Source organism: Acipenser ruthenus, chromosome 3 (genome assembly GCF_902713425.1).
Source record: "Acipenser ruthenus chromosome 3, fAciRut3.2 maternal haplotype, whole genome shotgun sequence".
Taxonomy (NCBI): domain Eukaryota; kingdom Metazoa; phylum Chordata; class Actinopteri; order Acipenseriformes; family Acipenseridae; genus Acipenser; species Acipenser ruthenus.
This window is the reverse complement of record NC_081191.1, coordinates 42,369,728-42,942,353: the sequence shown is the minus strand read 5'-3', so window position 1 is coordinate 42,942,353 and position 572,626 is coordinate 42,369,728. Positions and strand designations below refer to the sequence as shown.

At 39.7% G+C, this 572,626-nt stretch overlaps 7 protein-coding genes and 1 long non-coding RNA gene across 19 annotated transcripts; 4 read left to right on the top strand and 4 right to left on the bottom strand.

Moving 5' to 3' along the window:
• Positions 1–41,397: 41,397 nt before the first annotated feature.
• On the bottom strand, positions 41,398–92,847 carry LOC117394332 (uncharacterized). 5 transcript variants are annotated; one of them, XM_033992477.3, is made up of 15 exons: positions 92,700–92,835; positions 88,157–88,205; positions 87,257–87,325; positions 83,107–83,125; positions 82,153–82,254; positions 80,743–80,805; positions 71,485–71,624; positions 70,336–70,452; positions 65,322–65,373; positions 45,231–45,501; positions 44,293–44,347; positions 43,574–43,639; positions 42,981–43,085; positions 42,335–42,410; positions 41,398–41,762 (listed from the first exon to the last, which is right to left on the bottom strand). In XM_033992477.3, the coding sequence occupies exons 2-15, from the start codon at positions 88,196–88,198 to the stop codon at positions 41,701–41,703; spliced, it is 1,239 nt and encodes a 412-aa protein (XP_033848368.3). In that variant the 5' UTR covers positions 88,199–88,205; positions 92,700–92,835; the 3' UTR covers positions 41,398–41,700. The 5 variants fall into 5 exon arrangements, with proteins under 5 accessions (XP_033848368.3, XP_033848367.3, XP_033848366.3 ...); XM_033992476.3 differs by lacking the exons at positions 41,398–41,762; positions 42,335–42,410; positions 42,981–43,085; ... (1 more) ...; positions 44,293–44,347; positions 45,231–45,501 and adding exons at positions 53,844–59,800; positions 59,903–59,971; positions 60,217–60,378; positions 60,463–60,534 and having other exon boundaries at positions 92,700–92,847; XM_033992475.3 differs by lacking the exons at positions 41,398–41,762; positions 42,335–42,410; positions 42,981–43,085; ... (1 more) ...; positions 44,293–44,347; positions 45,231–45,501 and adding exons at positions 53,844–59,800; positions 59,903–59,971; positions 60,217–60,381; positions 60,463–60,534 and having other exon boundaries at positions 92,700–92,846.
• A 6,240-nt stretch (positions 92,848–99,087) lies between these two features.
• On the top strand, positions 99,088–128,809 carry LOC117395026 (uncharacterized). 2 transcript variants are annotated; one of them, XM_059012953.1, is made up of 15 exons: positions 99,088–99,315; positions 103,599–103,637; positions 104,698–104,766; positions 106,893–106,917; positions 108,589–108,651; positions 110,619–110,758; positions 114,859–114,981; positions 115,391–115,448; positions 116,591–116,638; positions 117,042–117,489; positions 125,780–125,837; positions 126,078–126,143; positions 126,665–126,769; positions 127,046–127,121; positions 127,821–128,809. In XM_059012953.1, exons 2-15 carry the CDS (start codon positions 103,623–103,625, stop codon positions 127,886–127,888), a joined length of 1,362 nt encoding a protein of 453 aa, XP_058868936.1. In that variant the 5' UTR covers positions 99,088–99,315; positions 103,599–103,622; the 3' UTR covers positions 127,889–128,809. The 2 variants fall into 2 exon arrangements, with proteins under 2 accessions (XP_058868936.1, XP_058868935.1); XM_059012952.1 differs by having other exon boundaries at positions 99,089–99,315; positions 116,591–116,650.
• Positions 117,496–124,643, top strand: LOC131719660 (uncharacterized). The gene is made up of 2 exons (XR_009318564.1): positions 117,496–119,686; positions 119,798–124,643. It is a non-coding gene; the product is annotated as an uncharacterized LOC131719660 (long non-coding RNA).
• A 9,646-nt stretch (positions 128,810–138,455) lies between the features above and the next one.
• Positions 138,456–213,899, top strand: tex10 (testis expressed 10). Of its 3 annotated transcripts, none has more exons than XM_033993726.3 (15): positions 138,456–138,560; positions 140,573–140,768; positions 148,434–149,167; positions 153,383–153,623; positions 154,274–154,386; positions 158,489–158,727; positions 159,741–159,879; positions 160,531–160,700; positions 177,236–177,413; positions 188,454–188,542; positions 189,594–189,727; positions 203,730–203,810; positions 204,684–204,868; positions 209,584–209,794; positions 212,941–213,899. In XM_033993726.3, exons 2-15 carry the CDS (start codon positions 140,589–140,591, stop codon positions 213,052–213,054), a joined length of 2,808 nt encoding a protein of 935 aa, XP_033849617.3. In that variant the 5' UTR covers positions 138,456–138,560; positions 140,573–140,588; the 3' UTR covers positions 213,055–213,899. The 3 variants fall into 3 exon arrangements, with proteins under 3 accessions (XP_033849617.3, XP_033849616.3, XP_058868934.1); XM_033993725.3 differs by lacking the exon at positions 138,456–138,560 and adding an exon at positions 139,549–139,773; XM_059012951.1 differs by lacking the exon at positions 138,456–138,560 and adding an exon at positions 139,805–139,918.
• Positions 213,900–217,829: 3,930 nt separating this feature from the next.
• Positions 217,830–335,628, bottom strand: invs (inversin). 3 transcript variants are annotated; one of them, XM_033993188.3, is made up of 19 exons: positions 335,330–335,628; positions 334,917–334,955; positions 333,895–333,969; positions 302,130–302,265; positions 299,421–299,587; positions 270,861–271,034; positions 266,464–266,631; positions 264,793–264,973; positions 263,096–263,205; positions 253,020–253,191; positions 240,001–240,156; positions 239,221–239,450; positions 235,057–235,163; positions 234,398–234,607; positions 230,474–230,697; positions 229,656–230,298; positions 221,926–222,158; positions 218,664–218,771; positions 217,830–218,368 (listed from the first exon to the last, which is right to left on the bottom strand). In XM_033993188.3, the coding sequence occupies exons 3-19, from the start codon at positions 333,904–333,906 to the stop codon at positions 218,253–218,255; spliced, it is 3,147 nt and encodes a 1,048-aa protein (XP_033849079.3). In that variant the 5' UTR covers positions 333,907–333,969; positions 334,917–334,955; positions 335,330–335,628; the 3' UTR covers positions 217,830–218,252. The 3 variants fall into 3 exon arrangements, with proteins under 3 accessions (XP_033849079.3, XP_058868933.1, XP_033849080.3); XM_059012950.1 differs by having other exon boundaries at positions 230,495–230,697; XM_033993189.3 differs by having other exon boundaries at positions 335,404–335,628.
• Positions 335,629–335,655: 27 nt separating this feature from the next.
• erp44 (endoplasmic reticulum protein 44) lies at positions 335,656–400,926 on the top strand. 2 transcript variants are annotated; one of them, XM_033992442.3, is made up of 12 exons: positions 335,656–335,841; positions 380,784–380,856; positions 381,465–381,504; positions 381,970–382,085; positions 383,420–383,604; positions 386,266–386,381; positions 387,614–387,671; positions 389,319–389,435; positions 394,362–394,473; positions 395,757–395,898; positions 399,320–399,422; positions 400,195–400,926. In XM_033992442.3, the coding sequence occupies exons 1-12, from the start codon at positions 335,785–335,787 to the stop codon at positions 400,300–400,302; spliced, it is 1,227 nt and encodes a 408-aa protein (XP_033848333.1). In that variant the 5' UTR covers positions 335,656–335,784; the 3' UTR covers positions 400,303–400,926. The 2 variants fall into 2 exon arrangements, with proteins under 2 accessions (XP_033848333.1, XP_033848332.1); XM_033992441.3 differs by having other exon boundaries at positions 400,192–400,926.
• Positions 400,752–434,500, bottom strand: stx17 (syntaxin 17). The gene is made up of 8 exons (XM_033992443.3): positions 433,772–434,500; positions 431,824–432,017; positions 429,690–429,755; positions 414,222–414,444; positions 410,190–410,317; positions 408,795–408,845; positions 406,123–406,209; positions 400,752–403,064 (listed from the first exon to the last, which is right to left on the bottom strand). The coding sequence occupies exons 2-8, from the start codon at positions 431,944–431,946 to the stop codon at positions 402,813–402,815; spliced, it is 930 nt and encodes a 309-aa protein (XP_033848334.3). The 5' UTR covers positions 431,947–432,017; positions 433,772–434,500; the 3' UTR covers positions 400,752–402,812.
• Positions 434,501–454,837: 20,337 nt separating this feature from the next.
• Positions 454,838–484,688, bottom strand: LOC117435566 (nuclear receptor subfamily 4 group A member 3). 2 transcript variants are annotated; one of them, XM_034058859.3, is made up of 9 exons: positions 484,305–484,688; positions 480,409–480,576; positions 479,754–479,835; positions 476,512–477,383; positions 469,468–469,597; positions 465,856–466,019; positions 463,172–463,371; positions 459,866–460,044; positions 454,838–455,368 (listed from the first exon to the last, which is right to left on the bottom strand). In XM_034058859.3, the coding sequence occupies exons 3-9, from the start codon at positions 479,815–479,817 to the stop codon at positions 455,094–455,096; spliced, it is 1,884 nt and encodes a 627-aa protein (XP_033914750.3). In that variant the 5' UTR covers positions 479,818–479,835; positions 480,409–480,576; positions 484,305–484,688; the 3' UTR covers positions 454,838–455,093. The 2 variants fall into 2 exon arrangements, with proteins under 2 accessions (XP_033914750.3, XP_058868932.1); XM_059012949.1 differs by lacking the exon at positions 479,754–479,835 and having other exon boundaries at positions 454,839–455,368; positions 484,305–484,687.
• Positions 484,689–572,626: the final 87,938 nt, after the last annotated feature.

The window sequence follows — 572,626 nt, the reverse complement described above, 5'->3', positions numbered from 1 at the left end:
ACCCACAACCCTCCGGTCAAGAGTCCAGAGCCCTAACCACTACTCCACACTGTTGCCCTCTTCTCTGTTGGTGCTTGCCATCGATCTCCAATAGGTCACAAATCACAAGCCCCTAGATCCACACGCTGAGAAAAAAAAAAAACAAAGTCAAATAAAAATTAACAGGTTGGATTTTATTTACCACAGGCTAAAGTTTAGTAGACAAACTATACAAAAAGTCAAATGCTGCCTGAAACATTTGCACAATGTAAATGGTCAGTAGCTAAATTAATAGGCTAAGCGCTGCTTTTGGTTGCATTTCATAGTGGACCACCATCACAAAGCACTTTACAGAGGTAGGCTGTGAACTGCGCATTATATGCAGAGTCACTTACAATAGGACATTGATTTAACATCTCATCTGCAGGAAGGAGCACAAGGAGACTAAGTGACTTGCTGAGGGTCACACAGTGAGTCAGTGGCAGGGGTGGGATTTGAACCGGTAACCTGGTTACAAATCTTGGACTTTAACCACTGGAGCACACTGCCTCCTAATTCTATGTTGTGCTAAGTTAATACAAAAATGTGTACAGGTCAGTATTAATTAAATTTGCATACATATTAATCATTGGTATCTAGTTGTGGTCAGTAATTCAGTCTTAGCAGTGTGCGACGCCCAGTCAGGAAAAACTCATTTGTGACATCAAACCAAAACTGCAGAATCTGTCCAAACTCAGATGAGATGAGTCGGGATGGCTTGAGTCAGGCTGTGTGCGGCAGGCTTTAACCATCTCAACAGATATCTGTTTTAGGAGGGATTGCAGTTGGAATGCAATTAAATCTGCAAGAAATCTGGCGCAGACAGTCCACCAAATCTAAGTTTTTATATCACCTTTAATTACAAAACATGTATAACACTCTGTCTGGCTTTAAGATTCTTTACTGAATTAAAAGTTTTAGATTGAATTATACAGGATATGACGTAATGTTTAGTGCAAGATAAGTAACAGTAGCAATACTGTAGATAAAAACCTCCCATGCAGAAGGTGCCACATAAATAAATAAATAATGGTCGAATAGACATGGATATGATTTTTACAAAACACTGAAGTATGTTTCTTACCTGTAAGCTAATTGGCACTGCAAATTGGTATAGGATGTGCTAGGATTTCTACTGTAAACAAGGTGGCAGAGCTCAGTGCAGAGGAGGCTTTTATACAGCAGTAGAACAACCAATGCATGATCAGACCTGTGGCTGGGTCAGACACTTTAACTGCCAAGACAAGCATGTTCGAACCTTTGCAAAATACACCCTAGAACAGGTTTATGTGGGACTTGTTTTTCTTTGCGGTTAATGAAGAAAAGAATCTACAGATTGTATTTATCTGTCAGCTTTTGTACACTTACCAGTTCTACTTGATGATCTTGGTAAGGATTTCTATGTTAAAGTGCGTAATCTTTCCAACATGCTCGCTTTGTGCGAAAGAACCAGTGGCACTTAAGAGGTATTAAAAAATGGATTGGAGATTTTCTTTAAGATGATTGGTAAATTTGAGGTCCAAAATCACTGATAAAGGACCTCAAATGTTATCACTCAAGCTATTTTTAATCACTGTTCCAAATCAATCTGGCAGAAAATACAGTATTCGTTTATGTATTTTACTTTTTCTCTGCTTGATGAAAAAATATCTCTGTTCTTGTGCATACGCTCGGAACGTTCTCTGTCAATGTAGCCTGCTTCATGACTGCCCTATACGTTAAATCTATCGATTTAAATTTAGTATAGCAAAAGTAAAAACAAACAAAAAAAAATGAAAGCTATAGGAACTAGTGTAGAAATCAAACAACTGGATGCAGACTGATTACTTTCAGCAACTTTACTTCAGCATATTGTAACAGGTGGGGTAATTGGATCCAGCAGGGCTAATTTGTTTTAATTAAGCAGTAATTGTTTTCTATAAAACCTGTGCCGCACAGGCAGGGAGTTAGATGTTTGCTGTCTGGTCTGGTCTGGTCTGGTCTGGTCTGGTAAGCCAAGCCAAGCCAAGCCAAGCCGATCCCCTGGATTCATTCGGGACAGATGGGGTTTGTTTTCAAGTTTAACCTCCTTAATTTCTGGTGTTTGTTTTGAGCGCTTATTATAATGTATATGACGTGGTGGCACTATTGGCTTGGTCTGGACTGAGCTGGTGAGCAGAGCGGGCAGGTGTAAGATTCTTGGTTGATCTAGTCCTTTAGTTATAGATCCTTTGCCCCTTAGGTGCATTTTTTTAAGGGGTTCCAAACAAGTACTTTTATTTCTTTGTCCTCATGCTGTAGCTATCATAGCTTTATCAGTATGTCTGAATAAATAATCCTTTTCGAAATAGCAGTAATTGTGATCTGTTGTCCCTGGTTTTCATTTAATTGTAATGTGTGTAATTGTAGAGGTCCTATTCCTCTCAACCACTGTGCGGCATAGGCAAAGTTTATTGGTTTGCCATTTGCCCCTTATGGGCAAACACCCCACTTGACACAATATCATAACAGGAGGCTTTGAATAAACTTTCTGAACAAGTTACTGATCAAACAGCGTGACCAGCATTAAAACAAGGCTGCAAGATATTTTGAATAACTAAAACTTTTTTTTATTTTTCTTCATACTTTTGCGAATAATTTTGGGACCTAATGGTAACTTTAAATACTTAAACTTACACAAATGCACTGAAATCCAAATAAAGTTACCGGTACTTATTTTTTATATGTATTACATTTAAGAAGTAGTTCACAAACCACGTTCGCTTTTGTGTACGAGATACCTGAACTGAACAGCTCCATGTAAGTAGAAGAAATTGTTTTTGCTTTTTAGTACAGAGTTATTATTTAGACTATTGGAAATACCCACAAGTTGACAATGTCCACCACTGGGATACGAAAGTCTACTGACCACATATGGAATTCTGAGCGAATTTCATTACTCATGGAATACTGAGGGAATATTTGTATTCGTAGCAACAAAAACTAGTGCTACATAAAATCACAAACAAAAACTTGAAATGTTTTTATTTTTTTAAAGCAGCCATTTTCTAATAGAAATAGAACCCTCGTAGAGGGCTGTACGGCCTGGAAAGGCCCTTCCGGATGAGTCAGGTGAGGGCCCTTGTCATAGGTGTAATTTACACTGGGGACATGTCCCCCTCACTTTTTCAATGATGGGGAAATGTCCCCCTCTCATTCAGGAGTACTGAAGCTTTTATTTCACGAAAATGTATTGGTATAATCACTGGTCAGTATAGAAGTAATTGGGAAGAAAAATCAGATCTGAGATCACTGGAGCCGGTGTAGCATGAGAAACTGCACCCCATGAGAGAATGCATCCCTTTGCAGCGTAAAGGAATATCTGCTAGAAAGTGTCCTGAGGGCATTAGATGATTCTAGGGCATTTGCCAAGCACTTCCACCTTTCACTTCCAGAGCTCGGCAACCCATCCTGACCCTAACCCACCCCCGACACTAACCTTAAGCAATCCCAGCCCTAAAACCCAAACCTAACTGAATACCTAACCCTAAACCCAACTATTAAAAATCATCTGATGCCCTCAGGACACTTTCTAGTGGATATTCCTTTGTGCTGCCATCCCATTAGCGCCATTGGCTTTACCACACATGCACACGTTATGTAAAGGAGATTCACTTTTGCTAGCTATACATATGAAAAACTGCATCACGTGCAATTGTGCACCTCTACTTTATTATATTAATATTCACATTTAGTATTTCAATCACTTATGTTTTATTAATAAGTGGGTTGTTCCTCTTCCTGCTTTTTCACACTGTGTTAGTTGCAAACAATTCACGTGATTTCCATGGCAGGCAAAAAGTTCACGTTTGATTGTATTTTTATGACTTAACAAGGTTTTTTGGGGTTTTTTTTTTTAGTAATCCTCCGTTTGTTTAATTTTTTTTTTTTTACAACGGGCCTTGTAACGCAAACAGAATGTTTCTGACAAAACAAATTACAATATTTTTTTTAAACAGACAACTGTTAAAAGCAAAATCTATACACAAACATAGTAATACCAATGTACATGTATTTCATTAGCTATTCAGTATGCTTGGAATAAAGCATCACGTTTATTACTGTTGTCAGCGATTACATTTAAAAAAAAAAAAAAAGAAAGATTTAAAAAAAGCATCGCTCTCAGGCTCTATTTACTGTAATTTTATTCCACAGAAGCGGTGAGAATGGAGATAGGAGAGGCGATGGGGGAAAAAAGGGCTAATTGCAGCGTACCAAATTGAGTCCAACTGATAGGTGAATTGCAACATTCTATTTAACCGGGTTAATTGAGGTTTAAATTTGAAAACGATTCTTCAAAAAGACGGGTCAAAAAGGGTTTTTCAATTTCAACGAGCCAGCAGTGGTTTAATTTAATCCATGTTGCTGTCTATTGTAGTCTACCAGCAGTAGGTTTATCTGCGGTTTTTCCAAACTCGGAGTAACACTTTGTGAATATATTGCAAAGTCAGGTAAAATGTTATTAAAATATAAAATAATCATATATATATATATATGATCAAAAAATATATTTGCAGTTGAAAACATTGGATCATATCAATAACTATTGCAAACAACTATTGAATAGGTGCTGTAGCTCATGCTGTGCCTTAAACTATGTCATTGTAGATGCTTGTATTGTGCGCAAATCTTAACTTTCGTGAATAAGATTTACATTTATTTTCTGTTGAATTAGATATTTTAACATTTGTTTCCTGGAACGTGTGTAGCGGGTGCTAGCTGTTAGGTGAGTTTCATTACTGAGAGAATGTGGCAGGTGTAATTGATTAACTGCATTTAATTGGATAAATCGTTTCACCTCGTTACCATTAAAAGGGCCGTGTAAACTGAGACACGGGAGATGCAAGGCTGCGGGAATGTCGGCTGCACACGTTTGTTTGCGAGTATGCCGTGAATGGAGGTAGTGTAATCGTTTTGGTCTAAACTGTTTCGTGCAGTTAAAGCAGTGTACATGGCTGTTAGGGAGTCTGTGGCTGTGTGAAAAGTTTGGGCTGATGATAGGAATTAAGCTTTATAAGCGTTTTGAAATGAGTTATGTGCGTCTGTATTCCCGGAGCCTTGCACGCTGCCCGTTAGGAAGGAAAATGCACTTTCTTAGTGTAGGTTACTTTAATGGGGATTGATTGGTGTTATATTGTGTTAGAGTGAACGAGTAATTCAGTGTTTACTATATTACCCCATGTTAATATGTATTCTTATTGAATGAGAACACTGGTAGCAATGTTATTGGAGCGTGATTTGCTGTATTGTGGGTTATTTTTGTTTTGGTGGATTATTATTTTGTATGATTCATTTGGTTTGGAGTGTACCAGTTATTTGGTTGTAGTATTATGTTTAATTGTTTAGGGTACTAATTACTTGTTTTACCACCATTGTCCTGATTCTATGAGCCGCCTGTTTAACTGTATAATTCTCTGTATGAAATGCAACCTTTAACAGCTACATGGATGCTAATTGTAGTTGCACTGAATTCAATTTCCAATTATCCCACTGCTGGTAATTGTAGCCTACCTGTTTTGAAACCTGATTGTGGATTATTTCATTGTTAATTGTAATACTCTTGTGACTTGCCTGCTATTGTGAGTTATGTATTTAAATCCTGCACGTGATCTTTTAACAGAAGCCACGTTTCATAAATAAAGTGTTATAGTTTTATATCTTGTTTGTCGTTCCTTGTCTTTGCCCAGTAGAACGTTTTAATTGCCCTATATAACGAACCTGTGTTTTGAGTGATCTGGAAAATTCTGAAGGTGTAATGCCTTCGGTGGCGTAGTCTGGCTTCAGGGTTAATTGGTATCCATGGTTCCCTTTCAAGTCGAAAATAACCATCAAGGTATGGGGATATTGCCGTCAGGCAGTAGCGATTGGCTGAGCTTTTATAGCAAAGCTGCCGATAGGCCTCTGCGCGAGCTGCCACGTAAGCCCGCCTCCTTGGGAGCTTACTATACGCAGCGCGCAGAGACTCACTTCCTCTTTTGTCTTCAGCATTGGTAGCGGTAGGTATTAGAGCCCGTAGCTGATTGTACTCAATAAGCTTAAAGCTTGAGAAGCTGGTTTTTGCCCCTTCTCGGAGTTTATTTCAGTTACACTCTTCGGAGTCGTTATTATTATTTAAGGATTTTATATATTGTGTATATTTTTATATATTTTATATATTCCCTTCACGCTTTGCTTGCATCGCGTTGTCTCGTGGTCTCCCGTCTTTCCTTTATTAATTAATTTTGATTATTGTGTTGTGTTTTGGGTTGTATTAAAATATATATTTTTCTGTGTGTATTTTTATATATTTGTGACGCACGTTGCGTTGGCCTTGGCCGCGCGCGTGTCTGCAGCCCCGGTCTTGCCTTGGCTAGACCGCGTGTGTGTGGAGCCTGCTCTGCTGTCTCCCACGTACTGCCTGCGGTGAAAAAAAAAACAAAACAAAAAAACCGCGTGGTAGTTGTACTGTGCCCACATATACTGTGTCCCAGTCACATAATCACCACCAGCAGTACTGCTGCAGCAAAAAAAAAAAAAAAAATCCCATTCACTACACAGAGGAAGACGACCACTAAGCCTCAATCCCCAGCACCAGCAGGTAAGTAGTGCACAGCATCAGACACTGTACCAGCACATAGCGTCTCCGCTCTGCGGGTCAGCTGACGCTTAGGCGTCTGTGCTAGCGTTCTACGCTCGGTACTCACGCTCCGGCGTGCTGCGCTTAGGCGCTTGGTGTCGGCACTTTGCCACTTGGTGCAGCGCTTCGGCGCTTTGTGCAGCGCATCAGCGCTTGGTGCTAGCGCGTCTGCGCTTGGGGACTTCGGCGCATCGACGCTCGGTGCACGCACCTCGACGCTTCGGCGCTCGACGCTCGGTGCACGCACCTCGACGCTCGACGCTTCGGCGCTTGACGCTCGGCGCCTCGACGCTCGGTGCACGCACCTCGACGCTCGACGCTTCGGCGCTCGACGCTCGGTGCACGCACCTCGACGCTCGACGCTTCGACGCTCGCCGCGTCGGCACCTCGACGCTCGACGCTCGGTGCACGCACCTCGACGCTCGGTGCACGCACCTCGACGCTCGACGCTTCGGCGCTCGACGCTCGGCGCATCGACGCCTTGACGCTCGGTGCACGCACCTCGGCGCTTCGACGCGTCGACGCTCGGTGCACGCACCTCGACGCTCGACGCTCGACGCTCGGTGCACGCACCTCGACGCTCGGTGCACGCACCTCGACGCTCGACGCTCGACGCTCGGTGCACGCACCTCGACGCTCGGTGCACGCACCTCGACGCTCGGCGCTTCGACGCCTTGGCGCTCGGTGCACGCACCTCGACGCTCGGTGCACGCACTTCGGCGCTCGCTCGGTGCACGCACCTCGACGCTCGGCGCTTCGACGCCTTGACGCTCGGTGCACGCACCTCAACGCTCGACGCTTCGGCGCTCGACGCTTGGCACATCGACGCCTTTACGATCAGTGCACGTCCACGCTTCGGCAACCATGTCCGGGTTCCACCGTTGCGTCACCTGCCAGGCAAAATTGCCAGCGAGCGATCCCCATGAGGACTGTGTGGCGTGTCTGGGGCCAGAGCACGCCGCATCCGCGTTGGCGGATAGGGCTTTTTGCCATCTTTGTGCTGGTTTCCAGACACGCACCCTCCGCCAAAGGGCGAAGAAAGCAGTGGGTGGGCGCTCTCCTTCCACTGGATCGTCCCACACCATTTCTGCCCCGTCGTCATCTACGGCGACGCCGCCAGGGCGGCTGCAGCTCTCCAGGAGCCCGTCCTCCCAGCTAACGGCTGGTCAGAGGTCCCCCACCAGACGCGCTCGGGAGCGCAGCCCCTCCCCTCGTAGGGTACGCCCCCTGTCGGGAGTCTAGGTCGCACTCCAGATCGCCTCGACGGAGAGCACGCTCTCGTTCCCCTCGTCGGGACAGGCGATACAGAGACAAGTCGGGGGTGGCAGAGCTAACCTCCAAAATGTCTCAATTCATGGAGGTTATGATGGGGCAGCAGTCCATCCTCATGTCCCTAGCAAATGTGGTGCCTCCAGTCCCAGGACAACCGACTGGGCCCATTGCTAGTCAGCCAGTGGCCCCTCCACAACCTGCACCGGTCGTCGCTCCTCCAGTGCAGTCTCAAGGGGAGTGGGATATCGATGCGCTGTCTAGAGACGCATCTGACATCCTAGAGGGGGACAGTACAGAGGCTGAGGTAGCCTCCCAGCACTCTGAGGACGAGCTCCACGTGCTGGACACCAATGACCCTACGTGGTCTGTGGTGGACAGAGCAACCCGCCACTTGGGCGTCGAGTGGCCGATGGCGGAACCACCTCGGCGCTCCTTGTTTGAGTCGCCTTCAGCCCAGTCCAGTCAGTCCAGGATGCTTCCGGCATTCCCAGACTTTATTAAGGAGGTGCAGTCCACCTGGGGGGCTCCGGCCTCTGCCCCGGCGACTTCTCGCAAGGCCTCGGCCTTTAACATGCAAGGGGCAAGTGAGGCTGGGTTGGCGTCCTTCCCACCTGTGGACGCTGCGTTCGCCGCGTTGGTGAAGACGCCAACATTATCGGGGCTGACGAAAGATCCTGCATGCCCCAATAAGCAGTGCAGGACCACTGAGGTACACCTCAAGAAGGGGTACGCTGCGGCCACAGAGGCGGTCAAGCTCTCTAATGTGGCCAGCTTGCTGACGGTCTACCAAGCGGCACTAATCAAAGACCTGCCTGAGTGCCCTTCGGCGGCCCTCAGAAGCGAGTTGGGGACCGTCAGTCAACTGCTGGTGAAGCTGGCCCAGCTCAACGCGCGGGCTCAGGGCAGGAGCATCGCGTCTCTGGTGGTGGCCAGAAGGCAGCTCTGGCTCTCGCAGGCGAGAGTGCAGGAACCTGATAAGGCCCCGTTGCTGGATGCCCCAATTACACCGGGACACACATTTGGTCCAGCGATGGAGGAGATGCTGCAACGCTCCGCCAAGGCGCGGGAGGCGTCACAGCAAATGGCGAAAATGTGGCCAAAACCGTCGTTCCAGCCGAAGCGGCCTCAGGAACATCAGTGGCGCAGGGCACCACCGCAGCACCAGCCACGGCCAGGGGGTACTAAGACCTCTCCCTCAAGCACAGCAGCGCGCGGTCAACCTCCTTTTTCAAGGTGGCGCCCTAGAGGTGGTGCCAAGCCACGCCCTCGGGGCTCTGGCCAGGCCCCTCGCGAACGAGCCCAGCCCAAACAGCCCTGAGAACACCAGGCAGCTGTTAACCCTCCCCTACACTGTCTCCCAGCTCCAGTTCTGGCAACAATGCACCAACGACATCTGGGTGCACAAAACTATATCCACCGGGTACACCCTTCAGTTCCAGTTAAAACCTCCCCCCTTTCGGGGAGTGGTCGTAACTGCAGTGAAGGACTCGGTTCAGTCCTCAGCTCTGAATGTGGAAATACAAGCATTGCTCAGCAAGCGTGCCATTCAACAAGTAGACCCTGCTCTGATCGACCAGGGGTTCTATTCCAAATACTTCCTGGTGCCCAAGAAGGACGGCGGGCTCCGTCCTATTTTAGATCTGCGAGTACTGAACAAATACCTGCGGGTGTTATCGTTCAGGATGCTTACGCACAGGCACATCATCCAGTCAGTCCGACACGGCGACTGGTTCACCACCGTGGACCTGACAGATGCGTACTTTCACGTTCCCATCTGCCCGGGTCACAGGAAGTATCTGCGTTTCGCATTCCAGAGCAGGGTATACGAGTTTTGTGTCCTTCCATTCAGCCTGTCGCTAGCTCCTCGAACCTTTTCGAAATGTATGGATGCCATTCTAGCTCCCTTGCGGGCTCAAGGTGTCCGACTGCTGAATTATCTGGACGACTGGCTCGTCTGCGTGCAGTCGAAGGAGCAGGTGGCACAGCACACAGTGATGGTTACAGACCATCTTCGGCGGCTAGGTCTGAAGATCAATTCAGAAAAGAGCCGCCTAGTGCCGAGCCAACAGACCGAATTCTTGGGTCTACATCTGGACTCAGTGTCCATGGAAGCGACCTTGTCGACACAAAGAGTTGCCTCAATAGAGCGGTGTCTTTCCCTATTCAGGTTGAGACAAACAGTCAGCATGGAGCTGTGTCAGCGCATGCTGGGGTTGATGGCTGCCGCCTCACAAGCCCTTCCTTTGGGCTTACTACACCAGAGACCTCTGCAGGCCTGGTTCAATGCCTTCGCGTTGCATCCGCGGAGAGACAAACACCGCAGGCTAAGGGTATCCCAAGCCTGCTGGGAAGCGCTACGCTGGTGGAGAGTTCCGTCAAACCTCCGCCAAGGCGTACGTTTGGGTCCCATTTTCAGAAGGCAGGTCATCACGACCGACGCTTCCAACCACGGTTGGGGAGCAGTCTGGAACGGGACAGGGACCCGTGGAGTGTGGTCAGGACCCTGGAGGTCAGCCCACATCAACGCTCTGGAGCTCAGAGCGGTGGACCTCGCCCTCCGGCACTTCTTGCCAGTGCTTCTAGACAAGCACGTGTTAGTGCGGTCAGACAACACCACAGTAGTGGCGTATATCAATCGCCAGGGCGGATTGCGGTCCCCCAGTCTTCACCAGATGGTAACGCGGCTGTTGCTCTGGGCTCAACCGCGTTTAGCCTCTCTGCGTGCAGTTCATCTGCCGGGCAGAGTCAATTACGCAGCGGATCTCCTGTCCAGAGGAGGTCCTCTTGCGGGCGAATGGCGTCTCCACCCTCAAGTGGTGGAGCGCATCTGGGAATGGTTCGGCACAGCGCAGGTCGATCTCTTCGCTTCGCGAGAGACCACGCACTGTCCCCTATGGTTCTCGGTGAAGGACCTCGACAGCCCCCTGGGGGTGGATGCACTGGCTCACGAATGGCCGCCAGGGCTCCTGTATGCCTTTCCACCGATTCCGATGCTCCCCGCCTTCTTGGAGAAGGTCAGGGTAGAGCGAGCGACAGTGATTCTGATCGCTCCTCGGTGGCCTCGGAGAATATGGTTCCCGAGTCTAGTGCAATTACTGCACGGTCGCCCGAGGGAGCTCCCTCTGCGAGCGGACTTGTTGTCCCAAGCTCAAGGAGAGCTTTGGCATCCGAACTCCAAACTCATGCAGTTGTGGGCTTGGCCCCTGAGCGGGAGCGCCTGTCAGCCTTAGGGCTTTCGACTGCAGTTATATCGACCATCCAGAGTGCGAGAGCGCCCTCTACTAGGTCGCAGTATGCGTATAAGTGGCAGTTGTTTCGGAGTTGGTGTCTGGCTGAGAGCCATGACCCAGTCTCCTGTCCTATGGCAGTAATATTGCAGTTTCTGCAGAAACTGCTGGATGAAGGGAAATCTCCTTCTACACTTAAAGTGTATTTAGCCGCCATTTCGGCTTGTCATGTACGCATTGACGGTTTATCACCTGGTTGCAATTTTTTGGCATCTCAGTTTCTGAAAGGCGCAAGACGCTTGCGGCCTCCAAGAACGACCAGTTTACCGTCGTGGAGCCTTGATGTGGTGCTAGAAGCCCTTACCAAGGCACCGTTTGAGCCTCTCCACAGCGTGGATATGAAGCTCATATCTATTAAGACTGCATTTTTGCTGGCTGTGGTATCAGCAAAACGCGTGAGCGAGTTACATGCACTTTCAGTGCATCCTTCTTGTACTCGTTTTGCAGGAGACGGTTCTAAGGTCTCCATGCGCCCTAATCCGGCCTTTTTACCAAAGGTTATATCCCCGTTCCACATGAACCAGTCAGTCGAGTTGATGGCGTTCCATCCTCCTCCTTTTTCTTCCCCAGAGGAAGAGCGGTTACACATGCTCTGCCCCGTGAGGGCATTGAGGTGTTATATTGACCGTACAAGGACTGTGAGGCAGACAGAACAGTTGTTCATATGCCATGGTTCTAGATCTTTGGGTCAGCCGCTGTCTAAACAGCGCCTTTCCCACTGGATAGTGGATGCTATTAGATTAGCGTATGAATCTGCAGGCCTTCCACCACCAGGGCAGTTGAAGGCGCATTCTACCAGGGGTATGGCGACATCCTGGGCCCTCTTTCGAGGGGTGCCGGTGTCTGATATTTGCGCGGCAGCCAGTTGGGCTACGCCGCATACTTTCATGAGGTTTTACAGGTTAAATGTACTGGATTCCTCTGCTCCACTTTTTGGAGCATCTGTTTTGCACTCTATGACGCCTCAGGATGCGGACGTATAGTGGTTGATAGCATGGTGTTGACTGTTCCACCTTTAAGACAGGTGTCATTACGAGCATAGACGCTGAGGCGCAGCTCCGCATATGCCTAGATGTACTGCCTACGCAGTTGCGTTATGACGTAAGTCTGTCCTACTGCCGAGAATCCTCCCTCGCGACGGCTTGGGTACACTGTTCCCATACCTTGATGGTTATTTTCGACTTGAAAGGGAACGATAGGTTGCGGATGCAACCCCGGTTCCCTGAAAGAGAAAATAACCATCAAGCCGCGTGGTCGCTTCAGAAGCCTTCACGGCCTGAAGAGCAAAAGAGGAAGTGAGTCTCTGCGCGCTGCGTATAGTAAGCTCCCAAGGGGGCGGGCTTACGTGGCAGCTCGCGCAGAGGCCTATCGGCAGCTTTGCTATAAAAGCTCAGCCAATCGCTACTGCCTGACGGCAATATCCCCATACCTTGATGGTTATTTTCTCTTTCAGGGAACCGGGGTTGCATCCGCAACCTATCGTTTCCAATTGTTGCTCTCTAAAGACCCCCTCACCCCCACTTGCTACATGTGTATCAATTGTTCATTTACAGTATTTTTTCAATAAAATACGTTGAGTTTTAAATATGTAGAACACCTTCAAAAATGTAAAATGTTTTTACTTTAACAATTCCATCATGGATTTTATATATCTATCTATCTATCTCATTAATAATGCCTGTGAGGTCGTGCACCACCTTGCTTAATGTCAAATTAAGCTTTTGCTGAGCTACAACACTGTTTCATAAAACAGACTCCACCCTCGCTAAACTTGTCAAATAAAACGAGTAATGATTGCGATGATTAGTTATGTGTTTGCATTATAAGAGCACTACTTAAAATGCAGAGCAATTCATTTTATTCCGCTGCCTTTATTCTCCATGTTAAATTATTCGCTGTAGTAGAAAGAAGTATTAAGTTCATCGGCTCATTTTACTTTAACACAGAGTCGGCATACAACATATTTAATGGTAGGTACATCATCAGAAAAAATAGCGAAAAAATTATAAATGGCTATTAAATTGAAATACAGACATAGCCTACTACACACATCAATCGCTCTACGTAAGTAAATAGACAGCAAAGATGTTGAAAAGCACAGTGGCTATAGATATCAGAGGGATGAAATGCATTTTATTTTGCAGTAAAGCAACGTGTAAAAGAGCCTAAATAAATAATTAATACTATGATGTTTTACTGAGGTCCGTGCCTCGGGTGCTACACAGCTGGCTAAGGCCTTGAGTTAAACACTCCCTTTTAAATATTACTTTACACTGACTCACAATGTGCTTGTCCACATAAGATGCACTTTTTTATGCATAAGGAAAAGGCATTATCAATCATGGGGTTTCCATGCGGGTCAATTTACACGTGAAATGGCGATGCACGTGCACATTTGGGAGAATTATTTGGGTAAATCAGGTTTGTGGCTGAAAAAAACATCCAAAAAGATGGAGAGGGTAAATCTCATTTACTCGTGTAAATGGCGAAACACATGGGAAAATCCACGCCCAGTTTCACATGGAAACCCGCATTTCACGTGTAAATGTTAATTAGTGTGTTTATCCTTAACTATAAATATTGCAAGGGAGCAGGTCAGTTGTTACTGTGGATTCCAAGATGGCAGAAAGTAGTGGCTGATGGCTGATTTTATGGTTAGCAGTGGAGTATGTAACACAGCAGGGAGGGGGTTAAATTCCCCCTTCAGGAAAACATGTGCATAGGCACATTTTGGGTTTGTTTTGTTTAATTGTTTTGTTAATTGTTTTATTGTTAATTATCACCTGCACCTGGCTATGATTGAAAATTAGAGCCAGGTGCAGGGTTTATAAGGAGAGCAGTCGGGCCGCTCTGGGCGGCTGTTGAAGAGGGTAGAAGCCCGACTGTGCTGGTGTGTGGGTACAGCCGTAATTTAAAAGGGAAAAAGGTAGAGTGAATCCTTTTCTGTGTGTGCTGTTCTGTTTGTTTTTGTTACAAGTAAACAGCTTAGCTGTCCTGTTTTGTTTAGTTATTGCGCAAAGAGAGCTAGGTGTTTATTTTTGTTTATTTTTGTTTTTGTGTGTATTTTCATTAAAAATAGCGCAACCGCGCTTTCAAAAATCCATTTCTGTGTGTTGGGTCGGTGTTTTTAAAGGGGCAACGAACCGCAGTGAGGGCGATTTTTCACAAGTAGTTCACCTTAATGCTAATGTGGGTGGTCTTTTTTTTATTGTTTTTTGCTGTGTCTGGTCTGTCATGTTGTATATATCTTGTGGGTTTACAGTTCTGTATAAAACCACTTACCATGAACTGCATTATGCATTTGTTTATAGTATTGAAGAAGCTGTTTGAGAATACCCTTGCTGAAAAAACTACACTAAATTTAAAAATGAAGAGCAAGTGCGTTGCTTAACTGAATTCATTCCCGTCCTTTTTTTTTTTATCCCAGCTATGTCCAAAGATAATGTGTGTCTGCCCTCCACGTTAATAAATATAGTTGGTGAACTGAATGTCATAAGCCAGCTCGATCGCCCAAAACAGTGCTACAACATCCAAGTTGTTGATGCCCTCTCAGAACTAACCAAATAAAATTGCAAATTAATGTATTGATTGATATTTAACACAGCAGTAAATCCAACACAATTTAAAAGAAAGGAGAGAATCTCTGACAGCACGAGCCTCCTCAAATCGCTGCTGTCCAATTGAAACTGGCGGCTGAGGTAACCTTCACAGTTGCCAAGTCCGCTTATAATAAATTTTTAGAGTCGCAGGTTGTAATTTGCATTAACACCCATACTCTAACATGGTTGCGCTTGTTGTGAAAGGCAGTGCTGCTTTTTTTTTCTCGTGAAGCTGTAACCTTCCCCGTCTGTCTCGTAGGTAGCCACTGATTCCTGAACCCCTAATTTTGTTGTTGACAAGAGTTTGTGCAGACAAAAGGCAGTGGCAATTTTGGGAACGAATTAATGCACTTCAGTCTGCTTCATCAGTATCTGCCACCTCCCTTTCAAGTGCCCACTAACCGTATTTGCCCAAGCATGGTGTTGAATGTTTCCTTAGCAGCTGTCAGCCATCCAGACGGGTAAGGTTTCTAAGCCAGAGTAGTATACACAGCATCACCTGATCCACTATATGCTGTATTGCCTGAATGAAAGGGATTTTCAGCCATGGTATATCTGCAATACCTGTGTTGGTCAGATTCATTTTATACCTCAGAGTTAACTTTTAATTAATGAGTCGTCAGATAAATTAGTTGAAACCAGATTCAATACTAATGACAACCTGACGTTTGAAAAACAATTTGGTCAAGAGCAGTAAAACACATTATTAACCAAGCAGGCACTGGGTATTTTGCAGTTCTCTGCGCATGTAAACCACATTTTCACAAAATGTCACTAGTAATCTTCAAAAACAGCACGAGTACTTTACGCATAGTTAATTTACATATCAACCCCCACCTTTCCCATTCATTTGCATGACGTCGGGTGAAAAGCCTGGTTTACTAGAGTAAAATAAACTGAGCAAATGGAAACCCAAAAAAAAACATTTTACACAAGACATTTTTCTCGTATAAATGTCTCGCGTTAAAAAAAAAAAAAAAAACTCGCATGGAAACCCTATGAATGTCACACAAATATAATCGTTAAATATCAACAGCAGAAAGGTGCGCACTCACGGTACTGCTGTACCAGGTTCTATTTTCCTTTCCTTGTGTCGGATCAGGACATGCATAGCATCAAAATAAAGGAGATGAATTACTATTTAATACGTTAATTTTAAACATTATGTTTCCACCTTTCCGTTGGTAAAGGAAGGGGATGCAGTATATCATCACACTCTGTTGTTCAATTACGTGTTTGGTCACGTGACTGTACAGGCCCGCACTGTCTCATGGGGTGCTGTTTCTCATGCTACACCAGATCAGAAGATGGTATTTTACTACGAGGAACTGGATCAGGCTCCACTGATCCGTAATGTTGATCCGATCCTGGAGCTGCACACGCCGTATGGAAACTAACCAATGACAAGTGAAATTGTATACAGCCTGAAATCACAGTAGTGTTGGAAAAATGGCAAACGGATGGACAAAGATAAGGAGGATGCACTACGTTGCTGTGTCCAAAACACAGGAAAATGGTTTAAGTTTGTAATTCACCAGAGTTTGTGATATTCACTAATGTGATCACACTGAGGTTTCTGTCTACTTACAGTTTAACTTTTCATTTTAAATTGAAACATTAAACTTAAAACAGCAAAATTACCTTTGTGCAAATAAATATAGACATCAATAAAATCTGAATACAGTACCAATAACTTTTTACACAATTATACCAAATTAATCACAATGTTTACTGATTCTAAATTATTCTGCGTGTTTAAATACATTGCACAGACTCTCGCGTCTATTTATCAGTGTTCCAAAAACGCACTCTTGGTCATGTTTTACTAAACATTTTTAAACTAATAAATAAACAATTACCATAACGAACATTATCGTATTCATCATAGTAAAGTTGAGTTCTTATCTGTAAACAGGAACATGTTTAAATTTTGAAACTCATTGTCTGGAGCTTGGTGTTATTTACATTATAGTCGATATACTGCGGTTTGAGGTTCAAGCTCCATCTGCATATTTTAAGTGGATGGCACTCTTTTCTTATGCCAATGCAGTACCAGAATCATTTTAATATCAAAACTGTATTTATCTTAAGTATTTCAAGTGTGGGGAAACCTCAACGTTTCTAGACATATATTTCAAGGGCAATTCTCATCCCTCATTAAATCTGCATTATGCCACACTCGCTCTAGGGCTCACAGCGCTGAGCAGGGGCCGGTTGTGCTAAAGGGATCTGATCCTGGATCCAAGCTCTGATCTTTGTGGAGCTTCATGCTCTTCGAAGATTAAAGTCATGACTCAGAAGCGACTGAATAATATAGCTATTTGCCACACATCACTCATGACAACATTGTGCCAACAATTTATAGTTTTCAGTGATTGCTGCAGGAATGTCTTTGGATCTTTGAATTAGACATACAAGTGATGCAATGCTTTGTTATACTTGTTTATAACTAGGCTTGCTACTTTTCCATATGAATCAGTAAAGCTCGTTAAACGTCAAATTCCCCAAACATTCTTTCTAAAATAATATTAATTGTCGATTTGACAAAAAAATACCAATCATATAGTAGCAAGCCTATTTATAACATTTTTTATTATTTCAGATAGAATAATCTTCATGCATGCCCCAGCTACAGAAACTGTACAAAACACACCAGTGTAATGTGTATTCCTCCCAGCCAGGAATACACATGAGAATGTGGCTGGGGCCATAAATTGAATAAGTGATGATTAATTAGGTTCTAGTCACAGGGGTATATAAAGGGTGTTGAGTCTAGTGGTGGGTTGAATGTGAGTTGAAGTTAGTTTGATGTATGGTGTTAGTGTTGTGAGAGGAGTGCTGTGCTATGGTGGTGAATAAATGATTACACAGTGGATCAGTACGGTAGTGGAGGTGAATGCATGTTAGTTGGTGTTTAGGTGAGTGGAGCCACAGTGTTGCGAAAATTATAGAGCAAATGTGTAGTAGTTTTGTTGTTTGTCTCAAACCGTTTTTCTGGCCACTGTGCCTATTTGTTTGTTTTGTGTATTTGTTATTAAACATGTGCACTAGCATTTAAAACTACAGCTTCTGTCTGTGGGTCTGCTTCCTGACAATAACAAGCCTTACCAGTGATGCTATGCTTTCCACAACACTACGCATTTGTATGGCCATGAACCCACCATGAGAACAATAACCAAAAACCAGCTGCTTTTATATCAAAGACAATGGTGATTGTTTCCAACATTTTACTGCCATGCACAAGTAGTAAAGAATATAAAATAATTTAACCAAGTTTTGATGGCCAGTTACAGGCCAATTACAATAATACGAAAAAAAACATTCTACAGCAGAAAACCTGGGTTTTAAGCACAATTCGAATCCCTACAATTGAATTGTACCCATTAACAAATAAACTACAAATAGGTTGAAATATACACCGCCTTTCTTGACTTAAGGTGGTTGGTGCAAGATGCTATGGAACAGAGATGCTGTAACCATCTCCTAATTGTTTAGAGTGGTTACTGTACAGTGCAGACTGATCCCAACTCGCTGCTTATTCTAGTCAAGTGACAAAGGTGCTGTACATCTCTGCATCCAGTCCTGGGTTTCACAAATAACCCCAATTAATTATATTGTAACAATCAAGAGCAATCAGACCCCTGCTGGAACAATTTCTAATAGTAGTAAACTTATTCAGGTGAAACTCAATTAGGCTGTGATAAGTGCAGTCAGTTTGGTGCTGAACATTTCAATAATATACCAAAGAAGGGGAATTTTGAAAACCAGGCAGGAGTGACTTTTTAGTGAGGTAGCCTGGGGGGCACCCCCCTTCAGTGGGCTGTTTTCTCGAGTCTGTACAAGAGTAACCTCCAAGGAGTGTGGACGGGGACGGATGTGCTGACTTGTCGAACCATCTCTCGGCAGCCTGGACAGGCTCACTGCAAAAGAAAATTTATAAAAGAAAGAAATGGACATGGGTGTATTTGTGACCACATTTATAATGGTATGTAAACGTGAAGTAAAACAGATATTTGAGTAGTAGTTGTAAAGTGGAAGAATTATATTATGGTTTATGTATCGTTAATCTGAAATGGTTACTGAGATACAGTAGAGTTTATAACAAATTGTTGCTGTGAATGTGGGAAACGCTTTTATTGAAAATGATCATTGGGAGACTAGATATCAAGAGAGCACTATAATACAGCTTTGTACCAAATGTGAGGTCTGTTATCATTGATATTCAAAATGTGTAGTTTTGAAACAGCTAATTTGTATTCGACAACACCTCAATGGAATTGAGAGATTCATAGAATACAGCTTTGTACCAAATGCAACAACAGCATATCAATGCATGCTGTGTATCAAAGTCACATGATTAATATATAACAACCATATTGAATATGAGGTTCCATGCACCTGAACAGGGCCACTGGAATCTCTGGTTTAGTCCTGAACTGGATCAAGGGAAATTAATATACAGTACCAGTCAAAAGTTTGAGTACACCTCTATGCTTGCTTTTTTTTTTTTTTTTTTTTAATTTAGTCTTGCCAATTATTTTTATTATTTTCTCCCAATTTGGAATGGCCAATTATTTATTACGGTCGGCTCACCGCTACCACCCCTGCACTGACTCGGGAGGGCGAAGACGAACACACGCTGTCCTCCGAAGCGTGTGCCGTCAAGCCGACCGCTTTTTTTCACACTGCAGACTCACCCTGCAGCCACCCAAGAGCTACAGCGTCGGAGGACAACGCAGCTCTCGGGCAGCTACAGGCAAGCCCGCAGGCGCCCGGCCAGACTACAGGGTTCGCTAGTGCGCGGTGAGCCGAGGACATCCTGACTGACCTAACCCTCCCTCCCCCGGGCGACGCTCGGCCAATTGTGCGCCGCCCCTTGGGAGCTCCCGTCCTCGATCGGCAAATAGCCTGGATTCGAACTCACGACTTGCAGGCTATAGAGCGCATCCTGCACTCACGTGGAGCGCCTTTACTGGATGCGCCACTCAGGAGCCCCGATTATCTATGCTTTTAACTGTATAAACTTGTCTATAAACACTTAATATTTCATTATATGATACGTCTACTTATATAAGCTGATAATCATAAGTGAATTGCATTCAAAAATTTTATTTTTAAATGAAAATGTAAATCTTGTCAATTTCATTGAAATGGTCACCCAAAGCAAGGGGATTTCAGTCTGAAGCCCAAGTCAGTTAAAAGTCTGAAATGTGTATAACACAGTGTTAGAACACTGGCCTAACTATAAAAGTGTCTTTGTTAGATTTTCTCCGAGTTAACTAGCATATTACTTAATTAACCTTTTGTCACTAATTATTGTTGACAGGTGAGGGTCCATGATAACTATAAATATAGGTAGCATAGGCACAAGTTTGTCATTCCTGAATGTAAGGGAGCAGTAAATGGCAAAATACGCTCAGTTAAGCAAAGAAAAAAGATTACTTTAAGAAATGAAGGTCAATCTTTAAGACAAATCGCAAGAACTTTGCAAGTGTCTGTAACTGCTGTGACCAAGACCATCAAACGATTTGAAGAAACTGGCACTCATGAGGACCGAACAAGGTCAGGCAGGCCAAGGGTGACCTCAGAATCAGAGAACAAGTTCATTCGAGTCACAAGTCTGCGAAACCGGTGATTAACTGCCCCTGAAATACAAGCTCAGCTAAATGCTACTAGAAGTACAGATGTTTCAACATCAACTGTTCAGAGGAGATTGCGTGAAGCTGGCCTAACTGGAAGAATTGCTGCAAAGAAACATTGTTAAGAGTGCAGAATAAGAGGAAGAGACTTGCCTGGGCCAAAAAACACAGAAACTGGACGTTTGAGGAGTGGAAGTCGGTCTTATGGACCGATGAGTCAAAATTTGAAATATTTGGGTCCAACCGCTGAGAATTTGTAAGACGCAGAGAGGGTGAGCGCATGAGTTCTGCATGTGTGGTTCCCACTCTCAAGCATGGAGGAGGCAGTGTCGTGGTCTGGGGTTGCTTTGCTGGTGACAGAGTTGGTGATCTTTACCAAGTCCATGGCAAGCTCAACCAGCATGGCTATCATAGCATACTTCACAGGCATGCCATTCCATCAGGTTAGTTGGGCAGTCCTTCATTCTTCAGCAAGATAATGACCCGAAACACACCTCAAAGTTGTGCAAGAACTATCTGGCGAAGAAGGAAAGTGAAGGACAACTCAATCTAATGACCTGGCCTGCCCAGTCTCCAGACCTCAATCCCATAGAACTTGTATGGGACAAACTGGACAGAAGAGTCAAAGTAAAGCTACCCACAAGTGCCCTACATCTCTGGGAATTGCTGCAGAAGAGCTGGGAAGACATGTCGGGTGATTTCCTGCTGAAACTTGTTAACCGAATGACTCGTGTTTGTGAGGCTGTTATTAAGGCAAAGGGTGGCTATTTTGAGGAATCCAAGATTTAGAGACAATTTTCAATTTTCTTGAACATTGCTTTGATATGCCTTCTGTTTTGTTTTGTATATTGTAACGTGTTTTCATGTTCAAGTATTTACAGAAACGTATAAGACGTAAAACATTGTCAATTATGAAAAAAACCTAGTTTCCAGCAAGTGTACTCAAACTTTTGACTGGTACTGTATATATATACAGATGAACCCACTTCATATCATGATTGCCATGCAGGCATAATTCATGATATAAAGCCAGTCATGATATAAACCAGGTTTCATGTTTGCCTATGACAGCAAATTACAAGTGCGAGAAAAAAAGAAAGAAAACTAACAGTGAATTAAAGAGCCGTGTTTTAATACTGTACATTTAGTCGTTCTTTACATTTAAACAAATGCATATAGTTTAGGGCAAAACAAATACATTTTGTATCATTAACTGGAACAAAACAGTTTGTGTCATTATCTAAAGGCATGAATTGTCAACTGATGAGAGCTATCAATCTGGCATGCACCTGTTTTTTCTTGTGCATTTGTATAAGACTATGTTAAAGAAGAAAAATTTGGTGACGTTGATGTTTTGTAACTGAACTGTATCCCGTTAAGACCGCCCATGCAGCATTTGATAGGCTGCACAAAATGTCAGTTTATCAGCCGAGGTGATTATTGGTTGTTAGTTGTGTTGGAAATAATCATATCCTATGGTTACTTAAAAAAAGCCCGGCCACGCAGCATTTGACAAGCTGCACAAAATGAATAAGCGGGTTTGTGAGAGAGGTAATTTCTCAAAGAACCTATGGTGCATGGCGAGTGGTTTTTGAAAAATCATGATAATAAATGGGGTATGATATTAAGCGAGGTAATATAAAACTGTGTGTGTGTATATATATCATCATCATCAGCCTTTTTCAATCCACTGCTGGATGAAGGCCTCTCCAAGATTCTTCCACAAAAGCCTGTCTCCTGCATCCCTCATCCACGTTGCTCCAGCGTGTTTCCTAATTTCATCTTGCCATCTTCCTGGAGGTCTTCTACTTGGTCGCTTTATATCTCTTGGGATCCAGTCTAGTATCTCCTTGGTCCAGCAATGGTCTTTATTTTCTTGCTACATGTCCAGCCCACTGCCATTTCAGTTTTTTTTCTCTTATAATAACATTGCATACTTTTGTTTGCGCTCTTATCCATTCCTTCCTTTTCTTGTTTCTTCTTGTTACTCCCAGCATGCATCTTTCCATACTCCATTGAGTCGTTTGTAATTTTTGAGTCATTTATGTATTTATATTTGTTATGTTATGTAGGAACATAATAGGTTATGTAACATTAACGCATAGGCAAACTAGGCACCTGCCTAGGGCCCAAAGTCATTGGGGGGGGGGCCCAAATTCTTTTTTAAACAGATACAGAATTGCGCGCAAACTGGAAGAACTTCACTCACTGACATTTCAACTGAGGCAGTGTATCTCACTTGTGTTCACACAAAATCAAACTGGTTGGACAGGTGTCGTAACCGATACTGCCTCCCCGTACGATAGTGCCTCCCAGAGGCATTATAACATGGAATAAATCCATCCGACACTGCCTCCCCGTACGATAGTGCCTCCCAGAGGCATTATAACATGGAATAAATCCATCCGATACTGCCTCCCCATACGATAGTGCCTCCCAGAGGCATTATAACATGGAATAAACCCATCCGATAGTGCCTCCCCGTACGATAGTGCCTCCCAGAGGCATTATAACATGGAATAAATCCATCCGATACTGCCTCCCCGTACGATAGTGCCTCCCAGAGGCATTATAACATGGAATAAACCCATCCGATAGTGCCTCCCCGTACGATAGTGCCTCCAAGAGGCATTATAACATGGAATAAATCCATCCGATACTGCCTCCCCGTACGATAGTGCCTCCCAGAGGCATTATAACATGGAATAAACCCATCCGATAGTGCCTCCCCGTACGATAGTGCCTCCAAGAGGCATTATAACATGGAATAAACCCATCCGATACTGTCTCCCCGTATGATAGTGCCTCCAAGAGGCATTATAACATGGAATAAATCCATCCGATACTGCCTCCCCGTACGACAATGCAGCCATAAGTCGAAATGCACCGTAAACCTACCTTTATGAAGCTAAGTTAGATTTATACCTCGAAAATAGCTACTTTGTTTTAGTGTTACCTATCAAAACGCTTCAAAATCTGTTTTCATTTCAAAATGTAATCTGAATAGGCTTCAAACTGCTAGTTAGCACTGAATATTATATGCAATGAATTTAGCGCCCCACCCCTGATTGTTTAAGTGACTCACCTGCAAATGGTAATGGGACTGATTAGCACAGCTAATAAAATGAGGCTGCCATGGCTGACAAGGGGATTTTTTTTTTGCTGTGGGCTGATTGCTGCAGGCTGGTTGCTGCAGGAGAGCGAGAGTTTGGACTAAAAGCCCTTACACACCCGACGCGACGCGAAGAGCAACACGACAAAGCGACGTGAGAAAATCAGTAAAACCAAACCAAAAAATCAATAGCGCACTTCACACCAAAGGCGTCACGATAAGCGACATCGTCGCGACACGAATTCCAACGCGAGCGATGAAAAAGATCCTGGTCCTATTTTTGCAAATTCATCACGTGACAACTACACAACTGAGCAATCAGAGAACAGCTTCATGTCATGTGGTTTGAAATCAAGCCCTGTTTCACTTTGTGACAGGGTACCCACCCCTTGTGTGTATTTTATTATTTATGTAGGTATTCAGTTGTTGTTGTTATTATATAATATAGCTATATCTAAAATATACTTGTTTAGAATTGTTAGTGTTTGTTTTACTTTGGACAGAGTGCCCTTTGCTTGGACAGACTGCCTTTGCCACTCGTCAAGGTCTGTTGAGTTCAATGTGTTGCCTTTTGGACTTTGCAATGCTCTAGGAACGTTCCAACGGCTGATGGAACTTGTGCTGGCTGACTTACAGTGGACCACCTGGTTGGTCTACCTTGATGATATTATCATGTTTGGCAAGAACCTCTCCTGGTTGGGGGAAGTGTTGCCCAAACTAAAAGATGCCAATTCAAAAGTGAAACCAAGCAAATGTAATTTGTTTTCCTCCCAAGTGCAATTTCAAGAGAAGGGATTTTGACTGACCATGCGACAACTGAAGCAGTGAAGTCTTGGCCAGTGCCAACTACCGTTACAGAAGTACAGAGCTTTGAAGAGTTGGCATCCTATTATCGACGGTTTGTGGCAGACTTCGCTGCAATCGCACGACCCCTGCATAAGTTAACAGATAAGAATGTAAAGTTCAATTGGAACCGGGATTGCCAAACTGCGTTTTGAAGATCTGAAGCAACAACTGACCTAGGCTCCGATCCTGGCCTACCCTGACCTGTCCAAGGAATTCACCTTGGACACTGGTGCTAGTAACACAGGCATTGGAGCGGTGCTGTCTCAGAAAGAAGGGAACAAGGAACGGTGATTGCTTACACCACCCGTGCTCTGACTAGAGCAGAGACGGATTATGCCACCACGATGAAAGAACTACTGGCCGTAGTGATGTTTACCCAGTATTTTAAACATTTCTTACTGGGAAGACCATTCATCGTACGGACCGACCATGCATCTCTGAGATGGTTGCATAATTTCAACCATCCTGAAGTTCAGGTTGCTCGATGGCTGGAACAACTTGCCCCATTCCAGTACCAATTGGTCCACCGCCCAGGGAGACTGCATAATAATGCAGATGCCCTGTCAAGACGTCCGGTAGAGGCAGCACCATCTCCACTGCCAGAAGAGTTCCAGGTATGTGTACTACAAGAAGAGGGAGTAGAGGGAGAGCTGAAGCAGGCTCAACATGAAAATCCTATCCTGGATCGGCTGATCCAGTGGAAGAATAGAGACCCTTAAGATGTGCCTCCTGAGTTGCGACAGGATCCTGAGCTAAGATGGTTCTGGGGGATCTGGGGACAGCTGACATTACAAAATGGAATACTGATTCGGTGTCCTGGAAATTTGTACACTGAGGGCCAGGTCATTCTTCTCAGGTCATTAGTACCAAATGTTTTCAATCAACTTCATAATGGGATAACAGGTGGGAATTTGGGTAAAGCAAAATTGAAAGGTTAGAGCTTGGTTCTGTTGGCCTAGTTGGACCAAAGATATAGAGGAATGGTGTCGTCAATGTGAAACCTGTGCTAAGTTTAAAGCTGTAGGAACTACCCCTAGAGGGCCACTCTGTCCTGTTACTGCCTCGTGGCCATTTAATGGGTCCCCTCCCTGTGACACCTGCAGGCAATAACTATATTGTAGTCATTCCCCCTTCCTAATATGGAAGCAGCGACAGTTGCAAAGGTATTGGTGGAAGAATTCATCCTTCGTTTTGGAGTGCCTAGGACACTGCATACTGACCAAGGTAAAAACTTTGAATCTACTTTGTTTAAGGAAGTTTGAAGCCTTTTAGAAATCCATAAGTCTGGAATGACCCCTTATCATCCTCAGTCCGATGGACTTGTGGAAAGATTCGATCAGACCCTAGGAACTATGCTGTCAATGTTTGTAGGTGCTAATGAGAGGAATTGGGATGAGCTGCTTCCTTATGTTTGCCTATCGGAGCAGCATACAAGCTAGTACTAAATTCTACGGCATGGTGGGTCCAGCAGAGGAGGCCAGTAACATGTGCAGCAACTCATCCAGCCGTGGAGAGGACTACAGCAGTATCCAGTCCGGCGGACCCTGGAGGTATAGGACCTGCTATGGAGGGCAGCCGTGGAGAGGACTACAGCAGTATCCGGTCCGGTGGACCCTGGAGGTATAGGACCTGTTCCAGAGGACAGCCATGGGGGGCTTCCTGACGGCCCAGTTCCAGGGCGGCCCCAGCGGGAACGCCAGCCACTGAGATGGCATCAGGACTATGTCTACAATTCTCTTTTCGGACGCGGGACAAGTCCTATCCATGTGGGGAGGTAGTGTAATGTATTTAGCTCCCCACCCATGATTAAGTGACTCCCCTGCAAATGATAATGGGACTGATTAGTGACTAATACAATGAGGCTGCCGTGACTGACTAGAGGAGTTTTTTTTTTTGCTGTGGGCTGATTGCTGCAGACTGGTCACTGCAGTCTGGCTGCTGCAGGAGAGTGAGAGTTTGGACTAACCCTGTTTTGAGGCTGATTGTAGTCAAGCTTCAGAACTGTATGGATCGAGTGTGTACGAACTAGGATCGCAGTTATATTGAAGAAAAGTGTACAGGACTTTCTATGGATCTTATAAATTAAAGGACTGTTTATTGCTGCCGTTTTGGGCTGCTGGGAGCCGACTGGAAAGAGGCTGTTCAGAGCCTTCAATGTGTTAATACAAGAAGACTGGTAAAGTGCACTTTCTTTTGCTTCTGGCTGTCTCCTTCTTCTTAAATCGATCTGTGTGTGTTTGTATATTCTTTTAACCATTGTATTATTGTTAGTTCTTTTTAGAGGGTGGGTTGTATCCAGAATTAGGCTGTGATTTAATATCAGAGGAGGGATATTGTGGGTGTGTGTTTTTAGGTAGAGCTGTATGTACATGTTTTAGAAGGGTACTGTTTTCTTGCTTGTTTGTGTTCTAGAGGTTACATGGTGTGGTTTATTTTAGTTTCACGAGTGGCATGATTTTGATGTTGGTTCTACCGAGTTACTTTTTGTTATTTTGTTTGTTTATTGTCTAACACTTTATATTTTCTAAAAAAAACACGGAGGCTGTATTTCCTCGCCTAGGATCTCCTCCCCCTTTCTATTACTGCTATACTTATTCTAACATTGTTAGAACTGCCTAGTCTGTATTTTTAGGGGGATGTTTAATGTGTTTTGGTTTCTGAATGAAAAGAAATGTGTTAATTGTGAAATTCGTAAAAGAAAGGCGAAAAATAGGACAAAAACTCAGAAAACCAGAAGCCCTAATGTAAGGTGTGTGTGTGTAACTCGACACGGAGAGGGTCTCTCTGAGAATTTTTTTTGTTTTTGAAAGAAAAAATACTGTTGTGGAAGTTTTAGTTCCACTCCCTGTAATAAAGACTCAGTAGAACAGACAAAATTGAGTAAACAAGTTTAATGGTTTGCAAACCGAGAACACTCTCAACACACATGGTGTTAGAAAAACATTGTAGAGTTCTGACTACACAGAGCCAGTAAGCATAATATATACCTTGCAACCTACAGTTATTGCGAGCCAATCACAGAAGCTTAACTCAATATACGTCGGATAGCAACAGCTTGGAAGATTAAGATGAGACCAATCATATACAACAACAACAACTTTGTCTTATTTGCAAGCATCCTGTTTGTTGTACCTATTCTAACTAAATCGGTGACATTTCTGAGAAATGTCATGGATGCAGCTTGCAGTTTACAAAATAAAGAGAACTTCCTCTTTCTAGCTAGCAGTCAGTAACTTTCCATCCTTTATAAATGATTTTATTATTTATAAACTAAATACTTCATAAAACACAAACAACTTAAAATGATATATCTCAAGTTCTATAAGTCCTAGAGACCTAATACAGACATTAATCAAAAGCATAGAATGTAATTATTCCCTCACACCGGTACTAACATTTAAGCCTTAGCATGCCAAACCTAGACAATCATAGCAGTAGCAACAATGTAATTTTCCCAGCACAATACCCAGCACAGATCTAAAGATCAGTCTATTAATTTTCCCGAGAAACACAACACTGCCTCCCCTGATCTTCTGCTGTGCGCATGTTCAGTTAGCAAAAAGACGCCCTCATACGGGGAGGCACTATTGGATGTTCAGGTCGCAAAAAGACACCCATATACGGGGAGGCACTATTGGATGTTCAGGTCGCAAAACGACGCCCTCATATGGGGAGGCACTATTGGTTACGACACCGGAACTTACTGTCTTGCTCACTTTCACGCAGCGACACAAGTAAATTCCAGGTCAGTAAATTTGACTTTGCTTGAATACAGCAAACAATGTCTCTTTCATGTTCAGTTCAGAGCAGTGCGAGCAGCTCGCTTGGGAGAAATTTGTAACTAAGAGTGCTAAATTAATTAAAACCATTACACCTCAATTATCTTCATTGGGTATTTATAACCAATATATATAATGAATCAGTGGTTGGAAATTCTGGCCTGTGATTGGTTAAAACCTCATCATAGGAGGAAAAATAGATTGAACTATTGCTCTAACAGCCTTACACCACCGGGCAATAGTGAATGGTTCACATCACTGTCAGTCCCACCCCTTTTCAAAGGAACGCCCTCCACCTCCAGTCCAACAACAAGATAAAATGGCTGAATAAAATAACTGCTGAACGGCAATTCTGTGACTTAACAGAAAATTAATTATAAAACATACAACAAAAGAAAGAAAAAAATCTGTGGTATGAACTTCAAAAACATTTTCTGTTAGATAGATAGATAGATAGATAAATATTTAATTAACTGGAACATAAATTATTGGAAATGCTGGCAAGTGTAGCTTCCAATAGTATTTGCATTGTTTTTTTTGGTTTTTTTACACTAACTTTTTAATGATTTGTGCAGTCATACTTGGTGGTTCTTCGTGTAATTCTGTATTTATGAATGCAGGAGCTGCTCTTCAGTCCTGTCAGAGACATATGTAATGTATGAGAGCACTAGGCATGGGCAGGCCTTCATCTTGCTTGTTGATATTTGAACAAAAAAGATAGTCCAAAGTCCAAAGATATGTTTTTTTTGCAACTTTATTTTATCCATAAAAGGAGTTCTTACTTTCATAGCCAAGCTCAGACTGTCGCTCGAAGCGCAGGAACCCTTATTTATATCCGCAGGTGAACCAGTCACCAGAAGCCTAGCTCTGGCTACGTATGCTCACCGGCGTAGATTTAGCTAGGGACGGTAGGGACATGTCCCTACCAATGTCAAGGGACCGTTGAATTGTCCCTACCAATAATTTAGATAAATCTGAAACGTCTTTTATAATGTTATTTTATCCGCTCCACAAAGGGTTAACTCTCTCAAGATCCCATCGTTGCTCCTCCTTACTCCAAAAAAAAACAAAAAAAAAACGCTCATTTGATTGGCTTGGCACTAGGTTCTCAACCGGGCGGTGAACGTTTGAATAATAACGTACTAGTAATAATAACAGTGACGTGCCAAACGATACTCCCGATTTCGCCCTTTGAGTGCAGCGAGTTATTAAAGAGAGAAAAAGAGATAGCTTTAAAAAGAATGGCACCCTGGGATTTGTAGGTGTTTGGTGGGGTTTTGGGGTGTAATCAGCAGACAAGAAAACTACAAATTCCATAATGCATCACTGTAACACGGACTCAGTGCGCGGCTGACGTCAGGGACCAAGCAGAGTGTTCTGTTTTCATTGAGGCGCAAAAGTGAACAAGGACTCGGGAGTTAAAGGTGATTCTTCGGGTTTAAAATAAGGAACATTCTAGTCAATCTTAAACGGTGTATATTGTGCCACATTTTTCACATTTCTTTTAAAAAATAAGAACAAATGTAATCAGTTGAATTCGATATTTATTTTGTGTTTGTTGGTTAATGCGTTGTCACATTATTTCAATCCTCCTCCTTCCTCCCTTTGTAACTAACTTACTCCTTGCTTGATATTTTTGTATTGTGTGTGTAAAAAGCGAACACGAACATATATTTGATTGAATGGACAGTGTGACTATCCAGGCAGCTAAATAAACGCTCTATATTATGTAGGTAGTCCTAAAAAATATATATCAAAAAGTCAAATTAACCGGGGGGGGGGGGGGGATATAAAAATAAATTTCAGGGGGGCGTGAGTAAAAAAAGGTTGACACCCGCTGGCTTAGGCTGGACTCTGGAAAGACGCTCATCTGAAGCTGCCGCTTGCCGGTCAGTCTGATGTGAGTGTGAGCCACTGACTGAATGAAAGCCTAGTACCGCGGCTGAAGGTATTGTCAGCTCGTCAGCAACATAGTTTGAGAGAATAAACCGACCTACCTACCTAATGGGTAGGTAAGTAGGTTTATTACGTTAGCGACCCATTGCTAGCTGCTAACCCCACGTCCTTGGTGGCTAGCTAGCTTGTTTCACAGCTAATCATTATGTGTGTGTGTGTGTGAGTGAGAGAGAGAGAGAGAGAGAGAGAGAGAGAGAGAGAGAGAGTCAGTGTGCGTGAGCATGTTTTGATATCGTCATCCAACTAACGTTAGCTAATCACTTCAATTTGGCTTTAGGTGACTAAAGCATAATGGCAGCCAAAAAAATAAAGTTGGACATAAGGAAGTTTTTTGTCAAAGTGTAAGTAGGAAGATGTTGTTAAAGTAATAAACATAATTGATAATGATTCTCATAGCAAATGAAAAAATAATTTACTAATGAAGTTAGCAGAGTCATACTTTCTCTCTAAACAGCATGCATCAATTTATCATTTTATCAGGCGAGTGAAGCAGTGCAACCTGGTAAAAGCAGTTCAGAGGCAGGTGGAGCAACAGGGTCGCAGGTGAGGTCTGTAATGGCTTAGTGATTATAACAGTGAAAGTGTTAGACTCAGTTTTGAGATATATTATTGTTTGAGGCACATTGTGATATGATAGTAGGCTAATGCTGTATAGTAATACTCAGCAAATAAAGTTAGCATAGCCGTATGTTTTCTCTCTATATGGCATGCATCAATTTATTATTTTATCAGGTGAATGAAGCAATGCACCCAGGTACGAGCAGCAGCACAGACACAGGAGAGGTAGGCAGAGCACGTGAGCGTACATGTGCTCATGCTTGTAGTGGTAGGGGTAATGGTAGCTTACAGTAAGGCTGGGATAGGTTATAATTCAGGTTATTAGTAATTCTATAGCAGGGTTGTCAAACCAGCTTCCAGGAGGGCCACTTTATCATAGTGTTTTAAGTATATACCAGCCAACTTCATGTCAATCAGATTATCCTCGATTCATTCATTTCAAGCCACCAGAAGTGACCATTTAACAGCTGTCTCCTAAAAAATGTCTTCCCGGGGGGGCACGCCCGAACCCCCCTAGCGACCGCGACTCCACCCCCCAAAAAAATTGTGTCCCCACCAATGTTCAAACCAAACCTACGCCCTTGCGTATGCTTACAGCCATACAGAAAACAATATTTATTTTAAACTTGTGGTGTTCAATACACCACAGTAACCTTTTGGGACGTTTGTTGTATTGCTAAAATGGTATACCGTTATTTGCACATAGTGCACGGTTACAGAAATGATCAATGCAACTGAACTCTGGATACATACATTATATGACAACTGACCTGTACTGTAGATTTTATTTGAATGATACAAATAAAAACTTAAGAGTAAATAATGAAATCTTGGTATAGAAAACAGCATACTAGATATTACAATAAAGTTTCCTTACAGGCAACAGATCATTGGCATGGATTTTGCCTAAATGTATTTGTAATGTTATCAGACTCCCCCCACACATTACGTACAATGTACACTCCACCCTCACACATCTGTATGCATATACAATGTTCTTATAATACTGTAAGTGTTTGGTGGCTACTTCTAATCATGTTGAGTTTATTTATCGCAGAGGCGAGTAAAGAGTAAAAGAGAAAATGCATGATTAGGGGAATTCATCGAACAATTGCCTATAAACAAATTGTGTGTTGGGTTAGGGAGTTCTATCATAATTTTAAAAGCTTAATAAATATATAATGAAAACACAAATGGCACTTCAAACTTATTTATCTATAGCCTACAATCGTACATACTAAAATACATACAAAAGTAGATGTCAAATAAATAAATTCCAACCAAACCTGATGGCTTACAGTATTTTTCTTTCTTTTTAACCAAAAAAAAGATTGCAAAATTCACTTTAAAAGAATTGCATATAGTAAACTGTAGCAAAATATACCCCCGAATGAGGGTATGACTAGTGGGATTTAAGTTTTTTTTAATTTTATTTATTTTTTAATTTTATTTATTTTTTAATTTTATTTATTTTTTAATCCGTGCCTTCTGATTTTTACCCTGCGCCAGATCAGTAAATCAGCAAATTATATGATGTTCTCCCATCACCACAGAACCTAATCCTTTGGGTAGGAGAGAATCCCTCATGTCCTTTGTGTTCATCACCTGCAACATTAAGGCACATTTTGACAGGATGTAAGGTGGCTCGTAGCCAAGGACGGTTTACTTGGCGCCATGACCAGGTGCTGCGATGTTTGGCCTTAGCATTGGAAGACAAGCGTAACATGACCAATAAGTTGTCACCTGTTCCATCAAAACATTACACACAAAAGACAACATTCCTTTGCCCAGGAGAGCAACCACCAAGAAAAGGAGTTAAAACCAATCCTAGCCCAGGACAACTGGAGGCTGCTAGAGACTGGAAAATGCTGGCAGATGTTGGTCAACGGCTTATTTTTCCACCTGAGATTGCCACCATTAACCTTCGACCAGATATTGTCTTGTGGTCTGGATCAGCACGCCTTGTTCACCTGGTAGAGTTAACAGTGCCATGGGAGGATGCTGTAGATGAGGCGTATGAGAGGAAGAGACTGCGGTATGCTCAACTAGCCACTGAAGCGGAACAGCGAGGATGGAGAGTCCAGGTTTACCCAGTGGAGGTGGGTTGTCGAGGATTTGTGGTACACTCTACAACCTGGTTCCTCAGAGACGTCGGATTCAGTGGCCAAGAGTTGTGTCGCACAGTGAAGAACTTATCTGAAGCAGCAGAGAGGAGCAGCAACTGGCTGTGGTCGAGACGGAAAGATTCTGGTTGGGGGTCTCAAGCACTATAGAAAGAAAGAAACGCTGATGTACGGGTAAGTAAGCTGGGCTGAGTTAAGTGGGTAACGGAGGGGGGTGATGCTGGGACGCCAGAATCACCGTCAAGCCCTCTTGAGATGTCGTGGGCTAGTCGACGAAACACTGAGGTTGGAAGGTGCCCACTTGAAGACCCCAGAGATGTACCCTACTTCACTCAATCCAGACGGTTGTCATGCTGATGAACTGGGGAGACCGCACTGTGGTTGATCCCCGGAGCCAGCATCGCAGCCGTTGCGTGTGCTGATGCACTAGGGAGGCAAAATAAGCTGATCCCTGGAGCCAGCATTACACTTCAGCCAACAACACCAGACAGAAGGATATCTACATCATCATATGGAAGGAAGCGCAAATGGATGGAGACACATATGGATCACATTAGTTTACTGTAAAGCTACATCTTAGTTGGTGCTTATCTTGGCGAGAGCCGAGTTCAAATCAGCATGAAGTTTTAACATCTACTCTTGTGTAATGGAAATCATGTGAAGTGTTCTAACTAAATGTACATTCTAGATGACAAAATGCACAATTTTAAATGAAGTTTACAAATTATACACAAAATAGATATTCCCATTATTTTTTTTTCCATTTGGCTGCTGCTCGCTGGTGGGAGAGACGTCTCCCTGTACGCTAGTAGTTTCCGTAACAGAGAATTATGCATCCATTCATTTTTCTTGGTCTCGACAAAAAAGTGGTGTAGGTGACCAGTGACAATTAAGCTTTTAACGAGAAATGTGTTCATTAACACCCTCATCGACTCAATTTCAAAGCATTAATGGATTGATTTTATTAACACATTTTGTTTGAAAATTACTTGCTACTAAAGCCCCCCATTGTGTTTTATACTGTCAGTTCTACTTGTTGTGGTACTAATGAATGTAACAGTTTCTTCAAGACGATCACAGTGCACCTGTTTGAGGTTCAGTGGTGAGACCTAGGATTTATGATGGGTTCCATTCTGAGGGCAAGGTTGTAAATAATGATAGTTTTGATAAGTTTTGGATGACAAGATGTCCAGTTTAAAAAGAGATGTGCATCTGTGGGTTTGCTATACATATCTGTTTGAATTTTGTTACTGTGAATTGTAATCAGAACATCAAGAAATGGAATATGGGAGTGTGATGGGGTGCCTATCCCTTGTGTATTTATTTTATGTATGATTATGTTATTTGTATTTTATTATATTGTATTTATGTGCGAACGGACAAAAGCCGTCCAACATTATTATTTATTATTTTTATGTTTTTGTTAAATCTTTTTATTTATTAAATACGAGTGCAGCAGTGCCGTTTTGCCCCATACTACCTGTGCTATTGTTTCATTTCCCTGGTCTGACGTCACCCATGCACACCACGACTCCCCTCCTGCTGTCACCTCCCAAGGGTCCCCTCCTGACGTCACCTCCCGAGGACCCGCACCTGCCGTCGCCTACAGAGGGACTGCTCCTGCCCTGTCCCGCACCGCCTCGGATGCCTGTCCCGCACTGCCTGGGGCTGCCTCTTCAATCTTCAATGGTACTATTACATGAACATTTGATAGTGGAGTGAACAGTATTAATATAGCTAGTAAACAGTTTTAGACACCCTTTTGTCCAAATCAAAGATATCATCAATGTATCGCCACCAAACTAAGGGTTTATGTCTTGATTCAAGAAGAATGTGATTGTCTAGTTTTCGCATGAACAGTTTTGCATAGGATAGAGCCACGTGGGTACTCATTGCTGTCCCTTATATTTTGTTTCTCACAAAAAGTGAAATTGTTACAAGTGAGAACATATGTTGTAAGGACTTCAGTAGTTGGTTCCTGATTCTCCTTGGTATGGAGCAGTTAGCTGTTTTTGAATTTTCTCTTTCTCTCTCATTACTTTTTATGAAAATGCATTCCAGGATTGGGCTTTGAAACCATAGTTGTCCAAGTTTGGGCATTGAGAAAATTATAGTGGGACAGTAATGTCGGTGATATGCCCACATTGGGGAATACAAACTGTGACTCAGATAAAAAATCATCATTTGCAACAAGGACCTGAAACTTCTGACAGTTAAGAAATGCTGTATTAGAACAGTGTTCCTGTAGAAAAACTTATGAACTGTCTTGACCTAGTTTTATACATGCCCTTAACGTTTACAATAGGCCAGTTTACATGTGTGATTATTTCATGTGAATCGACAATACACGTGAAACTTGACAGGGAAAGCTCGGTATTTTACTGTGAAAGTCTTCATTTCTTGTGAGATTCCAGGAAAAACTTGTGAAATCAACGCCCACTTACACATTTAAATGTTAATTAGCTCATTCAAGTCCTTTCCTAAAGCTACTATACAAGTCACATGGGAATACATAAGTTACCATGGTCCAAAGATGGCAGTGGGGAAATTTAATGTTTTGTTTGCAGTATTTCCTTTATCAGATTGATGTTGCAGATAACCCCACTTTTTTCTCCGTCTTCCCAAGAAATCTGTTTGTAAAGTATCATACAGATTGTATTTACTAAGCTTCTGTTTAAAACTATTATTAGTGGGCATCGTGGGCTTGTGAATTGAGGTGGTTACAGCTACTGTACAGTACTTCAGAATACACTTGCAAATAGCTTTCCAAACAACTGTCAAAACGTCTTTATTGTAAAGTACTACTAAGTACTATGTTTAAATGTGTATAACTATACTCCAATGCAATTTCTCCTAATTACTTATGCCTGAGCAAATCCCGTGTCCATCCTCCACTTACATCCGTTATAGCGGTGAAGCGGCTCGGGTATAAATCTATCCATACGAGAAGAGGATATGATGAGGCAGCTTAATACAATGCACAACACGAACATTGTTTAACCCACTCTCAAAAGAAAATGTGGTGTGAATCAACAATACTACTCAATATTCCAATTCTTTTATTAAGCAGAAGCAGTCATACAAGTACAGCAAATCTTTAATAACCATTTACGTCACACACAATGACACATGGATTCTTTCTAATGAAACTTTCTCTGCTCATGTAAACACTATTTTGGGGATTTTCGCGGTTAACAGCACGAGACTAAGTGGGCTGTCAGCATGGCTAATTAAAATCTGCCCCCCCTCCCCCCTCTCCTTCATTTGCATAGCGTTCAAGGAAAAGTAGGCGTTCTAAAAGGAAATGAGAGGCCTTACATGTAAACACAGAAAGGCACCATGTCCACGTTTATTTCACGAGAAACTGATGTCACGAGAAAAGCAAACACTCATGTAACGTGGCCTAATGAGAACTTTGCTGTTTATTAGGATTGAATACTGTCTTGCCTTTCTTTATATACTTTATAATAATTATTTATCATTCGTATCTCTGTTTACATGCTTTCATTGTCATTTTAAGTTGCTATCATGAAATACATACAATATACTACAGTAAATGTATGCAAGACGTACTTGAGGGGGGAGTATACTAAAACTGTGGTATTTTCAGGTAACGTCCCAAATTCTGGCCCGCTTTGCTTTTCCGAATTCAGTCCAGTTTTTGGCATATTCTGCTCACCTGACGAATTTCTAAGTCATGCATGCCCTTAGTACATGAATCAAAGTTAATGGATTTTCCTCTTCCCAGAAAACATCATTTTTTATGAAAAAACAAATAAAATGTAAATGTTAAAAAAGGACATATTTCTTTCTTACAATGAAGAAAAATATGTTTAGAAAATGGAAAATTACTTTTATGGTAACAGCACCCTAGGAAACAGTCAGCATGGTTTTAGGAAAAGGGAGATTGTGTCTAATTAACCTGCTTGATTTTTTTGAGGATGCAACATCAACAATGGATAACTGCAAAGCATACAACATAGTTTATTTAGATTTCCAGAAAGCTTTTGACAAAGTCCTGCATAAATGATTAATTCTCAAACTGAACACAGTAGGGATTCAAGGAAATGCATGCACATGGATCAGGGAGTGGTTAACATGTAGAAAACAGAAAGTACTGATTAGAGGAGAAGCCTCAAAATGGAGCGAGGTAACCAGTGGAGTACCACAGGGATCAGCATTCGGTCCTCTGCTATTCCTAATCTACATTAATGACTTAGATTCTGGTATAGTAAGCAAACTTGTTAAATTTGCAGATGACACAAAAATAGCAAACACTGTTGCAGCAGCAAAGGTCATTCAAAATGATCTAGACAGCATTCAGAACTGGACAGACACATGGCAAATGACATTTAATAGAGAAAAGTGTAAGGTACTGCATGCAGGCAATACAAATGTGCATTATAAATATCAGATGGGAGATACTGAAATTGAAGAAGGAATCTATGAAAAAGACCTAGGAGTTTATGTTGACTCAGAAATGTCTTCATCTAGACAATGTGGGGAAGCTATAAAAAAAGGTCAACAAGATGCTTGGATATATAGTAAAGTGTTGAATTGAAATCAAGGGAAGTAATGTTAAACCTGTACAATGCATTAGTAAGACCTAATCTAGAATATTGTGCTCAGTTCTGGTCACCTCGCTACAAAAAAGGATATTGCTGCTCTAGAAAGAGTTTAAAGAACAGCGACCAGAATTATTCTGAGTTTAAAAGGCATGTCATATGCAGACAGGCTTAAAGGATTGAATCTATTCAGTCTTGAACAAAGAAGACTACGCGGCGATCTGATTCAAGCATTCAAAATTCTAAAAGGTATTGACAATGTCGACCCAAGGGACTTTTTTGACCTGAAAAAAGAAACAAGGACCAGGGGTCAAAAATGGAGATTAGATAAAGGGGCATTCAGAACAGAAAATAGGACGCACTTTTTTACACAGAGAATTGTGAGGGTCTGGAACCAACTACCCTGTAATGTTGTTGAAGCTGACACCCTGGGATCCTTCAAGAAGCTGCTTGATGAGATTCTGGGATCAATAAGCTACTAACAACAAAATGAGCAAGATGGGCCGAATGGCCTCCTCTCGTTTGTAAACTTTCTTATGTTCTTATGTGTCCCTTGAACCTCCTGAAAATAATTCTACAAGTCCGGCACTGGGAACCCTTGAGGAGGTCCGCCACCTAGCTTATCACCCCAGGCAGGTGTACTGCTCACAGGGAGAGGAGGTGATCGTGTGCCCAGAGCAACAGCTTGTGGGCTTCTCAATGTAGACTGGGGGACCTGAGGCTGCCCTGGTGGTTGACGTAACCACCACTGTTGCATTGTCTGCACGGACAAGCACATGCTTCCCTCAATCCCTCTGCAAGAATGCTACAAGGCCAGTTAAACTGCCTGCAGTTCCAAACCATTATGTGGAGTGCCATTCTACACAGTGCCATAGCTTAGGCTGGACGTGTTCATGGTAATGGCTTTCCCTTTTTGGCGACACTGTCCAACGCTATGCCGAGGTGCAGATGAGCAGGCTGTTTGCACCAAGAGAGTGCCCTTAGACAGTGAAGAACACTGTCAACGGGCAGCCGCAGTTCAATGCAGGCTGAAAAACCCTCCTATTGAACCAGGCTTGCACAGGGCACATGTGAAGTAGGGTCTGAGAAGGCGCTGGCCTAAAGTGCAAAAGTTCTGGAATGTCATTACCATGAGCACTATGTTGAGCTGAATAGCTCTAAACAGGCGGCTATTCAGCATAGCATAGCTTCCCTGCGCATCGAAAAGGCCAAATGGCAAAACTTGAACGCGTAGTGTGCCAGTTTTTATGGGGATATGGAAATAGGTGTCTTTGAGGTCCACCTTGGTGAACTAGTCACCTGGCCTGATTGAAGGCAACAGCTGTTGCATTATCAACATTTTGCACCTCCTTCGGCTCAGATACAGGTTGAACTGTCTGAGGTTAAGGATCGGTCTGAGGCCAGCATCCAGCTTAGGCACTAGGAAGTACCTGGAGTAGAACCCTTCCTCCAACTGGAGGGGGTAGAGCATGTGAATAGCCCATTTTTTGCAACAGAGCTGCTACCTCCTGAGACACCACAGCGGCATCCTGTGGGTCCATGACTGTTGCAGTCACGCTCCGAAAGGGAGGGGGGACCGATTTTACCAGTGAGCAGGAGGATGATGGAAAATGTAGTTCTGAGAGGTACAACTTTGGAATATCTATTCAGGTTAGACGGTATCAAACGATTAATACCCACGAGGTAATAGTTACATTTCGTACTTGATAGGGAATGTATAGACAGACTCCTACGTGAGCTATTTCCCCGGGCACGTCACCTACTGTGCCTTGGCACAGAGTCAAGTAGAGAGGTGCAGCCACCTGTTTAACAGAGGGTGATGGGGAAGCGCGCTGTCCTGGTGTAATGGACACGAGTGCTCTGTAGAGCTGCACGACACACGCTCCTCCAGCGTGCGCTTAGATAAAGTTGCACAAAACTAGCAGAAACTCTGGTTAGTTAGTGCCATGCTTATCCTCAACCGGCAGACTGGCCTTACATAAGTCACAGGGATAAAACCCAGGCATGATGCAGCAACACAGTGTACATTAATGTATAGCTGCTGCCTCAGTCTGCTCAAGCAGCAACGCAGTGTACAGTAATGCATAGCTGTGTTGCCTCAGTCTGTTCTCAAACAGTATGGTACTGGTATGGAACTGGGGTGGCAGGGTACATACCGAGTTATGAACCAGACCAGTAACCGATCGGTTCGGTGACTGAGCACCAAGTCGGTAAGATACGGTACCGGGATGACCACCTGTGTAAAGCGTCTGGCAAAACCACAGTCAGTACGAGTACGAGACTGACGGAAGCCTGCTTGTTAGAGCCCTATACAGCTTTTGTAATGGTGCTGCAAGCAGCCACCAAGACGGCAACGAGATACAGTCGGTGCCGCTTCATCGGGACGTCTCAGGAGAAGGAAAAAAATCCTTAATCAGCGGCTGACCCAATTAAACGAGAGGCAGTTCAGACGACCTTAGCCACACTTGCTTGTTTCTTAATGAAAAGAAAAATAATTAAATCGCATCACATAATTAAATGTTAAATACATAATTTAAAATACGAGTCAATGTTTTTTTTTTTATTTCTAAACAAAATGAATCGCTGGTTTATATTTCTACATGAAATGAAAAAGAATGAAATCACATCTTATCACAAGGCAAGGCACCAGCGATGTTGACACGTCAACTTTCACTGTTTGACTACAAACTTGTCCAGTGTTCCCTGCATCATTACACGATCCACGTTGCGTACGTGCCTAATCACGCAAGATGTGATCAAATTCAAATTCAAAAACAGCTTTATTAGCTGTACACATCATGGCACTTAATACAGTGCCGTATTACATGTAGTCAGTTTGCCATGAAATTATTCTTTTAAGAAGAAACTTTATCCTTACAAGCAGATTATTTTAGCAAGGTTATTATTATTATGATTATTATTTATTTCTTAGCAGATGACCTTGTCCAGGGCGACTTACAGTCGTAAACAAAAATGCATTTCAAGAATGATAGGAATGTCCCAGTGGTTTTGATCACTATATGCGGTTGATTCTTATATCAGTGATTGTTGTACATGGAGTGCACTGTATATAAGACTCATGATGAAGAAATGTACACACACAGTCAATTCACATTAATAAGAATTTCAAGGGACCAGTAAAAAAAAAATTGTATTATCAGCAATTTGTATTATCAGTAGTCCAAGGCAAATGCATACTCTCAGTTTTATTGAAGTTACAGTAACACAAATCAAATCACAATTATAGAACAATGAAAAGTATTATACATTTAAAAGTAATGGCATTTTATTGAAAATACAGTTGTAAGTGAATTTTTTAAAGTATACATTGCAAACGATCCGCACTTGAAACTTGCATGTCCCATTCCGATAAGGGGCATTTTAAAACCACTACTGTGTCCTCAACACATATACACACACAGTCAATTCTGGTTGATACGAATTTCAAGGGACCAGTAAAAAAAAAAGTCATGCTGAACGTCCTTCTTCTCTTCACACAACAAAGCAAAATGGCCGACAACAGAAAATTAATTACAAACCAAACAAAAGATGCTGCAAACACTAAAATCTTCATAAAAACTTTGCTTTCGGTGTTTTATGACTTCCTAAAATTCAAACAAATCCAACTCGACGATGTAAATAAATACGACGTTCACAAACTCAACACGCGGCAGTGGGAAAGTCAGATGGACACTTCTATGCCCAAAAAACGTTAACAACTATTAGCAATGGACTTCTAAAACATTGCTTTCTTGACAGATTCATAAAACAAAGATGGACTGCAGACCTCGGCTCAGTGGGAAACTAAAGGCCTCCCGGGAAGAACTAGTTACCTCCAGGGGACAATGCCCACAGCCTGAACTATAGTTCTTCCCACGGGGGCCATAGTTTCCCACTATACTCCTCCTCTCCAGTCCATATTTATTGGGATAAGGGCATCTATTAGAGAGTAGGTGCTAATTGGCCACTGTGAAATCAATGCAGCATCACTTGGGTTTTTATATATATAAAAACCCAAGTGGTGTTGCACTGATGTCACAGTGGCCAATTAGCACCTACTCTCCAATAGATACCCTTATCTCAATAACTGCCCAGGCATCGAGAAGCTTGAGAAAATAAGCGCCGGGGTGCTATTTTAAACAAATACAGTAAACGTTGTTTAAAAAGGTGTCAGACTTCATTCCCTGGTAGTCACTTCTTCGTTGCCTTTACTTGGAATAACTCAAATCCATGCAAATTCTTCGGAAAAGAGCTTTCACTGCAGTAGAACAGGGCGTTTCTGATTCTGTCCGTTCAGAACAGGGACTCGGTTTCAGCTCCTCCCTGATGTGTTCCTGGAAGCTGGTGAGAATTCATCAGGATATCTGGATGGACCTTTACAAAAGAAAAACAACAGGAAGAGAGGAAACGATGAAGTGAATGGATATGGCAATCCACCAGTACCAATGCAGAAACCAATGCATAAATGAGGTCTAAAATGTTTACTGTAATGGTATGAATCATACTTTTATTTTACAGATAATTCAAAATTAAAAGAATGTTCAAATATTCACTATATTACCATCACTTATAACAAACAGAAAAACAAACAGAGGTCTGCCATAAAGCAGGGTTACAAGTTACAGGGTAGTGGAATTAAGATTTAGATCATACACATTTATGCAAGTAACTACAGATGAGACACAAGTCCTTTAAGCATATTCAAGTCCTTTAACTTAAATTCAACATCTATTTCTTCTTTTTCATGAAAGGTTATAATTACCATGGCGTGCCATGTATTGTTGAGCATCAGGATGTATGTAAAATAACCCACTCTCCTTGGCATTTGTTGGTTATTCTACTACATTTACTCATGGCAAACACAGCACTAGGGTACTGTTTCTGATGCTATCCCAAGCTGTGAGAGAGGCTTCAACTCACAAAGCTAACAAGTTTTGTATAATTACCATGGTAGCCATCTCTCCCAGACAGTGTCATCGGAGGATATTCCTGAGGACCAGAGGGCTGTTCATTGCTTTTAGGCTAAAAAACAAAAATAATTTAAAACAGTGGTCCAGTGGTTAAAGTCCAGGGCTTGTAACCAGAAGGTCACTGGTTCAAATCCCACCTCTGCCACTGACTGACTCACTGTGTGACCCTGAGCAAGTCACTTAACCTCCTTGTGCTCGATCCTGCGGATGAGATGTTAAATCAATGTCCCATTGTAAGTGACTCTGCATATAATGGACAGTTCACAGCCTACCTCTATAAAGCGCTTTGTGATGGTGGTCCACTATGAAAAGGCGCTATATAAAAATAAATATATTATTATTATTATTATTATTATTATTATTATTATTATTATTATTATTATTATTAATAAATAATAATAATTACTGACCACACTACAAAATGACAAGGCAAGAACCACTCAACTAAATAGTTTGAATCTAGGTCTCAAGATATTTCAGGTTGATCTGTCACATTTACAGGGATGTGTCTCCTTAGTTAATCACAGACTGGTGTGAGCAGCTCTGAGATCAGACCCTGTGGTCTCCTATCCTATAGTAACTAGGCGGTCTTTAACACAGGTTCTACCTGCAATGAACTTACTGTTGCAAAACTTCTCAGCCGATACTCCATCAGTATGTCAGTCAGCTTCTGTGTGATCTTCAGAACCATCTGTGCATCGCCCTCAGTTTCTATACGGAAGTTTTCCTGAAAAATAAATTATATTATAGAAAAAAATAATTTAAAAAAATCCACAACATTTAAAAACATATACTGAACTGTTTGGTTTATAATTGTGCATTGAGTTTAATTATAAAAATAGTATTTATAAAAAGCAGCAGTGTATATCCAGAAGAATCTTGGCATGTTGTTAATGTAGAGATAAATTATGTACCAATCCACACGAGTGTCCCCACTGGCTCACCTGGTAAAATCACTGATAGGAGTATGTCAAAGACAATTCTGGTGCTTAACAAGGTCATTTTATACTGCCCTCATTACATAAACTCCACCATGCTCAGGCTTGCCTCAAATGTAAAATTATGCAGGTGACTGAACATATCAAATACTCATGACTGCAGAAACAGTAATAAATTATTAGGAACACATATCATGACAATAAATGGATGTAAATATATTGCCAATTCAGGAGGGTAAGCAAGTATTAGTTTCAAGCTACAGAGTAAAAAACATACCAGAATTTCAAAGACTGGAGAACATGTGGAGCTCCCTTCAGGAGTTCTCTTGTAGGCTTGGTTACCCTGGAAAAATATAACAAAGAATCACCGTAACAAAAACATTCAATTTGGAAAAATTTCAGAAAGACAAGAAAAGCTTTGAAAATGTTTCAACAGTCTTCATATTTAAATATTTTGTTTCATTTTTTTTTTTTTTTAATTTAGTAGTCTCCAATTATTTTATTATTATCTCCCAATTTTGGCATATCCAATTATTTTTAGGCTCAGCTCACCACTACCACCCCTGCGCTGACTCAGGAGTGGCAAAGACGAACACATGCTGTCCCCCGGGCGGCGCTAAGCCAATTGTGCGCCACCCCCTGGGAGCTCCCGTCCACGGTCAGCAGTGGAGTAGCCTGGACTTGAACCGGCGACGTCCAGGCTATAGGGTGCATCCTGCATTTACCGGATGAACTACTCAGGAGCCCCCCCTTAAATATCTTAACAAAACAAACAAACAAACACACAAACAATGTAAACAAACACATTCTTATTTGTAAATGTTAATAGGAAATGCAGGTACAATTTTTAGAATACAGATGTTTTACTTGAAGGCATTTTAAAGTATTCAGTTACCCAATTCTTATTCCGAGTTGCCAGAATATACATTTTAAAAAGAGGTCACAACAGTAGCTGACTTTCTGTAAGTGGTAGCAGTAGAAACTCCAGTGACTTACATCCATTGGAACCATTTGATCCATTTCTTGTCTTCTGATGAGTGTTTCAAATTCACTGTTGAAAAGAAGAAAGTCGTAAACTGAACCAAAACTCAGGGCAAAAGACGGTTTGATCATTTCTGATTACAATTATTTTTCATGAATGTAAGCTACCATGGCTACCATTTCATCTATCAATGGCTATTGTATTTCAAATCTTTTTTTTTCTTACAGCTGAAACAAAAGGGACTACACAGTAATCTTCTCATGTTTGAGTCTTCTGTTTGGCTAGAACCAGGTTAGACATAAAGCCCCCTAGATCCCCTAGGAGATTCCATGTAAGACATATAGTGTGTTTAGCTGACTGGGGATTGGAAGGGGGAGGAGTCTTTGTTTCTGACCCTTGTGAACCACACCATGTTCACAATAGCATGTGGGAGGCACACAGAGGAAGTAATGGGAAAGTTACTGCATCACACGATTAGAAAAACGATTCAGTATCATAAGCCAATCAGCTTCCAGCTATAGCGGGCATGAATACACAGTAGATGCCCGGTGGAACGTCACCGCATCACCTGTGCACTAAATTTAAAATCAATCTGCGCAAGTACCGTCAGCTCAACTGAAGCTCAGACAGCATCTTTCAACAAATCGATACAGTTCAGTAATATTGCTCCATTCTGATATCTGACACTGTCCAGATAAACTATAAGCAGCTCTGACAAGTAAAAAAGTGATTTGTTTAATAAAGTCATTGTTTTCTCCAATTATATGTATGATCCTTTATGAAAATATTTGGGACTATTTTCTTAACTTCTCAGCGGAAGCGTACTTGATGAATCATTACTAGTTCAAGGTAAATAAAGGTTTTAAAAGAAAATTGAGAAAAATAATTTTCTAATAGCAATAGTGCCCTCTCGATGATAGATGGGCACTATGGCTTAAATAACATCAATTACCTTCTTACTCCAGGGTCAAAGTCGCTCATTTCCGGTCTCATCCTCTCCCCTCTAACTCTAAGAGGGCTGCCTTCACGGAAACTTCCACTAGGAAATTCATTAGGGTATCTTCTTCCAGGGCAATCCGGGTACCTTCTCCTTGGAAAAGCATCCGGGTGCATCCCAGGAATATCATCTCGGGACATGCCAGCAGAAAAATCTCCACGGGGCATTCCAGGGGGAAAATCATTGGGGTGCAATCCACCTGGGCCACCATGAGGAAATCTCTCACCTTGAATAAATAGATAATGGAGTATGTGAAGTGGCATACATCGTTAACACTTTAACTGGAACAGAACAAATCCCAGCAGTCATGAACGCTCTCAAGGTCCATTTTCCCCACAATAGAAGACAGAGAATCATTCCTTGGAGACCAAGAAAACAGCAAACAAAACTGCTTTCAACACACTGTTAAATAACCTTAGGAAAACATACCTGCAACACGTAGGATAGACGAGAGACTTGCATGACATTGGAATTGGGAAACTCTGTGTTCATTTGCATTCCGTATTTAAAAAATAAAATAAAATAAAATAAATTAAGAAAAAAAAAAGGGTCTGAATATGAGCCAGGAACTGTGAGTGGTATCCTGGGAGTGTAGATCGCTCTTTAACCCTTTAAGGACTGTGACCGTGTAAACACGATCATACTGAGGTGTCTTTCTGGGCCAGTGATCGGGCCAACATGATAAAAAACACACTTCAATTTGTTGACTTTCTGGGCCACCATACTTTGCCGTACAGGTTGGAATTTTAAATTTTAAAAGGGCAAAGAAAATATCAACAGTGCACAGAAAGAAAACATCAGAGGAGCCTGTTTAGAAATATGAAATGGGAAAAAAAACTAAATCTGTATTTGACTTAATTATATTAGGAAATTTATTCTGCCTTTTATATATATGTTTTAACAACATTTATAAATATCAAGAAATGAGTGGATATAAGCAGAATCATGAATTAAATGTATATCAGCAACATTTTTTTTTAAATTATTACTGATAATAATTGAATGAAGAACTATTTCATTTTAAACATTTATTTTGAGAAAATCGAGTAGTGTCCATTATTGCTTATAAATACCCTGAGAATAAACGTGTGTTATGGCATTGCAATTGTACTGTGTTTGCTTATAATAGTTAGTGTTTTTTAGATAGCACTATTTATTCTGTTGTTCTTGTCGTTTGAAAAATACTGCTATATATTTACATTTACGTATGGCAGGTTATATATGTTAAAAAAATGTTAGGTTAATATCATAACCCTGGTTCCCTGAAATAGGAACGTAACCATTACCTCATGGGTATTAATCCTCTAATACCGTCTAACCTGAACAGAAATATCAAAGCTGCACGTAGTGCCAGTGAAGCAGTCGCGCCTGGCCCCGAGGGTATAAAAATACTGCTGACACCGACACTGTCATCATTTTTCCTTCAAGACTTGCTGCAATAATGAACGCAGCGACCTTGAAGGTTAATGGTTACATTTCTATTTCAGGGAACCAGGGTTATGATAATAACTAAGGCTACGATTTTGTCACAGAAATCGTGAATTTGAACAAAGTCTGTGAAATCTTGGAAATGGATGTAAAAACACATTTGGTTAGGCACTTCCTTTATCTCCTTTAAAAATGCAGTATGTCATGCACTGAAAACACAAACATGTGAGTATCTGTAAATTGTTTGGTTGTATATGCACACAGTATTTACGTGTAGCTATGTAGGTCAGCGAATGAGATTTGTATTTTGTAGCTGAGCGAGCATGTAAATGAACAGATCGTATGTTTCTGTAATTGTGATCTTCATACAGCGTTTTAATTTATTTTTTGAAACAAAAAAGTGGGCTTGCATCTTCAAAACATATTAATACTTACATTTTATTTATTTTTTTCATACAATGTAGTGTACCCAAGTAGTCTGTTGAAAATACTCACTTTCTCTAAAACTAAACATTGCTAAACAAAAAACTTTGTAAAATGCCATTTCTTTTTTCCCCCTGCAAACTGCAGATAAAACGAGAGTTGTATCTGTTCTGCAGTGTTTTTTTCTGATCTTTGTGATGCCCCGCTTCTTGGACAGAGCGCCTGCCTGTGTGATTTTACTTTTGAACTGTTTTTTTGTTTGTTTTTATTTTTAAAGGGGCAGTGCTCTGTAGGCTACCCAAAAACAACCAATTTAAAACACCTCATTCTTAATACTGAAGAAAAAATATATACCGGTTCATTTTGAACACAGTAATAAAAACAATTATTTGACATGCTGATTTTGTCCTATATATGTACATTCACGCTGGAAGCGTACAGAGAAATAGGAGCACGGTTTATTTCAGACACAGTCTGTTTCACTACGCGGCCGGTGTGAAAGCCTGCATCGTGTGAAAGGACCTTTAACTAAGTTTTGTACTCTAAAGTAACATTTAAACTTGTCAGCAGTGAAAAGCAATAGTGTTTATAGTGTAAAGCTACATTATTTGGTGGCCTTTCTGTAAATTCTTGTTTTTTTTCCTCACAACTCGCTTGCGAAATGTACTAAAAATCACAGTGCCAAAATCGTAGCCTTAATAATAACCTAATGTTCCCTGTCAAGTACGAAATGTAACCATTACCTCATGGGTACGAATACCAAAGCGGTCACAAGGCAATATTGCAGACCAACTAGAAGGCTAAACCAATGGCCACCTTGCGCGTTACCATGAGGAACCCCAGTATAAGTAGCTAGGGCTAAAAAATTGAGGGAGAACTCACCTCTATGTTTATGCTGTAAGGTTTGAGCTTGAGGCTGCCCTTAACACTCTTGTTCCAAAACCAGGGTTTTGTGGATCCACGACATTCAGCCAATAGAACCGCGTAAAAGTATGGGGAGTAGCCCACACTTCTCCATCGCAAATGTCCCTGACAGATGCGCCCGGGAACAAAGCCCACGATGTTGCCATGCCCCTGGTAGAATGGGCAGTGATCTTTTCTGGAGGGGGCAAGTTGGCTTGCTCATATGCAGTCTTAATTGTGTTTGTAATGCATCTTGATAGCCACTGTTTAATCAGAGCTTTCGCATGGGATTTAGTCCCATAACAGAAAAAAACTGCTCAGACTGCTTCCAACTCTGTCCACATAATACGCTAGTGCCCGCACCAGACAAAGCGTATGGAGCTGCCGCTCTCTATCAGACTGGAAAGGAGGCAGATGAAAAGCCTCAAGCTCCACCGTCTGGTTAATGTGGAATGCAGAGATGGTTTTTGGCAAAAAAGCAGGATTGGTGCGAAGTGTAACTTTCACCCTGGCTTCTGCAAAAATTAAGTAAGCTTTAGTAATTGAAAATGCTTGCATATCACCCACCCGCTTAGCAGATGCGATTACATGGGCTCAAATGGAGGCATCGTGAGTGCTTCCAGCACCACATCAAGCCTCCAGCGAGGGACAACGACTTTCATAGGCGGCCAAAGCCGCCTAGCTCCCTTTAAAAATTGCCCTGCCAGGAAATGTGCTCCTGGGGAGACTGAATCAATCTTAATATGACAAGCCGAAATGGCTGCCAAATAGACCTGTAATGTAGAGAGGGATTTCCCCTCATCAAATGGGTCTTGTAAAAATTGCAGTATAACTGCCATGGGACAGGGTGTGGGAATAGTATAAAGCTATACTAGATATCACCATGTTAGTTTTTAACCAATGAGAATGCAGCATTTGGTTTTGACAGATTCCCTTAGCCAATCAGAATCGACCGGAAGTCCCGCCTCCCAGTCCCGACCATATGTTTGTAGTCTTTAAGCAATTCCGGAGTCCCACCCTCCCTTCCTGTGATGTTTTGTAGTTTTAATGCAAATATGGAAATCCGCACCCCCATCCTGTCACGTGTATGTAGTTTTTAATGCATTTTTGGAAACCATGTTCCATGATTGTAGTTTATCACATTAAAATGGGGAATTAAACAAGAGTGAAATGGCTAAACAGGGGTATACAGTTTGTTATATTCTTTATTTCAGAAAAATAAGTGGGTTGGTAAAAATGTGGAAAAAAATAAAATAAAACAGACTTTTTAGAAAATATTTATTCACACCGCTTTTGCGGGTCTGTGATTGATACATCTTTAAATGAAACACGTGTAACGAAACACAGGACTCTCCTGAAATGCACTACAAAGTGCCTTGCGTTTAAAACATTTAAAAAACCAATACAAAAGAATACAAACATTGACTATGCGGCGATGTTAGACTTGTTACAATGTATTTGGTTAAAGAAAAAAACATTTTTTAAATAAAACACTACAAACCTTAAACGCGGCTGTGCTTGACGGTGTCTGGGGCAAAGAGAACTATTTAAGAAAAGATGCCCCTGCCTGGAACTAAGAGGTGTCGCTCAAAGATAAGAAACTAGGTGTGCCAGCACTGGTTAACAGCATCACTGTTCCTCTGCTAAGGGGGGTTGCTGGTCACCCCGTATAGGAGAAAGCGGTCCAGAACCAACGGGGTATGGGTGGGAGCCCCTTGAAAATGTTTACCAAGCTGGCCAATTAGCAATAACTGCAGGGGGGCAGTGGGCCTCTGTTTTGGATTATAAATATGCGCAAATTCTTAATGAAAAGTCTTGTACAAGAACGAACTACTCTTTTTTGCTGTTATTCTGTAAGTGCTGTTGGCTCTATATTTTGTTTTAAATAATGGCTCTTCAAATGCAAACGCTAAAGAAAACATTGAAGTCGTGGCCGAGATCGAAGAGGAGACCGTGTATCAGACACCCGTGAAGAGTTAACCGGCGACTGATGACGACCAGGCGGACACTGTACATAAGCCAGCCAGTGTGCATTTTGAGAGGAACTGAACGGTTGTGTCTACCATCGATTGGCAATGGCAAGTCGATTTAGTAGATATGAGGCAGTATTCAAACTTTAACGATGGTTTCAAGTACATTTTAACATGTATAGATGTATTGTCTAAGTATGCATGGGTCGTCCACAGCTATAACCACAGCTACCACCAAATTAAGTGGAGACCTGCTGATGTTAACAGTTTAAACTCTTTAAAGATTTGGAAAATTGTCTATGGGGATTTGTTTAAAAGAAAATCGGCAGACTTTGCATTTAAAAAGGGGGATCACGTGCGAGTGTCTAAATTAAAGGGAACATTTGAAAAAGGATACGAACAGACTTTTACAGATGACATTTTCATAATCAAAGAATGTGTGAAGGGGTTTAAACAAACCTATAAATTGAAAGATTATGCCGGAGATGATATTCGTTTTATGTCAAAGAATTACAGAAGGTGAAGAAAGCGGCAGGTGGCGCTTATCAATACAAAACATATTGGCTACCAGGGGGAGAGGCGCTAACAAACAATCATTAGTTAAGTGGCTCGGCTGGGTTGCTAAATTTAATAGCTGGGTCAAGGCTTCGGACGTGAAAGACATTGCTCAAAGTTTTTGAAAAATACTTAAAATGGATTACAACGGTTTTTACGTGACGCTGACAAGCAACTCCTCTTCAGAGTTATTTCCAGGCAACACAAGCTCCTGTTTTACAAATCATTTAGTGAAACCTATACAGCTGACCGGGAAATGGGAAGTAGCATTGGTAGAGATACACTACCCGCATGCGTTCAATACAATCAACAAAGATTTGACTTTTGATCTGTTTTCAGAAACTACAAGAGCCGTTAGGACTATGCCATAGAGAGGATATTATAAAACTATAAAGGACGTGTTAGATGAAATGAATGGATCTATCCTGTTAAGTCCAGGTTCACCCAAGGTAATGTTTAAATACAACCCCATCAGCAGAAGTGAGACTCGATGGCGATCTGACTATATTGTTTTTTACAAGGGGCGAACTAGCAAATGTGTTGGGGTTTGAAGCAGATATCGGTAGCAAAAAGTCACCCCATCCTGCTGATATTACTTCTGGTTTTAATACCATGTATGTATATACCGATATTATTGACCATCAGTTAGTTGCGGACGCATACACCCCTCTGTTACGGTGTGTTAATTTAAAAGGAGACGATGGCAAATTTATTACATCATTGTTTGACAAACCTCATTACGTCCCAGTGAGTGCGCATCATTTTGGAACTGTATCAGTTGAAATAAAGTCAGACCAGAACAAGCACGTGTCATTTGCATTTGGGAAAGTTATTGTCAAGTTGCATTTTCATTTGGTGAAAGCTACAAACTTTTAAAACGATGGTTGTAATTAAAACCTACGGAGACCCCGCTTTGTACAGAAATTATTACAAGAGCCAAGCGGGAAATGGTTTACCGGGGTTTCAGGGACTGCCTGTCATGTACGGGGCAGGTATTGGAGGTTTAAGGCACTGTTTAGGAAGGCCGTGCCTTGCGAGGGTTTGAAATTATAAAGCCGCATGTGAAATCAGCTGATAGGAACATTGCCAAAGATGTGATGGGTCAGGTTACCAGCGCTGTAGTGAATAGGGCTATAGCCAAACAAGAAGGTTCGGGGCTTATGTTTATCAGAAGGGGAATCAGAAGAAAGAGAAAGACGTCACAGCCGCTGCTTAGGGGGCCGCCTGCTCCTAGTAAAAGACGTTGAGTAAAGGCAGAAACAGTCATAAAAGCAAAAGAGGGTCCAAACGGACCACGTATAGACAGAGCGGGGGTGATATTTTTTAACAATGGCATTTGTTCACGGATGTTCAGATGAATGTGCAAAATCAGAACTGGATATCTTTCAGATGGCCCCTACTCAAACTAGCATCGAAAAAAGTATTTACGTTGAAGTTCCACCACTTACAGCTCTTTCAGAAAATGCCCCATTTGGAATTTTACATAGCCGGGAACGGTGAAGATTATTTAGATTTAAATAACACGCTGCTGTACCTGAACTTTAAAATAGTTAAAGACGACGGGACAGACATTGCGGCGGATGAACACGAGCCTTGTAAATTACCCCATAGCCTCTCTTTTTAGTCAAGTCGATAACACGGTGGGGGACCGTCTTGTCAGCTGTTCTTAATTACAGCGAAGATACTCTGAAAACACAATTTTCTACAGGTCTGTTTTACAAAGATACCCCAGGACATCACGAAATAACCACGCTGACCGGAGCCAACGAAGGTTTTTTTTTTAAAAAAAAAGGCCAGTTACACAGATTCAAGCAAAAAATTAGAGTTATTGGGACACCTGCATGCTGATTTGTTTTTTCAAGACAAACTAATACTGAATGGTGTCGATATAAAAATTAAACTCACTCGTAATAGAGATTCATTTTGCTTAACGCAAACACTTAAGCTGGTTATTCTCAATCTCTGAGTGACCCCCGGTGTGGACTCGGCCATGCGGAGGCTCTATTGACAGCTAATGCCAAATATTCGATTGATCGGGTTCAAATGAAAGTATTTAGTTTAGCCGCAGGCAGTCGTGTATGTAATCAGGAAAACCTGTTCTTGAGACAATTACCAAAAGTCGTGGTAGTGGGCTTTGTTGACAACGAAGCATTCAGCGGGAGTTGCATGCACAACCCCTTCAATTTTAAACATTACAACATACATTTTTTTGCTCTGCATGTTGACAGTGAGCAGCAACCGACAGCCTCTACAGCCTGATTTTCAAAATGGAAACTGCGTGCGTGAATACTTTCAACTTGTGGAAACAGCCGACAAGCGACTGAAAGACAAACCGCTGCTGGTGGATCGTGAAGAATTTGCAAAGGGGTATACATTATTTGCATGTCCCGACCAAGAATGCACGGGTTACTATTCCCTTATTAAAACAGGAAACCTCCGAGCCGAGATACGTTTTGAGGCACCATTACCCAACACCGTGAACATGATTATATATGCTATTTTTGATATGTTGGAAATTAATATGAGTCGCCAAGTCCTGTATGACTTTAGTTGAATCTTTTTAAAACAAAAACAAAGAAAAAAGAAAACGCGATTCGAACAACATGGACACGACACAGCTGGATAATATCTTATCAGCAGCAGCACCAACCAGAGAGACATTTTTAGGCATATTTCCCTGCAACATGGTACCCAAAACAGACGCAAAGACCTTTGTGTAAAGTGGTTAATACACCCCCCCATAACTTTCCTGGAGAGCACTGGCTAGCTATTTACTTGACAGATGACGGAAGTGCAGAATTTTTTGATTCCTATGGTTTCTCGCCTCAGTTTTTTCTTCCCAAAATCTATTATGACATTTTAAACACCAATGCAAAATGCATAGTCTATAACAGTGTTCAATTGCAAGATGTGTTGTCTGTTACATGCGGCCACCACTGTGTTTTTTATTTGTTGCAGAGATGTAAAGGAATGCCTTTTAAACATATTTTGGAACTTTATTCTGGAGATGTTACGTTAAATGAATGGTTAAGCAATTCGTGCAAAACATGTCTAGACAGAGACACACACCTCAAAGCTTATTTAACCCTAGTGAATACGGGCATGCTCAGGCGTGTATTGGTTTTTGTGAATTTAAAGTGCATCATTACTGTTAAACTTTATTTAAAATGTTAATAAAAAAAAAACACTTATTATATAGTGTTTACAGATGTTTACTAGTGCTATGAACACCTGTATGGATAATTATTATTAATGTACATGAGGTTAAAAAACACACTACACAAAGCTATAATAATTCGAAATAGTATTTATTACAATTTCAACATAAACCTAAATGCGCAGCAAGCATATATAATATGTAACACTTTGTTACATTCACAACAAACTCATTGCAATTACACATAAGACACAGAAAATAGAAAAAACAAAAACGTGCACATCCTTAAACAGATAGCCAATCAGGCCTTTTAAACAATTTGCGTTTTTTAAAAGTTTCAACCCTATCGAGTGTATCATATACCACTGACACAGCGCCCAACTCTGAACTTTTTAAGCCTGTCTGTTTTGATGGCTTTCTTGTAATAGGTGATATTACAGAGACTAACCCACTCATGCTAAGGTTGGTTTTAAGTTTTTCCAAAAGTTCTCTATTTGTAGCATTGCCAAGAACTGAGCTGGGTGCATTAATTTCAGCCATGGCTGCCATAAAGTCATTGTAACCTTTTGGTTTAGTGCTCTCGTGAACACTGCATGTTTGTATTAGGGACCTAACTAAATCAATCATGTGTGATCCGGTAATAGGCATGCCGTTGTACACAAATTCATCTTTATCATTCCAGGAGGCTGTAGAGCGGCTGTGAACCATTATTTTAAATAATATTTCAAAATTATTTCTGTATCGCGGCCATACACTATCTACAATTTCTAAATAAACAGCGTTTGAGGCCTCTGCGTTACCAGCTGGCACGCTGGCAATCTGGTTAGGTTCAGCGGCTGTGCCCTGCTCGGGCATGTGCAGTGTCAAAGATCCCTTCTCAGATTCCCCGTCGTACAAAAGTTAAGTAACGTTGCAGTATCTGTTCATAACGTATAGCCTTTTCATATTCGCTATGATGTTTATTTTGTAGAATGTCCCATTTCCTCGTCCAATTTGTGCGTTGCCGATTTACGAACGTCTGATCCATCGTTAGAACTCCCTCTAAGCATGTCTGTTTGCTTTTGAGGAATAGGATACATTTTCTCAGAGTGCTCCAACATTTTAACCTTTTGAAAATAGACTACTAAGCAGCGGTACAGCCACACTCAACGGGGAACCGATGAAACCTCCGGACTGCTTAATCAAAAGTCTTTTTCTTTTGGCCGACACTGTCTAGTTACTCAGCGCCTTTATAATCTTTCTTTTTTTCTTAAAACTTCCAAATTGTCTGTCAGTGGTATGTTACCTTTGAGTGTGTTCAGACAAATTTCAGTTATAGTTTCTATTAGGTCGTTAGAAGCTGTGCACAGAATGGCTTTCCTCTGCTGCGGTTTTGAGCTTATCAGTAATTTTAACAGGGTTAAATTCCGGGGAACATGTGAAGACATGGTTACTGTCGGATCACCTGCTTTCAAATGAATCAAGCCCTTTTAGAATGTTGTTTTTTAAAGACGTAAGCTACAGGCGTCAGGGGGGAAAAGACCGCTCCTCAACCGATAGTCATTGGGCGTATTGGCATTTAAAATCAACAAAAAAATAGCCGTAAGGCTTCTTGCAGGCGTCTTCATAGGCTTCTATGAAAAAATTTGCATTTCTAGGGTATATTTGACGAGCCAATATAATGCAACCTGTAATTTATCTCGAGGATTTTTGAACAGAACCATGTATTTTGTGTTTAAAGTTATTGTTCTGCTATTTTTTCCCTGATAAAAAACATTCTGTACAATGTACATAATACTGAGGTTTCGGTGATGAACGTACTTTGTGAAAGCCTTTTCAATGTCGTTGTTGTCACAGGCTGATTCCATCAAATCATCCACAACAATCAGGTTCACTTTATGGGGAGGTAGTAAATCGTCATCGTTAAATGTTTCTGGCAAACCCTCTATAAACTTAATAAAAGGGAATTTTAACAACAAGTCTTTGTAGAGAGGTTGCCAGCAGCTATAACACCACACAATATTATCAGGCTTGCAAGATAACATATATTCACCTCTTTCTAACAGCTGTTTTATAAAATAGCTTTTTCCACAATTAGACGGCCCTGCCAATATGCACGAAAAAGGATGTTTCAGTCTAATATCCATAGGGTAAAGATGTAAAGTTTTCTGTAAGCACCCTTTTATCATACACAACCTTGAACGTTCTTTTTAAAGACCTGGTTTCTAGACTCCACTTCTTTTTAACTCAAACTATCCCTTGCTGCTGCAAGAATTTCCTTCAAATTCCTCTCTGTTTCATCTGCGTTTTTAGCAAAGTCAAAAAACAAATCTTTCAAACATTCAAAATTAATTTTCTTGCAGTTTTCAGTATTCAAAGTGATACCTTTCACTTTTAAACATACGGATCCTCCTGAGAGTTTATAACCGTATGATTTTGGACCTGTCGCTGCAAACTCTGTAATAGACTGCTCTGCTGGCAGCTCACTGCTCAGTTCGCCAATTATTTTAGGATGTCCCTCTGGGTATCGCTTGGTTTTGTTAACAAAAAGGATACAAGCTGGTAAAATCGTAGTACTGAATTGTTTCACCAGGCTGTGGTTTGTAATACATAGAGATAGCATTTGTTCTACCACCAAACAGCGAATCTCTAGGGGACATAGGTTCGGGCAAACTTGTGGACTCTGAGAAAAGCCTGACGCTCCCGATCAACAGCTAACATAGCTTTCCATTTGTGCTCTCACAAAACTCGCACGTCAAACCCTTGGAACTTTAGAAAATTTGCTTTTATCATCGTCCTTTTGTAAAGCCAACCAAACGTTGTACTTGTCACAGAATTTAAATCATTTTTCCAATAACAATTTCCACATCCGTGGTAATAACAACCATTGTATTCAAAAGCCGTCTTTACACCGTTTATTACTGCATAGCCGTCTAGAAAATATTCAACGCGTGCTGTATATCGATATGCTCCGTGTGTTCCACATACAGTGCCTTGCATAAGTATTCACCCCTGTGTACACTTTCTCGTTTATCTGCCCGGGATTGCTCACACGTTGCTGCGCATTTTCAACACTTTGTTCCTAAATCTTACGCAGTCCTTTCTCCAAATTTTAACATCCTGTTTGCAATAGCTTTTCAACTCTTCCTGGAAATTGAACTAGTTACTATTGTTTGCGTCGTACCATTCCAAAAACTCGTTTTTTTCGTTAGGCATCATGAAATTTGCGCCGTAAAAATCAACAGACGGTATACTGCCTACATAATTTTGGTTTTCCACCTTGTTGAAATAATGTAGAAAGCAGCCTTTGGACCCCTTGAACCCCATTGCTTGAGGCATATTAGCGAGTTTCATAGGGAGAAAATTCAGAGAGTCTATGAACCGAATGTTTAAACTTGTAACCGTCATGCACATTATTTTACCACCCTGCGTCAATAAATTCATGTTCATTTTTTCTTTTATCAACTGCCAGATAACTAAATAATTGTCATAAGCCTTACCATTGTGTGAAATAAATGTTTAATCTCTAAAGGAAACGTCAATGAATTCACCGTAAAAATCACACTGCTGTTTGTTATTTATATGTAAAACACACACAGTTAGGAACGTGAGTACCGGTTTCTTGCATGAATTCAAAATCGAAAAATATAAATCGTGCAATATTTTGGGGCTATTGAGTCAATGTAACAGTGTTCCTCGGTAGTTTCAATTTCAACACCGCAACGTTTACACTCTCGTTCCGTGCATTTGTGGTCTACAGGCATTTTTCACAAAACATTTTTTTCACACATGAAATATCTCCAGCGGATGCTTTCAGCTCGTGTCTTTCTAGACAAGCAACCGATCTACAAAACATCTTGCAGACAGAACTCTGTATTTCAGCCTTAACTTCCAAACACGTTTTACACAACAGTGATCAGTTTTGTGACTATACGCCACGTGACAATATTCACAAAAATAGCTGGCCCCCACAAACGCTTTAATATGTTTAAAACGTCATAATAGTGATCTTCATGCAGCAGTACAAACACAATTTTCGAATGAGCGGATGGCCCCGTTACAAAATACTTCCATTCCCCCTTGTTGTAAAGCAGTTTAATGGTAAAACTCAGTTTGTTTTCAAACGCTTTGACATCCGATAAACTTATCTTTCTCTGTTCAGAAAAGCATAGGTCCCTATGCAATTGTTTAGCCCCCCTTTTTTTTTTTTTTTTTTAAATTTAGTCGTTGCCAATTAGTTTTTATTATTTTCTCCCCAATTTGAAATGCCCAATTATTTTATTATGCTCAGCTCACCGCTACCACCCCTGCGCTGACTCGGGAGGGGCGAAGATGAACACACGCTGTCCTCCGAAGCGTGTGCCGTCAGCCGCCCGCTTCTTTACACACTGCGAACTCACCGTGCAGCCGCCTCAGAGCTACAGTGTCGGAGGACAACGCAGCTCTGGGCAGCTTACAGGCAAGCCCGCAGGCGCCCGGCCAGACTACAGGGGTCGCTGGTGCGCAGTGAGCCGAGGACACCCTGGCTGACGCTCGGCCAATTGAGCGCCGCCCCCTGGAAGCTCCCGTCCACGGTCGGCTGTGGAGTAGCCTGGACTCGAACTCGCAACGTCCAGGCTATAGAGCGCATCCTGCACTCTAGCGAGTGCTTTTACTGGATGCGCCACTCGGGAGCCCGTTTAGCCCCCTCTAACAATTCAGTCACGACAAACACAATCTTGTACTAACCCAAAAACACTGCCTGCAAAACACAAATTGTTGCCTGTGTTGTTTAAATCGATCAACACAGCTCTTCTTTTCAATGATTTTGCTATACACTATGCTTTTAAGTGTTCTGTGAGCGCCACCGTCCATAGCCCTAATCACGGTAACAACCAGTCTTAGACTATCGTTTGTTAGAACCTGTGTGTTACTTTGCAACATAGCAGAAATGTGATCTAAAAACTCTGTGGCGTTTAGCTCGCCGGGGTGTCTTCTCACTGAATACATCGGATTGTTTAATGAACCAGAACTCAATCTTAGTTGCACAAAGTCATTAGGTCCTATAAGCGGGGCTAATTCATCCAAAATACTTTGTATCGCAGAATGCACGGCTTCTATACCCTGTGCATGACTCTATTCTGTCAAAATTTACAAAATGAAAATCCTCAGAATATTCAACAGCCCTGAATCTAAGCATTTCTCTATCATAACGTCTCAAACATTCCAAAAAAACAACAGGGCCTCATTCACAACACCATCAGCATCTGGTTGCTCTACATCCATTTGTTCCACATCAACTGGTTCCTCAATATTTATTTCATGTTCAACATTTCTAACCTCCTTGACTGCTTCCTCAATATTCATTTGAGGATCGGCAATTCTAAGAGCCTCAGTTGGTTCAGCTCTTTGTTTCGCAAAACGGGATCTTGCAGGGGCTCGTTTATTTTTTCTCAGTGTTAGTTTAGTGGCATGAATTTTCTTTTTTAAACGTGATCTTAACAAACAAGCAGTTTTCCAATTGTTGTGTCTTCGGGGGCTCATCCTTATGGGTCACGCGCACTTTTTGGCAGACAAAACAAACTTGTCCAAATATTTCATGCTTTCCACCCACTTGTTAAGCACATCCAAATAATCAGGTTTGACCGACTGTAAAATTCTGAAAGGTTGTAACAGATCAGTTTTGAGTTTTTCATCAAAATCGCTATGTTGCAGAAGAAGGGTCGTAAACTGAGCTGCTTGATCTACACTACCAAAGATTTTCAGGGCAACACCTGTCGCCAGCCACCAGTTACTCATAATCTGACACGCGCTGCTAAATATGTCCAGCTGCGAGACTACCGCAGCTGCATCTTTACCAAGTTTAAGATCTTTTCGAACCTTTCCCTGTGCATGTTTGGTTTCTTGCAAGCCTGGCAATACATTAGTGGGATTAAGCGTATTTGTCTCTAATATCTCGTCGTCTTCTTCTTCTTCAGAACCACCGCCAATTCTGAAAGTCTTGTGCCGTTTCTTGGCAAGAGCGGATATGTTGTCTTCTTCAGAATCGCTTCCCAATGCCGCACTCCGTTTCTTAGAAACCACCGATCCTTTCTGCGCCGTTTCCCTGACCACGATGCTGTTCGATGTTGCTGTTAAACAAACAACACAACTTTTATTTTATAGATTGTCTTTTCTCTTTTAATGACCATCGCACATTGCTTTACAAAGTCTTACATAATAGAAATACTTACAAGCTGTTCCTTTTTTCACAATACACGCTGTTTTCACAGGCCCCTGGATCTCTGGCTCCTTAGATGTAGCTATTAAACACACAATTCAAACAAATCAGTACAATGTCTATTACAGGGACATAACATCGCAAATCGCTTTACACAGCCTTACAAAGTAGATGTGCTCATAGTGATGTGCTGTCCAGATGTGCTATCCAGATCGGGTCTCTGATCCCTGCATACATTGGCTACTTTATAAATATACAATTGGTATTGCTGTGAAAAAACAAACTTCTTAGTCTTTACATTAGAGGGGGGTTTAAACTCTGTCGTACCTTTATGTTTTGACCGATTCTGTTTTGCATTTGCACCCAAAACGTCTGGCTGTATTGTTGCGCCACATTGTTTACCATGCAATATCTCTCCTTCTTTAGAGTCGCACCGTTTCTTAAGCACTTTTTTCCCAGTTTTCTGGATCGCTGGCTCCTTGGTTGTATCTGCTAAACATACAATTCAAACAATAAACACAATGTCTTTTACAGATATAACGGTACAACGGCTTACAAAATAAATGCACTTACACGAAGCTGCTTGTTCTTCGGGCGCTATGTTGATGAAATCTGAAAGCAAACCAGGGTCGCCATTGAACGCCGCTGTTAAAAAAAAAAAAAAAAAAAAAAAGGTGTGTTAATATTTAGCCCCAACCTATCTAAAACATTGCAAACTTATTTTGAAACTATGCTGTTTTACAAAAAAAAAAAAAAAAAACATACCTTGTTCAGAGGTCTCCACCAAAGCATACAAAAGCTTGTGGTCTTCAAAATGATCCATGTTGAACAGAGGCTGTGAGTCCATGACACAGGCGTTGAAACCCCCCCAATTAAAAAATGTCTTTTCACGCTTTTTATGCAGAAACAAGAAACTCATGTGTAAACGTATTTTTCTTATTTGTTTAGTCCAAAACACGCAGTAATTGCTAATTGGCCAGCTTGGTAAACATTTTCAAGGGGTGCTATTTCCTATACGGGGTGACCAGCAATCACCCTTAGCAGAGGAACAGCGATGCTGTTAACCAGTGCTGGCACACCTAGTTTCTTATCTTTGAGCAACGCCTCTTAGTTCCAGGCAGGGGCATCGTTTCTTAAATCGTTCTCTTTGCCCCAGACACCGTCAAGCACAGCCGTGTTTAAGGTTTGTAGCGTTTTATTTTAAAAAAGTTTTTTCCTTTAACCAAATACATTGTAACAAGTCTAACATCGCCGCATAGTCAATGTATTTTTTTGTATTGGTTTTTTAAATGTTTTAAACTCAAGGCACTTTGTAGTGCATTTCAGGAGAGTCCTGTGTTTCGTTACACGTGCTTCATTTAAAGATGTGTAAAATAAATAAGGCAGTAAAGGTTTTTTAAAAATGCTAGTTTAGCCGTGTATACAGGTTCTCCCATTTTATTTTGTTTTAATGTATTTATGTACTGTATGTGTTAGCACATTTTTAGTTTTATTTTTCAACAAACACCCGTCTCTGTACCATGTAGCATTTCTTCGCTTTTAAGTACACGCCTTGTAACCCTGTTTTTACCATATTACCGATGGTTCTATTTTTTCAACTCTATACATTTTTAGTTTTTCCTTTTTACTAATTTCCGTATTTCAAGCTCGTTTATTTTTTCACCACTTTAAACCTTTTTGTTTGCCCCCATTTTACCGCTCATTTTATTTTTCTGAAATAAAGCAACTGTACAACCCTGTTTCCAAACTCATTTTTATTTTGTTTTACCCGTTTTACCGTTCTATTTACTTTTCTGAAAAAGAAAACTGTATACCCGTTTAGCCATTTCACTCTTGTTTAATTCCCCCGTAGCTCGCCGTCTCGGGTGCGCACAGCCAGCAATTTCAAACCTGGCAAGACGGTATAACCAGACACACTCTGTAAATGACAGGCCACGAACTAGGAGACCAAGAGTCACAACACCTGCCCAAGATCAACAGATCATTTTGCAGGATCTTCGTGATGTCAACTGTTAAAACGGCACAATAAAAAGTCACTGCACCTGTTCTAAAACAGAGCTTGTCATTTTTTCAATCGCATCTATTGAATTTTATCCAAATATAAGTGATACGTTTCTTTTGATGCTCAAATATAAGTGATAAATTTATTTTGATGCTCAAATATAAGTGATGTTTCTTTTGATGCTGAGTGTATTTTTTGTATACAACTGTAAGTCGTCGTGGGTAAGGGCATCTGCTAAGAAATAAATAATACTAAATAACATTTTGAACCTCCGCTTAGGCACCAGGAAGTAAAACCTTTGTCCCTGAAGAGAAGGATGAACTGTGCAAACAGCCCACTTCTGTAGCAGGGCTGTCACCTCCTGAGACAACACCATCGTGTCTCATGCGTCCGGGATTAACACTGTAGTCACGCCCCAAAAGGGAGGGGGACCGTGTCTGAATTGTAGAGAATAGACGGTCTGTACAGTATTGAGCACCCAGGTGTCCATGATGCATTGACGCCAGACTCCAGGTGACTCCATGAAAAGGGGCTGTGGGCTTGTGGCAGCAAATTGCTAGGGCTGCTGCTTTGCTTGGGGCTTTGTCTGAAGCGCTTGCCTTTGCGCTTGGTGGCGGAACTTATTAAAAAGTTCCCCCTTTGTGCAGCCGGGGGGCGGTTGTGAAAACCTCCTCTGGCTTTAGCAGGAGCTGGCTGTGCTCGTCTCTGAGGCTGTTGGAGCCTTGGTCGCCAGTTTGGTGCTGGTCTACGTACTGGAGGAGGCCGCTTGGGAAGCAGGCGCACCAGTTCCTTTGTAGACTCTCGTGAGCGCTGCAGCATGTCATCTACTAGCTGAGCTACTGCGTGAGCGCGCACTGCTCCGCCTGCTCCTTCTGTGCCTGTAGAGCAACAGGGAGTAGCACACATAGAACGTCACCAAGACGACCCGCAGTCTATCACTGCCTTGGAGGACACAGCCGATCAAGAGTTGTTGAAGTCTCTCTCTCAGAGCCACAGACAGAAAACACTGTTGACCAGCACACGCAGCAATGTTGCTATGCAACCGACAACAGTACTCGCAATGCGTCAACAATGGCAAGTCACTGTGACCAGATCCGATGATACTAGATCAGGGGTGGTACCTTGGTTAATTTTAAGTACCTGCACAGTGCAGAGCAGTCAGACCCGAGTCCAGCAACAGCAAGTGAAACGGCAAAGGTAACCTTGTTCGTTGTACAAAAGTACCAGTGGGAACAGGAGCAGGTCTGGGACCTACAGTCAGCACAGAAGTGAAACTGAGGAAAGTCTACTGCTAGAGCCCTAACAGTCGTCAGATCTCAATGAGACATTGAGAAAACTGCAAGCAGACTGACCCAGCGCGTCTGAGTCCAGCAGCCGCGGAAAATATTTCTCACACAATATAGTAATCAAACAATTACTGTTATTTTAATATAGTTTTTGTAACAAAAAACAATGCGATCCCAGGGAAGAGCTGCCGGCTTCGCGCGGTGCACAAGGTCGCTGAGGGACTTAACGGAAAACCATGACAATGTGCAGCTTTGATATTTCTATTCAGGTTAGACTGTATTAGAGGATTAACACCCATGAGGTAATGGTTAAATTTCGTACTTGATTAGGGAACTGATGTCCGATTCTGGTGATGTCTGATTCAGAATTTTCTGACAGCAATTCATTTATAATATAGGTGTTCTCTATTATTTCTTATTAAAAAAAATCTTTAGTTCTAAACTGCGTTTTTTTTTTTTAGTAAATCGCCAATTATTTTAGTATTTTCTCACAATTTGGCATATCCAATTATTTTTAGGCTCAACTCACCGCTACCAACCCCGTGCTGCCTCAGGAGCCCGGCAACTACAGGTGTTGCTGGTGCGCGGTGATCCGAGGACACCCTGGCCGACCTAAGCCCCCTAGGAGCACACATCTCCCATAGAATAGCCTGGACTCAAACCGGCGACCTCCAGGCTATAGGGCGCATCCTGCACTCCACTCGGAGTGCCTTTACCAGGCGTTTGTTTTTTTAACAAAAGGATCTACATTCATAAAATCACTCAGGTGAAAGAATGTCTTGTATTTTGCCCATATTTAAAAAACAGTTCAACAAAACTTTCAGGGACTACTTTCAGGGTAACAGAATAAAATGTTTGCATACCTTTATCTCTAATGAAACCCCAAAATCTACTGAATAATAATTGAAAAATCAGTTTTTTTACTTGTTGGATTTGAAAATCAGTAAAAGTATTTAAGTATTCTCTAGTGCCCTGAACCAAAACATACCATTTTGAAGTTTCTACTACTAAAAATTGATAGAAAGGCAGTCAGCTAAAAATGTTTTCTTTTTAAAATCATAAAATCAGTTAGTATTGTAAGGTCCCTCAGGTCACAGAATAACCTTTTTATACATGCATCTCTTTGAAAACACCAAGCAGAATACATACTAATTAAAAAAAATAATAATACTGTTGAAAAAAAAGAGAGGTCTTTAGGTTTCTAAGTACTTTATAATGCTCCCCAGAGTGTTCTGAAAAAGGACACCAATTCCAAGACGCTACTGTAAAAAATAGATTTTTTGAGAATTTTTATAGGAAGAGTTCAATACAACCAAAAGACACCTAGTCCTGGAGGAGCATCCCACTAAAAACGCTTGATCCTTAAAGGGTTAATTTCAACAGCACCACCTATAGGAAACAAAAATGAACTGGTGCCTCCAGGAAAATAATGCAAAGCCTGTTTGGACCACATTTTATTTTTAGCAAGGTGACCAGTACAAATCCTTAAACCACCCCCCCACCATGGCAACATCCAAAAGGGAAGACTTAAAACATACATATATATATATATATATATATATATATATACACACAGACTGAAGCAATTCATTTGTGATGTTTTAAAAGAAGAACCTATACATTGTAACAAAAGTTGTGGAATCCATATACTGTATTATAAAAAAAAAAATAAAAAAAAAGGGGGCAGAAGTGAATTACTTTAGGTTATAATTGCATCTCGTGGGTTAACCCTTTTTTCTCTGATATGATCAACTTGGAGTCCCCATGAAGAAATGGAGGCGGGGGAGCAGTTTTTTAAACCAGGGTTTTATTTTATAATTATTTTTTAAACCAGGGTTTGGAGGAGGGGGTGTGGTTGTGAGGGGGTGTGGTTGTTTGACCAATACCCCTCTCACATTAATACAGCACCAGTAATCCACCGCCATTTCATCAACCAATATAACCACAGATTGGTGGTTTTAATGCAATCCAAGGCGAGTCACCAATGTGCTTTAAAATGGCTTTATAGTAGATTTTCAACTATTTCTGGGGGGGGGGGGGGGGGGAAACTGCCTTGGCAGAATTAGCCAGCAGTAATATTTCTCTTCTACATATAATTTCACATTTTACAGAAATATTTTGCAATATACCCCATAAAAACCTACCTGATTCAGTGTTTGAATTGTTATAAGGTGGACCTCGACTTGACATTATCACCTACAAAAAAAAAAAAAAAAAGTTCCGTTTTGAGTAGTATTTTGGTAATTTTCAGCACCAAATAACTTTGCAAAAAGACAACTCTTCTGTAATGAACTAGTAATTGCATAATGTCATATGAAAATAAGTCCTACACAAATAGTTCTGAGTTCATTCTTACCTGACGTGCACATCCTTTCGTTAGAGGTCTCAAATGTACAGTTTTAAAACACGTGCTATAGTGAAGACGTCCTTTTTATTATAAACAGGATATCTGACACTACAATTGGTTAAAGAATTCTGTTTTAAAGCCAAGCATCAGAATGTGTTACAATTTCTTGGTCTTTTCACCAGGTGGATGAAATTGGACCCTCCCCTTCCATGGCTTCGTTCTTGTCATTAACCAACCAGCTGCTTCCCTTAAGTGATTTGCTTTGTGACAGATTTCCTGAGAGTAAGGCATGGAAACACTGAACTTTTATTAACCCACGGTTGTACCAGATATTATGTTTTAAAATGAAAATACAGTACAAGTATGATTTAAAATGTGCATTTCAAAACTGCACCAATGTGACCTATATACCTAATGAAAGGGTAAAAAACAGGGAAGATTTATGAAATAATTGTTAGCTACAGTTACTTGGTTGTTAAAATAGTCAGTTATGTTCCAGTCTAGAGACTGTACAAAAACACACCAAGTTACAAATAGGATAAGCAGCATAGCTGTATAAACAAGACACGACTGGGACTAACTTAGCTCCGATATTTTTCACATACTGGTTATAAAAAGGGAAAACCTTGAATGTCTTTCATAGAAATAAATAAAAACAATAAAATCACTCATCATTTTAAATCTGGATAGAAATGCTTCATTTAGTTTAGAACTGTAAAGTCATTGTATTTTAAACTTGACAGTTTTATAACAGGTGTCTAATTTTATATTTACACAACTCTCACTGCAAAATCAGTTTATGATGTAGTTAGAATGTATTTTGGTGATGTCATGACCACGCATGGCAGCAGAAATTGATTTAGAAGAAAACATTTTCTAGGGCTGTGTTCAAAGGTTTGAAGGTTTGCTCTCTAGCCAGGAATTCAAAGGCAGTTCTAAACCTTCAAATGTTTGTGAGGTGGCATTCACGCACTGTATGTTTTTTTTTTCTTTTATCTGTTAATAGAAACAGTTTGTCAATGTGTGAACACTATAAAATCACACATTAAACGTCACACATGCAAAATTCAATCTTTTCATCTGTAGAATACATATTACATAAACAAAAGTTGTTGTATTAAAATCCACTACCAAATCGTTATATGTAGCAACTCTATATGGTGCCGCTGCCATGCATTGGAGCAGGGTATATTATGCCAAAGCATTGGGGGGGGGGGGCATGGTATCCAGAGGGAAAACTTTAATTTCTTCATTCGCAATCCCGACAGCAAAGTGTTGTACAACATAAGCTGTATTGAAAGAAATGTCTTGAAACCACTCTGCTGTTCGGGATTTTTTTGTTAAATATCCAGACGACCAAAAAAAAGTTGAATGCAAACCGTGCAAGCGACTGTTGATGTATCATGGAGGCACAACCAATCTCTGGGGTCACTTGACAAGCGTAAGTTCATATTATTATTTTTAGTTTTTATTAGTACTAGTATTACAGTAATAAAATGTGCCTGTGACTGATAACCTGCTTGGAACAGTGACTGTTAAATAAAGGTTTGTTTTGCCTGTCAGCTGCAGTTCTTTTAATTGGCTGCAATAAGGTGCTGCTGAATGCAAGCTTACTGTATATATCGCAAGCAGCATCAATTACGTGTAAATAAACATGTATTTTTATTTATATTATAAAAACTTGATTACTGTTATATATAATGTACTTTTAAACTACATGTGAAGGTTTTATTCCAAGTATATGGATTAGCTGTAAAATAATAGGATTTTCAATCAAATATAAACTAGCAGCTTTACCATTAAATTATGCAAATTAGTACCATTGAAGGCTCAAACCTTCATTCAGTAATGTGTTCCGAACCTTCGAAGGTCAAAATCAGAGTTCGTACACTTAGGCAAGGCCACCATAAACATAAAAAAATACATTAAAAAGTGTATAGCACTTAAATCAACATAAAATACAGTACTTGCCAATTAAAACATCCCATCCAAATCAATGCAATCCAAAAACAGTAAAAACGTAATATCTCAAAAATATTAAAAGTACATCGTGTCAACACTAAAACTGAACTTATATACATTTCTTCTGTTTGTCGTCTTCAGTGCATTTGTAGTCATTTTTTAGCTGTGCTGAACTGAGCTATTTCTTTGCTCTCCAATACTATTTATGATTTCTTTTTGTATTATTAATTTTAATATTTACTGTTTAGATCGCTACTTTTTCCCGCAATAGGCTACCAACTCCCCTCAACAACAAAGCAGTTGCATCCTGGCCGTTCATGAGAAAGCAATACCTTAAGAAACACCAAAAAGAAAAATGTTATTCTGCAGTACAAAATGTACATTCATTTGAGATGTTGTAGTATTTAACAATAAGCTCCCATACGTGTACTTTACACACAAGTTCAACTGGACATTGGCATTTTATCTGTTTAACACTTAAATATGACTGGTAGTACAGAGGAATTTTTATATTCAACCAGGTACCACGGTAAAAGAGGCTTGCGTTTTTAAACAGTTCACTGGCCATGGGAAAGAGGTGTTGGTTGTTGTTCCAGGGGTGCCTGGGGGGTCACGTCACTGGCTGTTTGCTTGCGGAGGCCGAAAGGGTCCCAGGTGAAGGTTGGTCCCAGGGAGCAGACGTCCCGGGGGGTAGGCTGACCCCTCTGGGTAGGCTAAGGCCAGGGCCAGCTGACCGCCTGTGTAGTGCAGGAAGTCCATGCCAAGAATGCAGGGGTCCTGGACAGCTGCTACCCAGACAAGGTGGCGTACTGTCCGGCCAGCCACCTGAATTGCCATCGTCCCCCTCCCCTTCAGAGGCAGGGATGAGCTGTCTGGCCTCGGTCTCGTCCTCACAGGACTGGGCAAGGCACACTTGGGGTCGGGGTCCCTCTGCTCCCTCGTCGGCTGTCACTTCCTCCCACTCTTGGGCCAAGCGGAGTGCGGCCTGCAGAGTCAGGGGTCGCTGTAGCCTCAGATGTTTCCTCAGCTCCCCGAGCACCAGTGCTTCCACAAATTGTAGGTGTGCCTGCTCTTCCTGTTCAGCAGGGGTATGCATAGGCTTGCCGTCTCTCCCTCTCAAGCTCCGAGGCCAACCTGGCCAGGCTTTCTCCATTCTGGCACAGGCGTCGCCTTAAATCGCAGCTTCAGATAAATTGCCGAACCATCTCAGGCAGTTGGGGGAGAGGTTCAGGAGGACAAGCAGCGCCTCGCCCCTCAGTTCAGCTGTCAGTCTGCTGGCCTTCTCGCTGTTGGTGCAGCCATGCAGCTATGCAGCTGTGCCAATATTGTAAGATGCATGGCAAAGGCCTCCCAGCTGCATGTCCCATCAAACCCCAGAATCTTCACATCACCAGGCCGTGCCGACATTCCAGTCCTCCTCACCTCCCCCTAGCTCTTCTACCCTCCCACGATATGCGCTGGGCCCATCTCTGGGCTTAACTAGCTGTCTACATGCTGCACAGCAGTCAAACTGCCCATACAAATCTTCAAAATGGGGCTCAACGGTTTGTTTTGGTGTTTTGGTGATATGGATGCCTCCATTATTGTTCACATTTGCAGGTCTTTTCCGCATCCTCGCGCTGACGTCACAGCTGCGGTTGCTCCCTCCTTCACGTCCTCACGTCACCCCGCCGTGCTGTGTATTGACGTCACCTTCTCTGGTCTCGCGAATCACTGCCTCTCCTCCCCCTTGTACAGTCACATCGCTTGGTTGCAGTTTCTAGCTCAGCAGCAAGTTGTTCCAGTGTCTGCCGCAGATGGTCTACATTTAGCGGCAGCGAAATGTCCCCCTCTGGCTTCACTCTCACAGCTGTGCGCTCCATAATCCCACTTCTGAACACCAGTGTAACGTTTTGTGTGAATGAAGACAGACGGAGACAGGGATTGCAGTTCTTGAATTCATGGTTTATTATTTACAGGAGTCACTGTCAGCCGTGACCCACGCCTCAAAAACAATAAACCTCACTGGTTAATGATGTTCCTCTTTTTTAAGTGTGCTACTGGATTTAACACTGTTTTTGGCTCCTCTCTCTCTCAAGACTAAACCCTTCTGCCGTTTTTACCGTTGCCAACCTGAGCTCTCCTCTGGAGTATTTGCCTGCACCATGTTGCTCAACAACAGTTTAAAGGCTTTCAAGGCCTTGAATACTACCAAGTGAAAATCAAGGCTTTTAAGGTTTTCCAAGTCCTGTACAAACCCTGTCAAAATGTACCCTTCATTACAGTCCTAATAAAAATTAAAACATGAAGACAAAGTACAATAATAAACTTGTTTGTTTTCAGTTACAAAGTTAAAAAAAAAAAAATCACGATAGACACGTACCTTAGGTGTTCTCAAAGTAGTAACAAGATTACTTTGATCTAACACAAGGCTGTAATAACATGTTATGTTGCATGAACTGACAGTTCAATACTGTCTTTAGACAGCTAGTTGTACTTGCATTTTCTATTTACAAAGTTTGTACAATGGGGCCTTGCTATTAATAAATCAGTATGTTTTAAAGAAACTGGCTTCCATTTAACAGTGTTGCCGCTCCAACAGCCATACTAGATTTTTTGTTCAAGAAGCCGGCCGATGTAAGGAAGTGTGGCATGCCTCTCATCTGAAAGGGGCCTCCGAGGGTTTGAGGAAAATACCTCTTTTGTTTCAATATAATAAAAGGGAGATTCATATAAAGTGAAATTATGAAAACACATATTTCATCGAAATTGGTGCATATGAGTAAATACAATACACAAGTACAAACCTTAAACTAGGTGTCCAAATAGTAAATGCTTTCATTCAGAATGTGGGGCTGAACTGTCCTTACCTTCATTACACCCCTTCCTTCCAACTGCTCAAGAAGCTTTGCCTTCATAACTATTTTCTTGTTCAGTTTTACATCTCCCAAATCATCCTCAGGGATCATATGTTCAGGTTTAGTTGCCTAAAATAAAAGATATAGCATGGTTTTAGAAAGTTAAATAACATTGTATGCATCACGAATAAGCAATTGTCTGTGATCACAAATGCTACAAAAAACCATCCACAAGCTTCCCTTCTTACCCTATAATAAAGTCCTCCCATGTACAAAATAGTGGATTGTATATCTAGGACTTCTGTTTTTATGCATTTCATTTTTCGGTGCTTATTTTTAGCTATTTGAGTTTCATGTAAATCTTTTTTTTTTTTCTCAGGGCTTTCACTTTTTATATACTGTATGAAATTATTGTTTTTGGTTACTTTCCAAAATGCTTGGGCCTTTTTTTCTGTCAAAGTAGTAACTCGACAGTACTACAGTACTTTGTATCTGGGGTTTTCATCAGTTAAAACCGAAAATCAGAAGTCATACATATATACAGTTGTAGTCAAAAATTTACATACGCCAATGGAAATGTATAATTTCTCAAAAAAAATATTTAGGAAAAATCTTTTGGCATGACTGGAAAATATGATATTCAATTAATATCTATAATACAATGACGCATTTCCGAGATTGTGCTTCAGTTAGTTTAATTTCAAATAATGTATTTATCTTTTTCTTTTACACAAAAACATATATTTATATATTTCTCCTTTGTGTAGGTTCATAATGGAATAAAAAAAATGAAGTTCACACAGACAGATTTCTAGGTTGACGCTGCACAGCGTATTGTTAATGCATTTTTCCCGCATCCATAATAAATGATTTTCATTTTGGTAAATGAAGTGGTATTTTTGGTTTCTAAGAAAGGTTATAAAAACAACATGTTGTAAATACGTCAGTCACTTTCAAAGAGGAAAGCAAGCAAGCAATTGACACATTTTCTTTGACAAATTCAGTTCTTACAATCCCACAGTTCTCTATTGAAATGGAAAATGTATCAATTAGAAGATCAGAGTGCATCAGGGTTGCTTTGCTTTCCCTTCCAATATGTCAGTCTACTCTTCCAGTAAATCTTTTTGCTTCATTCAAATACTTAAGGCAGGTTTTACTAACCAGATATCTGCTGCAATGTTTTACACCAGCGATGTGATCAATAAAGATGTTCACGCTTCCTTTGACTTTACACAGCTTGCATAAGTAATGTGGAGGGAACTCATTGTTGGGGTTGCGGAACTCAACCACATGCTGCAGACCTGCAGAGAGAGAGAGAGAGAGAGACTTAAAATTCAAACACAAAACGACAAACTTTTTAAAAACCTCAGAATTACACTTCAATTGATTAAAGCAGTCGTTACCTCCACCTTGATCACCCCACTATGTGACCAACAAAATCCTGTATTAACATCTGATGATTTATTTATTTTTGGTTTTAATTTTTAACTGTTTACTGATTTCCAGTTTTCAGAAAAAACAGAACAGAAAACAACAAAATCATCAATGCATCAAATAAAATAAGAGAGAGTCACGCTTTTCAATGACAGGAGATTGTAAAATTATGGGATTGGAGAGCATGAACATACAGAAGAAGAGGTTGCCACGCCTCGAATAACTTTTCCCTGGATCCCCTCAGAGGTTATTTCATTTTTTCCAATTTCAGTAAATATAAAAGATTCCTAACCCAATGTACGAGGGAGGGCAGGCAGCTTGCTTCCATGCCATCAAAATCAGGTGTCTTGACAACGAGGTGGCAAAGGCCAGGGTGTCAGATTGTAACTTTGATAAAAATATCACTGGGCACAACACCAAAGAGAGCTGTAAGTGGTGATGGATTGATGGTTACTTTCAGAACTTTAGTGTCTAAAAAACAGATGACCAGGACAGAGACAGCCTGGGACAGGTCCAGTACATAAGTATGAATGAGGCAGGTTCTTAGTTTGCACCGCTCACAAAAGTGGCGGTCTTATTTTGTGCAAAGTCACAAATTTGAAGGTAACAAAAGAAATGAGTTTGCGGTAGATCAAATGTTTGAGAGACTTGTTCAAATGCAGCAAAGGTACCTTCAATATACAGGTCTCTGAAACAACAAATACCACTTCGATATCAGAAGTTAAAGGCCTTATTTTCAAAAGAGGGTGGAAATATGTGATTGGCGTCTAGTGATGGCAACGAAGTTCTCTCCAAACTCACCCAACAAACAAAGCTTCTGGCTCCCTTTATATACAGTGGCCAAGACTGTAAAATTGGGCAACCTGCCAAGCGCAGTGGAGATGAAAATTGTTTGGGTCTCAGTATAGTTGGCCCCCCAAAATCCAAAGGTTTTTCTTGTTCCGAGTAGCCTAGGTACTCTTATTTTTACTATTTAACCTGCTATGATTACATTTTAGCAGTTTGCAGTTGTACACAACAAAAACAAAACAAATATGCATTTGATTATGAAACCTACAGAAACAAACGCACACTGTGCACAATGTCAGAAACACATTTTATTATATTGCATTTGAAATATAAGCAGTTAAGATATCAGAATATTAATGTTTTAGAAATGTCAAGATTTTTCAAAACATGTCTCACAAAATAAACAATACACAAAATGATTACCAAAGGTATTACTGGCTTTTCTACTTCAAGTTTGTAGTTGGCATTACTATATTACAAATACAAGTGACACAAAAATAGTTATCTACCTGCGTAAGAAGTAGACAAGCTGAGGAGAGATTCTTTCACTGCTTTTCAATAATAATTCCCGCTGAATTCTATACACTTGCTGTAGTTACTATATAAAATTAGAGATGGGTCAGTGCAGTTAAATACAAAAAATAAAAATTTAAAGATAAAATAGCATATTACATATTCGAGTTCACGAAAGAAGCCCCCAAAATCTACTAGTAGAGGCAAATGCTTTTTTTTTTTTTTTAAATGCTGATGGTTGACAAGTGTTACGTCAGTATTAAACCCTAAGTCAGATGTAAGACAGAAGTGTTTTTACTAGTACAAATGCAAAGTGTTATTTTTGTGTAACTGTTGTGACAATATAAATTACTACTTTATTCTTTGTATTCATTTTCTTAAATAAATGCAACAAAGTAAACAGTACCTGTTCATTTTTGTCAAATACAACAAGTAAACGTTATTTTGTTTAAAAAATGTAGAATTATAAAACAGTTTAAATATAGGCCCTATGTCTTGTTCTAGTAGTTTACAATAGCACACCTGCACTATCCATTATTATCGTTATCCAATCCGTATCGACCGATATGGGTAGATAACCATCGGCTATCGGTATCGGCCAAGAAAATCTTAATTGGTGCACCCCTAATTTTTACAGTAGGTTTTATTAGGGGATAAAACAATATGGGACTACTATTAAGTTTGCTTGTAATTCCAAGTGAGTTGGTTTGTATACAATGGTCGTGCTGACATCTTTTGAAAACAAGCCCTGACAGACCCATAAGCTTTGTACTTAACTATTATACTAAATATTTACAGAAAATACTTAACTGCTCATATAACCATGCTGCATGATTCATTCACGTTTTTATTTACAATGAAGGGTAAACATAATAGATGTTTTTGCTGACTAAATAAATATTAATAATAATAATAATAATAATAATAATAATAATAATAATTTATTAACAGACATCCTTATCCAGGGCGACTTACAAGTGTTACAAAATACCACAGTACAAAATATCACATTACAGAATTTCACATTGTAAAGTATCAAATTTCAGAATATCACATTACGATAAGAGTAGTTGTAAAGTACAATAAAATCAGTAGCAATAGATCAAATTCAAATAACAGCAAAAAAGAGAATACAGTAAATAATTACATGTAAGAGTGGGTTCGAATAAGAGCAGCTAACTTACAGTAAAATATTTGCTTATAGTAGTGCTTATACCAGTAAGAGCATGTAGTAAGTACGACGAATGGATGAGAATGATTTCAAGTAAGAGCAATTACAAAAAAAAAAAAAGTAAATACGGATACCTATAAGAGTAAAGTCAAGTACAAGATACAGAAAATAATTATAATTAAGAGGAGTAGTAGAATACGGCAAGGTATGGAGCAGTTCAGTGCAAGTATGGTACAATTGGGTGCCATATAGTCTAGTATAGTTGAGAGTTGTGAGGTTTACAGATGCTGTCTGAACAGGTGTGTCCTGAGGACGTGCCGGAAGGTGGTCAGGGACTGAGCAATCTTAATATCCGTGGGGAGGTCGTTCCACCACTGGGGATAGGCGAGTACAATTGTTTTGAATTAGATGCAAGCAGCGATAGGGAGCCAAAGAGTGGAGCAGCAGTGTAGAGTGGGAGAAATAAGGAAGGGAAAAGACAAGGCGAGCAGCAGAGTTTTGGATGAACTAGAGCGGACGGGTGGCAGAGGAAGGAAGGCCAGCCAAGACGGAGTTGCAGTAGTCAAGGCGGGACAGTACCAGGGCCTGAACAAGGAGCTGTGTGGAGTAGTCGGTGAGGAAGGGGCAAATTCTGCGTACGCAGAATTATAAGCATTTGGGCGACAGTATATGTTCCCTTCATTGTAAATAAAAATGTGATATGGTATCATTTAATTATTACACTATTAATAAATGCAGCATGGTTATAGCAGCAGTTTAAGTATTATGTAAATATTTAATCTAATAGCTTAAAAACACAATGCTTATGGGGCTATCAGGGCATGTTTTCAAAAGATGTCGGCATGGACATTGTATACAGACCAATGGAATACCTTGTGTGTGTGTGACAGAGAGAAGAGATACATGCATCTCTCCAGTCAAATGCGGTTTTCACAATCACATCTTCTTCTAGACAAAATTGTAGATATTAATACGACCATAGCCTTACGTTTTTCGCCTACTGATTTGCCCCATTGCCGCTGTAATTTATGCATCCAGGGCGGGACAAATTGTGCATCCCATCCTATGATTTCATCAGGCAGTGTGTGCATCCCATCCTATGATTTCATCAGGGAGTGTGTGCATCCCATCCTATGATTTCATCAGGCAGTGTGTGATGCTCGTAAAGATTTATTTTCCGATGCAACCTCGTCCATTGAGATGCGACAATCGCATTGGACAGCGTGTTCCAGGCTTTAGTGTTAGCAGAGCTCCATCACGAAACAAGCACATTGCAAATGTATTCTCATAGTTCTATGAAAAAATGATATTTTTTGACACTGTTCTCTGCTATAAATATGTGAAATATCTGTCTTGCTAGCCGTTGTTCCTACGGCCTTTTCACCGACAACAAACATCACAGAAAACAGCATAGATTCTTCTGGGAAATGTTCCTTATTTAAGATACATTCATAGTTACACATGCATGTTATTTTTACGTGCAATGGGCTATTCACACTATAGCATTTATTCGCTGCATTTTTTACACCCGACGTTTCGCTGCTATATTTTTGTATTTAGACTTGCGCATCAAATATCACAGGCAAGACGGGGGAATATCTGATTATAGCAGTGCAGAATATCTTGTTCTTTATGATAAGCAGCACAAGAAATATCTCGATAAAGAATACGAAAATATGAAGAAATCAGAAAGTAAGTATATTCTATATTCTGGTATATTCTAATAAATATCCTGTTTTGACTACAGGTTTTCGTTACTAACATTTTCCAAAATGAACTGCATACCCTTCTAATATTTACACACACAGTATTATAACATGCATTTTTGAGTAAGCCAATACATATATTTACAGAAAGCAAAACGCATTAACTAAAGTATTCATTGTTTGAGTTACTACGCTAAGTTTTGCATTAGCGTTAGAATGTCAGACAGTTAAATCAAATGCGACATTACTTCATTCCTTTATTCAAAGCGACTCACAGGTGTTACAGGGCAGTACAGGTTTACAATGTACTATAAATATTAATTGAAAAAAATGCTTATATTATTGTTTCACTAAAAAAATTTGATCGTAGCAAGTAAGCCCATTTATCCTAAAATAGATTGTTTTAAATAAATGCACAGGCATTAGAAGAAAAAATATATACTGGTTCTACTTCCAGCAGCCTCAATACGAAAACATATTCCTGGCATTTTTTAATTATTGGTGACTAAAACGTACAGTACTGATGCTAATTAAAAAATAATAAAACGCTTACCTAGTATCGGTGTAATGGATGTCCCTGCTTGTTACCACACAAATCACTGCTGATGGCAGGGAAATTCGAGAGAGCTAGTCGCAAGACATTTTTGGCGTTTTTAATCTTTGATGGTATTTCGTCTTGATCGCCCTTTGCTAGTAATGTACTAGTATTGAGCAAACAATCCACATTTTTTCACTGGATTGAAAGCTAAAAACTCTTACTACTCTCACACCAGACGCAACGGCATGTCAAACTAGACCGCATGACAATACTGCGGTTTCTGACTGGCCATACATTCTGTATTTTGAAATGAACCAATAGTACTTGTCTTTAATCGTGTCATTGAAACAAATAAATATCGACTTGCAGGCATGAACGTACACAGGAAATAAAATGAGTTCAAGACTAGGCTTTTAGTTTTTTAAAATGTCTTTTTTTGTATTCCAGACAGACTGCAGTAACAACCCAACTGTTTATATTACATTTAAACAACAGGGCTTAATTTAATATGTAAATTAGTCATGTGTGCGCTGAACGCTCTGTCACAGCACATCAGTCTGGTGTTAGCGATTAAACGTTGATTACATGACAAAAGTTTGCAATAGATTGGCAAGTGGTACTAAATAAAATGCGTTACCTGCCATTTCAGAATTTTTCTCGAGTACCCCCAGGGGTACGTGTACCCGTTTGAAAACTGCTAGAAGAAACAACATTACCAACAGATACAGTTCAATAGTAGTCATATTTAAATGCCGTTGTCCTGACTGGTAAATTCTTCCAGCTTCCCCTTTTATTTTGACAATTTCCATATAAAAAATGGCATTTTTATCTTGACATTTTTCATTCTTAGCCACCAAGTAAATATTTTGGACAGTTTTCAAAACAATTGTTGCTTTATTTTTACAACACACGTTGGTGTTGTTGATAATATGATAAACGCGTATATCTGCTTCAGCTTAAATGATGGCCCGTGTTACACAGAACACTACAAATAAAATGTCAAATATGCACTATGTATTTCGTTGGTTTTGTGGATTTGCTATGTTTTTAACTTATTTTAATACTGCACATAATTATATAGTTTAGAAAATGCTACTTACCAAAACCATGCTGCACGTGAACTGTATTACATAATAATTTCCTTTATTCCGATTCCAGTGGTGTTTTCTCAATGCAAGATGTACTGTAGGCATATATACAGTGCCGTATAAAACCACATACACTGTATATATATAATTTTATCATGCTCGTTATAGGCCTACTGGCAAAATGGTCAAGAGACAGTTGGTGCTTAACACATACGGAATAATTTTGGCCCTGAATTTTAGCATTTTTGGTCATAGAAGACACATTTCACATATTTTATAACGTTACCGTAGGCTTTTTTTTTTTTTTTAAGTTAATGATGCATTTTCGTTTCACAAATCTTCTGCACACAGTATTTTTAAGCACAACTATAACAGCCTATATTTCAACAGTCACTGCCGAAGCTGATTACTTATTCTTCCAGAAGTAATGGTCGGGTGTAACAGGGATACGAGGTTATATTTGCGCCAGGCCATGTTGTTAACAAGCCTGATGTTGTCATCCAGGCTTTATTGTGAAACTGCCTGTAACCAGGGAGGGTGTGAGCGCATTCTACTGGACGAGAATAAAAGCACTGGAGTTTAATTATGAAAACGCAAGTATAAACAAACAAGTAAAAAAGATTAGCCTGTCATCAGACATGTCATGGTAATACAAAATGCTTTAATATACTGTGCATTGGTATTGATTGCGTCTGGTCAGGGAAGAGGGACACACGAGCACGTTAAGAGAATTTAAGCGGGACATTGGCGCAATGACATGGCCTAGCGCGAACACTGCGGATGCTAAGGTTTGAGCAGAACTCTCTGTAGTCGTGAAAGCGCAGCAGAAGCTGTCAGATTGCAAAGAATAATGTGAGGCTGAAAGCTACAGCAGCACCTAGTACAGCCTCACAAAGCGGTCTGGGTTACCATGGTAACTGACACGCAACATGAAACTGAGGCGCTGAATGGCTGACTGCATTTACGTCGTCTACCACGGGATGAGAACGTTGCAGAGTCAATGAATCGATGAGGCTGAGGCGCTGATCTGATCAGCAGCAGCAGTGACTCTATGGTTTAACGATCCCTTCTTTTGAAGAACGAGACGTTGTGTGTGACTTTAACAAAGGGGATTTTTTATAGTACAAACAGAAACGATCGTCACTAATGACGATTCCACATTTTTTTTTTTGTCGTCACTTTCAAAAAACATTCGCAAATTACGAGTGACGAGCGACAGCGAAACCCCTGTATTGTTAATAATATACATTTGTACTTCTATATTTTATTTATTTTTTTAATTGAGTAAATCGTCAATTATTTTATTATTTTCTCCCAATTTAGCATATCCAATTATTTTTAGGCTCACCGCTACCACCCCCGCGCTGACTTGGGAGCGGTGAAGACAAACACATGCAATGATTTTTTTTTGGTCGTCTGGGCATTTAACAAAAAAATCCCAAACAGCAGAGAAAGACATTTCTTTCAATACAGCTTACGCTATACAACGCTTTGCTGACGAGATGGAGAATGAAGAAATTAAAGTTCTTCCTCTGGATAACACGAGCTGGAGGGGGGGGGGGGCGCGGTGCTCAGTATTTGAAATTAAAATTATTAGGTGTTGGCATAATGTCTTGTACACTAGGTATTCAGTACATACTTTACTGAAGCAATACAACTGCTATAGGTACTCCCCCCCCCCCCCCAGTGCTTTGGCATAATATACCCTGCTCCATACACGGCAGCGGTGCCATGTAGTTTCTACGTAGAACAATTTGTAGTGGATTGCAATACAACTTTTGTTTAAGTAATATGCATTAAACAAATCAAAACATCAAATTGTGCATGTGAGTGACATTTAATGTGTGACTTATAGTATTCACACATTGTCAAACAGTTTCTGTTAATAAAAACCTACAGTGCGTGAATGCCGCCTGACGAACCTTCGGAGGTTTAGAATTACCTTCGAATTCCTGGCTAGTGAACAAACCTTTGAACACAGCCCTACCATACGAGGGAACCTCTGGACGTGAACGTGCGGATGCTGGACCCTCCGGACATGCGGCTGGCTTTCGCCGTGCTGCTCATGCGGTTAACCTTCTGAGTCTGGAGCTGGTGGAAGCTCTTCCCCTTCTGGCACAGGAAATGGCAGTAGTGACTTCTCTCCCTCTGGCTCTCAGGAAGACAGAAGCTTCCCCCCCCCCAGCCCCCCATCCTTGGCACTGGAGACGGCAATGGCTCCTCCCCTCCTCCCCCTTTGGCACTGGTGCTGGCAGCGGCCCCTCCCCTTCTGGCTCTGGAAACGGCTCCTTTACCCACCTCCAGGAACGGCTGTTCCTCCCCTTCCGTTTTTGGGCAGGCAGCTCCTCCTCTTCATGTTGGAGGGGGCAGCATACCACCGTGTGCCCGAACTCCCTGCACACAAGGCATCAATCTTGGTCCTCCAGTCAGTCGAGGAGGGCGTCTAATCCGCAGCCCCACAGAGCTTGGGATGCAGAGGGTCCCATCTCCTTGGCAGGCAGCAGCTGTTGGGCCATCAGGTGAAGCCATTCGTCTGCAGACTACACCTCGTCCTTCGTAAGGGCACTCTTCCCTCAGGTGCTGAAACCTCACAAGTTCTGCACCACGGAGCCCCTTCAACTCCGAGTCCCTAGGGGGCACTATCCCACTCCGACACCCGTGTGAAAGGATAGCGTCAGAAATGAGTGAGCAAGCTGCAGTGAAAGCACTGCTGCATACGTTTATTTACAAAACGCAACCAAACGACAGGAATAAATAGACAATGTACAATGACCAAAATAGTTAAAACAAAAACAATATTTACCTTTAGGCTCGGCAGTGGCCTTCACTAAAGGTTCTCCTTCTCTCCAAACTCATCCAACAAAGCAAGCTTCTGGCTCCCTTTATATAGCATGTGGCTGGGGCTTGATTGACCAATTATTAAAATGTAGGCCCCAGCCACATTCCCCATGTGGATTATGGCATGGATGGAATTAACCCCATCCCTGCCAAACTTAAATAAAAAATACACACTATTTACACCTGTTGGGCTTCCTCCCTGCCACACCATGGCTTAGTTTGAATATCATTTCCACAGAGCAGTTGCAAAAGTTAGAGGCAATTCTGTAATTTTTTGCATGTCGTGCTGTTTTTTTGTTTTTTTTTTTATGTAGAAATCTTCAGGTTAACAGTGCCACTTACCAATAACAGGGGCGTGCGGATGACTAATTTGAAGACACTGCTCCAGGGTTTTTGAATTTTGCACTGAAAATACACATACAAAAACTCAGTGATGTCATCTACTTTCACACAGACAGCAGCTACCTCTAAGTATATACAGTACCATCAATGACAGGAGTCATAAGACCCAAAGATTATTGCCAAACCTGGTCTGACCCAGCATTATGCCACATTTCCATCTGCACCATGAAACTAGTCTGTAAAGCCAATTCCATCTGCAGTCTACAATACAACATCAGACATTACACAAAAAGATAATTGCCATTTTTTTATTTATTCACTAACTTCCAATATGTCCCTGATAGCATCAATATTTAACAGCCCTGCCACTCGCATTCCTTTACATGGGTGGGACGCTCATTTACGTGAATTCCATCATTAGCTGAAGAGATGGTGTTCTGCCAGCCTCGCAATCCTAAATAGGGCTGACAAAGAGTTCCAATTACCTTGATCGGCAGTTGAAGTAAATGAACGAGTTGGATTTCAAATCGCTTTCAAGTCCGTCTCAGTTGCAGATTGAAATGTGGCATTAATTTAACTTCAGGCTGGCTGACCTTTGTGTTGGGTGTTCCAACCAGGTTACCAATACCTCCTACCACATAAAAACACATTTCTCTAGTAGTAAGCCCTGTTCACACTTGTATCGGAACGATAACACTTTCTGCCCTAACTCACTTTTCAACTCCATCACAAGAGCAATAATGTTGCGATATACCTGTCCACATTTAAACTGGTTTATATGGATACACTTACAAAGATATTCTGTATTACACACTCCACCGATTGTCTATGGGGACCTCCGGCACGCTGCGCGCAAAGGATTGTGTGATAGAGTTCTGGAGAAGAGCTGCTTTGAGCTTATTTTAAATCAATGTTTAAAAATATAAAAAACAGGTGAAGTCTATTTTAGTATTGCCCAGGGTGTCTTGCCGAAAAACATAACCCATGGCAATGTTGACATACTGTAATCTATACGAAAAATCCACTTTTCTGACCGCAGTACCAGAGATGGCACACACTGATCTGTTCAGTCATATCGCAACTGTACCGGTGCAAAACATGCTCTTGTCTGGGTTTCGTATTGATAGTTATATCAGTACGATGCCAGTAACAACCCCAGTGTGAACAGACGTTGAGATACTGTTCTGCAACGATACCAGTATAAAAATGCAAGTGTGAACAGGGCATTAGTGAGCTTCCATTTCAAGACGACACATGACCAGACAATCAAGATATGCCACCAACACACATGGCTCATTAGGGCAAACAATCTGTTCAGTCGCCATGTGTCTTAGCACAGCAGTCAAAATACTATTGAAGCTGGCAGACAAATGATGGCTACAGCTTCACTAACAAGACTTATGTACTCACGAGGGGAGTTGGTGGTACGGTGGGGTAATCCACCAGCCTTCTGCCTCAGGAAGCCTAGGCTAGAATCTGGAGGATAGGTGTTTGCTGGATTCAACCTAGTCTCTTGTGAATACAAAACAAAAACACCGCAAAATGTGACAACTGTCAGTCTCTGGGAGAGACATGTGGTGTTCATGTAAGGACTGAGGTGCTCTTGCTTGCACAGCTGTGAAGGGAAGTCTACACAGCATCTGACCAACTACCCTGCACAATTTACAGAAAACGTAAAGTCTAAGACTTAACATGATTGTGGGTAACAAAATAATTCCATGCACTGTGTCTGGCCAGTAGGGTTCTCTGTTGTGCGATGATTAGAAGCAATCCCTACTGGTTTCTCATCCTCCAACCCGGGAGCGTCAGAGCCCCCTTTGGAGTCCCCAACAAAGTTCGGCCTCTTTGCACAGCCCAGGTGCGAACAGGCGCCTTCCAAGCTGTGTGACTCATCCTGCCTCCCAGCGGCAGCGCTTTAACTGGATGAGCCACTTGGGGACCCTCATCACCCCAAAGGGGGGGGGAGAATGACCTCGAAAGTAAAGCAATAGCAGACTTTTTGGGAAGCAAGGCAAGAAAACTGAGAAATGAAATACAAGACTGCACATCTGAGACCTATATAGTGAATGAAAGTGCAGGACAGGTAAGATTTAGGATATTATTTTGTTACAATCATTTTTATGGCAACATGAACTGAACCATCTATACATTCTGACAGTGTGCTTCACAGACATGGTTCAGTATGTGTGCCACACAGGAAAACATCCCTTTATCTCCAAACTAGAGTAGGACTGCTCTCCGTGCTTTGTACCACAACAGGAGTATTTGATTCAGCAATAACCTACTGTTCTTATAGGCTATAACCTGGACTCAATATTGTGTTATTAAGTATGTTATTTACTATTACACATTTTATGTACTTACCCTTCTCGGTTTTCAATCTCTGCAAATGGATGTTGTCCGGAAAAAAATAAGCAAAATAACTAAAATTAGTGCGAGTCACAAAAATCATATTCAGTATCACTTTGTGTGAAAGACTGCCTACCAGAGTACAACCTGCACTAGGAGCCCCAGTGATGGCACAACGACAAGCCATGTTAACACACAGGACAGATGCTGTTGCCACGCACCTTTTTTTTTTAAATTTAAATTTACAATGCCCAATTATTTTACCCCGATTTTCACCCAATTTAGTATGTCCAATTAAGATTCCTCACCGCAGCAATTCCCCTATCCCACGACCAAGCTATTTGCCTCTTTACACCCGAGAGCTTGATAGTAGAGGTCAGCTTGCTGCAGGCCCCTGCAGGGACAAAGGCCAGATCTACAAGTGTCCAGTTGAGCTCACCAGGCGCACCTGGCCAGTAGGATCCGCTGTAGCACGAAGCGAAGAAATGGTTCCTGTCTGTTTGCCTCTCTAACCCACGACAGCCAATGCAACGCTCCATGTAGAATCCCCAGCAAAGACTGGAAACTTCACACAGCCAGGACGCAAACTTGTGCTCTCTTGACTAAGATTCACAATGAGGCTGTGCCGAGCCAACCCGACCTAACGCCAGGGTACCTCATATACCACGAGTGGCAAAAAATGGCAAAAAATTCTGCCGCCAGTAGACGGGTTTCATTTATTGTTATTTATTTACTCTATTCGTTAGCAACCATAGATGTTGATAGTTTCTCATCGGGTCTGGACTAATCACATGACCCCCATACTCATCCACATACACAGGAGAAAAGGTTTGTGTCGTGTGAGAAGCTGTAAGGGGGGCATGATTAGGGTGGTATTTAATAATTTAGCACCAGTAGGCGCTCTCTTTGTTTTTTCGTGTGACATCACAATCAGGCAGTGAAGTTCAATCTCTCCCTTATCCAAGGATATGTGTAAACGAGCTGTATTGCAAAGTATGGTGGCCCAGTAAGTCAAAGAAACTAAGTGCGTTTTTTATAGTGTTTACACAATCACGGTCCTTAAAGGGTTAATGGCATCGTCAACGACAACAACAGTAGTTTATGAATGTATAACTAGGGGGCCAGATTGCTTGTTATTACAATTTTTAACAAATCATCATGCAGTCTAGTCTGTTTATTTGAATTTTTTTTTTTTTAATATGAAGTTTTTGGGGTTTTTTTGGTCAACTATTAGTAGGGAGATTTAAATTACCACATTTCTTTATTTTCCTCTCTATCTAACTACGGTAATTTGGGGGGGGGGGGGAGAAACTACTGGTACCCAACAAGAATTTACAAGCAACCAGTATACCTTTAAACTTGGCAGTATCAACTACAATACAGCCAATAAATAGACAGCAGAAAATGAACCTACCCCGGCTACTACACGGCTTGACTTTACTGTCTTTTGAACACATTACTTTAAAAAAACGCAACCAGGAAAAAATACGTTCTTGACCGGTTCTTTCGGTGGTAAAAAAAAAAATCCATTAAGCTTCTCTGTGCCATTTCTTTCTGTCAGCAAACAGTAACGTGAAGCAGGCAGTAAGAAAGCCTGAAATGGATTTTAGAAAAACACGCAACCGTACACAGGTCACGATAAACGGGTGATCCGTCCTCTCTGATCGAAGAAGCTCCCGGGTCCATGTTTTCTTCAGTTCTTCACAGCAGGAATTACAACGCTAAGCAAGAGCCCACCAACATCCTGAAGCTGTATTTTCCGCACGATTAAAACTTTATCTTTTTAAATGCGGTGGGGCTGTCCGCATGGCATCAGATGGACAGACGCATGTCCCCGGGACACAGACAACTGCAAACCTGAGAGTCCTGACAAACCATGCTTGTGTAAAGGACGCAGGTACCCGTGTCCCTGACAGCCTTGTATAAGCAAGCTTGCAAATCGAGACTATTGAGCTTGTTTAAACAATAATGATTTACTCGTACAACATGACAAAATAAACAATAGCATTCGGGTAATTAGTGAAAGCAACCTCCATAGTATAAAACATAAGAGATTCTCTTTAAAACCCTTTGCAATAAAACTTGCCTGTAAGTGGTCCTAGGCAACTTTTGATTAATATTATAAAATAAATCTGAGGTAGATTTTCATTAACAATTACTTTCTCCACTTTGGTCAAGCAAGACACCATCAACCCTAATTGTTTAGGGACAAGAAGGACATGGAAAAACACTGTAAATCTTATGCATTTGACATAGTTATATTACAACATTTAATATTCTGTTTTAATATATAATATCAAATGTCAAACGTTTTTAAATATCAAGAAACAAGTGGATATTAGCAGATACTATTTCATGAACTAAATTTATCAAGTACGTTTTTTTTCCCTTATTACTAATAATAATGGAATGAATAGCTTATTTTATTTATAAATATTTATTTTGAGAAAATAAATCGAGAGTAGTGTCCATTATTGCTTATAAAGACCCTGAGAATAAACGTGTATTATGGAATTGCAATCACTCAATGTCTTGTAATTTGCCCAAACATCAATATTTTTCAACAAACCTTTTAGGAAGTATTGTAAAGTCCCTCAGGTCATAGACTAACACGTGTTTATACATGTATCTCCAAGTAGAATACACAATAATAAAAAATACTTAACATATAAAAAACATATTGTGTTGAAAAAGAAAAGTGAAAAGTTTGTATGGTTTCTGAAGTAATGTTCTAAAAAAAAAGGACACCATTTCCAAGATGCTGCTGTAAAAAACAGAATTTTAGTGAATTTTTATAGGAAGAGTCAAATACTGCCCTGTAACACCTGCAAGTCGCCTTGGATAAAGGCGTCTGCCAAATAAACAGATAGGGGCGTAAAGTTGTCATTAAGCAATAGTGTCGACTCAGGCAGGGGCGAAATTACAGGCATTATTGCAGTGGGAGTATTTTTAACATTAGGTAGAGCGATCACGTTTACAATTAGGCATGCTTAAAATTAAAAGGAAGAGCACAGCACACAGTCACGCTAAAGAATCAAGAAGTGCAGGTAACATATTTATTGACTGGTGAAATACAATTCAAAGCTGCTGCAGTACGTCCACTGTTTTGTCATTTCAAATGTTTTCACAAAACAAACATTTAAACTGTAAAAGCTCAGAAACCGAACTCCATGCCTTCGTTATCTGAACCGAAGATAACCCTAACCCTAATCCTGAAATCATTCAATGCATAGAGCAACTAGTTCTAGGCATTTTTTTCTATTCACGTGAGCCGCGGTATTCCACCTCAGGCATTATTTGCGCATGGTTATTAAAAAACGGAAATTTAGACTTTCAGCTAAAAGTTAGGGTGGGGCGATAATTCAAACCGGGGTGTTGACTCGGCAGAATCCGGTAATATATTTTGACCAAGGCCATACATCCCAACAGTCCCTATATGGTACGGACAGTCCCAATTTCCTAACAAATGTCCCGCGTCCCAATGCATAGGAAGAAAGTCCCGATATTTACCCATAGAAAAAAATTAATTTATTCTGCACAGTAGTTAGTGAAAATCACACGCTGTGCTCTTTGTGCGGCTGACACATCTGATGATCACTAACTTATACAAAGGTAAGAATGCTTCACTATGTCTATTTTTACTGTCATGATGGTCGTGTGGTGTTGAGTTGGGGGATATGTCTATTATATGATAATGAGTGTTTTTTGCGTACAACCCCTCCCATGTGTATGATGCGTATGAGGCATAATGGAACATATGTCCCAGTTTTCTATACGGCTCACTGTTTAGGGCTGTTGCAGTCAAAAAGTCGGGGTATATTAAATTTCCAATTCAAAAGAACAGGTGTTTGACAGTAACAGTTGCAAATAGAGATATAGGTCTGAAAAGTCAATTTTTGTTCAACTTTCAACATTAAACATTATATAACTCCCTGCTCCAACAGATCTTCAGTTCAACTTGGAGGACCCTGAAATGCTCAAATATGATTCTTGTTGTTAACTGTGTTTTGGAAAAATTCAAGTTTGAAATGTTGCTCCTTTCATTTTTTGGAGTGGTGTAATAAAATTATCATTTCTGCAAGCAAATTAAGAATGAATAAATCTCCAGTAGTTGCAACGTTAGTTGCACGGTCAATGGCATTTTCATATTTTTATACACACTTACCAATTTGTGTTTACGACCCGCCTTATGATGCTTTAAATCACAATCGCTTGTACACGTCACCTTGCAAGTCTAAAACAAAAGGGATACCATTGAAATGTGTACAACATTAATACCATATTTTACCTGTTTTCTAATTGTTAAAAAGCACACTCACAGCAGAGAAAAAGAAAAAGGGTGCCATGCAGATCTTGTACAGTACGAAGCAACTGGTTACATAAGAAAGTTTAAAAACGAGAGGAGGCCATTCAGCCCATCTTGCTCGTTTGGTTGTTAGTAGCTTATTGATCCCAGAATCTCATCAAGCAGCTTCTTGAAGGATCCCAGGGTGTCGGCTTCAAAAACATTACTGGGGAGTTGATTCCAGACACTCACAATTCTCTGTGTAAAGGTTGGCTAATGGCAGTAAATAAGCCAGTGAAGGGTTTGGGACAATTCACCCAGGTGAAATGACCAAGTAAGTGCAACACTAACCAAAAGCATGGCTTGCAAACTAGATCTTTTTATCCAAATCTACTACCAGATATCACGATGTACAATAAAAATACAAGTTGGAGATTTGAGACTAATCTAACGGATGTAAGTACACAACCTGTACGAGTTATGGAATTAGTTTGTTAGCCACAATCACTTTAATTATGTACAGCAAAGCAATCAATGCTGAAAGTGAGTTTTTCCCAGCAGGCAAACAAAGTCCATGGCATGTATGCATTTAATCTACATTATCTAAAATGATGGTGTGATTTTAGAACACATTTTTATGTTGTGTCAGATAGTCCAATCTGAATACTGAATATTGCTGTTTACATGTCTCTTTCTATATATGTTTTTTTCTGTTGTTGCAATAAACTGATGCAGGCATGGATGCTCAAACAGACCATTTTAATACAGAATTAAACTCACGTCACAAAAATGTATCTGTGGGGGTTCACTGCCATTATCCATTTTGGATCTGAAAAATAACAGAAGAAAAGAAGCAACATAAGTCATGCATTACTTATGTAAAAAATACAAGTGGACTAAATTTGACCCTTTCGTTTTTGCATCTTTTTAATCTCAAAATCCACAGCATGTTTGTAAACAGAATCTTAATAAACATGCTGCTTAAAGAAAAGACGTTAATACAACTCACATTACCTTCTTATCTCAGCTTAATTAAAAATCAACCTGTTTTTAAATGGACCCACAAAATCTCTCCTTATCCCAGTGACAATAGGTAGTTAATTACATTTTTTATTTTATCTACTCACTCTGAATAAAGTAATAATAATACATGTTTAATTTTCCTTCAGTGTAGTTAATGGATCTCTTCCCTTCCAAGCAACAATAAGAGCCAACTTCCGTTTTCAATTCAGGGTGACCTTTGAAAATAAAAGTACTACAGGCAGGGCTTTAATTTCATGTGTGTGTGCTGGGGGGGATTTCCCCCCTGTGCTGCTGACAAAGGGGGGGGGGGGGATGGCAAAAAAAAGGCACTTTTGCATATAAAAAACTATATATATTTTACTGTATCATCATTCACACTGGTTTTGCTTTAAAATAAGCTGCTTTCAGGAGACCCAACAGCTGTTCATCACTGTGAGACAGAGCACTCTCCATTGCTTTTGCCATTGCCTGACATGAAGTTTTTGCAGCAGAAGAAAGGGTGCTTTTCTTTTTAACCAGCGCTCCATTTCTTTTTTTTTTTTTAACTCTTTACACTCAGCCCTATTTCTGCCTGTTTTTCATTGTTTTCATTTATGTATGTTTAACTACTGGATAGTTTGTACTGCATGTATGTAACTTACCAAATGTAAGTTACAACAGGATCAGGCATACTATAGCATACTATATGTGGTGTTTTTATATACCAGTATTTTCTTAATAACAATACAAAATGAATGGGGAAAGTTTTAAGAGTTAAAGTGAAAGTCACCACTTGCAAAACACCTAGATAACTAACTAACTACCTTTAGTAATTAACCAAGTTAAAAAAAAAATCAATATATTATTTTGCTAAATAGTAAAGAAAGGCAGTTTTCTAATACATGACTCAATACCAACTAGACCCCAGATCTGCCACCTCCGCCAGTCATGCATAAAGCCTAGGACACACGAGCTAGTGGGGAGCGGCAAAATGCTGCACACATCGCTCACCTTTTATTTCAATTAGAGTGAACACACTGATGAATAATGACGTTGCGGAAGTGTTGCAGCTGCAGAATTTTAGAACGGCAAAACATCTCTCGGTGAGCGATATTTTGCTGCTCAAACATTTTCCCGCAGCGGCAAATCTGGGTCTAGCCAATCAGGTCCATGGTGTGGGATACGTCATGTCTTGATGAACTCGAATATCCATCAACATGGAGGAGCTACTGATAGATGAAGTATACCAAACTATTTGATTATAAAAATAAGAATTTCAAGGATATTAATATGTCAGTACCACACCGTAGGCTATGTACTTGAATATAATTTACTTTATGGCCAAAAGTTTTACATCACTTAGTAGAATATTAGGATGCAGACCATTTAAAAATATATTTCACATTTATTTATATATAACATCATAAAAATCTAAGAAACTATAAAATGCTATCTCAAAAGTCTACCGGAAACTACAATAGCAGTACAGTATTTCATGTTAGATTTCAAAATGTCACATTTTTTCAATTTTTGGAAAACTACAAAGCGATATGTAATTTCAATATGTCAACGTAACATTTTTGCCTAATTCTATAGGGCGTGATACAAAACTTTTCGCCATAGCTGTAATGTCTCCCATATAACCTACTAAATAACAACACTGGTGTGTTTTTCAAAGTTGTTTTTCTGTCATCTATATGCAGGTGTATGAAATGCTTAGCAGTGCAAACCTTAACAGTGCAAAAACCACACCCCATTAAATACCCAAATACACATCTAATTACTCAATTAGTATAATCACACACTACCATTGATTACAATATTTCAATTGTGACATCTTTTCTCATATATTCGAAGTACCAATGGCACTTGCAGGCATCTGTATGAATGCAGGCATATTACAAATTAACAGAACTTACAGCAATGTTTTATGGGATTCCTAACAAATACAGATGCACAAATTATAAAATAATATATATATATATATATATATATATATATATATATATATATATATATATATATATATATATACACACACACACACACACACAGTGTTTGCTCCAGGACTTACAGACTGAGGGTCAATGTGGCCCCCTCTCAATTTTAGGGGGGCATTTTCTTCAGTGAGGGGGTCAGTATGTTTGATTCAGAACCAACCACCATTACAGAAAAGGCAAAGAAAAGTTCACTGTCCACACATCTCTACAGCTGACCTCATTACGAAAACATATTATTGGCATTTTTAAATTCTTGGTGATTAAAACGTACAGTACTGATGCTAATTTAAAAAAAAAAACAATAATAAAACGCTTACCTAGTATGTGATGGATGTCCCTGCTTGTTATCATACAACTCACTGATGATGGCAGGGAAATTGGAGAGAGCTTCAGTCGCAAGACATTTTTGGCGTTTTTAATCTCTAGCGGTATTTTGTCTTGATCGCCCTTTGCTAGTAATGTTCTAGTATTGAGCCAACAATCCATATTTTTTTCACTGGATTGAAAGCTAAAAACTATTAACTCTCACACCAGACGTAACGCATGGCAATACGTTCTGTATTTTGAAATGTAGTACTTAAGTTACAATAAACTTTAATCGGGTTGCATTGAAAAAAAATAAACATCGATTTGCAGGCACGAATGCACACAGGAAATAAAATGAATTAAAGAATAGGCTTTTAGTTTTTTAAAATAAGTATTTTTGTTTTTATCCAAGACAGACCAACTGTGTATATGACATTTAAACAACAGGGCTTATTTAAAACGTACATATTTAATATGTAAATTAGTCGTTTGTGCACTGAACGCTCTGTCACAGATCGTCAGTCTGGTGTTACATGATAAAAGTTTGCAATAGCTTGGCAAGTGGTACTAAATAAAATGCGTTGTCTGCCATTTTAGAATTTTTCTCGCGTACCCCCAGGGGTACGTGTACCCCAGTTTGAAAACCACTTTACTATACAGTTTAATAGTAGTAGTATTTAAATGCCATTGTCCTGACTAGTACCCTTTAATTTTGACAATTTACATATAAAAAATTGAATTTTTTTTTGTTTACATTTTTCATTCTTAGCCCCCAAGTAAATATTTTGGGCAGTTTTCAAAACAATTGTTGCTTTATTTTTACAACACACGTTGGTGTTGTTGATATGATAAACGCGTATATCTGCTTCACGTACTGTATTTATTTTTTTCAAGGTTAAACGACTGCCAGGGATACTATTTGCGCCGGGCCACGTTGTTAACATGCCCGATGTCGTCCAGGATTTACTTTGAAACTGCCCGAGTAACCAGGGAGGGTGTGCGCGCATTCTACTGGATTTGAGAATAAAAACGTGGGAGTTTAATTATGAAAACGTAAAAAAAGATTAGCCTGTCGTCAGACATGTCATGGTAATACAAAATGCATTAATTTACTGCGTATTGGTATTGCGTCTGGTCTGGGACAATTCTTTATTTTATTTCAGGGGGGCATTGGCGCAATGGCGCGGCCTAGCGCGAACACTGTATAGATAGATACTGCAGGTTTTGTGCCGTAGTGATTGTTTCCCAAAGTATAGTTGTTATCTACAGCAATGTAGAAGCAATCTACACAGACTGATGTTTAGCATTGTGATGGAGAATGCTATGCTATTGTAATTAATACCAGTAAATAGACTTTGAGGATCTGTTTCTCCATTATTGAGCTTTATTAATGTTTTGATATAGTCTGTTCATGTGTTTTGAGCAGAGTTCAGGGTTTGGATTATAGTTGTACAGTAACTGCAACAGTTAAGTCGCCTATAAAGCCAGGCATCAGCTAAAAATAATAATCATAATTTAGTATATATTCAGGCAACTTGTAAAGGAAATACAAACACTTTCTCCTATAAAAATATAACTGTATTAATGAATCAAGTTTCATTTTTTCTACAAATAACGTTTGTTTTTACAGGCAGTCAGCTACACCGCACTGCCATGATTAAGTATGCATTAGCACAACCTGACCCACACATAACTGCTTGAGAACGCTATGCAATTCAATCGCATATTTTCTTCACTTCTTGTCAAACGTGACAACATCAAAAACAATTTAAACATACTTGTATGCCATATTAATCTATCTGACTACATTTAAAGTATTACTATAGGATGCCCCTGATATAAACAGATGTACCCCCTTCCATATAGATATACTGTATGTTCACATCCCAGTAGGCCCCGTTCTTGTTTATAATTATTATTCCCGTTAGCGTATACAATTACATCACCCGAATGACTGAAACTGTTAAACTAACTACATTTTCCAGATATTGGGACCTTTCAGATAAATCTCTTACCTGAAACAGATAAAATGTTTGTTTTTGCAAGCAGTCTCCCTCACAGCCACAGCACCACTGCACTATGAGGTCTAACGTGTGAGCCCAACCTCCAGTGTACCTGCTGTTGCTCCCTAGTGGCTGGAGGCCGTCATACTACCTCATGTTATTACAGTTTCAGGTTACTTTCTTCCCCAGGACTACTCACTAATAACCACAGCATATACCTGTGCTCTATTGGGAGGTGTCTATTCTAAAGTCCCTACATAAAGCAGCGGCGCGACCAGAACATAAAATGCATAAACTTACTTGAAATCCAAAGACATTCAGCAAATTTATTTTCTTATGTATTTGACATGGACAACATACAATTTTTAACATTTATGACGTCATAAGATGTATTGCACCCAGATTTAGCTATGAGCTAATTTCAACTGACAGCATTGCCACTGTCAGCGTCGCCACTGGCAGCATTTCTGCTGACAGGATTGCCCCGGCTGGAGAAGCCAGCCTCACCAAGGTCAGCACTTCCGCTGACAACATGGCTGCCTGTAGGCCCCTTAAGGGAGGAGGTAGCCTTTGAGGCCGTGTATGCTGCACACAAGGGGGAAGATGTATGACAGGGTACCCCCGCTCCTGTGTGCATTTTATGTTTTATGTGGTGTGTTATTGTGTATATGTATGTATTGCTGCACAGGGTGTGGGTTTATTAGTATTTAAAATGTATGTATTTGGGCACAGTGGTGTAAAGTAGTTCACGTGCAGACTGTGCCCGGGCTCGATTGAATAATTAACAAGCAATTGAGTACTGGCACAGCTGCATAAAAGAGGCATCTCACTAAGGGTTGCGTGTTCAGAGGTGGAACGTAAGTGAAAGAGATCTATAAATTACACAAATAACAACTGCTACTCGTGCTGGCTTTACACCAGCACAATACTTGTTTGTTGTGTTCCCTTAGTGTATGTTTGTTTTGGCCATAATGCCTTTTGTTTTGTGAGAAGTGTTTTGTTTGATTATTTTATTTAATAAAGAAACTAGTGCATTTGCGTCTCGTCCCATAGTACTTGCCTGTGTTGATCTATTCATTTCCTGGTCTGACGTCACCCAAAAGCCATCCGGTTCACAGGGCGATAACACCAGGGGAACTACAGCGGCGTGTCCTTTTAGTGGAGCCTGTCAGATTCCATGTACTTCTTTTATCTATTTATGCTGTGAGCACACTCTTAAACTCAGGGGAGACATTTAAGGAGGACACAGAGATGTTTTGGACACCTGTAAGTGGATTGTTTGTGCGCTGACTTACAATATATCCAGACAACTTTTAAGTAATCAAGAAAATCACACAGACTCATTCAGGTTTGAAGTTTTAATGAATCAGAGCAGTATTAGTACTTTATTAAATGCTTACAAATGGATTGAGCAGTTACAGACCACATCTAATCCCAACTAAATAGGCGTGGAAGAATAAACACTTCAGTCTAAATTTAGATCCAAAGTTATTCAGTGCACTTTATTAACATTCCAGCAATTGCAGGGAGAGACAATCAGAAGGCAACCGAACATAAGTTCTTCTAGTTAACCCATGAGTTCTCTCCTCGCAGGCAGAAACAAAGAGTTTATATAGCTAAACAGGCATGATTCTACATAAGGCAGTAACCAATCAAGCTTATTAAAATGTGATTGGTACAACTTGTACCAATCACATTTTAATAAGCTTTTTTATAGTAACCTTGTATTTCTATCAACAGTGGCTAATACTTTGCATTGTGTAAGAAAAGTGAAGATGCAAGCAAAATGTTTATCTAGTTTCTTAGCAACTTGCAGTTACAGATAGTGACAGCTAGAACATTCTGAAGAAACAAAAGACCTATTGTACTCTCTTACTTACACACACAGACTTTCTGTCACGTACATAATTTCTTTCAAACTCAAGTCCACATAGGCAATCTGGACGATCCAGTGCCTTACAGATTCAACAGCATTAACACTTCAATGCAGTTATGTTTATCACATGTTTTGCCCTTAGGCCAGCCATGCAAAACTCTAAAGCACCCACCGCTAAATCCTAAAGCATCCAATATATCACTCTCTAAAGCTAAAATATAATTTCTATACTTTATAGCAATGCTTCAATATACAGTACACCCTCGCTATAACGGCCTTCATTATAACAAACCTTCGGCTATAACGAACCTGGACCCTGGACCCCAAATAAAAAATAATAAAAAAAAGATCATATAAACACACACTGTCAACATGAGCAGGCAGGTGAGCTGGTGAGCCAGTTGGTTGATCAGTAAGTAGGAGAGCTGATGAGCCGGGTTGGCTGATGAGTAGGCAGGTGACCTGATGAGCTGGGTTGGCTGATGAGTAGGCAACGAGCCTGTGAGCAGTGGCGGCTGTTGAGCAGGTAGGTGAGCTCGCTAGCCAGCCAGTCCAACAACTCGCCAGTACTACCGCCCAACTGCGTGCCGGTCCAACAGCCCCCTTCACTGTGGGCCAAAGCTATGGAGGATCTCCATCTGCGCAGCATGGAGGGGCTCGACGGTAAGCAGTGCCACACTGGGAAGGGTCCTGGGGGAGTATGAGGCCTGTTTTGCCCTGAAGTCCAAGGACTGCACACGGACTGGTTTGGTCCAGCACCACATCACCATGGGAGATGTGCCGCCTAGAAGCGAGCGTGCTTGCGGCTTCCGCTGGCCAAGAGGGAGGCCGCGGAGGGCATCATCCGGGTGATGGCCGCCAATGGGGTGATAGAGCCATCCGACAGCCATCCCTGGGCGACTCCCATAGTGCTCCCGCCAAAGGAGGACGACCCCGCTCTGGCAGGGCCTTGACTATGTGCACGACCTCCAAGACCGTCTGGACCAGGCCGACCAATTTGCTCGGGAGCGGCTAACAGGCAGAAGCGAGCCTACCTTGTGCGGAGCAGGGAGCGGGACTTCCAGCCAGGTGAGCAGCTCTGGGTGCACTGCCCCCAGCGTAAGAAGGGACTGCGCCCTAAACTGACCAGCCAGTGGAAGGGGCCCTGTGAGGTTCTTCACCAGCTCTCTGAGGTGGTGTATCCGGTCCAGCTTCGGACTCGGGGGTGGAAGATGGTTCTCCACCAGGACCAGCTTGCCCCCTATCAGCTGGGGATTGACCAAGGAGGAACCACCCCTAAACAAATGGACTCAGGTTCTACACAGGCATCACTGGCCAGGCAGGGGAGAACTGCTGAGGTGGCCCATCAGGGCTCTGTGCTAGCGCCAACCTCCCCACAGGGCCACTCTCGTCGGAGTAGGAGACCCCATCAGGCCCCACGGAGGCTACAGGGCAGTTTCCTGGGTTAGGGCAGTTTCCTGGGTTAGGGCAGTTAGCAGGACGTCTCACTACTAGGAAGGGGCAATGTAGCAATCCTGGTGGTGGGGGGGGGGGGGGGATCAGGATAGTGTAAATGGTGTGTGTGCAGGGGGGGTTGCATGGTGTGTGTGCATGCAGGGGGTTGCATGGTTGTGTGTGCGTGCAGGGGTTGCATGGTGTGTGTGTGTGGTGCAGTGGGTTGCATGGTTGTGTGTGTGTGCAGGAGTTGCATGGTGTGTGTGTGTGGTGCAGTGGGTTGCATGGTGTGTGTGTGCGGTGCAGTGGGTTGCATGGTGTGTGTGTGCGGTGCAGTGGGTTGCATGGTGTGTGTGTGCGGTGCAGTGGGTTGCATGGTGTGTGTGTGCGGTGCAGTGGGTTGCATGGTGTGTGTGTGTGCGGTGCAGTGGGTTGCATGGTTGTGTGTGTGTGCAGGAGTTGCATGGTGTGTGTGTGTGGTGCAGTGGGTTGCATGGTGTGTGTGTGCGGTGCAGTGGGTTGCATGGTGTGTGTGTGCGGTGCAGTGGGTTGCATGGTGTGTGTGTGCGGTGCAGTGGGTTGCATGGTGTGTGTGTGCGGTGCAGTGGGTTGCATGGTGTGTGTGTGTGCGGTGCAGTGGGTTGCATGGTGTGTGTGTGCGGTGCAGTGGGTTGCATGGTGTGTGTGTGTGGTGCAGTGGGTTGCATGGTGTGTGTGTGCGGTGCAGTGGGTTGCATGGTGTGTGTGTGCGTATAGGGGGTTGCGTGGAGTGTGTGTGTGTGTATACATGCAGGGGTTGCATGGTGTGTGTGCGTGCAGGGGTTGCTTTGTGTGGATGTGTGTGTAGGGGAATTAGGTTGCAGGAATGGCGCGAAAGACGTAGGGGTGGGGGTCTGAGAAAGGAGCGGAGGGAGCAAGGGTATATAAGGGGGTGCATGGAAAAGACCGGGAGATTGGGGGAGACAAGCGTGAGAGAGAAGGGTGTGTTTAGAGGAGATAGAGAGATATAGCGGAAAAGGGGTAGGGTAAAGAAAGATAAGTACGACTAATCAATTTATTTTCATTTTCGGCTCCCAGTTCCCTTCCCTTACTTTATGATTGTATTTTATTGATTATCTGTATGTAAAAATAAACGGCTTGAGCCTTCAACTCACCACAGCCTCAGTCTCATCTCTGTCCCAAGAACCCAAAAACAGTACAATATATATGACATATTTTTCATTTACCGCCAGTTTAATTTAAGTAGCATATGATATGATGCATATAGAAATGTATTTGGGGCCTATTCTGTTCTTGCTCATAATATATTACATTTGTGGTTTATTAAGAGAAAAATATGGTTGACGATCATTTTAAATCATCACTTATGTGTTGACAGCATTCTTGTTTCTTGTACTTCTCTAGTCACAGTCAGCTTCTTAAATCAACTCCAATCTCACCCATCATTTAATGTCAGCATTAAAGTATTTTTAATGTTATTTCTATATATATTTTACTCTATATTTTTTTGCCATTTATTTAAAAACAAAAATAAAATGTGTCCTGGTTAATACTAAAGTTAGGGGGGTTCAAGGCACTTCAGAATTCGCTAAATTAGAGGGAGGTACACAATTGTGTGTGTGTGTGTTTTTTTTTCCCCCCACTTCATTTAATGGCGTTTTACTTCAGATTATGCCATTGCTGATTTTTTATTTTTAATCAACACAGTTGTTTTTGTCAGACATTTTATTATATATGAAAACTGTTGAACCAGTCCTAAAACATTTCCAAAGGCGGTCCAGCAAAAAATGTTTTAGAGCCCCTGCGTTAGACTACTTAGTAGACTGTTTTAGTTGCGAGTAATATCATGTAGGCTAAGTTGTATAAAAAAAAAAACTAGTTTTTAACCAAGACAAAAGTCAACAGGTTGCTGATAAGTTGTGTATTAAAGAACACGTCAAATATTTTTTTTATGAAAACAGACCATAGCTGATTATACACATCACAAAGAAATCATGTCGGCCTGTCGAAAACGTTAGTAAATGATTGCAAAACGCAGCTGACAACTGCTGCGCGTGCACATCACTTGTATTTTACCTGACAGAAGCAAATAAAAGAATCAGCCGTGCCCATGGACCGATCTTTTACACATGAGAATTGCGCCACGCCATACAGAATTCTGAGGACATACTGACACGATACGACACCTGCCCAATTCCTCCACTGTGGAACACTTTAAGTAATATAAAAGCACTTATTTGTGGAAACAAATAAATATTGTCAATGAATAGAGTATAACATAAAACGCATTTCAAATACAAAAATATTCATCTAATTATAAATACGTATTTTTGGTGCTACAAATCACATACCGTAATAACTTATTTGCACCACCAACCGTACGGAGACAAATTAGCTGTTGTAATGCAACGAACCAATAGGGTAAAGCTGCAAGAGGTACGCTATGGGGTGCCATGTGTAAAAAGAAAGCGTTAATAGTCTTTTTTTCCAGATTAATTTAAATCCTGTATTTTTCCCCCAGATTTATAAATGTTGTGAAAATAAATATATATTTTTTTAAATGTGTACATTCAGATATAATTTATAATTCTTAAAATATTTAGCAACTTTTCAACATTTAAATGCTAAATCTATTTTAAAAATAAAAATATATTTTATTAAATATTTATTTTGAGAATCAAGATTTAGCTGTTCGCAAATAAATCTGTATTTAGTGAACTTAACTAGTTAACTAAATCTTAAATCTCCAAAAAGATTTAACATTTTGTTAAATATTTAACTACATCTTTCAGTTTTGTATTTTTAATATATAATTTTTTCTCAATAAAAACTTTTTTTCCCCTTAACAGTGTGGAGTATGATGTGAAGATAAGTGGGTAAAAATCATCATTTAAATGCATGAAACTCTGAGGCACTGACAACAAAATGTGAAAAAAGTTCAACGGGGTGTAGACTTTCTATAGGCTCTGTATATATGACCATCGCTGTTAAATTACAGAATGCACAATGTCAACTAGATAGGGCATATTCCGCTGGACATTTTCCCTGCAGATATACCCCCCACACTGCTGCCCTATACCCCATTGTGTCATTGTAGGGGTGTGCACACGCAGATGTAGCACATTGGATGTAACAGATATACTAGATGGGACTCGTATCTCTTGCAGCTTTACCCTTTTCCAATAAACCCGCCCTACTTCCGCACGTGCGCAGATTGTACATCCGGAATGCTGAACGGCGGTAGATGACGAATTAAAACGGGCCCGTGATAACTGAAAATAAGTAAACATTTACGCAACTAGCGGGAGACATTTAAAGGTGAGTGCTAATAACAGCAATTATAATGATAATAATAATAATCAAAGTAATAAAATAATGATCGCCTGTACTTATTTGTACGCGGGAGTGGAAAGCCGTACCAAGACAAAACTGCGTGGACAAGACACATACACACAAATAAAAAAAATAAAAATTGGGAAACGTCTTTAAACATAATCAACATAATTCCTCCTTTTCTGTAGTCTCCTAATTAAAAAAAAAACGGTCAAATATGACTTCTCATATTTTTTTAATTAATTATAATGTCAGTGGGAAACGCTGCACCAAAAGTGCCCGGATGGGACAAAGGGGGTCTAACCTGCACCGAATTATCACTCCTCACCTGCAGTCGACTTGAAAATGAATAGTTATTATAACGCATCCCATGTTTTTTGTTTGTTTTGTTTTTTTTAAATTGGCAAAAAATGTTTCCAGACTGACAAAAGTACCCAGACTTTTACTTCCAGAGCTATTTTCCAAAAAAATATTTGGAGGACAGTTTAAACTGTAAATAGCTTTTAAGTAAAAACATTAAATATAAAAAAAATGTCTTCTGTCTCCATAACGGAGCTGTGCTGATAGTATTACTGGACTGCCATTCTGTCTCCTTTATCATTAATTGTTACACGAGGATTGAGGAGACAGGAAAACTTACTTATCAGCCTAGATAGGGTGACCGCCTTTTCAAAATGCAAAAACGGGACACCTGGCATTTTTTATGAGGGGGGGGGGGGGGGGGGTTACAGTTGTATATTTGCGTATTTTATACTGTGTATTTAATAACAGCATTTTAAAATTAAATATCAATGCATTCACTTTAAATGCTTCTTAACAACGTTTTCACCTCCGTATGGAATTCTAAAATCTTTTCTACATAATGTGTAACATTATTTGCCCTTTTTCCTTACGGGGTACTCCTTCCTTTACCGAGGTATCACTATCCGTGTCACTTAAACATTTAGATTCAGCCATTTCGCATAAACAAAGAAAACACTGAAATTAAAATATTCGACGAATTGTATTTTGTCTGGTGTCACCAAAGCAGACCAGTGTCAGGATGTTGGGGTACATGTGATGTGAGTGTGAAAAGTCACATGATAATGGGATAATATAGTTTTATGTCTTGGATTGGCTATCCAATGTGTCAATCATTCTGGGGCTGCGTATGCTTAAGGCTTTGCAAAATGATGAAGAGGGGTATTGCTGCAGAACGGAGGCTCCCACAGCATAGCTCGCACAGGGTAGTGCTGCGTGCGCAACTCGTAATAGACGTCATCATTATATGCTACAGCCCGATCACATAAGGGTGATAAATCTAGGTACTAAAAATAACTTTTTCATAACAATAACCTAACCCAAAACCTAAGGTTCGTGGGGTATTGGCTGTAACTTTTTAAATACACACAATAACCTAACCCATGGATTGCTTACTTACATTTGTCAAAATGTAATGTAAATTGTTTTACATCCTCAAACTTGCAATGCATGGAACTGTTAATATTTACCTCATTCGACATTGTGTTATTATACAGAAATATAACTGGAACTTACTCATTTTTGGTTCCAAGACATCACAAGTAATGATTCTACCTTTTTTAAATGTCAATTTATTGTCCTAATATTTACCCGTCTTGAAAGGGATATTTTTATATTAAATATGCGGGTAACTTGGACACCGTGGTGCTGGTGACGGATCAGGATTTTTGCATATGGCCGACAGCTACGCTACTGACCTAGATTTAAGTGCTATGCACACCGGACCAAAGCAAACGACACGAATACAGCACGAGTACATACGAAAAAAAACACAACAGCTAGTCATGAAAAGAACATACTGTCTGCTTTTGCTTCTTTTGTGGAGATAAAATAAATAAACAAAGAACACTAAAAAAATGACATTTAACAGTGAATGTTTATATGTGATCTGGTTTAACATGTAAATTATTCAAAAATAATACATCTACACATTTCTTTGTAAATACTGATAATTAGTTTACTTTTTTATTAACTGAAAATCAATAAAAAAAAATCTTCAGTTAGTGTGTGAATGTGATGATGATTATTATTATTATTATTATTATTATTATTATTATTATTGGTCAACGTTATTAAAACAAAGTGTAATTTTACAGAAATACAAAACCAGTGTGTGGCACTCCCTATCACTTTGACTAAAATTAAGGTGCGATAAAGAGAGATACATACCGTCAATTTCAAATTGTTCTTTTATTTCTTGCCATATGGCGTCTTTTTATTGTCTTTAACCACTGACACTGGCATCATAAAGAACGTTATATTTTTCGACTTCAATAATTCAATTCTCATTGATGTCCATTTCTCTTATTTCTGTGGTAATTTCTGCGTGAACGAGACAGTGACAGTATGACAGCCGAGTAATGACGTGTTATGTACAGAAACGTAGAAGGCTCGCGCAGACAAACCGTCAGTTTGAGACAAGGCAATTCTATCTTTTTAGTAAGGGGGGGGGGGTTGCATAGCAGCTACAGTAATATAGAATGCTAATGTACACCTCTTCACGGTGACACTGTCTCCCAAAATGAAATAATACGCTTGGACAGTTGTATTGGATTTACCGCTGTATCATCTATAGAGGGTTTCGCAGCCTCACAAACAATAACAAAGTTATGCACACGCGTGAGAATCCATTGCACGACCGCGAGACTCCCAAAATTGTGAAAAACCGTGAGTTTCACGGGTAAAGACTTGACATGCATGTTGGGAGCTATAAACAGCAGAATTAAAATTGTAAAGTGGTACTTCAGCTGAACCACTTCAGACAGAAAGAGTACAGTTTAAATAAAGGTTGAAAACCACTGCCTTAATAAATAGAATATATCATTTTTTTCTAATGTAATTATTGACACCATATGTAACGCCCAAAACCTGAATTTTGATTATCTGTAAATCCAAAATACAAGAAAAAGAAAAAAAATGCAATCAGCATATTTTTAAAGTTTTATGTTTAATACATTTTCAATAAAATAAAACATTGAACATTTTTTGTAGCTCAAATAAGTTTGGCTTCGATGCCTGTGAATTTCTAGTTTTCAAAAAGCATCATAAGTGTTTTACAAATTAAACGCAAGTACAAAAAGTCCACAAGGGAAGTAATTTCTCAATGGAAATACATCACGATTGAGGCCGCTCCCCCAGATACCCCAGCACAGTCCACCTGTTTCTGGAGAAGTTGAAGCTGTTTGAAAGCATAAGTTGAGTCTTTAGTAACTTGGTTTGCCGTGGTATATTTGTCAGTGTTATAATTGATATCACAACGGTAAGTATCGTGTTTACCATAAGTGAGTTTTGTGTACAGTAATACTAGCGGTTAAACTACTATTTTAGTTAGACAACATTTGACTTGTTTTGTTGCTCAAATAAGTTTGTCTTCGATGCCTGTGAATTTCTAGTTGTTTTCCGAAAGCATAAGTGTTTTACACGATGATGTTGAGGTTAGTGCAATTTCAACGCGCAAAGATCAAAGTTTACTTCTGTGTCGCAGCATATTGATGATTTAAATATAAGTGCTCTTCTCCGTTGTTGTTTCTATGTCGTTAAACTTTGTGTAAATACTATGTGCTGTTAGATGTACGGTACTATAAAGTTCATCTTTCGCGTGGCCATCATTGTGGAATTGTTAAGCAATACCAGTGGTGTATCTATGAGGGTAAGCTAGAAATTCACAGGCATCAAAGCCTGAATTGTTTGAGCTACAAAAAAACAAGTCAAACTAAAATAATAGTTAACCGCTATTACTGTACACACTCATTTATGGTAAACATGATACCTTTGTGATACCAATTCAGAGGTCGCGTTAACGCAAAATTTTGCGTCCTAGACGCAATATAAATCCATTGGATGGAAAAAATATTTTGTCTTGCATTCACGGGATGCACAGAATGGGAAAGGGACGCAGACATGCATATTCGTGGTAATCTATTACACTGCAGCAGTGACCATAAAATACTTGTTTAAAAAAATAACAGCATTCCTGTAGGTGGCAGCAGCAAGTAACCTTGATAGGGCAAAACCAACATACTATAACTTACTGCCTCAGAAGATGAATAGCAAAGTAGTAGTAAGTTTAAAATAGCATATTTTTTAGCACTGTGCATTACTGATATGATTATAATAGCTGCTGGACAGGAAGTTAATTCATTGTGTGGTGGCTGGATAAATGCATGACAATCTACAGCAATAAAACATTTTATTTGTATATTTATTTCAAGGCTTGGTTATTGTGATTTTTGTCTGTTATTCTACAGATCTAGTCCACCCACTAAAACAAGATGTCTTATTGCAAGGTGAGTACAACTCTAATATAATATTGAAATGCTTTTTTGTTCTTGTATATTAGTGTGCGCCATACACATTTTCAAGTTGGACATGTCTTTACTCCAACTTGCAATTTGCTTTTTTGGGTGAAAATAAAATAACATTAACATAACAAAGCTATGTGTATTTATAATCGATTACCGGTAGAAAGGTGTTGTATAAACCCTTCAACTGGTAAATCTAATGTAAGACATGGAGATCGGGTGCTCTTACACAAAACTACATCTTTTCACTTTTTTTTTTTTTTTTTTTAAATAAATTTAGGCGTTGCCAATTATTTTCTCCCAATTTGGAATGGCCAATTATTTTATTAAGCTCAGCTCACCGCTACCATCCCTGCGCTGACTCGGGAGGGCGAAGACGAACACACACTGTCCTCCGAAGCGTGTGTCGTCAGCCGACCGCTTTTTTTCACACTGCAGACTCACCATGCAGCCACCCAAGAGCTACAGCGTCGGAGGACAACGCAGCTCTCGGGCAGCTTACAGGCAAGCCCGCAGGCGCCCGGCCAGATTACAGGGGTCGCTGGTGCGCGGTGAGCTGAGGACACCCTGGCCGACCTAACCCTCCCTCCTCCCGGGCGACGCTCGGTCAATTGAGCGCTGCCCCCTGGAGCTCCCGTCCTCGGCCGGCAAAGAAATATCCTGGACTCAAACTCGCGACGTCCAGACTATAGGGCGCATCCTGCACTCTAGGCAAGTGCTTTTACTGGATGCGCCACTCGGGAGCCCCTTTACTTTCATTTTTAACCCATTCAGAGCAAAAAATAAGCTGCTGGCTAATGAGAATAGGTTTGCACTGTACTATATGTTAAAACTTTGAGATACTTCTTTAAAATACACACTTGCAATCTAAATATGATTTTAAAAAGTGAAATATTTAATGCAAGCATACCATGGTGAAAGTACACTTGAAACTTCAGTTGATTGAATTGCTGTACAGTAAAGTAATTAAGGGAAAAACTACAAGATCCCTAGAAAAGAAAAATAGTGCACTTTTCAATGGCATCATTATTTTTATTTTTTTCAGATTTGCAAGTTGAAATGTAACAACAATACGCAATTAAAGTCCCATTTGAAGGGAGCTAAACACAGAGCGGTAAGTGTTAGGAATGCCAGAGCTTTTAGATTGCGTGAATGTTAACAGAAACAACTACTGAAGAACAATTAGTTATTACCTTGCTTATACAGATTATTTTTATTACATTTTTAACAAGAGTTGTTTAGAAACAAGTCAAAGCAGTATAGTCCTACTGTTTAAAAGGGAATGTACTAAGGATGCTTTTCATTTAAATGTATTGTATTATGTAAAGTAAAAATGCTTTTACATCGGATTAGAATAGTATTTCACTGCAACTTGCTACTTTTTCACCCAAGATTCTGCTGTGGGATAACATTTCTACGTCCTTGGTACCAAGTTATACAAATTGAGGCTGTTTTTAAATTGTATCTTGTCAAACATCTGCTCTTTTGAATTGTAAATGTAATATAGCTACACTCACTTTTTGGCTGCAGCAGCTCTGAACAGTGAGTGACAAGCCCAAGCCGAAAGGAATACTGGGGAATATTTTCCATTATACCTGAGAAGATATAGTTACTGCCCACGTTCTGTTAATAAAGTACTTGTTTCTAAACGAGTGCCAGTAAGCCAGTGTGAGTGAGAAAGATTTGCAGGAACATCAAACCACAATACTGCCATTACAATACATCTTTGGAAGAGGCATTATAAACAGAAGCATGACTACTCTAATTCTTATCAACATCAGCTGTGTATCATTTCAACATTTAACCCTTTGCGGTCCTATGTCGAACCAGGTCCGACATTACAATTTTCCGATGTCATCAAAAAGATGTAAAAAACAGGTCTCTAGTCGTTTTTTCTCCGGAAAAAGCAGAGAACCATTCAATGGCCGAGTGAGACTGATAGGAGCCGAGAGAAGCCGAAAAAAAAGGGGGGTGGATCTGAGCAATACACATTGCCCCGGCACCACAGAGATAACACGGGATATAAACAAACAAGACAGCTGCTTCTGCATCCAGCGCTCAAAGAATATCGCAGACATTTGCAGAGCTTTTTGAGATGTTAAAGTAATAAAATAATGACTTGGATCGTATTATTGAGGAGTTTGGTGATAACGATGATTTATCGGTATGCACGACTATGAAGAGGTATGTGAAAAATACAGCGAACAAGGGGTGGGGCGGGGCTAGAGATGCAGTACTGAGTGTCCTGTTGATATGCAGTGCCTTTTAAACCTGTTTTACTGTGGAAAAAAATACTTTTAAACAGCACGTCTAAAATAAACTGCTCGTGTGAAAATAAATTGGACCTGACGCGCTGAATAAATGGACCACAAAGGGTTAACATTATTCAGAGTCGTGGTTCTCCTATTATGTAGGTTTGATAACCTTACTAATATATCGCCCAATCCTGTTGAGTTTGTCTGTGGCCTGGCAAGTCGCTCCCAAAAAGACGACACGAGACGGCAGCAGCTAGTTGTCTTGCAAATAATGCCCTTTGTTGGGTCGCTCATGTGGAAATGGCTTTGCATGGGACACTAGCTGCCCTGGCCTGGCTTGAACCCGGCCAGTGAATTGACAGGTGAATTGAGTTCTAGAGTTCCCAGCCCAGCAGGACGTTGGTCTGGCTGGATAGCAATAAAACTACCACCAGCAGCCATGCTAGCTCAGAGCTTGATCTCATCAGCTATCAGAATCTGAGCAAGGTTGGGCAAGGACTTGGATGGGAGTCTTCTGGGTAAAATAAGGAGCTACAGTAAAGTGGTGTTGGTGGCTCCACTCTTCTCTCTGAGACAAAGCTTCCTAGTGCCCCAGCAATGTGCTAGGGGGACCCAGTGTTGAAGGAGTGCCTTAACCTGATATAGTAACTCATGAGAACCTGTTCTCTGTTGGGTCTACCAGAATAAACAAAGAATGCTTTGGATTGATAAGCTGGTGTTAACTGGTAAGATGATGGGGTCAATCCGTGTCTTTGAGAAGTCACAAAAGAAGTCGGTGGTCGACTTACAAAAAATGTTTCGTAGAAGGTGCATGGCAACAGAACTTGTCATGTTTGTTAGACAATGTTGTGCCATCACCAAGGCTTTATGTGCAAGCTGCACCATGAGTCTTTCAGGAATAGTGATACTATATACGGTTTCTGATTCGGTGACTCTCACTAATTTAGTTATTTTGCTTATTTTTCCGGAAAACATCCTTTTGCAGAGAGTGGAAGAGATTGCTAAGAATGGTAAGTACATCAAAACATTTGTAATAGTAAATATGCTTATTACAACATTTATCCCAGATCATGTCCTACAAGTGCTTGGGATTCCTAATACTCCCATTGCTCAACTTAGACATTCTCATTTTGTGCGGTTAGGGTTGTTGTCACTGTCAGACACTGCCACAGCAGACTAAGAAATTTCCATGATGGCTCTGCAAGCAAGCAAACGCACCTCTGTCCTGAACAAAACACCCCCATCTCTCTTTCAGCACTGGGCCTCTCCCATTCAAAGCCTGCCAAATGGGTCAAATTCTGTGCTAGTTGAAACTCCTTTCAGCCTAAGGCCCCATTCACACGGGAGCTATGGCAACTGACCCAAGATCGGATCATTTAAGAAAATGATCCAAGCTCAGGTCGAGGAGCATTCAGACTGGACAGCCTGGGGAAAAGAGCCGAGCTCGTTTGCCCTCCATTGCTGGCCCAAGGTCATTTACCATTTTTCACTGGACTTTCAAACGAGCTCAGCTCGCATCGAATGCCCAACTGATTATCTACAGTGTATCCTGGGATGTGTTACATAATGGCGAACAACAAACACACAGAAGTTTTGGGAGTTTTTATGATGTTTGTGACACTTGTTACATTTTTTGTTTCAACATTTTATTAACTTCAGGCATAGGTGGACAGTGAAAATCGTATGGCAGAGACGATGAGCTTTCCAATACAAGCGAAAGCGGATGCTCAGTCAATTTATTTACATGACAAGATGAAATGTCAAGGATTGCAATCGATCCGCCCCCAGACAGGTTAACGTTTACACAGTGGAAAAAAGAAACGATCAGCGCCAGGGTCGATTGCCCAAACGAGCTGAGACCACCTATTTTTCCAATCTTGGGTCTGATCGTTTTAAGCGAGCTGAGGTTGAGGAGCATTCACACGGGTCTCCAATCTATTCGAACCACTCCCGGGAGTAGATAGTTTGCTCCAAACGCTCCCGTGTGAACTGGGGATAATTCTAACCCAGTCCTCCTGAGGTGGAAGGCTTTAGAGGCTAGCAAATTAGCGCACTGCACCACCTAGCCCCCCTGTGATTACATAATGATGTAAATGAAGCCTGCAGCAGCCATAATTTAACTGGCAGCTTTCATTGTATTTTGACTGCTGTGCCAAGACACATGGCGACTGAGCAGACTTTGTGCCCTAATAATCCCTGTGTGTTAGCGGCATGTCTTGATTGTCTGGCCATGTGTCTTTTATTTTTTTATTTATTTATTTTTTTTAACCGCACTTTTCCCAGACCGAGTTTAAGACTCGGATGGGAAAACCTTTGACCTGCTCTTTTTTTGTTTTTATGACCATTCATACCAATGAGTGTCCATAAAGTCATCACTGTGCCATCTGGTACCACTGACGACATCGCCACAATAACTTGATAAACTTTCACAAAACTACCTAATTGAACCACGGTCCAGAACGCTATTGAAAGGCCATTGGATCATGATGTTTAAGTGGGTCAGATTTACTGTTGAAATTAATGGTAAGTACTGATTCGGCCTGCGAGTAATTTATTCCAGGTTTGGCGATTGGCTGAGTCATTGCTGGCACTGTGTAGCCCCACAATTTGCTGTAGGCCGTGTGATAGCAGGAAAGCTTATTTTTCTTGCATCTTTTCTGAGTTTCTCTGTTTATTTTCAGCTCAAAAATGGAGGTCTCTGGAGCAGTACCTTAAAAATACCAAACTTAATGAGCCTGTGATTGGTAAGTGGCACTATTAAGCTGAAGATTAAAGATAACAATTCAGAAGGGGGATGGGGGGATTCGGTTAACAAAAACATGCCGACCTTTAATCAAACTTTTCCAAAGGCATTGAGGCAGTCTTACAGTTTTTTCAGTTATCTAAGATCAGGGACAGAAAGAAGTAGGGCTGCAGTGAAGGGTAAGTTTTGACCTTCGAAGGTTCGAAACACATTACCGAAGAAAGGTTTGAACCTTCGATGGTACTTATTTGCATAATTCACTGATGACCATAGCTACTTGTTTATATTTGATTTAAAATCCTATTTAACAGTTTATCCATATACATGGAATAAAACACACATGTAGTTTAAAAATGTGTTATATAGACCAGTAATCATGTTTTTATAATTTAAATAAAAATACATGTTTATTTACACGTAATTGATGCTGCTTGCGATATATACAGTAAGCTTGTATTGCAGCAGCACCAACTGCAGCAGACTTGGGCAAAACAAAGATTTATTTAACAGCAGGGTTGGCTGATTTTAAATCAAGTCAATTTTAAATCACTTGATTTAAAAAAAAAAAAAAAAAAAAAATTTTACTACCTTTTATAGATTCTCAAGGAAAATACATGAAAAGTATGTTTTAAAAACCTTTTATTAACACAAACATTTACTTTATTAACACAAACTCTTACTGTCTATAAACTAAAACTCTTAGGGCTGTATTCTGATCACAGTGCAAGTGTGAACAGTGCTTGCCCCAGATTCTGTGGTGCAAAAATGGAGCGAAGACGTAAAAATAAAATACTGCACTGAAATGGTATTCTGAAGACATGTCTTGCCCTGTTAAGACTGCGTTAAGACATGCTGGAACCAGGTTTATTTAGTGGTGCAATCAGGAACTTTAACAATTGAACACACTATAAAAAACAAAGTAGTCCTCAGTAACAATTGCATGTGTTTGGACTGACGCAGAAAAGGAAATCAAAGAAGGAAAAGTAAAAGAAAAGAATGACTGAGTGAGGGGGATTTTTCTCTGGTGTACTCCATCGCTAAATTCTTGTAGTTCACTTATTGTAGTTCAGATTTAGAGGATACCACAATGATAAATAATTTGCTTTATGTATTTATTTAAGATTGAGACATTTGGTTTGGTATGTAACTATTCACAAACCACCATTTCCAACATCCTTAAATTTACAGTTTGGAGGTACTGTAGAGCTACAACTACGGTACTACAAAAAAATTCCATTTAAAAAGAGGAAAAAATTGATTAAAATAAAAAAATTGATTTTAGATCAAATCCGATTTATTATTTTTTTTTTTTTAAATCACCAACCCTATCAGTCACATTTTTCTACAACCGCTATAGGGTCAACCCCCCTGCCCCCCCCCCCCCCCCAATGCTTTGGCATACTGTACCCTGCTCCATACATGGCAGCAGCACCATATAGAGTTGCTACGTATAACAATTTGGTACTGGATTTTAATACAAGTTTTATTTATGTAACATGTTATTATACAAATCAAAAGATTGAGTTTTGCATGTGAGTGACATTTAATGTGTGATTTTATAGTATTCACACATTGTCAAACGGTTTAAAACTACCTTTTGAGTTCCAGGCTAGTGAATTAACCTTCGAACACAGCCCTAGAAATAAGACGCCTATTGCATAGTAGTTTCACCCATTCCAGGTTTTACCACAAGCTTGACAGCCAGGTAACAAGCTCAGGTGTGTCTTATTAAACTCAAAACTGCTACTGTCGTGAAACTTGCTAAGAACGTTCTTTATTGCAAGGTATTGAGTGTATCAAAAGAAACAATAGACCACATTTACATGGATTTAGATTATAGTGATGTACTTTGTGTTACTCCATTTAGAATTTACTTTGTGTAACTCATTTAGAATTTACAGTAGTGGCAGGTGATGAATGTCACTGACATGCTTGTTTTTAACTTTGTTTCTCTGTCTCGGTCTGCAGGTCTACAGTTTGTAGTTGAGTTCCGTAGCCCCAATGACGAGCTGCCTCCACATTACTTGTGCAAGCTGTGTGAAGTCCAAGCAAAGCAGCTAGGCTTTGTTACTCACATCACTGGCTGGAAACATCGTTACAATTACATGGTTGGTAAAAATGGTCTTTTAAAGTAAAATGAATACCGTAGTTTTCGGAATATAACATGCTTACGTTTGCTTATTAGCCACAACAAACATGAGACTGCATGCACGTGTCGTGTGCATAGGTCCGTGCCCACGTGCATGTTGCCAGAGCACAGCTGAGATGAAAGCAGGAAGAGAGTCAATAAAACATTAGTAATACTGAAATATATACAGGCTTCCTGAAAAGCGTGTGAGAGCTGCTGGTAGTGGATCACAGTATTTACTGTACTACTGTAACCAATGATAGAATAAACAAATGTGTGTTGTGTTTTTTTTTTTTGGCTATTAATAACTAGTGCCGGGACAAATATCTGAATATTCGAACGAAGGTTTCTTGACTCGAAGGGAAAAATCTGTCTGTGCCAGAAATTACAGTTCATAGAAGTTAGAAATGGGTATCACATCATGTTTTGCCTTGCACCGATTTACCACTGCCAGAAATTCCGCAACAGTTTCTGAAATGGCTAAAAAAAATAGGCGCATCACAGCTGCTCTTGACCCTCTGTTTAATACGTTTTAGACTTAGCAAGAAGTAAACAGACCAGAGTAGGATACGCACGCATAGTGATCTCTGCCTTAACCCTTAACTGCCTAAATAGATTGACCATATATTGGCATAAATATGACCACTTTGTTTTATCGCTTGTTGTTTGTCAACCTTAAATCAGAAATTAAAACCCAACATATCCACAGAAAGGCATTAAGTAGCTGTTTCAATGATGTAATGTCTTTGTTGGGCAATATGTTTATTTATATATATATATATATATATATATATATATATATATATATATATATATATATATATATATGTTTGTAAAAACTGCCAATTTGGACCCCTTTTTAAGTTAGATATAAAAATATGCTACAGTTGTGAAATTTTACAAGGATTTCTAATAAAAAAATCTTCTACCGTTGAGGAGCTACAAGATTTTGTCAGGGCTATTTTCAGCACTGTCAGCTATTTTATGGAAGTAGTCCAGACTAATCAAAATATCACAAAGTACATTTCCAAATCGTATGTAAAACCCTGGAAATGTATGAGTAAATACAAGTAAAAAATGCAGTTTTTATTAAATTCTATCATTTTGCATTATGAAGAGAAATCATATTTATATACAAGTTACAGAATTCAATATAACCACGAATAGCAAATCATTTTTTTTTTTAAAAGGAGAAACTATAACAACAAAAGTATATAGAAAAACTATAAATGGTGGCAAAGGAGTAAACCCAACTATACTGGAGTACTGCAGTAAACTTGGCCACCATTGTAAACAAATAAATGCATGCATTTAATTTGGCATATGAACATAACGTACTGTATTTCCTGACTTAATCATTTTGCATTATGAAGAGAATCATGTTTTATATACAAAAGTTATAAAATTCAGTATAACCACGAATAGCAAATAACAATAAGTGTATGGAAAAATGTACTACATGGTGATCATAAAGCAGTTTTTGTTAAAAAAAAAAAAAAAAATGGGGTGATAAACGTGGCCACCATTGTAAGCAAATAAATAAGTGCTGTATGTACCGTCAAGTGCAAGCATCCTCTCGATCTTGTAGAAAATTGGCATGTAGGGATACCATTTTTTTTTTTTGCTCCTAGTGCCTAGCCTTATTCAGTGACAAAGGTCAGAAAGACTGATTTTTATAGCACCACGGCTTATTGCCGTGAGACATCCCATAAGAGAGATGACGTCATCAGTGCTTGAGGCATTAAACTGCAGGTGCTGCTTCAGATTAGGGAAGCGAGTCAGAATCCGGGCATACAGATGCAGTACGTCGCTCAGAAATGCCTTATGCTTTTTAACACAGGTGTAATGATCGACCGTTTTTATAGGTATGCATTTTTTTATGTGAAGTAATGCTATATGTGGAATGTCATACACGAGAACCAAAATGGTGAGTTTCTTTTCATTGTACAAAGCCCCCTTTCAATTTGTATTATAGTATTTATATGGGTTAAATGTGACTGTTCACTTGCTTGTTCTGCTAAAAAAAAAAAATGAAGCAAACCTCAGTAATGCTGTTATTTTATGAGAATGTGTCTGGCTTCTTTGTTTATTACAAAGAAAAAAAAAATTGACTGTACTTTTTGTACTTTTTTGTATTTATTTATTTATTTATTTTTTTTAAATTTGAACTCCTATATGGCATCCTTTTGTAGATAATTCATTTGAGTAATGTAAGGCCTGAGCAACCTATTGTTACTTTTGGTATTTTTATTTTTTTTAAACTTTAATACAGTATTACCTATAATGGATTTTATTAAGTCTTGCAAATGAATGAATATCTAAATCTTGAATGAATACCTGAACAGGAAAATTCTATGTTCATTCCAGCACTAATAACATTTACAATTGATATCCTGTGCATCACAGTAGTAACACTAGAAAGATTTGGTTATAGATTTATTTTATGTAAAACAAGATGTTAAATTAAGGTGCATCAATTAAAATATATTTCATGGTATATAATGTGTATACAGTGCTAAGTTAGCTGTAAATAAAATGCACAATGTAACTAAATAAATGTTATGCGTTATAAAAATATTTACATTGCAATGATCAATAAAGGCCATTGCACACTGGATCTGATAACGCATCCGAATTTGACGTGTGTCTAAACTGAAAAAAACAATCATGTGCATTTCCTATTGCACTTTGCACACTGAGTCTGTAATTGTAGCATGACGGTGATGCGTCAATTTTGGAGTTCGATTTGATCCGATTTGACATGTGTTAAAAATGACATTGACCAATGAAAAACGACTGGGAAGACACGTGGGTTCTTGCAGTACCCTGAACAAAATGGAAAATATAATTGTGTGTGCCGCCAATCAAAAATTACTTTGAGAAATCCAACAAAGATTACAAAGACTTTGGGGGGGAAAAAAAAGAACACATAAGGAAAGACATTGCTGTGGACTTGGGCATGAATGATATGCATTATAAAACATGGATTTTGTGCAGTATAGGTTATTACAAGCATATACTTTTTATTTCAATTGTAGTCGAGGAAGTAAAGAAACAGTGGCGTAACCTGGAGACACATATCAGTGAAAGAAGCATGATGGGGCAAGAGCGGTCAGGGCTTAACAGTCAGAAAAGAGGGGCAGTACATGAAAGTGATGGAAAGTATTTTTGGTAATTCATTGCTACCTTCCCAACTTTTAGATATATTTATTACAGGAGCGAGTGTTTGAAATATTAAATATTGGTCATATGGTTCCTGATGCTATGACAACCGTGTTGTGTAATTTTTTTTTTTTTTTTATATATGTATTGCGTAACATTATTGTAGTCTAGTAGAAACGTAATAATTAGCAAACGTTTTCCATCAGTGTTTGCTGATAATTAAGTTTATGCTATATTTAACATTTTTTGTGTTATGTAAGAATGAACAGAATTGTATGTATTTATTAAAATACTGAACCTAGGTATGTTTACTACAAAGCCTCATCAACGCTCTGTGAAGTACAATATTAACGCATCTAGTGTGCAATGGTTTGACGGAAGAATTTTTCAGATGACTGATTCTAAATGACAGAATGGATCCAGTGTGCAAAGGCCTTAAGTCTTTAGCAGTGAATAATACTAACCATTTCTAGAATTAAAAAAAAAAAAAACACTTCCATTTAATTGCTGAGCCCACAGATGTTTACAGGCAGATCTAGTCTCCTAGGCCAGTTAGCTGTTTTTTGTGCAGTGGATTATTGGATACTATAAGACTAATAGTGGGTCATTTTGTTTTGGGGTGTTTTTAGTTACAAACTTGCTAAGACTCTCCCAAAATAAATCTGTATATAACTCTGACCTCGGACCCTAGTCGTCTCCAGTCTTCCGTATTGTTACGTTGACTTTTACACTGTACGCTATAATCATGAAGACAAGGTACTATACATCTTTATTACATTACAAATAAAATAGCAACATGTTTTGAACATGCATATGTTTGGATTTATTTTTGTTTAATGCAGTCTTAAAGTTTGCGAATGTTTGACGCTATATAGTGAGTTAATTATAACAATTGGTGTGACTGTTCTGTCTTTTTAGAAAAAGAAACATGCTGATATGGTACCGTTTGATGAAACACAAGTCAAGGATGCGCGAATGCACAAGACAATTCAAGAGAAGGCAGAGCTTGTTGAGCATTTGGAAGGAAGGGGTGAAATAGAGGTAAATACAGGTTCAGCTACTGGTCTGAATACTGCTTGAAGGCACTAGGCATTTAGGTCACCTAACTGTTAGGTGCAATCGTGTCACCTAACTGCAATCATGTGAGCTCCTAAAAGGTAATAGCCATGGCCATCTTGGATCAAGCAAAGGTGAATTGGTAAAACCATAAAACTCTTAGGTCTGTATTTTTTGTAGTATATGAAAAGATTTGAGACATTTGAATATGGTATTTTGATATCCAGGGGTGGGGAAATATGTCATGGACGGGGGACGACAACGACAGTATATTGTATATGGTTTTATATAGTTAATTACTGTTAATTCAAAAGGGACCACTATTGGGTTTACGTACACATTAAATTAATGAAAATAACTACTCAAACAGTTTTTGCTTTTCTTTTGTTTGTAGGTTGTTATAGAAGAGCTGAAAGAAGATCCAGCTTTAAAGAGACCAATCACTGAACCTGGTATGTTTGAGGTTTTTCAAGCTGAATATTTTAAACATGTAGTATACATGCAGCAGTGTGGAGTAGTGGTTAGGGCTTTGGACTCTTGACCGGAGGGTCGTGGGTTCAATCCCTGGTAGGGGACACTGCTGCTGTACCCTTGAGCAAGGTACTTTACCTAGATTGCTCCAGTAAAAACCCAACTGTATAAATGGGTAATTGTATGTGAAAATAATGTGATATCTTGTAAAAATTGTAAGTCGCCCTGGATAAGGGCGTCTGCTAAGAAATAAATAATAATAATAATAATAATAATAATAATAATAATAATAATAATAATAATACTAGAAAAATATTACTGACCTGGCCAAGGTTAGACACCCAAGCTAGTCCTTCCCGGGCAAATGTATTATTGTTGTTGAACAAAAAGTAATTGAACCTATGTTTAATAAACCATTTTCACCGATGTCATCAATGTGAAGTTGTCATTGAATTGGGCGGAGGTATGAATCTAAAAAAAAAAAAAAAATCAAGAATCGTTATGATTTGGGATGCGTGGAAGGAGTGTGTTTAATTTAGTGTTTTTGTCAGGTTTCATGACCATTGTGATATTATTATTATTATTATTATTATTATTATTATTATTATTATTATTATTATTTGTTTATTTAGCAGACGCCTTTATCCAAGGCGACTTACAGAGACTCGGGTGTGTGAACTATGCATCAGCTGCAGAGTCACTTACAATTACGTCTCACCCGAAAGACGGAGCACAAGGAGGTTAAGTGACTTGCTCAGGGTCACACAATGAGTCAGTGGCTGAGGTGGGATTTGAACCGGAGACCTCCTGGTTACAAGCCCTTTTCTTTAACCACTGGACCACACAGCCTCCCTGATAGGCCTGCCACTAAGTAATCGGGATGAGCTTTTATTGAACTAGAATTCAGATGTTAATAACTATGAAAGAATTTGAAAGGTGCTGTCAATGCCACACCCCAAATCAGAGAAAGAGTAAAGGGCTAGATCGAGTTTGTCTGTGTGGACCATAATTCTTGACACCCGTACACTGGAGGGGCTTATGTACCTGCATATTACTTATATACTTCTTTTTTTATGTGCTTTTAATTTTGAAAAGCCTGAACTTTTTTTTTTTTCACGTATAGAAGCAAGGGAACCAGGAGCAAAGATCCCAAGGGTGGATATGTCAAGAGGTCAGCTTAACGGTTTGTATATTGTACAGTAGCATCCCAAAAAAATGTTCCCAGAGTTCTCCTTCAGTAAGAGGCAATGTGCTGTACTTGGTTTAAATCAATCCATAATTTAAAACCCTCAATCTGAAGTCTAAGGTAAAACTAAGAAACAAAGTCAAGTACAGTATTGAGTATGGGTTGCACACTTCAATACACTGAAAACGGAACTAGCCGAAACATTTGTCTACTTGACTTTGTTTCTTATAGTTTTACCTTTGTTTAAATCAAGGTGTTCCCTCTAAACATGGACCTTGATAGCCATGAGTATTGGGTCTTGTTCTGGGACTGTAGTATTCAGTTTATGGTATTTGTCACTTTACATAAATCAGATTTGTATTGTAATCTAATGTCTGTTTGAATAAAGGTGGGAGATTTCCTAATGATGGCCCAGCGGGAATGCACCCACGTGATTTTCCAGGGGGGAGGCACCAGGCTGATTTTCCAGGGGGAAGGCACCAGGCTGATTTTCCAGGGGGAAGGCACCAGGATGATATTCCAGGGGGAAGGCTCAAAGAAGACTTTCGAGGTGGATTGCATCCAGATAATTTTCCAAGTCAGATGCATCCCAGAGATTTTCCCAGTGATTTTCACACTAAAATGACCCGTGATGATTTTCCGGTTGGTATGGCTCGTGAAGATATTCCCGCTAGGATGCACTCTGATGCTTTTCCAAGTGTGGTGTACCCAGATGACCGTGAAAGAAGATATCCTGATGAATTGCCTAGTGGAAGGTACCCTGAAGGCCCTCTTAGAGGGGAGAGGATGAGGCTGGAAATGAGCGACTTTGAAAGTAGATGCTCCGACATGAGAAGGTAAAAGGTGTTTGTTGATGGAATTGTGTGATAGAACAACCTGTTGCATGTTTCATTCACTATGTTTATTTGTTTATTTAGCAGATGCCTTTATCCAAGGCGACTTACAGAGACTAGGGTGTGTGAACTATGCATCAGCTGCAGAGTCACTTACAATTACGTCTCGCCTGAAAGACGGAGCACAAGGAGGTTAAGTGATTTGCTCAGGGTCACACAATGAGTTAGTGGTTGAGGTGGGATTTGAACCGGGGACCTCCTGGTTACAAGCCCTTTTCTTAAACCACTGGACCACACAGCCTCCTATTTAGTGTCACAAACTAATATCACCTACTGTGCAGAGTAATTTTAAATGCAGCTTCAGTCTATTAATGGATGAGTGTGTAGGAACAATTGATAAATTTATTTGAAATATTTAAGTTCAGAGAGATTAATGATTTACTATGCACACTCACACAAATAAAGTTCCATTAATAGCAGCAATTTATTCAACACAGAAATATTAAGTCAGAAATAATTAAGTGTGTTATGCATCAAAGAGAATTACTACCATCAAACTTTCAACATAACTTATTTCAATAAACCTGTCTACAAATAGCAAGTTTACTTTAAAAGCTCTTCATGTGCATACATGAGGTAATCTAACTTATTTACTTATCAAGGTTCATTAAGTTACTTTTCACAAAATATAACTCTTACTAATTATTCAATTGGCTTTCAATGTAACTATTTAATTAGATTTCATGTGAATAATGTAACGTCATTTATACTCAACAGTCCTAGGCAACACTGTTTTTAATAGCCACCTGGTTGTAGAACTTGATCCATTGAATTGTACCAAATTTCACCAAATGCATATTTTTTAATGTATTCATTTTAGTAATTTATCATCCTATACAGTAGTGCCAGAGTAAGGCGGATATTATAAAAAGAAAGGGGTTTGGCAATTGCCTCAAGTATTTTTTTTAAATTGGGGTGGGTTATATTCTTGGTCGATCTGGCGCTTCATTGGTGCACTCTGTGTTCATGCTGTAGTAGGCGTGGTATGGGATCCAGTCCATGTGGTTAGAAAGTCAGTCGCAAGTGTTTTTTCTGATGTTTGTTATATTTTTAATAAAATAGCATCTCTAAACAAAGGAACGAGGCAAAGCCACGTTTGGAAGTATTTTGAGGAACTGGACGAGTAAACCATGGTATGTAAATTATGCCAAACAAAATTGCCATACCACAAAAACACAAGTTCAGTGCTTCACCATTTGAAATGAAAACATTTCAGAAATTACTGTGGATGGAGCTACTGATGGCAGTAAAAAGCAAACATCCATATGTGGCAAAGTGGTAATTAGTAGCAGGTGTATAGCAGGTGCGGTGCGGATGTAGTAATCCCAAGAACAAACAGACAACAAAGTACGAGTGAAATGGTTGGTTTAATGATTGTTAATCCAATGGTCTGTTGACCAGCCAGCAAATAATAATGAGCTGGCAATACACAACAATGTGTATTGCACAGAAATGAAAAGGGTTGCAGTCCCCTAAACAATAAGCACAGTACTAAACACACACACAATTAGACACACTCACGATCACAGGTCCAAAGTGAGTGCTTTCAGTGCTTGTGGTGAAGTACAATATAATATGTGCTATAGTGGTGAAACAAGTGTTGATGATAATGTTAATCGTAACTGTAGTGCAGTGCTGATCCGGTTTTGTACTGGCCCTTGGATTCGTACTGGATTCGTGTTTAGCCATCTAGTGCTATATAACAAAAAAACAGACAGTTACTAAACAGACAAACAGACAAAACAAACAGAACACTCACAAACTATTTTCTTTTTACTTTGGGAAATCTCCCGGTCCTTCCAGTTCCTTGTATCTCTTAAACCCAAGCGAAGGAAAAGATTTACAATTCTCCTCCGCCTTTATGCGATCATGCATGACCCCTTGGTAAACGATAGCAGCTGACTCTATTGCCTGCAGCTGCTACCTCGTTTACCTTCCGGGTCAATACGTTCCTGCAACGGAGTCTCGCCTTTTTCCAGGCTGACCAACTTCCCAACCCAGGAAATGAACTGTCAGGCCAACCCATCCAAAGCCTTTCCCTTTCGCTACTTAACGCCCTCACAGGTTGGGAGGGAGATTTACAACCAGAACGCATGATATTTCTGTCCCACCATAATAAACGGAATGCTCAAGATCAGGGGTTCTCAGACTTGGTCCTGGGGACCCCCTGTGTCTGCTGGTTTTCATTCCAACCAAGCTCTAGTTAAGTAATTGAGAGCTTGGTTGGAATGAAGGCCAGCAGCCACAGGAGGTCCCCAGGACCGAGTTTGAGAAGCCCTGCTCTAGATGGCAACTGACATTTATTTCGCCCTTGCATCCCTGTGAAATATGTATAATATGATTTTAAAAGGATTTTTATTTTCAATATTAATTCAGAGAACGCATAAGTGCAAATTAAATTACAGTGCAACTCTGTTTGTCCGTGTGCTTGGGCAGACATAGGTCCACGGATGTGTGTAATCAGCAGATAAATGAGGTGTCATTGCATGTGACTAGCATACAGAAACTAGTAATGTAAACCAAATTAGTTTACTGGAGATAATATATTACAAAGACAGAAGAATATTTTAAAATGAGTTTACTTTGACAGTGTTACTCCTAGCAAAATCAAAATCCGATACACCTCCAAATCTGTTTCCCTAGCATCTTGTTACCAAAAAAAAAATAATAATAAATAAATACTACAAAGCTACAAGATCTTAAGACAGTTTGACAGGAATAAGCTATTCAGCTCATCGGAGCTCACAATTTTCCTATAAATTTATTTTTTGTTTTCTCCCCAATTTAGTAATGTCCAATTTTTTTTAGGCTCCGGTCACCGCTACCACCCCTGCGCTGACTCGGGAGGGGCGAAGACGAACACACACTGTCCTCTGAAGCGTGTGCCGTCAGCCGACCGCTTTTTTACACACTGCAAACTCACCATGAAGCCGCCCAGAGCTACGGCGTTGGAGGACAACGCAGTCCTGGGCAGCTTGCAGGCAAGCCCGCAGGCGCCCGGCCAGACCACAGGTGTCGCTGGTGCGTGGTGAGCCGAGGACACCCTGGCCGACCTAACCCTCCCCCTGGGAGCTCCCATCCTCGGTCAGCAAAGGAATAGCCTGGTCCTGAACTCGCGACGTCCGGACTATAGTGCCTCCTGCACTCCACGCGGAGCGCCTTTACTGAATGTGCCACTCGGGAGCCCCTTTTCCATGCATTAATATTAAGTCTGTGCCTCGATACGATACCATCCGCAGTATCATGGTATTCGATACTAACACAATACTTTGGATCTTATGTCAATTACATATTAAATGGTGCCAAATTCCTTTTTTTGCAAGTACAAAGTGCATAAGAGGCTAATACACAGTTAATAAAGCTACAGCATGGTGGAATGCTTGCTGTTTAATATATATATAATTTAAATAAGTGCTGGGACAAATATTTGAGTGAATATTTTTTGGCTTGTATTCGGATACAAAAATCAGATGACAAAAATACCTTGCACTTATTTATCACTTCACCAGAAGTTGCGCGACAGTTTCAAAAATGGCAAATGAAAGAGTGGTGTGTGGTATGTGAAATTTAATATATATAAAAAATACAGCAGCTCTTGAGCCTATATTTAAAAGTTTAAGACAGCAAAAACTAAACAAACCAGATTATGCACGTGCGCACATATAGTGATCTCTATGGAAGGCTATCTGGGTCCAAACACATTGTGCTGCTTTAGAGCGACTCTCATGGGACAGAAAAGGCAAGCACGTCATTCAGAAATGTCTCACTTAAACCGTGCCCAATTTGCTGGAAATTGTGTAGTGATTTTTATATAGATTTTTTTGTTATATATTTTTTGTTGCGACTTATGTGGAATGTAATAAACGAGAACCAAAACAGTGCTTTTTTTTCCCCCCTTCATTTTACATCGCCATTACCACATTTGTTTTATGTAAAGTGTTTAAAGTTAAATTTCAGTTTTCGTTTGCTTGTTCAGCTACAAAAAGGCACAAGTAAACATGTCTATGGCCACTGTTTCCTACGAAATATATATAACTTTTTGCCACATGGCTACAGAATCTCTACAGAGTGTTTTTTTGCATACGTCAAACAGAATTCAAGGTGGGCTTTCTTGAGTAATAGCTTCCTTCTTGCCACCCTACCATACAGGCCAGATTTGTGGTGTGCTTGGGATATTGTTGTCACATGCACACTTTGACCATTATTGGTCATAAAAGCCTGCAGCGCTTGCAAAGTTGCCATTGGCCTCTTTGGTAGCCTCTCTGATCAGTCTCCTTCTTGCTCGGTCATCCAATTTGGAGGGATGGCCTGATCTGGGCAGGGTCTTGGTGGTGCCATACACCTTCCACTTCTTAATAATCATCTTGACCGTGCTCCAAGGGATATTCAAGACCTTTTTGATATATATATATTTTTTTTATACCGATCCCCTGGTCTGAATTTCAACAACTTTGTCCTGGAGGTCTTTTGAAAGCGCCTTGGTGCTCATGGTTGAGTCTTTGCTTTGAAATGCACTACCCAGCAGAGGGAACCTACAGGAACTGCTGAATTTATCCTGAAATCATGTGAATCACTACAATTTAACACTGGTGGAGGCCACTTAACTTGGTGTGTGATTTTTGAAGGCGATTGGTTACATCTGAGCTAGTTTTAGGATTGTTATTACAAGGGGGGTGGACACTTATCCAACCAAGCTATTTCAGTTTTTATTTTTAATTAATTTTATACAAATTTCTAGAATATTTTTTTCACTTGGAAGTTGTGGGATAGGATGTGTACATAAATGAAAAAAAAAATATTTGAATGCATCTTAATTCCAGGCTATAAGGCAACTAAAGGTGAAAATTTTGAAAGGGATTGTAGACTTTCTATAGGCACTTTGTGTGTGTGTGTGTGTGTGTGTGTGTGTGTATATATATATATATATATATATATATATATATACACACACATGCATACTTTTTCACAGCACTGTATTTGCCCCCAATGATTTTCTGCATTTTTGCATATTTGACACTGAATGTTATCAGATCTTCAACCAAAACCTAATATTAGATAAAAAGGGACTGTGGCAGAGCAGGGCTCTGCCCTTAGAATTACTGGCAGGGATGGAGTTAAATTCTCCTCCCTGCCCAGGTTGATTGCTTCAGGTGGGAGCAATCCACCAATTAATTATTCAATTATTATTCAGCCACCTGGCACAAAAGGAGGCCTCAGCCTCCCAGTTGGGGGGAGAGTTCTAGAAGGAGAAGAGAGTGTTTTTGTGTGTGCTGTGTTTTGTTAGTTTTTGTTTTTGAAACCAGTAAAGGTAACGCCCAGCCTGGAAGCCTTATTTTGTAAGTTTTGTTTTTGTGTTGATTGTGTTTTTTGAAACCTTTTTGTTTGGCCCTTGTGCCTATTTATTTGATTACTTTTTGTTTAATAAAGATCGTTATTTTGCCCTTTTCACTGTCTCTGAGCCTCGAACCTCTGTCATCCTTGTCACAGGGACCCTGAGTGAACAAATAACACAAAATTTGATACATATTTCATTTATTTATTAAAGAAAGTTATGCAACACCCAATGCCCCTGTGTGAAAAAGTAATCGCCCCCTTAATAACTGGTTACGCCACCTTGAGCAGCAATAACTGCAACCAAACGCTTCCTGTAGTTATTGATTAGTCTCTCACAGCGCTGTGGAGGAATTTTGGCCCACTCCTCCATGCAGAACTGCTTCAACTCTGTGACATTTGTGGGTTTTTGAGCATGAACTGCTTGTTTCAGGTCCTGCCACAACATCTCAATGGGGTTTAGGTCTGGACTTCGACTAGGCCATTCCAAAACTTTACATTTCTTGTTCTTCAACCATTCTGATGTAGACTTGCTTGTGTGTTTTTCGGATCATTGTCTTGCTGCATGACCCAGCTGCGCTTCAGCTTCAGCTCACGGACGGACGGCCTGACATTCTCCTGTAGAATTCTCTGATACAGAGCAGAATTCATGGTTCCTTCAATGATGGCAAGGCATCCAGGTCCTGATGCAGCAAAGCATCCCCAAACCATGACACTACCACCACCATGTTTGACCGTTGGTATGAGGTTCTTACTGTGGAATGCAGTGTGTGGTTTTCGCCAGACATAACAAGGCCCATGTCGGCCAAAAAGTTCCACTTTTGACTTATCTGTCCATAGAACATTGTTCCAGAACTCTTGAGGATCATCCAGGTGCTTTTTGGCAAACTTGAGACGAGCATTCATGTTCTTCTTAGTGAGCAATGGTTTCCACCTTGCTACTCTGCCATGAATCCCATTTTTGCCCAGTGTCTTTCTGATGGTGGAGTCATGAACACTGACCTTAGCCGAGGCGAGAGAGGCCTGCAGATCCCTGGATGTTGTTCTAGGGTTCTTTGTGACTTCCTGTACGATTTTACGCCTTGCTGAGATTTTGGCAGGACGGCCACTCCTGGGAAGATTCACTGCTGTCCCAAACTTTCTCCATTTGGACAAGATGGCTCTGACTGTGGTTCGGTGGAGCCCCAGAGCTTTAGAAATGGCTTTGTAACCCTTTCCAGACTGATGGGCATCAACAACTCTTTTCTGGAGGTCTTCAGGAATTTCTTTTGTTTGTGGCATGATGTGCCTCTAGAACCTGTGTGCTGACAACTTCACTCTGATGGTAAGGGCCAAAGTTAGTCAGATTTATATTGGGCAGGGCTGGCCCAAATCGGGCCTGTTAACCAAAGTACTCAACCAGCTGACCCTAATTATCCCTTTAATTGGGTTGAGTTAACTGGGGGGGGGGCAATAACTTTTTCATACCTGAAGATTACATGTTTGATTACCTTGCACACCAAACAAATGAAAGAAGCACCAAACTTTGTCATTTTTTCCTCTCAGACTCCCTCTATACTACTACAACCCACAAAAAAATCTGACCAAATACAATGTGAAATGTGCAGAAAATCAGACGGTTCAAATACTTTTTCACGGCAGTGTGTGTGTGTATCTATCTCTATCTAGCTATCTATCTATCTATCTCCATCGCTCTATCTCTATCTATCTTTTTCCAGTGCATTCAAAGGTAATTGCCACCGACTATAAAATTCAAATCAAACTGGTAAGAAAGCGCAACACTTAGTGAAAAAGACACCATTGTCTTATTTCTTACATATTTGACAGCTTCAAATACTCCAGTTACAAGGAATCTCGTAATTCTTATATATAACAAAATAACACTGAAATACTTTCCTTGAAGCAGATTTAGATGTGCCCTAAAAATGTGAGCAAGGAATGAAAAAATGAAGCATTGTTGTGGAAGCTGATTCACACGGTACTGCAAGAAATGGCTTGATGAGGCTCTTGCTTGGATCAATAAACAACCAAATCAGCAAGATGGGCCAAATGGACCTCCTCCTCTTGTTTGTAACATTTCTTATGTTCTTAAAGTCACATACAACATAGTACCTCCATGAATCTATACTGTTCCAATCTTCTAGAAAGTAAAACAAGTAAACGCAGTACAAATGCTAAGCTCGACTAGCCTGATTGATTCATTCTGTGTTGCACTTTCCATAGAAAGTAATAATTCCGGTCATGAGATCCTTAGCTTTTGTAATATATGGCTTTTCCTAGATATAGTTTGTTCATGTGAAAGTCCTTATCTGTGTTTCCCAAAAGTAAGTAATAACTCTTGTCGTTGGCCGTTAACACAGTTGCTTTTACTGCTGCTTGGTATTCCTTGTCATTATATGACACTTCCTGAGGTACTTCCCTGTGTTTGCAGCACACATCCCTTTTACTATCAACACATGTGTTTCAGTATAGTCAATGTTGCCCTCAATGTGTTGTATGTATTTTATTCAATTAATTAACCTGGTTATAGGTAATATCTTCTACAAGTGTATTGGCACATGTATTTGGAGTTAAACTTTTGGCACCATTAATACCATTTTACATTGTTTAAAAGTAGATTGGTGATGCAGTGTTTTTGGACAGATTTTTTAACAAATATGTAATACATACGTTGCAATTAATACATTCACAAATCTGTAGGGTACATGTATTCTGCCCTGTGCATTTGCACAGATGTTCAAATGGTGTAAATAGCCTGTTGTAAATTAATCATGTTGGTAGTCGTCGTAGTTTTTGGCTGAAGACTTTTTACCTTCATGAACCCCCAACATCCAGCCTGTAAGCCTCTAGTTTTTTGAGTTTTGGTCCCTTCCATGAAATGACTGTTGTTTATTTTCAATAGTGAGTTTGAAATGCACCTCACCAGAAGACAAGGAATGGATCGCATGGCTCCAATGGAGGTAAATTACTGAAGTCGGATAGTGAGTGACTTTTCTTTTAAAAGCCTTATCTCCTACCTCAGAATAAGAATTGGAAACTCACAAGAAAAACTGTATCGGGGACAATTTTTTTTTTTTTTTTTTTTTTTAAAGAAGTACTTAATGTGAAGACATTGACAGACTTTTAATGGTTCCTTTTAGTTTTACTACATAGCGTTTTTGTTTTGTTCATATGGATGATTTATTTATTATGTTTCCCAGGATGAAGGCGTCTACACCAGAGGTTCTGAAAGTGGTTTGGCAAGTTCGGCAGTCTTTGAATGCCTGGTATGTCTGGTTCATCGCACGGGGTTGCATGTTTTTGAACATGTTGGAAAGTGTTTTAAAGTGTTGGACACATTGTGTGCCCTTTGTTTTAGGTGACAAAAGCATCAGACGTATAGCCTTAATTGAGTTTGATATTTAAATGTATCTTAAAACTAAATTAATTTAATCTACTAATGTCAGTAGGCTAATTGCCTATAAACCATTGTTCAATTAATTTAAAAATAACCAAGACTCCATGTTTTAATATAGTGATCTTTGTATAAGTCTCCTAAAAATGATTCTGTGAAAAATTGCGGAATAGCACTTTTACCCAATCTGAAACAGATTCAATTTGTGATTTGAGCGATCAATGGGGAAACTATTCCCATTCTCAAACTAAATGCCTATTTTCACCCTAAGCAACAAATGCTGCCATGCACCTGAACCCTCGAGGCCAGGCCTAATCTTTCTAGACTGCCTGGCCTTATCGAGTACCTGACCAGAAGACTGCAGTGTATATTTAAATTGTTCTTATTTTTCAGGAAAGCTTCCGGATAGAAAATGAGACTGATGCACAGGTTGTCCTGAAGATCACACAGAAACTGACTGACATACTAATGGAGTATCGGCTGAGAAATGTTGCAGCAGTGAGTTAATTGCAGATGGAACTTGTGTTGCAAACACCTTGTTTGAAAAGTAAACCAGAGAAAGTAGAGTGTGATCTCAGAGCTGGCTGTTATCTACTGAAGTCAGAGAAATCCCTATAATATGATAGAATGAGTTTGAAATAACCTGCGAGATCTTGAGATAGCCAATCAAACTGTTCAGTGGAGTGGTTCTAGCCTTGTCAGTGTTCAGGAATAGTGTATTATTTATTAATGTTTTTAAATTATTTTGTTTTGAAAATGTCATTTGTTATTTAGCCTAAAAATGAGCAGCCCCCTGATCCTCGGGAATATCGTCCGATGAGAATGTCTGGGGGAGATGGCTATCCAAGAGGTAATTATATTGCTTTGTGGAACTTGATCATCAGTGTTAATAGAATATATCGGCCACAGCTGGGGATTGTTTTAAACACAACATTGATCCCTGTCCAAATGCACTGCTAGCTGAGCAATCTTACAACGAGGATACTACATTACTCTAAATGAAGTGCTGTGTTTATGCCATGAATAAAGGTAGCTAACAGTGCACAGAGGGGGGCGAGTGAGTTAAATTAAATATGTCATGGTGCAGTAAACAAAACCTTCATGGTAATATGTGCAACAATCTGTTCTTATCCAATGAAACCCTCAGCTTCAGGAAAAGTGAGCAAGCCATTTGCTTGATGCATAGTTTTTGCTGTCCAGGGTGGATTGTATTTTGCAACAGGCTGGACTTGTGAGAGCTGTGCTGTTATCATCAGATCGGACCTGAAAACTACCAGAATAGGTTCAGCTTAACAGCAGAGGTTTGTCTTATACGCAGTATTAACTGCCACACCATGTGTTTTAGCCAGTGAACATGGACACAGCCTGTTACATCTGGTTACATCTTAATTACAGAGTCTACGATGAAAACGCAGCCATTTTACAAAATTCAGTGCAATCTGTTTTTTTTTGTTACTCTGCATTTATAATGGGATGGGGAGTGTACTGGTGGATTGCCATATCCATTCACTTCATTGTTTCCTCTTCCTGGTGGTTTTCTTTTGTAAAGGTCCATCCAGATATCCTGATGAATTCTCACCAGCTTCCAGGAACACGTCGGGGATGTCCCTGTTCTGATTGGACAGAATAAGAAAGCGGAACAGCCTCTACAATTCACGTGGATCTAAAGGAGTTATTGCAAGTAAAGGCAATGGCGAAATGAACACCAGAACATTGATTTGGCAGAAGTTTTTTTTCCTAATGATTTTTTTTTTACTAGGAATACATCTTTTAAACCAAAAGCCACCTTTATTTTATGCTAGCAATTCCTGTTTATTTTTCAAAACATCTGTACAGTAGTAGTATTTCACTCTTAATCAGTTGACCAACTAGGCTATTTCTTTTGTATGGTAAAAAATGATCTGCATCTGTGATCAAGGTAGTACTTGATATTCATTTAGTTGTTGTGGTTTTTTTTTTGAGACATTTATGGATTAAAATATCAGGTGCAACTGAAAAAAAATATATAGCCAAGGTGTTTTTTTATGTTTTAAGTTTGTTGAAGTACTTTTCCATTGTCTATATATACAGATACAGTGACAGATATAAAATGTTCAGTTTACAACCAATGTAGAATGGGGCCTCGCTACTCTTGTGAGAGGACTTGCTCTTTTAAAAAGATGTATTTGAAGAGTGGGCAATTGTCACTTCATAAATACCAATATATTCAGTAAGCAAGCTACTGTAAGTAAGGGGCAACAACTGTCACACCCCCAAGCACAACAAACAAACAAGGGAGTCTCAAACTTTTTGGGAACTACTTTACATGGTACATGAAATGCACGGTTTGTCAAGTTCAAGGAAGCTGAATATTTAATGCAGTGCTGTATATCGTCAGAAATGCGATTCAAATGTTAAGCTGCCTGTTCAAAATGGTTGTGAACTAGTTCTGCTTGTAGTTTTTATTACGTTCTATCATTGCTGTGTTTTTTTGCCAGCTGAATGTTTGATTAACTTTTTACTGCTCTTTTTCGAAACCAGTAAAGTTTTATTTCATGATGTCTCTGTTTTTTTTAAGCATGCACACAATCCTTATCCTTAAAGTACATATGAATTTAGTTAAAATGTTTCTTCTGTTTAAACCATTGTGGTCTGACATCAGCATGTGACATCTGTGGCACACCTAAGTTAAAGCACCCCTGAGTGATGTGCAGGGTGAGTCATCTGAGCATAATTCTAATACAGTTATGTTTGAGAGAGGCACAAGATTGAACAGGTAGCCCTCTTGGTGCCTGATGAACACTACACTCCCAATCATCTCCCAAAGCATATTTATGCTGGTTGCACTCTTCATTTTAACTATCCGGTCAAGCTCATCCTATAACATTTCAGTGGGGTTAAGGTTAGGTGACTGGAGAGGCCAGCGCATCAATTTAAATACCTGTTCTTTCTGATTTTTAAGTAATTGAGTTTGTCTGGCTGTGTGTTTTTAAGATCATTATCATGTTGGAATTGCATTGTCCTTTACAAAGGTACCTTCTATTTTTACTACAACCTCAAACCTTCACATTACCACATCCATGTTTTACTGTTGGTACTCCACAACATCCTCACAATCTCTCACCTGTTTTTCACGTACTGTTTCCTCTTGGAGCTGAAAACAGTGATTCATCTGCCCATACCACTTCTCCATTGCTAACCAATGCTATTAAACCATGTTTAAATTTTTTTTCCAAAAAGAGAGATGGGGAAATCCCCATAAGGCCCTGGTAAAAGCACAGGGCTCTTGTCACACAGCATGTTCTCCATCTAATTCAAGAGAACCCAGTTTAGGGCTTGAAACATTTACCTGTCCTGTGCCCAGTCTTTGGTTTTAAAACTCACCCTGTTTAGGTATATTATTGAAATGACCAGGTGCCAGTAGTTTGAACAAGGACCTGGTAAATCAGCTCTGAACTTAATTGTAGGTAGTTCTGATGCAAGTTTCAATCCCTGCCATTCTAGAGAAATTCACTTTTGCATTAGCTACATGTACAACACCAAGAAATACACATAACTACCGCCCCTCCCAATGATCTAATCTCATCTGTCCCAAATCTTACATGATCTGTCCCATATCTGATTTTACTTGTTCATTCAAAATTCAGTACATTCAGGGGCTCCCGAGTGGCGCATCCAGTAAAGGCGCTCCATAGCCTGCAAGTCGCGAGTTCGAATCTATCGGCTATTCCTTTGCCGATCGAGGACGGGAGCTCCCAAGGGGCGGCGCACAATTGGCCGAGCGTCGCCCGGGGGAGGGAGGGTTAGGTCGGTCAGGGTGTCCTCGGCTCACCGCGCACCAGCGACCCCTGTAGTGTGGCCGGGCGCCTGCGGGCTTGCCTGTAGCTGCCCAAGAGCTGCGTTGTCCTCCGACGCTGTAGCTCTTGGGTGCCTGCATGGTGAGTGCAGTGTGAAAAAAAGCGGTCGGCTTGACGGCACACACTTCGGAGGACAGCGTGTGTTCGTCTTCGCCCTCCCGAGTCAGCGCAGGGGTGGTAGCGGTGAGCCGACCGTAATAAATAATTGACCATTCCAAATTGGGAGAAAATAATAAAAATAATTGGCAACGACTAAATTTAAAAAAAAAAAAATTCAGTACATTCCATTTAGCTGCAAATTTGTTTACTGACTATTTTTTCACACTCTTATCCAATTAATATGCAAATGAACAAGAAGTAATTTCCAGGTATCTTAAATTAATTTGAGATATCTTTAAATAGACAGGAAGTCATTTCAAGATATTTAAAAAATTAATTTCAGCTATCTGAAAACTATTTAAAGATATCTGAAAATGCATTTAGCAGACCTGTCAACTCTCCCTTATTTGCCAGGACTCCCGTTTTTTGGGACATTTCTCCCAGACAACTCCCGGGACAGACTTTCTCCCGTATTTGCTCAGAACTCTACTGTAAACCATTTAGGTCAGCAAACCTTTAATTTCTGCACGTCAATTTCTTGCTAATGTTTCAGGTACTAAAATCATGGATACCGTGTCATGTACGGTCGATGGTTACAGCAATCCCCATCTGTATCTAGCAGGGGTTAGGACCCAGAGGAGCCCTGTGGCAGGCATGCATTCAGTACGCAAGGCAAGCTCACCTACTTCAGCATCTGGCTGTGCGTGTGATAAGACCTCCTCGTCCTGCAAAAATAAGTAACAAATATTGATGCAAATTTCAAGTTTCTTGGACCACAACATATTTTTACATAATCCCAAGCAACATTTAAATAGATCTCAAAAACATTGAGATACCTTCAAATATTTAAAGATATCTCTAAATCATTTTAAGATATCTAAAATACATTGAGATATCTCTAAATTATTTCCAGATATCTTTAAATGGATCTTTTAAAATCCAATTTCTAAAATATTTTCACATATCTTTAAATCATTTTAAGATATCTCTAAATGATTGAGATGTCTCTAAATCCCATCCTGTTCTTTTAGAGATATCTTAATAACTTCCTGTTCATTTAGAGATATCTCTAAAATGGACAGGAAGTCCATTCAAAACATATAGTATTTTCACAGATAGTAATTTAGAGATATCTTGAAATTACTTCCTGTTCATTTCAAGATATTTAAATTATTTAGAGATATCTCGAAATGAACAGGATGTTATTTAGAGATATCTCGAAATGACAGTTTGGTGTACCATGCTAGCAAAACCTTATTTAAAGATATCTATTTAATTATCTCAAAATGAAATTAAGATATATTTACAAATATCTCATTCATTTAAAGATATCTACAAATGATTGACAGATATCTCTAAATATTTCAAAATATCTATATATATATATATATATATATATATATATATATATATATATATACAGATGCACAAAAGAAACGCACCACTCAGGTTTAATGGATTTGATCAAGTATTAAGTATTTAAACATAGATATCAAACAATCAAAGAAAATATGAACAAAGTACAGATCAAAGAATTATAAGTTTTCAGTATGAAACGTGACACACTGTCAAAATGAAAACATTACAAAGCTAGTATTGGGTATGACCCCCATGAGCATTAACACAATCCTGGCAGCATTGATGCATAGACCTGATCAGCCTCTGGGTAGATGCTGTGGGATGTTCCGCCACGCTTCCTGTGCAGCTGCAGCCAGCTGGCGAAGGTTGGCTTGTCGTGGTTGTCTCGTGTGGATGACAGTGGCGATTTGGTCCCACAAATGTTCTATTGGACTCAGGTCAGGAGAAAAAGCTGGCCACGGCAAGACCTCAACATTGTTTTCTTGAAGTCGTGCAATTGTAATCCTAGCACTGTGTGGTCTTGCATTGAAAAGTCGACACTTCCGGATTGGCTTGCAGGAATGGAAAAACTGTTGCCTCAAGGACTTTGTCAATGTATCGCTGAGCAGTAAGGTTGCCCTCAATCTGCACCAAAGGTGTTCTTGTGTTAAAGGCGATTCCTCCCCACATCATCACACTTTCACCGCCCCACCGGTTGGTTTGAACAACGCAACAGTCAGCATAATGCTCACCATGACATCACCACACATGTTGTCTTCTGTCAGGTTTGTCTAGGGCAAAACTGCATTAATCTGTTTCTCTGGATTGTTGAAGCAGAACATCTCATTCTTTCATTCATTTGACACTGAATATTGAGTGACTTCAGCAGTTGAATTGCAAACTTGAATAAAAGCAATACAGAAAATCACAGAAAAAAAACCAATATGCCACATCTGTCAAGAGAGCAGCGCCTTTGTGCAATCGGCATGTTGAAGGCTGGACTAGGGCAGCATACTGTGGCACGCCGTCTTGGGTGCTCACAGCCAGCAATTTTAAACCTGGCAAGACGGTATAACCAGACACACTCTGTCAATGACAGGCCACAAGCTGGGAGACTTGTTAATTAGCACAATAAAAAAGTCACTGCACCTGCTCTAAAACAGAGTGAATTTTATCCAAATATAAGCGATAGGTTTCTTTTGATGCTCAAATATAAGTCATACGTTTCTTTTGATGCTCAAATATAAGTGATATGTTTCTTTTGATGCTCAGTATATATTTTTTTATGATGGACATTGAATTCAGAGGTTTTTTTTCTTGTTATAAAGTAGTTGCCATAGCTTGTCCTTTAATGACAAGGTCAGTGTGCATTACCAAACTCAGTCTTTAGGTTTGTTGGTTGATGAAAGTAACAACACCAACTGTGTATGCTTTGCTGTCGTGCAGAATCAACTACAATGGACCTGTTGACAAAGTATTGGCTGCTGCCAAATCAGCCACCTACAACTACAGTACAATAAGACCCACGGGCCAAGAGAGAATTTGATTGTGAAGCATCTCATGGTAGTTTTTCTGTTTGATATTTTTCCTTTTTAAAAGCAATTAGAAGGAGCACTGTATCACAGTCATCATTCTACCAAATAATAAAGTGGAATAGTTGTATGCCTTTGTCTTATGTAGGTATTCACTTGAATTAAGGCCACTAAGATTTAAATTTACAAAAGCTCCCTCATTTTGAAAACTCATTGTTGACAGGTATGTTTTGGACATCTCATTTAAATCTCCATTTAAATATATCAGGAAATAATTTCAGATACTAAATTTATTTTAGATATTTTAAAATGATTGAGATATTGTTAAATGTTAAGAGATCTATAAATTAATTTAAAGATATCTTCAAATATTTGTAGTATCGGGACATAATTTAGAGAGATCTTAAAATATTTAGATAGATCTATACATTTATTAGAGATCTCTAAATGATAATTTGGCTTGCCACACAGGAATGAGGCCCTGCATCCTCAACACCCTGCGATCTCTCATTTCTTTACATGATTACCCAGAGCCATGGCTGTAACTAGCTATGAGGACACCGAGGTTGTGTCCTCGGTTGTTTTTTTGCATCATCAATGCTGATGCTCATGTATAAATTCTGGTAAAGTACAACATACTACTTAATTTTCTCTGTTGGTTTGCTGTGTAACATAGATTTGGAGGTCGAATAGTAAATACCAAGCAGTCATATAAATACTGCCAGCTATAGCTTGAAACCTGAGTTTGACCTCGGTAGAATGTCAGCTCTGCTCACGACACTGCCCAGAACACAAACCAGTAACTCAGCAGTGATACGGCTGATCGTTCGTTTAAGAACAAGCAGTTCTATTACTTGAGCCATTCTGCCGTGTAACTGTATTCATGCAACACATGCAAATCTGGCATTAAAAGCTGGTCATGGGAAGGCTGAGGTGAGGTGAGGTATACCACACGATCATCATTAAAAATATATTTAAGTTAATAAAAGCAAACTTACTTGGAAGGGATCCAATTTTTTTTTTTACTATTTATTACTACAGTACACCCTCGCTATAACGCTGTTCATTATAACGAACCTGTTACTATTTATTACTACAGTACACCCTCGCTATAACGCTGTTCATTATAACGAACCTGGCCCGTGGACCCCAAATTAATAAAACCAAAAAAGATAATAAACAAACACTGTCAACATCCCAGTCTGTACGCACGGGATGCCACCTCCACAGTGAAGTCTGCTCTTGTCTTTTGCAACAAAGCTGGAAACTTATTGTTTTGAAAAAGAGTAGTAACAAGGCATATCTCTCACGAATATAGGTTGTAAAAAAGCACTCTGTTTTTTGGCTTGTTCAGCAACCATGCGGCAAAGCAAAATTGATTAAATACAATAAACAAAAGAAAACTTGAGGATATGATTAACTTTTCATGGCAAACCTTTCATGGTCGGGTTGATTTGGAATAAAAGCTCAGTTTGGGATTCCTGCATGTTGGATTGAGAGTTGGTGCACTTTGAAATGATTCATGTCAGATTGATTTTGAATAAAAGTTTAGCTTCAGTTCAGGATTTCTGCTTTTTGTACTGCCTAATTCTTTAACGAATTGGATAAAGCAAAGGCAGAATACTGCATACATGAGATGAACAGGTACATGTAATTTTACTTCACAATATCATCTCATTAATTTACTCCAACAGTTTATCGTTCATTTTGATTGTCTTTCGCTATAACGAACCCCTCTATATAACGAACAAAAGGCTTGGACCCCAACAGGTTCGTTATAGCGAGGGTGTACTGTATTTTTTTTAAATAAATATTTTTTATATATTTTTTGCAGTGCTCAGGGATTTCTGCAGACAATTGTGCTTGAAATCCATTTTCTCCCTACAGGATTGGGCTAAAGTGAAATCATTTTAGCTGCTTTGCCCAGAGCTTGTGCACATGCACTCTCCCAGCCTCCAGACTCCATAAAGAGGATCAGCATGTGAGACAAATTCTGCATTTGTGAAAAAATTTAACCAAACTTTTAAAACTGACAAATTCATAGAATGATTTAGTTAGCTCTGACTTGCTGACTTCAATCACAATCAAAACTTCCTTTTAAAGTTATGTTTTTACTGTAAACTAAAATTTAGATAAGCAAAAAAAAAAGTCAAACTTCCTAGCCACAGACACTAACCAGTGAATCTGAAAATATGCAGGCCACAGATCAGACAAACAAGTCTGAAAGTCATAACTTATCTGCTGTGCAAACAACTGTCGGTCATAAAATTCACAAGAGACCACAACAACATAAAATGCATTTCACAAAAGTGACTTTTTTCTATAGTTAATTAAGATGAAAGACGGAAGATCAATAAAATCACAACCAGATTTTGAAAAGCAATCCATTCGATTGGATATTGCTAATTTCAAACTTCTTATCAGCAGTGCGTTTGGTACATGAAATGATCCTCTCCTTGGATTTTGAAAAATATCCCTAAGAACCATCATTATCAGTTCTTCATTGGACACCACCAGATGACCCTCTCTTCAGATACTTAAATATCCAAAGAACTACCTGTAACAGGGGAACGAACTCAACTTGCTGACAGTGGTAACTAACCCTTTAACTTCTACCCGCTTTGAACTCTGCATCCTAAAAAAGCTGCTTTGGTAACCATTGATAATGGAGAACAAGTACAATCACTGAACAAGTACAATCCAGAGTTTCTACAAGAACCCTATCAGCAATTACTCCTACAGAGCCACCAGGACAATGCAACAGGGACATAAAACACTTGTCTTCAACATGACAAAACACAGGGAAAGGCATCACTTCATTATCATAATTGACAAGTTTATGGTGCATTCACAGCTCCAGACTGCGACTAAAATGTTTTTTTGGTAACTTTGGGGGGGGGGGGGGGGGGGGGGGGGGGTAGGCGCCATTGGCACCTTAAGAAATGCTGCCTGTCCCTTTAAAAACGTGTCAGTATTTATTGTAAAGAAAAAAAGAATTGTGCAAAAATACAAATTTAGCTTAAAATGAACAGTTGCATTCAAGTAATTTAGAATACACTTAAAGGACATTGTGTTTCACACGGGGAGTGGGTAAAAGCCAGAACAAACAAAACTACCTGGACCAGGCATTAAAAGGGGTCTGATCATCTTAAATCCTACACCAAATGATTACTTTTCTAGAGTTTCTATCCTGCAATTCTGGTGGAGGTGGAGATCAAACGTACTTCACCAGCAGGGCATCGCCCCATTTGTCCTCCTTTCCCACAGTCAACCAGAAATTGTCCCAATACTGAATTCATTCTGTGGACTAAATTCTAAAACCTTTTCTAATTCTTAGTCCGTTAATTTATCTCGAAATAAAATGTTCCAACATTACATATTCAAGTACACACAAAAAAAAAAACCTTGTACATTAGCTACTAGTAGAAGCAAACGCGTCTTTCTTTTATTTATTTAATGCTGACGCTTAACACGTGTTATGTCAGGCTTAAACCCGTTATTTGCATATTAAACGGAAGGACCCTAATTAATTATGCAGTGGTTGTAATAGCAACATTCTACAGTAATCTTATTCTGTTTGAAAATGTTGCCAATTGTATTGCCTTGTTTTTAGCTAATGTTAAGATCTCTGCATGAGTTCCTCTGTAATGACTGTACACAGCAGCTTCTGCAGCTTTTGCGAACCAGTCGTGAAACAGCTTCTGGGAGGCATGGCACTGGTGAACTTTGATTGTGTGAACTGAAATAAAATAATGTATACAGCAAGTGCTAAAAGAAGTAATCCAGACTTGAGTAACATTGAAATTAGAAAGGTAATTTAACATTATGATGAATATAAAGACATACTAAATGTTAAGCAGAACAATACAGTGACTAATAAGAAAAGGTAAGATACTTGGAGTTGGAAAGGAGTTATTTTTTTAACTCTGGACTGCAGTTCAATGTAAAACTGACTTTCTGTGAATGGATGGAGTAACGTCAACATTTACACTGACCATTAAAAGTACAACCAGGTATCCTTGTTTTCAATTATTTACAGGTTATTGAATAAACAAAGTAACTTGACTTAGATTCATCTGATGTCAGTACTTGATGGCTAGTTGTAATTAGTAATGTTAAACTTTTGTAATGTTGTAATGTATTTTCTATTATTTTGGTCAAATTACAATGTTTACGCTATTAAGATTATTTTATAAATATTATTTGTTAGAATTAAACAGATGTAGAATATTTAGGTTGTTATATGATTAGGTGTTATTTTATTCTGAATGCACTACAGCAAAAATTATTATTTGGTGGTTTGCGCGATATTATGCTACTGTTGCTTTAATTGGAAGAGATACGCGCTGTGACGTTGCTGCTCATTGAGGTCTGTATTTTAATTCAGTAAACAAAAGGAAAAACTTGTGCCTAAGGAAATAGGGTATTGAACGAAGAAATCTCGTCTTGGACATTGTTTGTGAACCCGGCTAAACTTTACTGGCTTACACTGTCATGCTGTCTGCTTGCACACACGCACTTGCCTTTTATTCTTGGGAGCGTAAGGGACCAGAGTTCGGGTAATCGAATACACAAAATTGTTGCACCCTGTGTGTATTCAGATAGGAAACTATTCGACATTCCCATGAAAATAATAAACATGTGACTGTAAAACCTGTCGTTATGTTTTTGTGAAAGACAGCCACAAAACTGGTACATCATCTCAGGTGTAGCTCCCTTTCAACTGGTGGCACGAAAGGAATAGACAGATACTTTATATTATAGTAAAGTAAGTAGAGATAGTTCATATGTTACAAAGTTAAAATATATCCAGACCACTAGAGAAAGCTACCACGCTGTATAGCCTACTGTGTAAACTCAATCTGTGGAGAATGGTAGAGATAATCTAATGTGAGAGAGTGAGAGTCGTTGACGCTGGCAGTAGGACAACCACTTGCGGGTTTGGGTCGGGTTGCAGGTCTTAAAGCGGGTCGGTTCGCGGGTAAGATGACGGTGTTGCAGCGGGTCCGGGTCGTAAAAATCGGACTCGCGCACAGGCTACTTTGTAATTTTTAACTGGCATATACCATGTGGTGAGGTGTCCCAGTTTAGCCTGGACAGTCCCGGTTTTCCATCAAAGGTCCCGGTGTCCCGACATTTTGCTCAGAATCTTTAAAAAGTCCCGGTTTTCAGCCACTTCATGTAGTGCGACACACTAAATACCTTTGTCAAAATAAGGTAACAACCGTAAACAAAATAACCTAAAAAAACAAGGTAGCAGGGTAATCAGTAACAATATTTTTATAAAGCGCCATGCGCTTTCATAGTATTATATATATATATTTTACATATGAATCTACACTTGTTTTACCGTAATTTCGTAGCTGTTCAGTTCTGGCGGGATTTAGCCCACACACTGTGCAGAGCAGCGAGAGTTTGCAAGCACCCGAATCCACTACAGTAAACCACATTAACAACGTCAATAAACAGAGCCGTCCTGACACAGTGAGTAAACAAAGAAAGAAAAATGCCAAAACGTAAATGTATGCTTAATGATTTAATGTATTATTATGATGATGATGATGATGAACTCAAAGTAAAAGTAGCAATACGTATATAACACAATGTGGCTACTTAAACTGATTAGCCACAAATTATACACGCAGGAGTGTACTGAAATGAGCTAGCTTCTTATATATATATATATATATATATATATATATATATATATATATATATATATATATATATATACAAACCTTATCAATTATTTAGCAATATGTCCCGGTTTTGAGGTTTGAGGTTACCCTAATCTACTTGGCAGTACCTCGGGAAGATTTTGGACAATGATCTGATCTTAATTATTAAAGTGGCATTTCAAATCATAAAATAAAAATAAAACAAGAACATTGGTTAGTTTAAAATTATATAATTTGCAGCTTGAATTACGAACCCATCAATTCATTTGTGTTTACTACAGTAAAGTCATATGTTGATCATGACACACTTCAGTTTTCTTTACATCAGCCAAACAGTGATCTTACATATACGTTTTATTTTGCGGACTGTACAATAACTGCGCGGGCCTGCGGGTTTTAAAGTCAATTTGCGTGTCACTTGGGTGGCCTACATTTCTTTGTGTTTTACTACCACAGTGATGATAAAGCTCCATTTTCTACGCGTTGCGCTTCATAGCCTCCGTTAAAAGACACTGGTGATTACGGGCACGTAGTAACTTGACTGTTCAAAATAAGACGCAACAGTTGTTCAAAGAAAAATGTATTTGGTAATCCATGGGTTAATATTGTCGCCGATTTGATGACGGTTCAACCCTCAAGCAAAAACAACTATGTATGACGTAATCGGCCGAGAAAAAGGACCAATTTTATCCTGCCCATCTCGTTTTTGGCGTTCACTGTAAATGCCAGAATATAATATAATTCTGCAAAGTAAGCATGCGACGCTGCCGTTTTTAATACATTTTAATTTAAACTGAGTGTGTCACGTTTATTTAACTGTGTTTTTAAATTGTATTCATATACAGTAATGTACGTGCAGTTCGTTACTCTAGCCCAGTACTAAAAATACAGGCGCCTGTACGAAGTGGCACTCGGCTTGGTTAGAGGTCTTTCTCGTTTCCACGCGTGTTCGCAGAAAAAGAAAAACAGAAAGAACAGGGACCTACCTGCCTGTCCTCTTGAAAAGGAGTATCACCTGTGTAAGTGGTTGTGGAATGCAGGATCGACAGAAATATAGTATATCACATGCGTGTGTGCGTGGACCTCGCTGCTTGGTATTGCTGCAGCAGCAGCAGCAGCTTACTTTTGCAGTTGTATTACCCCACGGTCGCGTTCTGAATATGTGCAAGTACAATGTATTATTATATCTAGTTTCTTGTCTAGTATCTGTAGGTCTTGTCTATTCTAGTGCGAGTACGACTGGTATTGTTCTAAAAACAACTGTACAGTAAGCTTACAGAAGTTGTTGCAGGCAAAATACATTGTGAGATTTAAGTTATAGAAATGCCACTTTGATGTATTATTTAGAATGGGAAATAATCGGTATGACCGGAAGTGAAAGTGTGAGCCATATGCATTGCCTTTAAAATATTTTCAACCTAATAGAATAACCATTTTTGGGTAAGAAAAGGCTTTGAAGATTATTGTAACCTTCTACAGTTGCAAGAGTGTTCCAGCTGTGTGACGAAGCAGCAAATGGTTCTCAAGTGGTATAATTAACTTTTGTAAACTGTTAACTGTTTTTACCTTCATATTTTGTATCCTACTTGCCAATAATTGTATGTGAAAGATTTACTATGCTTTTAAAAATAAGATATATTCTTAATTAAAAAAGAAATAACAAACAACTGGGAATGTTATGTCCGTGGGCTCCTAAGATGTTCATATCTAGTACAAATTTGGAACTGGAGCAAAAGCTAAGTAAATTGTTGAAAATTTAATTTGATGAATGTGTTTTAAAGAACTGTTTAACATTATAACACTGTTTTTTTTCTTCAGTACTGTGAATTTCAAAATGAGCAAAAAGAGAAAAAGGCAGGATGATTTTCAGAAGGTGAAACTCAAGGTTGGCAAGAAGAAGCCGAAGCCGGACAATGCTACGAACGTTAACTTCAAGACCAAGGGCATCCACCTTCCTGACCAGCTTAAGAGGGACGGGGCGCTGCCAACCAACCACAGACAGCTCAATGTGAAGGTGAGGCCGTTTTATCGGGAGCTGCAGAGCTCTGTGAGACGAGATCTAATCTCGGAGCGTTTTTTTTCTTCTTCATGACAGTCTGTATGGATTTGGAGTTTGTTTTGACGAGATTAGTATTTGTTTATTTAGGTGACGCCTTATTCAAGGTGTTTTACAAGTCTAGGGTGTGTGAACTATGCATCAGCTGCAGCGTCACTTACAACGCACAAGGTGTTTTAAGTGATTTGCTCAGGGTCACACAATGCTGAGCTCGGATTTGAACTGGGGACCTCCTGGCTACAAGCCCTTTTCTTTAACCACTGGACCACACAGCCTTCTATAAGCCACAGAATAAGCCACAGAATTGCCCTGCATTTCAAATATAATGATTGATGCAGTCCAGGTGGATCCTAGGCATACTGTTCTGTTGCCACTGCCTAGTTAAGCCACAATAATTATTATTATTTTTTTTTTTTTTAATAAATTTAGTCGTTGCCAATTATTTTTATTATTTTCTCCCCAATTTGGAAATGGCCAATTATTTTTAGGCTCAGCTCACCGCTACCACCCCTGCGCTGACTCAGGAGGGCGAAGACGGACACACGCTGTCCTCCGAAGCGTGTGCCGTCAGCCGACCGCTTTTTTTCACACTGCGGACTCACCATGCAGCCACCCAAGAGCTACAGCGTCGGAGGACAACGCAGCTCTTGGGCAGCTTACAGGCAAGCCCGCAGGCGCCCGGCCAGACTACAGGGGTCGCTGGTGCGCAGTGAGCCGAGGACTCCCTGGCCGACTTAGCCCTCCCTCCCCCTGGGCGGCGCTCGGCCAATTGATCGCCGCCCCCTGGAAGCTCCCGTCCTCGGTCGGCAAAGGAATAGCCTGGACTCGAACTCGAGACGTCTAGACTATAGAGCGCATCCTGCACTCAACGTGGGGCGCCTTTACTGGATGCTCCACTCGGGAGCCCCTAGCCGCAAGAATTTCTTTCTGTCGGATTGTGACTAGGTTAGACTCTGCAACATTTAACAAAAAAAAGATTACATGCCATGAGTAGTCAACATTTCTCTGAAATACCTAATATAGAGTAGTAGTATATAAAATCTAAAATAATGTTTTAATAATACATTTAAACCTTTGTGTACATCCAAATAAAAATAAAAAATTCTCCTGTCTCTATCTGTCTATATAGGGCTGCAACAAAGGGTACATTTTGACCTTCGAAGGTTCAGAACACATTACTGAAGGAAGGTTCGAACCTTCGATGGTACTAATGCATAATGGTACGATGCTACATTGCATAATTTACTGGTGACATCACCATAGCGATTTGTTTTATATTTGATTAAAAACCCTATTTTACAGGTAAGCCATATAAATGGAATAAAACATTCGTGTGTAGTTTAAAAATATGTTATGTAGAACAGTAATCATGTTTTTATAATTAAAATTAAAATACATGTTTATGTAATTGATGTTGTTTGTGATATACTGTATACAGTAAACTTGCATTGCAGCAGAACAAACTGCAGCGGACGTAGACAAAACAAAGCTTTATTTAGTAGTCACTGTTCCAAGCAGGTTCGGTCAGTCACATTTTACTACTACTAAAAATAGAAATAATAATAATAGGAACTTGTGCTTGTCAAGTGACCCCGGGGATTGGTTGTGCCTCCATGATACATCAACAGTCGCTTGCACGGTTTGCATTCAACTTTCTTTTTTGGTTGTCTGGGCATTTAACAAAAAAATCCCAAACAGCAGAGCAAGACATTTCTTTCAATACAGCTTACGCTATACAACGCTTTGCTGTCGAGATGGATAATGAAGAAATTAAAGGTTTGCTTATGGATAACACAAGCTGGAGGGGGGAGTGGCGGATGGTGTTCAGTTTTCTAAATTAAAATTATTAGTGTTAACATATATTTTGTATGTTTCAAACATATAGCACTTCTCTTACACTGTATTGTACACTAGATATTCAGTACTTATTTTACTGAAGCACTACAACCGCTATAGGTACCGCCCCAGTGCTTTGGATACTATACCCAGCTCCATACACGGCAGCGGCGCCATATATAGTTGCAACGTTTAACGATTTGGTAGGATTTTAATACCACAACTTTTAAGTAATATGAATTATACAAATGAAAAGATTTAATTTTGCATGTGACTGTCATTTTATGTGTGATTTATAGTATTCACACATTGTCAAACGATTTCTGTTAACAGAGAAAAACAAAAAAAACTAGAAAAAGGACGCAAATGCCGCCTGACGAACCTTCGAAGGTATAAAACTACCTTTGAATTCCTGGCTAGCGAATGAACCTTCGAGCACAGCCCTAAAACTAATAGAACACTAGTCTGGATGAAGCTGAAAGTGAACTTTAAATTTATCTCATTCTACCATTAGAGTGCCTTTTGCATCCCAAGACCATATTTTGGATAAAACAACTGATTTTACTCAAACTAATTGATGCATAATAAAGTAGTATGTAATTCCTATTCACATGCTTTGGAAAAAATACACTATAAAGCATTTAAAGTGAAAATCATGCTTATTTTTTTTTAATCAAAATGCCACATCTAGCAATGACCCTATTCATCTTTTTTACAAAGCCATTAAGAAAACTCTCCACTAAATCCTAATAAATGTATAACATTTTACCATTATAACAGATAACAAGTCCATTGTTTCTTAACTATACAGTTACACAATCAATACATTATTATTATTATTATTATTATTATTATTATTATTATTATTATTATTATTATTATTATTATTATTATTTATTTCTTAGCAGACGCCCTTATCCAGGGCGACTTACAGTCGTAAACAAAAATACATTTTAAGAATAACAGTACAAGTAATAATACAATTAAGAGCAAGATAAATACATACATACAATGACTTTATTTAGTACTCTCACTAAATCCACTGTCAACCCTGTTAGAAGGAGAACTCCACTTGCAAAATAATGGATTATCCCAGAAATCACATGATCTTCAACATGTGGCCTTATCAAGGAAAAAGATACATGAAAACACCTGCAAGCATGTATATATATTGTAAAGCTAATTTGTGTTGGGGTACATAGGGTACCTTATAAGTAGGGGTCTACTTAAATCGCGGTAAATTTACGTATTTTTCACGGGTATGTTGTGGAATAAAATTAGGATTTCATGGACATTTCGCAGACCTGTTTAAACATTAAATAAACCTAAGTAGACAGTATTTCAGAATACTATAAAGCCTAAAAATAGTGGTACTCCCTTCCTTACTAAAACAGAGTGCTGGCATTTGTTAAAGGCAAGCATGCAGCATCCCCCTGCAGTTGACTTGCCCATACATTGAGACTGCACGTTCTGCATCCGCTGGATTGGTTGGAAGTTAAGGCAAAGCTTTGCCAAGTTATACAGATGTGGAAATCGATTAGAAACTCGGTTACACAAGGGCATCTGGCATACTTTAATAAAGGCAATGTATGCAGCACATTTGTTGTCATATAATTTGTCCCATCCAATAATTTATTTTATTAGTACCGAGTAAAAACACAGAGAACGTGGCTATTCGGGTCTAAAATTCCAACTGCGTTTAAAAAGCAAGCAGCAGGTTGAAACGAGGTGGCTGTGCTGGATCGTTTTAGTACTGATTTAACTTGCAGACAGGAATACTTCTTGTCTGGGCTGACTTTCCAGTTTGGTTTCTGAAAGCTGTTTATTTTATTCTGTTCAGCAGCCTCTGTAGTAGCCTTTTGTTTAATGTGTGATTCTTAAGATAAATAGCGATCGATCGTATTTTCTCCAAAGACACATTAAGATATGCAAAACAATTACCTCAGTCTGCATGTACAGTTTCTTTGGGAAATATCTTGAAATGATCATCAGCCGAAATATACATTGCTTTTTTAAATCGTCCATTTCTGGTATTTTACCTCCAATGCTGAAAACTAGATTTTAGCAACCTAAATCAAAACAATGCAGCCCCAACTTTGTCCCGCCCCCTCCTGCACAGTACAGATCACATAAAAGCAGTAAAGACGCACTGATAGGCTGATTAAAACTTTGTCATTTGAATAGTAAACAAGAACGTTAACTGCTTTGAATAATTTCTTTTGTAAATGTTACTTGTGGACGTTTTTTGTTTGTTTGTTTTTTGCTTAAGTGCAATGCACACGGGACAGCGAAGGAATCAAAAAGGGCTACCTACAGAAGGAAGATACGTAGTTTGCATCGCTTGCATTGTGCAGTAGTACATTTAAACAAGTTTTGTTTTCTCTCCGTACTTGTTTGTATGCATTGGCCCCTAAGAGGTGAATTTCGCGGGGACCCCTCAATTTCACGATTTCCGCGAAATCGCGATTTAGGTAGACCCCTACTTATAAGTGTCAACCGTGTTACATGAAGTAAATCAGAAAACTTTACCAGCAGCACAACCTGTGCTCCCGTTCTCTTTACCTCATAGGACATAAAGGCCAAATTGTGTTATACATGTCATCCATGTTACTGGTCAACTCTGTTACATGTTCAGAGTAGCAGAGTTGACTGAAGGTAACATTGGCCTTTTTAAATAAACATATACCAGTTATTGCTAATTGTTTTATTACATATACAATTTGAATTGAATTTGAAAGTAACACCTCCAAGCATGCATTTATTGAATTTTAGCATAAATTATTAGACAAAGAGAAGGAGAAGTGATAGATTTTATTGGACTAACTAAACAATAATTCACCTATTAACAAATAAAAATTATTATAAGTTAATTTAAATGGCTATGTACACTATAAATAGGGGCTTCCTGTTTTCAGCATTTAAAAAAAAATACAAATTGGCAGGTACTTATTGGCACTTATTTTCAGGACCATGAAACAGATACAAATCAGTTAAAACAACCCTCCTACACATGTTCCACAATAGAAACAGGTACAAATAGGTTAAAACAACCCTTCTTCCCACATTCTACAATAGAAACAGGTACACATCAGTATACGTAAACAACTTAAGCAGTAATGTAATATTAACATTACAAACATCAATAAAACAAAAAGCGTTATATTCGCAGCTTGCGAGACTAGTAGAAGGCATTTACTCGCTTGACCTCAAGCCAGCCCAAATGAAGGAATCGTGGAAAACAAATGCTGCACTGCATAGTCAGCGTGTCAGATTTGTTGAAATTAACTTTGTCCATCCAAGTTAAAGTAACGTCCGACTTTAAAAACAACAAAACTTCCTTTTCACCAACACAGTTTTAAAATGAATAAAGTCTGCTTTGATTGTGGTAAATGCACAGGTACTTTCCAAGCTTGCAGCAGACATTGAGGCTCGTTCTGGACGTTTTTTAAAAATAAATGCTGATAACTTGAACATTAAATTTGGCAGATATTTATCCTGAAATCTTTTTTTTTTTTTTTACCGAAAACCAGAACCCCAAACTATTATATATATATATATATATATATATATATATATACATATACATATACATACAGTGCCTTGCAAAAGTATTCAGACCCCTGACCAATTCTCTCATATTACTGAATTAGAAATAGAACATTTAAATTTCTTCCTTTCTGATATTTTATTTTAAAACACTGAAACTCAAAATCAATTATTGTAAGGTGACATTGGTTTTATGTTGGGAAATGTTTTTAAGAAAAATAAAAAACTGAAATATCTTGCTTGCATAAGTATTCAACCCCTGTGCTGTGGAAGCTCCCAGTTTACACCGATGAAAGAAATTGCCCTAACGAGGACACAATTACCTTACCATTAGCCTCCACCTCTGAACCATTAAAGTTGCTGTCACATTTTCTGGATAAAAAACCCACTGTTGAAGGATCATTGGTCAGGCTGTGAATCTGAAGGAAAATGAAGACCAAAGAGCATTCTACAGAACTTAGAGATAAAGTAATACAAATGCATAGATTAGGGAAAGGGTACAAAATAAATAGTGTTTGGATATCCCAATGAGCACAGTTAGATCAATAATCAGGAAGTGGAAGCTGCGTCACACCACCCAGGCACTGCCAAGAAAAGGTCGTCCCTCAAAACTCAGCGCTCAAACAAGAAGGAGATTTGTGAGAGAAGCCACAGAGAGGCCAACAATCACTTTGAAGGAGCTACAGAGTTCAGTGGCTGGGAGTGGAGTAATGGTGCACCAGTCAACCATATCAAGAGCTCTGCATAACACTGGCCTGTATGGGAGGGTGGCAAGAAAGAAGCCGTTACTCAAAAAGTACCATCTGAAAGCACGTCTGGAGTTTGCCAGAAAGCATGAGAGTGACCCAGCTGCGATGTAGGAAAAGGTTTTGTGGTCAGATGAGACCAAGATAGAGCTTTTTGGCCAAAACTCAAAGCACTATGTGTGGCGCAAACCTAACACTGCCCATGCCTCAAGACACACCATCCCTACAGTGAAGTATGGTGGTGGCAGCATCATGCTGTGGGGATGCTTCTCATCAGCAGGGACTGGGCATCTTGTTAAAATTGAAGGAAGAATGGATGGAGCAAAATACAGGGAAATACTGCAAGAGAACCTGCTTCAGTCCGCTAAAAACTGAAGCTTGGGAGGAAATTCACCTTTCAGCAGGACAATGATCCCAAGCACAAGGCCAAAGCAACATTGGAGTGGCTCAAGAACAAAAAGGTGAATGTCCTACGTGGCCCAGTCAAAGTCCTGATCTCAATCCCATTGAGAATCTGTGGCACTATTTGAAAATTGCGGTCCACAAGCGTCGTCCAACCAACCTGAACAACCTGTAGCAAATCTGCCAAAATCACTCAGACACTGTGTGCAAAGCTGGTACATACTTACCCCAAAAGACTTAAAGCTGTTATAGCAGCGAAAGGTGGCTCTACCAAATATTAATGTGTGGGGGTTGAATACTTATGCAAGCAAGATATTTCAGTTTTTTATTTTTCTTAAAAATATTTCCCAACATAAAACCAATGTCACCTTACAATAATTGATTTTGAGTTTCAGCGTTTTAAAATAAAATATCAAACAGAACGAAATTTCAATGTACCATTTGTAATTCAGTAATATGAGAGAATAATAATACATATGATGATCGGTAACTGGCATTGAACAAGCGTTGAATTGACAACAGAACTGGCAGAAGACACAGGTGTCGTTGTCCATCAAATCAAGAGTATGAAGGTCACGCTTGAAATCTGAACTTAAAGGATGTGTTGCAGTAAGAATAGCTCTGTTAAGAAAGGGGGACAAGACTAAAAGGCTAAAATATGCACAAGAACACAGAAATTGGACTGTGGAACAATGGTCAATGGTCATCGATCATGTTGATGGATGGACGGACAACGACACCTGTGCCTTCTGCCAGTTCTGTTGTCAATTCAATGCTTGTTTTCTTTCTATTCCTTTAGTATATTATCTTCAAGTATTGCTCATCCTTGTTGGACAGCTTTTTAGGTCTTCCAGTCCTGGGTTTGTCAATTACAGATGATGTTTCTTTGTACTTGTTGATTATGCTTCGGATACCACACCTTGAAAATCAAGTGATGCGAGCTATTTCATTCAATGTTCTTCCTTCTTTATGCAAGTCAAGGTTGTTATAATAGTAGAAAACACTAGTGGAGGCTTTGAGTAATTTATTGATGCTCATAATGCATCAGAGTAGAAAAATGCAACATGTCTTATTGTTTTCCAATTTCTTTTAGGACCTCCTGACCCAGATGCATCACTACAGCCCGGGGGTGAAGCTTTCTGCTCTGACGGGGCTGAAGGACCTCCTGTCCCAGCATGCCTCGGTGCTGGACACCCACCTCTCCAGCATCCTGAGCGAGGTGGCGGCCGTCTTCACAGACAAAGACCCTCCGGTGCGGGCGGCTGCCATCCGCCTCCTGCAGTTCCTAGGGCCCCGCGTAGCCCCTGAGCACATCGCCCCCTTCTTCCCGCTGGTGAGTGCCCACCTATCCAGCGCCATGACCCACATCGTCGATGGCATACAGGAGGACGCACTTAAGGTACTGGATGTACTGCTGGAGCACTACCCTCAGCTGCTCACTGGCCGTAGCACCGTTCTGCTCAAGAACTTTGTGGAGCTAATCTCACACCAGAGGCTCTCCAAAGCCCTGAAGGGGGGGCGGGTGGGGAAGAGCCCCAGCTGGATGCTGTCGGTCAGCCCTGGCCGCAGGCTTACCTCTCAGCAGTGGAGACTCAGTGTGCTTCTCAGGCTGAGCAAGTACCTCCAGGCTTTGGCGGAGGAGCAGGGTGGAGCTGGGGAGGACGGGCGACAGGTCCCCTCGGATGAAAGGGAGAAGGGGAAGGCCGGCTCCGGGTTTGTCACTATGCTGGAGGTCACCTGGGACGAGCACAGCTTCGGGACGAAAGGAATCCAGGTGTACGAGAACTCCGGGGCTCAGCCCTCTGTTCGGTCCTGCTTCCGTCTCAGGTACGATCACAGAGGGGATACAATCCAGCTTGACAAAGAATTACTTCTTGGGATCTATATGGCCCCCCCCACTGTCCCCCAGCACTGCATCCAGGATGAACAGTGTATGTTAAGGTTCTTTTGGGATTCTTGGGAGAATCATGTAGTGGTGTGATTAATAAGAAGACAGTGATTGAGTAGCAGGTAATCACATTGGGATGTATTTTCCACTGTGCTGTAATAAGGCACAACGTATTACATTTAACCCTTTGCGGTCCATTTATTAATCGCGCGTCAGGCACGCCAGGTCTAATTAATTTTCACACACGCAGTTAATTTTATACGCGCTGTTTAAAAGTATTTTTTTTCACAGTCAAACGGGTTTAAATGGCCCTGCATATCAACAAAGCACACACTAGGCATCTCCAGCCCCTCCCCAGCCTTTTGTTTGCTATAGCGTTCAGCTGTGTAAGAAATAAATAATAATAATAATAATAGTCGTAAATACCGATCGATCATCTCCAGATCACTCGTTTTATCACCAAACTCCTCAATTTTTTTTTTTCCCGACTTGTCTCGGCTCCTGTCGCTACCACTCGGCAATTGAATGGTTTTCTCGGCTTTTTCCGGAGAAAAAACGACTAAACACCCGTTTATTGCGTTGCTATAATGATGTCGGACCCAGTCCGACAAAGGACCTGTGAGGAATAATTGCAATGTCGGACCCAGTCTGACAATGGACCGCAAAGGGTTAATAAGGTAAAAAAAAAAAAAAAAAGATTATTTTTTTAGATTTACTCTTAAATGACATTTCATATTGTATGTCACTTAAACTAGAATAGTTAGCATAAATGAATGGACATTTTTAACACAGCTTAATAAGCAGAAATTCCAGCCCATTGTGTCTTAGTCGTGTAATTTGGTGACTTCCCAATGACTCCTGTAATCAGGAAATCGCAGGCACACAGGACACAAATCTCTGAACAGTTCGGTATAGGAATTGAATGACCCCTTATCCTGTACCCAGTCCTTTTATGTAGAACCATCTTGTGATCAGGCCTATGTTTTCTTTTAACTGTTACATTAGCGTGACCCAAACCCAAACAGTAACATCACCTGAGTCTGGTTAACCCGGGTCCCAGTGACCCACCTCAGGATGTGAGTGGACGTGCTTTGACCCAGGCTGAGCGAGACAAAATGCTTGTTTTTTGAGACACACCATGAGCCAGATTGCAGCAGGGATGAAGAAATATTTGTTCTAATCAACATTTCAGAGATGACAAATCTCAGCTAATTGGCGGATTTCCGCTTTCACTCAGTCCCCTAGGGCAACTGATGTGATTAATGCAGATCCAGGGGAAATAAAAAAAAAAATTCTTTTTTATTTATTTATTTATTTATTTATTTATTTATTTATTTAACCTATTAACACATTTATGACAGTTGGTGTTTTTTTGTTTGTTTTTTCATTACGTACCCCATTGCATTGGTACTTACAGACGGCTGTCTTGGCAAGTTGCTATTTCATTGATCCACAAACATGTACAGTACTGTGAGTGAAACAGTTATGGTGCAGTTCTACAGTTCACATTGTCACAGTGCTGGTGAAAAATTAAGATACATATATATATTTCTTTTCTGTTTCACTTGTGGAGTGGGCAGGGTTGATGACGCACGTTGTTGACAGAACCTGTAAATCCCCACTTGCCTGGAATAATCCATAAATTAGGCATGTATAGCTCACCTCCAAACGTGAGCAACGTCTCTGCCTTTATTATAAATGCTTTTCTGTTAAAAATATACTGACGGTACGCTTGCGTCTTATACAACAATAACAAAGTCTGCATTTTTTTTATTGGTCCTGCGACGTACCAGTTATGTGAACCCCTGATTGTGAAAGAGGATACAAGGCGTTGGAAAGCCATATTCTCTGCAGAAAACATGTCGACATAATAAATACAGTAAATACGCAGTAACTACAGCTTTTTCTTTGTGACCTGATGTTGATGGAGACAAACATGGTGATCCAGCGAATTATAAAATACACCCCATGTTTAAACAAGCATCTTTTGAAAAACAAGAAGTTGCCATTCCAATAGAAGACAGTGAAAAATCAAGAGGTCATTTTAAACTTTTTTTATTAACGGAATGTTAAGATTTGTTTTAAGTTGTAGGCAGACTCTCTCTCTCTCTCTCTCTCTCTCTCTCTCTCTCTCTCTCTCTCTCTCTCTCTCTCTCTCTCTCTCTCTCTCTCTCTCTCTCTCTCTCTCTCTCTCTCTCTCTCTCTCTCTCTCTCTCTCTCTCTCTCTCTCTCTCTCTCTCTCTCTCTCTCTCTCTCTCTCTCTCTCTCTCTCTCTCTCTCTCTCTCTCTCTCTCTCTCTCTCTCTCTCTCTCTCTCTCTCTCTCTCTCTCTCTCTCTCTCTCTATATATATATATATATATATATATATATATATATATATATATATACAGTGCCTTGCAAAAGTATTCAGACCCCTGACCAATTCTCTCATATTACTGAATTACAAATGGTACATTGAAATTTCGTTCTGTTTGATATTTTATTTTAAAACACTGAAACTCAAAATCAATTATTGTAAGGTGACATTGGTTTTATGTTGGGAAATATTTTTAAGAAATAAAAACTGAAATATCTTGCTTGCATAAGTATTCAACCCCCACACATTAATATTTGGTAGAGCCACCTTTCGCTGCAATAACAGCTTTAAGTCTTTTAGAGTAATTAGGTACCAGCTTTGCACACAGTGTCGGAGTGATTTTGGCCCATTCTTCTTGGCAGATTTGCTCCAGGTTGTTCAGGTTGGTTGAATGACGCTTGTGGACCGCAATTTTCAAATAGTGCCACAGATTCTCAATGGGATTGAGATCAGGACTTTGACTGGGCCACTGTAGGACATTCACCTTTTTGTTCTTGAGCCACTCCAATGTTGCTTTGGCCTTGTGCTTGGGATCATTGTCCTGCTGAAAGGTGAATTTCCTCCCAAGCTTCAGTTTTTTAGCTGACTGAAGCAGGTTCTCTTGCAGTATTTCCCTGTATTTTGCTCCATCCATTCTTCCTTCAGTTTTAACAAGATGCCCAGTCCCTGCTGATGAGAAGCATCCCCACAGCATGATGCTGCCACCACCATACTTCACTGTAGGGATGGTGTGTCTTGAGGCATGGGCAGTGTTAGGTTTGCGCCACACATAGCGCTTTGAGTTTTGGCCAAAAAGCTCTATCTTGGTCTCATCTGACCACAAAACCTTTTCCCACATGCATTTTCTTGCATTTTCTTACATTTTCTTTCCCATGCTAACATAAAATGAAGCAGAAAATGTCAACTTTTTGCTTAAAATAAACATTTACAATATTAAATGCTTAGTATTGCAAATAGGCCCAAACGAGTGGATGATTAGCTCAAGTTCAAGAGCTCTTGCCTTGTGTGTGCCGCACTGAAAGTATTTTGTGTGACTTCTTTGGTAGGTTCAATGTTTAGGCTGCTGCTTATTATTATTATTATTATTTGTTATTCAAGCTCAAACAGGAAAGGAAGGTGCCACAAAAATAGAAATTAACAAGAACAATTGAAAGTGTACATAATTCTTTTTTGACATTTAACAATTAAAAGGGAGTGACTTTCTGATGTAAACAAGTTGCATTTGAGATCCAAACGAACAAGAACATTAAAAGAAAAGACACGCTGTACAGCATTTATTTAAGAAAAAATAGATTTCACTTGAAACTAAATATATATTTGACCAACTTTATTTGACTGAATACTTGCATCAAGTTTCACAGACCCTATTTTACCGTCCTGACTATACATATTGGTATACATTCTAATTTCAGGTGTAATTTGAATCTTAACTTCATTCAATTTGGGTTCCTGAGCAAAAAATCCAACACGGCCGTGGATCCCAGAATCCTGCCACGTTTCAGCTTTTGTTTTTTACTTCTCCTCACTTTCATCTCCTGAAATTTGGGCTGACGGTTCAATCCAGAGAAGCTTGGATGGAAGCGTCAGTAACAAGCTGCTTCCGGGGCATTGATACGCGCATTGACACCGGGTCCTGTCTGGTAGGTTCTGACCTAGGTAGATCATGCCAGTGTGAAAGGGGCTTTATAAAGCTTAAGAGGTCACTTTCTTCCTGAAAGGGGTGTTTGTCTTGAGCAGATTCACTGGACTACTGAATATACTGTGTTTATGAGCTCTGCCTTGTGTTATTTGCTGTAGGCCTGTGTCGGGGGTCAGTGCTGAAGAGGGGCTGTCCTCGGTGGAGAGTCTGAAGGGCTTTGTGCAGACTCTGGTCCCTCTGCTCCTGGAGTGCTGGGTGGAGGCCAGCCCTGCTGACCAGGCTGCCTCCAGCCCGGGGAACCTTGTGGAGAGTGAAGCCATGCTGCTCATGCACCAGGTGCTCTGGATCATCCAGCTGCTGCGCACACTGGTCCAGCTCCACGACCACTCTCGCAACATGGCAAGTTCACTCCTCCGCTTCCTTTATCTTTTTAGAAACTGGCTAAAATTCCTGTTTCTCGTTTCTGTGTTGCCGTCTGTCGTTTTGTTTAGTTTAGTTGTGTTTAATTTAATTTAAGTGCTAGACACTACTTGAATTTTTTTTTTAAAATGATCGTGCTCCTATTCGTTCATGTGACTTTATAAATGACTGTATCAAAAAAGATGTTGTGCAGAGGAAACCAATACATACATGGCAGAAATACCGTAGATACATACAACATACGTTGTACTGTACTGTGTTCTAATTATTGTAAAAGTGTACGAATTACACTTAGTTTTTTCATCTAATTCAAAATGAAAATGTTTGAATATTGCTTTTACGTTTTCAAATAATATTTAAACAAAGAAAACCCATGTTCATCCCAAACTATTTCATGTCATTATTTATTGTCCACTTCTTTTTTTCCTTATTTAATTTTTATGTCCTGTGTCCTGTTTAGATCAAGAGATCATGTTTTTTGCACATGCTGTGCCTATGTTCAAACATGCATATTACAAGGATATGCATTTTTTATTGTAGCTTTCTATTTCTGTTTAACTAAAGTATAGTAATAATAGTGTTGTTTTTTTCTCGTTGTAACATATTTATTTTTTTTCTCCCCTGTCTAGGATTCTTGGTTTCGAACCAACTACCTGAGTGACTTCAAGCACCATTTCATGAAGAACTTTCCATACTCTCAACTTGACATTCCCAAAAAAAAGAAGAAAGGTGACAGTAAAAGGTATGTGTTTTGAGTCTCTGTGTTTTTTGTTTAAACCCTTTTTACAGTATTTTTTGTTTTCTGTTTTGCCGCTTGAACTTGTATATAGGTCAGTCCTTGCTTGGAATGTATCCAGAGGCAACAGTCACTATGTTTGGAATAATATGCAATATAATTAGGGCTGCAAGGGTTTAAACGGTAAACGTGGATTAAAAATATTTTTGTTTAAAATTTGTATTATACGTTTAAACGCAACTTAACAGTAAAATATATTATCAAAGATATGTTTCCCTTTCTTTCACGTGATCACTCTAAATATGTCTTGCATAAATTAAGGACAGACCAGTTTCCTGCGTTGTTGTGTATCTCCAAAGATATTATATTCTCTTTGGTATCTCCTCACTCAGGCCAAAAAAACAGTCACCGTAAAAGTGTCGAATACAAGAGTTTCCAGCATGCAAAACTTCCCACTCTGGCTTCTGGTTCCGTCGCATTGCCTTTTTTCAGGTCTTACAGGGCTCTATGGAATCCGTGTTAACGAGAGCACGGACGGAATCACGGAATCAAAAGAATATTAACGCGGAATTAAGTGCTGTATGAAAAAAATGCATTTGGCAGTAGAGCATTAAGCTTGATATTTACATATTTGAAGGGAAAATGTGAAACTAATGGTCAGTGCAGGCAGTGGCGTAACTTTGGTTTCAAAAGTGGGGGAATGGGTGGCGGGGGGACGGTTTCTGTAGCTGGGTTATAAATGAGTCAGGGTATTCTGTAAGGGATAAACAACGAGAAGGGCTGAATCAGTGAAAATAATTAATTCACCGTTCGAGTGCGTTAAATAAATGCAATCATGGAAAATAAATAGAAACCTTTTTAAGGACTTAAACAATTAGACAACGTTGCAGACTATTTTTAACGTCTGTATTATAACACAAAAAGTACTCCTCACACAGACTGCTATTACAGCAGTCACTTTGAACAATATGATCCCAATGTTCACACAGAGAAGATTTGTGGTAGTGAAACCATGGGCATAGCAGTAATATAGAATTGATCAAGTTCAAAACTAAAAGTTATGAAACATGCCTATCTGCTTGCTTTGGAGCTCCTCACACTGCACTAAAAAATAAAAAAATAAATTAATTAATCCAATGAAGACAAACGCAAACCTTGCCTGCGGTGTGCATAAGTTCATTTAAATTAACCTAATTACATTTTTTTTAAATGGTAAAAACGTAAATCAGAAAAAATATAAAATGGGAATCAGAACAAAATAACACAAATTCCATAGGGCCCTAGTCTTAGTACTGTACATTATTTCAGTAAAGTGAATAGCCTGTGTGATTAAGGCACCTCACGGCTCCATTCACACCACAGTAAAACACTGTAACACATTGGAAAAGAAAAACATGTAGCTACTATTTATTTATAAAAAGAACAGCGAATAAGATGTCTGTTACAAAGTGCTTACACCTTTTTATTTGTCCATATTCAACAGGACATCTGCAATTACAGAACAGTTTTTAATTTTTCAAGCGAGCTGAACCGAGAAGCCATGAAAGAGAGGAACGCTGGGAAATGAAGTCTTTATTTTTTACGTGAATGCGCAAGCGCCGTTGTGAAGGGGAGGGACGCTGGGAACTCGTATTGTATCAGACAACGGCTTTGATTTTTAATGAAAAAAAATAAAGGTTTTTGGTTCTGGACATGTTTTGTTTCCTGCCAACAATATACAAGTAAATTAAACTCAAAATGTAGTCTTGTCACTGTGTTTTAAGTTTAATTTAAATAGAGTTGTTTTTTAATGTTTTTTCGATGTTGGATACACATACTTTTTATGGAGCTTCTGGAGAAATGGTACGTTGTAAAATCGACTATGAATGTTTTTTTTATGCTATTAAAATAGATTACATTTTAGTGCTAACTTACAGTCCTTCTTTATGCTTTTATGGTCTATATGGTATGTGCTTTGAATAACAAACCAAGATTAAAATATTACTTAAAATATTGAAAGTAAAATATAAAAATATGAAATAAGTGACATCAAATTTATGGCCGTTTAAACGGTTAAACGACCGGATTAACAATGGGTTTAAACGTGTAGTCAATTAAACGTAGATTTACAGCCCTAAATATAATTAGGCTTGCTACTATTCGATTTTTATTTTTTTGCCAAATCAACGATTTATATCGACGTTTATTTTTGAAAGAATTTACCGTTTTTTTCCATCTTTATTTTTCAATTCAAGCAGAGCATAGGTGAAATCGACCTTTATGCTTAAAAAAACCCAAAAAAACCCCACTTTTTTTTGCCATTCAGAAACGACTCATTTAGAGAAACCCCTTTATCATATTCGACATGCAACAAAACCATGGTTACCAACATTCTAATTGAAATAATGTTTGGTCACAGCGAAGCTATACCTTGTATAGATGTAGATCCTACACAAATTTTAAAAATGTCTCAAATAAACCTTAGAAAACGCAGCATATAAAATGTATTACACAGACTTTTATAAGCATACATTCAAATAAAAACAATATGCACAAAATAAAACATTAGATACTTGAACTAACTTGCACTTATTCCGAGCTCCGCCCCTCTCCTTAAGCACAGCTGGACTCACTGGAGGCAAGGCAAACTGGCCCGCTTTGTTCTGCCATGTTCTGCCGTCGATCAGGGTATTGTGCACAATACTCTGTGTTTTCCTCTTGCGCCCCATTTTCAAATCAAACTAGTAACTGTCACTGTGTATACCTATAATAGCAAACGCTTACCTACACCTTAACCCGCTCATTTCAAAGTAGGCGCTTTGAATGACAGGCTATAGCTGGCAAATGAAAGTGCACAGTTGGTCTGATGATTGACATTTAAATGAATGAGAGCATTCTAGCGCTGCTTCAGCCAACGAGATCTGTCAGGACAGGATGAAATGACTGACAGTGAATCTACACTAGCCTATTAAGGAACCACTGATTTGCAGAACGGAGACGGGACAGACCGCAAGTGTAAAAACTACACAGACGAGGTGAATTCTTTAAATTATTATTTTTGGTAAGAAAAAAAAATAGCGAGTGGTTTTACCGATGTTTATCCTACATAAATTTATTTCAGTCTAACTCATATTTTTGGGGAATTTACCTATTACAATCAAAGTAGCAAGCCTAAATATAATTCACATCATAAATGTAACATGCAAAGAAAACAAATGCCTGTCATTTCTGTTTGTTGTATGACATCTGAACGAAAAAAGTGTCCTAATTCGTTACTAACCCCGACATTTTTTTTTACCTGCATTTGCAACCATTTGCAGTCTGGAGCCCTGTAAATAATAATAATAATAATAATAATAATAATAATAATAATAATAATAATAATGTGCACAGTTCTTGGAAACAAGTTTTTCAAAAGTTCTGAATCTGACAAAAAAAAAAAAAAACAGTTCTCTAAATGCATATTCTTTTTAAAACATGTATATTCTTTATATTTAGAGTTTTTTCTTGAGGAACACTAAGTGATATACATGTTCTGATTCCCAAAAATCCTCTGGATTTTAAACCGGTCGGAGCAGGTTGAATTTCGCTGTCACCCCGATGAGATTATCAACATTAATAACACGCCTCCTCTCAGCTTCCGTTTCACTCAGCTGCCGACTGGCTTGACAAAAACACCCTGAACACAGTGACTGGTAGTTGAGGCTGCTATAGTGCATGCTAATAAATAATATTATCTCATTATCAGTGTAGACACAAATTAATGCATGCTCATGTTTATGTTAACAGGTCAAATTTTACTTAAATAAAAAAAATTAAGTGTATCAATACAGGGGTCTCTGCATCGATAATCGTATAGTCAAGAAATATATCACCGTTCACCGCGTGAATCAGTGAATCGGCACACCCCTATAATTCATGGTACAGTGCTTCTCTACCTTGCTTTGTAAAGTAATTAGGCAGGGTTTAGCTTTACTCCTGAAAGGTTCCAATTGAAATGCCGTCTGTGTTTATTTTTTTTGTCCATTTTCATCAAATTAAAATTGAAATAATTGATCAACAAGCTAGTGTACATATTGAGATAGGACTGAGTTTTTGTGATTTTGAGTTTTTATTATTTCTTTCCTAGGAATAAGCAGGCGGCTGCTCTTCTGGCCAGCGTAGATGCCCTTGCTCTCAATCTGGCACTGTCCCAGGTCATGGTGTCACTGACCAGCTCCACTGTGGTCCAGCAGGACTCTGATTGGCTGGAGGCCATCAGGAAGTTTGTGACCCACAGCCTATTGAGCGGCAGCAAGCTGAGCTCCAAGCAGCTGAGTGGATTGCTGGAAGTGGTCTGGAGGCTGACACTGACGCAGAGGAACAGAGGTGCGTCATTCGCAGCGGGCGTAGAGAGCTCAAAATGAAATGCTGGTTTTAATAGATATACGTTGACTAATGTTTCTGTTTGTTAACCGACTTCTAGACAAGACAGAAAGTTGATTCATGAGAGATTTTATGGTGAATAAGCCTCTATATTTGTGTGGCTATACCTGGTTGTTCTTTGCACCAAACACAAAACAAATCTGTCCAGGACAAATGGTAATGAGCATTTAAAGGTATTATATTATATTATTAATATTATATAACAAAGAACAGATTCTTTGTTACAGTTCTTCAAAATATTTATTATTTTCAATATTACTCATTCTTACTCATAGTAAATACAGTATAACCCTACAAAGGGACTAAACATAACCATACAAAAAGCACAGTTGATCAGGAGTTAACTAAGCAAAATAGGTATTAAAACAGTAGAATTGCACAGTGTATGCTCATTTATTTAATATTTAGCATTGTTTTCATGGACCTATTCCATATCAACAATCTACTGGAGTGTTCCTGTATCTAAGTGATTACCATTATGTCAAAAATTAAACCGACTCTAACACATTTCATTATAAATGTACAAGGTTGTGTGTAGGGGTGTAACGATAGACTTGTCATGATACATATCACCATATGTAGGTCACGCTGTAATATGAATCACGATACATGTGGTGCTCCTGATAGGCTATTTGTAAGGTGCATAATAAGAGCAAATTATAATTTTAATGACAATTATTTTTGTTAAGACAAACACTAAATGAGTTATGAGACTGTATGTATTCATATCAACTGTAAAACAATTTCAAGAGCCACATGGTGAACTACACTGAGGCGTGTTATGCTTTTGGTCTTGTGTGATGATACAAACGATACATGCATACATACCTCTGTTACGATACATTGTGTAAAGAAAGTATCACGATTCATCGATACACAATGAATCCTTACACCCATAGCTGTGTGCTGTGGCACCAGTGAGTGGTGAGTGTGACTGTGTCTCTCCTGTATTGCAGCGGTGACCGAGGAGCTGCTGAGAGCTGTTCATGTGCAGTACCAGCAGAGAAGCCTCACTCTGCCCGTGCGCATGCAGCTGCTGCGCTTCTTTAGCGGCCTCTACCTCAAAGAGAAGGAGGCCAACCCACAGATTGCCAGGTACACAACCACTGCACCCCTGCTAATGAACTAAAGGACACTGACTTTGTTTACATGTGGCTTTGTAAGCTTGTGTAGTTTACTGTCTGCATGCATTACTGCTCAAGCATTGTCTGGAACTTTACCACTCTCCATGTTTGTTTGTTTGTTTGTTTTTTACCAGCAACCAGTGAAAACTAAATTCTTATAATAATACAATTATAATAATAAACAAATAAATACAAATAATTGCAAGGATCGTTCAAAACATTTTTCTGACTGTAAGAAATACTTATTGTCAATGTGGAAAATGTCAAAGAAAAGCTTTTGCACCTAAGAAATGTATGCATTCTTTTTAAAAAGAAAGTATTTAGCTTAGGTAACATTTTAAAAGGAGCTAACGTAGTTAACCAGAACCAATACTTTCTGCAGTACAGAAACCAGAGAGCACAGTTGGAAATTAAGTAGAGAGACAGAGTGGTGAGGGTATGGAATAAGCTACCTAGTGATGTTGTTGAGGCAGAATCACTTGGATCCTCCAAGACCCGGCTTGACAAAGTTTTGCAATCAATCAGCTACTAAGTACCAGACGAGCATTGATGGGCCGGATGCTGTCCTCCGGCTTGTGAATTTTCATGTGTTTCTTATGTTTTTATGCTTGTTTTGAAACAGGAGCAAGGTGTTGTCTCGTTGGCTGTCCGGGCTGCCCCTCCAGCTCGCTCAGCTGGGCGCCAGGAACACCCAGCTCTCTGCCCAGCTCATTGAGACCATCCATGCAGCGGCCTCCCGATCCAACAGAGAGCTGCTGCAGAGCCTCCAGACACATGCCTGCCGGCTGTACGGTGAGACACGCATAATCAGAGCAGCCACTGACGTCACATGACTTCGAACACATCCTACCTGCTGTGTGCTGTGCTGCCATTGCAGTGTAAACATGTATCTGATACTGTACTAGATTAAAGAAAGAGCTTTACTCTCTTCCTTTCAGGTATTCACTGTTACTGCTGCAGTTCCTAAATCATTTCACCTTGGCATTGTCTTTGGGGTTTTAGCATGTCAAAGGCTGCAATGTCAGTCAATAGGGGAAGCATTTTTTTTTAATTGATAACACATGTTTGTTGTAACACGTGTCGCTTTTGAAACTGCACATGTGAGTCCTGCACATGTGAGTCCTGCACATGTGAGTCCTACATTCTGTCCTCTGGTGCTATTAAACAACTCTTTCATTCATAAGAGGACACACTGAAAACTGTCTCAAACTTGTTAATGTGCATGTGCCATGCCTCTAGATATTCTGACTGAACCACTCACTTTGTTGAAAGTATAATATTAATATCTGCAATATAATTATTATTATTATTATTGTTTATTTAGCAGACGGCTTTAGCCAAGTCGACTTACAGAGACTAGGGTGTGTGAACTATGCATCAGCTGCAGAGTCACTTACAATTACGTCTCACTCGAAAGACGGAGCGCAAGGAGGTTAAGTGACTTGCTCAGGGTCACACAATGAGTTAGTGGCTGAGGTGGGATTTGAACCGGAAAGCTCCTGGTTACCAGCCCTTTTCTTTAACCACTGGACCACACAGCCTCCTATGAATCACGATCATACAAAAGTCCTAGTTACCACCTTCTTATTGACGGGAATCTACGTACATTTAAAGAAAGGATAATGTCTATAAATAATTTAAAAAGTCTTGTTGAAAGCACAATGTTTCTGTGTCTAGCGCCCACGCTCTCTTTGATAAATATATTGGTTGATTTAAGACCTTAAAGTAGTTTCTGCAAGCTTCCACTAGATGGCGATCTTTGACCATCTTTGTTTTCGGTCCTTGTCCTTGTCTGCAGCTGGCTCTTTCAAAGCTCAGAGCCTGTCCCCTGGTGGGAGACTGGGCTGCAGCAGCGAGAGTGGGACTATTGAATTCCATTGTCAGTTCCTGATCAGGAGGAAGCCAGTTGTATCTTGTAAAGGAATTGGTTTTCACACCTAAACAGGGGTGAAGGTTTTCATTAAGGGTAATGTGACTTTCTGTTTTCTAACTGACCTAACGCTTTGAGATACTGACTTCATGCTCGGTACACAGGTGTACTCTTTTGATTTAAGTTTAAAAAAACAGGTATCGTAAAACAAAAATTGAGTGTTTTCACACCAGTTGTTTTATAAAACTGACAATACTACAGGGTCAAAGCTGCATGTCTCAGAAACCATTTGACGTAGTGACTTCATATTTGCAGGGTTACATAAACCCTCCATATTAAATGTGTTGCCTATTTGACATTGACCTCTCACCTAATATGGCTGCCATATGCGACTTTTTTTAAGTTTTCTGCAGCATAGAGACAGTACACTTTATTACTGTCACACGATTGGTTTCACAGACACCGATTAGCACTAATTTTGGACTTCTTTTACTAAAATAAAATTAGGTAGTCCAAGATTGGTGCTAATCTGGGTCTGTGAAACCAGCCCTTTATGTTTGGTACACAACTGTGTTGTTGTTTTTTTTTCTTTTTATTTATTTATTTATTTATTTATTTATTTATTTATTTTTAACTTATTAGTGTTATTCAGTAAAAAATAACCGTTTCACTGCTGGTTTGCTTTAAGCTCTGGCCATATCAATGATACAGACCACATGTTTTGACATAGGGTCTTTATAGTTGTTACACTGCTGCCTTAAGCCCGGGACAGACGGGTGGCTCGGCACCGCTGGGCATTTTCATGGTGCGGTACCGCTAGTCTGAACCCGGACACACAGGAGCGGCATACACTACGCGGTACAGTACCTGTCAGTACCACACCGTAGGCTATGTACTTGAATATAATTTACATATATGGCCAAAAGTTTTGCATCATCTAGAAGAATGCTTGTTTAAGTATATTGGGAGTAATTGATTGCATGGCATAGATTAAAAATTCACCCCTGATTTCATAAGTGAGATCAAACCAACCCTCAGCCTCAGATGTCCTCTGTTTACACAACTGCTGATGCTGTTTTCAACTGGATAACAGAAGTTGTGTGATATAAGAGTGAGCTTCAGATATTGCCTTTCATCCATACAAGACGCCTTTTGTGTGCTGCGGAATGACATCAGCATGTGCGTAAGCAGCTAATTTGTGTGAATCTCTGATGGTTACAGATTGGTCTGAAGAAAGAGGAAAGAGCTTTTGTGTTTTAACTTTGGCTAGCCTGTGCTCTTCTGGTGCTTTTTTTCTCTTTCATTATTTAAAGGAAGCGATACTGGGTTGTTCTTCATGCCAAGATAAAACTGTGTTGAAACAGCACGGCGCCCAATGGAAGAGTTCTGTTCGAGCTGAACGCCTGTCTGCTCTGCAGGCTGCAGACTGCATCTTAAAATATCCCAGAACTAATAAACCAGTTTACTCCTCCTAGAAGTGCAGGGTTATTAGCTGTGCCTTTGCTTAAAACCATACTTAATAGTAATAGCTTTTATGAGGACATACAACACACTGTGGCAGGTATACATGAAATACCATTGCACTTAACCCTGTAAAGACCGGTACATTTGCAAGGGTTTAGAATAGATCATTCTTAGAGTTGTCCCCAATCAGGATTAATACAGGTAAAGGGGGCAGGAGTCAGGGATAATAGTTGAAGTTTAAGAAAAAGTGAAAATAATAAGTCTTTTTACAAGGCCTTAAAGTGGGTGACATTTGGATACTAGTGAGGGAAATGGTTGTGTCTAAGTACACTCGATGTATCATTTTACTATAGCCATTATATGACATGGTATTGGTCTTTAGATTTTTTTTTTTAAGGAACTGATTTTTTTATATTTGGAATTCAATGGCGAGATTACATAAATATCAGAACCTGGGTATGTTTATTTGTTAATCTTATAGTTTTACATGCATATACTGTACATTTATATAGCGTTTTTTATACAAAAGTATCACAAAGCACTGTACAGTACATAGCAGAAAAAAACCACAATACATTTGTATAGCATGTCACACATACAACTGCCACAGTCAGGCCATTTAAATAACAGTATATTTATAATAATACAAAAGCAGCAATTTTAAAGTTACATTAAAACCCACTAAGATAAGAAAGCCATTTTATAAAAGTGCGTTTTTAGTCTTGACTTGAAAACTGTATCGGTTCCAGCTTCCCTGACAAACGAAGGCAGAGCATTCCATAATTTAGGAGCTCTACAAGAAAAAGCCCTACCTCCTGTGTTGCTTTTGTTGACCCTAGGGTTAACTAGCAGCCCCCCATCCTGTGATCTCAGAGAGCAGTTTGGAAGATACAGGGTCAGTAACTTCTGTAAGTAACTAGGTGCTAATCCATTCAGGGCCTTGTAGGTTAACAGCAAAATCCTAAAAACAATTCTATACTGCACAGGGAGCCAATGTAAAGAGCCCAAAACAGAGGTAATATGTTCACTTTTCCTGGTTTTAGTCAGAATCCTAGCGGCGGTATTCCGAACAAGCTGCAAGCGGGATACCACACGTTTTGGGACACCAGAAAAAAGTGCATTATAATAATCAATTCTAGATGAAACAAAGGCACGCATTTGTCTCTCGGCATCAGATACGGAAATAATTGGTCTAAGTTTGAATATATTTCTCAAATGGTAAAAAGATACTTTAATAACTTCCACAATATGAGTCTCAAATCAAGGATCAAAGATGAACCCAAAACTCTTAATTTGTAGTTTAAGTTTTGATGAGAGACTGCAAGGGTTGAGCTTATGGAATCCCACATTTCCTTTTAGTTGATTCTGTGATCCCACTAGCATTACCTCTGTTTTATCTGAATTCAACATTAGAACATTCTGTGACATGTTTTACGTCTTTTTGATGATGTCGGACAGAGTCCAACATCGGACCGGAAAGGGAAAATTGTAATGTTGGACATGGTCCGACATAGGACAGCAAAGTGTTAATACTGATGGAAAGCCCGAGTCAGAGCTTCTCAGCAGATCAGTCACAACTCTGACAGGGGTTGTCTTGGTGCTATGTGCAGCACGAAAACCAGACTGAAACTTTTTGAATATATTATTATTATTATTATTATTATTCATTTCTTAGCAGACGCCCTTATCCAGGGCGACTTACAATTGTTACAAGTTATCACATTATACATTATTTCACATTATACAGATATCACATTATTTTTACATACAATTACCCATTTATACAGTTGGGTTTTTACTGGAGCAATCTAGGTAAAGTACCTTGCTCAAGGGTACAACAGCAGTGTCCCCCACTGGGGATTGAACCCACAACCCTCCGGTCAAGAGTCCAGAGCCCTAACCACTACTCCACACTGCTGAATATACCATTAAGAGTTAGAAATTTTTGTAATTGAATTGCAACAACTCTTTCTAGAACCTTATCCAAGAATGGTAGGTTGGAGATTGGCCTATAGTTATTGAGGACTTTAGGGTCCAAATTGTGTTTCTTAAGCGTAGGCTTTACCACAGCTACCTAGTGCTGAGGGAACTATACTGGAGGAAAGTGAGCCATTTATAGTTTTTAAAATGTGGGTATTAATAGCACCAAGAACATCTTTTTAATAATTTTATAGGAATAGGATCACAAGAGCATGTAGTAGCTCTCATATGTCGAATTAGCTTTGTTAGTTCCTATAAGGTAATCAAAGAAAAAGCTTCCATAGTAGCCTTAATAGGTGTCTGTGGAATCTCATTTCTGATGTCTAGTATTTTATTTTTAAAGAAATGTAATAAGTCATTGCAGCTGTGAGAGGAGCCAATTTAGGTGACGTTATTTACGGGACGAGGGAATGCTGTTGTGGGAAGTATTAACCCTTTGAGTAGTACGAACGTACCAGTACGTTCGCTGCTCTCTGGTCCCCAGGGAGTATGAGCGTACCGGTACGTTCTGCAACTTTAAACTTTGAATTACTGAGCCTACAGAACTCCTGATCGCATAATATTGTAAAACTAGGTTTCTGTAAGACCTTGTATTGGTCTCTTGCGCCCTCTGCCAGATACTGACTGAATTACATATAATAAACCCAGTCACAAAAATGTCAACAGTGTTTGTAAACCGGCAAAAATCGCTCAGTGAGAAAGAAGTATTAGTAATAATACTGAATTCAGATTCCGATTTAAATTTCTAATACATACAATTCTTCCACTGAATTGGATGTCAGCGAGTGTGTGAGTGAAGACATAAGTGAAGAATATTTACCATCAACATCAAGTGACAACGAAGAGGTGGCGCCAAGCTCTGTGCGTTGCTCCATGCTTCAAGGTGTATCATTATTATTATTTGTTTATTAAGCAGACGCCTTTATCCAAGGCGACTTACAGAGACTAGGGTGTGTGAACTATGCATCAGCTGCAGAGTCACTTACAATTACGTCTCACCCGAAAGACGGAGCACAAGGAGGTTAAGTGACTTGCTCAGGGTCTCACAATGAGTCAGTGGCTGAGGTGGGATTTGAACCGGTGACCTCCTAGTTACAAGCCCTTTTCTTTAACCACTGGACCACACAGCCTGAACCATACGCTGAAGCATAAGACATGCTTTGCCCCCACAACCTGTTTACCCGGATATGATTTATTTGTCGCTCGCTCTCTCTCTCTCTCTCTCTCTCTCTCTCTCTCTCTCTCTCTCTCTCTCTCTCACTCTCTCGCTCTCTCCCTCTAGTTCAGCCTTAGCTGATATGTGTAATGGTTCGAATGCATTGAATCATTGGAATAACCATCGATGGTTGAAAAAAAAAAAAACGCATCAATCGGTTTATTTAATAGGATCGTTTTTTATTGGGACCGGCAAAATTTAAATCTACACTCTTATTCCTTGCCTTTCCTTTGGTTCCTTTAAATAATAATAATAAAATAAAACTCCCCGCCCACCATGCAGCACGTACGTTATCAGAGTAATAAGCATGACCTAGAGAAGAGACTATAGGTAGGCTGCCTTTCAGGATCAGATTTTGCTAGTTAAATTGTGAATTTAATTTAATTTGAAATCATGCCGTCAGACGTTTGGAAGTTTTTTTTACCAAATAACAAAATGGAAAGGTTTGTGGAGTTTTAATGAGCGTCTGAGGCAATACCACCAACCTGCGGGATCATTTAATAAGACAGCACCAGACAAAACACGACAGCGGGAACACAAGTAAAAAACAAAAGGAAGCAACACCTTCAGTGACAGCTTATTTTGGAACGAAAGTTTATCCAAAAAGCGTCGAAGAGCAAAATAAATAACAGGCCTGATAGTGGATGTTGTCACACAAGATATCAGACCTGTCAGTATAGTAGAGGGAGCTGCGTTTAAAGTACTGATTTCGAATCTTGCTCCGGGCTATGAAATGCACTGTCGAAAGACAATCTCCAAATTCATTACTTTGGATCACGAATGTGCAAAGGAAAGGCTTTGACAGGATTTAAGTCAGGAGTGTAATTCAATGTCCATCACTACCGATGTATGGACAAGCATGACACAAGAAGCGTGTTATTTTTTTTTTTTCAAGAAGCAATACACATAGCCCTGGCACCACAGAGATAACACAGACATAAACAAACAAGATAGCTTATTCTGCATCCAGCGATCAAAGAATATCACAGACATTTGCAGAGCTTTTTGAGATGTTATAGTAATAAAATGACTTGGATCGCATTATTGAGGAGTTTGGTGATAAAACGAGTGATCAGGAAATGATTTATCAATATGCATGACTATGAAGAGGTATGTGAAAAATACAGGGAACAAGGGGTGGAGCGGGGCTTGAGATGCAGTACTGAGTGTCCTGTTGACATGCAATGCCTTTTAAACCTGTTTTACTGTGAAAAAAAATACTTTTAAACCGCGCGTGTGAAAATAAATTGGACCTGATGTGCCTGAGACGCACTAAATAATTGGACCGCTAAGGGTTAAATATACAGAAAAAGCACCACTCATGTTAATACAAGATTGTGAAAGGGTGGTAGGCAATTCACTGACACACACGGGAGACAAAATTTATTTGCAACACCGCACTGGTGCCCAGTTTTATTATTTTCTTTTATTTGGCTTTATTTTCTCTTTAGCCTGCAGAGGGCGCTGTTGTCTGTGGCCTGAATACCACCAACGGTAGTCAGGTCCACAGTAATACCAATACAGGTACCGTCCAATGTTTCGTACTCACAGGTGCTGAAAAGAATAATGAAAACAAAAGGTGAAAGAAAAAGGGAAAATAAAACACAGTAATAAAACTCCAAAATAAAGTTGCTGCACTCGACAGCGTTACCCCGACCGTTGCTATCTGCACGGCCCGGGCCTCCGTCCTACTCTCACCCTTTTCCTCAACCTGCTGATACTGTAAGGGGTTCTGCCTAAGTTTTTCCCCGCTACTAAAAATTCCTTTTCTTTTTTTCTTTTTAATTAATTTGTTGTTGTGCTCGTTCTTCTCCGGCCGTGCTCAGTCCGGCAGCAGAGCTTCCGCCAGCTGGCTCGTTTCAACTTAGAGGGGCACGCTGAGAGAATAACAGAGCTTTATCTTGTAGGGTCAGCAATCCCCCAAGGCCTGCCTCTCAGCCACTCGGAGGGAAAGCCAACACACCCTCTTCCCCACCTCTCTGTGTCACTGCCATGACTGACAGGCGGATCTAGGAGGCTGCTGCCCCCTTCCTGCAGTACCACGCATGCGCCAGACAGTCAGCACAGATCTCCCCTGTTACAAGGATTTACAAACAAGGTGGAACACAGTTTCTTATATGTTTGAACGCCTTCTTGAATTAAAATGGCCAGTTATTGCTGATTTGCTAATTCCATTTACACAGAGTTTGAGAGATAAGCTAGTGCGTAATTTGTCTCAGCGATTTTGTTTACATCAGCTGAATGACCCAAGTAATGAGGTTATGCTGCTGCTTTTTGTGTCATTTCTTGACCCCACGATTTCGTCATCTGGATTTCCTATCCGAACAGGCCAAAGCCCGGGTGTCTGAAGCACTGTCTTCCAAACTAGTGAGGATGGTGGAGGACAACCTCGAAAATGACGGAAATCGTGCCTGTAGAAGTGAGTGCAGCACAGAGGACTAATGACGCTGATGTACGGGTAAGTAAGCTGGGCTGAGTTGAGTGGGGAACGGAGGGGGTTGATGCTGGGACTCCAGAATCACCGTTGAGCCCTCTTGAGGTGTCGTGGGCTAGTCGACGAAACACTGAGGATGGAAGGTGCCCACTTGAAGACCCCAGAGATGTACCCTACTTAGCTCAATCCAGACGGTTGTCATGCTGATGCGCTGGGGAGACCGCACTGTGGTTGATCCCCGGAGCCAGCATCGCAGCCGTTGTGTGTGCTGATGCGCTAGGGAGGCAAAATAAGCTGATCCCTGGAGCCAGCATTACACTTCAGCCATCAACACCTGACAGAAGGATATGTACATCATCATATGGAAGGAGGCGCAAATGGATGGAGACACAGATGGATCACATTAGTTTACTGTAAAGCTACGTCTTAGTTGGTGCTTATCTTGGCGAGAGCCGAGTTCAAATCAGCATGAAGTTTTAACATCTACTCTTGTGTAATGGAAATCATAAACCTGTTAAAAAGAAAACGAAGACCAAACAAGCAATGGAATTGTTACTTCGTGGACGGCAACAAACACACACTACATCCAAGGAAACCTTAATCCAACAAGAGATAATGATTTATGCTTCTGAAACTCCATTAAACCTCAGCGAAGATCCCCTGATTTGGTAGAAAAATAACCAGATCCGCTTTCCCAACCTAGCAGCCTTGGCAAAGAGCATGTTAAGTATCCCTGCAACATCAGTCCCGAGCGAGCGTGTGTTCAGCAAAGCAGGGATGCTTGTGAACAAACTGCTTTCTTCTTTGAAACCGGAGAATGGATGCCATAATATTTCTGAATAAAATCAGAAAATAAGCTCTGGAGAGAGCACAGACTTTGTTACGTTGGACTTGTAAATTAGTTATTCTTGTGTTCCCCGTTTTGGAGTTTTTTTTTCCTCTAATCCGGTTGCTGTCAAGACATCTTAAGGTAACACAGTAATGTTTTTAATGTTTTATTAACTTTTTGTTAATAGAACATTTTCGCCGACAGTGTGACTAGACATAAATAATTAGACATGTGTAGTTCAATTGGAGAAACGTTTACTTTTCGTAATTGACAGTAAAAAACCACTATCATCCCAGGCCTAATATATATACACTACCGGTCAAAAGTTTTAGAACACCTCAATTTTTCCAGTTTTTATTGAAATTTACGCAGTTTCATGTCTCAGTGTACTCTGAAATTAAAGCATAGAACAAATAAGCAATTGGAGATAAAAAAGAAATCATGGAATCGTTTTGTTTAACAAAATTTAATCTAAATTTTTGACTCATCAAAGTAGCCACCTTTTGCAGATATAACAGCCGAACACACTCGTGGCATTCTTTCTACAATGGAAATCAAATATTGTTCGGAAAGTTCTTCCCAACACTGTTGCAGAAGTTCCCACAAATGTGTTGCACTTGTAGGTTGCTTTGCTTTCACCCTTCTGTCCAGTTCATCCCAAACCAGCTCGATGGGGTTTAAGTCTGGAGACTGTGCTGGTCATTCCATGATTTGAAGCCTACCGTCTTGTTCTTTTCTTCTAAGGTAGTTCTGACATAGCCTGGAGGTATTGTTTTGGGTCATTATCTTGCTGTAGGATGAACCCCTGACCAACTAGGCGTATACCAGAGGGTATTGCATGGCGCTGCAAAATGCTGTGGTAGCAGTTTTGGTTCAGGGTGCCACTCACTCTGTGCAAGTCGCCGATTCTGGATCCAGCAAAAGAGCCCCAGACCATCATGCTTCCTCCTCCATGTTTGACAGTTGGTGTCACACACCGAGGAACCATCCTTTCGCCTACTCGACGGCGTACAAAAACCCTGCGTTATGAACCGAAGATTTCAGATTTTGATTTATCGGTCCATAAGACCTTCTTCCAGTCTTCAGTAGTCCACTGGCTGTGCTTCATGGCCCAGGCAAGCCTCTTTTTCTTATTTTGCCATCTTAGCAATGGCTTTCTTACTGCCACTCGACCTGTCAAACCTGCAGCTCAAAGTCTTCTCTTCACAGTTGAAACTGAGACTTGCTTACTTCGACCAGTGTTTAGCTGTGCTTGAAGCTGTTGTCCTGTGAGCCGCCTATCACGCAAACTGTTGACTCTCAGAAACTTGTCTTCTGATTCTGTTGTGGCTTTGGGTCTGCCAGACCTCTTCCTGTCAGAGTTTCCTCCAGTTTCCAAGTGCCTTTTGATGGTGTAGGAAACTGTACTCACTGACACCTTGGCTTTCTTTGCAATTTCTCTAAAGGAAAGACCTACACTTTTAAGGGTTATAATGGTCTGTCTGTCTTCCTTTGTTAATTGCCTTTTTCTCGCCATTATGAGAGCAATACTACTACTATACTACTTCCTGCACTAAAATACTGTCCAAATAATGCTTAAGAGGGTGTAGTAACACAGTCTGTTCCAACTGCTTTTATACAGACAGAGGGTTTGTAAGTAATCAACAAAAGTTGGGACACCTGTAGGAATTGTTAGCATCAACTTTCAAGGCTTAATTTACTTCCATTGCTGCAGAACAATGGAAGTTGTTAACCCATTACTTGTTCCCTGAAAAAGGCCTTTTTGTATAACTCTGAAATGTACACTATTTTTCAGTTTTTGGTAACCTAAACTTTTTTTTTTTAACCTCTGGCAGTTTACCGCTTACCTTTGTACCATTTCAGGTTATTCACTGGACTTGAACTGCTTAAATTTCAATAAAAACTGGAAAAATGGGGGTGTTCTAAAACTTTTGACCGGTAGTGTGTGTGTGTGTGTGTGTGTGTGTGTATATATATATATATATATATATATATATATATATATATATATATATTATATATAATTATACAGTGGTTTGCAGAAGTTTTCACCCTCCTGCAAAGTTTTCACATTTTGTTGGCACCTGAGCATATTCCACAATGCCTTCAAATTACTTTACATGGAGAATCTACACAAACTACTCCACATTGATAAAGTTAAAAAATGCATATAGAATATAAATAAGTAAGATTTCAAGATTAAAACAGATTAATCTCAGTTGCATAAGTATTCAACCCCTTTGCTATTGCAGCCCTAAATCAGCTCAGGTGCAAATTATTTGTTTGAAAGGTCACAAAATTAGTGAAATGGTTTCAGCCTGTGTGTACTCAAAGTGATTTAACTTGTAGATCATTTCCCTCAGAGCAATTAACAAGATAATTTCCCTCAGGTATATAAAGACTTTCAAGCTGCAGCTCACATAGTGATCCAACAAAGCAACCGTGAAGACCAAGGAGGTTTCGAAACAAGTCAGGGATAAAGTCCATCATTAAGAAGTGGAAGATGCATCATACCACCCAGACACTACCCAGATCAGGTCGCCTTCCCAAACTGAGCAGCCGGGCAAGCAGGAAACTGGTTCGGTATGTCACTCTGAAGCCAACAATGACCTTGAGAGATCTGCAAAGTTCTCTGTCTGAGATGGGAGTCAGTGTTCACACATCAACAATAAGCCGGTCCCTACACAAAGCTGGCCTGTATGGACGGGTGGCAAGAAAGAAGCCATTACTCAAAAAGCATGTAGGTGATACTGCAGACGTGGAAAAAGGTTTAGTGGTCAGACGAGACACAAATTGAACTTTTCGGTCTAAATTCCAAGCATTAGGTCTGGCGCAGGCCCAACACTGCACTTCACCCAGTCAACACCATCACAACTGTCAAGCATGGTGGTGGCAGCATCATGTTATGGGGATGCTTCTCTTCAGCAGGAGCTGGGAAGCTTGTCAGGATAGAGGGGAGAATGGATGGTGCTAAGTACAGGCGAATCCTTGAGGAAAACCTGTTTTGAGTTAGCCAAGACTGGGGAGGAAATTCACATTTCAGCAGGACAATGACCTGAAGCACAAAGCCACACTGGAGTGGTTGAAGAGAATTAATATTATTGAGTGGCCCAGTCAAAGTCCTGACTTGAATCCAATACAAAATTTATGGCGAGACTTGAAGATTGCAGTCCATCGAAAATCCCCAACAAACTTTTTTGACAAAAAAAATAACTAAATTAAATCAAATAAATTAATAAATGTATAAAAACAGTGACGCAATATGAAAAAATAATAGCATCGAGGTACGATAATGGTCTGTTTTAATTTAAAGGGTGAGCATTAATTGCATTACAGTATTACAGAAATGGTATGCAGTCTAATTATTGAAAAAGTGCTAAAATCCAAATCACTAATTTATCCTACTTACTGGTATAAAAGAGACAATAACTAGTTGGTCACACCAAACTGACTTTACTCCAAGTGCAGTATCACGTTAATTCAAAGAATCAATATTCAGTTTATAAGTAAATAAATAAATAATTTACTAATAGCAATAGTTTATACTTATCTGACTGGCAGCAGTAAAAAAAAAAAAAATAGACCAAAAAATAAACATTAAATTGAAGCAATCTTCTGTTTAAAAAAAACAAACAACATCACTCAAGTCTCAGAATAGCAAAAAAAAAGATCAACACAGCCTTCTGTAATCTGGCTCAACAAAAGACATTAAAGACATTTGGTCACGTGACTAGTCAGGTGACCAAAAGCATGCTGGACATTGGGAGGTGAATATCCAATGACAATGATGCCACGTGACACAGGTAGGAAGTAATAAAAAAAAAATAAAAAAAAAACTGAGTAGCCATTATTTGTAGTCAGCAGCTTCTAAATATTTGACCTGCACGTTTTTGACAAAGTTTAAACGATTAAGCAAAATTAAAAATGTTTGGCACTTTACTAACGTTTAAATGATTTACACCCCTACTTAAAATACATTATTTGTTTTTAATCATTCTGTATTTATTCTAGCACCAACAATTATTTTCACTCTGTCGGACTATGAAATTACATATTTTCTACAGTACAGCGACTTATGGCCACACCCTGTTCTCTCTCTCTCTCTGCTTATATATGTATTGCATTCCCACTAGGGGTTTTAATCAATTAAAAATGAATCGATTAATCATGCCAGTGGGTGTTGATCGATTAAAAAAAAAAAAAAAAAAAAATCATTGATCGATTAATCTAGTCTACCCACGTGCTGTAGCAAAAAGCAGTGTGTGAGAAAGATGGTGGAGGGTACCAACATTTTATAATCGCTCAGAACAGTGTTTTTCAGATGTTATTAGGGGGGTGCCAAGACTTGACTGGAAAATACATTTTTCTGACTTCCTGGCGATTGTAAAAGCTCCACGGTAAGTGGCAGACTCAGTGGGTCTCCAGGATGATTGACTGTATCAACCGGTCCAGTGGCCTTTGCCACTGACTGACTCACTGTGAAGTCACTTAACCTCCTTGTGCTCCATCCTGTGGATGAGATGTTAAATCAATGTCCTATTGTAAGTGACTCTGCATATAATACACAGTTCACAGCCTACCTCTGTAAAGTTTTTTGTGATGGTGGTCCATTATGAAAGGCGCTATATAAAAATAAAGATGTTTTTGCATTATGTTTAATCTGACCGACCAGCATCCACAGAGCTTGTGTCGTTCCAGACCTATTGTAGCTCAGCGCCTCTATTTGAAAGTATAGCAGCGGCGGGTTTTAATAACAGATATGTTTTGTTCACAAATAAAATAAAAATCTAGATTTAGATGCAGCTTCAGTTTATAAATTGGGGGGGGGGGGGGCAGGGTGGCTTAGCTTTTAGTTTAATTTACGTGATTTGCTGCATTCAGAATGTAGAAAATGAGAGTGCAACATTTTATTAAATAAATCTGTAATAAAATATTTAATAAAGTTATAATAAAAATAAGCGGGTCAAACATTACAATTAATATTGCATTAACATTATTTAACGGCTAGTCACAGGTATACTGTAATGACAATACTGTAATAATAATAGTAAAATCGATTTTATTAACAGGGTTTTGCTGTGAAACCATTAAATGGGCTTTTAAATCCTCCGTGTCCTTACTTTCTCAAGTGGAATGAAGAACAAGAAAACGAGAGCGCAACATTTAAGTGACTAGTTTTTTGTATTGGTGTTAATACAATTACCAATAGTAATAGTAATAAGGTGTATCCATGTTAAATTTATATATTATAATTTTATTTTACTGTGTATTAGAAGGGGGGTAGGGAGCAAAAAAAAGTCTCTCTAAAGGGGTGCGCAGGAAAAAAAAAAAAATTGGGAACCACTGGCTCAGAAGGAAGGAAAAAATAAAAACTTGAAAGATTTGCTTTGGGGCTTTCCTTTCACGGCAATACTATGAATTGATCTTATCTGAGTCGCACCATAGCAGTACATTTACTTTAGTTAAGTCTTAAAGTTTAAGTCTTAACTAAATTAAACCAAATTGAAATAAAATAAAATAGCGCTCAATTAAATAAATTACCTGTTAGTTTAAAGTTTATATAAAAAACGGCCAAACATATCCACAGTATTGTTTGTAGTACAGCTGCAAATTTACAGTAATGCATGGTACAGTGTTTTATGTATTACATTTATTAAAATATTCTTCTGCTAACTTCAGATTACATGCAAGTAAACATTTTCATTTACTGTCAAATTGTTAAATTAAAGTTGCCTGTAAAAAGTTAGGTGTCATTAATAAATGCTTGTAAAAAATAGCATTAATACCAAGTGTTACTTTTAGTTGTATTTCACTACAATTGCATATTATAGTAAACGGTGTGATTAATCGATTAATTTGGTCGTTCAACCCCTGTGTGGGAATTAAAACCCCTAATTCCCACATACAGATTCTGTTCAATCTCTTTCAGTTGAACGGAGTTGCAGAGTCGATGCAGAGTATGAGTAAGTCTTCTCTGGTTCCACTTGCGTCTGTATTCCTGGTCAGACAGACCCAGTCTCGCACAGTATATAGGAAATCTTGCTGTAAATTTGACTGATGCCGGCAGGCCAAATCCGTCCTTTAATTTATTGGTTCAACATTTGTTGCCCTTTCCTCTTTGTTCGTGGTGATCCAGTCGGTATTATTCTCCTTCCGTCTTTTTTTGTATTTGTGGGAGGGTGCGGGTATTCACTGACACGGGAGACAGAAATTGTAGTTGACAACACCACACAGGTGCTCGGTTTTATTATTTTCTTTTGTATTCTGGTGAGGTGCACTGATTTCTTTGAGCCCGTAGAGGGGGCTTGTGGTCCGTGGTCTGGCTACCAGCTATGGTATCCAGAACCAACGGGGAATACCACAGCAGGGTACTCAGATACAGTCCGGCACTCGCAGGTGCTCACAAATTATAAAAACGAAAAAGGCAAAAAGAAACAGGGAAAATAAAACACAGTAAGGAAAAACTACAAAATAAATGTGCTGCACTTCGCAGCGTGAATCTCCCCAGTCGCCGCTACCCGTACGACCCGGGACTCCGTCCTACACTCTGCTGTCTCCAACTCACTGCACAACAATACTGGGGCTGCCCAACGATCCCCCACTTTTCCCTCTCTTTCTTTAAAATTATTTTCTTTGATTTTTTTTCTCTCGGTAGTCAAAACGAGACCGCTTTGCTCGCTGTTCCAGTCTAAAGGGGCAGATCTGAGGAAACAACAGAGTGTTACTTTATAGGTTAACAATCCCATTAAAGTCCGCCTCCCAGCCACTCAGAGAGGGGAAAAGCACACACACCCTCTTCCCCACCTCTCTGTGTCACCGCCATGACTGGCAGGCAGACCCCACGGGACTGCCGCCCCCTTCCTGCAGCATCGTGCATGCGTCAGACGGCCAGTCCAGGTCTCTCCCTGTTACAGTATTATTTAAGTATCTCACCGTTTTAACCAAATTCTGGGGTGTTATGGTTGAATATCCTTGGGAGCTCTCCGCTCTTCTGACTTGGCTCATTAGATGTTGACAGCACGCTCCCTTTTCTCTGACTTCTTCGTTGCTTGATGTTGAAAGCAGCGTTGCAGTTAAATATGTTACGCCTGCTCTTTCCTTTCTCTGACTTACTTGCTAGATGTTGATAACACGCCTCCCTTTCTCTAACTGTCTGTACTAACTTATTCTAACACAGACAGCCTTTTGGTTTCCCTTTCCAAACTTAAAATATCTCTCATTGCTCACAATAGCTATATTGAATTAGCTGCAACACCTGGCAATTCTAGGGTGTCAAACTAGCTATGGTTACCGAGCTACTCGCTCCCTTTTACCTCCTTTTATAACAATTTTGCAGATTCATTACAATTAAAAATAAGTTTAAAACCCAAAGAATAAAAGTCTACACTCCTTAACTTTCTGGTTGTCATAGAGACTAGGCTAGCTGCCTCCAGACCTATATGCCGAATCCTATTAACCTGTTATGTTCCTACACTATACTGTATTGTGCAGTGGAGTGCTGTTATTACAATGCTGTCCTGCAATGTCTGTGCAGATCCAGAAGATGGCAGTGTTGTCCTACTCCCCCCAGAGTCTCAGCAGCGTCTGGTCCAGCTGGTGTACTTCCTGCCCTCCCTCCCCTCCGACCTGCTGTCCTGCCTGAGCCACTGCTGCTCCATGGGCCGCATCTCCAGCAGCCTGGCCGGCGCGCTCTTCAGGATCGTTCACATCAGGTGGGTAGATACAGGGTAACCTCGACTCTCATCAGGTTCTGCTGTACACTAGCACACTGCAACACCCACACATACAGGACCTGGACAGCAAAACCTGAACTTGAACTCAGACACAGGTCCTGGACAAATACTGAACAATCCTGATCTCACGTCTGTATCATTTCCATCAGTGCTTACCAGCACACTGCAACACACAAGACCTGCACAAATACAGGGAAACCCTAACTCGGATTGGAATTATTCACATTAGATACTGCAATACACACATATGACCTGCTCACTAGCATTGAGCCCTTGATAGTGCTGGGACAAACATGGGTTTTTCATGTTCGAATACTTTGAGTTTAAAATTCTAATATTCTTTAGCTGGAGAAATAATTTAGTAGTTATGTGCCTGTGGATGGAGGGTGTGGATGGCGCTGCTGGGCTGTGTGTTCTGACATCACCAGGTGGATCGCTCCCTCTGCATGGTACACATAGTTACTGAAACACAATGGCTGTCCTATTGGAGAAAGGAGAGAAACACTGCTATTTAATTCAGGTGGCACTGATGCATTGGTTTCCTTTGCTCATAAATTATCTGTTTTTGGTGCAGTCAATCAAACAGTTCTGTTATGTGACAAATATGATGGTCATTTTTGTCACAAAACATATTTTCAAGTAGTGTTTGTTCCAGTATACGAATATCTGTCCCAGTTCCATCACCTGAAATGACTTCCTATAATTATTCTTGGCCTTCTAGGGGCTTTCATTTAATCTAAGAATCCTCTTTCCAAGAACCCATTGTGCCACAGTGTGACTGCTTTCCTCTAACTAGCTTTAGGAAGGTAAACATTAAACATTTGATGTGCCACACAGCTATTGTAAAATGAATCCAAGCTGCTCAGTGACACGCTGTATAATAAACCAGGGTGTGTTATTGAGGTACATTCTTCTCTCCTCTCATGTACTGTAATTTAATGCTCAGTGTAGGGTCATTCAGTTGTGAGGAAACTATCAGAATCTAGGTCATGATTACCTACTTACAGTATTCATTGGTTGAGCTACTGATGGCTTTATTTAGAAACTTTATCTTGAATTTGATAATAAATAATAAAAAAATAAAAATTTCACATACTGGGAATGTTTGTTGCATCAACCTACTTTTAAAAAGTATTGACATCAGCGTCTGAGCTAGTGAAGGGTATATGTTGGGAACAGTTTGCCTGATTTTGATGAACCACTGCCTGGCCTTTGAGATTTAAGTAAGGGATAACACACAACGGGGTGTGGGTTATGTTACATTGACATACGGCTGTGGTTGGGTTGGAGGCACGAAGCAAAGCCGAGTGCCTTCATACTAACAAAGTATCACAAGCCCTGGAGTGTGTTATCCCACTTATAAAACGGACACAATAATACATAGAAAAACAAACCTTTTTTTAAAACCTTTTTTTTAAAAACGAACAATTTTATTGTGTATTCTTCCGCTTTGGAGAAAAAATAGTCCTTCAGACACGGTTAAACTGGAGGTTTCTCACAATAAATACAATAATAATACTATTTTATCCCAGCCGAGATCAAAATAATTAATTGTAGCCCTGTCCAGCTACTTGCCCTTTAATGCCTGAAGCTAGTTAAAACGAGAGTATACACAGCAGAGAACGTGCTAGACCCGGGAGAAGGGCGGAATTTAGTTGCAGGCTTTGCAATGCGCTAGGCCAAGATAGGAGATAACTAGCCAAAACAGTTAAAATAAAATTAAAACACGGCTAAAAACTTAGCCACTATAAATATATACTGCTTTTAGCCAAACATGATCGAGAAAAACAAGTAATAAGGCACAATAGAGCAGTAATAAAAAACTATACTCAGGCTCTATACTCTTTGTTCTTTGTTTTGGAAGACTATTGTATTCTTCTTTATCAAGAGTCCAGGAACTTCAATTGAATGTCATACTTTATTCATGAAAACAGACTTAGTTCAAGCTTTGTGGACAGTGCCTGTTGTCTCTATGAATTGAAGGAACGTCAGGGACTCCTGTTTTTTAAAATTGAACCTCAAACTTTGAAACACTAGTAACATGGAGTAATTAAAAGGTTAACTGCAGTTTGTATCACTACATGGAGAAGGGTTACAGTCTAAATAAAACTCGATTCTATTTCTGATACCTTTTCTTGATTTTTTGAAGAACTTTCAATTTTGAAAACTAACCAAACAATGCAAGTGATTTCTGGGTGATGGTCACAGAATAGCAATGCAACGAAGGCAGTAATTTAGCTGCCCAGAGTGGGGAGTGTGATGCCACGCGCACACACACACACAATGCACAGACTCAACAGGGCTTTGTCAGATGAAAAGAAACGAGCCATGTAATTGTGGTTCGACTGCAGAATATTTTTGGAATTCCTGTAACTTTACAGACAAACTTTTTTTGTTATTATACTGTGTGGCAAGGTTTCAAAGTTGGATAATTGACATTCGTGGCAGGATAGAAATAGTAGTTTCACAATTTACATACCCACTTCCTATTTCTTGGTCATTTTCTCTCTCTGTAGCAATGGCTGGCGTCTATACCAACAAACATGGTCAAAATGAGTCAAAACCCAACTGAATAATTTGTCTTGTTTTAAGTTAATGTTTCTGGTTTCTGGCATAAAACCAAGAACTGACAAAAAGAGAAACAAAACAAATACAGTCAAACCCTTAATATCACTTCAAAGGGACTCAGCAAAAATAAGCAGAATTGATTTTATACTGTGGAAGTAGAAGCAGTAAACACAAGTATTGATAAAACAGATGCCCCCTTTGCATTGATTACAGATCAGTTTCTATTCAGCATACAGTAAATACACAAAGTGCAGTGTTCTGTATGCTCTATTATGCTTTCGTTCTTTACATGTCTTAACATTTCAGTTGTGTACAGCCACTTGCATGCAATCCTTCTAATCTTATGCTTGTATTTTCCAAAGTGATATTAAGTGCGGTGGAAATCAGTTATATGACTTAAGTCCCGGACAGGTAGGGCCAACCAGCTTTTGTTCTAGAGCATGACTGCGTGACTTTTGTAACATCCTGCATATTCAAAACTATTGATCTGGCTCATTGTAGAATACATTGTTTGTGAGTTTCTCTAGAACAGATGAAAAATAGTTTTACTTTCAGCCTGTCATAGTTGTTTTTGCTGTCTGCAGTTTCCAGAAGCGCCAGTTACAGAGGAGATAGGAATCTAACGTTACAAACAAAACTGAATTGAACTATTTGACACAGCAAAACCCCTGTGATTGAGATTCATCCCTCTGAGAAATCAGTTAGGAGTACAGGGGCTCTGCACACGGTGGCTCCACATTTACATTGTGCTGCTTTCACCACAATCAATGGCAAAGGAATAGAAAACATTCTGCAAACAGGCTTATGTTTAATTTCGGGTGTTTGACTACTGAAGAACACCAGAGCTCAATGATCGTTGCTCCAGCATGTCTGGATGGGGCTTGACAGTCAATATCCGGTGCTGTTGAAAATTGTTAGTGGACCAATAAGGTGTGCACACTTCATGGACTGAACTTAAGCAATACCCCAGCATTGCACAAGGGGGCACTGTCATGGTCTTTTACCAGTTTTACTAACGCAACTTACTGTACTGTTGTAAAGTAACTCTTTGCCCCCATGCCTTGCATTTACACTGATCTTCAACCACTTGGAGCTTTATATAGAAACCAGAAGAGTAGTAAATGCATTCACACAGAAAACCGTGTATACCCAGGCATTAGCACATGCGCCTGTTTGCGTCACTATGCGGTACATTTCATTAATTTACATTCAATGACACATCACAGGACCACTTACATTTTAAACTGAACCTTATAAGAATACTGAATCCTGATGTATTGGTAGGTCAACCAGTCATCTAGGGCTCTATGTTCTTAACTCAGATTTATTGCAGTTTAATAATGTCGTATTACTTGCATTTTTGGAATATTGTAGTTGCGTTGAGAAGATAGAAAAAGGACCATGCCCTCAACCTTATTAGAAATACACACGTGTCTGTGGCCAAAAAACACTGAGGGCTGCTGTTGTATAGGGTCTGCAGTGCTGCATTGCTGCGTGTTGGGATCTCTCCACTACTTCTATTAAAGTTTACCACAGTAAATTTGCATGGCAGTTTTCCCCCATGCTTTTTCCATGATTGTACTGTGCATTTACTATAGCTTACCATGTTTAATATGATTTACCATCCTCTCTGGGCTTTACAATGCTTACCTGTGCTTTCACTATGCTTTATTACACTTTGCTCTGCTTTTACTATGGTAAAGTTTTATAAGGCCCCCCCCACCCTGCTGTGCATTGTGTAATAGGCAGATGTGGGTGGAGGGTGGCACAACCCTCTAGACCTGGCCCTGATGGACTGTATGTTCTGACATCACCAGGTGGATTATATATCCTAATCTCTCTGCTCCAAGTTACTGAAGTACAGTAGCTGCATGACCTTCCACTGGCACTGGATATGAATTAGTCATTTAGCAGATGCAGAACTATGTATCAACAGTCACTTGCAATAGGACCTTGGTTTTACATCTTATCCTAAGGACGGAGCACAAGGAGGTTAAGTGACTTGCTCAGGGTCACACACAGTGGTAGCAAGCCCTTTTCTTTAACCACTGGAACACAAAACCTACTGTACTAGTGACCTGTTTTTTCTTTGTAGAGAAATTTCACATTGCTTTAGAGAAACAACCCCCCCCTCCCCCAACAAACTAACAAAGTCGGCAGAGTGACCTTTAATTAAGAGACAGGGCATCCCGTGCTCACCACGACAGCTGATAAGGTCACAGCTGGCGAATGACATTCAGAGAGTGAATAAAGGGGTTCCCTTGTAACATGTATTCTGCTGCCCGTCAGCGCGGGCCCGTGACTGCAGGTGGACAGCTTCCGGCACTGTTTATAGCTCTCCTGTACACAGAAAAAGATAATTGTGCAGCGTGACGCAGGAAAGTGTCTCATTACAGAACGAGGCTCTGAGCTACGTGGAAAACCTGTGTGTCAACTCGCCCTTCAGCACAGTCACTGGACGCGCGCCAGACAGGTGGCCTTGCTGTTTTTATGGTACTTTGTTTCCCTTCTCGGTTACAATAACAAAACTGTCAGTGTTGCCTGGCCCTGTAGTCTGCCTAGACATGCAAGTGTGCTTTCTTATCAGATTGCGGGAGTGGGAGGCAGATGAGGTATAGGGAACATTCTGGAGGTAGAACCCACTCAGTACTGTAGCTACTGGACTGCTGTGTGCTGTGCGCGCTGTTTTCAACACGGACCTGGTGTTTTGAAGTCGCCACAAAATCAGCAACAAATTGGCAGAATAACCAGCAAACAAGTCAGATTATCTTTGCTTAATTGCCACATATTTTGAACTGGTCACGGGTGATAAATACTAAGTAGGTTTCTTATTGCTCTCCATGGTAACAGAATAGTGGTCCTTTAATGCAAACATGTAACTCATTTTCTCACTTAATTCTTTGTTTTATTCTGTGTATTTGCTACTTGATAACAACATGACTAACTGAAGAAACACAGCCCTTATGTTTTCAAAAATGATTTCTTCGTTAAGATTATTATTATTATTATTATTATTATTTTGTTAAGATGTGGCAATTAAGCAAAGATATCGGACTGGTTCACTTGTTATTACTGGCAGTTTGTTGCTGGTTTAGCGGTGACTTCAGACATGAGGTCTGTTCCAGGCTGGAGCGCACATTATTCCAGCAGGAGTAGTGCATGCACCTATTTGTGTGATTTATACAGTACATTTAATTTCATTCTTGTTCAATTACAAGACACAGGACCACTGCCATTCTCAATTTTTTGTCCAGTCACATCCCACAGACTAAGTGCTTTGTGGGCTGCTGCCAAAGCTAAGAGCCACAATTGACTCTAGATGACAGTGTTTCTCTTCCATTCGTCTCTCAACAAGGGCTGTGTTTTTGTATTGGAAACAAATATACGCAGGCAGTTATTGCTTGTGCCTGAATGGAAATGTTACCCTTACTGTGCCTAAGAAACTGTGTTTGACTCCAAAACAAACACTAAATGTAGGAATGCAGCATTATGGATTTGTGACTGCTTTTTTTGGAACAAAGTTAGGGATTCATTTGATCATTTAAAAGTGGAAGTTGGATAAATTAGAACATACTTTCGATCCGTTATCAACAAGGTAAAGGGAAAATACATCCCAATCCAGTCCTTGGTGCCTATGGGCTACATTGAAGTTCAAATGTTTTGTCTTCTTTCACACCACACAAAGCATCTCGTCTGTGAACAGTGCGATTTGGGGTGGGTAGAATACACAAACTCCAAAACTGTCGGCACGTCTATAGTAAAGGTGCAGCACTTCGATACATCACTCATGTTACAACATCCGCCACCATGTAAATATAGTTATTGTCATTTTTTAAAACTTTTTTTAAAATTATTCTTGATTGAACTAAAAGGCAATAAAAACATAAGCTTATAAACAACCACATTTAAAAAAAATAAAAATAAATAAGCACTCGGGATAAGTAATTGCACATAACCTCCTCGATAACTTCTGTACTGCTGTAGGAAGTGTATTTTTACCTCAAGAATAACTGAGCATGGAATAAACTGTCCTGACTTGCAGTACTAGACAGTTCAACCCACTATGTGATATTTTATGTTCCGTTACCTAACAACCGCTGCTAAACAGCCCATCCCAACAGAAACAACGGGTATCTGTTCTTTTTAGGAGGCTTCTGATAACCTTTTGCTCTGAGAAAATTGTGTAAGGCTTGTGTATTAGGCTAACTGTTGATTCACAATAAGTGGATTTAAAAGGCTTTATTGGGAGAGTGCACGGTATGAGGAGGTGTACAGAGAAAAAGGGATATTGGAGCTGTTTAGTCTTGCTTACAAGTCTCACACATCTCTCCCTCTCTCTCTCTCTCCCTCTCTCTCCCTCTCCCTGTATCCTCTACACATAAAGGTCAACCCCAAATCAATATATGGGAATCGTAACTGTCAAAATGCAAACGTGCATTAATTCAAACCTGTAATTTAAAAGTGTAGACCCATTTTTCAAACCGTGTAACCAATACGAATGGCTTGTTTTCTGTCTTACAATTGTTTTTAAAAAATCTACTATCGATTTCTGGTAGCTTTTGTTAATTTTTATAACTTCTCTGTTTTTAAAAGATTCAATGCTGGTCCATTTTTTGAGCAGGAGTGAATGCGTTGTCTCCAAGCACTTTCAAGAACTCAAAACTAAACAAAAGCGCCAACGATGTCAGAATGCATTTTCTCTTGAGTCTTATTGTCTGACTCCACCTTCACAGCAGTGTCGTCAGTGTATTCGCTGCTTCCCAATGCCTGTGTGGCCGAAAGTGCTTTGAGAAACAGAATTATATGAGGTAGCTAGAAAACAGTCCATAGAGATGCTGAGATCAAGCGAGGCAGTGCGCTGCATGAGATGAAGCATAAATGTAATAACCAATTACAATTGACAGATGGGGTTAGGTTGCATTGATTCCTCGGTTTTGATTGCACCAGTGTTCTGGAACCAGTAAGTAATGCTATTGCAATTGGAATTAGCACTCACCAGAGACCCTAAACAGATTTATCTGAGAGACTGCAGTACTAGGGAATGCCTGTCGAGGTGTCTGTGATGACTTACAGTACACAATATCCTGCATTTCAGACCCATAGTTGCAGAACATTGATAAAAGTTGACAGTAATGCTGAAATAAGTTGTAATGACTAGATCAATATTTTAAACATCTTTTTTTATTTTATTTTGCCATTTTACTTGTGTGCAGTTTGGAGCTCTTTTAATAAAATAAATAAATTAAATAAATCAAATTACATTGCCCAGGGAAACTTGTACATGAAGCGATTGTTAAATCTATGGGGTGGAGCGGGTATCTGTTTGTACTGTATTTAACATTGTATTCTGACTGAGCAATATTACAGTTGTAACAAAAAACCCTTCCATTGAACATTTAAAAAAAAAAAAAGTAAAAACAGAAAAAAATATTTGATTAACAAAGCAAAATGACATCTTGTATCGGGCATATTTTCAAAATGCAGTGTCATCCTTGCACTGCACTGAAGTCACTGTGGCTCTGCTTGTGATGTTCTTGTTCCGAGACCCTGCTGAACCCTTTCCCTGAACATCCTGGTGGGGTCGCCACCCCTACGCTGACAGCCCATGCAAGAGTGTCGAGTCGTTTATTAGTTTTTATGTTTTCAGTATTTTAGAAGCTATTGTCTGTCTTCAGAAGTGATGACTGAAAGAAGTTAGAAAGTATTTTGGAAAACCTCTCTCTGCTATTTCACTTGTCAATTCGGTTCCTTTTTTTAAACATTTTTATAGTGGTTGCTAGGCAATCTTTTCAAAGTTCAATGGTAATCAGTAGGCAAATTGTTGTAACCCTAATTTCTACCAGATTTCCAGCTACTACCTAATAAAAAGTGGAAAAATAATTACTACATTTATGATGAAAAGAAAATCAGTTGGTAACACAGGAAGCTCAGAAAATAGTTTGAATTTCAGGTCTAAATTGAATTAATTGCCAATACCATAGTTTTGAATGATAAAAATTCAAAATTCCAGATTACTCGATATCATTGTAGTGCTTGTAGTGTTTTACACTTTTGAATTTCTTTACAATCTAGGCAGTTTAAAGGCGTTTTGGTGGTAGACTCTGACTTGCGGTATGAGCTGAAGACAACTATAGCTCACAGACGTTGTTATTTATTTCTTAGCAGACGCCCTTACCCAGGGCGACTTACAGTTGTATACAAAAAGTACATATCACGAATTACAGTACAATTAAGAGCAAGATACAAAATACAGTGACTACAGTCCTGATAAGAGCAAATACAAAACACAGTACGATTTGATATCGGGGCAGTTCAAGAGCAGATAACAGTGTTGATAGTTACATCAGGAATAGATACGAGTGCAAGTGAAATATAAAATACTACAGATTGAGTGAAGTGCAGGATTAAATGCAGTAAAATAGGGAGCAAATGAGTGCCTTAAAGGCAGAGTGCTATATTGTCCAGAAGGGAAGAGTTCAGTTTTACAGGTGTTGTCTGAAGAGGGGTGTCTTGAGGAGGCGCCGGAAGATGGTCTGGGACTGAGCAGTCCTGACATCCATGGGAAGGTTGTTCCACCCTGGAGGAGGGAGGAGAGGTCAGAGTCTGAGATGGGAGAGAAGGAGGAGAAGGAGAGTGAGTTAGTAGGGGAGACACAGGGTGTTGGGGTTGGAACGGGAGGGGGTGGGGGGGAGGGAGAGGTGTTAAAGAATTTGCGGATATCAGAGATTTTAGAGAAGAAAGGCAAAGTGGTCAGAGGAGATAGAGGAGGGGGGAGGGTTGAGGAGGGAGGAGAAGGTAGAGAATAGTTTCTGGGGGTTGTTAGTGGAGGATTGGATAATAGATTGGAAATAGGAGCATTTAGCAGAGGAGAGAGTAAAGGAGAAGGAGGAGAGGAGGGAGCGGTAGAGGTCTAGGGCAGCAGGGAGTTTGGTTCTCTTCCATTTCTTTTCAGCAGAGCGCAGTTTGGTTCTTGCTGAGCGGAGCACAGAGGAGAGCTAGGGTTGGGGAAGGGAGGGGCAGGCAGGTTGGGATGTGAGGGGACAGAGGCAGTCGAGGGAGGATGTGAGAGAGGAGAAGAGGGTGGAGGTAGCCGAGTCTACAGAGAGTTGGGAGAAGTAGTTGATAGGAGGGAGGTGAGAGAGAGCGGTGGAGGCCAGGATAGAGAGTGGAGGCTACGGCAGGTGACAGTGGGGAGGTGGAGTAGGGAGAGAGGGGAGAGACAGAGAAAAAGAGATGAAAGAGAGAGAAATTGAAGGAGAGGAAGGAATCCGGCATAGTGGATGGAGTTGGAGAGATGGATATTGAAATCACCTAACAGGACAGTTGGGGTAGACAGAGAGGGGAGGGACGAGAGGAGATAGATGAGTTCATTGAGAAAGTGTTTTTCTCCAACAGCCTCTCCTCACAGGTCTCTCCTCGCTGGACTCCCACAGCTAGACTCCCTGCTCTTTTAGTAGAGAGGCTGTATGGCTGACTGGTGCACAAATAGGCTAGCTGTCTATTATACCAAACTGTGCTAAAGACAATACTTAAGCAATACAATAGTTTCAATGCACTTCAATGGGATCACACAACTACAACTGCTGTGTGGAAACCAATCAGATTGTAAATCAACCTCTATTCAATTTAACCACACTCATCTGGTACTAATCACAAACAGTAGATCACCTAATTAAAACAACAACGCCTTTATAATGTTACTTAAATACAGCTAATGTTATGAGTTGGAATGAGGCCTCTAGTAGCCACTGGGAGAGATTTGGAAAAGGTCCTCGCTCTACCTGTCCTCGCTTTGACATACAATTGTACTTACCAAAATAGCTACTTTCTTCCTTCTGACTGCAAACAGCAAAACACAATCCAAGCAGGTCGGTCGCTAGAACAACAAAATTGCAAAGGTCAGGTTCTATTCTGTGTTTTTCTTTCATCCAAATAAATATTTTTTTGGCACTTCAAACCCCTGCAGCAGTTGTAGCAGCTCTGGAAGCGGGGGTGTTTTGCGTATTACTTCTTGTTGGCGTCTTTCTTTTTACAGCTGCGACTCTTGTTGTTGCCTAGCAAGGGACGCTATTCACTTGCAGGTCTCGCATTGTGATACATAAACAGATGCACACGTTATGATAATACTTTCATAATAATAATAAATAAAAAATGTACTGAGCACTTTTTCTCTCTAAAAGGAAAGCATGAGTCTTCACACTGTGCAACAGGAACAAGAAAATTAGGTCCTTCTAAATAAGTAGATTTAGTGCTTATTGTCTGCTCTCAGCTGCAGGGATCAGTATTATCCCACCCAGACATTCTGTATTGGCTGTAAGTGGCGACCATTTGGGGTGCCAGTTGTCTTGTGAGACGGGATGCTTATTAAACTCTTTTACTGTATGTGGTGTAGCTTGGGAGGTGAGCATCTGCACTGCAGCAATCCTGAGTCCTGCACTTTGTACTCTACAGGTCTTCCTTCTCTGGCTGGACAGGCTGTGTTCAGGAGACTGCTGTGACGGATGTAGACTACTTCAGCTTCCTCTTCTCCTCGCTCACAGGTACGAAACTCCTCGCTGTGACTCAGCTCTCTGCCTGCTTTGATGGCTCCTTTCTTATCTGGCCACTTTGACCTTGAGTGGGGTGAAAATAAACTTACACGGCACCCTATATAGTACTATATTCATCTTCACTGCTGGTGTGTGCGGCAATTTTGGACACAGGGAAAGGACACTGGCTCTTCTGGGATGTTTCTGTGTTGTGTTATTTTATTAGTTAGTTAATTGTGTGTTTTAAATGTTTATAATTGCATTTGCTTTTTATATGTCTGCTGTGTCTTCTCATCTGCCATGTATTTTCTTTTTCTGTTTTTGTGTTTGTCCAGGGACTGCCAATGAAAATGAGCTCATAGCTAAATTTGGGTGCAATACATGTTTATGATATGTTAAAAATTGTACGCTGTCCCTAATCCAAAAATATATATATATATATATATATATATATATATATATATATATATATATATATATATATATATATATATTTTATATAACATGTAGCAAAAAAAGCATCCTTAAACAGTATAGCTTATGGTAATGTGTCATCGCTTCAGCCAGATACATCCTTAAGTTATTGTAGATGGCTTCCCATTCATTTCAGAGTCTATAGGGGTGTGCTGATACTCATACTTGTAAATGCCTTTTAAGAAGGTATTAAATAAATCTATTCATTAATGTGTCCCGATTACCAAGCAATGGCAGTTAACTTTAGCATTAAGTGTTTTAAAGCCGATTTGGAATAAATGTACCTATCATCCGAGGTTTTTACTGCTGTACTGAGGTCGTCTTGTTTACTCCTGAACGCAGTGAATATATTGTGCAGAGTTGTGTTATGAAAGTTTGAGGACCGCTGCTCTTCTGTACAAACTGCAGATAGACGATGCATCTGTCGATTTAATATAAATAATTTCAAGTTACTGGCTACAGATATAAATACCCCCTCTTCTCTATTTCTCTCCCACTTCCCTTGCTCCTTTCTTTCTTTCTTTATTTTTTCTCTCTCTCTCTCTCTCTCTCTCTCTCTCTCTCTCTCTCTCTCTCTCTCTCTCGTCAGGTTTCTCTGGGGATGAGCTGGCCCTGCTTCAGAGAGGCAATGAGGATGGTCACACCAGCCGGATGCAGCTCTCCCCTGTCCTGCTCTACCCAACCGATCTGGAGCAGTTTGGGCACAACTGGGATGTGGCGCAGGTAACACAGCAGCACTAATCCTGAGTGACAGGCTGACAGGCCCCACGCTGCCTCGCAGCCCTCGTTCTCTCCTCTCTCTCTCTCCCTCAGCAGCCCCTGCGCATCTGCAGTCTTGGAAAGAACACAACAACATGGTCCTTAAAGTTGTAGGTCCAGCCTATACAGAGAGAGAGAGAGAGAGAGAGAGCTCTTACTGCAGGTGTTGACCTGTACTTTATTTTGTGAGTGTTTTAGTGTCCTCAGGTCTTTTTAAACATCCTTAGGGAGATTTAAATCAACTGTAAAATGTCGTCTCCCCTCCCCCCCCCCCCCCCCCCTCCAAATACGTTCCTCAAGAAGGTCCTGTGGCGTAATGACGTTGTGGTCAAGGCTGGCCAGCGGCAGAAATAGCAAACTACCAGGAAAACTGCAGTTCAGTGGTTTGGCTCCCATTTAATTCATAACGAACAAACAAAAGGCTTAAACAAAAAGCATCCAAAAACAAAACGGCACCCAACCTCATGCAGTAACAGGACACACACCCTACTGCTGTCTCGTGCAGTAACAGGACAAACACCCTGCTGCTCTCTCGTGCAGTAACAGGACACACACCCTACTGCTCTCTCGTGCAGTAACAGGACACACACCCTACTGCGCTCTCGTGCAGTAACAGGACACACACCCTACTGCGCTCTCGTGCAGTAACGGGACACACACCCTACTGCGCTCTCGTGCAGTAACGGGACACACACCCTACTGCGCTCTCGTGCAGTAACGGGACACACACCCTACTGCGCTCTCGTGCAGTAACGGGACACACACCCTACTGCGCTCTCGTGCAGTAACGGGACACACACCCTACTGCGCTCTCGTGCAGTAACGGGACACACACCCTACTGCGCTCTCGTGCAGTAACGGGACACACACCCTACTGCGCTCTCGTGCAGTAACGGGACACACACCCTACTGCGCTCTCGTGCAGTAACGGGACACACACCCTACTGCGCTCTCGTGCAGTAACGGGACCCACACCCCACTGCGCTCTCGTGAAGTAACGGGACACACCCCCTACTGCGCTCTCGTGCAGTAACGGGACACACACCCTACTGCGCTCTCGTGCAGTAACAGGACACACACCCCACTGCTCTCTCGTGCAGTAATAGGACACACCCCCTACTGCGCTCTCGTGCAGTAACAGGACACACCCCCTACTGCGCTCTCTTGCAGTAACAGGACACACCCCCTACTGCGCTCTCGTGCAGTAACAGGACACACCCCCTACTGCGCTCTCGTGCAGTAACAGGACACACCCCCTACTGCGCTCTCGTGTAGTAACAGGACACACCCCCTACTGCGCTCTCGTGCAGTAACAGGACACACACCCCACTGCGCTCTCGTGCAGTAACAGGACACACACCCCACTGCGCTCTCGTGCAGTAACAGGACACACACCCCACTGCGCTCTCGTGCAGTAACAGGACACACACCCCACTGCGCTCTCGTGCAGTAACAGGACACACACCCCACTGCGCTCTCGTGCAGTAACAGGACACACACCCCACTGCGCTCTCGTGCAGTAACAGGACACACACTCTACTGCGCTCTCGTGCAGTAACAGGACACACACCCTACTGCGCTCTCGTGCAGTAACAGGACACACACCCCACTGCGCTCTCGTGCAGTAACAGGACACACACCCCACTGCGCTCTCGTGCAGTAACAGGACACACACCCCACTGCGCTCTCGTGCAGTAACAGGACACACACCCCACTGCGCTCTCGTGCAGTAACAGGACACACACCCTACTGCGCTCTCGTGCAGTAACAGGACACACACCCTACTGCGCTCTCGTGCAGTAACAGGACACACACCCTACTGCGCTCTCGTGCAGTAACAGGACACACACCCTACTGCGCTCTCGTGCAGTAACAGGACACACACCCCACTTGGAGTGATCTGTGAAACCTCTGAGAACCACGTAATCCCACCAGGATGCGCATCAAACCAAGTGAACCGAGATCACTTGAAATGGTTGTCTCAGTTCGCTTGGAAGTGGACCCGGTACGTTTGCCACTTTTGCTTTTTTTCAACTTTTTGCAGTGTGAAACCAAACATACTCCAGCTCACTTGCACAATTTGCTCCAATGTTTGGAGCATTTACAAGTGTCTGGCCACTGTCTCACATATGCAATGCAGGGCTTGTCAAAAACAAACACGGTACAATGACAAATACACACCAGACAAAAACACCATAATGTCACATGTACACAACAGCACATCACAAAAAAATACAATAGGGCTGATTTACAAAGTGCCCCAACCCAGGGCTATTCAATGAAATTATGCTAGTACCAGTGTTTGAGCTGTTACTGTTGCAGCATGCACATTCTTTAAGCATAATAGCAAAACTTAGGAAAATAGGAAAAATATTAAATGACAATTGAATAATTGTTTAGCACATGTATTCCATCTGCCTTCATTATAATTGTGCAGTGGGCTCGCGAGGAAAACATTGTGCCAAGACAAAGCAGTACAGACATTCCTGTTGCATTTGCATTGCTCCACCTGAGTTTAGTAAACCAGCTCCTATGTTGCATCTGTAGCTCACCACACTGTCACACCTACATCCACAACAAGCTATTATTATTATCATCAATATATGCCTTCGCTTTAAATGTCTTCTGAACACCAGATGTCGCTCACTCATTTTCAAGTGTTTTTCTGACAAATACGTAACGCTTTTTCGGCATGTACCAAAAGAACACGAACAACAGCACGACACGTAAAGTATTCTCCATGTTGGGCATGATAAAAAACTTTTTTTCCAGAGAGATCTTCCACTCCAGTGACCAGCAAGAGAGACGAGTGCATTTGGAAAAGTGCATTGTGAAACTAATTAGGGCTGCAACGAAGGGTACATTTTGACCTTCGAAAGTTCGGAACACATTACCGCAGGAAGGTTCTAACCTTTTAATGGTACTAATTTGCATAATTTACTGGATGTCGCCGTAGCTACTAGTTTATAATTGATTGAAAATCCTATTATTTTACAGGCAAGCCATATAAACATGTAGTTTAAAATAGTAGAGAACAGTAATCATGTTTTTGTAATTTAAATAAAAACACATGTTGTTTATGTACATGTAATTGATGCTGCTTGCGATATACTGTATACAGGAAGCTTGCAGTGCAGCAGCACCAACTGCAGCGGACGTAGACAAAACAATGCTTTATTTAAGTCACCGCTCCAAGTAGGTTATCGGTCAGTCTTGTTTTACTACTACTACTACTACTACTACTACTACTACTACTACTACTACTACTACTATGGTACTACTAATAAAAATGATAATAGTAATATAAACTTGTGCTTGTCAAGTGACCCCGGGGATTGGTTGTGCCTCCGTGATACTTCAACAGTCGCTTGCACAGTTTGCATTCAACTTTGTTTTGGTCGTCTGGGCATTTAACGAAACCAATGCTGTTTGGGATTTTTTTGAGACGTTTCTTTCAATACATTTTACGCTATGCAGCGCTTTGCTGTCGAGCTGGCAAATGAAGAAATTAAAGGTTTGTCTCAGGATAACACAAGCTGGAGGGGGGAGGGGCGGACGGTGCTCAGTTTTCAAATTTAAATTTATTAGTGTTAGCAAATATTTTGTCTGTTTCAAACGTATTCTACCCTAGCACTTCTCTTTACACTGTCTCGTACTCTAGGTATTCAATACATATTTTACTTGAACCACTACAACCGCTATAGGTACCCCACCCCCCCACCCAGTGCTTTGGCATAATATACCCTGCTCCAATGCACGGCAATACAAGGACGGTAAAACACAACTGACGTGTATCTGAGTGTTGTATATCTGAGTGCTGACTGTAGTATGTTACTGTATTTGTACCTGCGATTACTGCTTGGGTAGAATAAGCAGAGGAAACATGTTAATTGACCCCAGGCTTGGTGTGAAACGAACCAAAGCAAACCCGCAGAAATGTGTTAATTTGCAACCGAACCACTATTCAAATCACTTGCACGTGAACTAGGTGTGAAAGTGCCCTAATTTTGTTGTTGGTGTTGGATTCAGTTCCAGGTTCCTTACTGTCATCCAAATAGCCACAGTGGTGTATAGCTTAGCATCTCTGAACAGACTGGGATTGGAGGTAACCGGTCTGTGCTGTGTGGCTGTACTGGTCAAAAGGGTTTAATCGGGGGCACTTGGTAATGAGCAGTCCAGCGACTGGTTGCCAACTGGGAACAAGACTAGGTGCTCAGCCCTGTGCTTCAGAGGATCGCTCTGCCTTCATTGACAGGCCTGCTCAACCTCTGCTGTCTGACAGACGCTGTCACAGCATAAAAGGACACATTCTCCAAATAAGAATAGTGTGGGCTTCTCCAAAAGAGAAGAGTGTTTAAAATAAGGATGCTAACATATTTTAATCGTGTTACAAGCATTAAGGCTGGTTCATACTGCAGTCTTGTGACCACTGAGATGGTCACGCAACCAGATAGATTTGAGAAAAATTCAACTCTGGTGACCAGTCGTACAACTAGAGAGACTGGAAATCACCAAGCGACGGTCACATGATTTGAAGTATGAACCAAATATAGACATCACCTGTAGTGTTTGTACAGTGTGTGGTTATTTATTCAGAGTCTTTTCCATGTACACATATATATATATATATATATATATATATATATATATATATATATATATATATATATATATATACTGAGCATCAAAAGAAACTTATCACTTATATTTGGATAAAATTCACTAGATGCTGATTAACAATTGACATCATGAAGATTCTGCAAAATGATCTGTCGATCTTGGGCAGGTGTTGTGACTCTTGATCTCCTAGTTCGTGGCCTGTCACTGACAGAGTGTATCTGGTTATACCAGGGGTGGGCAGTTCTGGTCCTGGAGGGCCGGTGTCCCTCCTGGTTTTTGTGCAAACTGTACCCTAAATTACTTAATTGGACCAATTAAGTGCTTATTAGAAGCTTAATTGGTCAGTTGGAACAAACACCAGGAGGGACACCGCCCCTCCAGGACCGGAATTGCCCACAACTAGGTTATACTGTCTCGCTAGGTTTGAAATTGCTGGCTGTGAGCACCCAAGACGGCGAGCCACAGTACAGTATGCTGCCCTAGTCCAGCCTCCAACATGCTGATTGCACGAAGGCGCTGCTCTCTTGACAGACGTGGCATATTGTTTTTTTTCTGTGATTTTCTTTATTGTTTTTATTCAAGCTTGCAGTTCAACAGCTGAAATCACTGCATATCCAATGTTCAATCAACTGTCTCACCAATTAGGTGATTAAGTGCATATGCTTCAGTCATAGTCACTCAAGCGTGTCATGGTCAAGGATGAATGATCAAGTGATTAAAAAGAAACCAAAAAAAATGACCACTTATTTTTTCCGAAAATAAATGTGTTATAATAGTGATAAGTTTCTTTTGATGCTCGGTATATGTACAGCACATAAATAGAGAACTTTTCCCGTTACAGTTTGTGATACATAGTTTCGACTGGTACCTCAGTGTAAAAAAGTTCTGGAATAAGTGTATTGTGGTCTCATCCGAGTGTTTCAGTGAGTAGAGTATCATTTTTCATTGCAAGTGAATTCAGGCACTAATATGGACAGACTGGATATTAAACGTCCTCGGAGAGAAAGGAAGGGGGGGCTGGGGGGGGGGAACATTTGCTGTTACCTTCCATTAGTGTTTATTACTGAAGTATTTGCCTTGGAGGGGTGAGTAGGCTGTTAATTTGTTACAGCTTGTGGCAAGAAAGTGGAAAATCAGTTTTCATTGCTTTTTAACTGGGCACACAATCCGTGTCTGTAAAAAACTGTCACACTCACTTTTGTAATTGATTTGAGGGAGTTACACCCTACTTTGTGCGGCACGCATAAATACATTCAAATAATTTTCAATGTCTGAAGTGGACCAGGGTAAAGAGCAAGTATTTAAACAGCAACCATAAGTAAAGATAGAAGTTACAGAAGAGAAGGAATTATTTGAACAAGTAAAATAATAGTAAACTGTAAAAAAAAAAAAAAAAAAAAAAAAAAGATATTCACCGTTCGGTTATGGAGTGTACTGATGTGAAATGGGAATGAATGTGCATGCCGAGTGTGTGACTAAAGTTTATTGATTGAGGGCTGCTTACATACAGAGTGAGTTGTAATCAAGGAAGGAGAAGGGTTATTACCAGATAAAGTGCAGTGAAAATGTGTTCCTGTATTATGGTGTGTTGCCGATTTTAAATATTGCTTGTTAGTGGACACACATACCCTGTAGATAGCGACGACCTTTCAACCATGCATATCTGCAACTAGCATTTGTAATGTAGGACAGCTGACCAGGGCTGCCAACTACTTTTACAAAAACTCGACTACTTCTTCCTGAAAAAACCTTTAAAAAATAAAATAAAAAAGCATGGCCCCAGGTTTATCTCGGCTGTGCACCAAGTTCTGTGCAGCTGGATGTCTTTGAGATCGGTGCAGTCTGTGTCATTTACAGTGTGACGATCTCACACAAACAATCCACAGTGGAAATGGCGGTGTGATTTGCCACTAGAAACGCAAGTTTCAATTCTGCCCGTCTCTTTTTATCATTAACGTCCGACACGGGTGCTACTTGGAAGCAGTTTGTTGTTTTATTCAAGGCAGAATGTGGAGTAGCATTGCTAATGTGTTTCGTTGTTTTTTGCATGTCTTATTGAGACTCTGCAGTATTTACAGAAGCCTTTGGCTGTGTCTCCTGGATCAGCAATTAGCCACCCTAAAAAAAATAAAAAAAATAAGCTGTTTACTTTCATTGTTTAAAGATGAGCTGTCTTAAATTTACTTATTTTCAAATACAATGGAAACTGAAAAATATCAGCATGAATAATACAATTTTTTTTTATATATATAAATAAGTAAATGGTTACGTTTGTTTAAATACATTTTAACATTACTATAATAAATAACATATTGCTAGTTAGGTTTGCCTATGCAAAATATAGATAAACTGGCCAAAGCCAAATTAACACATATATTATAGACAGTGTTGTTGAAAGGGCTGAAATTATCAACTGGCCTTATCTTCTTATACTAACAGTTTAAATAAGGTTTAAACAAATCTCTTTTGAAATGTATGTATTTATTTATTTATTTGTTTTTTAATTATTATAATGATGATATAACTGACATGTATTAGTACAGGTAGTAGCAGATGAACAGCCAGCTGTTCTTGTTGGATCTAGTGAATGTGTGTGTTGGAGCTCCAACAATAGACACATTCTCACCCTTAAAAACTGCTTCTCCTTCCCAGGAATAAGATTTATTTTTGGAATATATATTGCCCACAACTTTGGCATCTTTCCTTTGCGGGATCTGAGGGGATTCTGTTCATCACTTAAAAATAACTTTGTCTATTTTCCCCCGGAAAAACCACAACAATCATATTGGTGGATACTTGACAGGGCAGCGGGTGGGGCCCGGGTTTGTGTGTGTGTGTGTGTGTGTGCTGCTCTTGCTCCGATTCTGATTGGATGTGTTATCTTAATCATATTGTGTCAATTATGGCAGAGATTTCTTGGTTTAAAAAAAAAAACAAAAAAAACCCTGGAGCGTTTTTCTAAAACCTAATTAAAAACAGCCCGATTTTGCGGAAAAAACGTCCAGTTGGCAGCACTGCAGCTGACATCCGACGGGCCAGAAGGAAGGCTCTTGAGGGCTGGATTTGGCCGGCGGGCTGCCAATTGAAGAACCCAGATCTAGACTGACCCATCCTCATTACCCCAGAAAAACATGAAATAATCACCAGGCAATACAGGAGACTCAGGCAAACCCAATTTGAGGTCTTTCATTAATAGGGTTTTGGATGTGAAATGTAGGTGATGAATGATGTTCATCTAGCTCTGTCTGCATCTTTCATGGCCTTTCACTGTAATAATTATTGGTTGAGACAGTTGGTTTAAATTTGTTTTACAATATGCAGCTCCTGGTGTTCGGAAGATGTTTGTGGTAGTGATATATTGTTTTACAGCAGAGGTTCTCAAACCTTTTTTTTTGTTGCTGGGACCCCTTTTGGAAATGTTTCAGGCTTTGCTCTACCTATCAGCCTCAGAAATATGTATTTGTGGCAAGCACAATATAGGAGACAGAATTGCTCTCCCTCAGCATAAGGAAACATTTATTTGTGTAAAATAAAATATAGGACCTACATCTCAAGCTGCATCCACACTGGACTCGAGTGACGCGAGCGAATAATTTAGAAGACACTGCAATCAAATGGGAGTATCCAGGCCAGCAGCGAGCGACGTTGCTTTGAGATTTTTGCTTCACTAAAATAGAACCTGTTTCTATTATTTTATTTTATTTTTTAAATATAATCACATGACTGGAATGAAACTGACCAATCAGAAGCAAGGTTAACACCCTTGACACACATCAAACACACGCCTCAACACACGTCACGCCTCAAAAGTTGAACGACTACAAAGACATCCAGAAGAAAGACAATGCCTGGGTGGTTTGCAGGTGGTGCATTTAGCAGCACAGAGACATTTTCTTTCCGATTTATGCAAGTTGCATAAAATAGGTTTATTAATAAGCAAAAATAAACCGGAGCATACATGCAGTTTACATATCCAGCATTTAAATGAAAAATGTGCACTTTTGCTGGCTTTTAAAAATGACACAAAGGTCCTGCATTCACACAACTTGAACATGTGACCTAATTAAGCGATGACTTTTTTTTTTCTTTTGTTTGTTTTTATGGTAAATAACGTTTTCTTCACTAAATTTTTCTGTGCCACAAATCCGTGACAAGAAGAAGGTCTTTACATAGGCACACATAGAAGTTTTGTGGAGATTCACCAAACAAACAAAAATATTATCAAGGTCCTACTATTCTATACATTGTAAAACAAAGCCATAGTTTTGAGCCATGCTTATAAAGCATTTTCTGTCAAGTTCACTGGACTGTTTTAAAAGGAAAAACTAAATACAAGTAAATAATACAAATTAAGTGGGTGTGTTACATGTTCCCATGTGTTGCTACAACTGTTTACGTGTATTGTTTTAATTTTTTAAACTTTAAATTGCATTCTCTGCCTCAAGATGGCTTCCCATGTACCCGCATGGATATCTCAGAACTAGATTTCCCATCATCCTCCTGCTCACAAATGCAACTGAGATGGATTCACCAGTGATTTTTAGTACACATTTCCGTGACAAAAACCCAGCCTTACTTAGCAGTTATTAAATAACTCTCCTCCATCTAAAAGATCGAGAGGAATTTACCACAGAATGGTCATTCATTAAAAGGAAGTAGAGCGTCTCAATCTCACGTCTGCTGTGAATGCTGACGGACACACTTCTCTGAAACATGGCGGGCGTCACGACTATCGCTCACATAGGTACGAAGAAACACCAGCAATAAGCAAAATCTGACACTCCCCATTACTGTATGTTTGTGCAAATGGGTTTTGAGGTTTAATTCGCTTTAAATAATGAATTAATTATTGGATACTACACAGCATTTTGTGTTTTGGTAGTTGAAGAGTATTAAAAATGTAAATAAAAAACTGTGTTAAATCTTTCTTGGTGTTGTTGTTTTTGAATATTTCAGTCCAGGTTGATAGCACTTACTCTTCTAACATATCCAGAATAAATAGAATAGAAAAAAAAAAAAAAAATCAATGTTGAAGTATTTTTATTGGGGTTGTTAATTTCTGAATGCCATGTGTTTAAAATTACCAAAATTATAGATTGAACAGCAAAAATTAGGGTATTGGCTTGCCAGTAGGATTGGTCTCTCCAGTCAGTTCTTTGGACCTCGTAGGATTTGCTTGCCTTCCAAAAAAGGCAGATAGACAGCCTGGCCAGGGATTGAACCTGCTGCCACCACCCAACTCAATTAAGGAGAGAACAAATTTCAACTTTGTTTTTAACAAAAAGGAAATCTTTAACATTCAGTCTGACAGCTTATACTGTATTAGGAAACAATGGATTTTTTAAATTACCATTTTCTTGTCAGATTTTATTGGAAATTGCCCATTTATTTAAATTAATAAATCCAGTTTGAGGCATGCAATTTGAAAACAAAATGGAATTTTAGAGTAAAAGGAGCGTGCAAAACAGTGTTAATGCAGCAAGTGTCATTATAGCATAAATAACCCCACTCAATGTTATAGTACCCAACATCCAGCTCTGTGTTGTTCTGCTGGGGTATATAGTTGATCAATCAACCTCCCAGTTTCCTTTTCTTTTTCTATTGCTATGCATTACTGCTCAGTGTGCCCAAACAGTAACTAGAAAGCCATCAAGGTGCACGATTGTATTAGAAAACGCCACAACATGAAGTTTGGCAGAAAAGTTCCCTGCTTTGTGTATAATAAAGTTACAGAAAAAAACGTTGACAGTGTTTAGATGGTACAGCCAGCAGCGGTGTTTGCTATAGGCTGTGGGGCAGTGCTGGGCAGATGCTGTGGACACAGCTAAACCCTGATGCTGTGCTGGGTCCTAAACTCAATTTCCAAGTGCTTCGCAAGGGACCCCTTGCACACCCCTGTGATTGCTCCGTGGTTAGGCAGTGCGGTCAGAATTCTCACTAACCCAGTTTGCTGTATGTGGTTGGTATTACACCCTTTTTAGTGGCCCCAGCGGTGTAAGTGCAGTCTGGCAGGAACTTGACTGCCTTGCCAGGGCATGGCTGCAGCCTGTAATACAGACAGTGAATGCAGTGCTCTTGGAGAGATTACCACTATCTGATGGCTGTATTACCCAGTTCCTCTGCATTGCTTACACTCAGGGTTAGTAGTACAGTACTACAGATAAGGGGTGGTAATATATGCCCAAACATCAGGTCTGCATACTGTAGGAATATGATTTATTTAGGAGTTTGCTACATTGTTATGATCGGTTCTCCTGAAGGCAGTTGCTTTACAGTTGCTTTTAGCGTGGATTGTATTAAGATACTGGGATGTGGATTAGCAAAAGTCTGGCTTTTATTACTCAAAGACACGACACCAGTTTGGGAACGACTGTATTTTTATTATATTTTTTTTTAATGATTTCTGCCATAAAATGTCATTTTAAACAAATCATGAGAATGCTTAAGAAATACCTTTATCAAAACCCAAGTAATGTGACCTAGCATAAAGACTACTGGATGAAGCATTTTACTACATTTTACTACATTACATCTCTTTTTATTACTGTGTTTTACATTACAAATATTTATCCACTTATTCCGTTTTGGTGTTTTGTGGTACTTTTGAAGATATTTTTAAATTCAAGCGTTGAGCTGGCAATAATAATTTAAATAAATTCAAATAGCATTACATTACCACTTTTTGTGTTCTTGTTTTGAACCTTTCCTTATGTTTTTTTTTTTTTCAGGTTGGTTGTTTCTGGAAAGCTGTCTATGTAGTACTTGTGTTTGTGTGCCTTGCCCTTCCTTTCCCTTCTGTTTTTCTTTTCTTTTTCTTTTTTTTTAATTTGAAGGGCTCTGGTTTCAGACTAATCCTCTTGTTGTCACGTAGTGTTCACAATGTGATAAATGCTAATGAAATGTAACATAATGATTCAGCAGTGACATTTTTGCATGGGAATTAAACACTAACAAATCTTAGCCCAGGGGTCACATATAAATTATAATAATACAAAAATCTGCTAATTCCTACAATACAATTAAGCTTCAGTTTTGACTTTTTCATTTTCGTGTCTAAGTCAATCAGGCGTCCAGAGTGGACAGTTATTACACACCAAATTGAATTTATATTAATTTAAGTAATGAGCCAATATTGTTTTACAGGTATGAAAATGCCATTGAGAGGTGCTTTGTTTTTTTCTATATTTTTATTATAATTTTTTTTTTTTCATATAAGTTGGTATTAATCTAGAAGATTTGAAGACCACTATTTGTTCTGTCTGGAGTCATATTGGTCCCTTGTCAAGAGAAGAGGCACGACACATACTGTTGGTTTGAGCTTGACAAATCTTGGATGCTTGTTTGTAAATGTAGGCCATTTGCCTTTACAGGTATGCTCCCTTAGGTTTTCAGATCCATGTAACGTATTTGTGAGCTGCTCCTGTCGTCTTACGCAGTTGCACTTTTAATGCCTTTTGTTCATTTTGAGAATCGCCTGAAGCTACATTATTATAGGAAAGGGTTAACACACACCAGCTGTGCTGTGCTACAGAGCTTTGAGGGCCTCTAAAACCAGGTACGACCTTTTGGAGCCAAGCGTTTTGGCAAGTGGCTTCCTTAGTATACTGAAAAGGGCACTATGCAAAACGTTAGTCTCCTTCACTTGGTTTCTTAAAAGTTTTACCTTTTTTTTATTTTGTCTGAGTGTATTGGAATTCTGAATGGACTCTGAAATCAGCTTAGCAACAGCCAGAGACCTACAGCTACCGTAGTTAAGAGTAGGGAAATTATCTATGAAGCAGCAGCTTTAAACAGCTATTATGGTGTGCTGTTCTACAAATTGAAACTTTTACCTTGTTCTGTGATAACCTTTTGGCATTTTACAACCAACTAACAAAATATAAAAAGAAATAGATTTTCAACACTACCGCACAGTATTTCGCACCTTTTGAATGTGTTTTGTATTCAGTATCACTTACAAATAATTGTTTAACAAAGTATCAATTAAATGAGTAATAACCAGGACTTAAAATGCAAATGCTTGCTTGTGCGTGCTTCACTGCAGTCTAAATATACTGTAGTTAACACCCTGTTTACTCAAGTTCTGAGGCTTTAGATTAGGAAGACATTAACTGAAGCACGTTTTTGAAGGGTTTTCAAAGCTAGTGCCCTAATTATAGCTTACTCTAACAACAACCTTTCCCCTAGAACCATGATGTTTTTGGGGGGGAATTTACAAATCTCAACTCTGGCCCATTGTAACACAAGGAAAGGGACTCATCCAGTTATTCAAATTTCAAATAATGAAGTAGCTAATCTGAAAACAATTCCAGTGCTCTGTGAGGACTGCATAACAGCACTTTCTCAACATTGCAAAACTATCTTTCTGTTACTAATTCTGTGGATATTCAGCTTATGGACAAGTGTTCAATGCACAGCATCAATCTATGAAAGCAGATCATACTAACCAGCTAACAGCACTTACATTTAGTACCAAAATATAATGCAAGAAGTGCCAGTAGACCTTTAGCACATTCTTCCTGTGAATCAATCATGCTGTAAAATGCAGTTTGCTAATAATCTGTTGTAATGGCTGATTGATTAACTTTTGCTAATTACAAGCCTTGGTTGAATTTAAACGGACATCTTGTGCCTGTAGAAGTGAATCACATATGAGCAGATCACTATTAAATCCAGCTATGATTCTTGGTGTCTGTTGATTTAACCTCCCGCTATTTCTCAGAACGCTGTAACCGCAATGCTGTAATTGTTCCTCTTTCAAACTGGTACTAACTTTGGTCCATTTTACTTCATGTTTACAAACCACTGTCATAACTGCTTTACCCTTTACAGTGTGCCTGTGGATGCTTTCTGCCTGTCTAGTTTGTTTCTAAAGTGATATGTAATCTGCTGAGCTTCATTCACCTGTTCTGAGGCCATCTGTTGTGGTGCTCTTTGAAACAGTCAGTGCCTCCAGCACATTTCAGGTTTTCAATCTAAACTAATTGAACATTTGTAATGTCTTTGTAGGAGGTTATTTTTGTGTTCTTATAGAAGTAATTGTTTTTGTATTGGTCTATATTCCCTTTATTGAATCCGGCATGTCTATAACCATTACCCACAGAAAAGAATAGTTTGGTCATTTTATTCTACACTGCGCCAAGGTAAGCGCATTTTACAGCACAGAGGAATTAGATTGCCTCATCCACCTATCTGTGATTATTTTGGGAGTACCCCCTTAAAAATAGGTCCTTGATACAATCCAGTGCTGTAAAATGATCAGATATACTGTAGATTAATTAAATCAGCCCTTAGTTCAACATATAGGCTGTACAATGTAAGTTTTCTTTTGTTTTATCACTTGCAGGAGGTATGCCATTGCTTGGAGACTGTCTCATCTAGACCTCAGTGCTTTGATATTCTCCAGAATGCCATCTGCAAAAATTTGGTAAGTCCAAGAACTGGTAGAAACTGTGCTGGTGGCTCTGCATTCAAAGCAGCTTCAGCACAGTTAGTGGGCAGGCTGCCTACACGTGCAGTAAGTAGTAAACTATTTGTGTGGTTTACCCCCATATAAAACTAATGCAAGTTTAATATTGTATACACCCATGAGTCACTTGTTGGGTGCCCTTGCTCAAGATCTGATATATTTAAAATGGTTCCCATGATTTTGCTTGTGGTAGCAATGAGCTGGGACAAATATTTGAATATCCAAACATATGCTGCTTGCAGTGTATTTGTGGCTTGTATTGATTCATATAACATCATTTATAACCATCTATCAACCAACTCAAATTCTACTGTAGAGAAGAGTGATTCTCTCCTGTCTTTAATGGGTAATTGGATAGGGTACCAGGTTTATTTTACTCCAGAGATTTTATTTATTTATTTATTTTTATTTTTACTGTTAAACAGTATAAATACAGCCAATTCAAAATGAAAGAATACTGGTATTAGAATATTTGTGTACATTTTTAAAGAATATTCGAACATGAAAAACCCAGCACTACCTAGTTCTGAATGCACTTTGTAGTGATGGTGGGGATCCTTTATTTTTAATTGTTTATCTTTCTTCCTCTTGCCTGGCCTGGGTGTGTGCTGCCTGTTGTGCGTTGCTTGTGGTGTTTTCTCTTTGTCTGCTTGTCTGTCTGCATGTCTGTCTATCTGCCTGTCTGCCTGCCTTTCCTCTCTCTCTCTCTCTCTCTCTCTCTCTCTCTCTCTCTCTCTCTCTGTCTGTCTGTCTGTGTGTGTCTCTCTCGCTCTTGCGCTCTCTCTCGCTCTCGCTCTCTGACTGACTCTCTCTCTCCCTCTTTCTTTGCAGGCTGGTCTGCGTGTGGTTCCTGACAGCACAGCGGCGGCGGTCCTCAGTGCAGTGTCCAGGCTGCTTGTCCTGGCCTACATCCCCAGTGAGGTGCTGCTGCGCTTCCTGGCCAGCTGCTGCTACAGCCTCCTGCACCACCTACTGACCCTGGAGAAGAGCGCAGCTGAGGACAGCGCACACAAGAGGTGACAGCGTTTATCCACCAGTGTTAAATAGTTAAATATGAATACATTTTAAATCCCTAGTGCCACAGTTCCCGCATGTAGCCACTGCCAAAACCGTAAATTAAAAACTGTGCCCCGAAATATTAACCATTTTAAAATCTCCAGTTTTGCATTCTCTTGGTGTAACCGGTTTCTGGAGTGGCATCACAAGTATTGCGTGGGGGCTGCAGTCTGTGATCTCTTGAATGGAGTCTGCACCCTGGAATACCACAGCGGTGATGTTATCTCATGAGAACCAATTTCAAGAAGGGGAAAGAAGCAAGCTTGTAATGTTTATTTCTCCTTGTGAATCTCTTGTGTTCCGTATGAAGAAGTCACATTGTTCTAATTAATGAAGAAGAACCCATTGTGGGCATGTGGCCGTGGGCTATTTGAGAGTTGACAGAGTAAGGGTGACGTTCAGGGCTGGAGAAGGTGATCCGGGGTGCACTCTATATATAAGAAACCACTAAAGACGCATGACTACTCGTACAGTACAATAAGCTCTTCAGGGACTTCTCACTTTTGTGAAAGCTAGGTTGTGTGTACTCTTAACACTATGTAACACAATTTTTGTTCCTGGGTAGTAAGTATTATTTCCTAATTGCTTATGCCTCAAAAGTATAGAAGATGGCTATTATTCCCGACAAACTTTGCTTTTGTGACCAGGACAGTGATATTTTGAAATTTACCTATTTCCAATGAGAAAACGGGCGAATTTGTGTCTTTTCGTTCACATAAAGTCAGAAAAAAACAACATATGAATCCAAATTAACATGTATTTATACTAAAGTAATACAAAAATGACTACAAAAGATTTAGAAGTGAGTAGTTTTTCGAGATTTACGATTATACTGTAAATCACTTTCACGAATCAGCCCCCAAATGTAGTCTCCCATCATGTTCTCGTTATACTGTCCTTGGTAGCGGCGTTCAAAGTCCAGTATATCCTGGTGGAAGCGCTCGCCTTGCTCCTCCGAGTACGCTCCCATATTCTCCTTGAATTTATCAAGATGAGCATCAAGGATATGGACTTTGAGGGACATCCTACAGCCCATTGTGCCGTAGTTCTTCACCAGAGTCTCAACCAGCTCCACATAGTTTTCGGCCTTGTGATTGCCCAGGAAGCCCCGAACCACTGCGACAAAACTGTTCCAAGCCGCTTTCTCCTTACTAGTGAGCTTCTTGGGGAATTCATTGCACTCCAGGATCTTCTTTATCTGTGGTCCGACGAAGACACCGGCTTTGACCTTTGCCTCAGACAGCTTAGGGAAGAAGTCTTGAAGGTACTTGAAGGCTGCCAACTCCCTATCTAGAGCTCTGACAAATTGTTTCATAAGGCCCAATTTGATGTGCAGTGGTGGCATCAGCACCTTCCGGGGGTCCACCAGTGGCTCCCACTTGACGTTGTTCCTCCCCACAGAGAACTCGGTCCGCTGTTGCCAGTCCCGCCTGTGGTAGTGCGTCTTGGTGTCTCTGCTGTCCCAAAGGCAAAGATAGCAGGGAAACTTGGTAAAACCGCCTTGGAGACCCATCAGGAATGCCACCATTTTGAAGTCTCCTATGACCTTGATGCTGTCTCAGAAAAATGCAGATATGTATCCACTTAGGCAGCTGGAACTAAACTGAACTGGTGGGCTTAAGGCCCCTGTATTTATACTACTATTTATATTACTGGAAAGTTCTAGAAGTTACTCCAAGTTTACTCAGCACTGAATCTATCTGGAATGTTCTGGAAAATAGGTAAATTTCAAAATATCACTGACCTGGTCACAAAAGCAAAGTTTGTGGGGAATAATAGCCATTTTCTATACTTTTGAGGCATAAGCAATTAGGAAATAACACTTACTACCCAGGAACCAAAAAAACAAAAAATTGTTACACAGTGAAATGTTCTTATCATTCAGTAATGATTCAAAAGGGGTTATCTGGGGCTCATCAGATAATGTTAAGGGTTCATTCCCACTCAAGCACACAGCTCTGCCCTGGACTGGATTATTCTGGTAAAGTGAGTATTATAACATTTACTGAACAGGGTCAGACAAAACTAGAGAAACCTCTGCCACAATACTGTCGGTAGGGCATAGGTGCCCTTGCTGATTGCTGGTGTTTTTTAATTGTTCTGGAGATACAAGCAACCATTCCTCACCGGGAAGCATGGAATTGGTTAAATACCAGTAGTATTTACTAAATAACAGTCTCTGGGGAAGATGGGGAAGCATGGAATTCAGCAGGAATTTCTGTAGAATTCATTGTAATGCTCAGCCATCACAATCACACAAGATGCTCTTCTGACCACTACTCTGTTTGGCTTGTGTTGTAGTTGTTTGCCGTGCAGGTATTACAGTTGTTTGCTCCTCGTTGAACATCTGTAGTGTTTGGGTCTTTGATATGGAAGTAACTGTTAACCAAGAGCCTGTCAAAGTCAGGTCTGCTGTCTTGCTTGCAACAGGGAGATGCAGTGTTTTATTTAATGCAGAATATTTGGTATTTGCATAGCACCTAAATCAGTTATGAGAGACAGTCCAATTATTCTATACAATAAGCATGCTGGATTATTGCATTACTGGAAGTATTGCACTGATGAGCGTGCCCTGTGGCCCTTGAGCCCTTCAGAGCTGTCCATTAAGGTTTGGTGGTGAGCCTGTGCATTGTCTCCTCATATGGGGGATATCCAGGCCACCTCCACGGATTTGATTTGATCCTCAGGGAGACGGGCTCGCCCACGCAGGAGAACGTGCGCTGTGCTAATCGCAGGCACGCTGCGCTCCCCTTGACAGCTCAAACATCACCTGCTACACACTTGCTGCCTTCCGCAGCTATGAACCCGGCGCTGGGTAGGAAGCTATTAAAAATACATGGCCCACACAGCTGGCAGAAACATCTGGTACACCTGAAAAGGAAGAGGACGTGATTCTCTCCAGATACTGAGCTGATGCCTCACTTGTTCAAGTGCAGGAGTGTACTGCAGTGATGCAGGATAGCAGATGCTTATATTGGGCTATTCATTGTAGTTTAAAGATAATTGAACTGGTCGGTATGTGATGAGAACATTTACTACAGGCATCAGGGCAGCCTAACACATTGAGGCACACAGTTTATTATTATTTATTTAGCAGATGCCTTTATTGAAGGCGACTTACAGAGACTAGGGTGTGTGAACTATGCATCAGCTGCAGAGTCACTTACAATTACGTCTCACCCGAAAGACGGAGCACAAGGAGGTTAAGTGACTTGCTTAGGGTCACACAATGAGTCAGTGGCTGAGGTGGGATTTGAACTAGGGACCTCCTGGTTACAAGCCCGTTTCAGAAATTGGCTTGTAACCAGAAGGTCCCCGGTTCAAATCCCACCTTAGCCACTGCCTCATTGTGTGACCCTGAGCAAGTCACTTAACCTCCTTGTGCTCCGTCTTTCGGGTGAGACATAATTGTAAGTGACTCTGCAGCTGATGCATAGTTCACACACCCTAGTCTCTGTAAGTCGCCTTGGATAAAGGCGTCTGCTAAATAAACAAATAATAATTTAACCACTGGACCACACAGCTTCCACAGTATCTTCAGTGACTGTTCTTTGTTGGATACAGGATACCCAACTCTTCCCTTCCCTCTGGGTTCACAGCGGTGAGTATTCACAGTGGGATAGTTCCCTGGCATTGCTTCAGGGTGTGTTGGTTTAGTTATGGAGAGTAAAAATAGTCTGTCGTCAAACAAGAAAAACAGTGTATCCCACTTGGCTGCAGATGATTTTGAATGGAAATCGGATTTGTTTGATATTTTTGAAAAATGTAGCATACACTTTTTTTGGTTTATTTTTTTTAACCATTAAGACTCTAGGTACTACATTTATTGGACTATTATTTTTTTTTCAAAGGAGAATATAAGATAAGAACATAAGAAAGTTTACAAACGAGAGGAGGCCATTCAGCCCATCTTGCTCGTTTGGTTGTTAGTAGCTTATTGATCCCTGAATCTCATCAAGCAGCTTCTTGAAGGATCCCAGGGTGTCAGCTTCAACAAATTTACTGGGGAGTTGGTTCCAAACCCTCACAATTCTTTGTGTAAAAAAGTGCCTCCTATTTTCTGTTCTGAATGCCCCTTTATCTAATCTCCATTTGTGACCCCTGGTCCTTGTTTTGTCTTCTTTGTTCAGGACTGAATAGATTCATTTATTTTAGCCTGTCTGCATACGTCAAGATGTTAATGTTACAAAATGAAAAACAAAACACATTGAAAGTACTTTGAGACCTTGGAGTAAACCCTTTGAAAATCTCCCTAGGTTTCAACTGTGCTACATCATTACTTTCATTAAGTTCATACAATTGTAGCCAATTTAACGGATACATTCTGGGTAAAGTGTACTGTCTGATTCACAGAATTTCATTAGTTAGTCAGTTTGACAGGGTAAAAGGGAAAGAAACTAGCAAACACACATTGTGCTGAATCCACTAGAGAGCCATGATGCTTTATACTGCCACCTAGTTAGATCTGAGGGTGATACATTTGACACATTTTGTTTATCAGTTGTGTTATGTGGTAGTGTTTATTGATGACACCACGTGTTTGACAAGCAACTGTGGGTATGCAAATATATGTATCTGTGTAATGTTTTTGTTTTCAAAACTCTTTGTTTAACTCTGGCTGTGTGTGTGTGTGTGTGTGTGCTCTAAACCCTGTGCGTCTCTCTCTTGTTTACAGGGAGGTGGTGTGGGGTGCATGCCTAGCAGCTCTGAGCGGGGTCCCCCGTGTGCTCAGACTGATGCTGCAGAGCCTACGAGTGACGGACGCCTGTCAGGAGGAGCTGCCAGTTATTGCTCAGATCCTGCGCCTGCTGCTGCAGCACGCCCAGCTCCGCAACCACATGATGGCCAACGCAGCGCTGCTGCAGCAGATTGTCCAGGAGATCACGGTACGCACAATCCTTTCCCACTGAGCAGCCGAACCAGGGGCAGCTGCCACTCTCTCTGCTGCCGAGCCATGAATAAATACTGAAGGCTTTCTATTGGAGCACCGCAGTCTCACTTACAACCCTGCTTGCTTACTGTGCCATTCCAATAGCAGAGTGACCGTTTTTGACTTGAGTGTCTCCAGTGCTTAATCTTAATTTTGTAATTGTTTATTTATTAACAATTATAAAATTTAAATACATACAAATTGGCGGTAGGGGGTGAAAGTAGTTGCAGGAGGCTGATTGTGTCTTTTTAGCTCAGAGCTGCTGTGACAAGTAGGCTTCCAGAGAGAAGGAAAACTGTCTCCCTGTAGCTCAGCCTACCTTTAGGGAATGCAAACAAACTAGACGACTTGTCTGCCTTTCCGATAAAGAGCAGCACTGAAGGCTGAAATACTGAATAATGTAATACAGTCGGCGCTGCTTTATCGGGAATTAAAAATATCCCAAATAAGCGGCTATCTCAATTAAAAGAGAGGCTTTTGAGACAACCTTAGTCACACAATGAAATGAAATCACATCACATTATGATTAAATGTTAAATACACAATTTAAAATACTGTATCCCAATTAAACAAAGTGACGACATAAGTAGCATTGGGAAGAACCGTCTCCCATTTAAGCACTGTACAATGGATCATAATACAGTAGGGGGGACACTGCAGCTAAACAAACAAAACACAGAGTTCAAAATGGGTGCCCAGTTGTCCCTGCTGCTTTACCTAACCTTTTGTCAGTGCAGTATGCAATTGCCATCTGTCCTGCCTGAAAGATGCTTGCATTTCAATTACTTTTTTTTTTGTCAGATTAACGTTTTTGTTTAAGCACCGTAACCCTGTGTGCTCCCTCTGAATCTGGGTCCAGAGTTCATACAGGCCATGGGGAAAAAAAATTCAAGGACTTTTTCAAGGACCACAATTTTATTTAAGGACATCATATGCTGATTTTAGTGAAACAAAGATTCCATCCACTTACCAATGCATTGAAAACTGTGTCGTATTAGTTAGTATATTGTACAGTTAAATGTACTAATGCTTTTAATGATCAAATGTATTTTCTTTGATCCATAAATCAATGTTATGTGTTATACATTTGCAGTGTGTTAAATGCTAAAAGAAAATATTTAAACATAAATTGATAAACTGAAGAAAGTCAAAAGACAACAAACATCTGACATAGGCAGGTTGCAAAATAATCCTGTGAAAGGGTTGTGGCCCCGGCAAAGATGGTGAATGCGGAAGACTCGGAGGTGGAGAACTGTGGTTTAATTTTATTTACACTAACACCAACAACATTCAACTAACAGTGCACCCATTTCGTTTAAAGATTATAAGATTTATTACGTACAGGTGTGCACACATCTTAACTTACTTCACCACAGCACACAAACAGAAAAAAGACGTTGAGACGTTGAAATTTATCAAAGGTATCTGAAAGAAAATGGTGCAAACAGGAACATCCATCAAATAGCAGTACAGCAACTCAACAACATATTGACAAAATGTATCCTGTCAGTCAGACAACAAAACAGACCACCGTGGTATACTGGAAAGCATAGACAGGTATTTGAAGTGACACAAATATGAAAGTTTAATTTACTACAGACTTTTTCAAGCTATTGTAAATGGCTACAACTGATTATAACAAAAAAAAAAAAACACCAAAGTGTGCATAATATAAGCCTGTAATCGTATCTCGGCTGGATAAATGACTCGACGTCATCTTGCCACGAGAAGCCTCGAGAGATAGATATATATATATATTATTTATTTCTTAGCAGACGCCCTTATCCAGGGCGACTTACAATTGTTACAAGATATCACATTATTTTTACATACAATTACTGGTTTTTACTGGAGCAATCTAGGTAAAGTACCTTGCTCAAGGTACAGCAGCAGTGTCCCCCACCTGGGATTGAACCCACGACCCTCCCTCCGGTCAGTGGATTCAAGTCCAGAGCCCTAACCACTTCTCCACACTACTGTATATATTAGCTCAAAGAGCCAGCTGCCCAACATTTCGATATGTTGTATATATCTTTCTCAAGGGAGCCTGTGTTTGAATCAAAACATTGGAGGTATTTATAGGTTTTTGACGGCATGACGACTTGTTATTGTTTATGTTGGAATCCATGATTTATTTTTACATGATGTAATGGTGATCTGTATATTGTGACATGATTTTTACTTCTATTTTAAATCTGTATTAATCCTAATTAACATTATTTTATATAAACTTATATTTATATTATCATGCAATGCTGGCTCTGAGGATCAGCCTTGATTTGGCCTCCGCAGCGCATCAGCATGCACAACTTTTAAATTAATTTTGTTTATTTATTTAAATGTTGTTATATATTTATTGGAATTAATTAGTTCATTCTTTTCTGTTGAGTCCCGCTGGCTGGCTCTGAGGGTGTTGATTGTTCACCCAAAAAATGCGCAGGAGGAACAACAAGTGGGGAACTAGATATACAGTAATGGAACTATGCCAATAATGGAAGTTGTTTACTGGGACCTGGCTTGAGAATACAGATTACTGATGTGTCACATGAGGCTCTATTATATCTTACCAGCCAAGCAAGGGAACTGAAATTTCCTGGAATATGCTAGAAGAAACATACTGAAAACTGAGAGCAGCTTAGCCTTGTTGTACGCCAGTGATTCAGTGTGGAGAGTGTTTAAATTGAACAGTTCTGTGAAATTTGTCTTCAGACATGGACACGCAAGGTCAAAATAAAAAGGTAATTTTAAAACTTTAAAAAGAGTCGATTAAAAGAAGTAATCAAGACCGGAAACCCCTTTTAAAGCTGTATTGTGTGAAACTAAGGTATAATGTACCTGTCTTGCGAAGCCCACGATTCACAGGCAAACAGGAAATCGGGGTAATCAGAAACACTTCACATACTGTACTAGATCCAGAAAGAGAAATAAAATGTAATATTAAAATATTGTATACACTCAGCAGTGTTAAATTAAGAAATGCCAAAAGAAACTAAATGCATTTAAGTTTTAGACTGTTTGAAACATTGCATTTCTTTCCTTGACTTTTACAATGTGCTCTTTTGAATATACTTCTGAAGGGGCCCTCTCTTTTTCCTTTTCCAGAGGTTTCGCAGCACTGAAGCCCGGGAGCAGTGGCTGGTGGACCTTCATTACTGCTTCAGCGTCTGCTTCTCTTCGCAGCCCAGAGGCCCTGCAGCTACCCGGGAGAACTACTGATCACCCTCACCAGTAGGGGTGCTCTTGAGGCAAGGGCCAGATGGATCATCACCTTTAGGTCACATTGCAAGTCGTTACAAAACTAGCAACAGACAAGTAAGACACCCCCTTGATCCCTTATATTAGTTGTTTGTTACTAGTTTTGTAACATCAGTTTTATTCCTTTTTCTAAAGAACAAAAAATTGTGCAAATTGCAGTGCATCAGCCCCATGTTGCTGGGTTGCTGTGTTTTCAGTGTGTGGTTATACATTTTGCTTTCTGCTGTTTTTCTTTTAAATTGGTGACAAATGTTCTAAGTGCAGTCTTTTCTTTGGGATGCTGTGCCAGTAGAGGGTAGATGATGAACTGGACCAGGATGTAAGAGGGAAAGTTAGACCCAAGCTGTTTTATTCTTCAACATTTAAACCCCTGGTTTGTTATGGCAGAATGTGCTTCTCTGAAGGACAGTGCTGAAACAAAACAATCAAACAAACAATTGCTTTAAATGTATATGGAGGCCAAAATGTGTGTTCACTTGAGTAAAAAAATGTTTGAGTGTAAATAATAAACACTTTATTCCTCTGTGTCATCCATGAAGGACATCTTCAAATCTCATTTCAAAGTTATGCTGGTTTCTCCCTTAGAACCCAATAAAAAAAGTTTGAAGTACAGTACTACATTATTTCTATGTAGGGCACACTGTTAACTATCTGTTTGTGTACAGTATAAAATAATTGAGTGACAGTCACCTTGTGTATACAAACAAACATAATGTTAACCATCGTGCAACAAGGCTCCCAGCCAAATGGTTTTATATCTGTAATGTATTTACTGACTTATGAAATAAAACACATTGTACTTTTCAGTTTGTTTGTCTCGTCTTTTCTCTTTGTAAATGTAGTTTTGTGAGGTGCTGCTAGGGTTTGTTTTTACACCAAATCTATTTCTGTACAGTAATACAGTACTATATTATACCTTGTCTTATAAATGGGACTGGATATTAAAGTACCCTGTGCCTCCTACTCTTCCCAGTACAAGAAGGGAAGCTCATGTATGGAAGTGGAAAAGCAACCCACTCAGTCAGATTGCTGCTTTGCCGATTTTTGTTTGTATTATATTACTTTAAAGATTATAAGAATGAAGTTACTTGTTAATATTTAACAATTGTGGAGTTGAGAATTGCATCCTTTTTGGTCTTGACGTTGTTATAAATAAATGCAAAATGTTAAGACCATCACACCCCCAGACAGGCTTTTCTTTAGCATCAAGAAATGAACAGATATACAAATGCATTTACACTAAAATATATACTGAAATATGAGGTATTTATTTTGACATTAAGTAATTCATTGTAACATAAATATACACATTTTAGCAGATCATCTATTGTACTGGAACTGGCCACTCAGTGTGCTACATGCATGAAAATACTGCTAAAGTAGAAGAAAGTTCATGTGTGTGTATATATACAGTATATTATATATATATATAAAATTGAGCAGGAAGCTGAACATTTTTACAAGCATATATATATATATATATATATATATTTATATATATATATATATATATATATATACACACACACAGTGCCTTGCAAAAGTATTCAGACCCCTGACCAATTCTGTCATATTACTGAATTACAAATGGTACATTGAAATTTCGTTCTGTTTGATATTTTATTTTAAAACGCTGAAACTCAAAATCAATAATTATAAGGTGACATTGGTTTTATGTTGGGAAATATCTTGCTTGCATAAGTAATATTTGGTAGAGCCACCTTTCGCTGCTATAACAGCTTTAAGTCTTTCGGGGTAAGTATGTACCAGCTTTGCACACAGTGTCGGAGTGATTTTGGCCCATTCTTCTTGGCAGATTTGCTCCAGGTTGTTCAGGTTGGTTGGACGACGCTTGTGGACCGCAATTTTCAAATAGTGCCACAGATTCTCAATGGGATTGAGATCAGGACTTTGACTGGGCCACTGTAGGACATTCACCTTTTTGTTTTTGAGCCACTCCAATGTTGCTTTGGCCTTGTGCTTGGGATCATTGTCCTGCTGAAAGGTGAATTTCCTCCCAAGCTTCAGTTTTTTAGCGGACTGAAGCAGGTTCTCTTGCAGTATTTCCCTGTATTTTGCTCCATCCATTCTTCCATCAATTTTAGCAAGATTGCCCAGTCCCTGCTGATGAGAAGCATCCCCACAGCATGATGCTGCCACCACCATACTTCACTGTAGGGATGGTGTGTCTTGAGGCATGGGCAGTGTTAGGTTTGCGCCACACATAGCGCTTTGAGTTTTGGCCAAAAAGCTCTATCTTGGTCTCATCTGACCACAAAACCTTTTCCCACATCGCAGCTGGGTCACTCTCATGCTTTCTGGCAAACTCCAGACGTGCTTTCAGATGGTACTTTTTGAGTAACGGCTTCTTTCTTGCCACCCTCCCATACAGGCCAGTGTTATGCAGAGCTCTTGATATGGTTGACTGGTGCACCATTACTCCACTCCCAGCCACTGAACTCTGTAGCTCCTTCAAAGTGATTGTTGGCCTCTCTGTGGCTTCTCTCACAAGTCTCCTTGTTTGAGCACTGAGTTTTGAGGGACGGCCTTTTCTTGGCAGTGCCTGGGTGGTGTGATGCAGCTTCCACTTCCTGATTATTGATCCAACTGTGCTCACTGGGATATCCAAACACTTGGATATTATTTTGTAACCTTTCCCTAATCTATGCATTTGTATTACTTTATCTCTAAGTTCTGTAGAATGCTCTTTGGTCTTCATTTTCCTTCAGATTCACAGCCTGACCAATGATCCTTCAACAGTGGGGTTTTTATCCAGAAAATGTGACAGCAACTTTAATGGTTCACAGGTGGAGGCCAATGGTAAGGTAATTGTGTCCTCGTTAGGGCAATTTCTTTCATCGGTGTAAACTGGGAGCTTCCACAGCACAGGGGTTGAATACTTATGCAAGCAAGATATTTCAGTTTTTTATTTTTCTTAAAAATATTTCCCAACATAAAACCAATGTCACATTACAATAATTGACTTTGAGTTTCAGTGTTTTAAAATAAAATATCAAACAGAACAAAATTTCAATGTACCATTTGTAATTCAGTAATATGAGAGAATTGGTCAGGGGTCTGAATACTTTTGCAAGGCACTGTGTGTGTATATATATATATATATATATATATATATATATATATATATATATATATATATATATATATATATATATATAATTTGTAAAAATATTGAATGCAGAGCTAGTATTAAACTCATTTAACGCAGGGCTAATGCAAACTAATCAGCGTGCTTCAGTTTGCAAATTACATTATTATTTTTTTGAACTACAGTGGGATAGCAGCAGGGGGTTTTAAACCGTGGCACTGCTGTAAGAAAGTCTCAGATAAAACAAGCACAAAACAGTGGAACTTGAGCAGGTTTCCTATTCTGTGGCATTTTGCCCTGTGTTTTGTTTCCATTTCAAATCAATAGTGTATCATTTTACATTCAATACACGCCATCAAGGCTGGGAAACTCGTGTTGGTTGGATCATATTGGTATCTGTGACATAACACTGTACTTTCTGATTGTACACAGCTAATGATCCAGGCAGTCAAATTCAAATACTGTCAAAATAAAAATACCAAAACTACATAATAGGTCTTGGAAGACCAAAGCCAGGGCAAAGGCAAATCCTTAAAAATGATATATATATATATTTACATGGTATGAAACTAGCAAGTGTAGCTGCAGGTACTGTACATACTTGTTCTGTGCATATTATCACTATTTTTTTACTTTGACTTTTTTATTATTATTTATTACACAAAAATATATATTTGCCCATATACTCGTTGCTAAGTAGGGCCCTGGAAGTTTAAAAGTAGCAAAAGCAATTGCAAATAACATAGATGGACAGGGTTTCCTTTGCTAATACCACAGTGTAATAAAGCTTAGTAAAAAATAGCCCAGCGAGGCCTGGTAAAGCACATTAAAAATGTTAAACTATGGTAAATACATAGTATCACCATGGGAGAGCTATAACATTTCTGTGCAGTGATAAACTTATAAAAGCCTGTACATATAGTTTAAACACAGTTACCCTAAAAGCTGCATTGAATAACTTCTTTTCGTAAGCAGAATTAATCTGGATTCAGCAGAGGTAATCAATAAATACATATTCCTTTTCCACTCACATTATTGCTTGTTTTGTACACTATTTAAATGGATTAGGCCCAGACAGATGGTGTGTTTATAACAAATATGAACTGTGTCGGATGCGCTTGTGTAGGAACGAGCTGTTAGATCAATGGGAATATCCTGGTTAATGTGTCACTGAGCAAATACACATTTAAAACTCCCCACCCCAAAAGCAAAGCCCTCAAGGGTACAATCTGACACTGACTACACTGAGTTACTATGCACCGCATAGTGTAAAGATTGTATTGTTTTGCTTTATTCTTGGAACTGTGGGGCAGCTTTGAATTACTGCTGGAAAACCCCTCAAGAGTATTGAAGACAATTGCATGACTTTTAAATCTTCAGGAAGAGTGGATCTCACTTGTAGAGAAGTCTGTAAAGTCTTCTGTTGTTTCACCAATGTTCTTTATTCGTTACAGATTTTAGTTTCACTTTTCCCTGCCACCCTGGTGTACAGTACGTTCCAGGTTAAAGGACTCCCCAAAGTCCAGTGCATCGTTCACTTTGGGGAGCACAGAACATAAAGACCAGACGGAGTTGTTTTACTGAAGGAGAGATCGATAGACCTGATATTAAGTCAAGTAGAAAAACATTTTGGCTGATGCTTTCATTTTCAGAAATAATTGTGATTTGTATATACAATGTAAACATTCAGAACGTTTTTACAAGCACATCTATTTAAAAAACAAAACAAAACATGTTTTCGTTAAAATATTAAATACATACTTTTACCGGGGAAGAGCTTAGGTAAAACTGATGTGAACTCAAGTAGAAAAACATTTTGGCTAATACTTTCATCAGTGAGCTTACAGGGTTGGACAGAAAAAAAAAAAAAAAAAGTAAAGTCTTGATTATTACTCTATTAAAATATACAGTATGCATGTGTGTTTCTCTTGCATATTGTGAGCTTACTAGTCGCACTGTCAAGAGTTCCAGTCCGTTTTCTTGTTTTAAGCAAATCAGTATTGCCATGCAAGCTGCTCTTATTCAGTTTCAGTCAGTGTGTAACTGCCTCTCACTCTTTAAGTTTGGATTTGCTGCTTTTGGCTGAAGTGCATGGCCTCATGTGGTAGGAGAACTGCGTTGACTTCCCAATGTTTTCCAGCAAGTGAACGTACTGCATGCCGCCTACTGCAAACACAAAAACAAAAACGAAGAGAGGGATCAGACCACCAGCAAGCATTGCTTACACAACTCTGTATCTAAAAACACAAGTGCAAAGACAACTGAAAGAGCTAAAGGGAATTGTTTTATAGCAACCTGAGTCTAACTGAACCTGCTTAGCGAAACTCAAAGACTAGGGTTCCTATAATCAAAGTCCTCGACTATGAAACAATTGCTTAGATAGGCACTCCTAAATTTTAATGACAGCAGGTGTATGGAGTGTGCTACAGCCTCCCCCTGTGCTCACTGATGAAGTGCTTACAGTGTGTCTCGCTGCTGAGGGATGACAGGTCGAAGAGAAGCTGGGAAGGATTTCTCGAGCTCAGAGTCGTGTTCCTGACCAATTTACTCTGTCTGCTCTGGGAGCTGCCTGAAAGAAAATGAAACAGCAACAGTACAAAATAAACTAAATAAACAATCAAATACAATCACAGGTATGGATGCTGACATGCAAAGTGTGGGTTCTGTCCATTCCTTCTGTTTGTCTGCAATGTGCAGTGGTAATCTGTGAGAAACAGCAGATTGGTGCTTTCTGTCAAGAAGTTCAGATCCACTGATTTCTACAACACTGCTGAAGTTCAACATGAAAGCGTACCCAACATGCAGAGATGAAAATATGAAAAGATGAGGTGCCTGGGTGTCTGACATACCTGTCTTTCTTTTCTGTTTGGAGGGGGACACAGGGATGGCTCATGCTATGAATTTTAATTTGCAATGTAGTTCTAAGAGATTCTAAAGGATTAATCTATTTGCTTTTATACAAACACTATGCTTTAGTTATTTCGAAGTACAGAAGCAGTTCACTGTTAAGTGCCAGATGTAAGAAAGCAGCCTTGACCACAGCAGATTCAGACGACAAAGGGCTCTCTCCCTCCAATAATCCTTAACACCAGACTCACACATAAGACTTTTTTTTTTTTTTTTTTAAATACTTAAAATGTTGAGTAGATGAGCGGCCTCTCACACGAATATGATTAATTTGGTATGTTGACATTTAATGTGTAATATATAAAACCTGCATCCCCTGTTGTAAGTCAGTTTCAGTCATGAGGAATGGTGACGTATCCCTCAAGATCAATTGAAACAACTGCAGACTGATGAAGGAGTGCTGTCCTGGCTGTCCACGGTGCTCCTGTACCTTATTGACAGTGCTATGGCAAGTGATTCTAATTTGCTGTCAAACCCCAGTAGCATCGCCTGCACCAGTATAATAGGTCTGTGATAGAGAGAGACAAGAGGGGCGCTAGGAACCTCATCCACTGAAATTCATTTAATTTTCAGTGACTAGCTGATAAAAGCTGATTCATTAAGCCCAGTCTCATCAGTTAGCCACCTTTCTCAACAATTACAACTGCATGTTTAGAAATTAGATTTTTTTTAAAAAAAAAACTTAATTACCAAGGTTGACAGTACAGTTTGAGAAGCAGGTTACCAGTCTAGAATTTCCAACGTGAAGAAACTTGCTATTAATGACATAGCCTGCCTTTTTTATATATGAGATCTTATTTTTTGTGAATGTAGATATAAAGTGAGGAAAGGGACAAAGGCATTTATCTGCCCAATTTTAAAAACACTCAATCCCAGATTCTAAGGTAAGGTAAAATGTTTGTCTACTTGATGAACTGCAAGTACCTTTTGGTGGTCCAACATTAGTGCTTACCAGCGGTTAGTTTCTTAGATGGGACAAAGGTGCAGTCTGTAGTCTGTCAGTTGAAAAACTGGCCTCTGCCCAATAGTATTTTTGCATACACAGTATACTGACCCCTGCAATATCATTTTGCTGATTCTCAACTCTGTTTCATGCAGGTTATTAATTAATATTACACCAATTTTGGGTCCATCAAAGAATCATTTCATGCCTGGAATGCCTGAACACCAATTGGCAAACCTGTGGAACTGCTGTGGACTGTGGGTACCACTGAATAATGAGACTTTAATCCAAGTTTACTAATAAAATCAAAATTAATATTGTTAAGAGTCAGATCACCAGGCTCCACATCAACACCCTCGCCATCACCACACTGCAGATTAAACCACTATGTGTGAGGCCAGTACTGCTCCTCACTGTACCTCTCTGCACCTGATAGCGTTTCAGAGCCAAAAAAGAAAAGGTTGAGCTGAGACTCTTGCTCGTCCGCTCTCCAGACAGGTACGTCACAAATACAGTAGCTGACATTAGCCGGTGACAGCTTTGAACTTTTCAGCAGGGCGGAATACTGTCAGCCTTGACTGAAACTGAGGAGAGAGCGAGCGCACTGTTTGTGTAAGGCCGTCCCGGGAATCTCCAGATTCTTGTTAAGCAGTGAAAGTAGGTTCTTGTTACAGCCAGGCTGGCAATCATCTTTCACCATTCACTTCATCACCTAACTATCTCTGTTAAAGGCCACCCAATCAACGCAGAACAAACACTCAACCTGAACGGTATTAGTTGTCCAGAAGATGATTTGTAAGGATTGTGGAGTATTAAAAGAAAAAAAAAAGAAAAAAGCTAAAAATTATGAATGTAGGATTGTTACAGTATGTTAGAGACTGCTGGTCCCTCATACAATTTCACATCAAACAGTGTATCATCTGCTCACACGGTATCATGTGCATTGAAATGCCTGGTTTTAGAAATATTGAACATCTATGCATTTGAAAATATTCTACTTTTGTCATTGTTTACCAAATCATAATGTATGCAAAGTGCATTTGATTCATTTATTTATGATAACATGAGGATAATCATAAATGACTTCTAATAAAAAAAGAAGAGTTTAAGTATCTTAAAGGGAAGAGGACTGAGGGGCTATTGCCATGGAGATATGGTAGTCCACTCAATATTTTGGTAGCCTCAGGCTACCTGGGCAGCTGTTAATTTCAATGCCTAGACAAAGAAAATGAAAAGAAAAGTCAATCAAGAACTCCCTGACCTTAAAGGTCTTTACATTAATAAAACATAATTGTGTTGCTGATGAAGTTGAGCCCTGAGTCCTCGCCTCACATGCAGCTATCTGTCACTGCACCTGCTTCAGAACAAGAAACGAGCATGGCATCATACGATGAAAACTAACTTGCCCATGGCTTTCTGAGACATTGTTCCTTTTAGTCTTGAAAATGATAGAGAATAGTCAATTCACAACATATCCTATATTACGTTCTTACTAAATGTACTTCCCTTAGCTTCTTTCAGCTCCAGTTATGCAGTTCAACTTTCAGTATTCTGTGTACAGAGCTATGAAAGATAACTCCACTCATAACTGAAGAACAGGGGGCTGTTTTAATGATGGAAACAGTGATGTATCGAAATTGAAATAAAAGTAGTTTTCCTTCCTGTGGGTAATTTATTGACCCACTTGATAACGTTAAACAGGTTTATAAATTAGGGCGGTGGTATTAAGACTAATTACACCATTAAACTACATTCCTTGGCCTTAAGATATACATTGGTAGTAAAAATAAAACTTGGTAATAAAACATGCATTTTTGTATTTTTATAATACAAAGTACTCATCCGACTCGTGGAGACAGAGTGGAGTCTTTACCATAGATGCTCTTGAGCACGGAAGTGCTGTGCCGGCTGGTTCTGGCGGACATGGCCCGGGTGGGGGGCTTGGTGTTCCGGGTGGAGGAAGGCGAGAGCAGAGAGCTGCAATGCAGGGGCTTCTCCCAGAGCAGCCGGACAAGGAAAGCAGCTGCGTCTTTCTCCCACGTTCCCTGCTCCACCCCTCTCTCAGACCTGCCCAGTAGAACGGTCAGCTCTCTGCGCAGCTGGAAGCTGAGGAAGCAAGGGACACTGCATTAGGATAAGATGGGAAGACGAACAATACAGGGATTAATGTAAGGATTTGCTGAGAATACGGGGTACACAGAGAATTCCTCAAGACCCATTTTACACAAGCTGAAATATGCTAAAGGCCTGAAAACTGTTTATCTCTGTTCTGTCAAAACAAAAACATAGTGTGAGTGAGGCTGAGGTGCATGCTTTACAAAACACCAAACACCAGTCTGCATACATGGTGGCTAAGGATCGCAGTCTGAAGCCCCCTAATACTGGAGGATAAAGGAGTTCACTTCCCCACGCCCCTGAATTCAGAGACCTGCAGTGAGAGAACCCACAGAGACAGACCAGACCCCTCAATAAAAGTCCTAACATGTGTCATTAGGAAGGCACCATGCGATCTGTCATTGTGCTGAAGAAGGGCTGTGAGTTACTTCGCAGTTCAATTAGTTTTTTTTTCTTCCTCCCTTCCCACCAAGCTGTACCCAGGGGGACAGAAGATAAGGATAGTTAATTAGAATGGCAGTCAAATTAATTCAGAGCTGCTCTGCACTCTAATAGGGATACTGTCTAAACAGTCAAGGAGTAACAGGATGGGGCAGTGCCATTAATGCCACTCTCCCTCAACACAGCACCAGCCTTTAATTTTGAACTGCTTTTTAATAGCAGCCTCTTCATCTTGTACCTAAAGCTGAACCAGCAGACAGTGATCACAGTGTCATTCCTTCTTTGGATGAATGATTTTGAATGTGGGCGTTACGGGCTGTGTGCAACATTGGGATGATGATAATGATACATAGCCATAACAACAAAACTAGAAACACACAAGTGAAATCTCCAGATTGTGACTGCCGAGTAAAATGGTCTTGCTAGAAAGTGAATATCCAGACTGTTTTGAAATAGAAAGCGACTGAATGGCAACCCGGAGACAGTAGCATAAAACACCTGAAGTATTAACTTTCAGTATAACACTTGAGTACTTTTTCCCATTATATAAGGTGTAAAGTTAAATATGTTTCTTTCTGTAGCATCCTTCAACTCTCAACTCTCCCACCAATTCAATGGGTTCTTTCCTGTCATGTTCCTCTATTTCAGCCATAATACGCTTTGACCCAGAATACATTGGTGAGGTGAAATGGCCTATTAGTCATCCTGGGACTAAAGCTATGAAACTGGTAATACTTTATTTAACCTACAGGACCTTCTTTAACCTTAAAATGAAAATACATGTTTGCTGTAACATGTGGTTTCTTTCAAAACTGTACAATAAAGAACATTTTGTTAGCTACAATTACGTTAATGTGTTTTGTGTAAGAAAGGGACACTTAAATATACCTCAAGGTCTCTCAAGTATTCTCCTGCTCGTTGTTTCTCATTGTGTAACATTAACACACCTCTCGTGTCCACAGAACAGGCTGGACCCAGAACATTCCTTCACTGGCTTTCTGATTAAAGGGTTCTATCATCACTTCATAGTGCTCTCCTGATTTAATCAAGGCTTCAATTCTCTCTCTCTCTCTCTCTCTCTCTCTCTCTCTCTCTCTCTCAGGATTGTGGGTTTGTGGGAGCAGCTTGCGGAGAGGAGGCACGCCGGTGCGGTAGTTTGTGTGTTTGTTTGTTTATAGGTTAGTGGTGTGTGTGTGGAGATCCCGTTATGGGATCTCATTCCAGAGGGTCGGGGGCTCTCACTCGCCGACACGGGGTACGGTGCCTGCCTGACCCCGGGGTGTCGGTGGAGGAGTGCCTGCTGGCAGTAGGAGAGGTGGTGGGTTTTGAAAATATTAGGTCAGTGTCAAGAATGAACAAAGTGCTGGTAATATTTTTAGCGGAGGTGATGCTTGTAAACAGGCTGGTAGAGGAAGGTTTCACAGTGAAAGGTGAATTTGTTCAGGTTTCTCCCTTGGTGACTCCAGTAACTAAAGTGATTATTTCTAATGTGCCCCCGTTTTTAAAAAACAAGTCATTAGAAAAAAATCTGTCTCGGTTTGGTAAACTTGTGTTCCCAATTAAAGATATCCCTCTAGGCTGCAAAAATAACAGCGTTAAGCACGTAATGTCGTTTAGAAGACAGACGTTTGTTTTATTAAATGATTCCAATCAAGTTATTAATGTAGCCTGGAATTTTAATGTAGAAGGGACTAATTGTGTGGTGTTTGTTAGTTCTGAAACGATGAGATGTTTTTTCTGCGGCGAGCAGGGACACCAGAGGGAAACCTGCCCGAGAAGGGAGGCTAGAGCCGAGACAGGACAGGAACAGGGCAATGCTGGCGGGGAGGAAGAAGGGGCTGTTGGGGGTGAGCGGGAGGAAGAGTCGGCTCCTGCATCGCAGCCGCAGCCAGAGCCTGTGCAGACCGAGGAGGAGGCGACTCAATCGCGGAAGGAGACCGGAGCAGATCCACCAACGCCAAGGCCTCGTACAAAGAGGGTGAGCCAGAGCCTGCCAGTGACGGGTTCGGAGCAAAATACAGCAACTGCTGAGAATGGTGAAGAACCATTCAGGGAAGTAGTTAAGAAGAAAATATTTAAACATAAGGCTGCAGAGCTGCCGGATGGTAGAGCGCAGCAGGTGCAGAGCTCCGAGCCCGCGCTGACAGGGAGACTGCAAGCTCCAGCCGGGGCGCCAGTCCCTCATAACGCAGGGGAAGAGAACACAGTGGAGGGCGAGCCGGGTGCGGTGCAAGACTCTCCGCTGGCTGAATCTCAGCTGCCTGTAACAGTTGTGGCTGGAGAAAGGGAGGAGGCGGCAGAGGCCGGTGCTAAGGAACTGGAGGGAGCAGCGGAGGAGTTGAAACTCGGGGGCGAGCAGGAGGACAGCGCGGATGAGATGGGAGAGGAGCTCTCGGACTCCTCGCTTATCTCAGACATCCCCGATAGCCAACCCGCCAGCAAGAAAAAACTATATACGCTGGAGCAGGTAAATAATTTTATGAAAGAAACAAAAGGGAAAAGAGGGGTAGAAATAGAGCATTTTTTCCCTGATCTAAGATTATTTCTCCACTCCGCTCATGTTATTACAAGGAAAGCAACAATAGAAGAATTTGATCAGCCCAAACGGTACAGATTAAAAAAAATTGTTCAGAAAATTAAGAAGGATCTGAACAATGGTTCAAAATTTCATGTTTAATAATGGCTGTGTTTTATTATTTTATTACTTGTTTTAGTCTGTTGGGTTTACTTTTTTTAGCCGTGATGGAAAAGTGTGTTTTTGCTTCTTTTAATCTAAACGGCTGTAGACAGTCTTTTAAGAGGGCACAGCTTTTAGAGTTTTTTAATTTTAATTTTTAAGAAATTAAAGCAAGCTCTTTTTAATATGAATAGTGATGATGTGGTGGTATTGGGAGGAGATTTTAATGTACTATTAATTTTAATATTGATAGAAATAATGAAGAACCGCATCCTCAGTCCTCCAGAGAGCTGGCTGCAGTGTTAGAGTCCAGTGACCTGGTTGACGTTTGGAGATGCTTGCACCTTAATTCAAGACAATACACCTGGTCTCAATCTCATAAAAACTGCATATATAGAGCAAGACTAGACCGTTTTTACATTTCTAAAAATTATTTAAATAAATGCATTGAAGCAAGAATCATCCCCAGTAGTCTCTCTGACCACCACTGTCTATTATTTAAAGTAATAATTCAATCAGAACCCCACAGAACATCTTATTGGCATTTCAATATAAAATTATTACAAGACATAACATTTAGACAACAATTTAATTTTTTTTGGATAATTTGGAAAAAAGAAAAAACACATTATAAAGATGTAAGACAGTGATGGGACATTGGCAAAATACAAATAAAATGTTTTTGTCAACAATATACTATAAATGCAACCAGGTCACTGAACGCAGCTGTGAGAGAGCTGCAGTTAAAAATCCTCCTCCTAGAGGAAAGTCTAAACTCAGATTTCAAAGAGCAGACCCTGGAGTACCTAAAAGAGCAGAAACTTGCGCTGGGGAGCTTGCTGAAGGAGAGGGTGAAGGGGGCGATCGTGCGTTCCAGATTTGTGGAGCTGAGAGATATGGATGCCCCCACCAGTTTCTTTTTCAACTTGGAAAGGAAGAGAGCAGACAACCGACAGCTGTGCCGTGTCAGGACTCCTGGTGGGGAAGAACTGCATACCTGGGAGGAGATCAGCACAGAGGCGGTGCGTTTCTATAAGGAACTTTACAATAAAGAACAGTGCAATCTAAAGGACACTGAGCAGCTGCTCCAGGGGTTACCCAGCCTCAGTGATGAAGAGCAGGCTCAGCTGGACGCACCGCTGACCTACCAGGAGCTGACCACTGCTGTCAAGCAGCTCTCCAGCGGAAAGGCTCCAGGGATCGATGGACTGCCAGCAGAGTTTTATAATACTTTCTGGGACATAATAGGGGAGGATTTGCTTCAGGTTCTGAGAGAGAGGCTCAGCCACAAGGAACTGCCTCTCAGCTGCCGCAGGGCAGTGATTACACTGTTGCCAAAGAAGGGAGACCTTTGTCAGCTAAAGAATTGGAGACCTGTGTCACTTTTATGCTCCGATTTAAAGATTTTATCTAAAACAATCGCAAACAGATTAAAAAAAGTAATGGGAACTATTGTACATATGGACCAAACATATTGTATACCGGGTCGCTCCATTTTTGATAACCTGTTTTTTATTAGAGATTTTTTATCTGTAAATGATATTTGTGATTTGAATGTAGGAATGGTCTCCCTGGATCAAGAGAAGGCTTTCGATAGAGTCGACCACACCTACCTCTTTAAAACCCTGGAGGCTTTCGGATTCGGCCCTGTTTTTATCTCTTATATTCAGCTTTTATATTCCAACATTTTTAGTATTTTAAAGATTAACAATGGGCTGAGTCAACCTTTCCCAGTATGCAGGGGTATAAGACAAGGCTGTGCCCTGTCTGGTATGCTGTATTCATTGGTTATAGAGCCCCTGATGCACCAGCTGAGGGTCTGGTTGGCTGGATGTACAGTGCCCTCCTTGCCCTCCACACCCTCCCCTGCCACAGTGAAAATGTCTGCCTACGCAGATGATGTGACTGTGTTTGTGAGTGGGGATGCTGATGTTCAAGCACTGCAGCAAACTTTAAATGAGTTCCAGAAAGCATTGTCTGCCAGAGTAAACTGGGCAAAATGCAACACTTTCCTGTCTGGCAGCTGGGATGAGGGCACCCCTCCTGTCCTGCCTGAAGGGCTGGAATGGAACAGAACAGGCATTAAAGTGCTGGGGGTGTACCTCGGAACGCAGAATTATATGAGAAAGAACTGGGAGGGTCTGTTGGACAGGGTGAGGGGGCGGCTGCAGAGGTGGAAGGGACTGCTGGCCCAACTGTCCTTCAAGGGTCGGGTGCTGGTCATTATAATCTGGTGGTCTCTAGCATGTGGCACAGGCCTGGACCCACCCCGAGGCCTGGTGGAGGAGATCCAGAAAGTGCTGCTGGAGTTCTTTTGGAACGGGAGACACAGTTTGAGGCCAGCAGTTCTGTACCTCCCCAGTGATGAAGGGGGGCAGGGGCTTGTCAGCATTGCCAGCAGGGTGGCAGTCTTCAGGCTGCAGGCGGTACAGAGACTCCTGTACACTGAGGAGGAGGCTCATTGGAAGAGGCTGGCTTGTTTCCTCCTAAATAGAGTCGGGGGGCTGGGGTTAGGAAAACACCTGTTTTTAATTGAGAACACCAGTTTTTGTAAAGCAGGACTTACTAGTTTTTACCAGAATATTTTAAGTGCCTGGCAGCTGGTGAGGGTGGAAAGGGATGAAGAGTCCCTGAACGGGCAGGCCCTGTTTAATGAGCCCCTATTTTTTATTCCACTTTTTCCAGTTAAGTTCCTCCAGTCAATGACGCTTTGTGCCAGGTTTTTAAAAGTAGGTATAACCAGGATGATCCACCTGTTCAATCTTGAGCTCTCCTGCTGGTTAACTGCCTCCCAGCTAGCTGCACAGTTGGTCTGGCACTCCGAGAGGCTCGCAGAGAGACTGATGGTTGAGCTGAGGGGCTGCCTCTCCCCATGGCTCAGGGAGGTCCTAAGGGAGGAGCTGTCCAGAGGCACAGAGCAGAGACAGTGTTCCTTATTCCCTGGGGTGATTGTGTCACCAGCAGTAGGAGAGGGAGGAGAGGGGGGTGGAGAGAATGGAGGGACATTGCTCACTTTGCACAGTGTAGAGAAAATTGTTTTTCATGCAATGAATAGTAAAATTATATATAAATTGTGTGTTAAAGCCATGGAGTACAATAGGCTAAGGGGTCTGGTAGATTCCAAGTGGAGAGTTCACTTATCTGTAGAGGAGGGGCGCAGGCCAGTGTGGAGGGTGCTGTACAAGCCGCCCCTCACTAAGAGAGTTGGGGACCTGCAGTGGAGGATTCTCCATGGCATTGTGTCCACGGGCAGGTTTCTCCACAGAGTGGACCCCAGTATTAGTGAGCAGTGTGCTTTCTGCTCAGCAGAGGAAACCATTTATCATGCTTATAGTGAGTGCGAGAGGCTGCAGACACTTTTTAATTTACTGCAGGGAATCCTGAACGTTCTAGGGGTTGTTTTTAGTAAGGAGCTTTTTATTTTTGGGGTTATGTACAGTTTTAAAATGAAAAACAGGTGTGTTCTAATTTTATTTGGACAGGCAAAACTGGCTATTTTAAAGACAAGGAAAAACCAGCTCTCTGGTTCTGGATTGACCAGTGTGGTGGGTCAGTTTAGGGTGCTTGTGGTCAGCCAGATCAGAGTAGAGTTTGAGTATTTTAAACTGGTCAGTAATCTGGAGAGCTTCCAGGAGAGGTGGTGTGTGGGAGACGCCTTGTGTGCTGTGAGTGAGGAGGGGGAGCTCCAGTTTTTGTTCTAGTTTTTAATTTTATTTTTATTGTTTTACAGTGTTTTTTTATTAATTTTGGTTTAATCTGTTTTTTAACAGAAAGAAAACACTGTTTTTTTTCAATTGATTTTTTATGATCCTTTTTTTATTTAAAATCTATTTTAAGGAGAACATGATGTATTTTAAGATTTTTAATATTGATAAGTCTTATTTTTGTTGTGTTTTACCTTTATTGATTTTTGATGGATTTTAATTGGAATGTTTAATAAAGGATCTTAAAAGTCTCAGTCTCAGTCTCTCTCTCTCTCTCTCTCTCTCTCTCTCTCTCTCTCGTACAGCTGGTCATTTGGAATGTCAGTGATCATCTTTTGCCTGCAAATGGCTTATTGATTCAAAGCAGCTCAAAATTATACACAAATAAAAAAAAGAAATCACAAAACCACATAGCTGGCTTGTTTACCACGGAATTTACCAGAATTCGTAGAGTAATGCAAAGATAGAGTTTTCAACTCTCCATTAAAATATAATGATTTCCTTTCAATTAAACTTGATAGTTTTTATTTAACTTGTAATCAATTTGGTATTATATTAGTTGCATGTTTTTTTTCTTTTTAAAGAAGCAGTATGCATACAGTATGTCTACAAAAACAAAAAAAAAGCTTTCGTGTGTCCAATCCTATAAACACACATGGTGCCTACCTCCTCCAGGCCCTCTGGATCACAGCAGCAGCCTTGTTCTTCTTCCTGAAGAGCTCCTTCCTGATCCTCTCCTTCTCCACAACCTGCAGCCGCACCTCCAGAGGAACCAGCTCGATGCTGGAGTCCTGCCATGGCGCGCGACTGTGCTGGCGAGGGTGGTGCTGCTGCTCTGCAGACATCACAGCCTGGGTCCTGGGCCATGACTGGGAGGCAAGAGAGTCCTGGGGCAGGATGTGTTCAGAGCCGGGGGTCTCCTGGCTGGCTGTGGCTGGACTCTGGGGTTTGGGTGATCGTAGGGTTAGCGGGGTCAGCTGCACTCTGTCTGGAGTCGTGTTCGCGGCTCGTGAGGTCACTCCAGAGGCCCGTCCGTTGACTGTCAATGCCGGCTTGGCACTGCCCGGCCTGCTGGAGCCGGCAGGGGAGTGGCGCCCGCCGTTTAAGCCCTTACTTGCTGGTCTGGCTGGTTCTACGGGGGGAGTTGCTGTTTTCCTGAAAACCCCGCTGGATGAGCTGGGCATCCGTGTTGGTCCTGTTTCAGGAGTGTCTCTGGACACGAGCTCCACAGGGGTACTGGCATCCTGCTGGACTGTGCTTCTCTCTTTAGCTTCCTGATCCTGGCTTTTGGCAGACCTTCTTCCACGTTCTGCACGGTAAAACATAAAAGAATTACACTGAGATGTGGTGTGATTAGTGTATTTCTTTAGTATTAGGATTTGACACGCACATGTTCTAATAGCCTGTAGTTGTGACTAAATAAATAGTTTATACCCTATTTGGAAAGGACAGCGAACCCCAGCAATGCCCAGCTCATACTGTACCTCTGCTCCTCTGGGTCTCACCCTGCTTCTGTGCAGCGCGGGGCGGGCCTGGCTCTGGTTTTGCCGGTGATGGTTTCTTGCTGAGGGGGTGAGTGCTCTGCCCAGCAGCTGCTCTGGCCCTCTCATTTTCTGACAGCTGCAGTATCCTCGGCTTCCTGTCCGCACGCTTCAGCTTCCCCCTCTGCAGCTCAGCCTCCTTGCGCTTGTTCTCTTCCTCTCGTTTCCTGTTAATGAACAAACAAGCATCCAGTGACCTTCTTACTGCTCATTTTAAGATGCACTACAATGCCATCTACATATCAAACATTGAAATATACACATAGATTTCATGTGTACCACACAGTCTCAGCTAATCCTTACATTAATCCCTGATACAGGGTTTGGAGACCATTATCAACAAGTCTGAACTCAGTAGAACGGGCAGACAGTGCCTTCATCTCAGACGGTGCAGGACTGTATGTATTGTTCAGGTGGCCACCACTCTCCCTGAATTGATTGTAATAATCTTACTTTTGACTCATACAGAATTTTTATTGCCATACTGTTTGCCCACAACATCCATATCTAGGTAAAACCTTGACCTGTAATTACCAGTTATTTGAGACACATCTATCACTAGCCACTGAATGTTCCACATCTAATCACTAGGGCCTTCAAGGCAGAGTTTACACTGACTCACCAGCCCTATTCTCCCTGTTCTGTACTGTACCTCGTCTTCTTCATTTATATTTGATCTGTTTCTTTGCTGTAATGTGTTATGTTGTTGCTGCCGTTAGGATGTCCACTTAAAAGAGGTGCCTGCATCTCAGTGGACTAATCCTGAAGAAACTTCTAATAAATAAATAATAAAAATGATTCAAATGGGGCTCCCAATTGGCGCATCCAGTAAAGGTGCTCTGCTTGGAGTGCAGGATGCGCATTATAACCTGGAGATCGCAGGTTCGAATCCAAGCTATGTCACTGCCGACCGTGACCGGGGGTTCCTAGGGGGCGGCGCACAGTTGGCCGAGCGCCACCTGGGTAGGGAGGGCTTAGGTCGGTAGGGGAATCCACGGTTCAACGCGCACCAGCGACCCCTGTGGTCGATAGGGCTCCTGCGGTTCTACAGTGGAACCATTCAGATCTGTGTTGTCCTCCGGCACTATAGGTCTGATGGCCTTGCTGTGGATCCGCAGTGCGAAAAATGACGGATTGGCAGGAGCACATTTCGGAGGATGAGTGTTCCAGCCTCTGTTTCCTGAGTGGTCAGGGGGGTTGCAGCGGTGAACCGGGATCAAATAATAATACTTGGGCATTTCAAATTGGTGAGAAAACCGGGTTAAAAAAAATAAATTGCCGATGACTACATTTTAGAAAAAATAAAAAAGATTAAAATAGAAGTGCCACTTCCTGTAAAAACCTCACAGATCACAAATATTTTCAGACTGGGTGGCGTTCGTTTATGAAAGTATTTAAAATGGTTTATTATTATTATTATTATTATTATTATTATTATTATTATTATTATTAATAATAATAATAATAACAACTTCAGTCCATAGTCCCTCATGTCCTGACCAGGTGCAGCCTTAAAACGCATGATACAGCAATCAAACACCACATTCACACATCTCAGCATCTCAATGGACTTCAAAGGAATCTATAAACAACACAAACATGTTACCAAACAGACACAGCTCTCTAAGGAACTCTAAAAACCAGCAGATCTGAGCACTGAGCAGTTGAGGCTCTCTGCATCGCGATACACTGCATGACGAAAGGATAAATATCTACTGTGGGGTCCGACAAATGGTTATTAGACTATGAATAAATTGGGTTTAAAGTTGAGAATTAGAAATGGGAGCTTTGGTGAACAGAAACAGAGCACACCCAGTTTGAAACAATGTATCAGTTTGCTTGTTTGTTCACAGTTATCTGCGAACAAAAGGGATCGAGTTTGGATGCAAGCTAAAGTTAGTTTTTTTGGTCCATTTTTTTTCAGGACTGAGTTAGTTTGTATTCATAACGCAGCTTGCAAGTGCACTCGGTTAGTTTATATGGTTTGTGAACCGGATGTTACAATATCCTGCAACGCACCTTGTAATCTTGAATGATGTCAGCTATTGCATGCAGCAGCAGTGTGGAGTAGTGGTTAGGGCTCTGGACTCTTGACCGGAGGGTCGTGGGTTCAAACCCAGGTGGGGGACACTGCTGCTGTACCCTTGAGCAAGGTACTTTACCTAGATTGCTCCAGGAAAAACCCAACTGTATAAATGGGTAATTGCTCCCCTGTACAGCATATAACTGCTCCCACATCAGAGTGTGGAACCCCTGCAGCACTCAAACCTCTGATCCATCTCAGCCACCCTGACAGGTGGTAAATGTCATATCATGCAGCATTCTTTAACGTTGCTGAATTAGCACTCAATGCGGCGGTGCGCCCGGCTGCAATTGTCAGCGCATTAGCTGGGAGAGTGGCCAATGACAGGTTACTTATATAGTGTGTCATCATCAGTTCCCATGATTCATGTCAATGTCAGCTGGTGTCAGCTCGCTGCTGTTTGTCAGGAGAAAGCCTTAACTTCATCTGTCAGTGCCATCTGATTTCCCCTCCATCGCGGAGCAGATTGATCAAAACTGTGTGTCTGAGCAGACGCCAATTGATCCAGTGCTGGGGGCCGAGTTCCTGCATTCCCTCTGGTTTTGATAAGAGCAAATCGTTTCAAATAAAACTATATTGACACAATACAAACAGATTGTGACTGTTCGGCTCATAGAGGGTATGGATTCTGCAGCCTGAGCTCCTGTGCTTTTAACTGATTGACTTGTCTTTGAGCTTAACACATACAAACACACACAAACACACACGCAGGGAAAAGAATGTACACAGTGCACAGCCAGCACTCCCTCTAGACATACAGTTCAGCGATACAGCAACCCATTCACCTGGGGTGGAAATGAACAGTTTAGGGTTCTGAAAAATAATAATAAACATTGCTAATGGACACAAGAAATTATTTTCATCAGGTTTTTGTTGAAGTACAGTAACATACCAACTAGCTTACCCATAGTAAGATTTACTTAAGAATCAGTGTTCACAGCTGGTTTAGAGACTGGCACTACTGTAACTGGGCTATTTTGCACTGGTTTCTTTGAGAAAACAAGGGTTTGGTTGTTTCTCACAATAGCTGGTTATTTTTTGGTTGGCCACAGATTTGCAGCTAGTCCTCATTGCATTTTGTAACAAGAGTGAGGAGGCTGTTCACTGCCCTGTCCTGCCATACTCACGGATGCTCTGCAGTGACACAGGCATGCCACGATGAAGACACCTCATTCATGCTGTCCATTCACACTGCAGCAGACCCCTCCCTCCCATCCCAGGGTTAATGAGAATGTTGATTACTGATGACTTGCTGTGTACTGTACTTCAATTGACCTATAGTGGGTCTTACAACATACAAAACCTCTGTCTGTGCTGGATCTTCTGCTTGTCCTAACTGAACATGTTAGGTAAATAATAGCACGTCGTACAGCGTGTCTGGGTGCGAGGACATAAGAGAAGTGCCTTTAACCACCAAGACACATGGTGAGATATGATATTCAGTCTCACTTGGTAAATAGCAAGTCAAGCATCTGCCTGCTAAAGCGGGCTTTGAGAAACACGACTTAAACAACACAAAGTCTAATTAACATACATTTTTCACAAAGCCATTCTCTCCAGTATTATTAACACCATTATTTCATCTATTAGGAAAAAAAAACCCTTTGAAGTAACATGACTAGTAACAAACAACTCCGGAATTTAATTGAAGAGCTCTTATTTGTTCAAAAGTTGTTCATTTCTAGTTTTGTAGCATAAAAAAATAAAACTTAAAAAATGATTTTTTGAAGATTTTGAATCCTCAGCTCCGATGAGGGTCTCTTTCCTGGGTGTTAGGCTCTTACTTGGCGGCGTCCTTGCGCAGCTGCTCGTGCTTCATGAGCAGATTCTTGCGTTCCTGGAAGGCCTTGCGCACCTTGTAGCCCTTGTACACGGCCTGTATCTTGGAGGCAGCGATGTCCTGGATGGCTGCAATGGACAGGGCGCCGTGCTCCAGCATGAAGTGGATCACCTCGTGGTGCTCCCCTAGCAGGGCATAATCCAGAGGGGTGTATCTGCAAGCAGGGCAGGGTTATAACAATAATCGAACTGCAGCTCTGGCATCGGCATCGACTTACTGACTTATTCTTGAGCTCCTATCCCTGCCCTTTTAATTGCCATACATTTGAAAAGCAAACTAACAATCTACAGGGTGTTCCATAAGTCAGGCATCACAGGCAATATCAGACATTCTGCCCATTAAGCTGCTCTCTGTTAAATCGGGTGGCCACACCCCCGTTAACTATCTGCACCAGACGTCAATTATCTGAATTTGTTATTTGCTTAAAAACACTTCACACCTGAAATAAATTGACACAACCAATACTAACAATTATGACGATGATGCTTTGGGAACACCCTGTATATTGAAAAAATAACATTGCATAGTATAATAATAATATAAAACAAGACCCAATGACAGGAGCTGAATCCAGTGAGGGAAGGTACTGAACTTCGCACAAACCTCTCCTCGTTGTTCTCCATCTGATTGGGGAAGGCGCTGTATCCCAGAAGCAGCTTGACGGCATCCAAGTAGCCATTATTACAGGACCAGTGCAGAGCTGTCCTCCCCTGCAGACAGAACAGGACTTTTAAGGCTGGTTCATACTTTGTGCGACTATCACCGAGTGTGATTTTTAGTCTCTGTAGTCATGACTGTCTGAATTTTTCTAGGTGGCTGCATTGCACGACCAACTCCTGCAAGCTGCAAGGCTAGCTTAAAAAAAAAAAAAAAAAGATTTTTGGCATCCTAGACCTTTGACTGTTTCACTTCTTCAGGGTCTAAGCAGGTCCGGTATTACGGGAAAGCAGCTAGTTGGTTGGTTAATGATAAGAAAGGAGCCTTTGAAGAGATTCTGTTAATTTCACTCTCCTGGTAAAATGACCTAGGAAGTGCAAGACTATTGGAAAGTAAGATACGCAAACATTGAAAATACATGTGTTCTTTTCAGAAGTTAACACGAGACCTACATAGCTAATGACAGAAGGTCACAACAGAGAAGATTTATGAGCTATGAACTTTAAAGATGTAGCAACTAAGGATTCAAAATTCATTTTCCTCGGAGTCCCTCAAGTGGCTCACCTGGTAAAAGCACAGCCACATGGTGTGCAGGGTGAGTAATACAGCGCAGGTTCGCGTCCTGGCTGTGCGAAGTAGCCAGTCTTTGCTAGGGATTCCGAAGGGAGCTTTGCATTAGCTCTGGCGCTCCTGGGGGTTAGGGAGGCAAAACGAGCAGGGACTGTTTCTCCTCATCATGCTACAGTGAACACTGCTGGCCAGGCACCCAGTGAGCTCAAAAGCGGACACCTGCAGGGTTTGCCTTTGTCCTCCACAGGTCAGTAGCTCGCTCGAGTTCCAAGGTGTAAAAGAGGAAGCGGGTGTGGGTGGGATTGGAGGATGCCCACTGAACCTTCAGTTTTCCTGAGCAATAGGCAGAAAATCGGGGATAAAATACTTGGGCACATTTAATTTTGAGAAAAGGAAAAATAATCAATTCTCCTACCCTAACCCCCTGCTGATTCGCTCAGCTTGTCTTTTAGTGTGTGTTGAGTGGGATCTTTATGGAAATACATTTAAGGGAAGGGCGAGACTAATAGCTGCGGACCAACATGGAGCAGAAAGATAGAGAGAGAGAGAGAGATTCTCTACATAGATTGAAGACCAATTCATAAAATCAAGCACTGCCACTGTAAAGCATAGTACTACAAAGCAACTGACACAAATCATGCTCATGTGTGTGTGTGTGTCCTGCCTGATGTCATGCTAAATGTGAATACAGGATTCATGCATCATTTCAGAAACAAGCCCATCTGTCAAGCTGTGCAGCAGGGGGTCCTATTAGGCTCAGTCCAGGATCTGCTCAGCATGACTTTCAAGGCATTAGCTCTTCATCAGTCAGTGACCCACTGCAAATAAAATACATTAATACACTGTCAACCTGCAAATCTCCTTCCTCTATGATACTCAGAAGCAACAGATTTCATGGTAGACAAGCTGGCAAGGACTGACATATTCTTAGTAAATTGAGGTCTCTGTTTGCCTGCTGTTTTTTTTATTTATTTTTTATTATTGTACAGAGAGGTAGTAGTTTTGGTTTGAGAGTCTTTATGGAAAGTTGGAAAAAATCTGCATATCTGGGACCAGCTCCAATAATGAAACTGAAACAATGGCTTTTCTTTTTTAACCTTCCATAAATGAAGTCTGTATTTGTATTGCAACCAGTATAAAACAGACCACACAACAAAGAAGCTTGTTGTGGTCCTTCCAGGCTTGCTCCTTTTTAGCTGCACGGTCATCCTTTTCCCCCAAGGAGGTGAAGTGCTTCTCAAATGGCTTCCCAGGGTTTTAGCCTCTGTGACCCACACTGGCTGACCATTCTGTACATTTATTAACCCTGGATTGAAGGAGTGACTCTTAACTTGTGCCGTGAATGTGCTCTTTCTCCCTTTCTATCTGTGTCCCTCGGTCCAGACCCTCTGCACTGAATTTAACAATCAAACCTACAAGCTGTGACCTGACCCTGAGATTTACTGTGTGCTTCAGCAGGCAGGATGTCAAGACATCAAAATACATTTTCAGAATACAGTAAACTTTATTAAGGCCAAAAAGGGACCAAAACAATGTGGCTTATGGGGTGGCCTTACAGCTGAAAAAGACTGAGTCAAATGATTTTTACTAAGATGTTATTTATTTGAGCTTTCTTCTATGAAACGTTTTCTAATTTACAGTTTTAGTTTCTTATTGATTTAAAAAAAAATAATCTAAATCCAAATGTGTAAACACAAATGAAAAAACAAATCAATTAAAAATAAAAACCCTTAAAAAGTCTTCATTAGATAAGTATTCACCCCCTGTGCTATTACACTCCTAAATAAGCTCAGGTGCAACCAATTGCCTTCAGAATTCACACAATAAGTTAAATGGAGTCCATCTGTGTTCAATAAAAGTGGTTCACATGATTTCAGATTAAACACATCTGTCTTTGTAACATCCTACAGTTGGGTAGTGCATTCAAAGCAAAGATACTACCATGAAGACCAAGGAGCTTTCAAATCAACTCCGGGATAAAGTTGTGGAAAGGCACAGATCAGGGGAGGTGTATAAAAAGAATTCAAAGACATTGAATATCCCTTGGAGCACAGTCAAGTCGATCATTAAGAAGTGGAAGGTATACGGCACCACCCAGAATCTGCTTAGAGCAGGCCGTCCTACCAAACTGAGCAGCCGGGTATGAAGGGCATTGGTCAGAGAAGCCAGCAAGAGGCCATTGACAACTCTGAAAGACCTACAGCATTCCATGGCTGAGATGGAAGAAACTGTCCATGTGTCAACAATAGCTCAGGAACTCCACAAATCTGGCCTGTATGGAAGAGTGGCAAGGAGGAAACCATTTCTGAAAAAAGCCCATGTAAAATCCCGCTTGGAATTTGCAAAAAGGCATGTGGGAGACTCTGAAAAGATGTGGCAAAAGATTCTGTGGTCCGATGAAACAAAAATTGAACTATTTGGCCTAAATGAAAAACGTTGTCTGGCGCAAACCCAACACAGCACATCACCCAGGTAACACCATCCCTACTGTGAAGCATGGTGGTGGCAGCATCATGCTATGGGGATGCTTTTCATCAGCAGGGACTGGGAAGCTTGTCAGGGTAGACGGCAAAATGGATGGAGCTAAATACAGACAAATCCTTGAGGAAAACCTGTTTCATAAAGACCTAAGACTGGGACGGAGATTCATCTTTCAGCAGGACAATGACCCCAAGCTACACTGGAGTGGCTTAAAAACAAGAAAGTGAATGTCCTAGAGTGGCCCAGTCAAAGTCCGGACTTGAATCCGATTGAGAATCTGTGGCAAGACTTGAAGATTGCTGTCCACCAACGAACCCCATCCAACTTGACAGAGCTTGAACAATTTTGCCAAGAAGAATGGGTGAATATTGCACGATCCAGATGTGCAAACCTGGTAGAGACTTACCCCAAAAGACTCACAGCTGTAATTGCTGCCAAAGGTGGTTCTACCAAGTATTGACTCAGGGGGGTGAATACTTATATAACCAAGACATTTCAGTTTTTTTATTTTGCATTTTTCATTAACTGTTGTTTTACAATAAAAGTTATCTTGCCTCTTCAAAGTGTTGAGTAGGTTATGTAAATCAAAGGAAAAAAAAAACCATTTAAATGCATCAAGATTTCAGGTTGTAACACAACAAACTGAAAACGTCCAAGGGGGGTGAATACTTACTATAGGCACTGTATACTGAAGTTTATTTCATTTACCTGCTTAATATATTGTTACTATGGTTGTTACTGCAAATGAAGCATTCTAAAACAATAACCGGTGTGAAGCTCCCCCTAGTTTACACCATATTGCACATTCCCTTGCCTATTCTGTTAGAGCTATTAAAAATCCACTCTTTGTCAATCAAAAACAGCAGATTTCAGAACATCCCAGCACACCTTAATATACAAAAATGTCATCTTGTGCACGGCAGAATAAACAAACATAAAGTCAATGACACAATGGTTCTTTGTAGGTAACTCAGTGTTTAGGTCTCCCTCTCACTCACTGATTTTTTCACGTTACCCACTTAGAAGCATTGTGTATCCTCTCTATCTGAGAAAGCACACCTCTTTATCCTGGATGTTGGGGTCTGCCTTGTTCTCCATGAGCACGGCCATGCAGTTGATGTACCCCCCGTATGCAGCGCACTGCAAGGGTGTCCTGCCTGCCAGGTCCTGCATGTTGGGATTGATGCCATTCTCAATCAGTGTCTGGCACACGTCTGCGTTCCCTCCCAGCGCAGCCCAGTGCAGAGGAGAGTGTCCGTCCTGGTCTACCAGGTCCACTCTGGCCTTACCTGCAATGGTAAAGAGAGGTGCAGGCTTGCAGAGACCTCCAGATACAATACATACAATGAGAAACTGTAGTCTAGTGAGCAGAGTTGAGGGGCTGGAAGGCAGTGTGGTCTAGAGGTTAGAGTTGAAGGACTGGGAGGCAGTGTGGTCTAGAGGTTAGAGCTGGGGGACTGGGAAGCAGTGTGGTTTAGTGCTTAGAGATGAGGAACAGGGAGGCAGTGTGGTCTAGAGGTTAGAGATGAGGGGCTGGGAGGCAGTGTGATTTAGGTATTAGAGCTGAGTGACTAGGAGAGAGTGTGGTCTAGTGGTTAAAGCTGAGGGACTGGGAGGCAGTGTGGTCTAGAGGTTGGAGCTGAGGGACTGGGATGCAGTGTGGTTCAGTGGTTAGAGCTGAGGGACTAGGAGAGAGTGTGGTCTAGTGGTTAGTCTTGACACTGGGAGGCAGTGTGGTCTAGTGGTTACAGCCTTGGCACTGGGAGACAGTTTAATCATGTGGTTTGAACTGATGTATTGGGAGACAGGAAGCTAGAGGTTAAATCACTGAGTGTGTACCCTTGATGAGTGTCTGGATGACGTCCCTGTGTCCCATCTCGCAGGCGCGGAACAGCGGCGTGTGCTTCATCACATCCATGGAGTCTACCTGTGCTCCGTGCTCCAGCAGCAGACTCACTGTGCTCATGTGACCCGAGAGAGCAGCCGCATGCAGCGCTGCAGGGGGCAAAGGGAGGCATGCGGTTCATGACATATGAAGCCCACAAAATTAGTTCTGACAAAATTAAAATAGCATCCTTTGCACAGAACATTTTCTCTATATAATGTGCAGTTTTTCATTCATATCTATAGTGACAAAATGCAAAATAAACACACTACAAAAACTATAAAATAAAAGGTGTTGTGAAAACGGCATGCGCTACTCCTTAAAACATGGGAGGTCCCACTTATTCATCTCGCTCTCAGAACTAGCCTTTTGTTTGTAATATCGAGGGTTCGTTATACGAAAGGACATTCAAAATGAATGATAAACTGTTGGAGTAATTAAATGAGATGAGATTGTGAATACAAGTAGAATTACATGTACCTGTTCATCTCATGTACGCAGTATTCTGCCTTTGCTTTATCCTATTCGTTAAAGAATTAAAACGCAGTACAAAAGCAAAAATCCCGAATTGAAGCTGAACTTTTACTCAAAATCAATCTGTCATGAACCGTTTCAAAGTGCACCAAATCTCAATCCAACATGCAAGAATCCCAAACTGAGCTTTTATTCCAAATCAACCCGACATGAAAAGTTAATCAGATCCTCAAGTTTTGTTGTTGTTTTAATCAATTTTGCTTTGCCGCATGGTTGCAGAACAAACCAAAAAGTGCTTTTTGACTACCTATATTCACGACAGAGATATGCCTGCGTTACTGCTTTTTTCAAAGGATCAATATAGCTTACAGCTTTGTTGCAACATGAAATTATTTTCGTTTCAGATACACAGTTACACAGCGCACGCTTTTTATTAAACAAGAGTTGACTTCACTGCGGAGGTGGCATCCTGTGCGTACAGACCGGGAAGTTGACAGTGTGAGTTTATATGATCTTTTTTTGTTTTTGTTTTGCTTTATTTGGGGTCCAGAGGCCAGGTTCGTTATAGACGAAGGTTCGTTATAACGAGGGTGTACTGGATTTATTTAAGATAACTTATATTCCATACCCATGCCAATTAGCTTTTTTAAGGTTTTACATTTTTTAAAACAGAGGGGTATATGATATGAATTTCATAGGCATTCTATCTTTTGTAGAAGCTACCTGCAATTGGGATGCATAGCATAGCTAATTAATCAAACTGATTTTCTAGGCAACCAGAATCTTGTTTGCATCTTTACCCAAACGGATATCCAAACACACACACAATGATTAAGACCACTTCATTCTCTTCCCACCAACAGGGGATCAAAATGTGCTTAGTTGCTGCTGCTTCCCCTGCCTTACCTAACACTACGCATTACATCACCCCTTGGGCGAGAGTAAAGACAATGTAGTTTTAATTCAAGCTGGCTGGCTGCCTGGCATGTTGTGACCCTACTCTATGTGTATGTTTATGTTACACTCACCCTATATGCACAGTGAGTGTAACAATGCTCTGAGAGAGAAAGGAGGTGCACTGTTAGCAGTGACTGCACTTTGCTCTCCCTGCCTCCACCCCCCCATACCTCAAAACGCTGTCTATTAGTCTTTCTGACACGGCACCTTGTTTTCCCACTCCAAGTACATAGGTTTTCTTGTAATCTGAAATTTACTGGGACAGTCACAGTGACCAAACAATTCCTCCAGAAATGGCAGGCACAATGAGGCTTTGTCTCAGGGGCTCCCTCGGTTACCGTCACGCTCGGCCAAGTGACGGCAGCACACAAAACCCTGCCTTTGCAACCCCGCCACTTGTTATGGATACCAGGGAGCAGGAATTTCACTTCCCCAGTCGAGCAGCACAATGGAAAGCACTTTCAGCGTTCCCGGTGTTCTGGGGAGGGGCTGGTTCCACTTGTTTGTTTTGTTGCAGCAGACAAATAATTCCATAAATCTTAGCCATTTTGTACTTCCATTAGCTATGTAGGTCTAAAATGTGCTTTTTTTTTTAATCGCCAACGTATTTTCAAACTTAAAAAATGTTGCTAGGAGACAAGGGGTGTCCACGACTTGTTCATTTTAAGATCTGTGCTGGATTTTATAACACAGAGACACCAGGTGGCACTGCATGCCAAGTCAAACAACAACAAAAATATAGTAAGTATGATATTAACATACTGTACATTCCCAGCCATAGCAGGAATACAAAACTTAGAGCTACAGCATAAAACTATTACCTACATTCACCATACAGTATGTGCAAAAATGTAGATTTGACAAATGGACTGACAGATTCCTACAAATGTTCCCATATTCTAATACTCGCAATGTTTTTTGCAAAAGAATGCCAAGTAACCAAGTTTTATCACAATTGAATAAGTGGTTTTCTAGTCATAAATAACAGTGAAAAACAGTAGCTGCGTATCTAAAGAAAGACCTGATATCCCGAGATTCTGATAACCTGACTGACTAGTCCTAAAGAATGTCCTAACCAAGTTTCATCACTTTTTCAAAACATGTGAAATTGTAACAGGGGCCTCACATATATCCCTATAGCTTAAAAAAAGGGGAAGAGATTGAACCAGAGTATTCAGGTTTCTTGCACATCCCTATAGTGAATACTCTCAACGAAGATAGTCAACCAATTTTAACTTCCTGATTTTATTTGAAGCCCAGTTTGTGAGTTATTTAGTGTAACGTGTTGAATGTGTTGATACTTTTGCATCTGTAAAGTTTACCATAGTAAGAGCATTGAAAAGAGTAATAAAGCATATTGAAAGCAATGTAAAAGACTAGAGGGCCCCAGGAGGCTTGACACTGTGACAGACTGTAGCTGTGGCTTGGGTGCAAACACAAGACCATCATCAGGTCCCGGGGCACATTGAGATGCAGTGTCTCACTTCAAGGGGCCTCAGCCTGCAACACAGCCACAAAGCGCACGTGCACTTTTGATAAGCAGCCCTGTTAATAACCGCATAGAACCAGCTGAAAAAACAAAATGACCTTCAAACCTTTCTTGACCGTAGTACAGCTTATAGTGTAGTCTGTAATTCGGCAGCTTTCCAATGCAATGCCCCTTCAACATAGTAACACAAATTGAGGGTCACAATGTCACTTTAACCTGGTGCTGTTGCCAATCCCTTTACAGTCAATAAACCTCCATCACCTACAGTGCCCAGTTAAACTGGCACATGTAATAATGAAAGGGTTCATAGGCTTGGCACCACACAGTGTAGAGCATCTGTTTCTCAAGCCATCAATACTCATAATGCCCTTTGGCACCGCAGTGCACCGTTTAACCAGGCACAATAAATAGTAACACCAGTCAAACCCGTGGTGTGGCTTTAGCCAAAATATTTGTCTACTTGACTTTCTCTCTTATAAGCTGTTTATTAATACTTAAGTATTAGATGGCAGGAGAAAAATGTAGTTTAACACAGTTAGGAATTTGACTTATTAGTATTATATCACCAAAACAAGTAACACTCCTCTGAAATGTCAGTGCATTATTGCATAACCGTACCAATCCTAAAAAGTTCTCCACAGTAAAATCAGGTTTAGTTTACTAGTTATAAACATTTAGAAAATCCATAAACTATTATCTAACATTAAGGAGCAGACAAGTCTATCATTTTATCCCAGTTGTATTTTTGTATTATATTGCATTTGTGTACTGACTGAATGCCATTCCAGTTCATTATGAAAAAACCACCAAGGTTTTTTTCATGCAAAGACTGGCTGCTGATGTATTGTTCTTTACATACACTGGCCTACAAGCGCTTGTTAAGAGACTAGAGTCCACAATGCACCTGACCAAACTCGGCTTTAAGAGGGGCAGAGGTGCGCGGCACATTCGTCCAGTTGGTGTCAGATGTTTGTCGCCATTCGCAAGCCATTTCTGATAAAGAAAATGACTGCCTGTATGTCATGGATGATTCGAGATTGGGTAGTAACATTTCTGTTCATTTTTTCTCGGCAAGTCAGTCACATTCCTATTTGTGTACTCGGGCAGTCACGTCTTTTGTTGGGATTTTAATACACACATCACTGCACTTGAATTTAAGACACAGACCATTTTTGAGAAGAAAAAAATATTTTAAAAAGTGCGTCAATTCAAAGGAATACAGTATTCAGTCATTAATATTTTGATGCCACTGGTGCAAAGAGGTAGTCAGAGGAATTTGAATGCACTGTTCAAGTTTATATGAAACTTTCTCAATTGGATTGAGGATCAGGGATTGTGTTACACTCGTAGACCATCCGCACACATTCTGGCACGGTTATCACCTTGAAGGTAGTCATCGTGCAGCATTGTTGGATGGACTTGATCTGTAACAATGCTTAAGTAAACGACTGCATTCATTCGGCCTTCCAGAGAAATCAATAAACCCAGGGAATACCAGTATACCCAGATGCAGTTAATGTACCTGCATTTGGATGCATATCCAATATTTTTTTGTCTGGAATGACAGCTGTCGCCACTCTGCTGTGGAGTTCTTCTGTGCATTCCGGTTATGCCCTCACCACAAACAACCGGCGCAGCAATTCAGGAAGAGCGTGATTATACTTTCTGCGGGAATTATGCAAGCCTTCTTGCGGCTGTTTTGGTGGTAAATTGTTTTTTTTTTTTTTTTAAACCCTCAAAGCTAACATTTAAAGTCCTAAAAATCAATGAACTGGCAATTGTAAATTCAAAATTCCTCTGGCTGTGTTAAAATAATAACAGCACTAATAGCCCCGTATTGGCATCTGCCAGCACTCTCGTATCTCTTTGTTCAAAATACCAGCATGCAAACGAAACACGTTCTTTTCTTTAATGCTGGGTGAGATTAAAGGAGAACAATAATAATAGATTTCTTCCTCATCGTACTCCCATACTTTCTGCAGAAGGCACTGAGGGTGTTTAATTCACTTTTATAAAGAAATACAAGTGTGTGTACGCTGTACATACTAAACATGCTATATACAATATACAGTAGGGTGCTTTATTGTTAACCGATGACAAAGCCTGGAATAGTTGCTGCCAAGGGTTACAGACCAATGAAGATGATAGGCCATTCAATATAAACACTGGATTATGAAAACTGGTATCATGTGAGTCTCTTAAAAGCATGCAATGTGTCTCCTATCTAGTTAGTCACTTACTTCACAATCAGTGAGTTCCACCTTTGCAGCTCAGACACAATGTAAAGCTGCCACCTGAAAATTTTATTCAGGCTCCACTGAGTTTATTCAGCAGAGAACAGCCTCAATCTAAAGCATGCTCTTCCCCTCTTCAAACCAGACGCCCCTCTGAGCACCGAACAGCAGCACACACTGTGCCTGTGTAATGGTGCCGTCATCGAGGCCCAAGTGACACATTTCACGTATTACGGCCCTGCCTGCCTGCCTACATACCAAGCAGCTTGTGCAGAGAATTTGCTTTGCATATTTGTGCACTCCCTACAGTGAAGGTTGCTTTATATTCGCACAGAGGATTTCAGAAATGCTCTGCGGCGGTGGCAAATCATGGACAATATCATTATCATGAACACTTCTGATGACGAGGGAAATGCTTCTCATTGTACACGTCAGCGCCAGGGCTAGCTCAGCAGATTCTATGTCTCATCTGAGACAATGGCAACTTGCAGACCTATTTCAGAATCCCTAAGTCAATCTGTTGATTTTTTTTATAAAAGACATAGTAAAATGATTGCCTTCTTACTTATGTGATACTCGTGATGTGATTCTGTTATTTACCAAACATTCTATACCTACTGGAGCTTATTTGGTTTAATTTGACATTGAAAGCCTATACACCAATATACCACACAGAGATGGGTTGGATGCTGATTTACTTTTGGAATTAACTGAATTTATATTATCATCTAATTATTTTTTATTTAAAGACAAATACTTTTTACAAATACAAGGTACAACTATGGACTTGGCTTTTGCGCCAAATTATGCAAATCTTTTTATGGGCTACTGGGAAAGACAAAATATTAATGACGTTGCTTCTAATCCACTCTTATAGCATGTTTTAGAAAAGATACAGTGATGATATATTATTAGTATGGACAGGATCTGAAAAAGATTTATTTTTGTTCAAAGATTATATAAACAACACTAGACCACCTTTAAAATTTACTATGGAATATAACCAGTCTGAGATTCATTTTGTGGATGTATTGATCATGGTAAATAGAGATCATTTGTTTAATATTTCCATTTTTCGTAAACCTAGATAGGAACACAATTTTACGAGCTGACAGTGACCAACCTAAACATTTGAGAACATACCTTATGGCCAACTCTTAAGATTAAAGCAGAATTGCAGTAATACTTCTGACTTTCAAATTAAAGTGAAAGAGATTCTGGTTCTATTATAGCGCCTACAATAGAAATCTATTAGATATAGCACTAAAAAGAATGGACAGTATAGAATGTAGTGAACCTTTGAAATAAAAAAAGGAATGATTTAACTACAGACAGAATTACTGAGTATAATTATATTTCCAATGATATTTAAATGATTATTTCAAAACATTGGAAAATATTAGAATGTGATCCACAATTGCGTCCCTTTGCTATAATGCCCCCTAGATTTTGCTATAGAAGGGGTAGGAAAAACGATTTAGTGTCCTCACTGTATAAATCTCCAACTACAGATAGCAATTGGTTTAATAGAACATTCCAGTTGTAAATATACCATACAAAGTGTTATCAATTGTAACACAACCCATGTGATATATTTCTTACTTTGCCTTGCAAAAGTATTCAGACCCCTGACCAATTCTCTCATATTACTGAATTACAAATGGTACATTGAAATTTCGTTCTTTGATATTTTATTTTAAAACACTAAAACTCAAAATCAATTATTGTAAGGTGACATTGGTTTTATGTTGGGAAATATTTAAAAAATAAATAAAAAACTGAAATATCTTGCTTGCATAAGTATTCAACCCCCACACATTAATATTTGGTAGAGCCACCTTTTGCTACAATAACAGCTTTAAGTCTTTTAGAGTAAGTATGTACCAGCTTTGCACACAGTGTCAGAGTGATTTTGGCCCATTCTTCTTGGCAGATTTGCTCCAGGTTGTTCAGGTTGGTTGGACGACGCTTGTGGACCGCAATTTTCAAATAGTGCCACAGATTCTCAATGGGATTGAGATCAGGACTTTGACTGGGCCACTGTAGGACATTCACCTTTTTGTTCTTGAGCCACTCCAATGTTGCTTTAGCCTTATGCTTGGGATCATTGTCCTGCTGAAAGGTGAATTTCCTCCCAAGCTTCAGTTTTTTAGCGGACTGAAGCAGGTTCTCTTGTAGTATTTCCCTGTATTTTGCTCCATCCATTCTTCCTTCAATTTTAGCAAGATTGCCCAGTCCCTGCTGATGAGAAGCATCCCCACAGCATGATGCTGCCACCACCATACTTCACTGTAGGGATGGTGTATCTTGAGGCATGGGCAGTGTTAGGTTTGCGCCACACATAGCGCTTTGAGTTTTGGCCAAAAAGCTCCATCTTGGTCTCATCTGACCACAAAACCTTTTCCCACATTGCAGCTGGGTCACTCTCATGCTTTCTGGCAAACTCCAGACGTACTTTCAGATGGTACTTTTTGAGTAACGGCTTCTTTCTTTCCACCCTCCCATACAGGCCAGTGTTACGCAGAGCTCTTGATATGGTTGACTGGTGCACCATTACTCCACTCCCAGCCACTGAACTCTGTAGCTCCTTCAAAGTGATTGTTGGCCTCTCTGTGGCTTCTCTCACAAGTCTCCTTCTTGTTTGAGCACTGAGTTTTGAGGGACAGCCTTTTCTTGGCAGTGCCTGGGTGGTGTGATGCAGCTTCCACTTCCTGATTATTGATCTAACTGTGCTCACTAGGATATCCAAACACTTGGATATTAGTTTGTACCCTTTCCCTAATCTATGCATTTGTATTACTTTATCTCTAACTTCTGTAGAATGCTCTTTGGTCTTCATTTTCCTTCAGATTAACAGCCTGACCAATGATCCTTCAACAGTGGGGTTTTTATCCAGAAAATGTGACAGCAACTTTAATGGTTCACAGGTGGAGGCCAATGGTAAGGTAATTGTGTCCTCGTTAGGGCAATTTCTTTCATCGGTGTAAACTGGGAGCTTCCACAGCACAGGGGTTGAATACTTATGCAAGCAAGATGTTTCCGTTTTTTATTTTTCTTAAAAATATTTCCCAACATAAAACCAATGTCACCTTACAATAATTGATTTTGAGTTTCAGTGTTTTAAAATAAAATATCAAACAGAACGAAATTTCAATGTACCATTTGTAATTCAGTAATATGAGAGAATTGGTCAGGGGCCTGAATACTGTATATTCTGTATATACTGTATAGGCACTGTATATAATTTGTAGGACATTATGTGATTATGCAATAACATGTTTGCATAAAAAGAATATACATAAAATGCATTTTTAAATAAATATGTAGTTTAGTACTGACTTAACAGAATCACAACTAACTATGTGTAATGATGGATACTTTATTGTTTTGACTAACATATTTAATTTTGTAATTGAATATGGCTGTTTTCATGTTCTTTAACTATTGGTGCAATTGTTTTACCTAATGATTTTATAGTGCAATTCGTTATTTCATCTGTGTATATATTGACCAGGATTTGTACAGCACTTTATAACACAGTTGAACCTGATGAAGACACATTCTGTGTCGAAATGCGTTGTTAAACTGATGATTTTGTAACAATAAAACTACTCCTGTTTTGGAATATGGAGTGTTTCACCTTTCTTTTAATTCACTGCTCACATTTAAAGATCTAAAAGTATAAAGAAAAATCCTTTGGGTGTGCAGCCAAACCTGTTCTTTGCAGTTGCTATAGTAAGCTTTTTGATAATTATACAACCGCTGAACAATCCCGCTAATGCAGAGACACTTGATATATATATATATAAGGGCTGCCAATTAATCACAGTTAACTTCTGCGATTTAATGCGCAAATGTTTTTAAATATTAATTATTTTAACGCGCGTTACTCGCATTGCTGTGTCTTGAGCCTTTCTGCACACCGTACTTCAATCCAGGCCGCGTCAACATTGGATTGAGTGTCTGAGTGCAGTTATTGTTTAAATAGGAAGTTAGTTACTGAACCACTTAATGGAGCAAAGCACTAAAAATGAATGGGATTTTTTTTTTTTGACAGGCTCACTGGACAGAAAGACGCTTACTTGTCTACTGTCAAAGTGAGTTCCAGTATCAAACACAAGTTCATCTAGTCTGCTGCGTGCTGAACATGCCTTCATCTCTCAAAATACACTAGCAGCTCTTCTGCTACAGACAATAACAACAACAAATTAAACCCACCAGTTTCGACAGAAATGCAGGATCGCTGCAAGCCCATATCAAGCGGAGTATGACCATGATAATAAATGAGTTAGGCTGCGTTGCTCCTTTTTTTTTTGCGTGTAGTATGTAAAGCCTAACAATTGTTAGTTTGCAGTTTTTGGATATGATGACAGTTTTTTTTTTGTATGCTTTCTTCACAATTAACAGTTCATTTCCTAGAAGTGCTTACTATAGCTACATATTTATAACACCGTGTAACAATTTTTTTTTTTGTTTTGGTTCCTGGGTAGTAAGTGTTATTTCCTAATTGCTTATGCCTCAAAAGTATAGAAAATGGCTATTATTCCCCACAAACTTTGCTTTTGTGACCAGACAGTGATATTTTGAAATGTACCTATTTCCAATGAGAAAACGGGCGAATTTGTGTCTTTTCGTTCACATAAAGTCAGAAAAAAAACAACATATGAATCCAAATTAACATGTATTTATACTAAAGTAATACAAAAATGACTACAAAAGATTTAGAAGTGAGTAGTTTTTCGAGATTTACGATTATACTGTAAATCACTTTCACGAATCAGCCCCCAAATGTAGTCTCCCATCATGTTCTCGTTATACTGTCCTTGGTAGCGGCGTTCAAAGTCCAGTATATCCTGGTGGAAGCGCTCGCCTTGCTCCTCCGAGTACGCTCCCATGTTCTCCTTGAATTTATCAAGATGAGCATCAAGGATATGGACTTTGAGGGACATCCTACAGCCCATTGTGCCGTAGTTCTTCACCAGAGTCTCAACCAGCTCCACATAGTTTTCGGCCTTGTGATTGCCCAGGAAGCCCCGAACCACTGCGACAAAGCTGTTCCAAGCCGCTTTCTCCTTACTAGTGAGCTTCTTGGGGAATTCATTGCACTCCAGGATCTTCTTTATCTGTGGTCCGACGAAGACACCGGCTTTGACCTTTGCCTCAGACAGCTTAGGGAAGAAGTCTTGAAGGTACTTGAAGGCTGCCGACTCCTTATCTAGAGCTCTGACAAATTGTTTCATAAGGCCCAATTTGATGTGCAGTGGTGGCATCAGCACCTTCCGGGGGTCCCAGCCGTACTCATCATACTTCAAGGCATCCAGCAAGGTCTTGATGCTGTTGTAATCCTCTTTGAGGTGCACCGAGTGAGCCAGGGGAAGAGACGGGTACTTGTTACCATTATGGAGCAGCACGGCTTTGAGGCTCCTGGATGAGCTGTCAATGAAGGACAGTATAACGAGAACATGATGGGAGACTACATTTGGGGGCTGATTCGTGAAAGTGATTTACAGTATAATTGTAAATCTCGAAAAACTACTCACTTCTAAATCTTTTGTAGTCATTTTTGTATTACTTTAGTATAAATACATGTTAATTTGGATTCATATGTTGTTTTTTTTCTGACTTTATGTGAACGAAAAGACACAAATTCACCCGTTTTCTCATTGGAAATAGGTAAATTTCAAAATATCACTCCTGGTCACAAAAGCAAAGTTTGTGGGGAATAATAGCCATTTTTTATACTTTTGAGGCATAAGCAATTAGGAAATAACACTTACTACCCAGGAACAAAAATTGTGTTACATAGTGTAATTTTATTAAAAAAAAAACTAATTTATTTCCATCCACAATCACATTTTAAAATAGATATCCTATGTATGATGTTTTCTGATCTCTGTATGCTGCTGATCAAGCTTGAACCACTCATTTTATTGTGTTGGTTGTATTTGTAATTTCTAAATTATTGCCCCTAGTAAATTTTGCTGGTGGTCTCAATGGGTAAATTTCCTGGTTAAATAAATACATTTTAAACAATTTTATTTACAGTTAAGGATAATAAAAACAATAGCATCAGTAATAAAACAAATTTAAATTCAATAGATGTAGTAATTGTAACAATTTAATATGCAATTAAAACCGAGATTAACTAAAATTAATTTTTTTAATCGCTTGACAGCCCTAATATATATATATATATATATATATATATATATATATATATATATATATATATATATATATATATATATATATATATTATACACACACACTGTAATATATATAACAGTACATCCCACTGTACTCTGAATAGGCCTTTAATAAACCAGAAAAGCAAGCTGAAAAAACATTTGAAAAAGATCCTCGTAGACATTCTCCCTCTAGGTGGCACTGTTTGCTGTACAATAATATTAAGTACAATTAAATTCAAACAATGATAAAGGTTATTATTTATTTATAGCGATTCTTTTTACAAGAACATGGCCCTACATCATTGACACCTAGGAGATACTTCTTCATACACAGAGTGGTGAGGGTACAGAATGGGTTACCTAGCCATGCTGTTGATGCTGAATCAATGGGATACTTTAGACCAGGGTTTCCCAAAGTTTCAGTCAAGGAGGGCCACTTAACAAGTGGGTAATTGGGTGGTGGGCTGCATAATTAAATTAATCTATAATTAAACACCAATATGTACAATACATATAAACATGCCTTTATAGATAGACCCAAGATGTACATCTTTTTGGCTGCCTTTTCTTTTTTGGTTTCTGAAATATTATTATCATTATTATTATTATTATTATTAATTTTTTTTTTTTTTATCATGTTTGTATTTATACTTTATTGTCTGGTTTCACAGACCCAGATCAGCACTAATCTTGGTTTATCTTACCTAAATTAACAATGGGTAGTCCAGGACTAGTATTAATCAGAGCCTGTGAAACCAGCCATTTATTTGTACGTTTATTGGGGGCATCCTAAAACACTTATTGTGGCTTAATGTGTTTAAATGGAAAACAAATGCTTACAAACATCCGGCTTAACACTTCCTACTATCCCCTAAAATAAGTTGTGGTTTTCATTAACATAATAACGTTAAGCCCTAAAAATGACCTGCTTAATGTGAACTGCTCCCAATGTGAAAAGCACTTAATGTGCAAAATTACAAATGTTTTCAAATTAAAGGATTCATTCATCTGAATTTATTACAAAATACCAGTGCCAAAATAAATAAATCCATAACATTGCATAGCACAATTCACACAATTTTTTTGTATCCTCGTAGTTTAATTACAAAAGTCAGATTTATTTCAGGATAGTATTGGGAAGCTTGATATCTTCAAAATTTGTAAGCATGTGTTTTGTATTTCAGCACATTAAGTGCTTTTCACATTACGCGCTTTCACATTAATCAGGTTATTTTTATGGCTTAACGTGACTAATATCGTGACTTTTTTCGGTGATCATTTGCGACAGTTGAGATCGGCACCCCTGGCTGCACGTGCGTCTTGTTTTCATGTTCTTAAAGCTACAGTAGCGCTGCGCTGCTTGTACCGATATTGAGCAGAAAATGAACTTGTAATGGCCCAAGCTCTTTCTTTCCAAGAAAATATAGAAAAATCTTAGAAATGTTGGACGAGGGCCGCAGACAGTGCCATTGGGCCACACTTTGGGAACCCCTGCTTTAGACCCAACTTGAGAAAGTTTTGAGATCAATCCATGACTAGGAACCAGAGAAGCATTGGTGGGCTGAATGATCTTCTCTTGTTCCTAAATCTTCTTATGTTATCTCCTCCACAGTATTTGTGTAATGGCTTACCGGTTCCACCATACTTGTCCGCCATGTTGATGTCGATGTCGCTCTTGAGGTGCAGCATGGTCCTGATGACCTCATCGCTGCCCTTCCCAGCTGCCCACATGAAGGCGGTCCTGCCCTCTAGGTCTGGGTCATCCTTCACTGAGGGGTGCTGCAGGAACACCCGTACTGTCTCCTGTAGAGAACCACACAGAATCATCACCATCTAGAAACACCACCCAGCACTGACAAAGACAAAAACATTTTATACTTTCTCACTCTCACAGTCACATTCGGTGTCTTTAATAATGTAGTTTGTATGGCTTTTAAACTTTTTTTGTTCTGGTTATTCTTCTGTATGGATTCCTAGTAGCTGACAACTGTACCGTCACTCTACACTCTCTGAAGTCCACCACGCAACCTATAGACTATTAGAAAACACTAACTAGACAGCCACATTTTCCAGTTCTTAAAGAATCACTTCTTACGCCATCCTCTTCGCCTCTGAAGTCTCAGCTCTTTTAAGAAATCTTAGTTGGGGCGGCTATTTGTGAAGCAGTCAGCTCCCCTGGGCAGTGCAATGAAACAATACAGCAGTGGATACGCACCACCAGACCCAGCACTTCATTCTGACCCAAACCAATATGACAGAAAATCAGTCTGCCCTGACAGCTGTGTAGGTGTCATTTAGAGTGAGTGAGTGAGGGGCAACCTTAACACGGTCTGTAGAGATCAATCACACTCTCACACACACACACACCGAGATGCACACACACACATGCATAGTGTGACGCACACAGGCAACACAGTAAAACTCACACCCACACAGTGGCACATACACACACGCAACACATTTATGTAACCTAGGCTAGATCAATGTGTCTATGTGAGGTGGCCGAACAGTTGAAGTAATGGTGAACAGAAAGTAAGGCAGGAAGTCTGACATGGAAGGTGCAAAATTGGAACATTTATTATCAAAAGGAACAACAACAAAAAAAGGGTAAAAGTGGAAAAATAAAATAAAATAAACTAACAGAGCGCAATAACAGGGTTCTACTCAGCTGTAACAGAGGATTAGCTTGCCTCTAGCCTCTCCAAACATCAAAACTGTTATACAGCTCCTGTCTGCTGCTGTTCCAGGATATCAAACCACAAAAACCACAAACACCACCCCCACTACTTCCTAGGTGAGCTTATATATAGCTGACAACCCTCAGCCCCACCCTCTGAGCTTATCCAAGTGAGAAAGGTTAATTATTTCAAATGTTTTCTAAAACAATTAATTTGCTTCCCACGCTCGCCCCTGCAGCATGCGCAGCTTGCTATGGCCCAAACAAACACATGATGCCAGAAAAGGCTACAAATACTGTGTATTTTGTATTTTAAAGCACAACTCCTGCGATATTCTTATAACAAAAGTGTGCACCTTTTCATTTAAAAAGTAAGCACATGTCGCCATGTTTTCCCAGATTACTAACTTTTTCTTTCATTTTACAGGTCCCCCAGCAACAACACCAACTCCCCCTCCTACTGGTAAGTACACTGATTTACATACTTTTGTAATACATGACATATGGTTTAATGTACAATTAACAATTAACAGTACATGCAGTTAGCACAGTAGTGTCCCTTCCAGTCCTTGCAACCTTGTTCATTCCTTATAAAACAGTGCAATGACACACACACTACGATGAAACTGCAATGTTAGTTTTTGTGGTTTTTACTTCTGGTTTCTCGCTCTCGGAAATGTGAGAAAGGAAGTCTGCTGTTTTGTTCTGTACTCCAGCCCGATATGTTAAGGGGGCGAAACCCGGTGATTTGGTTCACATATGCCATTAATTTGGGCGAGTCTAGTTTCGTCCAAAGCTTCAACATCGATGCTAGGCCAATCTAGTTTTGCCTATTATTTGGGCGAGTCTAGTTTTGCATTTTTACACTCTCCCCTGCCAGCTTCCAAGTGCGTTCCAGGGTACCTGCCTCCCCTCCACTTCTGACAGCAATGTGTGACACGGTGTTCTGGGTTTCCAGCGGCGGTGCAGAAAAGGCAGGACACCAGGGCTGGTTTTAATAGCGGTTAAAACCACTCTTTTTATTAGCTCTCTCTCCCAAAAAGTCCAGTCCATCTAGATTCACCAGATTGGACGCGGTGACTGCTGAAAAAAAGTGGTAACTTTGAGATTTGCCCAGAAGCCATTGGCAAAACTAGATTGGCCCGGGCAAAACTAGACTCACCAGACCACTGGGTTTTGGCCTTAACATATTGTAACCGACCGGCACTCACTCGGGTTCGTGCCCCTTTAAAAATACGACCCAGAAACACAGAAATTGAGTTTTCAGCGCTGTCGCGCTATTATTTTTAATAAACACAAAAATAAATAAACAAAACGAAACAAAACACCTAGCTCCGTTTTGAGCACTAACTAAACATTTCATGCAGGTCCCTGACTAGCTCGCAGTACGGCTACGCCGTTTACCTGTCATAAAAACACTGGAGTTTCTTTTTGACTGCTCGGAAACAGAGCACGTCTTCTGTCTCCTTCTACTCAGCAGTCACGTACAGACAAGCTGCACGTCTTAAATACCCTGCACCTGACATTAATTTGCAATATATATCATGTGCGGTTGATAATTAAACAATAAACAAATTAACAAAATAATAAAACAATTAAACAAAATGTGCATACGCACATGTTTTCTTCAGGGAGGATACTAACCCCCTCCCTGATGTGTTACAATATATATATATATATATATATTCGCTCAAAGAGCCAGCTGCCCAATGTTTCGATATGTTGTACATAACTTTCTCATGGGAGCATGCGTTTGAATCAAAACATTGGAGGTATTTATAGGTTTTTGACAGCATGACAATTACTTGTTATTGTTTATATTCAAATCCATGATTTATTCTTACATGATGTAATGGTGTTCTATATATTGTAACATCATTTTTACTTCTGTCTTTTAATCTGTATTAATTCTAATTAACATTATTTTTATATAAACTTATATTTATATTATTATGCAATGCTGGCTCTGAGGCTCAGCCTTGATTTGACCTCCCCAGCGCATCAGCATGCACAACCTTTGAATGAATTTTGTTTATTTATATATTTAAATGTTATATATTTATTGGAGTTAATTAGTTCATTCTTTTCTGTTGAGTCCCACTGGCATAATCGTGTTCAGTCTATCTATCCATTTACTTTATTTTATTCTTCTATATGTCGCTATATGAATATTTTACAATGAGCTAGATTACAGCAAATGATGTCAAGTTTATAGAATATTTTTGACTACCTTATACAGCTTCTGCAGATCACAATCCAGCACCCAAAGCTACAATTTGTTAGCAACAGAGTCTGACACTAAGGCTAAAGGTTCTAAAAGCACAGCATCATTTAGCACAGTCTGTGAGGCTAGGCCAATAAGTTTATGCTACTATTAAAACGAAAAAAAAAGCAGGGAAGGCTTACCTTATTCTTCAAAGCAACCCCATCCTCCCTGACAAGGTATTGAGGTAAGTGTTTGTCCCCTGTAGTTGTTATGCAGAGAGCCTGCATAACCACTACACCGAGTAAATAAAATAATAAAAAAAAATTATAAACCAATAAACTTTATTAACTAATCTAGCTCTGAAGGCTTTGTGATCAATTGAGCGATTTCGTTATATTATTCTTCTGCACTTTTTCTGTAAGGATTTGATAAGAAGAGTTAAGTCCTGTTTCTTTTCAGCAAGTTCAGCCACTTCATCAGCTTTTTTCTGCATTACACAAATGCTTCAAGACCTTATGTCTCTTCTTCTGTACACCTTCAATTTCATCTTGTATTTCCTTTCTCTTTCTTTGCTTTTCTCTTTCTCTAAGAACTGGTCCTACCTTATCCTGGCTGCTTTTACATGCTGCAGGAGTTTCTTTGTAATGGGCATGTCTGTATGACTTTCTCCTAAAGATGACAAAGAATCATACATAGTGCGTTGTGCAACAAGAGTCTTTTTTCTTTAGATTTTCAATTAGCATTTCTTTGCTGACAGAGTATCCTCGTTCAACAGCTGCTTGTCCATGGTAAAGCGTCAAAAGGAGTTTAAACAAATCCCAGAGTTTCTTGAATTCAGCTCTGCCATTGAAGAACCTGCCAAAGAATTCATCAGCTTTGCAAGGTTCTTTATCATTTTGGCCAAAGTTCTGGAATTCAGTCTTGTGATTTCTGATCATCTTGATTATGAACAATTTATACACTGCAAGGATCTCATCACATTGTGCAGCAGTATACCATTTAGCATTTAGGAGAATCTGCAACAGTCTTTCAAACTTTGCTGTGGCATCCTGCTCTGACATTACCATGAATCGAGGACTAAAGGCAGCCAAGTACCTTACCATGGGGTACAGTAGTGGATTCCTTTCGTGAAGCTTTTTTGTAGTCGAAGCAAGAAAGGTGATGCATTCTACATTGAACTCCATTCCTCTCAGTCCATCGGCCAGTTTTTCAGATGCTTGTTCCAGTGCTCGCTTTGTAGCGAAGCCAAGCTCCAAATGTTTGTGTGTCACATGTAGTGTCTTGTCCAGTGGGTCTATCTTAAGGAGCTTAAGAACTGTGTTTACCTTTCCAAGTACATCTTTCTTTATGAAGCAAGACAGCTAAGTAGAAAGGAGAGCCTGAAGTTCCTCTGCAAAAAAGGGCACCATAGGTGAATTGTAATTTTGCTTCACAAATGGGGTCAACTGTTGCTTGTTTCAACAAAGAATATGATGCTGAATTTGGCAATTTTGCTGATGGGGAGCTTCTTGTAGCTGTCAATGAACTGAATCACGTAGTTCAAGTTCACGCTCTTTCAAATCTTCCACCCATCTGTGAGGACAAAACTTGAGTGGAAAGTGTGTGCTTTCAGTTATTTTAGTGTAGTCATCTCGCCTTGCTGGTGTGCCATGAAAAGCTGCCACAGTGCTCTAAGTAGCTGTCCCAGCTTCCTGTTTCATTTGCACCATATTGCAGACTACTTGGACAATATGGAGGCCACAGCTTCCCAAGTTAATGAGATCTGTTAGTGTTAGTGTCCTCCTTCTTCCTCAAGATCTCTCAGGAACTTCCAGTTAACTCAGGGGCCATCCATGGTGATCTGCAACAATTTCTTTCGATCTAGAAGCTATACTGTTCTTGTGTGTCATAGTGTTACTTTTCCATCCTCTTCATTCTAGTAACTAATAACCAAATCCATCTGTTCAGTCTGGGTTACTTTATTTAGCATTCATCAAATGAAACAACACAGCAATCTGACTTCCTGACTTTTTATTAGCATTTTTTTTAAAAAGGGGGCAAGCCAAAGCAAACCAAACCAAGTAAGCACATTTTGTTGACTGAGAGGACTGGTAGTTCCTCGCGCCAAGTTATTAGCGAGAACTGCCAGACTCTCTATACAGCTAGGATAGTTTGTGTGTTTTCAGGGTATTGGCGCAGCAAAAGTAAATCGGCCAAAAGCACCATTTCACTTTTAATTTGTAGTTTCCAACACTCTTGGTGAAATGTAGAAAAACAAGTCAATACCTGTCATACAGTAGGAGAAATAAGTCGCCAAAGTAAGGTAAAAATGTCCTTTTTTTCCTGTTTTTTTGCAGATTTTTGCAGACCTCAGGCACTTTTTTTCCCCCGTCTGATTTTCTGCATTTTTGCACATTTTTCACATTGTATTTGGTCAGATTTTTTTGTGGGTTGTAGTAGTATATAGAGGTAGTTTAACAGAAAAAAATGACACCAAGGTTTGGTGCTTCTTTCATTTGTTTGGTGTGCAAGGTAATCAAACATGCAATCTTCAGGTCTGAAAAAGTTATTGCCCCCCCTAGTTAACTCAACCCAATTAAAAGGATAATTAGGGTCAGCTTTTTGAGTACTTTGGTTAACAACCAGGCCTGATTTGGGCCAGCCCTGCCCAATATAAATCTGACTAACTTTGGCCTTTACCATCAGAGTGAAGTTGTCAGCACACAGGTTCTAGAGGCGCATCATGCCACGAACAAAAGAAATTCCTGAAGACATCTGGAAAAAAAGTTGTTGATGCCTATCAGTCTGGAAAGGGTTACAAAGCCATTTCTAAGGCTCTGGGGCTCCACCGAACCACAGTCAGAGCCATATTGTCCAAATGAAGAAAGTTTGGGACAGAAGTGAATCTTCCCAGGAGTGGCCGTCCTGCCAAAATCTCTCCAAGAGCAAGGCGTAAAATTGTCCAGGAAGTCACAAAGAACCCTAGAACAACATCCAGGGATCAGCAGGCCTTTCTCGCCTCGGCTAAGGTCAATGTTCATGACTCCACCATCAGAAAGACACTGGGCAAAAATGGGATTCATGGCAGAGTAGCAAGGTGGAAACCATTGCTCACTAAGAAGAACATGAATGCTCGTCTCAAGTTTGCCAAAAAGCACCTGGATGATCCTCAAGAGTTCTGGAATAATGTTCTATGGACAGATGAGTCAAAAGTGGAACTTTTTGGCCGACATGGGCCCCGTTATGACTGGCAAAAACCAAACACTGCATTCCACAGTAAGAACCTCATACCAAGGTCAAGCATGGTGGTGGTAGTGGCATGGTTTGGGGATGCTTTGCTGCATCAGGACCTGGATGCCTTGCCATCATTGAAGGAACCATGAATTCTGCTCTGTATCAGAGAATTCTACAGGAGAATGTCAGGCCATCCGTCCGTGAGCTGAAGCGCAGCTGGGTCATGCAGCAAGACAATGATCCGAAACACACAAGCAAGTCTACATCAGAATGGTTGAAGAACAAGAAATTTAAAGTTTTGGAATGGCCTAGTCAAAGTCCAGACCTAAACCCCATTGAGATGTTGTGGCAGGACCTGAAACCAGCAGTTCATGCTCGAAAACCCACAAATATCACTGAGTTGAAGCAGTTCTGCATGAAGGAGTGGGCCAAAATTCCTCCACGGCGCTGTGAGAGACTAATCAATAACTACAGGAAGCGTTTGGTTGCAGTTATTGCTGCTAAAGGTGGCGTAACCAGTTATTGAGTCTAGGGGGCGATTACTTTTTCACACGGGGGCATTGGGTGTTGCATAACTTTCTTTAATAAATAAATTAAATATGTATCAAACTGTTGTATTATTTGTTCACTCAGGGTCCCTTTTATCTAATATTAGGTTTTGGTTGAAGACCTATTAACATTCAGTGTCAAAAATAATGGGTTAAACTGACTCCAAGATTGACCACCCCCCTTTTTCCCCACTTTTGGTATGGTTGTGGTACCATCTGCCGAGTTGATAACTTGGCTGCTTTCAGGGCCGTCATGAAGACTTTTGCCATCCTGGCTGCTTCCTGGGCTGTAGTTGAATTTCGCTCCCTTATCCAGACCAACTCAGGGTTGAGCATGCGTAGAAACTGTAATGTTAGCTTTTGTCGTTTTTAGTGAGGGTTGGAATTAACAACTCCCTCAAAGTCTTTCAGAAGTAAAAGTCAGAGCCATCTGGTGATCTGCCATTTAGGAAGTAATATAAAGGCACTGTCTGATCTAGCCTACGTAAAACACATATCTATGACAGGAAACTAGAACTGAACTCAAAGCACCACAGATTAACCAACAAATAAAAAATGTCAGTAGGTGCCAACATGGTATTCTGGAATGGGAAAATAGTTATCGACCACTGTAGGCAGAGCCGTAACTAGGGCGGGAAAGCAGGGCAGCTGCCCAGGGCGCAAAGCCGTGAGGGGCGGAAAAATCCTAGCATAGTCGGAAGATCGCAAGTGCCTCTGCACTAGACAAGGGAATGCGTCACTTCCTTAGCAATGGTCTTAACGACCACGAACCTGGTTCTACACAAACAAGCAACATGGCGTCACCATTTTGTTATTATGGCATATCTGTGTCGTTTACTTCCCTTGCAGCGTGCAGGATTGTTTATTTATTTATTTGCTCCTGCAGCCTTCAGGACCAGCACTACTATAAACGCTTATTTAGCGTCTGAAATGTAAAAGCACGTTTCACAACACATATTAAGCACCTATGTAATAAAGGTAAACCAAAACATTATAGACAAGTAAGAAATGAATTAATAAGAAAGTGCAAATAGATAAACAGCCCTTAAAATTCACCATCCTGAACTACAATATGTTAAATGTCGTACCAGTCTTTATTTATTGAAATCAAGTTGAGAACAAATGACCCAGCTTATTTTTAAAAGGACCATTATAAAACAAGTTTATTTGATAATTACGTTGCACTTATAATGCGTGAAAATACGTATAAATTCTAGTTATGTACTACAGCAAACATCGTACAACAATATCTCGTCTGTTATTTTTAATGACCTTCTTAATTTTTAGTTTAAAAATAACATAGTAACTGTAATGTTGTTGTAATACTGTGGCGCTGTTTGAGTCCAGTCCATGTTTTGAGTGAAGTAACGTAGCTGATTGTTACGTCACTCCAGTTCTGGGTTTTCGGGATAGCGGAAAGTTGCAGTTGCAAGCTGGAAGCGCAAGGCTGTTTTTCAGGTTTAATAAATGAATGAATACAGATTACGAATATTCACTATACTGGTCTTCGATTGTACTTTTCAACACACAAGAACACTATAGTAACCTGCATGGCTCTTGCCAAATTCTACATTGTTTTGGATCTTTAGGGAAACTGAAGAATTTTCTTTTTGCTAACTGTATAGCTGGAAATGCTATTTTTCCATCTTTCTTAATATGCTTCATCCCATTAAGTCATTGCAGTATCCATGTTTGTGTTATGATTATTTTCAATCCATGCCTTTTTACAGTACCAATCAATGATTATGAGAAAACGCCACACATGAACTTACTTAAAAGTTATATATACGAGGATACAGAATGAAAAAAAAAGACTTTGCATAAATCTGTTGGGAGTCTTCACAACACGCACAATTTGTTTATTTTTTATAGACTCTGGAGGTGCGCCTTGCTGTATGGGACATTAGAGAGGGCTCCTCCATTCCTGTCTCTTTGAAGGGAACCTGTGTCATAATGGGGGGGAGATTATTAACAGCAACAGTGATCGCTCAATTTGGATTCTGCATCCACATCCTACAGCTAAGGATGCTCGTACTAAGTTTTTTAAGGGAACTAAAATGCTTTCCTTTGCTGGTGTGTGAACAATAATTGCCTTAATTGGAAGACAGTCAGAATGTATGGATTATTATGTCAGAGATGAATGGGCTCTTTAATAGGATTTAGATCCCTTTACATTTCCCTAAGATTGATAACATCCATTAGCATGGCCATGTTTTCTTATGGATTTAATGAGCTGATCAAGGGCCAGCAGTTATTGGTCTTCTCTGAATGGGGTCTATTAAATTGATATACAACAGCGTCAAATTTTTGTTTGAATCATTAAAAGAAGGGAACTTTGAGAAAACCAACTTACATTTAACATCTAGTATTTAGTGTATTTTTGTCTTTAAAAGTAATTAAAATTACAGTTTAGGTCTTAATCTAATATTTAAACAATGGTGGTATTTAGATTTGCCACTGTTTGGATTATTTGATTTGACCCTTATTTGTTTATAGATAGCAGAGAAAGTCCCAGGTTTCTGCTTTTCAATTATACACTGGGCACTTTCCACTGGCTGGAAGGTGAACAAGTGTATTTATAATCTGTGAGAGGGGTCATCACTTACCAACACCGACCCACTTACCCACAGAACCACAGCGCTGCAAACATAAGAAGCAAGGCTTCAAGTATAATCTAAAGATTAGGTCCAGTTTTCAAATCACTCAGTGCAGCTCTCAGTAAGAGTATATGGGAAAATCAATTGCTAACAGATTTATTACAGCCATTTGGTTGAATATTCTGAAATGCTGAATTAATAATTTTCCATGAACATGATTTTAAAAATGGCCAGTGATTTCCTCGACTGGATTTTAAGTATGTCGTGTTTTTGAGTTTTGCATTTATCTAGAGCAGGGGTTCTTAACCAGGGGATTGCACAACAACTACATAATAAGTAGACCAACTCTGTTCTTTAATTCTGTTTAAATACGCACTCAATTGCTGAGTGGTAAAAAGCACAAAGTGAAACATCTACTTCTCGATCTGTTGCATAATGAAATACATGCTGATGCCTTTATACTTACAGCAAAGTTGCTCTGAGCCGCGTAGTGCAGAGGCGTGGCACCCTGGCTGTCTGAAGGAATGGTACCTGGCTTGTTCCTCTCCAACAGCAGATGCACAATCTGAGCATGGCCTAGAAGAGATCAAGGGCACTGAAACTCAGAGACCTGATACACTGTGGATCTCTTTTCACTGTGTTTTTATTGCATCCATTAATGTTAATAATGGGGGTCAAATAAATCACTCAGTATGTATGCAGGATTAACATACAGGGTGTCTCACAAATCAGGCATCACAGGAATAATTGTTAATATTGATTGTCTCTGTATTTCTTTCAGTGTCAAATGGCTTTAAGTAAAGAGAAACAAGTTCATATCATTTTGAGGTGTGGTGCACATAGGTCAACACCTAATTTAACAGACAGAATCTAAACAGGCATAACATGTAATAGTGCCTGTGTGGCAGAGTGTCCCGTCCCTTTATATAGATTTGGTTATTATTATGAATTATATTATATATGTAAATATATCACCGCGACCCTCTATAGGATTAAGCGGTTACAGATAATGGATGGATGTAAATATATGATGGTGAAAAGCAAATATTATGTAGTAAATGTATTACTGTTTGCGGCGCGGACGAAAAGTCGGCCTCATTATTTGTTATTGTTTTGATTTTAGAATTACCTCGTGAGAATGCACGACTTTCAGCTACTGATTGTTTAACTGGCTGGCAGTCATCCAGACTTAGTAAATCTGTGCAGAATGTGACCGAGGGATAATATAATAACTACTTAGTCCCTCGGTCACAAATCTAAAAAGACCTGCAGTTTGGCTGCACAAAATGAAGGGTGTTCGAGAGTGGAGAACGAGTGAGGAGTTAGGAGGTAATTTAATTTAGAAGGAAATAACAATTGCTAAGCGTGCTGGTTATTAAACCAGCACAATACTTGTTATTGTTTGTTGTCTGTCTGTTTGTTTTGTCCCTCGTGCCTTTTGTTTTGAAAGTGTTTTGTTCAAATCTTTTGTTTTATTATTTAATAAAACGCTGAGTGCCATAGCGTCTCAGTTTTGCCCCGCTATCCCTTGTTGTGGTTTCTGTTTCTGGTCTGACGTCACCCCTGCAGCCACCCTCTTTCACAGCCTGCGATTCCTGGTTTATGGGACACCCTGTACAACTAAAGGGCAGCTGTATTTTGATATATTTAAAGCTGTATGTTATCCTGGCAGTTCCACTTTTATTTACTCATGTAGTATGTTAAAAAAAGTACTTACATATAAATAAACATACTTACATAAACATATATATATTGTTTTAATGATAATATTACAATTCCTCTCATTCCTGCTGAAAAATTACTGTAGTAGTTGGTGTTTAAGTCACACCTGTTTATAATTCCAAAAGGATATGCATAGGGCTTTAGTACATTTTAGCTCAATAGAAAATTAAGTATAAAATTCTATATAAAAAACAACAAAAACAAAGTGAAAATGGGTCAAATTAATTTACCGGATATGCTGCATGTATAAAGGCCATATTAATATACAACCCATTTGAAAGACCTAAAACAGGGATGGACACTACAGCTCAAAACTACTGTGCAACTTTACCATGGTAAGCTTTTATAAGGGTTACAGACATGAATACAACAATGCTTCTCCAGCACTTCCCAAAGCTGACAAAGGCGCTAATGGAAGCCCAAAGCTACAGACAGCATTACCTAGCAGAGCTGCCCAATGCAGAGGGGTCCTGAACAGATTGTCATAGGAGGTCACGTTGCAGCCCTCGTAGGAGGTCAGCACGTCCACCACAGCTTCGTTCCCATCCGCCACAGCGAAGTGCAGGGGGGTCCGGCCCTCGTAGTCCTGCCAGTTCAGCAGCGACTCTGTGGGGGCTGCTTCCTGTCAGCACACAACACACGCTTTACACCAGGGACCAGCTGAACAAATACGCTTCTGTATTTCACTTACGTTCCACAGATTCCCCCTACTCTATTATCACGCTGCCATGGCAGAGACTTTCCCCATTTTTAATAGAATCAGCTAAAATTGGTAATCTGTCACATATCCGACTGCGGTGGGACCAGAATAAGGTGGATATGTAAAAGGTTGCATGAATGAATCTTGTTTTAAATACCATTATACACAGCTGTAACAATTACTATATTCACACAATTATTGTTTTGTTAGCTTTTATTAGGGAGCCCTCACCACAGCTTGAAAATACCTTAAAAAAAGATGGCTCAAAATACTACACCGATCTTCCAATATTATGCAGAGCTGTGTTTGAGATGTTCCTATAGCAGACCGATGTCATAGTGCACTCAAATATTGACACATGTTTTAAAAGGGAGAGGCAGCATTTTTCTATTACAGGCACCAATAGCATCTAAGTTGCATTGGTGACCATTTTAAATCACAGTCTGGAGCCCTGAGCTGTCTATTCTAGACCTGTATACAGGTCTGCAGTGTTGAGTGGAGCTCTCATTCCTTGCTACTTAAGTAGTCTGCAGTGTTTTGTGGAGTTATCTGTACTACTTCTAGAGCACTCTGCAGTTTTGACCTAAAATTACAGAGCTTTTTATTAAGGTCTGAAATATGAAATAAATAGACAGATCACCATCTTTCCTGAGGTCAGGCGTATAGAAAAGAGGGGTGTGTCTTTGTCACTTATTGTTTAAAATGATCCAGAAAAGTCGCAAGAGCATAATAATGTGTACATGAGGTCACAAAACCCCCTAGAGCTGGATTAATTGCATCGTTAACCCGAGGAAACGGCACATAATTGAACTGATGCTCAACGACACAGAGCATCATTGTTTCATTGTTAATCATTATTAGGGTTTAAAGAGTCAGTGTGCAACAAGCTGAGAATTTACTGGGCTGGAACGAGTGTGGGGTTAACACAAAGAAACAACACACTTTGTATCTCTAGAAACACAACCAGCATTTAAAAAGACAGGAGAGACATGTCTCAGGTAAAGAGAAAAAGAGAAGGGGGAGGGATTTATCATTGGTTTATTCACTACTTCTTTTTTAATGATATTGAAAAATATTCAAGTCAAACCAAAATGTTTTTTAAATACATTAACCTTGCCAATAAAAAGCACTACGGGCTAAAATTATGCAAAATGTAGAGAACTGTTTCTGAAAGGAGATGCAAAACTATTACTGTTAATAACAGACAAAAAATAAGGGTTATGCAATGCACCATTTTTACCTACAAATGAAATGACTGTGCATTTAATGCAAAAATCTGCCTTGCATGTCACAAATGGGGTTACGTTGTGATGTGTTATGGCATATAAGATGCGAAACATGCACTCTGATTGCCTACAAGCAGCCTCTAATCTCTGATTGAAGCCCCCTAGTTTGGTCTGAGACTGGCTCACCAGAATGCAGTGGACGGTGTGCACAGCACTGGGGTCCTTGTTGTTGGCTGCCCAGTGCAAGGGGATCTTGCCCTCGACGTCGGGGATCCCGATGTTGGAGTCGTGCTTGATGAGCAGCTTCACGTGCTCGGGATTGTTGTAATAGGCACTCCAGTGAAGGCTGGTTTGCTGAGGATGGAAAGCTTCAGAGGGTTAGTAATGCAATGGTCCTTATACAGCTGCTATACTAACTTCAGGGTAGTACTTTTTGACACAATCTGTGTTCCCCATACCCGAGTCTGTTATTGATGTATGTATATACCAGTCAAGATGTCTATTTTAGTAAGCGCCAGCTCCACCCAGCTGTGTAATGCCAGTAATACAAAAGGTAACTTGATCCAAAGTAGCTGATAACTAGATGGTACTTCTATAAAAGACATTTTGGTTGAACTAAGAACATTTTTATGGTTAGATTAAACAATGTTTAATCTTAAAGTTTAAACTTTTTTAATGAAACAGAATCTAAACCCCTAGTTCAAAGCAAAGATGCCAAGGAACAGATGGTTACATTATTCACCAGATTCTAACACAACTTTATGGCACTTTTTAGTGGGTTTAATTTCCTAAATATCCTACATGGGTGAATTTGCAAACAACCCAATACCTCTTTAATGATGGTGGCCTGCACATGACCCATATGCAACCTTTGCTTTGAACTTCAAGGAAACAGATGCAGATTCATTTTAGCTAACATTAAAAAAAGAAAACAAGTATCACATTCCTTTTTAATGAAACCAACATCATTCCAATTAAAAGCAGCGAAACACAACTTTTCGGTCAGCAGAGCACTTCCCAAGGCCTACCCGGAATGCAAAGTTATTTCAAGTCTCAGTTAATAAATCCTAGCATTCATTCTAAACAAGACAAAACGCCTCAAATATCATTTGGATAATAAAATAACAAATACGGAAAAATTATATCTTGGTTTTGCTTCAACACTTGTTAAGGGAGCACTTAATCTCAGTCACAGGAAAACTAAAGTACTACAGCAGTCTCTGGCTAAGAGAACACCCCTGGGGAAGCAAGAGTAGTGCTCTGTTAGTCAGTTGACCACCGGACACAATATGCCAAGTCCAATCACAATATGAATCAATAAATATTATTTATTACTTATGTGATGACGCACTTGCATCAACATATGAAATAAACACAATAATACCCCGTTTACATCTGCACACCCAAGCCGAGCCGGTGGTATGGCTGGGGTAGCTTGAGTTGCGTTTACACTAGAGAAAGGCGAGCCGAGCTGAGAGACGTCACGCATAATGAACGTGCTGAGCCGATTAAATTAAATCGCACAGACTGCAAAAATAGAACTAAGCATTAATTTAATAAAAAAATTTTTTACCATGTTTATTTTTTTTATTGCGGAGAAGTACTGAAAATGTGCGTGTGTGTGGTGTCGGGGGTTATGCGTTGAAATACAACAAGTGCAATATTTCTACAGTAAATACAGTACCGGTGTTCAAACTGTAAACAACTTATCAGTCTAACTTCCGTTTCTGTCTCTCCCTTTTGATACAGTATCTGAACTGAAGAAAAGCTGCGCTGGCACTTTATAACACAGAAATCTTATTCAGCATTCGTTTTATAACTAAATAAATATTAGGTCTATTACGTGGTTATCTTTCCTAATGTATTTACTTTTCAGCTTTCTCCGGGAGACAAGACGCTTCAGCCATGCTCTGGCAGCTGAACCAGGCTGGAGCGAGCCCATTCCCTCTTCCCCTCTCCCAACCCGCTCTCCTTCTCGCACTTTGTTGGTTTGGTTGTCTGTTGCTTCGAACTGAACTCCCGACCGTCATTTAGCCAGGTTATTTATAGTTTAAAAACTGCTGATTTAAAATGATCCTCGAGTGGGAATGTTACCTTTTTTTTTTTTTTTTGTAAAAAATATAGCGTTGACTACATTGTGCTTTATGCATGGTTAATTCACGGAAAGTTACATGTTTGATTCACTATATGTATATTATAGAGAGGGAGTTATTTTATTTTCTATTTCAGTCAGATGTGCGTTGTTATGTGTCCCGCGGCGTAAAGGTAAGGATTTAGGAAAACATTTATTGGTTGTGGTCCTGGGGGTTGCCATTTTTTCTTGTAATGACGCTTGAGCGTGATGACGAAATGCAGTAACCCCGCCCACAGCCTGCTTCGACCGCGAGCCAGATTCAGATATGTTGCAGGGCTGGAGTTTCACGGCTTGGTTCCGGCTCGGTTCGGTTATTTGCTAGTGTAAACACATCCGTACCGTGAGGGCGTGGAGCCCTCACGGTACGGGTGTGCTAGTGTAAACGGGGTATAAGTAAGAAAAATACAATACGCAAGTATGTTAATAAACTATAATAATAAACTAACTAACAAGAATAAACAAACAGAGAAACTAGATTAACAAAACACCCCTACACATGGTAAAAATGCAGCAGCAGCTGTAATAGTAATTATGAATACGAGAATAAATTTTAACAATGGTTATTAACCCAGCACCGCCATACACACGTTAAAAAATGCAGCAGCAGCTCTAGATTACACCATGTAACAAATTTTTATTTATTTTTTGTTCCTGGGTAGTAAGTGTTATTTCCTAATTGCTTATGCCTCAAAAGTATAGAAAATGGCTATTATTCCCCACAAACTTTGCTTTTGTGACCAGGACAGTGATAATTTACCTATTTTCCAGAACATTCCAGATAGATTCAGTGCTGAGTAAACTTGGAGTAACTTCTAGAACTTTCCAGTAATATAAATAGTAGTATAAATACAGGGGCCTTAAGCCCACCAGTTCAGTTTAGTTCCAGCTGCCTAAGTGGATACATATCTGCATTTTTCTGAGATGGCATCAAGGTCATAGGAGACTTCAAAATGGTGGCATTCCTGATGGGTCTCCAAGGCGGTTTTACCAAGTTTCCCTGCTATCTTTGCCTTTGGGACAGCAGGGACACCTAGGCGCACTACCACAGGCGGGACTGGCCACAGCGGACCGAGTTCTCTGTGGGGAGGAACAACGTCAAGTGGGAGCCACTGGTGGACCCCCGGAAGGTGCTGATGCCACCACTGCACATCAAATTGGGCCTTATGAAACAATTTGTCAGAGCTCTAGATAAGGAGTCGGCAGCCTTCAAGTACCTTCAAGACTTCTTCCCTAAGCTGTCTGAGGCAAAGGTCAAAGCCGGTGTCTTCGTCGGACCACAGATAAAAAAGATCCTGGCATGCAATGAATTCCCCAAGAAGCTCACTAGTAAGGAGAAAGCGGCTTGGTACAGCTTTGTCGCAGTGGTTCGGGGCTTCCTGGGCAATCACAAGGCCGAAAACTATGTGGAGCTGGTTGAGACTCTCGTGAAGAACTACGGCACAATGGGCTGTAGGATGTCCCTCAAAGTCCATATCCTTGATGCTCATCTTGATAAATTCAAAGAGAACATGGGAGCGTACTCGGAGGAGCAAGGCGAGCGCTTCCACCAGGATATACTGGACTTTGAATGCCGCTACCAAGGAAAGTATAACGAGAACATGATGGGAGACTACATTTGGGGGCTGATTCGTGAAAGTGATTTACAGTATAATCGTAAATCTCGAAAAACTACTCACTTCTAAATCCTTTGTAGTCATTTTTGTATTACTTTAGTATAAATACATGTTAATTTGGATTCATATGTTGTTTTTTTCTGACTTTATGTGAACGAAAAGACACAAATTTGCCCGTTTTCTCATTGGAAATAGGTAAATTTCAAAATATCACTGTCCTGGTCACAAAAGCAAAGTTTGTGGGGAATAATAGCCATTTTCTATACTTTTGAGGCATAAGCAATTAGGAAATAACACTTGCTACCCAGGAACAAAAATTGTGTTACATAGTGTTACTCTCGCGATGAGTAGCCAGTTTTTAAAAGATTTAATAAACCATTTGAATTTAAGTTTGATGATGATGAGTTATCAGGTTACAAAACAGTATCAGTTTTGAATCGGTTAGCAACGAATCGCTATCGGTGCCAAAAAGGTGTTCATTTAAGCAAAATTCTTATTCCTTTAGGTGGAGCATTTACAATGGGACAATTCTGTTTCACTACAAGGTTGTTCCCTAAGCCAAAGTGTTCTCTTACGAGGTGTTCCTATACGCGAAGATATTATTATTATTATTACTGTACAACCAATACAGGGTTTCTCTCGGGAATCCTAAAACCACACTTGCTACTAACTAATGTCTAACAACTATAAACTAGTCATCTGCAAAATGGAACCTACGAAACCTAAACCGCCTGACTACCTAACAAAAATTATTAAAGCAAAGTAATACAATTCAATTACATTTTAAATGACCGTCAATGACTAATATCACTTTCAGTATTCTTTCTTCTCTTTACCTTGTTCTTGTCCTGTGTGTCCACCTCTCCCGGGGCCATGTGTTTGAGCAGTAGGGCCAGACACTTGGGGTTCTTGTGTCGCGTAGCCAGGTGCAGTGGAGTCATCTCCTCCAGGTCTTTCTGCATCCAGTTGGCCCTCCGTGCCAGGAGCAACTTCATGAAACGGTAATTCCCCTGAACAGGGAGCAGAGCAGCAGAGGGAGCAACGTTAACATTCACAGTACAGGACTTTCCCTCTGAGATGCAGATTCTTGTATACAACCAGTAGGCACTGTGTGCCAAGTTAGAAAAAAAAAGAAAAATAATCAGTTACAACAGTCAACCACTGGTGGCACTGCCTGTTATTCAATTATCCTATATGACAGAGGTGGCCAAACCGCGGCTCGCAAGCTGCATGCTGCTCTTGGGCACTTCAAGTGCGACTCCCGGTGAAATGCTGGGTGACGCACACTGTGGCTCGAATGAAATGAAGAAAGAATAATAAACAAAAACGAAGACAGAAAGTAAAAATAAACAAATCAAGTTTATTATTTGTGTTCTCTGTATTCATTTGTGTTAATTACTCTTTCTTCTCTCCCATTCTCTCTCTCCTGTTTTTTTGAGCCTGCATGTTCACTGCAAGGATATTTCATCACTTGCTGACTTTCGACACAGCACGCTGGCGCATGCGTATTTCGATCACCTCCGAGTGCTTGTTCGTTTTGTGGAGACAATGGCATTGAGCAAACCCTCCACGAGTAATAAATTAACATATGAGGCTTTCAACCAGACTGGGAGAAAGAGTTTGCTTTCACTAAAAACAGTGGTAAACCTGTGTCTCATCTGCAACAAATCGCTTACACACTGTAGCCTGTACAAGACGAGCAACCTCAAACGGCATTATGAAACAAATCACAAACATTTTCATCTGAATATCCTCCTGGATCAGACTTAAAGGCAGATGATGCTTTCTGCGTTCAGTAAAAAGCTGATAATGACTCAAGCGAGTTTTGTATGGCAAACATGGAATATCGCTCGTGGCAAACGTCCTTATTCAGATGAATGAATCTTTTTATAAAACTGGAGTGCTGCTAGACTAGAGAATGCATGTTTACATGTTACATTGCAGGTCTAAAATTAATATTATATTTACATATCTTACGTCTTGTCATGAGCAGGTACTGTAATCCCTTTCATAATAAATAGGGTGCATTTGCCATCCACAAAGCTCTCAACAGTATGTAATACACACAGCAGTCATACAAAAAAAAGTTTTTTTTTTTTTTTTAAACCCAGCATTCAGATCTTCAAGGGAAGAGCTTGTCAAAAAGAATCCTTAAAAAAATGTGTCTTTTTATGTGGTGTTTTTTGTTGAAATCAGGTCAGTTATTGTATTTTGCTTCATAATAACTGAATATATTGTATTTAAAGTGCATAATACATACAGTATAAACTGAAATAATGGAAAAACACCAGTGTTACATTTAAAGTTTAATACACTGTAGATCTACAGTACAATACAAATTACACAGAAACTGTGTAGGCAATGTTCTAACCCATGTTCTTGTGTATTTTGCTGCCATCAAGAGACAGCCTAACAACTACTGTACTGCACAACAATGCTAATATTTAAAATGTTTTTCTTGCAAACAGCTCTAGATGAATTCTGAATATATGTACAGGACCAATATTCAAGACATGCTCAACATTATTTAACAGAATGGTGAAGCAACTTAACAGAACGGGAAATGCAAATTGCTCGTCAACTTGTGTCAGATTCAGGTTTTTTTCAAGAGTGCGATCAATTTCCAACTTTTTGTAGCAAGAGAAACAGTGGCGCGTTTTGCCGTTTGTTGACATGCCATTTTGTAGCAATGAGGTGCACTCATGGACATCATAATACAAAACAATTCAATGATATAACGGCGGTTCTGGAAAGATTTAATAAACCAATCAGTGTGCCTCAAGACACTCTCGCGATGACAAGTCGCTTTTGAAAAAATCGGAATGAACCATTTTAATTTAAGTTTGATGATGATGAGTTATCATGTTACAAAACAGTACTGTATCAGTGCCAAGAAGGTGTTCTTTTAAGCGAGGTTCCTGTTCCTTTAGCTCAGGGCTTCCCAACCCTGGTCCTGGGGACCCCCTGTGTCTGCTGGTTTTCATTCCAACCGAGCTCTCAATTACTTAACTAAACCCTTAATTGAACTAATAATTAGTTTAATTAGACATTTTTACTTGTTTTCAGCAGTTGCAGTTCAAGTTACTTATAAAATGTTATAGCTAACTTGAAATATGTAATTGTTCAAGAGCTGAAAACAAGTAAAAAGGTCTAATTAAGCAAATTATCTGTTCAATTAAGGGTCTAAAGTAATTGAGAGCTCGGTTGGAATGAAAACCGGCAGACACAGGGGGTCCCCAGGACCGAGTTTGAGAAGCCCTGCTTTAGCTGGAGCAATTACAATGGGAAAAATCAGTTCTCTCAGAAAATGTGCCTTTGTACTTTCTTTAAAATAAGGGTTCCTAGTTCCTACAGTAGTGTTGCACACAGCCTATTTTACAAGGCTGTCCCTTTCATTCAAACACCAGTTAGAACTTCTTCATGTCTTCTATCATACATTATTAACCCCCTCTCACTCAATTAAAAAAATGTATGTCTTTAAATTAAAAAAATATTGCATGTAGAAAGGTATAATACATTAGCAAATAATCACCATTTTGTACGAGTGCTTGTTTTTTAAATGTATTTTACATTCCGAATTTACAGGGTCCATACTATACAACTAGTGCTTGCCTTGATTCACTATATTTTGAAACATCTGTAGGGATATTCCTGCGATTCATGGTGTTTGCTAAGAAACGCACAGAACCTAAAGATAAAGTGTGGTGTTTAATATGCAATGCCCACTGGAGATTTCAACACAATCCCAATAAAAATATGTCACTCAGCACCGCTGCAGAGTGGCATAGACAACACTGTGGCTCTGCACTAGGCTGGGGGTGGGCGTGACGAGTGAGAATGAGACACTGTCATACCCCAGACCTGACTAAGGAGGGGCAGGACTGTGCTGAACAGGGACGGGGTCCTGGTGGCTAAGCGTAGATCAGTAATCTGGTTGCTTGTCACAGGCACTAGCATAAATACAAACTAATAATGGGTGCTTTCTTTGGTCAACAGCCCACTGAGCTGCATTTCTCAGGTAAAAAAAAAGAAAAGATTTTCACCTGTGCTTGATGCACAAAGATTAAGAATTGGTTGTGGGCTCTATAATAACTCCAAAGCATCCCCTCTGGAATGTTCCCTACTACAGTTTTTTTGCAAGGATACCCAACACACAAAAAGAGGAGCTACACCCCAAAATTATTATTATTATTAGTTTATTTAGCAGACGCCTTTATCCAAGGCGACTTACAGAGACTAGGGTGTGTGAACTATGCATCAGCTGCAGAGTCACTTACAATTACATCTCACCTGAAAGACGGAGCACAAGGAGGTTAAGTGACTTGCTCAGGGTCACACAATGAGTCAGTGGCTGAGGTGGGATTTGAACCGGGGACCTCCTGGTTACAAGTCCTTTTCATTAACCACTGGACCACCAAAATGTCTGCTTGCGTTTACAAAAAAAAAAAAAAAAAAAACTAGCCTAGCCTTTCACCTCTAGAGCCTCTCGCTGATTTAAACAAAATTAAACAACTTTATCTGTAACTGGATAGTCTGTCTCTCCTGATGTCAGAATCCTTTCCTTTCAGGGCTGTAGATAGAAATGTGTTATACACCATTTCACCAAACAGAATGGAGATGGATGATTCGGTTTTCAGTAAAAGCAGATCTCTAGAGTGTTATAATACAGGAAATAACTGAGGACCCAATGATGGGCGACTTTCACTAAATTAATGGTTGATGACCTAAAAGACAGCCAGCCTCTCAACTTCCCAAAATAACCGGGACATGGGAGGCACATTTGAGTTGGAACAAATCATAGTGTCATTCTGACAGCAGGGGGATGCTGTGGTAATTGGCTGGAAGATGCCACTGAATAGCAGGCATTCACACTTCCCTCTGGATCTCCACAACAATCATGCAAGCAAACGACTGCTAAGAGCCATGCGGGTAAACTCCTTTTCTAATGGTGGCAGTATTTTACTGCATCTATATAAACAGACATTGGGAGTTCCAGGTCAAATAAGATCTAAACAAATACATTTTGAATAAGATATGGGTCATTCAATGTGAAGTAGTACAATTGTCATGAGCATTTCTGACCTAGCTGAGACTTGCTTGAAAAAATGACTAGCGGTTGTGGTACGTAGGAAACCGTAGAATACAACCCCCCCCCCCCAGCAGCCTTTGATATTTTTAATCCAAAACTAGCAGCTGAAGAGAATCAGAGAATACATCTGTGTACCAAGTTTAAAGCCAATACGTGTTTTACTTCCATCACACAGGATCCAAAAGGTCACACAATCCAAGGTCAAAGTCACTGTTAAGGATGTATGTACCATATCCCTGTAAATATTAACACTGTATCTTAACCGTTTCAGCACCATGACGTACGCACGTACGTCAAATGAAAACCCACTTACAGTACCATGAAGTACGTGCGTATGTCAAGTTTCCAATTCTATTCTATGAGTGGTTTCTCAGTCTAGCGTTTCAGGTTTCATTCCCTAAGGCAGTGCTAGTACTGTGGAATGTGCAGTGAAAGTTGGGGGAGGGTCAGGTGACATTTGTATCCAATTGCGTGTCGTGTAGAGATTCGAATCTACATGTGGGCGTTTAGAAGACTGAGATATATTACGGGAAGCCATTCAACTTTTACAAGTATATATAAAGTGTTATATATTATTATTTTTTGTTTCATTATTAGTTTTACGTGTTTAGTTGTAATTTATATAGTTTTTAGCGAAAGCTAAACATGGCAACGTACGTGGAGAGCGACAACGGGAGTGATGAAGATTTCGAAGTTGGTTTGGAGGATTTCAATACCAGCGACAGTGATGCTGACTTATCACTCAGCGATGATGATGAAGAGGATGTGGAGCCAAGAACAGCAGGGGACTGGGTGTTTAATACTGATCCCTACGATGATGCCATTCCTCCATAACTTGATTTTGCACCTGTTTACACAGATGTGCACCCCGCCGTGGATCTTGACAGTTTGTGTTCTCCATTGGAGTGCTTTTTGGCTTTTGTTCCCGAAAAGCTAATCACTTGCCTTTGTGACTGTACAAACAAAAGAGCATGCAGCTACTTTACAGGTAAGCCAGCTGCAAACGGGAAGGTGTTTGGTTTGAAATGGCAGTGCTGTGACGAAATACTATCAAAACACAGTACTGGGTACAAGGAAATGAAGCAGGCGTCTGCGGCAGCCAGATTCATCACAATGCCTGCGCAAAGTAGCCCTGGACACGCATTTGTGACTATCCCTCCAACACAAGGGAAGCAGAGACCGCAAAAAAGGTGCAGGGTCTGTTATGAAACAAAAGAAAAGACACAAGAAAAATGTGCAGTGGTTGCGAAGGCAATCCCGGGTTCTGTTGTATTGAACATTTCAATAAATGGCACAGAGCAAGTCGATACTGGCACACGTTTTGATGTTGTTTGATTTTTATTTGATAATTACTGTTTACTGATTATTATTGTTATTAGCAGCGTTTTTGTTTTCATTATTTAAACAACAACAACAAAAAAGTGTTTATCTCTATATTGAACATGGGTATGTAGTACACAGGAGCATAAAGGGTTAAAGAAAAACACAGTTTAGGTCATTTATCTGTGTTTTATTCTTCATATGTTAACATTTTATAGCAATTACAGGTTTGAAAACATTATTATTATTATTTTCAAAATCTGGTACCTGGGACGGGGTTTCATTTTTACATCTGGAGTTGAAGTGGTGAAGTACTGTTCAGTTTTTTTGGAAGACAAGGAAAAAAGGAGTTCTGCTGTTGAAGGTGTAGGAGAGTAAAATGTTGCAGTGCATCCAACACTTATTTAACAAGTCTGAGTGCTTTGATAATCAATAAAACAATACATGAACATTAAAAACAAAAAGTGTAGGTCACCACTCAGTATGGGGTTAGGCGGAAATTATTTGTATTATTATTATTATTTGTTTATTTAGCAGATGCCTTTATCCAATCATCAGCCTTTTGATGACCAAATTATTTATATATATATAGAATAATAGATGGGCTTCAATGAGTTACAGGAAAATAATTCCATCAACGAAACTGAAGGTCGACTAATTTATAAACAGTCACAGAAACCCGAGATGGAATTGTTTTCCTGTAACTCATTGAAGAGGCCCATCTATTATTTTTTTATAATACATGGATACCCTTGTGATGCTAATATTAAAGAAGACAAGGTTCAGCAGTACAGTTGGGTTTTTTTAAACGCAATGTTTCAGTGCTGTATAGACGTTCTATGTCGTTATCCGTTAGTGCTCCAGCTTTATTTGGGTGATTACCTTTGCCTTGTTTTAGTTTTAAGATACGAATGTACCAGCTTTACATCACCAACAGGTTTCGCCCTTAACATATATATATATATATATATATATATATATATATATATATATATATATATACATATATACACACACACACACACTGAAAAGAAAGCAGTGGGTTCCAATAAAGAACTGTGGTTTATATGGATTTTTTGTCCAAGTGGTCTCTGCCCCCGTCCCCAACTCTAGCCCATTATAAAGTGCAAGCATTGGTACTAAAATCAGTTTATCCAATACACAGCTTACTTAGCACAATACAAACTTTGGTGAGCAGAGATATAGAGGGAGGGAGGGGAAGTGTAGCAGGCAGTAAGATCCAGGATCGTGGACTACTGCTCAAGTCCTCCTCCTCCCCTCTCTTTCAGCATGAATAAGGTCTGACAGCTTCACAATTCTGACCGGGTTAACCAACAGCCCTCCCTCCCTATCCTCAATCCAATTAGACCGCTAATCCCCCTGATGAAAGGCCTGACTCCTCAAGTTCCCCATGACAACGACAGCTATTGATTATTTGTCACTATAGTTAACACCCTCTCTGTTGAGACCATTCTGACAAGAGGCAAACCTCTCAAATTAGACAGCACTTTGCCTACCCCAGGGGTCGAATGGCACAACAAGTAAAGGCTAATAAATGGTATAAAAATTAACAAACCATAACATTATGACAGGCTGATCGTTGGCAGCAGCCAGGCAGCCTGAACCTGGTGCTCCTCACTGCCCCCCCTCCCCCTCTCACTCCCTCTAGAACTTTGACTGAATTAAAGGGCAGAACAATTAAGGAATTTGACCAGTCGAGATAAGCCTGAATAGAACTATCAAGGGACACAGATGTCAATAGCAGGCTGGGGTTTTGTCAATACAAGCCTTCGCCACCCGCACTTGCTTCAGCAGGAACTCTCCACTAGGCTGCACTGGCTGCCTGCTCTACTAGGATCTGCTCTTTATAGCTGCACTATATGTGCACAGTTAGGCTTCTGAGTCAAGAGCAGAAGAGTGAAAACAGAAACAGAAGGAAGGAACAAAACGATTGAGACAAAGCACTTGAGAGCTTTTTGATGAGGTTGCTTGAAACACACATTTGAAACATGTTAAACAGTTTAATTTCTGTTGTTTTTTCTTACAAATAATATCCAAAGTGAAAATACATTGTGCACAACAAAACACAATACCATATAATGACTTCAGACCAGCTTTCTTTTCTTGTTGATTTATTTTGTCATTTACACAATCATTTAAAACAAAATTGTATTGCAGTACCATAATGCCAATATTATTGCTCCTCTGAATACAAATGTATACATACACAACTGTATTCTATAATGACTACCTTTCTGAAATAAATGTGATTTTTTCTGTTTTAGAGCAATGTTTTGCTGTTGTTTACTCATGTAATGGACAATCGCCCCCCGTACACTCACACACACAAAGGATTCACAAGACTCAGTGGGCCTCATTTACTAAAGGTTCTTATGTGATAACACACGTTATCCAAGGATAAGGCTCGTGCTAGATAATCCCGTATTTATCAACCACGATAAAGCGCGACATAGCATAAGACGTGAGTTAGCACGCACGCCTTAAAAATAACACGATGGGTACATTAGCATCTGCTCAATATGTTAAATGCATGGTGATGTATCCAAATGAACTGGCATGAGAGCACTAATGAGGCTAAAGATATTCAGATGATATTTACTAAACTGTGTTAACCATGAAGCACACCTTAAATCGCCTGCTAGATAGCACTGATGGAAAGCAGGTGTTACGAGCCAAGATCCGTCTTAAAGCTGTCTGTCAGCACAAGGTACAGGTATACACTACCGGTCAAAAGTTTTAGAACACCTCCATTTTTCCAGTTTTTATTGAAATTTACGCAGTTTAATGTCTCAATGTACTCTGAAATTAAAGCATAGAACAAATAAGCAATTGGAGATAAAAAAGAAATCATGGAATCGTTTTGTTTAACAAAATTTAATCTAAATTTTTGACTCATCAAAGTAGCCACCTTTTGCAGATATAACAGCCGAACACACTCGTGGCATTCTTTCTACAATGGAAATCAAATATTGTTCGGAAAGTTCTTCCCAACACTGTTGCAGAAGTTCCCACAAATGTGTTGCACTTGTAGGTTGCTTTGCTTTCACCCTTCTGTCCAGTTCATCCCAAACCAGCTCGATGGGGTTTAAGTCTGGAGACTGTGCTGGCCATGCCATGATTTGAAGCCTACCGTCTTGTTCTTTTCTTCTAAGGTAGTTCTGACATAGCCTGGAGGTATGTTTTGGGTCATTATCTTGCTGCAGGATGAACCCCTGACCAACTAGGCGTATACCAGAGGGTATTGCATGGCGCTGCAAAATGCTATGGTAGCAGTTTTGGTTCAGGGTGCCACTCACTCTGTGCAAGTCGCCGACTCTGGATCCAGCAAAAGAGCCCCAGACCATCACGCTTCCTCCTCCATGTTTGACAGTTGGTGTCACACACCGAGGAACCATCCTTTCACCCTCTCGACGGCGTACAAAAACCCTGCGTGATGAACCGAAGATTTCAAATTTTGATTCATCGGTCCATAAGACCTTCTTCCAGTCTTCAGTAGTCCACTGGCGGTGCTTCATGGCCCAGGCAAGCCTCTTTTTCTTATTTTGCCATCTTAGCAATGGCTTTCTTACTGCCACTCGACCTGTCAAACCTGCAGCTCGAAGTCTTCTCTTCACAGTTGAAATTGAGACTTGCTTACTTCGACCAGTGTTAAGCTGTGCCTGAAGCTGTTGTCCTGCGAGCCGCCTATCACGCAAGCTGTTGACTCTCAGAAACTTGTCTTCTGATTCTGTTGTGGCTTTGGGTCTGCCAGACCTCTTCCTGTCAGAGTTTCCTCCAGTTTCCAAGTGCCTTTTGATGGTGTAGGAAACTGTACTCACTGACACCTTTGCTTTCTTTGCAATTTCACTAAAGGAAAGACCTACACTTTTAAGGGTTATAATGGTCTGTCTGTCTTCCTTTGTTAATTGCCTTTTTCTCGCCATTATGACAGCGATATACTACTTGCTGCAGTACAATACTGTCCAAATAATGCTTAAGAGGGTGTAGTAACACAGTCTGTTCCAACACTGCTTTTATACAGACAGAGGGTTTGTAAGTAATCAACAAAAGTTAGGACACCTGCAGGAATTGTTAGCATCAACTTTCAAGGCTTAATTTACTTCCATTGCTGCAGAACAGCTGTAAGTTGTTAACCCATTACTTGTTCCCTGAAAAAGGCCTTTTTGTATAACTCTGAAATGTACATTATTTTTCAGTTTTTGGTAACCTAAACTTTTTTTTTTTTTTTTAAACCTCTGGCAGTTTATCGCTTACCTTTGTACCATTTCAGGTTATTCACTGGACTTGAACTGCTTAAATTTCAATAAAAACTGGAAAAATGGGGGTGTTCTAAAACTTTTGACCGGTAGTGTATGTATGTACGATACTACACATTCGAAACTCTGAATAAGTAAGACTAATTTTAAAATAAATGCGTTTACATACTAAACGCTTATATACCAGCCGACTGCATAAAATAAATAAATAAGTAAATAAATAAACAAATAAAAAAAACTTTTGAACAGAAATGTGTCTATATACAGGCATATTATGATTAAATAAAACTGTACAAACAAAATAAGTAACTGTGTTCATACAGACATAATTGAAACACGGTAACATAAGTAAATAAAGGAAATTGGGTTTATAATCACAACAGCACATAATATCAAAGAAGGAAGTGTTCTCCTAAATCAAATACCTGCATACAGTGCACTTTTTTTTCTCCAAACAATTTGGGCACAGCTATACCATTGCATGTGTCGGCTGGCACTGGGGTTGATACCTTCACAGCGTAACCGACTTGCACTTTTCTGTACAAAATGATTCTTTGTCTAGCTACAATAGATTATACAGTAGGCTATGTACAGTATAGTTACTCCTCATTATTATTACCTGTGCATTTGTTGCAATTGGTTTTCTGTGAGATCCATGTTGTAAAACAAGTGAACGGCATTTCAATGTACAGAAATGTGTCGATCGTTGAAATATGCCACCTGGTCTAAATGCCAACTCCATACTTCGTTGTATTCACAGTTTCATTAATGTAGCCTAAGAGCTGCAGACTGATCTAATCAATGATGGATAAAAAAAAGAATAGGCTACTGCTATACTGTATAAGCAAAATGGTTTTTATACTGTACAGCCAGGACGGTGCCTAGGTAGGATTGTTTATAACTTTTTATTTATTTATTTTGCGATCCTGCCTTTCAAATGCCGTTACAGAGTATTTAATACATATATTTACTAAAAGTCAAGAACTGACAACTGCGTATCTCAATCTCTGCTCATTCCTTTATAATCAGTGGCCCCTATGTCGTCATTTCATTAAGACGCGCCTTATCTTCTGTGATAAGGCATGTCTTAATATGCTAATGATTTCCATAGAACGTGTCTTAATAATCGACATTCACATTAGTAAATATCAACTTATTTATAGTTTTAAGACGCGTTACAGGATTGTGTTAACCCGTCTCTTATGGCTACTTTTAAGAACCTTTAGGAAATGAGGCCCAGTGGATGTCTGTATTACTACAGCAGTTGGAATACAACTTTCTGAACATCCAGACAGGGGCGCTGGAACTAGGGGTTCTGGGGGTGTGGCAGCATGGCTTTGCATGGCTTCCATCATATACAGGGGTTACAGTTTTGTTCAAACTGTGAACGATGCCTAATTAGCACAAAATATTAAAGTATAGAAAAAGTGTCAAACAGACAACCAATTATGTTTCAGTATTACACTTGCACACAGTAGCTTTTAAAGCAAACATTCTCCATACAATCTTATAAAAGCAATATCAAAACTGCAAAGAAAGTCTGAATTGCCACAATACTCAACAGCTTGCTCGTCTTTCTTAGCAATATTAAGTTCTATTTCCATGGAGACAGCAAGGAAAATAGATTATTAAATAAACCAGATAACAATCATGTCCTTCTCCCACAAAATACTGTATTTGTCAAGTGCTGTCTCTTGTGTCATTTAGAAGTAAATTTCAATTTCAGTGTGCAGATTAGGGGTGTGTGATAATACCGATATACCAGTATATTGCGATAATCATCAGGCAATACAAAAACCGACATTTGAATAACACTACCGGTAGTTTTGGCTAATTCAGGGAAACGTCTACAGGAAAATGTTGAGATAATCACTTCCCACAAGAACTTCTAATGTGAGCAGAGCTAACACAAAAGAAAATAATATGGCAGAAGCACACAGAGATTTTGAGCATCTTAAATTTTGAAAAGCAAAGCCATATGTCTGGATTCATTTCCTAATAAAAAAAAGCATGGCTGTATCGCATCAAATTTTGCGTTATGCTGTTTATACAATATGCTGGCGAGGTCATGGCAAATTTCGCCCTCCCCTTAGTCCTAAACGAGTCATGTGGTGATTTCATTTCGTGATTCAGTGAACAGAGTAGAAACTAAAATATATTTGTGCTTTTTTATTGGTATTTAATAGTAATGTTGATACTTTTCTTGCTTTTGTTCTTTATCATCTCTGGATGCTTCACATTACAATGATCTGCACATGATTAAATACATAACCTTTACAGTAAAAAAATAAAACATAAAATATGGGTAATTACTATCTATCTATCTATATATCTTGCTATCTATATATCTATACATATATATACACACACACACACACACACACACACACACACATATACATACTAGGGATGCACAGAATCCAAGTTTTGGGGATTCAGCCGTATACCGGATCCATCTCAAAAGTAAGTGTAAATTGTGCAAACTGTCACTAAATTAATTTAATTGTTTTACTTAATTATTACCAAAAGCACACACCTGACTGCGAGGATCGTTTCCATCAATCAGACCTATAGTACTGCAGATGATTGGCTTTCTGAGTCTCTGACTGGGCGGGACTGTGTGAAGCAAGACATATTAAAAAGTTTAAATGAAAGAGTGCAGGTGAGTGCAAAGTTATCTATAATAATGGCGTTGCACTATTTTGATAGATATTATTTACTGTATAAAAAAATTCAAGCAATACAATTAATTGTTGTTATGAGGTTCTCCGGATAAAATCGCCACAACAGTTAAACAATTAAATACATTTACTAAACTGCTCAAGCAATTCACACTCACTTTACATGTCAACTACATTGCAGTTTAGAGAGGTGAGTTGAGAAACCTGACCTGCCTTAAAGTGTCCAGAGGTTCTGGAGCCTGTTGACAACCCTATCTGAGAGCTATGAGGAAAAAATTACCATGATGAGTGACCTGAATCTCACTACGAAATAAAGCCCACGTTGATTTAAATGCACCGTGTGTGTAACACATATCAAATAGGCTACTAAATAGTTTCAAAATTATTTTAATAAAACACAGCAATTCCCAAATGGTTCGACTTGTATTGGCACATTATAGTAACGTAAAATGTAATTTACTAAAAATGAAAGAAATTGCCCTAACGAGGACACAATTACCTTACCATTGGCCTCCACCTGTGAACCATTAAAGTTGCTGTCACAGCAAAACCAAAGAGCATTCTACAGAAGTTAGAGATAAAGTAATACAAATGCATAGATTAGGGAAAGGGTACAAATTAATATCCAAGTGTTTGGATATCCCAGTGAGCACAGTTGGATCAATAATCAGGACGTGGAAGTTGCATCACTCCACCCAGGCATTGCCAAGAAAAGGCCGTCCCTCAAAACTCAGCGCTCAAACAAGAAGGAGACTTGTGAGAGAAGCCACAGAGAGGCCAACAATCACTTTGAAGGAGCTACAGAGTTCAGTGGCTGGGAGTGGAGTAATGGTGCACCAGTCAACCATATCAAGAGCTCTGCATAACACTGGCCTGTATGGGAGGGTGGCAAGAAAGAAGCCGTTACTCAAAAAGTACCATCTGAAAGCACGTCTGGAGTTTGCCAGAAAGCATGAGAGTGACCCAGCTGCGATGTGGGAAAAGGTTTTGTGGTCAGATGAGACCAAGATAGAGCTTTTTGGCCAAAATTCAAAGCGCTATGTGTGGCGCAAACCTAACACTGCCCATGCCTCAAGACACACCATCCCTACAGTGAAGTATGGTGGTGGCAGCATCATGCTGTGGGGATGCTTCTCATCAGCAGGGACTGGGCATCTTGTTAAAATTGAAGGAAGAATGGATGGAGCAAAATACAGGGAAATACTGCAAGAGAACCTGCTTCAGTCCGCTAAAAAACTGAAGCTTGGGAGGAAATTCACCTTTCAGCAGGACAATGATCCCAAGCACAAGGCCAAAGCAACATCGGAGTGGCTCAAGAACAAAAAGGTGAATGTCCTACAGTGGCCCAGTCAAAGTCCTGATCTCAATCCCATTGAGAATCTGTGGCACTATTTGAAAATTGTGGTCCACAAGCGTCGTCCAACCAACCTGAACAACCTGGAGCAAATCTGCCAAGAAGAATGGGCCAAAATCACTCTGACACTGTGTGCAAAGCTGGTACATACTTACTCTAAAAGACTTAAAGCTGTTATTGTAGCGAAAGGTGGCTCTACCAAATATTAATGTGTGGGGGTTGAATACTTATGCAAGCAAGGTATTTCAGTTTTTTATTTTTCTTAAAAATATTTCCCAACATAAAACCAATGTCACCTTACAATGATTGATTTTGAGTTTCAGTGTTTTAAAATAAAATATCAAACAGAACGAAATTTCAATGTACCATTTGTAATTCAGTAATATGAGAGAATTGGTCAGGGGTCTGAATACTTTTGCAAGGCACTGTGTATATATATATATATATATATATATATATATAAATATATATTTGTGAACGGTAGGTATTCACTGAAGGATGGCCGAAGAAGTATAGTGTGAGGACAGAGAAGGACGGACCACAGACATCACAAGAGAATATTTATTAAGCAGCAACTTAAAATTAACCAAAACACAACGGCCAGGCCCTAACAGTAATCAACGAAACTAATTGTTCATCTAATAACAAACAATGTTCTCCTTTATATCTCAGGTTTGCTTCCCCCCTGAGAGGAAGTTTTATTTTCAGTTGTTGTTAATAGCGTTTTTCTTTGTCAACAATCAATTGTTAAATCACATTAGATACCATGCATTTATAATCTGTGTGACTGGTATCACTTGTGCAGTTTTCCGTCTATATAGAGTAAGCAACATGCGTTTCACTGTTTTACTTGTCCATATGGTAGACTGCCTTTATCAGTAATAAACATTTGTACATCCACTTGTCTGATATTTGCACATTTGTATCACTCTGCACATTATCTTTGGGTTCTTTATTTCCACACAACACATTCCCATATGCATTAAACTTTCTTTAACACCTGTCAGCGTATTTACTTTCCAGACTTTTAAAAGCTGTGGTAAAACTTTCATAAACCATAACGTTCGTACTTGCCAATAATTGTAGATAGAAGACAAATTTATTTTTGTTTTCAGTATCTACTACGTGTAGTACTCTTAGACCTGACTTCCTGGTTCTCTCTCTCCCACAAACTAGCACAGCTCCATTTAAATTTACCTCCAGCTTTCCCAGCTGTGAGTTCTCCTGTCTGCGCCTACACTTTTCCCCCATACACTTGGAGCAATATTCTTTAACCCTTTTTATGCCAAACACAAATGTCTGCATTTGTTTATATATAATACCGTTTCTTACAACTGTGGCAAATTATTTTAATCCTTTTACAGACAGCAACACTAGAAATACCCCACCTGTTTCTAATGTTCGTCTCTGTTTACAACCCTCTATTTGCCACTATATATATATATAATTAAACCATAGATATGCGTGTGTGTATGCTTATGTATTTACACGTAACTCAGTTATTATTTGTAATACATTGAACAACCTGAACCTAATTTAAATACATTTTAACTCATTTTGTCTCATATAGGCATACCACTAGTGCTGGTTGTTTTGTTGTTTGAACGCATGTTAATCTACTTTTATAAGGGGGTGGGCGAAATTTGCCATGATAGCGGTACCACCAACCTTATATATCACATTCGCCGGTATCACTTGCAGAAGGAAATTCGAGTCCCAGTGAACAAGTAAAGGCTAGTATGCCTATTTCAGGTCAGCAAACAATCACACCTATGCTCGGGGCGAATTATCCAGCTAACTCAGCAAGGGTGAAAATGATCATGGAAAAGTGCACATTTTTTAATTAAAGAACTCAAGCCATACAGAATGGTTGGCAGACTTCAGAGGCTTGGTGAAAGTCGTGAACCAACGATACCACCCAGCAGGAAACAATTTTCGGAGGTTACAGTACCACAGATGTACAACAAAGTCAAGGCTGAAGTGAAAGCTGAATTGCATACTGATAAACAAGTGTTAACTTACAATGACTCTGGCATTTATTCACACGTGTTGAGTTCAGAAAAAAACATGTTTAATATAAAATGAAAATAAAGATATTATTTATAATAAATAAAAAAATGACATTTAAAATGAATGTTTTTTGAGAATATTAAATAGCTAATTCAGTATGCAAAATTGCAATATGCCTACAAATTTGATTAATAACTGTTCAGTTCTCATTTTGGTAGCAATAAAATCAACATCAGCATCATTCAGCATTGAATTCCAATATGTATCGCAATACATATTGCAATATTGTCTTCAGTATTGCAATATTGTCTTCAGTATTGCAATACAGATCCTCAGTCCCAGTACCCACCCCTATAGGCAGTAGTGTAATAGTTACAGTAAATGAAATGAAGAGCTAACAGACTTTTTTTCTTTTCTAACTAACTTTAATTTTCCTCAAATAACACATTGAGAGAGAGAGAGAGAGAGAGAGAGAGAGAGAGAATTAAGGTATTGCAGCGAGGTTCCAAAAGTCATGCTCATTTTTTTCAGACTGATGCATGATGCACGCTCTTCTGTTCTTGAGCAATTATTACAATCTACATTAAGGGTGTCTGTTCTCCAATACATGACGGTAACAAGAATATTCTTTTTTTTTCTACAGAGAAAGTCCTCACAATCACTCGTTTTTAAACACATTCAGTGACTAAATTGAAATCCATTTTGTTTTAGCCCTGGGAGGTCTTCAGGCCATTGTTTCAGAACGAGCCCTGACAAAGTTAATTAAGATTATTTCACTGATATAATTTAGAGAAAGCTGTTCTTAATTTGGTCGTTAAATTATTTTTATGTATTTCTCCTTGTTAATCAGAAAACATGCTTTAAACTGAGTTTCTCTCAGCAAGCCATATATCACTGCGTAATATATGCATCAATATTTAATAATATGTACGTGTCCACAGTCAATTATAAATCAGGAAAAAGGTTAAAAGAGTGCAATATGCATGGTACTAGCTACCCATATCTTTTTTCTGATGAATAAAATTGTTTTGTAATTCTTTTCATAGTTTAGAGTAGTGAGTGGGGCAACAAAATGTGCATTGGTCAACACACTATTTCATATTTTTTTTATACAACACAGTTCAATTTTGTATGATTTACTTTACTATCATACTATATATTCCCATTCATAATTCAGGTTATAATTTCTTAAATGTTTTTTGTTTGTTTGTTTTTGCTAATTCTGTACTTCAGAATAATGTACACAATGCAGATAACGTAATACACATTTTTTTAAGATTTGTGGTTTCATGCATTATGCAGACTCCGAATGAATGTATATTTCTTATTTAATAAATAATCTATGTACAGCGTATAGCAATGGCTCTACAGCTCTTGGGTTCAAAGAATACAAGTTTTAAATTCTACAGCAATTAGGAATTTAAAAACATTTTCTTTGCTTGAAATCTATATCCATTAACTTCAGTGTAATAACAGCAGGATGTACTGTATTCTCTTAGGTCTCAATAGTACGTTTTTCAAAAAACAAACAAGCCTTTGAAGTCTGTGGAAAGAAACCATAGTGATATAATTTGCGATATGAATCTGCACTGCTTTTTACTTTTGAAATGTAGTTACATTACATTAATTACATAATGTACACAGTATCCTATATTGTATAGACTCCCAACAACAACGGCCAGGTTTCCACACAGCTTAGAAGTCGTCCCTCTCTCTCCACAGTCATTATCTATGTGACGTAGCAGCACATACCACACACATTCCACACGTTACAGGAAATGCACTTCTAAAACACTATGACTTTAAAGGGTGGGTAAATCGCCTTCTCACGCTAAAAAGCCATACAACTGACCAAAAACTGAGGTTTTTTTTTGCATGGATACATTTCTGTCAGCCGTGCCTTATGCTTACAAGACTCCAGCAGTGAAAATCTTGTTTGTGACGTAACCTTGCGCAACTTTCTACTATAGTAAAGGTCGTACCAAGTTTATTATCCGAGAGCTGCTGGAAGTAGCCATGGCTACGTTCTTTGACCAAATAGGAACAAATAAGCATACAGTACGAGGGGTTTAGTGACCTCTTCATTCAGTATTTATTTTTTATGTGACACCATTTATTCATTTCAAATTATTGCAATTTGACTCATAACATGATAGTGCTTTATAGGAGGAAGATTTGTTTTAGAAGAATCATGAAAAACATGAAAAAGAATCTATCTATCTAAAAAAACTTTGTGTCTGCTAATAATAATAATAATAAAAATATTTATTTCTTAGCAGACGCCCTTATCCAGGGTGACTTATAATTGTTACAAGATATCACATTATTTTTACATACATATACATTATTTTTTACACATTATTTTTACATACAATTACCCATTTATACAGTTGGGTTTTTACTGAAGCAATCTAGGTAAAGTACCTTGCTCAAGGGTACAGCAGCAGTGTCCCCCACCTGGGATTGAACCCACGACCCTCCGGTCAAGAGTCCAGAGCTCTAAAGACGCTATAAGTCGTAAAAGAGAACGAAACCTGTTATATAGTAGTACAGTAGTAGTATTATTATAAGAATATTATATAGTGGGAAATGTGGGCAAGTAGGGTAGCCTACTGTAGATTTACTACCAGTATTTAAAAAATGTACTGTACTAAACATTTTGACTAGATCATTTTTATATCAGGGTCATTCCACGTCAACTCAACCAGAAAAGGGACATTTCATTGCCCGTCCGTCTCAGATTTTCCGAGAAAAATTCACATAGGGGTTTTCTGACACGCTAAGTTCAGAAATGATAGCCATTATTTTTTTTTTAATTTCCCCTTTGACCTGTGACCTTGCAATGGTCAACCTAAAGTGAGAAAGGGACCTTGACCAGAAAAATCACCCTGGGTGCAATTTAGATGCAACCATCATGTGTAGCACCTCGTTCTACTCGTATTGAACAGGACTTTTCAGAACAAAATACTAGCAGCACCCTACTCACTTCTGGCAAATTGTAAGACGAGGGGTAAATGACGAGTTTTATTCGTTCTTCAGCCTAACCCTTTACCCTGTAGGGGATGTGGGTCCTAAAATGTAAGTATTGCTGTAAGAACCTTAGGAACCAGTCTTCCAAATTCTGTGAAAAACTTTTGGTTTCAAGTCCCACCACTGGTCATTAAACCCCCTTGAAATTTGAATTTTTGCTATTTGTACCAAGTTTAGGCCCTAATAACTTGCATGGGGGGGGTCTCCAAAAAATCACCCAAATATATGTTTGGATAGATGTTGATCAGATCTACAAGCACTCAAGCATTGCATATGGACACTTTGGAGAGGCTAAAGTGCCACATAGTTCTATCCAAACTGGCTCTTTCTTCAACTTTGCATTCTCTGAGGATTGATCTAGAGGAAAAAGTAACAGTATGTGCTTCCAGGCAGCCGTTTATATCGGACAAATAGTGTTTGCCATTTCCATTGATTTCAATAACAAAGGCATTGTGTTAAGCACGCTGTATATTTAGGGCAAACTCAGCTGTTTGGATCTTGTTATGTACCATTCACATAGATTTTAATAACAAATGCACTGCTTATTACTGTAGGATTCGCTCTTACTAATCCACAAATCAGATGTTTTCACCTCGTTACCTTGCCATTCATAGATTTCAATAAAAAAGGCAGCACTTTACTGTAGTAAAAAAGCTTGACAGATCGATCAATCAGCTGTTAATCCCTGTCTGAATATCACTGTCGTTGAAGAGCAAGGCGACCTGCGATCATCGCTGTCGTGTCGCCGTGCAGTTTATACTTTCTACCGGCAGTCTCCCTGCTCAAACTGCACTCGCTGACAGTTCAAATCAACTGAACTTTGACCTCGTCGCTATGGTTATTACAACGCCAAAATGGATGACCGGTTGTTTGTCGAGAAGCTGCTCAGTGTTTATCCCTGCGTATATGCAATCGATAGAGCTGATTATAAGATCAGATGAAAAAGGAGAACGCATGGGTATCAATTGCTGAACAAACGCAATCAACTTGTGAGTATTTTAACCTCACTGAAAGTGTAACAGGTGAAGTTTTAATTTGAATCTAGGAAAAACAAGTATTTATGCCCGAAAGTACTACCAAAATAGAGTGAGAAAAAGGTCAGACTTATTTTTCTTTTTCCATGGAAATTGCCCCAATATTATTAAGGAACTTAATTATATTTTAATTCATGCAAAGTAAACATTAACTTGCACTCCACATTTATTAATAAAATTGCTTTCAGAACAAGCCTAATTAAAAAAGTAGCATTTGCCTAGAAATTTCTCCTGGAAATTTGAAATCATTTAAAATTATAATAAACTTTCATGCCTTGATAACTATGATATATCATCTATAGTGTATAGACTCACATTAATAACAATGTTATTATTAAGGAACTTAATTATATTTGAATTTACAAAAAATAAACATTAACTTGCACTCCACATTTATTAATAAACTACTGTCAGCACTATTCTAATTTAAAAAAGTAGCATTGGCATTTAAAATTAAAATAAACTTTTATGTCTCAAAAACTTTATCCATATATTAAATAAAGAGGCTGCAATATTATTATTAAAGTTAGTGTAACACTGTTAAAAAAATACATTTTCAAAATTGTGTTTGGTTCTGTTCTTAGAGCAGAAATGACTAACCAGAGTGCTTGCTTTCGTGCTTCACTGTGTCAGATAGTAAAACTTGTGTCATAAAAAGAGGTTAGTAAATATCTTCATTAAAAAAAACTCTTTCATAAAATATAAAGTGCTAAATATAGCGATTGTGTTTATGATTCCTCTGAAGAACATTTTACATGCAAGTCTAAAACAAAAGCTGATTATTTGTGTGTTCAAAGCCAGCATCTTGCAGGTAATAGTATCATATTATATTATTACACAGGCAAGCTGCTAAACGTTAACATTTATTCAAGTCACTCTGGTAGGCCCCACCATCAAATTAATTATTTGCACATCCCAAACAATAAACGTTAAAATATATTTATATAATATACACAATATATAACAATACAAAATAAAGATCAATGTGATAAATGGATTAAGCACAGGAGTCACACTTTGTAGCCATTTCATTGTTCTGGTGGGATCATTCTCTAAAGATTACTGCGGACCGCATTCAATTGTTTTAAGTTTTTATTATTTGAATACTGTTAAAGCATAAATATCAAACTGATTACTACATTATACAAGTAAACAACAAAAAACAGTAATTGGCCATGCATTCATTTGCATCAGGGTAATATAACAAAATCACTAAAAACCATCATATTAGCATTAATAACAACTGAATATGTTGTAAAGAGGGTGGTGTTAACTCAGTGTTAATAACGCAGTCTTAACGATCAATCGAATAGGGCCCTGTGTCCAGTCATGGTGTAGTGAAGCCTTTACCTTCCTGGAATGGAGTCGACAGGTCTGCGCCCAATCCTCCATAATTTCAGCAATTCTGCACGCTCTGGATAAGGAAGCACTTACGAACCGAGCTCCTGCAGTATCCAGTAGAAAAATCCAGATTTCCTGCCCGCACCAAATGGGTCCTTTCTGTTTAAATCAATGCTCGTGGTAGGAACAGCAACTTTTTTTCATAAGGTATGTCTTCTTTCGTAAGCATGTATTATAAATAAACAAACTTACAGGCCTAACCCTGTGATGTTGTAACAAGATTACAAATGTGATAGGGGACTGTTGCAGGCATATGTAACTACTTCCCATACAGTCACTTTTTACTAGGCACAGATTGCGACTATTACTGAAAAATGCAGATTTAAAAAAAAATAAAAGAAAGCACTGCAATAAAATACAAATCGACAGCAGCAACTCTTAAGGTTTACAGGTGTATGTGAGATTTTGTACTCAGAAATATTTTTATTGTACTGCAGTAGAACAAAAAAAACTGCCAGGAATTCATTACATAAGCCATACATCTTGCTAGACAATACCATAAAATCCCGCTTGCAGATACTGTAAAAAATAAAGACATCAACTTTGTATTCAAATGAACAGTAGCTTGAGGAATTCTGATAAAGGATTAGTTCTACTGTGAAAGAGACAGAGTGCAAGGAGCCGGCATAATGTTCGTCTCGTCAATCAGATGAAATACAAACTCCCAGGAGTATGGTTCCCGTTTAGAAACGGGAAGGAAGTTACTTAACAGGGAACAGGTTCCAATCAGCATGATGCCAATAAAGCAAGGCTATAATACATGCAGATTGAGAAATAAAGTGGAAGACAGAGGCTGATTTATACTGTATTAGAAAATGATTGAGTACCATCAATTTCCTGCTATAGTGGGCTTCACCATACCAACTATGAATCGAACTTAAAACCAATCCGCACAAACGCTGGCTTTTTTATTTTGACTGGCTGTATTGAAAGTTCAATTCACATCTATTCGACGGTAAATCCTGAAGAAAGACACAATTGGTCCAAATGTATTTTATTATCCACCTAAACCAGCCAATGAATACTTTGCACTAATGAAAACAACCGGTCCTGTACCTGCAACTACTGAATCAGCAAATCACAGCCTGTCAGCTCAACTGGAGCTCATCATCTTTCAATAACAACAAACTGAAACACAGGCAATTCAGTAATACTGCTCCATTCAGAACTGGCACTGTCCAGAAAAAAAAAACTACAAGTAACTCTGACAAATAAAGTTATTTGTTTTTTGTCCTCTAATTATGTAGGACCTTTTTTCCTAAAACCTTTCTCAGCGGCAGGGTACCCGATGAATTATTAGTTTAAGTTAACACAAACAGATTTTCATTGTTTGTTGCATCTTCTTTAGCAGCCGCATAGATCTATCCCAGATATATTCAGTTACATTACCTTCAGGAGTCTGAGGATGACTTAATTGTTCTAGGTACATGACCAGCTGATAATATCTTTTGACTTCACCAAAGATGCAGGCTTGGTAATTTAAGACGTTAGCATACTAAACAGTAAATGTAGCATGGGTTTTGTACTAAAGCAGGGTCAGCTACTGCAGGGAAAACAAAGTTCCTCAAACTGACCATTTTAAGAACGGTGACAGCAGAACGCATAGAAATACTAATGTACTGTAAATTAGGAAGTGTACTCCTGAGAAAAAATAATAATTCAGCAAATTCAAAATTAAATGTACTGCAGCTTACTGGATTGCAGTAGAAATACTTTCACATTCATTTGAGATTGTGATAATGAAAGAGAATGGTTTGGAAATATCTGAAATATATGATACTGTGTTTACTGTGGTGTATTTAATATCAAAATGACAGAACCAACTCACTGAAACAATAAATAGTGACCTGTACAGTAAAAAACATAAGATCTGGCTGTGTAACATCAGGACCACTAACTAACACTGAGCATGCAGCATGTTATTTCCCATATTATAACTGGACGCAATTAAAAGGTACGGTCAACCAATTCCCTACACATCACTTGCAAAATATATCAAATATAAAATGTGGAGTTCATTGCAGTCATTAGATTTGATAGCCCTGTCTGACTTTCACTTTTTATGGATAGGCCAGCGCTTACCAATTAGCGCCCTGCACAAACTGTATTCTAAATTACAACATTGTATTTAAAATCATATGGGGTATATTATAATAATCAAGGCAAGTCAAAATACTGCTGCCCAATAACTCTACATTAACTATATTAACCAGGGGTGAAATGACGATCATGGTATTAACATTAGTACCATACACAGGCAGGCCAACATGAAAAAAATCCAGTTTACAAATGCAAGGTTCAACATCTGTAAATGTGCGGTCATATCTCCTGGGAATTGCAGTAATGAGCATTTTGGTTGTACTTTAGGTAGATGTACACATTTTTGTACAGTATATGGTCATAATTAGAAACGTATATAACTGTGTCCTGGGATCAAAGCAATGGCAGGCAAACCACAATCCGTTCCATTTCAGATTATCAAGGTCTGGAGTGTGTTCAAAAGGAACTGAACCAAAACTGCCACGAGGCAGGAAAGCCGAGTTCCCAATGCCTTGTTTCGGCAGAGCCACAATCAGAAGGACGCGGCAGGGGGCCCCCAGCTCTCCATAAACTCAGGAGATGCTGCCGAGTCACCGGACCACATCAATGAGGACTGGACTTCCAGTCTCCATCTGAACCCTGAATCTGTTCCAAATGGGCAGGGCAGAGGGTCGCCTTTGCTTTTTTTTTTTTCTTTTTTCTTTTTTCAAACTTCAAAACATTGTTCAATTAATCTTCCTGGTGCCTTATTTGGAGCCTCACTCCCCACCTAAATATTATATTACGAGCACAGTTGTTTTTGAAGGTGAAATGTCTACATTTTCTGCTTCTGTCTTTTTAATGAAGTTTTCTTAATGCACATATTATATTACCATGTTTTCAGTAGTATTTGAGGTGGGCTTTTGTGAAGAGTGTGATAAAGAGAGAAAGGATCAATGCTGTAAATCTCCCTCCCAACTAGAAAGGATGCTGTGTAAAGGTGAGGGTATGCTGCCTCCTAGATCTGCCACCTCGGTGGTAGGTGGAAACTGGAAGGTGACCATATTAGGAGGGGCGCGTAGCTGCAAGTACTCAGGACGATTCCATTGCAGTCAGCTGCGGGGCATCCCATTGTCGACCCGGCAACGGGACACGCAAGCTCCGTGGGCACCCTTTCGGCCCACTTGTTACCGGTGCCAGGAGGTCGGCCACCTCGCCAGGAACTGCCCGGCGGCCATGGAATGTGGCGTGGCCTTGCATTATGTTCTAATAGCACCAGGTAAGTCCAGGGGTAATGATTGGGAGGGGCCTTGTATTGTTAATGTACGGGTTGGTAATGTGAGCACCCACGCATTAGTGGACTCAGGATGTGGGCAAACTTTGATTTTGAAAGCTCTATTGAAGGGGGTACCTTGGTGGTCACGGGGGGGTTGTGGTCATTTCCTGTATCCATGGGGATAACAAGGACTACCCCCTCACCAAATTAGATTTGACAGCTGGATGTCATACCCGCCGCGTAATCGTGGCTGTGGCATATCCAGTTATTTTAGGTCGAGACTGGCCGCATTTTGACAGCATGATTAATAAAACGCTAACGCCAGTCTCCGGTAAGACCGTGGGAGCAGCAGGGGAAGCTATTGGGAATATTTTTCCGCTGCACACTGATCTGTTCCATTCTCGATTTCGCCCGAAAAAAACAAAAAGAGAGCGGAGGGTTGAAAAATGGGAAGGAACATTAATGAAACAAGGCTGGGGTTTGGTAGGGGAAACTTCAGAAATCGGTCAAATGTAAGGGAAAGGGGATTGGGACTCAGCGTGACCTGCGGGGGCAGGTTACTGAGACCCCCAGTGCTGAAGCTACTTTAGCTCTGTTCGATATCCCGAAATTCTGGGACCGAGATGTGGACCTAGCATTGGAATAAAAGAACGATCCTTCGCTGGTACACATCTGGGGGCAGGTTCGGTCTATCGAGGGGAAGGATATAGAGGATAACCGGCCTCTTACATACCCCCACCACATTATTGTCGGGCATTTACTATATAGAGTATCCCAAGCCACGAGCACAAGTCAGATTGTAACACAACTACTTGTTCCCCAGTCTTTTCGACGTGAGATCATGCGGTTGGCTCACAATGTCCCCTGTTCCGGCCATTTAGGTATCGATAAGACTCGGGAACGAATATTGGCTTGATTTTATTGGATGGGAGTTTTTAGTGAGGTATGTAGCAGAATACCCAGAATGCCAGCAAGTAGCGCCGGGGCGGGTTCTCCCGGCCCCACTGGTCCCACTGCCCCTAATTTCAGTTCCCTTTGAACGCATTGCTATGGACATAGTGGGTCCATTGAGCCAGTCTGACTCTGGATATACGCACATTTTGGTAGTGGTGGACTACGCGACTAGATATCCAGAGGCAGTACCATTGAGATCCACTAGTGCCGCAGCAGTTGCTAGAGAGCTAGTACACATTATAGCGAGAGTAGAGATTCCAAAAGAAATCCTCACTGATCACGGAACAAACTTTATGTCACAATGTTTGAAAGAATTATATAAATTATTGCAAATTAAGTCCATTCGAACCTCTGTTTATCATCTGCAGATGGACGGTTTGGTGGAATGTTTTAATCAGACTTTAAAACAGATGCTGAAGCGGTTTGTCAACCAAGAACAGAGACATTGGGCTAAGCTTCTCCCCTTCCTGAAGTTTGCCGTGAGAGAGGTGCCTCAGAGCTCGAACGGGTTCTCTCCCTTTGAGCTCCTGTATGGGAGACAACCACGGGGGATCCTGGATCTTGTGAAAGAAGGGTGGGAGGAGCAAACAAAAACTTCCAAAAATATAGTGAAATATGTAATTATGTTAAGAGACCACTTTGAATTGGTTGGTCGTTTGACACAAGAAAATCTCAGCATCGCCAGGAGCAACAGTACAACCAACAAGCACGAATTCGGACCTTTCGGCCAGGTGATAAAGTACTATTGCTACTTCCAACATCGGAATCTAAGTTGTATGCTAAGTGGCAGGGGCCATATGAGGTTATACGGGGAATTGGTAATGTAAATTATGAAATTAGACAACCCGATCACGGGAATATGACAGAAATTTATCACGTTAATTAGCTAAAACCCTGGAATGAGAGGGAGGCCCTATTTGTAGCTGGTGACAGTTTAGAAGAGGATTTTGGTCCCACTGTCAATCCACCAGCTACAACTCATATTCCGATGGGGGAACAGTTACTTCCGGATCAGAAACGCAAGCTCTACCAGTTAGTGGAAAGGTTTAATGATGTTTTTTCTGACTTGCCCGGCAGAACTAATGTTATCTCACATGCTATTGTTACTCCACCAGGTGTCAGGGTTCGAGAGAGACCGTACCGGATCCCAGAGTCGCAGGGGTCTTGTTCGCAAGGAGGTGGAGGATATGCTTGAGCTTGGAGTCATTGAACCTTCCCGCAGCGAGTGGTGCAGTCCTATTGTGATGGTGGGCAAGAAGGACGGCTCTACTCGGTTCTGTGTGGACTTTCGAAAGGTTAATGCCATCTCCAAGTTCGATGCATATCCAATGCCCCTAGTGGATGAGCTCCTTGACCGACTGGGTATGGCGCAGTTAATTTCGACCTTGGATCTGACGAAGGGATACTGGCAGATTCCACTCACTCAGAGCTCGAGAGAGAAAACTGCTTTCTCTACCCCAGATGGCTTGTTCCATTTCCGGACTATGCCCTTCGGGTTGCATGGAGCTCCCGCCACCTTTCAGAGACTGATGGACCAGGTCTTAGCTCCCCATCATCAGTATGCCGCCGCATACATTGATGATGTGGTGATTTTTAGCTCCACCTGGAAGGAGCATATTATTAGACTTTCAGCCGTCCTACAGTCTCTAAGGGAGGCGGGGCTAACAGCCAAGCTGGGCAAGTGTGCATTTGGCAAACAAGAGACCCAATATCTTGGCTACATTATGGGTAATGGCCGGGTGAGGCCGATCGCCTCCAAAGTCGAGGCGCTGGTGGAGACGGCAATCCCGAGAACCAAGTCACAGGTGAGATCACTATTGGGGTTAGCCGGCTATTATCACCGTTTTATCCCAGAGTATGCCACCATAATCAACCCCCTGGTTGATCTCACCCGAAAGGCTGCTCCAAAAGTAGTTAAATGGACAGGGCAGTGTCAGGAAGCATTTGATACGATTAAAAAGCGACTCTGTCAAGCTCCCACTCTGATTTCACCAGATTTCAGCAAAGAGTTCATCCTGCAGACTGATGCCTCCCACATTGGTCTGGGGGCGGTCCTGTCCCAACAAGTTGACGGGGTAGAACACCCTATTATTTACCTGAGCAAAAAAATGGCTCCTAGGGAAATTAACTACTCCGTCATTGAGAAGGAGTGTTTAGCCATCAAATGGGCTAGGCACGCTCTTCGCTATTAGTTGTTGGGGCGCTCTTTCTCTCATCACTGATCATGGTCCTTTAGGGTGGTTACATACGATGAAGGACAATAACACTCAGATAACTCGGTGGTATCTGGCGCTGCAACCCTTCCACTATACTGTGAAACATCGTGCGGGTAAGGAGCATCAAAACGCAGATTTGTTTTTCAAGGGAGGGGGGCCCATTGGGGAATGTAGAGTTGGCCGAGTGTTCCTTCGGCATCACTCTGAGGGGTGAGATATGTGATAAAGAGAGAAAGGATCAATGCTGTAAATCTCCCTCCCAACTAGAAAGGGTGCTGTGTAAAGGTGAGGGTATGCTGCCTCCTAGATCTGCCACCTCGGTGGTAGGTGGAAACCGGAAGGTGACCATATTAGGAGGGGCGCGTAGCTGCAAGTACTCAGGACATTTTGGGAGAATCTGGTTTGGACATTGTAATTATTGCATCACGTCACTCGCATCCTGTCACAAGAGACTACATTTTTTTTTGCTTGCTTTTGAATAATAAACTGTTTTCAATGCATCAATTATTGCTGATTATTACCCTTCTGATATTCCATTAGGAAATCGGTTGCTTTACACCTCTAGAGATCATTCGGGCTGTTCTTTGTATGATGCATTCCAGCATAGACAATACAACCCAGAAAAACAAGGCTGGTGATAACAACTGTAAGTTTTCTTTTATTATTATTATTAGAAGCATTTTGATGGCACTTTAAAACCCTCTGACCCATTCAGCAACTTCTGGTCTTGCTCACCTTCTGTGCGGCAAGGTGCAGGGCGGTCCTCTGGCTGTGGTCGGCCTTGTTGACATTGGCTCCGGCCTTGAGCAGCGACTCAGCGCAGTCCAGCCGGTCAGCCAGCACACAGTACATGAGGGGTGTGCGGCCAAACTGGTCCTCTGCATCCCGAAGCGCCGGGGTCCCTGCAAAACAGAGTGGCTCAGCTGAACGGAGGCAGCTCTGCAAGACACACTTTCCATTTACAGGCGATTGGTTTGCAAAGGATGCTAAACAGCGTTACCCTGTGATCATTTCATTTAGGTCAAGGTCACTCACAGATGTGTGACCCTTTCAGTCCCCATTCAAATACACTCTTGATTGAACAATTTGGTGAACCAGCCAAAAATCTTTCCGTTTTATTTACTTAACTCTTACAAACATACGGTTTTGTACTGTACCTTTCTCTCTTTCTTTCTACCATTTCATTCCCTTTCTTGCTTTCTGACTTTCTCCTTTCTTTCTCCCTTTATCTCTACCTTTTTTCTCTTGTTGGGCAATAACAATCAGACAGTGGGCTTTACTATAGAACCTTCACTAAAACCACTTATATTTTATCTGTAATTCTTTGTCTGTTGTTTTGATATATGTTTGATATCAAATCATTTTGATTTCACTTTTTGATCATTTTTATAGAAAACTCCCACTGGGAACAACATCTCTGCAGTGAAAAGAGTACAAATCGATAATAATGAACAATAAAAATGTCATTGATTGGTACTCAATTGCATAGATGAGGGAAATGCAGCTTTTCTTGTGAAATTAACACATTCAACAGGCTTGTTTCAGTTACATTTAATACCTGCCAACAAAAAAACATGTTAAAGGGAATTACTTGTATTTGCACAGCTGTAAAATAAATAAATACATGAAATGAGAAACATTTTAATGTCTTCAGAGCTAAAATTAATTTTGATCTGCAGTTGTTTAAATCATTAAAATAGACCCAGTGTTATCATAGCTATAAAAATGAACAGATATTCCCAGCTAAACTCAGCAAACAAATGATTTGCTCTTTTTAAAAAGCACAGCCTACCACAAAGGTTGCAGCATTTGACTGGCATTAATACAGGACCATTGTAGTTCTCAGCTTCTTCAGTTATTTTTTCTTCCCCAAAGTGAAACTTGAAAAACAGTGGGGGAGTTTCCACGTGTGTTCAAATTTTTCTGGAGACATTGTGGTCGAGCCAAATGAAAAATTAACCTCTACATTTCGGGTTTCCATTGGCTCAGTTTATTTTATTAGAGAAGACCTTCTTTTCACCTGACAGCATACAAATAAAGGGGAAAGGAGGAGGCTGATATGCAAATTAGCCATGCGTAGCGTTCTCGTGTTGTTTTCGCACTTTGCTGTTACAGGACAAATCTCACCTGGAAATCCATGGTTGTCAGGTGACATTTTTTTCTTCTTTTTTTTTTTTTTTTAATTTAGTCATCGCCAATGGTTTTCCAGGTTTTCTCCTCAATTTGGAATGCCCAATTATTATTTTTATCCCGGTTCTGCGCCGCAACCCCCTGGCAACTCAGGAAACGGAGGCTGAAACATGTGTCCGCCGAAATGTGTTCCTGCCGATCCATAATTTTTCGCACTACGGATCCACCAGACATATAGTGCTAGAGGACAACACAGATCTGAATGGCTCCACTGCACACCCGCAGGCGCCCTATCAGCCACAGGGGGGTCGCTGGTGCGCAGTGAACCATGGATTGCCCTGCCGACCTAGGCCCTCCCTATCTGGACATCATCAAGCATCATGAAGATGTTTGTTATTACTGTATGTATAACTACTGTGCAATTAAAAGTTTCAGTTTGTCATAAAGTGTTACTTCTCGAGAATATGAGGTGAACATAGCTAATGACTTAATTAAAACTAAATTTATAACACAGATGATGGCATAAGGATGAAACATTTGTCTACTTGACTTAAAGGGCCCAATTTGGAAGCAAAGGCACATGTTCAGAGAGGATTACAAACAGTTTTATAACCAAAACACAACTCATTCTGAATAGGTTCTTGTTTTTTTTAGCATTGACATTATTTTCCTGTTTTTGTGGTTTTAGAAAATATCAGAATAAAAATAGAATAAAAGAAAATAAATGGATAAATAGACTAGATACCATGATGCCTGAAGGTTTCAATAGAAAGGAATAGTAGATCATTACATCATGAGCTATATAGTGAATGACATCACAAAGACATTTAGAAATAAATGTGTGGTTACCATGGCACCAAAAAACCTATAAATACCTCCAATGTTTATTTTCAAACACACTTTCCATACCAAAACATTGTGAAGCAGACTCTTAAGGAATGCTTTTTTTTTTTTAACTTTTCAGTTTCAGATAAGGGTCCAAAGCACTGTGTCCTTAAAAAAACTAAAAATCAGTAGATGGGGCTACCAGAGTTGAAAATGCAGACTGTGATATGATTTGAATAAAACGAGGAAGTCTGTTCTGTATGGGCTCTTAGGATACTCCAGACAGGCCCAAAACACTCACAAATCGATAAAAACGATAGCAACACATCCCAGAAACACTCAAATGATTGCAAAACCCAGAAAATGGCAAGGGCAATGTTATTAAAAAGATTACAGTTCAAATCACATTTGAACTTCTGTGAATTGGACCCACTGTCTGGAATGGCCTGTCAGAGTGGGATGCAGTGGCTGGGGGGGTGGGTAACTCACCTGCAATGAGCTTGTTCAGGGCAGTCCTGTCTCCGTTGACTGCGGCTGCGTGGACCTGAGATGCCAGCGAGGAGCTGCTGGGGAGGGCGGCCATGATGGCGGGAACGTTCCTCTCAGGGACTGCCATTGCTGTAGCCTGAAACCAGCAGGGAAAAAAACAGCTCAGCTTCCACAACATCACCCACACAGAACAAGAACTAGGGCCTGGTAATTAGCAAGCCTAGGTAATTACTGTTCTGGTGCCACGGCTCACCTAAGTTGATTGGTTTATTAATGTATCACAAAAATTTAAAGCAGGAGAGACTACCGGGAATGTTGTTCTCATTCACTGGGGCATGCCATACACGCTGCATTACAGTAACGCACAAGTAATTATTCAATCATATCTCAAAGTTAGCGCACAACCCTATTATTGGAACAACTGACACTGGAAATCAATTAGCATTTTCTACAGGGATGTGAATAATTGCACAGCAGCTTAGTCCAGCCCATTTTTTACTATGAGATTCATAGGACACAGCTGAGCTTGTTATCTATACCAGTGGTTTTCAACCCCGGTCCTCTTCTGGTTTGCATTCCAACTAAGCTCTCAATTACTTAACTAAACCTTTAATTGAACTAATAATTAGCTTAATTAGGCATTTTTAATTGTTCTCCGCTCCTAAAAAGTTGCAGATTTCAAGTTATTTATAACATTTTATATTTAAGTTGAAATCTCCAACAGTTTAGAGCTGAGAACAATTAAAAATAAATGTACAGCAACATCAGGATCTCACATTTCAACCGCACGTTTGGTTGAAAACAGTAACTCGTTTTTCACTTATGGATATCTGGTACAGTACTACACTAATGTATATCAAATGTGTGGGGCTTTGTGAATTTTTTACTTGTAGTTTAATCATTTTTATAAGAGCGCTCAGACAGCCCAAGTCTCCCGTATCTGCATAACACCCTCCCTTCTCCTGAAAATTATAGAAAACCTTACGAAAATATAAGACTGTATGAACTCTTCGCTTTGAAACTTTATTGCATTTACAAACATAAAACAGTTGAGGCATGAAAGTCAAACCTACTAGCATTTGCTAAACATGGTACATGCATCATTTAGGAGGTCATGGAAATTGTGAAAATCATGAATTTGAAAAAAAAAAAGTCTGTGAAATCTTAGAAATGGATGGAAAAACACATTTGATTAAGCGCTTCCTTTATTTCATTTAAAAAATGTAGTATGTCATGCACTGAAAATACAGATCTGTGAGTGTCTGTAAATTGGTTGTGTATGCACGCAGAATTTACGTGCAGCTATGTAGGTCAGCGAATGAGATAGAAGCAAGCACGTAAATCGGTGGCAGCCAAAATGCTAAAAAAAAAAAAATGTAAGTGAGCTGTTTTCTGTAAAGACAGAAGAAGAAATGCATCAGAGAACAGAAGTTTACCAACTTACAAAGGATTTCTTTACAACTTGCGGTTTCTTTCAGAATCGTAGAAAACCTGGTTCATACAGTACTTCTGTTGCAGATGAATGCGATATGCCAGACGCAGACAGCTAAAAGCTGTGCAGCGCCACTATTTGCTGTACGGGATGCATGTCACAGCCCTTTTTACTGCGCAAAGTGGTCGCAGCTGTTGTACATACTTTAAATACAGACTATATTTGCGAAATTGGATACATTTACATTTAAGTAGATGTGCTGAGTTTGTACCTCTATACAAAAGCGACATCATTGTTCCCTCCGCTCAACCAACGAAGAACCCGAAAGGGAGAATTTCAAACATTATTCAGAGAGATGTGGGTATGTGACAACAAGAGATATTTTATAATGACAGTTGCAATGTTTGACGATCTGTTAGATTGTAGATGACATAATACCAACTTTTCGGACAGGGTCGGAGACCCCCGACTATGACCATAAATTATATGCAGTTGAGACTGTATCCACAATCCAATGTGACAGATGCTGCTTAGAGAGGGGCTGTCGTAGGGTCTGTGTCCCGTGACAGACGAAGAGCTGGTCAGATTGACGCAGAGCTCTTGTCCTCTCCACGTAGCATCTCAATGCCCGCACTGGGCAGAGGAAATATAATCTCTCATCCTCCGATGAAGCAAACAAAGCTGGATGGAAGGACTCCAGTTCCACAGACTGATTAACGTGGAAGGCTGTGATCACCTTGGGGAGGAAAGTAGGGTTGGTGCCATCTTCCCAAATACACGTGCAGGAGCTGTGCACAGACAGCGCCTGCAGCTCACTGACCAGCTTAGCGGAGGCGATAGCCAAGAGGAAGGCTGTCTTCATAGACAGGTACTTCAACTCTATGGAGTGTATGGGATCAAACGGGGCCTTCATGAGAGCCTCCAGTACAACACTGAGGCTCCATTTGGGGAGAAAAGTCCTCCTAGGAGGGCATAATCGCCGAGCACCTTTAAGAAAACGGGTAGCCAAAAAATGCGCGCTTGGAGGCAAGCAGAGATATCCGCTAAATACACCTTCAAGGTGGAAGGAGACTGTAACGAAGAGCGAATGAATCCGAATCAACAATCTCCCTCTCGACCGGTGAGGACACTGTACAACAGGAACTGCGGGCTTCGTACTGAATGGTTGGGCAGTTCATTCCGGGGGCAGTCAGAAGCCGGCCATTCAGGAAGAGGGCGGCGTTACGGTACCTGGAGCCATCGCCCTAGTACGATGAGCGAAGTTTCAGTCATGAATTGGAGGAGACGTGATTGAATTAGCTATCGGAGGGGGCGGGGCTTAGGGTACTTTAGGGGGACATGACGCCGTAATCGGTTCCTTTGTTGTGGTTAATGGGAGGAAACAAGGATGGGAACCTTGAATGAAGTATCGTTCCATTGATAAAAACGCTTGTGTTTGTCTTTGCCAGACGGCTGATACGAAGCCGGGAGCTGCAGCCAGAAGCCAGCCTGGACCTGAACGCACAAAAGCACCATCACTCAGAGCACCGCACCTGCACCAGAGCACACAGTCTGGAGACGTGTTGTTTGTGACTGTGTTACGTGTTTTGTGTTTGAATTATTATTTTGGGACTGCAACCCCTTGTTTTTGGCGCTGGGTAGAGCCAGCTTTATTATTTGAGTCCATATTTCGCTGGCAATACCCATTGCTGGGTAGAGCCAGCTTTATTATTTAAAAACCTCGTCAAGGATATTAAAGAACCTGACCTGTGAACTTTGTGTTTGTCCTTTGTCTGGAGCACCTTGAATCACCTGTATACCGGAGCACTGCGAACCACTTTGCCACAGAGACCTACCAGTATCAAGCAGTTCTTGCTGAAACTGTAAGATGACCGGCATAGGGCAAGATATGGGGCCACGGCAACGCGGGCAACTGATTTTGTTTTGTTTTTACCAGCCCACTGAGTAGGCGGGCTGAAACAAGCCGGCGTAAGCAAATCAACAGAGCAGAGCTGGGTCCTGATGGAGGAATCGCGCTTGTATTATTTTTAATTTCTAAACTGCAAGGCAGTGAAATAAAACCACACATACACGCACACAACAGCAAAGCTGTGAGGGTAATACCACAGACACCACGGCAATGCGGGTGAACTGAAATTTTTAAGCGCACCGAGAGGGTGGGCTGAGGCAGTTCAGCAGAGTCAACTCCACAGCGGAGCACAGCAGAGCCAGGGTCCGGTGGAGGATCACGCATCTCTTTTTCTTTTTAAACTGCAATAGCAGAGGAAAACACAAAACAGCGACCGCTGTAAGGTTTTAAAGCAGACTGCCATCGCAAAGCGATGTAGGTTGTTAAACAGAAAAAGAGTAAACACAGCACAGTAACTGGACAGGGGTGTCTAGCCTGGACTACGGGCAGTCACACGACTGGGGCAGCGCGTAGCCTACAGCGGAGTGGAGCACTGTCTACAGGCAGAGGGCAACGAGGCACCTCGAGGGTGCTATGCGTCCTGAGGTACTAGACACCTGCCTACGGAGCACCGTGCGCACAGAGTACCGTAAGCACTACGTGCACCGTGTACCATGCAGCACTGTGCGCTCTTGTACTAGCTCTGTAGCAGTGGGCACCACCGTACGTACCGAGTACTGTGGACTGCGTGCCCTGTGTACCATGCAGCACCGCGAGCACTTGCGCTAGTTCTGTGGAAGTGGCAAAGCACCGTGTGCACCGTGCGTCCCGAGCGCACCGTGTACCGTGCAGCACTGTGCGTTCCCGCACTAGCGTTGTACCAAGCACCTTGTACACCATGCGTCCCGAGCGCACAGAGTACCGTGCGTTCTCGCACTAGCGTTGTGGCAGTGGGTACCAAGCACCGCGTGCACCGAGTACCAAGAGCACTATGTACAGTGCAACGCTGTGACCGTGCACTGACGCTGAGGCACTGGGCATCGTGTGCCGTATACACTAAGCACCCGTGCACTGAGATACCTGAGCATCAAGGGCTATGCGTACGCCGCGGTAGAGAAGCACCAGGGAGGCCGCTACGCAATGTGCCTACACTAACCGCGTGGTCAACACACCTGGTCAGGGCGTAGCTTGTACCAGGGGGACACAAGGTGAAGCCGTGGTGGATGAGTTGAAGCAGACAGCAAACATGTGGAAAGATAGTATAGAGGAGAGCACACTATTTGTTTGCAAGGCCCGACTCACCAAGGTGGGCAGGCCTACACAGCCAGCAGCGAGCCACTCGCGGATGACTGCACAGGCAGGTGCTCACACATGACAGACAGATACAAAGAGTGGCCTACCACGCAAGCGAGGAGGCCGCTGAAAGACAGAAAGGCAAAAAGGCTTGTTTTCAAGTCGTTGATTCTGGGAAAGCGGCAAGTCAGCTTTCAGCACGAATGCAAGGGAAATACAATCGATTCGATTCGACTCAAAGCTCTTTTCTATCAACGCTTAGCTAGACAGAGGTCTTACCTTACCATCTTGAGAAGGAAAAAGAGAAATGGCTTCCTTTGGATAGCAGTTTTATCCCCTCGGTGGGCGGGACCGAGTTCATCATCCAAGGAAGGGGCCTATAGGCAGTTCTGGTATAGAGAGCTCAGCGATACCTACCCAATGGGCAGGCATATCCCATACGTAATGTCTTTGGTGGTTGTAACATGAGTCATGTGGAAGTTAGTACAAGTTTCATTCAAGTATCGTACTAATATATGTACAAAATGTAGCTGTTGATCGATACTTTAGTTGAAGAACAAACTATTAAATCATATCATGCTTGAATTTTTTTTAAAAGACGCATGCTAGAGGGCTGTGGCAATGTGCCCCGCCCCTATGTGTATTTTTGTGTTTTATGTTGTATGTTGCGTGTGTTAATGTTGGTGTATTGTAGTTAGTACACTGGATATAATGTGGGTAATGAGCACAAGTATTTAAAATGTATAATTCTATTTAGGCACAGGGATTGCACTTCACTTCACGTGCATTTAAAGTACTTAATATATGAGCACAGGGTTTTCACAGAATAGTTCACGTGCTGGGATTCAAGTGAATAATTAATTGGTAATTGAATCCCAGCACAATTGTATATATAGATGCACGTTTTACTAACTCGAGGTTGGGTGTTCAGTGAGGAGAGAACGGGAGAGAGAAGGAGAGTAAAAGAAACTAAAATAAACTAAAATAATAAGTATTTGTTTTGACTCACCGTGTTTGTTTGTTTGTCTGTTAGTCCACTGTTCGTTTAAGTGTTAGTCTGTTTTGTTTGTCTATTTATTTTGGCCGCAAGTGCCGTGTGCTGTTTTTTGTTTAAAACCTTTGTATTTTTTGTTCATTATTAAACGCACAACAGCGCAATTCACATTTCACTTCGCAGGACTGTGTGTTTCTTCCGGGTCTGACGTCACCACTACAGCCTGCTTGTCACAGGGCGTTTCTATAAAAAAAAATTTAACTGCCAAGGCAAGCTAATGGTACGCTAGTGGGGCAATGTGGGGAAGCTCACACTGCCTGTCCTCTGCTATGCCAGCTCAGTGGGAGACTGTCATCTTCAAGCTGCTTTCATAAAGTCACCATCACAGTTCAAGAATATAGCAAGGCAGCAACACATCAGCAAACAGTCTGTCGATATCGTCAGATTGTTTTGAGAGATCCCAAGAACCTCTCATTAGGCAGTGTGGCGACTCTGGGATCTGGACTGTGTCTGCTCACAGGCCAGGGAGGCCCTTGCCAACTTCCAGCCAACCGCATCAGGCAACTGTGCTGCAAGGAAGCCTGCAGCAATTCTTACCTTGTTTTTCCCATTAGAAATCAATGGGCACAAATTGCCTCAATGGCTTAAGTTAGTATTGTATAAAATGTCTGGTATGTTCCCACACGGAGGCTGGAATATTTAAGCATGCCGGTTTTTGCTTTGAAACCTGCAGAGCACCATTTTAACAATTTGCTAAATATGCGTAGCAGCAAGATATTTGTAATGTTGCAGCGCATCCCTTTGGGTATTACCGTGGGCTTGTAATTGACATCTGTAAAAATAAGAAAAGCAGAAATATATACACAGCGGTACTTTAAAAAGTACTTTGAGGAATTTACGTCAATTGCTACTACTTGTTATGTTTTCTTTCACAACAACAGGAATATCTATAGTAACCCAAGTTTAAAACACAGCATACTTTATTAGTCTTTTTGAACAGAGACAATATAATTAGATTTTACGTAACTTGACATCACGGAGGAAGCATTAAACTGTATGAGATTCACTTTTAATAACTAAAGTTTTCCAGTTTTGGTAATGTCAAACTGTATATACTGTAGTGGGTTTATTATTTGAAACTTGGGGTTGCACTACAGGATTCTTATACAGTTTTATCCATTAACAGATTAATAGAATACTTTTTAATGCCTGTATTTAGGTAGGCCTAATTCCTCCATATTTGTGGGTTCTGTCTAGATAACATTAAAAAAGGCTATGTGCACCCATTTTCACACAAAACACTTCCATGTCTTTGGACATGGGATTACTACTTGGAATTTCAATTTAAAGAGTGCAATGTAAATCTATTTTCTGCCTGGTCTCTGCTTAGTGAATCTAAGTGCCGATGAAAGTGCTGTAGAAATGGAAATAGCACTGCATTGTTCTGTAAAGCACCTCTGGTTCAATTCACTTAAACCAAGAAGCCACCCTGTTTTCCCTAAAGCAGGTGGCAGTGGTTGCGGATTAACCTGCTCTATTCCAGCATATGTCGTTGTTTTGCGGAAAGTGCCCTGACGGCCAATGGGAACAGAGAAACTCAGAAGTATGAAACATTTCCGGCCTGTAACAAATTACTCCTTTTCACCCTTTTTTATTCTTTTAAGAAGAAGCACGTTTCTGAAGGCCCAGTCTGAAGCTGTTGCCTTACTGCAGTGGCTTGTCCGACGTCACCATGGTGCCACGTTATTCCAACAATGTGCCGATAGCGTGAGAGCACCTCGTCCGCCTCCCAGCACAGCAACCCTCCTACGGACAGGGTTTTAGTGAGCACTCTGGAATGCATTAGGGATTCACACAAACAGCAGACGAGACACCCTGCCAAAAACAGGGAAACTAAACACAGGATTCACGTTTCTGATGTGTGCAGGCACTTTTCCAGCTGTCTGGCAAAAAAAAAAAAAACTGGGTTTTTTAAATTGTCAATCCAGCTGAATAAGCGTTTTGCTGGCCAAACAATAAAACAAAACAAAACAAAAAAAAAAAGCCAATGCAGAGCAGCTGCTGACTCCGGGCTACAGTCTGAGGCCTACAGTAGGAATTGTGGAAACATAATGAGGGAAAAACAGGGAGGTCAAAAGTTTAGGAAGAAGGTGTGAGTGCATGAAAGATTGCTGCTTGGAGCAGTACAATTTAACCCCTTGGCTTCCCAATGTGGGGGCTCAAAATGAATGCCTAGGTAAGATAATGCTACCACCACCCACACCTGTTAAAAACAAAATAGGATGCATGCGAAAAATTACAGCATTTGCTTCTTGAAAGAAAAGGCATAGTTCAAATCCTTTCTTTGCTGCATAACCTTGACATCTCCATCAAGATGTTTTGTCTATTTTAATAATCCAAACTGCTTCTAGATGCTGCTGCTCACAGACTTGTAAACCCTGCTCCATTATTAATAAGGGAGTCAATAAAATCACCCCTCAGGGAAAAACACATGTGGGATTAATAGTTAAAGCATTAAAGGGAATGGGTATTAAATCTGCCGCTGTTCAGATTGTAAAACCGGACCCGTTTTTTATTTTATTTTATGTAAATCATGATAGCCCAATTGACATGCAGTACAAATGTTCTTGTTTTATTTGTCTGTGCATGTGTGTGTGTCTGTAAGGGGTCTCCACCAGTGCTTGTTCCCGTTTCTACAGCTGTGCGTAACAGTGGGACACGAAGCTCCGCTGACTTGCCAGAGATCACTCAGTGACCCATGGTCAGGCTGGGACTCAAGCCTGGGAACTCTTGGCTCTCAGACCTTGGCTCTAACCGCTAGACCACTTGCCACTCTGTCGAAACTAAGCCCCCCCCATCTGCTCTGCGGACATGAAGCCCTCCGCAGCAAGCCGGTTAACAAGGAAGGGCATTGGCGGTCATTGTGCCATGGCTCAATCCTGCTAGAAGCTGGCTTAATCCTCTGCAGCTTGTCTGGTAATAAAAGTATTTATCTGAAAGGCTACACTGCTAGCCTGATTACACACCACTCATGTATTGCCCATCGGGACTGAAACCGAGTTGCAACAGGGAAATACAGCTTTAATACAAATAGCACATTCTCTAAGGATCCTGCGCCGCTGTTTTAAAACTCTGTTCAGTGTTTTTCTTAAGAAACCTTCTAATGCTGAGAGACGTTTAAGTGATGTAAAGGGCAGCTAATTTGTTACTTCTTTCTTATGTTTTTGTGTGTCCTGATCTTATTGGTTGATAACCTTATTTATAACACTGTAAGTTATACATGGGGCTTCTGGTTTTCGGTGTTTTACACCAACTTTTCTACTCCTTTAAAAATTCACCTGATACCTGTTAAGCCATGCGTGTATCTCAATCACAACAGAGAAACGTGATAATAGTAGAATTGATTTAATTTACTTTTTTTCTGTGAAAGAATTAAATGGGCTTTTAAAATCGTCTTGGGTCATTCCACGGCAAGTCAACCAGATAAGGGACATTTTGCTGCCAGTCCGTCTCAGATTTTCCTAGAAAAATTCACCTGGGAGTTTTCTGACAAGTTGAGTTCAGAAATGATAGCCATTATTTTTTAAAACATTTCCCCTTCGACCTGAGAAAAAATCACCTTGGATGCAATTTAGATGCTACCATCATGTGTAGCACCTCGTTCTACTCGTATTAAATAGGGCTTTTCAGAAAAAATACTAATACTAAAAATACTAGGAGCACCCTACTCACTTCTGGCAAATTGCCAGACGAGGGGTAAGTGACAAGTGTTATTTGAAACTTCAGCCTAACCATTTACCCTGTAGGGGATGTGGGTCCTAAAATCTAAGTATTGCTGTAAGACCCTTAGGTACCAGTCTTCCAAATTCTGTGAAAAACATTTGGTTTCAAGTCCAACCACAGGTCATTAAACCCCCCTGAAATTTGAATTTCTGCTATTTGTACCAAGTTTAGGCCATAATAACTTGCGTGGGGGGACTCAAAATCACCCAAATATATGTTTGGATAGATGTTGATCAGATCTACAAGCATTGCTTATGGACACTTTGGAGAGGCTAAAGTGCCACATAGTTCTATCCAAACTGGCTCTTTCTTCAACTTTGCATTCTCTAAGGATTGATCTAGAGGAAATGGTAACAGTATGTGCTTCCAGGCAGCCGTTTATATCAGACAAATAGTGTTTGCCATTTCCATTGATTTCAATAAAAAAAGGCATTGTTTATACCATTTTAAGCACGATGTATATTTAGGGCAAACTCAGCTGTTTGGATCTTGTTATGTACCATTCACATAGATTTTAATAACAAATGCACTGCTTATTACTGTAGGAATCGCTCTTACTAAGCCAATAATCAGCTGTTTTCACCTTGTTACCTTGCCATTCATAGATTTCAATAAAAAAGGCAGCATTTTACTGATCATCGCTGTCGTGTCGCCGTGCAGTTTATACTTTCTACTGGCAGTCACCCTGCTCAAACTGCACTCGCTGACAGTTCAAATCAACGGAACTTTGACCTCGTCGCTATGGTTATTACAACGCCAAAATGGATGACCGGTTCTTAGTCGAGAAGCTGCTCAGTGTTTATCCCTGCGTATATGCAATCGATAGAGCTGATTATAAGATCAGATGAAAAAGGAGAACGTATGGGTATCAATTGCTGAACAAACACAATCAACTCGTGAGTATTTTAACCTCACAAAGTGTAACAGGTGAAGTTTTAATTTGAATCGAGGAATGACAAACAAGCAAGAGTATTTATGCAGTACATTGCTGAGGTAGAAAGAAGGCATCTGCAAGAGAATAAAAGGTGCAAAGTTCCTGTCAGTGATGTCAGATAGTTCAACCGATAGCGCTGTCATAGAAGAGGAGCTAGTATATGTATGATTCTGCCACAAAGGGCTGGTGACTGTGCAGTTTGTGTGCATGCAGTCTGTGGATAGGGCAGATGCCCAGCACATCTTAGAAGCTATATCTTCACTCATGAGGCAGATTGTTTCAGACCCTGTTGAGACTGCTCATCAATGTTGCTTGTTCTTGCACCGCAATGGATGAAGCTAAAACATCTTTCCAGCCAAAAAGGAAGCAGAAATCCAAACACTAACGGATTGCAAGATACAGGGGGTAGGGTTTCAAAAATCATCAAAACAAAGTAAAACCAATGACCACCAAGACCTCAAAAAGACACTCCGCAACCATGAATGAGGTTTTTTAACCAGAACACCATCGACCATTGGTATGCACAAATTTGTAACAGAACCAATTCTAATAGTAATCAAATGAAAATATGCAGAATGATCTTTGTGAAACCGACACATTTAAATTCTGCTTGAGTGGTATTTGCAATAACGATTACTGAATAAAAATGTCTTAAATATGCCACATGGTTCCCCAGCACCTGTTACATCTAGGATTGCTGTTTCTATATGCATGCTTTAAAGCTAAATTGAATGTAAGACAATTGATGAACCATGGCTGTCTGGGACTTTGAAGTTGTAGACCTATTGGCTTCTCTTGTTAGTCCTGCTGAACTGCCAAGTGCCATTATAGATATTACAAGGTCTCTGGTTTGAATCTGAAGGAGATTTGGAGCAATAGGTTCAGTGTTGTGCTATCAACAAGAAGAGGAGCAGTAAGACTGTTTGCAGCTTTCAGTTCAAGCAGTCAGATGTACAAAGAGTTTAGGTTACTAGGCAAGGTTTTTTTCTGACTTCCATTAAAGTGACTAGATGTGTAACCAAATTGCTTAAATGGAGATAGATTTTGAACTTTGCACAAGATGGAAATTGACATATAACAAGTTACACCAACAGGTGCCAGAAAAAGTTGCCTGGGTTTTCATGGTCTTCTGGGTTTATGTTGCTAGTTCCTCAGCCCTGCCATGTCAGATGGTTGAAGAGGAAAACACTATTTCCCCCACCACAACTGAGAGCTTATAATACTATTAGAACAGAGTTGATCTATTTAATTTGCACATCTGTTTGTTGTGTTGCTTGCACTTTATATTTCTATTTTGAACTGCTGCCGTCCTCTACACCTGGTCTCCCTAGTAAAAGAGATTTTTAATCACAATGGGGCAATGCGTATCAAGGTAAATAATCAAAACACCCCTCATGACCCTTATAAAAGTTTGCGCTAGTAAAAGCATAGCAAAGCATAACAAGTCAGCAACATCCATCCCCTGCCACAGCGGTACATTAAAAAAATGAGCTATCCGTATGATTAAAAAAAAAAAAAAAGCTGATGACTAGGATGTCAACAGTATGTACAGAATAGTATACTGTAAAGTGTTTAATCACAATTTGATAAGCGATTCTCCAAATTATGGCCAAAAATGTAAGTGTGACATACAGACGGGTTGATGGACAGAATCTGATATTCTCAGTAACAAACTAAACAATGTTAATACCAAGGTTAATGACAATTGGATAGGTACAACCTCTTCCACTATATCACCTTAGCAGGGATTTCATCCCCAGTGGGGGATAATTAAAATAGTGAAAGCATGGTAAAGCATAGGTAAGCACTGTATAGCCCAGAGAGGCATAGAAAACATATTTAAAAAGACACTGTAAACTATGCATAATATAACCATGGGAAAAGGATGGGAAAATGACCACGGCTGGCTTCTTTATAAGGGGATTGTTCTTTTATAACCGTGAAGGATCCAGATGTATTGCTTGTAAAGAAAATGGTCCAAGCCTCCACAGATATCTAATTTCCAAGGAGATCAAAGGACAGATCTCCATCGATCTGCAGAAACACACAAGACTGCTGCCCCCATAGAGACGGGAGCCCAATAGAGCAGGTTGACATTTACTGTTCCTAAAACCAGGTATTGCCAGCCCTCCTGGGGTATGGTACAAGCTTGCTCACTAGCTAATGCATGCTTCAGGAGTTTCACATGCATGCTTTACAGCCAGCTAGCTCACCATCTATATACAAAATCATTATTACTCTCCACAGTCTACATTATAGTTATTAATGTATTACTGTGGCACATACATATTTTGAACTATTAAGGGACAGACTTTTCTAACTTAGAAGGCTTGTAAAAATGTTATTGGAACAGGCTCAATACATAGCATGATTAAAGTATTAGCAATGGAAACAAGAAAATGCGTTAGGGAGGTGCCACACCCAATTAAGCTGCAGGTAGAGACAGCGCGGGTGATGCAAGGTGACTAATGAACACTGCAGGGACTGTGTCAGGGATTTAATCCAATTAACACCACAACAGCCGTTACTCGGATTTGCTTTCACAAATTTCCAAGTTTCCTCCACCAAGTATCGTCAAAACACAATGAGAGGACACTATACTTGTATTCACTGCCATCTGAATTAAACGATCACCTGTAAAACCTCAGAACTGACTAATACACTTTATTCAATAAAGAACTGAATGGCAGATAGACCTTCAATCAATGCTACAAAAATCCCATGCCCAGGTGGCCAGGGCACATCTGAGCTGTTTGTATTTGTTTTTTGTGCACATCAGCCACTTCACTGAATGGCACGGTTTGTTTACCTCACATCACAGGCCAGTGTGCAGCGGCGGATAAAATAAATAGAGGCTACTGGAGGAGTTAGTTTAAAAAGGGAACTACCAGACAACAGTGCTATCGAAAGCTATGCTTTATGGGTAATAGGTGCTGCAAGAGTATTTTTTTTTATTTTTTTTTAATTGCTAAAATCAGTCTGTACCGAAGACATTGGTTGTTTTTCTAAGGTCTACAATGTGTACGCTATTTGAGTAACTCAGTTTTCTATATCTGTTTTTGGGTCTCTTAGGGTGTGTTCATACTGGGTCCGTTTAGAGGGTTTGGTCTGCACTTGCTGTGAAGTGTGAACAACAAAGTCTGCTTGGGAAACAAACCGTACCAAGTCCACTTAAAGAGGTGGTCTTGGTCCGTTTGGCAAACACAAACGAGTCTGGTTTGCTTGCTAAACGTCAATGTGTTCTTTTGCACATAGGAAACGAACTACACAAGGTAACCTGACTAGGAAGTAAACATTCCACGCGAAACACGTAGAGCGAAAAAAAAAAAAAATGTCTTTGGGAACTTGTGACAGAAATATAATGAGTTTTGGTTGTAAATCTCCCTCCCGACCTGTGAGGGCACTAAGCAGCAAAAGGGAAAGGCTTTGGACGGGCTGGCCTGACAGTTCTTTCCCTGGGCCGGGAAGTCGGTCAGTCTGGAAGAAGGCGAGACTGTTGCAGGAACGTAGTGACCCGGAAGGGAAACGATGTAGCAGCTGCAGACAGTAAAGACAGCTGCAATCTTTTACCAAGGGGTCATGCGTAATAGCATAAAGGGGCCGGAGAATCATAAATGTTTTCCTTTGCTTGGTTTCAGAGCGCATACAGAACTGGAAGGACTGGGAGAGATTCCCTTGTGAACTGTGAAAATAATTTGTGAGTGTATTATTTGTTTGTAGCACTGTTAGTAATTGTCTTTTGTTTTGTGAATTCACTAGACGGCTAACACGTCTCCGGAGCTGTTGCCTTGGGCCAGCACTACCCGGAACAACAACACCACAGTCACTGTTTGTTTGTTATCACCCACCTCGAGCACTACTGCACGCACCGGACCAGTGATTGAGTATTTATTGTGGGGTGGATAACGTGTTATTATTTGTTTGTTTTGCAAATCATTATTATCATTTTCCTGCCAAGCTTTACACATTGGTGTGTATTGCCAGGTGATTATTGTTTGGTCGCCAGACTGGGATTTATATAAAATAAAGGCCCCTTTCCAAACCGGATTACAGTTTCCTTTTGTGATTATTCCTGCACTGCATCACCTCTGCACCTGTTCTACTCAGCAGCCACTTTGCCACAGAACTACATTCGGGTTGCCGGACATTAGGATTGCCACAGTTTTCAGCTTTTATTTTTTGTCCCGGTCAGAAACAGTAAAATTGTAATTGTCCCGGTTTTGCTATTGTATTTAAAAAATATAAAATGTTTAAGTACATGTTTAAATGGTAATACCAATAGCTGATCTATTTGTTCATTTAACATGATTTGAGTTGACAATATAAAGAAAATAATGAGTTGTTATGATCTGCAATAAATTCACCCAATGTTTAATTTATAAATTATTATTGTGTTATTATAGGTATGCTGTTATTTTAACGGCTTCAGAGTTGCTACAGCGCCAGTGAATTGAAAAAAAAAATAAAGTCCCAGTTTTTCACTGTGAAAATCTAAACAATGTGAGAAACTGAAGCTCTGATAGAAATTTGGTCAGACACCAAAATCCAAGTCAAACTGGACAAAACTAAAATATATTCAGTCTTTTCTCAAATTACTTTGTTTAATGCAGACAGTAGGAGAACTGTGCAGAATTGCGTAAACTGCATTCTCCTACGTAAGGCATTCAATACATTAATTAAATTAGCAGTGCTCCCCCAGTGCTTTCTTCCACAGAAAATATGCAAGAAAAAATCTAAAACATGCAATATTAAAAACTGGCTGTGTGGTCCAGTGGTTAAAGAAAAGGGCTTGTAACCAAGAGGTCCCCGGTTCAACTCCCACCTCAGCCACTGACTCACTGTGTGACCTTGAGCAAGTCACTTAACCTCCTTGTGCTCTGTCTTTCGGATGAGACGTAGTTGTAAGTGACTCTGCAGCTGATGCATAATTCACACACCCGAGTCTCTGTAAGTCGCCTTGGATAAAGGTGTCTGCTAAATAAATAAATAATAATAATAATAATAATAATACATCAACAGCTGCCATCTTTCAATATGCCTTGCAGGATATTGTAAACGAACCAAAAAAGGACCAAAAAAAAACAACTTCACCTCACATCACATAAGTGTGAACAGCAAGCACCATTGCTTCAAACTAAATGAACCAGACTGAGTCTGTTTGAAACTGACCCAGTGTGAATGCAGCCTTACTTTATTTACAATCCACACTGCTCCATTATCATTATTCTCATTTTGCTATGGTATCACTATCTGTAATACTTTAAGAATGTTATACACCAAATAATACAAGAAAGCAAACAGCCCATTTTAAGTTAATATATTTGTTAGAATCCGAAATACGGCCCCACCCCCTCGGGATCCAAATGTGTAACTTGGCTACTTTCGGGGGGAAAAAAAAAACGTTAATAAATACATTGCATGCCTATGCTTTTAAATAAAATTATCAAACCATCTGATTTATTTATTATTTATTTATCTATCTAGCTATCAAAGATCGAAACTCAGCATTGTAAGATGTAAAGTGTAGTGTGGGATGATTGATTGTTTGGCCCAGGATCTCACCTTCTGGACCAATAGGAGCTGCCCTGGTTTGAGGTGTGACCTCCGATGTCGGTCAGAGGTCACCAAGGCTGGGTGATGGAGGACCACTGACCACCAGATGGGAGATACAGTTGAAAAGGAGCCGGTGGGGAGGTGGAGGAGAAAGGCTTGCAGAACAAGTATTGGAAGGTGAGCCTGGACTATATAGGTTAAGGAAGGGGTTCCCAAACTTTTTTTTACCTGAGCCCCACCTGTGCTGCTGCATTAGGCTCTGTGGCCCATTATTAACACTTCTTGAAGAAAATTAACTGAAAACATTGTACTGTATTTGTTTAAACCTGTAACACTGTAAATACATATTTACATATTTTTTCATTTTAATGTTAATATTTAACGCTAGAAATCACTAGGAGTATGCACTGAATGAGTGCTTCTATATCTTTTAAACATTCTTTGAAACACTTTTAGTTTTATAAAAGTAAATTGCAAGTACTAAACAGATGTTTTAATCAAATCTTGAAATAATGCTCCTTTTCATAACTAAATATCTTTAAAATTAAGCTATTTTTAATTTCTACACATATACCTTAACAGGCATCATATTTTAGTAACACTAGTGCAACCTGCACCTTAACTCTTAAAATCCTAATTGTACTTTTGCTTTGTAACTAAAAAAAAGCAAAAAAAATACATGAAAATATAAATAAAACTTACAGTCCAAGAGTAATCTTAATGTGATGGATGTGCCTGGTTCTCGTTGCACAGTTTTTCCAGCTGGGGGCATATATTAGTGAGGCTCAACCTGACTTCATCTTCAGTTTTTAGCCTTTCCTCTCAAAAAACTCTAGTGGTTTATTTTGTAACATACTATTGGCAAAGGATACTCACTCGATCAGGTAAAGGAAAATCCAAACTAAGTACACATCGTCATATTTTCTCACCACCTTCTTTCATTTTTTCACTGGCTCATTCTGAGTAGATTTAGAAGGTCCAAGTTCTTCTTCACCACCAGTGCAACCTTCTCGTTTTTGAACAATAAATCAATCCATGATCAATTCAAAATGCAAGCTGTTACTTTTTAGAGTTGTAAAATGGACTGTACTTCTGTTGCTAAGTTACCGCTCACTGAAGCGCGCCTTCAAACTCACAGGACATACGTACAGGAGAGAGACAAACATTGCAACTTCGTTTTCGTTACTATCCAGTACAACAAATACAACTTGCAAAATGACATTGATTTGGCTTACATTACACTTTTACATATATTATTACAATTAGTTATATTGAAAGCTGTGTTTTATTATTATAAAAAAAAAAAACCTTTGGGCGGTGGACCACAGTTTGGGAACCCCTGGGTTAAGGAACCAATAGGATTAGTGTAGCGAGCTGAGCGGAGACCCTAGAACTACTGCAAGCCTCTATTTCAAAGATCGAAGTTCAGCATTGTAAGATGTAAGATTGACTGTTTGGCCCAGGATCTCGCCTTTTGGACCGATAGGAGCCGTCTTGGTTTGAGATGCGACCTCCGACATCAGTCAGAGGTCACCAAGGCTGGGTGATGAAAGACCAGCAACCCGCCAAAAGTGGATCCTGAAAAAATGTTTTATATAAGGATTTGAGCATTTTTAAGATCTGAAACTGAAGTCCTGATGTACAACTCTACTGCAGACGATGTCCACCTTCCAAGCTTCTTGATCAGATATTGGTTAGTGTTAACTTGTGCAGCGGTTTAGCTGCTCCGATTCTGAGGGAGTGGGCAGAGTATTGCGAAGCTGGTAAGTGACAGTAGGTTCGACAGGTGGGCAGAAAACCATTGACGAGAGACTGAATAGAGGCACTGAAGAAAGAGATGGTTGTCGCGCTGCTAAGTATTTAGTGATAGCAGAATATGGACACAAGTGAGAGTTTGTTTGGTGGAACTGAATATGGTTACCCCCTCGCTTGGAGTCTGTTTTTGAAGATCGTAGGTGAAAGGTAAAGCTGTTTCCTGTTTTGATGCAATCTTGAAGGCATAATCCAGAATTGGGAAGATGACTGATGGGAATTGCAGGGGAATTCTTCACAGCGCATGAATCCAAAAAAAAGAACATGATAGCATGCACTCCATTAAAATGTCCTCACAGGATGTGAGCCAACCCTTCCTTAGAATCAACATTAATTTAAGGAGAATGTCTGATGTAATGGGCAGGAGCTTCAAGGCTGGTGGAGGTTCTGTTTTTTGGATACCTCGGAGAAGAAGTTTTATTGATGGCTGAGACTGGAGAGGTGGGCATGGAGATCAGATAGATGGATGTAGAATTGTATCCCTGAAAGAAAAAGGCGAATGACCATCACAGTAGGTTATAAAAGGCAAGCATGTGATTAAGTTCGAATTCTGTCAGTGAAACTGAAGACACAAAACAGAAAGACATATACGCTGCCCGGCCTGATTTATAGGTTTTGGAGCTATAGAATTGGCCTCTTGCTGAGGTGAGAAGCTGGGAATTCAATCCAGAATAAGGTCCTGAAATTGGGGAATAGCTGTGAGGATTGGCTGACGGAACCAGATGAAGGAACTTCTGAAACTGAAATCGAGAGAGAACATCAGCTACAGGATTGAGAAGACCAGGCACATGTGCTGCTTTAAAGAGAAAGTTGCTGTGAATAGATAACCAAGTCAGGTAGCGTAGCAAGCTATTTATGAGTGGTGTTTTGGATCGTCCTTTATTGAGAATGGCTACAGTAGATTGGTTGTCACAGTGCAAGATAATGGATTTTCTTGACCATTGGTGGCCCAAGATGGAAGCAGCTGAGACTATAGGATAGCACTCATGTAGAGCAGAGGAATGTTGTTCAGGAGGGAGATCCCGGATTGGAGCTGGCCAGGCTGCTGAAAACCATGAAAAGTTGAACAGGCCCCCAAATCCTAATGATGATGCGTCTGTGTACAGATGGAGCTCAACTGATGAGATGATTTAGTCATAAAAAAAAAGAAATTCCGTTCCAATTCTATAAAAGAAAATAGACCCACATCTTCAAGTCTGCACGACTAGAGCTGGATAGGTTAACATGATGGTGACGTTCACTCACAGATTTAGCAATATCCAGCAATCAAGATATAAATGCTCGCCCTGGGGGAATTAGTCTGATGGCGTAATTGAAATGATCAAGTAAAGATAGCAAATCACTTTTGGTGCAGGTTGAACGAATTTTAAATTCGTAAATGGGAAATCCTGAGGCTTAACATCCTTACCTTCCACAATTTGTTTCTTCAGATAGGTAGAAGGGACTGTATCCTTATGGGAGTAAAACCAAAAGAGGAATTACTTATAGCAGTAGCTAGAGTGAAGTCGGGAGTGTCAATGGATGATTCGCCTTGATGACGCTAGGAAGGGACAAGGGTATGATAGGATGTCTGTGCCTTTTGTGGATGTTGGATTCCCTCCTGGGAGATGTGGAAGAGTGAGAAGAATGGGAGCAATGATCAGATCTATGTTGTTCCAGGTTGGCTATCTTGTTTTCCAGTTGAAAAATATGGTTATCCATGACAGCATTAGAATGATGGAGTGGAAGCAGGAGATCTGAAATGTCTTTCAGCAGTGCAGTGTGGGCAGGATCCACTAGGGGGAGCCCTGGCGCTGCAGGGGCGATTGGTTGGGTCTGGGATCTGCCTAGTAACATAAAGACTTCTGGCAATGCAGCTTGCTCAGGATCTAGGGGGAGCCCTGGTGCTACAGAAGCTGCTGCTTGAGTTTGGGTTCGATCCCGAGTGACAGAGGAGTGTTTTTTTACCTTTGACCTGGAGCCAAGATGGCAGCTTGGGAATACAGGAATTGCTCCAGTAGATTTTCACATCAATTTGAAGTGAGAATCTCTGTCTAGATCGGCTGGGTTTGTTATTTTAAGATGAAGTGTAGACGATTTAAAAGCTTTGAGATGGTCCAATCTTTGAAATACATCTCCTTTGGAACGTTCTTTGATCCGATTCGAGAGTTTCGCCTTGCAGTTCATGTTAGAGGGGAGATGCAAGAGCCGAAACCTAACAGTAAGTGAACTCCTGCGCTGCATTGAACAGAAGTGAAAGGGGAAGCAGAGCGATGCAATCCGGTGGATGGGAGTCTGGAGGTTCCAGGGAGCTTTGAGTTAGGAGAGTAGCTTGGAGGAGATGCAGACCGTCGGCTCCTGCTTCTCAGCTTGAGCAGTATATTTCGATCGAGATCAAGGTCGATTGAAATAGACTGCTCAAGCTGAGAAGTAGGAGAGATCAGAGATGCAGACACGGTTGGATGCAGGAGTGATCTGGACACGATTCGGAGATCGAGGTTGGTTTTAGACATAAGAATTATCACATAGATTATCCATGATTATGGTTCAGTAGCTACTTTTGACCTACTCAGAAGAAAGACTTGTGGGGCTCCCGAGTGGCGCATCCAGTAAAGGCGCTCCGCGTGGAGTGCAGGATGCGCCCTATAGCCTGGAGATCGCAGGTTCCTAGGGGGCGGCGCACAATTGGCTGAGCGCCACCCAGGTAGGGAGGGCTTAGGTCAGCAGGGGAATCCATGGTTCACCGCGCACCAGTGACCCCTGTGGCCGACAGGGTGTCTGTGGTTCTGCAGTGGAGCCATCAGATCTGTGTTGTCCTCCGGCACTATAGGTCTGGTGGCTTCGCTGCGGATCCGCAGTGTGAAAAATGATGGTTTGGCAGGAGCACGTTTCGGAGGACACGTGTTCCAGCCTCCGTTTCCTGAGTTACCAGGGGGTTGCAGCGGTGAACCGGGATACAAATAATAATAAATTGGGCATTCCAAATTGGGGAGAAAACCGGGGTAAAAAACCAAAGAAAAAAAATTAGAAAGACTTGCAGAACAAGTAGTGGAAGGTGAGCCTGGACTATATGGTTTAAGGAACCAATAGGATTAGCACAGCGAGCAGAGCCTTACCCCTAGAACTACAGCAAGCCTCTATATATATATTTAACCCTTTGCGGTCCATTTATTAATCGCGCGTCAGGCACGCCAGGTCTAATTAATTTTCACACGCGCAGTTAATTTTATACGCGCTGTTTAAAAGTATTTTTTTTCACAGTCAAACGGGTTTAAATGGCCCTGCATATCAACAAAGCACACACTAGGCATCTCCAGCCCCTCCCCAGCCTTTTGTTTGCTATAGCGTTCAGCTGTGCAAGAAATAAATAATAATAATAATAATAGTCGTACATACCGATCGATCATCTCCAGATCACTCGTTTTATCACCAAACTCCTCAATAATGCGATCCAAGTCATTATTTTATTACTATAACATCTGAAAAAAGCTCTGCAAATGTCCATGATAGTCTCAGTGCGCTGACGCACTTAGCCAGCTTGTTTATTATGGACGCCCATTATCTGATACCTGATACCATGTATGACTATTCATGAAATACGCCTTTTTTTTTTTTTTTTTTTTTTTTCCCGACTTGTCTCGGCTCCTGTCGCTACCACTCGGCAATTGAATGGTTTTCTCGGCTTTTTCCGGAGAAAAAACGACTAAACACCCGTTTATTGCGTTGCTATAATGATGTCGGACCCAGTCCGACAAAGGACCTGTGAGGAATAATTGCAATGTCGGACCCAGTCCGACAATGGACCGCAAAGGGTTAATACTATTGGATGAAACTGAAGACGATGAAGAGAAATGAAAGCTAACTTTGCTAAAAACAGTGTACAATTCTACCCATAGACCATGTTTATTTAGTTTCCATCACTTCATGATTAATTATTCTCCAGGGTAGCCGCAATTGTGTCAAACAATTTTGAAAAAAAACATTAATGTGGTAGCCTAATAAATACATTGCACACCTATGCTTTTAAATACAATTATCAAACCATTCGATTTATTTACATTTCAAAAGTACAAAATCAGATATTTTTCAGATCGGTTTTGGGTAAAATGAATTTTCTACATCGTAATGGGGTAATATGCAAGACAACCCCACCCCGAACACAAAAAGATTTGGGGGCTCTAAAAATGTAAATGAACCCCAAGCCAATGGGGTTGATCCGATCCCGATGGGGTTGTAGTTTGGCTTGGGATCCTAACATATTATTATTATTATTATTTGTTTATTTAGCAGACGCCTTTATCCAAGGTGACTTACAGAGACTAGGGTGTGCGAACTATGCATCAGCTGCAGAGTGACTTACAACTACGTCTCACCCGAAAGACGGAGCACAAGGAGGTTAAGTGACTTGCTCAGGGTCACACAATGAGTCAGTGGCTGAGGAGGGATTTGAACCGGGGACCTCCTGGTTACAAGCCCCTTTCTTTAACCACTGGACCACACAGCCTCCTACATATATGCTACATAATGAAGTTCAATCAGCTTCCACAGAGCAACAGTTTAGTAACTTTACGTTATGGCATTGTATGTATATGAAAAATGTATTCACTACCTCCCTCTCACACACTTAATAATAGGAAAACAGGAACACTTGAATCAGCATTGTACCCAAGCTGTACCAACACAAAATGCCCACTATAGCATTTACAGCTTGATTACATTTGAGCAGCTGTCTGTAAATGCATTTTTTTACATTGCATGCCGATTTTCTATTTCCAGAACAGCATGTAAATCATGCTGTGTATATTAATATTAATTGTTAAAAACTGAGAAATAAAAAAATACTAAATACTAATATTACTTACGGTCGTTGTTTTTTTCTTTACCGTTGCTGTAGTACATTATGTTTTAATGTTTACATGGCTGCTATGGGTTACAAAATCATGGGGACAGTTGTTCAACTCACTTTATTAAACCCTTTTTAAAAGTGAATTAGTATAAAGCATTTTTTCCCCCTTTGACAAGTAAAATAATACTGTTACTTGCCAAATATACTTAATATATATTTTGCTGTGTCTGGTATGCACAATATTTTACCTCAAAGTCCAAATTTACTACAATGCAGGGCATGGAAAAATCTGGATTGGGCATGGACATGTAAGGGTATCGTGCCTGGTGGGCATAAGAAAGTTTGGAGAAAATGTTCTTGACATTGCCTAGAATGTGTACCCCTTTGGCAACTGGTTAATTACGTTGTACTGCTTATTGAAACAAATACGGTATGCAAGTCAACATATCTACCATCCTGCTTTGCATTGGACTCTCCATACATTTGCATCAAACTAGGCTTTCTGGAATGGTGACTGGCAAGACTGGTGCAACATTCAATGTGGACCAATAATTTATTCAGGGATACCAAGATAATAAGGAAGCGAACTGCCTAGTGGGGTAAAGGGGGCAACAAGTGTCCCACCAGCAGTCTCTTGTCATTCCAGTAATCTGACAAACATCTTTACAGTGGGACAGGTAATGGATAACATCACTACACTGATGAAGGTGAAACGTTGGTCTAATTGTCTATGTGACTTAGGGGTCTACCTATACCCTCTCAAAAGCTTCTTGGGATTTGTTACTTTAGGAGTATTTTACAGGACTGGGTAATCGCCCTGCATTGCATCATCAACCGGGGTTACCATAAAAAATAAGTGGCTGTGTCTTATCCCAGCATAATATTGGTTGATCAAATAAACCGCTTAAGTTTTACCTTATACATCTTTGCAACAACAGAAAACATTTTTGGGTAGCACTACTTGATTGCTCATTAAAAATAATTAGTAAACATTTGAAGATGAGACTATTCTATTATGAGATACCAAGAGATTTAGTAAGGAAGAGGTCTGAGTAGTGGGGTAAAGTGGGAAACAAAGAAGAACCGCGGGGGGGGGGTCAAATGCTTTTCTGATTGCTCAGGTTTGCCAGAACACAGGAAAGGAACTCTGCAGGGGGTACCACTGGATGGAATGCAATGGGGTAAAAAGTTGACGTTTGTTCCATAAGCTTGAAACTACTGCAGCAGGAATAATAACACAGCATTATTATTATTGCCAGACGTTTGCCATTAAATATGCCAAATGAAAGGGTTGAATGGTTTGAAGGCTCTGTGCTATAAATTAGACTATATATAAAATACTAATACCGCCTACTATTACTATCAGAACTTCTCATTTAAAGTTTTTTTTTTTTTTTAATGAGCAACCCATTTATGTGCATTTTAAAGTTGGTATGATTTTCAGTTTCTCTGGTAATTACATCAGGAAGAGCACGTTGCAAGTCAATGTCGATATGAAATGTATTGAACCGTATTTCTTAATTAGTACTGTCCCCTTTGACTTGTAATTCTCGTTAAAGAGTTTGTCTGATATTCCTAATTTGCTCATTTGAGATTTCTATTATTATCTGTCACGGTTCTTTGAAATGAACCTAAACCATGCTCGACTTGACTCCTCAAAGGACCATTGTCAAATATTCTTTCATAAAAGTTTACCCTGGTACTGTATATTTGCATGATAATTTTGCAGTTTCCCATGCTTACAGTATATTATCCAATGGCCTTCCCTTACCCTCCCAGTGATTCTCCTCAATGCTGATCTGTGAATTTTAAAAAAACCTTTATTTTTCTTCTGTCCTCTCCGAGACATACATATAAAAACAAAAACTTGGTTGCTAAAACAAACAAAAAAATGTTTGTTGGGTTTCTGTTTATTTTACATTAAGTTATTTGTTACAGAAGTGATATTGAAAACTGAAAACTGGGATAAAGGATCACTGAATGTCCCTACTGCAAGCCTAACGATAATATTGATTGGGTTTTAGTGTCGTCACACAATCATTGAATTGTCCTATGAACAGTACAGCAAGCCTGTGCCAATTGCAAGTTTCATTACTAGGATTCTGAGACAGGCATCATGATCAGCACTGCATTCAAAGCAACAATTAACCACTTACAGTAAGTAGCTTCCTGTCATTTAATTACTTTTCTATATTTCCCCTGCTATTTCATGGTGCATGCAACCAACCCAAGTGGTTCTGGGATGTGTTTCTCCAATATGGAGTTATATTTTTTCTCTAAATTTGCCTTTACATTAGGGTTTGAACAGGCTTTCGTCATTCTTTTCAAATCATGCGACAATGTAAACTTTCAAATCTGATCATTAAGCGGTTAAATGTGAAATGGTAACTGGAACACTTACAAGGAAGTGACTTAAAACAGAACCAACAGTAATGCTCTCTCTTTATTACCACTCGCTGGTCATGTTCAGTAGTTCTTGCTGTCTCTGAACAGATAATTGACAATGCATCTTTAAAAGGGCCGTTTTGTATTTCCCAATTAATTCTAAATGAGTTTGTTTTGTTTTTTATATCGACATCTAATTATCCCTCTAAAAGCTGGTGCTGCAGGATTGTAAAGCAATGATCCAATACTGTCTGGGACGCTTAATTAGGCGCAAATACAATTACTTGTCCAATTAAACTGCAATAAACATTTTGCCAGCTAGTGAAGGCCTTCATGATAAATATGATTTAATCAAATGAAATGTGTTCTTGGAAAAAAATAAATCAATAATTCCAACGAGTCCAAAAAAGCTATTTAAGAACCACGGTAAATCTGATTCCTATCACATCAGTCATGCACCCCCAATCCTTGCGATGACAGTAGTAGACACAGACAGCACAGATACATGTCTGTGCCTCTAACTCAAAGAAACATTTATAAGGGATGCAAGGTATAAATACCTGCAAGGGTTTGCAATTTTTGAAAAAAAACCTGTTGTCCAAAGGACAAAATACTAGAAAAATCTACTTGCCCCCTCCCCGTCACACAAAACACACACAAAAAAGTAGAATAGAACTTGTAGGATTTTGGTTTTATTTAGCAGTGAACACAATCAATCAATTGGTGAGTAACTAAATTCTTCAAGATGCACAAAAAGTTCCCTGTGACCCCACCTCGCCTCAACAAATTTATAACATACTTTAAGGAAATGTTCCTTTCAATGCAGTTTGGAACACACCTGCTAGTAAATTCAAGTAGCATACTAAGAGTACAACTATAATAAGCAATACTTGGGAGTTAATCAAATCTAAAAACAGCTTCTGCCTGTTTTTTTTCCACTCTTTCTCTAGAAGCTGAATCCAACACCTGGTGTACAGGTGTTTTAGTTTGTTGCATCACAGATATGACATAATTGCCAACTATTACTGCTGCTTTATGGAATTCAGATTTTTATTGGAAGTTTTCTGTTTTGTAAGTGCTGAACCCCGGCTCTGTAAAGGACTTGTGTATAACCTGTCAAGTTTCTCTGCATTTTTTACTGTTTTTCTACCAAAATGCATGCAATATTTACAGTAGGCTACAGTACAACACTTTACAGCTATTTTTCCTCATCTAACATCTTGTCCCATGATGGCTAACTGGAACACTGCTGCAGCAGAGTGATCCTGTTTTCATACCCTGAAGGCATTTATTTATTTATTTGGGGGGGGGGGTTGGGCAACATTCTTTCCCTGCACTACTCTGACTGAAAAATAAATAGATACATTAATACATAAACATATTGCCATGAGATTTGCAGTCTATTTTATTTAAAGAAAATGTATAGATAATCATATATAAGCATTTCATTTCATCATAAACATATTTGTCAATCTTCATGTTTTAATAGTTTCACAAATTGATGGATTGTGCATGTCCAATAAACAACCAATATCGCTTTTTTGTTCAAATCCAATAAAAAATAAGTATTTTTTAATATTACCATTTAAATAAAAAAAAATATGTAAAAATGGTAAATAGCAAACTAGGTTAGCAACACTAAAATCTAAAAAAACGAAATCATTACATTTTTTGCCAGGGAAAGTTTGCCAATCCAAAGTGTTAGGGGTGGGGTGTAAACACTAAAGTTTGTGCTTTGGTGCTAGACTTCCGCAATTCAGTTTTCAGAAACTTCCGTGGCTTTCTAGAAATATACCCAGAGCGTCTAACAACAGAACAAACATTGGGAAAAAAATTAATGAATAAAAACTACTTGTCCAATGGACAAAGTATAACAGCAAATCTTGCTGTCCTGTGCGTCGGGCAATACAAATTAGTTCATTGACTAATTTACTCTCCAATGTAGACATCACTGTGTGTAAAATGTATTTTGGGTGAGTAGAATGCAACATTATCTTGAAGTCATTAGTACTTTCATTAAAAACTGTTCATACTTTAATGCTAATGTATGAAGTATGCATTAACTACATTTGAACTGTAATGTTACTTGAACTACTGTACAAAATCTTGGTCATACAATAAAAACTTTTTTTTCCCCCATCTGAAAAGAAATCCAACAATGTATTTTTCGGAGACATTTAGTCCTGCCTTAATAATAATAATAATAATAATAATAATAATAATAATAATAATAATAATAATAATATAGTCCAGGAAGTTGCTAATCCCAATGTAGTTAGCTACTGCCTTCACAGACCCTCCTCCCACTACTAGGCTGTCAGTTTTTATAGTTGTTTTCTGCAAATCATCCTGACTCTCTCCAAATACAGAATATTGTATTTATTATATAGATTTACCTTCAAAGAATTCCATTGACAGGTAAATTGGTAGGTTAGGTTGAGGGGCACTAAGACAACGCAGAGTAATCCTAAGAAGCAAGAATCCAGTCGCTTATTCACCAGTCACAAACACGTATTGCAAGTGAGTGGATTTAACCGTACGTGTTTTCTTGGACTTATTGGTCACGTGTTTCTGGCAATTCCCAGGCAAGCTACAATTACCTGCCCCGGCATTCCAATGATCCATTCTCTAGCTACCGCATGCAGAATACAGACGCCAGGAACCAGCGAAGTACAAGAAGCTTGATAACATGCAAACTCAAGCTGTGCAGCAAAATTGCTATGCGTATTCTTTATGCATTAAATTCAAATATCATACGCAATTTATATTTTTTCAATGCTTAAAGCATCCAGTACGCAGCTTATCTGGAGCACTGGTGTGACAGAGAGCGAATGAGTCTTGGTGTTAGATCTCCCTCTCGACCTGTGAGGGCACGGTACACGAGGAACAGAGTACCCTTAATGAAATGGCACGACAATTTATTCCGTAGGGTAGATGGAAGTCGGTCATTTCGGAAGGGGGCGGAGCCACGGCACCCGAGCTCAGTGACCCGGACGGTAAGCGGCGTGGCATCCGAGGACTGGAGGAGCGGATGCGCTTGTTAACCTCGGGGTCATGGGCGAGGGTATAAATAGGGGGCATGACTTGAGTGATCTGTTCCTTTGCATATGGTTAAATTACATAACCACTTACATTAGCACTTGAATCACGCACTGTCTTTGTGTTTGTGTTTTGTGTGGGTGACTGAACGGGACTTTCGGGGTTACGGGTCAAACCCGTGGATTACAAATAGAAGTGATACACGCCGCTGTATCACTTCCAGCACTATTATTATTTGCAGGTTTGCCTTAAGGCTCTGGACATTTATTAAATTAAATAAACACCCTTGCACCTGTACCAACGTTGTCTGTGTGATTATTCTGCACTGCACTCACCTGCACGTCTTTACCTCTTTGCCACAACTGGTCATACTGTTAATTTTGAAGAAAGAAAAATCCCAACTTCTTTCCTTCCAAGACAAACAGTGCAATTACAGAATTGTACAGCAGGACTTTAAATGGTAGTTTACATAAATATGTAGACTACAGTGTAGAGCTGTGGATCCAAACTGAGTGCCATGACACCCAACATGGTGGAATGCAGAGGCAACTTCAACGAGGAAAAACTACTGACAACTATGCACCAGTAAAGGATCAACTGTCACAGCTCCGAGTGGCTACGTTACAAACAGCCTTTACTGATGGGATATTCAAATACTGTGATATCATTACAAATAATACACCCAGTCTAACAGGTCTGTTCTTGTTTAACTGCGCTGTGTAGTCAAATGAGATACTGTAAGGAAAGCTGTTACAGTTAAACGTATGCTGGGTGAAGTGTTCAGTTTCATTTGAGGTTTATCAGATTTCCCTTGATTAATTCCCGAGAATCCCATAGTGGACTGATTCAAATGACTGTGTTTTAACTTTGCATGTGTGGCATTCTTTGCATTATCTCATTTGAAGGTGGCAGTCGCTGAGAGCTACCAACACCACATCCATACAAAATAATATGAAAACAATGAATTATTACAATTCCTGATCAGTATAACCTCAATAAATACTATGCCTTTTAATGAAAGCTATCAGGGAGGCATCCTCAGTATACTTTGTAGGTAACTTTTGTTACAGATTCTTCTGTCCAGTAAATAATATAATTGCTTAATGTGAAATTAATTACAAATGAATAAAAATAAAAAACACCCCCTTTAAAAATCTGTTGGTTTTCTGTTGCTAACTTGACTCAAGTATTTTAAGTTTAATGTATTGGTTGTATAACAGACTAAGGACTGTTTAAGACAGCAGGGTGTAAGTGTATTCCTATTGTGGGTTCAGAAACCCCACAACCCTCCACAAGGTATAATTTATAAACAATTGAATTTAACATACACAGTACATTTTGTATATACAGACGTGCTCAAATTTGTTGGTACCCTTACAGCTCATTGAAATAATGCTTCATTCCTCCAGAAAAGTGATGAAATTAAAAGCTATTTTATCATGTATACTTGCATGCCTTTGGTATGTCATAGAATAAAGCAAAGAAGCTGTGAAAAGAGATGAATTATTGCTTATTCTACAAAGATATTCTAAAATGGCCTGGACACATTTGTTGGTACCCCTTAGAAAAGATCATAAATAATTGGATTATAGTGATATTTCAAACTAATTAGTTTCTTTAATTAGTATCACACATGTCTCCAATCTTGTAATCAGTCATTCAGCCTATTTAAATGGAGAAAAGTAGTCACTGTGCTGTTTGGTATCATTGTGTGCACCACACTGAACATGGACCAGAGAAAGCAAAGGAGAGAGTTGTCTGAGGAGATCAGAAAGAAAATAATAGACAAGCATGGTAAAGGTAAAGGCTACAAGACCATCTCCAACCAGCTTGATGTTCCTGTGACAACAGTTGCAAATATTATTAAGAAGTTTAAGGTCCATGGAACTGTAGCCAACCTCCCTGGGCGCGGCCGCAAGAGGAAAATCGACCCCAGATTGAACAGAAGGATAGTGCGAATGGTAGAAAAAGAACCAAGGATAACTGCCAAAGAAATACAAGCTGAACTCCAAGGTGAAGGTACGTCAGTTTCTGATCGCACCATCCGTCGCTTTTTGAGCGAAAGTGGGCTCCATGGAAGAAGACCCAGGAGGACTCCACTTTTGAAAGAAAAACATAAAAAAGCCAGACTGGAATTTGCTAAAATGCATATTGACAAGCCACAATCCTTCTGGGAGAATGTCCTTTGGACAGATGAGTCAAAACTGGAGCTTTTTGGCAAGTCACATCAGCTCTATGTTCACAAATGAAAAAATGAAGCTTTCAAAGAAAAGAACACCATACCTACAGTGAAACATGGAGGAGGCTCGGTTATGTTTTGGGGCTGCTTTGCTGCGCCTGGCACAGGGTGCCTTGAATCTGTGCAGGGCACAATGAAATCTCAAGACTATCAAGGCATTCTGGAGCGAAACGTACTGCCCAGTGTCAGAAAGCTCTGTCTCAGTCGCAGGTCATGGGTCCTCCAACAGGATAATGACCCAAAACACACAGCTAAAAGCACCCAAGAATGGATAAGAACAAAACATTGGACTATTCTGAAGTGGCCTTCTATGAGTCCTGATCTGAATCCTATCGAACATCTATGGAACGAGCTGAAACTTGCAGTCTGGAGAAGGCACCCATCAAACCTGAGACAGCTGGAGCAGTTTGCTCATGAAGAGTGGGCCAAACTACCTGTTAACAGGTGCAGAAGTCTCATTGAGAGCAACAGAAAACGTCTGATTGCAGTGATTGCCTCTAAAGGTTGTGCAACAAAATATTAGGTTAGCGGTCCCATCATTTTTGTCCATGCCATTTTCATTTGTACTGTAACACTTGAAATGTATTTGCTTACGATTGTAAGTCGCCCTGGATAAGGGCGTCTGCTAAGAAATAAATAAATAATAATAATTTGTTTTATTATTTACAATATTATGTTGAATAAAAAATCAAAAGCAAAGTCTGATTTCTATTAAATATGGAATAAACAATGGTGGATGCCAATTAACTTGAAACTGACAAAAGTATTTCAGAGAAAATTGTGCATTCTTCGTTTTTTGTGGAGGGGTACCAACAAATTTGAGCACATCTGTATTATTAGATTAATTCTAACAGTATGGCATGCATTACAGAGCAAGCTATAAACTACAATAAAATATTTACATACAAGTATGTAGTAGGTCCTCTTTTGTCGGGGACACATGTCACCAAATTTCCATTGGGGTTTCAAACTTTCCAGGAGGGTATTTGACCCCACAACCCCAACTATAAATCACCCCTGGCTTAAGAGGCTAACAGGCTGGTTGTACAGTGCACATTGTAAGCTCAGGACATAGATTTTGTCACAGGGCTTGAGAAATCTTCATCCGTATCATCTGTATTGCACTCTACTGAAATCACGACCACAATCCCCAATAAGGTTGTTAGATTCTGTTTAATTTCCTAAATGTTTACAAATGTAAGACTAAACATGTTAAAACTTAAATATACATATAACTCTTAATAGCAAACACTCCATTTGAGTTTAAAATCAATGACTACAATATGATTGTGTACGTACAACACAAACACATAAATGGAACAGAATATGAATGTGAATATATAATATCCTGATACTGTATAGTTACCACTGTATAAAAAAATGAGGCCAACATCTGTATTTCACGTGCATATTTCTGATACTGTTTAAATGTTTGGACAAAATTCGAAATATCTCAAGTTTGGAAAACATTTATGCGTTTAAAGCCTAAACAACTGCGACTACCTCTAAAAAACTGTTATATTCATGGGGGAGATGGTCAGTTAAGGCTTGTGTAAATGAAACCGTTGCTGTATTAGCTTTGCCTTACCGTGGATGCCATCGGGCAAGCTTTGTTCTTTATCCAGTAAAAGACATTTCTGTGCAGATACGTCTCGCTCAAGACCTAAAGAAAACAATAATATGAGGAGATAGTTCCTTTGCTTATTGTTAACATTATCGTGGCCAACATGCGGACTGTGAAAAAGATTTTTGGTGGTTCATGGGGCAAATCTGAGCAAGCAATATAACGAACATTTGCAATATAATGTTAAAACATGTTTAACCCTAAAGTCTAAACGTTTAGCAAATTAAACCAAAACTAACACCCCTAGTATTTATCACAGAGAATTTCTGAGAGGAATAGTTTTAGAAACTCTGTAATTTCTGCCCACCCCCTCTGAAACTACGGCAACTGATAGGCAGTAAAATGAAAATCTCTATACAAAGCAGACTGGCATTGTAGCATGCAGTCTACCCATATTGTTTATTTCATATAAGACTAGAACGGCAAGACCAATATATGATTGTTTTATGGTGATGGGCCTTCCCTAATACAGTGAAATATTTCATGTATGGACGCATATTAAATATATTCACAGAAAAAATGTCATGAAAATATTACATCCTCATAGGCGGTCATCATGCATTTGCGTCTTTCATATGTCCCCCATACAAAGATGAGAAAAGTTGTGTTTGTATCCGCCCCCATATGAGATCGCTATGCATGAAAAGGTAAAGTGATTGACTCAAAAAGCGCTAGGTATTGGGTGAACTGCAAAGAACATGCCATTTTTTTTAATGTATTTTTTTTTGTCTTTTTCGTTCTTGTAATGCGTCTTTACCTTGAAATGCCAGCAATGACCTGCACTGCTGGTGCATGGCTGGTTCGAGAGACTCAGTGCTTATTGAGAAGTTGGTTAAGCTGGTACCAGAAAAAAATGGGATATACTTTACAGTACAGTTCTAAACTAAAGTAAGCTGTTTGTGGTCAACACTGGAATTGTCAACAGGGAATTCAGACTCATGTTGTGTGTTTATGGTATATTATTTTACAAAACATATTAGACCCACCTGCTAATTTGCCAAGGAACTGAGATGCACCATCACTTTCTGTCCCGGGGAAAAATATATATATTATTATTGGGAAAATCACATAACAGAGGGCAGGTTACTGTTAAACAACATCAAAATGAAAACACTAGCATTTTTGACAGTGATAATTTAATTAACATTTTTTTAAGGACATCTAAAGCAAATGTACAATGTATTAGACCAACAATTTTCTATGGACTAATACGGCTACCATTTCATTTATCACCTTAGACAGGTTTAAAACTTTAGCTTTTTAGCTAATTTAAGGGCCGGATAAAATTATTCTGTTGTTAACTTTTTACTACAAGTACATCCAATGTGACCACTGCCAGGTGAACGATGTCAACAATTAGTAGCGCATGCTAGTAGTACCACCGAAAAAACGAACTCACCGCTAAGTCGATTACAAAAGAGTCATTTGTAAACACACTAATCACACAAATAAAAATAAATCTCAGTTTTTTACCGTCCTGTCCATTCTTCCGGCATTTCATCATCAAAATAGTACTGTTCCCACTGAACTCTGGGAGCTATAGTTCATCCCAATCCACTTCGATGGTACGAAAAACTTGGGTTGCGAAACCCTTAAAAAAACTACAAGTACCAGGCTGCCTCATGATGTGCTGGATAAGCTTGTAGTTTTATACGTTGACTAGTTTCCTAGGCGCTTAGGTTTTCAAACTACAAATCCCAGCACCGCGCGAGGATGGATGCGGAACTGGTAGCTCTAGCTCCGGTTTGAGAGACGGCTGTTGTCTGTTTCCTGCAGGAGAGAGGAGGTAAGCTGAAAGCTGATTGACTCCAGGAAGATACACCAGCATTGTAACCTTATCAACTTTACAGTACAATGAAACTGCCTGCCGTCCTACCCTCTATTGATTTAAACTACATCACCATATTGCTGGTAAGTACCTCTGTTTCTGTTGCAGAATCGATGTTTTAAAAAGAAAATTCCAACGTACCGGTCAGTGGTCCATGTCCTGGCTTTGCTTGTGCAGTCTACACACTGCGTTGTGACTGACTGAGTGTGTGAGTAGACGAGTGAGAGCACAACTCAGTGTGGCCTAGTAAGTACTGGTGACTAAATCAAAAATAAAACCGAAAAGGGGGAGGGTTATTATCGCCTGCAGCTCAATGTTTAAAAAGTCAAGAGGCCAGTGCAAAGATGACTGTCCACTATAGACTAGACAGTAATGTTTGAGAACAGTATGTGTATTTCTAGACTTAAGTCAATCAATAATTGTTTATTTGTTTTTTTTAACAACCACACAGTTTTTGACACACACATGTATGTGTACATATGTGTGTGTGTTTATATATATATATATATATATATATATATATATATATATATATATACAGTACTGTGCAAAAGTTTTAGGCAGGTGTGAAAAAATGCTGTAAAGTAAGAATGCTTTCAAAAATAGACATGTTAATAGATTATATTTATCAATTAACTAAATGCAAAGTGAGTGAACAGAAGAGAAATCTAAATCAAATCCATATTTGGTGTGACCACCCTTTGCCTTCAAAACAGCATCAATTCTTCTAGGTACACTTGCACAAAGTCAGGGACTTTTGTAGGCATATAGTCAGGTGTATGATTAAACAATTATACCAAACAGGTGCTAATGATCATCAATTCAATATGTAGGTTGAAACACAATCATTAACTGAAACAGAAACAGCTGTGTAGGAGGAATAAAACTGGGTGAGGAACAGCCAAACTCAGCTAACAAGGTGAGGTTGCTGAAGACAGTTTACTGTCAAAAGTCATACACCATGGCAAGACTGAGCACAGCAACAAGAGACAAGGTAGTTATACTGCATCAGAAAGGTCTCTCCCAGGCAGAAATTTCAAGGCAGACAGGGGTTTCCAGATGGGCTGTCCAAGCTCTTTTTAAAAAGTACAAAGGAACGGGCAACGTTGAGGACCGTAGACGCAGTGGTCGGCCAAGGAAACTTACTGCAGCAGATGAAAGACACATCATGCTTACTTCCCTTCGCAATCGGAAGATGCCCAGCAGTGCCATCAGCTCAGAATTGGCAGAAAACAGTGGGACCCTGGTACACCCATCTACTGTCCGGAGAAGTCTGGTCAGAAGTGGCCTTCATGGAAGACTTGCGGCCAAAAAGCCATACCTCCGACGTGGAAAGAAGGCCAAGCGACTCAACTATGCACGAAAACACAGGAACTGGGGTGCAGAAAAATGGCAGCAGGTGCTCTGGACTGATGAGTCAAAATTTGAAATATTTGGCTGTAGCAGAAGGCAGTTTGTTCGCCGAAGGGCTGGAGAGCGGTACACGAATGAGTGTCTGCAGGCAACAGTGAAGCATGGTGGAGGTTCCTTGGAAGTTTGGGGCTGCATTTCTGCAAATGGAGTTGGGGATTTGGTCAGAATTAATGGTCTCCTCAATGCTGAGAAGTACAGGCAGATACTTATCCATCATGCAATACCATCAGGGAGGCATCTGATTGGCCCCAAATTTATTCTGCAGCATGACAACGACCCCAAACATACAGCGAAAGTCATTAAGAACTATCTTCAGCGTAAAGAAGAACAAGGAGTCCTGGAAGTGATGGTATGGCCCCCACAGAGCCCTGATCTCAACATCACCGAGTCTGTCTGGGATTACATGAAGAGAGAGAAGCATCTGAGGCTGCCTAAATCCACAGAAGAACTGTGGTTAGTTCTCCAAGATGTTTGGGCCAACCTACCTGCCGAGTTCCTTCAAAAACTGTGTGCAAGTGTACCTAGAAGAATTGATGCTGTTTTGAAGGCAAAGGGTGGTCACACCAAATATTGATTTGATGTAGATTTTTCTTCTGTTCACTCACTTTGCATTTTGTTAATTGATAAATATAATCTATTAACATGTCTATTTTTGAAAGCATTCTTACTTTACAGCATTTTTTCACACCTGCCTAAAACTTTTGCACAGTACTGTATATATATCTATATATTAATTACAGTATATCCTTTTTTTTTTTTTTTTTACTTGCTTTTCTCAGCAGCTGTACCCACTTTGTTAATTACTGCCCGGGTTGGATTGCCTTAAATCAATGTAAATAAATTAGAAGCACTTGAGTATTCTACAAGTGCTAGAAACGCAGGTTTTGAAAGATAATGGATCATCAGCAATACAAAACAAACAAACTCATAGTACTGCAACCAAGATTCCTGAAAATACATTAAGACCAGTTACCAACAGGATCCTTTCACTTAGCACCCCATTGTCCAGTCCGGTTTATATCAATGTCCTGAGAAGTTACTTTCTTTTCGACAGCTCAGTATTGCACATTATAAATACTGAACATACTCTGCAGAGAGGGTCCCTAAAGGTACTCCTGGCACTTTCTATACAGTTGCTATACCAGCTTTTCCTCAATTTATGTCTGCGCATTAACTACAAACACCTATTGTGCTGATCATCACAGGTTTTGAATTGTGCAGCATATGTAGAACCACAAGGTTAAGTTTTTATGCAAATCAAACACAGAACATATCACCCATTCCTAACCAGAAATGGCTTTGTCATTGCATGGGTGATACAGTAAGTTGGTATTCAATATGCACATCAAGTTGTTGACAGATTAATACGTTTGAGCTACTTTCTAGTAGTTATGTGTTTCAAAGTCATTTGCAATAAACAAAATGCTAGGTGAAAAGAGCTGCTTTGTTAGGAATAATTGGAAAACCAAATACAGTACGTGTTCATACTGTATCAGCTTGCTTCCTGTTCACTATTTATAGTGTGTGTGGCACTATCTGTCTTCCTGAACAGAATGGCTGGCTTTTGGTTATGTGTAGTAAAAACTTGCTATGGGTAGATGTGCTTTATTTATTTTTAACTGTCATTTTTATACTGGGGGTTTAACTTTGCTGTTATTTTTGACACAAAGTGCAGGTGTCGGCTGGGCAGCTTATTTTTCGTGGCTTGGAGAAAAAAACAGCCATGGCCTATGGAAGTGAGTAAACCTCCAGGCTGTGTTTCAAACAAACACTCAGTCTTTGATGTTTAACAAGTCTGATTTGCCTTGCATTGACACTTCAACACACAAATCTTAATTCATGCAAGCGAACTGAAAATTGATCATTGGAGGAAGTGTCAAAATAAGTGAAAATACTCTCCCATATGGATTATTAACAGCATTATACTACTTAATTGGTACGCTATTCACATTGTATAATCGTTAGTTACACAAAGCATTTCCTTTAGAGTTACAAATCAATCAACCTATTATTCATTTGTTAAAGGTTGTAAACATACCATGGTCAGTGTTGTACAGGCAGGGGCTGTATCTGGGGTCCTTTACCCATTCCAGGGCTCTACGTTTAGATTTTTAACTACTGGCCCCTTAGGCCACTGAGCTAGTGTTTTTACTGGCCCGGATGCAATTTTATCTGGCCCAATATATTTATATATTTTTTCATGATGGTTTTTATTTTCAGTATGTTTCTAACTGTGTATGGTAACCGAAGAGAGCCCACGTCTCAAAAGAAAGCTAAACGAAGCCTTCAATATATGTTACTTCAGCCATTTAACATGCACACATTTGTATGCTTGTCAGAAAATGAAAATACTGTATTGAAGATTTGAAAATCTATGTGTGCAAATGATACTCATTTTTTCACAAGCAAACCTGCAACCGAGCTGTTAGCATATGGTCACAGCAACGCTAAAACTGAATTATAATAATCCTAACTAGTGTCAGTGTAGTCAAATACATGATTACATGAAAATAAATTTTAAAAAAAACCAAAAAAAAAAACTATTTGAACAGCATATTACATATGAGTACACAAAAAAAACTTATACATTAGCTACTAGTAGAAGCAAACGCGTCTTTTTTTTTTTAATGCTGACGCTTAACACGTGTTATGTCAGTCTTAAACCCGTTGTTTGCAAATTAAACGTAAGGACCCTAATTAATTATGCAATGCTTGTAATAGCAACATTCTACAGTAATTGTATTCTGTTTGAAAATGTTGCCAATTGTATTGCATTGTTTTTAGCTAATGTTAACAGATCCCTGCTTGAGTTCCTCTGTAATGACTGTACACAGCAGCTTCTGCAGCTGTTGCTAGCCAGTCGTGAAACAACTTCTGGGAGCATGGCACCGGCGAACTTTAAATGTGTGAACTGAAATAAAATAATGTATACAGCAAGTGCTAAAAGTTGGATAACATTGAAATTAGAAAGGTAATTTAATGTTATGATGAATATAAAGACATGTTAAGCAGAACAACGCAGCGATTAATAAGAAAAGGCAAGATACTTGGAGTTGGAAAGGAGTTATTTTTTAACTCTGGACTGCAGTTCAATGTAAAACGTCCAGGTATCCTTGCTTTGAATTATTTACAGGTTATTGAATAAACAAAGTAACCTGACTTAGATTCATCTGCTGTCAGTACTTGATGGCTAGTTGTAATTCGTAATGTTAAACTACTGTAATGTTGGAATGCATTTTCTATTATTTTGGCCAGGTTACAATATTTACGCTATTAAGATTATTTTATTAATATTATTTGTTAGAATTAAACATATTTAGAATATTTAGGTTGTTATATGATAGGTGTTATTTTATTCTGAATGCACTACAGCAAAAATTATTATTTGGTGGTTTGCGCGATATTATGCTACTGTTGCTTTAATTGGAAGAGATACGCGCTGTGACGTTACTGCTCATTGAGGTCTGTATTTTAATTCAGTAAACAAAAGGAAAAACTTGTGCCTAAGGAAAAAGGATATTGAACGAAGAAATCTCGTCTTGGACATTGTTTGTACACTTTGTGAACCCGGCTAAACTTTACTGGCTTACACTGTTATGCTGTCTGCTGTACACACACATTTGCCTTTTATTCTTGGGAACGTAAGGGACCAGAGTTCGGGTAATCGAATACACAAAAATGTTGCACCCTGTGTATTCAAGTAGCAAACTATTCGAAATTCCCATCCCTAATCCTAATGATAAACACTATTAAAACAATATTCATAATACAAAATAATAACTCAGCATTGTCGCTTGTGTAGCCTCTCCCAAGTCAGCGCCAATCTTGCTGAGTGATACCAACGAGTCCTGGAAAGATTGTGACTGGCATTTTTGACCTGAATGCATCGGATCCCAAATCAAAAAGTTAGACAATTCGATCACATATCTGGGTATCCATCGGGACATCTTACTGTGAGACTGGGTGTGATGTAAACAAAATGTTGAATTCACGACAAATAAAGCTGCTGTTCTATCTGCAAGTCTGGGAAACTGATGCCAAACAAGGCAGAACATTACATTTTTTTCACTGTCATAATGAAGCCAGATGAAGTGTCCACTCTAAATGTTCGTCTTCATTTTTTTTTCCATAATTACTTTCTTTATGATTTATTGATTTCAGCGCTTTCCTTTTGGCTTATTGGTTGCTTAGTTGTAGAAAACCCGATTTGTAAAAGGTTTGCCATGTCACGGGAACGAGTACCACCGACACAGCACTTTGGTACGTAGTCTCAGATTCTGACTGTACAACAAATATCACGTGCGGCGGGAAAGTTAGGATTAGTGCGTAGTTATGTTTTTAAAAAATGGTTTGTAAATTACAAATATATTTGTTTTAAAATTGAACTGTGTTGGTGAGAGAAAAAATCGTTATGAAACTTACTCGAGTGACTGTAAATGATAATCCGCTTCTTGCATTGTGTGTCATTTCGCACCCAATCATATTTCAATGCGATAATTGGCCACTTCTTGCATTGGCCGTAATTTCACAGCCAATCGTGTTTCAGTACAACCACAGGGTTATTCACATGACGTAAACACCGAATAAGTCACGTTACGTAGTGGGTGGGGAGGCGAGGCGGCGCTGGAGCCTTGCAGAGCCTGTTCCGCAAAAACAAACCTGAAAACTAACTTCACACGCGCAGTTATGAATTTTTTTTTTCAATTTTGTTGGCCTAATGCACCTAATGCAATTAAACAAATATTTATTTGCAATCGAGTATACTGTCCTCTCATGTTAAATTGAAGTTGCAGCGAACTGGTGCAGCTGTAACGGCTATTAATATATAATTATTATTTATTTCTTAGCAGACAATGAATTAACCAAGGTTCCCTATTTACACAATTGGCTAAAACAAACCAATACAGGTGAATTAAATATAAATCACTACAGAAATGTGCACGTTTAATTTTGTCCCCACCAGTGGTACTTCTGTCAGCGCATGTTTGGTATTTTAAGTGATGCTTCTCCAGGAGCTGTAATTACCACTGTTCAAATCCAATGAATCACTGAGCCTGGAAAAGAAAACGTATTGTTAGAAGCGGTGGAAATGTAGGTATTTCATTTTCAGGTCTCTGTCCTTATATTTCTGCATGCAACACAATTTACCACTCACCTATGCTTAAGTTCTCTTTTCCTTCGTAGCCACTCTGTCAAGGCTTTTGATGCTTTGGCCATCTTCATGTCTCTCCTGTTGCAGTTGTTGGCTCCGCTGATGTCCGCACATCCCCCATGTCTACACTAAATTGATCTGGACGGCGTGGGAAACAGAATGATCGTGCTGGTCCATTCGGGTGCAGGAAGTTAATTTCAGCCTTCTGATCAGCAGACACCACCAGCTCGAGCCACCAGTGACTGTCATACTGAACAGTAACGTATCCTTCCACATGGTCAAATGGTAGGACATCCTCTTTGACTGTGATTTGTTGACTGGGAGAACTGTCGTAGAAGAACTTTTGCTTTGGAAACTGGTTGAAAGAAATGGAGATGCCGTTTGCCATGCACAGTTCTTACCTTGAGGAATTGTTGCTCCAGAAAATCTTGCTCAGCTTGCCATTGTGCTATCGTGAAGTATTCTACTTCAAGAGTAAGAATGTTGTATTTTGCAAACCTGTACAATTTGTGTGGAGTCTGGATCTAGCCATGGTATGGATGCTGCAAACTGGCTTTTGTTGCCATTTCTTTAATGGTTCCTCCTACACCATCACAGGGTCCTTTGCCATGAGACGTTGCAAAGAAGCTCCACTCTGCTTCCACACCCAAATCTTTCAAGTGCTGGCAAATGTTGAGGACATTTTTACAGTTCTTTTATTGCCCTGCACACCCAAGAAGTAATAGATTTTTCTCAGACACCTCCCAAATTTGTTCTCCAAGAACGTCAAAGGATGCTTTTGAATGAGAAACAGCGACCGTGTCATGAGTCATGCATTCTGATATTGCAACATATGAGATGTGCTGAGAATTCCCATCTTTGTTTCGCCAATAGCAAACAAAAGAATGTATGGTTGCCTGAGAGTTGTTCCGATGGTGTGATTGTGCTTCGTCTTGCATGACGAAAGTGAAGTTTTCTGCAAAATCACCAACAACTAGGAATTCATTTTCTTGAAGGAGTTCATCCCTCAGCTGTTGATAATATGCAGTCTGCATCTTTGCAATGAAATCATGTCGACAAAGACGTTGGAGATGGCTTGTGAAAGTCTCTGACAGGTTCATTGATTGTCTGAAGGGTGGATCTGTCAGTTGTAGTCCACTTTCAATACTCCACTGGTTTCTCCAGGCTATCTTGAAAGAGCATTTGTAGATGACTCTTGAAATCTTCAAGTGATGTACAATTTTCACACTTTCCTAAGTGGCAATCGACGTTAGGTGGGGACACATGAGATAAGATAAGCAATGCCGATAGTGATTCAAAGGCACTTCTGTATTGGCACTCAGTTGTGGAAGCTTAGAACAAATGAACATCAGCTTTACTTTCTGGTGTGTTGTGCAGACAGACACAGCATGTGTACCACTACTGCCTGCCAATAAACACTCCTTTGGTTTCAGCTCTGCAAAGTTGGAGAAGCCAGTCTTTATGTCAGGATGCTGTAATCTGAAGAAACGACAGGCCTCTGAAAGACAAGACGTTTTTATTGGTGCTCCCTCCTTCCCGACTCTTTATTGTAAACAGAAACAAAATCTTTCTTTACGGCCATGGGTCGACTAAAATCTTCCCTCTTGTAGAACAATTTTACCATTTGAGCAATCTTCTCTGTTATCATTCTCTCCCCCTCACCCCCATTTTTGGATTCGGATCCGATAGGCATCCCTTCTCTTCCTGTAATGCCTCCATATAAACTAAGACATTGAGACAGCTGTCCAAAATATGAACTTGCTGACTTCAACTGATATTTGAATTAAATTTTTCCTTCAGCTGGGCCATTATCTCTTGATATGCCTGAGCCTGCTCCTTGATTGTTTCACAGTCTTCCACTTCTGTTTGTGGGAAAACCTTTCTTCGCTTTCTCTTTATTGCTTCTCTGACCTTCTTTACCTTCTGAGCTGCATATACCTTTTGTGACAATTTACTTGAAATCTCATGTTCCTTTTCAGCTTCGAAAATTTCGTTGCTTTCAGGTTACTTGCCTTGGACACCATGAGGGCTGGATTTTCTGGAAGTAGACTCCTTGGGGTTACTTTGTGTTGAAGGGGATGTTTGGTTTTGGTCAGGAGGACGATGGGCAAGCAACTTCAAACAAGGGTAACATAACTTCTGGCCATACACAAAGTTCAGCTTCTGGTGGTCCTTGATCTGCTACTTTGTTAAGGTGCGACCTTTTGTGCTGCACACTCCACGATGCTTTGCAAATGGGTCACAGCATGCATTGATGTCTTTAATGCCAAGAAAGTCATTTATGCAACAAATTGTCTTCAAGATCAAATAGACTGCAATACTGCAGTCTATTTTGGAAGAGTACCAGGTTTAAGGACACACCTTAGTTGAGTTTTCTTATTTTTCACTTTATAAAGGGCACATTTCAGTGTTGCTCTATATTTAATTCACCTGTGCTACACTTTAGTCACATGTGTTAATAGGCCACATTGGTTAATTAACATGACTCTGTTACAGCTGCACCAGTTCACTGCAGCTTCACTGCAGTATACTTGATTTACAACTAAATATTTTTGTTTAATTGTATTAGGTGTGTAATCGCTTCACTTAGAAGATTCACCTGACACACCTGACATCTTAAAGCACGTATGGAGTTTGCGAAAAAGCATGTAGATGATACTGTAGACATGTGGAAAAAGGTTTGTGGTCAGTCGAGACAAAAATTGAACTTTTTGGTCTAAATTCCAAGCGCTACGTCTGGCGCAAGCCCAACACTGCACATCACCCAGTCAACACCATCCCAACTGTCAAGCATGGTGGTGGCAGCATCATGTTATGGGGATGCTTCTCTTCAGCAGGGACTGGGAAGCTTGTCAAGATAGAGGGGAAAATGGATGGTGCAAAGTATAGGCGAATGCTTGAGGAAAACCTGTTTGAGTCAGCCAAGACTCTGAAACTGGGGAGGAAATTCACATTTCAGCAGGACAATGACCCGAAGCACAAAGCCAAAGCCACACTGGAGTGGTTGAACAAGAAGAGAATTAATATTCATGAGTGGCCCAGTCCAAGTTCTGACTTGATTCCAGTCGAAAATTGATGGTGAGACTTGAAGATTGCAGTCCATCGACGATACCCAACAAACTTATCAGAACTGGAGCAATTTTCCCATGAAGAATGGGCAAAGATTTCACCATCCTACTGTGCAAAAAGACTCATAGCAGTAATTGCTGCAAAAGGTGCTTCTACCAAGTACCGACTTAAGGGGCTGAATACTTATGCAACCAGTAAATTTCATTTTGTACATTTTCTTTGCAAGTTTTGCTCATATTTAACCTCCTCCTCATTTAACAGTGTTCAGTTTAACCAATACAGCTTTGAATGAAAAAAGTTTGTTTGAAAAACTGTGCATACATTATTTGTAATTCAACAAAATGTGAAAACTTTGCAGGGTGGTGAATACTTCTGCAAACCACTGTATGTAGGGTTCTAACACCCTACTGCACAGGAAGTTAATTTATAGTTTTGGTAGCAAGAAAAATTGGTTTCACTCAAGTCAAAGTGCAAGTATGCAAAATTAAATCGTTGCACTAAAATAACAACATCCTTTCTGTTTATTCTGACTGTAGTGCCACATCTATATATACTGAATGTACACATAATAAAACAATTCAAAAGCTAGTTGCATGCATAGTTATGAAGATCCATTTTTACTTATTCAAAAAGTTTTTAAAACCTTTTTTTCTTACATGTCAACGTATTTGTACCGTTAAGAGTGTGTTCAGAAACATAAGTAGAATGCCATTCAAACAATTAGGACTGTTGTGTGACCCTATTTCTCCAACAACGAAAGGAAACACTTTTTTTGTCCATCTTATGATTAAGATAAGTTTATATTTTTCAGTTAATCCATAAGTGCAACGAGAGTTGGGGGTAACGTGTTACTGTAATATTACTTTTGTCAATAAATGTTAACCTATATGTGGGGTTCAGGGGGCGGAGCTAGGCACCAACAACCTATCATCTGCTGTCATCAATTAAATCTACCTTATTTAAACATTAGTCACCTCTACCTAGCTGTCTTGTGTTTTTTCGTTTTGGCATAAACCTAAGCGATTTCAAGACCCATCAACTTTTGTATACCTCAATAATGGAGTACTTACAGCAGTTGTCATCGGATTCAGAGGATTCCCAGGATTTTCTGTCATTACCAGATCATTCTCCTCCAGCTTCAATCCAGGGTTCATCCAGTCTCCGTTTTTTCTCCCCTTCTGGTATTTCAGTTACATCTGATCAGGCTCCCGATCAGGCTCTCGACCAGGTTCTAGTTCAAATGTTGCCTACCGTTCCTGCCACCCAAACATCGAATCTGCGCCGATCCAAGCGACTTCGGCCTCAGGACGCCCCTCCGGATCGATTGTTTTGGAAGGACTGGCCCATGAATAAATTGATAAAAACCCTCCTTAAAAACGGTAATGCGATTCCGGCAGGGAGTGATAGAGAGTCTCTTTTTATTCTCTATTGCAATTCAGTCTCAGCAGAACCAGTCTTTCCAACGAAAAAACATAATCAGCCGCGCCCAGCCATTCAGCGTCCTAAAACAGACAGCAGGCAGTGTATTCCGGACCAAATCACCCCCACAACTAGCACCGCTAACCAGCAGCCAGCCATTGAAATCCAACATTCGCAAATATTTAACGAGATAAAATCATTTATGCAGCCTTTTGCCGATACTCTATCTTCAGTCAGTTCTCAACTGTTGGATCTAGAAAAAAGGGTGTCTATTATGGATCAGGGAAAACAATCTACAGCACTGTCATTAATTCCAGCATCAAATACTGCAGCAGCGCCCACAGCTTCTTCCGGTCCAGCCCTAATTTCAGCCAGCGAAGCAGATCCTCCAAAATACAACCTCGCTACTGGATCTACATATGGATCCTCCTCTCCAACTGCAGCTAGACGTCACACTATATCTCCACAAATCAGACGTAACATTCTCGAAGATTTCCAAATTCCACAGTTTGCTGCCCACAGCTCTGCAATATCCAGCAGCAACGCCACAGTTCAATCAGCTGATTTTCAACTAAATCCAACTATTAATAAACTTCTTAATTCAGCTCAAGATTACATGGCATCAGCACTTGCCCCATCTACCAGATCCTCGTACTCTACAGGTTGGGCATGTTATGTAACTTTCTGTTTACAAAGCAGGATTAATCCTACTCCATTCAACCAGGACTGGATCATGGCGTTCATAGTGCATGCAAAGGACTCTCTACATCTGGCACCAGCTACAATCAGACTATATTTGTCAGGAATTCAGCATCAATTTCGCTTGATGTCCATCAATTCCCCAACTCTATTCAATTCCAGCAGTTCGTCTCCTTTTACGAGGAATTTCCAAGTGCTCTCCGGCTCCTTCTTCTGCTCGCCTGCCTATTTCTATAGACATTCTCAGTAACTTGATTTCAGTTCTCCGCCATGGCTGTTTTTCTCCATTTGATGATTTAACTATGGAAGTCATATGTCTATCTGCATTTTTGGAGTTTTTGAGATGTTCTGAATATAAAGTTCCTTCTATTGCCAGCTTTCCTACCCTCGGTATGCGCTGCAGTGTCCTCAAGCTCATCCCAGATTCTCATTTCATCTTATTTCTTCGCATTTCAAAAACAGATCAACTGCGGCAAGGACAATGTATTCAGCTTTCTAAGATCAACTCTCCTCTGTGTCCCTTCACTTCCATGTTGAAGTACATTGCAGAACGCAAGGCCATTTCATCCTCCGACCCTTTGTTTATCAATTCAAGCCGGTCCATTGTATCAAGGCATTGGTTTTCAACACACCTTTCCACTGTGGTATCCAGAGCAGGTCTTCCTTCGCAATTCTACACTCCTCATTCATTTAGAATAGGGGCAGCTACTTCAGCTGCAAAAGCCAACATTAACCAGCATTTAATTAAAAATATGGGCGGTGGACTTCATCAGCAGTTGAAATTTATATTCGTTCTTCATCATCTGAAATATCCTCCGCACATCAGTCCATTGCTAGTATGTCCGGAGTGGGGACGACCTTTCTGCCTGGGCCACCAAAGATTTCCCCCTAAGAAATAAAATTAAAAGAAAGGGTTTTTTTTCTTTCCACTGTGCAGAGGGTCTTCACATAGTCATTAGGGTACAGTCTACTAACCCCTTTGTCACGTTAAGTGTTTGTTTTCTTTCTTCTAAATGTTTTCTCTTTTTATGCATTGGCGGTTCTCTCTTTGTTGCGTCAGCGGGAAGCCGGGGGTCCATCTTTTGGGGGGTTAGTGATTCCACTTTCTCCAACCCTTTGTTAAGCTCCGCTTCATTTACCTCATAGAGGAGGGTTCTCCATCTGCATGTATGTTTCTTTTGGGATTCTTCTTTCAGGTCTGATGCCTCTATGTGAGGGTCCCCAAGCGGTGGCATCCCTCGTGTTTGTCTGGTCTCCTCAAAGACGGTGGCCCCTCTCCTGTTTGTCGGGTCTCCTCAGCGACGGAACCCCCCTTCTATTATGTTGGGCTTTGAAGAGACGGAACACCACGCATTATATGTTTTAACAAATACTAACTATGTTTCCGGTTCGCGAGCCTCTTCGTATGTCGGGTAACCTCAGAGACGGTGCCCCTCTTGGTATGTCGGGTCACCTCAAAGACGGTGACCCCCCTCCTGTTTGTTCGGTCTCCTCAGTGACGGAACCCCCCTACTGTATATGTTGGGTCAGGAAGAGCCGGAACCTCTTTTGTGTTAACAATACTAATTCTTGTTTTTCTTTCCGGTTCGCGAGCCTCTTCGTATGTCGGGTAACCTCAGAGTCGGTGCCCCTCTCGTATGTCGGGTCACCTCAGAGACGGTGGCCCCCCTCCTGTTTATCGTGTCTATCGATCAAGTAAATGTTGGGCCTTGAAGAGGCGGCGCCCCTCTCTCCATGTGTATATGTTTACTAACTGTGTCAATAAACACAATCAGGTGGCATAGCTCTGCCCCGTGAACAAGGTAATATAACATGTTAGATTTTTAATGGGAGTAATAATATTAGTTACTTTCCGCAAAAAATATGCAGGTTTGTCTTGCTGCCTTTTTTTAAAGCCAAAGTACATTTCAGTTCAGTTGTAACCGTAAACGTGCACTTCTCTATTGTATTTTACACATGGTGCGTTGATGTGGTAAACTTAATTTCTAATCACCCTGTAATTATTATTAATAATAATAATAATAATAATAATAATAATAATAATAATAATAATAATAATAATAATTCATCCACTGTCTCCCAAAAACCAACACTGACAAAGTGATCTGCATTATCACAATTTGCCCAAATGGAACTGTGGTTTGTATTCCCAAGGTATCGAATGACAGGATCTAACACAGACATTTTGGTATCTGAGATGGTTTGAGTATTAATGGAATGAAATGAAAACCTTTCCTGCATATGTACAGGTGCTCATTCGCAGCAGGGGACGAAATTGGTATTTAAGATTGATCCATCCATGGCTAATTTATTGATCTAATAAATCGCACAGATTAGTTATCTCCCTTCTTGGCAGCCGGTACTTTGATATTAATTCTGAGTCTGTATACGCATCAGGAGGTTTTGACCGGTCCCTAAATTCTCTTTCCCTTCTCATTTCTCTGCCTTATCGATGGTGAGCTAGTAGGATAAGCGGCATGGCATGTCCCACAGCAGGATCTGCGATGAAAATTGCTACTTACAGTTGCTGTCTGTCTGTCACAAATTTCAGTGAAAATTTTATGAAACCCACATTTTAATCTGCGAGGGGATTCAACACAAATCGTTTTTAAGAAATGGGCCCCTGGTTATTTTAATGCATCTAGTCTGTGGGCACAAAAGTCACCCTCATGCCAGCAAGCCACTAACCACACAGGACAGTTCATACATTTAATGTACAGAGGCAGCTTTTGTCAAAAAAACAGAATTTTCTGAACAAATAAATAGTTATGAAGTTAAACTTTGTTGTTTCATTCTGTGGCTAATAATTTGCTTTATATTTGAACCTAAGCAAAATTACACATCATCAAACACTTCGACCTGACTTAAGTTTAGTGACCTTGGTGCCCTGTACAAATGTATTGAAATGAAGGCCATTTGCCCTTGCCCATCTTTTTGCGAATTACTCTCGATGTGAGGTTAGTTTGACAAATTACTTTTTAAAAGACGATATTCTGAATTGTGTACATTGTTACAGTGTGTACAATGTTTTGAAAGTTGATTAATGGAATTAAGGCCTTGGTGATAAGTAGTAAATTATGTATTGCGAGGAATGCAATGGAAAAGCTTGCCCCCCCTGAAAGTGAGACTATGTTCCCAGGGAACCAAGCTGATTGTTTATGTGAGCTTTACATTGTCCAAAACACAAGGAGAATGCAGCACTCATCCGAAGAGACCACACACTCCCTACTGCTTCAAAACTTTATCAAGAATAAAACCCTAAAGGATATTGCCCTTTTGAACTGCATGCAGGTGTCACAGCCACTCCTTACATTATCATAGTTAGATCAGCATTTTCAAAGTCACTAATCACTTCCTACTTCCTCCAAGTAGTCTGAAGCTTCTGTTGTATGACTCGGCTGCATCAACCGTTTTTAAGCTTTGTTTTAAAGTGTTATCTGTGTTATGATCACATGTTGTGAAATATAGAGACTGGTCCTCACTGACCGCAATCCGTACAAAATGTGATTTAACTTTTTGTACAATATTCTTACAGCAATAGCTAAATAATGCATCATTCAAAGTAAAAATGTTAAAGGCAGCTATTTAACAGGCACAGCAATCTTCCAGAAGCACCTGGCTAATACCACCCCCCGACCCTGCTTCAAGGGAAGGGAGAAAAAATAAAAACATTTTATAAGGGGCAATTTCCAGGCGGTGAAGGTAAGAAAAAATAAGTTATTCCATACTGGTACATGCTGTGGCCGCTAGTTTAGTGGTATGGTGATTCTCTCAATGAGCTTCACGTGTGTGGTTAATTTAGCTGTTTTAATGCTCTGGCAGTTTGCTGTATATGATTCCACTTGCTTTATTACCTCCGAACTCCATGAGTGGGATTGCCAAGTACCTGATTGCACACTTCACGTGGTGACTTGTACTGCTGTAGATGACTAGCTTTTGTAGGCTGAAGCACTTACATGTTAATTGCACAAGAAGGGGGTGGGGGGAGATGTCTGTCTAAAAGGGCCTGAATACTTTTTGGTACACACAGGTATAAATCACTAGCTGGAGGCAGTTTTCAAACAATCAGAAGGAGGAAGGAGGGGGGAGGGGGGAGGTGCACTTTACATCTGTCTATTTTATAAACCTTATTGAAACCGTTTGGATAAATGGAGTGCTCAAAGCACCTGAGTGTAACTGAAGGTGGGCACTGGTATCTGAAGGATTGGATTATAATACACAATATACTGTAACATCAGTAATAGTGGAATCCATCCTTCTCACTCTTACAAGATTGGATTTGTCTGTCTCCTGTTTTTATTTAGTACTGAATTGACCCCTTGAGGTTTAACAGTCAGCAGTACTAAAACAAAAAGGATTCCAAACCTAGCAACTGTTAAGCAAACCAGAAACAAGTGCAGGGACTGTACTATGGTGATTAACATTCTTGGACAGCGCTTATAAAATCCTGAGAAACGTCCTTATCCTGCCAAGCAGGAGAAACAAAGGGGAATCCCACAATTGAATTGCTGAGAATGCAACCACATATGTTAAAATCTTAATTGAGGGATGTGTATGTAAACCTGTGGCTTGGGTGAGGTAACTGAAGAGATCATCAAGGACATTTTGCACTATAATTGTATCCATAATTAAAGCATCATGCATTTCTCCCCAATTTTGGGATTTATTTAGAAACTGGTGAAACTGTAGACTGGCCTGGCTTTGCCCCTACACCTATGTCCTAAGTAATTCATGACCTCGGTCCCACCTGAAATAATGGATTCTTGGAAACAGAGTTAGATTTCCTCTAGGAACATTTTAGAAATCTGGAATTAGAAGCTAGAACACCATGTTAATCACCTGAACACAAGAACATCCTAACTACAAAAAAAAAAAATGCGTGTCATAAATATATTAACTTTAATGTCTGGTCTCGTAGACACCAATTGCTATTAGTTTTTGACACCCATAAGGTAACATTAGGAAGTCCAAGATGAGTGCTAATCAGACCTAATTGCTAAAATTTTCAAAACTATTGGTGGGGGGCATATAGAGTAGAAGCGAGGGCTTTGGTTGAGTTTTGAAGATGAGAATGATATGCATGATTTTTAAAGGAACAGTTATTGCTGAATGTAGTGAGCTAATTGATGTAATTGGCGCCACTTTATCAGGATGTCTTGGGAGAAAGAGAAAAATATTCCTGAATAAGCAGCTGTCCCAGCTGAGATGACCTTAGTCACACTTTTTTGTTTCTTAATGAAAAGAAAAATAATAAAATCACATCACATTATGATTAAATGTTAAATACATCATTTAAAATACGACTTGATGTTTTTTTTTTATTCCTAAACAAAAGTAATCGCTGTTTTTTATTTCTATATGCAATGAAAAATAATGAAATCACATCACAAAGCAAGGAACCTGCGATGTTGACATGCTAACTTTCTTTGCAACAGCAGCCTGAGAAACCAGAGGAGACTCCAGCTCCTTCAAGAGTTCAACCTGGTTTATGCAATTTACACAAGTCACAGTGTAATCACTGCACTGTGCTACTCGAAACTGTCTTGTTCTGAAAAGCGATCTCCGTTCATCATTTGAAAATGCTGTATCCCAATTAAACAAAGTGACGATTGGGAAGAACCGTCTCCCAGAGTTGTATCCTATTTAAACAGACATCCCGATTATGTGTATCTTGATTAGGCTGCGCAGACTGCTAACAATGCAGTGAAGTGTGGAGCCAGTACAGAGTTCCCTCCAGTGTTTGGCACAGATTTTACAATAAGGTGAGTGTGGCTTCATTCCACACTGAGCTCCAAGCTTGTGCAACTACAGTACGGAATTTGAATACAGAAATGTTTCTGGCAAGGTGTGTTGGTACAGTACTGTCAGAATGTGTGCTAATGTGAGAGCAGTGTTAAGCACGGTTATGACTTTTGATGACCTGTTTAAGAAATGAAACCGCACCCCCCTCTGCCTTGTATGATGTACGAGCCAAGATTTGCTAATGGGACAAGGATTAATGCTTTAACATCTCCCCAGTCTGTGTAATATGAGGAAATGAATTATTCTAAGAGCACTGGAGTAAAATGTAAAAATAGGACTAAACTGGGAATTGTATACACTCTAGATGCACACACTTTTTAATTATTTAAATGCTGGTGGTATTTCGATCAATTGAGACCGTCATGACTGTTGAGCTACAAATATACATATAGCTGGCTCCTCTGAGACAAACATTGACCTGTCATTGCTACATAATGGAGTTTGTCTACAAATCTCTGTTGAGTGGATATTAGGATAGTAAGATTGTGATTGCATCCACATTTATTAATTATCCTTCACCTGGATATAGTGGCGGCGCCTGTCCATACCTATGTGCGTACAGGTTATTAAGTGTATTGGAATCTGGGAATATGAGGAGATGCCAGTCCATCTGTCTTTCTGTATTTTTACCGAGAGGATGTCTTATTTAAGAATGATCTGCATTTGATAAAATGTAGTGCACTGAAAAATAAAAGTAATACAAAATTAGGATGCCTGCTTTGTCTAATCTATCTGAATTACAGTAGGGTTTGTAATACTTCCCACCATCGCTTTGTTCAGTGCAGTGTTAAGGAGTAATATTAAACAAGGCTTTAAGAACATGATGATTGGCATCGCAATATTCTTCCTGATTTGTTTTTCTGTTGATCTGATTGTGCTCCAGACTCCTGTCTGTGTCCTGCCACAAAACAGTGTTTATTGGTAATTCCGGTACTTGGTTTACAGATAATGGAACTACTCCCAACCCCACATACTTTCCTACAGCATCTACAGTATAGCACACAAGTCTGAGGCTTGTAAAATGGCTTTAAACCAAAGTGATAATAAATTAAGAAATATTAAGAACAAAATAGTAAGATATGTTTGAGAATGTTATGGTACTGAGAGTAAAGAGGAATATATAGTTTTTTAAGCTTTGGGTATTATTATCAAGAGGACATTTGTTTAAATGGGTTCACTAAAATATTCAATTGACTTTGAAACAAAAAATCCTTGAATGACTGTAGACTACATTGGCACTTGCAAAGCTGTTGACAGTGCAGTCGATAAGCTGTTTGTGAATCACATTTTTACTCACAGAGAACAGGATTATGCATGGGCAATTAGGCATACATTAGCCTCCTATTGACTTAGGCTTGGTGTGTTCAGAGGGAGGTTTAAACTTTAAACACATGCTCCAGTGCTCCTACGACTAGTGCCACAGCAGTGATTCCTGCTCTGCAAACACTAACATTTGTATTCAGAAACAGTGATATAAAATACTTCAACTGCTCCATTACATTGCTCATGTAAAATACATGTATGGCTTATGACTGCCATGTTATACAACTTACTATGCATGAACAATTTCACTTCCATTTGTGTTCCTGACTTTATTAGCATCATATAAATAAACTTTTTTCTGTTACATTTAATTTAATAAGGAACCAGTTTGTTACATACACATGTACAAAATTGTATCCAAATTAGATCCTTGCTTCTACCCCTGAGAAGAGGGTTCTCATTTAGTTTATTTTGCTCTTACTGTATTTCTTAATTTGTCAGAGGACCAACTTTCCGCGCTTTCTCAGTGGAATCCCAAAGTGCTACAGTGTAGCTTCTATAGAAACACTTTCATCTTTGCGGATAATTTACTCAACACATGAATAAATTAGCCCCTGAGGTATGGAACCTGCACTCCACACGTTACCTGATTGCACGGAACCAGGCTAGAGTCGCAGGCAACTCAGACTCGGAGTAAACAGCAGACAAACACAAATGGAGAGACTCCATTCAATTTAGGGGCTGAGAATTATGTGTTTGCCATGGGCAGGGTTTGGAAATGTTTAGAATTTGGACCATGTACCTCCTATAACCTCAACACAAACCTGGACCATGTATTGGGACATAGGAACATATGACAGTGTAGAACAAAATAATGCATATTCTGTATTAGCATATTTGTATTCTGTTTTATTATATATATTTTTTTTTTTATATTTTTAAATATCCATTGTGCAAATTGGTCATAAAGATGCATAGTGTGTCTAATTAATAAGCTCACACAACAGTAAATACAGACAATGTTATGCCATACATTCGGATATGCCAGACACAATGTATGTCACTCAGTAGTAACCAATTATGTGTGACCTTAGGCCACTGTGAATTACATGATCCAAAGAGACGCACTGAAAAAAAATAAAAAATTGTTTTACTGACACCAAAGACAGGTGACAATAAACTGAAGAACAGATCCAAGTAACCTACTAAATCAGTATAATTACGAACATGAGTAAAGAGGGCATATAAACGCATGCTCTACAGAGATTAAACAAACTTCAATCAAATCGTTGGAAAAGAGCGAGACGCTTTCAGAAATACTGATAGACTCCAGTGGTTCGAAATGCAAGATGTGAATTTATTAAGAAAAGTAAGTCTGACTCAGCAACAGAGGAAATAGGCTATATGTACACTGTACAATGTTCTGTGTCAATTTAAAAATGAGTTATTACTTCTGTAAAGTGTGTATTTCCTGTTTTTAGTTTGTTGCATTAATATCAGTTTCAGTTTCATAGATTTCACTTTGTCAATTCTCTTGCTTTTTTCTAGGACTTTTGAAACCCACAATGAAGTGCTTTTGTCCAGCGCTTGTTGTTGGTGTGGAAAGCAAACTCATTGTAAAACAGATGACTATTTTTTACATGTGTAACTCGACAAGTTCCGATACACAAAACACGCTGAACTACTCCCAAGTGAACTTTGCCATATGGCCTGTCATAGTACGGACAAATCATATATTAATTATGTTCACTGACATATGAATCACCCAATGAGAAAGGGCGACATTAAAACAATAATGTATTCCCTCCTTGCTAGCAACAGAAAACACACTCAGCATTATTATTATTATTATTATTATTATTTCTCTTTCATTTTAGTTTTTTTTTTCTAAATTCTGGCTCAGTTTCTATTATTGTTAATGGAATCATTTATTTCCCATTTTTATGCGTTTCATTTTATTTTCATTTACGATTGTCACTGCTGTCTTGTGAATTCTTTGTATTTGTGGCCCCAGAAACCAAAGGTTTTAAAATAAAAGGTATCCCTGAGAAATGTAAAAAAAGCAGATGTTGTAAGTCATGTTGCTACAAAATGAAGCTGTATGTAAAGGAAAAAATTAATTAAAGCCTGTAAAACTAGAAATTCCAGTTCCACTGGGGACATGACTTTTACTACATTCCCCCACAAAAAAATAATTATTGTAGACCATTCGAAGAAATCCATTTGCAGGGACAAATTAAGCACGAAAAAGGCTAAAACTTCGCTCTATAGTTTATATCAGGGGTCTCCACCTCTTGTTCTGGAGAGCTACAGTGTCTTCTGGTTTTCGTTTCAACCGATCTCTCAGTTAATTAATTAAACTAATTATTGTCTTAATTAGTCAAGATTAACATGTGTTCCAGATCTTTAGCCATTGATGATGTAAAGACACCTGTAAAACCTGCAGGACAGGGGCTCTCTAGGACCAGGGTTGGAGACTCCTGGTCTATATTGTGTGTATTTTATAAGCATGTGAATGTCACCCAATGTATGTATATAGTAAGCTTGACAATTCAGAAAATAAAGATATTTTGGCGAAAGGAAATCTGGGTGAACAAAAGCATGCAAGACAATGTAAATTTGCTTGTAAAATTGAAACAAGTTGATTTAATTAACTCCACGAAAGGAAACTTTGCCACCACTGTACAAACAATTTTGTCTTTGGCTGATTTTAGTGAGTGAAGTTAAAGTAATGCTTTTCACAGTACAAGTTGCATTGGTCGTATTAGAAGAAAGAATTTAATCAAGGTAACACAGCCAAGTTACTTGATTTTGACAGGAGAACAAAATCTAAACAAATTCAGTTCAGATTTTTTAAAAAGATATATATTTCCAAGTACACAGAGATATCAGACCATATTTGAAAGCTAGTGTTATATAACACTTAATCTGAAAAAGGTATCAAGTCAGGTATCTTAAAAGTACTTTCATTTGGCACAATTCAGGCAGCCCGTAGAAGAGTACATGCTTAACAGGCATTTTAAGCTTTTAAATCTGGATGCTCTGGATGCCTTAAGGGGGTACAGGTACAGTACCTGTTTCATTGTTTAAGCATTAATTGAAAATAAAGGAATGTACAACAATAAGCCTGTCATTGTTGGCAGATGTATGCAGAAAGCAAAGAGATCTATTTCCATTGCTCCAACTGGACGGGATTATGACCAGGAGCACCATTTACCTCCATAGAGTTATTAGACACATTTTGTTTCTTTGGCTAAAACGGTCAATTAGTTTACGTACAGTCGCCACCGCTTAGAACGGGCGCGTTTGTGTTAACGTGATTCACCCGCAGTAAGTGAGGGCCGGTATAAACTCCCACACAATAACCTGACATTCAAAATGTCCACCAATCACCAGCACAGTAATCGAAACAAACAAGCATGTATGCAGTTAAAAAAATTTATTAAGACACTCATTACACTAATAAAAAAGATGTATTAAAACCTATGAATGTAATAAAAAGTACAGTAATCGGTCACATATCCGACATATGCGATGGGACCAGAGTAAGGGTGGATATGTAAAAAGCGGATAAATGAATCCTGTTTAATACCATTATATACAGCTGTAACAATTACTGTCCTGTATTATTATTGCTTTAAGATTCAGCTTTTATTAGGGCGCTCCCCTGAATCCCTTGTTTAGAAAGATACAGGGTATTAATTCTTGTGACAGAGTAGCTGTCTGCAGTGTGGGTGTGTGCATTCGCTGCTGAGTGACAGGCAGGAGATCGAGACGGAGGTTGAAGTTGATACGCTCCGCAGGCAAACAGGATTTATTTACATATTGTAGTGCTGAACTGCAGGGTTTCCAGGGTATAATGAGGCAGACAACAATTGCGGTTCAAAGCAGCAGGACACCGCTGTAATTATTTTTTCTTTAGCTTTTAGTGAACAATGGCTATCATTCCTCTCCTCTCACTCGTAAACTCAACCTCTGTCTCTCAATTCATCAGCCGCCAGATCCTGCTTCTCTCTTTCAAACTGTCATCTCTACACAGACACCCAAGTCCCTCCCCCTTCCTCGCTCATTGGTTCAACACTCCCTATCTCTGACTGATCATGGATGTGTTTACCGTTCGTAAACTCCTGGGGTGCTCTGTGGTGTCGTTCGATAACTCAGAGGAGATGAATTTTGGAGCGCACTCTCGTTGCTCCAGCTTCAGAGCTGGATTCTCAGAGCGTTCACTTTCAAAATGGCTGAGTTAACAGCTCGCCGTGGTGGATGTGGGTGTAAAACATGCACAAACTTGCAGTGTATCTACAGGTAAAAAAAATGTGTAAAGTACTTAAGTATGATAAATCAATAAATACTTCGGGTCTGGGTGGAAGACAGCGTGTGTATGCCTCCAGTTCATGTCCGGTCCATTTAAACCTCCACCAACCTTTCGTACGCTAATTATAGATTACATGTATTATTAGACGTTAGTATGTAACATCGAGCAGTAAAGTTTGTAGCAGGAAGAAGATGAAACAGGTTTTCAGGGCAAAGGCAATGACAATATTTAGCTTTTTTTTTTTTGATATTAGGCCATATGTATTAATGACAAAGTATAGATCTAAATGTACATAACCTTGTAGCTACAAGTAAATATCTTTAAGGTTCTACAGGATTAATACAACAGGCAGATTATGTAGACACAGGACTTGAGGGCAGTAGCAGAATGAAGTCATTTTGCTGGAGTCAGGAATCCGTGCTTTTGCTCATTTCTATTTTTGAATTGCTTCGCCACAACCTCTTTTCTTCAACAATGAAAACAAAACAGCTTGGGAAAAGTTTAGCAGCAGCAATGGTTTAAAAAGGGCACACAGTTATTGGTATTCACTGCAACACAAAATGGAAGGGAATGTTAAAGGTGTATAAGGATGCAGTCACCAATAATAAAAAATCTGTAGCTGGCCGTGCAACATGCCCGTATTTTAATGAGATTGAGTTTATGAATGCACCCCATGTCAGACCTGCTCCCACCCCCCTCAGTGACGCACTCACACAGAGGAAGTCTATCAGCTCTGTCACACAAGCGCCAAAACACACAGAGAACGCTAATAGATCTGAACAACAATAACAGTTTACAAACACGCATTATTTACAGAGTACTCCCATCCTCTTTCCAGTTCATAATCGGGTCCATTCCCATGTTGTCCCCAGCTTTTTCAAGCAATGTTGCATTGTTGCTGAATGACAGAGTTCTAAGCATGGTAAAGTGCACAGTATCTAAGACATTTTATTTACACTGAATTTTCATGCTGATGCTCATCGTTTTTCTGTTTCCTGCCATGCTTGCTTGCTTGCTTGCTGTTGCAGCCAGTGATGTTTTTTCAAACTAAATAAACCTGACACTGCTATAGGGATTAAATAGCCATGGTAGAGTACAGGAGTAATCACTCAGTAATGAGGTGCAAACAGCTGATTGATCGATCTGTCAAGCTTTTTTACTACAGTAGTGTTGCCCTTTTCTTTTTAAATCTATGTGAATGGCAAGGTGACGAGGTGAAAACAGCTTATTTGTGGATTGGTAAGAGCGATTACTACAGTATAAAGCAGTGTGTTTGTTACTTAAATCTAGCACATGGCACATCTGGCAAAATGTCACATAACGAGATCCAAACACCTGAGTTTGCCTAAAATATACGGCGTGCTTAACACGGTATACAATGCCTTTGTTATTGAAATCAATGGGAATGGCAAACACTATTTGTCCGATATATAATGGCTGCCTGAAATAACCCTGTACGGTGTAAGTGGTGGCGACTGTACATGCAAACGTGTTCCTGGACGGACAACGCATGATAATATGCCAGCTGCCAGAATCTGTTTTTTGCTAATTGCTGCGTGTCAAGGTCTCTTCCCCACTGGGTTATTCTGACAGGCAAAAGCAAAGGTTGTTGATTAACTGGTGTAGAATCACTTTGCAGGACTCTGGAGTAATACTATACTGATGTGAACCATTTATTTTTGGTTACTATAATAATGATCTGCTAACATGACCATTTCATTTTTTGGAATTTTTGTTGTTTTGTAGGGTTCTCGTTTAGAAAAAGGGGTCCCTTATGCGCTGACCGTGGCCATCTGTTTATCTGTCACCAGATTGAATAGCAATAGCATCTTGTAACTTGGTTTTAATGTTTCCTGTACAGTTAAAACATCTCAAACTAACATATTACAGAAAAAAACAAGTGGTCCTCAACAGTCCTTTTCAAGGAAATTTGCCACTTGACATCCCTGACCTTTCTTGAAAATGTCTTCATCCAAAGATTATACTTATTATTTGCTTATTTATTATTTGTTTATTTAGCAGACACCTTTATCCAAGGCGACTTACAGAGACTCGGGTGTGTGAACTATGCATCAGCTGCAGAGTCACTTACAACTACGTCTCATCCGAAAGACGGAGCACAAGGAGGTTAAGTGACTTGCTCAGGGTCACACAATGAGTCAGTGGCTGAGGTGGGATTTGAACCGGGGACCTCCTGGTTACAAGCCCTTTTCTTTAACCACTGGACCACACAGCCTCCAATTGAATTAAAGAAAAAAATAAAAGGTTAAAGAACCCTCAGCCCGTGCATCGCGTATAATTGGTTTATAATGTATTTAGTGCAGCATGAGGATGGGCTGTAGTACTGCAGAGGGATACGATCGCAGCTCTTAGTTCTGTCTTTCTCCTCTTCATGGTCATTAGATTCTTGAAATAAAATAGCTATTTTCCGATTTAGAGCTTCTAGCTGTACTTCCGTTGTATTTGTCTAATAAGGTGTTTTTAAATGAATAGTGCTTTGCATGCTTTTTGAAATATGTTTTCATATTTTATAAGCCAGTCATGTTTAAATTATCAGCTGTATAGCTATATATGTTTCCAGTAAATGCCATCTGTATAACAAAAATCCAATTTCTTGATTTGTATGTTTTCTGCTTTACTTCCTGAACTGTATTAGCATTTAAAATGTTGTCATAGCTTCGTACTGCTGCAAGTATTCACAGATACCTAATATCTTTGTGGGGTTACAAGGTGACGTACAGTAATGCAAACTGGTTTCAGTGAAGCTTGCAAACGCGCTTCGCAGTTAAAACTACATTTGATTGATGTAAACAAACTGGACTGTCAACCAGGTAGGGAAAGTAGAGTCACACTACATAGGCAAACATGGATGAATGTGGCAAATAGACGAAGGAGAATCATTTTACTATACAATTTAACATGGATGGCTCCATTTAATAGTCAAATACACTCCGTTACAATGAAACCAACTGTACCAAGATAGCTACAACTGAAAACACCAGTTTTTAAACTGTACTGTATAACATTACAACTGGTGTAATATTACAACAGTGCTTTGTGCTCTTGTTATGCAGACACCAGGGAGTTTGTCTGTAGTTACTGCTGATAAGTTATCCCCATAGGCTGATGCGTATCCCTGTCAACCGAGGTATAGCCAAGGGACCAGCATGTACACATGCAGTAGCCTACTGTATATCACATTTGATATTCAGTTGGAGAGTATTGGTGGGAATCTGGGGGTGCCATCCATTTATTCTTCTGTGGAGCCGTTGCCAGATTGAACATAATCTTACCTGATGAATTGACCTCTAAAATAGTGTTCCACAAAGCTGAAATTACTTATTATATATAAAGCAGTGCATGCAGGATTCCCACTCCAAGAAACAATGGCAGTCTTCCTAAGCCAATGTTTAAGTTATGCAGATACATTTTCTTAATTGCTTTACACAATGCCTGGCTAATTATGGTACTTCACTATACTGCATTTGTCAGACATTAAAATGCACATGTTCAATATAAATCAGTTGAATACAGCTCGGCTAAATTGACACAGACCACTGTTATTTAGTAGCTGAATCAAAATGCAAGTCATGAATGTTGCTTCTGATTTTATTTGCAGTGTTTTCAGACAGTAATCTGTCACCTGCATGCCCCCTACAGGCTTAACGGTGAGGAGTGTGGGACTTTCATGGCAAACAGCATGCAATTTGAAACTTGATAGATATTATTCGCTTATTGAAGTTAGAGATATTTATAGGTTAAATGTTTTCCAAGTGTTAAACCTTTCAAACAAATCCTAAACATTTGACCTTGGTCATAAATATGCATGTTATCCAGTAGGATGTGTAAAGTCATTTATTCAAAGTCTTTTCAATATACATATTAATGTTGTGCTTGTGTAGTCTTGTGCACATTTATGTTTGTGCATTCATCAATGTGCACTCACATTGAGAGGTTTTCTGATTGGTTACAAAGATCCTAATAGCATAAAGGTTAACCGTGTTTAATATACAAGAACTATAGCAATTTGTTTTCTTAAACTTATTTTATATGTATCTTGTGTTTAGATGGTAATGCTTGACCTGCTAGGCTATTCCATGCTTGTTTTAACTCTGTGAACTCTCCTTCCAGTATACCCTCATGCCTAATCTCGGTGCTACAGTATTAGTTTAATGAGCTGGTTTAACTTTATCTATAACATTTAAAATCTTTTCAGACTTCTATTAAATCATTTGCTTCTCTTTTTTCTAGACTGAAGAATTTTCATACTCAGTCCTGGGATCAGCATAGCTGTAATTCTTTGTACCTTCTCAAGTGTAGTAATGTATTATTTGTAGTGAGGTGATCCAAACGGGACACAGTATTCTAAGTGGGCTCTAATTAGAGCATCCAATAGTCTATTCATAGCATAGCTTTCCTAGACCTGATGAGGTAAAGTGGCTTCCTACTATACATTGCACAAGGGCACATTGGAAAGCTGTGGAGTAATGAGGTGTGGTATACACACAGAGAACGAGGCCTGCTTCCACTAATGATGCACTAATTAAGAGTCTGAGACCCAGCGAGCACTGGCCCTAATGGGACCTGCCTTTTGACTGACAAGGGTGACTAAATGCTCCAGGAACAAGAGAGATGTGAATGAAGGAACTAAAATCAAGTGTCAAGGTTAAATATGTAATACTTTCTAAAATCTACAAGTTTTCTTATTTTCTTAACAGACATTGAACATTTGGTATACAATTTTTCAGTATTTCATCCATATGTTCATAATGCTCAATCATAATATAAGGTAAAACTACCAATCACTAAGCTGAGTCTACGAAGCTGAGTACAGTAATCCGTCACATATCCGACTGCGGTGGGACCAGAGTAAGGGCGGATATGTAAAAAGTCAGATGAATGAATCCTGTTTTAAATACCATTATGCACAGCTGTAACAATTACTATATTCACAGTTATTGTTTTGAGATTCAGCTTTTAATACGCCGCTCCCCTAAATCCCTTGTTTAGAAAGATACAGGGTATTAATGCTTGTGATACCCATGTGGGTGCGTGCATTCGCTGCTGAGTGACAGGCAGGAGATCGAGATGGAGGTCGAAGTTGATACGCCCCCTGCAGGCGAACAGGATTTATTTACATATCAATACCCTGAACAGCTCACATGACACTACCATGGCAGCACACGGAGTACATACAACACAGTGTACGGAAACTTTGGTAGGATCTGCAATATCTGAACTAATCTTTTCTGTTCAATAATAAACTAACATTGCTGAAGAGGTTGATCATGGCGGATAAACGGTTAGGGCAGATATGTGAAGGGCAGATACGTGATGGATTACTGTACTTGGCTTGGTTTCTTATGTGCCAGTACAGTAGCTCACGTTGTGGTAAAGCAAGTGAAGTAATGGGACATAAGAACTCCACATAAAGCTTTCGAATGGGTTTGGCCAATACAGTTCAGCTACATGGTCAGACGGTGACATTTAAGTAATATTCCTAACGAGTCAAGGCTGAGTCCCTAATACTTTGTGATACCAGCTGTACATTATGGTTTTGTCTGTGATCATTATTTACCATGCAAAGTATTCTAGAAAAAAAAACAACCCAGGGGATGTTTCTGAAAAGACACCTAACATGTGTTTTTTTTTTTAGTTTGAAGATAACCACTAGGGGGTGCATTGCTGGAATATCCCCTCCTCTCCCCTCTGAAATTGCCATCACACACTGTGGCAGGATGCATGCGGTTAAAGTGAAAATAAAGTCAAAGCCCTGGGGACTTGTGAGGGTGTTATGTTAATGAGAGGTACGGAAACGTAACCAGATTAAATCATGAAGAAGATGTTTTGTAATTCCACATGAATTAGTACCCACATCAGAGTTATGGTCGCAGTACAGTCAAGCATTATTACATGCTCTGCTGTTTAATAAAGGGGAAAAAGAGAAGGAAGTTGTGGGGCAAAACTTTTTGAAAAGTAAAATGCTTTTTATAAATAGCATCTCCTGGCTTTTTTTTTAGAGGGAAGTGCTATGGTTAGGCAGGGAAACTACAGAAAGGCCATCTCATGAATAGTGTCTTTTGAAATGTTGTTGTTTTTTTTTTCTACCCTTTGTGGTTTTTACTAACTGAATTCTAACCAAGACTGGGGGTGGTAGTTAACCTCTGTTGTGAAGATTTCAAGAAGTATTTGCATACCACTCACTTTGACCTTCATCTTGTTTGTATCTTTGTTGCATCTGAACTTTAAACAGTTCTCAGGTTTTAAACGTTTGTTAGTTATATCTTGATGTGTGGTTTTATTGAAGTTTCCCTAGCAAAAGAATACTTACTTTTTTTGTATTTCATTATTATTAGGCTGGCTCTAAAATCACTTGTTGCTGTTTAAAAAATAAAGGACTAATTAACCCACCTCAGAACAAAAAATGAGGCTTCAGATGATGTGCAACACCGTTCTACACCAACCACTATGCTATAGCTCAGAGAGTGGGCCTCAGTGTGATATTAGTGAAGTATTATCTTCTCAATGTGGAAACCGTTCTGGTATTCAGTAGGTAATCGGTCAGTATTCATTGTTCTATACAGCATATCAGGGATGAGTTTAACAGGTATATGAGAGAATGACCTGCATTAGGACCTGGATGAAGGTTTTACTCTTAAGTTGTTCAGTTACTGTCCCACCCATGCTGTATATTGTACTGTAGTTCGGTCCAGTTTTGCCCCTGCCATTGTGGGCTGGGACACATTGACGTTTGCTCTCCCACATGGTTAGGGAAGAAAGTTGGCCTGTGGCTACATTAGCTCATGTCTTTCATTGATATACTGCTGGTTATGTGCCGCTTTTCATAATGCCTGTTTCTTGAGTGTATTTGTATGGCCAATAAAAATATTGCCTTGTGCAGCACACAGCAGTAACATTTAATGCAGAAGCTACAGTTTGTGCGTGAGAAAACAATTGAATCCAAGCGTAATACACTGTGTAATATGCTTTGTAAACATTTTAAAGTTTAGAGTTTTATTATCTGCTGACATTTATTGCAGTAATTTCATATTGAATGTATGCAAACACCACTACAAAGGGGTTTGGGGTTTGCTTGTAAAACAACTAGCATATCTGATGCGAGATGTGTTTTGATATCAAGGTGAGTTTTGGACATCAGAATTCCAAATGTGTTGTAATGCAAGTTTGTGGTAAATAATTATGAGGGACAGGCATCTCTTAATCCTAGCATACATTTGATTAAAAAGTCCCCTGGGACTGTGAATCATATTGAAAGTCAATTTTTGTCCAGAAATTAAAAAAGAAAAAGCAGGGTCAAGGACCTTTTTATAATTATTATTTCTATTTTGTGAAAACTGAAAATATATTTTTTTTAAATATTGAAATTACTAAGCTGGATTCAGATTTGTATGATCAGCTATTCTTGAATCCCCCCCCCCCTTCCTTTTGTATGCTGGAATGAATCATTGGAGTCTGTGGAACTTATACAGTACTGTGCAAAAGTTTTAGGCAGGTGTGAAAAAATGCTGTAAAGTAAGAATGCTTTCAAAAATAGACATGTTAATAGATTATATTTATCAATTAACTAAATGCAAAGTGAGTGAACAGAAGAAAAATCTAAATCAAATCCATATTTGGTGTGAGCACCCTTTGCCTTCAAAACAGCATCATTTCTTCTAGGTACACTTGCACAAAGTCAGGGATTTTGTAGGCATATAGTCAGGTGTATGATTAAACAATTATACCAAACAGGTGCTAATGATCATCAATTCAATATGTAGGTTGAAACACAATCATTAACTGAAACAGAAACAGCTGTGTAGGAGGAATAAAACTGGGTGAGGAACAGCCAAACTCAGCTAACAAGGTGAGGTTGCTGAAGACAGTTTACTGTCAAAAGTCATACACCATGGCAAGACTGAGCACAGCAACAAGACACAAGGTAGTTATACTGCATCAGCAAGGTCTGTCCCAGGCAGAAATTTCAAGGAAGACAGGGGTTTCCAGATGTGCTGTCCAAGCTCTTTTGAAGAAGCACAAAGAAACGGGCAACGTTGAGGACCGTAGACACAGTGGTCGGCCAAGGAAACTTACTGCAGCAGATGAAAGACACATCATGCTTACTTCCCTTCGCAATCGGAAGATGTCCAGCAGTGCCATCAGCTCAGAATTGGCAGAAAACAGTGGGACCCTGGTACACCCATCTAGTGTCCGGAGAAGTCTGGTCAGAAGTGGCCTTCATGGAAGACTTGTGGCCAAAAAGCCATACCTCTGACGTGGAAACAAGGCCAAGTGACTCAACTATGCACGAAAACACAGGAAATGGGGTGCAGAAAAATGGCAGCAGGTGCTCTGGATGAGTCAAAATGTGAAATATTTGGCTGTAGCAGAAGGCAGTTTGTTCGCCGAAGGGCTGGAGAGTGGTACACGAATGAGTGTCTGCAGGCAACAGTGAAGCATGGTGGAGCATCCTTGCAAGTTTGGGGCTGCATTTCTGCAAATGGAGTTGGGGATTTGGTCAGAATTAATGGTCTCCTCAATGCTGAGAAGTACAGGCAGATACTTATCCATCATGCAATACCATCAGGGAGGCATCTGATTGGCCCCAAATTTATTCTGCAGCATGACAACAACCCCAAACATACAGCGAAAGTCATTATGAACTATCTTCAGCATAAAGAACAAGGAGTCCTGGAAGTGATGGTATGGCCCCCACAGAGCCCATCATCGAGTCTGTCTGGGATTACATGAAGAGAGAGAAGCAACTGAGGCTGCCTAAATCCACAGAAGAACTGTGGTTAGTTCTCCAAGATGTTTGGGCCAACCTACCTGCCGAGTTCCTTCAAAAACTGTGTGCAAGTGTACCTAGAAGAATTGATGCTGTTTTGAAGGCAAAGGGTGGTCACACCAAATATTGATTTGATGTAGATTTTTCTTCTGTTCACTCACTTTGCATTTTGTTAATTTATGAATATAAACTATTAACATGTCTATTTTTGAAAGCATTCTTACTTTACAGCATTTTTTCACACCTGCCTAAAACTTTTGCACAGTACTGTAGGTATATTCAATTTACAATGCTAGAGCATATTACTTTCACAAACACAAATGGAATTACCTCACCTCTTGTAACAATACAACTTTTTAGCACGCAAATCCAAGGTATGGTGTGGCAACCAGGCAATGGCATCACCAAAAATGACCACTGCTGTATTTTCAGTCTCATCTGAAACTCCACATTTGTGTAGAGATGTTCCGTATATTAACTCCTAGTTGCAAAGGGGTCAGAAATTACTGTTGCTCGTCCCAAGCAGTCATTTCTAAAGCCAAAAGTTAGATTATAGTTTTTAGTAGTAGTTTAAAAAGTAAATATTTGCTTGAAAGCATGAATTATAATAATCCAAGCAGAAACAACAGTGGAGAGTGATGGAGAACACTGTTAAGTGAAGAAAAACAAAAAATACTACTCCATACAATATTGCACTGAGCAAACCTGCAGTTCACACCTGCTCCTGATGAAAGAGTTAAGCTCTTGTATTTCCATAGCTGCTGCTGCCATCCCTCACTGTTCTATCTATAGCAGGCTGTTTTTCATTACTGGGCAACAGGGAATATCTCGGCAGTGCGTGGCTCCCTGATTGATGGCTTTCAAACCCAACTTCAGGGGCTGTTTGAGGGAGAGAGGTCTCAATGCTGGGTCTCCCTGGAGACGGTGTTACATCTTCCCTGTTCTCCCTGCAACAGCACTCGGACCCTGCCTCCCCACTTCCCCCTGCCAGCTTGATGCAAGTCTCTGAGCAGCAGAGAGATTGTCTCTGTCAGGAGAGGAGGATGGGCAGGTATCTGGGGACAACAGCACACCATGCTACCCTGATTCCCCCCTTCCATCGGAGCTTCAGGTGGCAGCTTCCGCTTGTCAATCTGGATTAGGTGGCGAATAAAGCTGTTTGCAGCGGGAGCAGAGGGTCTTCATTTTATTTTTTTCTGGAAACAAGTTTGCCACTGGCCCTGCCATAGCTGCTCTAAGCAGCTGGCTAAGAAAAGGAAGGTTAATGGTTTATCGAGGAATAAGTCCAGCTATTAAAGCCAGGCTGCCGAGCAGATGTAATGCTAATTAGAAGCAATGCTGCTGTGGGGAGAATGGATTACTAATATCCTCCAGGCACTGTGCATTACAGGTGCTGACCCCAGGAACGTGAGGGGAATGCTGCACAAGTGCATAGCTAATAATCAGGATCCTCTGTCATAGGTGAGCACCGGCCCAACATCTCAGGGTGTTGAACAAGACATTTTTCTCTGGTTAATGACATTATTGAATCCAGACCGCCCTAAAAAGTCTAGGCTTCCAAGTATATTTTGCGGATAATGTAAAAAATATATATACTCGTCTTTGCTAGACATATACTTTTTAATGGGAAACAAAACAATGCAACATATCCTTAGTCTTTAAAATTAAAACATCTGCACCAAATTGCAGGTTTAATAAAGAAAACAAACTATAGGTTAACTGCTTTTAAAAACCTTATCTGATTGTGGTGAAATTGTTAGGATAGTTCTTAGAACAAGTCATTGAGATTGTATGAATGGGGGGATAAATGGAGCTCCCCTTCTGCAAGTTTGTCGCGTTCATTTTGTAAATACTGTGAATGTATGCCCTAGTTTATTTTTTCATGGTATTATATTAACATACTTGTTTCTTGATAGATACTGTAACTCTAATATATTGTGAGCTGTAGCAGAACTGAATAACACGGTACTGTACAGTATATAAAACTGGTCTGTTCACACATTCTCTCATTTCCAGCTCGGTGTGTGTATGTGTGTGTGTGTGTGTGATGATTGACACTCGCAGGGCCTTTCCCTGGGAAATCTGATTCCAACCTGAGGTGGAACTGCAAAGACACTGCTGTTAGCTGAGATAAGAGGTACATGACAGCCTACCTCATTCGAAATTTAAGTAGGTAAACCATACCTTCATCCCCCTTGTAAAATGATGCAATCAATTCATTCCTCAAGGGCTAATAGCAGCCCATATATTGCCCTTAGTGCTGGGTTTTATATTGGAATCTAAATGTGGTTGAATAAATAGAAGACCTTCAGTGTGTAGAGGATTAATTAGGTTCTGAGAATACTTGTTGTATAAATATTGATTTAACACTACATCTAATTTGCCCTGGAAGAGGTGTAGATCTTCTGCATTAGCAGGTACTGTACAGGTCACTCTAATGTAGGAATAGAAGAGAGAGATTGAAGTAGAGTGACAATGTATTTTATTTTGAGTAAATGGCCCTGTCTAGCACCTTGTTAACACTGGGCACTGGGTACATGATTCATCCTCAAACAGTCTGTGGACAGCGATACGCCTTTTACAGATGGCAGTACTGATTTTGAGCCTATTGTAGCTGTTTCAGGGATTTAGAGTTGTTTGTGACAAAATGTAGTGTTTTGCTCCTTTTCATTAAACTTATATGTGTTGTTTTAAATGGTAAAAACACATTGTCTGTTTACTTAGAACGTTTCTGTTGGGGCAAGATGTTTTCTGTAGTTTGGCCAGTAACATGCTCACTTGCAATAGTGTTTGAAATCCTACACTATTTAATATTGTACATTTCTATCATTTTTGGTGTTGAAAATATTTGATTTTCAAAGATTGCATGGTTTCCCAGGTTAGGAATCACAGGGCTCGACATTAACGGTGGCAATTGCCGTGGATACCTTTATCAATTGCTGCAATGCCTGTCAATATGTGTATCTATTCATGGCCATTATGGTTGCAGTGCCCTTTCACCTACAGCAACTACAGAGATGCCTGCATTAAGAAATGTTTGGGTCCAAATAATATGATTACGTGATTTGCGTGGTTAAGTCGCACCAGTTCCATACACAACACTCAATATATTTATGAATGCGCTATGACGTCGGTCTGTAAAGGAAAAACAGCTGAAGCACGAGAGGGATGATAACAATCTGATCGAACACAAATGCCTGGTAGTCCAGAGGTGCTTAACACCAGCAGAATACAGCAACCAGACGTGTGTGAGTAGCCTACTGCTGTGTAAAAATGTAGCTTAAAATTAAACATCGCATTCAAGAAATTAAACATCGCATTCAAGAAATTTAGAACAAGATACAAATAAAAAAACACTTAAGGTTTGTGTGCTTCACACATGTCAATAACAAAATGCCCTGAAAACTTAAAATAAAGAAAATAATTATAATGAAGGGATGAAACGCAGCAAAAGGAATAATTAAACAAAAAAAATGTGAATGTTACTGTATCAAGCTGAAAAAAGTTTTCTTTGTGAACTCCAATAAACCAATATTGTCTTTCGACACTCAAATCGCAGGGTGCTTAAATAAAGTTTTGAGTCAACATGAACAGATTTTCATTGTTTGTTGCATCTTCTTTAGCAGCCGCATCTATCCCAGATATATTCGGTTACATTGTTTACCTTCGGGAGTCTGATGATGATTTAATTGTGCAGCAACTTACTTAAGCCACTTTCACACTGGCACTCCTAACCAGGTTCTGGCTACCCGGGTCACAATCCCGCGTAGTGTGAAACCACGTACTTGGGTAAATATGCAATAGCTGGTTACTTGCTAAATGTTAACCAAATGTCGGTTGAAACTGTAATTGTATATCACGTCCATTTATATTGCGTTTTGTTACCCTTGAAAATATGTAATAATTTCTCATTGTTTACATGTTTTTAATTGAAAATACAGTTAATCTGACTTAAATGTTAATGAAAAGTAACAAGGAATAATTGAAAGTAAATTGAATGTGCAATTGCATATATATTTAATATTAATTTATGCCACGCAATATAAAGCGTTACCCATTTTTCTGATACCTTACGCTGCAGTTTATATGACCGACCCTGAGTGAACACCTACATACTTACCGGTATTAGTTTTTTAAACACGTACGTTATCTTTCATAAAGTGGGAAACGATTGCTAATAGAGCTTCCTTATTTGTAGAAGACTGAGGTTTGTCCCGCCCTGATGTAGATACACCTGAGGCCCACAATGCAAAACGTATTGGACAGTGGAGTACAAATACTGTCACAATTCACAACGTGGATACAGTTTCAAGGTATGAAGTTTCTTTTATAGACCAAAAGTAAAATTAAATAACTGTAAAAACATTATGATTTTCTTAAAGAAAACAGGCAATGACCTAACAGGATGTTAAGTTTATTCAGTGTCTAGAAAATGCAATTATATGCTGTTGGATAACATGGAAAGAAGTTTGAATTTAATATAAGATACATGTGTTTGCAGGTTTGTACACTCTGTTAGTTTTAAAAGGAGATTATCAGAGGAGGTATAGTAACTGGTAAATGCGAGATTGGAAGATTTAATTTAATTGCATGACGACGACCGTCTGACTGCTGGAATAAATACAATCGCACATTGCTGGAGGAACCGATGCGCTCAAGAGATAACATAGGTTAAGCACAAAGATCAAAGGGCAACACCAAGATAACACCATCTTAGGCAGCATAAAGGACCAAAGGGCAACACCATGATAACACCTTCTTAGGCAGTGTGAGGCAGAACCAGTTTTCTTTACGACACATACATGAGACTCTCCACAGAGGGTTGCCTGGGGTGATTGAACCCACAAAGAGAAGGAAGGAGGGTGGGGCTGAGGTCAGTGGCTACTTAATCAAGGTTCACTCAGCTCAGCTCTCTTTCATTAAGACTAGTATTGGAGACTTATCGATCGAGAAGTACTGGAGGATCAGACCTACAGTATTGCATTATATTATTTTGTTCTGTTATGTTTTGAACTTAAGTTTTGCACCGTGCAGTTTGCATATGAAAGTGTGATCTGTACTGTTTTCCTCTGAGCGCTCTTTTTGTTTCCGGAATTAAACCTGTATATATTGAATAAACCGAACTAATATCTGAAGAAAAGGACTGTGCATTTCTTTCATCAAGAAACAACTACTCACTTTTAAAAAACTACTTCATTATACGCCACTTTTAGAAATAAAGATGGTGGGGTCCTACCATGACAGGGTCGCCCACGAGATACCCTGAGCCACCCGATGTCCTCTTCACTGGGTATGAACTCTGTATACGCCAAGTCTAAGCTATCATGCTATGGTCAATACAATATGTGTAAGTATTTATCATGTGTGGTAGTTATGTGTCTCTTGTGTTTCAAGCTACAAAAATAGTAAAATAAACCTTTATGTACAATTCCCCTATCTCTCTCCTCCTGCTCCTTTGCTCCTTCTGTGTGGATGTCAATGGCATATACTCATTCAGTGCTTGGCGTCACACATAGGGCAGCAGTGTGGAGTAGTGGTTAGGGCTCTGGACTCCTGACCGGAGGGTCGTGGGTTCAATCCCAGGTGGGGGACACTGCTGCTGTACCCTTGAGCAAGGTACTTTACCAAGATTGCTCCAGTAAAAACCCAACTGTGTAAATGGGTAATTGTATGTAAAAATAATGTGATATCTTATAACAATTGTAAGTCGCCCTGGATAAGGGCGTCTGCAAATAAATAAATAAATAAATAATAACAAACATCCGATCTATAGCTCTCGAGCAATCATTTCAAACAACAACACATCAATACAGTTGACAAAAATGCAACAGTCATCAGTACACATGCCCCTCTAAAGATCAGGTCCCACCAGCTATCATAAAATTTAGGGTCCACTAAGAACTTCCATGCCAAGTGCCATTTGGATGCTTCACTTAATATTAAACCCAAATCGTCTTTTAACAAACTCAATCTAAAACTAAACAGTTAATCTCGTCATGTCTTAAAGTGCATGTTTCTCCAACATTCCCTTCTTTTCAAAATATGTTAAAGTTAAAGCATCACTTTTCCTTATGATTTTTGCATTTGTGGAATCTTTCTAGAATCCAATATTCTAGTCCATTTCAACCTTATGATGCATGTAAGATTGATTTAAAAAAAAACAAAACAAAAAAAAAACAAAACTATAACATCAAAAATGATCACTATGCATTGAACAAGTACTAAAATAGTGTGTGAATGTTTAAATATCTATCTAACACATTAGTAGGCAATTGTTCCTTTTCTCCTTATATAGTTATACAAACCTCCATTACATCTTGTGATATTCTCTATACAATACCCCTACAGATGTAATACTTTGTATAACACTTTCTATTGCTAACCCATTGTTACAAATAATATTAACATTAATTTCCCTTCATTCATTTTAGACATTTTCAACACTACAGGGAATCATTCAAATGTCCCATTATTTTTAAAAAAAAATGTCCATGGTAGATGATCTCATAGTTAGGCATTTGTTTTTCAACATTACAGCAATTTCGATGGTCCCGTTGTCTGAGAGTAAAAGTTCTGTATGATCAGCTGAATGTTTCATTGTTGTCCTCTTCCGATTCCCAACACTCAAATCTCCATTGTAGCATCCGCAACCACTTCATTTTAGAACCTAGAAGAAAATCAAATGCAGTATTTATTATCTGTTTTCAATTGGACTTTATGGAGCCCTTCATTCTTTTTTGTGTAAAGTCATTTTTCTCATATGGGAATGCATAGGCTATTAATACAGTTTGTAACAGAGAAATAATACTCGCTTCTTTAATGCAGTGATCTGTTTAAGCTTATGTAAGCTTATTTATTTACAAGATCTCTACTGGTATTTAAGTGCAAAGTCTTTTTATTTTTGTCTTATCACAAAACTGCTATTTCTGAGCACATCACCCAGAATCGAGAAAGAAACTTTGTTTCTAAAAATTACCACAAAAACTAAATCCATGGAAAGTCATGGCAACCACCACCCCCATTTTTTTTATACTTCAAATGAGTATAAGACAAATGTAAACCAGTGGTTACAATCCTTCCCTTCCCACAGTATCTTGTAATTTGCCAATTAGTAATTTTATTTTTGAAATCCCAATTTGTTTTCCCAATTCTATCATTGTCTGCTGTTACCCTTCTGAGTTTTATTGCAGGCTAGCAGTATACAGACAATGGCTTTATCAAACAAACAAACAAACAAACAAATAAGTACACTACCTGTGCCCCTTTAAAACAGTAGCATATTTCTTTTTTTTTTTTTTTCCTCAACTGATTTTAACAGAATTACATATGTAAATGGAAGTGAGACTCCTATTGCATAGCATTTTTGTTCTTTGTGTCGGATATTATTCCATGTATTTCAGTTCTTTGCCAGAATTAGTTAATCCAAATATGTCTTAAAACACAAACAACAACAAAATAAAAACAAATAAGGGTGTGTAGAAATACCTGTGTCAGTCAAAAAAAAAGAAATGTCAGCACTTATTAATCGGTCGGTTGAAGCCATTGAAGCTGCCCCAGTCAATGCACCTGAACAGGGAAATAGTCGTTTTCGAATTCAGCATATGCACGGTCAAACTTGCACACATAGCATACATGGCAATAGTCCCTATATGGTCGGGACAGTCCCGATTTCCTAGCAAATGTCCCGCGACCCGATGCATAGGAAGAAAGTCCCGATATTTACACATAGAAAAAAATCATGTGTTCTGCACAGTAGAGTTAGTGAAAACCACACGCTGTGCTCTTCGTGCGGCTGACACATCTGCAGATCACTAACTTATACAAAGGTAAGAACACTTCATTACGTCTATTTTTACTGTCATGAAGGTCGTGTCGTGTTGATTTGGGGGGGATTCGTCTATTATATGATAGAGTGCTTTTTGCGTATGACCCCTCCCATGTGTATGATGCGTATCATATTAATATATGGGAGTATATATTTATGAACAAACCACTTAGCAGGTTTGGTGATTTTTTTTAAAAAAAAATTTTTAGATTTAAAAAAAAAAAAATCAGATTTACTTGATTTAAATCAGATTATTTTTTATTTAAATCAATTTATTATTATTTTTTTTTAATTATGCAATTTATTTTTGTTGTACCGTAGTTGTAGCTCTACAGTACCTCAACTGTAAATTAAAGATGTTGGAAATGTTGGAATAGTTACATACCAAACTAAATGACTCACTCAGTCATTATTTGTTTATTTAGCAGACGCCTTTATCCAAGGCGACTTACAGAGACTAGGGTGTGTGAACTATGCATCAGCTGCAGAGTCACTTACAATTACGTCTCACCCGAAAGACAGAGCACAAGGAGGTTAAGCGACTTGCTCAGTCACACAAGGAGTCAGTGGCTGAGGTGGGATTTGAACCGGGGACCTCCTGGTTACAAGCCCTTTTCTTTAACCACTGGACCACACAGCCTCTCATTCTTTTACGTTTCTTTGATTTCCTCTTTCTGTGTCGGTCCAAACACACGCAATTGTTACATAGGACTACTTTGCTTTTTATAGTGTTTTCAATTGTTAAAGTTCCTGATTGCACCACTAAATAAACCTGGTTTCAGCGGATCTTAACGCAGTGCTTAATTGTCTATTTGGGAGCCCATTGCGCTGTCATCAGAATCGCTTCTGTGAATATGTTAATGATGGGGCAGGCGGTCTATAACGGGGAAAGACATGTCTTCAGAATACCATTTCAGTGTATTTTTTTTTTTTTTTTTTTACGTCTTCGCTCCATTTTTGCACCACAGAATCTGGGGCAAGCACCGTTAACACTTGCACTCGCATTTGCGCTGTGATCAGAATACAGCCCTTAGAGTTTTAGTTTATAGACATTAAGAATTTAAGATGTGTGTGTTAATAAAAGGTTTTTAAAACCATACTTTTCATGTCTCTTACTTGAAACTATAAAATAGGTAGTAAATGAAAAAAATGATTTAAAATCAATGATTTAAAAAAATAAAATCAAGTGATTTAATCATTATTTAAATCAGTGATTTAAATCAACGAAAGCTGCCAGTTAGAGCAATACGTTGCATGAAACGTTTAAATGTAGCGGTACCGTGCTGGAATTAGCTTTCATTTTCAAAACAGCTTGGTTATGGTTGTAACCTTATAATGGCTTCTGTTTTTCGGGTTTTATTAATTGTATTTTTCGGTGCTTATTTCTAGCTATTTTCGAGTTTTATGTAAATCGTTTTTTTCGGGGCTTTTGTTTTTGATATACTGTATGAAATTAGTGTTTTCGGTTACTTTCCAAAATGCTTGAGCGTTTTTTTTTGGTCAAAATATGTATAAGTAGTAACTCGACAGTACTTCCACGCTTAAGTTGTACCTTCTTTCCATTGCTGTCTTCCACAACGAAATCCCTATGGATACGGGCACATTCTTCTGGGGTTTTTGTGTGTAGGTATTTTTGTACATTTCACCACAATTCTGTTTTAAATCCTCCGTATCTTAACTGTAATACAGCTTGAAATCCCGCTAACAAGCCTCCATCCTGATTGTAATCTTTTTAAATCTCGCAAGCGGAGTCTCCAATAGAAATGTAGGAATGTGCTTTCATTCAGTAGTTGGGGTGGAATTAAAGTATTGAGAACGAATCAATGATAGATGCAAGTCAGGAAGGCGGGACATGTATTTATTAATATTTGTGTAGTAGGTTTTATTTTTTAATGGGAATAGGGTAAAGTCAACGTGAATTTATTAACCATTTCCACAGTTTTTTTTGGTGTTTTCTGGTGTTTATTGGCCATCCACCGATTTCATTTTTTTTTTTTGTATCGGGGGTGTTATCGGTTAAAACCAAAAATCGGAAGCCCTACTTATAATTTATAAGGTCATGCAGGATTCAATGATAATGTGGCAGATTTTATTATTTTTTTTTAAATTGCTTTATAGGCGTGTAGGCGTGTTAGTTACTGAAATCTCAGTCAACTGAAGAAATATAAGAGGATAATTTCGTACCACTTAATTTGCACCAATGAAACAACCTCGTTAATCCTACTGATGGCCTATCAAATGCTTAGATGACAGATATGGTTGTATTTTTGGATGAAACAAAATACTGTACATTTCAACAAGAATTGCATTCTTCCATTTACTTCGTTGAGCACAAGGTGGTTTCAATAAATACTTTCTGATGTAAATACAGGCCTACTATGTGATAGTTTGGGATATTCAGTCTGTTTAAAACAGTATGTAGGTGTTTCATTTTTAAAATAATTTTTATATATGATTATAGTCGAATAAACCGCTACCGAATAAGACCATTTTGCTACCTATTTTCCAGGCAGGTAGCAAATCCTCACTACTGCCTTAAAAAGTTAACTTCTCGGGGGGCTCCCGAGTGGTGCATCTGGTAAAAGCGCTCCGCGTGGAGTGCAGGATGCGCTCTATAGCCTGGACGTCGTTGGTTCGACCGACCGTGGACGGGAGCTCCCAGGGGGCGGTGCATAATTGGCTGTGCGTCGCCCGGGGGGAGGGAGGGTTAGGTCGGCCACGGTGTCCTCGGCTCACCGCGCACCAGCGACCCCTGTAGTCTGGCCGGGCGCCTGCGGGCTTGCCTGTAAGCTGCCCGAGAGCTGCATTGTCCTCCAACACTGTAGCTCTTGGGTGGCTGCATGGTGAGTCCGCAGTGTGAAAAAAAGCGGTCAGCTGACGGCACACGCTTCGGAGGACGGTGTGTGTTCGTTTTCGCCCTCCCGAGTCAGCGCAGGGGTGGTAGCAGTGAGCTGAGCTTAAAATAATTGGGCATTCCAAATTGGGAGAAAATAATGAAAATAATTGGCAACGACTAAATTAAAAAAAAAAACACCATATAACACCAGGTCGCAACCTGGGTAGAGCATGCCAATGTGAAAGGGGCTTTAGCTGCACAACGAGCTGAGACTTAAGCCAAAGCAGCAGGCACTGCAATTTAAGATGTTACCATATTGAAAATCAGTAAATGTAGCATGGGTTTTGTACTAAAGCAGTACCATTTTAAGAACGGTGACAGGAGAACGCAAATACTTGGAACTGTAATTAGTAAGTGTACTCCTGAGAACAAAAAAACATTTAGGGAATTAAAAATTAAATGTACTGCAGCTTACTTGATTGCAGTAGAAAAACTGCCATTCACTTAAACTTAACTTTCAGATTGTGGCAATAAAAAAATAATGATTTTAGGAATATCTAAAATATATGATATTGTGTTTGTGGTGCATTTAATAACTGAAACTTAAACTTGTTATTTTACTGAAACAATAAATGGTTACATATACATAAAAAAAAAAAAAAAAAAGCAGGCTGTGTTACATGCTCTCAGGACTCCACTAACTAACACTGAGCATAAAGTTACTGTTTTAGTATTACTTTAGTGTTTCAACAAGTTGTATTTTATGCACTTGAATATGGTAGCAACCAACTTGCTCCTAAAGTAGCGCCAAACAATTAGATTTGGTGACCACATTTTTTTTGGCCGAGGAGCAATTAGCTCCGAAGGCATAAAGTTATTCTGGATCCCTGTCTAGGCTGCCGGTTGACATAATATTCTTTCTCTGGCCAATAATTAGCTTTATATATGAATCTTAAGCAAAATTACACAACATCCTACACTTTCGCCTTGACTTTAGTTTAGTAGCCTTGGTGCCCTCATAAATGTATTGAGCTAAAGGCTATTTTGGCCTTGCCCTTTTTGTTGCCAATATAGAGCCCTGGGATCATCTGTTCTCCGCCTTGGTTTTTGGTCTGTACCCTGAGCTCTCAGCCCTGTAATACTTAACAAACGGTGATATGGAGGTTATTAATAGCCTTCGTTATGTGCTCTCTTGTGGCATTACTTGTGGGTTACAAACGTATTTACGTATTTCTCAATGAGGAGCATGTACCTGCTGTAATGGAGCCTCTCTCTGGTCACTCTCGTTTGCTCTTTTAATTAGCAGACCCAGACACAGAACTTGCAGTTTCAAGCACTTTTATTATTTACAGAAGTAATAAAAACAAAAACCTAACTCCCACGTTTTATACACACAGTTTTACCCTTTTAAATAACACTACGGTTCACACAGTACCTTTTTTCTTGGTTCCCCCAGCTCCCTGGTAGTCTCTCCCTATTAGAGCTCCCAGCTCTCTTTATATTCTGTGGCTGTTCCCATTTGACACAAATTAGCCCATATGGGAACAGCCATAGTCTCACATGTATTTGGCAGGGATAAGAATTAACCCCATCCCTGCCAACCACCACCAAAACACACAACACCAATACTTTCTGTACAGACATGGCTTTGCCCTGCCTCACTACCTACTGCCTCCATAATAACTCCTCAAGGTTTTTCTCTACCACACACCCATCACAATCGGTTAGTAATGATCAGCAGTCAGATTTGATTGCAGATCATGAAAACAGAAGCATTAGGAAAAACACCTGCACGTTTGTTAGCAGTGGGACTTGCTCTCTGACCTCTAAAGCGGCTGTTTTTTCTGAATGTCCCAAGAAAGTCTTAATAGGAGGCAGGACAGATTTTTTTTCAACAAAAAAAAAAATATACAATTATGTTTGATATTTGCAGCACTTGTAATTACGTCTGCATGTACACAGACAATAATCCCAGATTTACAAGACACTCCATATAGTGTTGTAGGGGGTAGTATTTTATGAGCTGGTTTAATGTATCATTCTGGTAGTAGGAAATCTTCTTTTCCGGTACTGTAAAGCAATATGAAGTGGCATGCTTCAGTGCGAATACTATTGTATCATTTTCTATCTCGGCAGGCATTTTATATTATAAATACGGAGAGAGGAAATGTGCTTTTAAATGTGTTGTATTTCAGTAACTTAATAAATGTAATTCTCAACATAGGAGCTTACTGATCAAGCTTACAGCTTAATGTTGTCTCACATATTCTAAACTCATTGCATTTCTGATCTGTGAATGTAGAATTAATTTTGCAGAAAAGCAGAGGCATTTCTTTCCATTCGTATTCTCAATTGTTTTTCCTTTGCTTGTTTGGTTTTGAAAAAAAAAAAAAAACATAAAAAATGTGACACCTTTATTTACGGTTTCCTTTTTTTTTTTTCAGGTAACATGGATTTACACTCCTGCAAGAAGCGAGATAACAAGTCTTGATAGCGGAAATATCGACGAAACCTTAAGTGAGTGAAGCTGTTAGATTTCTTGGTGTTGGGTAAACATTCATTTGATTGACCGCTGGTGATACTTAACCCTGAAAAATCATGCCGTATTAAACAGAATTGCAGAAGAAAATATATTCCCTCAAACTACATAGAAATTGCATAGGGACTTTAAATGTACAGTATGATGCTATTGATTTTAAGACATTGATTCCTCCAATATGAGATTAATCTTAATTTGATACATAATAACCTGCATTTTTTCTGTATGGGGGAACCAGCCCTCTAATCAAACTTAAAAACCTAATTACATCATAACTATCTTAGGTAATATTAAACACCATGAGCACCTAGTTCATTACTTGGACACCTCCTATCATTCAGTCCTGGGCCTCAATCAGAGACTGACACGTGTGTCAAATTGTGTGGTGGTTTTGTCTTGTGATTTGGACTGTGTGAACTGGGGGCAAAGTTGGAACCCCTGAACTCTTTTGCTTATGATATGAGCCAACATCTAAACTAAGGGCCATTGAAGGTGAAAAGCAAGTGTATTCACCCTGCTGTGGTAGAAAGGGTACCCATGCAATTCACCATGTAATTTTTAAAATTTTCTTTTTTTTTCTTTTCAGACAATGCTGGTGTTGCTTTAGTGAATTTTTACGCAGACTGGTGAGTTTCTGAACTGTGTGCTTTCTTGGTACTGTATGAACCACACTGTTATTTTATAAAGTTACAGGCAGTGGGTCTGAGGGGGTCTTGTGAGATGGCAATAAAATACAGTTAAAACTTACATTAATACCACCTTGGGAACAACTTTTTTATAGACCTGATTATGCTCCTGTGATATTAACCTGTCACAAGAAATGTACCTTCAGTAGTAAGGCCATGTTCTTTTGTTCCCTAGGCTGACCTTGATAGAGAGGTTTTACTATATGTCAAAACAGGGCAATAGATACAACATGAAAAAAATAAATACACTATTCTGTTGTTGTACTGACTGCCAAGTCAGACTGGTTACAAGTGACCCTTGAAGAGAGAGATGCTGAGGATTGAGGGTGGTGTTTGATATGATAGATAGATAGATAGATATTTTATTTTTATTTTACTATGCTGTGTCGCTGTGTTTGTAACCAGGTGTCGGTTCAGTCAGATGCTCCACCCAATCTTTGAAGAGTCTTCCAATGTGGTCCGAGAGGAGTTCCCAGACCTCAAGCAGGTGGTCTTCGCCAGGGTAGACTGCGACCAGCACTGTGAGTCAATGCGAGAGATCTGCTCCACAGGACAGTCAAGCTCAAAAAAATCAAATTAAACAGCATCTGTAGTGTCAACTACATTGTTCTGTAATTTCAGCCTTTGCATTGCACTAAAAGTAGCCCGTGTTGGCAGTCCTGTTTGTTTACATTCCACAAAAAGGACACCAGTTACCCCCTTCCTTGAAATATACTTACAGTACCACTAGATCACTCTGTGAGCATCACGCTGCTGCTGCTAGTACTACAGTGCTAGCTGATATATCACAAGCTGCATTATCTCAGAAAACGAAACAAATTCAAAATGGATGGTCTTTTTCCTTTTAAATGTCATTTTATTTTATTCTACCGATTTTTACATTTGCCTGGATTTTATAATTTAAAGAACAGTTTCACTGTCCATCACCAGGTGGCACTATGCGTTGAATTAAAACAAGAACAAAAAAACACCTATTTAACTAGGCCTACAGCAGGATTTCAGAATGATATTTCTTTTCAGTCTGTCTGTCAGAGATGTATCTATGTGACATAGTCATAATGTCACTTCTCTGTTTCCATTTCATTCTCAGCATATATAGGGTGTGAAAAAATAGTATTTCCAGGTATCCATAAACTGGATTTACAGAATAATTTATGAAGGGATCAGGCAGGCTGAGCCCCCTCGTCTCTTGTTTTGATGCCGTACACTTTAAGCTCTCTCTCTCACACACACACACACACACACCAGGCATCTGCAGCCAACCCCAGTCTTTTGTAGATAAAGAAAATGAAACAGAATTATAGATGTGCTACAAACTGTTTGATGGCTAATGACAGAACTGCACTTCCCTCTGTAGTCAGTTTAAGATGTTCTTGGTTGGGGAAGGGAGGTGCTGGGATGGTTGCTGTTTAGTCTCCTACTGAGTGGTTTAAAGAAACACATTTAGAAAATTAACCCTATGCTGAATCTTTTATCTATCTTATCTAGAATCTTTCCATGAGTTTGCTTTGTGTGTGTTTTTATCACTTGACTAACTGCTGTTCCCAGTCCCTTTTCTTTTGCCAGTTAAAACTGGAAAATGTGCTCGAGTAACGACTTTGTCAGACTAGCGTTTTAGCTTTGAAACACAGACTTGTGTGGGACATTAAAATAAGCTACATTTGTTTAATTTTGATATATATAAGTGCATAGGGTGCTGTGTAAGATACAAGCTGATTTTCACCCACTCAAGGTCAGAGCCTCCAGTAAGCCAGTAGATGCTGTGATCTCTTGTGGAGTAGATATCGCTTGTCTTGTACAGCACCCTAACAATCTTTTTTGTTTAACATGTGCTCTCCTCTTTCTTCCTTCCCAGCTGACATTGCCATGAGGTACAGGATCAGCAAGTACCCCACGCTCAAGCTGTTCCGTAATGGCATGATGATGAAGCGCGAGTACCGGGGTCAGAGGTCGGTCTCGGCCATCGCTGACTTCATCAGGCAGCAGAAGGTGGACCCTGTGAAGGAGATGCATGACCTGGAGGAGCTGAAAGCACTCGATGTGAGCCAGCTTGCTCTGAATTAGTGTACCGTGTGGGACTGTCTGGGTTGTATTATTTTGACGCCATTCATAAGATTAAACCCTGTCTAATGCTCAAAGCCAAAGAATAAGCAAATTTGTAGAAAAAAAGAGAAAGCTTCAGTAAGTAATGCTATTGGTTATCACAAAACAATGATACAGTTCTCCATTGTATACTTGCATACAGTACCTTCAATGACAGCTACGAATGCTACAAGTCAACAAACTGCCATACCTTAATGCAAACGTAAAACCAACCTTTGGGCACTTCTGTCACATACAGCGCTTTGGTGTTTAATCCTTTGACTGCTTACACTAGCCATAATGTGCATCTCATTTTGCAAAAGGTTGTGTCTTTTGACGTCTCAATAGATTTACATTTAGAGTACAACACAATTAATGCAGTTGCTTCCCCTGAGGGTAACCCCAAATTAGCAGCATGTGTTTATACAACTAATACAAAGAAAATTAGATCTACATGGCATGGTTATATTCGGAACAATGTAGTCTTTCCTCCCACTGCCAGAAGTATAGCACAAACAGAATTTAATTGATTAGAAAAATAATTAAAGTGGAAATGCTTGGGATAAATAATGTTTTGCCTTAGACATGTCTTTGTGCTGCCATTTTATACTTCAAACTCAGAATGCTCTAATTTTAGTTTCCTCGTTGAAGTTTTGACGAAATCTACAAGACCCTGCTACAGTCCTATATTATGGTAAAATGCTGAAGTTCATGAATGAAGCCATGTACAACCACACCTGTAATAAGCATGGCCAGACAGAATACGCGCCTGGCGATTTTTGGCGAAAATGCACGGAATTCACTCAAGACCCCAGGAAATGTAAATAAAAAATGTAGAATTCCAGCGGAATTCAATGTATTCAAATGATGCGCGAAATAAAGTATTGCCTAGTGTCACACTACAACAGGAACAAAAGTACTAGCACAACCATGCACTACATAGATCTTAAAAGAAACAAACAAAAAAAAACAGTAAAGACTCATATAAATTAACTACATCCGGATTCATATTGCTGTATGACACTGTCCATGGCATTGGCAGAGTTCGTTGCTATGACAGTTGCATTTCCTGTCACATGATCAACACACAATACTGAAACAGTATTGATCGCTACCAGTACTGAGTACAATAGTTATTAAAAATTAGACAAATGCTAAAATCACACAAAAACAGGAAGCAAAACACTGATGCCAGGAAAAAATATGTTTCAACCAAAATTAGTCCACAGGATCGTGCTCAACAATTTCCAGACGATTTCTACGTATGCTTTTTTACACATTCTGTCAGCACTCAATCAATTACCTTCGGAAGCAGACAGAGTTTGAACACGTGAAATCTCAGGCACAGCATAGAAAAGCAAAACATCAAGCAGATAAGAATACACAGTAGATTGATTAATTAATTAATTAATTAATTAATTAATTAATTAATTAATTAATTGATTAATTGATTAATTGATTAATTGATTAATTGATTATTACATTTGTTTCTGTTTTGCACTGTAGACATGGATAGCAAATCTTGCCTTCAAGTTTTGTGAACAAGCCAACAGCAGCATTAAGATTATTAAGAGAACACGAAATCATGGATCAGCTGTCTAGTTTCATCTGTTTAAAGATTCCTAGTAGCCTAAGTTTCGAATAGTATACATTTATTATGTCAGGCATAGATCGTATGATTCACATTAGTATAGTTACTGTATGAAAACATTGAATGTTATTTGGTGAGGGTTAAATTGAGTTCTCCATTATAATAAATGAAATATTAAATGCATTGTTTACATTTAGCTAAACATGCAAAGCTTATTTTCTGACACTACTTTATATTTTTTTATGGGTTTAGCTGATAGTTTCAGCCAAATGCTTTTTTTAAATAAACATTATGAAACGCTGTCTTAATAAATATTGTAGTTTCAGAAAGTTTGGGGAAATTATTATTATTATTATTATTATTATTATTATTATTATTATTATTTAATTTATTATTACCCTAATATGTGACATGTGCTGGTAATAAAAAAAATGCACTATCTTGCTTAATTTTACTAAGTATCTTATAATTTAAGATTTCAACATTATGGATAAATGCACATTTTTGTGACCAGAGGTTAATAAACAGCAAATATGTACATTGCAGTATGTTTCATATCATTTTTATTCATAAAACAAAATAGCCTTTTACATATAATCAAATATATTAATTTCTGCAGATTTTCCGCAGAATTTAGGTAAAATGATCAGCAGAATTTGGTAAAATTCCCTGCAGATTCTGTCTGGGCCAGGTAATAAGCTAACCTCCCCAACATTGAAACTAAAAAAATAATTCACTAACTCCAATGCGGTGTAGCTTTGTTTTCAGAATCTATACAACATTTGTTCAAAATATATATGTTTTTCATTAAACTTAAAGCGGCACAGTAAAGAGAATAATCTGAAGTAGTTGACTTGCTGCTTTATCAGAAGATAGCAAATACAGAATTCTGACTGTCTTGATTTGGAGCTACTTGAACTGTTGAACATGGATTCCTGATGCAAACGTGAAGTTTGTAAAGATGTTAGACATCATTTGGTGCTGATATTGTTGGATTGTAATACTTTTATTTATCTCTCCTTCCACAGAGAAGTAAACGAAACATCATTGGCTATTTTGAGGGAAAGGATTCCGAAAACTACCGAACATTTGAGAAAGTGGCAAATATCTTACGAGATGATTGTGTCTTCCTTGCTGCACACGGGTATGCTTTTTTCAGTTGCTGTTGTAAAATAAATTATCTCAGTTGCGCTGATCTGCTGTTATCCCCCCTGTATGTTGTTGTAGTAAACAAGAGAACTTATTTAGAGAAGTCACAGAAACATACATGCGTATTCTTCTGGAAAATCTGTACTGTAGCAAGTTAGATTTTTGTGAACAGGAGTAAGCATTAGTGAAATAGAAAAAGTGTGGGCTGCCAGAAAGATCTTTCCAAATGAGTTTACAGTAGATACAATATTAAAATGCAATACTGCCTTTTTTAGTATTAGATGTAATATGGTGAATATGGAACATAAGAAAGGTTACAAACGAGAGGAGGTCATTCAGCCCATCTTGCTCGTTTTTAGTTGTTAGTAGCTTATTGATCCCAGAATCTCATCAAGCAGCTTCTTGAAGCATCCCAGGGTGTCGGCTTCAACAACATTACTGGGGAGTTGGTTCCAGACTCCCACAGTGCTCTGTTTAAAAAAAGTATGTCCTATTTTCTGAATGCCCCTTTATCTAATCTCCATTTGTGACCCGTGGTCCTTGTTTCTTTTTTCAGGTCAAAGTCCCCAGGGTCGACATTGTCAGTACCTTTTAGGATTTTGAATGCTTGAATCAGATCGCAGCATAGTCTTCTTTGTTAGGAATAAGTCTGTGCTTCTCATTCTTCAAATGCAATGTTGGATATTAAAATTCCCTGTCACACCACATTTCTTAATTCTACTGGCTTTTGAGGTGTATGCCACAGAAACACCCCGTTCTCAGTCTGCGACACTGAAAGCAATGCAGGAGAGCAACATTAATATCATTGCCTTCCTTTCATTATTGAAGGTTTTTTGATTGTTCTAATATAGGCTTGCTATTTAATTAATGACACAGCTGTATAATTCAGTCTGCCACTGTCATGTGTGCCCTTGAGGGGGAACAAACCCTCAGAACAGTGCTGTGCACTGCGCTTTTTATTCAAACCTGTCACTCTGCTCATTACTATCTGTATACGTGAGCTGTGAGCTGCCCTCTGTTTCAGCGTACATCTGTATCTTGCAGCCATTTCCAATGATGCGTGGGGTGTAGCTGCAAGCACCCCAGTGACCTCTAATAGCCAGGAGGGAAGACGCATTCAGTTTTATTGACACTAGGTAGTTTCAACGCCTTTTAGATTATTTTTTTTTCGCAACCGATTTACATTCCAAAGCCAATTTTTCTGTGTTTTTTTTCCCTCTTAATTAGGAGTCTTTCGAAGCCTGAGAGGTTTAGTGGTGACAATGTGATTTACAAGCCACCTGGGGTGAGTTGATCAGCCTTCTTCCCTTTGTATTGCATTCAGGTGTACCTGGTAGCTGCTTCTGGTGCCTTGTTTCACATAGGCAGAAAGACTAAATTCCAGTGGGTTATGAACAAGTGCAGCTGATTATTATTATTATTTTTTTTTTTTAATATAAAACATAAGCTGAAATTCAGTTTTCATAGAAATGGTGAAAGGAGCAAATCTGTGGTTGACTGTGACCATATATAATTTTTCCTTAACTTAATACACATTTGTGCATGCCAGCATTGGTTTAAATAAAGCTCTATATTTTAACCCGTATCTGTCTTTTAAATATTGATTTTGAATATTTAAATATTTCAAATATTTCAGTTTTTGTTTCAAGAAACCTCTATTTAGTATGATAACATTCATATTTAAACTAAATATTATGAAGTATGTTGCATGCATATTTACAGTTTCAAAACATCTATAACTTTAATCAAAACATGGTTTAACTACACTCATTATGTTCAGTGTGCCATCTTGTCTTCCACTGTGTGTTTTACAGACCCTCAAGAATGTTTATGTAATTGTGTAACAAGCACTTACCTAGACATGCACAAGGAGGTTTGAGGTAGAGTTCACTGAGGTGCCAACTTGTTGTTTACAATATTTACAAGTGGCTTTGAATTTATCCGAGGCATTGTCTGGTATAATGAAACGCAAAGCAGCCTTAGATCCGGGAAATAACATGTTGGTAACATAAGCAAGTACTATGTGAGTGACTTGAACTTGAACTGAAGACAGGCAGCTTATATATACCAATCCCCTTGATTGCCTCGTAATTGAGATGTTTGAGAAGGTTTTCAAATGAGGACTATTAGTTTATACAACTTCAAAAACCAATTACCCAGGCGAAGAGACGAGCTGTAAAGTGAGGCGCTAAACCATTCTGTTACTGTTTGATAATTTGTCGGTAAACCAGGTGATTGATCAAAGATACATTACTTGTTTGATTTACTTGGAGTAAGTAGTGGGGTTCTGAAAAATAGCGTTATACGTCCCTCGCGTGTTGCTACAACTGTTTAAATAATGTACCTGTAATTTATTTTCATTGTTATCATCCTGACAACTTTTTAGACTTATAACTTTAAACTCTGTTTCAGAGCTATTTTCTAAATGGCCACTCTATTGCACTGTGGTTTGAGATCTGTCCTCTGCTTTTCTGTTCCGTACCACATCATGGATTGTTATTGCTGTGTTACCTGTTTGACAATGTGGGCAATAATCCTTACACTATCAGTGCACTAGAGCAACCATTTTAAAAACCACTTTGAAAAAGACTTAAAAGGTATAAGTGTAAAAAGTTGTTAACAACGAAAATAAAAATTACAGGTATATTTAAACAGTTGTAGCAACACGTGGGGATGTGTAACGCTATATTTTTTGCAACTCCGCTGCTTACTCTTTAATTTGTGTTTTTTGTATAAAATTTGAAAACTATTTGAGAAGTTTGCCCAATATTTAAATAATTTCAAATCATTATTTGTTTGGAGACTAAATATTAAAATATCTTCAAATACATATTTGAAATATTTGACATTTCTAAATGTAATGTTAAATATGAATATATTTATCCCACGTCTGTTAAAAAATACCTGTTGTCTCCTTCTCTGCTGCTCGCAGGATAACTCCCCAGATATGGTGTACCTGGGCTCCTTGAGTAATTTTGACCTTACCTACACTTGGGCACAAGACAAATGTGTTCCCATGGTTCGAGAAATCACATTTGAGAACGGAGAGGTAGGCACATGATTACCTAATCTTGATCTGAGCTTACTGCACTTTTTTTTCAAAAATGTGTTTTTTATTTCTATATTGATTTAACGTGAAAGAAAATCCAATTTAGAGAAATAAACTGTTGAGGTACAAAAAGTTTCTAATTGTTAAATGTTCTATGCTGATGCTGAGCCAAGTCTGGGTCATCGCAATGCAATAGTTCTGTGTACAAAGTTGAGATGCCAGTTAGGAAGGAATCCTGAACTTTTGGAAGTGCATGGGGACAGGGTGTTAATGTTGGGCTTGTATAAATGGACTCTGCAGAGATGAGAGCCGTGCAGGGGCAGCTACTGGAAGATGTTGGTGTCGAGAGAAACCAACAGTGACATGAGCCACGTCTGCCACTAGGGTTCACTACACAGCATAATATGAAAAGTGCCTACAAATAAAATGAGCGTGAGCATGGGCAGAATTTTTAACAAGTCCATTTACTGATCTTCTTATACAATTACATACATCGAAGAGTAATGTGTAAAAAAGATGTGTTTGGAGTACATTGGTTTGTGATTTTATTTTTTATAACAGATTTAAATGTAGACTTGCACTTTGTCGCAGACAAAAGTATTGGCACACTGTGCTAATTATACCATAATTCAATGATAATATCATTGTACTTTGTAGAATGTTTTGATACATGGCTGCATTCATTCAATCTTCAATCACATGAATGTCTCCAGTCCCTGAACTGCTAAAACATCCTCATATCAGCTAACCACCTCCATGTTAGATACAAGGTTTACTTCATTGAAGGCTTTCCATTTTTCCTCCAAACATACTATGTATGGTCTGTTTTTGTACCAGATTATTTTCATAGTTCTTATCAAATTTGACGGATGTTGGAAATAATTACCTCTTTTTCTGGCTGTTTTCTTAATGCAGCTCAATCAGTAAATATATTTTTTAATGAGTTCTATAACATTTTTACAGACTTTTAATTTAAATGTGTCAATACTTTGGTCATGAAGAAATATCTGAAATTGCTTAAGCTACCATAAATGTTGTATTTTTGGTCTGTCAATAAATTAGTGGCTAATGTTCACTGAATGCTTGTATTTTACATGTTTTCTTGAATTGTCTTATATTTAAGTGTCAGATGCCAATACTTTTGACTGTGACTGTATGCGACTGTAAATAGGATAACAAGATTACTTCAGTTTATGTATGATTTTCATGCATGTTGAGGGACAGGGGAAAATACTCCAGTGACTATCGAGCTGCTGGGCCAGATTTTCTATGTTTTGCTCTACTGTTTATTCTCAAAATGGAATTACAAAAAAAAAAAATGCTGGTCCTGTTTCTTTGGTGCATATGAGCCCTTAAATTAACATCTGCCTACACTGTTTTTCCATTTAGAAATTTTGCACCTGGTGAAAAAGTACAGTAAATCTGGCCTGCTGTGTTAAATTACTGTATACATTTATTTACATTTTTTTTAAGAAATGTAATTGTTTTAACACAAAATTCAGCATGTCAGTTCTTTACACATGTTCTTTAACACTTCACATCAAAGCAATATAACAGGACAGGAATCATTACAATTCCATTGTGTTCATGTGTTTTTTGGCACAGATTGCTGTGTTTAGTATTTCAATTGCGCTGCATGTTGGTGTACACTTAAATTCCTGTATCAGATTGGAGTGGGAAAAAAAAAATCATGAATAGATTTTCTGTGTAATGTAGCAAGTGCCCCCCACCCTCATTTACATCTCATTAATCCAAAATAGATTGCAGATATTTAGCATATTTAGCCCTGCATGATGGGTCTTTAGTGTACTTTTCCCACAGTGTAATCCTTAGAGACAAGAGCTCCAGTCAATGCAGGCTTGCAGTGAGTTTGGTCCTGTTCCCTGTCAGTCTCTGGTGCAGCTCTCCTCTGCTGTTTGTACAGGCAGATGTTTGTGATTCAGTCTCGTTCCCCTGTGGCCTCCTGCCTAGCAACCTGGGTGTTCAAAGTCTGGCTGATCCCATTACCTAGACAATACCAGGCTGCCATCGCTGCTCCAATACTGGCTTCAAGTTCTTAAGACTCTGTCCAGCACAGCCAATATGCACAACCACTGCCTTCCAGGAAAACCTGTTTGTTGTGTACGTTACAAGGACTACAAAACCCCCGGGCCTTCACACTGGGGGGGATGGGGAGGGGATGGTTGACCTGCTTGGAGGATATCATTGCCACACGCAGACACAAAATATAGAGGGTGATTTGAACTGAATTGGCAAAATTGCACTGCTGCAGTGGAAAGACCCTTCCTAACCTAACTGAACATTTCTTTAAGAGGTGGTGTGCGTGCGTGCGTGTGTGTGTGTGTGTGTGTGTGTGTGTGTGTGTGTCCCTGGGAAAATTCTATACTGGATGTTATCCCGACAATGGAGCACCTCATTGAGAATGTGGACAAAGCAGTTCATTCAGTAATATTTCGGCAGCAGTCATCCCCCTGATTTGTGGTCCTTGAATTGTGGTGCCCACTGTTTGGTGCCTCCTACCACCTTTCATTGCACTGCAGTAAATGTATTTTTTTTCTAAATAGAAACAAAGTGTCCAAGTTGAGGATTATGCATTTTTATGCAGCTTTTGAAAAACAAACTTGACTCTCTCTGATATATCACCAAGATAATGCAACATCTTTAACCTGCTGCTCAACACACATCTCAACCAACTGTCTGTGCCTCCCAACTGCGTCTTGTTTCCTATTTTTCTATCAATTTAAGTGTTTGTTTGGGTTTATATGTAACTACATGTTGCCATTTGAAAATGACAATGATATTCTGCACAGTAATTTGTTAAAAGTGTAACTGGTGTAAGCTATTGCAAAATTGAACCAATTAGAAGCCACAGTAAATTGAATTAATTAGAAATTTGCAACCCAATTGCTTTTAAATAACAACCCTTGGTTGTATTTGACGTTATGCCATGTTTCAGGTTGTTTTATGGCCACACAGAATACCAGGTATTTGAGAAGGAGAATCCACAATGGGCTAAAGCAGGGGGTCCCTCCTATCGGATCAAAATGTATACAGAGAGCAGAAGCAGTGACTTTCTAATGTCATTTCCAGCCTCTTGACTCTTGACAGGGATAATGACTTGACTCTTCATGTGATTTCTCATTGTGATGCTTATAGATAAACACCTAAGACACTGATGTAGAAGAAGGATTTTCAAATGCAATTACATAGTTTCTGTTACCCTCAATGCAAGTCCAAAACACGTCATTACAGCACTTTACAAAATGACTTAGACAAATTAAGTGCTCGGACTGGCTGAAGATGATTCCAAACCCTGTAAATATCTCAGTACAACCGCACGGTTTAGAACACAGCCTTGTCACACAAAAAGGATATCCCTACGCCACAAATAACAGGTTTAAAAGTGCCATTTGTCTCCTAATAATAAACAGACAATGAGTGATGTACCTTTAGTAAACTTTAATCTTTTGGATCAATATACATTTGAAACCTGGCTAGCAGCCAATTTTGAGGAAAATTAAGAAAACAAAGATATTCCAGAAACTGTCAGTAGACAGTATATTAGACATGATATTAAAACAGTATCACCAATTTAACCTCACTAGTAAACCTACTTAATTTGTCTCAACCAAAATTGTGGTCTACTTTTCTGGCAGAATGCTACCTCACAAAACTTTAAACAATAAAAATAATTTTAAAGCCCACTCAAAGGCGTGAGTGTGCCAGTGATGTCTGTATGCAGTAGTTCTCTCCGTGGAGCGGACGCTCTCCTCCTCGATGTAAACACAGCACCTGCCTGTATAGCCATGGCGCTGCAGTCGCCTCAAACGTTGGCGCTTCTACCTTCTTAATAAGACGTAAGCTCCTGGGCACCCCACCTCCCCAGCCAATCAGCACCTCCCAATGAGCTCAGCTCTGGGCAAACCTTCCTGTTTTCCAAAGCAGTAGTGCAGCTGAACCAGCGCCAGGGTCCTCCCTGTCACAAGCATGTTATTTAGCACAGGAGAAAAAACACCCATTACAATTGTAGAACAAATAAGGAGGACTACTTACAAGCTCTCTCATCTGAAATCTCTGAGTTGTATATCTCTGGTATGGCCCTTTTTTTAATAATCCTTCTGATTTTGGAGTTGTTGAGAAACTAGCCCCAGTATCTTCTGTTTCCCCCTCTCACCTAAACAAGGATAATGAATCTCAGCACATTGTAATCACGCCAGTTCTCAGCTCCAGATGTGCTGCATTAAGTCTCATTTCATTGTTTGTTTACAAGGCTCTCTTGGTTGTTGTGAATTTCTTTTCAAGTGTTTATAGCTGGGTAATGACTTCCAGTGCAGTATGTAACACAATTACAGCTCTCTGCAATGGAATCCACAGGGGCTCCCATTGTGAGAGAAGCCAGTCTGTTCCTGCAACGGAACTCCCGTCAAAGTGCCTGTTTGTTACACACTCGCTCCCTGCAATTAAACTTCATTGAGAGACAGATGATTTAAGTTACAGAGACTTTGTAGTATGGTGCTGCATATACTGTATATCCAAGGGAATATGTAACTGCGATACCTATGATGTTTTTGAAAGCAATATTTCCGTATTTCTTTATTTAATATGAATTTCCTTCTGATAAACATTTTAATACATACATATCCCAATTCCTCTGGTCCCAAAAAACATCCAAAATTTCCATCTGCTACTCTGCAAGTAACACAGCCTTTCAATTAACAAGAGCTGTTTCTGCTAGCAACAAATTGAATGCTATATTTACTCATCTACCCCGCTAGCATTTGGAGAACATAGCTTTCAGAATCCAGCCCATTGTATGGTTGTTGCTGGGTTCGAACCGACAACTGCAGTATATCAGATGTGGCTGGGGGTTAGGGGGAGGTAAACATTTATATGTATATTAGATTTGAGTTTTGTTTTGTTGCGCAGGAGCTCACAGAAGAAGGCCTCCCGTTCCTCATACTGTTCCACCTTAAAGAAGATACCGAGAGTCTTGAGAAATTCCAGCACGAGGCGGCGAGGCAGCTGATCGGAGAGAAAGGTAAGTGCTGTCTTTACCTCTCTGCTCTAGGGGCAGGTTGCATAAAACTGGCTACACTGGCCTTGAACTAGTCTAATCATCCAACACTATAAACACTCAGTAGTGCTTAAGTAAATTAAGACTTTTAGTACATCTAGACTCTAATACAAATGTCAGTTGCATAAAAAGTTAGACCCTCCCCCCTCCCACAGGCAAACTTGTTGTCTTTAGATTAACAATGAAAACTATATTAAGATTATTGTATGCAACCAACTTTTCTGCCTTTAGCAAGTATGACTGAACATTATCCATATTGGCCTATTTTTCTGCTGTTGGCCTCTGGATGTGAAACACTCCTGCAGCTTCACTGATCAGGATGGACCTTTTATATATATATATATATATATATATATATGAATATATGTACATGGCTATTTCTGGACCTCCACTCACAACCTGCAAAAGCATCGGCAAAATGATTTTAAAGAATAACTTGTGTGATGTTTCCACTTGAAAGTAAGATGTTGCTTCAAAACACAATTATAGTAAAGTGCTCCCTTTTATTCTTTTGTCTGACACATGAAAACGTTTCACAAGAAAGGCTGCTCAGCCACACCTCAAGTTCAGTTCTGCAAGATGACCTTTAAGTCATAACCCTGTTTAACCTTTTAAAACAAAATCATCACTCAGGATAAAACAATGACAAGAAATGAGATGCCCATGAACAAAAAATACCCTGCTGGCCTGCACAACAAAAAAGGCATTCTACAGACAATTTTATTTTGAGGTGCAGACACTGCTGATTTTGTGGTTTCGTCGCATATTATTGTAGCATTAGGCTTACTGGGGACAGAGGATGGTGGTTGGATATATCAATTCAGCCCAGTTTGTCACGGACAGCGGTCACCGCCATAAAATAGGTACAAACTGTGTTAGTGTTCAGTTCTGTACTGTAAACCCTCTATTCTCTGGCCTGTTTTAAATCTTTCCAATGCCATGCATTTTCACAACAAAAATGTATAGTACAGAGCTAAGAGCCCTATTTCAGCCATGTCCTTAATTATAATGTGCACCAATTAAATCCCTGGCCATACACTGAACAATTAGCAGGCAGTCAAGATGATTAAACCAACAAAGCAAAATCAGCTCAAATTAACAGGATGTAAAAAAAGGGAGTTCTCTGTAACAGTGAAATAACATTGCCAATGTGCTGTCAATCTACTATTGAAAAAATATAACATTTTGTTTTGCTTTTCAGTACTCCTGAGCTCTTAATGCCTGTGTGTATTGCCTATATGTTTCAGGTACAATTAACTTTCTGCATGCGGACTGTGAAAAGTTCAGACACCCTCTCCTGCACATCCAGAAGACCCCAGCTGACTGCCCAGTCATTGCCATCGATAGTTTCAGGCACATGTACGTCTTTCCAGATTTCAGCGACTTGACGTAAGTACTTTCACTTTATTTATATTGTTTATTTTTTTCTAACTTTAATTAAAAGCGCCTATATTTTAAATGTATTTAAAAACTTGGCTCGGGATTCACTGAGACTTGAATGTTCGGTTTAATCATTGCTGAACAACTGCAACCCTAAGGGTTGTCTTGTATTCTGTAGCACCTAATGATTAAACCTGAATTACAATAAATGTGATAAATGGCTCCTGACACCACATTCTAGGTGCCTTAAGGTCTCCCTGTAAACACTGGATTAAATTGAATTAATTTCAAATACTTAGTGAAGACTGTGAACTTCAAACATGTGTGCATATATATAGCAATGAAGCAGTTAGCCTGCAGTAAATATTAAATAAATGTGGATGCGCCCAAGGTTTATTAACCCCTTTACAGTCAAGTGTTTTTGTCACAGATGTCACCCCACAGCCAAGCATTTTATGACCGTTTTTAAGGTGCTATAAAAAACTTCTTTGAGAAGTTTCACCACAACAAAACTTTTTTTAGGCGATATGTTTTCAACAGAGCACTTTTTTTTTTTAATATATATATATTTTTTTCCCCCCCGTTAGGTACCCTGGGGTAAACTAAAGGGATTTTCTTTACAATTGAACATGAATTATTGAACATATAGTTATTCTACTCAACATAACCAACTTCACACGTGGTAAAATAGTAAACAACTGCGATGAAAATGTCAACAAGTTGCATAACAATACAAGCATGAATGTATTAAATATATACAATCAGTTCTCATGAATACAATTTTAAGGGGCCAGGGAAGAAACGGTATTATCAGTAATTCGCATTACCAGGAGACCAAGCCAAATGCATCCTGTCAGCTTTGTTGGTTACAGTAACACTGAAATCAAATTTCAATTACAGAACAATGACAAGTATTATAAAAAAAACGTTGAAATCTGCAGCAACATTTTTATTTATTTTTTTAATTTAGTTGTTTACCCCGTTTTTCTCGCAGTTTGAAATGGCCAATTGTATTTAGTCTCAGCTCACCACTACCACCCCTGCACTGACTCGGGAGCGGCGAAGACGAACACACGCTGTCACCTGAAACGTGTGCCGTCAGCCAACTGCTTTTTTTTACACTGCAGGCTCGCCATGTAGCCACCTCAGAGCTACAACGTCGGAGGACAACACAGCTCTGGGCAGCTTACAGGCAAGCTCGCAGGTGCCCGGCTAGTCTACAGGGTTCGCTGGTGCACGGTGAGCTGACGACACCCTGGCCGACCTAAGCCCTGGACTCAAACCGATGAACTCCAGGCTATAGGGCACATCCTGCACTCCACGCGGAGCACCTTTACCGGATGCACCACTCGGGAGCCCCCGAACATCTTTCTTTCTTGTGCAGTGGTGCATTGTCCACTGTTTTCGACACCTCCGCTTTTGTCTGCAAGGATAGTGCAAGATTTCTGCGCTGCTTCTTGAAAATGGCATTGATGTTTGAGCCCTATGACTGCTCAAAATTCATCATAGGATCAGTAGTCTAGTCCCAAAACAGCATTAAAATACAAGAGAGGTGTTGGATGCAAGTTAATACAAGATAGCAGTGGAAAGATCATGTGTTGCAAGTTCTCGTCAGACTTTGTAAGAAGAGAGATTAGGAAGGCGCTCGTCTAGAATGCAAGCAGCAAATACTGACCCAGCGGGATCCAACGCAGAAGCGTTTTATAATTAAATGTGTGCAACTGAAATCAACTCTGCATTTGCCAAACATCAAATCATTTCCTAGCTGCCTAATACTTCCCTGACCCTGTGAGTTGTGTAAAAGCCAGGAGATATTGGGAGACATGTTTAAATTTCAATTTGAGAATTTCTGATGAAGCTTTTATAGGCATTAATTGTAGTGTGAGCAGTCATACATTAAATCCACCTGGTTACTGTTTTTTATTTTTCCTTATGGTTTTCAAATTCTAGTTCAAACAGTAAAGGCTACTCTGTCTAGCACTGCATCCTTGTGTGTAGGTGGTAGATGTAAATCAAGATACTAAATATATACACATTGTGTGTACTGAGACCACTTAAAACAGACATTTTATACTGCTGCTGTAGAAAACGAGTGTGCAGATCAGTGAAACCAGGCAGTCAGAGGCTGCAGACGTTTGGTAACCAGGTGGTAACTAGAATCATGGGTCACAGCGGGTATTCATGCAAAAACCCTTAGTTTCAGCTGCAGCTGCTCAATGGACATTTGCCTAAATGATCCAACATTCTTGTTTTCTCCATCACTTTGTTCCTGCTCGCCCCAGGTTTCATTGCTCTAAAATAAATGGGTTTCCACTGTGCATGCTTTGCCAGTTTGCCTGTTCAGAAAATAGTGTATGCAATTAACTGAAAACAAATAAGACTGTAAAGCGCTTCACTTCTAAATAACAGCTTGCTTACTTCCTTACTTACTACCTACTGTATGTTTTTATAGAATGAATTGCTTCCTCACATTTGCTTTCAAAAGAGAAATTGACAAGAACTTATTTGTTCTCGTATGGATAAATAGGTTTGTGTTGTGGTTTACTCCAGGCTCCAATGCCTTATCGATGTGATATAGTGTATATAAAAACAATTATAAGTGCCCCCTGTTAATAAATGCATTTCAGGCTGAGTCCGGGAGTGTATCCAGCCTGGAATCTCATAATGTACAAAACCGGACGCAGCTTGATTCATTCATCAGAGCTTTTGAGACCAACTAACAGTGCTTTTCATCTTTGTGATTATGGCATATTTGACATTTCATAGATACAATGGATCTGTGTATTTTAGCTGTTGCAGTAGGTGACAGCAGATGATCTGGGATGAAATTAATTGATCGACTCCTCTCTTCATGTTTATCTGGGGCCGTGCTTGCAATTATTTGTGTACTGGAGGACCTTTTTAGAGGTGTTCTGTCAATACGAGCTGCATGACTGGCACTTTTACTTGCAAACTGTGCATTTGACACCCGTTGAGACTGGCTGCAGCTCCACGTGACAGCTCTGCAGCAGACTGTGCTGCACTGTGAGAGTTATTGAGGGGCAGAACCACTGTCAGCATTGCACAGCCCTGGGGGACTGAAAACAGGACAAGCTAGGACAACAGAGTTAAACAAATTAGATAAATTTTATCTAATTCTATTTGATTTTATAGTACTTGTAATTTAAAAGCATGCACTTGTATATTACAGTACAGTTTAATCCATTTACTGCATACAGTTCTTGATGAAGCCTCACCACCCATTACAGATGTATTTATCACATTAGCAATAACACTTACTCCAAGACAGATCCAGGGTAAATACAATGTTTTTTTTTTTAACCCAGTAATGTCCAAGTTTAATTTCCTTTGGAGAACAATTGCTTCTGAGTAAATTTTTGTTGTTTTTTTATGCAAATAATAATACAATTATTTTTCCAATTGTTTTTAGTATCCCAGGTAAGCTGAAGCAGTTTGTACAGGATTTGCACTCTGGAAAACTACACAGGGAGTTCCATCATGGGCCTGACCCCACTGATGTCACCCCCGGACAGGTGAGCCTCTTCCACGGGAAGCAATTTAACCCTTTACTTGCAAGTGGTGGCATTTGGTAGGCACACAGGTTGAAGTCTTTGAAGTGTTGAAGTCTTTATTCAAAGAAGTCTAAAAAGTATGACTGATCGTACAGTTCAAACTGGGTCATTACACTGTGTGCTGCTCTTGGGTTATTAAGCCTACAACATTTATAAGCAGGAGGTATAGTAGTTAAGCATAAAGAGAGTAGATCCTGGTTTTGAATCCATTGCTCATGAATTCAATAATTGTCAGAAATGAATCATTTCATTTTTTGAAAAAATACTAGCATGGCTGATGGTCCTTTTTAACTAATATTCAATAGGAGAGTATACCCCTCTTTACTGTGCAGCAGCTTGTTGAAACTTGCCCCTAAAGATCGAACCTGTGCATGTTCTTGATTAACTGGGTCCACTCTGTGTAAAATAAATCTTCTGAATGGAATTAAATTAACATTTAAATCTTTGGCAAAATATTCATGTTGGAAAGCCTCCAATTTTTTTATGCTATTTTAATCCATGGTTCTCAACTCTTGCCCTCAAGATCAATTCCAGTTATTTTTTTCCAACCAATTCCTAAATTTAGGGAAATTAACAAATTTGCGACTCGACTGGAACAAAGTCCTGGACGGGAACCGACCTTGAGGGCCAGTGTTTTTCAGGTTCCCATAGTGTTCCCAACCAATGTACTTTAATGTATAATTTATCATTAAAGCAGGTTTTTTTTTAACAAGGAGTGTTCTTTTCTCAGCAGGAAAACCAAGAAGAGATAGCAAGCAATCCCCCTGAGAGCTCCTTCCAGAAACTGGCGCCCAGCGAAACAAGATACACCATCCTCAACAGGGACCGGGACGAACTGTAACACACGAGGACTGACTTCAAGAACATTTGCAAGCCTTGAAAAATGGGAGCAACGGCCCCTGTGCTGTGAAAATAATATATATTTTCATAACTCTTATGTGTACAATTTTATTTTGGATAAAACAGGAGAAAAGGATCTCCTTGACAAAAGGAAAAAAATAAATATTTTAATTTTTTTTTTTTTTTTTTTTTTTCCCTAGAAGCTTGTAAATAAAGTCTGTGCTTGGTAGGTCTTTCTATGTAGTAGCAATGTTTTTCCCCACCCATACTATAGAAATTGTCAGGCACCATACTTGGATAACTCTAAAATGTGTTTCTTTCTATAAATTAATGAATAATGCCAGTTATTTAATTTCCAGGCGTGGTCAGAATTTGTGGGTGTCGTCCTGCACAACTCCCCCTGCAAGAGGGTTCCTCGTTTTCTGTTGTCTCCAGTCCAAGAGCATGTGCTTTTAATTTTTTTTATTTTTTTTTATATGAATTTACTTTCACCAGAGCCACAGAACTGCTACTTGGGTCATTGCAGCCCATTCGAACGGTGGTGGATGCGAGGCACTTTCTTGTTACGTACATATCTTGAGGGTAGGAGGGGGGGAAAAAATAAATTCAAACTTTTTAAAAGGCCTGCTTGTGTGTACTTTTTATTTTGTCTTTTAAAATGCACAACAACAACAAATGTTTACAAACGTTTTATTTTTTTTAAGACATTTACAAGAAGTTACGTTCAGGCACTTTTAACATTACACCATGTCTAAAGCAATAGGGCAGTTTTAAGTTTATTTTTGCTTTGAAATCCTTTAAAATAACCGTCTGTGTGCGAGTGGTTGGCACAATCAATACAATACCTGTCAAGATCATTAAAGTCCCTCATCAATATTATATATATAAAAAATGCAACCATTAATGATGACATTTAACAGTGAATCAGCACTCAATTACATGACATCTCTCTTCTGTGACAATACAGATGGCTATTTTTAAGGTGAAGCCTCACATCAAAGGGTGAAGGTTAAATACCTCCCATGTGGAAGGAAACACGTAATATTTTAGATGAATAAACCACTGAAAGTGTTTGGTGTCATAGTTTGCCAAGTGACAAGTTGGCTTCCTGGCTATAATGATTATTGTGCAGTGTGCCAGGTCTGTGAGTGATTCACAAAGTGGTGAAACACAGCATTGCTTGTTCTAAAACTATTTGAGGGTTGCAGGAGGATGTTGGATTCCCTGTGGGATATAATATTAATTGACTCATGCGTTTATGTATGATTAAATATGTTTGCTTTTTCAACAAGAATTATTCTGATATTACATTTAAAAAATAGATTTTCTGAACTTGCTTTGTCATTTGTGCAAATCATATTGGCTCTTGATGGCGCTTTCATTTTCTTCCACCAGTAAGTCTGCTCAACAGCACAATACAGCTGCAGCAGTGTTGCTTTGTTATACAAGCACCACATAAATTGTAGAACAAATTACTGTAACCAGTACAACCAATGGAAAGTACAGGGTTTGTCCCATAACAGTACAACACCTTCAACAGGTCAAAAGAAACCTAAATCAGTGGAGGCCAGGACATTTGAAACACCATGTAGATTCCCAAAATATACAGTTGGAAGCAGTTATTTTGGTACTGCTGTATTGCCACAGAAACTTTTTGTTTAGGTTGGTGAAGACACTTGAAAACCTGGCTCTTGATTAAATGGTGGATGAACCCAAGAGAGTAAATAAGGCATTCCCCATACAATAATTTGAAAATGATCTATCGTCATCCCTATACAATTCATTTTGTATTGTACAACATACTGTGGGGGGGGGGGGGGGATAGAAGAAAATGGGTAATTCCAAAACAGAATGCATCACTGTCTAAAAATAATACCTATATCCCACAGAATCATTAAGAATTATCACCAGCAGCAAGGGTGACCACCTAAGACAGGTTTTAACAGTAGGTACATGGCATTTGCAAGAACATCAGAATTGACTTCTGATCCTTGCTGCCACCTGTCACTGACAAAAACAACCCATTGAGGAAGCGAGGAAGCATAATTTACGACATTCAGCCACTGCGGTGCTGTGTATTGTGGAATACGTTTTCAACTTCGCTAAATTAGCAAAGGACCGTTTTTTTCTGTTTGATGCCTAGGCAAGCTGAATAACAATGCATTAACAAAGCAAATATTTTGGTTATAACACATGTTTAAAAGAATTGGACTGTCTGCATTGGACTTCTGTCCTCTTCTGGTAACTGGATAGAAGTGAAGGGACCATTTGCTAATGGGAGAGGGGTGGCTTATATTTCAGTGGGGTCCTTAATAGTGTACGCTTTTTCAGGATTGTCATGAACAAACTGCGGTGTGTAATTCCCGGTATCACAATATCACAGTATTTTCAATGAAGAAGAAAATAAAATGTGCTTGCTACAGCAGCCACCAGGAGAACGAGATCCGTCAGTGAGTCTGAGGTACATCTCGGTCCAGACAGGCTCTCTGACCACACTGCTCAGAGCAGCATTCACTCCGATTTGCTGTCGCTTTGGTCATTGAGAGCAGGGCAGCTGATGGAAAGTTGCTTGAGGTCTTGATCGATTCTTGTCTTGCGGTTCTTCTGGATGAGATTCCCGCCTGCGTAGCCCAGCAGGCCCCCGCTCACCGCAGCTGCCAACCCTGCCACCTTGAACCCTGCCAGGAGCCCAATGGGACCCCCCACCACCCCTCCGATCAGGGCGCCGGCCACTGGCAGCACAGCCAGCTTGTACTTTGCAGCCTGAGAAGAGAAGAAGGGGAGCAGCATCAGGAACAATCACTTGAGACATGCAAGAAACTGAAATACAGTACTTATTTTAAGCTTTAGTTTAATGTACACTGTTTGTTTATTATCCATTAACAACTACCTTACAAAAACATTTAAGAAACTATTAAATAGTTGTTTAAACCCATTTTTGTGGCTAGGACGGGCAATAATGACACGTGTTAGGTTTTTATTTACAATGAATTGCAATTAAAATAAAATGCACCATTTTACGCATAGAAACCTTGTCATCAAGATTATTGAATGAAAAGCAAAATGACGGCCAAATTATATCCTAAACCTTGTGTGTCACATTTGATGCTCCATATACTACAGAAAAAGTAAAACTCTATTCAGATTACATTTTATGAATGTTGATGTGTTCAACACAACATAAAATAATGGGTTCCCTTGGTTGGATCTGTAGCACATTGAAACAACTGCTTCTGAGAACTTCTAATTGCTATTTATGATGAACACAAATGTAGGCATTTGTACAGTGGCAACTAAATTATCCAGCCCTGTAACTATTACCTTGTATTACGAGGCTCGGGTTCCATTATCATGCTGCAAGAAACAGTTGCAGTCTGATACAGTTTTTCACACACACACTAGCCTGAAGCACTGGCATTGGCAGTATTTACAGAAAGCACCTTCTATATCTTTTAGGAAGGGTTTATGCTTTTCTTTACAGACAAACAATCTAAAAGCTTAAAATGAATCTAGATGTACAGTAACAGAGTAACATTCATTAAACTGTTTATCCCAGGACAATCAAACAGTCAAGCTAAATCTAGAAAGCAATTTTCCATGTTGCAGTTAAAGGTGACCTGTATATGACCTGTGTTTATTATCCACCTGTTCTGCAGTCACTTCAAATGGGCATCAAAATCGGTGAATCCTTGGAAGACAGCTTTAAACTATCTGAACTAAATACCAGAGAGAGCCACAAGACACACTTTAAAAGAAAAGCATAAATTACAAGCACCCCATGAACACCAAATATTAACTTGCATTTTTGTCCTGAAAATAATTTAATAAAAAAAAAATCTAATTTTAAATCACAGTGCACAAGGTTCCTTGAATTACTTTATAATTAAACCTTTTAAGATTTGAGATTATAGTCATCAAATGTTTTCTAAGGCACTGCTGACTTCTAACATTCCTCTGATCAGCAATATCATCTAAAGCCAGCAATCTTTGCTGGGGTCTACTGGTAAATTAATTAAGGAGTCGTCCCTTAGTTTTTTTTTTGTAGTTAATTGCTTTCCCTCCTACCAAGGTATCATTACCTTTTTGAATTAGATACACAAACAAAACCAGAAAACTTGTCACTAACATTCATATGCCCCTTTTAAGGATATACATAAATAAGATATAAGAAAACCCATGTCTTGTGAAAGTTTAATTAAATTCCTATATTCCTCTCTGAATAGATAACTGTCCTCTTTTCAAACACAAAAGGGTAAAAAAAAAAAATAGTCCTTGTGTCTTGTGTTGTTTTGTTCCATACATTTACTAATGTGTACATATTTATACACAATGGGCATTAGATTCTGTTTCCTAAACGTTTAAACTTCAAGATTGAAACACACTTAAAATGTTTAAAATAAAGGACTACAATATTCTTTAGGGAACAGTCTTAAATGTTGTCTTTAATCTCAGTGTTGCACGAATCATCTCTGACAAGACAGTCACACTAGCAGGCACACTGCCAATCCCGCTATTGTAAAGGGAAGATAAAGGCACTCTAAATTATCACTCAAGGCATTTCCTTGTACTCTGTGCTTAAGCAATTAGGAGGGTAAACAAGTTAGTACATTTTTACTGTGGGTGAATTCTCTCTCTCCACGGAGAGTGCGTGACGAGCTTTCGGTGCAGCTGAAAGGCATTAACAAACCTTTCTGAAAACCGCATTTTAAACTTGTACCTTTTCCATTAATTCTTTTTTTTTTTTTAGAAAAATGCACCCTTTCTTCACAGTGGAAAGACATACTTAAACATGTTATTTAAAAAAAATTATATTGATCCATTTGCATGGCGGCACCAGATGCCAGCATTATAATACAGTTCACACTGTTGGGTGTCCTTATAAAACACATTACATTTTCAAAAATATGTAAAAAAAAGTTAAGGACAAAGTGAAAATCTTTCAATAACATTTTCAGCAATAATAAAAAACACTCAACAAAATTGGCAAACACTGGTGCTGTTTATCATCATGGCTAAAAGGAAACTATTGTCTGCGTTTAGTTTGTTAAATATTTGTTTGGAAAACAACTTTGAGAAACTGAACAGTGCAAATCATTTACCACTTTTTCATCACGCTATTGACATTAAGCAGATCCCAAATCTCCTCACAGGTTGTCTGCATATGCTTTTTTTGCATAGACTTGCATGGTCTAAGTTAAGAAACTAGAGGCCCCACAAGCTTTGCTCGATGAAATGTGACTCTCAAAAAGACCGAAAGCTAAAACATGGAGAGTGTCTCTTGTAGTTTATTAAATATATTTTACTTTTACATCTGGTACAATTTGTCAGAGGTCTTGTCTTTTAGTTTAATTAAACATGCCCTTGTGTGAAACAAGAAAAAGACCATTCCAGTGTCATATACCAAACTAGTAACGTCCTTTAATTGTTTGAACAAGTGTATTTGACACAATTATACCTTCAGATCTGATACATTAAGAGTGGTTGACAAGCAGGCCAATTAAATAACCAGAAAGCAGTCTTTATTTGATACTAAACTGCCCAAATGTATTTAGACAAGCAAACTATTAAATATTACTAATATAACAGCATATACTTAAATATTGCTTTCCATTCTAAAATACATCCTTGCACCATCACGGCAAGAGACAATCAACACTGATTGATTTATTCTTTCTCTCTGTCTCTCCTGGCTGCCATTCTCTCCCTTATTTTGTTAATTGCCGGTTCCCTCAACATTAGAGATGCCGGATCAATGGGGTAAATACAGAAAATTGCTGCCAGGCAGAGTGCCATTGATTCCTCCGCAGGAGCTCATCCCTACCTTCCCCAGGTTCTTGGTTCCCTCTTGAACGTTTGCAGCGGCACTGTTGACATTGTCTTCAATGCTGTCAATCTTCTCCTGTTGAGACTGAGATGCGAAGGAATTATGTGTGAGCAGTCCTGCTGGGAAGCAGCAGTAAGCCAATACACACACATTTAATGCCTGTAATCAGGAGCTCTGCAGCAGCTTTCATCTGCTAGTCAATGTAGCTTCAGCTCTTAATGGCACTTTATTAACACAGATTTAACAACCTTATTGCAGCTATTTCTGTATTTCTTTCTTTGGAAGGTAGGGGAGCTGGGAAGCCACATTAAGTCTACTTTTGAGAGTTATTGGATTATACTGTATATGTACAGTGCCTATAGAAAGTCTATACCCCCTTTCAAAATGTTCACCTTTTGTTGCCTTATAGTCTGGAATTAAAATGCATTAAAAATCAGGTTTTTTTTCCACATTTATCTACACAGCCTACCCCATTACTTCCAAGTGAAAAAAAATTTTTGGAGAAATTTATAGAAAATTAATTAAAAATAAACACTCTAATAGCTTGGTTGGATAAATGTCCACCCCCCTTGTAAAAGCAATCCTAAATAAGCTCAGGTGTAACCAATCGCCTTCAAAATCACACACCAAGTTAAGTGGCCTCTACCTGTGTTAAACTGTAGTGATTCACATGATTTCAGGATAAATTCAGCAGTTCCTGTAGGTTCCCTCTGCTGGGTAGTGCATTTCAAAGCAAAGACTCAACCATGAGCACCAAGGCGCTTTCAAAAGAACTCTGGGACAAAGTTGTTGAAAGGCACAGATCAGGGGATGGGTATAAAAAAAAATATCAAAGGCCTTGAATATCCCTTGGAGCACAATCAAGGCGATTTAAGAAGTGGAAGGTGTATGCGCCATCAAGACCCTGCCTAGATCAGGCCGTCCCTCCAAACTGGATGACCGAGCAAGAAGGAGACTGATCAGAGAGTCTACCAAGAGGCCAATGGCAACTTTGCAAGAGCTACAGGCTTTTATGGCCAAGACTGGTCAAAGTGTACATGTGACAACAATATCCCAAGCACTCCACAAATATGGCCTGTATGGTAGGGTGGCAAGAAGGAAGCCATTACTCAAGAAACCCCACCTTGAATCCCGTTTGAAGTATGCAAAAAAAAAAACTCAGGATATTCTGTAGCCATGTGGCAAAAAGTTTTGTGGTCTGACGAAACTAAAATGGAACCTTTTGGCCTAAATGCAAAGCATTATGTTTGGCGCAAACCCAACACAGCGCATTACCCAAAGAACACCATCCCTACTGTGAAGCATGGTGGTGGCAGCATCATGTTATGGGGATGTTTCTCATCGGCAGGGACTGGGGCACTTGTCAGGATAGAAGGGAAAATGAATGGAGCAAAGTACAGAGAAGTCCTTGAGGAAAACCTGCTGCCCTCTGCAAGAAAGCTGAAACTGGGATGGAAGTTCACCTCAACATGACAACGACCCAAAGCACACGCTACACTGGAGTGGCTAAGGGACAAAAAGGTAAATGTCCTTGAGTGGCCCAGTCAGAGCCTCGACCTAAATCCAATCGAATATTTGTGGCATGACTTGAAGATTGCTGTCCATCAATGCTCCCCAAGGAACTTGACAGAGCTTGAACAGTTTTGTAAAGAAGAATGGTCAAATATTGCCAAATATAGGTGTGCAAAGTTGGTAGAGACCTATCCCAACAGACTCACAGTTGTAAGTGCTGCCAAAGGTGCTTCCACCAAGTATTAACTCAGGGGGGTGGAGACTTATGATCTTTAAGTTTTATATTTTTAATATATAATTTTTTTTCTCAATAAAAGCTTTTTTTCCCCTTAACAGTGTGGAGTATGGTGTGTAGATAAGTGGAAAAAAAATCCTCATTTAAATGCATGAAACTCTGAGGCACTGACACAACAAAATGTGAAAAAAAGTTCAAGGGGGTCTAGACTTTCTATAGGCACTGTATGTGTGTGTGTGTGTGTGTATATATATATATATATGATATATATATATATAATTTTTTTGGGGGGGTGGGGATGTACACAAAAGGTTTAAATGATTCAAAAGTATTTAAGGGCGTTTTGACAGTTAAAACAAGGGCTTTTGTAATTTTTGTACACTGCAGTTACATGTCTTTTGAATATATATATATAATCAATTCACATACTCTCAAGTGTTACTAGAGAAGTCACTGTTACATTACAGTCTTTCAGCACCCAGATAAACCCATGCAGCACAAGGCAATAAAAAGAGGTTTCAAGGTAACAGAGCAAAGGGCTAACCATCTAGAAACCTAGGGCTTTAATAACATACAGGTGTAAAACCTGAGATAAATTAGGTAAGATATGCATACTGTATCTTGATAAATTAGATAAGACATGCATAATGTATCTTGTACAGGCCACTTAACATTAAAGAGCAACTTACTATGGGTATAAAAATAACTTAAATGTTGTATTCTTGTTGTTCACATTGTCTTGTATCATGTTCAGTCACCCAATACTGGTGGCTTTTTAAAACTGCTACACATTTACATAAAGTAAGACATAATGGATAAGGGCGTCTGCTAAAAAAAATAATAATATGAACATAATATGTAAACTGCATCCAGGTATAATAAAACATTACTTCATCTCAAGTTGTTATATAGATATACTTACATGAACCACCTCAGAGAACTCATTTACCAAGCCGTTCAGCTCAATCAAGTCCTAAAAAAAAGGGGAAAGGCAAATACTTGAAAAGGGGAAAGGTAACATAACATACAAACACAGCTCTGATGTATACAGAACATCTGTTGACAGTATTTTTATAGGGCCCTATATTAAAGCAAGTAAGTCGATTAAATCATCCAATCTATTAGTCGATTAATCAAACCTGTTTGCTAGTACTATGAAATTGAATTGAAAGACAATTACAAGTAATACAAAGTATTACCGTAACATTGTTATTGTAGCCGGCCGATTGGAAAAGGACTTCTAGACAGATGTTTGTGAAAGCAATCCACTTAATGTTTATTGTTGTGTCTCCCGGATATACAGTAACTTGACTAGTCAGAAAAGGCACATACAAACAGTAATGTACCTGATATTCTTGCAAATTTGAAGCTGCACACCTGGCCCTCTTTAATTTGAAGGTCTCATTGGAAGGGGAGGGAGGGATAACTAAAAAAAGGAGGGGTTTCTTTTTCTTTTTCTGGGTTAAAAAGTATATTGTGCATTTAAAAGTAGAACAGAGGGTCTCTGTTTGGAATGTCAAGATGGATTTGTTTATTTGATTCACTGTTGTTTGCATGTTTTTAACAAACGATTCATTGTGTTTGACAGTATAGTAAAGTAACATTTAAAAGTAAAAAACACCAAAAAAAATGTGTCCAGCATTTCTTCAGTTTATGTTTTAACGCTCCTAACAGCAAATACTAACTATATACACTGTAGTTCAATCACTAAGCCAGATAAAGCTATTTAATATTCCTTTTCTGATACAGTTTGAAAGAAATACATTGAATAAAAAGAAAATCAACTAAGATGATATGATAAATGTGTAGTACTGCTGTGAAAGGAAAGCACCGATGAGCAAATGTCTTTTTTCTTCATTCTGAGATGTTGTGAAATATTGGGTATACCTTCCAGTAAGTTCCCTCTGCCATTTTTCAAGATTACTTTCTCAGGAGCTGTTTTTTGACACCACACTCAAGATTAATCAATCATTTTTGTACCAATCAAAGCCCACAGGTATGATTAAATCGATTAAATAAATTAAAACCCCACAAAACTACCAAAAAACTACTTTGCGGAAAGAATATATACATTTTTACAATCTGTTCCATTGGTACAAATAAAAGTAATTATATTATTTTAGGACTATAATACCAGATTTTTAGATAATTCGTAGTCTCCTACTGTATTTTGCAAGAGATCCTCAGTTACTTACACTGAGGTACAGTGGCAACACCCAGAAAATTACTTGGTTTTGCTGCCGGTTACTCAAACCGATTTTCTAGTCTGTTATAGAACTCAGCAATGTTCTCTGTAGCTTCCAACCTCTGGAATTACCTCTTCTAGTGTCTCCCAGGATTCTGCTGCATTCTGGTCCTTGGGGATTTCCGGAAAAGGCAGCAGCATCTGAACCATCGCCTGGGATCCTCCTTCCTCTGGAGCACTGGATCCGCTGTAGAGGTTTCCTTACACAAAAACATGAAACACATCAATCAACGGCAGCAGGGTCTATTTAATAGATCTAAATACTGCCACCCTATAAATATGAAAAAAATAGGTTCAAACCTGATTTTACTTTCAGAATTACCGTATACAAAGAGACCCTCACACACTGCTATAGATAGAGTTTTCACAAAGTCCCCTTCTTTTTATTATTTAAAAAGGAGGTTGTGCTTAGATTTTAGTTAAATTGTGACTGCTATCCCATTTCTCTTGTCTGCAGTAAATACAAACATTATAAAGGGGTTGTGAATATTTATGTATTTGTTTTACGAGGAATGTTCTTCGTTATATACTATCCCACAACCACAGAACGAACACAAAGGCACATACAGACGTGCTCAAATTTGTTGGTGCCCTTACAGCTCATTGAAATAATGCTTCATTCCTCCTGAAAAGTGATGAAATTAAAAGCTATTTTATCATGTATACTTGCATGCCTTTGGTATGTCATAGAATAAAGCAAAGAAGCTGTGAAAAGAGATGAATTATTGCTTATTCTACAAAGATATTCTAAAATGGCCTGGACACATTTGTTGGTACCCCTTAGAAAAGATAATAAATAATTGGATTATAGTGATATTTCAAACTAATTCGTTTCTTTAATTAGTATCACACATGTCTCCAATCTTGTAATCAGTCATTCAGCCTATTTAAATGGAGAAAAGTAGTCACTGTGCTGTTTGGTATCATTCTGTGCACCACACTGAACATGGACCAGAGAAAGCAAAGGAGAGAGTTGTCTGAGGAGATCAGAAAGAAAATAATACACAAGCATGGTAAAGGTAAAGGCTACAAGACCATCTCCAAGCAGCTTGATGTTCCTGTGACAACAGTTGCAAAGATTATTAAGAAGTTTAAGGTCCATGGAACTGTAGCCAACCTTCCTGGGCGCGGCCGCAAGAGGAAAATCGACCCCAGAGTGAACAGAAGGATAGTGCGAATGGTAGAAAAAGAACCAAGGATAACTGCCAAAGAGATACAAGCTGAACTCCAAGGTGAAGGTACGTCAGTTTCTGATCGCACCATCCGTCGCTTTTGGAGCGAAAGTGGGCTCCATGGAAGAAGACCCAGGAGGACTCCACTTTTGAAAGAAAAACATAAAAAAGCCAGACTGGAATTTGCTAAAATGCATATTGACAAGCCACAATCCTTCTGGGAGAATGTCCTTTGGACAGATGAGTCAAAACTGGAGCTTTTTGGCAAGTCACATCAGCTCTATGTTCACAGACGAAAAAATGAAGCTTTCAAAGAAAAGAACACCATACCTACAGTGAAACATGGAGGAGGCTCAGTTATGTTTTGGGGCTGCTTTGCTGCGCTGGCACAGGGTGCCTTGAATCTGTGCAGGGCACAATGAAATCTCAAGACTATCAAGGCATTCTGGTGCGAAACGTACTGCCCAGTGTCAGAAAGCTCTGTCTCAGTCGCAGGTCATGGGTCCTCCAACAGGATAATGACCCAAAACACACAGCTAAAAGCACCCAAGAATGGATAAGAACAAAACATTGGACTATTCTGAAGTGGCCTTCTATGAGTCCTGACCTGAATCCTATCGAACATCTATGGAAAGAGCTGAAACTTGCAGTCTGGAGAAGGCACCCATCAAACCTGAGACAGCTGGAGCAGTTTGCTCAGGAAGAGTGGGCCAAACTACCTGTTAACAGGTGCAGAAGTCTCATTGAGAGCTACAGAAAACGTTTGATTGCAGTGATTGCCTCTAAAGGTTGTGCAACAAAATATTAGGTTAGTGGTCCCATCATTTTTGTCCATGCCATTTTCATTTGTTTTATTATTTACAATATTATGTTGAATAAAAAATCAAAAGCAAAGTCTGATTTCTATTAAATATGGAATAAACAATGGTGGATGCCAATTACTTTTGTCAGTTTCAAGTTATTTCAGAGAAAATTGTGCATTCTTTGTTTTTTGAGGAGGGGTACCAACAAATTTGAGCACGTCTGTATATATGGCTTCTGATTTTTGGTGGTGTTTTCCTCCGACTTTTCTACTCTCCTTTAAAAATACAATTGATACCTGTTAAGCCATTTGTTTTTCTCAATCACAACTGAGAAATGTGTTAACAGGAAAATTGATTTAAATTTACAGGCTTTTAAATCGCAAGTCTTACTTTTTCATTTAAAAGCAGAAACAACTCATCTTTATGTAAATATTGTTACGCAGAACGATTGCAATAAAGTGTGTCCAGCACAAAATTTTTCATTATAGTTTTAATAAAGATTAGTCGCTTATTAACATGTTGCAAACATGTTACAGGGCAGCAGTGTGGAGTAGTGGTTAGGGCTCTGGACTCTTGACCGGAGAGTCGTGGGTTCAATCCCTGGTAGGGGACGCTGCTGCTGTACCCTTGAGCAAGGTACTTTACCTAGATTGCTCCAATAAAAAACCCAAATGGGTAATTGTATGTAAAAATAATGTGATATCTTGTAACAATTGTAAGTCGCCCTGGATAAGGGCATCTGCTAAGAAATAAATAATAATAATAATAATAATAATAATAATAATAATCTTGTTTATACATCCTGCTTGTAAATTAAATATGAAGGCTTTGCCGATTTAGTTGTTTCACAGAAGAAAAAAAAAGTTAATTAAATCAATTTTACTATTAACACGTTTCGCAGTTGTGATTGAGATACATGAACGGCTTAGGCATCAATTAAATTCTTAAAAGGAGAGTAGAAAAGTCAGAGTAAAACACCAAAAATCAGAAGCCCTACAGATACATAATATTTCATAGACTTAAGTAGAGCTGGGACAAATATAAAAAAATATTCAAAGAAACGCTGCTTGAAATGTATATAAAACGACTGTATCAATACGATAGCATGCAGAGGAAACCAATACAATTAATACATCTGAAAAAATAAATGGTCAATTTGTCATTTTTCACACAGCTTTTTTTCTTATATATATATATATATATATATATATATATATATATATATACAGTGCCTTGCAAAAGTATTCAGACCCCTGACCAATTATCTCATATTACTGAATTACAAATGGCACTTTGAAATTTCGTTCTGTTTGATATTTTATTTTAAAGTACCATCTGAAAGCACATCTGGAGTTTGCCAGAAAGCATGAGAGTGACCCAGCTGCGATGTGGGAAAAGGTTTTGTGGTCAGATGAGACCAAGATAAAGTTTTTTGGCCAAAACTCAAAGCACTATGTGTGGCGCAAACCTAACACTGCCCATGCCTCAAGACACACCATCCCTACAGTGAAGTATTATGGTGGCAGCATCATGCTGTGAGGATGCTTCTCATCAGCAGGGACTGGGCATCTTGTTAAAATTGAAGGAAGAATGGATGGAGCAAAATACAGGGAAATCTGCCAAGAAGAATGGGCCAAAATCACTCCGACACTGTGTGCAAAGCTGGTACATACTTACCCCAAAAGACTTAAAGCTGTTATAGCAGCGAAAGGTGGCTCTACCAAATATTAATGTGTGGGGGTTGAATACTTATGCAAGCTAGATATTTCAGTTTTTTTATTTTCCTTAAAACTATTTCCCAACATAAAACCAATGTCACCTTACAATAATTGATTTTGAGTTTCAGTGTTTTAAAATAAAATATCAAACAGAACGAAATTTCAATGTACCATTTGTAATTCAGTAATATGAGAGAATTGGTCAGGGGTCTGAATACTTTTGCAAGGCACTGTATATATATATATATATATATATATATATATATATATATATATATATATATATATAAATTGTATAATGCAAGGGTTGCTTTGGTATCAAGAGACCTCGACTGCTCCTGTTTGCATTTCTCTCGCTCCTCTGCATTGCTAGAAGGCGCAGAGGGAACGGTTCAGGCTGCCTGTGGTTACCTTGGTCAGTGAGAGAGCGGGTCAGGCTGGAGTGCTGGTTGGCCGCTGCGTTGTACTGGTGGCTTAGCTCCTCAGCGGACTCCGAGTGCTGTCTCAGAAACTCCACAGCGGCGGTGGACGCCTGCTGTCTAACAGGCAGGATGATTTTGTCCAGTGCCAACGTGTCCTCGCCACGCACACGCTGGCACAGCTTCTCCATCTCCCGGATATTTGCACGCAGTTGCTGGAAGGAAAGAAAGAAAGTTATCCTCTACAGCAGGGGTCCTTCTTTGCTGAAAACATATGTAATTTTATTTTGTAAAACATAATGTAATGCTCCATATATCTATACTGTGGCAAAGTGGTTAATAGTGTGCAGGTGCAGGTGATTAAAGAACAGACAGACAATTGTAATCCAGGTGAAAAGGTTTGTTTTTATTTGTTTTGTCCAGTGCCTGACAGCGAAACAAACAGTAAATAATAATGCTGTTAAGTAAACACAAAACCATACACAAGTCTGTTTAGTGCGTGAATTAGTAATTGTAGTACAATACAAGTTACTGTGAAACAAGTGAAGTGCTGTTCCGGGTTTGTGCTGGCCTCTGGCGACAGCTCCGGAATGTGTTAGCTGTCTAGTAATACAAGTAACAAATAGACAGTACAAAACAAAACACTCACGGTTATCTCCACAACAAACACAGTTCCTTCCGGGTCAATTTAATAACCAAAACGAAGGAACAGAAAACATTGCTTCAACCCCTATTTATACCATCACTCATGACCCCTTGGTAAACGATTGCAGCTGCTTTTTATGATCTGCGGCTGCCACATCATTTCCCCTCCAGGTCAATGAGTTAGTGTACCGATGCTCTGTCTCTTTTCTACATGACCGACTTCCTTTTAACCCTCGGAACGAAGTGTCAAGCCAAGTAGTCCAGAGTACTCTGTTCCCATTACTTAGCGCCCTCACAGGTCGAGAGGGAGATTTACCACCAAGAATCATTGTCTTTCTGTCACATATACCCAGTCTTTATTTCAAGTCAAAATTGTTGCATACTGTACTACAGTTCTTAAACAGTGATTTGTACTCTGTGAAATGCATTTTATTAATCTTGTTGTGCACTAGAATTACAACGAAGTACTCAAAAGTTTCTTTCAAAAAAATATCTTTACTTTTCTTAAATATGACTATTTGTGCAGTGAACTAACCTCATGGTCACAGTACAGATCTTTTAAATACAGAAAATATATCAGTACACAGTAGAATATTGCTGCAAATTGTATACTTAAACACTGCCATGTTCGTTTTTGTATTTGACAGTAGATAGTAACAAGACATGTTTAAATTAATTTATTTAAATCTGATCCATAATACAATTTCATAATGATTTCAAATAATTTAGATAAATCATAGTAAATGAATTATGCTGAACTCAAATGCTGAATGGTTGCTGAAGAGATACATTGACAACAACAATTGCTTTCAATTCAGCTTTTTGAAATAGCATTAAGTATAATAAATATCACAGCAAATTAAAGTACCGTATCGGCAGACACACAGATACTCACACACACACACACACACACACACACAGTGCTCCCTCTCTAAGGCTCTCGGATATAACGCTCCTACAGCATGTCCCCCAATTCCCTATACTAGTGATTCATGCAATATTTCTACAGTAAATACAGTACCGGTGTTGTTCAAACTGTAAACAACTTCTCAGTCTAACTTCCGTTTCTGTCTCTCCCTTTTGATACAGTATATGAACTGGAGAAAAGCTGCGCTGGCACTTTATAACACAGACATGTTATTCAGCATTCATTTTATAACTAAATAAATATCAGGCCTATTACGTGGTTATCTTTCCTAACGCATTTACTTTTTTTGCTGCCAGAGAAGCTGTGGCTTTCTCTGGGAGACGAGACGCTTCAGCTTCGCTTCAGCCCCGCTCCGGCAGCCAAACCTGGGGCGAGCCCACTCCTTCTTCCCCTCGACCAACTCGCTCTCCTTCTCACACTTGGTTTGCTTGACTGTTACTTCGAACTGAGCTTCCAGCCGCTGGTTAGCCAGGCTATTTATAATTTTAAAACTGCTAATTAAAATGATCCACGAGTGGGAATGTTACCTTTTTTTTTTTTTGGAAAAAATATAGCGTTGATTACATGGTGCTTTATGCATGATTAATTCACGGAAAGTTATATTTTTGCTTCACTATATGTGCATTATAGAGAGGGAGTGATTTTAATTTGTATTTTAGTCAGATGTGTGTTGTTATGCATTGAAGGGTTTGACTGTGCACATATACTGCATGTCACCAGTTCTAATCTCTTCAAATATAAGTGAATCATTTGCAGAGGAGGTGTATGATCTGATAAAAATGGAAGGGGGAGGGTGATCTTAGAAGTCGTCTGAAAAGGTTTGCAAAGCGGGTGAAAAAAAAAGAACTCCTCACACTTATCAGTATTCAGTAGGAGATAAAAACAAATATTTGCAGCTTTTTCTTTTCACTTCACAGGCACAGCAGCTGGGTAACTCCACTTTAGTGGCGGTTGCAGATGTGACTATTCTTGCTATCGCTGGAAGATTAAGGTTGTAGGTGGTGCCCAAAATATCTCAAAACACCTCCATCGAGCTGGCTAATGTCAAATACCAACGGTCTTGCAACTGACACAAGCTTAGCAGCTAGATTTAGCTCCAGCTCAGGACTTCACCTCCCACATCCTTTGTTATCTGTCCTGCGATCAATTAAATACCAGATGAAAAGTGAAAAGAAAATGTAAATAACATTATCTCCATGAAATCAGTAACATCTAGAAATGGCAACATGGCAGATCACACCAATAATCTGCTCTCGCAAACGATTACACTATTATTATGATTAATGAGAATGACACCAGATCTATTATTAGACAGCAGTGCTTTGGGAAAACGGTTTGTTATAAAAAATCTGTAACTATGCTTGTTTTCGTTTCCTCCACCACTATGAAGCCAAATACAAAAAGATCAGCTCAACCCAACTGTGGCAAAGCAGAAGTAAGAAGTAGGGGTGGGAATTTCGAATAATAAGACATTCAAATACACAAATGTCGAATGTTCGAATAATCAACCTCTAATTAAAATAAATAATTACGTATAACAAGCCTACTCCCTATTGGCAGCATCCATGCCTATAGAAATGCATTATATAAATACATGACAAATAATTGCTTGCAAAAGGGTTTACAAACAATAACTTAGACCATAAGCAAGAGGTTAAATACATAAGGTATTTTTACTTTATGAAACAGAAAAACTTTTTTTTTTTTTTTTAAAGGATCTTCAAAACGGTCATTTATTTTCTATCCACTGCGTCACAGCAACTTGTGCGCCAAAAAACACAACATAAACTAACAAAGCACTTACTAACAAAAGCACAACAAAAAATGTCTAATATTGAAATGAATGACCCCTACTGGAAGAATAGGCATGTTGTACCTATGCATAAAAGACTTGACTACAAACCCCACTGGGGGGGATTCCCTGTTAGCGAAACTGTAGCCTTCTGTGACGAGGGGTGGCGGTTCAAATCCGGAGCGTTGCGAGTGTAAAAATAAAAATATAATAAATAAAAAGCATTACAATATTTATATTATAAAAATAAAATAAAAATGGAGACATACCTTGCTTGATGATTTCTGAACAAAGGCTTACACTTGTTAAACTATTTGAACAGTCAAATACAAACTAAAGTTAACTTTTTACAAAAAAACGGTAAAAAAAAAAAAAAAGTCTGATATTGGCTCAAATATTCACTTTACAACTTTAAAAAAAGTCAGCATGTCCACAAGTTCAGGGGAAAGACGAGAACGCAATCTATTAACAATAAGTCCCGCTCCTAAGAAAACGCTCTCTGCTGGTACAGATGTAGCTGCTAACCGTGCTAATTTTCTGTAACGATTTTGTCTCCATCATGCAAGTGGGTCTTGATCAGGCGAAATACATGGCTCAAGGATGTAGTTTTCGAGTTCAGTTTCTCCGTTACGGCCATTTGAATTGGAAAATCAACAAACCTGAGGTGTTTGTGTCTAGGGTCCAATGATGATGCAATAAGGGGTGCCTTTCCTACTGTATGTAAACTGGCAGGTTCCATACGCCGCCTTAAAAGATTCTGACACTGCAGTTTTGAACTCTGGTCACTTTATTTAATTCATGAGGCACCGGTTTAAGAGGTTTTGACAGCAGGGTGGCACAAACCGGGTACACGACAAATATCGATACGTCTGATTCACCACACAGAGCAGTTGTAGCACATTTCAGGAAACGTAATACCAACAACAGCTCTTCGATAATTGCCCAGCTATCATCCATCAGATCCAGCGTTCGGGCTTCTGAAGGTGTTCAAACATGACGTTCATCGAATTCCATCGTGTACGACAGTACTGCATAAGACGTCAAACACGCTTCAAAACAAGTTAATCATGGACGATGAAAAGTCTATACATATCCAACATTTAAACTAAAAATGTGCACTTTTGCTGGCGCTTAATGACACTAAAAAGGTCCTGCATTCACACAACTTGAACATGTGACCTGATTTTAAGCTATGGCTTTTTTTGTTTGTTTTTATGATAAATAACATTTTGTTCACTAAATTGTTCTGTGCCACAAATCCGTGACAAGAAGGTATTTACATACGCACACATCGAAGTTGTGGAGATTCACCAAACAAACAAAAATATTAATCAAGGTCCTATTCTATACATTGTAAAACAAAGCCAGCAACATGTTTGTATTCTATGTGACACTACCCAACATTACCAAGCTCATACGTAGTTTTGAAGATTATGAGCCATATTTATAAAGCATTTTCTGTCAAGTTCACTGGACTGTTTTAAAAGGAAAAACTAAATAAAAGCAAATAATAATACAAGGTAAGTGACCTTAATAATAATAATAATAATAATAATAATAATTATAATAATAATAGCTCCCGAGTGGCACATTTGGTGCTCCATGTGGAGTGCAGGATGCGCCCTATAACCTGGAGGTCGCCAGTTCAAGTCCGGGGGGGGAGGGCTTAGGTCGGTCAGGGTGTCCTCGGCTCACCTCGCACCAGCAACCCCTGTAGGCTGGCCGGGCACCTGCAGGCTTGCCTGTAAGCTGCCCAGAGCTGCGTTGTCCTCCGACGCTGTAGCTCTGGGTTGGCTGCATGGAGGGCCTGCAGAGTGAAAAAAAGCTGTCGGCTGACGGCACACACTTCGGAGGACAGCTTGTGTTCGTCTTTGCCGCTCCCAAGTCAGCAAAGGGCTGGTAGCGTTGAGCTGAACTTAATATACTCCTGAACTTAATATACTTAATATACTCCTGAACTTAATATACTTAATAATAATAATAATAATAATAATATACTCATCTTTCTTAAAATACATTTCTTCTCTTTCTTTCAGAACAAAATCGACATCTGCCAATTTTCTTCAGCTGAACACTAGCAAATCGGAACTCCTTTTGGTAGGATATAAAACGCAACTTAAGAATCTAAATATAGCTGCCCTGAACCTCGGAAACTGTCTGCCACAACCTTCCCCCACAGTACAAAGCCTTGGTGTACTTCTTGACAGCAACCTCTTCTTTTGATGCTCACATCTCTGTAGTCAAATCTTCCTTCTACCATCTTCGAAACATCTCCAAAGTCCGTTCCTACCTTTCCCTCGCAGATGCGGAGATACTTTGTAATGCATTTGTCTCCTCTCGACCCGACTACTGCAACTCTCTATATGGTGGTCTACCGGCACGCACCATAAACTGACTGCAGCTTGTCCAGAATGCTGCTGCCAGGATCCTTACCAGATGTGAAAAAACGTGATCACATCACCCCCCCCGTCTTGCCCAGCTGCACTGGCAACCTGTAAAGTTCAGGATTATTTTCAAAACTTTCCTGCTCACCTACAATGCCCTTCATCACACAGGTCCAGAGTACCTCCTGAACTTGCTGACCCGCTATGTCCCTGCCTGCAAGCTGAGGTCCTCCGACTCTGGCCTGCTTGTTATCCCCAAGCAAAAGTGCACCACACTTGGAGAACGCTTGTTTAGCTTCATGGCTCCGAGACTCTGGAACTCTCTCCCAGCTTTGGCGCATGATACTCCCACCATCGCTCGCTTTAAATCAACTCTCAAGACCCACCTGTTCTCTCTTGCTTTCCATGCTCTTTAAGCCTGATATCTGCTATTAGCTGCTGTGTTGCTGCTACTATATCATGTATTATGCACTTTCCACTGTATTCAAATGTACTATTTCATGTATTATGCTACTAACATGTATTATGCATTTTTCACTGTATTGTTTTATGCATTTTTTTTTTACTGTATATCATGTATTATGCATGTCTCTGTATTCAAAGTATTATGGATTTTCTTGTTACTGCATCTTGTAAAGCGCTTTGTGATGGTGGTCCACTATGAAAGGCGCTATATAAAATAGATTGATTGATTGATTGATTGATTGATTGATTGAAAATACAAATGGATGTGTCAAATTGGGAGAAAAGCAGGGTAAAATTAATTGGCGACTACTAAAAATTAAAAAAATAATAGTATTAATAATGAAGATATTAATTTCCATTTGTTTAAAAAATATTAAATTTAAAAACAATTATTGTATACCCTTTTTTGAATATTCAAACCTCTATCAAATCATTTGAATGTTAATTTAACATCAAAACACGAAGAGAAACAGACTGCGCACTTCACATGAAACTCAAGAACTGAAAACTTCCAGAAGTGGGTTTCAGTTATCTGAATAGGAGAGGTGGGGGATGGGAGATAATTAGGGGTTTACAACATTGAGACAGATGATATTTTTACACTATTACAGACTACTATCAAATTATTATTATTATGCAAGCTTACTTAGTTACAGTGTGTACAATATGTTGAATAATGTACAGCTATGGCCAAAAGTTTTGCATCTCCCTGTAGAATTAACCATTTTTGCTTCATAATGTTGAATGAAACCTGCTGAATGTTAACATATTGAATTACATACCGTGTTGTAGTTTGATATTTCAAAATCTAACATGAAATACTGTACTATTATTTTGCGACATTTTGTAGTTTCTTTGATTACATAATTCTAAAAAAGAAGATCTACATTTTGTTCATAGTTTTTTTTTTATCTAAAATTCTAGGTGATGCAAAACTTTTGGCCAGAGTTGTACACAGAGATTGTTGAAATTCAGGCAACTGGTCCTCAAGCATTTATTAGCCAAACCAATCCAGAAATAAATAATAAAGGAATTTTGCTGCGCTTTAATGCAATTCCTTGGATGACTGGTTCTCTAGATCAGTGGTAGAGCACTAGTAAAGCATGGGTTTTTTTGGTTTGTTTTTGAAAATCCCAATGCAAAATTAGCAAATAAAAACAAATACTAATTTTGAAAAATGTTTTTATAAACATCCAAAGCAGGTTTAAAGTACATGTAGTTTCTTATTGGTTTTGTAACATTTGCAGTCTTGTCCATACAGTATACAACTGAATTGAAAAAGCATTATTTTTATACATATCAATATTGTGTGATCGACAAGGACAGTCTAAGGCCAGCTGATGTGTATTTAAACAATACCAGTGTGCCATATGTACGTACAAGCTCCTGAACCATATAGCCTACCCATCCCTTGATAACAATTCTGCATGCCTTATAATAATATTGCCATGTTGCTTTGAGAATCACACACACACACACCACAGAAACCCTGAATAGCAGAGAGGAGTTCAATTAATAAATGTTCCTTCTCTACTGAAACTGGGAATGGAGCTGCCAGCGCCTCTGTATCGCAATTTCAGATTTCAGTTTGTTGAGTTGTTTCTGAATTACTGGGTCAAACACCTTTTTGTAAACAAAATATCCTTAAATCAATATGTGGGAGGTTTGAGTCAAACAGGGAGTCTGAAATTGAAATTCAGCAGCACTGAATCTAGCCTTTATATCTATTGTTTTGCATGCACTTGCGAATATGAGTCTGTGATGCAATGATTTCATTGTCTTTTATTACATTTTCAAAAGTGGCATCAGAATGGGATTGTTGTCTTTGTAACACTGAAACCAACATAAATATAAAAGAATTACAGTTCTTTTGATCCACAACCAGAAATACAGCACAGTAGGGTACTTATATGAAACAAGTATCAATTTGACACTGAAATACTCCAAACTGTATGAATCTGTACAAGATGCTCTCAACAGAATTGGCTATATTGTGTTAAGCACTTATCATCAATTACAGCAAGCACAAAAAAAATAAAAAATAAAACCAACACACACTTGGGTCAAAGAATAACACTCAGATATAAATGGATCAAAATACATTGCAATGAGAAAATAGTAATAAAGACAGTATTGCATGAGTACATCCTCCAAGAGCCACTAGAGATTGTAACCTGCTGTGCCAAGAAGCTCCTTGCCTGATGAATATAGAAAATAAATCCAACCGGACAGCCAGGGGAATGGATTAAACTGCTGGTGCTCCTCTCAGCACTCAATACAACTGGGGATCTCACTGGAAACAATACAAAGTTCAACTCCACTCAAGAAAAATAAAAACACATTCACTGTCACTTCACCATACACAAAAAAAACAGAAAACAGCACTTTATCCGAAGACTTCCCAGATCTCAGGAGACACAAATCATACAGATGCTGGATTGCAAACACTGTGGGAGAGAAGTACATGATAAACAGGTACAAGACCACTTCACAAATGTACTTAATGACTTAAATAATCTGAACAGAGGCAAATCCATATACAGCTCCCCTTAATCTCTTTAATTCTTCTTGTAGGTCCACCATCTGTAGCATCCTGTTCACTCCCTTATTACCACGACTGAAGATGTTACAGAACATCCTGTAAAGTTAACAAGAAACACACAACTTTACCTTTGTTGTATCTTGTTGTCCATATCTCAGTGATAGATTTTTAAAATGTGTTTACACATCAGCTGGAAATACATTTTCATCTGATTTACAAGGATGTGTGAAAACAAAAATCAACTCAATCAGAATTATGTTTAAAGATACAGTATATCGCTGCGAGACAGAGAACGCAGAATATTGCAAAGGTAAACTAACGCATTTCTTGTAACTCACCGGCTTTTTACTTTTGGAAGTAGTCTGCCTCAGTATTTGGAATAACTGTAATAAACAACGTGCACTATAATTAACAACGGTACTCAAATGAACTTTTGTGGTCCAAGCCCAAACGATGCATTATAACCACGACTTAGATTCTAAAACCCTCAACAAGTTATAGACATCTCTCATCTGTAATCCACCGGAGAAAAAGTCAATACTGACGCACAGGTCACGCATATTCTCTGGGCACTATGGGTATTTTTATTCATTGTTCATTTTTCTCACATAATTCCAAGAAACTGGAGACTGTAACTGAAATTTCCTTTGTATAAGAAATGATATTGCAATCAATTTACAATGCACAGATTTTAAATAATATTGGTTGTAGACCGAAATCCTTCAATTCACTGAAAACCTACAGTACTGATTAAAACATGTCCTTTAGCAAAATGTCATGGCATTTCGCTAAACATTTAACATTTCAAAACTGCCATTTAATCTAATGTGATCATGTAATCTTAAACTCTTAAACTCAGTACCCCTTTCTGACACTTACAACTCTCCTACTAGCCCCCTCCAGTCAGCTCCCATTCACATTCCATACTATACAAAGGCAGTTATCAGCTGCACCACTCCAACATGAATTGACCCATCACCCTTTGTACACTAACCCACTTCCCGTAGAGATCCCTGCCCTGCCCATTCTATTTGCAATAGTTCCATGTCGTCACAACAGATGGCTGCCCAATCAATGTCCACTCTCTCTTGCTTGCTCTTTCCAGTAAAAGTACAGAAGTAATGCCTGGGGTATACAGAAGTTACCTCACAAAGCTTGTGACCAGGCCAGACAGTGAGCCATGGCAGGCAGCTGGCATCACCTTATCTATGCAGAGAGTGAGTGGAGAGAGAGGACGGTACATTCCCTGACCCATATTCGGCACTTCAGTCAGCAGTTTTCCAAGTATTGCATTATTTCTGACATCATGGAAGGTCAGACAGGCAATGGGATAGCTAGGATTCAAGCAGCATGCCACCAGCAAAGCAGCAATGGAGCTCCCTGTCCTCCCTGACACATGACATGTTAGCAGCTACTGTACTTTGACTTCATCTGGTCAGCAACAACTTGGAACAATTACCACCTGTACTTTTTATCAACAAAGCCACAATTCATTAGTAAGGTTAAGATAACGTAGGGAAGGAGAACAATATGGTTCTTTCATGTATACGAAATGTATTGTAAAAACCAAGAAAGCCAGTGCAAAGCAGATTGAGTGATTGCAGATTGTTTAGGAAACCAGAAAATGACAAGTTCAGTGATGAACCATGTTCCTGACATAGAAAACAGATCTTAAACGACTTCCTACAGCCTTGAGAACCATTTCCTTGTAACAGTAGAACATGTACAGTACTGTAACCATTACCAGAGCAGGAGGTTGGAGTCAGAGGCCAAAGACATTACCAGTCTCAGATGTCACATCTCGTAGGCATAGAACAGGTTCAAAGATACAGGGGAGAGGTGGGGTAGGATTAGGGTTAAATTTAAAAAAAAAGATAATCCTTTTTCTTACAAACTTTCACAGAAGTCATTTTGTTGTAGATTGCTTAGTTTTTCAGGCATTTTCACATTGTCTTGCCACCACACTTTCAGATGTATTTATTATGCAGTGTTATTAGGAACTCACCTGAAGTTCTGGGTTCAAAGTTCAGGTGGATCCTAGCAGTGTTTGCCACCATATAGCAGTGGAACAATTCATTGTTTACATGTAAGGTTATACACGTAACAAAATGCAGCAGCAATATACAAGAAATGCACATTATTTAACAGAATGGTGACACAACGGGAAACACTAAATTGCTTGGCGACTTGTGTCCGATTCATCTTTTTTCAAGAGCTTGAATATGTTCCAACTTTGTGTAGCAAGAGAAACAGCAGGTCATTTTGCGGTTTGTCTGCATGCCATTTTGTAGCAATGAGGTGCACTCGTGGAAATCAGAATACAAAACAATTCGATGATATGACGGCGGTTCTGGAAAGATTTAATAAACCAATCAGTGTGCCTCAAGACACTCTCATGAGAACAAGTCACTTTTTTGCAAAACAGTACTGTATCCATTGTGAACAAATCGCTATCGGTGCCAAGATGGTGTTCTTTTAAGTGTTCCTGTTCCTTTAGCCTGAGCATTTACAATGGGAAAAATCTGTTTCACCACAAGGGTGTTCCCTTAGGTGAAGTGTTCTCTTAGGAGGTGTTCCTATACACAGACTACTGTACAATAACTCCAGAGAAAATGACCAATTTTAAATGTGAATTATTTTTTTCTGCTTTAATAAACATTATGCTATTTTACCAGGATAGAACCCTTTTGAGATATACAGCAACTGACAGAAAAACTATCACAGCTGCACAAGGCAGGATAGACCACATCATACCAAATCCTAGATCCTAAATGCACAACTCATCTAAATAAACATAATAAAAAAGCTATTTGTATTTATAGAAAACACACATACACTTGAAATACAAAAATACAACTAGCCTGCCTCCCAAACGGTTTCTGAAGCAGTGGAATTGTATTCCACTGCTAACTTGATACAATAGCAATTACGTATTAATTATATTATGTAAATGACTCATTTTGAAAAATTGCTAAATGTGTCTCTATTGATAAAAAACGAATCGCTGTACACACACTCGACTGAACATTCGGGCCTGTGAAAACACCTGCTCTCAATTAAAATGCTGAGCGCTTCTTTTCAATTTTTTTTTTTTTTTTTTTTTTTTTAAAATAACGCAGATCATGTATCCACTTTTGATAACAGCAATTAACCTTCAATAATGAACAACATACCTAGTTCACATTACACTTTCAGAGCACATTTACTGTAATGGATGCTAGTTCACATTGCTACTTCTATTTTATGAGAGACACTTTAATTGTACTTTATGCAATTCAGACTTTGCTGGCAAACTTCATGGAGGAAACACAGTCCTGGAGACTCTTTCTTTCAGCATGTTACTCATGGGTCTACAATTTGACACACACACACACACACACACACACACCACTCGTCGAGGTTCTGTGCTCAAGCTATATTTTACTCACAACAGTCGAGCACCCAGTCCTGAAATGACTTCAGTATACAGTGCCTATAGAAAGTCTACACCCCCTTGAACTTTTTTCACATTTTGTTGTGTCAGTGCCTCAGAGTTTCATGCATTTAAATGAGGATTTTTTTTCCACTTATCTACACACCATACTCCACACTGTTAAGGGAAAAAAGATTTTATTGAGAAAAAAAATTATATATTAAAAATACAAAACTGAAAAGATCATAATTAGATAAGGCTCCACACCCTTGAGTTAATGCTTGGTGGAAGCACCTTTGGCAGCACTTACAACTGTGAGTCTGTTGGGATAGGTCTCTACCAACTTTGCACACCTAGATTTGGCAATATTTGACCATTCTTCTTTACAAAACTGTTCAAGCTCTGTCAAGTTCATTGGGGAGCGCTGATGGACAGCAATCTTCAAGTCATGCCATAAATGTTCGATTGGATTTAGGTCAGGGCTCTGACTGGGCCACTCAAGGACATTTACCTTTTTGTTCCTTTGTGTAGCTTTGGCTGTGTGCTTTGGGTCGTTGTCATGCTGAAAGGTGAACTTCCGTCCCAGTTTCAGCTTTCTTGCAGAGGGCAGCAAGTTTTCCTCAAGGACTTCTCTGTACTTTGCTCCATTCATTTTCCCTTCTATCCTGACAAGTGCCCCAGTCCCTGCCAATGAGAAACATTTCCATAACATGATGCTGCCACCACCATGCTTCACAGTAGGGATGGTGTTCTTTGGGTGATGCGCTGTGTTGGGTTTGCGCCAAACGCTTTGCATTTAGGCCAAAAAGTTCCATTTTAGTTTTGTCAGACCACAAAACTTTTTGCCACATGGCTACAGAGTGTTTTTTTGCATACTTCAAACAGGATTCAAGGTGGGCTTTCTTGAATAATGGCTTCTTTCTTGCCACCCTACCATACAGGCCAGATTTGTGGAGTGCTTGGGATATTGTTGTCACATGTACACTTTGACCAGTCTTGGCCATAAAAGCCTGTAGATCTTGCAAAGTTGCTATTGGCCTCTTGTTAGCCTCTCTGATCAGTCTCCTTCTTGCTCGGTCATCCAGTTTGGAGGGACGGCCTGATCTAGGCAGGGTCTTGGTGGTGCCATACACCTTCCACTTCTTAATAATCGTCTTGACCGTGCTCCAAGGAATATTCAAGGCCTTTGATATTTTTTTATACCCATCCCCTCATCTGTGCCTTTCAACAACTTTGTCCTGGAGTTCTTTTGAAAGCGCCTTGGTGCTCATGGTTGAGTCTCTGCTTTGAAATGCACTACCCAGCAGAGGGAACCTACAGGAACTGCTGAATTTATCCTGAAATCATGTGAATCACTACAGTTTAACACAGGTGGAGGCCACTTAACTTGGTGTGTGATTTTGAAGGCGATTGGTTACACCTGAGCTAATTTAGGGGGGTGGAAACTTATCCAACCAAGCTATTTCAGTTTTTATTTTTAATTAATTTTCTACAAATTTCTAGAATATCTTTTCACTTGGAAGTTGTGGGGTAGGATGTGTAGATAAAATGAAAAAAAAAAAACGATTTTAATGCATTTTAATTCCAGTCTATAAGGCAACAAAAGGTGAAAATTTTGAAAGGGGATGTAGACTTTCTATAGGCACTGTAAGTGGTCCGCAGGGTTGCATGCAGTTTACATTTTAAAAACGCTGCCTTCATAACACAGATTGTTGACCTAATCAATCCTCATGCCACATTAAGAGAGCACTGATATTTAAACTTGAATGATATTTCTTTAAAAATTTGACCTTTTTCATGTTCTCACAAATCAAGTATCCCTTAATATCCAGACACTGCCAGTATACAGTACATTCAGTGATTGCTAGGCAACAACAGATACTCAAGGCAGATAATCTTAGAGATGTGCAACCGCAGTTTCCATAAAGCCCCATCAGGAAAAGGTAATATGTTATTTGTTTATTCTCATCTTCAATCATATGCTCACTCCTATCACATCCCTCGTGAAAAGCTACTATTCAACAAATATTTTCAAGTGAAAAAATGTGCATATGTCTTTCCAATACTGTTGCAAAACAAATCAATTAATTAGCATTGGAGCGTTTCTTTGCAAGAACATTGTAATGTGTTTGGTTTATGTATAATACTGCAAAATGCTTATTTTTTTGTTATAGAAACAGTATGTACAGTGATAGAGGCAAATAAACTCCCACTGCAATGCTGCTCGAGCTGTTCACGGTTTCACTAGTCACTTTAGTTTAATTAGTCACTGAGCTGATCTTAACTTAAACAAACGTTAGCTGTTACAATCTCAGGTGTACCCAATTAATCTCACAGCAAAGCCTGGGATGGCTCCAACTGCTATGAATTTGAAGTATTGTTTTCTGTCCTTTTCCAAACTACTAGAAAGAAATTAATAATAAAAAAAAAAGTTCCTATTCCTGGAAGCACTTTCTTACTATACAACCCAGTGTGGTGTGGACTTGCAACTCTTTCAGTACTGACACTGGGATATGCGTTGAAATGCATTAGCTGCTAGGGTAGTGGCCCTGATCCAGTTTAGTAGATTTAAAAGGGCTCTGGAAGGCAACTCTGCTGCTTCAATCATTAACTTGATTCCCAGGCAAGGTGTAAGGCATCTGCCATGCTCCTATACCAACAGCCTGCCAAAGTCTACGACTTGCCTTATACTCTATGTGGGCTTCTGCCTCCCTTTACCTTCTAAACAGCATGCAATAGAAGTACACACATGTTAAATATATGATGCGACTATTCCACCTGTTTCAGACAACGCAATATTTAATCTGATGTATATTTATTTAAAGAGACATTTACACAGACATCTCAAAAAAAGCAATAATACCTACACGATATTATTGTCAAAGCAAAACTCTCTTTTTTGTTATAAAACCATAAAAGGATTCAGGCTGCTCTTAATCAATCCGTTAGCTCCCTTTTAAAACATAATCAAATTAAAGTTTATTAAAATCTGTTTCCAGAGAAAGCAATGGTAACCTAGAATAAAATATATATTTTTTCTTTTTACAGTAGCAGAGTTTGCAAACTAATCATAATGGTATTGTACTGTGATTCTTGAAATATATTTTTGTCGCCCTGGATAAGGGCGTCTGCTAAGAAATAAATAATAATAATAATTATTATTATTATTGCAACTAAATACATTTCAAGCCATGTTTGTTTGACTATTCAAATGCTTATACCCAGCACTATTCTCTTATGGCATTATTCATAATCTTGATTTGAAAGACAATCCCCTGGAGATCTGCCCTACCTGGACAGTACGGCTGGCATGGATGTGCTCCTGGTGCAGTTTGTCCCACTGTCGGCAGCGCTGGTACTGTCAGGGGGACACAACAAGACTTACATATTACAATCTAGAGACTCTGTTATTCCATAAAATAGATCCTAACAGCCCACATTAAGTTTTAATGTGAAATCTACTCATGGAGTCTAGCATCCCAATGAATGCCTGGTAATTTTCAGACACCTTGGAGAAGAATACTGTAATTTAATAATCAACCCTGTTAAAAACTGGTGATGGATTTCATAAATGACACATTACTTTTTTAGTTGTTGGCTGATCACAAAACTTTGTGAGGTCGGGCTTTAGCCATGTTGTTGATAATTGAGCATCAACAACATGGCGAACCTTAACCTTAAAGTGTCTCCTACTCCATGTCCTAACACTGTTCCACTTAATTTCTGTCCTCTGGTTCTGGTTTCTGTGTTAGGCTTAAAGTATTGGTTAGGGATAACTTTCTCAGTCTTCTCTTCAGTTCCCTCAACTTCATAGATCATTCCCTCAATTTCTCAGATCATCTTAAGCCCCAGGATTAGTCTGGTTGCTTTTTGTCAGCCTCTCTCCAAGCCATAATATCTTTTTTGTAATGTGTTGAGCAGAACTGAACACAGCACTCTGACTGCAGTCTCACCTGTGCATTACACAACCTCCTCTGAATTCAAAGACGGTATCATTCAAGTCAAAACATCAAAAATGTATTTAAAACGTTAACGTTTTATATGGAAAGCCACAGTAGTTTGCTGTCGGTAGGTGTGCACATGGGTGAGCTTGGTTATCTTGGTGAGTCTCTCTTCATGCAATTGTCGAAGTCTGTGTGTTCAATTGTGTGCTTTACAATAAATGCAAACTAAATATGAAAATGACAATTGTGGCTGTCATTTGCAAGTTTTGCAGCAGGTTATTCTTTTCAAGATCTATTAAATGTTTACTGATTAAACTGAATTGATGTTAGTCTAAATCTGACTATAATTTTTTAACAGGTACCGTACTGCACTGGAATTTGTTAAGGATTTCTAGTACTTTAACCGGAACCGCACTGAGAGCAAGGGGTTTGTGACGACAGTGGCAAGGATTAGTCTCTGGCACAGAGCACAACTGTGAAGCACCTGGCAGTGACAGCGGGGAGTGCGAGAGTCACAGCGGTGCACTGTCACAGACTGGAGCCTTCTGAAAGGATATTAGGGCACCAGAGCTTTTTGAAATATCTGCCATTTGGACATGCATGTGAAGACAAACAGTATTTTTTTTTGCCTGAATGCATCTGTCCTACCAACACTATATGGGAAAAAACAAATTAGAAAAACTGCACCCTGCAACACAGCTAATGTTTATTACTGTATTTAGAAGGAACCTCTTACAGGTTACATTCTCTACACATTGTAAATAACAAAACAAATCACTGAGTAGCTGTTAATAGAATCAGATTTTGTCTTTGAAGTTTATTTACTTGATCTGAACAGAATTAAATATCCCTGGAGTCCAGAACCTGCTTTGATGCTTTCTCCAACAAAATGTTTTTATGTTGAAATCTTAAGACAAAAAAAGCCCCAATTCGATTCAAATATAAAAGATTGTCTAGCTTGCTCTCTTTATCATGTTGTTTATCTCAAACTGTGACTCATATAAAGAAAGAAACATATGTATGAGCAATTACAGTACAAGAAACACCACGTCCACATGTATATACTGTGTGTGTATATAGATAGATAGATGTTGTTTACAGTAGGAGATAACTAAAATGACTTTGCATTAATAATATTTTTGTATGGAATCTGTATGCGAACATATGCTGTGTTCACTAGGAAGAGAAAAAGTAAATTTGTTAGGCAACTTGAACTGAAAACAGGAATAACATATTCCATGAGTCACATGTATTAACAGATAAACAAAAAAAAAAAAGATAAACTGTTTGTATGAAATTTGGTGAAGATGTTTGTGTCCCCTTTACCTGTCATGGTATGTAACAAATAAAATTAAGCATTTTTTTTTTGTTCTGAATTCAGTTTAATCTCTTTATTCTAGGTAACTTGCATCAATCCCTCTCAGGATAGGGTTGTCCAGGGCAGTTAAGTAGTAGTTTTTAGTAGGCACTCAGATGCCTCACCTTTTCGATATTTATCTGGTGTTTTTTCAACCGTTCCAGGTCAATGGGAATGGCCACCTTGACAAACTTGTGTATGGGCAGCTCCAGACGCCGAAGAGGCAGTTTCACTACATCATCGGCCATGCTGCCAGGAATTCAGGTCCAGCCTTTCCACAGCCTTTCCCCTTCTCATTGAGTTTAAAAATAACTTGGCCCTGAAACCAGTAATGGGAAAGAAAAGAAAATAACTCAATTTTATATTCATCTTAAGTCACAACTAAATGACATGCTTCATTATATTGGGGTCATTTCAGCACAGGTGAACCAATGGGGGTTACATGACCTCAAGTCAATAACGTTAATGTTAAGTCAATAATGTTGGAAAGCCCCTGAGACAAACTTTAAAGTGATAAGGTTTTGTCCAGGTCAACCTCTACATGGGAAAAAAAAAAATCAGGGCTAAAGTCATGAAAATGGCCAATTTCATCACACGGGGCTTGAGTTACACCATCTTATTTTGAAAGCTGATGATACCTTTCTTGATCACATGCAGTTGATGTACAGTATCATAATCAACCACAAATGGTGAAAACACAGAAAGCAATAACACACAAGAGGGCATTCCAAATATGGTTCAATGCGCACACGCCTGGGTGTTGTTCAGTGCAAGGATTCTGGACCACATTTAAAACACCAAGGAGAGTGTTATTGCTCTTAAAAAATGGCACAGCCCATCCTACTGCATCCCTCCTGAATTGAATCAGGCAGAGTGGTTCCCAAAGTTCTAAGTTATGCTGCCTCTATTCCTGCCAATTATAACAGTTTTACATGTATAGCTGTTTTAAATTACCCAGTAACAATTATATTTCATGTGTCAGCCAACCTGAAGTCACAATAGGAACAACAACCTGTTCCATGAGTCATAGACATAAACAGAATCTGAATGTATATGTATGTTTGTATCACAGAAATGCCTGAAATGTGACTATATAACACAATGTCGCTATTTTTTACTATTGAATTTAACTCTGAATTCATTTTAAACTATGTATTCTACGTAACATGTGTCTTGTTACTATTTAAAACGTAGTTTCTGACCTTCCGTTATCCACAGAATAACTTTCCCTCATGTTCTTTTAGCAATGGGCTCTTAACTTTCCAGAACAGGAAACATTCTCCCCAGCATAGAAGTACAGATAATGGCTATTTTACTAGATATGCAGTCTCCCTCCTTCAGATATTAAGATCTATGGGGAAATTATTCAAATTATCTCCAGAATAGATAACTAATTCTTATGTGAGCATACAATGTCTAGCAACCTAGAAATGTGGATGTACTACAGAAGTACAGAATTTTGCTGTTGTAGTCTGATATCCGACAGCAGCCCAAACTCCCGGTCTAGAAGAAATTACTATTTGAAAATGCAAGTGTTTTTTTTTTTTGTTTGTTTTGTTTTGGTTTTTTTTACAAACGTAGCAGATTAAAATTACATGAACTAAAAAAAAACAAAAAACTTTTACGATACATGTAAAAATCCCACAGTCGTTAGAATACCTGAAACTGAAACGAAACGTTGAATAGCAGAGCGACATATTTATTTACCTTACAATTTCAGACGTTTTCGTTTAGTATTTCTAGCATTTCACCTCACCACGCGTTAACCAATATCTTGAGCCTAAAATATATTTTGAACTGACTTTTTGTGTAGTTCGAAGAAAGATCTATGGTACTCCAATTTATTTGGAAATCATGACGTAACCACTTAATATTTGTTCTCTGTATTTATCTCTGTAACATTGAATAAGAAAACCTATTTTGCTAAATAAATAACAGAATATTAGCAACAAAAATAGGTTTCCTAAGAAACATATAGCCTGAGACTGTACACGACTTTACATTTGCTATATTCCTGCAATTTAAATAAACACAAATGCTCAATCACGTAGTAAAAAAAATAAAAATACGTACCTTAAGATGAAGACATAAACAGTTAAATCAGCTGTAACCCTGCTGTCTGTAACGATCTGTTTGTAAACAAAATATCTGCCAGTTATTTGTGTATCGCTCTATCTTTTCCGACTTGTGTCTAATGTGTAGCACAAAAATAGAACCGGAGAGAAACTGTATATACTTTAGCTTATAATCTACCTCCTGTGACACACATACTGGAGGAATGAGTACAAGAGCTACAGTACTATTGTTGGTCTGAGTGAAAGCGGAGATAAAGTCTGTGAAACACAAAGGTCAAGAGAAAACTACTATGTAAAGACTGGGTTAAGATTTTTTTTCTTTGCTACAAATGAAAGAGATTTTAAACTATGGACTTGCTATCAGTGTAACCTCCGTACTGGATATTTTATGCTGAAAAGAAAATATGTCAGGACAACTGTTAAACGAGTGAAAAAAAAAAACAAAAGCACAACGATAAACTAGGCCGCGACTGCAAGAATGAAATGCATGTCGGCTCAGCGATGAGCAATTAATATAATTTGTCACGTCTGTTTGAAATAAAAATTAAGCGAAACAGAATCAAGGTCAGTCAAAATATGAACGTAAAAACAAGTGCTATTGTTTTGTAATTAACAGCTGTTTCTGAGTTTAATTAGGAAACAGAATCGGCTCAAAATAAGCTTAAAGGGACGTCATGTGATTAAAAATAAAACCCGAAAACTATCTGCTGTCAACAGGATATACCCCCTGAAAGTGGGACACTGTGTCACAGTGGGTTATTTCCTGTATACAACTGCTGAATTAATAATGTCGGATTGGTCTCATAGACAGTAACTTCTCAGTGCTGAAGTCAGCATGAGGTACTGCGTGCCTACAGATGGGACCGACCGTGTTAAATAAATAAGATTAACTTGCTTTCTCCGAGTGCCGCGCTTTACAAGACACCTAATACTTCAATATTGGGTTCAGTGTAAATGTTCTCACTGAAGTCCGTTCTCAAGTTATCACTTTTAACACGGTTCCTTGTGACTAGTCTGTACCTCTGAAATTAACACTATAGCCACTGATTTCATGTATGTTTACTGTATTCATAAAAAAAAAAAAAAACCAAATAGGGCCTACATCTTTAACATAACAAACATGACAGGAGAGTTATGTTAAACTGGTAACAAGTGGAGTGTTTGGTTAGCTGGTCAGTTTGTAAGTTTCAGGATATACAGTTCTTGTAGGTATTTATTTTCAGTGAAGATATTCCCATTAATGGATGGATTAAATCAAATAAGCAACAACCATATTGTTTTCTATAGAGGTTTAGTGTTCTGTTATTACTCAGTAATAAAACGGTGAATAAAGCACGGCTGACAGATGGCACTGATATTACACCTGTTCTCAGTGGATTTCAATGATTAATTCAGCCAAACTAAAGGTAAATAAATAACTCGGCAATAATGGAACTCCCTCGTTCAAATAATGATGAACTTTATTATCTTATAATATGTCGAAACAATTCCATTATCCTTTAAATAATGCTCTATGTTATTTCCTTGTTCTATGGCACTGTGTGGGCCAGGGTTAATTGATAATTAATAAATCAATCAACACCTGGCCACATGCTGCACATAGGCAAAGAGGGAATTCTAATCTCCTACCCTGCTATATCTAGCACAAACTTAATTACAAATTAAACACATTTTATTTCTAAACTAAACAAAAACCTACTATTTACAGGTGCAAGGCCCCAGCCCTGCTACGGGCACTATTCAGTCAAACTTCCATATAGCAGATCACATCGTAGCGTTGTTGACAAAAATCTCCCAAACTCTTGATAACATTCAATAAGCCTATAAGAGTTTGATTTTCATTGTGCCTTAGTACAGGTAGGGAATGAATACAGGTGCTGTATTTTTTGATTGAATCAACCCCTGATTGTGAAGTAAATTATTAATTGTTTTGAACAGGAGAGCTTGATTTCCTTTCCTTAAAGGAGATGTAGTGGACTTGGAGCCTTGATTCCCTCCACATTCACTCAAGTCTCCTGCAGTGAGCTTTTTGATCACGGAGAGCAGTCGTATACCAAGGGAGTAAGTGATGTTACTCAAAGTGGCATTATATACATGAACTGCGGTCTCAGGGCAGGAGATGGGATCCAGAAGTGGTGATGATTGGATGGCAGTAGTAAATCTAGAGGGAATGAGTAGACTCTTGGGGTGACAGTTGAGAGTAAAAATCAACTGTGGAGTGAGAAGAACAGCAAGGTTAAACATCATCATATAGTGATCAGAGATTGCTAGATCAGTCGCAGTGAGATTAGACAGCTCTAGCCCATGACAGAAAACCAGATCGAAAATACCACCAAGTGATTGTGTGGGAGAGGACACTATTTGAGTGAAGTCCATTAGTGCTAGAAACTCTTTATTAAGAGGTGCAGTGGAACGCTCAACGTGAATGTGGAAATCACCCAGAATAAGTGTTCTGTGAACTTGAAAGCAAAAAGTGACCAGAAAATCAGAAAACAGTGAGAAAATGAAGATTGGGTTTAGTTGGATGATAGACAATAACAACTGTGAACGGTTATCAATTCATCCTTCGAACATCGTGGAGACTCAAGATGAACTTCAGCTGGCATAGCTCCCAGGGTTGTCTCAGCTTGCCACTGATTGCAGAGACCTTGCGTAAAGGCCACCTTGGTACAAAGACCACTCTGCAATTAAGGCCATATTTTTACAATGCCAATTCCATTGACTTCAGTGTTAAAGACCTTTGATATTAACCCCACTATTAAGGCCACATTTTGTTGGTCCTTGACTGGTTTCACTGTATATCAACCTGTGGAACTGGGCAGGTAATGCAGGTTACAGTTCTTACATGCATATTTGAACTAAAATAGGTTCTGAATAACACAGTACCTGAGTGGGTGGATGGAAAATTTGAATGTGCGGTTAAAACAGAAAAGGTTAAAAGCTGTTAACATTTGAAGATATGTTAATCGCTTCACCAAAGTTAGCATGGCAGTGCTGTTAATTAATTCTTCTTCTTAAGCTCTTGTGCACTGATAAGAATCAGATGCCTCAGAATTCAAAAGGATCCAAACCTTTCATTTTTCCATTCAATCCAAATAAAAAAAAAAAAAAACATTTCAATGTCTATCACATTTCACACTTGTGGTTAATCAAAAGCTCTGACAGTAGGGACGGGACCAAAAGGAAAGGTAATAACACACGTCTTTATTCTGGTAGAGGAGGCGTCTTTGGGGAAACTCACACGTCACTCAGATGCAAACCCAACCAAAGGGAAGCTGGGTGGTGGCTAATAATATAACTCTGTAGCTACAAATACATCCAACACACACATACACAGTGCTCCCTCGTTATGAGGCGTTCATTCATACTGCAAAACTGTTCATAAGGCAGTGTGGTCATGACTCCTATTTGTCCCATAATGCCACAATAGCTCCCGACTACAGCTTTATAATTATATTTTATTGTCTTAAATTTAGAGAGAAAGGGAAACAGATACCTGTAGTTTTATTAACAATTTATTGTTCCAGTAGCATTTGTGTTTTTGTGTAGGAGCGTTGTAGATGCTACTGCAGCTGCAAGCCTTTTCTCACCAGATGAATTGTCATTCTGCTCTTAAAACACATTAACAGATATTGCTGCTGTAGAAAGAGTGCAAAGAAGAGCAACCAGAATTATCCCAGGTTTAAAAGGCATGTTGTATGCAGACAGGCTAAAAGAATTGAATCTATTCAGTCTTGAACAAAGAAGACTACACAGTGATCTGATTCAAGCATTCAAAATCCTAAAGGGTATAGACAATATTGACGCAGGGGACTTTTTTGACCTGAAAAAAGAAACAAGGACCAGGGGTCACAAATGGAGATTAGATAAAGGGGCATTCAGAACAGAAAATAGGAGGCACTTTTTTACACAGAGAATTGTAAGGGTCTTGAACCAACTCCCCAGTAATGTTGTTGAAGCTGACACCCTGGGATTCTTCAAGAAGCTGCTTGATGAGATTCTGGGATCAATAAGCTACTAACAACCAAACGAGCAAGATAGGCTGAATGGCCTAATAACAAACCATTTCCAGCAAACAACTAAACTATTTTCAGGACATGTAGGAAGAAATGTGAGAATAACAAAAGTGTTTCCAGACAATTGTGACATTTCATTGTCCCAGTAAACTGGAGTTAAGCAGTCTTATTATTGTCAACTAGGTATTACAATAAGGTTGATACAGGTTTCACACAAGGTCAACTTCTATAACTAGAGATCCTGAAAACTAGCAAGAGAAAGCTATTATGGAACACTGTGGTGGGGTGCACGGAGTGTGGGTTATCATGGGTGATTTCAAATGTATAGTTGTATTTAGGCACAGATTTTGCACTTCATGTGCAGTTAAAGTGTATTAGCATGTGGGCACGGGGATTGCACAAATTAGTTCACTTGCTGGGATTCAAGTGAATGATTAATTAGTAATTGAATCCCATCACAGCTGTATATATAGATGCACAAATCGCTCACAGGGGGTTGGATGTACAGCGAGGAGGTACGGGAGAGAGAGGAGGAAATAAACTAAAAGATAACAATCGCTACTTGTGCTGGAAGCACCCGCACAGTACTTGAGTGTTTGTTTTGTTTTGCTTGTTCAGTGTTCTGTTTTGTTAAACCTTTTATTTTATTTATTATTTACAATAAACTGGATCAACAGCGCATTTACTCACAGTACTGTTGTCATTAGTTCCTGGCCTGACATCGCCTGCTCACAAACAAACAGATGTACACATGGATAGTGAATTTCTAACTATATAAAGAGTTTTTTTTGCCTCAGTATATGGAGATTGTGACGTACAGACGGGGTAGAAAGGCAGCAGATATTACTACTAAAATCAAAATGTTGGTAAGCCATACACCTGCCTCGAACGTCTCACTAAATGGAGGCCTCTCTTTCTATCTTTCTTTTCTGCTTTTTTCTTAATTTAGCACTTTGCCCTCCAAGGCTTGAGCAAGAGAAAAGGAAATTGCACCTCTCCTCTCAGCACCACTACAGCTCTCATCAGTCACTGCCGGGACATCCCCAGCCGACCTTATCAACAACCCTGATCAGCTGCACCTGCATGCAACACGACGCCACTAAGAACACTGTTTCGTAAATCCAAAGACGAGTCAGAGCCACACTGCATTTTATATCCACAACCCTTGTGATATTATAAATACATTGATTAGTCTTTATTATTTACTGTATTGTCAAAGATAATCGTGTTTCTGACAGTTATCTAAAGCTTAAAAGAGTCAGCGCTACCAAGATGTTTTGTACCTCTTTTTTCCTGGAACAATTTTTTGTATTGTACTGTAGCTTTTGCAAGAAATGAATGAGGTTCACATCACACAGGATTTGCAGGTTCTCAAATTCACGGTTTATAAAGCTGGGACTCTACACTGGGCAGGTAAAAGCGTGCTGCTTTACCAGCCAGTGGTGCACTTACAGCTGAGCAGTGCAGTGCTACTCAGACTGGGACAAATAATAAAAAAAGAAAAGAAAGTCCAAAAAACACACAGTTTCAGCAGTGTGCTATGGCCACTAAATGCTGTCTCTGGTTCCTTGATTCTGTAGTCCCACTTCTCTTCTGCTCAACTAGGCTGTTTCTGTTGTACTCTTTCTCTCATTCCAGTTTGTCTCTCCATCTCAGCAGCAGCAGCAGCAGCAGCCTGCTACATAACCCTGCGTCCAGGGCACGCCCCCAGTGCACCATCCATCAATCCCAAGCAGACATGGCTTCTCGATCTCAATCCCCTGATGACTGCAACATTTCATTCCTTGGTTTGTGCCAACAATATTGCAACTGGGTACCACTTGTGTGGCAAGCCGATCCCCTGATTGGTGGTGATTCTCCCGTCTCTGATGTCCCTGAATACCTCTGTAACTGAACTGTTCTTGGCCCAACATCAAGAGCACGGGTGCAGGAGGTGGAGTCCTGTACAGCGGAGCGGTAGGCCAGGAGGATGAGGAGAAGTTGGGCGTCCCTGTCAAGTTGGTGAGTGGTGGTGGTGATGGCCAGCTGGACTAACAGTGTGCAGTTAAACCACTCGACCAAGCCATAGCTCTGCGGGTGAAGGGGGGTCGTCCGCAACTTGCTGATGCCCAGCCATCGGCACATCTCCACAAACATTCACATTCAAAGTTCCGCCGCTGGTCACTGTGGCGCTCCTGGAGGACCCTGAATTGGCTGAAGAACCCTTTGTAAAGTAGTTGAGGGCTACCAGGACCTATCAATCTCCCTTGTCTGAGTGGGGGAACGGGCCCAAGATGACCCCAACTCTCTCCATGGGTCTGCCGACAGGAAACTGCTGGAGGGGGGGTGTGACCGATCCGTTGCAGGCGGTGCAGCTGTCGCAGTGGCAGCAGTAGTCCTTCACGTCTCGCCTGCACCGTCCCCAGTAGAACCCCTGTTGAACCTGGCACAGGGTTTTAGTGACCCCGAAGTGACTGGGTCTGCTGGGGGTACCATGGTGGGCCTTCAGCACTTACTCCTGCATTGCCTGAGGGACCACCACCTGCCACTTCACCTCTCCTGTAGCTCGCTCATTCCATTGGCACTGCAGAACCCGAGCATGAATGTCCAGTCCAGCCCACTGCAACCACAGGCCCTTCATCGCTGGGGACTGCAGTGCCACTGTTTCCCAGGGGGGGCCGGCGTTGGTCCACCAGCCACTGTAGGACGGGCCGAAGGTCAGGATCCTCTCCTTGTTGTTGCCTCTATTCTTTGGCCCCGACCATGGTCATCTCCCAGCAAGTAACAACCCAGGCCCTGCTCAGCAATGCCTCCCGGCTTGGTTCCTGGTCATAGCCCTGTCCCGTCCTGGCCATCGTCAGCTCCCTCTCCCGAGCCTCCCTCTTCGGGCAGTGGTTGCTCTCCTCTCTGATGCAGGGGCTGTGGGACAGGGTGTCCGCATTGGTGTGGCGAGCTCTAGCCCGGTTCTGGATCTTGAAGTGGAAGGGCTGGAGCTGCTCAATACAGCAGATGACCTGCCCCTCCGGCTCCTTGAAGGTTAGAAGCCACTACAGCGCTGCATGGTCTGTCCGCCACCCTCTCACCTTCGTGCTCTTCCTGGCACAGCACAGCTCTGATCCCCTATTGCTGGCATCTGTGTCCAGGAGGAATGGTAGGCTGGGAACCGGGGGGGGGGGAGCACCGGGGGCTGTCAGCGCTTTCCAGAGGGTGTGAAACGCAGCCTGCTGCTCCTCTGTCCATTCGAAGGGTTCTCCCTTGTGCAGCAGCTAGTGCAGTGGAGCGGCGATGCTGGTGAAGGCCTGGACAAAGTAGCAATGGTAGGAGGTCAGGCCCAGGAATCCTCAGAGTTGCCATTGGTCAGCGGGGGTGGGCCACTCCCGAACAGCTTTGGTTTCCCAAGCCGGTCCCCCACAGGAGCTGGGCTCGGTCACAGTCGAGTACGGGGGGTGGCTAGTTCTCAAAAAGTCCAGGCCGAAGATGCAGGGGTCCTGTACTGCAGCTCCCACACAGGGTGGTTCACCGTCCAGCCGCCCACCTGGATTGCCATGGTCCCTCTTCCCTGCGTGGGCGCCAGCTTTCCAGTGACTGCAGAGCTGCACCATCATTGGCCCCCTCCACTCTCCTCCCCACAGAGTCCAGGCCGTACTGTTGGGCTTCCCTGGCTGGCAGTGGCAGTAGCACCCTCACAGGTCGGGAGGGAGATTTACCACAGTCGCACACATACGACAGACAGTGAGAAAAGGCTTTTAAAGCTTGCAACGCAAGCAAGGCTTTAAAAGCGGCAAGCCAGCTTTCAGCATGAATGCAGGTGAACTGTAGTCGACTCAGAAAGGCTCTTTTCTTTCTTTTTTCTTTTTTTTAAATGTAGTCGTTGCCAATGATTTTACCCAATTTTTCTCCCCAATTGTGTTATTAATCCCGGAAATGGCAGCTGTCACATGCGTGGGCCAGCTGTGGAGGAGATCTTACTGCGCTTCCACCGAGAACGTGAGGCATCTCGGCAAGTGGCCGCGCTACTCCTTCCCCATGCTCTGGCGTGGGGCAGGTCGAGCCGTTGGCAACTTCCCCACGCACACACCACAGGTCACCGTGGCAACAGGCAACCGGGCCTCCCCGCAAGGCAAAGTGAACGCAGGGCATGGGGCGCACATACAACAGCGTTCTAGGTGGAAGTTCCTGGTCCATCGCCCTAGGCAGCTGCCTTAGCATGCTCCGCCCAAACCTCAGCAGCCCCAGCAGGAGCCCTGAAGGCTTATGGCCTCAGACCTATCCTTTTTCAAGACACCAGCTGCAATACTGGCGCATTTGCACCTCAGACATCTGGGTGCTCGCCACTGTGCACAACGGTTACGCGCTACAATTCCGCATTGGGGCCTCCTCCCTTCTGAGGGGTCACGAATACATCCGTGACAGACCCTCTTCAGGTCTCAGTACTCCAGCAGGAAGTGACCATCCTAGACCTGAGACTCCTCCAGTTTTTGAAGGAAAGGTAGTTCCAAATGCTGACTCACCATCACATTCTCCAGTCCATCTAGCTGGGCAACTGGTTTACCAGCGTGGACTCACGGACGTGTACTTCCATGTTCCCATTCGTCCCGCGCACAGGAAGTACCTCCGTTTTGCCTTTCAGGGAAGCATTTACAAATTCTCTGTGCTGCCGTTCGACCTCTCCTTAGCTCCTTGTATGTTTTCAAAGTGCGTGGATGCTATCCTGGCCCCCTTGCGGTTGCAGGGGATCAGAGTATCAATGACTGGTTGATTTGCTCCCAGTAGCAAGAGGGAGCAGCGGCCCACACGGTGATTGTGACAGAGCATCTGGTAAGGCTGGGCCTCACCATCAACAAGGCAAAGAGTCAGCTTACACCGGTGCAGTGCACAATGTACTTGGGACTCCGGCTGGACTCCAGTATGATGCACGCATACCTGTCGGATGACAAGGTAGCAGCTATTTGAGGTTGCCTCTCCCTGTTTCGACAGGGATCGGAGATTACCTTGGTGTTGTGTCAAAAATTGTTGGGTCTGATGGCCGCAGCCGCATCAACCATCGAGCTAGGCTTACTTTGCCTGTGCCCACTGCAAGTGTGGCTCAATGCGTTCCGCTGACATCCATAGCGTGACAGACACCATCGGCTGACAGTGTCTCGCTCGTGTTCGACAGCCCTGCACTGGTGGAGGCAGACCTCTCATCTGCGCAAAGGCGTGTGGATGGGAGTAGTGGGCACATGTGTTGGTCCGGATGGATGTCAAGCGTATGTCAACCACCAGGGGGGCCTTCGGTCCCCGGGGTTGTATTGCATTGCCTTCCGACTCATGAATTGGGCACAACAGAACCTGCTGTCCCTATGGGCGACACATCTTCCTGGAGTGGCGAACTGGGCAGCGGACCTCCTATCGAGGGAGGGTACGCATCCGTCGGAGTGGTGGCTCCACCCTCAGGTAGTGGAGCACATTTGGGAACAGTTCGGGAAGGCACAGGTTGATCTCTTCGCCTCGGCAGAGATGACACACTGTCGTTTGTGGTACTCCCTCCACCTCTCAGGCGGTCCACTCGGTGTCGACACCCTAGCCCACCAGTGGCCCAGGATGCTCCTTTACGCGTTCCCACCGATACTACTGCTCCCGGCCTTCCTAGAGAAGGTTTGGTCAGAGAAAGGACATTTCTCCTAGTGGCGCCCCAATGGCCCAGGAGAATTTGTTTTTCGACCCTGTGCCAGCTGTTGCACAGCCAGCCCAGGGAGATCCCGCTTTGCCTGGATCTCCTCAGTCAGATGAAAGGCACTCTCTGGCACCCGGAACCGGGCAGGTTTCAATTATGGGTTTGGCCCCTGAACGGGACCACTGGTCAGCCTTAGGGTTATCTGACGCGGTCATGGGCACGTTGTAGAATGCTAGGGCAGGTCGTTATACGCCTACAAATAGAGATATTTTCAGAACTGGTGTCTGACTAAGGATCATGACCCAGTCTCCTGCCCTATGCCAGTTATCTTACGGTTTCTGAAAGAACTACTCGATGCTGGTAGGTCACCTTCTACCGCGAAGGTGTATTTAGCAGCCATTTCTGCATGCAATGCCTCCATAGACTCTGTACCTCCGGATGCATATTTCTTGGCAACCCGTTTTCTTAAGGGTGCTCGCCGATTACGCCCTCCAAGGAGGGTCGTTCTCCCTGGATGGAGCCTTAATATTGTACTGGAGGCTCACGAAGGCTCGTTTGAGCGCGTACCCTCCATAGAGTTGAAGTATCTGTCTTTGAAGACAGCCTTCCTCTTGGCTATCACTTCCGCAAAGCGGGTCAGTGAGCTACAGGCACTGTCTGTATGCGGATTTGGGATGATGGCAGCAGGGTGTCACTGCGTACAAACCCTGTTTTCCTCCCTAAGGTGATCACAGCCTTCCACATGAACCAGTCTGTGGAGCTGGAGTCTTTCCATACACCTCAGTTTCTTCGGAGACGGATAAGAGATTGAACTTTCTCTGCCCGGTGCCCGCATTGAGGTGTTACGCAGCTAGGACAAGAGCTCTGAGCAATTCTGACCAACTCTTTGTCTGTCATGGGATATGGACCCTAGGACAGCCCCTCTCGAAGCAATGACTGTCGCACTGGATTGTGGACACAGTCTCCACTGCATATGATAATGTCGGCTTGCCTCCACCTGGGAGGGTAGCCATGCATTCTACCAGAAGGCTGGCTACATCTTGGGCCCTCTTCAGAGGGGCCTTGCTGTCCAATATCTGTACGGCGGTTATGTGGTTCTGATGCGTCCCTCATATGCTGCCGTTCCTTCTCCTTCGTGACTGCTTTGGTATACTTTGCTATATGTAATGTTTTGGTAGTCGTCTTCGAATTGAAAGGGAACGTTAGGTTACTTACCATAACCCTGGTTAACAATTTATTGCAAGTTTTCTATGTTGTGTATTGATAATTTATTCATTGAACTGTGCTTCAGCAAAAATGAATTCTGCCGTGCATTGTACTATTTTGCACTGTAAAAATCCTCAACAGCCAATCAGCATACAGCATCCAAACATTCCGTTTTATAAATAAAGATTATAGCTGGAGATTCGTAGCTCCGACTGTGCTTGTACCTCATGTGTGTATTGTATGTTCACAGATTATTAATTCACATAAATCAATTCCTGCTGTAATTATCAATTTAAAAATAAAACAGTCAGTGAATTGGTGTTAATGAAAAGTAAACTAGAACCATTCTTTAAAACTCCAATTTTAAAATAACTTTGCTCATAGAAACAGCCCACCCATTGCATTGAAACAAAGAAAGGTAAGTCTACGGTTATTCTTAGTATTATAGTGATCTGTTTATGGGCTTATTTTTCAGTCACCTATACTGTTATGTGTGGTCCGCCAAGATTAAAAAAAAAAATTCAGATGGTCTGCAAACAAAAAAGTTTGAGAACCACTGCTCTAAATGATTTAGAGATACAGTACTCTCCGGCTAAGAGAACACCTCTCGGGAAGAAAGTGAAGTGTTCTTATAGCCGAAGTGTTCTCTAAGACAGAGTTAGCCACCAGACACAATATCAATACCAGACATACTTCCCCACAGCCTTCTTTGCAACTGTACTTCTGGGGGTCGGTGGTCCTCCATCACCCAGCCTTGATGACCTTTGACCAACAGCGCTGCAGCCCTCCTTATAGGCTTAGCCCGCCCCCTTGTGCAAAACAGAATCAGGCTCTGGACACGTCCCATTGGCCCAGCTGCACACCAGGTCCAATGGGCAAGAACAGACAAACAACAACCAATGAGGACGCACAGATAACAACCAATGGGAACAGACCAGGGCAGACAAACAAACAGTGGGTTACTAGGTACGAGAATACACACACAAAAGGTAAACAAGCAATGGCGGAATACAGTGGGGAGGCAATAACACACACAGTACAGACAGCAGGGACGATGGTACATAAACACACGTGCACGGATCGCTACAGTACTATGAAATTAACTGCTATCACAATGGCAGAGGCAAAAATAATGGTCGTTACTTTGGGTTAACGCAACGTTAATAAACTTAGTGTCTGTAACAGAGAGCAAATGAATCCAAATCAACAATCTCCCTCCCGGTCTTTGAGGGCGATGTATAAAAGGAACGCCCCATACTGGTTGGTCTGCCGGTTCATTCCAGGGTCAGTCGGAAGCCAGCCATCCAGGAAGGGGGCGGAGTCACAATGCCCAAAGTCATTGCCGTAAAGCAGTACGCGATGTGTGATTGGAGGAGACATGACTGAACTAGCTATCGCAGGAGGCGTGACTAAGGGTATAATTGGGGATGTAACAATGTAATCTGTTTCTTTTGATGTTGTTATCAGAATGACCGAGAAAGGAAACAGACTGTGATAAGTGAATCGTGAGTGCTACGTGTTTTGTTTGTTTCTAACTGTCTGTGCTTGTCACTATAGAAGGCTAACCACTGGGAGCTGTAGCTAAACCGCCAGCACTTAAACCTGGACTCCACTTCACCATTGTACACGAATAAACCTGTAAATCACCACTTTCACTAAGAGCACTCACTCTGGACTTGTGACCGTGTTGTGTTTGTGTGTGTCTTGTTTAGTGTATTATAATTTAGGGACTGAAGCCTGTGGTTTACCTGAGCGATACACCTTGTTGTGTAGAGCCAGGTATTATTATTTGTCAGCAAATAAAGAGCTGCTTTTTCACCGTAAACTGTCTTGTGTCTATCATTCCTGAGCACTGCATCACCACTGCACCTGTGCATGACAAACCACTTTGCCACATTGTCTAACTAAATTAACATAGCACCCCTACACACATTACAAAATGCTGCAGCAATATACAAGACATGCACATTATTTAACAGAATGGTGAAGCAACTCACCAGAACAGGAAACACCAAATTGTTCCGCGACTTCAGGTTGTTTTCAAGAGCTTGAACAATTTCCAACTTTGTGTAGCAAGAGAAACAGCGGGTCATTTTGCGGTTTGTCTGCATGCCATTTTGTAGCAATGAGGTGCACTCATGGAAATCAGAATACCAAACAATTCAATGATATGACGGCGGTTCTGGAAAGATTGAATAAACCAATCAGTGTGCCTCAAGACACGCTCGCGACGAGAAGTCGCTTTTTTTTACAAAACTACTGTATCCGTGTGGCAAAGTGGTTGATAGCTCTGTGTAACAATTTTTTTTTTTTTTTGTTCCTGGGTAGTAAGTGTTATTTCCTAATTGCTTATGCCTCAAAAGTATAGAAAATGGCTATTATTCCCCACAAACTTTGCTTTTGTGACCAGGACAGTGATATTTTGAAATTTACCTATTTCCAATGAGAAAACGGGCGAATTTGTGTCTTTTCGTTCACATAAAGTCAGAAAAAAACAACATATGAATCCAAATTAACATGTATTTATACTAAAGTAATACAAAAATGACTACAAAAGATTTAGAAGTGAGTAGTTTTTCGAGATTTATGATTATACTGTAAATCACTTTCACGAATCAGCCCCCAAATGTAGTCTCCCATCATGTTCTCGTTATACTGTCCTTGGTAGCGGCGTTCAAAGTCCAGTATATCCTGGTGGAAGCGCTCGCCTTGCTCCTCCGAGTACGCTGAAGGGGGTACTTCAGCTGAAACCTCCAGACAGAAGGGGTACAGTTGTAAAAAAAAAAAAAAAAAAGGATGAAAACCCTTGGCCTAATAATTTCTTATTTGCTGTAATTGTTTTCTTGTTGTTGCGGGGGAGGTTCAGCACTGTGTCTGCGGTGGGGAATTGTTCTCCAGCGGGGTGTTGTTGTAGCCCTGTGGGGCGACCTGCCACCTGCGACTGTCAGTGTTGGCAAGTCTCTGCTGCTCTAGTCATGGCGATAGAGCATTGCAGCAGTGGAAGACAAGATCAAAAATAAAAAGGACTACTGTTTTTTTTTTTTTTTTTTTTTTTACAAAAACCGTTCTGGACAATCAATTATTTTTTGGAACTATCTATCAGATAGGCGGTACAGATCATTACCCATGCAGAGACGGAAGCAACGGAAGCAACTTTTTTTTAATACATGCTAAAGGTTTGTTGTATGGTAAAATACATTATTTTATATGCAGACAGTCCCTGTCTATAAAATGTGAAAATCAAATCAATTTTAGTGTTATTGATCACCTGTGTATCCTGGGCCTCCGCGTACTGCATCACCTCCTTGACCGACCCTTAGTTTTGCCCCTGTCTTTCCCATAGCCCGAAACACACCCACCAGCTAATCGACATATTGATTTAAGCTTTTTGATCTTGTTGTTTTGCTTTACTTTTTAAAATTGAATTTATGTATCAAATTCTGATTAAAATCAGACATTGATAAATAAATAATATGAAAAAAATATTAGTCATGTCCATACATATGAACGTAACTAATATCAGGATTTCTTTTTATTAGGGGTCTGTTGCCAGGTTACATAGAATGTATTGTTTTTATTAACGATTGCTGGTTTTAGTATTTATATTTCTTGTATTTGTAAATATTTATTTTTATACTCTTATTTAACTATTGTTGATTTTTTTGTATCTCTAATAGCTCTGTAGGGTTGTGATTTATGTTATGTCTCTATCATGATAATCCAATCACCTAGTCAGGTCTACTGTATATGGACATATCTATCCAGTTTAAATTTCAGTGATAATACAACTGTTTCACTTTCATTTTGATTATCCCCAATATGATGACCTTGTCGTTTAGTTAGCTCCTGCAGTAAGGTTTGCAAACATAGTGGAAACTGTGAAGGAACATGATAGTATAATAAATCATAAACAAAAAATCAATAATTAATTTTGTCATGTGTTTAGCACCTCTTTTAATACAGGTTCAATATGCAGGTATATCTTTTTTTCTGAAGAAATGGATCTTCATTCTAAACTGAATTGCAGTCATGTTGTTAATGCCACTCTGGGGCCCTGGCCCTGCTTTCTCTGGGTTCAGTAAATGGAGTACACAGAGAACACCAGAGGAGCATGTCCTGTTTCAGTTGGGAAGGGCTGAGGTGTGGAATCAATGAACAGAACGTCTTGTTGTTTCAGCTGTAACAGGCTCTTGTCAAGTGGCAGCACCAGCCTACCTGCCTGAATAGGGGCTCAGAGTGAGGGATTAGGATATAATGAGGGGCACAAAGGAAGATGCTGAAGAAAACCGAGGCATGAAAATGCTATGACGATTTCTGCTAATTGGAAAATTCAAGCGGCAGGTGCATGATATAGGCGCGATAAACAACTCTGTGTTAACCATCTGGATGACAGGACCCTGCAGCCTCATTGAATGGGCATCCCTATACGCCTTTTTAACACTGCACACAGACCACGGAGAGCCGGACGAATTAAATCCACACGTGATGTTATTCACAGGTGTGTGCCAGACTCAGGTGCTATTGGTAACCTTTTTTAAAATGAAGGAGCGAGGATTTCTGTTGCCTCTATAGCATGACCAATTAGCACAACTAATGACAGGGCAAAACTTGTGCCAGATACTTTGTTGACGCTATTTCAGGGGCGTCACTAGAATGTTTGTTTGTGGGGTCCATTGGAGGCGTGAGGGACCCCACTGATATCTGACATCTGACGTGTTTCTTATGTATCATGATCAGAACAGGAAGGAGAAACTCAGCATTGAAGTCACTTTATGAGGAGCAACCCACGAAAACCAGGGGATGATTTGTTTAAGTAACCCCAGAAAGTAGTATCATAGACCCGCCACTTGAATATGTCCTACCTGAACGTAGAGTTTCATGATAAAATGTGGTTTAGTCCTGGTTCAGAGGGTATTTTGTCTGTCAGTGTTTTGGACATGTCGTGTTTTGACTATCGATGCAGCTCGATTCCCTTTGTGTATAAAGGATCTGACAGCACTTTGATATTCTCAATGGACCTGTCTGTATTGGTACACAGCCAACACCCCCCCACCCCTCCCCCCACGGTGCTGATCTCACCTTTAATTCGGTGAGATCTTGTGGTCTCACAAAACTAATCACCGCTCGCTTGAGCAGCAACACAGGAAGTGCAAGCTACTGCTTTTAGATAATGCACTCAAAGTTTCCAGGCCATTGGGCTTGTCTGGAAGCATGTAGAGTGTCAGGGATAAATTGTGTGTCAGGGATACTAAATTGAAGTATAATTATTATATGATTATAGAAGTTTCTCAAAACTAAATTAACTTTGTTTTGATTGTTTTTGGTTAGTGTTTTAGAGTGCACTTTTATCTAAGTGTTACATATTTCCCCAGAAAAACTCAATGAGTCACATGCATTGCATACAAACAATTAGGGTCGCCAATGGCAAACACCCTTTCCACATAACGAATCTACAATGAGAGCCTTCTGTCATTTTGTTAGGGAGGTTGTGGGCAGAAATCTTTGTGAGGGGGTTGGATACTGGGTTAGACGTTGTCTGTTCATCCATCTACTCATCTATATATATATATAATCATACGTAGGTTATTTAATTAATATACAGTAGTATGCCTTACTGCAGAGGAGTTCTCATAGCCAACTGTCAGTAATGATGCAATGTCCACAAACAACATGTATTTACAAATAACAGTCCCGTTTTTATTTAACAAAATAATCCCCTCTACCAGCAATGGTATTGGGGATTAATAGTGAGCTTGCAGTCCCAAACAAAAAAGGGTCCCAAAATAAAACAACAATTATCACAGTCCAATGGTGCACGCCTCGGTTGAAGGGTTGTGCCAGTGTAAGTGCTCCAAGTGCTGTGACAGGTTTGTGATGGGGTGGCAGGGTAGGTGCTGTGACAGGTTTGTGATGAGGTGGCAGGGTAGGTGCTGTGACAGGTTTGTGAAGGTGTGGCAGGGTAGGTGCTCCAGGTGCTGTGACAGGTTTGTGATGAGGTGGCAGCATAGGTGCTCCAGGTGCTGTGACAGGTTTGTGATGGGGTGACAGGGTACGTGCTGTGACAGGTTTGTGATGGGGTGACAGGGTAGGTGCTGTGACAGGTTTGTGATGGCGTGCCAGTGCACATGCTCTTGGTGATTGTGCTGGCTCCGTGGCTTAAGCTCCCTTTCAGTACTTGCCTACAAAACAAAACAACAACGCTCTGGCGTCTTCCTGTAACAGTGTAAGGGGCTGTACTCATGGAGCTGCAACCCTTTGTACTGCTAAACTCCTCCCTGTGATCAGCATGGCGCCACGCTCTATCCAATCGCTACAGTTGATCACAATAGAGATGTTCAGCAGTCTTACAGATACGTCCTTTCACCAAGATGGCCGACTTCTGGTTCCGTCATACCATCGAGTCAGCCAATCCCTGTGAAGGAGTACCACCAACCTTACTCAACGCCCTTCCTGGTCATGAGGTAGATTTACAGTTCAGATTCATTCTCTCACGTTCACACCAACTCAAGCACACTACATCATTTTTCCAATCAACATCAGAGAAATCCTAAACTGCCATAAATACACGTGCAGGGTAATATTTTCCTCTATTTGCTGTGTGTAGAGGTTCTGGGGTTGCAGTTAATGCAGAACCTCCCACGAACGACATACAGCACTTTTGAGAATGTTGTGGAAACAGAGTTAAATTGGTCTTTACACCAAAATGCACTAATTAACAAACAAGTAACAAGTAACAAACAATGTAGGCACACCTTTGAGTACTTAGAAGTAGTTTGGTACTTGTTTTGTGTCTTGTAACATTAAAGAGCTTGATAATTCCAACTCCTACTGAATATGTTTTGAGTGAAGACAATAAATACAATGATACAAAAGAATTGAAGCCAAACTCGAATCAAAGTCTGATAAAAGTTTAATCAGTGTAATCTTTTTTTTAATTTACACAATCTTTTTATTTACAAGAACAACTTGAGAAATGAGAAATACACGACACACTGTCTTGATGCTAAAGGAGCTCAATGGCTCTGAGATACACTGCCAAGAAATGCAAGGCACTGTCCTTTAACCGCTGGGACATTCCTGAATTCAGCCTGTAAACAAGGGAGAGTTCACACTGACACCAAAAACAAAACACTCTGCATTAGAACAAAATAGTCTAGGCTATTTATGCTGAAACTGTGGTTTTAACAGTGGGATGGCCTTAATATTGAGGATCTATTAACATTTGAAAAAGTCTAAAATAAATATTAAATAAATATGAGACTCTTTTCAGGCCCCGAAATTAAATGCTGGATTTATTATTATTGGTTTGGAAACAACATTATTGAATGCTATGATAACGATTGGGAATGAAGAGCTTTGAGAATCTAGCAGAAGGGCATTTGATTAATCCTTTACCCCATACCCACTCGCCCCCATTATACCATTCTGACTATTGCTGGATTGTCCATACAGATTGCTGTGTGCAGTCTTGCAGAAAGTCTGTTTTTGGTGCTTCTTTGCCTTGTCAACCTTTTAATATGTAAGATATGACTTTGCCTGTATAAATCACTTAGGGATAAATTCTCAAAGCTATTTACTCCAAATCATCATTAGCACTTTTTTTCAGAAAGGAGACACACCAAACAACTAAAACTTTTATTTGAGATCCTTGAATGACATATTAAGTTGTTTGTTGCTTTTAGATGTTTCAGAATAAATTGGCCTTAATGACAATTTGGAGTAAATAGCTTTGAGAATCTAGCCCAGTGTTCTAGTATTGATGGAATGTATGTTGGTACTGTGGGATTTGTGGCAGCAGTGTAGAGCACATAAGGGTTATTTCATTTTTTATTTAATGGATAAGGGTTGTCAGTTATTTTGGGTGTACCAACACTGCCATCCTGTCCGTCAGGGTGCTATATTATTATTATTATTATTATTATATTATCATCTTTTGAAATCATATAAACATAAAAGGATTCTGAGGGAAAAGCGGAAGTATATATTTGCTTGTTGGAGGGCAATGCATTTGTGTGTGGAGGCTAAGCTATACATACACAGACACACACACACACACACACACACACACACACACACACACACACATATATATATATGGCTCACTAAATGGAAGTTATGAATCATCATGCTTGCATGAGTGCCTTTATTTATATTATATCTGGGTAATGGGGCATTTGGGTGAGCCCTGGCTATGAACTGTTCCTGGTTGCTAAGACGTGGTGCTTGAAAACCGTGAGCAATTTCCCTTATAGATATGCTGAATGTGCTTGTGTGCATGGCTCAAATGTCAACTTTACAATCAATGATGTTCCGATGATGCTATGAGAACCCCTTGATGGCTAACAGGTAGCAGCCAACGATCACACCCACGACCACATGCTCTGTAATCCCTGGTAACCTGTCTATGAACTCATAACCAGGAACTGGGAGCAATGTCCCTCTGAACCACTTTGGCTGTACTCCCAAAAACTGCCCCTTGGTATTTGGAGTTGCTTGATATTTTGCATTTATGGTAGGGAATGATAAATATACCTCCTCTCTGTAAGAACTATATATTACTATTACACTGCATTTTAGTGTATTTAATCTGATTTAACAACTACTAAACAATGAGATAAACAATGAGAAATGCCAAACCTGTTAAGTGTTGTTAGGCTGCTTTTACTGCTAAAATATTTCTAATTTAACTGAACAATTACACCTACCCACAATTTCACTGAATAATCCACTCTAGAGGGTGCAATAGAAATGCTTTAATGAACAATTGACTATAAAATATCCTGGTTGTGAAACAGGTTTCTGATTTTCTGTTTCTTTGAAGACACATTGAAATTCTAGTGTGCAGTGATGTGCTATAAATCTTATTTGACATTGTTTTGTTTTTCTTAAAACTTTTACATTGTGTATTTCTTTGAATTCTGAAAAAACATTAATTGCTATAGCCAGTGAAAAAACAAAACAAAACAAAACATTAGTTTGATAGCTAACAATAAAAGCTGGATCTTTCAGGGCATCTCGTCTCAATGCAATTTGACTGGGCTTCATGCTATTTGATTTTGTGATATAAAGATGAAGCTCACATGTAACACATGATAAAGACTTCTACATATTACTAAGGTTCTTTTTGGTGGTTCGCTGTGGAATAGAGGATGGCAGCAGTTTCTTTCAGTCAATGTGAACAAGCCCTGGAGTAACTCTGAGAAGATAGGCTGGCAGTCTTTGCAATAAATACAGCAAAGTAGTTACAATATACCATGCATATAATCTTTTTTTTACAAATAAAGACATTTTGCAGCAAATTATCTCATATTAATAAATGGCATCAACAGTAGAAACATACAAAAAAAAGAGTACGAACTGGGAATGTATAATCTCGGCCCTCTGAACCCTGTCTAGCACACATTCTCCTGCACTGCTGGTTTCTCTAAGAGAGAGCTGTGTGCCAACCTTATTTAGAAAAAGAAAAAAATCAAAACAATGCAAAACTACTTCCCTCCTTCCTCTTGATAAAGGAAACAGTGCTCATCCTAATTCTCAGTGTCCAGGTTTCATGCTCTCTTTCTTTGACCTAACTCTAAATCAGTAAAATCTCCACTACAGTAATTCAAGTTCATGTAACTTTGTCGATAAAAGTTAGTGTGAACATTTCCTATTTTTTTCTTTTTGTTTCTTTATGCTTTAACATTAAAATAAATTAGAGAGTTAAAATAAACAAATGAGGCTGTTTTTGTGATAGCCCTTCATAAAATGCACTTGAGTATGAGAGCTAGGAGCCTTCGTCATGTTTCTTTTAATGTATTGTATTTAATGTGTTTGAAGAGTACAATTCAAAACTTACTTTCAACCATATGCACCCTCGGACACAAGCAAGACACCATAGGCATCCGTCACAACAACTGTTAACATCTGATAACATTTTAAGTCAAACTCAAAAATAATGAAATGTCTATCAATTTTACCCAAAATAAAAAGTAATATTCTGGGACGTTATATTACATACAACTGTAACAGTGCTTTCCCTCTAAGCCAGCGATGGCTTGGTTAGGAGACTCCAGACATTTCTTAAGGATCTTACAGACTAACCACAGTCAAAGAGTTATGCTGTTTTCTCGGCCAGGACAGCATCGTACAAGAAAGTGCCATTGTTAGCGATTTCCCCATAAAAGGATATATATATATATATATATATATATATATATATATATATATATATATATATATATAAAGCAGCAAAGCAGTTTTTTTGTGTTAAGAGTTCTGCAAGAAAAAACAGTCAGGGAGTAGTAGGCAGTCCACAAACATGAAGTGTCTGGGCTGTTTTCTTTTTTTTCTCTTCTTCTCTTATTTCTACTCATTTATTGTGTTACACCAGACAGGGCTGCTGAAGTGCGTGGCTCTACCTCCATGGGGAGTTTACTGCCGGGGGAGAGAGAGACAGAGGGTTGCCTCGCTGGCTAGCTGACTCAGTAGGGGAGAGTGTCCAGGAATTTGTCGATGATGGGCGGTGGAGGGACCAGGTCCTCTAGTTTCAGGTAGAAGATGCGCTGAAGCCCTTGTCTGCGGTGGGACCTCAGCTCGCTCCGCATGTTCAGCACCCTGGACAGCGATGCCGACCCCTTCCCTGCACCGGGCCCACTACCTCCACTGCTGCTGAAGCTCAAGCGGTCCCTTAGGCAGCAGATGACCTTGTTCTGCATCTCCTCCACTTTTTTTGGTTCTTTTAACCCATGCCGCTGCTCTGTAGGGGCACAAACATAAAAAAGTGTGTTGATATATTTAACACTAATCTTAAAGGAGAATCTTTTCAGCTAAAAAAAAAAATAAAGAACTGTACAGCTCAATTGATAAGCAGTTGAAATGGCAAAACCGTGCCTTATTCGTGTGGCCCTTGTTGCTTATTTTTGGTTTCAATTCACTGTCTCCTTTTTATATTTATTTCAATGCAATTTCTAAGACCTTTTAAGATTTACATTTTTTATTTTCTTGCCAAGCGAATAAGGAAGTCTTTAGCCATGAAAGGTGCAATATAATTGCAAGTCCGTTAGCTTTTGCAGTAGAGCTGCTCTGGGCTGGGCAGACATGGCATTGACTCAAGGACTCAGAGAGAATGAGTGCCCTAGGAAAGCTGCTGCTTCACACCAGACAAATCCTGCAGTATGTCCCTTGTTGACCTGGAAACCTGCTACTTGTCATGGGGACCACAGTGCCACTCACACCACAGATCAGATCCCCCTCACCCACACTGACACCCAGAAATCAAGACTGCTGTTGGTATTGCAACCTTTTCAAAACTAAGGCTGTACTGCAGTGAAAGGCCTGTCTTTTACCGCAACAATGAAAGAACATTTTTCTGTACATTAAACACATATGTTGTTTTACAAAACAGATGATCCAATATTTTCTGGGGACCTCCTGAGAATCCTTTGCAGACCCCAGTTTGAGGACCAGGATTGCATTGAGGCTACCACAGTGCAAGATGACACTGTTTAAAAAGGAACTGTCCACTGAATTTGGGCTTTCAACTTCTAAGGAATAAGCTTTGACCATGAAACTCTTTTAACCATTGGTCTGCCTGAATCAAACCCAGGACTACTGCGCCACTGTGCCTCCCATCGACTGCCATGAGTCTGAAATCTATTTGAGTGTGTTCTGTATTAAGAACTGAAGCCATGACACCTGGAGCCTGCAGGGGTCTGGAGTGAGGGAGAGAGCGCTGTAGAGAAGCGGTTTTGGAATTCACTCAATTTCCTCCAGCAGCTGTCAGTGCTCAATAACTATGGTAACCATTATTAATTCAGCAAACTCAAGAGCTGATCAATATCCTTCATCATGCAGTGCAACTGTCAGCTCCATCTTGGCCAGGTTGCTGACTCCGCTGGTACTCTCTCCACGCAGCCACACTGCAGCAGCCAGCGCGCTCAGTCTTTGTGTCCCCGCTGCTGTTTAAAGGCTTGCAGGGGGAATCCTAATAGAACTCCAAATTGGCTATCACCTCCAAACACACACACAGCTCCCCTTCCACATGTCTGTTTTTGTTTGTGTGAAGGAATGAGGCGATATCGGGTGCAGAACTGCAGTGTAAACACGGATGTTACAGAAAGCCCTTTTTGTCCCTCCAGTATCCGATCCATTTATTGTCTCCCTTTATATGCTCTTAATCCTGTAAGGGGCTCCGGTAAATTGGGTAACCCAGCTGAGAGGTACTACTATAATCTAGGTCTTTGAAACTAGACTGTCAGTTATGTGAGCAGGTATAAAGCAATCTTTTAAAGTCAGCAAGTTCTGTAACCCATTCATTTGGCTGCTTATTAGAATAATGTTCTGTCACAGGAACCTTGTGTTAAAACGTTTCAGAGCCTTCAGTTCATAAAAATGCTTTCTTCTCCTTCTTCTTCTTCTTCTTCTTCTTCTCCTTCTTCTTCTTCTTCTTCTTCTTCTTCATAGTTGTAGTAATAATAGTAGTTGTGTTATAGTAGTTGGAGTAGTAGTAAATATAATAAACTAATTTAGGTAAACAAACATTTTGGCTAATTGTTGTTATTTGTCCCAGCTTCGGCAGCCTAATACAACTCACAGCAGGCACAGGGCTCCCATTAATTGTAAAGTACATTAACAAGTAATCAATAAGAACTGTGTGACTACCTATGCAATACAATTGTTTGTCATATGATGAGCTTTATCAGTTACGTGGTGCACTGATGCAGTAATAAAAAGCTGTGTGCACAAGTATCATGGCTCAACGGGGCTGACGTTAGTAACCCTAAGTGGCTGCTTGATCATTTGGTTAGTGTAAATATTGTCAGGAATGCAATTTTGTAAAATAAATAAATGAATAAATATAAAAATATAAATCTTTCATCCATTTTTTTTTCTTTTTTATAAAAGCACTGTCAATACAGGGATGACACAAATATTTACTAGATATAATGGATTATTTGTATATACATATATAATATATGGTAGACTGTGATACAGCTATCTGAAATGTCTTTGTAGCAGAAAGTTTGGGCAAGGTGGCTTATTTCAGATTGTATCAGATGGAAATTACATTAAAATGTGCTATACTGTTGAATTATTCTTATTTAATTATATATTATAAAAAATATAGTAGGGTGCTGTGTAAAATAGTGGAAATCAGCTTGTATCGTACAGCCACCTATACAATATTCTATCTATAAATATGTAAAATCATACTGATACAGCCTAATGCAGTCCCAGTACAAACAAACCCTGCCAGTCAGTGGAGGATCAAAGGCCAGTGTTTAAATGAAGGGAGCAGCAGGACTTAGTCATGTTCTCGCTAGCTACATATTGCATTGGGGTTAAAGAGAGGTAAATCTGTTAATATCTCCCAGGTGTTTCCATAGGGCAATGTGCTTGAAATGCAATTCATATTATACTGTGAGTATTTTACATTTCATGTTTGCAGCAACTGTCCAGAAACCACCTTTTATAGAGCTTGCAAAAGTATATGCCTGTCTTCATTACTTGTGGATTCTGATCATTTATTTTTTTAAACGTCAAAACAATCTACTACAGTATAGAGATACAGAGCTTTCAAAGGTGGTAGATTTATTGATCTGTGAAGAGGTGTTTGACAGATTTATGCAAATGTAGTTCTTATCTGAGCAAGATGGGAAATACAAACCTCAAATAATAACACTTTGAAGTAGGCATGTGAAAAACACAGCAGCAAAACAGCTGCTACTGTAGAACTGTAGCGCCGCGCCAACCAACTGCAGCAATGAGATAGGAATCACAATGCTTCAGCAGCAAACAAGAAATACGGTATGGGCTGCCTATATTATACATGCTGTTGTCACTTTATTTATATATGTGTTTTCAATAAGTTTTAGTATGCATTAGATGTGATTTAAATAAACGTACATGAAATTTGCAATGTCCAAAATGCCCGGGACAAACAAGATCACGCAACGGCATAAAAATCTTTTTTTTGCCAATATTTTTCTTCTTTCAAAATCAAAGCACATAGTCGATTGCATTAATCTATCTGGAATTGGGTTTTTATCTCCCTTCAGATTTCGTGTTTCAATAATTAATAAGGGTGGCACCCAGTGGGAGACGGAGTGTGATTTGCACAAAGCCCCAGTGTGGAGGCAGCTGACAAGTCATTATCACCTGCTGCTGCTGCTGCTGCCAGCACCGCTGCACGGCTTTCTTGCACCGTTCAGAGCAGAGCAACAGATGGACCTTTCCATTGCCTGCCTCGAACTGAAGCAGAGAGGCCAGCAATCTGCACATGAATATTCAATAACCTTCCCAGCAAAATCCCTGGAAGATGTAATTATCCAAACATAACAAGACAGGGAGAACTGTAACAGACACTCTAGATGATGCTTTAAACCCCCTCCAAGGATAAAGAGGCTTATTTACAGCATGTCTGCCATCGCAATGGCCTAAAATATAGAACTCTGTTTATGTCAGTCTTTAAAATAATTATAAAAAAAGACTCTTAAACTGAAGGAATTGCCTTCTAAAAGTTTTCCACAGTAGATCTGCACAGTAATTTTGCAGTTTCCTCATTTACCATTCCGCAGTGGTGGAATGACCTTCCTACAGATGTCAGGACTGCCCAATCCCTGACCATATTCTGACAGCACCTGTGGAACTCTTTTTTCCCCTCTGGACACTTATCATTCTTCCTTAAATGCGCTTTACTTGCTCTTATCTGCTCCCTATTTTACTGCATTTAATCCTGTACTTTAGAGTACCGTTATCTGTCAAGTGTCATTTAATCTGTAGTATTTTGTATTTAATTATATCCTGATGTAACTATCACTGACACTGTTATCTGCTCCGTTATTGAATCATATTTTGTCATATACTTGTACTTGCTAGAACCAAAGTCATTGTATTTTATCTTGCTCTTAATTGTATTAATACTTGTACTGTGATTCTTGAAATGTATTTTTGTTTACGACTGTAAGTCGCCCTGGATAAGGGCGCCTGCTAAGAAATAAATAATAATAATAATAATAATAATAATAATAATAATAATAATAATAATAATAATAATAATAATCTTTTTTTTAATTTTTAATATGCTTTACTGCTCTTCTTTGTGCTTTACAATGCTTGCCTTTGCTTTACCACCATGCTTTCACTGTGCTTTATTACACTTTACTATGCTTTTACTGTGGGAAACTTTCCTAGGGATATGAAGCTGGAAATGGAAACAGAAAAATGAGGAACTGATTAATACAACTCGACCCACCTGTTAATATGATTAGTGCTGACAGGCAGGCAAAGGTGGCGATGTCCAGGTTAAGGCTTTGAAAGTTTGAAGAAAAGTCTTTGACCGAGTCGAGCCACTCCCCAAACCCACGAAGGCACTGAGATCTGTGCAGCACAAGTCCGTTACAGAACACAAACTTATCCTCGGCAAGAATCGACCTGGCATGGGAAAAGGAAAAAAAAAACAACAAGATGTCAAAATAGGGGACAGGTTACGTCTTCACATTTAAAATCCCGGACACAGTTTGTGTTATAAACCTCAGAATTAGCACCCTACAGTCAGGAAGTTCCCTTTGCTTGATCACTGAAACATTCAGACATTAATCAATTACAGTATAATCATAATTACAGCATTTAGCTACCAATGGAAATGTTTACCATGCAAACACTGAATTTGAAGTAAAACGGATAAAGGGGAAACAAAACATCAGTCATTATTCAGACTTTTTTTTTTGCATAGCTCTAGTATACTCATGGGTATCCAAAAATACCAGTTTTTAACCTCAAGATTCTCACTTACTATCTATTCCATCATTATAATTGGCATACAGTAACTGTCTCCTTAACCCCCCAGACAAACTGATGAGGAGCTACAGGAGATACTTATAGGAGTTTCTTATGTTAATTAAATATGATGCTGTTTATGATGAGTTAATGTAAAGGCTACTGGTTCATATATGGAATGGATTATGAACTGCAGCTTATGTTTGAATACAATATGAACTGGTTATCTATTTTTAAACTATATTAAACTTAACAGTTTTTTATTTACTTTTTTTTATTTAATACTTTTTTTTGTACATTGGCAAGGGTTACTTGAAAGTCTTCATGATTATTCCAGGTATTCATTTCAAGTTAAATCTCTCTTTAGTCTTCCTTTGAAATGGGTGAGAAAAAGACGCTCCCCATGCACACACAATCTGTCTTTAGGTTAATTCCAGTGTATAAGGGGGGAGAGGGCTACAAAGTTAGGAGAGTAGAAATCTCTTTTGCATCCCTTGAAGATCCTAACAATATTCTCTAATAGCCCACCAGGTGGTGCCATGCAAAAGAATGAGAACCCAAAGTTAAAAACACCTTAATAAAGGGTCTGCTGTCGTTCTATAATATGGCAGAGTTTATTTATTTTTTTAATAATCCAATTAAGAACTAAATGTATCAGTAGTCCCGTGGTAGTTGGTTATTACTGGTGCCCAGTGGTATCACTGTAAACCAGTCAATTGCATCTATAATGAAAGCTGTAACAAGTTGCCCAGGCGCCCTGAGCAAGTGGAAGACAAGTCTTGGGTAGAAATATGAAATGCTAATTTCCTGGCTGTGTGGCTGCCCCCTGGGTGCACAGCTAGCATGTGCTTTATTAATGTTGGCTAATGGATTTAGGTTTGTAGTCATCTGCCCGAGAGGCAAGCACGGCACAAGTCACTCAGTATATATTAATGGCTAGGGGTGTGTAGACAGTGTGTTTGAAAAGCTGGTCAGAAATACAGAGTTATTTCACTGAAGCTCCTCAGGATTGACACGTTGATATGGACCAGGGGCTCAATGAACAAGCCTTAAGTTCCACTGTCTAAGAGTCAAATGGAATATTGCTACTTCAGTAGTCCCTAATATTCTGAAATGGAACGTTTAAAAAGCACATTGAGGTGTGACTCATGCCAGAGCAATATTAGGAGTCTTTATTTAATCATGTCTGGAGAATTTTGTAAAAAGGCTTTTGGACTCAGAATTACCCTTTTATACTGGATTGGGGACCTATACAAGAACACAGTGCAGGCACATACTGTATGTGAACTATTATTATTACTATTATTTATTTCTTAGCAGACACCCTTATCCAGGGTGACTTACAGTGGCAAACAAAAAATACATTTCAAGAATCACAGTACAAGTATTAATACAATTAAGAGCAAGATAAAATAATATAATGATGTAGTAATTTATATTGGAAGAGCATTGCAATTACATCTACATTCATTATTGTTTGAAAGGATAAAAACAATTTAAATGACAGTTTACTACTCTTTTTCTGGTTTTGAATACTGGCTGTATAAGTGATAAAGTATAGGCCGCTATAGTTTATAGCAAGATAACAAGACGGTAATGGAATGAGCTACCTTTCCTTTATAATAACAAATGACTGCCAAACAGAATAAAACAGATTAGTTTTGTATATATATATATATATATTTCAATTTATTTAGGGTGCTGTATTTTGGAGATTCTCTAAGAAACCGCTGTACTATTGATCATTCCACCATTTTAAAATGTGTTTCTGATAGGATAAGACACAAACACGTATGATATGGCAACATATTGGGCAAGTATTTAGACTGCTACATAATGCCAATATATTTTTCATCTATGTGGAGAATGCTTTAGAAAAAAGTTTGAAAGACTGGCTTACCCTACAAACAGCTGTCACACAAATGAGCCATTACTAGCTCCAGCCACATAGGAAAACTGCAGCAAATAACTGAAACTCAGCCGACCAGCAAGTAAGACAGAAAAGAAAGACGTACAAGCCAAAGCAATCTTCAAACAGTTTGACATTAAAATAATTAGCTAATGGCAGACAGTGTCGTGCCATTCGAATTTGATGTGGAAAACCTCATGAAGGAATAAAAACAAGAGCAACTGCATTGACAGGAATATGCTACCATTAAAGAAAGACAATTCACACTTGAGACTTAACGGAAAAACACACAATACAAAGAAAAACATCTGAAAAAAGAAACATAGCTGCCAGGTAAACTCCAAAGACCAAGCGCTCAAAAGCGCTCTTTTTTTATTGAGCTCCACTGAAGGATGAACAGTTTAATACCTACTTCTGCATATGAACCTTGCAAAAATACCATCAGCCCAAAGCTAACATATTAGACAGCGAATTTTCACCAGTTAAGTTAATTAAAATTAATTATGTGGCAATTGGAAGCAAATAACTACTGGCGTATACCGTGTACAATTCAGAACAAAAATGTATTTTAAACTCAAGAACTGGACCATGAATCTTATGTATTGGATACATTCCGTGCATTTCCACAGCAACATTCTTTAGTTGGTCAGCAAACTGATGTGGCAACCCACACTTCTCTCTGTGACGGCTTACTGGCACACCACAGGTACTTATTCATTTGGGAAGAATGCAAGAAGCCTGAGCACACCCTTTCTACTCTCAGAAAGCCTCAGCATTGAGGTCTCTGCATGAATGAATAGTAAGCACTGAAATGTGCTCAACCGGAGTGGTTGTAATGTACCCTCTCAATGGTAGAAGGTAGTGCTTCCCTACCTGTTCGCAAGCCTTAACACAAAGAGGTCCAGGAAAGCAGATTCTATGAGAAGGGTCTGGTCTTCCTTGGGCAACTCATTGAACCCTGGGATCTTGTTGGCCCAGGTTCGGGTCACCTCTATCGAGACGGTGAGGAGGCCGTAGAACTGCTGGAGGTGCTGAGCGTCAGTGGAGGCGGACGGCTGGTCTGTAGCACAGAACTGAGGTGGAGGAGAGGAAAGTCAGGTCTGTGTTGCACCATGTAATCCAGGACAGGGGCAGGGTGGGATTAAAAGGGGGGCCGGGGGCATACAGTACATCTGTAAAGGGCCCTGGGGCTTTAAACATATAATTGTCCTACTTTGTTTTAAAACATTATCATGTTTTAGGTCAGTTATATTTTGTATAATATGGATGCACAGAGCCTATTTGGTAACTTACTTTGTGTATAATGTATATAATAGGGAAATACACACAGTAAGTAATCAAGCTTTAAATAATAGGGCCCATGTGCATTCATGTTATTTTAACAGTTTTTAACATATACCAGATAATCGCAATGCAGTTTCATTGTGCAAATGTCATTGGTCAGTGCAGTGGTCATTCCTGCTTAATAGCATACCTCAATGACAGACCAGAGAATCAAACTAGGCTACTTTTGTATTGAGATTTTCAGTTATAGCTCAGAGGGCATCTACAGCATGATATAGTAGAGGAGGTAAAGGGCAGCGGTATTTACCATCAATGAAATAGAGCCCACTTATCAGCTTTGCTATAAGCTTAGAGACCTACTGAGATGTACAGTGCCTATAGCAAGTACTCACCCCCCTTGGACGTTTTCACAGTTTGTTGTGTTACAACCTGAAATCTTGATGCATTTAAATGGGATTTTTTTTCCTTTGATTTACACAACCTACTCAACACTTTCAATGTGTGAAGAAATGGGGGGTGAAAAAAGAAATCAATTAAAAATAAAAACCTGAAAAGTCTTCATTAGATAAGTATTCACCCCCTTTGCTATGACACTCCTAAATAAGCTCAGATGCAACCAATTGCCTTCAGAATTCACACAATAAGTTAAATGGAGTCCATCTGTGTGCAGTAACAGTGGTTCACATGATTTCAGATTAAATACACCTGTCTCTGTAAGGTAGTGCATTCAAAGCAAAGATACTACCTTGAAGCACAGTCAAGTCGATTATTAAGAAGTGGAAGGTATACGGCACCACCCAGAATCTGCTTAGAGCAGACCGTCCTCCCAAACTGAGCAGCCGGGTAAGAAGGGCATTGGTCAGAGAAGCCAGCAAGAGGCCAATGACAACTCTGAAGACCTACAGCATTCCATGGCTGAGGTGGAAGAAACTGTCCATGTGTCAACAATAGCTCAGGTACTCCACAAATCTGGCCTGTATGGAAGACTGACAAGAAGGAAACAATTTCTGAAAAAAGCCCATGTAAAATCCCGCTTGGATTTGCAAAAAGGTATGTGGGAGACTCTGAAAAGATGTGGCAAAAGATTCTGTGGTCCGATGAAACAAAAATTGAACTATTTGGCCTAAATGCGTTATGTCTGGAGCAAACCTAACACAGCACATCACCCAGGTAACACCATCCCTACTGTGAAGCATGGTGGTGGCAGCATCATGCTATGGGGATGCTTTTCATCGGCAGGGACTGGGAAGCTTGTCAGGGTAGAGGGCAAAATGGATGGATACAGGCAAATCCTTGAGGAAAACCTGCTTCAGTCTGCAAAAGACCTAAGACTGGGACGGAGATTCACCTTTCAACAGGACAATGACCCCAAGCACATAGCCAAAGCGACACTGAAGTGGCTTAAAAACAAGAAAGTGAATGTCCTAGAGTGGCCCAGTCAAAGCCCGGACTTGAATCCGACTGAGAATCTGTGGCAAGACTTGAAGATTGCTGTCCACCAACGATCCCCATCCAACTTGACAGAGCTTGAACAATTTTGCCAAGAAGAATGGGTGAATATTGCACGATCCAGATGTGCAAACCTGGTAGAGACTTACCCCAAAAGACTCACAGCTGTAATTGCTGCCAAAGGTGGTTCTACCAAATATTGACTCAGGGGGGTGAATACTTATCTAACCAAGACATTTCAGTTTTTTTATTTTTCATGAACTGTTATTTCACAATAAAAATTCTCTTGTCTCTTCAAAGTGTTGATTAGGTTGTGTAAATCAAAGGAAAAAAATCCCATTTAAATGCATCAAGATTTCAGGTTGTAACACAACAAACTGTGAAAACGTCCAAGGGGGGTGAGTACTTACTATAGGCACTGTAAATGCATTTGTATGATGGTTGACTGAATCTACTAGTCAGGCACATAAAGACTTCCAAATCCACATTTTCTATGAACTGCAAAATTATGCAAAGCTAAGTAGCTGTGTATAAGCAGAGATAGATAGCGGGAAAGACACAGGGAGGTGAGGGAGAGATAGAGTAGGAGAGGGAAAGATAGGGAGAGAGTGAGAAGGGGTAGAGAGAGGGAGAAGAAGAACGGGAAAGAGTGAGAGAGTGAGAAAAAGGTAAGAGAGATAGGTAGGGGAGAGAGAGTGAGGAGAGGGATGGAGATACAGAGAGTGAGGAGAGGGATGGAGATAGAGACAGAGGGATGGAGATAGAGACAGAGAGTGAAGTGAGGGACAGGGATAGAGACAGTGAGGAGAGGAGTCTGTACTCACCCTGGAGTAGTCGAGCTCTCTGGGTGTAGACTCACTGAGCGCTCTCACTAAGGCATTGACCAGGCTGAGTGGAGGAGAGGGGGGAGAGGGCTCCTGCTGTAAGGGACTCTTTGGTTTGGAGGGCAGGCGGCCCCTTCTCCCTTTCAGATTATCAGTACGGACCACTGGAGAAGAGAAGAGCAATACTAATAAGCACTGAAGTGACAGCAGAGCCATCACAACAGGGTAAGAGTAAGACACGTTTGGGGCAAGTGCAAAGAGCAATTTTCAGAAAGGAAACTCATTTTATCAGCTTACTAGCAAGAAACTACTCAGCAAGAACAATAACACAACCGTTCCTTCCTGCAACCGGGCAGTGTCCTGTTAGTTTAATACTATTACAATTGGTTATTCCTTTGCCTTTTGCACTGTCTTCACCATGGGGCCGCTTGCTGTGCAAATAACTCAACTGAGTGTACTGTTTTATAATGCTAATTAAGGAGACAGTAGACCCGACAATTTAAACTACATAATAAAGCCGTTACTCAATTCAAGCAGCACTCTACTTTTACTGAACAGTTTTTGCTAATTTTCCAGCCTGTGATGATGAAAAAGCATAATATTTGTTAGTCTTATTCTGTTATTATATGTCAAATATATAGTAAAACCCCAAATGGATGTAATACAGCCATCTTAAATTGCTTTGTATCAGATACTTTGTATTAGATGGAAATGACGTCACAGTAAAATGATCTATACTGTTTAATTATTCTAATTTATCTATACAAGCTGAGGTTCTGTAAGCTCTCTTATGGAGTGTATATCAGCTTGTATCATACAGCACCCTATATAATATTCTTTCTATTTATAGACAAGGCACATTGCATTCACAGAAGTATTAAACTCAGCCAGGAAGTCTATTTTCCACCAAACCCGTAGTGAATGCTAACTAAGATCCCCACTTATAACCACACTGCCTTCAATATTAGCTTTTTATTTTCAGATTATGAATCAACTGGTTTGAACATTTTCAAATCAGTGCAGTTTCACAATAACACAGGTCTTAATGACACACTCAGACTGTCTGCTTTTGTTTGCTGTGGGTGGAACTTGCTTCCCATTTACACTCACCAGGCCAAGCTGAAATAGGAGATGTTATTAGTAATTTTTGCCTGTTTATGCAATTGATAGCCTCCACAGTTAATAAAGGAGGCGAAATTGCTTCAATGGCACATGTTCAGTATTTTTTTTCTTTCTTTCTAGACATGGCAGGTTGTTGTGGGAGTCTTAAGCGTGTTATGATTGTTGCTTGCACAATGTTGGGCCACTTTATTTGGGACACTCAGACAATATTTGGCAACGTTCACTAAATACTTAAACACCCCTGATGGATGTAAGAAACACCACGTCTGTTCTAGGTTGTATTTCCTACTCATGTATTTCTTACTGTACTTCCACTAGTGCTGCAGATGGGACAGGTTAGTAGTTGCACACAGTGGTGTACCAGGTGTTACTTGGAGGCTAGACATGATTGTGGGAGCTCTATTTTAGTTTTTTTTTTTTTTTATTTAGTCGTTGCCAATTATTGTTTATTATTTTCTCCCAATTTGGAATGGGCAATTATTTTTAGGCTCGGCTCACCGCTACCACCCCTGCGCTGACTCGGGAGGGTGAAGACAAACACACACTGTCCTCCGAAGCGTGTGCTGTCAGCCGACTGCTTTTTTTTCACACTGCGGATTCACCATGCAGCCACCCAAGAGCTACAGCGTCGGAGGACAACGCAGCTCTCAGGCAGCTTACAGGCAAGCCCACAGGCGCCCGGCCAGACTGCAGCGGTCGCTGGTGTGCAGTGAGCCAAGGATACCCTGACCGACCTAACCCTCCCTTCCCCCCGGGCGACATCCAGACTATAGGGCACATCCTGCACTCCACACGGAGCACCTTTACTGGATGCGCCACTCGGGAGCCCCCCTCTATTTTAGTTTTCTAATAAGTCACCATGACGTGACGACTGAAATATAAACTGATACAAAGTGAATCTGAACAACTCGAGAATGCATGGTTTAGGATAGCTGTGACATTTCATATCCACATCGAGCTGCTCTTTAAATCACCCTGTGGTCTGCTACAAGCACACTTCATGGTTACCCAGCATGCTCCTGAAGAGCATTTGAGGGCTTTTTATCAATCAGACGCTGCTTTGCAGCAAAGTATTTGTTTTCGATATTGTACTAATTCACCAGAGACGCAGGAGTTGAAAGCAGGCAGATCAGAATTACCAAGCATGCATTTCCACTAATAAGTTAAACCGGTACAGTTCACAGCTAAGACGGCAGTGTCTTCAGACATCATTAAATAATATTAAACAAATTGCATTTTAAATCCTAGCTCTGTAACTTGTGACATGAAAATATGTTTTGTCATTAATAATTGTGCTGCAAGTGATTAAGGCTTTGGAAAGCTAATTATACTGTACAGGAAATTCCAATTGCATGGGTTTAAACTGTATTACAATGCTAATGTAAGAAGGCTGTGATTGACCTTGTTTCAAAATACAGCAACTGCTACTGCGTGGCATGAACACAGCGAGCGGTCCCTTTTAATGAAGGAAATAAAGTTGCAGTGTATAGCAGTCAAGTTTCATTTTACACTCAAATTTACAGTAATCCCATGCTGTAATTCCATAGTTCAGCTCTCTGTGCACTCACTAAGCACCTCCTTTATAACAGGCTCACACAATGATTTGATCGAGCCAGAGCTGAGACTCATTAATTATCAATGTTAAAATGTCTTTTGTTTATTAATATTTGAAGCAGCGCTTGTGTGGAGCAGTGAGGGTCATGTCTGCTAATACTGAATCAAGACACAGATGACAGCCAATAACAAAGTTCTAAGGTATGAGGACTGACCAATAATATCTAGGTTCTTATTGACCTCAAATGTTTGAATCACAGCTCCAGCAGTATCTACATGAATTGAAATGCTGGGATCCGTTAATAGAACTATTAGGGCTATGTTCTTGTATGGTGCAGAAATTATATTTTAGTTCCTAGCATACAAAATCAAAATATATGATGGTTAAAGAGTTCAAGGCAGTTATAGTATTACAATAGATTTTGTTTCTTGTAAATTAAATGGTAGTATTACAGATCATCAGTGTTTATTTTCCTTTCTAAATAAAACAAAGTAAATACATTATGAATCATGTTTGCTCTCCAACATCTGTTAGGTTAATTATCCAGTTGAGCAGGAAGCAAATGTTTGCATTTCTTGTAATGCCCTTTTGTCAGCAATTGAAATATAATAACTTATAAACGTGTGTGATTTCCTATTGAACATATATTCAGTTTGTATGGATTAAACATTAATCGTGATCAATTTGACACCTGTTTGATATTACCTTCAAACGCTAATGTATCTTTTGAATTCAGACCTAACAAGACACAACTTGGGTCTAGGATGAGACATATGTAGTACCATTGGGGCTTGATTTCAAAGCCTTTTCCAAAGTCGGGTTGTTTAATTTTCATTTCGGGACTTTAGACGTACAGCAGCAGCAGCAATGCTGGAATAGAATCCAATAAATGACAATAAAATACTTGGTTCCCAGCCGAGGTGCTTGTTCCTTACCTTCCTTTACCATCCCCACACTGAGACACTTCTGAAACCGGCAGTACTGGCACCGGTTACGTCTGCGCTTGTCCACGGGGCAGTTTTTGCTCGCCAAACAAACATATTTTGCGTTTTTCTGCACCGTTCTCTAAAGAGGGAAATAGAGAGAGAGAAAGAGAGACAGTTTGAGATGACTGTTGAATTAGAAAGAAGAAACTGGCAGGTCAGATTTTAACTACAATGTGACAGGCTCCAGTGCCATTGGTTTAATTAGATAAAAAATTAATTTCCTAACATGGTAGCCTTCAGGAAATACAATGTTATTGGTATTAGCCGCTGACAGTGAAAATCAGGGAGGATCGTGCTGAAGCAGGTCTCGGGAGACAGCCCGCGCTGAATGATAAAATGATTTGTGAAATTACAGGGTCATTACATGATTCTTGGGGGGGGGGGGCAGGGGGCTGTATAGCTTGCCTTCTAATATCCCTTTGGGGATAATTTTCTACTCGGCTGCCTCCCAAGATGATTACTGACCTTATTAAAATAAAATCAGAATGATCTGCGGTGCTCTTCTATTGCCACCACTGTTTTAAGGGGAAAAAATATGAGAATGTCACACACAGTTTTTGTAAACCTTTTATCCGTTTATTTATTTATTTTACGTTATTTTACTTTAAGCATAGAATGATTCTCTCTCTCTCTCTCTCTCTCTCTCTCTCTCTCTCTCTCTCTCTCTCTCTCGCTCTCGCTCTCTCTATACATTATAATGGTATTACTAAGGAGAAGTTTATTTTTTATTTGTAGATATTTAAACCTTTAATTAAATTTAAAAAGTACTTCTCCGAAAAATGTTTGTTTTAAAGTTGACAGGCTTGTCTTTCTGAATTGATTTTGCTTCGTTGCTTTATTATACAGTACTAGCTATGTATATGGTCACCTTAACTAAGCTTTCATACCTGAAGAGATTTCTTTCTGTTTCAATATAAGTGTATGACAGGGGTACCTTTATTTAAGAAGACACAAACGTCCAGTTCCTTTGGTGATCAGTTAATTATTGCTCTATTTAAAAAAATATATATTTAAAATAAATAGCAATGATAATTACACTATAAAAATTGAAATTGTAGAGATCAATGTTGTTTGTTGTTGCAGTGACTTGTAAGATCATTTCTTTTTTTTTTCTTATAAATGTAATTGTTGCCAATTAGTTTTTATTATTTTCTCCCCAATTTGAAATGCCCAATTATTTTTAGGCTCAGCTCACTGCTACCACCCCTGCGCTGACTCGGGAGAGGCGAAGATGAACACACGCTGTCCTCCGAAGCGTGTGCCGTCAGCTGCCCGCATCTTTACACTCTGCAGACTCACCGTGCAGCCGCCTCAGAGCTACAGCGTCGGAGGACAACGCAGCTCTGGGCAGCTTACAGGCAAGCCCGCAAGCGCCCGGCCAGACTACAGGGGTCGCTGGTGCGCGGTGAGCCGAGGACACCGTGGCCGACCTAACCCACCCACCCTCCATTCCCCCAGGCGACGCTCAGCCAATTGAGCGCCGCCCCCTGGGAGCTCCCGTCCACGGTCGGCTGTGGAATAGCCTGGATTCGAACTCGCCACATCCAGGCTATAGAGCGCATCCTGCACTCTAGCGAGTGCTTTTATTGAATGCGCCACTCGAGAGCCCTGTAAAATCAATTCTTAATGTGATTTTTGTTTTGCATATATATCTTTTTTTATTTGTTTTTAAGCCAAAATACAGAATTATAACAACCGTCTATATAATGCTAAAACACTGATAAAACTATTTATAGAAAACCACCAAATTTACCAAAAAAATTAGCTTAGTAAGAACCGTAAGTTTGAGGTAAGCAGAAGCCGTCTATAAAGAGGTTTTTTTCCATTTCTGAAGCATCTTTTTTTTCAAACTATGCAATCGAGCAAAGTCAGTAAATCTAACCTTAAATTGATTTAGAGGTTGTTTTAAAAACATTTCTAATTATTTTTGTCAGTAGGGGGAAGTCTTACCCAGGTGCAGACTGTACAAGTGTGTCTCCAACAGTATTTGTATTCACAGGAGGAAAATCTATTCACAGCTATTTAGTACAGTTTGGCAGATGAGCTTCTGATACATTTTCCTTCGTGGTATATCATGCTTTTTAACATTGTCTAACTGGAATGCTTCAAATGAAACAGATGGAAACCAGTTAAAAGATCAAATATCTTAACATCATTAACTAAAAAAAAAGAACTAACCACAAAAGAAACAAAAACTTGTAATCAACAAAAGCCTTTTTAAAACCGATGTTCTATAGAAGTCTCCTTTTGATATATATATATATATATATATATATATATATATATATATATATATATATATATATATATATATATATATATACAGTATATGTTAATGGATTACAAACTATTCTAATGTTTATATGTCTCTTATGGTGACACGCTTCTGTTTTCAATGTTGTCTCAACTAGGAGCTTTAGTCACAATTTAGTTCAATTTAGAGACTCGTTCAAGACATTGTCATGCAGTTTTAAATTATGTTTTAGCTTTTGCTCCTGTTGTGTTACTGTGTGTACTTCTAGAATCTCCTGTTCATAGTACCGGGACAAGCATTTTTATATTCAAATATTATTTCAACAAATATTTGAAGGAATTTTTTTTTTAATTCGTACCATTTTACTTTGGAATAAAATAAACCTAGTACCCCATCAAATTATCTGTGTGTTTTTTATTTCAGATGTCACTTATGCATTGCTTTCCATTGCATGATGTTATTCTGCCTCTAAATACATTTCAAGCAGAGTTTATTAGAATATGCTGCCCAGGGCTAGAATTAAATAATGATTTGAGTGTGTAGAGCTCTATTTGAATCATCCACAGGTGAGAAGAAAAAGAGTGGCATGCGTCAAATATAGGACTTAAATAGTCTCACTCCAGTCTCAATTATTTTCCTTTTTAATATTAAAATGTATTTTTAAATTGCATACTGAGATCATAGCAAGAAATAAAAAGGTATAAAAAAACTCAAACAATTCTGGTAATCTATTCGCTACATAATGTATCAACAAGGCTTTCCACAGCTTCCAACACCATTTACCAGCAGGTAAAGCACTTCTCACACTACAGACCGGTCAACAAGAGACCATTTCACTCTGTGAGAGCTGTCAGCCATAAACGCTTGCAGTAACATGCTTACACAGGAGAGACAGAGGTAACATTAACATGTGCTAATACTTCATGCCTAAATGAAAAGGGCTTCCAGAGATATAACTCCCCACTCTGTCCCTTCGAGCACCCACTAATTCACAACAGTGGTTGTCAGGACTCTATTGGTCAAAGGAGTGTCTTGGAGCCAAAAAAATAAATAAATCTGTCTTTCTAATTACACAGGCTGGGGTGTTTTTGTGACCATGAAATGGGTCACTTTTAATTGGATTCCTGAGCCTTTGCAGAGTGTGTTAGGGTTAACGTTAGACAAGTTAAAATAAGCTTATTGATTTATTAATTTCATATCTTTTTGTTTCTTATTTCACTTGCTTGCCTGTTTGTTCAGTTCATACACCAGTGAAATGGTTTAGTATTAAAAACCTGACATTATTTATTTAAATGTAATGGTGCAGTGCAAATGCAGTAATAGATCGGATGGAATGTTTAGGGGAATTCGCAAAATGCATTAATCATGAACTAAAAAAAACTAATAATAAAAAAATGGGATTATTTATTTGGAATTTAAAAACCTGACAGACTAAAGTCACGTGACTAACTAAGGGATATCATCTTCAAACTACACTGCAGCGGGTTAACACGAAATTAAATAGTAAGTGTGCTAATAATATTGATACATTGGAAACAATTAAAGAAAACTGTCTAAACCAAACAAATACACAAATACACCCCACATTTTAAGATGAGACTAACCAATATGTGTATATATATATATATATATATATATATATATATATATATATATATATATATATATAGATAGATAGATAGATAGATAGATAGATAGATAGATAGATAGATAGATAGATAGATAGATATACAAGTTTGTGTAAATGCACACAGACGTCTTTACAATTTGTAAAACCAGGTACGAATACTATTCATGCTGACATTTACCAGCAGAATTTAAATGTATTTATTTGAATGCCTGTAGGGGAAGCAAGTTTACATAATTCATTAAAAATTAACTTAAACATAATTATAAAGCTGAAAAATGAATCATTTGTTTCAAAATGCTTTGCAATGCATTACAATTATCACCTAACCTTTTAAGGTTCAAGCTTTAATATTTGACTGGAATTCGTTTTAGGAATTGCCTATTTAATTTTGCTGCTGTGTTAATTTTTGGCAACATCACGATTTACTCACCCGATTAAATACTGTTTAATAAAATACAATAATACACAGAAATGTTTATTTAAAAAACAAAATCAAGTATAGTCGTTTTTCTCACTACATGAAGTCACTTGAAGGTAATGCTACCCAGCCTGAAGCTACATTTGTCTGCTTCTGTGGTTTAATATGAAGACAGTGCCACCTATCAAACTAAAAAACAAAAAATGTGTGCTTTTAAGTAGCACTATTTTTCAGTGCTTCTATACCTTTTTCATAGTAACTGCTATTTATCTTTTTTTATAATATTTTATTTATACAGTGTTACAACTTACTACTTTACCTTGGGTAGCTTCTTCATACAATTTAACAATATTAAACTACAATAAATATATTAACATTACCAGGAAAACAAATTGCAAACTGAAACTATTTGTGTTAAATTATCTCTGTGTTCCTGGCGTTCCTTTTTCTTGTTTTTTAGTATTTGTAAGAAGATGTTTTTTGCACAGATAATTTAACCTCTCAATAATGTTGCTGTGCCTTTAACTCTCCGGTGGCTTTGAGTCCGATATGCCCTACTTTATGCCCTATGACAACTTTCAAAAGCTGATAAAAAACAAGGACAGTTTTTAGCAAATACACAAACTTTTCTTTTGCAAAACATAATAGCGGGTAATAACAGAATTATTTTCATAAAGTACTTACTTGTGCCGGGACAAATATTCAAATATTCTTTGACATGTATTCTGATGCAAAAATCAGATGTTTGTATTCGCTACAAATGACAAACATAACTTGCACTTATTTACCACTTCACCTGAATTTGCATGACAGCTGGCAAATGAAAAAGAGCTCTGTGTGATATGTGAGATGAATATATATATATATATATATATATATATATATATATATATATATATATATATATATATATATATATATAAACCACAGGATCAACACAGCAGCTCTTGAGCCTCTAAACACAGTAAACAGTGGCCATAGACACGTTTTCATAAAGTAATAACATGAAGTTTACTTGAGCCTTTTTGTAGCTGAACAAGCAAACGGAAACTGAAATGTAACTTTAACCACTTCAAATAAAACAAACGTGGAAATGGTGTTGTAAAGTGAAGGAGAAAAAAACTAACCATTGTGGTTCTCGTTTATTACATTCCACATAACAGAAAGTTGCAACCAAAAATATGTAATATATACAATCTATAAAAATCACTACACAACATTTTCAGGAAGTTGTGTACTGTTTAAGCAAAGCATTCCAGAATGACGTGCTTGCCTTTTTTCTGTCCCATGAGATTCTGGCTTGCTCTAAAGCAGCACAATGCATTTTTGTCCCAGATGGCTTTCCATAGAGATCACTATATGTGCGCCTACATAATCTGGTTTGCTTACTTTTTGCTGTCTAAAACTTTTAAATAGAGGCTAAAGAGCTGCTGTGACTATGTGATTATGTGTTTTATATACAGTATATATAATAATCTCATTCTGGTGAGACGGTAAAGAAGTGCAAGGTATTGTCATTTGTAGCGAATACGAACATCTGATTTTTGTATTCAAATACATGTTAAAAAATATTCGTTTGAATATTCTGATATTTGTCCCAGCACTAATATATACATATATATATATGCTGGGATGATCTCCGGATTTTCATGTTTGGATATTCGCTCATAATTTAAATATTTGTTTGGATATTCGTTCGTTTCTTAAAAAGTAATAAAAGATATTCTATTTCTCAGAAAGTCAGACAGCATAGCAGCAGGGGAGGGGCCCCTGTGTGTGTGCCTTTATTTTACAGGAAGACGTTAAAGTAAGGCCTTACTTTTCCCCAGTGAACTAACTACAAAACAAAGGAAGCCAAATAGCAACTTTAATGCAATTTAACAACTACGTCAAATATTGAAACAGGTTATATATTTATAGTCTACTGGTTATTTAAAGTTTGCAATAACCACAATACTACTACTACTACGACTACTACTACTACTAATAATAATAATAATGAGCTTGTTATCTGAATGTTTGGTAGTGAGTGGTATCCCACAAACATCGTTTAATTTACTTCAAAATAAAAAGGTACAGCATTTACATTGATAAAGAATGTATTGATAAAGAATATTAAACAGCTGTATACAAAGTATTTGTTTAGCTTTATAGCCTACCTAAAAGTTAGCTTTTTTTTTTTTTTTTTTTTTTTAAAAGGTTTTACAGTTATTTACTGCTTCGGACACAAATTACATGAAAAGTAACAAATGTTTCAACATGTTTCAACAGTCTTCTATAGTGTTACAAGATGACGAATGTAGAAACATTCGCTATCACACCCAAAGTCAGTTTCTCTACGCTCATTTTTTGCCATACGATTTGTTAAAAGCTTAAATATATATATATATATATATATATATATATATATATCTATCTCCCCTTCGGTCACTGTTGCACAATGTTAAGTTTCCTATCTATGTTATATGTTTTTTCTTGGCAGGCAAGACTTGGCAAGGCAACATCATATACCCATGTATGTCTTATCTTTCAAAAAATGTACTGTATATGAAAAGTAATCCAATTCCTTGCAATAACAACACTAAACACAATACAGTGCACTGATTTTATTTTTTTTCTTTGCTGTGCCCTACCCTACAACCAAACACTGCACTGAGGTAGTTTAGTTCAGTAGGGGATGGTTTCACTGACCTTGAAGAAGCCCTTGCAGCCCTCGCAGGTGCGCACCCCATAGTGCTGGCAGGCAGCGTTGTCCCCGCACACTGCACAGGTACCCTCCCCAGACGAGGAGGAGCGGCTGGGAGGAGAGGGGAGGCTGCTCTCCCCCAGGATCTGGGGGCTCTGGACCATTGTCAGTGGGGTGAAATGCAGCCCGCTCCCCTTACCCAGGTGCAGGGGGTACAAGTGCGTCTCCAAGCCTGGCTGCTGCCCCGCAGAGGAAGAGGAGGGGGATCTCTCGGGACCCATAGGCAGGCTCAGGCCGGGCTCGTAGCACATGTGACTGCCGGATCCCACTGTGTGTGGGGGGGACTGCTTCAAAGGAAATAGGGAGAACCTGGGGGTCGACTTCAGTGGAACAGACTCCATTAAGTGGCTGGGGGCCATGCAGGTCTGGGGGACAGGTGTTAAGGAGTCATCCCACATCGATGAGGGCCCATGCTGGCCAGGGAAGCCAGGGGTGGTGGGGGTGGAAGGGGGTGACGACTTGAAGTACATGGAGGTTCTGGGTATGGGGTCCTCGGACTGGGACTGCTGGATGGGTGGATGTGCGTAGCGGGCATCCTCCACTTTGATCAGGGGTCTCTGCCCGGAGGACTGCATCTGGTACAGGCAGGAGGGCTTGAGTTCATAGGTGCCGGTGTAGCCCTCCACGAAGGTGCTGAAGCTGGGCAGGGAAGTGGTGGCAGCAGCAGTGATATCTGTGCCACTCAGGTCCATGCCAAACTTGGTGTAGTCCGGGTTCATGACGTCAGAGCTATAGTCCCCTGCGTAAGGGTAGGTCTGTGTGGCATAGCTGGAGCTCGGGGGTGACGGGCCATACTGAGCCTGCACACAGGGCATATCTGAAAGAGAAAGGCAGACCTAGTTACAGACCATGAAATGCAGTTAAAATTACAACTGCTAGCTGGCACTGTGATGTCAAAGCAATAAGCTAATATCAGTCTGCCTTTGTGGCTTCTTTTTGGTATGCTGCTCAGTCCCAATCCTGAAAGCAGTCCAGGTTTTAGTTTCTACCAGGATCTAAATACTGGAAACTCGTTTATATCCAAGTCCTTTTTTCAATAAGATTTTGACGTCATTCATTTTAAAGATGAAGGACATCAAGCAAAAGTGTTGTATTGTGTAGTAAACAGTATGTTACCTAATTAGCAGACTTTTAAGGTTAGCAATAAGTCAGGTATTTTAGGAATAATTATTACTATAGGTTGTCTCTCTATTTCTTTCAAATGTGAAATGAAGCAAGAAAGGAAGGAACTCAGATCATTTTGATTTCTGGTGCAGATAGTCAACAGGGTGTGGTACACTTATCAGCATAATATATGATACAGGCTATGACGCCAGTGACACTGTGTATATATAACAAAATTACAAATCCTGCCTTATGAATAACTTGGTGGTCCTATGATCTGCTGACAAAGCCTAATTTCAGTCTGCAGATCCCTGTGTCTAGATGTATATCCTGCACCGTTACCAACAATGCCAATCTGTAAAGCAACAAAGCATCCCTCTCATTGGAATGCATGGAAATTGAAAAACACTGTAAAAATAGCAGGGCACAATCCCAGAAATCTCTACGAGTTGCACAATAAAGCCAGGACATAGCCTGTTCTGATTAAAAAAAAAAAAAAAAAAGCTCTGACTTGTAGTAGACTTGTATCATTTTGAAAGATTTTAGGTTTTTGCTCCCTGCACTCACGAGAGAACTGTCAACAAGAAAATCAAGAGCTTTTCTGTAGTGCCCATAATCTCTAATATTACCGATGTAACATGTTTGTCTTGTATTATGAAAGACTGTACAGTTAATGTTCTGTGTGTCCTTAGATGACTCCTGTTGTGTACACAGCAATGTGCGTACGTAGCAAAGAACACTTTGAGGAATCTAGGAAGCTTCCCAGTAGCCCTGTTGCCACCCCAAACCCAAAAGCTGTATTGCTGTATACAACTTTAGGACATGAATGACTTTGCCATGCTGCAGAGGAAGTGTCTGTAGTGTATGCTCTACCTGTGACCAGCAGATCTAAGTGATTTAAGTGATATTAATCTTCCCAGTTAAAGGACTGATTTATATATTTTTTCTTTCTTTTTGTATTTCAAATGTGACTAAGTGCTGTTACTTAAAAACTAAACTACTGTGGTATGCCATGGTAAAAGCATAGGAAAGGTGTAGTTAACTATAGTAAAAGCTTAATGCCAAAAAGTACTTAAAAAAGTATTTTATTACAGTAATTTTTTTAAATTACAGCTTCATTTAATTATATAATTTGTATTAGGTAAACACGTTTCTGTATTTTACACTTAAACTCTTAATCAACACTAAAGCAGCATGAACAACCCATTTTAAAGTGTGTCTAGAATTATAACAATAAACTATATAGCAAACATATAAAGCTTTTTATAGTCATTTTCCAAAAATAAGCAAATAAATAAATGAATAAGTTGTTGTTGGAATCATGGAAAGTGCCTGGTTTATTATTATTATTATTATTATTATTATTATTATTATTATTATTTATTTGTATTAAAAATGAAAATAATATCTCTTTCACAAGATATACAAAGCAAAAACAGGCCCCAATCCTGATCATTACAGCATCCACTATTACAAACACATGAACGTATTCCTCAGTGCAGATGGCAACTGAACAGGAAAGGGTTAACCAATTGTAAGTAAGGTAGTTGCAAACATTAGTTTTAACAGAAAACAAAAAAAAGTTATAACGTTCTATCTAAGACAAAATAAAAGCTGGGACAACACATGATGTACAACTTGCTATGAGTCAATTTTTCTAATTGGAAAGTAGACCTTTGTGAATCGACATACACTTGCTTGTGTGGATATTAATGTGTACATAGAGTTGAGCAACACTTCAATTTATAACGATCTAACAATCTACAGATATGTTATAGGCTGTGTTACGCGTGTTTTAATATATCCAGTTCATTATGATATCACACAGGTAGGCTAATACGTTAGTGGCACATCCTTTTATTTTATTTTTTTTTCACTCGAATGTGTTGACGTCATCATCACTAATGCAGCGGGCTGTGGTTTGGCACAATGTCAGATGACAATACATGAGGGAGCACACCTAAAATTTGTCTCAGGCACGCTATGATAGACACCCTAGCAAAGTGGAATTTTACCAGAAACGTTTAACTTTGTTTTACATAATGTTTTAACTGAATGAATAATTCAGAAAATAGTCTCTAACCTCGAGGTCTGCATTTTAGGTGGGCAAAATGCATCCGTTCCAAAAACTGCGCAGGCCTGTTCATATTCAGTATGTCATTGATCTATATGAACAAAAATACATAAAATAATAAATAAATGAATAATAAAAATAAAAAGCAATGTGAATCATTAGTGTATTACTTAGTTTAAATGGTCATGGTACTGCTTAAGCCTGAGACCGGTAAATTCAAGTCACTGGATAAAAATGCCGACAGACATTTGGAGGACGCCGCGCGCAGGCCACACACAAATGTTTCGATTGTAAACCTAATTCAGAACCGTGTTTCGGACTTAATTTTATTTATTTTAGTTTATTTCCAAGTTAAAAATGACTTATATATTGTATACACCGAGCACTAAATGGTAAATGTAATATAACTTTTTTAAATTTGTAAAGCTACTATTGATATTTTAATTGTAGACCTTTCTTTCTCAGAACCTGTGCATGGTTTTTGAGCGGACACAAAAGACCACTAAATAATATTTTGGCTGTCACCTGTGAATGTTAAATGTGCGCAGTTATTGACGAGATGATATCATTATGAATAGTGTTTTTTATATATTGAATTAATAAAAGCATATTTAACCTGACAGAAGTAACAAATGCCATTCTATTATAACAAAGATATCCTTACCTGGTTGATATTTTGCTCGCTGAATCGTGCTTGTTTTTCCCGGGGGAGGTGTGACGAGAGGAGGGTGTCTGGAGAGCTCAGTGGAAGAAGCTGCAGCGACTGCTAAACTTTCCGTTAGCCGGGTCTCGGAGCTGGAGCTCGGCTGGAGGCGCTCTTCCGAACCGGGGTCTGGCAGAAACGGGGGTAACAAAGAAAAAGTGAAAAAGTGAAAGAAAATGAAAATGAAACTGAGGAGAATGAAATGAAATACAAGTCTAGGCTAATATTATAAGTCACTTTATTTAAATGGTAAATGTTTATTTAGAAATAAATACAGCATTTCATCATCATGATGATGGTGATGATGATAATAATAATAATAATAATAATAATAATAATAATAATAATAATAATAATAATAATAATACATTTGAGAAGAAGAAAAATCATCGGTAGCATATACTAAATTATTTCCCCCTTAAATCTTCACAAGCTGAAACCTTGTTTTTATAATTTAAAATATGTACTTAAAAAATTATCAATGATCCCCAGCAAAAACAAACACCTACAACATTTGTTTTAATATTTTATACGTGCCTTTCTGTTTTCCCGACAAATAATAATAAAACTATATATATATATATATATATATATATATATATATATATATATATATATATATATATATATATATATAGTCAAGATACTTAAAAAACGGATCACTAAAAGAAAAGAAAAAAACCATATATACATACTAGCCAAAACGGGTGAATTAACTGTGGTGTAAACCTCAAAGGGAAACTAATGTATATGAAGCACAGATAACAGATAATAATACACACATAAGGTTAATGGATATTCTATCAAGAACTACCAGTATATGGTTTCATTAGGACTTTCTCTGGAATCCTTGTTTTGAGGTTCCATAAAGAACTAATATAGCAACTAAACAACAAAAGGTTCTAAAATATTAGGGGTTCCATAATTAGATTCTTAATACCAAATATGAAGCATTCGAATTGGTATACTCTAATACAATATATAACTCTATACTGTATATAAGAATTATTTTTAGAACCTAAACAAGGGCTCAGAAAGAGCAATGTACTAATACAAATATAGTAAAGATAAATAAATACTAATAGTAACAAACGTTATTTTTTTTTAATATAAAATGGTCCATGTACACTTCACAAAAAAAAAAAACATTTCGTTTGTAAAAAGTTAATCCTTATTAAGAAAGTATATTTCCCAAAATATTCCAAATAAATCAAACTATGAGATTAAAGTAATCGAATCTAAATATTTTGATCTGTGCGGCAAGCAGGTTAAAATAAAATGCACATATGCATTTCAGACATTAACAGTACAAAATATACAATCATAAATACATTTTCTGCAGCAGCTGCCGGCCTCTCAACTAAAATACATCGGTCATGAACGCCGATTGTGCCTCCGTATGCATCCTGTACCACATGATGTAATAATGTTTATCTTCTTCGATCAATTAAGCCGCAGGTCTATTCGCTTTGTTAAAAACAACTGGTCTGGTTACAATATAGGTGCGTATCTCTTTTTAAAAGTACATCACAAATCTTGCTTTCAAGACACTTTTCATAGCTTTTTAGAATCGATTTGTACAAATTATGCTTTTACAAACTGCAGCTGACATATTACAAGGACACATTTAGGTACAATTATTTCAGAAGAGATTGAAGGTTGGTTTATGATCAGAAAACAATTTAATTAAAAAACACTGTACACAAATATACCCATGATTAAATCCAATACAGCTAGTACAGAAATAATTTCACTTCAAAGAACTGTTTCTTTTTATCTGTGTTTCATTCTCAATTCCTGGGTCCCGGGTATAACAAGAATTTTTTTTTTTCCTTTCACTAACCACTTGAAATGTTTTCTAAAATCTGACATGAAGACTCAGAAGCTATCAATACGCGTCTAGCGCCCCCTCTCTACTCAAAACAGGAGTTTTTTAAAAATAAAAAACCAAAAACAAAATGTAACTCGTTCTATTAAAGTGTGGAAAAACCAAACCCTAATGTGCAGACACACATACAAAGACAGAGAGAGAGAGGCAGAAACGGGAATCTTTACAAATAGCTTATCAATACAAAACCGTTCTGTCTGGCTTTGAAACATGCCCGTCAAACAGTTATTATGAACACCTTATTGGTAAAAGGAAACACTAAAAAATAATAACCCCGATTTATGTTACTAAAACATTACGACTTCTAAAGCGGTCAGAATAAAATATTGACTTCCTGTCCTTTTTTAAAACACGTGTCTAGATATGTAATCCCCTGAAAGCGAGCAGTATTTTTACTGAACAAAACTGTATTTTACATGTTAGAAATAATGGCATACCTGCACGGTGTATATAAATGTCAGTCTTAACTCTTTGGAACAGAGACATTTGAAATGTCATATTTCCAATAACACTTTTACTTTCTCTGGTTTCCATTATTGATTCAACGTTTCCGATTGGTAATGTTGACCACATTGTAACACACACACACACGCGCGCGCGATAAATCCATTCAATTACATCCCTGCAGCCTTCTTTTTAAATTCATGTTTACGTGTTATTTATTTTTTAATTAGTTTCCCCAGATGCAATCTATTTTAGACAGTCTTTTCCCATTCTAATTTCTTTTTTTTAAAAACATTGGAAGTACTTGTCTCTTTGTAAAGTTCCTCCTCCCCCTTTCTTCTATGTGAACATTTAAACTGCCACTTTTCCCCTCAGCAGACCCGAAGCTCGACTATAATTTTGTGCTTCTTTGGGATGAATAAATCATCTGGTAACCTAGAGAACGGTCTATGTTGCTTTAAACACGCACCTTATTACTTCAACACCCTCCAAATTCCAATAACCCAGACAGCGAGGGGCTTACAGGCAAACAAATGAAAAATCTTCTAGTACAGTAAATTAACAGAAGAAACTGGTCTCGTCAGCTCTCTTTTTATCCCGGCTAAAACTTTCTGCGCAAACTGGGTATGGGGATTTTATATATATATATATATATATATATATATATATATATATATATATATATATATATATATATATATATACACACACACACATACACACACGCAGTCATTCATGCAGAATAAGTCAAATTGTGTAACTGAGTGAGGGACGCATATAACTTTTGTAACAGGTGCCATTTATGATCAAACTACGTTATTCAGTTTAACTTATTACGTACATTATCATCCCAGCTAACTATAACCGAATGCTACAATTCGAAACATAATGTAACTTACTGTAAAATGTTTACAAGAAAGAAAGAAAGAAAGAAAGAAAGAAAGAAAGAAAGAAAGAAAGAAAGAAAGAAAGAAAGAAATGTAACGGTATTTTATGAGCACGTGTTGAGCTATGTCTGAGAAATATATGATACTTCGTCACCAACCAAATTAAATTGTAATAGATGCTGGTAATAAATGACGGTTTCAGAAATAATCATTTAGCAAGTAATATAAACTACATTCAAACAGCGTATTCATTAGAACCATATGTATAGTAAGTAACTTTTGCTAAATGAGATGTTTCGTACTACAACATAAGACAAACACACTACTCAGCCGACTGGCGTTCCATTTCCATGACAACTGGCAAGAATAACTTCAATACTCGCTGCGCTCGCTTCCATTCGCCGCAATAAAACTGACAATAATATAGTCCTTTCTCCTTTTGTAATGAACTCATATAATCACAGGTTGTTGTCGCCGATATCCAAAAAGAACATGACATTTATACGATGTATACAGCATATATATCATTTTCTTTCTTTCTTTAAAAAAAGAGAAAAAAAAGAATAGCCGATATTTGTCATTTTCTACATAGCATACCCCAAGTTTCATAAAGTCCACAAATCGTGATTTATACGTACTTGCTTGCTGTGTCGGTTCCGTCTTTACATGTGAGATAAACCTCCTTAAAGTTTCGTGTAGATTTCCAGAATAATACAAATAACAACAAAAAAAGTAGTCGTAGTAGTTGCTGGAGTGCTTTTGTAGGTAAAACAAAATAATGTTTCAGGTTGCATTGAAATGGTTTGGGGACCCTGGGCGATCCGGTTACCCTGTAGCTGGTCTCCGTGTTGGTATAACGATGGTGATGCGCTGTGATGAAGTTGCAATGTGCCTTTGTTTATGTGGTGAGCTGAGAGCTTTGAGTACTGAGAGAAGTCCAATTGGTAGTAGTCATTTATGGAGAGCGCTTACACCGTGGAATGCGAGACGTCAATATGACGCCATGGGAGAGGTGACGTCACTCACTGTAGCTGTCAAGAAGGTACTCCCCTCCAGCTCCGTTCTTACAGTAGACACACAAACGCCTATCTTAAACTGTGCCCGATAAAAAAAAAATCGATTTACTGTTTACAAGTTTTAATCACACAAAAAATGAAGCAAGAGGGTTCAAATCTTTAATATTACTAACGATAAGAAAGGCAGCGATTCTATCTAAGTCTAAGACAGAACACTGACTCAGTTTAAAATAGCAGATTGCTGTCCAGCATTACTACTAGTAAAACGCACATACTACTACTACTGGTGATGATGATGAGGATGATGATTATAGTAGTAGTAATCATAGTATAATACATAAACAGGGAGATGCGGGTTTTATATTTGAGATAATGTATTGTGCTACGTATAGCATATATTCCTATGTATTTGTTGCCCATCCTCTATATATTGTATAATAGACAATGTTACTACTCGGCAACTATAGCCTACATGGTACACAGTTGTATTAGTTTACCATAAGAATATAATAAGATTAATATTATTGGATGTTTCGTTCTATATTGTTTTTTTTAGCCATAGTTCAATTATGTAAACGTGGGGCGGATTTTTTTTGTTTGTTTGTTATCAAATGCACAAGTGGTTATATTGGATGGTCGGAATCTTCACCTAATGTTTTCTTCAAAACGAATCTGTGAAGAAAAAGTATAAAGCGGACACGAGCAACAAACTATTACACGAGGGAGCTCTCTGACTGGGTTAAAAGACAGGCCGCGTCAGCCAATCATGGTATCCCAGGAACAAACGCCCGCGTGCTCGCCTTCTGGCCAATGATCAGAAACGTTCCATTCGCAAGGGCGGGTCAGAGACGTTGACGCACTTGAGGCGCGTGATTGACGTAAGCAGTGTTACTAAAGTTAGCACAGGGGCAGTCTGGTGTTGTGAGATAGCATAGATCCCATTCATTATAACGGGCGGACCATTTTGATCCAGCCAAACCAAATATAGACGTCGACAGGTATTTTTAGTGGCAGCGTGTCCCCTTTATTTATTTATTTTTTTTATCTGGCCTTTATTCTAATTAATGTCACCGGGTTATTATTATTATTATTATTATTATTATTATTATTATTATTATTATTATTATTATTATTATTATTATTATTAGAAATTCTTGTACGACTGTGAGAATACGATAAATGATGATTTACAGTCTTGAGGGCTTGTTTTGTGGCTTTTATTTACAGTCACGACCGGAAACAGACTATAGTCAAGACATCTGAAGCATCTTTTATTATTAGGATCGTCTGTGTTGTTAGGTACCTGTGATGGTAGGTAGGGGATAACGAATATGGACAGATCAAGTAAGAATAGTGTGTGTTTAATGTGTTATTTCATTCTGTGTTATTAATAGTTCTGTAACTTTGTTTTACTGTATGATGCATTTCTTATCCAGATTGTAAAAACATAATCATTCTTTCTTCTTCCGATCACACTTATCATAGCATGAATAAGTCTGAGTTTTTAGGTATACTAATATGAGATGTTCATGCAGCAAAACCTAAGAAGTGGCAATGTCCCTCAACGACACACGCCCTGGAGAGCCATATTGTGATTATACTATGGCTATGATGTAATTTGAAATTAAAAACAACTAACACAAAAATGTTTAAAGAGAACATCACATAGACCAGGGGTGTCCCTCCTGGTTTTTATTCTAACTATGTCCTAAATTACTTAATTGGACCAATTATTGTTCTAATTAAGTAATTTATGGCACAGTTGGAACAAAAACCAGGAGAGACACCGGCCCTCCAGGACCAGGATTGGACACCCTGACATAGACCATTGAAATGAATAGGAGGAGGATGCTTGCCATTGTATAATCATTTTTTGCACACAATAATATACAGCATGCCAAGCCCAAGCTTTTGTCAGGAAATAGCATGATAGTTATAGTTATTATCGACGCATTATTTTTATTTATTTATTTATTTATTTATTTATTAGCACACACCCTTATCCAGGGTGACTTACAATTGTTACAAAATATCACAGTGCAAAGTATCACATTACAAGGTATCACATTGTAAAGTATCACATTACAAGCTATCACATTGTAAAATATCACATTACAGAATATCACATAACAGATAAGAGCAGTTGTAAAGTACAATAAAGTCAGTAGCAAATAAGATCAAATTAAAATAAGAACAAAATAAAGAATACAGTAAATAATTACATTTAAGAGCGAATTTGACTAAGAGCAGTTCACTTATAGTAAAAAATATTTGCTTATACGAGTAAAGTCCAGTAATAGCACGTTGTAAGTGCGATAAATGGATGAGAATGATTTCAAATAAGAGCAATTACAAAAAATGTGAATACAAATACCTATAAGAGTAAAGTCAAATACAAGATAGAGGAAGTAGTTATAGTTAAGAGAAATAGTAGAATACGGCAGGTATGGAGCAGTTCAGTGCAAGTACAAGCTGATGCAAGTACAGGTACAACTGGGTGTCTTATAGTCCAGTATAGTCGAGAGTTGAAAGAAACACCTTTTATGCTAAATGTCATATCACAAAGTTTAGGTATAACTCAAAGGGAACAGCTATTATGACATCACAATGGCAACATGTTATCAGTGTTGGAGGTGATTTATCACATTTAGATGCGTCATCACACGTGTTGTAAATACATTGTTAATAAATAGCATATGACTGTGCATATTCAGGGCCTTATGTCAATTAATATTTATTATCAATTGAAATGCATGCTTTTTTATTGCAGGTTGTACCGCACTCGCTTTCTACTTACTAAACATCTTCAATCATGTAAATCATTTTAATAGTCTGTCTGGCTAGGGTAGTGGTACCCCCAGCATATACAAGAACAAAACATCTCAGTAGCAGTGGCACATATCCTTTTTAGAAACACAATAAACAATAGTTGTTTCGTACAATAAAACATCAAGACTAAAATTATCGATAATATCCCGATAATGAAATATTGTCTAGACTCTGTCAAGACTGGTAGTTGATTCAATGTGAATACCTGACCTCTCCTGCCAGTTACCGCTGCAGTATCTCCTCTGAATGGGACCCAATCACTGGTGGTGACTGGGGAGGGCAGCATAGCAAGGTGTCTGGTGGAAGCAGAACTGCTTTTTCAGCATCCACTAAATGGAACATATTATTAACTGGATTTAGTTCTTGCTTGTCTTTTATGATGAAGCTAAAACAAGCATCATTGTTCTCATTAGAGATTCTAATGCTTCTGAATTTTAGTATGATAGGTATTTAATTTATATTAGGGACAGGGGAAAGTAGATCTTTCAAAGGAGAATATTCTTTCATTATTTATATAACCAGTTCCAATATATTATAAGACGTTTTATGTGTTTAACACATCATTTTATATCCACATTGTTTGAGCTAGGCACAAAGGAGCTATTATTTCACCTGACAGGGTATCTTCTTGTACCTCATAGAGTTTCTTTAAACTGTGACAAAAAATTGATTTAGATATGGCATCAGTAACTACTGCTAACCTTATATGCTGTGTGACAGTTGTGTGCAAACTATTCAGCAACAGTCATGGGAAGATCTCTGTGGCTTCACAGTGGGGCACCTTGCTTGTCCCTCAGTTGTTCAGAGGCTGCATTGACCAACATGCACATCAGGACAGAAGACCACCAGAAAGCACATCTCCAGTCACAAGCAAGTGGTGCTGGATCGAGCCTGCTAAACACAGTTAATATAATTATCCACATCATTTAATTAGCTTTACATTTGTATAACCATACAATATAAGCAGATACAAAGCTAATTTTTATATGGAGTTTGGCCTGGCGTTATCTTGACCGAAGTGTTACAAGATAACATTTTATGTTGGAAGAGGCACATTCATGATTTTTAAAAGTGTAAGGAAGAGTTGTCTAGCCATGAAGATTGTCGTGAGACACTAAACCCTGAGGACTCAGATTAAGGTAGCTTGAATCACTACCGTGTGAATGTGACCTTTTAAAATAGACAGGCTGAGACAGTTCACCAGGCAAGCATCAGCGAGGATTAAACTTCTCTATGAAACGAGACTTGACATTTCTGACAGTGCTGCTGTATGTACACGGTTATGTGGCTCTTTTCCATTGTGTTAGTGAACAGATTTAGTAAATTACACGACTTCACACAGGCTTCACTGCACAAATGTCAATGTATGTGTAAAAGTGAATAGTAAATGTGCATTAACTATTGTTTTTAACATACATTTCTCTTCCCTTTCTGAAGGTTGCTTCACAGTGTACCTACATCCACTGTATGTATGCACATGTGAAAATGTAAGTGTGATATAAGACAGGTGGACAGATGCCTCCAGATTGTTAAAATGCAAGTGCTTCATACAGACAAACGGATTGGAAAGACAGACAGTACAGTACGTATGTTCACGATATTCCTGTCACTGGGGATACACATCATCAGCAGCAGATAATAATAAAGATTAATTTAGCCACACACCAGGCACCTGTGTACAGGATTACAATATTTATATAAAAAAAAAACATTATCTATCTATCTATCTATCTATCTATCTATCTATCTATCTATCTGTCTATCTATCTATCTATCTATAATTATATTTTAATTCAAACAAAATGCAATTTTTAACATTACTTGCTTCAGCCTGTGTCTCTCTTCTCTGCTGATTCGCTGCCAACAGCTGAATCGAACACGGGAGTTTGCCACATTATTATTAAGTGTCCCTTTTTGAACATATAATACTATATATGTTTCCTCTAAAAGAAAAACACCATTTGGAAAAAAAGATAATAATTATAACCTCCAACTGCTGAAAGTTAGAACAGCATGCTCATTTTGTCTCACAGAGGGACTTTAATGGCAAGCAAGTTTATACCGGGAAGGAAACTTCCTTTTGGAAATGCAAACAAACTGGACCGTCAACAAAAAAAGCTTTCTATTACAGCAGAAGTCTATCAAGGAAATGTAAATTACATTTTATTTATGGATACAGCTTTATATTTTGAACGTTATCTTCGTCACACTGTTATTCCTAATTTGTGTGTGAAATGGATTTAGGAAGACAAATACAGTCTCAACTGCATAACCTGTATTTACTTCAGTACAGAGAACTGCCTGTGCTCAACGCAATCAAGTGATCCAGCTCTGCACAAATCGCTGTCATGAGACGTTGAGTGGGGAACGTTGCCATTACGTACACTCAGACGCACTGTGAGGCGTGTCCTGCCGCCGCTGCGCTTTGTGTTCATGTGACCTGTCTTCCGGGAGAAAGATCTTGAAAAGTTTAGCCAGAGATTTATAATTCCACAGTTTACGTAACTCCGCTGGGGATTTGAAGACTCTATATCTCAGAGAGAAGTTCGGAAGGAAATAACAAGCAATGAAAAACAGAGAAATATATGCAAATCAAAGAAATGGGAAAAACAGATTTACATCTGTAGCATTGTACTGGACAATGTCACACAGTGGAAAGACGATTTAAGAACAGATGTAAGAAATCAGGGACGTACATAACTGTCTTCCACAACAAAAGGCCCTGTTAAAATCAATGTTACAGATGTATCTTTTTAAAAAGCAGCTTACTGTTCATATATTGATATCCCGTGTGAGTTGGCACAGCGTGTGTTTGCTTTTAAATAAAGTGTTTTTGGTTAGTAGTAGTATTGAGTTCTGGCTGGTTGTAATGTACAGTAGTACAGACAATTAAAAAAACACCAAACAGCGGTTTATCCAATGAGAATTAGAATCGCTAGAAATAGTAATTGCAGAAAAAAATGATAAACTGATAACTCAGTATACTAATAAATATTATTACTATCGAGGTAAATTATTATAGTGCTTTAATTTTCCTCTAGCATTGTGCTATGACAATATTCATTGCTGTTTCTTCCTTTTACAAAAACAAACAAACTGCACAACCTTAGCAGAGGTGAGTGATATGTAGCCTATACAGTCCAGGGCAGAAAAGCAAATAATATTCTATGGCATAATTAGCTAGGATCTTAAAAACAAACTGTGGCAGGACAAATGGGATTCACAGGAAAAATATATTTAGAAAAGAAACAAACAATTTGTGAGGATGCTGATGAGGAGTTAAGCTGTTGGGTCACTGTGCTAAAATATTAAATCCTAGACCGTTATTCTTTTTTTGCTAGTGACTGACTGACAAGGATTGAAGTTGAAACATGTATGCAAAAGGTTCCACTGCCACCTCATATAAGCGTGGTCTAAGTTGCCTTGGACAGGTGCTTATGTGACTAGTCTTTCCATTAGGACAATTCTTACAGGTCTGGCACAGCAGGTGCAGCTGGGAGATTTGAACACATGGCTTTAAAGGAAAATGTTTCAACGGTCAAACTGCAGGAGTCATCAGTTTGGAGCTGCAGTTTGTCACATCATTATATAGGACCTATTGAGAAAGGTATGTTAGAAATGTACACATATCCACCGCAGGGCTGGATTAAGTTTAATGGGGGCCCAGGGCTGTTATCGTTTTGGGGACCCCTCTTTGCATATTAATTTGCTTCCCTTTACTGTTTTACTACCACCATGCTCGATTAACATTAATGTCAAATTATTCCGTCTCAGCTGATCCATATTTTACCTGATTCGATGTTTGAATTAGCTCCAGTTTTGAAAATGAGCATTGGCCACAGCGCTAGTTACTGGCCAAATACAAAATGGGAATTGCAAGCTGCAGACTCTTTTGCCTTATAGCAGGTTATCTGGAAATGTGTTGTCCTTATCTCTTATGAATATGTACGTGTATAATAGGTTTGCAATAAATATATATGCAGTCAAAAAATGTTTAGCAAATAATACAAGGATAGTTGACAGCGCTTTCTTATGTAATCTTTTTTATTATTATTTGTGTAACGCTTCATCTTGTCTGTTTTTTACGATATCAGTAAGTCGCGCAAGGCCAAATTGGAACACACATAGCCTCCCGTATTTTAATATGAATTCGTTTATTTGCATTTGGAACAAGACTTTCTCAGTCTAAAAGAAAACTACATAGAAACACAAAGAAACCGAAACTACTACCAAAATAGACTGAGAAAAAGGTGAGACTTATTTTTATTTTTCCATGGAGATTGCCCCACTGTTAACCATATAAACCTTCCTCCTGTTCCGTCATTTCCTCCTGTTGATTTCTCTCCAAATGTATTTTCTGAAGTACTGGTACCTTCACATACATTTGTTGGTATTGAATTAAAATTGCGTGTCAGCGTTGGGGTTTTGTTTAACATATCTTCCTCGCGATGACATTGTACGTGTTGTGTTTCTGCTTTTCAGCGTTGCTCTCATACACCCTAGGTGCTGCTTTGTCAGACATTCACAGGTTCTGATCTGCGTCACCTTCACTCCGCAGCACACCTAATAAAAGTGGCACGTGACTTGATCGCAGGTCAAGTCATATGATCAGGCAATCCCTGCTCCTCCAACGCAATACGGCTTGGTAAAACAGACGTGTTGTTCCGATCCATAAAGTTACACTTTTTTTTTTTTTTAGATATTGTATTATAAAGCCCCCGCGTTAATCCGGCCCTGCTCCACCGACACTAGATGTGTCTGTATTGTATAAATATATCATCTTAAAAAGTAACTAGCTTCAAACATCATTTTTTATTATATTATCCCTTAAGGCTACCACACACCAGACGCGATGCAATTTTTTAATTGGTGACAAGATACTTTCGCAGCGACATGACCATACACACCAGAACCGACAAAGAGGCGATGCGACAGGTTTGAAAACTGCCAGACAGGGGCCTAGCTATTATAAGTGCAGGTGGTGCAGCTGCTCCAGGGCCTACAAGCCTTTGGGGCCCACTCACACTTCAAAAGGGACAAATAAAATATGTGAACATTTTTAAATTGTTCTGTTCAAAATACTCATAAAATAAAATAAAACAGTAGGCCTAACGAATAATGACAAACCCTACCGCTAGTAACTTTGGTTTTAACCCTATAATCTCCTATTAAAATGACCATATATGGGCGTGTTACAGCCCCTGTAGTTTCTCAACTGTAGATCAGAAATTAAAACCCAACATATCCACAATAAGGCATTAAGTAGCTGTTTCCAAATATATAATGGGTTTTGATGTGGAATGAATTATTTTTTTTGTTATATAAACTGTGACCGTCTGTCACAAAGACGGCCAGAGTGGGTGGCGTCAGACCAGAAACAGGAACACAATAAACAGAGAGATGTGGTTTGGTATAAGCTGGGCGCGTGATCGCGCTCAGCATTTAATAAACAGAAAATAAAAGGTTTTAAACACAAAAACACGGGACACGGCACTACACGCCAAAATAAAAAGACAAACAAAACGTACTAAACACTTAACAAACGGTGCACGGAGAGACAAACAAACACGGTGAGTACAAACACTTCTAGATATTATTTTTACTACTTTTACTACTTTTACGTTCTCCTTCTCTCTCACCCGTTCTCCACTCTCGAACACCCAACCCTGAGTGCAAGAAATGTGCGTCTATATATACTATTGTGCTGGGATTCAATTACTAATTAATTATTCACTTGAATCCCAGCACGTGAATTAATTCTGTGCAACCCCGTGCTCACATATTACATTTAACCAGCACGTGAAGTGATTTGTGCTCTCCTCGTGCCTAAATACAAATCTACACTTTTTAAATACACGTGAAACACAGACCCGTTTATATCCCGTGTACCAATGACTATACACCAACATTAACACACGCACGCATACATACATACACAGAACACACAAATGCACACAGGGGCGGGGCACTTTGCCACATATACCCCCCCTTGTGCGCAGCACACATGGCCTCAACGGCCACCTCCCCCCTTAAAAATCTAGCAGTCCAGGACAAAGTCTCGGGCTGGGAAGGGAGGCTTCAGTGGGCCCATGGCTGGCCATGCTGTCAGCACCCCTGCCGGTAGTGGCACGGCTGACAGCCTGTTGGTCCCGTCCTGCAGCGAAAAAGCTGCGGGGGCAGGTGGTCCCCCGACCTCCCCCTTCTTCGTAGCCGGCAGCTCCCTCCTGTGGGGCTCCGGCCACAAGAACTCCTGCAGCGAAACTGCTGCTGGGGAAAGTGGTCTCCAGACCTCGTCCCCCTTCTTTGTAGCCGGTAGCTCCCTTTGGTGGGGCTCCGACCACAGTACTGCCGGCAGCGAAGAAGCTGCAGTGGGAGCAGGTCTCCGGACCTCCCCCACGATCTCCGGCAGCGAAACTGCTGCAGTGGGAGCAGGTCTCCGGACCTCCCCCACGATCTCCGGCAGCGAAACTGCTGCAGTGGGAGCAGGTCTCCAGACCTCCTCCCCCTTCTTCGTGGCCGACAGCTCCCCTTTCTGGAGCTCCGGCCACCGTACTCCCCGTGGTGGAGGTATGGGAAGCAGAGACAGCTCCTGCTGTTCTGCTTCTGGCAGTGGCAGAGGCAGAGGCAGCTCCTCTGCTCCTGGAAGTGGCAGAGGCAGCTCCTGCTCCTCTGCTCCTGGAAGTGGCAGAGGCAGCTCCTGCTCCTTTGCTCCTGCCGGTGTAGGTGGCGGAGGCAGAGGCAGCTCCGGCTGCTCTGCTCCTGGCGGTGGTGGAACCAGCAGGTATTCACCCTCTGCTGGTGGAGGTGGGAGGGGCCAGCAGTCCTCCCACTGCGGTGAAGGTGGAACCAGCAGGTATTCACCCTCTGCTGGTGGAGGTGGGAGGGGCAAGCAGTCCTCCCACTGCGGTGGAGGTGGAACCAGCAGGCATTCACCCTCTGCTGGCAGCTTGGGTCCTAGGGCTGTGGAAGCCCCGACTTCCCTCTCGTCGGGCTGTGGACGCACCGACTCCTCCCTTTTGGGCTGTGGACGCCCCGACTCCTCCCTGTTGGGCTGTGGACGCACCGACTCCTCCCTGTTGGGCTGTGGAGGCACCGACTCCTCCCTGTTGGGCTGTGGAGGCACCGACTCCTCCCTGTTGGGCTGTGGAGGCACCGACTCCTCCCTGTTGGGCTGTGGACGCACCGACTCCTCCCTTTTGGGCTGTGGACGTTCGGGCTCCCCCCACTCAGGCGTAGGACGTTCGGGCTCCTCCCACTCAGGCGTAGGACGTTCGGGCTCCTCCCACTCAGGCGTAGGACGTTCGGGCTCCTCCCACTCAGGCGTAGGACGTTCGGGCTCCTCCCGCTTGGGCTGTGGACGCTCAGGCTCCTCCCGCTTGGGCTGTGGAGGCAAAACCAGCAGGCATTCTTCCTCTGCTGGTGGAGACGGGGACAGCAGGCATTCTTCCTCTGCTGGTGGACCTGCTACCTGGGCTGCTGTTCCACTTATAACTGCCTCCAGGTAGCTGAGGACCAACCCCACACCTTCCTCCCAGGTGCTTACGGTCTGCTCCCTCGCATATGCCTCCCATCGCTCTCTGTCCATAAACTCCAGGAACTGGACGACTACTGGGATAGACTGGGCCTCCAGCCCAGCATTTTCCAGCATCCAGTCCCGCATTTTGATGGCGTCTTCTGCCATTTTTTTTTTTTTTTTTTTTTTCTTTTTTAAATCCAAACTGCGGTTCCTGCTCTGGCCTGAGTCCTGGAGGCGCTGTCGATCCCACGCAGGACACCACGTGTCACAAAGACGGCCAGAGTGGGTGGCGTCAGACCAGAAAAGGAATACACAGAGATGGTGGTTGTGATGATGAGCCGAGTGCAATGGCTGCACTCAGCGTTTATTAACAAATAAAAAGGTTTTAACACAAAACAAAACAGGACACGGCACTACACGCCAAAATAAAAAGACAAACAAAACGTACTAAACACTTAACAAACGGTGCACGGAGAGACAAACAAACACGGTGAGTACAAACACTTCTAGATATTATTTTTACTACTTTTACTACTTTTACGTTCTCCTTCTCTCTCACCCGTTCTCCACTCTCGAACACCCAACCCTGAGTGCAAGAAATGTGCGTCTATATATACTATTGTGCTGGGATTCAATTACTAATTAATTATTCACTTGAATCCCAGCACGTGAATTAATTCTGTGCAACCCCGTGCTCACATATTACATTTAACCAGCACGTGAAGTGATTTGTGCTCTCCTCGTGCCTAAATACAAATCTACACTTTTTAAATACACGTGAAACACAGACCCGTTTATATCCCGTGTACCAATGACTATACACCAACATTAACACACGCACGCATACATACATACACAGAACACACAAATGCACACAGGGGCGGGGCACTTTGCCACACCGCCCCAAAAAGAAATACAAAAAATTATAATAATAACTCTTTCTAAGTTAGCTCTAAAAAATGCAGAATTTTATGATGATTTTAAATCAAAAATAAAATCTGAAATATCTACTACCGACCGTTGCGGAGACACAAGACTTTGTCCAAACACAAAACTAACAGATTTTCAGCTTGTCACCCTCTCTAACTGGCCAACTTCTTTCATTTCGATCATGAATCAAACCCGAACTCGCTAAGACATCAAAAATACTGGAAATATCTTAACTTTTAATGGTTGAAAAGTACTTTCTCTCTTCGAGTTTTCCCAGATATCTGCACTGCATGCATGCTGTTTCTTACCATACTGGTTACAGTGGCATCTTGTGTGCGCTCCTTCTCAAAACTGAAGCTCATTAAAAACTATCTGAGAAGCATTACGTCCCAAGAAAGACGGTCTGGTCGTGTTATCAATCAAGAATGAACGTGCAAAGAAGCTGAAAGTGTCGAAAATCATTGATGTTCTTGCTGAACTGAAAGCAAGGAAGAAACCACTGAAATAGTGCGTACATTTCTTTATTTACAGAGTAATAACATCTTGCTTTGGAATAAGAAACCAACTTTTAGGTGAATGTGGGAGGGGAGGGGGGCCCATTTAAAAATTCTGCATCGGGGCCCATTCCAACCTAGCTACACCCCTGCTGCCAGATCTATACAACTGTTCAAAATTGCTATTGACAAAACTATGATCAAGACTGATACATATTAGTCAACATGATGTGGACATTACGAGCGTTCTCTGATGCTATTCAACACATATGGCTCATCCAATTCCTTCAAAATGGACTCATATATTGTCTTTCAAATCTGTATCTTTATAATTGCAATGACCTTTGTCATAAAGCGCTGGGTATTTTTTAAAGGACAAGTATTATTGTTTCCTCCATCATTTTGGATACTGCTTCAACCTGCTGGACCACGTGCATTGAAGCTGTTCTCTGATTGCTCAATGTCCTAGTTGACGTGGGTCAGACTGCAAAAAATAGGATTTAATCCAATTTATTTCGCGCCGCACCAGTGTCGCCGTGGTGCTGCTTCTATGTCGCCTGTCGTGTTGCACATGGTGTAAAAGATACTTTAAAAAAGAATAGGTTCTATTCATTTTGTTGCATCACTGCACAGTTTCGCTTGCTGCATCGCGTCTGGTGGGTAGCAGCCTTTACTGTTCAATGGTGTTTCTAGCATTCCAAGAGGTTCTGAGTTCTGTTTCTCTAATATTGTATTATTACTGTTTTCTCTAAATCTTGCTCTGAATCATGTAACAAAGCAAACTATCAGAATTTCATACATTAACCAAACCATTGAAGGGCCAGAAATCATAAACCATAAGTAAGTAAACCATACTCTTTGATAATGTCAATGACTGCTGTTGGCAATGTTACAACACAAACACTACTGTGTTAGTTTCTGTCCCACCCCATTCTCCCAAGATTCTTCTTTGTTCCTGCAGCCGCTTTCCCAAAATTTTTATTAACATTTAGAAAGTGGCGCTTCTGTAGTGGAGGCGGGATGACAAAGGGAGGTGTAGGTGTGAGATTGGCATTTACAGGTTTTGAAATGTACTTTATTTAGGGACCAGGCAAAAGTCAAGCACACTATAAATTATGTATTACTCTACAGCAATTTCAGGTAAACTGAATGACTTAGTATGTGTTAAAATATCATACAAGTAATTGAAGTTAGCAGCTTCAAAAATGTAATTTTAATTTTTTTTTTTACATTTCTCTTTCTATTTTATGATGTTTGCTATCATTCTACAGGTTTGGTGCTGTAATATTATTTTCATTTATTTGTTTTAAATCTGCCTTTATCTTGCTCTGAGCTTGCATGGACAAACCTTGGTGTCGTGGCCTGAAGTGACTTCCTTCTTCCATTCGACAATGTGACCTTACAAGTCTGCCTGCCCCATCTGCTTTACATTTATATAGGCAGAGTCAGGTAAAGGCAGATTTATATATAAAAACAAACTAAATATTGTAGCAACAAAACCCATATCCACTCAGGATGATGCCAGGATACCATTTCTATCTGTTTCGATCAATCAATCTGTAAGTGTACACCCCAAAGCACTTTACATAGACAAAAACATTGACATATTAAAGAAGTAACAATAAGCAATGAAATAAAAACAATAAAACTATATATATATATATAGTAGCGATCTTGGTTAACGCAGGCAGGTGCATCACACAAGGCAAGGCAATCCACACACAGACGGAGGGTGGGCGCGAACCCGAACCTGGGACCTCTCGCATAAAGCATAGCCGATACTGCTGTACAAAAGAGCCAACTCCTTTGTGAGGAGCGTATATCGGGCTTATGTCCTAGAGTGTGATTACGTCACCAACCAGCCCTGCTGTTGCCTTTCCCCATACACGCTACAATATATATATATATATATGTATAGTAAATATAGTAAATATAGACTGGAGAGGAAGCATATAATGGGAAAGTATGGCCCCTGATAGAAGAACTATAGCTACCAACAGGGGACTATAATGCCTGAAGCCGCAGGCTGTCCGTCTGATTTTCTCACTGCGGCATAGAATTCTCGGAGGAGTCCGTTGAGTTTGTGAAAGTCGTATTTATTTACATTGTCGAGTTGGATTTGTTTGAATTTTAGAAAGTCAGAAAACACTGAAAGCAAAGTGTTTTTATGATGACTTTAGTGTTTGCAACATCTTTGTTTTGTAGTATAATATATTTTGTAATTCATTTTCTGTTGTTTGCCACTTTGTTGTGTGGAGAAGAATGACGTTTAGCGTGATGACGTAATTTGAGGGAGTTTGTGAAAAAAACAATTGACTGTAAAGTGTCACGGGGCAATAGTTGGATCTATTTTTGGTCATGTGATGAGGTTTTAACCAACCACATGCCAGAATGTCTAAGGCCTGATTTATATATATATATATATATAAATATATATATATATAATAGAGGCTCCCTTGAGAAAGATATGTACAACATATTGAAACGTTGGGCAGCTGGCTCTTTAAGCTAATATATATATATATATATATATATATATATATATATATATATATATATATATATAATAAAAATGTGTTTTTAATCTATTTTCAACAGGAACCAGTGCAACCAAACTTTGCATGGCCTCCTCTTTCATCCAGGGGAAGGTCGAGGGCTATGTTTGGATCCAAAATGTTGACCCCCAGGGTACTTTATTTAGTAACCCCATTGCTGGATCACTACAGTAGCCATGTATTTCAAATGAAAGAAACCCACAAAACCAAAAAATAAATAAAAAGAACAAAAATTTAAAAAAATGTAAAAATGGCAAAACCCCCATAAAAATAGTTATAAAAAGGGAAAGGGGTCAGAGCGCATTGTGCGACACCCAAGATCTGTAACTTATAGGAAACTATAAGGCTGCTATTCCCCAATTTGTCATACATGAAATATTGAAATATTGAAAGTTCCCCAGGCAACGCCAAGTGGTTAACAATGTTTCTAATGTGTGGCTCAAAAAAAAGAGCTGGGTTGATGATCACACCTACATTTCTAATTTTGGCTTTAAATAAGAAGCCACCAAGGAAAAAATCAGATGAATATATATTATTTTGTTGTTTCAATTTTGTTTTATCTCAGTTTAACATTAAATAGATTTTAACCATCTGTTTTTGTTATGTTAGCAAGACAGGTAGCAGAGGTGTCACCCTGGTGGAGAGATAGATATAACTGAGTATCAATGAAAATGAACCCCTGTGACAGAAATACAATGATTCTTGGTTGTAAATCTCCCTCCCGATCTGTGAGGGCGCTAAGCAGTGAGAACAGAGTCCTTTGGATGGGCTGGTCTGACAGTTCTTTTCCCAGGGTCGGGAAGTAGGCCAGTCTGGATGAAGGCGAGACTCAGTTGCAAGAACGCATTGACCCGGAAGGGAAATGACGTGGCAGGCGAATCGCAATCATTTCCTTCATGTTGGTTTTGTATTTTAACCTAGAAGGACTGTGAGAGACCCCAGTGGCCATAGCAGTTTCATGAGTGTTTTGTTTGTTTGTTCTGTCTGTTAGTAATGGTCTTGTTTGTAACTAACTTGGTTGAATATGACATTGTCTCTCACAGTACAAGAGAGACCTTACCGGATCCCGGAAAGTCGACGAAGTAGCGTTCGCAAAGAGGTATGGGACATGCTCGAACTTGGGGTGATTGACCCTTCCAGGAGTGAGTGATGCAGTCCAATTGTCATAGTGGCTAAGAAAGATGGCACCAATCACCAACCTTCTGTGTGGACTTCCGGAAGGTAAACGCTATTGCCAAGTTCGATGCGTACCCTATGCCTCGGGTCGACGAACTTCTAGATAGACTGGGAAAGGCAAAGTTTATCTCGACTCTAGACCTGACAAAGGGATACTGGCAGATCCCCTTAACCTGCAGTGGGTTAAAGGGTTAACAACTGTGTTATACTCGGGGATAAAGTGGTAGTAATAACTGGCTAATCCCAGTAGTGACCTCACCTGAGTCTTGGTTTTGGGGATCGCTGTGTCGACCAAAGCCTGGATTTTGGTGACCACAGGTCTCCCCCTTCCATTTCCCATTAAAAATCCCAAATATTGGAGTCTCTGTCTTGGCAAACGCACATTTTCTCAAGTTAGCTGTCAGCCGGGCTACCCTTAGAGACTGAAGGATGGCTGTAACCCTAGCCAAATGCTCTCGCCAGGTGGAGCTGTAAATCACCACATCATCAATATACGCTGCTGCATATTCATGATGTGGGTGTAAAACCTGGTCCATCAGTCTCTGAAAGGCAGCTGGCGCACCATGTCTGTCTGTTTCATTCACGCACTGCATCACTCCTGCACCTGTACCCCTGTGCCACAACCCCATTTCTATGAATAATGTCACCCAAAGGTAGCATATAGAAAGAAAACAGAATTGGGGCAAGAATTGAGCCCTGTGGGACACCACATGCAATCTTTGTCAAAAAAGAGGTCTCCTCTAATTTAACAAATTGAAACCTGTTTGAGAGATAGGATTGGAACCAAGACAGGACGCAACCTGACAATCCCACTATATTCTCAAGGCGATCAATTAAAAGAGAATGATTGATAGTGTTGAATGCAGTATTTAAATCTAGTAGTATAAGAACCGAAGTAGCATAAGAACCAATGTCAGAGGATAACAGCACATCATTTACCACTCAAATAAGTGCTGTCTCAGTGCTGTGAGAAGGCTGGAACCCAGACTGAAATTTCTCATATATGTTATGAACTCCCAGAAATCTGTTGGCCACTACTAAGACTTTATACAGAAATTAGATATTGAAAATAGGCCTGTAGTTGTTAAGAACATTGGGATCTAAGGTAGGTTTCTCGAGCAGTGGTTTTACCACTGCTGTTTTGAAACAATAACGAATAAAAAGGTGTGGCATTTATGTTGGGGAATACTTTAAAAAGTGGAGTAGGAGTAGGATCTAACACACATGTAGCAGAGTTCATCTTTGTAACTGTGTTAAACAAATTCGATATCTGATTTCTAGTATCAGTAACTTTTTTGTTAAAGTGATTCATAAGGTCATCACAGCTTACTGATGATAGAGTATTTGTTAGAACAGGCTCAATGTGGATTCGTTAATTTAGCTATAGACTGAAACAGAAATGTAGGATTATTCTTGTTTGCTTCAATAAGATGTGAATAGTAATCTGATCTTGCTAAAGATAATGCAGCCCTATATTTTGAAAGATTATCTTTCCAAATGAGTTTACCTGAAGTTTAATAACTCTCCATCTACGTTCTAGTTTGTGACACATATGTTTGTGCATACATGTTGTGTTATTGTTTGGTACCATGGGGAAGATCTTTTGTTAACCACTTTCATAATTTTATAAGGTGCAGTAGTAGCACCAGGGAAAATATCAGTAGGAGAGGTTTCCTCTTGAAGCTAGCCACAGTGCTTCAGCAGAAACATTTTGATCAGAAAACTGCAAGCAGCAGCAGGCTGCAGCAGCTCAACCTGGATTCTGTGCTACAAGTGACACACACGCAAGAGAAATCATATGTTACTTTTGTTTTAGATTAAAAACTACTTTTGTTTTTACAGTTTTGTATGTACATAAACCTGTTTACACCTGTTTACACACTAGTTTATTTTGAAATGTTTATTTTATTATAGTTTTTCGAAGTATTTTTTTGAAGTAATGCTTTATAAAATAACTGCTTTTCTGCTTAATTGTTCATTTAAATACGGTGTTTCGGCTGTGCAGGTGTTTGATATGATGTGCTTAAATAAAACTTTTGAGTTGTACCCGATAGTTTGTCTTTCATTTTAATATTGATGATGTTTAAAATGTACCGTACCGTGATAATGACTGTTGTCGGTGGCTGTAGGCATGAGTATAACTGCGACGGTTCTAGTGTTGAAGTAGTCCATAAATGTACATTTTTACATTGTGTGTGTGTGGGGGGGGGGGGGGGGGGGGTGTAGATGTTTTGTACGGCCTTTCTGCTGGAGATTACGTGAGATTAAGTCAGAAGAACGGGATTTTGACTGATGAAATCTTGTGAGCCACGAGCACGATTCCTGCTCAGGTTTACATGGGTTTTTACATCTATTTGTCGTGAGAAAGCGATTGACCCTGCCCTTAAAACCGCGCTGCCAAAAGGATGTCCTTTTGCTGTTTCACGATGTATTTGCGTGACAACTTCACACAGTCATGACTGTAAGGGCCAGTAAGGGTGTTAAGATATATTTAACATTTTTAATTCAATACAATAATGTCAATACCAATTCAATCCCATGTACGTGACATTATAGTAGCCTGGGCAAATACTTGAAGGTCAGCATTTAAATTTGGGTAACAAGACCAGTTGAATGAAGTTTTCAGCTAGAGGGGGCCCTTGAGGGTAATTATAAGTTCCACACCAAGTCATTCTTTGAAGGGCAGGATATTTATTTGAATGCAAAAACACATCATTTATAATGTGTTAATTGAATCCAGGTACACTGTGGGACAGAAATCCCTTTAATGAAAATACAATACTGGAACATAATGGACAGAATGGAATTATACGCAGGTGTGAACCGGCTACCCCGCCCACCAAGAACGAGCGTGGTAGGTTGATTAAATGTGACTGTCTTTTTACATTTTTTTTTTTTTTAAATAAACGAAGATAGATATTGCACAGATAACTATTCATTACAAGTTCCTTGTATATGCTGTTTAACCTTCAACAGAACACCTCATGGGAGATAATAATTGCAGGTGTTAACCTTTTGAAGGTTAAACGTACCATATGTAGGCGTGACCTTTTAGTAGTAAAGGTAGTCATTGAAAAAGAATCACATTTATGAAATCTGTCATTGTCATTCAACTCGTAGGGTTGCCAAACAGTCAATTTAGTGACTGGAACTTTACGGTAAATCGTAAATGACTAATTTACTTCTCGTCCAGTAACAATTGATTTCTACATGGTGACTGCCAAAGATTGTTAGGAATTTAAATGGAAAACATTGTTGGGGGTAGCACTGGTCTTGTAAGACTCAATACAATTATTTCCATATATATGCTGAGGGGAATAGGAAGATATTTAGTAAGCAAGCAGTCAGTGTTTTGCATCCAAGAACAATAAAGGGTTAGTTTATACTTTTTTGAGTCACAGAAAGACTCTGCCCTGTCTCTGAAATAAGCACTGCATAGTTCTAATTTCTGCCCACTGCAGTGTGTATATGTCTGTCAGTAAAAAGTAAAAATGCTTCTGAAACTTATTGTAACACTTTTCGGTGCCCATTTCAAAATTTAAATTAGGAAAATAAATGAGCACCAAAGCACTCCACGCTTCTGTTACTGCATTCACGTTTACTTCAAGGGATAGGCTACTTTATAGCAGGTCACTGGTACGTGACAGGCTTGCAACTGGTAGGCTACGCACCGGCAGTTGTTTTTTTTTATGAACCTCAAGCAATACTCACTTAGTTAACCTCACTATCGTAATGTATCAATCTGTTTGTACCACTGAATCACAGAGGAATTAGAAATTATGACCGAGGGCTCCAGACTGTGACTAAAACGGTTGCAAATGCTACAAAAACAAAACAAAACAAAAAAAACAACAACAACAAAAAAAAAAACAGTTTTGGCAACTGTTATTTGGTGGTTTGGCACAAAAATGCTGCCCCTCCATTTAAATCAATGTGTCAATATTTACGAATGCGACATGACGTCCGCCTGTATAAAAAAAAAACACACAAAAAAAACCGCATATCACGTATTTTAATAAACTGAAGTGCGAGAAAGACGGTAACAATTTGATCGAATGCACATGTTTGTAAATGCAGAGGTATTAACACAGCAAAATACGTGAATCCCAGTTGTGATGGTGACCGAACGTGTGTGAGTACTGTTGTGTAATAATGTAGCTTAAAATGAACAGTTGCATTTAAGATAAAAGAAAACAAAGATAAAAATACACTTAAGGTGTGTGTACAAGCTTCTATGTTATGTATGTATATTTAACATATATGTTGAGAATTTAACATACATGTATAAACATGGTCACATACAAGGAAAAAATGAACATATAATGCAGATATGTTGGATTTTATATGTTGATACTCATATATGACTGCTTAATGTTAGTGTCTTACCAGGACATCGTATGACGTTTGCATGGTTGTCATATATACAGACTGGTACACTGGATCCAATAAGGATTTGTATACTAAGTGTACAAATACTTATCGGAGCCACGATAAAGATAGGAATGAATAACGTGGAACTTCAAATAGCACATAAACACAATGAACAAATGTAAATTACTTTGTGCATTTTTTATTAGTATACACTATACTTGCAGTGCTTCAAAGAGACTATGTATTTAGCATTATTTGATATTAACATTTGTTTTAAAATGCATCACAAACAACTGCAAACTGTTCACCTTTATCAAAAAGTAATGTATATTTTCGATATATGTGCTGACATATGAGAGAGTCAATACAGTCAAAAGGCTGCTTTATATTGTGAAAACAAAACACAAGCACAATTTTTGAGATTATGTTTTTTTGTTGGTCCTATCCTATTATTAAAAAAGGCAACATAAGTTGTAGATGTATTAAAAGTATAAACTATTAAAAGCTGTGTTTAGGAAACAGAAAAATAATAATATTTAATTTTATAAAAAGGAAGCATTTTCATTTTATAATTTGTTTTAAAAAAAAGAGGACTGCGCTGTCATGATAAATTATCTAAATATCCACAGTTATGTAAGTTGTGTATGTTGCATTTGAAAATAAATGTACTCCTGATAAGTAAAAGTACACTTCCTAATAAGGAAAGATACAGTGAATATGTCAAGTTTAACTGATTCTCTGGAAGTCTTATCACAAAATATATCTAAAGATTGGTGAAGATTGTGCGTATAAATGTGTATTTGTGTTGCATATGTTTGAATAGTCAGGTGACCTAAAGTGGCCATCCTTTTTTTCATCTATGTTTTTATATGAGAATAGTGCACAGCTTTTGGCACCCCAGATATTTGGGTTACATTGTTTACTGTCAGGAGTTTAAGTATGATTTAACTGTGCAGCAGATTCCCCAGTTAGACGATGAGTTGATAAAATATCTCTTCAGCCAAAGAAGCAGGCATGGTAATTTAAGAGTACCATTACCACAATGAAAAACATTTAAGTAGCATGGGAAAACAAAGTTTATTTCTCAATCTGACCATTTGAAGAAACGTGAAGCAGAATCCACAGAAATACTTGGGACTGTAATTAGGAAATGTACTGCTGAGGAAAAAAAACTAAAAAACTTCACTAACACTGAGCATGGGAGCTGCAGCATGCTATTTACCATATTATATATAACCGTACACAATTAAAGGTGCGGTCACCAATTCCATACACAACACTTGTCAAATATTTAAAATATAAGCATGCCGATTTCACTGTAGTCATCATCTGCATAGATTAACCATTCAGCAAAATGAGGCAACAAACAAGTGAGTTCAGACACAACAAACCTGGTTGTAATGGGGCAGGTCTCGGTTTTACAACAGCAGTTTAAGATTGCACATCCTTACTCGTAAACCTGGTGGTTCCTGCGGAAACACTGATACTTGAGATGAAAAGGTTGAAAACCACTGTTTTATAGCATTCAGATTTTCTATTTATTACCTGTTTAACATATGGGGCCCTATATAACAACTACGTGCACAGCCGCTTTCGCTAGGGCAAATAGCCGCGATAGTGCACGAAAACGTGATTCAGAGTTGGGTCTCATGCGTGGACTAATGCATATCAAATAGAGAATCATGCGCCCAGCCAATCAAAGGACAGTGGGGGGAGTAAGGTTACAACCAATAAGGATTCAGCTTTCCTTTAAGAGCGCCTGTGCGTCTGCGATAGCGAACGGATGGCAATTTGAAACCCAAAAAAAGAATAAAGGAGACAAAAGTGCAAAATAATTTAAAATAAAGTGCAGCAGCCCAAGTGAGGGGGATGACCAAGCCCCTCAAGCAAGGCTACACATTTTTTTTTTTTAGCAGCCTGGAGGTAGAGAGTGAATACTTACGAAATAAAAAAAGTAATCTATAAGGTTTTGTCTAACCTCAAACCCTATAATCTTTCCTCTTTAAGTTCAATATCCATTACGGAGAGCTACAGTGCCTTGCGAAAGTATTCGGCCCCCTTGAACTTTGCGACCTTTTGCCACATTTCAGGCTTCAAACATAAAGATATGAAACTGTAATTTTTTGTGAAGAATCAACAACAAGTGGGACACAATCATGAAGTGGAACGAAATTTATTGGATATTTCAAACTTTTTTAACAAATAAAAAACTGAAAAATTGGGCGTGCAAAATTATTCAGCCCCTTTACTTTCAGTGCAGCAAACTCTCTCCAGAAGTTCAGTGAGGATCTCTGAATGATCCAATGTTGACCTAAATGACTAATGATGATAAATAGAATCCACCTGTGTGTAATCAAGTCTCCGTATAAATGCACCTGCACTGTGATAGTCTCAGAGGTCCGTTTAAAGCGCAGAGAGCATCATGAAGAACAAGGAACACACCAGGCAGGTCCGAGATACTGTTGTGGAGAAGTTTAAAGCCGGATTTGGATACAAAAAGATTTCCCAAGCTTTAAACATCCCAAGGAGCACTGTGCAAGCGATAATATTGAAATGGAAGGAGTATCAGACCACTGCAAATCTACCAAGACCTGGCCGTCCCTCTAAACTTTCAGCTCATACAAGGAGAAGACTGATCAGAGATGCAGCCAAGAGGCCCATGATCACTCTGGATGAACTGCAGAGATCTACAGCTGAGGTGGGAGACTCTGTCCATAGGACAACAATCAGTCGTATACTGCACAAATCTGGCCTTTATGGAAGAGTGGCAAGAAGAAAGCCATTTCTTAAAGATATCCATAAAAAGTGTCGTTTACAGTTTGCCACAAGCCACCTGGGAGACACACCAAACATGTGGAAGAAGGTGCTCTGGTCAGATGAAACCAAAATCGAACTTTTTGGCAACAATGCAAAACGTTATGTTTGGCGTAAAAGCAACACAGCTCATCACCCTGAACACACCATCCCCACTGTCAAACATGGTGGTGGCAGCATCATGGTTTGGGCCTGCTTTTCTTCAGCAGGGACAGGGAAGATGGTTAAAATTGATGGGAAGATGGATGGAGCCAAATACAGGACCATTCTGGAAGAAAACCTGATGGAGTCTGCAAAAGACCTGAGACTGGGACGGAGATTTGTCTTCCAACAAGACAATGATCCAAAACATAAAGCAAAATCTACAATGGAATGGTTCACAAATAAACATATCCAGGTGTTAGAATGGCCAAGTCAAAGTCCAGACCTGAATCCAATCGAGAATCTGTGGAAAGAACTGAAAACTGCTGTTCACAAATGCTCTCCATCCAACCTCACTGAGCTCGAGCTGTTTTGCAAGGAGGAATGGGCAAAAATTTCAGTCTCTCGATGTGCAAAACTGATAGAGACATACCCCAAGCGACTTACAGCTGTAATCGCAGCAAAAGATGGCGCTACAAAGTATTAACTTAAGGGGGCTGAATAATTTTGCACGCCCAATTTTTCAGTTTTTTATTTGTCAAAAAAGTTTGAAATATCCAATAAATTTCGTTCCACTTCATGATTGTGTCCCACTTGTTGTTGATTCTTCACAAAAAATTACAGTTTCATATCTTTATGTTTGAAGCCTGAAATGTGGCAAAAGGTCGCAAAGTTCAAGGGGGCCGAATACTTTCGCAAGGCACTGTATGTTATGTAAAACACAAGCCAGAATGATATTACTAACCTTCTGTGGAGTGTGTACTGTAGTGTTCCCCCAGAGACATCCAAACATCAGAATTGCATTTTGAGAATTCCAAATGTTCGCTCAATTACAGTACGAGCACATTTAAAGATACGGTTATACCTCTGTTTGGCAGGGGTCGTGGGGTTGAGCAGCGGTGTCAGTAGCCACCGCTTCAGTGGATACCCGATGTCCACTATCAACCAGCCTCTTAGACTGTCACCCCGCTGAAACGCAGCTGCCACCTGTGAATTAACGAGGATAAACGAGTCATGAGTGGAGCCAGGATAATTTGCATACACATCTTTGATGTAGTTGTTGGCATCACACACTTGCACGTTGACAGAATAGGTTCCCTTATGATTTATGTAGAGGTGCCTATTCTGTGTTGATGTGCGTAGCTGCACGTGTGCAATCGATGGCTCCCAGGACACCTACCTCCCAAGAAAACCCTGCTTATGTTCTGTTGCAGCTCGTGAGAGGTAGGGAAATGGATGAATTCTCCTGCCTGCTTTACTAAAGCTGCAGGTACATCTCGCACTGCAGAGCCGACTGGCTCAAGTCTGCAGTATACTGAAAGCCATAAATATTGGCAAGCCTTTTATTATGTGTTTTTTGTGTATGAAAAAAAAAAACACAAACATTTTTGGCACAAAATCATATTCCACTAACAATACATACTTCGTATATTGCAACAGATAGCCAACATTTCTGGAGCAAAATTGGTTTTATGGGTTAGATTCGCCAAATATTTTGATCGCAAATATTTATGGCTTAATAGTAACCCACAGTATGTTGGAATGAGCAAGTGGCATAAAATGTTAGTTCAGCAGGTACCCTTAGTGCTACAAGCACAGTGTGCTCTCTGCATGTCTCCTTCCAGGTCAGCCTGAAGCAGTTGGCAGATGTCAGTGATTGTGTGTTGAGGCAAAATTGCTGCATACTAAGACTCAGAAAAGACAGATCACTTCTAAATATTTGGGGATGTCTCCTCCTCCTCTCTCTTGGTCTAGCCACATAGAAATCCAGTGCCCACTTCATATTTCGTTTATTTCTATTTTTTTCCCTCTCTCTTTTCTTTGCCTGCTTCCCTGGTAGTTTCAGCAGTATTTATAGTCGACCATATAATTTGCGCACAGTTTAGACCTGGTTTTCACATGTCAATTGAAACGCAATCGCTAACACTTTTGATGGTTTACTAAATCGCTACATTTGTATGTAAATGAGGACACTCTCCTAAAGTTCAGCCCATGTCCAGAGCTAACGCTGACTTGCAGAGTGGGCTCCAAAACATAGTTGCTAAATCACTAGGTGGACAAAATCTGATTTTGGTGCAATTGCCTTAGGGGTTTGCGAACATTGCTAAATTGAGCTACTGGTGTTTAGTACTAGCTATGCTACTAACTATTGATGCCTTTTCTAAAAATAATACTAATTGAATATATTTTTACCCATATGATAAGGAATTCAAAGCACCTAAATGTATCTGAATGAACCACATATATTTTGTGGTATGTCAAGACAGTGTAGACAAAAATACATACCTGTACTGTAAATATATATAAATGACATTCTTACAGTAATGTAAATGCTGTTAATTAATTATTAGTGATACACTTTACTATTTCTAAAAGGTGTTTTTTTTATTTTTGTACCATGTGTTAAAATAAAATGTTATCACCTTTTGCTAGTGATCTCATGATTTATATGTCACCAGAAACCCTTGCTGGAATGACAGCATTATGTACAGTCGGTGTATACAGTTCCTTAGGTTATTGTTGATTTAGCCTAAAAAAAAACTATTAATGAAAAACAAACTGTTTAGACATCCATTCCCCACAGAAATAAAAAAAAACTGAATCTATTTAAAAAAACAAAACAAAAACAAGATGGACCAAACGCTGAAGAGATTGAAGAAACCTCAACCCAGCACATAGCCGATTGGTTTCTAATGCACCGAGTGAGTATGAGTGTCGCCTCTGGTATCCGGGTGAATGACACAATAGCTTAGCTTTACTTTACTCTTGCACAGATATGTGTACAGAGACGACTCGCTGAGATGCATCATCCTGGTTTATTTATCCTTTATTTAACCAAGAACTCCTGTCCTGATTAAAATATCTTTTTGCAATTGGGATCTGAGTAAGCAAGCTGCATTCCAGAAGAAAATCATAAAGACACACAACACATCAGCCAGCAATCATGTAAACAAAGCAACAGTGAGATGCCACACTCTTAAGAGATCTTGTTATAGACAGGTTATAAAATGGAATAATTCAAACAAGCACTTAGTACATATTACCAGAAAAAAAAATTGGTTTGGTATGTAACTGTTCACAAACCACCATTTGTAACATCCTAAGAACGTTAAATTAAAATTTGAAAAATATACAAAAAAAATCACCAACCCTGCTCTCAAATCACTTGCTGCAGACTCCCACACCCTTACTACAAGCTCCTATATGGTTAATGTGTTGATTTACCCAAGATGGCTTTTCACGGTGCTTTGGTCTTCAAAAGGCTAGAGTGACTTGTTTGACAGACTTTGATTTGCACTAATCTTGGAATTCCTAATGTTACTTTAGGTAAGGTAGTCCAAGATGAGTGACAATCAGTCTGTGATACCAACCTCAGATTTCTTCTGAATTACCTAATAAAATGGATAATAGATTTAAAGATAGGAGTACCTGTTTTAGTAATTATTTATCAACTACTGGTAAATATACACAGTTAATGCAATTAAATATATTGGCTGTAATTAAAGTTTATAAAGTATCTTTTAAGTTATTTTTAGAGGCAATGGAATCCCTCGGTACAGCAGTTGGGTAACAAAAGGCTTATCAATCAATCTGGGATTCCATTATTCTTTTCCCGATACTTTCACTAGCCTGTGGAACACTATCAGAGGGGAAACTTGGAACATCCTGTAGGGACCTGTCAAATGCCAAATGTGCATTGGAGACTTGAAAGATTGCATCAAAGTTTGTAAAAAGGGAGTCCTCTCCGTAACTCCCTGAAAATAACTTTAATAAAGAGGCTTATCTGTGGAACTCATGAGGGTATTATGACACAGGTGTTGTAACTAGTCATAGCACCCACACAAAGGCATGTTTGAACTTGTTGCAACATTCAAATCAGCCTCTTACATAACTAGTAACTGGAAGATCCAGACCTGTTTGTAAATATAGGCCACCAGATCTCAAAGAAGGGGTGCCTGACTGAAGCAAATGCTGCCTATTTTAAAAAGTGTAAAATCTAGTTTACTTTGAAAAGAATCTCTGGCAGTTTACAAAGGCAACATTCAAGAAAATAAAACATTTTACAGCAGATTGCTGACTCACAGGATGTGATGTAAACTTCAGAAAACAATATTTATGTAAGTGTTTGGACAGGAATGTTTTTGTGCCCTAAATCATTTAATTTAGGAACAGAGAGCATCTAACTGCAGCCCCACATCCTTTCTTAAGACATGGCATTTACAATCCTACCACGCTCACTCGGTACATTTTCCTTCAACATGGAATCAGTACACTGGTACTTGTTTTAGTATTATTTATTTCTTAGCAGACACCCTTATCCAGGGCAACTTACAATTGTTACAAGATATCACATTATTTTTTACATACAATTACCCATTTATAGAGTTGAGTTTTTACTGGAGCAATCTAGGTAAAGTACCTTGCTCAAGGGTACAGCAGCAGTGTCCCCCACCTGGGATTGAGCCCACGACCCTCTGGTCAAGAGTCCAGAGCCCTAACCACTACTCCACACTGCTGCCTGCTGCTGTGGGATTAAAACATTCCTTTACATTTCTTGGCTAGGAAATCCTTTGCTTAGTGTGTTACTCACTATCAACCAATCATATGGATTTTTCACCCGAGCAATTCTTCCAAGTTTGGATAAAGCTGAGGATGTTAACTAGTGAGGGAAACACTCCTTGCTTCCTTCAGTTAAAGCAATTATTTGACAATTACTCTGGTCTTTCCTTTTATTTAAGATCTTGTTTTTTCACTCTGCCACAGACTACTCTTGTTATTTTGTCAATTAACTCTTCATGACATTGGTTATCCAAACAAAACCCTTTGTTCTATCGCAGTATCCACATACTATATATACTTATATAAAATATAGTTTGTATATGTATAGCTCATTCTATACCCTAACCACCCTCTGTCTTTAGTCAATCTCAATTTCCAACTGTGTCCTCAGGTCCTGGTTTCTGTGCTGTGCTTAAAGTATTATTTCGAGTTAAATATGTTGACTTCTAGATATATAAACTATTCTAACTACAGTACACCTTCGCTATAACAAACCTGTTGGGGTTCAAGCCTTTTGTTCGTTATATCGAGGGGTTTGTTCTAGGGAAAGGACAATCAAAATGAACGATAAACTGTTGGGAGTAAATTAATGAGATGATATTGTGAATACAAGTAGAATTACATGTACCTGTTCATCTCATGTATGCAGTATTCTGCCTTTGCTTTATCCAATTCGTTAAAGAATTAGGCCTAAAACGCAGTACAAAAAGCAGAAATACCGAATTGAAGCTAAACTTTTATTCCAAATCAACCCGACCATGAAAAGTTTGCTATGAAAAGTTCATCAGATCCTCTAGTTTTCTTTCGTAATTGTATTTTTTTCTTTAATCAATTTTGCTTTGCCGCATGGTTGCTGAACAAGCCAAAAAACAGAGTGCTTTTTGACAACATATATTCGCGAGAGATATGCCTTGTTACTACTCTTTTTCAAAACGATAAGCTTCCAGCTTTGTTGCAACATAAAATGATTTTCGTTTCAGAGGCAGTTACACAGCACGCGCTTCTTATAAAGACAAAAGAGTAGACTTCACTGTGGAGGTGGCATCCTGTGCGTAAGAACCAGGATGTTGACAGTGTTTGTTTATATTATCTTTTTTGGTTTTATTAATTTGGAGTCCACGGGCCAGGTTGATTATACCCAAGTTCATTATAATGAAAGGCGTTATAGCGAGGGTGAACTGTATATAATAATTTAAAAATATGATTAACTTTAGTCTTCTTCATATAAATATCTGATACCAGTCAATGAAAGGTATAGTATAGCAACAGATACACACGTTTCATCTTGGTATTTTATCAATGTCATATTTTATTTGGAGATAAAATCTATTAACCTTCGGCAGATTTTGTTTACAATGATTGAGCTTCCCTTTATCTTCTAGTGGAAACCATTCTGTGGTTTAAGATTTGTAACAGTTGATTGTTCTGCTAGGCACTGGTTCAAATAATTTAAAAAAAAGTACTTGGAGAAACTCAGAATGGAGAATTTTCACTGTTTTCATTAGTGACCTGGAAATAGCTTTTCTGTGTTTAAGCTTTATGTTGCATGTCAGTTTAATGAATATTTATTCTCTGTGTATAACTGTAAGAGTAGTATTGATGACTATCTAACTTCAGCTTAGTTAATTAACATTTTGTGAACAGCTGACCAGAATGTTGATCCGTGCAATTGTTGTTAAAGTACGATCTGTGATAAATGACATGTTGTGAGGGTTGTATGTTTTTCTTTGATTTTATATAGGTCTGTTTGACCTGGTCTCCCTTCCTAAAGAGATCTCAATGGGACAAATAGTTAAGTGCATGCAAAGTTAAAGGATATATTTCAGATATCATTATTTTTATGATGCTTTTACCATCATTCTGAGTGGTTCTGAGTTGAATTTCATTTTTATTTCTGTGTATCAGAATTCTACTGGCATTACCTGTGCTTTTAATATCCTAGTTGCTGGCAGGTAATAGAATAGCAGACATGAAATGCCACAGCATCATGTGATTTCTTGAGAACCAGGAGGAAATTAGAATTAGGACAGAAGAGAAGGAGGTGGCATGAGCACCGGTGTACTGCCCGCTCGAAGGTTTTAGAGAGGAACAGGAGGAGGGAGACAGGATGGTAGTTCTGGAGGGATGAGGGATCCAGGGAAGGGTTTTTTAAGATGGGGGTGATGGAGGCTTGTTTGAAGGCAGAGGGGAAGCAGCCAGAGAGCAGAGAGGTGCTGAGGAGAGAGGAAATGAAAGGGAGAAGAGCAGGCTGGAAGAGGTGAGTGGGGAGGGGGTCCAGAGCACACGTGGTGGGATTATGGTACTGGAGCAAGGAGCAGAGATCGGAGTCCGAGAGGGGCGAGAAGAAGGAGGGTAGGATAGTAGGGGTTGCAGAGGGTGATGGGGAGGGAGTGAGCAGAGGACAGGGTGTGGGTGGGGAAGGAGTCGAGATAGTGAAGAGTTTGTGGATGTCTGCGATTTTGGAGGAGAAAAAGGAGGCAAAGTCGAGATGGAGGAGGGTGGAAGAGGGGGAGGGCTAAGGAGAGAGAAGGTAGAGAAAAGTTTATGGGGATTGTTGATAGAAGACTGAATGATAGAGTGGAAGTAGGAGTGTTTGGCAGAGGTGAGTGTAGAAGAGAAGGAAGTAAGGAGCGAGCGACAGAGATGCAAGGCAGCAGGGAGATTGTTTTTTTTCCAATTCTTTTCAGCAGAGGGCAGTTCGGTACAAGCCAAGCGGAGCATGGAGGAGAGCCAGGGCTGGGGCAGGGAGAGGCGGGCAGGTCGAGGGGTGAGAGGGCAGAGGGAGTCGAGGCAGGAGATGAGGGATGAGAAGAGGGTGGAGGTAGCCGAGTCTACAGAGAGTTGGGAGAAAGAGTCGATAGTGGGGAGTTGTGAGAGAGCAGCAGAGGAGAAGACAGGGAGAGAGGGAATGGAGGTTTTGACGGAAGGTGACAGAGGGGGTCGGCGGAGCAGGAAGGGATGGGAGCGACAGAGAGAAGGAGATAAAGCAGTGGTCAGAGATGTCGAGAGGAGTGACCGAGAGGGCGGGGGGCAAGCAAGACTAGGTCCAGTTGACGGCCCACTGAGGTTGAGTTGGGTGGGATGAGGATAGAGACAGAAGGCGAAGGAGTGAAATAGGGGAAGAAATCCAGCAGAGTGGTTGGGGTTGGAGAGGTGGATGTTGAAGTCACCTAGTAGAACAACGGGTGGAGGGAGAGGGGAGGGAGGAGAGGAGGAAGTCGAGCTCATCAAGAAGGTGAGTAAGGGGTCCAGGAGGGTGGTAGAGAACAATGAGGAGGAGGCGACAAGGGGAGGTGATTTCAACAGTGTGAAACTCAAAGGTGCTAACAGTGAGAGAGAGGAAAGAGCAGGGGGGACCGAAAAGAACAGGGAGGGAGAGAGCAGAAGTCCTGTTCCCCCACCCTAGTGAGAGAGGAAAGGGTGGCCGGAGTGGTAGTGGTAGAGATGAGGTTAGAGGAGTTACATTTGCAGTGGCAGGGAGGAGACAGAGGACAGGACTGGTTGCAGCTACAACACTGGACCAAAACAGATATTTTGTTACATTTTTTATTCCATAGTTCCAGTGATGTAGCTGCAACCAGACTAAGTGACCTTCAGGACAGGAAGTAAATAGATACCAGGAGGATCATTTCTTTGATCTGCAGGTTTGTGCTTTAGAAATATGTATGCTATACCGTGAGTCACTGTGAAAGAATCCTGGTCAGCAATGGAAACGTGGATAACTGAATGTCTGGGACGGGCAGGGTTAAAGAGGTTGGGAAAAAGACGACAGTCTTCTAGTACTGAAAAGTTGAAAAGTGGTAAAACATATCTTCCAGACATGTGAAAAAAGCTTGTACTAGAAGCTAGAAGTTGAGTGGTTATGCCAAAATTGAATACAGATAAACTGGAGGGGTTGTCAACTCCTCGACTCTTTGGCTGTCCAAAAACAAAATGCAGGTCCCAGATGGCAGGTTTGTATTGCTGGCAGGGCTGGGGTAAGAGGAGTCTGGTGAGAACACTGGTTAGGAGTTGCCAGACCTGTGAGATCTGTTCATCTCTCATTGAAGATCCTGCCTGCATGAGTGAAAGTGTCTTTGAATTCTGCATTCCACATTCCTTTAGAGGCTCAACAGTGGGCTGGATAGACCAGCATGGTGATTGCTCTGGTTCTTCCAGGTGTAAATTTACTTGTGTTAGTTTGGTGGCACCATTGAAGGTTTTAACCCTGTCATTTTTAATGAAGAAATACCACGATGTTTATATGACATAGTTATTTGCACTAAACCTAAAAAGATCTGTCTTGCAACACTGTCATTTGCAACTATGCAAGTGCAACTGGCAGTGTTGTGTGATGCCATTACAGACTGATTTCTGTTATAGCTTTCAAGACCACAAAAGTGTATTAGTAAGGAGACAAGTGGAAATAACAGACAAAGAAGAATATTCCTCATTTCCACTACTTTCTTGAAAGTTAATCTTTATATATTTTATACATATTTTAGCTGATCCTAATCAAAATTATCATCAGAAAAAAACACGTGTTCATACACACATATTGTATGTGGACCAACATGAATATTGACATGTTCTTGTAATATTGAAAGATGACTCCACTCAAAACCAATATTGTGCACAGCACCAGATAGGTGGTTCATGCAATCCAAGGGGATTCTCCAGTGCTGTAAAATGATCCAATATAAGTCAGCTGTGGCTTATCCCCATGGGATATTGTGACAGAAATACAGTGGTAAATCTCTCTCCCGACCTGTGAGGGCGCTAAGTAGCGAGAACAGAGTATCTTGGATGAGTTGGCCACACTTAATTCCCAGGGTTCAAAGGAAGTCAGCCAGCTAGAAAGGGGGCGGAACTCCGGTGCATTAACTCATCGACCCGGAAGGGAAACGATGTGGCAGTCGCGGATTGGAGGGGCAGCTGCACTCATTTACCAAGGGGTCATGTGTGATGGCATAAAAGGGGATGGAGAGACGCAATCTGTTCCTTCGCTTTGGTTAAGAGATATAACCCGGAAGGACTGTGTGAAACCTGTGATAAACATATCGTGGGTGTTTGTTTTGTCTCTAATTGTTCTTGTTTGTTATTAGTAGATGGCTAACACGTTTCGGAGCTGTTGCCATGGCCCAGCACAAAACCCGGAGCAGCACTGCACTTTTGTCATGAATAAACTTGTATCACCCACCACGAGCACTACAGCATGCACCCAGGACTTGTGACCGTGTATGTATACTGTGGGACGGATACCTGTATTTATTATTTGGAACTGCATACCTGTGTTTATTTACCCCGTGCATTACACATTGTTGTGTATTGCCGGGGATCTTTATTTGCTCACCAGACCTGGAATTATAAAATAAAAAGAAACCCCTTTCCATCTGGATACAAATCTCTGTCTGTTAATTACACACTCCTGCACCTGTAAACTGCAAACCACTTTGCCACAGATATATGTTGATCAAATTAACCCAGTGCTATAACCCTGCTTCTTTGTGGACCTCACCCCTGGTGGAAAGCATCAGCAAGGAGACAGCAGTATCTAGATTGTGCTGTCTGATAAGCAGTGATACAGTAAGGCCTGGTTGTGAATAGGTCTACAGCGTCTATGTGCTTATATGGATTGTAACACCTCAGTATTGGTGGCTGTGAACAGCCAAGTAAGAAGATTGCCTCAACAGAGCTGATAAAAGTGTATGTGTGTGGGTAGGGGTGTGGAATATTTTAATAAAATTGTACTTGTTGATCACCAACAAGTGTTATTTCCCCTAAAAATGGAAGCAACAATATAAGAAACCTCAGGAACTGAACTTAGAAATCGAAATTGCAGATCAATTTGTGGCCCAGGTCATGTGTTAAAAGTGTATGCAGAACTGTTTATTCTGTGTCACTGTGATACATGGTTTGTGTTTGTGTCATGATGATGTACTGTCATGTACCTGCAAACCCATCAAGGTCAGAAATATGTTGTAAACCTAGGAGGCTGAATGTGTTACCGTGAATAAACAGATAATTAAATAATACAGAAGCACTGGTATTGCTTTTAAAAGTAATGTCTTAATTGACATCTGTAGTTTCTGTTTTTGTGTCTCAGGGAAAAGCATTAGTGGGCCTCATAATATTCCCAAAGTAGTACTAAATGCCATAATTATATTTTTCTATTCTGAAAGCTATTGAACTGCCACACATAGGCCCTACAAAGAGCTCAAGTGAGCTAAAAATATGAGCTCATATGAGCTGTGTAATAAAGCATTCAAAAATACAGGCATTGTCCAAATATGATGCAGATAGGAAGCCCATTACAAAAGCAGCCCCTTTGTGCTACTCATCTTTAATAAAATCCTCATCTCAAATAATCTTTTTAATGGTGTCACATTGAATGGAGAGAAGTGTCATTCTGGTATTTTAGCCACAGATCTGGTTAAACAGCTCCTAATTGTGAGACTAAAAATATGTTGTTTTTTTTGTTATCAAAATGGCTTTCTATTAGAAGGGTAGGGTGTCATTTGATGTTCCTCTTGAGTAATTTTCATTTTACAGCTGTGGCAAAAACAACTTGCTTTCGTCACATTTTAAAATTTTGCCTTGAGTTATTGTCATTACAATTACCAGCCCTCGCACACTGGTTCCAAATAACATACTGCAGATTCCAAACCCGCACCCATCTGGGGCTGAGCATGTGTTCTTCAAACAGCTGGTTTGGCACAGTAGAAGTGGACACTGACCTTTACATCCGGGACCTGGTTTGAAAAGAACCACTAGGGACAAGGGCCAGGTCAAGAACTGTTTAACCAGTGGGAAGTTCAGTATGTACAGCTGGCGCCCTGTGGTTTGTAGAGAACATTCCCCTTAGGTTTGGTGCTTCTGGAACTGTAAGTCATTGAGTGAGATGAACTCCTATGTTTCAGTAATCAAGCTGCATTTATTTACTGGCAGGAATCCAAGGCTACTTACATTGTCTTTGATAAAAAAAGTAGCGAGTGCTCACATATCTACCATGAGCTCTGCCATATTCCTGATCTCTCACATCTTGTACTTGGTATGAAGAAAAGTATGGGAATGACAGTACATTAAAACTACATTTTAATGATATAGGGGACCTTATTTTCAAAGCGTTATCCATTTTTTAATAAACTACGTTTTGAAAGGAGAAAAATCATGTTAATGTTACAAAATTAGATAAAATACACTTGAAGAGTGCTTAAAATAACTTGGAATAGATATCTTTAGTTTTAGTTTTTTTTGTTTGTTTGTTTAACAGTTGTTTTATCTATTTTTTTTAGTTACAGGCTGGAGTAAACGCTTTTAAAATATAGTCCAGGATTTTAAATATGAGGTGATGTTCATTATAGGTTGTGGATACTGTACTCAATTATTAATTTAGCTCTCTAAATGTACTGTTACCCTACAGTTCCCATTGGTGCATCACATATGATACAATATTTTGCAACACCAGTTTCAACTGCTCAGTGCTCGAGACAACCTCTTCAGATCAATCCAGCTGTGATCGATTGTATTCAGAAATTGAGATAGATTATCAGGGCTGTGGAGCAAGAACGTTGATATTAAACTAGTTCAAACACTCTGGGGATTCACATTAAAATTAATGAAAAACGCATTGCAATGCTAGTAGTCAGTAGGCAGAGCTCAGAGCAGCAGATGACTTTGAAACCTAAGCCACTCACAGCCACCAGTAGCACCAATCACAGAGCACAACTGGACAAGCCAAACCAGTGTATGCATATTTTCTCTGTAAATTCAGACACCCTGCTGCTAAATCTAATGTACCTACAATCATTTCACAAACAAGTGCTCCCCCACTGCAGTCACTTCTAATGTTATTCACAGTATTGAAAACAGAAACTAGGCTGAATGTCAGCATCTACAGGGTTCTGACACATCCCTACACTCTGCTGAACAGTCCCAGTTTCCACACCCAGGATCTGTTTAGGCAGCAGCCAGAGTCGTACTGTTCTGCTCAGGACATTTGCCTGTGAGACAGTGACTTTGATTTTACACAGACTGCAGGTCTCTCACAAAACTTGTTTAAAGACTGTGGATACAAAAGAGAAATTGCAGAGGTATAATTAAATGCCAAATATGTGAGAGTAATTGATGCAAAACATATTTCTTCTATTTTTTAATTTCTTTTTTGTCACAAAGACGGCCGGAGTGGGTGGCGTCAGACCAGATGCAGGAAATAAACAGACAGAGATTTGGGGTTTGGTGAAGCTGAGCGAATGCTTTCACTCAGCATTTAATAAACAGAACAGAAAATAAAAGGTTTGAAACAACAAAAACACAGGACACGGCACTTCACGCCAAAATAAAGAGACAAACAAAACGGACTATACAGTGCACGGACAGGCACACAAACAAACACGGTGAGTTTTAAATAAACAAGTATTGTGCTGGTCCTACCAGCACGTAATAGCAATTGATATTTTAAAGTTATTTCTCCTCTCTCTCACCCGTTCTCCACTCTCGAACACCCAACCCCGAATGAATGCTACGTGTCTCTATATATACTGTTGTGCTGGGATTCAATTACTAATTAATTATTCACTTGAATCCCAGCACGTGAATTAATTCTGTGCAACCCCGTGCTCACATATTACATTTAACCAGCACGTGAAGTGATTTGTGCCCTCCTCGTGCCTAAATACAAATCTACACTTTTTAAATACACGTGAAACACAGACCCATTTATATCCCGTGTACCAATCTATACACCAACATTAACACACACACGCCACATACAACACATAATATGCACACAGGGGCAGGGCAAATTGCCACATTTTTGTAAATAATTTGTTACTTAATTGTAGGCTAGAAATACCCACTGGCACCCAGTAACAGTTATAGCACAGACCTGTTTGACAAGATACAAGTTTCTCCTCTAAGGAAAAAAAAAATCCAAACCTGAAAACTTGAAATGCACTCTTGTGTATGTCAAAAAATAATTTAAAGAGCAGTTTTAGTGTTAAAGTGGATGAAATGTGGAAAGTGTTATTGCTTATTAACAGATGAATTGTGATTTCTTTTGTTACTTAGCGTTATTGTATTGTTCTCATGTTTACTTATCATTATAGAATTAAAATTAACTGAATATGAAGGAAAAGCACTTTCCCAGAAGGATTGACAGGTGATCTTTAACACTCTGTCTTTGGGTCATATTTTCTAAGATGTCAGGAAATGGAGAAAAATAATAAAAGAGAACAGAAACTTAAGTGACATCGCCTCGCTACAGCTGGGAAACCTGCTTGATAGTGTCAAACTGTCAGCATCTTAAAAACATCCAACTGAAAGAAGTCAGGAATTTTAATAGGCATGCACATCTTACAAACCTAGCACAAAGTGTGCTGCAGAGCATTGTTTTCAAAGGCGAACCTTATACATTTCAAATTTTGTCTGTAAAGCTATGATTACCATTAGGTGCAGGTTCTGGTGACAGGGCTAATGGACAGTCACAGTGGGTCATGCGATAGTGTTCAGATACAAAGGGCAGAAGTGGAATACATCATAACCACATACCCCCCTCTCAAAACAGAAAGCCACGGCATGTGGAACTCAGTTTGAGGATCTCTCAGCACTAGGCACTGAGTCTGACATCACTCCCTTAATTATTATCCATGTGGACTGCTAATTTTGTAATAATTATGTCTGGCATCTGCAGCCCAGACAGGTTTGTAATATATGCTTAATAACTATGTTACAGGGTGTTAATAAAGCATTATTGATTGTTTATAACAATGCAATAGCCATATAGGGAATTACAGTTTTATAAAGGGAACAGTTTTTAGCTATCTATTGTACTTTGGGATGTTTAAACGTAATTCAGTCTATGGCTATTGCATGGTTATAAACCACCAATAATGCTTTATTAGCGCTCTATACCATAGTTATTACATATCTATTATATACTTATAAAACATTAATAAGCATCACCTTTATATAACGTGTTACCAAAACTTCTATAAACGTAAGGATTTATATTGTTAAAAACTTTCAGACAGTTCTGCTTTGTCCTACCCAATACAATTCACAATACCTTTCACAGTGATATTGCTCTGCTGGCTGATGTTATTATTGTAACCTGAGAGTTTAATGTTAACTGAAATTGGGAGCTTTATACATGGCCTAACCATGTGCCAGTAACCTTTTTTTATTAATCTTGACTAATAACAAAAAAAACACATCAAAACTTATATATGAGGGAGGTTCTGGTGGCATTAATAAACACAAGCTTTACTAATACACTTGTGTATCTTTTCACCAAACTGGTTGGAAAGGACCATGCTAAGTTTTTAATGGAGATTTGCCCACTCCCCATGTGAAAGGCTGATGGACCCAGAACAGGCTGTAAAGGATGTGGGAGGTCTATGCATATACATTAGAACATAAGAACATCAGAAAGTTTAAAACGAGAGGAGGCCATTCAGCCCATCTTGCTCGTTTGGTTGTTAGTAGCTTATTGATCCCAGAATCTCATCAAGCAGCTTCTTGAAGGATCCCAGGGTGTCAGCTTCAACAACATTACTGGGGAGTTGGTTCCAGACCCTCACAATTCTCTGTGTAAAAAAGCACCTCCTATTTTCTGTTCTGAATGCCCCTTTATCTAATCTCCATTTGTGACCCCTGGTCCTTGTTTCTTTTTTCAGGTCAAAGAAGTCCCCTGGGTTGACATTGTCTATACCTTTTAGGATTTTGAATGTTTGAATCAGTTTGAATAAGAGCGTAGTCTTCTTTGTTCAAGACTGAATAGATTCAATTCTTTTAGCCTGTCTGCATACGACATGCCTTTTAAACCCGGGATAATTCTGGTTGCTCTTCTTTGCACTATTTCTAGAGCAGCAATATCCTTTTTGTAACGAGGTGACCAGAACTGAACACAATATTCTAGGTGAGGTCTTACTAATGCATTGTAGAGTTTTAACATTACTTCCCTTGATTTAAATTCAACACTTCTCACAATATATATCCGAGCATTTTGTTGGCCTTTTTTATAGCTTCCCCACATTGTCTAGATGAAGACATTTCTGAGTCAACATAAACTCCTAGGTCTTTTTCATAGTTCCCTTCTGCAATTTCAGTATCTCCCATATGATATTTATAATGCACATTTTTATTGCCTGCATGCAATACTTTACACTTTTCTCTATTAAATTTCATTTGCCATGTGTCTGCCCAATTCTGAATGCTGTCCAGATCATTTTGAATGACATTTGCTGTTGCAACAGTGTTTGCCATTCCTCCTATTTTTGTGTCGTCTGCAAATGTAACAAGTTTGCTTACTATACCAGAATCTAAATCATTAATGTAGATTAGGAATAGCAGAGGACCTAATACTGATCCCTGTGGTGCACCACTGGTTACCTCACTCCATTTTGAGGTTTCTCCTTGTGATAGAGAGAGAAAGGATTGATGATGTAAATCTCCCTCCCGATTAGAAAGGGCGCTGTGCAAGGGGGAAGGTAAGCTGCCTCCTAGATCTGCCTCGGTGGTAGGTGGAAACCGGAAGGTGACCATATTAGGAGGGGCGCGTAGCTGCAAGTACTCAGGACGATTCCATTGCAGTCAGCTGCGGGGCAGCCCTCTATTGGAGAAACCAGACGACGCGTTGATTGCAGGGAGGAGTTTTCTGGGTACAAAGGGGAAGCAGCTACGTCAGTATCTCCCCTTGCGCTGAGACAATAATTGACCGGCCAGAGCTGATGATGTTTGTTTGTTTTGTTACGTGTTTGTGTGTTTTCGTAGAGGAGCAGGAGGACGGGAGGCTGTCGCTACCAAGCCAGCACTAACCCCAGAGCACTCCCCTCATCGCACAGCACAACACAGCACAGCGCACGAACCACAGTCCCCTTTGGAGAGAGCACAGTTTCGTGCACGGAGGGTTGTGGTTAAGAAGTGTCTTTTTGTTTGTTATTTTTGAAACGTGGACCTTGTTTTGTTTTGCCCTGATTACCATCGCTGGTATCAGGGGGTATTATTTTCCTGTCTGGATTATTTTTGTGGATATTTCTGTTCTTGTGTGGATTATTAAATTACTTATTTTGGGAGAATACGTTTGGACATTTGCAGTCTTTTGCACCACATCATTCATCCTGTCACACTCCTCTAATCAGTACTTTCTGTTTTCTACACGTTAACCACTCCCTAATCCATGTGCATGCATTTCCTTGAATCCCTACTGCGTTCAGTTTGAGAATTAATCTTTTATGCGGGACTTTGTCAAAAGCTTTCTGGAAATCTAAATAAACCATGTCGTATGCTTTGCAGTTATCCATTTTCAATGTTGCATCCTCAAAAAAGTCACGTAGGTTAGTTAGACACGATCTCCCTTTCCTAAAACCATGCTGACTGTCTCCCAGGATATTGTTACCATATAGGTAATTTTCCATTTTGGATCTTATTATAGTTTCCTTAAGTTTACATATAATAGATGTCAGGCTTATTAGTCTATAGTTACCTGGTTCTGTTTTGTCTCCCTTTTTGTGGATCGGTATTATGTTTGCTATTTTCCAGTCTGTCGGTACAACCCCTGTGTCAAGAGACTGTTGCATGATCTTGGTTAGCGGTTTGTAAATAACTTCTTTCATTTCTTTGAGTACTATTGGGAGGATCTCATCTGGTCCAGGGGATTTGTTTATTTTAAGAGCTCCTAGTCCCTTTAACACTTCTGCCTCTGTTATGCTAAAGTTATTTAAAATTGGATAGGAACAGGTCGACATGTGGGGCATGTTGTCCGTGTCCTCCTTTGTAAAAACCTGTGAAAAGTAATAATTTAATATATTTGCTATTTTTTTTCTTCATCTATGATTTTGCCATTTGTGTCTCTTAGACATTTAACCTCCTCTTTGAATGTTCTCTTGCTGTTATAATATTGGAAAAATATTTTGGAATTGGTTTTAGCCCCCTTAGCAATATTGATTTCTATCTCTCTCTTGGCCTTTCTAACTTCCTTTTTGACTTGTGTTTGCTGTTCCAAGTACTCTTTCTGTGTACTTTGTACTTTTGGTCCCTTTTAAACGCTACCTTTTAAACACACTACCTTACGAACCAATGGGGGCAATATGGATGAGTCAGACAGGTGCGATGCACAGAAAAATGTGTAAATGCCTTTGGGGCCTAGGCATGGTCATTTTGCAGATAATGTACCAGCTTTTCCCAGACTGCACACCCTTATGAATTATTAATAAGAAACTATAGTAACGTTGTGTTTGTTGATTCTGTAAGATTTCTTCCACTATCTAGTAGTATTTGCAAGTGTGCTGCTCCCACAGCTTTTTAGTGCTGCAGAGATCACATGTCATATCACATGATCAACCTATTTTGCATCTCCAATTAAGGGCGATGGCAAATCCAATTGGGTAGACAGGTCCTAATAAATTGTCCAGACAGTGTATATACATCAGAAAGAGGCCCGGGCAGTAGGCTTGTCATCCGAATAGTGCCATTAAAAACACGTTGAAAAAATGTCTTCATGCACAAAAAGCTGTGCCGTAGTCAATTACCTTGCAGGTTTTTGTCCAACATTATGATGTAATCTGTGCCACTGTGTTACTAATTACGACTGCACAGGTTCAGTGACACTTTCAAAAGTGGCTGTGCAGTACATGAGAAATTAATGATAGAAACACTTTACATGAAGTGTCAGCAACTCAGATGTAATTATTTCTGATTCCTGCTGGATGCCTCTCCTATACTTTACACATTAAGTCTCTGATTAAGAAAGTTATCAATGAGGCCTTGTGGCAAGATGGCTTGCGGGTGACATCAGACCAGGAAGGAGAATGGACATAAAATAACAGTTTGGACAAAACAAAACACAGAACAAACAAAACGGCACAGTGGCCAAAACAAACAGACAAACTGACACGGAACCAAACAAGTAGCAATCTCCTTTTAGTTTCACTTTGATTTCTCTCACGACTCACGTTCTGCCTCTGAACACACCACCCCGTTTCAGCCAAAGCTGCTTGTTTTTATATTGTTGCTGAGGGATTAACTGGCTATCAATTACCTGCTTTATCCCTCAACCACATTCTGCACAGGTTTTCTCATATGCATGACCGCACATTCTCACGATTTTATCTGGATGAGGCATTTTAGACCCATCCAGGTTGGAAACAATAATAACAAAACATCTTGTTTTTACACACTAACCATACATTTTAAATAACAATAATATAAAATAATACAGTACACACAGGGGCGGGGTGTACCCTGTCATAGGTCTTTATAGGCAGAGAATGTACTGTGTCAAACCAGCTTTTCCAGCATCTACATCCTCATAAAAGTTTACCATGGTAAATGTACATGGCCATTTTGCAGTTTTCCCATTTGCTGTATTTTACTAAGAATAGCCATGTTTTTCACTACGCTTTACCATAGTTCTCTGTATATTTCTGCACTTACCTGTGCTTTAACATGCTTTACTACACTTTGCCAAGCTGTAACCCTAGTATACCATACTGGTAGTCATTTTTGTAAGGGCAGGGCAGGGCAGGGCTGGGCAGGCAGGACAGCTTGAAAGATTTTAAAATCTCAAAATGAGTTGACAAAGTTAACCCATTGCCAGTACTTACAGGGCAGCAGAGCTAACAGGACCAGACTAAACTAATTTGGAAATGAAGTGGAGACTTAGGATAGGGTAGGAGATACTTCTTTCCACAGAGAGTGGTGAGGGTATGGAATGGGTTATGTAGCCATGTTGTTGATGCTGAATCACTGGGATCCGTTAGGACCTGAAGTTTTGAGATATATATGAACTGCAGTGAAGGTCAGTCTGGTTTTCTATCAGATGAAGCATACTGTACACAGTGAACACTGCCTGCGTGAGTTTGAACTTTTCATCCACACTGACTCATTTGACAAGTCATCTACCTGGCAAGTTTTCCACAAACTGGACCGTGCTATGGTGTACTATCAAAAGATTGCAAACTATAAATACATAGAGCTTCTGATTACATATGTTTATTTAACCTGTTTTATTGTGTTTATTTTTTAGCGATTCTAGGGGCTTTTTGAACATGATTCATGTTTATTTCTGATTTCATTCTGCTTTTCCCTCAAACTTCACTCTGTAATTTTCCAATGTATTGATAGCATACAGATTTTTGTGCCTCAAAATTTGGCAAAATTGTAAAACCTGTTTTTACTTGTATTTCCATATGAAAGTAAAACAGGTTTGGAAAAACACAGCCATTATATATTTTATTATACACTAGGGCAGTATTTACTTCACGTTTCTGGCTATATTCCAGTACAAGGTAGAAATTCTGGCCTGGCTGCTTTTATTGTTAGTTAACAAAGTTGCACTGTTGCTCTTGAAAAAGCAGACTCTTGAAGCAGTCTAACACAGGGGCATACAGTGCAGTAAGTGAATGTGCTCCCACACTGTGTGTCCCAAAATATAAGCAAAAATTGAACATAGACCACTGAAATCTATTTATTAAGTAACTTTATATTTACTCACATGGAAAACCAACCTCCTCAGATATATAGTGAAAAGTGTTGAATTCAAGTAATGTTAAAACTTTATAATGTTGAAGCTGACACCCTGTGATCCTTTAAGAAGCTGCTTGATGAGATTCTGGGATCAATAAGCTACTAACAACCAAACAAGCAAGATGGGCCGAATGGCCTCCTCTTGTTTGTAAACTTTCTTATGTTCTTATGTTCTCATTAACCAATTCAATGAAGAAACCGCTCATTATTGCCAGCATCAACAGACACTCCTGGACAAAGGCAGAGGGGACCTGAGTCTAAAAGAAAACAAACAACAGATTCTGGAGAGTTTTTAGGGCCTTCATTTTTTGAGTGGCTTGCCTGTCTGTCTCTCACACTGTACGTGAGTCTTCACCAAGCTTTTATCGGAAACACTACCAGCCTCCTATAGACATTTCGGCTTGCATTTGGATGTAATCTGATTTTCTACAAATATTTGTAACCTTTCAGGTACTGTGCGATTAGTAGGCGATTGTGAGGACCCTCTTTATCAGCCTGTGCTGGTTTCAAAGTGCCCCTTATTATTTGTAGATTATACATTGCAGTAAACTTTTTCTTTTTTTAAACTGTGTACCATCTGCCAAACCAAGCTTGGGAGATGTTATGGACTAAACAGCCTGGCATTGAATGTGAGTGTGCCTGCAAAGCTATGATTGGTACCTCACCATCCAGCCTGCCTTCACTCAACCCGCCGCTCGTCTCAGTAAACACATCCTGGTCCTTGCTGGCAGATCCATTTAAATGAATGTTCTGGTGACAATTCTTTCATTAGGTAAAAACATCTTAATAATGGTAACATGAAGTACGATATAAATAAATTCACTGGTAATGATATATACAGGACTAAACCACCACTTCATATGTTATATTTCCTTATTGGTAGTAATAAAAAGAGGGGGAAGGTGTTTAGACAGAAGAAAACATTTTTTGGAGCACTATATTATTATTATTATTTCATTTCTTAGCAGACACCCTTATCCAGGGCGACTTACAATTGTTACAAGATATCACATTATTTTTACATACAATTACATTATATTTTTACACAATACCTTTTACATACAATTACCCATTTATACTGTTTTTTTTTTTTTTACTGGAGCAAACTAGGTAAAGTACCTTGCTCAAGGGTACAGCAGCAATGTCCCCCACCTGGGATTGAACCCACTAAAATCACCAGTCAAGAGTCCAGAGCCCTAACCACTACTCCACACTGTATGTACATATGCAGCACTTTGAAGTTCTGCATACATATTGTCAGAATGTCATGAAACTTGCCAAGGGTCTTTAGCCCAAATTATTGCATCATACGTGCATCATAATCTGTCTGTCCGTATGTGTCCCCGACTGTCTGTTTGCATGTGTGACCGAGTGCTGTTGAGTGGCGTGTGGGTGGTGACGTCACGGACCAGAAACAGGAACCAAAACAAGGAATGGTGGTGGGTGAAACTGAACGCTACGACGCTCAGTGCTTTTATTAAATAATAAAACAAAACAAAAGGTTTAAACCAACAACAAACAAAAAGGCACAAGGACCAAACAAATAAACAAATAAGTATCGTGCTGGTGTAAACCAGCACGCTTAGCAGTTATTTTTAAGTTTAGTTTTCTCTCTCCTCGCTCTCTCCGCTCTCACTCCTAATACACTCCCCCCGAAGGTACAGAGCTGCAGGTTTATATACAGTGACCATCTCCCGATTAGCAACAATTAATCAATGAATTAACTCGGGAGATGGTCACCGTCTGCACAAGTTTAATAAGGATGCGTGACTGTCAGCTAGCTAAACAAATCACTAGCTGATCAGTCACGCATCCTCACAAAGTTTTTAAAATATAAAAACAATAACAAATACGTGGCGCTTTTATCCGTGCCGCAAACAATAATACAAATAATAAACAGTGCACACACATATATATATATATATATACAGTATACAGTATGGGGCAGCAGTGTGGAGTAGTGGTTAGGGCTCTGGACTCTTGACCGGAGGGTTGTGGGTTCAATCCCCAGTGGGGGACACTGCTGTTGTACCCTTGAGCAAGGTACTTTACCTAGATTGCTCCAGTAAAAACCCAACTGTATAAATAGGAAATTGTATGTAAAATAATGTGATATGTGAAATAATGTATAATGTGATATCTTGTAACAATTGTAAGTCGCCCTGGATAAGGGCGTCTGCTAAGAAATAAATAATAATAATAATAATATATATATATATATATATATATATATATATATATATATATATATATATATATATATATATATAGGGGCAGGACACTCCGCCACACATGTCACACATTTAAAAAAATATCTTGTCCAATTTTATGAAACCTATCAAAATCTGCCGCTAGATAGAGGCACAACGATTGTCTCTCTCTGTCTGTTTGTCACACAGAGGTTTTACAATCTATATATCTAAAGAACTGCTTATCCAATTCTAATGAAACTTGGTCTGGATATACTTAAGCACAAACTATTGAGAGTATCAGAATATGAGGGTAAATCACAGCATCTGTTCAGCTGTCATGTCAAACAGTGGATATAGCTTCTGGTGATGTGCTTTGTTATGTTACTGATAGCTCTGGTTTTGGCTGAATGCACTTGACAAGCTTGTTCTGATAGGAGTTGGATGTGTTCTTGCTCTGACCAACTAGTGGTATGATACATATTAAACTTTAGTTCTATATCATTTAGATCACCTAAGATTTGGGATGTACAGTACAGATGGCTTCAGTTGATCAATGAAGTATATGTCATATATCTACTGTACTGCAACCTGTCTTTAGGGTTTTTTAGCTGTATGTTTTCCACTCACAAGACACTTATGATGTGCTTCAGGACTTAATGATGGAATCATTAGCCTAATTAGTTAATTCCCAAGCCTTGAGTGATTCCACACTGGATGTGAGTCTCAACCAAGTGTTGTACTCTAGTCAGTCTACCTGTTTAGAAGAAGACATCACCGTGGTGACAGAAGTAAACTGATCGTCCCCATTGCTCCTGTTTGAGATTAAATTGGTATTGTTAGCAGACTGACCCCAAAACAGACTTGTACCTTACACTCCTTCTGGTAATACAGAAAAACAGAGTCCATTCTTCAGTGGTAAACATTGAAGCTGAAGTGAAGGGAATTTCATATATCTCATAAATGTTGTACTCTTGGACTTAAGCATGGGATGGAAAAAAAATAAATAAAACATTTGTAAACATGATATACATATCATTACAAAGCTCAAATGAAAAACCAGCTTTTTTTAAAAGTATCTGATCCTCATCAGCCTACATTACACAGTACACAGTGCAGGGCTGTATCTGTGTTGCAGTCTTGCATGGTTTTGCAGTGAAGAAGTATGTCAGGCTTCATGAAGTCCAGATACACATAATGAATATCAAAAACACAAAAAATACATGGATTCGTTTGGAGGTAATTCTTATTCGTAATTCTACTTTTATTTTGGGTTTTCTCTTTGAGTTTAAAGATGTATAATCCTACCTCTACAGCTTATTTTAAATGAAAACAGTTTTTTAGAATGTATATTTTCTCAGTCCCCAATATGTAAACTCACTACTTCCTTTCCAACCTTTTAGAAACCTTTTTTTTTCAATACTAAAGGAAAGAGTAATGAAGGTGTATCATTCTGGTTGCCAGGGGAAGTATTACTGTGCAGTTCAAGGGGTTGGCTTCAGAGTATACAATATTATTAGGTTTCTATGGTAAGCTCAATTAACAAGTACAAATGTGTAAAAAATACTTTTTTGAATTGGTTGTCTTGGAGGTGCTGGGAGTTGGCTGCTGCTGTGATGTTTGAAACACAGCTTAAAGAAAGTGAAGGTTTGACACTATGCTTTGCTTTTAGGATCTAATTGTAAAATGGTCACACTTTAGGTTTATAAAACATCTATAAATATGTTTGTCTTTTTTGGCATCATATTTCTACCTAATTCAAAATGCCCAGTCTGAATATCATCTCATGGCTGAAACCCGTCTACCGATCAGGAGAACTGAAAACCAAGAAGTAAAGGTGAGGGCCCAGCAGAGGAATTCGTCTTTAACTTAAAGAAGTGTTGTTATTTTTTAACTTAAGAGCTATGCCGATTGTAATGCACGAGATGACATCACTGTGCACGAGATAAGATGCACTAGAATTAAACAAATCTGTATCAATGATTGGTAGATTTCTCTTATGTGATTTACAATGAGACCAACTATTGTAGCCCAGAAATTGTAAACCCCTTATAAATACATTTGTAATAGTGTTTCCAAATATTAAGACAAACACTGACCCTGCTGATGAAAAAACTTGTGTCATGCTCTTAAAGGAATCTTAAGGATGACATTAAGTTTTCACAATACCATGGAAGGGAAATAACTTTAAAATTACCGGGTTGTTAAGATAGAAAGGATAAAATGAGTTCTGGTATCTCAACCCAAAATGACACCAGTAAAACTATATCTGATAAACCTTTGGGTTACAAAAAAGAACAAGGAATATAGAACCTTCAATATGTTCTAATGTTTACACAAATTGAAAACAATATTTTTTACCGTTATTCTAGGTTAAACATATTCCGAGCATCTATGGCACAATAATCTGAATAGTAAAAACAATACCAGATTCATTCTCTCTGCTGGTTTCTGATATTCTCGCTATTGTGGTGGATGGGGGTGGGGGAAGAGATTCCAAGTAAAAAAACAAACAAAAAAAAACCACTAAAGTGGTACGTGATTGAAAAAAGGTTGTACAGTGTAGTCGTAATTTTGTTGAGCGGGTGCTTTGTGTGTCTTTGTGTGCAGTTTGAGTATGACACTAAGGCAATAAAAAACAATAAGATTAAGTATGTTCCCTGGTTCAAACCAAAATGCATTTAAAATCCTGCTGACACTCCTGATCTGTGAACTGAGGATATATGTTCATTCACATCAGTATAATATGACAGTGCTTCAGTATAACCTTGGTGCCCATATATACTCAACCAGTCAGGACCTGTTATAGTTTTAAACAAGTGACTGGTTTATAGAATGACTTGAGTAATAAGGGGCTCTTTGCTTTTTATCTCTGGAATTTTAATTTGGAAAATCTGCAGTTGTATATTACCAAACAATGTACCTATTTTTAGTTCAGCAGCAACACATAAATAATGAGCTAATTTTAGATGTTTCATAAACTTTATTTTCATGTGATCTTAATGGACTGGAATCACTTGAAATTGTGCATAATTGCTTCTCATTATTATCAGCTTTTAAACAACAGGGGCTAAAAAAAGTAAGACATGGTAAAGAGTTACTTATCTTCACTATAACATTGAAACCTTTATTAAAAAAGAATTGAACAATTGAAACATATACAAATACATTGACATCACTTTTTAAGACTTATTTTTATGGATTCTGTGACACACTTATACATAACCACAAGCCCTTGAGTACTGATATTTTGCTTTGCCTGGCACTATTAAAAGTGTGGCAGGGCAATCCACAGTTCACCGCGCACCAGCGACCCCTGTGGCTGATAGGGCACCTGCGGGTCTGGAGTGGAGCCATTCAGATCTGTGTTGTCCTTCAGCACTATGGGTCTGTAGGAGTGGAAGGGACAACTTTTGCCACCCCTGCTTTACTGCTACTATACTGTACAAGCTGTCAGCTCAAGACATGTTGCAGGAATTGCCTCCTTTGTCATGACTAGAGGTTGTTGAGATGAAATATTGGCGTATAGAACACTGCAATGTGTACGTTTACAGCTTTCTGTCTTGTTTTTAATTATTACCATGTGTTGTGCATGTACAGTGTACGCTGTACTGATTGAAAATACATTGGATTAATGAACACTACATAGTGCTTCTATATATTTTGAGTTCCACGGCTCTATTTTGGCAGTTTATTGGGGAACTCGTGATAAAGTAAACTCTTCTTTGCACTCTTTCTAGAGCAGCAATATCCTTTTTGTAACGAGGTGACCAGAACTGAACACAATATTCTAGATAAGGTCTTACTAATGAACTGTAAAGTTTAAACATTACTTCCCTTGATTTAAATTCAACACTTTTCACAATATATCCCAGTATCTTGTTGGCCTTTTTTATAGCTTCCCCACATTGTCTAGATGAAGACATTTCTGAGTCAACATAAACTCCTAGATCTTTTTCATAGATTCCTTCTTCAATTTCCGTATCTCCCATATGGTATTTATAATGCACATTTTTATTGCCTGCGTGCAGTACCTTACACTTTTCTCTATTAAATGTCATTTGCCATGTGTCTGCCCAGTTCTAAATACCGTCTAGATCATTTTCAATGACCATTGTTTGCAATGGTGTTTACCACTCCTCCTATTTTTGTGTCGTCTGCAAATTTAACAAGTTTGCTTACTATACCAGAATCTAAATCATTAATGTAGATTAGGAATAGCAGAGGACCGAATACTGATCCCTGTGGTACACCACTGGTTACCTCGCTCCATTTTGAGGTTTCTCCTCTAATCAGTACTTTCTGTTTTCTACATGTTAACCACTCCCTAATCCATGATATTTTTAGTAATATTAGGGCATGCTTTATATAATGTTTGTCTAATCTGCATACAGTCGAACCTGCTAAGGGACCGTCAAATAAGTGGTCTTCATAGACAGGTGTTTCTTTTATATAAAAGAGGATGTAACTTGCTAAATAAAACTGGCTGGCCTCAAAATTAGACAGTTTAAGCAAGATTATTAAACTTTATGTGGTCACGTAACATGTCTTGTGATTCACTAGACCTAGGTAAGTGGTGTGAGATTTGTGTGCAACTATTCAGCAACAGTCATGAGAAAGCAATAGGATCTCTATGATAGTGAGCATGATAGTGATGGCTCGCCTCTCTGCACACTCACTTCATTGACCCACATGCAGAAGATAACTCGCTTCATAAGCGGGTAATGAAGGGTTAAACAACACACGTGCCACAGTGTTCCAAATCACAGAAACCCACAGCACTGGACAGGACTCACCTGTTTCCATCCAGACATGTGCTGGGAGTTAGACATTGTGAGCTTTGGTAGCACACGCATTTATTGCCCAGATAGAATATGGTATGGGGGCTTGTCATGGGACGACCATGTACACAAGTGTGCTACTGCAGGGGATTCTTTATTTTAAATATGTATGTGAAGCAGATTGACGTGCCAAAAACAGAATGGAGCTCAATTAGAACCTATGGCACGTGCCTTCTGACTCCTATGCTCCAAGTTATTTCCTTGCGATTTTAACTTGCTGCTCACTCCACTCAGCATATTCTGGAAAATAAAGACCCAGGGCATATAGATCAGGTATCCAAAGGAATGCAGTTTAGCCAGCCTTTGCCTGCAAGGTCAAGGAAAATCTGCAGCTGCCAAGTGCAGCAGGGTCTAGAAGATAACAGCTTGGAGAGTGGAAAAAGGAATACACATGTTGAGTACTGAGCTGCTGTTGCTCCTGTTTTTAAGGAAATGGAAAAAGCAGTGAGCTGTGTGCCACAGCTGTGGAGTTGGTTGGCCATGTTTATTTGCATGGAGGACAGCCCTGCTTTGTGGAAATACAGCTTGGGCTGAGTGGGAGTTTTCCAGCTCATTAGACTTTTCCAGTTTGCCTTTTGTTCTTTATCAGCTGGATGGAGAGCTCCATCCCACTTTACATATTAACTACAGCAATGATCTCCATACAGTCAGTGTAATGTGCTACTGTGCAACTGTACAGAAGTATAGTTCAATCCTATATAAAAAGTTAGTGGCTATGTTTACTAATTAATTTTGGCAGTGGAGCGTTTTTCTCGGTTGTTGATATCATAATAAAGCATTATACTTTTTTTTATAGATTTTGTAGATGTACAGTCCAAGCATGGAATACATCAGTGCATTGCCAAGATTGTCAAAACTACATCTCAGGCATTTCACAACAGACTTACTTGAGTATTCGAAAAACATTTTAATTTGTTTGTACTGTTTATTTATAAATAACAATTACAGACATTATATAGTCGAGATATACACCCCTCCAAACTGTCACTGGTAAAACCACTGAATCTCATCAGCAAGCCAAACTATTTGTGTAGCTCAGTCAATGAAGCCTTTTGATTGTGGTTCTTAAACAGTAAGTAGCGGGGTTCCAGAAAATAATGCATTATACGCCCCCACGTGTTGCTACAACTGTTTAAGTAATGTACCTGTAATTTTTCTTTTCATTATTAACACCCTGACAACTTTTTACACTTATAACTTCAAAGCGGGTTTCAAAGTTATTTTCAAAATGTCCACTCTAATGAACTGGGGTTTGAGATTTGTCCTCTAAAGCACTGCAGGAAGAGCGATTAAAAAACCAAAAACATAACCAGTGGTCTGGTTTTTCTTTTACGTACCACATCATGGATTGTTATTGCTGTGTTACCTTCTTGAGAATGTGGGCAATAATCTTTAACTATCAGTGCACGACAGCGGACATTTTGAAAAGAGCTTTGAAACAGACTTGAAAGTGTAAAAAGTTGTCAGGAATGAAAAGAAAAATTAATTAAAAAGTACGTTATTTAAACTGTTGTAGCAACATGTGGGGGGCATGTAATGCTATATTTTTCTAGAACCCTGCTACTTACTCTTTAAGATTTTACCTTTTGCTCTATTCATCATACTGCCCCTTCCTATTTCCAATCCCTCGTGCCTCCTTATAAGTCCTCTCACCCTCTCTGCTCATCCTCTACTAGCCTTCTCTTCACTCTCCTTCCTCCCGTACTCACTCCTTCTCTTCACTCTCCTTCCTCCCGTACTCACTCCTTCTCTTCACTCTCCTTCCTCCGTACTCACTCCTTCTCTTCACTCTCCTTCCTCCCGTACTCACTCCTTCTCTTCACTCTCCTTCCTCCCGTACTCACTCCTTCTCTTCACTCTCCTTCCTCCCGTACTCACTCCTTCTCTTCACTCTCCTTCCTCCGTACTCACTCCTTCTCTTCACTCTCCTTCCTCCCGTACTCACTCCTTCTCTTCACTCTCCTTCCTCCCGTACTCACTCCTTCTCTTCACTCTCCTTCCTCCCGTGCTCGCTCCTTCTCTTCACTCTCCTTCCTCCCGTGCTCACTCCTTCTCTTCACTCTCCTTCCTCCCGTACTCACTCCTTCTCTTCACTCTCCTTCCTCCCGTACTCACTCCTTCTCTTCACTCTCCTTCCTCCCGTACTCACTCCTTCTCTTCACTCTCCTTCCTCCGTACTCACTCCTTCTCTTCACTCTCCTTCCTCCCGTACTCACTCCTTCTCTTCACTCTCCTTCCTCCGTACTCACTCCTTCTCTTCACTCTCCTTCCTCCCGTACTCACTCCTTCTCTTCACTCTCCTTCCTCCCGTGCTCGCTCCTTCTCTTCACTCTCCTTCCTCCGTACTCACTCCTTCTCTTCACTCTCCTTCCTCCCGTACTCACTCCTTCTCTTCACTCTCCTTCCTCCCGTACTCACTCCTTCTCTTACCTCGTCCCCCTGTGGTAAATCCAGCTACCGGTTATCCTCAGGACAGTTCAGTCTTTTATAGCTTTCTGCCATCTTCTCAAAACCCACTTATTCAATCTTTATTTGTAAATTCCTATTTATATATATTTTTGTATTTTCATTATTTATAATTATTTTGTACATATTGTATATATGTGTTTGTTTTGCATTTTTATGGCCTGTAATTTATATACTTTTAAATTTTGTTTTGTTTACTGTAAGCACTTTGGATAAATAATTAAATAATAATAATAATAATAATAATAATAATAATAATAATAATAATAATAATAATAATAATAATAATACAAGATCATTACATTGAATCCTACTGTTGGGAAGTATTTAATACAAAAATACTTCTCTTATAATAATTATAGTACTTGTCTTATAATAATTATAGTAGTATAGTAGCCCTTTTTGAATTTAATATGTTTGGAGATAAGAAAATTCAAGTTCAAATATTACAGTGAAGTTATTGATACTGAGGGTCACATTGCTTATTGAGGGAGAACCGTAAAACAAAACACATATTAACAGTATGTAGTTAAAAAAATAAAAAAATAAAAAATAGCTTTTTGGCACAACTTAAACACATTCCAAATCCCTTTTGTGCTTTTGAGGGAATCTTAAGTGAAACATTTAACAAATAATTACATAGCAAGGGTGACAAATAGTATACTCCAGTATGCTGTAAACCTGGTTGGCCTCGATTAGGTAAGTAAAATTGGAACATTTCTGTAATATCATTCTAAAATCTTATAAAGTTATAGTAAACACCCTTTTTAATTCAATGTGTGTTTAATTCATGGTGTGGTTATTATGATGAGTGACATCCTCCTTAATTACCATAAAATGAAACCCACTGTTTGTTGTAAACCCTTGTCAAAATAAAGGGTCAGGATCAAGTGGATTTTTTTCAGGAATAAAAATGAGCATGCCAGCTCTTTTTTTGTTTGTAGTGAAACTGGTTTACTTGAACTTGCACCAGACAGGCAGCTTCCTGAATTAAATGTTCAAACTTTTGCTTTGAAGTTTTTGGCTTTACAGTAGGTGATCCCCACACCATCTCCAAATTCTATATCTAAAGAACAAGTTGCTCCAAATGCAATAATTTTAGTCTCTAACTGTCTCATCTGTCTGAGAGCTTGTCTGTAAAATTCTAACTGCCTAGGACTGAACAGATTTCCTATTCCATTCAAATCATATGACAATGTGACCCTTCACCCGCTCTACAAACAAGGCAAATAAATTCAGTAGTACTAAAAGGAAACTAAAAATTACAATTTAGTACCACTGATGTTTAAAAAAATTGAGTTAGAGATTCCTCATTGAGCACTTATCGGGAATCTGCATGAACCTGTGAACAGGTAACATAAAAAACTCAGTAAGGTTTATGTTTATGAAATATATTTCCTACTTTCACTAACCTTGATCTCAACTGAATAGCTGGTCTTCCATATGCAGTTTGTTTTCGTTCCCAGCATCAGTTAAAAAGAGCCTAGCATTATTGTAGTTCTGCCTATGTAAACAAGAGTGTCATGTTTGACCTAATAAAACAGTCAGACCACGCAGCTATTGCACAGGCTGATACAGCTGGTTCTGTCTTACATGAGACAAGGAGCCAAGGAATTTGAAAGATAAAGCAATCCCAATGACTAACATAGTCCTACACAGACCGCAAGAAGCTGGCTCTGTGTAATAGATGTGCTTAATTTGTTATTTAACATTATTGGAGTTATTAGGTTAATGTTTTTTTGGTTCGCTGTCGACACACAGTGGAGTCAGCTGCGTGCGTGAACTGCACTCGGGACTGTATGTTTTACAGCAGTGCTGTGTCCCCTTAACTTGCAAAATGATGTGCTGTAAAAATATATTTCTGCAAATATTAATTGGAGGCTAATAATTGGTAATTGGTAATGTTAGACTGGACAGTAACACAGATAAAGTCTTAAAGGAATAAAAGTGGAAAACACTAGGAGGCCAGTCTGATTCCCAGACTAGTGACTATTACTGCCTTTAAAGCTTTTTCAGAATCCCTCACTATTAAATACGTTTTCAACCCTGTAAATCCCTTTATAGCCGCATGCTCGTAGGGTTTATGGCTAGTTAGAGTTGCTGAAGCACGTTGATGTGAACTATGACCAGTCAATTTTCCTTCCCAACCCACAGGATAGAAAAATGAGAATGCAGCTCTTCTTGTGGACCCAACTCAGTGACCAGGATTCTACCAACAAGCTCCTTGTCCAATGAACTGCACATTGGCCTATACTGGTGGATCCACTAGGGTCGTTCTGTCTTAGCCCTAATTATCTGCCTGCAAACTAAATCCAAGGAATAGTTAATCCATTGTACAACAGACATGCAAATATTATTCTATGATAAAACAGTGTATTTATGATGTTTGTGCTCCTACAATAGTTCAGTATTTTTACATAGGCTTGTCGACTAAGACCCCGTTCACACTACTGTGCTGGCCCAGGACCGCCTCAGGGCCGTTGCATATTTAGATCTGCAACCCTGTTCACATTTGCAGTTTTAGGCGCCTTTGCGTGTTCACATATTGAAAAACAGGCCTAAAATACGGCAAATTGCTTTTTTTTTGTTAATGGAACGATAGCCTGCACTCAGAATGGAAGAGGTAACCAAATTGGTCATGTGATTATTATTATTATTATTTATTTCTTAGCAGACACCCTTATCCAGGGCGACTTACAATATTTACAAGATTATCACGTTACAAGATATCACATTATACATTATTTCACATTATACAGATATCACATTATTTTTACATACAATTACCCATTTACACAGTTGGGTTTTTACTGGAGCAATCTAGGTAAAGTACCTTGCTCAAGGGTACAGCAGCAGTGTCCCCCACTGGGGATTGAACCCACAACCCTCCGGTCAAGAGTCCAGAGCCCTAACCACTACTCCACACTGCTGCCCACTGTGATACAAAAAGGCAGCCCTAAGTTTGCTTTGCGTTCATATATATGTAAAGGCCGGCCCTGGTCTGGGATTGCAGGCCCTGGGCCACATCGAAACAGTGGCCTAAATCTAGGGTGGCCCTGGGCTGCCTTTTCTATTTTGTCTACATATGAAAAGGTGGCCCTGAGGCTGCCCTAAATCGCAAGTGTGAATTGGGTCTAAAACAGATCATGGGAACTGAGCTTCAAGTGGCACAAAATTACTGCAACATAATAGAGAAATAAACGTTTGAGGCTAAAGAAAATCTTTGTTTGTCTACTTGATTAAGTCGTTGATTTTAATTAACCTGCACCCAGCTTTTTAACACATTTTACGGCACTGGGGAATCTTCTTGTATTTCATAGGCCACTCATTGTTAGAGGTAAAATCAGAATAGCGATGGATCGATGGTTGCTGCAATGCTGTAAATTGCTATAAAAATAAACTGTGGCTTATCCCAGCAGGGTATAGGTTGATCAAATCAACTCCTAAATGTATTAAAGTTTTACATCTAAATAATAACAACATCAAGTGAATATTTAAACAATGCTCAATGATTGAAAGTATGGTTATGGTTTATGAAAAACAGATTGCTGACATGTACTAGAAGACATATATAGAGAAGGTATCATCATTGTTAAGAGGAACTGCCTTTTAAGCAAACTGCAGTTTCAACAATGCACATATTTATGTTCAGTCACACAAAACACCAGTGACAGCAATTTATGCCACTCATAGGCTTTCTGTGACAAGTTAAGCTACACCTGATGTCTTTGTGATCGTGAATTCACTTTCACATGGCCTCAGGATCATGCAGTAAATTACAAGCAAGCTGGAAATCTTAACTCCTGATTCCCATTCCTCATCATTAATAATCACCTTAATAATCTCACTCACTGTCAAGCTGGCAATCAGAATGAAACAGATATGTCACCTTGTTTTATTAAAGGATGGATAATTTAAAACAAACCCTGTCTACCTATTTTGTACTATACCATCAGGTATTAGCATTGGATACTGAAATATGCAAATCAGGGCTGGTATAATGACTGATGGGAGGGAAGGTTTTTAACCTGTGTAATGGCTTGACATCTCAGCTCACTGAACTGAAAGGAAAGGCAAGGGCTTGCATGCGTACATGCTATACAGCTTATAGTGCAAAGCACACAGGCATCAAACTGAATTTCAACCGCAGGGGTCAGGATGCTTCCTCGTCGGGCGCCACTGTAATGCCCATGGAATTAAATGGAGAAGCACAGGCTGCACGTTAACCGATAACCTCAAGAGCAAGCTTTGTATTAATCAGCTGCTAGGAGGAGATCCATTACATCTGCTTACAGACCTGTAATGAGAATGGCCCACCAATGCCCTAACTGCAGGTGGGTTGGAGTTAATTACACAGACTAAAGGTGTCATCCACTTGCTGCTGAACTCTGAGTAATGGTGAGGCAAACCAACCCCAGACAGTTTTCCAACGTCAGGGTGTAACCTCCTGCAACACTCGATGTAAGAAATACCATCGTTGTTAATTTTGTTTCATGTCATTTTTTTCCCTTGTGATGTATTTCTGACATCCACTAGTGCAGGAATGGGCCACACCAGGTTTAAATGTTAGCCGGCGAGGTTCGGGGGGCGTGGAGCTGGGGGGGGCGCTAATCTCTAATCTTTCAATTTTCTAATCTCCAGTTAATTAGTTCTATTTACTATTTAAGACCTGATCACCTGCACCTTTTCTGTCTAGTGTTTCGTTTTTCCTCCTCCTCCCCTCCTCCACCTTCTACATGCCTTCGCATCGGTCATCTCTGGGGGGCAAGTGAGGCTCACTTCCCCGACCTCAGGGCTAGGCAGCCGCCTCCCTTACCTTCAGGGGTTCTCACCGCGTGAGTCAGAGCGGACCCCCGGCCAAACTCTGTCCTGTCGCAGCTCCTGCGCTCATCTCACTCGAGGCTCTCTTCTATTCTGCCTCTCTCCAGGACGTGGTCACTCGTGCCGAGTCCTATACTAACCTCAATGCTCTGTCCTTATTTTCAGGTCCCAGGCAGTGTGATGTCTCGGCCAATCAGGGGTTTTACGAGCGCCCCTTACATAAGCCTCAAATGCTGGGTACCTCTCTCATCTCCTCCCGAGGGGTGGCTTTTCAAGTCTAACCCTCATATGTGTTTTCAGGTTGCCGGGTCCTCCGCCCCTGGGATGTCGACAGCGTCGGCCCCAGTCGACGACCTCTTTTCTATCCCGTTTCTGGTTGCCGGGTCCTCCGCCCCTGGGATGTCGACAGCGTCGGCCCCAGTCGGTGACCACATTCTGTCCTACTAACTGCTCCTTGCTGCTTCTTCTGCCTTATCTTTCCCCCCCAGCTCACGCCCAGTGAACTGGTATAATGAAATAATGAAGTGCTTTAGGCCCTGGTCCAGGTTTAATTGGCCCAATGAATTAAAAACGGTTGGAACTAAGACCTGGTCAGGAAGACTTGCAGAGGGCTTGATTTATGGTTACTCTCTGGTGTATCAGACGCACTTGGAGGTTAGATACGGTGAGAGGCCACAGGGATTTACATTTCAAAGTTTTAAAAAGTCAGCTGCACGTCATAGCTAAACAACAAAGAGTACATTGTTTAAAACATTTCATGCCTGTACCAATTTCATTATTGTATTTCTCTGGGTTATAAAGTGAAGGGAAATCGAGTTACTTCAACTGTAGTAATCAGCACATCCCTGTAGTGCGACAGTGCAGGTACTGTAGTTGTTTGTTCCAGACTATAACCTAGAGAAATGCAACCTCAACAGTTTTGCTTGCCACTTGTGCTGATTTTGGCACTGTTGTGAAATTCTGTTCTCCCCAAGGCTGGCCCTTGTTAGCTACCATATTAAAATTAATGAACAAGCCTGCCATGCTGTCATGTTCTCTACACTACACAGTTTCTCTCCAGCTGACCTGGTTTCTGATCCCTCTGCTGATGTTTTTGGTTACGATTACAGGTTCTGGGAATGGGGTTCAGCTTACACTGCTGCAGCTGTGGTACAGCACTGTAGACAATCCCTTACCAAGTTCAAAAGCTGCTTTAAATTGGTTAGCATTCTGCAGGCCTATCATCTGCCTTTCAGAAGTACATAAGAAAAATGTCTGTAAACGATTATAAATAAATGTACATTTTAGTTGGCTTAGGTTACTATTTGGTGATATATTCCTGTTCCTATATTCTATATTGATCATGTATGAGAAGTCAAGCAATCACTATTAATTTTTTAAGTACTATCCAGTGTACAGATCTCATCCCATGCATAGAACATGCTACACAATTTGACTCTTTTGTAATTAGTGAATATGTTGTACTTAGCGTGTCTCCCATTGTAAGAGACACATTTTGCTCAGTTTTGCATTGCAGTCTTCTCGTCCAAACTGCACGAGATGACATCCCTTATACAATAAGAGCCACCCTGCACACAACGCATTCACTTAGATAACATTCCAGCCGTATTCCCCTTGATGCCATTATTTATTAAGGACACCTCAGCATATGTATAAAATAAGTAAGAGAATATGAAGAAAACAAACAACGACTATAATTGAACAGGAAATCTTGTAGTTCCCAAAGCATGTGTCTTAAGTTTTAAAACACACGTCTTACAACAGTTTTGTTCACAGTTATAATATTTGGCAAAATACAGTGTGCAGGAGAGTTTTATATTTTTCAGCCCTGTATAATGGCAATAAACAAATCAATTATTTTGGTGGTTTAGGATGGAATAAGAACTAGTAATAGAACTTTAAGTGAGAATACATGCTAGCAACACAACGGCGTTTAGATGGACAACAGATTTCACTGCCTTATGAAGTGTTCTGTGTGACACTGTGTTAAGTACATTTTCAGTACAATCATGCATATTAATATGGTGGGAGGTATGCATTTGTATATGTTGCATCTTCGCTCTAACCGGGTGGGGTTGTGTAAAGCGGATGTGATTATTCTGGGATTGTCATGCATATTCATAAACCTGTTCCTGCCCCTCTGAACCTGCACCAGAGCACGCAGGTAGGACAGATGAACCAATCATAATGCTGAACTTGGGAGAGGAGTTGGGAACCAATCAAATGTTTCTGATTGAACAGGTTGGATTAAAGCTGCCGATGTTGGGAATACAGAAGACATTTTGAGGACAGGAACAGATGCGTAAGTGAAATGAAAATACCTAGTCAAACCTGATTTTTGACCACTGGTCACTGACCAGGGATATGTTAAAAAACAAACAAAAAAACCCCAGTCACAATTATGTTAAAAACAGGAATACGTACAACAAAGCAGAAAGCTAGGAAAAGTAACACATTTTTACCATATAAATATTTGCTTCTGCTTTACCCCCAAATCATTTTCATTTCTATCTATCTAGTTTGAAATATAAATTCCTTTTTTATTTTGGAAATAAAACAGAAGTTCAATTTTAGGTACAAATAAAATACTGATTAATTAGACAAGAATATTTATATACAGCTGTGGTCAAAAGTTTTACATCATCTAGAATTTTAGGATTAAGACATAATAAAAACAAATTCATTAACATAATTTAGATATTTTATTTAAAATCCTCTAATCAAACAAACTACATAATTATATCACAAAAGTCTAGTGGAAGTCATAATAGTCGTACAGTATTTCATGTTAGATTTCGAAATGCCACATTTTTCAATTTCTGTCAGTTTTTCATTTAAGTGTATGGAAAACTACAAAACAGTATGTAATCCAATATGTTAATGTTACATCGATTTTACGAAGCATTCGACTTTATGAAGCAAAATGTGTTAATTCTATAGGGTAATGTAAAACTTTTGACCATAGCTGTAGATATTTTTTTTAGCCAGTTTGTTCTTTGAGATATGATATCAAAGTTATGTCCTCAAAAGTGTATATAAAAAACCATGCTTGTGGGTGTTTGTGGGTGTATGTACTAGGCAAGGCCGGTGGTAGGCAACGTGCTGCCCTAGGAAAGTTTATTTACATGTTAGTAATATTTCCAGTGTCATGTGTTAGGCAAAATTCAGATTTTTATTTTTGTATCAATTAGGGACTTCAGAGATCAGAATTGATCATGTTTTATTAGCATTGGTATTTACTGTCAAAATACCATAGATAAACATAAGTTTAAATTATTAACTTACCAAATTCTTGTTCTGTCGGCGAACATCAATGCCTGTCTAGTGGCTTACTTCTTGAAACTTCGCATCTCCATTACGGATGACGTTATGTCAGTCATAACGCAATTTTCTCTAGTCTATACTGTAGAACGGCATAAGAGATAAAATTAATGCAATTTACTATTGATCACTCCCTGCCAAGCGAAAGAGCGCGTTTGGATAGGATTCTTCAGTGCTATGTCTGTTACTGTGCTGCTAAACGTCACCTGAGCGGTGCACATAATGCAGATTTTCTTTTGTTTTTGGTTTTTTTGCAGCTCCCCTACATGCCACCATAGGTAGCTGCCTAGTTTGCCTAGGCCTTCCTCCGGGCCTGGTATTAAGTAAATACGTTAATCTTAAATAGCCTTTCCTTTTATAGGGTATGGACTTGCAGCTTTTTGCATTAAGCTGCTCATTAATCATTTGACAGAAAACATGTGAGAACATTAGGTTTAAAACACTTTTTTCTTAATAGACCACATTAAAAAAATATAAAATAAAATAAAAATAACAACAATTAAATGTAGGAAGTTACAAGAGAAAATCAGTTGTTGTAAAACTGACAGGAAAGTGTTGTTTCCTGTAGCTTTCACTGGTCTCATCAAACAAATTCTGTGGCCAACACAATATAAAAGAAAAAATACGATGTTGTAATCAGCTCATGTGGACAAAACTTGGCAAGTATTATAATGGCGTAGTGCGTGGGCTGCTGCTTCACCTCTTAATGAGGCAACAGGCAACACAGAGGCTGTCTCTTCACTGTTAAATGAATGGAAATTAAACTCAAACCATGTGATAAACTCATGGTATTTTCCAAGTTTGTCTGAAACCGAGGAACTGGAACCAAAGCTGACGAAGACATTGTGATGTCACTCTCTCATCTGGCAAGCCTGGGTCTAACCACTTCCTCTGCAAGTGGGCTGGAGATCACATGACGGTCCTGGTTTCATACTGCATTCATTACGATGATGTCAAACATAGAGGAAAGATGGGGGGAGCAAGGGGGGGATGAACTTTTATGAATGAAATGTTGTGTAACAGTTATTTTAGTACATGTACCAGTGTGATGAAAAAAAGAAGCTGCAAACCAACCGCAAGCTTGTGTTTTTCTTTTCCTACTATAGAAAAAGTTGTTTTTTTTGGGGTTGTTTTTGCATTTCTTTTTTCACAGAGCAAACATGGTGTTGCCATTAATAAAGGTTTTTGTTTTGCCATGTTTTCTATTAGGCATATTTTGTGGTGCTAATTGATCAAAATTCTTGAAAGAATGATCGCTCATGGTATTGCATTAAAAAGACATTCTAGTTACACATGTTTTGGATATTAGACACCCTTCACACATCATGTGCGATATCACATCCTGTTCCCAGTGAGGTTGTTTTTAACCATTATAATGACCCTTTTAGTAATACTTACATTTACTATAAATCATGAATCCACTCTTAGCCAGTCAAAACAACAAATTTCATCTTTGTTGCCATAAGCATCATCTCATGCACAGGACTAGACTGCCAACAATTCTAGTGATAAGGCTAACAGCATTAACTATGTATAGTGCTCTTCTCTTTTAATGAAAACACAATTTATAAGAAGTTGTCTCGTTTCTCATTTTGTTTAGCAGTCCACTTGCCCACCCAAAGTGCTCCGAAGAAGACACTCTTATAAGGCACGAAACAGGGTCACCTGTACATTAACTTATAAGAATGGAACTTTCTGTACTGTGTCTTGTAATGTCCATTTTTTAACAGTACATTACCTATTAATTAATGCTTTATGAGCACTAGCAATATTATAACCTCCATTTTTATCTGTTGAATATATAAAGGATACTGAATGATTGCATGTGGTATTCAGTTTTTATTTGCCACGGGAGGATGTCCCAGTAAATCACAAGCCCCAACAGCAAATAAAAACTGTATACCACAAATGTTCATTCAATATTCTGTTTATACTACAAGTATATTTTTTGAAAAAAAGTTTATTTTCAAAATAAATAGCAATACAATGTAGTTTTTTTTATATTAAATCAATTAATTCAGGGATTATTTTACCTGGCAGATCTTTACTTTCATTTTCAACTGTGCTTTGACTTTAATGGTCTCTTTGCAACCGTCTTTTTAGACAGAACTTTGAGCTCAGTCTAATTTCAGTGGTACACCACTGGACTGGAATGTAAGCATTCGAAACTAGCCCCGGTAAAAAATGTATTCTACATGAGATACACCCATGCTTGTGGCATAGGTTTTGAGCTTTGCCTTATACTTTATACTTCAATTTAGAATATGCAAAATATCTCAAAGACAGCGCTATAGATAAAAAAAAGTTGCTGCTTGTGATAAAGAGAGAAAGGATCAATGCTGTAAATCTCCCTCCCAACTAGAAAGGGTGCTGTGTAAAGGTGAGGGCATGCTGCCTCCTAGATTTGCCACCTCGGTGGTAGGTGGAAACCGGAAGGTGACCATATTAGGAGGGGCACGTAGCTGCAAGTACTCTGGACAATTCCATTGCAGTCAGCTGTGGGGCAGCCCTCTAGTGGAGAAACCATGGTGACGCGTTGACTGCAGGGAGGAGTTTGCTGGGTACAAAGGGGAAGCAGCTACGTCAGTACCTGGGCTTTTGCGCTGAGAGAGAAGAGCCACCAGCCGGAGCTGTTCTCGTTTGTATTTTGTGTTACGTGCTGACTGTGTCTGTGTTTGTGTTTTTACAGCGGAGGAGTAGGAGCGAGGGGCTGCAGCCACTGAGCCAGCACAATCCCCGGAGCACTTCCCTCACAGCACGGCACCCATCACTCACCACAATCCCTGGAATAACAGAGCACAGTTTTCGTGCACGGAGGATCGTGGGATAAGAGTGTTTTGCTTTTTGTTATTTTATTTCATAAACTTTATTAAATAAATCACTGACATTTTGGGAGAATCTGGTTTGGACATTGTATTTATTGCACCACGTCACTCGCATCCTGTCACAGTTGGTGACCAGAAGTGGAATCCAGAATGGACGCTGCTGCGCTTGGAGTAACATTGGAGGCACAGGAGCGAAGACATCAAGAGGGAATGGCAACTACGATGGAGCGGATGCACGCAATGTTCCTGGAAGCCAATCGGGGGAGGGAACCGGCGACCGAACCAACGGTACCCTTACCGAAAACAAGGGTAGTAAAAATGTCGCTGGAGGATGATCCCGAGGCCTATTTGTTGGCCTTTGAAAGACAGGCAACAGCAGCACAATGGCCTCAGGATTGGTGGGCTACTCAGCTGGGACCCAATTTGATTGGGGAGGCCCAGGCAGCCTACCAAGCCTTGACTAATGAAGACGCCCTCAATTATGACCGAGTGAGGCAGGCCATTCTCCAGAGGCTGGATATTTCGGCGGAAACGCATCTTCGCCGGTTCCGGGAATACCAGCGACCCCCAGGACTGCGACCTCGGGTGGTGGCGCAACAACTGGTGGACCATGTGACCCGGTGGCTATGCCCCGGCAACGATGATGCAGAACAAATTACAGAGATAATCACCATCGAACAGTTCATAAATGTGCTGGGGCCAGACACGCAAAACTGGGTCAGTTGCCACCGTCCCACCACCCTAGATGCAGCAGTCAGATTGGCTGAAGGGTTTGAGGATGCCCTGCGTACCCCTCCAGTGGTTGCCATCCCGACTCCTGCCTCCAACAAGCCACGAGCGGCGGAACTCCCACCACCACGTCTCACCCTCACTTCCCCAGGACCAGCACTGCAACGTCACCCCATGGGTGTCCTCCCTCCAACACAATGGAGATCGAGGGCGACCCCCAGCGGGGTAAGAGCAGAGCACCCCTCCCCGTTGTCGACCCGGCAATGGGACACGCAAGCTCCATGGGCACCCTTTCGGCCCACTTGTTACTGGTGCCAGGAGGTCGGCCACCTCTCCAGGAACTGCCTGGTGGCCATGGAATGTGGTGTGGCCTCGCATTATGTTCCAACAGCACCAGGTAAGTCCAGGGGTAATGATTGGGAGGGGCCTTGTATTGTTAATGTACGGGTTGGTGAGGTGAGCACCCACGCATTAGTGGACTCAGGATGTGGGCAAACTTTGACTTTGAAAGCTCTATTGAAGGGGGTACCTTGGTGGTCACGGGGGGTTGTGGTCATTTCCTGTATCCATGGGGATAACAAGGACTACCCCCTCACCAAATTAGATTTGACAGTTGGATGTCATACCCGCCACGTAATCGTGGCTGTGGCAGAAAAGTTACCATATCCAGTTATTTTAGGTCGAGACTGGCCGCATTTTGACAGCATGATTTATAAAATGGTAAAGCCAGTCTCCGGTAAGACCATGGGAGCAGCAGGGGAAGCTATTGGGAATATTTTTCCGCTGCACACTGATCTGTTCCATTTTCGATTTCGCCCGAAAAAAACAAAAAGAGAGCGGAGGGTTGAAAAATGGGAAGGAACATTAATGAAACAAGGCTGGGGTTTGGTAGGGGAAACTTCAGAATCGGTCAAATGTAAGGGTAAGGGGATTGGGACTCAGTGTGACCTGCGGGGGCAGGTTACTGAGACCCCCAGTGCTGAAGCTACTTTAGCTCCGCTCGATATCCCGAAATTCTGGGACCGAGATGTGGACCTAGCATTGGAACAAAAGAATGATCCTTCGCTGGTACACATCTGGGGGCTGGTTCGGTCTATCGAGGGGAAGGATGTAGCGGATAGCCAGCCGCTTACATATCCCCACCACATTATTGTCGGGCACTTACTATATAGAGTATCCCAAGCCACGAGCACAAGCCAGATTGTAACACAAGTACTCGTTCCTCAGTCTTTTCGACATGAGATCATGCGGTTGGCTCACGATGTCCCCTGTTCAGGCCATTTAGGTATCGATAAGACTCGGGAACGAATATTGGCTTGATTTTATTGGATGGGAGTTTTTAGTGAGGTGGCGCGATATGTAGCGGAATGCCCGGAATGCCAGCAAGTAGCGTCAGGGCGGGTTCGCCTGGCCCCGCTGGTCCCACTGCCCCTGATCTCAGTTCCCTTTGAGCGCATTGCTATGGACATAGTGGGTCCATTGAGCCAGTCTGACTCTGGATATACGCACATTTTGGTAGTGATGGACTACACGACTAGATATCCAGAGGCAGTACCATTGAGATCCACTAGTGCTGCAGCAATTGCCAGAGAGCTAGTACACATTATAGCGAGGGTAGGGATTCCAAAAGAAATCCTCACTGATCACGGAACCAACTTTATGTCACAATGTTTGAAAGAATTACATAAATTATTGCAAATTAAGTCCATTCGAACCTCTGTTTATCATCCGCAGACAGACAGTTTGGTGGAACGTTTTAATCAGACTTTAAAACAGATGCTGAAGTGGTTTGTCAACCAAGAGCAAAAACATTGGGCTAAGCTCCTCCCCTTCTTGATGTTTGCAGTGAGAGAGGTGCCTCAGAGCTCGACCGGGTTCTCTCCCTTTGAGCTCCTGTATGGGAGACAACCACGGGGCATTCTTGATCTTGTGAAAGAAGGGTGGGAGGAGCAAACAAAAACTTCTAAAAATATAGTGAAATATGTAATTATATTAAGAGACCGCCTTGAAATGGTTGGTCGTTTGGCACAAGAAAATCTAAAACTAGCTCAGCATCGCCAGGAGCAACAGTACAACAAACAAGCACGAATTTGGACCTTTCGGCCAGGCGATAAAGTACTGTTACTTCTTCCAACCTCGGAATCTAAGTTGTATGCTAAGTGGCAGGGGCCATATGAGGTGATACAGGGAATTGGTAATGTAAATTATGAAATTAGACAACCTGATCGCCGGAATAAGACAGAAATCTATCACGTTAATTTGCTAAAACCCTGGACTGAGAGGGAGGCCCTATTTGTAGCTGGTGACAGTTTAGAAGAGGATTTTGGTCCCACTGTCAATCCACCAGCTACAACTCATATTCCGATGGGGGAACAGTTACTTCCGGATCAGAAATGTGAGCTCCACCTGGTGGTGGAAAGGTTTAGAGATGTTTTTTCTGTTCTTCTGCTATTATTACTCCACCAGGTGTCAAGGTCCGAGAGAGACCGTACCGGATCCCAGAGAGTCGCAGGGGTCCTGTCCACAAGGAGGTGGAGGATATGCTCAAGCTTGGAGTCATTGAACCTTCCTGCAGTGAGTGGTGCAGTCCGATTGTGATGGTGGGAAAGAAGGACGGCTCCACTCGGTTCTGTGTGGACTTTTCGAAAGGTTAATGCCATATCCAAGTTCGATGCATATCCAATGCCCCGGGTGGATGAGCTCCTCGACCGACTGGGTAAGGCGCAGTTAATTTCGACCTTGGATCTGACGAAGGGATACTGGCAGATTCCACTCACTCAGAGCTCAAGAGAGAAAACTGCTTTCTCTACCCCAGATGGCTTGTTCCATTTCAGGACCATGCCCTTCGGGTTGCATGGAGCTCCCGCCACCTTTCAGAGACTGATGGACCAGGTCTTGGCTCCCCATCATCAGTACGCAGCCGCGTACATTGATGATGTGGTTATTTTTAGCTCCACCTGGAAGGAGCATATTGTTAGACTTTTAGCCATCCTTCAGTCTCTGAGAGAGGCAGGGCTAACAGCCAAGCTGGGCAAGTGTACATTTGGCAAACAAGAGACCCAATATCTTGGCTACATTATGGGTAATGGTCAGGTGAAGCCGATCACCTCCAAAGTCCAGGCGCTGGTGGAGACGGCAATCCCGAGGGGGGCCCATTGGGGAATGTAGAGTTGGCCGAGTGTTCCTTCAGCATCACTCTGACGGGTGAGATATGTGATAAAGAGAGAAAGGATCAATGCTGTAAATCTCCCTCCCGACTAGAAATGGTGCTGTGTAAAGGTGAGGGTATGCTGCCTCCTAGATCTGCCACCTCGGTGGTAGGTGGAAACCAGAAGGTGACCATATTAGGAGGGGCGCGTAGCTGCAAGTACTCCGGACGATTCCATTGCAGTCAGCTGCGGGGCAGCCCTCTAGTGGAGAAACCATGGCGACGCGTTGACTGCAGGGAAGAGTTTGCTGGGTACAAAGGGGAAGCAGCTACATCAGTACCTACTTTTGCGCTGAGAGAGAAGAGCCACCAGCCGGAGCTGTTCTCGTTTGTATTTTGTGTTACGTGCTGTCTGTGTCTGTGTTTGTGTCTTTACAGTGGAGGAGTAGGAGCGAGGGGCTGCAGCCAATAAGCCAGCACAATCCCCGGAGCACTTCCCTCACAGCACGGCACCCATCACTCACCACAATCCCTGGAATATCAGAGCACAGTTTTCGTGCATGGAGGATCGTGGGATAAGAGTGTTTTTCTTTTTGTTATTTTATTTCATAAACTTTATTAAATAAATCACGGACATTTTGGGAGAATCTGGTTTGGACATTGTATTTATTGCACCACGTCACTCGCATCCTGTTACACTGCTGCTTCCTGGTAGCTGAAACTCACTGCAATCAGACTATATGACATATAGCACCAGGATGCAGCAGCTTATCTAGAGTTGTATTCCCAGTATTTGCATAAGAACCTAAAAGATTCTCCGCACAATAAAAGAAGGGCCAGTAATAGTGTTAATAAATCTGATAAGTGGTAAGCATTGCTCAGCGCTTCTTTAAGAACAGTAAGTTTGTCATTCTTTTCATGATCACTTCTTTGATCAATATGTGGTGCAATACAAACATACATTTGAACAACATGGTGCACTAATATAAAGGCATTTTGCTCTGCTGCAAAAATACCTAGAACATGATGCTGCTGCTTTGTTTTAATTGGTAATGGGGATATTACTCACAACAACAGAAAATCTGTTACTAAACAGCTGTGGCCAAAAGTTTTGCATCACCCTATAGCAGGGGTGCCCAATCCTGGTCCTGGAGGGCCAAAGCCCTCCTGGTTTTTGTTCCAACTGTACACTAAATTGCTTAATTGGACCAATTAAGCGTCTAATAAGTGCTTGATTGGTCCAATTAAGTAATTTAGAGGACAGTTGGAACAAAAGCCAGGAGGACACCGGCCCTCCAGGACCAGGATTGGGCACCCCTGCCCTATAGGGTCGTGCTTTATTTTAAGGGCTGTTTTTTAAGTTTATTAACTGTTAACAAACAGCTAATAAACATGTTAATGTACATTATTTATTTTCTGTTAACTGTTAGTTAATAATATATAATAGGCCAGCTAAAATGGCAAACACCACAACCCTATAGATGATCAATCAAAAACCAGAGCTCTATGGATGATCAGTCAAATACCAGAGCCCTATGGATGATTAATCAAGCACCACAGCCCCATGGATAATCAATACCCAGTTGATCACATGCTTGCAATCGGTTCAAATTGTTACTGTAGTAATGTTTAGCAAATTAAATCAGGTTTTTATTAACCCTAACCCTATCCGTAACCCTAACCCTTAGTTAAAAACAATGTTTGTTAACAGTTAATAAACTAAAAACAGCCCTTAAAATAAAGAGTGACCCCCTATAGAATTAACAAATTTTGCTTCATAAAGTCGAATGAAACCTGCTGAATAATGTTATGTTAACATATTAAATAATTGAAAAAACATTTAGAAATCTAACATGAAATATTGTACTACTATTATGGCTTCCGATAGACTTTTGCAATATCATTTTGTAGTTTCTTTGATTACATGATGTTAAATAAAATATCAAAATGATGTTAATTTTTTTAAATGTATTATTATGTCTCAATCCTAAAATTCTAGGTGATGCAAAACTTTTAGCCATAGCTGTGTATTTATTGTGCTCCAGAAATAACTCCTGATTTTACTTTGCCGTCTTGGTCAGACTTTATATTTTAAGGGGCACTATGGGTGGTTGGGGTCTCTTTGGTCAGATGCAAAGAACAGCCCAAAAAGTATTTTCAAACATGTGAGGTGGTTTATTTATTTATGCACAGTATACTAAATACAAAGAGGTGGGTGTCACAGTGAAGGCTAGTGTAAGTGCTTTCCAAACAAGCTATACTTCAAATCAGCAGTCCCGAGTTCTCCCCTTCTCTGCTTATATTCACGCAGCACATCCAAGACGGTTCTTTCTGTAGTTTTTAACAAGACACAGGATACATACACCAAGGTATTTACAGGCTTTCACACCCAACTTCCCTCTGGCAACTGAGAGTTGTGAGACAGCACACTCCCTTTAATACCCAGAGCTCTGCCCCTGTAATCAGCCGAACACCAATCCCTCTTCAAGATGGCGGCCTATAAGTGCGATAGACATCACGGTCCTGCAGATCCTAGTAGGGGAAAACTCTCCACTGGTTCATCACCTCCTAGAGTCAGGAGGCCGAATTTCAGAGCGGACCCCCTTCAGCCCATCACAGACACTTTTTTTAGTTTATTCTTTAACACCTAATTAGTTAGTATATAGTAATCTATATATTAACTAATAAAACATTTATTAATGCTAAATTAGCCACTTTACTTAACATGGTTGTAAGTTAGTTGTTTATAGTTATAACTAAATTAACCTTTTAAAATTAAATTTGAGTACAGGGTTGATTCATGGAAACAGCCCTTTTTAAATCTGAACCCTCCTCCTCTTACTGCAAATGACGGAGGTTTCTGTTTTATGGTGGGAAGTCTTTCCTTCTTCAATCAATTAATCAGTCTATATTTTAAATAGCACCTTTCATAGTGGACCAACATCACAAAGCGCTTTAGAAGATGCAGTAACAACAAGAAAATCCATAATACTTGAAATACAGAGAAATGCATAATACATGATATACAGGAAAAGAAAAAAAAATGCATAATACATTAAATACAGTGGAAAGTGCACAATACATGATAGTAGCAGCAACACAGCAGCTAATAGCAGATATCAGGCTTAAAGAGCATGGAAAGCAAGAGAGAACAGGTGGGTCTTGAGAGTTGATTTAAAGCGAGCGACGGTGGGAGCATCACACACCAAAGCTGGGAGAGAGTTCCAAAGAGTCGGAGCCATGAAGCTAAACGAGTGTTCTTGGCTCTAAGTTTCAGTTTGAAATCAGTGTTTCCTTTCCATACACAATCATGCCTATGTGTCAAGAAATCAGTGATAAAAAATTAATTATCGATGAATGAATGATCCACAGAGGTAAAATCTGAATAATTTTGTTTAGCAAACAAATACAGTATGCCCCCTTTATAAAGCTTGAGTCGGGAGTGGTAGTTATGAGGCCATGCTATTTGTGTTCCTCCTTATAACGGGAATGAAAGTGCTACTGGAATGGCATTATGGGGCAAATGCCACCTTATAACTAGTATTGCTTTTATATATCATCCTTTTCCCTGCTCAAAAGATTTAATTTGTGCTCTGGGTGACACTATAAAACACTAGCATTAGTTGTGTCTGTGATATATCTGACAGTTGCAGTTTGAGTTACCACATCAAAGTGAATTCTGCTGCTCTTAGCAGCTTCCAGGTACAATAACTCTCACTCTGGGGTGCGAGACCTGCCGCACCTGTACCCTGCTGCATTGAGATGTTGTACTCGATGCCTGACAGGCACCAGCTGCCAGCTCCCTCAACCCTCTTGCTTGCTTGCTGGCGTCTCTTTGATTCCAGCGACGAATGTTTACACGTATCATATCGTGTCTGTCAGGAGAGATCAGCGTCTGCATGTCCCTGCTGCTGTAACCTGCAACACACCATCAAGAACAGCCTTGGGATTAATACATGTTGAGTAGAGCTCTGTCGTAACACAACCTAGAACTGTGTCAGGGATGTACAGCCCTGGGATAGCACACACTTAGCAGACTTGATTTGATTACAGTGTATCATGCTGCTGTGGTTATACCAAAGCTGTCAAAAATCAAACATCAACTGCACTATTCATACAACTATAGTGTATACACACTCAAACTAGGACTGTATACATTTTTGAAGGATGAACCTCTGTGGAAGGTGAGCAGGTAAGGTCACATTTTAGCGTTGGTGGGTCTGAAGATCAAGCAAGCCCCTACATTTTCAGATTTCAAGGTGCTTTAACCCTCATATTATATTATGTTACAGATCTATTTGACTAGACACTGGTTTACATTGACCTTAAATTATGCCTTTTCCCCCCCTATAATATTGTATTAATTTTCCAAGGTTGGGGTCATGAACTTATAAACAGAAAATAAATGTTTAGATCTTTATTTTTTTTTTATTTTTAGAACTGATGTTGTATACAAATATAATGCCTCAGGTCAATATGACCCTAGGTATTTATCTAGCTAGCTTTGCATGCGTCAGGTGGCGGGTGGTGTGGGTGATAAATGATAAATGTCCAGACAGTACTTTTTAGTTTGCAAAACAGTTTGTGTTGATTTAAAATAATAAATAATAAGCTGCCCTCTACTGACGATGGTATCGGTGGGGTACATGGCGTGTTTACAGTCGCAAACACAAATATTTACAATACACGTTATTAATCCTGGTGCACGAAACTGTGCACTCCAGTCCCGGGATGGTGGTGCATGTGCATGTCTGTGCTGTGCTGTGAGGATCGTGGTTGCAGCTCCCTTCACTCGTCCTCTGGAGACTCAAAACTAAAACAACAAAACACAGCACTCCTATGCATCAGTAACTCCAGCGTAAGTGGCCGTACTCACGTAGCTGCATCCTTTATACTGCCAAACTCCTCCCTGTGATCATTCCGGCACCACGGTCTGTGTGTGTGTATGGAGAAAAAATGTGGGAATGTGGCTGGGGCCATATTTCAATGATTAATGGGTAATGAGAAGTCACGGGTGTTAGTGAGTCAGTGTCAGTGTTGGAGAAGGTGCGTGGTGCTGTGTGCTGTTTATGTTCATGAGTTTTTTTTTTTTTTTTAGTCCATGAGTTTTTGTATAGAACTTTTGTTTTGGCCCTTGTGCCCTTTATTTTGTTAATGTGTTTTTTGCTTGTCTACTGTACTGTGTTAATTAAACGTGCGCAATAGCGCTTCACTGCAGCGGTCTTGTCTCTGAGTTTCTCTCTCTGCTGGTAACATCTTGGGCCGTGAAGCTACCTTGTCACATACGCTTATATACATTGGGTTACTTTTGTCAGCTGTAGTGTACTGATCCAAAGCAGAAGCACCTGCTAGTTTGTGGAATATAGGAACTATATTTCCAGCCACTCTATCACTGGAAACATTTCAAATTATTGCTAGAGTGATTTGTTTCGATAATTGCGATACTAGAGCCAACCAAATGTTGCCTTTGCTTTACAACCCAGGACCAAATGTTACAGTGGATGAATGCCTTGTTCCCTTCAGATGATGCTGTCCCTTGAGGCAGTGTATGCCTAACAAGCCTGCTAAGTATGACATAAAAATATGGGCAGCCTGCGATGCTAAATCCAGCTACTGTATGCCTGAAGAAGATATTTGATTGATTTTGTTATGTTTTATAATGTTTGTTAATTTTAGAAACATTTTTCACTACTGGCAGTCTGAACCAATGCAGGTTTTTGTTTATTTTATTATTATAAATATATAAAATGAAAGTGAAAATATCTGCAGGAATGAAAGGTAAAGATTTTTAACATTCAAATTAAGAATCAAGTTATTTACCGTTTTAAGCACAGCAGTAATATTGAATTACTAACACCTACATATTAAACTAGTCTCATAGAATGTGATTATTACTTGTGCAAGCAGTATGCATTTAAAATATAATTAAGATTCAAAATGTCAATATATTTAACAGTGAAAGTTCATGTACAGTGCCGTGAAAAAGTATTTGCCCCCTGTCTGATTTTCTGCATTTTTGCATATTTTTGACACTGAATGTTATCAGATCTTCAACCAAAACTCAATATTAGATAAAATGGACCCTGAGTGAACAAATAACACAAATTTGATACATATTTCATTTATTTATTAAAGAAAGTTATGCAACACCCAATGCCCCATGTGAAAAAGTAATCGCCCCCTTAGGCAAACCTGAGACGAGCATTCATGTTCTTCTTAGTGAGCAATGGTTTCCGCCTTGCTTCTCTGCCATAAATCCCATTTTTGCCCAGTGTCTTTCTGATGGTGGAGTCATGAACACTGACTTTAGCCGAGGGGAGAGAGGCCTGCAGATCCCTGGATGTTGTTCTAGGGTTCTTTGTGACTTCCTAGATGATTTTACGCCTTGCTCTTGGAAAGATTTTGGCAGGACGGCCACTCCTGGGAAGATTCACTACTGTCCCAAACTTTCTCCATTTGGACAATATGGCTCTGACTGTGGTTCGGTGGAGCCCCAGAACCTTAGAAATGGCTTTGTAATCCTTTCCAGACTGATAGGCATCAATAACTTTTTTCCGGAGGTCTTCAGGAATTTCTTTCGTTCGTGGCATGATGTGCCTCTAGAACAGGAGTGGGCAATTCCAGACCTGGAGGGCCGGTGTCCCTCCTGGCTTTTGTTCCAACTGTGCTCTAAATTACTTAATTAGACCAATAATTGGTAATAATTGGTCCAATTAAGTAAAATTAGTTCAATAACTTTTTCACACCTGAAGATTGCATGTTTGATTACTTTGCACACCAAACAAATGTGTGGTCCAGTGGTTAAAGAAAAGGGTTTGTAACCAGAAGGTCCCCGGTTCAAATCCCACCTCAGCCACTGACTCATTGTGTAACCCTGAGCAAGTCACTTAACCTCCTTGTGCTCCGTCTTTCGGGTGAGATGTAGTTGTAAGTGACTCTGCAGCTGATGCATAGTTCACACGCCCTAGTCTCTGTAAGTCGCCTTGGATAAAGGCATCTGCTAAATAAACAAATAATAAAAATGTGCAAAAATGCAGAAAATCAGACAGGGGGCAAATACTTTTTAACAGCACTGTATATTTTATATAATGCATTTTACAGAAATATGTTTTTCAGTTTAAATATGATACATTTAAGAGTTTCAAACATATGCAACTCCAAATAAACAAAGAAATGATCTTGTTGATAGTTTTAAAAAAGAAAACTGATAGAAAGCAAGGAAGGGTTTGGAATAAGTAATTAAATTGAAAAAGCACGTTCATCCTGATAACATTCATTCGACCCAGAAGTGAGAGTGGCAATAAAGACCAATAGGTTAAGTCCTCTCTCTGCCAATTTAAGAGGGCAAAGTTTCCTTTATATAAGTTATGTATATTTGGAGTAATAAAAACACACAAATATTTGAAACCTGTCTGAGCCCAGTTGAAGGGAGATATTGTTTTCAGTTTCTCAGAGCCAGAGTAGCACAGAAGGCAGGCATTGGACTTGCTAAAGTTGATCTTATACCCAGAGAATCTACTGAATTCAGTTATGGAATTCAAAACAGCCAGGACAGAGATCTCCGCATAGAGAGAGATTTTGTGTTCTACTTCCCCAATCTGTATTCCACATACCCTACTGTTTGATCTTATGGATTCAGCAAGAGGTTCTGTTGCCGAAGTGAAGAGGAGTGGGGATAAGGGGCATCCCTGTCTTGTACCCCTATGAAGGGTGAATCTTTTAGAGAGAATCCCGTTTAAGACCTGAGCTTCAGGGTTCAAATACATTGGTAAAATTAAATGCCAGATTACATTTTTCCAGTACAGCAAACTAATATTTCCATTCTACCCTGTCAAAAGCCTTCTCTGCATCAAGGGACACAACCAAGGAAGGTACCCTATGTTTATCTGTATAGTAAATTATGTTAAATAGATGACAAATATTTTCAAATGCAAATCTCCTTTTAACAAAGCCTGTTAGAGTGATTGAGGCTGTTCTCATGGATTCCGGTATTGATCCGTGTTCTATAAAATTATTTAACATGGGCATAAAAATGGGCATGCGTTCTGGCCAAAATGTTTTATAAAACTCAACTGGATATCCATCCAGTCCAGGGGATTTATTAAAAATCACAGCCCTGATAGCCTGTATGACTTCATTGGGAGAAAAGGGGGAATTTAGAGCTTCTTTTTTTTTATTCTGAAATTTTGAATAATGGATTTGTTTCCAAATTTGTAATATTTTTGTTTTGTAAAAAATGACTTTAACATGATTAGAGTAATATAAATGTAATTTTGTTCTTGCTTTGGAGAGATTTTTCCAATTTGTATTATTAGGGGATTGTTTGTGGACCTGCTCTAAATGAAGTACCTCTGCTTCTAATTGTTTTCTTTGATTTAAAAGTTTGAAAAGAGGTTGTGACGGCCCCCCATATATTTGTATTATGATTTATCGTTATTGTTGTTATTTTGTATATTCTGCTGTTTGAAAACCAGCTGTGTATTAGTTAAAATGCAGTTGTATTAGTGTTTGGCTAGGATGGGGTTAATTCCCATCCAGGGATGATTGTTCAGGTGCAGGTGGTCAGGAGTTTATTGATTGTCAATTGTGCAATTAACTCCTAACCACCTGCTATATAAGCCCAGCTCCAGGCTCATTAGGGTTGGTTGGAGTTAGGAGAAGGAACAGAGACAGAGTTTGAAGGAGCGAGACAGAGTTTGAAGGAGCTAGACAGCATTGTGAGAAACCGACTGCTACCTTTGTTTTGTTGAGGTATTCAGTCTGTTTATTTTCTGTATTGAAGCTCTGTTTTGTTTGGCCCTTGGGCCCTTTTATTTTGTGTTTTGAAAAGTCTATTTTGTTTAATAAAAAACTGCGCAGCCACGCAGTGTTTTGCCCTGAATTCAATTCAATTCAAACCTTTATTTAAACCAGGTAAAGACATTGAGAACAAGTTCTCATTTAAAATGCTGACCTGGCCAAGAGGCAACATAAATACAACAAACAATACATAGACAGTTAGAGACATTGCAGCAATACGAAATCAATCAATAAAAAATAAAAAAAACTAATAAAATCAGCGTCTGCTTTGACAAGCACATGAAACAGGGGAAAGAGCTTCAAGTCTAGAAAAGAAAGCACCCTCTGAGATAAAACCAGGGAGTTTAAGCCTTGATTGTAACTCATTCCAATCGTGAGCAGCTGCATATTGGAATGAGTTACGCCCAACAGCAGTAAAAACACGAAGGACAATTAAACTAATCAAATTGCTGAATCGAAGGTTGTAATAGGAGACCGATATAGTCAACAATTCGCTTAAATAGAGGGGTGATTTCCCGATTAGGGTTTTATAAATGAGTCTGTACCAATGACATAGCTGACGTGTTTGAAGTGAGGGCCAGCCAACCAAAGTGTAGAGATCACAGTGATGAGAGCGATAGGGAGCACCAGTGACAAATCTTATTGCAGAATGATATAAAGCATCAAGCTTCCTAAGGGCAACATTAGAAGCAGCTTTATAAATGACATCTCCATAATATAAAATGGGTAGTACAGACATCTGTACCAATAAGTACTTAGCTGGCCGAGTGAAGCATGATTTATTTCGGTAAAGAAAGCCGAGTCTAGCTCGAACTTTCGATTGTAGTTTAACGATATGTGGTTTAAAAGTAAGCGCACTGTCTAGCCAAATACCCAGATATTTATAAACTTCCACTTGCTCAAGGTCAACCTTACAAAAGGTACACATTTTGCAGCCTTGCTCAAGAACTGCAGGATTGGTAACATTTGCAGGTCCCCTATTAAATAACATACATTTAGTTTTATCAACATTAAGCAATAAACGTAGATCACAAAAAGATTTTTGAATCTGATTGAAACTTGTTTGCAAGTCTGATAGCACTGAAGATAGAGTAGGGCCAACTGAATATAAAATAGAGTCATCAGCATAGAGATGGATATATGAATTATCTATTCCCTTAGCAATATTATTAATATAAATGGAAAAAAGAGAAGGGCCTAATATCGAACCTTGTGGAACACCCTTAGTAACCAAGCAAGGCTGTGATATAAACCCATCCGATTTTACACATTGCGTTCTGTTTAAAAGGTAGTTCTGAAACCAAGCAGCAGAAACCCCGTCACAGCCTTTGGTGTACTGTTTTCCTGGAACCTGATGTCACACACATCACCACATCAGCCATTCTATCACAGAGGTGTGTGAAATGAAGTGACCATGTACGACTGCCGTGGCTGCATCCCATACAACTGAAGGCGAGACAGAAAAGTTCTTATTATTTTCAGTATACTGGGCGATCCACTCTCTAACATTATCACAGAACTCAGGGTTGGAAAGGAGAGATGTATTAAATTTACTATACATGACTTTAGGTATAGTCTTGTCTGAGGTAATTTCTAAATAAACAGGTGCATGGTCTTAGAGTAAAATGGAGCCAATTCTACATGACATAACTGAAGTAATCTTGAGGAATAAAACAATAGTCTAGGTGGGAGTAAGATTTACCAGGGTTGGAATAAAATGTACAATCCCTTACTTGTGGATTTAACTCCCTCCAAGTGTCCAAAAGGCCAGCGTTTTTTGTAGAAATATGAAGCAGTTTAGATACTTTGGCATTAGAGATAGGAGACTGAGGGTTTGTTAAGGTCACTGTTAAGAATACAATTAGAAGCTCCAGACCTTCACAGTTTTGATTAAACACTGCAACCATATCTACCATAAATTGTGGGCAATCTTCATTTTTTTTTTTTTGTACCATAAACAACCACAAATCAATGTTTATTTTTTTGTTTTTAATGTATAAGAATAGCAATGCTCCTTCTATGGAATTTAAAAGTATTTAAAAAAATACTTGCCCCACCCAGTCTCTTCAATTTACTATGCTCAATAATCTGACAAATGAGATTCTTGCAATAAGGCTATGGATACTTTGTTTAAAAAGATTAGTATTTTTTTACACTTAATAGGGTGTCCCAATCCCTTGACATTCCATGTAACGATATTCAAAGTGTCTGACATGTTGCGTGATGAGGACAGATATCACTTCTATAAGTCTCTTCACAGCGAGACTTTCAAATTAACCAGAATTCCATTACTGTAGACGATCTTGGCTCGATACAATAAAGTAAAACAAAAAGGTGAAAAGAAAAACACAAAAGCCCACCCCAGAACAATGCCCTGACCCGAAACAACAAGGCAAAACATAACAGCTAAGTCAACATACCCTGATGTAGAAGTCACTCAGACTAGCAAGTAAATAGCAATAGGTCAGACTTCTATCCGCCAGGTGCCCTGCCGGCTTCACGTGATTTCACCGGTCAATCCTCCTAACTTGTTCTTACATACTCAGAAAGAATAAAATGGATGTGCTACATATACAATAAAAAGACAAACCATTTTATATAGAGTTCAAGTAAGCAATTTGCGAGGATCGGTCCATAAGGCCACTAAGATGGAATTGAGAGAAGTAAAGGAATTAAAAAAAAAATAAAAAAATGCAGGCCAGTCCTTCACGAAATAATTCGTCAGATTTGCTTCATCATATTTAGCTTTGTCATAATGAACAAAGCAAAAGTTACACAATAGGCAGCAAAATGAGTTCAGGTGAGTTAGGTGATAAACAACAAAAAAAAAAGTCATTTCAAAAACCAAACCACAATACTCCTTGGTTTCTGGTTAGGACCAGGTCTCAGTGCCAAAGATCTATGTGCCCTCTCAATTTCAAATGGTTGATCAGAGGACAAGTCTAGTCACACACTCGGACTGTTCAGCAGAAATCTGAAAAGTGGGCCTGCTCCCTCTGCGCCTTCAGGCAGTCCCACAATCTGGATATTCTTGTGTCTCCCGATTCTCAATACCATCCCATTTACATTCCAAATTGGTGACTTTAGCATTCAATGAGTTCACCAAGCGATCATTAGCGTGGAGAATGTCGTCTATATCTGAAATCCTGCCCTCTGCTGCTGTCAATTGTGCCTCGTGTGTGCTTACCCTCTGTGAAATCCCGTTAACGAATTTGCCAAAGCAGACACAGAGTTCACAAAAGTATTTAATCTACCATCAAAAGATTCAAATTGGGTGTCGAATCTCAGGAAGCAGGGTATTCTGGTGGAGATGATCGAAGACCGAAGGTGACTCAGACGCGTGGTTTACTGTGCTGGTGGGTAAAGCAGGCATCTGGTGATTTTTCCTCTATGGAGAACTCTGTGGTACTCATGAACTTTGCAGTTTTCAACTCATTGTATAATTAAATACAAAATGGTGAAGCACTATCTTTCTGTATTTTGTAGAAGTATAATACTCAGGTAAACATAAATAACAATCACAATACTCACTTTGACGGTTTGTTTTATTTCCGTTTAAAAACTGCCATTTCTGAAAAAAAAAAACATTGTCTCAAGCATATTCAGACTGGTAGAAAATGAATAAAAATATTACATTTAAAATCTAAAACACACATTTAAGTATAGTAATTGAAGAAGACATAATTTCTTTTTGCTTGTAGTACTTTCTCGCAGTGATCTCAAAACAATGCATGACGGCCAAACCTGTTTTCCTGACAGTGCAAAATAGACGTTTCCCGCGGGTCTGCAGCACAGAGTTTTATTTTTTTACACTTTTTCAAACTCACAGTTGATGAGTTCTTGTCAACTTTGATTCATGTTTGTATAATAAATTAAAAGTAGACAGGATAAGCTTTCTGTCAGTGTAGGCCCTTAGACGTATGACATACAGAAGGGTGTTTTATTTCCTTTACTTGAAGATTTCAAAACCTAAACCAATCAGGGCCAAGCTAAGACTTACACTATTGGTTGTTGAATGTGTCTATAATATAAGGTAATTTAAACGATGAGCCAATCGTGGTCAACATTTTAGATATTAGGTATAATTAACATTATACGCGCTTGGTGACAAGCTTGTCATTTTCGAACAGTTGGCTGTGATACAACTGTGATGAGAGGCAGAGAAAGATTTGAGTCAGACACCAGCATTCTGACAGCGAATAGTAAGCAGGAGGGAACAGCAGATCAGTAGTTATTGTACAGAATTAGGAACAGAGTTAGTTATTAAATTCTGCTAAAAATGTAAATAATAAATTAGATGTACAGATTTTGAGCAATGGAGTTATACACAAAATATATGTATTTGCCGTTGTTAGACAAAATGATAGACCCCTGAAATATGCGTTTTGTGATATTTTAAATCGCAACTTCATCCTTAATTTAAAAATTCAAGAAGAACTACTTAAATTTGAAACAAAGAATTGTCCAGAACATAAGGAAATTATTTGAACATAGAAATAAAATGTGTGGAATTAAGCAGGAAGCTTAGACAAACTGCCTTTTACTGTACCATGGGGGGAAAACAGTGCAGACAGACACCTTTCAGGTGCAGGTGCATCCTTAGAAAGTGCAAGCACGAGCTGCGGCTCCCGCAATGCTGAACATGAATTAGGTAATTTAAAATACGCTAATACAGTAGTTGGTAGAATAGGCAAACAGTTAAACTATAGATAATGGGGAGCGCTTTATTTTGAGTGTCGTAAATAAGTATTTAATTAATATGCAATTGACCATTGAAGTTTAGTTACATGTTAATAAACAGTCAATAGATATGACATGCTTGTGTGTGTGTGTGTGTGTGTGTGTGTCTGTCATTAGACTGCCGTTTGAGCTCATATTTCCTGTGTATGTTCAGTATTTTTTTTTAGGCTTGGTAGTTTTAACATGTAACTAAACTTCAGCAAATGGTCAATTGCATATTAATTAAATACTTATTTTATTTTAACCATTGTTGTTTTAAACTCCTCAACTGCATAAAATAGCATGATACCAAATTATATAATATTATGCTTTAAATATATCAACTCTATATAAATAACAAAGTTGCAATTGTGTAACAATTTACACAAGTTTAAATTAGATTAATATATTAATAAATTAAAGCTAAAAATATATTATTTATATACAAATAATCACATTACCTGCTTTTTCAGTGGCAAATGCCATTAGCCAATCATTTTCTTTACAAATTCTTAACACGTAAAACATTGTTATAGTGACTTTTGACCCCTAAACAAATATTATAACACATATTGCAAAACTAGAATAGTTATAATTTATTAACAGACAAATAAAAATGCTTTTAAACATGCTATAAGATGTTATGTTTCAATACATAATAAGCAAAACCTGTACATTTAAAAAATGACCCCTGTCCATTTTTTGCAGTACGGATTTACTGCACGGACACAGTGTCTGCAGTTGCCACGCCTTCCAGACAGTCCTGACAGAGGGGAGAGATGCGTTTTTAGGGGCAGGCTGTTGCATTAAAAGAAAAACTAACTTTCAATTTAAAAACACAACCAAGCTTGGAGTGAACTTTTTCTTTAAAAAGTTAATTTTTTTTTTTTTTTTTTTTTTAATTCAGAAAGCTAAAGTCAGTAGAGTGCTACACTTAAATCCAAGATGGCCGCCCGGAAAAAAACTGTAGCAGGATTTGGTGTGTAAAAAGCATTTTTACACATTTTTAATTTTTTTTAAAACATACATCATTTTAGATATGTTTAAGTTAAGTAAAAACTGTTAATAACCTATTTTTTTATTTGTTGTTGAAATCTATAACTACATTTGACCACCCTATTTTTTGTTTGTAGTACTCTTCTATGAGTGGGTACAGAGAGGGCACTCATTGGGTGCTGGATTGATAGCCATGTCCAGCATCTGTGCTATTTAGAAAAGAAATACTTGAGAGAAAAAAGGGCAGAGCTCTGCACTCAGGCAGCCATCTTGTTCAGCCGGTCATGTGAACCCACCTTTGCAAGCTTTTAAGCAGAACTAAACTAGTAAACTGCAGCCTTGTGAGCTGTGTTCATTATTTAATATATTACTTTTCAAGTGTATTAATAGTCAACACAACATTTTTTTAGGACAAAATCCAACTGTACTTGCAAAATAGGAAATAAAGCTTCTACTGTAATTTGGGTTTCAGTCTTTTCATATAGCTTTCTATAGTAATCAGACTTGATTTCATCCATGTATATATATATATATATATATATATATATATATATAGATATATAGATATATAGATATAGACACACACACAGTAAGTAAAAACTGTAAGTGTGGCATGCATATGCAACATAAAGACAGCTGGACAGAAACATAATTATCAATTTGTGCTAAAAAATATCTTTAGCAAGTTTCTTCATGATTTGATAAGCAGTTAATTAGCAAAATGTAAAACACAAAGTGAAATGTGCAACTCAACAGGCAGAGTCAATAGAGGTGCATACAGTAACATATACAGTGCATTCTGAGAAGGCAGTGTAGTTAAAACAGAAAGCAAAATCATTAAATTAGATTAAACCCATAGGTTGAACTACCGTTTCCAGAACAATGAAGATTCATTACAAAAAACGATGTTAAGGTAAAGTTACGTTTGCGAACAAACCCACAAAACTAGGGAGACTGGGATTACATTTTTACAATACAGCAATCTTAACAGAGATAATGCTCTACCTGGGCATTGCAGCATAGACAAGTGTTATAGTTGGTCTGCCTCCACCATTGTAGAGTGTACAATAATAAAACAGCAAAATATGGGTTAGCACAGCACTTGTAATATACAGATTCAGAAGAGCAAGATAGCAGTGTTTTATGATCTCTGAATCAAGACTCCTGGGTGTAATTAAGTGCACATTGTAAAATAAATGTATATGTAAAAGAAAGATTGAAGTGTGTTATTAAAGTATGATTTCTCAGTGTTTTCCCTGCACTCCGTCTCCACGTGCTGTTTTCTATACCAGGTGTGTCTGGATGTAGCCTAACTGAAGGTGTGCTCTTTCTCTACAGTGAGTCTGATTAGCCAATAAGCAATGCCTGACTTGGTGATCTTTAAAACAACAGCAAGTGGAGCACTCTGTGAGTCCAGGGAAAACATTGCTTATATTCCAAAGTGAAATAAAGTACAGGCGCATCACAGCTGTATCTAAAATCAAGAAGCGTTTTTAAAGACATACAAGAATGTGAAATTAGAACAATATTCATTTTTACATGTGGTGTGTACATGCATAAAATCACCAATTTAAAACTATTACATGTGTGGGTACCGGGGGAGACTCTACATGTTCCTCGTCTATGCTGCAATGCCCAGGTTGGACATGTCTCATTTAAGATTGCTATATTGTAAAAACTTGGTATCAATTCCCCTAGTTTTGTGGGTTTGTTTTGCAAACTTAATGTTATCTTAATGTAGTTTTTTTGCAATTAATTTATATTAATTATTGAGAGTTTATAATAATGGTAGGGAGCTAAGCCTTTGTCATGAGATCAACGAGCAGGCCTTTTGTTTTTTTATATAATTTGGAAGTCTAAGGTCTGATAGAGCTGAAGCAGTACCAAGCTGCCTTCTCAACAACTGCCAGACTGTCTTCTATGTTACACAGCACTATTAGCACCATTAGCTGTCCAAAGAACTCCAATAACAGGGAAGGTTTATAAAGGCTTTCCATGTCCCCATGGAAACTGGCTTTCTCCTGTTACCATAGCGATTATAAAGGCCTTCATAAACCTCTGGTGGCAAAAGGTACACAGCTTTTTTTAGGCCCTCTGAAATACATTAATTAGTACAAATAAAAAAAAACTCCTAGATATGACAATGAAAGATGGGATTGAAAACTATATCAAATGAGTTCATAAATATACCTCACTTCTAAAATTTCAGCAACAACTTGATATGTTTGCGTGTAGGTGTCTCCTTTTATTAAGATATGTAATCTTGTGCAGTTTGACCGAGAGGATGACATCTATTCAGAGAGTGAGATGTTCTAGAATTTTATCAAATCCTTAACTGATTTCTCATACGTGATTTATAATACGGGTATATCTACCCTATTATGTCATTACAAACTACTTACCACTGAAACATTACCACAAACAGACCAGGGACCTGGATTCTCAAAGCTCTTTGATCCAAATCGTCATTAGCACTTCACTTGATATTCGCCTTTCTGTGTTTCTATATGAAAATGAAGCCAGAATTTTTAGTTTAACGATCCATTCATGACAATCTGACAAATTTATAACATGATAATGACATCTTAGTAGTGTAAAGCTGCTTGCCCCGTTATATAGTAATGATCCGCCTTAGCTGCATGTTCTTAATAATGTATTGTTTCATAATAATGGTCTAATACTGTTTATAGCATGCCTTATAAACACAGCTGTAAATGCATCATAGATTGTTTGTAACAGATCCTTAAGTAAAACATTTGTTAACTCCTCCCACTCCCCTGGCATGCTACAGAATCCTTGATGAGGATTCACTATATTCTTCCATCAGACACCAGACTTTGGTTGCGGTTTAGTTGGTTCACCCTCTCAAATGGCAGCTGTCAGCGTCTTAGAGAACTGCAATAGTTATTCAAGACTCTGCCATCTAGTGAACTAAGAAGACAGCAGCAGGTTAATCTGCCAGCTCTACTGTAAAACAAGAAGGCACAAAAGGGGGGGGGGGGGGGGGGGGCACTTTCCTTGCCAAATGGTGTTGTTATACTGATCAAATATTTCACAAAACTCTTATTAAGTCATCTATCTAATAAAGCTATCTTTAAACTGTATGGGGGTCCTCCACCGTCACATAAAGAATGGAATTGATGTAATCAGGTTTTACAATGAGCCCTGGCTTGCTCAAATTAAAGTGCTTGGCTGGGAACTTATGTGACAGGGAAATCTGAATGGATTGATATCAGGGCAGGTAGAGTGTGCAAAGCATAGGGATACTTCTGTGATGCAACCATGTGAGAAAGAAATTGCTATCAACAATATTCTATTAATATTTGTATTAAGCTGATCCTCCCAAAAAAGTGGAAAATAATTATGTAAAGGGCTTTTTTTGTTGTGTTTTGTGAAACAGAAAAAAGTCAAAATGTGAAAAAGGGTTCATCGAATTTACATTGGTCTGCGGTGCTGCTAATCCAGCACATTTATTGACCAACAATACATAAAAACGGCCTATAATTGTATAAATTGGGGTTGTAGACAGGCGGTCAGGTCAGACAGATGAATTCAGGTGAAGCAATTCTGGGATGAAAACACAAAGCAGCATTCCTGTAAACCAGTCTTTTAGTCATGCAAGGAAAAGCTCAATTGTTTCGTTCACAGTTGAAGAACCCTAGGTTTTGAACACCGCGCTGCTCCTTTTAGGAAAGAAACATCAATATTTGTTATAGATTACAGATTTAAAATATTCAGAATTAGATCCATTGAAGCAGTGGAATTACAAGGTTGGATTAATGATGACCTTAAAACACAGTTGTAGAATCTGTCAAGTCTGCACACTCTTTAATTTTCCCAGAAGGCTGCAGGATAACAGAAACCTGTTCCACCATTAAAGTACAGCAATTGCAAAAAATTGAGAGCAGCGCTCCAGATAAGATGCTTACTGGGTATTTTACACAATTTTGCTGCACAGCTTGAGTTTGCATGTCATCAAGCTGCTTCTTCTGCTGTCCCGGCATATCAATTGCCAATTGTGAATATACTGCATGCGATAGCTAGAGAATGAATCATAGAAATGCTGGGACAGCTAATTGTAGCCTGCCTGGGAATTGCCAGAAACACATGTCCAGGTTTAATATATATATATATATATAAACTTAAGGCTCCATTTTACTCACCCAAAACACATTACTCGGTGTCTAAATTGGAGAGTAAATTACTCAATGGCCCAAAGCCTTATCTGGAGCTCTGAGCGAGAGTCTACAGTAGTTGCATAGCAAAAAGCATAGCAAAATGTTGTAGAAAATATGGGAACATTCTTTAGTGAATTGAATATTTATGATCCAGTGTTTAAAATGATAGATAAACTGGAAAAATGTGGCCAGTCTCAATCTAAAAAGAAAGGAAATGACAATGCAACCCCAAACCTCATTACAAATGTGTTCTTTTCAAATCTCACTCCTTTGGATGTTCTGATCCAGGCAACTCTATATGGGTCAAAAAACATAACAAAAACATCCTGCTGCTGAAATCTACAGAGCTGTCCAACTGCCCTGAACTGTTTTGACACATGTTAATTTATTGAGTGGCTAGTATGGTAGTTAACAGCTGTGTCCTGTAGCCTGTAGGGTCTGGAGGTGTGAGGAAGTTTACAGCTGGAGCACTCTGAGCAGTCCCCACTATACAGAAGTGCTAGGGTCTAAAATCGAGGGATGAAACACACCGACATCAGAGAGGAAACACACTTTCTAGATATTCACATCTTTGAGTAAACCAAACGCATTTATAAAACTTTACCATAGTAAAATCCTAGAAACGTGTATTAAAGTATAGTGAAAGAACAGGTAAGCATTGTAAAGCCCAGAGAGGTCTATGGTAAATGCATAGTTGACCATGGGAAAACTGCAAAAGGTTGCAAGTTTACCTTGTTACATTTTTATAAGGGATGGCAAAGGCTATTGTAGCGCCCCCGAACTTTGACTGAGAGAAGGAAGCAATCTCAATATTCAATTAAATAATTACTTTATTAAGTAGGTTTAACGACTATGCCAATTTGAAGCAAGTTATACTCCAAATAAATACAGGTTATTTCTTGATCAAGGAGCAAGTGAGGTAAAGTTGAGAAAAGGACACAGTAAAAACTTGCAATAAAAAGTAACAATTTATTTCTCTTGACCAATTAAGAGTAAAAACAGGCATTTTATATATTAGCATATATATATACACAAAACAAAGCCTAGCCCTTCTTTGGGCACTAACTAAACAGGATAACAGTAGTTCTATATAATTATTATTTGTTTATTTAGCAGACGCCTTTAAAATAATGTGATATCTTGTAACAATTGTAAGTCGCCCTGGATAAGGGCATCTGCTAAGAAATAAATAATAATAATAACTAGCTGCCACAGTCTGAGAGCATGTGGGATACTATTGCCAAACCACTACAGAGCACAATTCCCAGCACAAGAAGTATATTTAAGAAAAACAAACTAAGTTTGTTTTACCCAAACGGCAGTTCCCCAAAAATGGTGCTCTCAGCTCACAATTCCAGAAACCAGTAGCTCTCGTTTAATTAAAATGGGCACCTTTTATACACCTGTGCTAATTGGCAGACACAGCTGAACAGTCTCCATGGAGACCCACAAAGCACTGCAGATGAGTGAAATTCAGAGGAGGGAGGAGGGAGTTTCAGAGGAGGGATGAGGGAGATTCAGAGGAGGGAGGAGGGAGTTTCAGAGGAGAGAGGAGGGAGATTCAGAGGAGGGCGGAGGGAGTTTCAGAGGAGGGAGGAGGGAGTTTCAGGGGAGGGATGAGGGAGATTCAGAGGAGGGAGGAGGGAGTTTCAGAGGAGGGAGGAGGGAGATTCAGAGGAGGGCGGAGGGAGTTTCAGAGGAGGGAGGAGGGAGTTACAGACAAATGCCTTCACTTGCGCTTACTCTTTTGCGATCTGCGATGAGTGAAATCACTAACTCGGTAATCCATTTTAAGGCACAGGGACTGGTTAGGTAAATACACAATGGCAGGGTTGCAAAGGAAAGCAATTTTTTTTAAAGAAGAAAAAATGATACAATTATTGAAATGGCTGGTCGACACAAATCCGTTCTATTTGGCAAGTTTTTTGGAAGATTTAGTCACGAAGAAAACAAAAGTTGCAGATGATCACTGATGCAGTAAACACTGTTGGGGAGGAGCAAAGAACAGTAGCCGAAATAAGA

Excerpts from the sequence above, each read along its gene's own strand:
- tex10 (XM_033993726.3), top strand. The coding sequence starts at position 140,589 with ATGAGCAAAAAGAGAAAAAGGCAGGATGATTTTCAGAAGGTGAAACTC. Across the intron at positions 160,701-177,235 it reads ACATGCCTGCCGGCTGTACG|ATCCAGAAGATGGCAGTGTT; the intron begins GTGAGACACGCA and ends ATGTCTGTGCAG. Across the intron at positions 177,414-188,453 it reads TTCAGGATCGTTCACATCAG|GTCTTCCTTCTCTGGCTGGA; the intron begins GTGGGTAGATAC and ends TGTACTCTACAG.
- LOC117394332 (XM_033992475.3), bottom strand. The coding sequence starts at position 88,198 with ATGGATAATGGCAGTGAACCCCCACAGATACATTTTTGTGAC. Across the intron at positions 80,806-82,152 it reads CCGTACCACCAACTCCCCTC|TGCAAAATTCAAAAACCCTG; the intron begins GTGAGTACATAA and ends GTGTATTTTCAG. Across the intron at positions 71,625-80,742 it reads TCCGCACGCCCCTGTTATTG|GTCTGCAGCATGTGGTTGAG; the intron begins GTAAGTGGCACT and ends CTCTCTCTGCAG.
- stx17 (XM_033992443.3), bottom strand. The coding sequence starts at position 431,946 with ATGGCCGATGATGTAGTGAAACTGCCTCTTCGGCGTCTGGAGCTGCCC. Across the intron at positions 414,445-429,689 it reads ATGCCAGCCGTACTGTCCAG|CAACTGCGTGCAAATATCCG; the intron begins GTAGGGCAGATC and ends CTTTCCTTCCAG. Across the intron at positions 406,210-408,794 it reads AGTTCTCTGAGGTGGTTCAT|TCTCAACAGGAGAAGATTGA; the intron begins GTAAGTATATCT and ends TTCGCATCTCAG.
- invs (XM_033993188.3), bottom strand. Across the intron at positions 263,206-264,792 it reads GCATTGGGCAGCTCTGCTAG|GCCATGCTCAGATTGTGCAT; the intron begins GTAATGCTGTCT and ends GATCTCTTCTAG. Across the intron at positions 240,157-253,019 it reads GGACAAGTATGGTGGAACCG|CGCTGCATGCGGCTGCTCTC; the intron begins GTAAGCCATTAC and ends TGCCCCCTGCAG.
- LOC117435566 (XM_034058859.3), bottom strand. The coding sequence starts at position 479,817 with ATGAACAGGCCTGCGCAGTTTTTGGAACGGATGCATTTTGCCCACCTA. Across the intron at positions 463,372-465,855 it reads GAGAGCTCGACTACTCCAGG|TTCTGTGCTACAGACCAGCC; the intron begins GTGAGTACAGAC and ends CCTCCACCTCAG. Across the intron at positions 455,369-459,865 it reads AGCACTAATCATATTAACAG|AGCAGCGGCATGGGTTAAAA; the intron begins GTGGGTCGAGTT and ends GTGCCCCTACAG.
- LOC117395026 (XM_059012952.1), top strand. Across the intron at positions 110,759-114,858 it reads AACATCGTTACAATTACATG|AAAAAGAAACATGCTGATAT; the intron begins GTTGGTAAAAAT and ends CTGTCTTTTTAG. Across the intron at positions 125,838-126,077 it reads ATCGCATGGCTCCAATGGAG|GATGAAGGCGTCTACACCAG; the intron begins GTAAATTACTGA and ends TATGTTTCCCAG.
- erp44 (XM_033992441.3), top strand. The coding sequence starts at position 335,785 with ATGAAACTGCCTGCCGTCCTACCCTCTATTGATTTAAACTACATCACC. Across the intron at positions 386,382-387,613 it reads GTCTTCCTTGCTGCACACGG|GAGTCTTTCGAAGCCTGAGA; the intron begins GTATGCTTTTTT and ends CCTCTTAATTAG. Across the intron at positions 387,672-389,318 it reads TGATTTACAAGCCACCTGGG|GATAACTCCCCAGATATGGT; the intron begins GTGAGTTGATCA and ends TGCTGCTCGCAG.